General features: G+C 40.5%; 2 protein-coding genes, 1 long non-coding RNA gene and 2 pseudogenes across 5 annotated transcripts; 1 reads left to right on the plus strand and 4 right to left on the minus strand.

The window, feature by feature from the left end:
• Positions 1-12,067: 12,067 nt before the first annotated feature.
• On the minus strand, positions 12,068-424,894 carry Atp8a2 (ATPase phospholipid transporting 8A2). Its single transcript, XM_048341628.1, has 36 exons — positions 424,758-424,894; positions 394,196-394,295; positions 393,323-393,421; positions 392,019-392,064; positions 390,631-390,671; positions 386,304-386,377; positions 383,538-383,607; positions 382,126-382,253; positions 381,061-381,172; positions 374,793-374,958; positions 372,923-373,050; positions 371,518-371,595; positions 368,452-368,540; positions 368,085-368,129; positions 366,445-366,520; positions 360,531-360,636; positions 359,044-359,126; positions 354,883-354,932; positions 351,778-351,847; positions 349,547-349,631; positions 347,794-347,933; positions 344,749-344,887; positions 337,168-337,232; positions 253,351-253,523; positions 188,867-189,050; positions 181,340-181,450; positions 134,942-135,016; positions 128,046-128,168; positions 126,467-126,545; positions 111,408-111,469; positions 110,141-110,197; positions 105,892-105,999; positions 45,455-45,543; positions 36,628-36,732; positions 17,032-17,123; positions 12,068-12,365 (listed from the first exon to the last, which is right to left on the minus strand). The coding sequence occupies exons 1-36, from the start codon at positions 424,856-424,858 to the stop codon at positions 12,268-12,270; spliced, it is 3,447 nt and encodes a 1,148-aa protein (XP_048197585.1). The 5' UTR covers positions 424,859-424,894; the 3' UTR covers positions 12,068-12,267.
• On the minus strand, positions 70,891-71,768 carry LOC125349718 (annotated as a pseudogene).
• On the plus strand, positions 223,962-224,237 carry LOC125348413 (annotated as a pseudogene).
• Positions 424,895-493,130: 68,236 nt separating the features above from the next.
• Positions 493,131-494,475, minus strand: LOC125348418. The gene is made up of 2 exons (XR_007210364.1): positions 493,858-494,475; positions 493,131-493,813 (listed from the first exon to the last, which is right to left on the minus strand). It is a non-coding gene; the product is annotated as an uncharacterized LOC125348418 (long non-coding RNA).
• Positions 494,476-494,839: 364 nt separating this feature from the next.
• Positions 494,840-532,132, minus strand: Nup58 (nucleoporin 58). Of its 3 annotated transcripts, none has more exons than XM_048341632.1 (15): positions 531,820-532,132; positions 524,103-524,242; positions 520,510-520,659; positions 519,422-519,559; positions 517,948-518,058; positions 516,937-516,961; positions 515,016-515,081; positions 514,612-514,786; positions 510,641-510,720; positions 508,622-508,740; positions 507,705-507,787; positions 504,517-504,718; positions 498,264-498,362; positions 496,763-496,858; positions 494,840-495,515 (listed from the first exon to the last, which is right to left on the minus strand). In XM_048341632.1, exons 1-15 carry the CDS (start codon positions 531,924-531,926, stop codon positions 495,346-495,348), a joined length of 1,761 nt encoding a protein of 586 aa, XP_048197589.1. In that variant the 5' UTR covers positions 531,927-532,132; the 3' UTR covers positions 494,840-495,345. The 3 variants fall into 3 exon arrangements, with proteins under 3 accessions (XP_048197589.1, XP_048197590.1, XP_048197588.1); XM_048341633.1 differs by having other exon boundaries at positions 498,315-498,362; positions 524,097-524,242; XM_048341631.1 differs by having other exon boundaries at positions 524,097-524,242.
• Between the last annotated feature and the right edge of the window lie 1,584 nt (positions 532,133-533,716).

The raw sequence follows: 533,716 nt of genomic DNA on the forward strand, positions 1-533,716 counted from the left end.
GAATTCAGGGCCTCTTGCTCTCATTTGGCTTTTTTACTCAAGATTGGCGCTCTACCATTTGAGCCACAGCTCTACTCCCAGATTTAAAATTTTTTTTCTCCTTTATTTTTCATGCAGACTGTAGTTTTATTATAACCCACTCAGCAGAACAAAAGAAATTCCCAGAATTTTGCTGACTAATTGGAGATAAGAGTCCCACAGACTTTATTGCCTGGGTTGGCTTCAAACTTGACTCCTCAGATTTCAGCCTCTTGCTTAGCTAGGATTACAGGAGTAAGCCACCAATACCTGGCTATGGAGTTTTTGTTTTGTTTGTTGGTTTTTAAATTGAAATCATAAGCCATCACCTGCTACTCTCAGAGTGACTTTTATTTTGGATGAGGGTTGTAACCTGGCATTTTATTATGACTGGCGTTCTGTAAGTACTATATTGTCTAAATAGTACTGAGGGCAGAGAATCACCATAGTAATAAGTGAAGATCCATATTTTGCCTAGTTCTTATAAAACATTTCCTTGTTTTATTTACAAAAAATCAAAGAAATGTGTTTTATTACCCAAGAAATATGTTTCTTGGCTAGTGATTGGGTAATTAATTAGCTTAAGCCTTTTTAGCTTGGCTAGTGGGTCTTCAACCATTATTCAAAACATGGGGTGGAATTTAAACATCAGATATGTTATTTTGCAAGTCATAGGGTTGTTTTTTAATAATCTTGTTAATCAAAAATGACTTATTTTTCCAGCAGCTGGGACTATGGAATCAAGAGAAAGCTGTTCAAGGATATTGCCTTTCTTGATCTTTTTTTCTTACAAGCCTCAATGGGCATTGTATTTTTGGCTAATGTTTTGAACTGTTAAGTTCAGATGAGTTTGTGTATCATTTACTGATTAAAAAAATCAAGTTTAAGTATGTGCAAGAAAATGTCCAACTGCTAGCAAAGATTGGCAATTAAACCAATCTTTATGCAGCATGATATGGATGTTCTACACATTTATATCTTCAGCTGTCTGGAATCTGTTCTTTGATCTGCCTGTCATCTCATGACTGCATAATGTTAAACCATGTTTGACAATTTGCATCAACCAAAGTACCCAATCCAAAAACAATTTTTAATAACCAAAGGCAGAAGAAAGCCACTTTACTTTTTAATAAATATTATAAGGTATAAATTCCTGTAGAGTTTTTAAAAATTGTTTTATTTTCATTGCACTTGGTAATTTTTCAGATAATCTAGTATATCTGTTAATAGATTAGAATTCCCAAATGTCATAAATCTTGCTTTCTGGAACCAAGAGCCTGGACTTGTTTTTCTTCCTTCTTTCCTTCCTTCGTGTTTTCCTTCCTTCCTGCTTTCCTTCCTTCCCCTCTTTCTTGTTCTTAATTTCCTGCTGATACCGGGGCTTGAACTCAGGGGTTCACACTTTAACTTTGCTCTTTTGCTCAAGGCTGGTGCTCTACCTCTTGAGCCATACCTCTACTTCTGGCTTTTTGCTGGTTAATTGGAGATAAGAGTCTCATGGATTTCCCTTCTAGGGCTGGCTTCAAACCCCGATCCTCAGATCTTAGCCTCCTAGCATTAAAGACATGAGCCACCAGCACTTGGCTAGAAAAATGTCTTAATACAATCCCATTTCCAATTTCCTGAGTTCAATACACAGCTGAGAGCCAAGAGAACCTACCTGGCTTAGGAGGGAGACTCATTTAGACCCAAAGGTGGCTGTGCAGTCATGTGTAGAGGGACACATAAGTAGCTGCTGGCCTGTTCCCCTGAACACAATGAAGTAGACACAGGTGGATGACTTAAAATGAATCTAGATGGCTAGGAATATGACCTAGTGGTAAAGTGCTCATCTTGTATACATGAAGCCCTGGGTTCAATTCCTCAGCACCACATATATAGAAAAAAAGGCAGAAATGGCACTTGGCTCAAGTGGTAGAGTGCCTTGAGCAAAAAGAAGCCAGGGACAGTGCTCAGGCCGAGTTCAAGCCCCAGGACTGGCAAAAAAAAAAACAAAAACAGGGCTGGGGATATGGCCTAGTGGCAAGAGTGCTTGCCTCGTACACATGAGGCCCTGGGTTCAATTCCCCAACACCACATATACAGAAAACAGCCAGAAGCGGCGCTGTGGCTCAAGTGGCAGAGTGCTAGCCTTGAGCAAAAAGAAGCCAGGGACAGTGCTCAGGCCCTGAGTCCAAGCCCCAGGACTGGCAAAAAAAAAAAAAAAAAAACATGCCAGTGACTCATGTCTGTCATCCTAGCTACTCAGGATGTGGAGATCTGAGGATTGAAGTTCGGAGCCAGCCTGAGCAGAAAAGTCCCTGAGACTCTTATCTCCAATTAATCACCAAAAAGCTAGAAGTGGTGTTGTGATTCAAGTAGTAGAACACTAGCCTTGAGGAAAAAAAAAATTCAGGGACGGCACCCAGGCCCTGAGTTCAAGCTCTAGCACCTGCACAAAAACAAAGACAATTCATTTTCTGGCAGAGGGTGTGCCTCAGTGGTGAAGTGTGGGTTGAGCAGGTACAAGGCCCTGAATTCCATTCCCAGCTTCCCTCTTCCCCTCCCCACCCCCGACTTCTAATTCAGTATTTTTTCTGTGTGCACCACTTCTGGTGCTTGCACACAGGGCCTCTTGGTGTCCTTTGGCTTTTTCCCTCTAGATTGGTGTGCTACCACTGAGCCACTGCTTAGGCTTTCAACTTCTGTGGTGGTTAACTGGAGATAAAAATCTCACAGACTTTTCTGCCCAGGCTGGCTTTGACCCATAATCCTTAGATCTCAGACTCTTAGAGTAGCTAGGATTACAGGCATGAGCCACCAACTCCCAGCCCCCCAGTTTCCTTGCTGTTCTTTGGAATGGAGCGGGTAAGCTGGTGCACAGATCCTTGTGGGAAGGCTTCTCATTCCTGGAGCTTAATTTCTAAGGATTGTAGAATAATGCGAAAGCAGTCTCAGCCAGCTTTCTGCCACTGTAACAGAGGCCTGAGGCAGTGAACTTAGGAGGAAAGGTCCATTGCCTATCACTGTTTCAGAGGTTCCTGTGTATAGCTAGCTGTCCCCATTGCTTTTGGGCCTGTGGGAGGGCAGCATACCATGGGGGGAACCTATGGCAGAGCAAACCATTCTCCAGATGGGACATCCAGACCGGGGAGGTAGAGGCCCGTGTGGCAGTATCCATCTCAAGGACACATCCTCAGTGATTGGCAGGTCTCCAGGCTCCACCTCTGAAAGCTTCTACCCCCTAGTGATAGTGCACGGGCAGAGGCTAAGCCTTTGAACAGATGGGCCTTTAGAGGGGCCTTCCTGATCCAAACCATAAGGAAAGAAATCCCTCAGAGTGTGGCTGAGGTTGGGAAGATGGTTTGAAATGTAATGCAGAAGATCCATCACTAGCTGGGCACCTGTGGTTCATGCCTGTAATCCTAGCTACTCAGGAGGCTGAGATCTGAACACTGAAATTTGAAGCCAGCCTTGGCAGGAAAGGAGGAGGAGACACTTATCTCCAGTTAACCAGCAAAAAGCTGGAAATGAGCACCAGCCTCGAGTGAAATCCCAAAGGAGACCAAGAGACTCTGAGCTCAAGCCCACTGTGGGGGCGCGCACACACACACACACATTAGGAAGTCGGGTGTGTGTGGAGGGGGTGAAGCTGGGGATGGAACTCACCTTGCACCTTCTCGGTCCACACTTCATCTCTCAGCCAAATGCTAAATTCTTTTTTTGGATCCTGGAGCTTGCACTCAGGGCCTAGGCATTGTCCCTTTCCTTTCTCTCTCAAGGCTGGAGCTGTATCTCTTGAGCCACGACACTGCTTCTGGCTCTTTGCCGGTTAACTGGAGGTCAGGTTCTCAAGGATTTTCCTGCCTGGGATAGTTCTCAGCTGTGAACGTCAGATCTCAGCCCCCGTCCCCCCCTCCCCCCCAGAGTCGCTAGGATCACAGGCATGAGCTACTGGTGCTGGGCTTTCCCATTCAATAGTAAGCATAATACTGAAGCAAATTCAGGGGTTTCTCCTGCAGCCATCTTTCCAGATCCCCCTTCTTGAGAAGTCTAGAGAGGGAAAGGTGAGTTGGAGGATGTTTGTGGCTAATGAGTTGTTCTACTTCAGTGCTCAGGAACTAGTCACTCCTGGCAGTCCAGGCCATTTGGAAACAACAAAAGCAGAAGCCATTTGTCTCTGCTGTGCTGGCGCTGGAACCAGAGGCTGGCAAGTGCTAAGCAAGTGCTCTACCACTGAGTTCCACCCCAGGCTAGACCTGGTAGAGGGCTTTAATTACACACAACCAAGTGTGCAAGACTGCTGTTTGGGAGGGTTGTGACAAAATCAGAAAGAGTTGCTCTGCAATTCATTTAGGATAATTGAAATCAAAACTTTTTTTTTTCAGAGTGGAGGAGGAAGTATCCACAGCATTACACTTTGTAAACACCATTCAGATTCAAGACTCAGGGTTAGCTTGTGGGTCTGAACACGGTCTGAACACATTTCCTTTACATACCCATGACTCTGTAATCCCAAACTGCACACTTAATAATTGTTAAAGATGGATTTTAAGGCCAGTCTTTTATTTTTATTTTTTGTGCTGGCCCTGGGGCTTGTACTCAGGGTCTGGAGGGCCAGCCTGAGCTTTTGTGCTCCTCTAGTGCTCTACCACTTGAGCCATAACCTGCATTTTAGTGGTTACATGGAGATAAAGAGTCTCATGGACTTTCCTCCTCAGGCTGGCTTTTCATTGCAATCCTCAGACCTCAGCCTCCTAAGTAGATTACAGCTATAACCCATTGCACGTGCGGCTTATGGGTTACTTTAACCAAAGAGTGCTCGCTGCTTGTGAGTTGGACTGCGTGTATCTGGTGCTTGCAGTGTTAGTAGGTGAAGGGACCTCTTTTCTCTTTGGGAATGCAGGGAATGCATGGGACCAGAAATAGTTCAGATTTCACAATTTCTCAGGTTTGAGGATACTTACATATATTTACTGAGGTACTTTGAGGATGAGTCCCAATTCTAAATATCCATTTCATATGTATATTTTATACATACATTGCCTGAAGGAAATTTTATGAAGTATCTTTATTAATTTTGAACAAGAAATAAAGTCTCATGACATTTCCATTTGTGACATCATCTTGAGCTCAACAATTCTGGGGTTTGGGGTTGGGAATAAAGCTCAATAGTAGGGTGCCTGCCTAGCATATGTGACGCTCTGCGGTGTTCTATCCAAAATGCAAAAAGAAAAAGGTGTTGGATTTTAAAATATTTTGTCAAGTTTGGAATAGTTCCATTCCTAATACAAAAACAAAGTTTTAGAGTTTGGAATATTTCAGATTTTACATTTTCATATTAGGGGTGTATCTAATCTATCTAAGGATATATCTAATTTTTATATTAGAGATATATCTGATCTTTACACATACACACACACACACACACACACACACACACACAGCCTAAGGTTAGCTAATGGTAGCATGCTTGTCCAAATGTGCCCAAAGCCCTGGGATCTCTTTGTAGCATTGGGTAAACTGACATGACTTGAGATTGGATGGCGGAATTTGAACTACTCCACCACAGTTTGCCAGGATGCTGAGTTGAACCAAAATGAGAAAGAAGGAAGGTTTTCTAGGCACAGCCCTTTGAGTGGCCATGTCTAAGCTCAGTGTGGGCTCTATGCCCTCTTCTCATGAAGAAGCTTGGTCTAAGGGAAGCGAGTTCAAGTTCATCTGCAACACCAACACTGTCCTCCAGTAGACTCTGTACCTATGGACCAAGTCCTGTAGTCCACATCTCCAAAGCCCTGTGGCAGTCATTAGTAATTAGTGGGAAAAGAAATCCTAAAGGGAAACACCAACCAGTTCTCTCCTTTAACAAAAGATTTATTTGAAACAGGATTTTGCAGACAGACATTTACAGGAGTCAACAGAATCCATCAGGGCTACAAATTACGAAATCCTCCAAACATCTCTCAACATACAAGGATATCCCATTCACTTATATCTGATCCAAGAGGGAGCCCAGCTCTATTCCTGGGGGCTGCTGTTCTTGAACAACTAGAGGACATGGACAGGACTGAAAAATGGCTACAGTTCTGGAAGGAGGGAGCAAGACCAAGGCACCCCACATACCACTGAAGTGCCACTGTTCTGGTGGGATCCAATTCAGTGGGCTCCCCTCACCCTAGCACGCATTCTGCAGAGCAAGACTCAAACCTCCCCAAAGCAAACAATATTTGAATAATCTCAGCCCAGATGGGACATGTGACAGGGTGCATGGCTTTGCCTGCAATGAGAGACACCACAAATGCTGCAAACAGCAGTTCAGTGACCTGCAATACAATAGGAAGGGCTCCTCTACTGGTAGCTGGCCCAGCACTGTGCTGCCTGGATCCATCTGAAGAAAGAGGCCAGGATGAAAGTGGCCTGACACAGCTCTGGACCTGCTCACTTTAAAATCAGGAGTGGGGAGCAGAAGCTGCATCCTTATTTCATTACCCAATATACAAACAAGCAGGATGCCAGTGGTGGCCCACACCTGTAATCCTAGCTGCTCAGGAGGCTGACAACTGAGGATCCATATTCAAAGCCAGCCCAGACAGGAAAGTCCATGAAACCCTTCAATCAACTACCAAGAATGCCAGAGTGGAGCTGTGTGGCTTTAGCCTTGAACAAAAGAAGTTCAGAGACAGCATCGAGGCCCTGAGTTCAAGCTTTAGCACTGACACAACAAACAAACAAAAAACTCAGACAAGTCTTTACAGGAACTGTTTTTCTTAATTGATGCATAGTAATTGTAATGTATTTATGACATATGTAGCAGGGATCTTATTGGGAAGAGAGAAATAACATGAGCAGGCAGGCTTCCTTTAATTTTCTTTTTAGATTGGTGTTTATGGATTTTCCTGTACCAGCCAGGAACACAGTGGGATCCAGTCCTGTGGCATGTGAATCCATAGCCTGCTCTTGTTTCTCTCCCTCCCGGCTTTTCCCATTCTGCACAGAAGAGTTTACCTAGACAAGCTTGATAAGCTCTCTTGACCTCTCAGTTTCCTGGGCAGGGTTATTTGGATAGTGCTATGATTTCAACTTTCTTCTTCCTATTTCTGCCATAAATCACAGCCACCTGACACTTTGTTCCTGACTTTTAAAACAAACAGGTCTCCTTTCTTTCTTTAGCCAGGTCAGAAGAAACGCCTGTGGGCTAATCTTGGAAGCCTGTTTCTCTTGGGCTGGTGCCTGGGAGAAAGAGTCAAATAGATATCTCAGAGGCAGCCAGAGTCAAGAGGTTGTCTGTCTGTCATTTGAAAAAAAAAAAAAAAAAAGGCAACTTGAATGTGAATGTGAAAAAGAATCACTCTTTTGTCTTTCCTATGTGGGCAAAGAGTAGAAGTGTTTTTCTGAAGATGAGCCCTGTAGCTCCCATGTGGGCTGGGGAAGGAGGTGAGCTCACCCTTGGTCCAGCTCTCATTGCCTTACACCGGTTCTATAACTTTTCTTCCATAGCTTTTCTGCCCACTTGGAAATCACATCACGATCTGGGCAGGAGGTGGAGGCGGAGATCTGAGGACAGCAGCTCAAATCCAGCCTGGGCAGACTGTGAGACTCTGTCTCTAATTGACCACCAAAAAGCTGGAAGGAAAGCTGGGGCTTACGTAGTTAGTAGAGCACTAACCTTGAACAAAAAAAAAAGCTCAAGTGAGTGAGAATGTTGAAAAGGGAGATGTTAATCAAGATATTTGGTATTCATAAACAGTTTTGTTAAATGTAACTCTGTTGCAGCTACTTAAAGATAATGATAAAAAAAAAAATCTCACAGACAGCACCCAGACCCTGTGTTCAAGCCCCAGGACTGGCACTCACCGCCCCCCCCCCCCAACCAGGGGTCATTGTTTTTTTGTTTGTTTTTTTTTTTAAAGGAAGATATGGACTACAGCCTCCTGGAAAAGGAAAAAAAAAATCAACCTTAAATGATACACTGTATAGATGATGCATATTCTCTATATAAATGATATATCTATAGCTTATACACTATATAGGTAGAAATAGGCGAAAAAGCCATATGCAGTTAGAAGTTATTCCCATATAGATATGGGTATCATTTACCTATGTCAGTAGGTGACATACCCACATGCATTTTCAGACATTAGCTACCTAGAATCACTTTTTCTTTTAATCATTCGATGCCTCTTGTCAAGTTATTGCTGATTTCCCCTGCCAGCTCCCTTCCTATGCAAACCTGAAGGCTTGTCAGGGAAAAGAAAATCTCATCAGAGTCCTCAGCTTTGCTCTGCTGAAACCCAGATTTCTTTTTAAGGATATTTCTCTATAAATGTTAAAGAAACACCATCCCCTGTCTCTCTAGCATAGGCAATGTATGGTAGATTCATTTAAAAAATGAAAATAAAAACAAGCCATCCTATTTTCATTTTTGCATGTGCACATGTTTCTTGAGAGCTAGGAGGAGATAATACTGGTCAAGAAAACAGTGGAATATTCAGTATTGCGATGGATTAGCTATATTAGCTCTGCCTCCCTAAGGTCACACAGCCCTCTCTGATCAGCAGTACTGAGCTAATTCTGACTGTACCCCCCCCCCCTTCTGAGCATGTGTGGTGTAAGAATTAGTTAATTTCAGAGGATGGCTGGTCGTGTGGATTTCCCACCAGGAGATCATTGCAAAGAAGAGCCACTGTCTCCTTGTGTAGCATTAACTCAAGGGTTGGCCTGACTGGGGATTGCCAGTTTACCCAAACCACAAGCAGCCCCTAGGGGGCTGACCGTGTTTGACCTACCAGTCTGGAAGTCACTAACAGTGTGGCCAAGTGATGACAAGCACCAGTGTGACATTTCTACCGAGTTGACAGTCAGTATATGTAAACCCAGTCCAGGGGACCCCATTGTGTGGGGAGGGACTGTGTGTGACCTCATTTTCAAGATGGGACAATTTCCAATGTACTCATTTGACTACACGAAAGCTTATGGGGGGGGCATCTTTCTGTGTGCATGCCTCATTACTGCAAAAATTGTGTATTCTACTTCTCAAAAGAAACTACCGTTTGATCTCAGAAAATGTAAAATGTAGTTTAACATAAAAAATGAACTAGGTGCCATGGCTCATGCCTCAGAGGTTGAGATCTGAGGATATGGTTCAAAGCCCATCTATGCAGGAAAGTCCATGAGATTCTTATGTCCAATAACTATCGAAAAGCCAGAAGTGGAGCTGTAGTTCAAGTGGTAGAGTGCCAGCCTTGAGTAGAAAAAGCTAAGGGACAGTGCTCAGGCCCTGAGTTCAAGCCCCAATACTGGCACACATGCATGTACATGCATGCGCCTGCATACACACATATACACACACAAATTAAAAAAGTAAAATATAATTAAAAACCCTCAAATACAAACCTGATTCAAAAGGCTTCAAGGAAAGACTAAGTAGTTGACAAAGAATTGAGGGGTTTTGTGTGTATTTGTGCACACACACATGCACCCACCATTGGGGCCTGAATGCTGTCCCTGAATTCTTTTGCTCAAGGCTAGCACTCTACCACTTGAGCCAAAACTCTACTTCTGGCTTTTGGGGGGCTTAATTGGAGATAAAAGTCACATGCACTTTCTTGCCCTAGCTGGCTTCAAACTGTGATCCTCAGATCTCAGCCTCCTGAGTAGCTAGGATTATAGGCATGAACCATTGGCTCCTGGCAAAGAATTGCTTTTCAATCATTTTTTCAAATAGGGTTATGTTCCCAAATGAAAGCAAATAGTCCAGATGCCTTCAGTACATTAGATTCTAGCTTTTCTTTTCTGCATTTCCAGTTGTACGATACAGACCTATACCACGGCATATGGTGGTCAGGCTTGTTTCCTTGGGTTATTCCTGTGTGGTTTTGTCAAGGATCCATCTTGCTGGGGTTGTAGTGTTTGCATTTTGCCTCAGGAAGGGAGTAAGGAAGAGAAACTTTACTTTCCAACTTTACTCTTCCTTCTCCATTAACTATAGCATTCTTCCTGTCCTCAAACTCTCTCTTTCTGCATCCTGGCCATCAATCAGTGAAGATAACTTTTTTCGTTCATGCAAAAATGGGGAACTGTTTTGATGTTTACTAATGGTGAATGTTCCCCCAAACAAAGAGGAAGCAAAGTACAAAGTAAGGTTAAAAAAATAAAATATTAAAAAGTTTTTTTTTTCTAAGTTAGCACAGCATTCCTCAGAAAATCTGTGCCTTGTTATCCAATAATAGCAGCCCACTACAATGGCATGGCTACTCAGGAGGCTGAGATCTGAGGATTGTATTTGAAACCAGCTCACACAGGAAAGTCCTTGAGATTCTTATCTCCAATTAACCACACACACAAAAAATCCAGAAATGGAGCTATGGTTCAAATAGTAGAGAGCTAGCCTTGAGCAATAATGCTCAGGGCAGTGCTTAGGCCCTGAGTTAAAGCCCCAGGACTGGCACAAAACAAAACAAAACTGCATGTCAAGCAGGGTGCTGGGGACTCGAATCTGTCATCCTCGCTACTCAGGAGGCTGAGATCTGAGAATTGTGGTTCAAAATGAGCCCAGGCAGCAAAGTCCCCTAGACTCTTATCTCTACTTAATCAGACAGAAGAGTAGAGTTGTGGCTTAAGTGGTAGAATGCTGGCCTTGAGTGTGCGCACATGCACGCACATACACACACACACACACACACACACACACACACACACACACACACACCTGCCTGGCAAAGTCTTGTCTAAGCTCCTGTATACAAGAGGCTGATAGTGTTGATTGTCAGAGCCCCAGGCCGAGACCTTAGTTTGTCCCATGGAGAATTGGATGGGAAAGGTCCTTTGTGTTGGCCTCCAACACAAGTGCTGAGTGTCCTTCATCAGTTTCCAAAAACAGCTAGGCTCACTTCCTGGCCTCCCTCACTGCATGTGAGCTCCCTGCAGTTATCTCCCACTCCAGGTCTAGAGCTGCAGTGGGACAGGTGTGCTCCTTCACTAGGCAGACGTGGTAGAAAGTCCTTATTTCCCAACAGTGAAAGCCTACAGCTTGCTCTGAGTGCCCCAGGAAATAAACATGGTTGCCAAAGGCCTAATTGGGAAGTATATGCCCAGAGACCCAATAGACCTGGGCCCAACACCACCCCACAGAATCCCCTTGTCATAAAGAGGCATACAAATATCAGAAGAGATTCAGAATAGTGGTTTCTCTTTAGTTCTAGAACATAAAAGGGAGGTGGATGGAAGAGTTTCTCGCATTCATATCTGAATCTGTGGAGGAACAGGAAGAGCAGAATCAGGTTGGTGGCCTACCAGCTGCCATGCGCCAAGCCCAGGTACCAGCTAGGTGGGTCTGAGGACAGGAATCACGAGCAGCAGGGGTAGAATGGGCCAACCAGCACCTGGGCACAGACTGGTTGTCCACAGTGCAAAAGTGCCTTAAAGGTTCACAGAAATGTGCTCCAGTTTACATTCCAGATGTAGATTTTTGTGTTTTCACTGCAATCGGGAAACACATATGAATCATACACATATGAATCATACAACCGAAACAGGAATCAAAGCAAGTGAGTCAGTTATCAACCTGCTAAAAGTGAGGTTCATGGATTGTGGGTTCAGCATAATTTGTGAGTTCACCAAATGGGAAGTGAGCATGCTCTGGTCCAGTTCCATAAGACAGAAAATGCTCCCTGTCTCCCAAAAACAACAAGTACTAATATGTAATTATTTGTGAAACGTGCTTGGCACCATGGTTCAGGCCTTTAGTCCTAGCTACTCAGGCTGCTAAGATCTGAGGATCACAGTTCAAAACCAGCCCGGACAGGAAAATCCATGAGGCTCTTATCTCCAATGAACCAGCAAAAAGCCAGAAGTGGAAATATGACTCAAGTGGTAGAGCACCAGCCTTGAGGGATAAAGCTAAGAGACAGAATTCAGGCCCTGTGTTCAAGCCCCATACTGGCATTAAAAAAATGTATGTATATATCTCTATACAGGTGAAACATAATATTTTTAATTTCACACCTCACAGAGCACAGTTGAATGCTTCAGAAGAACGTAAACAAAAGTTCAGCCAAACACTGCAGACAAGTCGGAAGCGAAAGCTGTCTATACGCTTGAGATTGCGAGGGAACAGATCACTTAACAAACAGGTTGTTGGCTAAGGCCACAGAAATGTGTTTTCCAGTTGTTGCGGCTGCCACCGCCAGTCTCTTCTGACAAAGACATATGAACACTGTGAGCAAACAACCACATGGCTTCCCGGGGGTTCCATGGGAGAACAGTCCAGTCTTATTTCTTCCTTGATTTCTTTTTGGTAGTATCGTAAGCTCGTACTATTTCTTCCTGAGTCACAGCTCCATGTTCTTCTTGAGAAAAGGCATATCCATCTGAAAGGGGAGCACATAGGAGGAAAGGGTTAATGAGGAGGGGAGGGGCAGGATAAGGAGCTTTGGGGGAGATCATAGATAGATGAGCTGTGTGGGGACGTGTGGCTTTCTCAGCCTTGCTTCCAGAGGCCTGGGATGAAGAAGGCTGTGATAGAGAGCGGGATTCTGGGTAAGAGGGCATGTGGAAGGGTGCTACCGTGGCTGGGCTGGGAATGGTTCTGAGAAGGAAAGGCTTAGTCTGGTTTTCTGCAGCAATAACACAATACCCTGGATTGGGTAAATGACAAACCAGAGAAGTTTATTTGAGGTTTTATTCTAAAGGCTAAAAAGTCAAGGATCAAATGAGCTACTTGCCTCTTAAAGGTCCCATCTCTCTCTTTTATTTATTTTTTTTAATGTTTCGTACCAGACTTGGAGTGTTAACTCAGGGCCTGGGTATTGTCTCTGAACCTTTTTTTTTTTCCTTAAGGCTGGTGCTCTACCATTTGAGCCACAACTTTGCTTTTGGCTTTTTTTTTCCTGGTTAATTGGAGATAAGATTCTCATGAACTTTCCTGCCTAGGCTGGCTTCAAAGAATGATCCTCAGATCTCAGCCTCCTGAATAGCTAGGATTACAGGCGTGAGCTGCCAGTGCCCAGCCCTTGTCAGACTGTCACAGACTTTCCTGTCTAGGCTGGCTTCGAATCACACTCATCAGATCTTAGCCTCCTGAGTAGATAGGTTTACAGGTGGGCGTCCCACCAGCACCTGGCCTAATGCTTATTTTTAAGACTCAACAGGACCCCTTCAAATGTCTTGTCCTTTTCCTCCCCTCTGCCCTCCCACCAAAAAATCAAGCCAAAAAGTAAATCAAAACCTTAATGAGCAGAAGGTTGTCTGGCCAAAAAATAGCTAAGCAGAAAAAGAAATCAGAAATTGCGTCCAGGTATCAGCTCCTGGGTTGTTTGCACATGTCTCAGATATTGGCTTGAAGAGGATAAGTCACCAGGGTGTAAAGACTCTCCTACCAATAGCAGCAGTTTTGGGGGATGCAAGGGATATGCAGTACAGGAAAGGGCTCTGGGTGGGTGTTACTCTGTGTACCTATAACCCAGAGCTCCTTGAGCTAGCTTCTTGGCTTTTTAGGAGAGCATTCCTGCAAGGTGCAACGTCGCCTAGACACTTGGGTGAGCCCCCCTGAGAACAGACCTGGCCTGGGGTAGGGATCCACTGAGGAGTTGGGTGCCAAGCTACAAGCAGGAGAGCCAGACCAAGTGATCATGAAAAGGAGGGAGAGAGGGGGAGAGAGAGACAGAGACAGAGGGAAACAGAAAGACAGAGAGATAGAGACAGAAAATGAGATCAAGAGACAGACACAGATATGCATAGAGAGAAAGAGCAAGAGACAGACAGACAGAGACAGAGGGAGACCAAAAGAAAGACAAACACAGTGATAGAGCAAGACAGAGACACACACATAGAGAGACAGAAAGAGACAGGGAGGGAGGGAGAGAGCGATCACACTGCAGTGAAGGCAGAGGGAGCAAGCTAGGGTGGCCAAGGACTAAGACACAAGAGTTTTTCTCTACTTGCTCCTTTCTATACCCAACCTAACCAAAACCACAAACCAGAAAAATGCACCACGCAATAGGCCAAGGAAGGCAGCTCCCTGCCCAATGCGGCTCTCTAGATCTGCAGGCACAAGATGGAGCAGGTCCCTGAGCAGGGGCAGAAGCCAGCCCGCCACAGAGGCTCAAGGCCCACAGCCAGTGCCCTTGAGATTCCAAGGGGCGGCCTCCACGAAGGTCGGTCAAGTGTTGTCCTCACCGGATCTCCTGATCCCTGAGAGCAAAGGCCACTTCTCATCTCCATTCCCTAAGAGCTTTTAGATTTGGGACAAGTGGCTTGGAACTCACCCATCCAAGATGAGGAAACCGCCAGCTGCGGGCACAGACCAAATTTCGCCTCCCTGGGTCACAAACCTGCCTTAAATCCCCACCTAAGTGATTTGTGAAAGCTTTGTAGGGAGTTTCAACAGGATGGGTCTCTCTGTGGGCTTTAAAGTGGAATAGAGCCAGTAGCCAGGGTGTGTCCTGTGGCTCCTTTGTGGTGGCTCGGCTGCTGGCCTCAGACAGAATGGCCATCCTGCCTCTCATAAGCCCCTCAGCCTCAAGGAAGTCCTTTGGATCAAGGATGGGTGTCCCCAAGTCATTCTCTGAACACGGTGTGGCTGGCAGAGGACGATGGGGCTTCCCACTTGCCAGAGGGCTTTGCCAGCTGCCAGCTTCCATCGTGGGAGATGGGAGCACATGGCTGAAGTACTAGAGGAAGACAGAAGACAGCTAGTCCTTGCTTGGCTATTACTTGGCCAGACAACCTTCAGTTCATTAAGATTTTGGTTTACTTTTTTTTTTTTTTGGCCAGTCCTGGGCCTTGGACTCAGGGCCTGAGCACTGTCCCTGGCTTCTTCCCGCTCAAGGCTAGCACTCTGCCACTTGAGCCACAGCGCCGCTTCTGGCCGTTTTCTGTATATGTGGTGCTGGGGAATCGAACCTAGGGCCTCGTGTATCCGAGGCAGGCACTCTTGCCACTAGGCTATATCCCCAGCCCCCTGGTTTACTTTTTGGCTTTAGTGTTTTTTTGGGGGGTGGGGTGCAGAGTGGAGGAAAAGGACAAGACATTTGAAGGGATCCTGTTGAGTCTTAAAAATAAGCATTAGGCCAGATGCTGGCAGTGCCCACCTGTAAATCTATCTACTCAGGAGGCTAAGATCTGATGAGTGTGTTTCGAAGCCAGCCAAGGCAGGAAAGTCTGTGAGACTTATCTTCAGTTAATGAGAAAAAAAGCTAGAAGTGGAGTGGTTCAAGTGGTGGAGCACCAGCCTTGAGCAAAAAGCTCAGGGACTATGCCAAGGCCCTGAACTGAAGCCCCAGGACACTGTCTTTATCTCCTCTATCTCCTCTCTTTCTCTCTTTCTCTCTCTCTCTCTCTCTCTCTCTCTCACACACACACACACACACACACACGCACACATACACACACACACAGAGTGTTAGGATTGTCCCATGGAAGTTCCCCTCAGCCTTCAATGATGCACATATATTATATATATTACATATATTATGTATATTATATATATGTTACTTTGAGAGATTTGTTAGGGCAAACAGCTTGGCTCTACAGCATAAAGGCCATGCTTTAGGCACTAAATTTAAATTAATCTTTATGTAAGTGCATAAAGATGCATATTATTATAATTCCATTTTCCTCTCCAGAGAAGAAAATAGAAATTTCAACAAACACTAAGTCTGCTAGTAGCAGAATGATAACAATAAATAAAACTTAATATTTACTCAATTCTCTTATGTTCTGGGCTCTGGAACTGGTTAGAATTTATATATGTATACATATATAAATGTATACATATATACCTACAGATATATAATAAACTAGACACTCATGTAATATATAAAAAACAATATAAATACATTATAAACAATAAATATTATACATATATAATACATTAGGTATAGCATACATAATGTACATAATATAATGTAAGTACTATATAATATAATTAATATATATCAATATTATATGTAATGTACATAATGTGTATAAGTACTATATAATACATTAATATCACATACCAGTATAGTATATATAGTGTTATATTTAATAATTTATTATGATGCATTTATATATATATACATAAATCTCATTTAATCCTCTCAAACACCCCAGCCAGGTTGTCATATTCTCATTTAACAGATACAGAAAGATTAAATAACTAGGCTGAGGTCACAAAAAGTTGCAGAGCAGGGACAAGAACCCTGCAGGTCCTTGAAGATGGCAATGAAACATCTTAACCTGACCTCAGTCTTGGGTAACAGCCATGTACCACTCTTCTGACCTATGACTCTCCTGTGCCTTTGGGGCACCAACTATTTCCTGGAGTGGTAAAGCATTTGGGGATATGGGTCCCTTTCTTCCAAATAGAGGGAGCAGATTGAGGTGCCTTGCCTACCTTCTCTGTCTTTTCCTCCTTCCCTCCCTCTTCCCTCCTTCCATCCTGCCCTTTTCCCTTCCTTGCTTTCTTCCTTGCTTGCTTTTTTTCTTTTACTTTCTTTCCCATCCCTTCCCTCCCGCCCTTCCTTCCTCTCTTCCTCTTTCCTTTGTGTATGTGTGTGTCCATGAACGCACATGTGTGCATGTGTGTGTATGCCAGTACTAGGACTTAAACTGAGGACCTGATACATGTCCCTTTATTTTTCTGTTCAAGACTATGGCTCTACTACTTGAGCCACAGCCCCATTTCTAGCTTTTTTCTGGTTAATTGGAGATAAGAGTCTCACAGAATTTCCTGCCTGGACTAGCTTCAAACTGCAATCCTCAGATCTCAGCTGAGTAGCAAGAACTACAGATGTGAGCCACTGGTGCCCAGCTACCTGCCTTCTCTTTCCCTGAGAAAGTCTGCAAATCCCATTGACAGGTGGAGCTGTCCTGAGTGCACCGAAACCCATTAATTCTTGTACTATGTGTGTGGGATTCTTCAGACTTCCTCATGTTTGTTTCTTGTTCTAGACACTGCCTTCCTAACCTTGCAGAGAAGGGCAGGAGGGTAGGGAGTGGGTTACCAGGGCACCCTCCTGGTGGGGCCCTGCCTTGCTGATGGCAGCTACTCACGTGAGACACACTGCTGGATGGAACCACCACGGAAAAGGGTGGGCGGTGTCTTCCTGCTGAGTCTCTTCAGCAGGCGGTCTCTCTCATTCATCCTGCAAGGAGAAGAAACACAACCCAAATCAGTGCCCCTTCAAAGGGGTCAGAAATAACTTCAGCTGCATGGAGGGAGAGAGAGAGAGAGAGAGAGAGAGAGAGAGAGAGAGAGAGAGAGAGAGAGAGAGAGAGAGAGAGCGTGTATGTACTGGAACTTGAACTTACAGCCTGAGCACCATCCCTGAGCTTTTTTACTCAAGGCTGGTGCTCTACCAATTGAGCCACAGCTCCACTTCCAGCCTTTCGGTGGGTAATTCATGAGCAGAATGAAGATTTTGAGTATCAGATTCCAATTGTCCCTGGCTCTTCTTGTGTTCTGCACTGAAGCTTACTTAATTTGATTGCTATTTGGTCCAAATCCTCTGGCTCTTCCTTGTGGCTTTCACAAGTGTTTGTCTTTGATGTTTTGTAGTCTTAAGTATGATAACAATTAGGTAAAAAATTTGTTTTCATAATTTACTCAATTAGGGCTGGGGATATGGCCTAGTGGCATGAGTGCTTGCCTCGCATACATGAAGCCCTGGGTTCGATTCCCCAGCACCACATATATAGAAAACGGCCAGAAGTGGCGCTGTGGCTCAAGTGGCAGAGTGCTAGCCTTGAGCAAAAAGAAGCCAGGGACAGTGCTCAGGCCCTGAGTCCAAGCCCCAGGACTGGCAAAAAAAGAAAAACAAAAACATAATTTACTCAATTACTTAGGTCTGGAAAGCTGCTTTTCAGGTTTGCCTTTCCTTCATTGTCTACTCGCTTTTCTGGAGTGCTTACTTTCTGTATCTCTAAATCTCCACCACATTTTTCCCTTCATGTCTTTTTACCTAAACTATGGTGAAATTGTCCAATATGTTTTCATTTAAATCATGATACTATTCATGTTTATACTATGTTTCCTTGTGCCCTAAACACAAATAACAAAAAAAATAGATACAATTCAACTTTATTAAAATTAAAAGCAGTTAAACCCAGCATGGTGACACACACCTGTAGTTCCAGCAAATTAATATGAAGATTGCTTGGACACAGGGGTTTGAGGCCAGCCTCAAACACAGCAAGACCCTATCTCCATAAAGTAAGTAAATAGATGCATAATAAATACATGTATATATATATATATATGTATGTATAAAATCTTCTATTTGTCAAAAATGCAAAGAAACATGATGGCATAAAATAATCACAAATTATATCTGATAAGGGTCTAGTATCTATAAATAGCCCCTATACATGAATATATCAATAGCACCTATATCTAAAAAGCAAAAAGATATTCCAATTTAAAAACGGGCAAAAAGGGCTGGGAATGTGGCTTAGTGGTAGAGTGCTTGCCTAGCATGCATGAAGCCCTGGGTTCAATTCCTCAGTACCACATAAACAGAAAAAGCTGGAAGTGGTGCTGTGGCTCAAGTGATAGAGTATTAGCCTCAAGCAAAAGAAGCTCAGAGACAGTGCCCAGACCTTGAGTTCAAGCCCCAGGACTGAAAATAAAAACAAAAACAAAAATGGGCAAATAAATTGAATAGATATTAATACAAAGAATATACCCAATGTTCAAGAACCCTGTGAAAAGATACTTAATATTTTTAATCATTTGGGGAGTGCTAATCAAAACCACAATGAAATATCATCACACATCTATGAGTATGACTTATAAAAACAACAAATAGCTGGGCATTGGTGGCTCATGCCTGTCACCTTAGCTGTAATCCTCATGAGGCTTCAATCTCAGGATCAAAGTTTGAAGCCAGCCCAATCAGGAAAGCCTTTGAGATTCTTATCTCCAATTAACTACCAAAAAGTCAGAAGTAGAGCTGTGGTTCAAGTGGTAGAGTACTAGTCTTCAGCAAAAAAAGCTCAACGAGAATGCCCAGGCCCTAAATTCAAGTCCCAGGACCAGCACAAAACAAAACAAAACCTAAAACACCTGTAACAAAGTCAACAAATAAACATAACTAAACCCCCTGGGGAGGAGGAGGAGAAAAAATCCAGTCACATCACTGATGGGACTATAAAATGAGAAGCTGCTGTCCCTCAATTAGTCAAAAAGAATCCCCTTGCCAGCCATAAATTCCACTCTTAGTGATATGCCCAAAAGCATAAGGAATGGACCCAAATAGATACTCGCACACATTATCCATACCAGCATGATTCATAAGAACCCAAAGTGAAAACAAGCCAAGTGCCCACCCACAGAAGAATATATAAATAATACATGGTCTAGCCACAATGGACTATTATTCAGTCATATAAAGGAATTAAACTATGATACATGATACAACATTGGCAAACAGTGAAAACATTATATCCAACCCCAAAGGCCATATGGGATTAGAAGAAATGTCCAGAACAGGCAAATATGTAGAGACAGGAAGCAGATTAATGGTTGCTAGTGCAAGGAGAATGGGTGGGAGGGGCTGGGAATATGGCCTAGTGGCAAGAGTGCTTGCCTCGTATACATGAAGCCTTGGGTCCGATTCCCCAGCATCACATATATAGAAGACAGACAGAAGTGGTGCTGTGGCTCAAGTGGTAGAGTGCTAGCCTTGAGCAAAAAGAAGCCAGGGACAGTGCTCAGGCCCTGAGTTCAAGGCCCAGGACTGGCAAAAAAAAAAAAAAAAGAGAGAGAGAGAGAGAAAGAGAGAGAATGGATGGGGAGGGGTAAGGGTTGGGGGAGAGGGCAGAGGCGGGGGAGGGGAGTGAGGGGAGGCTGCTTACAATATATTGGGTTCCCTTTGTGAGACGTGAAAGTGCTGTGACCTTAAGACAGTGGTTATGGTTGTATGGCACTATAATGTGCTAAATGTCACTGAATATACATTCTTTGCTTTTTGCTTTTTTTTTTTATTATTGTTGCTTTTGTGTGTGTGTGTGTGTGTGTGTGTGTGTGTGTGTGTGTGTGGATGTGCACATACTTGTACACACCAGTATTAGGTTTTGAGCACTTGCTTGGATTTTTTTCACTCAAGGTTGGTACTCTACCACTGAGCCACAGCTCTCTTTCTGACTTTTTGCTAGTTAATCGGCAATAAGGATCTCAAGAATCTCACAGCCTTTCATACTAGAGCTAGCTTTGAACAAGGATCCTCAGATCACCTCAGCCTCCTGAGTAGCTAGGATGACAGGTGTGAGCCACCAGTGGATGTGAATGTACACCTGGCACATTTATGTGAACTTCATTACAATAAAAATAGTCCAACTGAAAAAATAAGGGATGAAGGGGTCCTAAAGCAAAGATAAATTCCCTTTCCCCTACCTAAACTGCTGCCATGTTCAGTTACAGGGGAAGGATGCTAGAATTAAAGTTGTTCTCTTTAGAGTTTTGTTTGTTCCTATGCTGGCACAAGCAGATGGGCAAGCTGGAATCCACCAGGAGGAAAGGTGTTAGGTTAGATCAACACCCTTCACCAGAGGTAAATGCAGTTTGTGAAACCTAAGCTCACAGGAGTCTTTGAAATGGACTTTAGAAAGCTCACATAGCTTCTGTTAGGCTCCAGTCTTGAAAAGCAATCAGTCTAGGAAGGGATGGAGAATGGAGAAGGGTTATGCTGGAGAGAAATAAACTCTGGGTCCAAATTTCTATCAGGGAGCTATTTTTACAAAAGCCACATAGGCCTCAGTGCCACAGACCAGGAGCTCAGGGATGACTGCCCATCTGATGTGTAGATCCTGTCAGCAGTTACCATAACTGATAAGAAATCATGGCAGGCACAATGATGCCAAAGCCCATAACTACCTGAATGCCAGTAATCCTAGCTACTCTGGAGGTTGAGACCTGAGGATGTGGTTTAAAGCCAGCCTGGGTGGGGAAATCTGTGAGACACTTATCTCCAATTAACAACAACAACAAAAGCTGGAAGTAGAAGTTTGGCTCAAGAGGTAGAGTACCAGTCTCGGGTAAATATAGTTAAAGCACAATGCTCAGGCCCTGAATTCACAAGTACAAAAAAGAAATCCCAAACACCTAAAAACTATGTTTAAAAACTCACTTTTAAGTTAGCTCCTGGAGAGTCTTAAAAATGTAGTTGTGCGCTGAGGCTGCCACTCAATGCAGAGCATTTGCCTAGCATGTACAAGGAGCTGGGTTCAGTTCCCAGCACTGAAAAAAGCAACCCTAAAACCAGTAACAACATAACAGTACATGGGACAGGTTTCTTAAAAGTCTGCCCAAACTTCCCTTCCCTCTTGGTAAAACCACACATCCACAAACTCACCAGGCCATTGAAATCCTAACCTACTTGTAAGGATCCTTAGAGAATGCTATGTCATAGCTGATTTATCAAGTCTTATTTTACTCAGAGTCTGAACACTGGGAAATAAGAATCTTTTGATCTCAAGTGTATTCCAGATTTATCGAAACCTTTGTAGGATCAAAAGCCTTATGTAATCAAGCACACTTAGGTCCTGAGGAAAAATAACAAATAGATTTTCTAGTTTAACATTTTGATAAGGTAAGAGTTATATTTATTTTATTAACACCAGAGATTAACAGTCCTTCAGAAAGCCTACTCTGGAAGTGGAGTTGTGTGATTCAAGGGGTAGAGTGCCAGCCTTGAATAGAAAAGCTGAGCAAGAGCTTAAGGCCCTGAGTTCAAGCCCAGTACGGTACCAGCACACACACACACACACACACACACACACACACACACACACACACTTATGTATCCCCTTCGACTTCCTAGCTGCCATGCCTTTCTAAACAGTGCTAAGAAATACTGTCTAGCTAAGCTTCCTCTGAGGGGTGGGGAAACTCTCTCCTACATCTCCAACTGGCACACCACCTGAGGGAGAGGCTGCTCACCCAGCACCACCTTCTGACCTCATTAGCTGAATGACAGCCCTGACACATGTGGAAACCATTACCTCATTCCATGACTTGTGAGGGGCTGAGCTCTGTGCTATAGTTGGTGAGCCTGTGAAGAGGTCAGATTGGAGTCACAGGGCTGCTAGGAACAGATAAATTAGCAGGGCACCTGGCTGACCCCAGAGAGGCCCTAGAAAAAATTGAATGTTTTTAGGCTAAAAGGGCCTGGGCAAGAAGGGTTAGAGAATAGTCTTCATTCTGTGTATTTGTCAACAGGGAGACAGGACAAAAACAAAACACCATTGTGGTGAATCACAAAACTAATCACTGGAAATGTAATCATGAAAATGTAGCTCCATAAGCTGCCCTTCATTTGCTCAAATCATAAATGCAAAAGACCCTAGCTTCTTCTTGAACACAATTTCTTTGTTCTTTTTCTTTTTTTCCCCTTTTGGAGCTGGTCCTTGGGCATGAATTTAAAATGCTGTCCCTGAGCTTTTTGCTGAAGGCTACCGCTCTACCACTTGAGCTATAGCTCCACTTCTGGCTTTTTGATGGTCAATTGGAGATAAGACTCTCATAGAATTTCTTGCCTGGGATGGCTTCGAACTAAGGTCCTCAGATTTCAGCCTCTTGGCTAGCAGGCATGAACCACCAGTGCCCAGCTGGGAACCCCTTTTTAACCAAGGGCTATAAGGCACTCTAACTTTGTAAGAGAAAAGCGGTCACTTTCCAGACATATGCAGGTGGCTGAGGACTTTGCTGTTCAGTAGGAAGTGTGATTTTGGTCTACGTACAAAGTACACCCTTTCCTGAAGCAGAGAGTGTCATCTCTATATGTGATGAAAGAGGAAGACTGGAGAAGGTGGGAGGGGTATTTATAAAAAAGTGAAGATAACCTTAAAAGTACACAGTGGTCACAGAGAAGGAGTGGAGGAGTATATTGGGCTGGAATTTAAATCCAGCTGGTATAGTGGATGTCTTCATTGTGTGAAACATTACAAACTAAATGTGACTTGAAAAAAAATACCTATCGTTTAAATGTGAAGACTGAGTAGGAAGGGTGGGCGAATTCAGTTGTCATAGTCAATGGGCTTATGTGAAAATGTGGAACCAGGCAACTTGACGAGATGGGAGGAGTTTGGATAGATGGGAGGGGTGGGTAGAAGAATGGAAGGGGTAACTGATCAAGATGCATTGTATTCACAAGCTGACATGTTGAGTTGAAACCATTTTGTACAACTAACAACTTAAAGATAATACAATTCGTTTTTAAAGACTGAGGGTCAGGCACTAGTGGCTTGCACATGTAATCCTAGCTACTCAGGAGATTGAGATCTAAGGATCATGGTTTGAAGTCAGCCTGCTCAGTAAAAGTCTACAATACTCTTATCTCTGATTTAAAGAAAAAACCTGAAAGTAGAGCTGTGGTTCAAATGGTAGAGTTCTAGCCTTGACACAAAAACTCAGGGACAGTGCCCCCGCCCTGATTCGAAGCCCCAGATTGGCATACTGAGAGAGATTCCCTCCCTTCCTTCCTTCCTTCCTTCTTTCCTTCCTTCCTTCCTTCGTTCCTTCCTTTCTCTTTCTTTCTTTCTTTCATTCTTTCTCAGTACTAAGGATATAACAGACCTATTTTTTAATCAGTTAAGTTCTTTGATTTTGAACTTGCCTGTACTCTATATGAAAAAGCAACAATAACAAATTGCTTATCATTAAGAAGATTCCAATCAAGTTTGAAACTGTTGATTTTTCTCTCTCTTTTCAAACTTTTAGAATAGTCAACTCTCAAGGCTTCATTAAGCTGCAGGTTAATTATAATGCAACCTTCTTTCTCAACTCTGTCCAGTTTTCTAGCATTTCTTCAATGCACACAGTTGGGTACACATTCAAATAAGCATGCAAACAGAATAATTCAAAGTTGGCTGCAAGGACCCCCTGACTCAGTTGTTGAAGTCATTAAAGAAGGATGAGCTTCACACTGATTAATCTCCTCAGCACTAATTAGTGATAATGAGCCATTCAAGGTGCTTGGCACAGCCTGACCTGCATGTCCAGCCAGAGATCACACTCAGAACTGACAACCCCCAGGAGACACACAGGAAGAAAGGAGGGCCTTGGGACCTGCTTGGTGCTGACTCCCTAGGGAAGGGGGAAGAGGCCTCGTCTGTGGGGAATACAATACACTCTCTGCATAAGGGTTGTGGGTAGGACTCCTCAGATCTCAGTTCTGTTATTTCTAATAGGGTTTCACTTCAATCAATGACTTCCACTCAATCTACAAATTCGGTCAGAGAATGTTCTTTTATTGTTTTTATTGGTACTAGGGATTGAACTAGGGGGTCTGGGCACTCTCTTTTAGCCTTTTCACTCAATTTAGGCACTCTAGCACTTGAGCCATAGCTTCATTTCTGACTTTTGAGTGGTTAATTGGAACTAAGAGTCTCCCAGGTGTGCCTGCCTAGGGTTGGCTTTAAACCACAATCTCAGATCATAGCCTCCCGAGTAGCTAGGATTACAGGTGTGAGCCACCAATGCCTGATGTTTGGTGTCTTTTGAAAGGTCAGATCAAGGAATGATGCCCACAGCGGGGCTTAAGAAACATGACCCTCATCCGGCATGGCTGGTGGCCCTGAGTGATCTTGGCAGCATTTTGAAGTCTCTCTGGGCCTTGTGTTTAAAACAGAGGCTTCAGGGTGGTAATGGTGCCCATATTCTGATTCGTAGCTTTCCAAACAGTTCATGGACATCTGATTGGCAGACATTACTGAAGGGCTTCACCGCCTTTCTGCAAGTGGAGGAACAGTTGGTAGGTCTGCCCAGGATTTCTGGCATGCCATTTCTTTTCAAAAGTTTCAAAGGGAAGTAATTGTTCCTATCCTTACTCACTCCTGTATTACATATGGAAAACGAGTTCCTTCTGAACAGCCTCACCTGGGCCCCTGGAAGAGAGGCTGTCTAGACAAGTCCAGCCATATTCCTTTCCTCTTTGTTTCTCCAGGCTGCAGAAAGATGCATGGACACTCAGGATGGGATGACCACGTGGAAGACACAGAAGGAAAAAAAAACCCAACAGGATGGACACAAAGGAAAGGAAAGCATAATTCGCTTTCCATTCCCAGTGGGAGAGAAAAAAAAATCCAGCCCTGTGGGTTCTGAAATTATTTAAAGACTGAAGTATTTGAAATTAATTATTCATGTGTTGGTACTTGGTCTTCTCTAGGGAGAATTTTATGGATCTTCCGTAAAGATTATGAATTAAGAATGTAAAGCACAATTTTATGTCAGTGTTGGGTCACTCTACTTCCTGAGTGAAATAAGATGCACCTTTGCCCTGAAAAGGGTTTTCTAAGGTAAAGAGTAACCTTTACATACTGTGGGTGGGAAGGTAAAACAATTCAGCCATTGTGGAGACAGTATGGAGTGTCCTCAGAGAAATCCCATTGCTAGATACACGCACATGCACACACACACAACACACATATTCAAAAGGATTAAAATTAGGAGGCAGAACAAAAGAAACAGTGGAGGAAGGAGGAGAAAAAAGAAGGGGAAGAAGGAGCGGAAAGAAGAGGAAGGAGAAGAAAAGGAGGAGAAAGGAGTAGGAGTGAGAGGAGGAGATGGACAGATTGTCAATTTGGAACAATAAAAGGCAAGGATCTGAATTTCAAACAGAAGAATTCCTCCTCATGGAAGAAGGAGGAGGAAAAAGAAGATGAATCTGTTACCCTATATGGAACAATAAGAACCATGGGTCTAATGTTCATACAGGAGGATAGCTGCTGCTAGGCCCCATGAAAGAATTCTCAGACGACCCAGAGAATGCCCTTAGACATTCTTTGCAAAAGAAAACATATATAAGTGAGAGTCTTAATTTCCAAATTCTGAAGAAACTACAGTGAAAAACTTTTGAAAATGAATGCTGTCTTCAGCCAGTTGTATTTCAACTTCAGGGTTTCTGGGTCCAAGAAACAGAGCCAAGTATGGCAAAAATGTGTGGTTACAAGCTTTGCCTGGGGTTTTAACAAGTGGTAGCTCCTTTGGACTTCATTTTGAAAAAAAAGTTAAGTCTTAAATGCTCTAGGATACAGAATGTCTGTAAATGCATGCTCGAGGGATTGAATCCACTAGTCTAGCAACATGGCAGCATATACTATTGGGGAACCCGTGGGTTTCTTGCTTTTCAGAGATTCTGCACTGTGTGAAAGGGGCTGTGTATGTGCATGAATAGGTAACATGCAAAAAGGCTTGTTCTCCAGCCTCTGACAACTTGCACAATTCTTGGCTTTTCAAAAGATTTGTGAGGATGGTGAAAGATAACAACTTAGACAATGAGGCCCAAGTTCCACAGGACAAAAGTGTTTTCATCAAGTTCCTGTCCTCAAAAAGCAAATGCTTTCTGAATAGTGAGACAAAGAGAGAAAGAAAAAGGAAATACAAAAGGCCTTGGTGATAGGTCAATGCTTTAATAAATAAAACAACTGAGCTTTCTAGAAGTACCTTGAATATCTACCACCTAAGCTTTTTGTCTGATGAATGAGCATGGGAGATTTAAATGTTTGAGCCCCTTGATAATAAAAAGTTGTATTTGTCAGTAAATGCAATGAATACCATGTAAAATTCTTGTTTAAACTATGTCTTTGAACTTAAAAAAATGCCTGTATTGGAAATCATTGTTTATGTTCCTAAATGCATAATATCAGAATAATGAAATGTTTTACTCTTTTTAAAATGTATATTTTAATAAAGACTGCAAATCTGTCAAGCAATGTATCAATCTGGATTTTGTGACCAAATTGAGTTATAAATGCTTTTGAGTTTATACTACAATTTGCTAGTCTTTCAATCATTAGTTTTTAAATTGCATTTTCTATACATGTAAATATAGTTAACTAAAATAAGAACATATAATGTTTCATATACTATATATCAAATCTAAATATATTGAAACCCACAAATATTTTTGAGTAAATTTGCTTTTACAATGATCTCAAATGACAGGTTCTTATTTTCTGATCTTACAAATAGGACTTTGACTGGGAAAGTCATAATTTCAAGTTATTCTTTTTCCAAGCAGCCTTCCTATACATCCATATAACATAAAAAATAACAATGGTAACAAGTCTAACTTCTTTTGTTCTCTCCTTGCTTCCTCCCTCCCTCCCTCCATTCTTTGCTCCCTTCCTTCTTTTTGTTCTGTTTTTTAGAAACTGTCTCACTGTGTAGCCCATGCTAGCCCCCACTCTGCAATCTTCATGCCTCCATCTCTGGAGGGCTGGGTAGATGGGCATCATCATGAATATAATTAGATCACATATCATTTTTTGATCTATATTTCTATATAGTTGTCCATGCATCATAGAATATAAGCAGAAGCCGGGCACTGGCGGCTCACTCCTGTAATCCTAGCTACTCAGGAAGCTGAGCTTTTAGAATCTCAGTTTGAATCCAGCCCCAGCAGGAAAGTCTATAAGATTCTTATCTCCAATTAGCCATCAAAAAAAAAAAAAGCAGGAAGTAGAGCTGTGGCTCAAGTGGTAGCACATGAGTGAAAATGCCAAGTGAGACCTCAAGGCCCTGAGTTCAAGTCCTAGTATTGGCACACAAAAAAAGTAAGCAAAACACACACTTCCTCCTGGATTGATCTTTGGGTCTTCATTTCTGAAGACTCTCATGTCAGGTGAAATGTTGAAGAACAAATGTGTTGGGCTATTCTCTAATTAATCTGTGTTTTGTTATCGGGGAAGTCAGCCTGAACAATGTCAGGAGTGAGGAAAACAACTTTTACCTCTCCCTCCTGCTAGTCTCCCCTGAACACCAAAGCCCTGTCATTCATTCTTCATCTGGCACATGAGCTCTAACGAAAAGGGGGATCTGTCCCTCTCATTCTGGGCCACACCCAGGCTTGGCACCTTCCCTGTTTTCATATGTAATAATAAATGTCTGTTGCATAGATGAGCAGATAACTCACCCCTATTAGGTCACTTGGTACCATTTGCAACATGTTTACTCATTAGTACCTGGAACACCCAATTACTACCACCTATAGATGCTCTGAGCTTGAGAAATTGCCAAAGAAAAAGAACAAACTGAAAAATCATGTTACCACTGCCATGTGAGATTGTGGGACCAGTCAGGGCTCTGTAAAAAGCAGACAGTCCTACGTCCTGATCTACACAATCTGAGACTCAAGCAAGTGTTTTTTGGGTTTGTTTTCTTTCTTTCTTTCTTTCTTTTTTTTTTTTTTTTGAGCCAAGAAGAGGGTTTAGTTTCTTTTTAAAAAAAACTTACTTCTATTAACAGAAAGAAAAATTTGCCAATAGATCTGATTTTTAAAAAATTCTTGCTACAGTTAACATTCCTTTAATAATAACTTTTACGTATTCTGTATGTTTGTGTCACCACAGGTCAACGATGTCATATGTACCCGTTACCACACTGGGCCTTACCTGGCTTTCCAAGTGCCAGGCAGGGATGGAATTCCCTCACCTTAATTCAGAACAGGCCTGGGTTGAAAATCAGTTACTCACATCTGTAATTCTAGCTATTCAGGAGGCTGAGATCTAAGGATCTTAGTTTAAAGTCAGCCTGGACAGGAAAGTCTGAGTCTCTTATATCCTATTAACCAGTGAAAATGCAGCAGTGTGTCTCAAGTGGCAGAGTGCCAGTTTTGAGTGAAAAAGCTAAGGGAGACTGCCTAGGCCCTGAGTTCAAGCCTCAGTGCCAACACACACACACACACACACACACACACACACACACACACACACACCTGGTTGGTTGTCTGGTCATCTGCTTGCAGCTGCCTGGAGGACTGTCTGATTTTCAGAGATCTATCACAGTTGGAGGGAAGGGAAAATAGAAGAGTCAAATAGAACAGCAAGCAACTTCTTGATAACGAAGCAGAAAGTGATTAGCAAGGACCTTTAAGAACCTCCTTGGGAATTAATCCCGTCTGGAATGTGCCTCTATCACTATTCAAATATTCAATGTATGCAACAACAACAAAACATGTTTTCTAGGCTGCTTAAAAGGCATTAACTAAAAGCAATTTAAAAAATCAAATATTTCATTAGTAGTTTAAAAGGGACGCAGTATGCTACCAGCTCTGGTCAGGTTTGGTACTGGCATGAAATATTTAGCTAAAGTAATTTTTTGGAATTAATTTTTGGTGCCAGTACTGGGGCTTGAATTCAGAGCCAGGATGGAGTCACATATACTTTTTCACTCAAAGCTAGTACCCTACCACTTGTGCCACAACTCTACTTCCAGCTTTATGCTGGTTAAATGGAGATAAGAGTCTCACAGACTTTCCTGCTTAGGCTAGCTTTGAACTGCAATTCTTAGATCTCAGAACCCTGAGTAGCTGGGATTTCTGGTGTGAGCCACCTGCACTCCGCTTAAAAAGACTGAAAGGAAGTCTTGTTGGTAAACAGAGAAAATAGACATAGAACTATGTTGAGTCATGGTTCAAAAGTAAATGTATTCAGTCATCCTAGAAATACAATCTTGTCACTAGGAGGGAGGTTATTTGGAAAAGAGATTTCCTCCACAGTGGCTGGGTTGCCAACAAACCACTGATGGACACAGACCCTCTCTACCCATTTCCTGTCTCCCTCACCAGAAAAATCCCCCTCCTGTTCCCTCCATATCATTGCAGTGGGCCACTGCTAAGATATGGATAATATTTCTAATACACCTAATGAACCATTTAAAAACATATGTATATATACATATACAAACATATATGTATATATAGTTGGGGCAGGGGCTTGTGCACTGGGGCTTGAACTCAGGGCCTAGATGCTGTCCCTAAGCTTCTTTTTGCTCAAGGCTAGTGTTTTTCCACTTGAACCACAGCTCCACTTCTGGCTTTTTGGGGGGGAGTAATAGTTAATTAAAGATAGGAATCTCATAAACTTTCCTGACTGGGCTGGCTTCAAACCTCAATATGTACTTTCTAGCCTGGGCTGGCTTTGAACCTCAGTCTTCAGATCTCAGCCTCCTGAGTAGCTAGATTACAGGAGGAACCATGGGCACCCAGCCTGTAATTTTTTCTTAATTATTAAACATTAGTTCATAAAAACAAAGGCTCTTGAGATCTAGCCCCATCCCCCATAACAGAGAATCAATTATTTTGGGTTGACACAGTAGCTTAGGCATTAATTACATGCTAATGATGTGTTTTCCTCTCCAAAGAGTTTATTTGCTGTCTCCTCCTCCTCATGCCCTGCTAGTGCCCAGGATGCAGTTCCCAGAAATCCCCATCTGGCTAATCCAGCCAGCCCTGTGTGATTTCCTGGATCATTTACCTCCTTTGTTTCACTAATGCATCTTCTTACCTGTGTTTGTCAGCAGAGCTAGAGATTTAATTGGCCTCTGAGTATTGTTCATACTCTACTTGTTTTCATAAGAACTTTCTCAGTGATCAGAACTAAAATATTAAGGTCTGGCTAGTGTTTCTCCTCTCCAAACATTAACTTTTGTCTTAGACCATCCTAGACCCCATTGAAGGTGATTCCTCAAATAAAGCTTCTCTCTGCTTGAACTGTACCAAAACACCTAATAGCTTACAGGAATTCTTTTACCTTTATTGGTTTCAAACTTATCAGGTCCATGGCTTCCACATTCTTCTGTGTGAGGGCTCTAAGTTTTCTTTTATAGGTAGGGATCGAGACAAGTAATGATGTATAAGCATTCTTCCTTTGCTTTTTTTTTTTTTTTTTTTGCTTTTTTCCCCCCAAATTCTGCATGTGGGTTTAACAAGCCCACCAGATTTGCTCCTTTCATCAGACCTTGCTAGCAGGGTTGCCATCAATTCTGGTGTCTTGTAGACATGTGATTGTCCTGGCCTGCTAATAAAGATAAAATGGCCAAAGGAAGCATCCAGGAAATTCTCAGTATCTTAGCTTTCAGCAGAGAAATCTAGACTAAGGATATACAGGCTGGTCTTTGTCTCTAGTTAGATGACATGGGGCAGAGATGATGCCTCTCTGAAGTTTGCTTCTCTTTTTTTCCCGTGGGAAGCATTGGAGTGACAGTCTTATGATAAAATGGGTGTGTGATGTCTGTTAAGTCCATGATATTTAAAATAAAGGAACTTTATTAAGCTAGGCACTGGTTGCTCATGCTTATAATCATAGCTACTCAGGAGGCTGAGGTCTAAGGATCGACGTTTGAAGCCAGTCCAAAGCAGGAAAATCTATGGAACACATATTAACCAGTAAAAAGCTAGAAGGGGCTGGGGGGCTGGGAATATGGCCTAGTCGTAAAGTGCTCACCTCGTATACATGAAGCCCTAGGTTCGATTCCTCAGCACCACAGCAACAGAAACAGCCAGAAGTGGCACTGTGGCTCAAGTGGTAGAGTGCTAGCCTTGAGCAAAAAGAAGCCAGGGACAGTGCTCAGGCCCTGAGTTCAAGTCTCAGGACTGGCAAAACAAAACAAAACAAAGCTAGAAGGGGAGCTGTGGCTCAAGTGCAAAACAGCTAAGGGCTTATGCCTGGGCCCTGAGTTCAAGGCCAGAGTACCAGTGAAAAAACAAACAAAAAATCCAGAGGAGGAGAGACTTGAGAAACACAGAAACCAGATGCGAGTACCTTCTTTTCATCCCAGCATAAACCAGTTTGCCCCCAAAAGCCACAACCAAGGCCATCCACAGTCTGCTTAATTGAATCTGCACTTGTATTGTTAATTAACTATTAATTATTAATTATCATGTATGATCAAGGACCCTGGTGTTATAATGTTTATATTTAAGATTAAATACCATGTGTATCCTAATAGATGTTATGATGTACTATTTGGATGGATCCTGAAGTATTTAAGGATAACTTATAGTAATGTGTTGGATTTGCTTCACATGTTTCAGCAAAGAAAAATAAAATGGGGGCAAATAAAGTAAACCTGGCAAAAATAATTGTTGGATCCTGGCATGGTGACATGGAAGTTCATGGCGCTACTCCTTCTACTCTTGTGTGAATATTTGACTCCTTTTTCTTTTCTTATTTGAGATTATATCTTGTTCTATTGCTGAGTCTGGCCTTAAATGCCTGTGTTCAAGTCATCTTCTGGTCTCAGCTTCCCAAAGGGTGGGACTGCAGGTATGTGTTACCTCATCCATCTTATATAATTTTATTTTTTCTTTTTTAAAAAAGGCCTTCAAAGATGAATGCGTTGAGGGAAAAAGCCATGGCTGGTAAGGATAGCCAGTGAAATCTAATTATTTCCCTGTTTTTAAGACAGAGAATGAGATGGGTAGAAATAATTCTTGAATGTCTACATATGAATTAAGGCCTTGGAGAAAATCCATGATGAGAAAAGGAGAGTTCACAGACGTTAATAAGCCAGCCAGGTTGTACAGCTAAGTGAATGGCAGAGCTTGAGCCTAATTCCTGTCTGTCTGTGTGTCCTCCATCTGTCCATCTCTCCATCCATCTGTCTCTCTCATTATTGAGGCTTGTTGCTCTGCTTTATGACACAGCCATGTTAAAAAAAAATGCAGCTGGAAAGCAAACAAATCCCAACCAGGTGTTGGAAGCAGACATTTGCCACCTGGTTGGGAGAAGTTTGCTGAAATGATGCCATCATTTCCTATGCTTTTGGCCAATAAAAAATGAATAGTTGTTTTAGGAGCAAAGCTTGGGTAAAGGCAGGAGGGAAACAAAAGAATGGCAGAGCCATGTGATGCCAACAGCTGGTGCTCTAATAGGAACCTTTTTTTTCCCCTGAAAGGATATAAAGTCAACGTTGGAGAAATATTGCGATAAAGTGGGTGGCTCTCACAAGGGAGGTTTTGCTATGAGCCTGCTCCATGTGACAGCTGTGCCAATTTTAACTTAAATGTTTGACAATACCCAAGAGTACCATAAACACTCATTTGTTCATTTGTGGATGTACACAGATTCATTCATACATCCACCCAGTCTTTCAGTCATCCATTTACCCATCCATCATCCTTCTATCTTCCCATCCATCTGTCCACCTGCCCATCCATTAGTCCATCTACCCAGTCCTTTAGTGATCATTTGCCCATCCATCCTTCTATCCATCCATCCACCCATCCATCCATCCCTCTCTCCATCTATCCATCTATCCATCCACTCATTTACTCATCCATAGCTATCTATGCATCCATCCATCCATCTCTGATAGAAATGGCCTCCAAGGCCTTGTACATGCCAATCACACATCCACTACTGAAGTCCATACCCCAGCCCTTAAATACTATTTTGAAGAGCAAAGATTTGTATTTAAGGATATTAGCCCAATGGAGATTTCTGAATTAAATACTCATTTAGGATGAGTTGGAGATTATTTTACTGTTTTATTAAAAATTTAAATAATTGGTTCATGAGGCTCGGGGGAGACCTATGAGGTGCTTGGAAATCCTGCAGTGGGTTGCAAGGGCTATTCCCTGTTCCTCAGTAAGCTACACTTCACTAGAACTCTCAGACCAATCCCAGGCCCAGGTCAGCTTAGAGGTAGTCTGAATAAATACTTGGGAAGTAGGGTGAGTAGAAGGCTGTAGCAAAGTCCGGTAGGGAAGGAGATCAGGTCATCTCCTTTGGGCCTCTGGCTCACGGGGCCACACATCAGTGTTGCAGGAGAGCACAAACCAAGGGGAGACAAACTATAGCTACTGCTCCCAAAAGATTCAAAGTTAGACATATGGTTATCTTTACTTAAGACACAGTGAACCTCATGTAAGTGGAGGGGAGAAGGAGGGAGGAAGAGAGGACAGGGATGGGGATGGGGACACTTAATGAAAGAGAATATGCCCTGCTTGATGAAGGCAGGGGCAGCTACTGGCACTGCTTGTCCTTTGAAACTGGTGAGATTCAGCCCTGTGTTCACCCTACCCAGCTCCCACCAACTATACCACAAAGAAGAATCTAGGGTGCCTTTGTTGAATAGTCAGATTAAACTTAATTCTAATATATATAATATATTCAAAATTTTCTTACTTGCCACAATACCTAAAATACCAAGGAATACTCCCTACTGCATACCAAGGAAAAAGAAAAGAAAGGAGGATTGAGACATTAGTTTGTCATCTTATGTGACATTTTGGACATTTGTTTATGTTACATCTATAGAGGTAAGATGCTATAGGTAGATTTATCTTTCGCACCAAAACAAAAAAAGGAAAGCAAAGCAAAACAAACAAGCCAGGTACCAGTGCCTCATGCCTGTAATACTAGCTACTCAAGAGGCTGAGATCTGAGGATCATGTTCAAAGCTAGCTGGAACAGAAAAGTCCTTGAAATACTTATCTTCAATTAATTGGCAGAGTGGAAGTAGAAATGTGACTCAAGCAGTAGAGTGTTAGCTTTGAGTGAAAGGGGATAGCACCCAGGCCTTGAGTGCAAGCCCTTGTACCAGCACAGAAAGAAAAGAAAAGAAAGAAGGAAAGGAAGGAAGGAAGGAAAAGAAAGGAGGGAGGGAAAAGGAGTAAGAGAGAAAGAAAGAAAAAGAAAAGGAGGAAGGGAGGGAGGGAGGGAGGGAGGAAGGACTGTGAGGCAGCACAAATTGACTTGAAGAGTGGAACATGCCACCATTATCTAGTCTGCACATAGACCACCCAGAAAATCTGGGCCAATTTGGAAGGAGTGAAGCAAAGAGCGAGAGTGGAGGGTGGGTGGGCGGGGTTTCTAGCTATCTTCTGGCCAGCAGCTCCACAATGAAGCCAGCACTGCACAGGAGGAAAGGAAAGGCTACCCAAATAGAGTGTGCATACACCACTCACACACTCATACACATATATGTATAAGCATGAGCACCCAGGATCGCACCACCTATAAGGTCCTGCACCTTACCAAAAAGATAGGAAAGAGGTTTTTAAATAGAGTAAGCAGGAAGCCACATTTGAACTCCATCATCTGATAGCCCTTTGAACATTTGAAAGTGAATTTTGATAAGTGGGTTTTAAAAGTTATATTCTCAAATTACAGTTATAATTGGGGTGTGTTCTCAGTGTTAATATTTGTCCAGCATGTATGAACCCCTGGTTATTCCAGCATCCTAGAACAAAACAAAACACATATATGAAACAAGTAACAGCTGGACAATCCTAGCACTTGGGAGGAGCACTTGAGGCAGGAGGATCCTGAGTTCAAGGCCAGCTTGGGCTACAGAGTAAGACTCTGTTTCAAAATACCAAAGTATGAGGATATAGTTCAGTGGTACAGTGCTTATTGAGTTCCATCCCCAGTAATAAATAAATGCTTTTTTTTTGTTAACAAGCAAAGATAAAGTTCAAGTTTTCTTTCAAGGATGAGAGTTATGATTCCATTTCAATACCAGGACTCCCTGGCTGGCTAGATTTGTTGTCACAAGAAGTGTGCTATCCTGTATATATTGTTTCATGCATCCTATCTCCAACTTCCCAACTTAAAAAAATATATAGTATTAGCCTTCCATGACCAATGAAGAGACAGTCTCATTATATGATTATCTTGCCTAGGGGCAGTAGCTCAGGTAGAATTCACACTTAGCCTGATGTAGTCCTAGCTACTCAGAGACTCTTATTTTCAGTTAACCACCAGCAAAAAGCTAGAAGTAGTAGTAGTGATAGACCATCAGTCTTGAATAAAAACGCTAAGTAGGAGTGTAAAGTGCTGAGTTCAAGCCCTAGTACCAACACCCCCCTCCCCACACAATGTTTAAACTGGAGGGCATGACTCAAGTGGTAGAGCACCAACTTAGCCAGTATAAGGCCCTGAGTTCACACTCCAGTATCACCACCAAAAAAAAAAAGACAGACACTGGTGACTCACGCCTGTAATCCTAGCTACTCAGGAGGTTGAGATCTGAGGACTGTGGTTCAAAGCCAGCCCAGGCAGGAAAGTCCCTGAGGCTCTTAACTCCAGTTAATCATCAGAAAACAGGAAGTAGAGTTGTGGCTCATAGTGGTAGGTCACTCACCTTAAGCAAAAGCACCTACTAGGCCCTGAGTTCAAGCCCCACAACTAAGAAAAAGAAAGGTCCAAATAAAGACAAAATAAAGCCAAACAAAGTCTTTAGATGTACTCAACTTCTAGATCTTTGTTTCATTAATACTTAGTTACAGATTTCTCTCAAAGCACTTAAGAGAGCACCACTCAGAATATTCTAGAGATTCCATATCCCTACTGGCTTCCTTCCTTCCTTCCTTCCTTCCTTCCTTCCTTCCTTCCTTCCTTCCTTCCTTCCTTCCTTTCTTCCTTCCTTCTTTCCTTTTTTTTTTTGCTAGTCCTGGGGCTTGGACTCAAGGCCTGAGCACTGTCCCTGGCTTCTTTTTGCTCAAGGCTAGCACTCTATCACTTGAGCCACAGTGCCACTTCTGGCTGTTTCTGTTGCTGTGGTGCTGAGGAATCAAACCCAAGTCTTCATGCATGCTAGGCAAGCACTCTACCCCTAAGCCACATTCCCAGCCCCAAATACCTATTTTGTAGATCCTCTTTAATCCTGAATTCTTCAGCTATAAGATAATATTGTTAGGACATCAATTTTCTGCATGTTTTGTTCACATCCAACCCCTCTACCCCCAAAGAAACTTGGGGTTGCCTGAGAAAGTCAGATTCTATATGGCTGCTGAGAGAGTGTAACTTAAATGATATAACCAAAAAGTTCCAAACTCAAGACAGGGAGAAGAAATATAGGCAGGAGATATGCAGAGAGGCCCAGGAAAGTGGGTGTCCATTACACAGTTGGGGGCAGGTGCCTACCTCTTCCCATTGCTGTCCCGCAGCATTGCCCTTCCCATCACTCTGGACTTGGTTTCCAGCTCCTGCACTTCCTCCAGCAATGTCTTCTTGCAAGTGTGCTTGGCCCTGCATCAGGAGGACAAGGCAGAAAAAAAAATATGGCATGTGACTTTGATGGACCTGTGAAGAATGGCTGCCTGCCCTCTTCTACCACACCTGGGGGTCCACTGGGTGAGGCTTAGACATAGTGGGCTATTCATGGTCTTTACAGACAACACAAGTTCTGCCTCCACAGCCGGAATCATTGGAGAACCACAGATGACACCCAAACCTTGAATGTCAAGGTCATTCCTCTAAAGAGACAGAGATCGGTGGATTTGGCTCAGGATCTAGCTAATTAGGCCAAGAATCATGAGGTCAGTGAAAACCTAGGAACTGGTGCTGGTGTTTTTCTTTCTCCCTCCCTTCTCTCTGCCTCCATCCCTCCCTCCCTTCCTTCCTCCCTGCCTTTCTCCTTTTTTCTTTTTTTTCTTCTTTTTCTTTCTCTCTTCTCTTTCTCTCTCCTTCCTTCTCTTATTCTCTCCCCACTTCCTTCCCCCCTGTCTTTCCTGCCATTATGGGGACTTATACTCAGAACTTGGACACTATCTCTCTCTCTTTTTTTTTAATTGTCAAACTGATATCCAGAGCGGTTACAGTTTCATACATTAGGCATTGGATACATTTCTTGTACTTGTTACCTCCTCCCTCATTCCCCCCTCCCCCTCCCCCTTTCCCTTTCCCCCTATGAGTTGTTCAGTAGATTTACACTGAACAGTTTGCAAGTATTGCTTTTGTAATTGTTTGTCTTTTTTACCCTGTGTCTCTTGATTTTGGTATTCCGAAAAAATTATACTAAGTGAAGTGAGCCAGACCCAAAGAAACATGGACTCTATGGTCTCCCTCATAGGGAATAATTAGCACAGGTTTAGGCTAGTCACAGCAGAGGATCACAAGAGCCCAATAGCTATACCCTTATGAACACAAAAGATTATGCTAAGTGAAATGAACTCCATGTTATGGAAACGACTGTTTTATCACTGTTGTAATTACTTTCAACATGTGATGTGAAACCGTAGCTTCTATTATTGATGATCCTCTTGTATCCCCTTCCTGTGGTTGTACCTGCACTATCTCTGCATCTTATCTGAGTTCATTGGAAACAGTGTATACAGGTATTAGAACTAGGAAACTGAAAGGGACACTATCTCTTATGTTTTAAGGTCAAAGCTAATGCTCTATCATTTGATCCATATCTCCACTTACGGCTTTTGGGTAGTTAATTGGAGGTAAGAGTCTCTCAGACTTTTCTGCTGCCCAGGCTGGGGGAGGTCTACAGATTTCAGTTTGTTTTTGTTTTTTGGTGCCAGTCCTGGGCTTGAACTAAGAGCCTGGGTGGTGTTCCAGAGTTATTCTTTTTTTTTGGCCAGTCCTGGGGCTTGGACTCAGGGCCTGAGCACTGTCCCTGGCTTCTTCTTGCTCAAGGCTAGCACTCTGCCACTTGAGCCACAGCGCCACTTCTGGCCATTTTCTGTATATGTGGTGCTGGGGAATCGAACCCATGGCCTCATGTATATGAGGCAGGCACTCTTGCCACTAGGCCATATCCCCAGCCCCCAGAGTTATTCTTGCTTAAGGCTAGTACCACTTGAGCCACAGTTCTACTTCCATATCTTCAGTGGTTAATTAAAGATAAGAGTCTCACAGACTTCTATGGTAGGCTGGCTTTGAACCACAACCTTCAGTTTCAGCCTCCAGAGTTGTTAGGATTACATGCACCAGTCACCAGTGCCCAGCTGGTCCTAAAACTTTACACTTTAGAATTTGGAAAGTGCTTTAGACCCTCCTCCTGTACTGTGGAAGGAGCTATTACCAGACTAAGGGTGGGGTTAGGGTGGGTACATTTGCCTTGGCTGGGTTTGGAGTCAACAGCTTTTTCATCCTTTCCTGGCAATGACTTGCCATTAAAGCCCACATATGTGGGCCCCAGTCACGCAACTCACAGGAAATACCACCTGCAAGTCATTTTTTTCCTACCACAAGGGAACCTCAGCTTGAATGTTCAGCATTTTTTAAAAAATTTTGTTTTGTTTTGTGCCAGTCTTGAACTCAGGGCTTGGGGACTGAGGTGTTTTTTTTTTTGTTGTTGTTGTTGTTTTTGCTCAAGTCTAGCATTCTATCATTTGAGCCACAGTTCCACTTCTGGCTGGTTTTTGGTAGGTAACTGGAGATAAGAGTTTCATAGACTTTCCTCCCCAGAATAGCTTCTATTGTGGATCCTCAGATTTCAGCCTCCTGAGTACCAAGGATTACAAGCAGGCCCAGCTGTCCAGCTCTTCTTGAACAGTAAAAGAGCTCTCTGTTCCCTTTTTCCTGGTTAATCTAACAAGAAAACCTCACAGTGTTCAAATAATTGGCTGATTCTTAGGATCTTCTAGAACCATGGCTCTGAATCCATTACCAGCTTGTACCTCATAAATATGTACAACTGAGTGCCAATTACAAAGAAAGATGGCAGCTAGGCACCCATGGTTTACACCTAAAATCCTAGCTACTCAGGGGTCTGAGATCTGAGGATCAAGGTTTGAAGCCAGCTTAGAAAGACAGAGTCCATGAGACTCTATTTCCAACTAACCAGCAAAAAAAAAAAAAAAGCCTAGAGTGGAGCTGTGGTTAAAGTAGTAGTGCACCAGATTTGAATGGAAAAGCTGAATGAAAACACAAAACTCTGAGTTCAAGTTGTAGTACTAGAACATACCCACAAACACGAAGAACTGAGTGTGCTGCATGAAAGTGAAAATGGTGTCCTAGGGAGATTCTGAGGACGTGGGCTGTTTCTTTGGAATCTCATTTTCCTCACTCACCTTCCTGCTTCAAGGCCAGAAAGCCTATTTAGATAAAGCCAAGTCAGCCAGCACTCCATGTTAATCTGTACTGGATCATTAGCACTGAGACATGGTATGTGTGTCTGTCATCCTTCTCCACAAAGTAAACAAGAAGAAAACCACACAGGTTTTCACACATCATACCTTACTTCCTTCAAACACTATTCTCAGACTCTATATTGATAAAGATCCCACAGTTCAAAGCAGAGACTGTGGAATCTTTCATTGAAACAATAAATGAAACAAAATGGCTAAGAATTTTGTTGGAAGGGGACCATCAAAAAGAATGTTTAAATAAAAAGAGGATGTCCAAATGTATACTGTCCAATATCACTGAATATAGTAGGCTCTAAACTTTAACTTTTTAAAAATCTCACTGGCTTAGAGGTCTATGCTGGTAATAAGTCAATTGAGTAATATGTTTCATTGTGCTCAAAGTCATCCCAAATATACAGGAATGAGGGGAATATGTCTGGTTAGTTTGAAGGAGTCTCAGTCCATCCTCTTCCTACCTTTTTCCTATATAAGATGGTCAACCTCCAGAATGGTTTGTAATGTTATCTTCAGGGCCAAAGAGACACAGAGGTCACTAAGAAGGCATCCCAGAATACCATAAATCTGTAGCTTAGCCAAGAAAAGTATGCCATTTTGTACATTGATATTGCCAGTTTTTACTCAGCCACTAAATAGCCTTAGAGGTCAATGGTCTCTCTATGAGACATCTCCATACTTTCAAAAGGGTGCAAATGCACCCATATCCAAGAGTTATCAGAGCAATTCGATAGCATTTCCAAATTGGCTGGCTCTTGTGAGTTAACTTGAGAAACTCCGTGGTTATTATAGAGTCCTCGCCTGCCACTTTGGGAAGAATTCAGCTCCTTTTTCTGTACAAAACACTTGAGTAGAAAGAAAGTCAGCATTTTCCAACTCTTTTCTCAAGCAGCTTTATCTAAAAAGCCTGAGAAAAATGAGTATAAAAATCTCTTTTGGGGCTGGGAATATGGTCTAGTGGCAAGAGTACTTGCCTCATATACATGAAGCCCTGGGTTTGATTCTTCAGCACCACATATATAGAAAAAAGCCAGAAGTGGCACTGTGGCTCAAGAGTGCTAGCCTTGAGCAAAAAGAAGCCAGGGACAGTACTCAGTCCCTGAGTCCAAGCCCCACGACTGGCAAAAAAAAAAAAAAAAATCTCTTTTGTCAGCCAAGTGCTGATGGCTCACACTTGTAATCCTAGCTACTCAAGGAGGCTGAGATCTGAGGACTGAGGTTCATAGCCAGCCCAGGCAGAAAAGTTTGTGAGAATCTTATCCAGCAAAAAGAAAGCCAGAAGTGGAGCTGTGGCTCAAGCAGTAGAATATTAGCCTTGACAGAAAAGGCTAAGGGGCAGCACTCTGAGTTTGAGACTCTGAGACCCTGAGTTTGAGCCCCAGTACCTATACAAAAACAAATAAATAAAACGTATTTCTTTTGTAATATTTTCATAACTACATAGAACATACTTGAAATCATTTTCACCCTTTTCCTTCCAATCCTTTTCTCCTCCCAAATAGACTCCTTCTACTTTCATGTCTTCGTAAGGATTTTTGAAAAAGTAAGTTGGGTCAGACTCTAACTTTTCCCATCTTTTTGTTTCAGAATTCCTTTTAGATGCCAGGATAGCAAGTCCAAAGGAAATGTTATATTCTATCCATGGATGAAAATGGAAATACAATATGTTTCCAGAGAAATTACTTTGGTTAGAAACTTAAAAATAAATCAAAGTCCATTTGTCTAGAGAAATTGCCTATTGCCTTTTATTACCATGTAACTGCCTATCTGGGATTAGACAAAGGAAATGATGTCATTGCAGAATTAGGGGGCCTGGTAAAAGACAAGAGATACACAGTTTGATAAAAGAAAACGATCTTTTGTGCTCAGTGGCCTTGAGTTTTGTATTCGTTGTGTGTGTGTGTGTGTGTGTGTGTATGTGTGTGTGTGTGTGTGTGTGTGTGTGTGTGTGTGTGTGTGTGTGTGTGGTGCTGTGGTGCTGGGGCTTGAATTCAAGGCCTGGGAACTGTCCCTGAGCTTCTTTGTTCAAGGCTAGAACTCCACCACTTGAGCCACAGCTCCACTTCTGGTATTTTGGTAGTTAACTGGAGAAAAAAGTCTTACAGACTCGTACTTGGGTTGGTTTTGTACCACAGTCCTCAGATCTCAGCCTCCTGAGTGGTTAGGATTACAGACATAAACCACTGACACCTGATGTTTTTGTTTTATAAAGCAATACTAACACGTTTCTACTAGATGAAAATTTATAAATGCCAACTTACCTAAGCATGCTGTCACATGTAGACATATTAGACAACTATAAGCCAAAGGTTGTTAAAATAGTTCTGGATAATTTATACTTCTTGCATCTAATAAGACTACTCATTAGCCAGGGATCATATATAAAAATTATTTTAGTATAATATAGGGTACTTTAGTCCTTCATAGAAATTTTAGTGAGCAGAATAATAGAGCAGGCTTTTAAAATAATGGTGTTCCAAATCAACTGACTTAAGACAGTCTAATAACAGATCTTCATCCAGAAAGTTGACAGACTTTATGGAAAAAGTGACTGAATTACCTCATTCAGTGCTTCTTTTCTTACTCTTTTAGCAGCCTGGGTTCTGAAATGGAAGCGAGAAACTGGGCAAAGAGAGGGGGTGAAAAAAATGCCCAAAGATGAAGCATTTCTTAGATGCTCCTTGAAATCTACTTGACAAGGCAGGCCTGCCCTATGCTGGAATTCAAAAGCCTTCCCAAAAGAGGGCATATGATATTGAATGTGATAGTACATGCCTCCAATCCCAGCATTTGGGAGGGAGAAATTAAGGCACAAGGACTGAGAGATCCAGGTCAGCTAATCAATAAGACCCTTTGAAACTTTTTTCCAAAAAAAAAAAAAGTTTATGACTACTTAAATATAATTTTTAAGTTTTGTCAGTAAATATAGCTACTTGGTATATGCTTTGAGCATCCCACTCCAGAGGAGTAGCATTCACGTATGTGATTCTCCATGCTCCTCCACATAAAATCAGACAAAATGCACTTCAGGAAGCACTTCTGAAAGCCAGCAGGGCTCCTTCCGGCTCAGCCCAGAGCCAAGATGTAACTCTTGGGAAAAGTGTCTGGGCCACCCTGCAGTGGCAGAGGTTGTCCCTGTGATGTACTGGCATGACATACAGCCCCAAATGAACCCTGCTCTCTCCCTGACTGTGCAAGGCCCCTGCGGCCAGGCTTCTGCCCAGCTGGCAAGCTCCTTGGAAAGGAAGGGACTTTTTTATTCTTTCCATATGTTCAAGCTGGAAGCAGTGTCATCTGATTTCTCCTTGTTAACATGTAAATGGTGCTAATTTTATAGAGCCCCTCCTACAAACAGGATCTAAATAAAAGCTTGTTGGAGGGAGTAATTTGCTTCATAGTGATAGGGACCTTGGCTTTGGAACATACTTGGAAAAGATTCAGAGAACAAACAGAGTTTTCCTAAGCTACCAACATCTTCTTTAAGTCTCTCTTTTTCTTGATTTGGTTCCAGTATTGGGGCACTGTCCCTTAGCTATTTTGCTCAAGGGTGGTGCTCTACCACTTGAGCCACAGTTCCATTTCCAAGTTTTTGGCTGGTTAATTGAAGTTAAGAGTATCATAGACTTTTTCTTCCTGGGCTGGCCTTGAACCGCAAACCTCACATCTCACATCTCAGCCTCCTTTTTATTTTTTCTTGTGCCAATCCTGGGGCTTGAACTAGGTTCTGGGTACTGTCCCCAAGCTTTTCTTTCTTTCTTTCTTTCTTTCTTTCTTTCTTTCTTTCTTTCTTTCTTTCTTTCTTTCTTTCTTTCTTTCTTTCTTTCCTTCCTTCCTTCCTTCCTTCTTCTTTCCTTCCTTCCTTCTTTCTTTCCTTTCCTTTCCTCCCTCCCTCCCTCCCTCCCTCTCTTTTTCTCTCCTTCCTTCCTTCCTTCCTTCCTTCTTTCCTTCCTTCTTTCTTTCCTTTCCTTTCCTCCCTCCCTCCTTCCCTCCCTCTCTCTTTTCTCTCCTTCCTTCCTTCTTTCCTTTCCTTTCCTCTCTCCCTCCCTCCCTCCTTCCCTCCCTCCCTCCTTCCCTCCCTCTCTCTTTCTTTCCTTCCTTCCTTCTTTCCTTCCTTCCTTCCTTCCTTCTTTCCTCCCTCCCTCCCTCCTTCCCTCCCTCTCTCTCTTTCTCTTTCCTTCCTTCCTTCCTTCTTTCCTTCCTTCTTTCTTTCCTTTCCTTTCCTCCCTCCCTCCTTCCCTCCCTCTCTCTTTCCTTCCTTCCTTCCTTCCTTCCTTCCTTCCTTCCTTCCTTCTTTCTTTCTTTCTTTCTTTCTTTCTTTCTTTCTTTCTTTCTTTCTCTTTCTTTCTTTCTTTCTTTCTTTCTTTCTTTCTTTCTTTCTTTCTTTCTTTCTTTCTTTCTGCTATCACTTGATCCACAGCTCCACTTTCAGCTTTTTGGTGGTTAACTGGAGATAAAGAGTCTTCATGGACTTTCCTGCCTAGTCTGTAGTCTGGCTTTGAAACACGATTCTCAGATCTCAACCTCATAAGTAGCTAGGATTACTAGCATGAGCCACCAGCACTCTGGCTCCAATATCTTTGAAATGAAAGAGAGATAATTTTTGTGGAAGTTTCATTTGGCAAAAGTAGTCTCAAATTAATGTTTTCATGACATTAATTAAGGAGAGCTGAATTAAGTTGGTCTGAAATGAATTTATCAGCATGTTTCTATTTCTTAATTAGAAAAAAAGTCATTGGTAGTGGCTAAAGTCATGCTGTATTTATCTAAAACAAACTGTTCTTTGCAAAATTGGAGCAGTTCAGCTAGAAAATAAACAGATCACACACCAATTAGGTCTGCTGGTTCAAAGAGCAAATAATAAAAGAATACTTGCTTACAGTACATCAATTAGATTGAGAACATATCTTTCCTGGCTGTAGTCAGTCCTTCCTTTCCAAGAGTTTCTATCCTGTCATTTATAAAACACAGATTTAGCAGATAAAATGAAATTGAGGGAAAATTAAAGAAATTAAAATTATTTAATTTTTAGTAATAGTGGAAAACTTTAGTGAGCATAAGAAAAATAAGCATAAAGATATGCTATAAACCCTTCCCCCATCCCTCTTTCCCTGTGTGAGTTATCATTAGGTGTCAAGAGAATGCCGAAATGAAGACTTTTTCAAAACATATCCTTAACTGTCAGGCAAGAATAATTCTCATGGTATGGGAAGAATGGAGAGGTAAAAATGAAATCTAATGTCTTTTTCTGGAAAGTTTAGATTAAAGTCACAATTCTCTATCTCAGGGCTCTGAAATAATTGATGCTGCTCAAAGTAAAGCCAAAGTCTTAATTTGGGGGAAAGTTGGCAGCTACCTATAGGAGAAAGTGGGTCTACTCAAACTAAAAACCAGTATCTTCTTATTTGGAGCAATTTCTTCCTTTTGTTCTTGATTATAATGAAAATTTATGTTATCTTGATACATTTTGCTTGAACTCAGGGCTTAGATGCTGTCCCTTAGTTTTTTTGCTCAGGGCTGGCATTCTAGCTTTTGATGCGCACTCCTACTTCTGGCTTCTTGCTGATTAATTTGAGAGAAGAATCTCAAGGACTTTCCTACCCAGGCTGGCTTTTGAACCTTGATTCTCAGTTCTCAGTCCCCTGAGTAGCTAGGATTATGTGTGAGCCACTGGTGTCTAGCTTGTCTCTATTTTCAAGATGACTAAAGTTTAAAATTTTAAATAAAACAAGAACAAATGTTTCTTTGGGAACTGGCAGGATACTGGTTCTTCAGAATTCTGTAGCTCTTGGTACCCTTTGGCAAGATTCTTGTGAGGATAAATAGCAAGAATGAATAAGAAAGACCTTGGGTTACTGCTTCATTTTTCCACTTACGCTCTCCATGCCACATCTTCCAACAGACATGCAGTAGGAACCAGAAATAATCCCAACCAGAAGTGTGCAGAGCTCAGGACCATAGTTGCCTGAAAGAAACAGAAGTCACAAATGGATGAATAGGTTATTGGTTTTTTTTCTGTTTTTGTTCTGTGTATGTATGCATGTGTGTGTGCGCGCATGCACGTGTGTGTGTGTGTGTGTGTGTGTGTGTGTGTGTGTGTGCCATTAATGGGGCCTGAATTCAGGGACTTGAACTCAGAGCTTCTCTCCCACCTGTATTTTTTACTTAAGGACAGACAGCACTCTACTTCTTGAACTACAACTCTACTTCCAGCTTTTTGGCTGGTAATTGGAGACAAGAGTGTCACAACTTTCCTGCCCATGCTGTGTGTGAACAGCAGTCCCCATAGCTTCACCTTCTGAGATCTGTCCCTGCAGGAGACAGTGTTCAGTAGGATTTTCTTGTTCCTGGCAGGTTGAATCTGGATGGTTTGGGAAGTCATGGAGAGAGAGGGTTTTGCAGAAGAGAACAAACTGTGGGGTGAAAGTTCAGTGTTAGGTAATTGAGAAGCTTTGAAGAAAAGCAGAGGAAAGGAGGAAAATTCTGAACAGAAATGGAAGCTGGAGAGTAGATTCCTTCAATTTTGGCTTTGAGACAAGATTAGGAGCATGAAACTGGTAGGAAGGGGATCAATTAAAGTGTTCCCTGGATTTTGTTTTCTGGAACCCTCATTCATTTGACCTCAGTGCTAGATATATTTTTTACTTGTCATGGGGCTTGAACTCAGGGACCTGGGTGCTGTCCCTAGCTTTTTTGTTCAAAGCTAGTGCTCTACCATTTGAGCCACAGTTCTACTTCTGGTTATTTGGTGGTTAATTGGAGATAAGAGTCCCACAGACTTTCGTGTCTTGTCTAGCTTTGAATCTCAATCCTTAACCTCAGCCTCCTGAGCAGCTAGGATTACAGGTGTGAGCCACCAGTATTTGGCTATAAATATGTTTTTGACTAGAAGTCACTACACAGAGTGGTGAGATTTGTAGAAGAAGGGAAGACAGGGTGGTAAGGGTGCTATTAGCCTTAGGGACCCTTACGGGGGAAGGGACTGAGAATCAGATCCTAGAGTACCACTCTAAAGCTGCCTAGAGAGAGGTGACTTCACCCTCACCCAGTTGGCACCTAAACACCAGCTCATTCTTTTGATTTCTATCTTCTTTTTCAGCCAGAGAGCCACAGGTGCTATAACTCAGGTTGCTTCTGTCTGCTAGGTCTCCATCTGAGATGTGTCCTCACGGCATGCCCTGTTCTGATCCTGAGCACCCAGCTAAGCCCAAGTGTAACTTCAGTTCTTTGCAGCTGCAACCCATCACAAAGCTCTGCTTGTGGTTCTTCCGCACACGCATGTGTGTGTGTGTGTGTGTCTGTGTGTATGTTTATGTCTGTGCATGCCTGTGTGCCAGTCCTTGGACTTGAACTCAGGTCCTAGGCACTGTCACCTGACCCACAGCTCCACTTCTGGCTTTTTACTGGTTAACTGGAGATAAGAGTCTCATGGACTTTCCTGCCTGGGCTGACTTTAAACCATGATCCTTAAGAGCTCAGCCTCCTGAGTAGCTAGGATTAGAGATATGAGCCACCAGTGCCTGTGGTTCTTAATGTTTACAATAATTAAACTAAGGTGAGCTTGAGTCAGGGTATGGCTGTCCAGGATGTGTTATGGGAAAACAAGGCAAGGAAAACATGTACTGAGATGTGTAACTCTTATTTCTTAGGTGAAAAATGGGGGTGGTTTAAAACTAGTGCTGGCTAGCTTAAAACACAATTTATACTCTCATCTATTTCAGACACAGCACATAAAGAAAGCGATGCTCAGCTGGGCACTGATGGTTCACGCCTGTAACCCTAGCTACTTGGGAGGCTGATGTCTGAGGATTGTGGTTTGGAGCCAGCCCAGGTAAGGAAGTACATGAGACCCTTCCTTCCAATTAGTCACCAGAAAAACTGAAATGGAGTTGAGGCTCAAAGTGGTAGAGTGCTAGCCTTGAGAAAAAAAGCTCAGTGGCCAGGATCTGAGTTCAAACCCCATGACAAAGAACAACAACAACAAAAAGAAGGCAATGCTCACTTTCTCTCTCCTGCAAGGGGGCAGCTGTCAGGTGGACAAGACTACACCAGCTATGACTCTTGTGGTAGAGGTGAGGTTGTATCTTAGAAAACTTATGCTTCTGGGGGTGGGGGAGGGCCACACATCTGTACAAATGGTGTGATTAGAGGCACTTCTAACAAATGTTATTTCTAGGTTGCAATCTTGGTGTTTATACAGAAAGTCTGGATGGGTGCTGTGTGGATAAAGCAAAGCTATTTGAAAACTTTTCCTGAAAAAAATATGAGGTGCCCAGTAGTCCCCAAATCCCTGATAATTCAGAATATTAGATTCAACATGAAACTATGAAATTTAGGACAGGATGCTGGGTGCCGGTAGCTCACTCCTATTATTCTAGCTATTCAGGAGGCTCAGATCTGAGGATCAAGGTTTGAAACCTGAAACCAGTCCAGGTAGGAAAGTCTGTGAAATTGTTATCTCCAATTAACCAGCAAAAAGCTGCAAGTAGGAGTATGACGTAAATGGTAAAGTGCCAGTCTTGGGCAAATAAGCTAAGAGCATTAGTAAGGGAGATTGCCTTGGCCCTGGAGTTCAAGCACCAATGCTGGTACCAAGAAAAATGGTCAGATTACCATGTCTTTATGCTATCACCTGAGCCCTGAATATGTGCACTGGGAGGCCATTTTCCCCCCCAAAAAATCTCATGGACTGACATTTTGAACCATGCCTCTACTTCCTACTTTTTGCTGCTTAATTGGAGATATGATTTTCACAGACTTTCCTGCTTGGGCTAGCTTCAGACCACAATCCTCAGATTTCAGCCTCCTGAGTAGCTAGGATTACAGGCATGAGCCACAGCACCTGGCTCCCTGAATGGGTTTTGACAAGGAATTAGGTTTAAAAAAAACCCTCATGATCTGCTTGCTGCTTTGACGGAAGGCTTACCCACTGCTACTATCATATGATGGAAAGGTTGAGTTGCATACTGCTAATGCCTAACTCATATAGCCAACGTGCTGATCATGAGTGACAAGCAGGATTGTGAATAGTGGTGATGATGGTGCAGATAGCAAGTTAACATCTGTTCTTTATACTCAGTGATCCACCACTGCCTTCTGCTTCTATTCATTGACTAAGATGAATTTCCTTTCTTTGCACCATGCCAATCACCACTTCTTATCTCCATGGGAAAACAGAAGACATGCTCTTCTGATGTTCTTTGATGATGATGATGTTAATTAAAAACTCTATCCCCAATTTGAAAAAGAGAAGTGGTAGGTGCTGATACCTCAGGCCTGTAATCCTAGCTACTCAGGAGGCTGAAATTTGAGAATCCAAGTCAACCTGAGCAGAATAGTTCCTATGACTCAATTTCCAAAATAACTAGCAAAAAGCAGGGCTGCTAGTATGGTTCAAGTGGTAGAGTGCCAGCTGAGTAAGCAAAGCAAGAATGTGCTAAGCCATAAGTTAAAGCTAAAGTATTGCCAGAGAAAGAGAGAGAGAGAGACAGAAAGACAGAGAGAGACAGAGACAGAGAGAGACAGAGACAGAGACAGAGACAAAGGGAGGAGATTGTAATTGTTCAGGAAAAATATTAATGTAGCTGCATATTGAAAGGCTGTGCCCTAACACAGGAAGAGGAGGGACATTTGGAGCACAAATTGTGCTCCAGAGCTGTAGTTGAGAAATGAGTGAGGTCTTCTTCATCCCACAGAGTTGAACTGCATAGAATAACCCCATCTGCTTATCTCATCCTTATCAAAGCATGCAAAGGGATTTAAGAGCTAGAGACCACCAGACTTTGCTACTGACAGCAGCCACAGATGAAAACAGGCAATAATCATCTCTGTGGTGTCAGAGATATCTCCAACCTGGAGAGCTGAGCTGGTCTTGTAGGTGGCCTGATAGGGACCACGCAGGAAGGCTGAGGTTCCTAGCCTCCACTTTTCTCCTTAAAATGAATAGAGAAACACTTAATTTATGAGATATAGACAAACACAAACATATCTTAAATATGAGGTGTTTCATCTCACAGAGAAGCCTATCTCAACCTGTTCTTTGGGCCTTTAGAATCCCCTTTAGCAAGGTAATAGGAGCTGGGTGTGTGTGGTGGCACACTTCTGTCATTTCAGCCCTTCAGCAGGCTGAGGTACGGAGGATCTGAATTCAAGGCTAGTTTGGGCTGCACAGTGAGACCGTCTCAAGTAACAGGAACAAAAAAATCCCAACAGGGGAAAAAGAAAGGATTATCACTGTAGTATCATAAAACTGCATGATAAACCAATAAAATACTTTCCTGGATCTTCTATCTCATCCTACAGATCCAAGAAATAGGTTATATTATAGTGAAGCCAAGAATATCTTCAGAATATACTTTGACTAATCATCTTTTCTTTTTTACTTAAACCTGGAAATGTTAAATAACTATTCCTTTCCTTCCTACCTTCACCTCCTCCCTGGCTTCTTCTTGTACTGAGGCTTGCGCCCAAGGCCTCTTGTTCTTGCTTGGCTTTCTTTTTCCCCATTCAATGCTGGTGCTCTACTACTTGAGCCACAGCTCTATTTCTAGTTTTTTTGTTTGCTTTTTGCTGGTTAATTGGAGATAAGTGTCCCAGGAATTTGTCTACCCAGGATGGCTTTGAATCTTGATCTTCAGATCTCAGCCTCCTGAGTAGCTAGGATTACAGGTGTGAGCCACCAATGCCTTTGGACAGTTAATGACATGGGAGACCCAGATCCTCTGGGCCTGTGTTCTCTCTCTTCTACTGTTGAGAGGCATTCTTTTCATGGGCAGGTTCAATGAGAATAGCATTCATAGTCAGGAATACATACCTGGGATTGGAAATAGTTTAAATATTAGGTGACCCATAGGGCCACCAAGGGCCTTCATCAACTGTGGAAGGAGGAGATGGGCATGCAGGGCTAGACATGGAAAGGCCCCAAACTGACCACCATTATATTATGTCCTTTCTGAGATGCAGGCTGCTCTTGGTCACTGTTGTGAATCATGAATTTCTTAGTCTCCGTGGCTGAGCTTAGAGCTCAGAGCTCCAATGGTTCTGCAATTCTTGTACAGGCCAGTTAACCCCAAAGTGCCTCACTTTCCCTCCCTGAAATCAAGATAGCACTATGGCTACATCCCAGGTCATCACATCATATCTACTATCTGGTTAGGTGTTCATAACTCTTCAGGCATTCCATTTCATCAGACCCCCAAGAAGTCCTGGGGCTCAACCTTAAAAATGAAAGCCATGCTGCTTCTTTCCCTCTGATACTACCTTGTTCTCCCTCCCTCCCAAACATCTGCATGAAGCCTTGTGCTAATCTTGAGGGCAGGCTGCCTGTAAAATGACTTAGCTGGAGCAAATGAGCTCAGTAGCTGGCGCATGGTACCAGGCGTCTGAGGCCCTGCCAGCTGGCCACCGTCCACCCCTCAGCAGCCTGCTCAGAACAGAACAATCCGTAGATCCCCTTCAGGAGACATTTTCTCCAATGTTTTCTTTAGATCTGACAACTGCAACTGAAATTTAGCAGCAGCTCGGGCTCCCTTGGGGTCTCTTCTGCAAATTCTCTGTCTCTGCCTCTCTCTCTCTCTCTCTCTCTCTCTCTCTCTCTCTCTCTCTCTCTCTCTCTCTTTCTGCCTCTGATTTTTTTCTCTACCTCTGTCTCTGCTTCTCTCTCAATTGCTCTTTTTACTACTCCTTTCACACCAAAGTTTATGTTTCTTTTTTGTTTGTTTGATTTTTTTTTTGTTTTTATGCTAGTACTGTGGCTTGAATTTAGGGCCTTGCCCTCCCTCACAGCTTTTTACCTCAAAGCTAGTGCTCTACCACAGAATCACAGCTCCACTTCTGGCTATTTATTTATTTACTTATTTACTTATTTATTAGCTAAGAGTCTCATAGACTTTTCTGCCTGAGCTGGCTTTGAACTGTAATTCTCAGATCTCAGCTTCCTGAGTAACTAGGATTACAGGCGTGAGCCACCAGCTCCTGACTGGAGCTACATTTTAAAAGTAAAGGGAATTATAGAGATGAGAGTGGGACAGAGATGGAAAGAATAGGAGTGTGCGTATATAAATATGGGTGAAAGGCCAGAGGGAGTTTGCAGTATGTGGCCCAATGACAGAGATCAGAGGAAGAAAAAAAAAATGCTCAGAGTTGAGCACAAGAAGATTGGTGAAGGGTAGCCCCAGTGTAAGGGAAAGGGGGTGAGTGGACATTGGTAGCCAAGTCCAAAGAAGCAGCTATGAATTTCAAGGGCGTGTGTGTGTGTGTGTGTGTGCGTGTGTGTTGCACCTGGACCTTGAACTCAGGGCCTGGGCACTGTCCCTGAGCTTTTATGCTCAAGGCTAGTGTCATATCACAAGTCCACGTCCCAGCTTTTTTTTTTTTTTTAATGTTTTTAATGATTAGTTGGAGATAAGAATCTCATGGACTTTCCTGCTCAGGATGTCTTGCAATTGCACCCCTCAGATCTCAGCTTCCTGAGTAGCTAGGATTACAGGTGTGAGCCACCAGTGTTTAACTTCAGGCTCCATTTTTTTTTTTTTTTTGCCAGTCCTGGGGCTTGAACTCAGGGTGTGAGCATTATCCCTGGCTTCTTTTATTTATTTATTTATTTTATCAAGGCTAGCACTCTGCCACTTGAGCACAGTGCTACTTCCAGCTTTTTCTGTGTATATGGTGCTAAGATATCAAACCCAGGGCCTCGTGCATGCTAGGAAAACCTCTACTACTAAACCACATTCCCAGCCTTTGTTTTGTTTTTGTCAGTTGTGGGGCTTCAATTCAGGACCTGTCCATGAGCTTTTTTTATTTTTATTTTTTTTTGCCAGTCCTGGGGCTTGAACTCAGAGTCTGAGCACTGTCCCTGGCTCAAGGCTAGCACTCTACCACTAGAGCCACAGCACCACTTCTGGCTTTTTCTATATATGTGGTACTGAGGAATCAAACCCAGGGCTTCATGTATGTGAGGCAAGTATTCTACCATATTCCCAGCCACTCTTGAGCTCTTTTTTGATCAAGGCTGGTGCTCCACCACTTAGAGCTACAGCTCCACTACCAGTTTTCAAGTAGCAAATTAAGACAAGTGTCTCATGGGTACTTTTCTGCCCACTGGCTTCAAACCAGGATGCTTAGCTTTCTGCCTCCTGAGTAGCTAGGATTACAGGAATGAGCCCTGGCGCCCAGCTATGGGCCAGTTTTTAGCTCAGAGAACAGCCCCTGTCCTGGTTCTGGACAGAAATCTGTGGATTTCTACATCCTGGCCTATGTCTAAAGTTAAGATACTTGTTGGAACATACATTGTAGATGTTGACTAAATAATGTTACCTACAAAGTATCAGTATCTAGAACTGGAAGAGATTTCTAGGTGTTGAGGGAGCTGTTGAGGATGTCAGCGCCAAGTGGTTTCCATTGGTAAGAAGAAGGCACAATCATCTGCTTAGACCAAACAACAAACAAACCACAAACACAATTGCTTGGGAAACAGGAAGTGACACAAACAAGACCATGACAGGATGATTGTGTTCAGGATCTAAATTCTTTGACTTTCCATGAAAATTCTAAACAGTCCCCCACACAATTAAGCAATCAAATTGGTAGGGAGTAATAAGCAACCAAAAAGGGCACGAGAAGCAAGGACAAGAATTAATCATGGCACTCAAGTGACTGACTTCAGAGGCCACTGGACAAAGAAGATGAAGACTGAGAGAAGTGATGAGAGGGTGTTTACAAGCTGTAAGGTAGAATGATGGATGATGACAATGATGAGAAGCTTAGTCTCAGTGGGACCAAGAGCCTGAAGAAATGCAAGGACAGGAGCTGCTGTGAGCTGAGAGGAAAATCAGCTGCAAGATCCTAGAGAGGACAGATTTCAAAGATCAGGTTGGGAAGGGGGCCTTGCAGAGAAGGGATTTCCTAGGAGTTGAGGAGAGCCAGGGATTATGAAGACCTGAAATAGAAGAGTTCATCACATAGGTTGAAAAGTTCCCAGTGATATGGCAACTGTCTGGAAGGAGAATGAGAAAGCAGTGCAAAGCTCTGATAAGGCACTGAGAGACCTTAGATACTAGAAAAGAAAAGTTGTGAATAGCAATTTAGGAAGAAATCTATGGGCTTCAGGGCTGAAATGTGGCTTAGTGGTAGAGTGCTTGCCTAGCATGCATGAAGCCCTGGGTTCGATTCCTCCAGAACCACATAAACAAAAAATAAATGAAAGAAACCTATGGGATCCTACATTCTGGTCCTGTCTGAAATAAGAGATATGCTAGAACACAGACTCTAGATGTTGACTAAACAATGCTGCTAAAAATGTTTTTATTTTTTTCAAGATGAAGAAACAACAAGATTAGTGGCTTGGATAATTTAAAAGAGAGACATTCTAGACTACTAAGAGAAAGGGTTTTACAGAGAGGAAAAAATTGCATTGGAGGGACCCAAAATAGGCCAGACGATCCATTAGTAAAAGATGGAAGCAAAGGAAACCAGAAATCAGGAGTGATTTGTCTGTGGAGCGTGTTAAAGATGCTCTCACCATTAGTACTCAAGACTTCTCTGCAATCATCCAGAAATGTAGAGATTTTCCCAGCTCCATGAACAATCCGACTTTGGATCAAAGTTTGTCTCCCTGTGCTCATTGTTTCAAGTTGTAAGAACAGCTTGGCATCAGAAGCTGCTAGGAGACCTGACATGGGAGCAGGCAATCCAGTCCTGTCCTGTTTATACTTTTGCTCCTGTTACAACCATAATTCAGGTGAAACATACAAGCATGTATGTTTAGGCGTGAAAGTTAACACCCCAGATTGTAATATGAAATACTATGTGCAGAATGGGACTAATTTACAGTTACTGTGGGATCCATAACTTTGCAATTTCCTGGCTTTGGTCTGTGGAGTTTTTCAGACTCAAAATATTATTAACTTTTTCTTTAAACCAGCTATCTGTCTTCTGGGTAATATTCCCCATTGAATTCCCTTGCATATTTCTAAGCAGAATATCATGTTGTAAAAGTTTGTTCACTTCCTCTGATCTCTCTCAGTCCATCTGTATATTTTACATCTAAACCTCCTGGGGCTTCACCTTTTTTGGCTCAGTAAATTTAATTAATGTACTTTTGACTTTCTTTACCAGGTCATTCTTGAAAATATACATAAAACAGATCCACTTTTTTTTCCCTCCATCAAACCCTAATGGAAATGCCTTAGATACATTTTTCCTTTACAATCTACTCCAATTTATCGTTTCCATATATCTTCCCTCATTTCAAAAAAAAATTTTTTATACTAAGGCTTGAACTCAGGGGCTGAACACTCTTTCTGAGTTTTTTTGTTTGTTTTATTCAAGACTGGTGCTCTGCCACTTGAGCCACATCTCTACTTCTGGCTTTTTAGTAGTCAATTGGAGATGAGTCTTTTAGACTTTCCTATCTAGGTTTTCTTGGAGCCTAGATCCTCTGATCTCAGCCTTCTGAGTAGCTAGACCATTTAAAAACTTTTAGATATTAAGAAGCATGAAAAGTTTTTGTTTGTTTGTTTGTTTTTGGCCAGTCCTGGGGCTTGGACTCAGGGCCTGAGCACTGTCCCTGGCTTCTTTTTGCTCAAGGCTAGCACTCTGCCACATGAGCCACAGCGCCACTTCTGGCCATTTTCTGTATATGTGGTGCTGGGGAATCGAACCCATGGCCTCATGTATATGAGGCAGGCACTCTTGCCACTAGGCCATATCCCCAGCCCCAGGCATGAAAAGTTTTGAGTGATTCTTCTGTACAAAGCCTTCTGTTTATGGCATCTCATTTTAAAATTGGGTTAGTATGTCAATAATACTCAACATTGTATATTCTTCAAAAATCATGTGTATTTTTCTTATATCTTTGTTTCCCTTTGAGATGTGTGTGTGTGTGTGTGTCTGTGTGTCTGTGTGTGTGAGAGAGCAAGAGAGCTTTTACAGACCCCTCTTTTATCACTTTTGGAACACTGAAGATGTTTTCAGAGAACATGAAACAAAATATAATCATTAGTATTTTCCTGCAATTTTTCAAACACAAAACCCCTGAGGTTATTTTGAGTTGTTGCTCAGAAAGACAAAGAAATAAAACTCTTAGCTGGTTAAGGAATGAATCCTACTAATGCACTTGAGAGTTTGATTTGTAGAATATTTATTGAAAAGATATAGGGGCTGGGGATATGGCCTAGTGGCAAGAGAGCTTGCCTCATATACATGAGGCCCTGGGTTCGATTCCCCAGCACCACATATACAGAAAACTGCCAGAAGTGGCGCTGTGGCTCAAGTGGCAGAGTGCTAGCCTTGAGCAAAAAGAAGCCAGGGATCTGAGTCCAAGCCCCAGGACTGGCCAAAAAAAAAAGAAAAGATACAGGGTTTTGTGAGTGTGTGTGTGTGCACATGCCTTCATGCACCCACTCTGGGGTTTGAAGTCAGGCTTTATGTTCTCACCTGGATTTTTTGTTCAAGGGTGGGGACCTCTTGAGCCACACCTTCACTTTTGGCTTTTTTTTTTCTGGTTAAGAGTCACAGATTTTTCTGTCTGTGCTGACTTCAAACCAGAATACTCATATCTCAACCTCCTGAGTATCTAGGATTACAGGCATGAACTACTGGTGCTGAGTTGGTTTGTTTTTCTCATAGCTTTACTTGCTTATTTGCTATGACATTTTGCCATTTATAGATGATTTTATGACTCTGTGAGCCCTTCTCATTTAAAAACATTTTTAATTAACTAGTATCAGTGACTTTGTTCTCCTGATGAACAAATTGATTTTTCCTTAGCAGAAACATTTCTATATTTGCCCTATGGGAAAAGCTATATATATATATTATATTCTTGGAAAAATAGTCACCCCACATCAAATCCACTCTAGGGCAGTGGAACATACATCTTTGTCATTTTTCCTACTGAAATAGTCCCTGTGCTATAAATAAATCGGCAGTGGGACCAATGGATAGACAAGCCTGAAAAAGAGAGGTTTTGTGAATTCAGTACCTCCTGGAATCCTTATTTAAATACTTGGTCTTATTTCTAAATTTGTTTTAGATGACTATGACCAGGCAAGAAAATTCTCATCATCTCAACTCTTTCTCTGTGATTCTTTAAGTGATTGTTACCTATCAGCAATTATTGAACTATATTAACCAATATATTTGCTATGGGAAGCATAAAACTTAGCTTTACTAAGTTGACAGAATGGGGTACTTAGCTGACAGAATGGGATATAGTTGTCGGGTCTTGAGATATTGCTTAGTGGTTAGAATTCTTGCTTATTAGCATGTGCAAGGCCCAGGATTTGAGCCACAACACACACACACACACACACACACACACACACACACACACACACACACAGAGGACTACTTGGAAACACTAAGAAAATAGGAAGCTATCTCTGGCCAACTCCCCAATGAACACTCCTACGTTGTGCAGGTGAGTCACTGAGCAGACACACAACTACTCCAACCTCCATTGTTCTAGACTGCAGACTCCTGCTGTTGTCTTGGGTAGTGGGACAGAAGTTTACAGGCAGACAAAACCACCACTAGAATAGTTAGACAAAGAGACTCCAGGTTAACACACTGTTGGTGGGAATGCAAATCCGTGCAACTACTATGGAAATTAGTATGGAAATTCCTCCAAAAACCTAAATACAGAACAACTCTATAATCCAGCAATACCACTCCTGGGCATTTAGCCCAAAGACTGCAAGACAGGATATACAGTAAAGATACTTGTGTACCATGTAGCAATATTCACAACAGGCAAGTTATGGAAATTTCCTGCATACCCTACAACAGACAAATGGATCAAGAAAATGTGGCACAGACATACAATGGGATTTTCTTCAGCCACCAAGGAGAACAAAATAATGTCATTTGCAGGGAAATCAGTAGATCTGGAAAATATCATACTGAATTAAGTAGTCAAGACCAAAATGACAAAGATACATGTCTTCTCTCATATGTAGATCTTAGAAGCAAAATAAAACTTCCCACGTAAACACTCACAGGGGCACATATATAACTTGACTAAAGATGCTATGTGCAAAAGTGAAAGTCCTTGGAGTAAACACTTCAAACAATTAATGGATAGTTTAACAAAATGAATATCAGGAAGCTGATATGTTTTGAATGACATGATAATGAGAAGGGGATGATTAATGGAAAAGGGAATGGACAAATGCAGTCTCTGTGTGTGTGTGTGTGTGTGTGTGTGTGTGTGTGTGTGTGTGTGTATGAACTGGGAAATTTAATGTGACTGGGGAGGAAGAAGTGGGGAAGGGGAGGAAGAATGATGGAAGGGGTGACTGACACACATAAATGGACACATTAAATTGCAACTCCATTTACAACCATTTGTGGATGAAAATCAGAAAGAGACACTCCTGGTCAATGAGGACCATGTGACAAGTTGGGGAATTTGTTCAGAGGAGCAGGAAGGCTCTCTGCTTTCAATGCTCTACAGACTGTCCATGGAATCAGGAGAGAGTTTTACTGAGATGCTTACAAACTAAGATCATCTAATTTATAGATTGACACTCAAGTGAAAATTTGTGGGCCTGGAAATTTTTTTCCCTTTTCTTCATCTTAGCTTGACTTGAATATGATACTTTACTATTTTCTCTCAATTAGAGAATCTCAACAAGATCACACTAAAGCTATCAGCACAACTATTGCAGCACAATTTACCATCACTAAAATATGGAACCAACCCAGATGTCCCTCAGTAGATGAATGGATCAAGAAAATCTGGTACATATACACAATGGAATTCCATGCATCTATCTATTAGAAGGAATGACTTAGTCCCATTCATGAGGAAATGGAAAGAGTTGGAAAAAAAATCATACTAAGTGAAGTGAGGCAGACCCAAAGAAACAAACTCCATGGTTTCATTCATTGGAAACAATAAGTACTTGTCTAGGATAGTCCTAGCAGAGGAGCACAATAGCTCAATAGCAATGTACATATGACCATATAAGATGATCCTAAGCAAAACGAACTACAAGATTTGGAAATAAATGGTTTATTTTTGTTATTTCCAATGTACCCTATGAAACTATGCCTTTTTCTTTTGTCTTTCTTCCCCATGGTTTTATCCCTGATGTCACTGTAATTGACTTTGGTACACTAGGTATTGTATGTACGTTTATTGGAACTAGGGAAGGGGGACACCAAAATGGAGAGACAGGGTAAAAGGTGAACCAATGTAACAGCAATACTTACAAGACAATATGCTGTAAACCAACAGTGCAGGTAGGGGGAGGGTGGAGAGGGAATGGGAGGGAGGAAGGTGGGGAAAAAATGAAGGAGCAGGTTAAAAGTTTGATAAGAAATGTACTCACTGCCTTATGTATGTAACTGTAACCCCTCTGTACATTACTTTGACAAAAAAAAATCAGAGGAAAAAAAAGAACTTTAGGAGAATGTTAGATTTGCAGGTCCACTGAGGTTTATTTCCTCGAGCTCTTCATTGTAGGTTCAGCAGGGCCAGTTTGTGTCTCTACAATGAATTTCTTCTGCAGATGTTGGGGGCCCATGGCTTCCTCTAAATCCTTTCCTTATAATCCCCAACATCTGTTCTATGTCCAGTACTGACCAGCATGGGAATCAGCCATGGCTGGCTCTTAGATGAGCAAATGCGCCTGCTCACAGGGCATCAGCTGGGCCTGTGTTTTCAGCTGAACATGCCTGACATAACATGGCTCCAGCGTAAACCATTTATGACACAGAGGAAACACCTGCTTAGAACTCACCCCGACTAAATGTGAAATGAACTTTTTTTTTTTTTGTAACAGTTCAGATTCCAGAACTCTGGGTATTTGCAGGCATTGGGAATGCCAAATTTCAAGGGCTGATGTTAATTTGTACTACTCCCTGTCTTTGGATTGGGCACCACCAATTGGAAGCTGGGTTGAGTCTTATATATTTTGGTGATGGAGAATTTTACAGTATCCACTGCTTTGACTGCTACTAAATGTCCCATTACTTTACTGGGATTCAAGCCTAATACTTGTTAATGGGTTTACTAGAAACATGGAAGGGGAAACTTTTCTACAGAGGCTAACTATGCATGTAATTTCTATGTGGTCTACTTTGTTAGGGGTATAAAATCTGAAAAGGAAGTTGAGGCCCAGGTCATAGCAATTGGTAAAAACACACTAAGTAATTTTGTTTGGGTTCTCAAGTCAGAATCAGGTAAAGCTTCCTTCTTGGGTGGCTTTCCAGCAGTTAGGTATTAAGTTTAGCCTCTGCCCATGACACTATTTTGAGATGGTTGGTTAGAAGTATCCACTCTCTGACAGACCTGCAGTGTTCTATAATCAAGCCAGATACCTGAGCCCTCAAGAGCCCTAGGATCCCGGCAATAAATTCCCCTGGCAATCTCATCTGATCTTCAGGACAAGAGTCACAGGATGTAATAATTTGGCAGACAGACTTTATAAAGCAATGTTTGTCATTGAAGCTGCTTGTTGGATAAGCCCCATGGCAAGCAAAGATTCCCCACCAACTTAGCTTGTATGTGGGTCTGTTCCAGGATCTCTGAGCTACCTTAGACTGGGCTTCTGTGTAGCATTTTAGTGGGGTCACCCACACCTTTGAGAAAGTAAATGCACAACTCTCCCTCCCATTCTACTGACTGCAGCTGGCAGGAAAGGCCTACATCCATTTACTGAGCACACATCTGAGCCAGGCATCCAACATGACTTTAAAAAACAAAACAAAACAGAATGAACATGGTAAATGCTATACGGTTGTACAATTTCTACCACTCTGATCCTGGGTTTTGCAGATGACATCATAAGACACAAAGAATTTAGGTGACATGTCTACACTCAAGTAGACAAGAAAAGCATTCCACATGAGCATTATTTATTTATCTTTTGTGTGTGTGTGCTGGTACTAGGGCTTGAACTCAGGGTGAGGACATTCTCCCTTAGCTTTTTCACTCAAGACTAGAGTTCTACCACTTGAACCATACCTCTACTTTCAGATTTTTGACGATTATTAGAAATAAGAATCTTGAGCTTTTCTGTTCTGGCTGGCTTCCAACTGTGATCCTCAGATCTCAGCCTCCTCAGTAGCTAGGATTACAAGTGTGAGCCACTGGTGCCAGGCTATGAGACTTGTGTTTTCAACCACTGTGCCATCTGCTTGTCAGGTAATCTGTGCCACATTACAGCCAAGACTGTTAGTAAAGAGCAGGAAGGAAATCTCAGACTATTGACTGCTAAGTCAGGCAGAGAAACTGGGATGGGAAACTGAGCTGTCCTTGTCACAGAATCTGGTATCAGCAGAAGGAGAACCTGAAGAAACAGAAGTGGAGAATAAAAGTCCACACACAGCTCACAGTTGTATCCTGGGAATAGGAAATCTAAATCAGAATATGCAATGTGAAATAGGGGGACCATTAACTGTGGTTCCTTTTAGGTCTAAACCCCATGACTGACTTCAGTAAGCTCCGAGCAATCAAAACACCCAAGACAAATCCCATAAGCATACCTAATTAAATAAACCAGATTCTGTTTGCTTGGGGTTTTGAAGCATCAAAACAGTTCCTTTATATGCTTACTTTGGCTCCCCTGCAGTTTTAATTAAAGCCTCCAAAGGCTCACAAGCATATTAAAATGAGGTGGAAAGAAAACCTGTAGCCTTTGACGCCAAGGACCTCAAGGTGCAAATATTCTGGTTTGATCCTTCACTTGAACAGGCCCAGTTGATGCCCTGTCAATCCAAAGGGAAAATTTTCTGTTTATTTTCCTTTGCAGGGAGGGGACAGTAATTACCCAAGTGATGAAAAGATTTCTTTTTTGTGGGAAGTTGCAACAAAACACAGGGACTCCTCCCACAGAATGCTCCCTGGCATTCTGCTTACATCAATTCTAAAAGCTTGGAGTCAGTGTGTGTTTCCATGGACCACACCAGAAGACTATGCCTTTTCACTCCTTACTGACATCTACATTCAGTACAATATCTGCTGGGCCAACAGAACCAATTTACTTTAGTACAACTGTTTCCTGCTGTAGGAGGGTACTCAAGTCATGTCTGGACCACTCTTATGGGAAGGTAATTATAGGCCTGAAATCTTAACTCCCTAACTCCACCCTTTCTCCAGATGCCACTCTGGACTCTGTGTGTGTGTGTGTGTGTGTGTGTGTGTGTGTGTGTGTGTGTGTGCCAGTACTGGAGCTTGTTTGGCTCAAGGTTAGTGCTTTACCACTTGAGCCACAGATTCATGCACAGTTTTTTGCTTTGTTTTGTTTTTGGGGGCTAATTGGAGATAGGACTTTGATAAAGTTTCCTACATGAATGGTTTTGAACCATGATCCTTTCATCTCAGCCTCCTGAGTAGCTAGGGTTACAGGTGTGACATATCAGTGCCTGGCAACTTGAAGTAATTTTAAACTAATTACCATTCAGATTCTACAACTATCTAATAGAGTAGACTTAAGTTTAGCCAGTTATTGTAGGAAGGTTAAAACAATAATACTTTTTGGTTTTGTGTTAATACAGGGGGAGGGGTTGAAATCAGGGTTCACACTCTTGCTTAGCTTTTTCAACCAAAGCTAGCACTTTACTACTTGAGCTACAGCTCCACATCTGGCTTTTGGTGGTTAATTGGAGATAAGACTGTCACAGAATTTACTCTCCAGGCTGGCTTTGAGCCAAGATCCTCATAGCTCACCCTCCTAAATAACTAAGATTATAGGTGTGAGCATGAAATAACAATTTTTAACATCAGGACTTAAAAAATAAAAATTATTGTTTTTATTTTACTGAAAAGGTTGGCTTTCAAAATTATGTAAAGCTCTCATACAAATAGATAGCTCTTAAAATATTTAAAGCACTGGTTGAAATTAATTTAGCAGGGGTGGACTATATAGAAGCATGAAAAATGAGGACAGAGGACTGGGAAAATTTCTAGTGATACTTATTTAACATAGAAATTAACTGAATAAATGATCTTATATGTTCTTCAATGACAGAAATAATAGAAATAAACTGAAAGGATACTAGAATCAGTTATCCCAAAGAATTTTTTTGGGGGGAGGATGCCAGTCTTGGGGCTTGAACTCAGGGCTTGCGCCTTGCCCCTGAGCTTCTTTGCTCAAGGCTAGCATCTACTACTTTAGCCACAGCTCCACTTTCAGCTTTTTTCATAGTTAATTGGACTTTCCTGCCTGGGACGACTTTGAACCATGATCCTCAGATCCAAGCCTTCTGAGTTGCTAGGATTACAAGCCTGAACCACTGGCGCCCTGTGAGACTCATGCATGTCAGATGACTCTTTCCTTCCCCTCCCAGCAGCCCCCAGACCATAGGCATGTGCTCTGGGGAGCCCATAAGTGGGTACAGAGGGCCCTCCTTTGACCCGTTTCCCATTGATGGGGACAAAGTGGATGTCTAAAGACCTTACTCTGGGGTTTAAACCCCTAACATTTCCATTCAGAGGAAAAAATCTAGGATGTTTATTTTTTAACCCTCATGAATATTAAAAAGCATTGTAATGGAAACCAAAATCTAGGAAAAATGAATGGAGTTGTACCCAGTGTGGGTGTTCTGCTTTCAAAGCTGTCTCTATGTAAAATGTTTGAAGCAAAAGAAGATAAATGGTATAAACATAAAGTTAAGTCAAGCATAGTTTTGGAGAGGAGAAATCACACACGGTCCCATCCAGGCTTTCCCCTACCCCAGGGAGGAAAAGAGACCAGCACTGATTTCCCTCCCCTCCCCTCCCCTCCCCTCTCCTTCCTCTCTTTCTTTCTCTTTCCCTCCCTCCCTCCCTCCTTCCTTTTCTTTCTTTCTCTCTCTCTCTCTCTCTCTCTCTCTCTCTCTCTCTCTCTCTCTCTCTCTCTCTCTCTCTCTCTGTGGTTATTTGGAGTTAAGAGTCTCACAAACTTTCCTGCTTGGACTGGCTTCCAACCATGATCCTCAGATCTTAGCCTCCTGAGAATCTAGGATTACAGGCATGAGCCACCAGTGCCCTGCATAGCATTGATATTTGACAATGAGCACACTAATGAAAATTTAATATTTCTATTCTTTCTTTTTAAAGTTCAGATTTGTTTGGTCTAGGGAGAGCAAGAATATATGAGGATTTACATATCTTTAATGTAACATGAAGAACTAATAACCAATGAGTAGCTTAGTTCATTTATGAATATTCAAACTTTTAAAATCTCTGGGTACCAAGACATGTATTTCTCAACATTGCAACATGTTCTGTAATTTCTTTCCAAATTTCATTAGCCCCCAAATGGACCTACATTTGAAGAGACTAAACTGACATTATGAAAAAAAAAAAGGTTCAGAATGCTAATGTAGATGGCCATCAGGCTATTTCATATTTGGAGATATTCTGAGCTGCTCAAAAGTCCAATCTGATTTATGTTTATTTTTTGGTACGAGGATTTAAACTAAGGACCTTATACTTGTTAGGCAGATACTCTGCTACTTGATCACAACCCCAGCTCTTTTGTACTTGAGTTATTTTGGGGATAGCATCTTGGTTCTTTGCCTGGGGTCTGTCTTGGATGGAGATCCTCCTACCTCTGCCTCTAGCATTGCTGGATTTACAGGCATAGACTACCACAACTAGCTTAGTAGTTGAGGTGGGGTCTCTATAACTTTTTGTCCAGGTTGGCTTCAAATCATGATCTATACAATATCTGCCTCCCAAGCAGATAGGATTATGAGCATTGTGGGATTATATACGTAGCCTTGATGTGTGTGTGTGTGTGTGTGTGTGTGTGTGTGTGTGTGTGTGTGTGAGTCCTGGGGTTTAAACTCAAGGCCTGGGTGCTGTCCCTGAGCTTATTTTGCTCAAAGCCAGCACTCTACCACTTAAACTACAGATACATTTCTGGCTTTTTGGTGGTTAATTGGAGATTAGAGTCTATTGCCAGGCTGGCTTTGAACTGTAGTCTCAGCTGGGATTGAAAGTGTGAGCCACTTGGTGTCTGGTTTTGATTTGCTTTTTGAGAGTGAAAAAACAAACACTCCTGAAATTTAAAAAAAAATCATTAACTTTTGTTCAAGAAAGGTAATAAAATCCCAGGTGAGTATCCTTCTTCCAAATGCTTAGGAACAGAACTATATCTGATTTCAGGTCCCCATCCCTCCACCCCCACCATGCTGCAGATTATAAAATATGTGCATAGATTTTTTTCCCCTCCAGATTGTAAAGTATGTTCATAACTTTTTTTTTTTTTACAGATTCAAACACTTATAAAATGTCTTACATATCACGTTTTAGCTTTTCAGACTAGGGATGTCCAATCAGACTTTTAATTTATTTCCTGATGCAGAGGATTAAAGCCAGGGCCTCCCTGTATAAGCACACACTCTACCACTAGGCTATACCCATAGTCCTTATGTTTTCTTTATTAAATGCTTTTATTCCTAAGTTATGAGTAACCCGGGAGCAATGATAGGGCTGTGTGCTTTTCAAGCACATGGACCAGCCATGCACTGGGGGAGAGAAGCCAATACCGAGCTGGCATTTGTGTCCCTGAATCAGAGCAGATTGTGACAGGACCACAGAAAAGAAGGGCCTGGAATGGAGAGTAGGCAGGAGGAAAAGGAAGCACAAAATGATCTCCCAGGGGAGAGAGGGGAAGAAAGAGAGAGCAGCTCTGAAAAGTTCTGGGAAAGTGAATTGCTTACTGTTGCTATGGTCTCCCCTTGGCTCTCTTAGAAATTACTATCACATCATTTGCACATTATCCATTCATTCATTCTTCCAAACACTTCTGGGACTCAACTAAATATTCATGATACTACCTCTGTAATAATTTAAAATGTAACTTATTTATGACTGGTAAACACACACACACACACACACACACACACACACACACACACACACTGTGTCTTCAACTCAAGGCCTGGCTAGCTGGAGATAAGGGGTCTCATGGGCTTTACTGCCCAGGCCAGCTTCATACAGCCATCTTTAGATCTCAGCCTTCTGAGTAGCTAGGATTATAGGCATGAGCTACAGGTGCCTAGCTGTGTCCTTGAGCACCAAGGCTGGACTTCTGTGGCTAGAGGCCACATTCAGCCTTTTTGTCCCATTTTCTGAGGACTACTGACTTGCAGTAGGCAAAAAATGAATTTTACTAAAAGACCTTAGAAAGGTCTAAATGATCTGGCAAGTACATCGCTGCTGCCCTTGGCAGGGCTATGCTAGTGGATCTGTGTCCAGGAAAACCTTACCATTACGGTTCAGCCAAAAAGAACCACCAAACCTTCTCTGATGGGAGGAGGAATGCTATTTTTCACTCTAGGTTGCTACTAAGAAGTGTTTCTAGGGCAGTTTGCGTGCGCGTGTGTGTGTGTGTGTGTGTGTTTGTGTGTGTTTGGTACTAGGCTTGAACTCATGGCCTCCACACTGTCTCTAAGTGTTTTTGTTCAAGGCTGGTACTTTACCACTTGAGCCACACTTCCACTACCAGCTTTTTGGTGGCTAATTGGAGCTAAGAATCTCACAGTTCTTTCCCAAGCTGGCTTCAAACAATGGCCCTCGGATCTGAGCCTCCTGAGAACTGAGATTCCAGGCACTAGCCACCAACCCCTGGCCTAGGCCTAGGGCAATCCTTTTGCTTCCTGAAGTGAACAGGCTGACAAGTCCGTCTAAATTCACCTCTCCTGATCCTTTCTCCCTTTGAGCTAGAGAGAAAAAGGGTCCACCCTAGGCAGACCAGAATTGGAAATTGGTTCCCCACAAAAGAAGGCATTCTCAAGGCTTCCACACAGAAAAGGCTCAGGGTATAAGGGAACCAGGCTGGGAGGATTAGCATCAGTGCCTGTTACAGTCTTAAGGCACACTCTGGCTTGTAGTCACTGGAGACATGAACAGATGAGGAACAAATGTGTGATTCCTAGGCCTCTTGCTTTTGGGGGAACACACACCTTTGTGTGGTATAGCTACACACTTGCAGGCAGATGAGATATGGCCTGCTAATTCTAAGAACCAGCCAGAAAAAAAAGGATGAGAAAAACTGCTAACCCTTCTGCTCAATGCTGTCAGAAGAGGCTCCAATAATGGCCTATTTATAACCTCTGAGCACTTGGTGGTCTCTCATGGGGGTGGGGAGCAGGCAGCTGCCTTCAGGAAGCCAACTGCCCTGCCCACTGACTGGAAACAGATGTCCCTTTCTGTCATCTTTGGGAATAGTTGCAATTCCATAAAGTGATCCTTGTCAACTTATTTCCTTCTATTTGTGGTTCACTGAAATTTCAGGATCTAAAGATCTCATCACCCTGTCACCAACCCTCACTTTGGGCCAGAGACAATGCTGTACTTGGTAAGATCAATAATTTTGTTCTTGTAAAAGAAAAAAAAAACATCCTTTTATTCCAAATAGCCAGGAATCAGCCTGGGGGACCTGCTCAATTCAGATTAGCCAAGTTCTGCATGTTATTTAGAACAAACAAAACAAACAAAAATACCCTCTTTTTTACTTATTTTTAAATTTATGCCAAGGAGGGAACACAGCTTCATACATGCTAGCAAATGCCAGTCACATCCTGGCCTTAGGATAAAAATTTCCCATTTCCAGGAGCCGATGCCTCCCATCTGTTATCCTATCTACTCTGGAGGCAGTGTTCTGAGGATTATAGTTCAAAGCTAGCCTAGGCAGGAAAGTCTATGAGACTCTAACCTCCAATTCATCACCTAAAAGCTGGAAATGGAACTGTGGCCCATTGGGGGAAAAGGACAAAGGAGAGTGAGAGGCCCTGATGTCAAGCTCCAACACTGGCATGTATACACATAAAAAAGAATCCCTTTAGTGCCTTATAGATTTTCCTGCCCAAGCTGGCTTTGAACCTCCACCCTTAGATCTCAACCTCTTGAGTAGCTAAGATTACAGGTGTGAGCCATGGGTGCTAGGCTAGTTACATACTTTTTGTACTCTCAGATGTCTGATACCACATTGGACTATTTCCTGTGTTTTGCCATAGGTCTGGGTTTTTTTTTTTTTTTTTTTTCCAAACCAGTCCTGGGGCACTGTCCAGGGTCAGTTTAGGGCCTGGGAACTGTTCCTGAGCTTTTGTGCTCAAGGCTAGCACTCTACCATTTGAGCCATAGCTCTACTTCTAGCTTTTTTCTGATTAACTGGGGAAGAGAGTCTCACAGACTTACCTGCTTGGGGCTGGCTTTGAACTACCATCCTCAGATCTCTACCTTCTGAGTAGCTAGGATTACGGGTGACAGGTCTGACTTTTTATGTGACAATGTACCACCACCAGTGAGTAACCTTTCATTTGAATCTCATATAGCTGAAGCATTTGCAGCTCAATCAGCAACTCTGACATTTTGGCTCATTCGTTTCTAGTTACAAATTTTCTTGTATCTTAGTTCAGGAACCAATCATTCTTCCCAAGGAAACTTCCTGAGTCTCAATGGTGTACATCTAGCATCCTGAAGTGCTCTACTTTTTTTTTTTTTCTATTTAACTGGAATGCTTTGGAAAGCTTCCTCAGGGCTGTACTAGTACCCTGTATTTCTCATATGCTCCTTATCTGGTAGTCAGTTTTAGTCCATTTATGTGGTTTGGCCAGGATTTTCACTTCATAAAAGACATACTCACTAACTCTAAAAGCATATGTCTTTCTACAGATAATTATTCTCTTCAAACATCTGCCTTCTCTTATTTTTTCGCATTTTCTTTCTTTGTGGTCCACCCTCATTTGAGGCCTCTAATAAACACAAAATAAAATATATTTTCTGGTCTCATAAAATTTTCAAATTAAATCAGTTTTCTGATTCTATGACACCCTATTCCTATGATACATCTACTATTATCATTTGAAAGTAATACATCACATTACCAAGAAATTATTTTTCTATTTACTGGGAAAAATAAACCTGTCTTTAATTAATACAGTGACTACCATCATTATTTTTAAACTTCACCAAGATGGAATTTTCTAGAAATTTAGGTCAGCATTAGTGATCATTCTTAAACTTATATTTAGATGAATTCTAATTGCTGAAACCACCACTTGATTATGTAGTATAATTAGTATAATAAGTATAATTAGTAACATAGTGCAGTGAGCAAATCCAAAATCAGTAGAACTTTAACCTTAAATTGCAGCCCTGTGCAGATAAATGGCTCTGCGATACTGAGTTACTTACTACATATCTCAGGGTTTGGTTTTCTTTTCTTTTGGTGCTGGTACTGGGGCTTGAGTTCAGAGCCTGGTTAATATCTCCCCTAGCTTTTGTTTTTTGCTGAACCGCAGCTCTCTTCTGGGTTTTTGCTGGTTAATTGGCAGTAAGAGTCTCTAATTTGTTTGCCCAGGCTGGCTTCAAACTGCAATTCTAAGAACTAAGCCTTCTGAGTACCCAGGATTACAGGCACGTTTATCTCCAATTAACCAGGCACCAATGCCTGCTATCTTTGCTAATTTTTTGTGTGTTGTTTTGTTTTATTCTTGGTATGGAGGATGGACCCTAGCACCACTACTCTAGGACTGAACTCTATCCCAGCCCTCAAAGTCTTTAATGGGGACAAAAGAAAGAAGGAGGGGAAGGAAAGAAAAGAGGGAGAAAGCTAAGACAAAAGTCATTCATTGTGCCTAATATCTGGGATCACTTGGGTAACTGTTTCTATGACAGCATCCTAGACAGAGGAGGCTACTGCCCTGGAGGAGAAGGACTGGAAGATGAGCTCAGGGTCTCTTAGGTTCAGAGTCACCAGGGATGAGTGATTATATCCAAGCTTGGTGATCTGTTCATGCACTAAACAGTCAAAATACATGTGAGACTCATTGCCTTTAGAGTGAGAACCACTGGACTGATGGAAAGGCCATAGGTGCTAAGCGGAAAAAAAACGAAAAGAAAGAAAAATAAATCTTGGACACTGTCTAGCATTCAGTATGTATCCAACATATGACTTCTGAATTCAAGCTTAAAATAATCTAATTAAAGAAGTATAGAAGAAATATTAGAGAAAACCCATTAGAGGTAAAAAGAGATGAAAAGGAAGAGAAAAAGGAACCTAGTGCTGGTGCTTCATGCCTGTAATCTCAGCTACTGAGATCTGAGGATCTTAGTTTGAGGCCAGCCCAGGTAGGAAAGTCTATGACACATTTATCTCCAGTTAACCAGAAGAAAGCCATAAGTGGAGCTGTGGCTCTAGTGGTACAGTGCCAGGCCTGAGAAAAAAATGCTAAAGGATAGTGTCCTAGGCCCTGAGTTTAAGTCTTAGTACTGGCACATACAGAAAGGAAGGAAGGAAGGAAAGAAAGAAGGAAGGAAGGAAGGAAGGAAGGAAGGAAGGAAGGAAGGAAGGAAGGAAGGAAGGAAGGAAAGAAGGAAGGAAGGAAGGAAGAAAGGAAGGAAGGAAGGAAGGAAGGAAGGAAGAAAGGAAGGAAGGGAGGGAGGGAAAGAGAAAGAAAAAAGAGGGAAAGAGAAAGAGAAAGGAAGGAAGAAAGGAAAGGAGAGAAAGAAAGAAAAGAGAGAAAGGAAGGAAGCAAGAGAGAGAAAGGAAAGATGGAAGGAAGGCAGGAAGGACCTTTGCAAAGGCATTTTTAGGATGAGTTATGTGAAAACTGCCCACAATATTGTTTTTTCCTCTTTTCTCTCATGTTGTTAGCATTTATTAAAATATTTTCTCCATTTCCCTTCCTGTATTTAATCTGATGCACAGTTGGTAGAAAATATTTTCAAAGCTCAGCTAGAGCTGATAAATAGCACTGGCTTAATGTGTGTAGAGGAATAGGGTTGAAATTGAACTCAAGCCTGGGTTTAAGTAAATAGTTACAGAAAATGCATGATTTTTATAAGAAAAAAGTTTTGTGTTTTTGTTTCAACATTATGATAAATGGAACCTATATGTTGGTAGAGAACAACATCATTTTAGTCTGTGGAGAAAACTTTTGTGTTGATTCCATCTCACTAAATATTTATGAAGCCTTACTTAGTGCTAGGCACCATGGTTGCAAAAGCAAATAAGATGAGGTCCTTGTTTTAAGGTGGCCCAAACACATTTGGGAAACAGACCCCCTGTGTCTGTATTTGGTCTCTCTTGCACTGAAATCCATTTTGCACTGGCTCTGCAGGGGCCAACTCATGTGGGCTGTGTTTTCTAGTAGTTCTGCCAGTGGGAGACTCTGGCAAGAGAATAAAGGGGAGGAGGGAGAAGAGAGAAGACCTGATCTCTTCCCCTGGGCCCAGTCTACAGAAGCTGCCATCATTCATCTATGGCTCCCTCTCCTGGATAGGACCCAAGGACTCCACAGAGAGTGGTCCAGCTCCTTGGCACTGATGATATAGGGGGTCTGGCACCTTCCTCCTTCCAGCTAAGGATGGTAGGGATTACCTATTGTTATTTTCCTTTGTTGTTGTTTTCAATTTGCCAGCATCAATGTTTACTAACAGACCCAGTTACAAAAATAGCATGGCAGACATCTCTAAGAAGCCTATTGATCTGATCCTCCCTGTTGCCAGTATCTCCACCTTCTACAAAGTGAGTGGTCTTCTTCTTCATGTCACCTCATGGAGAAGATAACTTGAAGGGCCACGGGAATTTTTCTGCTTCCTTGAAGTGTTTTCCAACAGTTATAGATCTCATGAATCAGACTGTCCATACAGATGATGCCATATTTACCAAGAGATAGAGCCATCAAAGTATTATCTGTTAAGGCAATTCATTTCTTAATGATTTTGCCATAACCACGCTTGTAGATGACTTCAGGTTTGGGGTACCTCCATGCATTACATGGTTCCACAATCCTCAGCATATTAACTGAAGCTTTACTGAGCTTAACAAAGGTGCCATTGAAGATCTGGTGAAGGCCAAGAACGTGCAACAACTTATGGACTTTTGGACTTACATCATTGATACCTCTGATGTTAATGACAAATGCTAATTTAGGTTCTGGAAGGGAAATAGAAGTTGCCCACTTTTCTGGCCATTCTAGCCATTTGGATCTCAGTTCTGTACATTTGCCTGTATTCTTTGTGATAGTGCTTAGATTTCTTATAGATGAGCATTTTCCTTGTCTTTTGAAGCACATTTCAAAGCACCCAAGGGCACATTTCTTTCTCAGGTGTTTTATTTTCAGCTCAGTGAAATTGCTTCACTTTTTCTTATTTTCCCTTCTCTTCAAGCACCCTCCATGGTTCCAGCCAGAAAAGAGATCCTCTGGTTTTGTATTAAATTTTTTTTCCTCAGCCCCTTCTATCATCTCTGCAATTACTTTCTTAAAAGGCAATCTGATAAGTACAAGGACTAACATAGCTTTGGTGTTCCTGGTTAAATCCAGCCTGATCTATCATCTATGCATCAATGTGTGTGTGTGTGTGTGTGTGTGTGTGTGTGTGTGTGTGTGTGTCTGTCTGTCTGTCTGTCTGTCATCTATCATGTATGTATGTAAGTATGTATGTGTCTATCCATCCATCTTACCTATCTGCTTTCTATGTATCTACATTATCTATTTCATCTCTCTATCCATTCATCTATCCATCTATCTACATATGTATGTTTGTCAGTATGTATGTATGTATCTATCTTAGCTTAGTGCTTTATCCATTCATCCACTGATAGACAGTTAGGTTGATTCCATGACATGGTTCTTTTTAATAGCACGGCAATGAATGAGGATGTGTAGCCATTTCTTCAACATACTCATCTCATAGATTTGAGGTCAATATCGTGAAGTGAGATTGCTAGATCATAAGGGAATTCCAGCTTTAGCTTTCTTTTTTTGAGGAGCCACTATATAGTTTTCCATAATATCTATACTCATTTACATTCCTGTAAGCAAATGAAAAACCAAATGGAGGTTCCTAAAGAAATCACAACCCTCCCTTTTCAGTATGTCCCCAAAAGAGATGAAATCACTTATTTACAGTAGCTAACAGAAAGTCAACCTAACAGTCCATTGACAAGCACACAAAAAGAACTTTTACACACACACACACACACACACACACACACACACTATAGCTTTTAAAAAGGAGGAGATGCCGCCACTTACTACATTATGGATGGTCTTGGATAATTCTATGCTATGTAAAATAAGCCAGATATAAAAAGAAAAAAAAAGGAAAAACTATTGCCTGATCTCACTTCTATGTAAAGGTATATATCTATATGGTATATGGGGGAAGATTAAAGTGAAAGGATAAAGCAGAGAAGATATGTAGGGCTAGGGTGTAGGAGTAGAAGCTTGCTTGGCATGTTGCAAGGTACTAGGTTTGATCTTCATCTACCTATCTAAATATCTATCTATGCATATATTCCAAAAGTCCATAAGGAAGAACTAAAGTTAATAAAATTGTATGGAGATGGGGGTTTGTTGTTCTTGTTAAATAAGTAGATTTTAGCTGCTCCTATTCCAAAACAAAACAAAAAAAATGTAGCAGGGCACTGATGGCTCCTCAGAAGAGTGAGATCTAATGCTTGCCATTCAAAGCCAGTCTAAGGCAGGAAAGTCTGTGATTCTCTTATCTCCAATGAACTACCAAAAAGCTAGAAATGCAGGAGGTGTGGCTCAAGTGGTAGAACATCAATCTTGAGTGAAAAAGGTAAGAGACTGTGCCCAGTCCATGACTTCAAGCACCAGTACACACACACACACACACACACACACACACACACACGTAATTTCTACCTGGTGCCAGTGGTTCATGCCTGTAATCCTGTTCAGAAGGATGCATTTGAGGATTGAGGTTTAAAGCCAGCAGGAAAGTCGTTGACACTCCTATCACCTATAAATCAGCCAAAATGAAGCTTGAAGTGGAGCTGTGCTCAAGTGATAGAGCAAAAAAGCTCAGGCCCTGAATTTGTGCCCCACAACCGGCACATATGAAAAAAGTAACTCTCTGAGATGATAAATAGGTAAATTATTCTATTTCACTTTGATAACTATTTATCTATATGCGTCCCATAACGTTATGTTGTAAACTTCAACTACACACAATGAAACTTTTTCAAAAGCAATTTATATGCACAAGTGAACATAAAGGTTGCCTTCTCTCCATAGTTTCTCTCCTGAACCCACCCTGTACACCCAAGCTGGGCCAGGGGATTGAACTCTGGACTTCCTGCATTCCAGCCAAGTGTTCTACCACTGAGCTACAGCCTCAGCCCTTCTACAGTTAATTTTTTGAAACAAATTCTTCAAGAGCAAAATATCAAGTAATTATTTACTATTATTTGTGTGTGTGTGTGTGTGTGTGTGTGTGTGTGTGTGTTATATTGGGTTGTGAACTCAAGGCCTTGATGTTGCTATCCCGTAGCTTTTCTCACTCAAAGCTGGCACTCTGCCACTTGGGCCATAGCTCAACATCCTACTTGTTAGTGATTATTTGGAGATAAGAGTCTCAGGGGACATATTGCTTGGGCTGGCTTTAGCTTCCTGAGTAGCTAGGATTACTGGAATGAACCATCCTTGCTGGGCAAGCAAAATTAGTTTTAAGACACCTAATGATCAGTGATAAAGAGAAAGTTGGGACTATGTTGGGACAATGTCATTTACCTGAAAAGGAAATGTCCTCTTTCAAAAATGGAGCTGAGGTTGGGGTGCTGATGGCTTACACAAGTAATCCTAATCAAGAAGCTGAGATCTGAGGATTACCTTTCAAAGCCAGCTGGAGAGAAGGAAAGTCCATATGACTCTTATCTCCAACTAATCATCAAAAAGCTGGAAAGGAAAACAGATTCCATGGCTTCCCTCATTTGTAATAATTAGTATATGTCTAGGATAGTCCTCGAAGAGGATCACAATAGCTTAATAGCTAAGTACATATGACCATAGATGATGCTAAGCAAAATGAACTCCAAGATATGGAAACAAGAGGTTTTTCTTTGTTGTTTTGTTTTTAATGTACTATGTGAACTTATTCCTTTTTTGTTTCATTTTATTCCCTATGATTTATCCCCTGATATCACTGTATTTGACTTTGGTATCCTGGGTATTGTATATACATTTATCTGAATTAGGAGAGGGAAGGGAATCAACAAAATGGTGAGACAAAGGACAAAGAGTGAACCAATGCAATAGTGATTCTCACAAGACATTATGTTGGAAATTAACTGTACAATTTGGGGGGGAGGGAAAGAGGGAGGAAAACGAGGGGGGTTAACAAGTTTGACAAGAAATGTACCCCTACCTTACATATATAACTGTAATCCCTCTGTATATCACCTTAACAATAAAATAAAATTTAAAAATATTTTTTTAAAAGCCAGAAAGAAACTGGCTCAAGTGGTTACAGCACTGGCCTGGAGCAAAAATGCTCATGGACAGCGCCCAGGCTCTTAGTTCAAGCCTCAGGATCAGAGCGAGCACGCACGCATGCACACTCACGCGCACATACACACACGTGCGCGCGCACACACCCACACACACACACCCGGAGCTGGGGTGTAGGCTGAAGAGAGTCTTATGTTTTCCCAAGTGGAAGCCAACTGTATCACTTGAAGACAGAAGCTCCAACTTGTCAAGCTAATCACTCCTTCCAAACTTCCCTCTTGATTCTTTATGATTCTTAAAGTACAGTAGCAGCAACTCAGCACATTTCTCCCAAGGAAGCCCAAATTAGTCCCCTTTCTGGACTCCCACTGAGCAGTCTTGGTACATCACAGAACTCTGGCTGAGAAAATTCCTTTTCAGTCTCAGCAAATCACCCTCCTACCTGCTCATCTGACTAGGCTTGAGCCCTTATTTGTTATAGAATAAGACCTAGCTATTGAGGGTCAATTATTCCATTGACTAGGCATTACAATAATTCTTAGTAATTAAAAGAGGTACTTGGGGGTGAATCTGGATGAGTTTTGAAAGAAACATTGGTCCTTTTGTCAATTTGGCAATTCTATTGTTCTGAGCCAAGCTAGACCAATTAACATCTTTTACCAATCCTTGTCAGCAGGGGACTTAGAAAGGGGAGAGAAAGGAGAGTGTACGTATATGTGCGACAGTCAGATGCTAATTTAGATACAATTGTGTCAGGGTAGATTGGAGGGGTGGGTTCTAAGGAATCCACAGGAGTTTAATGAAGCAAACAGCTTGGGTCCCAGTGACCCTGCAGGGGTAATTAAAAAAAAAAGACCATTTTGTGTTTCCCTGCCAAATATCAGATGGCCATTACAAGAAGCCCTTCCTTAAAAAATAAAAAAAGAAAGGAAAGAAAAAGAAAATTAAGAGGAATAATCGTCTTTTTAATCTGCTCATTAAACAAATCTCTCAGGCGGACTTAACATGAATTAGTATTTGTCTTCGAAAGCAGAATGTGACATAGAGCAGACAGCTACGATCATTTGAAAGGTCACAATCTTTATTATAAACTTAGTTGTTATTAATGTATTCAGATTTGATGAAATTGAGGAGAGACCAACACCCTCCTTCAATCTTGGTGAGTAAAACGAGCTGGGTAAACAATAGTAGATTTCAGCATAAGCTAAATATATGAGGCAACTCCAAAGATGCTTTTGCTGGGTCCTGTGAATTCACTAAAAGTCCCCCAACTTTGTATCTGTGCCCTTTGATCTGAGCTTTGCAGTCCCTTTGCAATCACTTTGTTTGCAGGAGAAAAGACTCAGAAAAACCTTGTGTGAAAGGCAAAACTGCCTCCTCCAACAAGCAATGTCTTTTTCTTATATTAAAGAAAACAGCCCCAAACTGGAGACTAGCTTGTTCCTGTTCTATCTCAGTACAAAAGTAATAACCTTACTTGAATTCATCCTGGGACAAAGACTGAACTAAGGTCAAGCTGGACTTACCTTCCACTTGGGACTATTTTAACTATGCACACCTTTCTTACCCTATGTCCCCCAGTTCTATTTAATCAGAAGCTGATATCTGTACCTCTGAAGACAGCTGAAGACATACTGGAGTGCTACTGTCTTCCCATGGCTGCAGTGACTTAACTCTCCTTTCTTGGCCTTTCCTCCTGTCTCTTTATTTGGCATCTATGGAAGTGAGTGGCTGGACCTAACGTAGGCCTGGGATCTAAAAACCTAGTTTCAAATATAGCAGAAATCTTATGTTCCACATTTCTTTTTGTCAAATACAAGAATTAATTTTTTTAAAAAAAAAGCAAAACTCAATCTCTTGTCTCCCTTGCATCCCACCTGACACCAGCTAGGCGCATGCATGACACTAGAGGTACAACAGTTCAACTTCAAACTCAACCTTGGTTCTGCCCAGAACTTTTGAAGCTATGTGGATGTGTTCTCTAGGAGCTATTTGATTAAGAGCACCACAACCTAGACTCCATATCTCAAATGATTTGAGGCCACAAGACTTCTTGACTCTTGCATGTGGACGCTTCACATGCAAAACATCACAGACTCACAAGCAACTTTCTCACAAAATTCCAACTTTTCCTAAAGAGGATGGGAGGTAATGCTTAATTTTCACTTTACATTTGCTTAATCATTTAGAGGTGCTATGAATGAGCTTATGATGAAGTTTATAATAATGTATGTATTCTCCAACTAGTTGACCTGAACTTCAGTTTAAGAGTTTTATGTCCATTAAAGTACCATTCACTAGAAAAGAACGAGGCATTTAATAACTAAATGAACATTAGATGGGCACTGAAGGCTCACACCTGTAATACTAGCTATTCAAGAGGCTGAGATCTGAGGATAGTGGTTCAAAATCAGCTCTGCAGGAAAGTTTGTGACACTCTTATCTCCAATTACCCACCAGAAAACCCAAAGTGGCACTGTGGCTCAACATGGTAGAGCACTAGCCTTGAGCTGAAGAGCTCAGGGGCAGTTCTCAGGCCCAGAGTTCAAGCCCCACAACCAACAAAAAAGAAGGAAGGAAGGAAGAAGGAAGGAAGGAAGGAAGGAAGGAAGGAAGGAAGGAAGGAAGGAAGGAAGGAAGGAAGGAAAGAAGGAAGGAAAGAAGACAGACCCAGGGAAGAGTGCAAGGTCCTGAGTTCAACCCCCAGTACCCACCCTCTCTCCCTTTCTTTCTTTCTGTCTCTATCTCTGTCTCTGTCTGTCTGTCTTTCTCTCAAATGCATGAACATTAAAAAACCAGTACATCCACATTCATAGCATTGTTCACAAGAACCAAACATCTATGATGAGATGAATCAGTAAAGGTGTGGAATTCACCTGTGGTGGAAGAGTATTCAGCCTTCACAGGGAATGAAGCATGTCCTGACATGTGCTCCAGTATAAGTGCACTTAGGAAACATATGCTAAGAAGTCAGACACAAGGGGGAAATATTGTATGATTTCACTTAGCTATGGTACCTAGAATACACAATTTCATTACAGATGAGAAATTTAATAGAAGTTATAATGGGAATAGGGAGTTAGTGTTTGAGGGGTTCTGATGTGCTTGGGACAATTAGAAAATTCTAGAGATGGATCTGGGTACTGGAGGCTCATATCTATAATCATACCTACTCAGGAGGCTAAGATCTAAGGATCACAGTTCAAAGTCAGCCCAGACAACAAATCAATGACTCCAATTAACTAGCAAAAGGCCAGAAGTAGAGGAGTGGCTCAAGTGGTAGAGTACCACCCTCTAGAGAAAAAGCTAAGGGATAGCATCCAGGCTTGGAGTTCAAGCTCCAGTACAAGGACAAAAAAAAATAAAATTCTAGAGATGGATAATGGTAATAGTTACTTAATATGATGTATGTGATGTACATAATGCTTTTGAATTAGATACTTTAAAATGGTTAAAAACTATTATAAAATAGAATGTGATACAAAGTCAGTTATAGTTATATTATTTATCAGCTACATTAGTTTAGAACTCATGTCATAAAGATACTATTACTATGGAATTATTTATTACTAGATAATTTAAATATATAGTATATAAGTATATGTTTAATATGTATAGTATATTGTTTTCAAGGAAGTTAAAAGGATAAGAAAATCTATCATTCCACAACTCCAATTATATTTGTAAAGCTTTCCTACACAGCTAAAATATATTTAGTTTGAATAAATATTTAATATGTGTCTGTATTAGTGATAAATAAGAATTCTCAAAGTTTAAGCCATGCATCAGTGGCTCACATGTATAATCCTGACTACTCTGGAGGCTGAGATCTTAAAATGGAAGTTCAAAGCTAGCCTAGGCAGAAAAGTCAGTGAGACTCTTATTTACATTCAATCACCAAAAAAGTCAGAAGTGAAGCTGTGGCTCAAATTGTTAGAGCACTCGCCTAGAGCAATAGAAGCCAAGGAATAGCACCCAGGCCTTGAGTTCAAGCCCTAGTACCAGCACACAGACACACAAAAAGTCCACAGAGTTCTAGCAACATGTAATAAAGTCTAAAAATCGAACACTGATTTAAAGCCACACATAAACTATTCAGTGTTTCATGCTTCTTAACACTGTTTGCTTTTATTGTAGTCCAAATGAGCATTTCCTGCTTTATAGGCTTATTATTTAAAAGTTAAGCATCACCAGAATTATTTTAAAATCACTGAGTATCCCACTGTCCCCAGAGGGAAAGGAGAGTTAAGAAAGTAGGCCAAGGGGAAGAGGAGCAGCCAAAACAAGACATGAAGTGAATGCAGTCCTAATATTCAATGCATATATGAAAAATGGAACCAGTTTATTTGTGGGGCTGGATGGGGTTGGGAGAGAGGGGGAAGAATAATGAAGGGGTGACAGTGATCTAGACTCCTAAACTCATGTAAGTTTAGGAGTTTTCTACTCATGAACTGCCACTGTAGTCATAAACTGACCAGCTGAATTGAAACCTCTCTGTATAACTACTTAGGGATATTAAAATTTTAAAGAAAAACTAAAGTGTTACCAAAGTAACTAGAACCAGGATCATGGAATCCACCCACAAATTCTAAGTAAGTCTTTTTCCTCTTTGGATGAATGCAGTAGTCCGTTGGTATTTGAAGAGAGAGAGAGTGTGTGTGTGTGTGTGTGTGTGTGTGTGTGTGTGTGTGTGTGTGTGTGTGTGTGTGTTTTCTTTTCTGTTTGGAACTTGTTGCAGGAACTGTAAGTCATGTCAGCTTTGGCTCAGCTCCCTGGAGGCCTGAGCCAAGTGAAGCCTGAAGTCACCAGTGGTTGAACAACTGTAGCAACCATGGGGTGTCTGGAATTTGTGGAGTGTATTGAGCTTTAAAACAGAACAGCTACTGTAGAAAATGCTGTAACAAGACACCTAACAGGACCCAGGCCTCAAGAGCATCTTTGTGTCTGCTAAACTGGGAGGACAATCACTACTTCAATACTTTCATGAAAGATTAAAGTATTTAAACCTAGTATAGGGACTGGCTAATTGGGAACTTCTCATTTCCTCTGTAATCCCAGCTGGATAGGATAATTCTATAGGTGAAACCTGAGTCACTGTCACCAGAGACCTCAGTGCTCAGAATAGAATGGCATACAATCCACAGGCAATGGGCAATGTTATTGACTTAGGCCAAGTACAGAAACTGATGTATTTAAAAATCTGGGGTAACAATGCAGGAAAAAAGGAAATGTGTTTTCATAGAAAATCATTGGCATTGAAAAGCCAGGTGCTGGTGGCTCATGCCTGTAATTCTAGCTACTCAGGAGGCTGAGATCTAAGGATCATAGTTCGAAAGACTTTCCAGCAGGAAAGTCTATGAGACTCTTACCTCCAGTTAACCACTAGAAAACCAAAAGCCGAGCTGTGGCTCAAAGTGGTAGAGCACTAGCCTTGAGCAATAAAAGCTCAGGGACAGTGCCCAGGCTTTGAGTTCAAGCCCAATGACTGTCCAAACAAAAGGGGTTGGGCGTGGAGGAAGGAGATGAGGAAGAGAAAGGATGAGTTTTAATATGTAAAGTTGAAGGTTTAAGTTAAGATTTCAATGGAAGGCTAACACATTCAATGAACAGCACACAATATGAGCTGATGTGTTAGCATAAGAATTTCAGAGAGGGTTACAATAAATATGTCACACTAACAATTTGGTGGACATTGAGGAGAAAATGAAGGAATGTGCTCATTATCCTCCAGGAGTCTAGAATGTAATGAGGAGCAGATGTGGAAAGGGTAGATTATGTAAAATATGATATGGATGGGATATATGATGTGTTATAAGAGTGCTCACAAATTCTGGAGAAGGGTGTGGAGGAAAAGAAGGCATAAGGGAACATTATACTTAAACACTGATATTTGAATCAAGACTTTATCCATGAACCATTCCATCCAGGTGATAAAGCGAAGGAAGCATGTAAGATAGAAATGAACTGTACTTCCACGGGTGTTAAAAAGCAGGTAGGTGAGTGGCTGGTGAGGATCCAGTTGGTATCAGGTCTTAAATGACTTTAAAGGATGACTACTGCCAGGCACCAGTGGCACATGACTGTAATCCTAGTTACTTAGGAGCCTGTAATCTGAGGCCCATGTTTCAAAGCCATTCAGAAAGTCCATGATACTTATTTCTAATTAATTAGCAAAAGCTAGAAGTGGAGCTGTGGCTCAAGTGGTAGAGTGGGAGTGTTAAGCAAAAAGCTCAAAGAAGGCAGGCACTGATGATGGCTTTTAGATTTGTCTGACCAGGCTGGCTTTGAACTTCATCAGATTATCAGTCTCTTGAGTAGTTAAGACTATAGGCATAAGCCATCAGTGCCTGGGACTGAGAGAATATTTTCAAATATGGTGGCACGAGCCACTGGTGCCTGAGCTCAAAGAAGGACTTGGATGTGAACTCTTCAAGAGGCTGGAAGTCACTATGGGCTTTTGAATAGATTAGTGATTGACATAGGTGATTTGAGTTCTGAAAGGATCATTAGGGTTGAGAATCGACTTAGAAGGGTCAAGATGGAAGGAAGGACAGAAGGTAGGGTTGGTGGGAAGCAAGGTGGGCTGGATAATTACTGTAGAGAAGGCTGAGATGAAGGGAAGGGAGAGAAGGGGAGAGCTAGTCTAGCCAGGAGGCTTTGCCAAGGCCAAGGGAAGCACCAAGGAAATCATGAAAGGGAACGTAGACTTAAACAGAACACTAAGCACTGGGGATTCATGCCTATAATCCTAGCTACTCATGAGATTGAAATCTGAGGATCAGTTCAAAGCCAGCCTGGGCAGGAAGACCCATGAGATTCATCTCCAATTAACCAGCAGAAAGCCAGAAGAAGAGATGTGGCTCAAGTGGAAGAAGCCAGACTTGGGCAAGAAAGACAAGCAAGAGGAAGAGACCTGAGTTCAAGTCAGTACCAACATAAACAAATAAATATTGGACATAATAGCTATTCTCTATTTTTTTATCCACTAAATATCATGTTTCCTAGAAGCTGGATGGCCGAGTTCAAAACATTATTGTCCTTCAGACTAGTAACCCAATCTACTTGTACTGGGAAATGTGCAATGTATTCCAGAGTTTTGGGTGGGTGAAGGAGATCTTAACTGAAATCTTAACATATAAGAATACACACACACAGACACACACAGACACACACACCACACACACACACACACACAGATACACACACACACATTCTCAGCAAAGAAAGTCTTCTGACTGGAATTGCATTTGCTTTTTGGAAAGCAGAGATGATGTATGGGGAAATGTTTTCCTGCAGATCTGCCTAGCTATCTTCTGAAGTCTTTCAGTCTTTCACCATCTTTTTAAAACCTTAATCCATGTGACTGCCAAAATTTTTCTTGTTACCACTGTGGTGTGCGCACACGCGCGCGCGCACACACACACACACACACAAAGGCGCGTTCCAGTCCTGGGGATTGAACTCAAGGCCTGGGCACTGCACACTGTTCTTGAGCTTTTTTGCTCAAGGTTAACATGTACTCTACACCACTTGAGACTTAGCTCCACTTCTGGCTTCTTGCTAATTAACTGGAGACTTTCCTGCCAGGGCTGGCTTTGAATCCCAATCTTCAGCTTTCTGAGTAGCTAGGATTACAGGTGCAAGCCACCATGCCTGGCTTGTTATTTATTTATTTATTTTTAATAATTATTGGGTTAGTTCCTTTACCTGAGTTTGAATCAAGGTTAATATAACTAAATTATTGTGAATGAGTTTACATATCTCAAGTTTGGCAGCAGAGCCAGTGTTTCTATGCTGTGCACACTGTGTTTTCATTCAAATCATTTTGCCATGTGTGTTGAGAAGGGAATACTCCCTTGAGCACCCAGTGATGATCTATTGTCTGAGAGCAATGATCACTTACAAATAATTACCACATCCTGTCTAGAGATTGTTTTCTAGCCAACAGTCTACAAGACATTTCCATGGCTTTATTAGCTTAGCTAATAAACTTAAGAATGAAATGCAATTAATTTTGAAACCTCAGCCCTCCACATTTGCTTTTTAAAATTATCACTATCAATGTCAATTTAAAGCATTCATATTTATTCATATCTGAAAATTACTTATGAAACTCCTCTGAGATGTGTATATAAAAAATAATGGATACTGGATGCTGGTGGCTCATATCTAAAATCACCTAGCTTTTCTGCTTAAGGCTAGGGCTTTACCACTTGAACCACAGCTCTACTTCTGGATTTTTGGTGGAAAATTGAAGATAAGAATCTCACACACTTTCTTGCTTGGGCTAGCTTTGAATGTCAACCCTCAGATCTCAGCCTCTGGAGTAGCTAGGGTTACAGGCATGTGCCACTGGTATCTGACTCAAACTGCACTCTTTATCCCAGCAGACTTTCAATTTTAGAGTTCTGCTGAGCTGTAAAAATGTGTTCCAGGTTGTAACTAGGCAAACATGACTTCACCTGAGAGTCATGCTTTAAAACAAATTTCCTAACATCTGCCATGTCATTTTTAAGCAATCCCTTCTGTTGCTACATAATTTTAACACAGCTTTGTTTTTAAAAGCTAAATTTCATAGGGCTTTCTTCAGTTCTATGGGGTATTCATTTCTGACAATAAAAGGTTTCTGCTACCAAAAGAAAAAGGTTTCCAAATGCTTTATTATTTCTAACTCCATGGGCTTAGGTTCAAAATCAGTTTGTCTCAAAGGCATTAAAAAAAAAAAAACTACAACAACAATGATTTGCTGGACACTGGTGGTCATGACTGTAATGCTAGCTACTCAGGAGGCTGAAACCTGAGGATTGTGGTTTGAAGCCAGCCCAGGCAGAAAAGTCCATTGACTCTTATCTCCTACTAACCACCAAAAAAAGCTGATAGTGGAGCTGTATCTCAAGTGGTAGATTGCCTTGAGCAAAAAAGCTATGGAACAGTGCCCAGGCCCAAGCTCTATTACCAGTACAAAACAAAACAAAACACCAATGTTTAGTAACATGACATCTTAATCCCCCCAAATGCAGTTCTGTAATAAGTCCAATCATTTAAAAAATGGACCAAATGTATGTATAGTGGTTGTCATCAAGATGGAAAAACAAACATTTAGCAGGGAGAGAAAAACAGCTTACATTTATTCTCCCTGGATATAAATAGAGATTATTTTTATTGGGATATTATTTGTATTATTTATTGTAAAACTGAATGTTAAAATTAAGAAACTTTGCCAGGTGCTGATGGCTCATGCCTGTAATCCTAGCTCCTCAGGAGGCTGAGATCTGAGGATAGAGGTTTGAAGCCAGCTGGGGCAGAAAAGTTCATGAGACTCATCTCCAATTGACCATCAAAAAGCTGGAAGTAGAACTGTGGCTCAAGTGGTAGAGTGCCAACCTTGAGTGAGAAAGCTAAGGAAGAGCACACAGGTCCTGAGTTTAAGCCCCAATGCCTGAGTACAGGCGCGCGCACGCACGCGCGCGCGCGCGCACACACACACACACACATTAGTAAAAATTTTCAAAAAAGCTAAGGAAGAGATCCTTCAAACCATGTAAGAGCTATGAAGTAATATTGTCCAGTGACATAGTTGTGAAGATATAGAGAGATGGGAAAGAATTCTATTTTAGGATTACGATGAAGGAATAGGATGGTGAAGAAAGAAAGGGCTCTACAATACTTGCAAAACTGTTTGGTGTAAATGAACTGAGTAACTCAAGGGGGTGGGGAAGGGAAAGGGGGGAGGGGGGAGGAGGAATGAGGGACGAGGTAATAAACAGTACAAGAAATGTATCCAATGCCTAATGTATGAAACTAACCTCTCTGTAATTCAGTTTGATAATAAAAACTTAAAAAAAAAAACAAAAAAAGAAAGGGCTCTAGGACATCAGCCACGATGAAGGTGAACGGGAGACATTGCCTCTGGCATGGAGGATGTGGAAGCAACAACAACATCCAACAGGAAGAAAGCTAAAGTTTGCATTAAAGTAAGTGTAAAGCCTCAAATAACTGTCCTCTTAAAAGCATGGGTCATTAATCCACTGTCAGGCCTCAAGAGAAGACAGCATTGTGACCAGACCACATTGCAGTGTTCTTTTAAAGAAAACGAACAAACCAACAAAAACTAAAACAGAGACAAAAAACCCACTTCCCATCTTCAGCATTTTGACATAATAAAATCATTTCATTTCTAAAGTCATTTAAACTTTACACATTAGAAATGGATAATGAAATTCAAGCCTGGTGGCCAGTGGCTCCTGTATACAATCCTAGGTACCTGCTCAGGAGGCTGAGTGAGATCTGAGGATCATGGTTGTAAGTCAGCCCCGGGCAGAAAAGTCTGTGAGACTCTTATCTCCAATCAACCAGCAAAAAACAGAAGTGAAATGTGTTTTTGAGTCTTACTGTTTTGGGTCTTGCTATGTAGCCCAAGATGGCCTTGAATTCACTAGGTGACCCAGGTTGGCCTAGAACTTGCCATCCTTCTATCTCAGCCTCTTGAGTTTGGGATTCCAGGTGTGCACCACCATACTTGGCTTCTTATTTGTTCATGTAACCTTTTTTTTTTTGTAAAGAATCAAGGTACCATTTATATTGGCAAAAATGCAAAGACCATAAACAAAAAAGCCCCATGACCTTAGCAGAAGCTTGCTCATACCTTTCCTATTTCTTATGCATCTTCCCTGTACTCAGGATAAACACTGTTCTGACCTCTATGTAATACCAAATTAGTTTTGCATGTTTTGGAGCATTTTTTTCTTTTCTTGACTTGGGGGGGGGGAGGGGGTTAGAGGAGTACTCATACTGGAACTCAGGGTCTCAGTGCTCTTGCTTGGCTTTTCTGCTCCAGATTAGCAACCTACCACTTAAGCTAGATCTCCACTTCTGGCTTTCTGCTGATTAAATATAAATAAGAATCTCAGATTTATCTGCCTATGCTGACTTTGAACTGTGATCCTTAGATCTCAGCCTCCTGAGTAGCTAGAAATACAGAGTGAGCCATCAGTCTCCAGCCACGTTTTGGAGTTTTCTACAAATGATTCACACTGCATGGATGTTTATAGAGACATTTCACACATTATGTTTCATTGACTTGTCTAAATAAGGAAACATGTTCTGTATCTGCTAATTGACCTGCTGTTGTTAATGCTGATCACTTTTTTCTTTGTAAATATGATTCTATAATGAGCAAGCAGCAGTACTATGCAAAGCTTATAAAATAATAAATAAGGATTGGAAACCTCTTGGCGCTTTGCTTATAATTTTCCACTCTCATGGCAGTAAATCTCAGTTCTTTTCCCTCTGGAGAAGACCCTGAATCTCATGACTATTTTTCCAATAAGTCTCTGAACAGCTACCAGATGGCACAAAGTAGCTCAGGGCTGCCAGTTGGAGCAGATTTTTATGGAGTAGCCTGGGTAATGCTTTGGCCCATTTGGTTAAACCTTCAGAGGTATCTGCTTGCTCTCTGAACCCAGCATCCATAGAACATGTAGGGTATATGTAGGGCATATGTGGTAACAGCTGTTTTTCATGCCCTGCGCCTGGATTGAAAATACAGACTGTGCCTGCAGATGTGACCCCCAAATAGGGTAGCTGTCACATAGGGAGAGCATTCAGCAGATAATGTGTATAAAACAGAGGACCACAATCTTCTTCCAGTTATAAAAGCACAGGACAGATATGGTCAAACCCAGAAAGAGCCATGTGCCACCATTTCCATGTGAATCTTCTAGAACAAAAATCTTCTAGAACAAGAGCAAATTTTGATTTATGACCTAATGCCAGCAGCACTTATTTTATTCCACCATCACTAACCTTCCAACTTTTCTTTCATGGTTGGTGGTGGGACAGGTGTCAGTAATTGATTTGGAAAACTACATCATTAAAATATATACCTTGCAGAGTGTTGGTGGCTCATGTCATAATCCTAGTTCCTAGAAGTCTGAGATCTGAGGATCACAGCTTGAAGCCAGACCAGAGCAATTAACCACCAATTAACCACCAAAAAGCCAGAAGTGGAGCCATGGCTCAAGTGGTACCATCAGTTTTGAGCTAAAATAGCAAGCAAAAGGTTAAGGACCTGAGTTTAAGCCCCAATATCAGCAATAAGAGTTGCTTTAATATAGTCTGTCAATTACAATTATTGTAATATTAATAGGAAACAAAAAACCTTCTTCCATCCAAATGCTGCTAGAAAACAGATTTTTTTTTTTATCAGAGGTTGCCAGCCGTGCCCAGAGGCAATGCTCTTCCATTTCTATCTCCTCCTCTGTATAGTTTTATTCAGATTCTCAGTCTAGGAGTTGGAACCCATGGTTCCCTTGCCTTTCTTTGAGAAGTCCCTTCCTTCAATAGAAATCTCAGTCATTACAAGTTAATATCAGATTACCTAGGTCTAAAGAGAATTGTGTGAGTCTAGGTAAATAAACACATCATTAAGACATAATTCATAAAAAACAATCCCCATGGCTGTGTAAAAGCCAATTTTAAAAGAGGATAAATGCCTTGGCTCCATAAATAACTCAGCTCTGATTGAGTTCCCTTCATATCAGGTTCTGATTGTTTTAATTCAAAGAGAAACAAAACTATAAAATTAAAAAGGAAAAAAATGTCATAATCAGCAACAGTGGGATAAGAAATTCTCTGGCTCAGGTCTGATGTATTTAGGCTGCTGGTGACTCTACCACTCACTAACCTCTGTTGATTGTGGATTTAGCACTCATGGATACCTCTGAAGGACTGTGCTAGTTATCCCAGATGAAGTTATAGAAGGAAAGAAGGGCAGGATAGAAAGAAGGATGTGAAGATGGGTGCTAGTGGCTTATGCCAGTAATCCTAGCTACTTAGGAGGCTGGGATTTGAGGATTGTGGCTCAAAGCCAGACTGGGCAGAAAAGTCTGTTAGACTTTCATCTCCAATTAACAACTCAAAAGCCAGAAGTAGAGGCGTGGCTTAAGTGGTAGAGTGCCAGATCTGACTAAAAATGTTAAGGGACAGGACCCTGGACTTGAGTTCAAGGCCCAATACACACACATACATACATACATACACACACACACACACACACACACACACACACACACACAGCTGCTTTTTGTTATGAATTCTCTTGCAAGAACTAATGTGGGTCCTATAGGAACTACATGAATACTTCCTAACAGCAATTATTTTCTAGCAGCAGGAAGGACAATGGACTGCTCACTGCAGGCCTCTCTCTGCCAGACTCTTCTCTGAGATTCCTAACCCAATGACAAAGACATGTACACAGGTTGATTGGTATTAGTAAAATCAGTGTTCCAGAATAAAATTATGCAGCAGGCTCCATAGCACAGAAAAGGCATGAGGCATGATGGGGAGGGAGGGAGTGTCAGGAGTGATTGGAAAAAAAGCTATTGCTGGATACTGCTGGCTGCTGTTAGAGCCCTAGAGACAGCTTGCAGCACTCCCAACTCTCGTTCCAAGCTCTGTGACCATGAATAGGCTCCAAATTTTTTTTTTTATATAGAAGGAAGGGTGGATGTAGAAAGTACTCAATAAAGTGTCTAGTCCATAGTTAATGTCATCATCATCATCATCATCACTCCAAGCACAGAAGAAGTCAAGAAAACATTTGCAGATATAATTACAATTTTTTCATGTAAAGCTGTTCCACTGGTGGGTAGGAACCTGTGACTAATTTTTAAGTTGGCAAATAGGCATCTCTTGAAAATAAACAATATCCGGGCTGGGGATATAGCCTAGTGGCAAGAGTGCCTGCCTCGGATACACGAGGCCCTAGGTTCGATTCCCCAGCACCACATATACAGAAAACGGCCAGAAGCGGCGCTGTGGCTCAAGTGGCAGAGTGCTAGCAGCCTTGAGCGGGAAGAAGCCAGGGACAGTGCTCAGGCCCTGAGTCCAAGGCCCACGACTGGCCAAAAAAAAAAAAAAAAAAAAAAAAAAAAAAAGAAAATAAACAATATCCGAGGAGCTCCTAAAAATAACAGTACAAAGCCAGGTTCAGGGGCTGAAATCTGTAATCCTAGCTACTCTGGAGGCTGAGGATCAAGGTTCTGTTATAGGGATTGCAGCTGACTCTATCTTGATTAGGGAAACATGGTAGGAAATGTTGGGGCAGTAGATTAGGGCAACCTGACCCCAAAATTCTACTTCTGTAAATGGCCTGCTTAACTTGTTTGTTGCTTGCTCTACCCCCTGCATCAGCCCCCTACATCTGTGCTATGCTTTTACCTTTATAAACCCCAGTTCCAGGACTGCTTGGGGTCACGGTGGCAGCTCTCGAGTCAGCACTGTGTCCCTGGCCGGTCAGCCCGCCTTTTGCTGTCACAGTTCAGCTCCCAAGTCTGTGCTGCATCCCTGGCTGGTCAGTTCACTTTATGCTTCCCCAATAAATCCATCTTTTTGCTTGAGACAGTCTCTGAGTGGTGGACTCTTGGAGGGACAAGGAACCCCCTCCCTCAAACCCTGTAACATTTCTAACCCCATAACAGTTCTAAGTCAGCCCAGGCCAGGAGGAAACTCTTAATTCCAACTCTGTGAAACTCTTAATTCCAAAGGCCGGAAGTGGATTCCAAAAGCCAGAAGAGGAGCTGTGGCTCAAGTAGCAGAATGTGAGCCTTGTGGGGAAAAATCTGAGAGACAGTGCCAGATTGTGAGCTCAAGTCCCAGTGCTGGCGTACATGCATGCATACATGCACACATACACACACACACACACAAATAATTTTCATTTAAAGCATTGCACTAGTGGATGGGAACTTGTGGCTAATTTTTAAATTGGCCAACAGATGTTTCTTCAGAGTAAGTAACAGCTGATGAGCTTCTTAAAAAAAACTGACAGTATAAATGAGTACAAATAATCTAATGGTTAAGCAAATGTTAATCATAAACATGGGGTTTAATGAGTATTAGCTGATGATGGCCACTTAGTCTCACCTCCCTCTAAAACAGTTTATGAGTGTCAAAAATTAGGCCTAATCTGGGAACCAGTGGTTTATGCCTGTAATCCTAGCTACTCAGGAGGCTAAGGTGTGAGGACTGTGGTTTGAAGTTAGCCTGGGCAAGAAAGCCCATGAGACTCATCTCAAATTACCTAAAAAAACAAAAACAAACAAAAAAACCTATGATCACTGGAGCTATGGCTCAAGCAGAGTGCTAGCCTTGAGCAAAAATGCTCAGGGACAGTGCCAGGCCCTGAGTTCAAACCCAAGGACCAGCACCAAAAAAAAAAAAAAAAAGCCTATACTTACAGTATAATGGAATTATTCTTAACTTATAGAATACCATTTCCCTGGACAAAATTAGGTCTAGGAAAAATAAGGCAGAAACAGTTCTGAATGGGACAAAGTGAATTTGAATGTTGTCATTGCCAGCCTGTAGGTGACCACACAGTTTCTCTGTTAACCCCTGGGAAATCAGAACTGTACTGGTGTGTGTGTGTGTGTGTGTGTGTGTGTGTGTGTGTGTGTGTGTGTGTGTCTTGGGGCTTGAACTCAGGGCCTGAGTGCTATCCCTGAGTTGTTGTTTTTTTTTTTGCTCAAAGCTAGTGCTCTACCACTTGAGCCACAGCTCCACTTCAGTTTTTTGGGGGTGAAGGGGGTAGTGCTTAATTGGCAATAAAGAGTCTCACAGCCTTTCCTTGCCCAGGTTAGCTTTGAAGTTCTGTCCTCAAATCTCAGCTTCCTGAGTAGCTAGGATTACAGGCATGAGCCACAGGTCTTTTTTTTAAAGAGGGAGAAGTTCAATAAACTTAATCTTTTCAAAGAGTGAAGATTTTTATCTAGAGGAGGACAGCTTCTCCAGTTTCACTTGATTTGGTATTTAACTATGCATTTAAAGGCTCCCTAATGCGATAATGATAATACCATGCCTGCTGTCATTATCTCGTGGTCCCATTGTGGCTCTGCTCTCCACATACGCTGTGTCCTGCCTTGGAGCCCACTGGTCCCTTCCTGCATTCCTGCCCGAGCTCGGCAGGACACAGAGTGTCTGCAGCTGCTAGCAGTTTATTTACACACATTCCTGCCTCAAATTGAATTAATGAGCATAATTTAACTCAGGCAATGTCCTTCCCAGCTTTCTTTTCTCTTTGCAACTCTGGCAGCCTGCTTTGTTCCTCACACCTTCCCTGGTGGCCCTCCTGGACTGGGGGGGGGGGGGGGGGGGGGAGGGGCGGTGGGGTGGAGAGTGGTTCCCATGCCTCTGAGGATGTCAGGACTGCTCATCTGGGGACCACACTTTGAACAGCAGGGGTTCCTAAAGAACCCACTTGTAGTAAATATCATAAGCAATGCCCCTGATGAGTAGTCAAAGCACAAATAGTGACGTCTGGTCAAGCTGATGTCATGGAAGAAATAGCTGTCTCTTTAATATAAAAAGAGTATATAGGCTTTGCAAAGAACCTAGGTATATCCTTCTATGTATTGTGTGTGTGGTGCGTGCATGTGTACTAGTCCTGGGGCTTAGGTTCAGGGCCTAGGCACTATCCCTGAGCTTCTTTTGCTCAAGGCTAGTGCTCTACCACCTGAGTCACAGCTTCATTTTTGGCTTTTTTGGTTATTCATTGGATATAAGAGTCTCATGAACTTTTCTACTCAGGCTGGCTTCAAATCATAGTCCGTAGATCTTAGCCTTCTGAGTAGCTAGGGTTACAGGCATGAGCCATTGGTACTCTGTTCTTCCATGTACTTCAAATCATCTCTAAATGACTTGTACTATTCCATGCAATGAAAATGCTACATAAATAGCTGCTATACTATATTACTCAGGGTATAATGAGAAGAATAGTCTGTAGATTTTCAATATAGATGCAATTCTTTCCTAAGAAATTTCAATCCATGGTGTTTGGGTGGTTTCCTCATACATGAAACCTGAATATAGCAGGCCAAAAGGAATATCAAAAGCATTTCTTGCCAGGCATCTGTGGCTCACACTTGTAATCCTGGCTACTTAGGAGGATAAGATAGAGGGTTGGTCAAAGCCAGCCTGGGAAGAAAACTCCCTGAATCTTTTATCTGTAAAAATCAGCAAATAGCTGGAAGTGGAGCTATGGTAGAATGCCAGCCTTGATTGGAAAAGCGAAGGCAGAGCAAGAGGCCCCAAGTTCAAGATCCTGTATGGTATGGGAGCATGAGCATGTGCATATACATGTGTGTGTGTGTGCACGCACACACACAATCACTTCTCTGTATATAGGGAATGCATTTACCTTGTCTACCTTTTTCCAGTGCATAAAAACAGAAAAATCACATATCTTATTCGCCCCTAAACACAGTCCTTACATAAATTCCAAAGCTTAGGAGCTAAAGAAAGTGTAGAACAGGAATGCTGGGACCTTTAACTTTTACACACAAAGCTAAAGTAACCCCACATGAGAAACTTCAGCATGGATGTGGTTAGATGCAGGAGGTCTGTTTATTGCATTGGACAGACCAATGAGGAATTTCCTGTGTGCTATGCCAAAGTCACAGTGCAAGTAGCTTTCTCTGAAGTCTGAGAAATGTAGCCGACAGATCTCCTGTGTGTTACTGCTCTATTCCTTTGCTAGTTATCCTGGCAGAAATCCCTCCACATTCAACCAAATGTGGAAAAGGATTAAAAAGAGGGTAGGGAAAAAGAAGGTTCCTTCTAAAACAAAAAGAAGTAAATTAATATGTTAGAGAACTGGTGTCAATGTGCTGGGATTTCATTCTTCTTGGATTGAAACACATGTAAAATATAGCAATAGACATCCCAACCTTAGGCCTGAAACTGTAACCTTGGACCTGAAACTGTGTGCCTAGGTTCACACAAGCTCATTTTTTGGCTTCTTGAATAAAAAAAGGTTTTCATGGTGAACTTCGCAAAGAAAAGTAGATTCGGGGAATTTTTTTTTGAGGAAAGATTGGAAATATCATAAAACATATTTCATCAAGAAAATTAACCACCTTTATATTCCAAACCACAAAGACTACAAATTTCTTTCCTGGAAAAGTTGATGGCTTCTGTTGAAAAGATTAACTTAACAATGAATGAATAGCTTTGGGGAAATGAAAAGGTAGATGTGATGGCCTCTTCCATGTATTATTATTATCATCATCATCATTACTGTTATTATTGTTACGTGTGTGGGTGTGTGTGCCAGTATTGAGACTTTAACTCAGGCCTGAGGAACTATCCCTTAGCTTTTTCACTCAGGGTCGGTGCTTTACCATATGAGCCACAGATCCACTTCTAGCCTTTTGCTGGCTAATTGGAGATAAGTCTCACAGACTTTCTTACCTAGAATGGCTTGGAACCTTGATTCTTAGATCTCAGCTTCCTGAGTAGCTAGGATTATGGGTGTGAGCCACAAGTGCCTGGCATCCTAGCTTTAAAAAATCAAACTATATTAAAAAAATTCCCACCAGTAACTGTATTTCTGAAGGACCCTGAATGGTAGTGTGTGGGTAGGGTTCTCTTGGCTCATATCCTAGCTGTTCTCTTCTTCCTGAGACATCTGTTTTTTAAATGCTTCAAGAGTGAGGTCCTCTTCGTGTATCCGAGTAGACTGTCTGCAAGGCTTCCATCTAATGGGGACTCCTAAACCCCTTTTCCTCCCAATGCCAAGTGGAATCAAGTGGTTAAACTGCTAACCTTTCCTTTATAACCTATTTAGCAAATTCGTTATTTTCGTTGGGCAATCATCGAAGAGTGACATGCTCATCTGAAGTCTCTTCCGTGTACAAAAGAGGCTCTGTTAAGAAGTCTATAGAAAAGGAGTTCCTTTTGCCTTTGTCAGCAGTTGAATGTAGTAAGTAATGTCCTTTAATGAGTCCTTAATGAACAGGGCTGCTTTCTAAGCAATGACTCTGGAGATTTTGGGGGTGCTGTAAAATGGCTTTAGATTTCACAGTGATGGTGATTTCTGTATATACAGCTTGAGAGGCGTCTCTTGGCAAAACTAGAGTTGGCTCACATTTTGAACTGAAACTGAAATGTAAACCTCCAAGTAAGAGTCTCAAAAGGCAGTTGTTCTAAGGGGCAGGGGAAGAAGAGATACTCTGAAAGGGACTAGAAAAGAAGGGAGGAGCAAAGGTGTCAGGGTCAGGGGGCACAAGGACAATGGAGAGCTAACTTTAGAGAACACAAAGCATAAGTATATGCACAGATGCACATACCACTTCTGTGAAACTGAAACACAATGACCTGGAGACTTATTGAATAACACAGCTCCTTTGCAGACACGTTGCTTTAGGTTTCTACATTTGGGAAGCTCATTTAATCATCCTCTTTCTGTTTTTGTTTTGTTTTGTTTTGGCCAGTCCTGGGGCTTGAACTCAGGGCCTGAGCACTGTCCCTGGCTTCTTTTTTGCTCAAGGCTACTAGCACTCTGCCACTTGAGCCACAGCACCACTTCTGGCCTTTTCTATATATGTGGTGCTGAGGCATTGAACCCAGGGCTTCATGTATACGAGGCAAACACTCTTGCCACTAGGCCATATTCCTAGCCCCATCATTATCTTTCTAATTAAACAAATCAAATCGAATAAAGAAGTTCAGCTCTTTTGACCACTTGGATTATAAATTTTAAGAAGAACACTTTCAATTCTGGCAGTCCCATAAGGGACACTGAGAATAAATAAGAATCACTCCCTTCCCATTTTGGGGGGGGGGGCATGGGGGGAAGAAAGTGGCCTAAAATAGCATCTGGTGGGTGGCCCTATGTGATAAGGATGACCTAAGTCACAAGGAGTATATAAGAGGCTTGAATCAAATTCACTTTCATGTTGGATGTGAGAATACTACTCCACGAAGCTTATCGTATTAAATTTAAACCATTGTAAACATTCAAGGATGGGATTAAGAGCCCATATTTCTTTTACAATCAATAAATCCACAAGTAGACAAATTCCGTTAACTATAAATAGTTGCTTCTTGAGTTTTTATTTCCTGTTCAAAATAAAGCTATTACCAGGTGTGTGATGCAAACTTGCAATCCCAGCACTTAGATAGGAGGATTGAGAGCTCAGATCTAGTCTGGACTACATAGTGAGACCCTCTCTCAAAAAAAAAAAAATCAAGGGCTGGAGATTCCTCTCAGTGGTAGCATACTTGCCTAGCATGCTCAGGGTCTTGGATTCAATTCACAGATGACAAAGCCAAAAATATTTACACCCCCCACCATTTTGGCAATATTATTTTCCAAAATCATGCTCATCTCAGATATAAATTATAGATGTTATTTATAACCAATAAGTTTACACAGAAAATGACCATAATGCCCCAATACATTATTCCTCTACAGTTGATGGGTTCTTTTTTCTTTTCCATCTTTCATTTTTCATATTTCTATCTAATGTGTTCACTGTTTCTTCTGTCTCTCCCTGCCTCTTCTCCTCCCCCCGTTTCTGTCTCTGTCTCTATGTTTCTCTTAAATAAACAGACTGGACAAGGGTTTTCTTTAAGGGCTCATTTTAAAAGCCTGAACAGGGCTACTCATATTGCCTCTCTTTCCTTTCATTTCTAAAATTACTTTTTCCAACTTTCATCATAAAAAAGACACATTCAGCCTTGCTATGTTATAGTAACTGTTTTCATGGTCATTGATTCTTTCTTGGTGCCAAACCTAAGGAAGTTTCTCAACAAGCTCGTCATCTCCTGCACAACAATGTCCTCACCTCTCCTTCCAGGTTTCCTGCTCTACCAGGCCTTCTTCACCACAGCCTCACATCCACCCATCAATCACTGTCTCCACTACTTCTGGCTTGCCTGGACACAGAAACATCTCAATCACTGCTTTTATTTCCTTTAAGTAAAATGTCAGTTGGAAAGACTTCCAATCTTCCATGTTTTTATCTCTTGCTAGATCACTTTATTCAACACCTCTTTCAGCTCTCAGGACCAGACTCATTCAACCCATGAAGTCTATTCCCAGCACCTCTTCTACCACAGAGCATCTTCCCAAAGAAAGTTCACTTAATCCATGAAATCGGTTTACCCAGATTGATTTATCAGATGTCAGCTGCTAATAACCCTACGCCTGACATTTTCTTGATCAAGCTACCTCCCCTGTAGAAAATAGAACTAACCAAACAACACAAAAACCCAACCAAAAAAGCTGGATGTGGTGGGGCTTACCTGTATTCTCTGCATTCAGAAGGATAAGGCATGAAAATCACAAGTTATAGACCAGCCTGGAGCTACACAGAGTTCCAGGCCAGTCTGAACTAATAGTAAGACCATATCTTAAGAACAAATAGCTAGGTGCCAGTGGCCCATGTCTGTAACCCTAACAACTCAGAAGGATGAGATCTGAGCATCATAGTTTGAAGCCAATCTCTGAAGAAAAGTCAGTGAGACTTTTAACTCCAATTAACCAGCAAGAGGCCAGACGTGGAGGTGTAGCTCAAGTGACAGAGTCCAAGCCTTGAGAGGAATGCTAAGAGACAGTACCTAGGCCCTGAGTTCAAGCCCTAGTATTGGCATGCGCACGGGTGTCTGTGCACGCACATACACACACAGAGCTAATGATGGAACTATTTAGAGAACAGACTTCAAGTAAAATTTTCAGTTATTATTTCTTGTCTTTTGGTGGTTAATTCGTTATTTGGTGATAGACTTTCTTGTCCCAGATGGCTTTGAACTATGGCCCTCAGATCTCAGCCTCCTGAATAGCTAGGATTACAGATGTGAACCACCAGTGCCCATCCCATCATTAGTTTTGTATTATCATTTAGGCAAGTCAGAAAAATCCTGACTCATGCTTTATTTAAAGCATGGTATGTTTCTATTTTCCTCCTCTACTCCTCTAACTCACTGTGGTCATGTTTTCTTGCTTGTAAATTTGGCTTGATGGCCTTTCTTAGGCATTTCTGTCCGTTTCAGATATAGCCAACCTAAAGACCCCTGCTATCTCTGAATGAGGGAATGGTAGTGATGATAACCCACCATCAGACAATGCCATTTCCCTCTTAATTGTTGAACAGGCAAAGCCCTCCACAGAGTCTGAACAAGAGCAGCCCACAACACATTTCCACATGTTACGTGAAAGGAAAAGTTCAAATCCACATCAAACATATTCTGTGACCACTGAGCATAAATATTACAAACAGACAAAATCAGCACGTAATGTGTACTTAAATTCACTGACAGATATTTTAAAGATTAACATTAGAATGAATGACAAATGGCAGCAGCACAACAAACCTTCTAAGTGAAGAGAAAAATAACTCACAATCAAAGCCGCCTGGCTTCTAATTAACACATAGCATTCTTGAAGGAGAGGCCAAAATAAAATAAACTGTCAGAAAATTGTATATGAGGAAAGAAGGAGGGAGAACTGGGTCTCCTTAAATTAAGGCTTTCCACAATGGACTTTAAAAACAGATCTTGTTTGAAACTTGCTTTATCATAGAGAAGACTGGAGGCCCATAGCCAAAAATGTGTCTCAAACCCAACTAATGTTTATGCCTCTGAGCTCAACACCCATGTGTTTAAAGTTCATTGCATTACAAGACATTTTGCTGAAGATTAAATAAAACTATATGGGCACGGTGGCCAACACCTGTAATCCTCAGGAGGCTGAGATCTGAGGATGATGGTTTGAGGCCAGTTCAGGCAGGAAAGTCTGGAAGGGTCTTATCTCCAATTAAGTAGAGATGTGGCTCCAGTAGCAGAAAGTTATACACACACACACACACACACACACACACACACACACACACACACACATACACACACACAATTGTGCCTCGCATAAATGTATTCAGCCTTGTTCTTATCCTCTAAATAACACAGAACAATAACTATTTATATAGCACTTACATTGTATTAGGTTTCATAACTCATGTAGAAATGACATAGTACATGAGACCACAAGATGATAACACATAGAATTTTTATACACACACCATTTTATATAAGGGACTCAACTGTCCTCAGATTTTGCTATTTGGGACAGATCTTGAAACAAATCTCCTACTGAGGGATGGCTGTATTTTTTCTGGTAATTGTCCAATAAGTATTATTTATTATTATTTACATATCTTATTTTTCTTAATTTCCTTGTTAAATCCAGAGATATATACTATTGGTGTCACCTTCCTGACAAAACTGAAGCTTGGAAATCATGTGAGAATAGATATTACAAATGAAAGACTTGTCTTTGTAAATGTCTCAGGTATCAGTTGAAGTTCATGTACATAGATGGGAGCAGACCGGCATTTGAAAGAACCTAGAAAGACAAAGAAAAATAGAAAGAAGTATATATATTTTTAAAGTAGAGAGAAAATTGATGTCCTCTTCATTCCAGATCAGTACTGTTGCCCCCTAAAGGCTTGAAAAGAAGCAGGTGGGCTGCTGGCTGTAGACAGAAAGTTGAAACTCCTTTAAGGAGGTTCAAATTTAATATATATGCCTTTTCTGCTTTTTTCCTTTGTTTCTTCCAGGAGGTAAAAACCAAAAACAGTTTGGCCTTCCACAAAAATGCTATAAACTGTTGGATGGATGGTGGTATTTTCTGACTGTAGAATCCAAATGTTTATAGGCCTATAAGAACTCATCTAGATAGCACTGGTAAGTAAACACCTCTGGGGTGGCTGTTGTTATTATTATATTGTTATTATTACCATTAATGTTTCTGGTGCCTAATGCAGACAAGAATTGTTGGGAGGGTAGATCTAGGAGGACCAACATACATATGGGATGTTGGGGACAAGAGTCAAAGGTAAAAGAGAAGCAGGAAGTCTCCTCCTCTGAAGTCTGCTTGAATTGCTATCAATTCTGTCATGCTATCCAGAAATATAGCAAACACCCTTTTTCTAAGTCTGTCTTACTATTTCACAAGATAGACAAAACTAAAATGCATGCTGGGCACCAGAGGCTCATGCCTGTAACCCTAGCTACTCAGAAGGTTGAGATCTGAGAATCCTAGTTCAAAGCCAGCCCTTTCAAGATAATCTATGAAACTCTTTACCTCCAATTAACCACCAAAAAGCCAGCCATAGAGCTGTGGTTTAAGTGGTGGAACACTAGCCTGAGTAAAAGAAGCTCAAGAATAATGTCCAGATCCCGAGTTCAAGTTTCAGGATTGGTACATGTGTACATACGCACTCACAAACCAACACAAAACAAAAGCTTAACTGCAAACTTGGTATCAAGGAATAATTTAGCCAAGGTTAATACTTGAGAACACTGCAAAAATAGAGAATGTTATCTTAAACCCAGAAGTGAGTCTCTGCTGAAGGATTTGCTACTCTTTTAGGCTGATTCCTCCTCTCTAGCTGGGCCACAGGCCTCTGAAGTCTAGTATTTGAGGAAAACAGGGTCAATCTTATCCAATATTGCTATGTTGAAGATGATTCCAATTAGCTTTAAACATTCACATTGGTGTTTCTGGGATGTAATGCAAATGTTAATAATTGTACCATGAAAATAATTCTTTACCAAAATTCTTAACTATTGATCTACAGCTTCTAGTATGGTGATATAGTAAAATGTGTTCACTAAAACCTTAAGCCTGCATTAAAAAAATTTATTTCATTGATTGATTTTGTACTTGTAAATAAAAGAAAAACATCACAACTAACATTCTGACTTGGATAAAGCAATTTTCCCTTTGGGTACTTGATATCCAAAGCACATGCACTGGTGATTCCCAGGAAAGCCTAATCCGAGGTGGGCTTCAGGAAAAGCATCTTTGGTACCTCAAATACTGCATCAGAGATTTTTGGAGTTTTTTTTCCCTTTCCTAGTCTTCTTTCACACAAGCAACAGGGCTCTGAGGGTGATTTTCATTTTGGTATCTGAAGAACTGGCAGAGTCTATGTTAGTCATCTTTCTATCTCTACAGCAAACACTGGACACAACCACCTCATCAAGAGAAAAGGTTATTTAAGCTCACAGTTTTGGAGATTTCAGTTTATGATAGATAGGTCTTGTTACTTCAAACTTGTGTACTGGAGGGAGTGTATGGGCAAAGTAAAACTACTTTCACCTAATTTCCAGGAAGCAAAAGAAAAGAGTAGAAAAGGATTGAGGTCCCATAATCCCCTTCAAGGGTATATGTCCAGTGACCTAATGACTTTCCTCTAGGTCTCAATCAATAAATGCTCCAACATTCCCCAACAGCAACATACATTGGTAGCTGAGCTTCTGGAGGATATTCAAGATCCAAACTATAGCAAGGTCATAGTTGTAACCACACCATTCAGAAATGAAGGTCAAGTCTCTGATGGATTTCTTTTGAGAGAAAACATAGTTCTGTCCCATAAACCCCTAGCAAATATGTCCTGTGTCCCCCTCCACACTTCTAAACCTCTCATTATAGTTCATGGAGAGTGGTTCATAGAAATACAATCTCTTCTGTAGTTCCAGGTGGGAATAGATCCCCAAAGGTTCTAGGCTTCTTGAATAAATAATAATACATAAGTGAATACAAACTGGACACCCCTGGGAAAGGGAAAGAGGATGGACACTGAAGACAACATGCCCCATCCGACAGGCTTTAGCTTGAGGACAAATCTTTGCCTGACCTCTCTCAGGCCATTCCCATCTGTATACACCGTCCTATGCAACCAGAGCTGAGGAAGATGGTGGCCAACATGACCATTTCATTCACTTCATCAGATTACTTCCTGGAGCACCAGCAATTGAGAAAGAAATCCACCTATTGTTAAATGTGGCCATCCCTATGCCTTGGATCAGAATGGCTGTGAAATCCCAGGGAAACATTTATTGAAGAAGAAGAGTAGGAATCACTTTGATTCAATGATGGTAAAGTAACAATCCTTGGTTCCTCAGTTTGCTTTTAGTCCATTTTAATGGGCATTGTGTATTCCCAAGTATATCTAAAAGCCCAAGAAAGCAAACCCAGCAGGGTAGTGCTGGTGGCTCAGGCCTGTAATCCTAGCTACTCAGGAGACAGATCTGAGGATTGTGGTTCAAAGCCAACCTGGGCAGGAAAAGTCCTTGAGACTCAATAAACTAGTAAGTGGGCCATGGTTCAAGTGGTAGAGTTCTAGCCTTGAACAGAAGTAGCTCAAGGACAGTGCCCAGGCCCTGAGTTCAAGCCACAGGATTGGCACAATATCAAAACCATTCTTGTTTTTAGAATTAAAAATAATTTTTTAAGCCTGCCATATGCCAGAAACTGGCTTAGACTTGGTGATTGGCACTGGAGTCAGAGTGAGCAGTTTGTAAGCTTTGAAGTGAAATAGTTTTTCCCTCTCTTTAACTAGCAATGAAAAGAACTTTGAAGGAAAAGCAGCAGCGTTGGTGAGGAGTATTTTTCCATGGTGAGCCATGTAATGTCTTTGGTATAATTCCCTATTTAGAAAACCAGCTGCCTGAGCACTTGCATGTGGTACCTGGTGTGTCTCGCATAAACTCTGCCCATGAGAATGCAATCAGCTGTGGATATTTTCAGCAGACCATCCTCTCCCATCACACCTAAAATGGCTAAAGCACTGTAATGGAATAATATTTCAGAGCATCAGTCCTCAAAACTTTAATAGAAAGAATCGCCTGCAGATTTATAAAACTCCAGATACTGGGATTTCATACCCAGAGATTCTGATTCATTGCACATGTATTCTAAGGGAAACTTGTGAATTTACTCAAATGATTTTGATACAAGTGGTCAATGGACCTTACTGAAAAACATTTCATTTGTGACCTTTGAAATTCAGCCAGGTTGGTGTTGGTGGTTCTCACCTGTAAATCCTGGCTACTCAGGGATCCTGGTTACTGAGGATTGAGGTTCAATACTAGCCACTCTTAATCTCCTGCCACCAAAAACTTTTCATAGTAGAGGTTTGGCTCAAGTGGTAGCAGCCTTGAGTGGGATAAAACACTAAGGGACTGCTGGGTGCCAGTGGCTCATGCCTGTGACCCTAGCTACTCAGGAAGCTGAGACCTGTGTAGGATTGCAGTTTAAAGCCAGTCTGGGTAGGAAATTCCATGACACCCTTACCACGAAGTAATTACCAAAAAGCTAGAGGTACAACTGTGGCATTAGCCTTGAATGAAAAATGCTCAGAAACAGCGTCCAGGCCCAGAGTTCAAGCTCCAGGACTGGCACAAACAAAACAAAAAGCAAAACTGCTCAGGGACAGTAATGAAGCTCCAAGTTCAATCCCTAGTACTAGTGCACATAGGGGCATACATGTATGCACATACATATTCACACACACACACAAAGTTAAAGTTGTTTAGCTAAAAGTATTGGGGGTTACAATTGTAACAATGTTTCTATATGTAAAATTTCAAAAATCATTCAGCTTTCCAGGAAAGACAAGAGCACATTTGCTTTCAGTTTCCCATAAGTTACCTCCAAAATCCTCTTAATTAGAGTAGGTGATCTGATTCTGACTTTGTAGATCAAGAAGTTATCACAGGTTAAGATATGTGTGAAGGCGGGGCTGGAAATATGGCCTAGTGGCAAGAGTGCTTGCCTCATATACATGAAGCCCTGAGTTTGATTCCTCAGCACCACATAAACAGAAAAAGCCAGAAGTGGCTCTGTGGCTCAAGAGGTAGAGTGCTAGCCTTGAGCAAAAAGAAGCCAGGGACAGTGCTCAGGCCCTGAGTTCAAGCTCCAGGACTGGCAAAAAAAAAAAAAAAAGAAAGAAAAAGAAAGAAAAAAAATGTGTGAAAAATGTGTGGCTCTAGCGAGGGCAAGAGCTTAGCCAGGTTCCTTGAATTTTGAACAAACATAAAGTCACGGCTTCTCCTCACACACCTGTCAGAATCCCTGGGAAATATATCACAAAAATATAAGAGCATTTCCTTGTCTGACTCTAGAACCAGTTTTCTTCCTCTCTCTAACTCAAAGCTGCATATCAGCAAGGAACTTGAGGACGGCAGTGAGCTACTGGAACTTGTTTTCTACTTGAAAGCATTAAAGCCATTATGGAGAAGCTTAACAATGTTCACATGTTCTCCTAAGAGAAAGAATCATCAACTCTTGAACACCTTGACATTAATCAGAGTAGACACAAGCTGGGGTTTTTAATTTTTTTTTTTTTGCCAGTCCTGGAGCTTGAACTTGGGACCTGGGCACTGTCCTTGAGCTTTTGTGCTCAAGGCTAGTGCTCTACCACTTGAGCCACAGTTTCATGTCTAGCTTTTTAATGGCTAATTTGGAATAAGAGTCTCATAGTCTTTTTCTGCCTGGGATGGCTTCTAGCTGTGATCCTTAGATGTCAGCCTCCTGAGTAGCTAGGATTATGAGCTACCAACACCCAGCCAAATGGAACTTTTAACATACTGTAGAGCAAAGCATCGTCCTAAATTCCCTGAATAAATACTGCAAAATACGTGGATGATTCCTTCAACTTCAAAAAACTTCCACAGGAACTTCCTGGCTTGTTATCTGGTAGCATTTCTTATATCATATCATGAGGTGTCATGGAGAAGATAAAGATTCTTTGACAGTGGAGAACAGCTCTTTTAATTCTATAGTCCTTTTTTCCCCTTTGCCCTCCAGGGAAGACTTGCCTTTTTCTCCCATGAGAAAACTTCAGATGTAATAGACCAGACAAAGAAATATTTAATCACATTCATTCAGGAAATCCTCAAAAGAAACAATGTGTCTTTTCAATGGCTGAAGATACCATGAACACACAGAAGAATATTCTGTGTGTCTCTGACTCTTGGAGGAGAAGTGCTATATACTATTAGATATTTGTTTATTTCCATAGCATCAAAGAACCATGTATATTTGCCAAAAATCTACTGCAAAGTCAGCTATAAAAATGGTTTATAAAAATTGTTAGAAGCACTTTTTAAAATCATAGTAATTGTTTGTTTGTGCTGGTATTGGGGCTTGAATCCACCGCCCAGGAGGTCTCCCTTACCTAATGTCATTCAAGGCTGACATTCTACCACTTGAGCCACCTCTACTTCTGGCTTTTTGCTGCTTAATAGGAAATAAGAATCTTAAAGATTTTTCTGCTGGGGCTGGATTAGAACCATGATCCTCAGATCTCAGCCTCTTGAGGAGCTAGGATGATAGGCATGAGAATTCAGCTAATAGTAGTTTTTAAAAAGCAGTCCTTTCCAAGAATGCCCTCTCACTCCTAGGCTCCTACCAGCCTAGAGCCCAAGAAGTGGACATGAATGAGTATATTTCCTACAGTCTCTCATTTAAGTCTTTGCCTCACTGCACCTGTGCATAGGTACCCTTTCTATGACACACACTGGATTCCCCATGGCGCAACAGAAAGTCTTTTTGAGACTTCAGGCTAGGCTTAGCTACTATCTACACAAGTGGCTCTCCCAAACTATTTTTTTAATTGTCTAATGCTTCCCTCCCACTTTTCCAAGGCCCAGTAAACTCTTGAATCAAAATAGAAAGGAACTGAGCACCAATGGTTATTCTAGCTATTCAGGAGGCTGATATCTGAGAATCACAGTTCAAAGCCAGCCCACGCAGAAAAATCCAAAAGGCTGGGAGTGGAGATGTGGCTCCAGTGGTAGAATGCCAGTCTTGAGCAAAAAAGCTCAGGGACAGTGGCCAGGGCCTGAGTTTAAGACTCAGTACCAACACACACACACACACACACACACACACACACACACACACAATTATTAGCCTCCTGATGAAACAATTCAACTAAAAAACATAAAAATGTCACTGTTCCAGTAAAAGTGTTTATATAAAGTAAAATGTAATTTAATAAGATCATTTGCTCTTGTATAATAGGAACAGCTTACCACAAAGATACTCCTGAATGTCTGGGCTATGTCATGAGAAATACATCATTAGGTGGTTTCCTTGTTTGAACATTATAGTGGAAAACATACACAAACTCTAATCTCTGTGATATCATTAGATCATATACAGCCCATGATCATATGCACATTCACCATTAAGCTAAACCTTGAAACCTGCAAGTGGACAGGATTCATCCAATGAGAACATGAGTATGTTAAGTAGTTGCATGATGAGCTTGGCCCCTCTGAAGTTTGAAAATTAATTGCTTATTCATCTATTTGCAATGAGTTACCCAAAGGAATGGACACACAGAGGGCTTGCTATAGCAGTGCTGTGGAGAACACACAGGGGCTTTCAAAGGGCTCCATTTCCCAGGTGCACCTCAACTGACCCACAGACTGTCAGCTGATAGATCCATTGCTTATAAAATTCCCCAAGTGAGCTTGGTGCTGGTGGTTCATGCCTGACATCCTAGCTTAGAAGGTAGAGATCTGAGGATTGTTATTCAAAGCTATCCTGGGCAGGAAAGTCTGTGTGACTCTTATTTCCAATTAACTACCAAGAAAGCTGGAAGTGGAGCTGTCACTCAAGTGGCAAAGTACTAACCTTCAGTGAAAAAGCTAAGGGGCAGCATTCAGACCTTTTCAGACATTGAGTTCAAGCTCTAGTACATGAGAGAGAGGAGAGAGGATAAAGGAGAGGGGAGGGAGAGAGAGAGAGAGAGGAGAAGGAGGAGGAGGAGGAAAAAGAAGAGGAGGAGGAAAAAGAAGAGGAGGAGGAAGAGGAAGAAGAGGAAGAGGAGGAGGAGGAGGAGGAAGAAGAAGAAGAAGAAGAAGAAGAAGAAGAAGAAGAAGAAGAAGAAGAAGAAGAAGAAGAAGAAGAAGAAGAAGAAGAAGAAGACGACGACGACGACGACAATGCAGAGCATTTTCCAAAGAGTATAAAGGCCTTCAATCAATCTTAGTCTAACTCAAAAAAGTCAATATTCTGTATCATTGCTGATCTGGTCTAGCAGCTCGTAGGTTTATCTTTCACAGGTAACTAATTACCAATTAAGCAGTTAGGCATGCATTTAACTTTTGAACCTCTCATTAACATAACCACTGAATAATGAATGGGTCAAGGTGGCTCTCATTTTCCAAGGACCATGGCAATTCATAGCAGTGCTGTTTGTAATTAACACAAAATTTGTTACATGTGTACATTCTGGGTAAGTTAGAGGATTGATGGTGAAAACACTTAAATGATCAAATGCCATTTCAATAAACTGGACAGCCTCTTCTAGGTGCTCTAATCAGTTGATCTCCCGATAAGTTTTGATGGAATTGGGTAACAATGGCCTTTCCTGAAGTTGATAGTCACAAGACAGAAAGCCCACTCATTCACACACATACAAATATGATTGGCGTAAGAAACCGAGACACACCCAAGATGTGTGGTACTGACCTGTCCTTTCATGTCTGGAGCAAGGGGAATCGTAGGCCAGATGGTTGAGTAGACACCGAAAAACACCAGCCAGATCAACATGCTTCCCCACACGGCCAGATGACTGAACTGCAAAAGAAATAATAGATGCTCAAGAAGTGGCTCTTTGGCTCAGGTGGTAGAGTGCTAGCCTTGAGCACAAAGAAGCTCAGGGACAGAGTCCAGGCCCTGAGTTCAAGCCCCACAGCTGACAAAAAATAGATGCTCATTGGTTGGCAGTGATTCCCCTTCTCCTCAATCCAGCTTGCTGCAGGATCCCTATCCCAGCTATCTTTCCTGATGGAAAGACTATGACAACTCTCTAACTCTCCAAATCAATGGAAAGTTCATTTTCCTAACTCTTTTGTCCTGGAATGCGTGTGTGTGTGTGTGTGTGTGTGTGTGTGTGTGTGTGTGTGTGTGTGTGGTATATGCTACTCTGGGTCTTCAACTCAGAGCCTGGGCATTGTCCATGAGCTTTTTCTTCTCCAGACTAGTGCTCTGCCACTTGAGCTACAGCTCTACTTTCAGCTTTTTGGAGGTTAATTGGAGATAAGATTCTCACAAACATTTCTGCCCAGGCTTGCTTCTGATCATGAGAGGCTGAGATGTTCAGATCTCAGCCTCTGGAGTAGCTAGGATGAGATGTGTGAGCCACTAGTGCCCAGTTTGTCTTGGATTTTTGTGAATTGAAGTCACTAGTGACAGCTGACTAAAATGGAAATAAAAGTGCTTTTTGTCCCAGATGACCTTCTCCTCTATGATCTATGCCCTAGCTAGAGCAGATACAACTTAGAATAGCTCTAATGTGTGCTCCACCTTATGGCTGTATAAAATACTGATTTAGTGAGGCTCATAGGACAGACAAAAGATAAATAATGATTTGTTTATAATTTTGAGATTTTAAATTTCTCATTAATTTTGCAAAGATTTTTTTTAAAAAAGTCTAAAGCAGGCTACTCTGGAAGGTGAGATCTGGGAAAGTTAGCCTATGAGGCTCCTTATCTCTAATTAACCTCCAAAAAGCTAGAAATGGAGCTTGGGCCCAAGTGGTAGATACTAGCCCTGAGCATAAACTCTTAGGGATAGAACCCAGGACCTGAGTTCAAGCCCCAGGGCCAGCAATACACACACATACACACACACACACACACACACACATACACACACATCTAAAATGAACATACATCTTTTAAAACTTTACATATATTTTGCTTATGTCACTTTCAATTTTCATTGGCATAGTTATGAAGTACAGTGTGATAAACCAGTACATTACATGATCAGATTAGGGTAATTAGTATATCCATCATCATAAGCATGTGATATTTTGTGTTGGGAACACTTGAGGTCCTGTCTTGTAGTTGTTTTGAAATATACTTTTAATTATTATTAATCATACATCCTTTATGCCCTAAAGAACATTAAAATTTATTTCTCCCACCTAACTGTACCCTATATAATCAGCCATCCTCTTCTTCTTCCTATACTTCCTAGGCTCTGGTAACCACTAAACTCTGTTCTACATCCATGAGATCAACTTGCATATTACATTTTAATGCCCCCCCCTTTAGGTATCTATGGGGTTTTTATTTTTTTCTCTTTTGTGCTCTTAGTTTTCTTTTTTGAGATGATGGAATTTGAAACCAGGCCTTTTGCAGGCCAGGCAGGTGCTCAAGACACATCTTCAACCCCCTTTCTGTTAAAATAATCCTTGACTTCTCCCTTGTTTTCTATTTCCAACAACCCAACCTCTTAGTAAGTTTTTGCTTTTTTTTTTTCCAGTCCTGGAGCTTGAACTCAGGGCCTGAGCACTGTCCCTGGCTTCCTTTTGCTCAAGGCTAGCACTCTACCACTAGCACTTCTGGCTTTTTCTATATATGTGGTGCTGAGGAATTGAACTCAAGGCTTCTACCACTAGGCCATATTCCCAGCTCCCCCCTTTTGTGTGTGTGTGTGTGTGTGTTTCCTTGTGCTGGTCTTGGGGCTTGAACTCAGGGCCTGGGTGCTGTCCCTGAGCATTTTTGCTCAAAAGTAGCGGTCTACCACTAGAGCCACAATTCTACTTTCAGGTTTTTGTTTGTTTGTTTGGTGCTTAGCTGGAGATTAAAGTCTAACACACTCTCCTGTCTAGGCTAGCTTTGAACTATGATCCTTATATCTCAGCATCCTAAGTAGCTAGGATTATAGGCATGAGCTACTGGCACCCATCCCATCTTAAGTACATTTCTTTTTAAAAAACAAAATCTGTCCACAACTCACTACAACTCCTCTTCCAACACTCCAGGTAAGTCACCTGCAAAATCTGCCATTGTCTCTTAACAGATTCCTTGACAACATAGTGACTTTCTGTCTTCAGGCCCTCTGCTTAGCAAAGTGTTAGCTAAGTCCCTTTAAATAGTATTCAAGCCATGATACCTCAGAAGAAAAAAACAAAACAAAAATAACCAGTAGTCCTCAAATCTAAATCACCAAACTGTCAAAAACAGGGAGCACATAAACAAATTGGGATAGCAATAAAACCTACTATTGTTTAATCATGAACAACGCCTTTGTAGAAAAATATTTGAAGGAATCAGAAATGTTCTGATAGAATTTTATGAAAAAGTTACAAAACTACATGCGTTAAAATACCTCATGCTAGTAAAAAAAATACATACACAGCTGGATGCTGGTGGCTTACATCTATAATCCTAGTTATTCAGGAGGCTGAGATCTGAGGATGGAGGTTTGAAGCTAATGTGAGCAGAGAACTCTGTGAGAGTGTTATTTCCAATAAACTATCAAAAAGCCAGAAGTAGTGGAGATGTAGTTTTAGAGTACTAGCCTTGAACACAAAAAACACCCACCAAGGTCCTGAGTTCCAGCCCCAGGACTATTATACACACATACACACACACACACACACACACGCACAGAAGAGTATGTGAGATAACATGACAGTATTATTAGTGATTATTACTTGGCAATGAAAATATATGGAAAAACACATATGTTGTCCTCTCTACTTCTATGTTTGTGTATCCTTCAAAGACAAGACTGTATTCATTCGAAGCAAAGGGATTACTGATAGCTTTGAGATTTCTTAGGTGCCAGGCAAATAAAGCATCAGAAACAACTGGATTGCAGACTTTTCCCGATAAAGACTGAGCAAAGCTAGGCACCAATTTCTCACACTTATAACCCTAGCTACTTGGGAGGCTGAGATCAGAGGATGGCAGCTTGAAGTCAGATGAGCAGGAAAGTCCATGAGATTCTCATTTCCAATGAACCAACAAAAATCCAGAAGTGGAGTTTTGTAGCCAGTAGAGTGGAAAAAACTAAGTGGAAGCACCCCAGTCCAAACCTCAGTATCAGCACAAAAAGAAGAAGAAAAAAGACTGAATCATAATTTTTTATGTTGTACAGAAGGGTTATAATTCCATCAGTCAGGTAATGAATACAATTTTTCTTGGACAATGTTACCCTTTCCTTCACTTTCCCCCAGTTTTCTCCTTTTGTCCCTGTCTATAAGCAGCGTAGTTCATTTTTTACATAGTATATATTCAATATCATGACTGCACTTGTTTACCTTTCCTACCTCCATTCCTGTGCCCCCTTTTGGTCACTTAAAAAGACAATAACAACAAAAAAGAACCAAAACAAAAAATAACTGAAGTAATAACAACAACACCACCCTGCCACTGCCAAGTTTCCATTTCCTGGAATTTATTTTGATAAATTATATTTTAGATGTTCAGAGGAGTTACACCTTTGGGTTCCTCCCCTAAGGTATCCTCCTTTAGTCTGTTTGTATGTAAATTCATACACATAAGTTACCATGTCTAGTTGTATTTTAGATATAGCTTCTACATATGAGAGAAAACATGAGCCATTTATGTCTCTCTGAGCTGGCTTATCTCACTTAACATGATTTGTTCTAAATCCAGACATTTCCCTGTAAATGACATAGTATTATTTTTTTCTAATGGATGACCTAAGCTCCATTGTGTATAAGTACCTCATTTTTTTGAACCACTCATCTATGTAGGGCTGTTTCCATAATGTGGCTAGTGTGAATAGTGTAGCAGTGAACATGGATGTGCTAGTGTCTTTACTGTATCCTGACCTGTAATCTGAACCAAAACTTTTACATGCAAATTTTTAAATAAGATAGCAAGACATTTTTGCTATTTTCTTAATAGGAAATTATAGCATATAACTACCTGTCTTGGAAAGAAAAATAACTCACTTTCGTCCAAGCTGTCGTCTCCAATCCAGCTTTCAGACAAACTGTGACCACAACATACTGTGAAAGGAAAGAAGAGTGCTTAAAAAATATCTTTCCATGACAAGTACCAGTTTTTCCAGAGCTAATTCCAAGGCTGCTAATGCTTTCAAAATGCCATTTTGCTAGCTAACTCTTCAAGGATTGTTTTTATTTGTGCTGGCTCTGAGGCTTGAACTCAGGACCTAAGTGCTATCTCTTAGGTTTATTTGGCTCAAGTCAAGTGCTCTGCCACTTGAGCCACACCTCTTTTTAGTGATTAACTGCGGATAAGAGTCTCAAGAACTACCCTCAGAACTCAGCCTCCTCAATAGCTAGGATTACAGACTTGAGCCACTGGTGACAGACCTCCAAGGATTGTTTGTAAGGAACAAACAGGCAGGTTTATTTAATGAAATGCTCTTACTATAGTGAGTGTCTTTCTACAAACATCAATTTTGCCTTTCCTTAGATATCTAGGGACAAAATCCCCTTCCTGATTGTGCTTTGCTTTTATGGGTGATTAAAAACAGTTATTTGGGCTGGGAATATGGCCTAGTGGCAAGAGTGCTTGCCTCCTACACATGAAGTTCTCGGTTCGATTCCCCAGCACCACATATATGGAAAACGGCCAGAAGGGGCGCTGTGGCTCAGATGGTAGACTGCTAGCCTTGAGCAAAAAGAAGCCAGGGACGGTGCTCGGGCCCTGAGTCCAAGGCCCAGGACTGGCCAAAAAAACAAAACAAAACAAAACAAAAAACAGTTATTTGAAGAAGGGAAATCCATTCATTCCCCGGCCAGGAATTCTGACTCTAAATCTTTGCTAAACAATGATGTAAGCATTTCTTAACCATTCTGAAGTTAAGAAATCTATAGAATAACAATATTTATCATAGCTGAGCACTGGTGGCTCATACCTATAATCTTAGTTACTCAGGAGGTAGAGATATGAGGATTGTGGCTTGAAGCCAGTTGGTACAGGGAAGCCTGCAAGACTCTTATTTCCAATTATCCACCCAAAAGCCAGATGTGGAGGTGAGGCTTTGGTGATAGAATGCCAGCCTAAAACTGGGAAGCTCTGGGACAGTGCAAGGGTGCTTAGTTCAAGTTTCAAGCCCCAGGACCAGTACAAAACAACAACAGCAGATTTACCATTAAGAATTTTAACAAAGTAAACCTTACATAAGGGATTAGATAGGTATAACCCACGTGTGTGTCATTTGGGAAGCCTTTGATAAAAAGATATACCTACCGTATAAACAATATTTCCAACAAATAAGTAGTCTGTGGCATGACCACTGGCCAATGGAGTATCTGAAAAAATGAAGAAATTATCATTAACTTCTAAGTGATGGCAACCTATTTTATGCAGAACATGGAAACTGTAGGAACATCAAATGTTTAAGGCATTTTAAACTGAATATTCAGGCTGTGAGTATGGCCTATTGGCAAGAGTGCTAGCCTCATATACACGAAGCCCTAGGTTCGATTTCTCAGCACCACATATATAGAAAAAGCCAGAAGGGGCGCTGTGACTCAAGTTGGCAGTTCAAGCCCCAGGACTGGCAAAAAACAAAAACAAAAACTGAATATCCTGTGATTACAAAAACCCTTTCTCTCAGTAACTCTCTTAGTTTTTCATCTTGTTTTTCTCTGAAGCACACATACTGAAGAGCCAGACTTTGAAGTCAGGCCCCACTTTACCATGTGAACCCCACTTTACCACGTGAACCTGAGATAAGCAGGCCCTGTGAGCAAACCCAGGACAAGCTTATTAGGGCCCAACCGGTCAAGAACTCTAACCGCTGGGAATGCTTAACTCTAACTGCCCCCAGAATGCCTCGAGCCCTGTGCCTTGAGCCCTGAGCCAATCAGATTTGTACCGTGTCTTAATCTTGCTTGCTTGAATACCTGATTGCTATAACTTTGTTTTTTGTCTTGCTTGAACACCAAATGGCTGTAACTTTGTTTTTTGTCTTGCTTGAACACCTGATGGCTATAACTTTGTTTTTTGCCTTTATAAGCCCTGTGCAATCGCAGCTCAGGGCTTCCTCCTAACCTCCGCTGTGTCGGTGGGTAGGACGAGGCCTGAGTTGCAGCTTGCTTGAATAAAGCCTTGCCTTGCCTTTGCATTTCAGAACGTCTGAGTCTTGGTGGCCTTCTTGGTGGTCGTTTCTCGACTTGGCATAATACATACAAAATCAGATTTCCAATCAAACATCTGATATGCATTGAAATTTACATTTTTATATAAAAGATTAAAATCTTTAATGTACTGAACAACTCATGGGGGGGAAGGGAAAGGGGGAGGGGGAGGGGGGTTAAGGAGGAGGTAACAAACAGTACAAGAAATGTATCCAATGCCTAACATATGAAAGTGTAACCTCTCTGTACCTCAGTTTGACAATAAAAATTTAACAACAACAACAACAAAAGAAATGTACCCATGGCCTAACATATGAAACTGTAAAAAAATAAAAAATAAAATAAAAAATAAACCTGAAAAAAAAAAAAAGAAGCGTGAAGGAAGGGGTGGGGGGAATAGGAGAATAGGACAGGAAAGGGTGGCACTGATAAAGATGCATTATATTCATAATGGCTTTGTTAAATGGTAACTCCTTTGTGCAACTGCTTAAAGAAAATTTAAAAAATAAATTAATTTAAAGAAAAAAAATTAAAAATAAGAATAGAATGACAGGAGAGATTTAGCTAATCAGGACGCTGAGATCTGAGGATTACGGTTCACAGCCAGACCAGGAAGGAAAATCTGTGAGACTCCAAATTAACCACCAAATCTCCAATTAACCACCAAAAAGCCACAGTGGAGCTATGGCTCAAGTGGTAGAGCACCAGATTTCAGCAAAAGAGCTAAGGGAGAATGCCCAGGCCCTGGATTCAAGCCCCAGTACTGACAAATAAAATGCCCCTCCCCCAACAACAATAAATCAACAGAACTGGAATAAGAACATATTGATTTAGAGCGAGCATGGGGATATTTCCAAGTTTACATTTACTATTTATCTTTTTTTTCTCAGTTGGAATTGTACATCAGTAAAAGAAAACTGTATTAATACAAAATCAATTTATAATGATTGAACTCTATTTGGTGGGAAGAATATAACTCCCGTTCTGATTTGTAGCTACATGAATTTCTAGAGTCTAATAATTGGTGGGAGGCAAACAATCCAGCAAGAGCTGTTTAAAAAATTTTACGAAGGATATTCTATATGCAACTAATTGCTGTTAATCATAGTTATTCTACTTTGCCATTTGGCATTGATCTGCCTATTTCAAATACGGAAATGAATGTTGTAAGCTCGCAGAGCTTGATAAGAAATTGTCAGGCTGCCAGCAAAAGTTTGTTTTCATTAACTGAATTAGAAAAATGGACCCCAAGGAATGAAAAGGAGACAACCTTAAGGGGGAAAAAATCAGTAGACTAAGAGGTGCTCATTTGAAAAACCACTAGCCACCTGGGTATTACAGTGCCAGCCTGTACTCCTATATTCAGGAGGATGAGGTAGGAAGATTATGTTTGGGGTGCGTGTGTGTGTGTGTGTGCACACACATGTGTGTGCCAGTTCTGGGGCTTGAATTTGGAGCCTGGACACTGTTCCTAAACTTTTTGCTCAAAGATAGTGCTCTACCACTTGAGCCACAGCTCCACTTCCAACTTTTTTTGGTGCTCAATTGGAGATGAAAATCTCATGGACTTTTCTGCTTGTACTAACTTTAAATCATGATCCTCAGATCGAGAGGCCCCTAAGTAGACTGAATTACAATTATGAGCCACTGGCACCTGGCTTGGGAAGATAACTAAAGTCCATGGGCACAAAATGTGGTGAGATTCTATAGGACAGGAAAGGGAAGGAAAAGTGGAAGGAAGGGGAGGTGAAAAGGGAAGAAAAAAGAGAGGAAAGCTCATATCTGATATGAAGAGTATTTCTAGGACAGAACTGAGGTGGGCAGAAAGTTAAGAGATTCACCTGACAGAAATTCATACCATATAAAGAAATATAGAGTGAACAATTCAGGGGTAGTAGGAACCTTTGGGGATCTAATCTCTCATACTGAGTGATTAAGGGATATTTTCTTTGTTCAAAGTTTCCTTACTCTTAGCACTATTGACATGTTGCCAGACAATTCCGAGAAACAGGTATTTGGCCCTAGTTAGGCAGTAAAGGATAGAAAGGCAACTGGGACAAAGGCTGACATGGTTGGAAACAAAGAAAGGACAATAAATCGCCTGTCTTATTCCTGGGTCAGCAGGTTCCAAGTCCTGGCACATATGCTTTAACCAGATGCAAAAGCCCTCTCATTTTTGCCCAGGATGGGAGGGGTCCAGCCACACAAGAGCTTACATCCAATCAGAAAAGTCTTTGGCAGTATGTGACCACTGCTTAACAAATCAAACCAAAGATACATCCCCCAAGAGGGAGGGGACTAAGGACCAAATATCTAGCAGAACAAAGAAGTCTCAGACTTTCCCTCATGGGGTGACAGGATGGTCCCCTCCTCACGAGAGGAGTCTGCTAATTCTTCCTAATTACGTTCATGGCTCTTCTTTCACCTTCAAATAAACTTACTCTGTTTACCTCAAATATTTTCCTGACTTTTTATTCTTTCCAGGGCAGAGAAAAGGACCAGACCTGTCCCTAGATCTTACCAATTCTTTTCTTTCTTTTCTCTCTAATATTTTACATTAGTTTATTTCTGGTGTGTATCTTTATGAACTGTACACACTAATGAAATCCAAGGCAACTCCCCAATACATGGAAACAGCATTCACCAATCAAATCCAACCTCTATCATCTCCCCTTCCTCTGGTCCCAACCTCCAGCAATTATACTTACACTCAGGCCACATATGAAAGAACATATGTGGCTCTGGTCTCTTTGTGCCTGTTTGCCAAATTTTATTGACATGTGTGGTGGATCATGCCCCGTGAATGTCTGGTAGCATTCCTGCCCTCTACCTAGTAGATGCCTATAGTACTCTCTTGGTTAGTACAGTCATACTGGGTGTGGTAGTACATGGCTGTAACCTCAGCCCTTGGGAGGCTGAGACGAAAGGAGGCAAAATCATCTCTGGTTGAAGAACATTACATGTGAGGAAAAAGAGGAGGTGGAATAAAACATAAGAATGTAGGGAATAGGAAGAAAGCCCATCTCTTCAATTGAAGAAAAGAGGGAAAAAATGTTGAAAGCAGATTAAAAAAAGCATGGCTAGGTAATCAGGGAAAAGGACTCCCCTGCTCCCAAAGAGGTTGTGCATTCTTCACCATGGTCTGTGTGTATGGTAGACTTCTATACATCTCATCGCCATAATCTTGGGCAATCATGTATGAGGGGCCCCTGAACATCATGGCCCCTAGAAGACTTACACATAACAATGGACCCAAGTAAAGTATACCAGTATGGGCATCCAGTCAGAGGGGCTAAATGACATGTGGAGAGCTCGTGCAGGCTTTGTGTAGCCTCTGATTGGGTCTGGGGGCTGTTATGGCCCACATGCTGTCCAATATCTTGAGAGTCACATAACTCTCTCCTAGAGAGAGGGAGAGAAATTATTAACCCCTGTACAATGTACCTCAGGTGGTGCCCTCTCTTGGGACCCTTCCTATCTAGTGGGAGCTCTGCTTCCTTCAATAAAATCTTTGCCACTTTTACTTCTCCCTCTTTGTCACTGGACCCATTCTTTGAAACCAGAGACAAAGGACCTGGCCCTGGTATTACAGTTTTTCAGTGTCACTGTGGTAGCAGAAGCAACCATGGGATCCTGGAAGGAGTTCCAGAGGGAGTCTGTGTGGAGTACAAAATTCACACAACTCACGAAGCTGGGGCCCTTCACAAAGGGAAAGCTCTTTGATTACCTGGAGGCTGAGAGCTGATTTATGGAGACAGCAGCTCCACAGGGAAGGATACTGAAGACTATTGAGCAGAATGTTGAAAATCTGGCAGAAAATGCAACAGGGAAACCTGAAGGACAGTTTTCCCACCATCATATCCAGAGTTTCACATTGCATTCATTTCTAAAATGCCCTGAGTTAACGCTACTGTCGTTCAATGAGATGTTTATACTTCAAGTAATCTGAGCTCTCAAGTTTTGGTAAAAATAGGATAAATCTGATATTTCAGCTCATCTTTTTGGTGGGATAAACTCAACCAGTACATTTTCATTTCTCAGTGCAGGAAATAGTATCTACTTCCCTAATCAAAACTAATGGCATCTGGAAATAATTTATTCCCCTTGGAGACAAACTACCAAACCAACTTTAGATTCTGGGACTCTTCAAGAGCCTCTGAAACTACAATATCCTCCAAACAAGCCACCATCATTGCTTCGTGCATAGCTCAGTGGGAAAATTCCCAGGGAACTGTTTTAGAAACAAGCACCTATATATACAGTTCCACATTTAAAACTGTCCTATCAGCTTTTCTCAGGAAAACATCAGTGGATGCAAACATTCATAGCCATAGCTTGCTGACAATTTAAGAGCAGAAAAGCCAAATTCAATCACCCATCTTATCTCTAATACAGGTTTCTTACAAAATAATCTTCTAAACCCAGGCATGTGGGTCACACTTACAGTGCTAGCTGGCTACTCAGGAGGTTGAGATCTGAGAATTGTGATTGAAGCTATCCCAGGCAAAAAATCTGTGCCATTTTTTTAAATCTCCAATTAACCACCAAAAAGCTAGAAGTGGAAATGTGATTCAAGTGGTAGAATGCCAGTGTTAAGCAAAAAAGCCAAATGAGAGCATGGGGCCCTAAGCCCAAGTCTCAGTACTGGCACAAAAGAAAAAAAAATATTCCTACTTTACTTAATCCCAACACTGTTTGATTCTGCCACTCCTACCAGGAAAGCACCTTTCCTGACATTTTTTGCCATCTTTATTTTAGTCAAAGATTCAAGCTTTCAAGTGAACGTTTTTGGGGAAGAAGGCCAAGCCCCCAAACTTAGGTTGGTTGCCTAAAGCAGACTTCTGACATTGTTGTCCATCATTTGTGTAAACTAAGATGTTCTCCTAAGAACATTATGAGAAAGCAACACTGAGAATAGGACAGAAGGATACTGGGGGTGGGGTGGGAACAGTGACAGAGTAAAGGACATTTCAGGTACAAGGGAAGCCAGCTGCCGGGAGGTGGACTCAGGGTTGAAAGGTGAGCTGATGAGTGGGAGTGGGGCCAGAATAGAGGTCAACAGGGGTCAAGCCATACAAGCCTCTAGAAAGGTCCCAGTGAAAGAAATGCAACCCAAGTGCACAGTGAGACATATGATCACATCCAAACCTTTGTTTCTCATCTTCCTAACCAGCAAGGGAGTTGAGCTCTTCCTAACAGAAACCCATCATTAGCACACAAAAGCTTAAAAAAGAGCAAGGAGAAAGGTGAGAAGACTTCACCTGCCCACTGCTTCAGAGCAGCTGGCTTTTAACTGAACCTGCCTAGGATAACCAATCCTTTTGCAAATCTTGATCAGATCTTTGCATGGGGACTGAGCTGAGAAAGAAAGGCTTTTGTCTCCTGTCTCCAAAGTTTAAGATTATTTCTACAGGGTAAAGAAGACAAAGATGAAACACTGAATCACTTGTAGACTGATCTTGAACTGCACGAGATGTAAAATCTACTTTAATGACAGTGCTTATTAAATACTTAAGAGATGGAAATAACATCCTGAATCTCAGACAAGAGACAATCTTGTGGCTTCAGGATGCCCTGGCTCAAAGCAGCTGTTGAGGTTGTGCTTCCAGACTTCCATTATTTGCATTTTTAAAAGCTGGATCCAGGTACCAACATAATGTAGGATCTGACAAATGAGGTCTGAGTATACAGTCACCACAACAGACTCTTGTGAGCAACTGGATAAAAGCCATAAAATGTTGCATGCAAAAACTTCTTTGAAAATACTTGTGGGAAAAAAGCCATGATTTGTAAGAAAAGTATGCCTCATTTCCAAGAGACTTCTTTCTAAATACTCCAAAGGTTTATGTTGATGGTGTGTGTGTGTGTGTGTGTGTGTGTGTGTGTGTGTGTGTGTGTGTGTGTACTAGGGCTTGAACTCAGGGTCTGAACACTGTCCCTTACTTGTTTTTTGGGGTTTTTTTCCTCCTCAAAGATGGAGGACAACTTGAGCTACATCTCCACTTGAAGTTTTTTGCTGGTTAATTGGAGACAAGAAATTTCCTCTTCAGGCTGGCTTTCAACCATAATCTTTAGACCTTAGCCTTCTGAGTAGCCAGAACTACAGGCAGGAGCCACCAACACCTGTCTAGTTGATGATATTTCTTATATAGATGTCATTTAATTAAATTCTCATTAAAAACATTACATCACTATCCAGCAAAACCACAAAATATATTTCAAGAATGGCTCTGATAAAAGGCAAGAGGTGAAGACAAAGCTAAAGTATAGTATTGTACAGTAAGGGAAAAAATAGTTTACTAATCATGAAATCAGATGAGAGGATTTATAAGTATTTTTTCTGGTGGAGAACAAATCAGGGCTCAGCCAAAATGACGGCCATAGTCATCTCAAGTACACATAATATAGTAGGGAGAGTAGGGAGAGTTGTAGAGGACCAGTCCCATTGCCTTGACAATAAGGCTTTTGCCAAGACATTTTGGTCAGAGAACAAATGCCAAGTTCCTGCTTCCTTTTCTCTCCATTTTTCTTCAACAATTTTTAGCAGTACAATTTCAGAGCAGCATAGATTCCAGAATATAAATGAGGTCCCCACCCCCCTGGCCTCACTTTTTGGGGTCTTATAAGAATATAGAGGCCCAGAGGAGGCTACTCCTAGATTTCTATCAAGGATGTAGCTGTAGTAAAAGTTCCAGGTATCACATTTATAAATAAACTTTTATAACTAGCCTGCTATTATTAACTATCATTTCTTCTCCCAATACCACATACTTTACTTTTTCCTTTCTTTGTCAAGAATGGTCTAAAATCTTGGAAAGGGTTTTCTAAAAAGGAGGGTTTACACAAGTGTTAGTGATTATAATTACACTCATAACTAGTGTTGGGTTAAGTTCCTGGTTGTGTAAGCCTTTTTTTCTTCTCTCTGCTGACATTTCAGCTGGATGAAGTTAAAGCTGTGGAACACAAATTTCAATCTTTTCCTCTCCTTTTGTTGACTAAAAATAGATTTGAAAGATGAAGCAAAGCCAGGCCCTGGTGGCTCACACCTGTAATCCTAGTTATTCAGGAGGCTGAGATCTGAGGATCTTGGTTTGAAGCCAGCCTGGGTAGGAAAGTCTGTGAGACTCTTATCTCCAATAAACTACTAAAAAGCCAGAAGTAGAGCTGTGGTTCAAGTGGTAGAGTCCTACTCTTGAGCAAGAAAAGCTTAAGGAAAACACTCAGGCCCTGAGTTCAAGTCCCAAGGCTGGATGCTTCCCTGAGCTTTGTTTTATTTTGCTCAGGCTAGTGTTTTACCCCTTGAGCCACAGCTCCACATCCAGCTTTTTGATAGTTTATTGAAAATAAGAGTCTCACAGACTTTCCTACCTGGACTGGCCAAAAGAGTAGATTTTAAGATTTTTCTACAATTAGAAACAGGAGGCTAGGTATATCAGGTAGGAAAGCTTCTTTTAACAGGAGTCAGAAATAAGACAGGGAAGAGTGTGGGCCACACAGCCTTTATTGAGATTCTTGAAGAAATGAAGGGTCAGAGTTCAGGGTAGGCACTCTGAACAAGTTTAGAATTAGCCAGTTTGAGTAATTGCAGCAGATTGGGAGGGCGAGGGGAGGTGCTCCCATGTTGGCTGGCTCCCTGGTTCCCTGGATCTTTTTAGGGCAAGTAAATACAAGCTTGGGATGTGAGAGTCTGATGAAGATACTCCTGGATTTGGTTTGTATATATGTACATGTATGTGTCTATATGATATATGTATATATGTATTTACATGTGGATATTTATATTTACTTCTGTGCATGTTTATGTATATATGCATGTGTATATATGCGTATCTATCTGTATATCTATAGTTATAGATATAGCTAAATATCTATATACACACATATACATACGCATATACATGCACATCTCAGTCATACTTACAGCGTGGTCACTTTATTTTAGCTCATGGAGGGGTGATTTCTACTGGATCATGGCCCTAAATGCACCAGTACCAAGGATATAGAAAATAAGAAAAATATAGTTAATGTGACTAGTGCATTTCTCCATGATATAGTGGCATGGGAGAGAAATAAACCTTTCCTGGGTGAGGCCTCTCAGTTCAGCTTCCTGTTGATGACATATAAGAGTGAAATCTGGATGCTGAGTATTAGTAGCTCATTCTTGGAATCCTAACTACTCATAAGCCTGAGATCTGAGGATCACAATTCAAAGTCAGCCTGGACAGACAAATCCAACAGATTCTTATTTCTAGTGAATCAGCAAAAATCCAGTGAGTCCAGTGTTAGAGGGCTAGCATTGGGTGGAAAAGCCCAGTGAGAGCATGAGGCCCTGAATTCAAGCTCTAGTACCAGCACATATGTGCGCATGCGCGCGCGCACACACACACAATAAGAGAAAGAAATCTCAAAAGTCAGGGCTTCTCTTGAGCACTTCACTCTTGTATTTAAAACAAAACAAGAAAGAAATCTTGGGCTGGGGATATGGCCTAGTGGCAAGAGTGCTTGCCTCATATATATGAAGCCCTGGGTTCGATTCCCCAGCACCACATATATAGAAAATGTCCAGAAGTGGTGCTGTGGCTCAAGTGGCAGAGTGCTAGCCTTGAGCAAAAAAGAAGCCAGGGACAGTGCTCAGGCCCTGAGTCCAAGCCCAGGACTGGCCAAAAAAAAAAGAAAAAAAAAAGAAAGAAATCTTGCTTCCATTTTTAAACATACTCTGATTTGCTTAGTAACGAATGAGTAACTTCAGATTTATAAATTTTACTTCCATGTGTAGAACTTTCAAAGTCTTTCTGAAAGAAATCTTTCTAATCCTTATTTTTAAAAGTTCCTGTCTTCGTATGTATATGTTTCAGTATTTTATAAACTTCAAGTACTCTATCTTCTCAGCCGGGGATCCCAGAGGGGATCAGTTACACTGACTGGCTAGTTCCCCTTTTTGTCCCTTTAAACTTTCATATCTCCCTGAATATTTTTCATTCACTTCTCATCCTTTCTATCTTAAATTTTTGTTTTTTTTTGGTTTTTTTTTTTTTTAGTCCTAGGCCTTGAACTCAGGGCCTGAGCACTATCCCTGGCTTCCTTTTGCTCAAGGCTAACACTCTGCCATTTGAGCCACAGCACCACTTCTGGCCATTTTCTATATATGTGGTGTTGGGGAATTGAACCCAGGACTTCATGTATACAAGGCAAGTACTCTTGCCACTAGGCCATATCCCCAGCCCTTCTCATCCTTTCTAAACTACACACATAATTAGTGTGTGCTGGTATTAGGACTTAAACTCAGGGCTTTGTGCTCTCACTTTGCTTTTCTACTCAAGGCTGGTGCTCTACCACTGAGTCACACCTTAATTTTTGGATTTTTTGGTGGTCAATTGAAGATAAGCATCTTGGAGATGAGTCTGCCTGGGTTGACTTTTAGCTGCGATCCTCAGATCTCAGCCTTGTGAGTAACTAGGACTATAGACATGAGCCATTACTGTCCAGCTGCCAGTTACTTTGAAGGAGAACAAATACCAGTGCATTGTTCATTTCAGAGACCTGATTTTAAAATATAGTATTTGGGCAAGATTTGTATAGTATAATAGATAGATCTGTATAGTATAGTATAACAGACTATCAGAGATAGGTCCTTGTTTCTCTTACACTCTTACATTTCCATTACACACATAACTTGCATGAAACATATTCTGAAAGGCCCATCAGGAGTTTGATCGCCCTTCCTTTATCCATACCACCTCAAGGAATTGTCTCATAATTACTACCCTCAGGTCCCATTCCCCTATGCTTTCTTCCTCTTAAATTGTCCTTGCTCTGACCTGCTCTTGAAAGCTGTAACTTGTCCTGTCTGTCCACTCTTTTCTTCATTCATTCATGTTCATCTTTCAAGTCTGTCTCCATATTCTCTTGGAAGCAGTCTTTATGAGTGTGTGTGTGTGTATGTGTGTGTGTGTGTGTGTGTGTGTGTGTGTGTGCATATGTAAGGCACTGTCCCTGAGTTTTTGTGCTCAAAGCCAGCTCAAAGCCACTTGAGCCACAGCTCCATTTCCAGCTTTTTGTTGACTAACTGGAGGAAAGAGTTTCACGATCTTTCCTGCCTGGGCTAGCTTTGAATTGTGTTCCTGACATTTCAGCCTCATGAGTAGCTAGGATTAAGGAATGAGCCACTGGCACATGGATTCAAAACAGTCTTTAAGGCCCAAGTTAGATTTCCTTAGGATACATTCTACTTAAATTGGCCCTTCCTTTTTTAAAATTTAAAATTATTATTTTTTTGAGGGTGTGGTACTGTTTGTACACAAAGCCTCATGCTTGCTAAACATTGCCTTGCCATTTGAGCCACACTTACAGCTCATTTTTGGGTTCAGTTACTTTCTGGATAGAGTCATGTACTGAACTGTGATCCTCCCATAGCTGGGGTGACAAATGCACATTACAACCTCAGAGACAGTTGGTAGTCTCACCCCAATTTAGCTTACTGTAAAAAAATGCAAATTATTAGGATTCATATGCTATAAGACACTCAAGTTTATAATAATAACGTGGGTCAAAAGAGGCTAATAGGGGGGTGTGAGGGAAAAACTGAGTGCAAAGGAAGAGATGACATTGTCTGAAAAGAAATGTACTGATCTGACTTATAAAGTGCCAATCCCTTTGTACATCACCTTTATAATAACAATAAAAATAATTCAACAATACTATGGGCAAAAAGAGGTATGCTGTTTTATTTTTATTTCTGTCAGAGTGATGCATAGAGGCATTACAGTTTCATATGTAGGGCAGTGAGTACATTTCCTTTTTTTTTTCAGTGTATTGTTTGCAGCTAATTCTTTCCTTTTGTGAGTATACTTCTTCAAACTTGTTACCTCCTCCCTCATTTTCTCCCCCTTTCCCCCCTTCCCACTTCCGTCCCCTATATTGTTTTATTTTATTCACAATGTTATAGTAGCACATTTTATTTATTTATTTATTATTTATTTGGTGGCAGTTCTAGGGTTTGAACAAGGCCAGGGTATTCTCTCCCCTCCCCCCCCCCCTTTTTTTAACCAGTCCTGGGGCCTGCACTCAAGGCCTGAGCACTGTCCCTGGTTTCTTTTTGCTCAAGGCTAGCACTCTACCACTCAAGCCACAGCACCACTTCTGGCTTTTTCTATATATGTTGTGCTGAGGAATTGAACCCAGGGCTTCATGTATAGGAGGCAAGCATTCTACCACTAGGCCATATTCCCAGCCAAGGCCAGGGTATTCTTTAGGTTTTTTTGCTCAAGGCTGGCATTCTACCACTTGAGCCATACCTCCACTTTCGTCATTTATTTTTTAAAAGTTCCAAAGTTCCAAAATGCCCTTTCTAAAAATGTTGAAAGATTTTGCCTCTTACTTAATGGCAATACACAAGCATTGATTTGTTTCTTAAAGGACTCTTGGGAATCAGGATCAATATGCTCAAAGAAGCTCAAAGAAGCTTTCTCTCCTGGGATACTTCCTACCACCGCCTTCTAAAATTCCATCAGGAAAAATCTGAAAATGTCTTTTTCAAATCAAAAGTAGTTTTTCCATTCTTTCGCCAAAGATCACATTCCACCTTGAGGAGGGTTGCTTAGCTATGCAGACTAGAAACGCCAACAGAAACCCCAAGTATGGCTTGACACCAGGGACCTTGATGAATCTCAGGGCCTATGAAGGTGATATATATGGTCTTGACCTAGAGTCACTTTCAGTTTAAAGGGTCAGTTTGTGTGTGTGTGTGTGTGTGTGTGTGTGTGTGTGTGTGTGTGTGTGTGTGTGTGTATGTGTAGGTTTATGGGGAGGGGGAAACAGACTATGAACAGGAGCTTGAGGTTAAGAAGGCTGAGGGAAAAATCTGATTTACTGACTTGCTTGAGTGGAAATTTTTATTTTCAAACTTGGAAATGAAACATCACAAACTCCATTAGCAAAAGAGTGCTTTGAAAAGTCTATCCAAAAACCATGCAAAAAGTAAGCAAAGCAAAAATTTTTGGAAACCTTCTAGGAAATGAATGATCTACCCATACCTTCTCAAGAATATTTTCTTCCCTAGTTAGGTACTGGTGGCTCCTATCAGTAACTAGCTACTCAGGATCTGAGGATCCAGCCTGGGCAGATGAGTCCACGAGCCTCTTATCTCCAGTTAACCAGCAAAAAGCTGAAAGTGGAGCTTGTGGCTCAAGTGGTAGAGCATGAGCCTCAAGTAAATGAAAAGCTCAGGGACAGTGCTCAGGCCCTGAGTTCAAGTCCTAGGACTGGTACAAAAACCAAACCCAAACAAAAGAGTAATTCCAGCCACTGGGGAGGATGAGGCATGAGAATCATGAGTTTGAGGCTAGCCTAGGCTAAATAGTGAGATTTGTTTCAAAAATAAACAAACAAAAAAATAAGAATGTAGTAAGAACTCACTAGTACATAGAACCTTAGCACACATAAACAGGCAATTGAATCTAATAACACATCCCTGATCTATTGAACTTGAAATACTTTGACTGTCTCCTCCTATGGATACAAACCTGGGCCACATTAAAAGAGGGCAGTCAATTGCTTCTATGCAAGTCACACACTTGATATTGCTTTGACTACCCAAGACACACAGCTTCTGAAATGAAATGATACCCAGCACTCTTCTCCGTACAATCTCTTGCTTCTAGAATCACCTTTAAACCAAGTAATTCCATTAGGACAAAAGATAAAGCACAGAAAATAATCTCACTAGAGTGGTCTTTTGAAGTGATAAGTCTGGAAAATTTAAGGATCTTGGAAAGCAAAGTTAAGATATCACTTCAGGAAGAGGTCATAGGCCCTAATCAACTATAAATGCATGAGTTCTTGTCAGTGTTTAGGTTGAAGAATATCTGTGAAAATGAGTCATTTCTGTTTGAAGCAAAGCAACAACAAAAACAATAACATAACTCTCTCTGTGTCTCTCTGTTTCTCTGTGTCTCTGTCTCTCTCTCTCTCTCTTTCTCTCTCTCTCTCCCTCCCTCCCCCCAAATCCCACATTGGACACTGCAACAAAGACACTTGGAAACAATCTTATTTGATCTATCAAAGGACATGTCTGATCAACATCTGCAGTATTTTTCCCACAGGGGGATTATGACTGTTATATAACGATGAAAGATGATACATTTTCATTTCTCAGATTCCAGATACATCTCCTGACATAGATGCTACATTTTGGCTATATCAAGAAATGAGATGAACCAGGCACCGGTGATTCACATCTATAATGCTAGCTACTCAGGAGGAGGCTGAGATCTGAGGATCACAATTCAAAGTCAGCTGGAGCAGAAAAGTCTGTGAGACTCTTATCTGTAGTAAACCACTCAAAAAGCTCGAAGTGGAAATGTGGTTCCAGTGGTAGCATGAGTAGAAAAACCTAAAGGATAGTACCTAAGTCCTGAATACCAGCCCAGTACCAGAATATACCACACACATACACAAACCCACACAAAAAGTGTGAACCGATTGGGAAAAAAACAATGGGAGGGGTGACATAGATCTAAATGCAGTGTGTTTATACACCAACATATTTAATTGAAACCATTTTGTGCAACTACTTAAAGGCATAATAAGAACTATATAAATAAAAAATTTAAAGTATGAACAAACAGGCCGTCACAGAGTTCTCTGGTCCTCTTGGGGCTGGACAGACAACTCAACCAATCTGGAGCATTAGTCATTGAACAAACTATAGTTTCCAAAGGTATATGTCAAGGAAGGAGACTTAGAAAACAAGGATTAGGCTTACTCTTACAGGATCTGAATGACTCTGCATATAAGTAATGGAGGCTTGGAATATGAAAGCTCAAGTAACTAACAGAAGGTTTTAAACTCATGGGCAAAAGGCAATGTATATTGTGATAATGTAACATTCCTTTCAACGCTAACAGACAAGAACAGTTACTACAATCTGAGTTTAGAAATTATAGTATTTACCTAATAAACTACAAAGAAAATGAGTTTGCAAAGCAAGAACTGATGAAGCCTACTCATTATGGACTTGGAACCAGCTCTCATTTGATTTTCGGTATATTTTCCCTCTACAGTGTATTCTGTGATCACTTGAGCAGAGCTGGTGGGAAATTGTGAAAACACCAGCAGTAGAGGGACTGCCAAGCTACTTGCTGACAGTTGGAATCATGAAGCCATTACCGTGCTCCAGCGCTTTCATTGGAAACCAGAAGAGGATAAGGGAGTGGACCAAGGCATTGATGCAGTGACCCCAGAAAACCTGTGGGAAGACAGACAAGTGAGTCAGAGAGGCCACTTTAAAATTCTGGGTGGAGTTCACAGCAAATGGTGCATTATGGGAGCTCCTAGCAGTGGGCTGTAGGGTGCTATGGGGAATATGCTAACCTCCAACTCATGAAAACACCAAGAAACAACTGGTTTTCCCATTCACACCCAAGTGATTGGATGATAGCAAGATGTTACTTTTACTACAAAACCTGTAATCCTAACTATAACAGGATAGATTTTGATATCTATGTCTAGATGTCTATATCTAGCTAGCTAGCTACTTAAATATCTATCATCTATCTACCTGTATAAATCAATCGTATCTAGCTCTATCTATCTATCTATCTATCTATCTATCTATCTATCTATCTATCTATCTATCTGTCTGTCTGTCTGTCTGTCTATCTATCTATCTATCTATCTATCTATCTATCTATCTATCTAGGATTATAGGCATGAGACTCTGGTGCCTGGCTGGTCCTCTATTTAAACTTCCTTAATCCCTCCCACACAGAATCATGGCTACACTGCTTCCTTGCCCTACTTCCTCTACAGGTAAATCAGGGGCTTCACTTTCAGCTGGCAGCATTCTGCTAGTCTCCACTCCTTGCAGGGCTGACAGGTCCCTTTTGCCATTCAAAGTTGTCCAGTCCCTTTCACACACAACCCATGCATGGGACTCCTCAGGATAACCTACATAATTCACATTGAGCATCCCTAATCAGAAAATCCCAAATCCAGAATATTCTAAATCTGAGTGAGACCATAAGTGGAAAATCCCATACCGTGAAACTTTGTTTCATGCACCAAGTTATTAAAATCATTATGCAAAATTACTTGTAGGCTACGTGTATAAGATATAAATGAATTTTACAGTTAGACTTGGAGACCATCCCTGTGACATATCATCATATTATATATAGTACACATTATATTTTACATTATATGATATGAAATATATACTACTTATAATATACAACATGTATCACACCTAGGAGATATCATATACACATACATTAAATATATATGTATATATGAATATTACAAAACACCTCTGAATTCTAAAACACTTCTGGTCTTAAGCATTCAGATACCAGATGTTCAACCTGTGCCTGGATGCATTCCCTTTTCTGATTCTCCAATTTAAAAAGAAAAAAAAATCACTGATTTAATTCCTGTATTTGTATCTTACTAGTTAAAGAACTATCTTCTTTTAAAATGAAAAGTCCAGCAAGGGTTAGGCAGGCTCCTAAAAGGCATCAATGCAAAATTACAGCTGTCTCCTTGACAGGGAAGGCCAAAGTGACAAAGAAAGGGGTGAAGGACTCAATCCACTGGAACTGAATTCATAGCATAAGGATCACCACAGAGGGCTGTCTAGCTCCCTGGGCTTGCTATCTTAAGGGAATGGTCATAGTCTCATTGTTTCCCCATTGTATTCTCTCATGTCACATTATTTCATAGGCAGGTGACTAGGCTGAGCCACAGGTACCTTTGTGTTGAAGCCTTCAGCATTCTGAGTGATTTTGTAGAGTTGTGGAAACCTGAGCATGCTCTCCTGAGTGCAAGACCTCTCAAAAATTCCCAATGTGAAGGGCGGCAATGCAGTGAAGATCTGTGTGGGAGACAATGAACCATTAAGAACGGCATTCCACCTTGTAGTGCTTTGAAATGATGACTTATCTTCCATTCAAGTCCAGACCTGAGACTGTGATTCACTTTCCAGACACCTACCGGACAAAGAAATAAATGAACCACCAGTTTTCACTGTTGATCTGTGTAAAATGAATCCACTGAACATTAAAAACAACATAATGAACATTTGATGAGTTGAACTATCAATGAAAAACTGCCCTCCTTTGTAGGTTGAACATTGGTGGAGATTTACATCAGAGTCTGGGAAGTGTCCTATTTCCTGTCAGCACTGGCCAATGTGTAATTTCCCAACTTCCTTACTTCATAGTATTCTCAAAGTTCAGGAATCATGAGGTACTTCATCCATTTAGTCATTCAGCAGACATCTATTGGGAATGAATGATGGGCCAATTGCAGAACAAGCACCATAGACTTAAAAACAGGAGAGAAGAGAAAGCAGGTCTTTGATTTCCAGGAACCCTGTCTATTGTAGAGCTGGTGACTTGGGACAGCATGATGACAGGCATATAGATAAACATGGACAGCACAGAACTCTAAAAAATTACTCATAAGCAGGGAGCAGGAGAATGGCAAAGTTGGGAAAGCATTCTTTTTTTTTTTTTTTTTTTTTTGGCCAGTCCTGGGCCTTGGACTCCGGGCCTGAGCACTGTCCCTGGCTTCTTCCCGCTCAAGGCTAGCACTCTGCCACTTGAGCCACAGCGCCGCTTCTGGCCGTTTTCTGTATATGTGGTGCTGGGGAATCGAACCTAGGGCCTCGTGTATCCGAGGCAGGCACTCTTGCCACTAGGCTATATCCCCAGCCCCGGGAAAGCATTCTTACATTGCTGTATGTGACTTGCACAGTACTGAATGATAGGACTTTGCAGGAGAATAAAGAAATGGGGGGGAAAGGCAAGGGAAAGGATGATATTGTCCAAAAAGAAGTGTATAACGGACTTACATAACTGTAGCCCACCTGTGTACATCACCTTCATAATAACAATTTTAAAAAAAGAAAAAGGAAATGGGAAAGGCTGGGCTCTATGATCCTAGCTACTCAGGAGCTGAGACCTGAGGATCACAGTTCAAAGCCAGCCAAGGTAGAGAAGTCCATGATACTCTTATCTCCAATTAATTAACCACACACATATAAAAAAGTTGGAAGTGGAACTGTGGCACAAGCATGGAATGCTAGCCTTGAGCACCACCCCTTTCCCCCCAAATAGCTCAGGGACAACACCCTGGCCCTGAGTTCAAGCCCCAGGACCTGCACAAAAAAAAAAAAACATAGGGAAGGGATTCTCCAGGAAGTTCTTTAAGAAGAGCACACCTTATAAAGTTCCTAAGCATCATAAAGATGTTGGGGAGAACCAGAGAATGGTGAACAGCTAAGGTGCAGGGCTTCTGGGACATTGAGTTCACAGGTAAAATGTGCATCTAAGATGTTGACTTAAAAAATTGTTTTTGATGGTACTGAGGTATGAACTCAGGGCCTAGGTATTGTCCCTTAGCTTTTTCAAAAACTCAAAGCTGGGCAGCTCCACTCCTGGCTTTTTTTGTGGTTAATTGGAGATGAGAGTTTCATGGACTTTTCTACTTGGCTATAAATTATAATAATCAGATCTCAGCTTCCCCAGTAGCTAGAACTACAGGTGTGAAGCATCAGTACCCTCACTGCTTGTGCTTTTATTTTTTAAAGAAAAACTGCAATGATTTGTTTCCCTTTGCAAAGGGAAAAATACAGTAGCCATTTCCCTGCTTCCCTACTGGCAATAGTTTTCTTGGTCTTTTAGTAGTCTCTAGTCTGATGTGTTGTAAGTTCAACTTACAAGTTAGACACAGTAAGAGATTAACAACAGTAAGCATAACCAAAAGAGCACAATTTTAATGACAAATTTTCAGGAAAGTTAAAACTTATAAATTATGTATTTTTGGAATTTTCCACTTGATACATTCACATCATAGTTAACAGTGAGTAAATGAAATCACAGATAAGGGGAACTGAATATAATTGGGATCTAATGGGACAGTGTGAAGTCATGATTTAGGAAAACTGTAAACTTTTCAAGTCTGTCTTAATGCAGTTTAACATGCTCAAAGAATTAAATTGAGAAACAATGATTAATTACTGTAGCTGGCTTGGGGGAATCAAAGTAAAAAAATTTACGGCAGAAAATGAAAAAGCAGGAGGGAAATACTGCTTAAAGAAAAGGAAAGGAAGAAATCAGCCTGGATGAAAAGGTTCCTGGCAATCACTTACATGCCTCAAAGTTCTCCCTGCAATGTGTCTCTGGAAAGATCATGGACTGGAAGAAAAGAACCTAAATAGGACATTGCTGGAAAAGTAATGGTAAGACTGGAAGATGGACTAACATGAGCAAGATAATAATATCGTATTCGTGTTAAATGTTTCTAATTTGATTGATATGCTGTGGTTTGGTGCAACTGTAGTGTTAACCCATAAGATGACAACCATGTCACTTGTAACACTCTCAACTGGTTCAGAATCAAGGTACATATGTGTGCAGATGTGTGGATGAACTATAAATGGGGGCAAAGTGCTAACAATTGATGGATCTGGGTAGAGTACATAAAAAGATGTCTTTGTGCTCTTCTGTAACTTTATTTTTCATTTTTTCCCCCCAAATAATAGCAATTTATTTTCCTGAGAAAAACTTCTACCTAGGGCTTAAATACGTTGTGTTTTCCTAAAGATCTACATGTTGCACGGTTGAGTGGTGGAGGCATTAAGAGGAGGGGCTTTGCGGAAGGTGATTAGATTAGGGATCTTCACCCTCAGAAGGGATTAACGCTGTTCTCCCAGGAGTAAGTTCTCTTGAAATTGAGTTGGCAAAAAAATGAAGCTACCTGATAGAACTAGTCTCCTGTTGTGTTGTAATCAGCCAATGGCTGGCTGGGAGAGGGGCTCATTGATGCTAAACAGATTAGATTGTCTGATCTTGCTTGGACTTGCAGCATTCCAAACTCTGACCTAAGTAAACCCCTTTTTAGTTATAAAGTATATATTGTCCCATATTTTCATATAGCACCCCAAAGTGAACGAATATATGTTAATCTTCTCCAAAGGTTTGGGCCTTCTAGCATGAGAGATTCAGAGGGATTTATAGATTCATGGAGCCTTGAACATACCATGTGGAAACACCTTCCCTCCTAGTTCTCCCTAGCTTTTATAGCAATGGCTGTTCTGTGGACTCTGATAACCTAGAATCATTTCACCTTGGGTTCTACTTCTCTGCTCAGGGGATACACAAATGCACCAACATATTCCAAATCTACAGATCAGAGGTCACTATGGATCTTAAACTGTCACATGTATGATAATAACTAGAAAAGTCTATTTTTAAGGCAGCATCTCTAAGATATTCTTTGTTCAGTCAGCGTGGGCTTATGAATCTGTGTTTTTCTTTTCTTTTTTTTTAATTGTTATTATCAAGTAGTTGTATAAAGGGGTTACAATCCCTTAAGAAGCACAGCGCTTCTTGGATAATGTCACCCCTTTCTTTGTTTACCATTTTTCCTCTCCTATCCTTACCACAAGTTACATAGTTCATTTTTCACATTGTATACCTTGAATACAATGACTGCATTTGCTTACCCTTGTCCAGCCATTCCAGTGTCTCCCCCCCCCACCTCCCCACCCCCGACCCTTTTGTCTCCGAAAACTTGTTTCTACTTCCTGGTATTTGTTTTGATAAACAGTATTTTAGTTGCTCAGAGGAGTTATGCCTTTGGATTCATCCCCTAAGTATACCCTTCCTTTAGTAAGTTAGTTTATGTATAAATGCATTGATCCCTGTATAAATTTTTTTATCGTGCCTAGTTGTATTTTAGATCGAGCTTCTACATACAAGAGAAAACATATGCTGTTTGCCTTTCTGAGCATCATTTACTTCATTTATTTTTTTCTAGGTCCATCCATTTCCCTGAAAATGGCATAATATTATTTTTTCTAATGAATGAGTTAAAAAAGTACCAAAAACCCAAACCCTAATAAGGGTCTGTAGGCCTTAGTTTGATCAACATTGTCTTTCAGCCTATCTGCACCTATATGAAGTCAATAAAATATATTGGATTCATTTGAATGGCCCAAGGCTATACAGAGCTAAAAAACAATCTGCCTTCATGGCAGAAATGAATAGACACACAAGATATAAAGGAGATCTCATCAAGGCAGTTTACTTCTGTGCAGCAGGGTGCATAGCCATTCTCCCCAGACTTAGGCAAGCATACCAGGTGGGACGTCCGCTAAATTTTTATCTCAACACAAGCTGTCCCTCCTCCTTGTCAAGGAGTCACGCTCACATCCTATTCACAATTGGTTGCTAGGTTGGTAGAGTGATACAAGGAAGTTAAAAAGTACAATCATTAGTGAAGGAGTTCCTACTCATTGGTACTTGACACTGCTGACTGATTATAAACAGCACAGCTGATTGTTACTGTTTGAAGTCAAGAAGCAAATAATTCCAGGAAATATCACTTCAGAGTGATGAATTGTTGCAAGATGGAGACATTTTTGGGTTGACAGAAAAGACAGCTTTTTCTTACGGCCTAAGCATAAAAACAGGGCTAAAATCCACCCATCCTGTAAGTAAGTAAGTGACATGCATTCCAGGCCTGTACTTAGCTCTATAAGCAAGAGCCTCCTAGCACTCAGCCTGTTAAGATAGGGGTGGCCTTGGTCCCTGTGAGGTGTCAACTCTATGATACAACCTTTTCCAGGGTGGAATCATTAAGCATATAGTCACTACAGCATAAAGAATCTAATAAGCATCCTTTTCCCAAATTGTAGCATATCTTTAACTTTCTCAAGGAGTTGTAAGTCCTGGCTAGGAGCTGGTGGCTCACATCTATAATCCTAGCTACTCAAGAGGCTGTTATCTGAGGATTCTGGTTCAAAGCCAGCCCAAGCAGAATATGCCATGAGACTCTTACCTCCAATTAAGCATTAAAACAACAACAACAACAAGCTGGAAGAGGCTCAAGTAGTAAAGTTCTAGCCTTGAGCATAAAAGCTCAGAGCCCAAGCGCCAGGACCTGAATCTCACACACACACACACACACACACACACACACACACACACACACACACACACACACACACAGAGTTTCAAGCCCTGAAAAGCTAATAATCTCTTGTCTCCCCTTAGTTCTTTCTTAAACTTTTTTTTTATTATACAAGTGATGTACAATTACATAAGGGAATAAGTACATATCTTTTTGGACAATATCACCCATTCCCTCACTCTTTCTCAGTTCCCTGCCTCCCAAGTTGTATAGTTCTCCCCTTAGTTCTTAAAGGTGAGGTCTATGGGGTAGGCAGTTGGTGGAATTTTCTGAAACATCTGCTTGGACCTGTTCTCATCGACATTGACCTTTGCCTTTCAGGTTATTAGCGCAAATGTGTAATGCATTTGGAAGTGGGTAACACAGTTGCTATCTGACATTCACAGTCCACAGTAAAGACCAAATCCACCCTTATCATCTGAGTCTACACATCTGGTCTTCTTCACTTATAATAAGTCACACTGGATCAGGACATGCTATTGTGCTCATCATTTTATACCCAGCAGCTACTCAGAGACAGGGATGATAGAAATATCCAGTCATCAATGTATACAGTAACCACATGGAATACTGTGGCATGTTTGGGAGATTTCAGTACACTCTGTGATGGCTGCTTTAGCATGTAAACTCCCACAGAGAACAGCAGGCCAATGTTAGGGGTAAAGGCAAATTGAAGACTATAGCTCAAAAGATGCTACTTCTTTTATGAAAAAAAAAAATTGTGCTGGTCCCACTGGAGGCTGTCCCTGAACTTTTTTGCTCAAAGCTAGTGCTCTACCACTTGAGCCTCAGCTCTATGATCAGGTTTGGTAGTTAGTTGGAGATAACAATCTCATGGATTTTCCTGCTGAGGCTAGCATTGAACTATGACTGTCAGCACCCTGGCCTCCCAAATAGCTAGGATTACAGGAGTGAGCCACTGGTGCCTGGCGGCACATCTTTTGATTGAGGTCTCTGCTGCACTCAGTTATGGGTCACTTAGTTATTTTGTGTGTTTTTATTCCTGCCATGTAATGAAGACAAGCAATCTAAGCTACTGAGCCATTCTAGCTTACAGTTTATATTTCTTTCTAGCTTTTGAATTCATCATAGCCAAGTAATGAAAAAAAAAAAAGAACTGGAAAATCATGAAAAAAAAATCCAAAAGCTGATTACCATTCTCCACAGGAGCTGGAAGTCAGAATTAATTAATTACTCAGTCACTAACAACAGAAGAAAATATTCTTTCAAAGGAGTGATGCTCTCTGAAGAAAGGATACACAGGATACTAGATCATATACATCTACATGGCAATATTTACATTTCAGAAATCAGAACTCAAATTATGAAGTGGAAGGAATTTTCGATGTCGTTCAGAATATTTTCACTTGAGCTGAAAACATGAAAATGTTGCACAGGCATTTTGTAAGGGGGTTAACAAGGGTCTATTACCAAGATATATGGGTTAATAATTTCATGGGTTATGCAGGAATGATCTGCTATGATTGAAACCATGTGTGGAGAGTTTGGGCTTCTGCAGGATGTGTCTCACCAGCAAGGGCCCTGAAGATATATTTGTGTTGCCTGCTAAGTATACAGATGATTGGCTTAGATACACTTCCCAGACATAAACAGTGAAAGAATGTTCCTGAAGTTCTGTATGCTATCAGATAGAGAAGGACTGCTTACCACATTGTACAAGCCGATGCACCAACGCTCAAACAAAATCTGCCCAGAAAATCCATTAACAAAGGCGAACCAAAGCTGAAAGAGAAGAAAAAGTTCATGAAGATTTTAGATCAATATTGACCTAACTGTTTCCATTCACTGAAGGAGTGGGGAATGTGGACCACCAGCTGGACACAGCTGCTAATAGATAAAGAGCCCCAGCATCATGGCAGTTTTCTTTCCTTGAATTCTCGATATATCCCCACTGTCAAAATTTTAATAAAAATTTACATTGAAGATATCACTTCCTTTTTGTGCCAGGACCTGAGTGCTGTCTTCTCAAGGCTTGTGCTCTATCACATGAGCCATAGATCCATGTTCATCTTCTGGTGGTTAATTAGAGGGAAAGTCTCACAGACTTTCCTGCCTGGGCTGACTTTGAATCATTCTCCTCAGATCTCAGCCTCTTGAGTAGCTAGGATTACAGGCATGAGCTAATACTGACACCCAGCTGAAGGCATCAATATTAAGAGGCTATGTGAACAGGCTTGCAAACAAAAGATTTTTAAATTTATGCTTAATATGTGTTCACATTGTGATTGGAAGAATGTCAACTTCATGCTTTTTTCCATATAAATTTGATTTAATCAATGTGATTTGTTTCAAAACACTGAGCCTCTTTAACTGATGACCATCACCTTAGCAAAGACAAAGCAGAATAATATGGAATAAACATGCTCAAGTCATCCTTTGGAGAGGCATAGGATATATAATTAGATAACATGCAGGATTGTTATTCATGCCTTGGAGTAGTCTTTAATTCATGATTGACAAAAAATAACTACAAAGCAAAATGCCAAGAATATAATTAGTGCCACATGACAAGGGAAGAAAACCACATTGGGGAAGGAAAGACCATTCAGGTACAATCAGGAGAAGACACATGGAGGGGAGGGTGGTGAGAAGGGAATGGAAGAGAGATAAGCTATCAGGTCAGTGTGCAGAGACTGGACTCAAAATAAACACACAGCAATATAGAGTACAAAGTCTTTCCATTTAGGATTTAGTAGAATTTAGCTACATTTATATAATACAGCAGAATTCTAATGATTAGTAGTAGACTTTAAAAATATCCCATAGAAATCACAAACTCTTTTAGTAGGGTAAAATCAAGGTAGCCCAAATGCGTTAGTATTACTTACTATTATGGTAAAACCTAATGGGCAATATCTCTGCCCAAACAATTCATCCCAGAAATCAACTCTGGCACTGAAATTTTCTTGACTCATAATTTTCAAAGTAGTTTATTAACTCTAACAGTCCAAGAACCTTCTTTTCTTCCCTTCCTTCCTTCCTTCCTTCCTTCCTCCCTCCCTCCCTCCCTCCCTCCCTCCCTCCCTCCCTCCCTCCCTCCCTCTCTTCTTTCTCTTTCTTTTTTTGTTAGTTGTGGGGCTTGAATGCTGAGCACTACCCCTGAGCTCTTCAACTTAAGGCTAGCGCTCTACCACTTGAGCCACAGTGCCACTTCCGGTTTTCTGGTGGTTAATTGGAGATAAGAATCTCATGGACTTTCCTGCCTGGACTGGTTTTGAACTGCAAACCTCAGATCTCAGCCTCTTGAGTGGCTAGGATTACAGGCAAGAGCCACTGGCTCCCAGCTCAGTCCGAGTTTCTTGAGAGAGAAATAGTTTCCTATGTTGCTCTGTACATATCACACTTATTTATGATTCTTAGTAAAAATAGGACTTCAATAAGTCTCACTGGCAAAAAATGAAAAGCCTTAATACATTCACTAGATGAAATTTTCATTCAATTCAACTTTCATTATTTCATTATCTAGCTGAAAATAAAAACAAACAAAAAATAACAACAGAAAAACTACCAGGACTAATTCCTAAATACTATTTAAGCTTGCTAACTTTCAAAAATTCTATGTGCTCTTAAATTCAACTATAATCTCAAGAAGTCCCCTAGGGGTCTAGAGATGAAAATTTAAGGACAATTAAGAACCAGAGGTTCTTTTTTTTTTTTTTGAGAGAGAGAGTTTCTTTAGCTTCTATATTTATTTTGAGCAACCATAATTAATACTGAGATGAAATTTATAAGCAAAACAATGAACAGATTTTGTTTGTAAAGGAACATCTCTAAATAATATTAGCTAAAATTGATTATAAATATTATTCATTTTGCACAAAGCTTTTCCACTTTAATATTTCATAACATTTTTTACAAGGCTTGGCATACAATTTTTCATTTTTTTATTTTTTTAAAATTTTTATTGTCAAACTGATGTACAGAGAGGTTACAGTTTCATACAATAGGCATTGGATACATTTCTTGTACCATTTGTTACCTCCTCCCTCATTCCCCCCTCACCCCAAACCAGAGGTTCTCTACTCAGAATATTCATATAACTTTTATTTTATTGTGAATTGCAAACTCACAATTCATTTCTTCTTCTTCTCCTTCTTCTTCCTTCTTCTTTCCTCCTTCCCCTCCCCCTCCCCCTCCCCTCCTGCCCCTCCCCCTCCCCCTCCTGCCCCTCCCCCTCCCCCTCCTCTCCCTCCCCCTCCCCCTCCCCCTCCTCCTTCTCCTCCTCCCAGTCCTGGAGCTTGGACTCAGGGCCTGAGCACTGTCCCTGGCTTCTTTTTGCTCAAGGCTAGTGCTCTACTACTTAAGCCACAGTGCCACTTCTGGCCTTTGCTGTTTATGTGGTGCTGAGGAATCAAACCCAGGGCTTTATGCATGCAAGGCAAGCACTCTACCACTAAGCCACATTCCCAGCCCAATTCCCAGCCTCTTACCACAAAACTTTTTTTTTTTTTTTTTTTTTGGCCAGTCCTGGGCCTTTGACTCAGGGCCTGAGCACTGTCCCTGGCTTCTTCCCGCTCAAGGCTAGCACTCTGCCACTTGAGCCACAGCGCCACTTCTGGCCATTTCCTGTATATGTGGTGCTGGGGAATCGAACCTAGGGCCTCGTGTATCCGAGGCAGGCACTCTTGCCACTAGGCTATATCCCCAGCCCGTTACCACAAAACTTTTAATGCTACGTGTGTTAGATCTGTACCTGATTCTATCTAAACACTGTTTCAAAGACTTTAATTTCTCAGGGCTGTGTGTTCCATCTGATTTTTCCAAGACCAACACTGATAAGATATCTAGGGAGCATTTAATTTTGTTGTTGTTTTTGTTGTTGTTAATCCAGTTCACTTATCTTGTCCAAGGTGGCATGGAAACACATTTCTAGTGCCTTCTTCCCTCCTATTAACTGAGAACATCAGATATAACAGGAAACTGTGAGGAAGAAGGTAGGGTAGACCATTCCCCCCACCCCCGGTAGACCATTTTCAATTTAACAATTAGTCAGCTTTAAGTAAAACTATATAATTTAGAAGGAGTGCTGATAAATGTAAGCTTTGATCAAAACTAGAGAGAATGTCAATAGCCAAAACAGAAAAAATCTACAGGTTAAGACAGTAAAGAACTTTCCAAGAAATAAGTGAATGTAAAACAACTAGAAACATACACTATCAGCTCCAAGTTTTCTAGGACAAAACCCTGAGATAGGAGCAAGTGGCTGGGATCCCTGTATGGATTCAATATGGGAAGCAAATGGAAGGTGAAGGGCAAGGTATGTGTCAACCTATGTATTTCCAAGAGTCAAGAAGGGAAAATGGCAGGACAGAGAGGTACAAAAGGCAATCAACTTGGCAGACAATGGTCAAAGACCATTGAAGAGGTCAAAATATAAAATCACCCAACAGAAAATCCACTACACACACACATAGAGGCCTCAGTTCCTAAGAGGAAGGTATGGCAGGGAGGGAGAAACAGAAAAGCTGATGAAGGCAGGCCACGGTGGCTCTTACCTGTAAATACTAGCTCTTTAGCAAGCTGAGATCTGAGGATTGTGGTGCTAAGCCATCCTGGGCAAGAAAGTCCAAGGGACTCTTACCTTTAATTAACCACCAAAAAAAGCCAGATCTGGAGCTCTGGCTCAAATGGTAGAGTGCTAGTCTTGAGCAAAAAGGCTCAGAGATAGCACTCAGGCCCTGAGTTCAAGTCCCAGTACTGGCATTAAAAAAAAAAGGCCAAACTGAAAGAAATGAATGAAAGGAAGTTATTTTTATTTTTGCAAAACATAAAGATAAGCCCAGAATGTCAGAAAGGTAAAATTTTTAATTAATTTTTTATTGTTATTATAAAGGTGATATATAGAGGGGTTACAGTTACATAAGTCAGGTAAATAGTAGATTCCTTCCTTCCGTCCTTCCTTCCTTCCTTCCTTCCTTCCTTCCTTCCTTCCTTCCTTCCTTCCTTCCTTTCTTTTTCTGCTCCTGGAGCTAGAACTCTGGGCCTAAGCACTATCCCTGGGCTTTTGTGCTCAAGGCTAGCACTCTACCACTTGAGCAACTGCTCTACTTCCAGGTTTTTTGTTTGTTTGTTTTTGTAGTTGAATGGTGATAAGAAACTCACAGACTTTACTGCCCAGGCAGCTTTGAACCATGACTCTCAGATCTTAGCCTCCTAAGTAGCTAGGATTTCAGGCGTGAAACACCAGTGCCTAGGAGTACATTTCTTTTTGGACTATTTTACCCCTTCCCTTTCTCTCTCCCAGTTTTTCCCTCCCATGACGACCCTCAAGTTGTATAGTTCATCTTCAACATAGTGTCCAGTGAGTATCACTGCTGCATTTCTTCACCCTTTGCTCTTCCATTTCTGTGACTTCCCTTATACTCCCAAATACATATAAACAAACAAACAGAACAAAAAGGAAAACAGAAAAAAAAACTTGTTTTCATTTCCTAGAGTTCATTTTGATAAATATTATTTTGTATGATTAGATGCACATAGGCATTGTACCTTTCTGTTCCTCTCCTAAAAGTATCCTCAAGAAAGATAAATTTTTAGTAACTAATTTCTATGCAGTAGCTACAATGATAGAGTAACAGTAATTAATTTCTATAGAGAAAATATGAGTAAAATTGAAAGAAAACTGATCCACAGAACAATCAAAAGTCTGATTTCCTTAATATGTAAATCAGAATGAAACTGCTCTGTAAGCTGCTAGAAAAAATGCTAAGAGTATATCCACTGTGTTTGTAGGGGAAAAGAAGACTTAGATATACATGGAGGAGATCTCTCCCTCTTCTCCTCCCCCCTTTTTTATAGGCCAATCCTTTTTAAATTATTTTTTTGTCAAGGTGATGTACAGAGGGGTTACAGTTACATATGTAAGGTAGGGAGTACATTTCTTGTTACCTCCTCCCTCATTTTTCTCCCACCTTCCCTTCTCCCCAACCCCCCCCCCTTTTTCCTCCCTTTATACCAACCCCCTCTCCTTTTTCTCTTCTCCCCACCCCAACCCTCTTGCTACCTTTTTCAGTGCTAGGGATAAAACCCAGAGCCTTGCACATGCTAGGCCAGCACTCTACCACTCAGCAGTTGGATATCTCATTTTTATTAAAATACACAGTTATCATTTTTTAACTTATATGATGGGCAAAGATATAAGAAAAAATAGAAATCCAATACCCAGTTAAGAGTATAGCATTTGATACACATATATTTAATATAAATTTTCCTTGACTCAGTAATTTCTGTTCTAGGGCTGTACTCTTATTCTTAATAATATGCAGTTTGGCTTTGACATTATTTGGAAAGATAGAAAACTCAAACCTGCATGTATGTTCATAGGAGGTAAAATAAATAATAGCTCATACATTCAATGAAATGCTATATAGACATTAAAAAGATCAATGTAAGCTAGGTACTAGTGGCTTACATCTGATTACATAGGATTACAGAATCCTAGTTATTTAGGAGACTGAGCTATGAGGATCCCAGTTTGAAGCCAGGATGGGCAGACAAATCTGAGAAACTTCTCTTCAGTTAACCAGCAAAAGCTAGAAGTAGAGGTGTGGTTCCAGTGGCAGTCAGTCTTGAGTGGGAGAGTGGGAGAGCGTGAATTCAAGCCCTAATATTGGCACATACACATAAAAGAATAATATATATCCATATACACTGTCAGAGAAAAAGCTTACAGGTGTATCATTACAATGAAAAATCAAGACATAAGCCAGGTATGGCTCAAGTCTATAAACCCAGCTCTTAGGAGTTTAATGTCAGCCTGAGCTACACAAAAAGACCTGTCTCTTATCCTACCCCTCAATATAAGTCAAAACAAAACAACCCCATTCTCCATCAAAAAAAAAAAAAAAAAAGAAGGTATAAGACAGGCATCAGTGGTTCATACCTAGAATCCTAGCTACTCAGGAGGCTGATATTTGAGGATCAAGGTTCAAAACTAGCCTCGGCAGGAAAGTCTGTGAGACTCTGAGCTCCAATTAACCACCAAAAAGCTGGAAGTAACGCTATGGCTCAATGCCAGCCTTGAGTGAAAAAGTTAAAGGACAGTACTCAGGATCTGACTTCAAGTCCTGATACTAGCACAAAAACAAACAAAAAACAGAATGTAGAAATGCACCATCCCTCCCTGAATAAATACAGTTCCAAACAATCATGAACCAGGTTCAAAACTCCCATTCTTCATCTCCAACTACCCACTCTGATTAATGACTGTTGAGGCATCTCTTCTAAAGAGCCAGTGACTGGATTCTGCCACATTTTTTCAGACTTTTGACATGTTTGTACTAATTTTTTCTAGTCCCTGTTGCTGCCATCTCTGGAAAAGTATAAACAGACTTTCCTTCTCAACATTTCCAGTTGCATTTCACTCTGCCTTCAAACCACCCATCATTAGCTGCTCAAGCCAGCTTATTTGATTGGAATTATATTCTTGGTAGAGGAAAAAAAAATCCCAAATAAACAAAATAGGCAACCCCCCAACTCTTGATTTCAAAATGCATGAGCTGGTCTTCCCCCCCGCCCCGCCTCTCTCTCTTTGACTCCATTGTAAACCTTCAAATTAAATTTCATTTTGGCAAGATTTCCAAAGGTAAAACAAGGGGGGTAAAACCCGACTGTTTTTAAACATTTATACCAATGTACTTAGTTTTTATTTTATTTATTCATGAGACAGGTACACGATGCCTCTCTGACACATTATAAAACCAGACTTTCACATTAGTTATATACAAATGTTAATTCATATACAGAAACAACAGTACCACCCAGTTCCTCAGCATGAAGGTCATATGCAGTGAGGTGGGGGGAGAGGGATGAGTTCCCAAATGCATATAGGAAACACACAGGCCTCCATGAAAACAGATGGCCTCACAACCCCTCACCCCTACCCCAAACCCCAATGTACAGTTACTTGCATGGCAAGTTGCTTAAACCACTACATTTTACTCTTTTCTTTTTAATAGAGGGAAGGGAGGGGGTGGAAGATATTCCTCTGCATTAACTTTCTTATTAACTAGGAATGCTCTTCAATGAGTGCAGTCAAAACCCAGAGCCAGGATCTGGCTGGACGGTCTCCGAATTGTTGGTTTGGTGGGAGACTTGCCAGTTACTGCTGCCGGCCAAGCTGCTGGGGTTTGGGTCCTCAAATGTACTGCTGTTATGAGCAAACTGACCCAACTTATTAAATGGCTTTTTCCTTCTTGGACAAAAAAAAAAAGATCATTCTTTGCTTTAACTTTTGCTTGGCTGCCAAAAACACAGTAACCATCTTGGCTAATGGCACAGGCTCCTGTCTGGAGGTGCTGTCGCCATTGTGCAGCCTCAGGGGGAACGTACCTGTCACCACTTTCAGGTTCTCAACTAACAGACTACATATTTCACAGATGACTGTGCACTTTGGGAAAGGGTTGGCTGTTCCTCCATGTTTTTTTTCATCATAGTCACAACTCAAGGGACTGGCCTAAGTGGAAGGGAATGGGTAGAAAGCAAAGACTTGGCTCAGGATCTACACGGCTAAGGATGCTGTGGCCAATTCCCAGAGGAACATGTCTTTAGCCATTTCTTCCAGGGTCTCTGGTAGAAGCCTAAAGTGGAATTATTAACTCTATTAGTCATACCATTTCTCATGAAAGGGGCAGTAACAATGTGATCTACCAATTTACACATAATGTCTGACATGATTAATTAACTGACATTAAAGATAATTTCTTTTAAGTTGCTCAGTGGCTCATGCCTGTAATCTTAGCTACTCAGGAGGCTGAGATGTGAAGATCTTAGATCTAACCTAGCCAGGGCAGAAAAGTCTATGCAACTCTTTATCTCTAGTTAACCAGCAAAAGGTCAGAAGAGGAGGTATGGCCCAAGTAGTAGAATACCAACCTTGAGTGAAAAAGCTAAAGGAGAGTGCTCTGAATTCAAGTCCTAGTACTAGTATCCCCAACCTCACGATATTTCTTTCAAAGTCTAATTCTTACAACCTTTAAAGAAATTTAGTCTGGCCATATATATTAAGAGTAAACATGTGCATTAACAGAAGTTCTATTTGTGAAAATTCATCTTCATTAATAAAAGCACTAGAATATAAAAACATTGTTGCTTTACAGTATTGTTGGTAATAGAAGATAAACATTTTAAAAAGCATAAAGATCCAAAATTTCTTCAGTAGACATAATTGTAAAAGAAGAAACCATGAGACTTTAAGCAACTTTTAAAACATTAATTCTGCCTGGATAAAAATGGAAAAAATGCCCAAGAAATAATAGTATAAAGCTAACAAAGAAAATAAACAGTGAAATAAGGGAGCCAGGTGCTAGTGGTTCAGACCTGTAACTGTTGCTGCTCAGGATACTGATATCTGAGGATTATGGTTTGAAGCCAGCCCAGGCAGGAAAGGCCATGAGACTCTTATCTCCAATTAACCACCAAAAAGCCACAAGTGGAAGTGTGGCTCAAGTGGTAGAACATCAGACTTGAGTGAAAAAGCTCAGGGTCAGTGCTCAGGCCCCGAGTTCAAGCCCTAGGACTAACACATGCACATACAAAAAAAAAGTGAAATAGGCAGTCAGACAGATAAACAATCAAATAGGTAGACAGATAGATAATCAAATAGGCAGAAAGATAGGCAATTTAAAAAAAAAAACAATAGGGATACATTCCAGAGGAAAGATTGTCAGAAATGATATCAGCAATAGTTGTAGTAACATCACATACTTTAGAAACTTCATCCTCAAGTACCTTTAGTCGCATAAATTGTGGATGGATAACTAGAACTAAGTAGAGTCTAGAAAATACAATATAGTAACTAGCTAGGGCCTCATCATTAACTCTTTGAGGATTTGTCTCTGAGTCAATCTTGCACAGGTAAGATATTAGAAATAAATATCACATACTTAACCAAACCCCTTAGGAATTTTCAAGGCAAATAAGTAAACTTCCAAAAAAAAAAAAAAAAGGAGGGCTACAGAATGATATACACAGTAATCATACTTTGTAAAACTATACATGCTAGATAAAAGTTACATGCCCATACTTTTGTATGAACACAAAGGGAAGCATGGAAGGTTGCCCAAACCATTCCTATTCACCTTAAGCAGAACTGAAAGCTTTCTATACCACTGTTCTTGACCAAAAATTTAAACAACTTAATAAGTTATGATAAAGGAATGAACTGACTGTTCTCTTTCCTTGCACAATGCTAATTTTCTCTTAGCTTGTCATATTTCTCCTCCTCCTCCTCCTCCTCCTCCTCCTCCTCCTCCTCCTCCTCCTCCTCCTCCTCCTCCTCCTCCTCCTCCTCCTCTTCCTCTTCCTCCTCCTCTTCCTCCTCCTCCTCCTCCTGTGTGTGTGTGTCTGTCTGTCTGTCTGTGTATCTGTGTGCAAGTTTGGAGCTTGAACTCACGGTGTAGGTGCTGTCCCTGAGCTTTTACTAAGACTAGCACTCTACCACTTAAGCCACAGCTCCACTTCCAGCTTTTTGGTGGTTAAATGAAGAAAAGAGTCTCACAGACTTCTCTGCCTGGGCTGGCTTCAAACTATGATTCTCAAATCTCAGCTCCCTGAGTAGCTATGATTACAGGCACGAACCACTGGCACATGGCCATATTTCATTTTTGCACTGTCATCATGCTATCTCATGTAGCTAGACAGAGTTGCACATCTATAATCAAAGAGATCCTACTCAGTCTTGGCACACAATAGGTACTCAATAAATGAATGAATAGTGGTTATTAACACTTCATGTTAAAGAGAAAAGCTCATGTAAAGTTAGCCCAGGACAAGATTGAGCGCTTAAGTGCTTTGTCCTCAAATTAATGTCCTCAATCCTCATTGTTTTTATGAACAAATGAAAAGAAAGTCATTCTGCAGAATTATTGTTTCAGCTATTCTTGATGATGATTAAAATGAACATGTATTTATTGCTTACCCTTTTCCCAGATTCTTGCAACACACTGAATGGATTAGCCCACTTAAACTTCATCACAGTCCTAACAAAGGACCATTATTTCCCTTTCACAAATGAGAAAATCATGGTACAGAGATGAAAAATACTGTGTTTTCCCCCTGCCCCTCCCCTCTAAAACACTGCATCTAGCCAGGCACAAGTGGTATACACCTAGAATCCTAGCTACTTAGGAGGCTGAGATCTGAGGATCGCAATTCAAAACCAGCCTGGGCAGGAAAATCTGTGAGACTTATCTCCAATTAGCCACCATACAGCTGGAAATGTGGTTGTGGCTCAACTGGTAGAGCACTAGCCTTGAGAAAGTAAAAATGCTCAGTAAAAAAATGCTGGCCCTGAGTTTAAGCCCCAGGAGTGACACAAAAAAAAGGACTTCAGCTACTAATAGTAAACTCCATGTCCCCCCACCCCCCAAACATCTCAGAGGAATTGAGAATCAAATCAATATTTCTGGCACTAATTTACTATGTCCTAGATAATGTAAGATTGTAATATCAACAAAACACATAACAACAAAAAAAGCCACATGAATAGATCAAAAACTTACTAAGAAAATTACCCAGATCTGTATCCTCAAAGGTGCAAAAGGATCTTTTAAAAATTAGAGCATGGGGGCTGGGGATATAGCCTAGTGGCAAGAGTGCCTGCCTCGGATACACGAGGCCCTAGGTTCGATTCCCCAGCACCACATATACAGAAAAAATGGCCAGAAGCGGCGCTGTGGCTCAAGTGGCAGAGTGCTAGCCTTGAGTAAAAAGAAGCCAGGGACAGTGCTCAGGCCCTGAGTTCAAGCCCCAGGACTGGCAGAAAAATAATCACCCTCATTTTGTACAACAAAATACAGTCTCTTTAGTTTGAAATATTTCCCTATAATCTTTGAGGTTAATATCACAATAATTTGTTAATCTGGTTGGTTGAGACCATGTAGATCACCAAAGGTAAAATTTCAAATTCCTTAAAAAATAAGTTGTAAGTAGACTTGTGGTTCAAGTGGTAGAGTGCCAGCATGAGCACAAAAGCTCAGGCACAGTGCCCAGGACCTGAGTTCAAGCCCAGGACTAGTGAAAAAACAAGATTAAAAAAAAAAAAAGCCAGGCCAGTGGCTCACGCCTGTAATCCTAGGTACTCAAGAGGCTGAGATCTGAGGATCCCCCAGTTCAAAGCCAGCCTGGGAATAAAAGTCTGTGAAACTCTTATTTCCAATAAGCCACTCAGAAAAAGCTGGAAATGGCACTGTGGTCCAGGTGGTAGAGTGCTAACCTTGAGCACAAATAGTGTCAGGGACAAGGCTTAGACCTTGAGTTCAAGCCCAAGGACCAGCAGTAGCAACAACAACAACAAAACCCCCACAAAATAATAGCGTAGACTATTTTTCAAAGGACTAGAATTTGAAGTAAAATGGGAATTATTATATGCAAATAAATATGGTATATGAGATGCCATATACAAATTTATTCTGTTTCTTTTTTAGTTCTTTTTTATTGAAATATCAAACAATATAAAAGTTGAAAAGTTGAGCTCAAAGTCACAAAAGTTGGTACAGGAAAATCTGCTAAATATTTTTCAAATTTCTTTAATTATGAATTTCTCACCACTACAGAATGCCTCTGTTTCTGGGGGGAAAAACACAAAAAGAATTTCATGCTATTATAGACCATCAGGTAAATATAAAATTGTGTTTTCACCTCCATAAAAGGCCATAATACTGACCAGATGAGATATGAACAATTAAATTGATTTTTAATAAGGAATTCTTGGCACAACACAATGTAATCTCTCTAAATTGTGTCAAGGACTAGGTAATGTTTTTAATAGTTCAAGGCTTAGACTCCTCAGTCCAAATCCCATGCTGGCTTGCTAGGGGACCAAATAGCTCTGGAGACCAGTAAGGAAATAACGAGCCTTTCATCTGGAGGTGACTGGTTAGGATCTGCTATTGTTCATTAAAGACACAGCTGTTTCCAACCTTCTGGTGTTAGAACAGTGGCAGGAGCTTTACAGCACAAGGGGTAACAGAAATATGTATAAGATCATTTCATTTATGGGCAGGACCTATGGCAAATACTTGAAGACATGTTTTATAACCTATAAAGCCAAGCTCTTAATTTTCTGACAAGTAAGATTTAGTACCTAGTTCCATATAGTAGGATAGGCAAGAAGAGAGTAGCATTTAGGATCAGGAAAATGTGGTACATTTACACAATGGAATTTTATGCCTCTATCAGAAAGAATGACATTGTTCCATTTGTAAGGAAATGGAAGGACTTGGAAAAAGTTATACTAAGTGAAGTGAGCCAGACCCAAAGAAACATGGACTCTATAGCCTCCCTTATTGGGAATAATTAGTACAGGTTTAGGCAAGCCATAGCAGAGCATCACAAGGCCCAATAGCTATACCCTTAGAAACACATAAGATGATGCTAAGTGAAATGAACTCCATGTTATGGAAACAAGTGATATATCACAGTTGTAACTACTTTCAACGTCCTATGTGTATGTGTAGTTTCTATTATTGATGATGTTTTGTATCACCTTCCTATCTTTGTACCTACACTATCTCTGTAATCTTATCTGAGTATATTGGAAACCGTGTTTACTGGTATTGGAAGTAGGAAATTCAAAGGGAATACCAAATTCGAGAGACACAGGGTAAAAAAAAGAGAAATAACTACAAAAGCAATACTTGCAAAACTGTTTGGTGTAAGTGAACTGAACACCTGGGGGGGGGGGAGGGAAAGGGGGGGAGGGAGGGGGGCATGAGGGACAAGGCAACAAACAGTACAAGAAATGTATCCAATGCCCAACGTATGATACTGTAACCTCTCTGTACGTCAGTTTGATAATAAAAATTTGAGAAAAAAAAAAAAGAAGAGAGTAGCATTTAGCTGTCTACCCTCCTTTTTTCCTCCCTCATTAAATCTTGCCATGGACTTTCTATCTTTTTTTCTTGTTCTGGAAAGTGACAGGACAAGTTTTTGTCTACTGTCTCAGAGGAGGGATATAAGGAAAGGATCATAGGTAAACTCTTTTTTTTTGCAAAAAAGTTTTAGTTATTGAATTATTTAGTAAGATCTTGTTTCAAAGTATGTTCCATGTTTTAGGCAGGTGGTACAAAGGTGAATGAGATGCCATCTCTGCCCTTATATAATTCAATGTGGTTAGAGATTGTCATGGCTTGGAAAAGTTCTTTAAAGGACACCAAGGAGGGAGAAATTGATTCTGTCTGGAGAAGTTGGTTAGCACAAACTTTCAAAAGTGTCATGCCATTCATGAAGTAGAGAAAGAAAAAAAGGGGACTTAAAAATAGAGGGAGCAATGTATGTACCAGCACAATAAGTGCTAATTGGCAGGTTACTCAGACAAGGCAAATTGAAGGGACATAAGGGCTCCCGCATGAAGGACATGAACTGATGTTCTCTAAATAGGCGAAATATTCCCTAAAAGAAATTTGAAAAACAAATCTGCAAATCTGAAAAAAAAAATCCAAACCCAATGATCTCTATATAGTCTGATAAAATCTGTGATTTTAACTATTTTTCAAGTGTGCATTCACTGACACTAAGAATACTGATTGTGTGACCATCCCTACTATCCATCTCCAAAGCTATTTCCTCTACTCCGACTGAAACTCTGTACCCATCCAATAACTCCCTCCTTCTGTCCTGTCCCCACTAACCACCATTTTATGTTCTGTCTCTATAACTTCGGGCTTGTTCTAGTTACCTTGTGTAATGGAAATAATATATTTGTCCTTTCTGTCTGGCTTATATAATTTGACAAAAAGTTTTATTTATTCATATTGTATCACAATTTCTTTTCCTTTTTTATTAAACTTTTTTCTTTATTGTCAAAGTGTGGTACAGAGGGGTTACAGATTCATATGTAAGGCAGTGAGAACATTTCTTGTTCAACTTGTTACCTCCTCCCTCATTCCCCCCTCCCCCTTCCCCTCCAATGGTGTTGTAAGTATTGCTTTTGGAATAGTTTGTCTTTTTGTCCTTTATCTCTCAATTTAGATATTCCCTTTCCCTTCCTCAGTTCTTATACCTGTATAAACAGTATCCAGGGTATTCGGATGAGATATAGTGGTAACGGGGGTATGACCACAGGATGGGAATACAAGAGAAACAAAACGAAACAAACAAACAGAAAAGAAAAAAATACAAAAGGTACTGTATTTTTATGCTATCTCTGGGGCTTGAACTCAGAGCTTGGGCACTGTTCCTTAGTGTTTTCACTCAAGTGGTAGAATACCACTTTAGCCACAAACTTCTACTTTTGGCTTTTTGGTGATTAATTGGAGATGAAAGACTCAAGAACTTTTCCTGCCTGGGTTAGTTTCGAACTTTGACTTTCAAATCTCAGACTCATGAGAAGGTAAGATTATAGACATGAACCACTGGCACCTGGCCAGAACTTCATTTGTTTTGTAGGGCTGAGTAAAATGCTACCTGATGTTCACACCTCATTTTTTATCCATTCATTCATAAATGGACATTTGGGTTGTTCTGTCTTTTTGGTAGCTGTGAATAACTTACTGTGAACAGTGGTATAAAAATACTTGTGAAACCTGAGCTCTTGTGGCTTATGCCTGCAATATTAGCTACTCAAGGAGACTGAGATCTGAGGCTGTTATCTCAAACTAACCAGCAAAAACCTGAAAGTGGAGTGATAGCTCAAGTGGTAGAGTGCCAGCCTTGAGTGTAAAAGCTAAATGAGAGCATAAGCCCCTGAGTTCAAGCTCCAGCACTGGTCTATAACACACATTTTTAGATTGTGTTTTTAACATTTAAATTTAAATTGGGTTGTTTCTATTATAATTTTTCATGGTATACAATTGAATACACTTTGATAGTTATTAAGTAATAAGTAAAATTTCATTGAAACTACATCCTGCAAGACAAGATGGGACTGCATCTATCCTGGCTCTTTAGCTCATGGTGTGGATAAACACTGTCAATTGCTGGATTGAGACAAAATACAGCATTGCATTGCTGCTGTTCCATCTATAGATCTGAGCTCTGACAAAGCCAGTGCACACATGAACAACAATATAAAGTGTCGTCAGAAAAGATCCATCAGTATCCGGAACCATGTGCCAAAAATAACCTGGTGCTATAATGCTGAAGTAATTTGAAATCATCTACCTACTGACATCATGATTAGGTCATTTTTTAAGCTTTCTGAAAGCAAAGAAATAGACACCACTGACCTTCAAAACTATTTTGTAACTAGGAAGTATACCTAGAGGCTATGGGTGCCATGAGGTTCCTAATGACATAAAATGACCCCAACTAGGTGATCATTTAAATGCATCTTTTCTACTCAATATACTCAGAAAGATTTGTGGAAAATAGAAATATTTCATAAGTACAACTTTTTGCTATTACATTATCATTTAAGAAAACATCTCTTCTCTACCTTGGTTCTACTGTGTTCTCCATGAATAAAATTTTTGAATGTATTTCTTATGTTTCCAGTTATTTGTTGTTGTTGTTGTTGTTGTTATTATTATTATTATGTGCTGTCCTAGGGCTTGAATTCAGGGCCTGAGTGCTATCCCTGAGCTATTTATTTATTTATTTTGCTTAAGACTAGTGCTATCTCAGTTAAACTATAGCTCTACTTCTGGCTTTTTGGGGGCAGATAATTGGAGATAAGAGTCTTAAGACCTTTCCTGCCATGCTGGCTTTGAATCATGATCAGATCACAGCCTCCTGAGTAGGTAAGATTACAGACCTGAGCCACTGGCACCTGGTACTTTCAGTATTTTTTTTTTATAAACCCTAAAGGTGAAAGATTGAACTCATTTAACTTTTACAAAAATATCTGCTGAACAATAACTTCCAACAGCTGTCTTCATTTAAATATTTCAAATTTTCTACTTCAACTAAAATATAATAGACATCTCTGTGAGTATCATTTTTGCTTCTGAGAGTCCAATAAATGGGATAAACAGAGCTTTGCTGTGCATGTAGAGTCTGAAATGGTGGGGGGTGGGGAGGAGGGTGACTGCCACACTTCCCACACAAGGTCTCTGAACTCTTCCTGAGGAACAACTGTCCTTAACCATTGCATGTGGTGGATGAAGTCAATTGTTCGTTTTCATTAAATGTTTTCCTTGAGACTTTTTTTTTATACCACACTAAGATTCTGAAGAAGTAATATGTATTTCTTCCTTTTGTAAAGTGGGAATAGGACCAGGGAAAAGGAGTTGAGGAAGGAGTGGAAGCCAATGGCCACGAGGGGCGCCACTGACAAGTTCCTGTGCTCTGGGAGCCCTTTCTGCTCTGGCATTGGCCTTTATCCAAGTGACTGGGCACTCAGGGCAAGCATATTAAATCAAAGGGAGAGGTAGAAAGATCCTATTGGCATTTCTTACCCAACAGGAAAGTTTAAGAGGCAGCCTGGGAGAGGGGGGGAAAGTAAAGAGTGATAGGAACTAAGTTGGCACCCATTTTAAAAGAGAGATCCTGAGAAGGCTTCACTGGTGGATCTAACATAGGGTAGTGGTAGCAAAGGAAGACCCCAAGAGTCTTGTGAAGGGTTTGGAAAGGCAATAAAGGCAAGTACCAGGAGCAAATCCCTGTGGTGAGAGGGCCAAGTGGAGATGACTATCTCACTTATCAGGTGTATAATACCTGTGATTCTCCAGGCAGAAATTCAAAGTGCAAGGCTGATGCTCAGGAGAGTGTTTCAGAGAGAAGAAAAGAAAATGTCCACAGCATCAGAAAGTAGACAACAATCACATCAACAGGAGGGTTGTCACCCAGGAAAAGATCCTATGTAGGGAGGCAAGAAGTGTGGAGCCAGGTGTGTAATTCACGTCTGTATTCCTGGCTATTCCGGGTATGGAAATCAGGAGAATTGTGGTACAAGGCCAATCAAGGGGGGGAGGAGGAAAGTTCTTGAGACCCTGTCTCAACCAACAAAAAGCTAGATGTGGTGGCAAACACTTGTCATCCCAGCTACATGGAAAACATAAATAGGAGGATTACATTCCAGGTCAGCCCAGGCATCCACATGAGGCTCTATTGAAAAAGCAACAAAAGCATAAGGAGCCGAGGGTATGCCTCAAGTTATAGAGTTTCTACCTGGCAAGCACAAATCCCTGAGTTCAAACCCTATTATGCTATAAAAAAAAATTTAAAGGCCATGTATGCTCACTGGGTAACAGTACTGGTCAAAGGCCAGAGGAAGAAGCAAAAAACTTTCTAGTACATTTTATGAGTGGCACTTTAAAAAGTACAATTCATTTATATTAACACAAAGCAAAAATTTGTCCATGCCCACAGACTTTCACTTCCACATGGTTAACCAGAACAAGGACACACAGTCCCCCTTCAGAACAATACTAATAGCTATGGGGGAGGGCTTGGTAGATGAGCTCTGGTCAGCCCAACAATCCTGTCCATCCACCTGGGCATGCACATGCTTGAGCATGTACACACACACACACACACACACACACACACACACACCTACAAGACGAAAACTAATATTGTACTGTACATCATGAAAGCACTCACTCACTTTGTCCTTCCTCCTAGCAGTTGTATACCACAAATCTTAACTACAGCCTGACCATCCTTATTTTTAAAATGCTTTGAAGAAAATGATTTCAGAGGTTTATTTTTAGCTTTTGAAATATTTGCATTAACATAATGAGATATATTAGGATGGGACCTGGATATAAGTATGAAATTTGTTAAGGTTTCATTATCTAGCTATCATCTATCTACCTACCTACTCACCTACTTATCTATGTACATGTACTGAAGGAAATTTTATACAGTATTTTTAGTGTACTTGTGTTTGAGTATGATCTGTCACATGAGGTCAGGTGTGCAATTGTCCACTTGTTCTGTCATGCAGCTACCAAAAGTTTTGGGTTTTGAAGCACTTTGAATTAGGAATAATCTACCCATATCAAGTTTTAGTACTGAGATGTAACAACTTAAAGGTCCCCAATGGAGGCCAGTTCAGGAGGTTTAATGCTACAATCTCAGAAAGGATGTTCATGGGAGATACCATTTCTCTCATTACCAATGGTCCACCCTGGCCAGGCCTTGGAAAGTTGTCATTATGGGGAAGATTCAATTCAAAGCTTCACAGGGAAAACTTGTTCTTGAATGATTTTTGAAAAAGTTTCTTCTCCCTTCCCTTTGCTCCCAGTTTTTATTTTCAGAAGTACAAGAGTGATTTAACATTCATACAGTTCAGATACTGTGACTGGCCATTTTATTAGCTTATGCTTAATTGTGGCTTAATATTTGGAAAAGAATGTAACTTATTAAAGTAAATTTAAAACATTCATATAGTTATTTGCCTAGTTTAAGTATATATATATATACATATGTATATATTTATTTATTTATGATTTCATAATAGCTTAAGATCCAGAAGAAATTTTCTTTCTTTTTTGTGCCAGTTCTGGGGCTTGAATGCAGAGTCTGGGTGCTGTCCCTGAGCTATTTTGCTCAAAGCTAGTGCTATACCAGTTGATCCACAATTCCAGTCCTAGCTTTTTTGGTGGTTAACTGAAGATAAGAGCCTCATGGACATTCCTGCTGGTGCTGGCTTTGAATTGTGATTCTGAGATCTCAGCTCCGTGAATACCTAGGATTACAGGTGTGAGACACTGGTGCTGGCAGAAGGAATATTTTTAAACTATTCAGTGTATCAGAATATACACTCATGTAACATTTCCCAAGAATCTACTGACGTATATGTTTCATGCATATGAGTGAGGAAACAGAGTAAGGAGGACAAACAGTCCAGAGACTAGTACCCCCTTAGAAATACTCAAAGATAGGTAAAATTCAGAAGCAAGCAAGGGCCTCTGAAGCAGAGATGAAAACTACAGGGGAGGGCTTCCTAATGGTAAAAGGTAGATGCAAGAGTCAACAAAATAGTGTACTGGGGCATAAGGAAAGTATTAAATGTACATGCAATTTGTGCACATGAATTACCAGAAGAAAGACAACTTTTCTACAAAAAGAAAGGCAATTAAAGACTATAGGACCCAGTATAATGACACACAGGTATAATCCTACTACTTGGTGGTTTGAGGCATTTATTTATACACACACACACACACACATATTATTCCTCTGGGTACTTTGAGTTTTCAGTGAACTACATGTTTTATTTTAATTACATTAGAATTTTAATGTAACTGATCATATTTACCCAAAATGTTATGCAAATCACTGACTAGTTGGTACTGGCTATTTCCACATTGACATTTGGATTTTGACATTGAGATTTTGTGTTTTTCTGCTGCCAAAGTTCCACCACTGATCTTGTTGCATTTCACTGCCAAGAGCATTCTTCACACTAATTATCAATTTAAATCTTGTTATTACATCTCACTCAGGATAGTTTATGTAATTAGGAAGGAAAAAATTGCCTTTTAATTAAGATGACAATGTCTTTTAATACACTTATGGAAATCTTTTTTTAAGGAAAACAAATGACAACAATTTTGCACAACTCTATATTAGATTAGTTCTTTAAGATCCTTAACCATAACACTATAATCAAAATTTAAAGTGCAAGCTTAAAACCAAATGATGAAATAAATTGTAAACATAATCATAAGTCTATCCCTTAATATTTACATTCAAAAAGCTGGGAAAACTTCAATGATTTGATAGTATAAACTAATCATCACATCAATAACTATTTTTAAAAAATAATATGGTCTAAGAAACAACTGACTGGCTTGTAAGTGAGGGTTAAACTTGGCTTTTCCTACAATCCTGCCTCTTTCTTTTACTCAAATACCCCATTCCTCTCACTGAGCTGATTGTCTCTGTGCTTGAGCTTTCTAGAAAATACTATTGCAAAACAGAGGCACAGGGAAGATGGTCTCTTCCTCCCAACATTTGGGTACAGGTAAATCAAGAAACATTGTGAAAAGTTCTGAGTTGAAACAGGAGTAGGACTGACCCTTGAAGTAAAGTTCCTGGCATCAGCATTGAAATACTTCAAAGTTTGGCCCATTTCACTCCGAACTGTCAGGATTCTGGCCTAGCTACTGAGGAAGGTCTCAGTCATCTCCTTACAGAGGTAAACTACTGTTGGGAGTGGGTCCCATTTACCCTGGGCAAAGCTCCAGAATGAAGAATCTGGGAAGACAGGACCCATGGATTATTCTGCTGTATGGGGTGCTGATCTACCCTAGCCAGAAGTATGAAGACACCAGAGACCAGGCCATGCTAGCAGAAAGCTTGCAGTGGTTGCAGGGAAAACTGGGTGATATCTACATGTAGGAGGCTAAAATTAAAAGTTCTTATTTCTGATCCTCTGCAAAACCACTCAAAATGAATCAACAATCTTATTGCAAGCCTGAAACTTTGTAAGTACTGGAGGCAAAGTGCACACATTTCAAGACAAAGGCATAGGTAAATACTTTTTAAAATAGGACTCCGGTAGCTTAGGAGAAGAACTAACACATGAGACTGAATAAAAAAAATTCTTGGGCTGGGGAGATAGCCTAGTGGCAAGAGTGCCTGCCTCGGATACACGAGGCCCTAGGTTTGATTCCCCAGCACCACATATACAGAAAAACGGCCAGAAGCGGCGCTGTGGCTCAAGTGGCAGAGTGCTAGCCTTGAGCGGGAAGAAGCCAGGGACAGTGCTCAGGCCCTGAGTCCAAGGCCCAGGACTGGCCAAAAAAAAAAAAAAAAAAAATTCCTGCTCACATCAAAGGCAACAATTACCAGAGTGAAAGGATAGACTAGAGAATGGAAGAAAATCTTTGCCAACTATTCATCTGACAGGGGATTTATATCCACTGGAATATAAAGTATTTGAAAACTAAACACTAAAATAAGAACTCAATAAATGGGCAACTGAACTGAACTTGATAAACACTGTCCAAAGGAAGAAGTAAAAATGATCAATAAATACATGAAAAAATTTAATATCCTCAGCAACAGGGAAAATCAATAATACACTGAGATTCCCCCTCACTCCAATCCAAATGGCTATCATCAAGAAATCATAACAACAAATGCTGGCTGGCAAAGATGCAAAATAAGGAATTCTTTTTTTTGTGTGTGTATTGTGCTAGTCCTAGGGCTTGAACTTAGGGGCCTGCATGCTGTCTGGGCTTTTTTGCTCAAGGCTAGCACTCTACCACTTGAACCATAGCTCAACTACATTGAGATTTTTTTTTACAGATAATAGTGTCAGGGACTTTCCAGTCCAGGCTGACTTTGAACCATGATCCTCAGCTCTCAACATCCTGAGTAGCGAAGATTACAGGCATGAGCCAGCACCTGGATGAAAGAGGAAATTCTTATTAACTACTGGTGGGAATGTAAATTAGTGCATTCACTATGGAAATCAGAATAAAGATTCCTCAAACAATTAAAAATAGAATTCCCACATGACCAGTTATACCTCTTCAGGATACATGCACAAAAGATTCAAAATTCATTTACTTTATATCCTTATTTATAATGGCACTATTCACATTAGCCAAATTATCGAATCACTGTCGTGCCAACCAATGGATAAATGGGTTTAAAAAACTCCTTGGTGTATATATATATATATATATATATATATATATATATATATATATATATATATATATATATAAGAGTTTTGCCTGGCCATTAACAAGTATGAAATTATGTTGTCTGCAAAATATAAAAACAAAAAATGAATGGACTGGAACTGGAGATCACTGGGTTGAAGTGAAATAAGCCAGTTCCACAAAGACAAGCATGGAATGTGTGCTCTCATTTGTGGAAGTTGAGAAAACCAAAATAAAAAACAAGGTGACAAAGCAGATGGAGACTACTAGGAAGGTGAAAGGGAAAGAGAAAAGTAGGGAAGAAAGTGAGAGTGATGGATGAACACGATTAAAACAAATTGTATTCTGATAGAAATATCAGAATATCAGAAATGTCAGAATAAAACCCCTTACTACGTACAAGTCATATACATCAATTTAACAAAACAGAACAAATCCACAAATGAGAGTGGTCAGCACATTAAAGCTGTAAAAGGGTGGGCGCGGTTGGCGCATGCCTGTAATGCTAGCTACTCAGGAGGCTGTTTGAGGACCATGGTTTGAAGCCAGCCTGGGAAGAAAAGATCATGAGATTTGTCTCTTAATGAACTAGTAAAAAGCCAGAGTAGAGCTGTAGCTCAAGTGGTAGAACATGAACCTTGAGGGTAAATCCTAAAGGACAGTGTCTTGGCACTGAGTTCAAGCCCCAGAACCTATACAAAAACAAAACAAACAAAAGAATAAGTTTTGAAACAGAGGAATTAACAACTCTGATTTGGAAGTACAGGTGTGGCTCAAATAGTAGAGTACCAGCAAAGCTAAACAAGAGTGTGAAGCCCTGAGTTCAAGCCTCAGTATTGGCACAGAAACAACCCCTCTCCTAAAACAATGAATAGGTAGTGAACACAGTAATTTATAGTCATCACACTAAATCCATTTGGAAGGAAAAACTATAATCCTGTCAGTAGATGTGTTTTGCTTTATTTCCCTTGAATGAAACTTAGGCCATTGAATCCCTTTACAATTATTATTCTTATTTCTCTATTTTTAAAATGCATTCTTCTCAGGAAGCTCATTTCCTTTCCTATGAATCAGAAAAGACAAAAGAACTGCAAGTAGCCTGACCTTGAAATCACTTGTCACACCCAGAGCTGGACAAGCAAGGGAAGGGGAAAGGGTAAACTTTTTTTTAATGGAGATACTGGTGCTTGACCTTAGGGCCTGGGTGCTGTCCCTTAGCTTTTTCACTAAAGGCTGGAACTCTACCACTTGAGCCACAGCTCCTCTTTCAGCTTTTTGTGGCTATTTAGAACATGGAATTTCCTGCCCAGGCTAACTTTGAACAGAGATCCTCAAATATCAGCCTCTCCTGATGATTACAAGTGGAAACCACCAGGTACTGGCCTCTTTTAATGTTTTGCATTGTTTTCTCTTCCAAACATGATTTACCATGCACAATACTGAGGCTCTATGATAGTTGGGTGCATGCTATACATTTAGAGATGTTTTCATTAGCACTTGATTAAAAAGTTGTCATAATATCAAGCAAGAAATGAGAGCATTCTGAATAAAACATAAATACTTTTGAACCCAGGTTTAAACTATTTTCTTAGCTGGGAGCCTCTAGCTGTAATCCTAGCTACTCATCTACTTTCAGATACCTACAGTCATAAAACCCATGATTTAACTTTGAGAAATTTCTATGGAATAAAAACATATCACATAGCAAGCCATATTTTCAGAGAGGAAAGAGATTTATTTCCAGAAACTTGTAAGATCTAAAGAATACAAATTTCTCTCAGGCTCCAGTGGCTCATGCCTGTAATTCTATCTACTTAGGTGTCTGAGATCTGAGGATCTTGATTCAAAGCCAGCCCCTGCAGGAAAATCTGTGAGACTCTTTTCTCCAATTAGCCACTAGAAAACCAGAAGTAGCACTGTGGCTCAAGTGATAGAGCACTAGCCTTGAGCTGAAGAGCTCAGAGGCAGCGCCCAGGCCCAGAGTTCAAGCCCCACAACCAACAACAACAAAAGGGAGCTGAATAGAGATTGGTAAGCAATATATAGAAATGGACACAATACACAGGAAAAGATGCTCAACACCATTATCCATTAGGGACATCTAAGTCAAAACCGAATGGCATACCACTTCATGCCCACTTGGGTGGCTATAACACAAAGACAAGTTGTAGCTGGGTACTGGTGCCTCACGTCTATAATCTAAGCAACTCAGCAGGTAGAGATCTGAGGATGGTGGGTCCAAGGCAGCTTGGATAAAGAAATCCAAGAGATTCTTATTTCCAACTAAACACCAAAAAGCCAGAAGCAGAGGTGGTAGCTCATGTGGTAGAACATTATCCTTGAACAAAAAAGTCCAGGGAGAATGTATAGCCCCAAGTTGAAGCCCTATTGCTGACACAAAAATAAATCTTTTAAATAAATAAATAACGAACACTTCTGTGTTCTAGTTCCTTGCTAATTGAGTTTTGACCATTACAACCTAACTTGCCAACTATAGCATTATAGAAGCTATTGTAAGGCTGGGAATATGGCCTAGTGGCAAGAATGCTTGCCTCATATACATGAAGCCCTAGGTTCAATTCCTTAGTGCCATATATATATATATATATATATATATATATATATATAGAGAGAGAGAGAGAGAGAGAGAGAGAGAGAGATAAAAGGCCAGAAGTGGCACTGTGGCTCAAGTTGGCAGAGTGCTAGCCTTGAGCAAAAAGAAGCCAGGGACAGTGCTCAGACCCTGAGTTCAAGCCCCAAGACAGGAAAAAGAAGCTATTGTAAGTCTCTATCTAGCTCATCCTCAGATGAGCCATTTGAAGTTCTTATCGTTCTTTGCCCTTTTGGAGAAGTGTCAGTCCAGACCAAGTCTGAAGTTTCTTCTCCCTCTGAGCTGCTGCTGGAATGTGATACTTTGTCTTCTACCACCTATTAATGCCCTTTTCGGATCCTTGTGAATCAGCTTCTTTCCAGAAGTTTTGGAAGGCTGGGTCTCCTTCCTCTTTTTTTTTTTCCCATTGTGTGGTTGTTGTTTTTTTTAAACTTTTTTCTTTATTGTCAAAGTGTGGTACAGAGGGGTTACAGATTCATATGTAAGGCAGTGAGTACATTTCTTGTTCAACTTGTTACCTCCTCCCTCATTTCCCCCTCCCCATACCCCCCCCCCCTACTCATAGCTTATCTACACACATACCTCAAAGAATCATTTTAAATAGGTGATTTTTTTTTTTCTGGTACTGTCAATTAAACCCAGGTCCTTTCACATGCTAAACATGTACCTCCTCTCCTCCCAACTCCTTTATTCTCCTCCTGGTGTCTTGGGTGTTTTCCCACCTTCCTTTTACCTGCTTCTCTGGTCAACCATGAATCCTGAGATTCTCCATAAGCAGGGAACCTGCCCTATATAATTGCGTGGAGCAGTGCGATATCTCCAGGACTTGATATAAAAATTCTCAAGCAAATCCTATCACCAGGAGCCCAACCTACACTCCACAGGGGAGGATGGTGTATTATAACCAGCACAAACATTATTGTCATTAAGATTAAGCTATGTATAATTGTCTTTACTTTCTTATACATATTATGTGTGTTTACATATGTACATATATAAATTAATGTGTATATATGTATATGAAAGTTACAATATATGAATTAAAGTGTTACATTTATAAAATATAACAGTATATTATGCTATAATAAAATGTAGAATATATACTGTTATTATATTATATGGCACATATAATATGTTATACAATAAACTATTGTATATTATATTTTCAGACAGAATACATGGGAAAATTCTATATAATACAATATTTAAATTATATATAATTAAACAATGCAGAAGAAAAATAGCTTATTGGCCATTGTTTGGTATCTATGATAACTTCAAATCAATGTTAGAATGTTATAAGATCTGTAGTCTTAAATTGGGTGCTAGTGACTCACACATGTAATCCCAGCTACTCAGAAGGCTGAGATCTGAAAATAATGGTTTGAAGTCAGTCTAGACAGGGAAGTCCATGAGATTTTTAACCCCAATTAATCAGTAAAAAGCTGGAACTGGAGGTGTAGCTCAAGTGGTAGAGTACCAGCCTTGAGTGAAAAAGCCAAGTGAGAGTGTGAGGCCTTCAGTTCAAGTGCACACACACACACACAGAGTCTGCTATCTTCATTAAAAACAGCACATGAACATTTTCTAGTTTTACAATTAAGTGTGCCATTATAAATGTACTTCATTCTTGGAATTCCATATGGCTTTCAATATGAGCTACATATAGAAGTGGTATCCATGTGTCTAGCTTTAGATGTCAAGTATGGACAGATGTCAAAAGCAACCTTTTGAGTAGATTATACATATTAAGGCTTTTATGGCTAGATCAAAGCCAATAGGAAAAAGTAAGATAACTCTATCTCTTGTTTGACTCTATTTTTTAAAATTTTTATTGTTAAAGTTGATGTACTGAGGGGTTAGAGTTACATAAGTCAGGTACTGGAAACATTCCTTTTTGAACAATATCACCCCTCTTGATTGATTCTAAAACAAAATTTTAAAAAATTTGAAGAAAAGAGTACAAAAAATACAAGATATCTTAACAAAATCTTTAGCAAAGCACTGAGAATGGATGGACTAAAAATGGACAAACAAGAAAACAGAAGCTGGCCCCTGAATGTTTAACATCAGTGGGTTGAAATAACCATTATTAGACCTATCATTCCAGTAACTTAAATGCTAAAAATCTGGGGGTAGTGTTTAACTGTTTAATGCCTTATCTTTTCAAGCTCTATTTTGTTTAATGTTAGAAGCCCCTTTAGACAGGGGCTATGACCTTATGTTCGGAGAATTCATCTTTGTACCACTGAGTTAAGAAGGCATTTAGCAGTCCAATCTACAGCAGATATGTTGGTAGCAATGCCATGTTAGGCTCAGAGCATCCCTTCCCCTGGAAGCCCTGTGAAGATAAGCAGAATGACAGCACTTGGAAACCCTTTCAGTAAAGGAGCAGGGGAACAGTTCACTTTTAAGCGACTTTTTTAGATTTCTCCATACCAATAATAAACAAGCTGAGACAAACAATAACAACAAAAACAGGGAAACAACTCTATTCACAATAGTCTAAAAAAAAAACACCCAGGGCTGGGGATATGGCCTAGTGGCAAGAGTGCTTGCCTCGTATACATGAGGCCCTAGGTTCGATTCCCCAGCACCACATATACAGAAAATGGCCAGAAGTGGCGCTGTGGCTCAAGTCGCAGAGTGCTAGCCTTGAGCAAGAAGAAGCCAGGGACAGTGCTCAGGCCCTGAGTCCAAGCCCCAGGATTGGCCAAAAAAAAACCCCAAAAAACCCAAATTTAAATACCTAGGAGTAAATTTAAGTAGGTGAAAACACTCCTACAGTGAAAGGTATAAAATATTCTGATTCATGTTTATGCATCAGAAGAATTAATATTGAAAAACTGATATACCACTGAAAGCCATCTACAGATTCAATGCAATCTTCATCAAAATCCCAAAGTCAGTTATTCATCAGACCAAAGATTAATATCCAAAATGTATAAACAGCTTCAACAATTAAATAGTGAAAGAAACAAACAATGAAATCAATAAATGGGCAAATAAATTGAACAGTTCTCAAAAGAAATGCAAGTGGTTAACAAATACCTAAAGAAATGTTCAACATCTTTAGCCATATGGAAATGCAAATGCAAACAATAAGATTCATCTCATCCTAATCAAAATGGCTGTCATCAAGGAAACAAACAACCACCAAATCTGGCAAGGATATGGGAGAAAAAATGTACCCCTTTATATTGTTGATGGGAATGTAAATTAGTGCAGCCACTATGGAAATTATTATTTCCATAGAGGTTGCTTTAAAATATTAAAATTAGAACTACCATAGATCTTGCTATGCCATTCCTGGCCTGGCATAAATCCTAAGGAAAAAAAGTTAACATTCAGTAAAAATAGCTGCATATCCATGTTCATAGCAGCACTATTTACAATAACCAAAATATGGACTCAGCCTTAATTACCCATCAACTGATGAATGGATAACAAAAACATGTTGCATATATACACACAATGCTACTCAGTCATAAATAATGAGATTATGTTGTTGCAAGAAAATGGATGGGAATAAAGATCATTATGTGAAGAGAAATAAGCCAGACTGAGAAAGGCAAATACTGTGTGTTCTCTCATATTGGGAGTCTAGTCTTAACAATAAATGATAGGGAAAATAAAAGCAAAAGCCCAGAAAAAGTAACTGACAAGAATATAAAACTGGTTGTTTGTAGGTGAATACCAATGAAAGGGAGAGGGCAAAGGGAGAGGGCTGTACAGGCAAGTATGGTTGAAGAATTTTATGTACATATATGAAAATTGAACAATGAAACCTATTGAAATTGTTTGAGGGGGATGTAGGGGAGCTAAAGGGAACTGAATTTAATTGGGGTATACTGTACACATGTGTGGAAATATCACAATGAACCCTCTTTGTACAAGTAATATATACTAATAAAAATGGAAAAGCACACCAAATTAATTAGCTAATTAATCAACCTGTATGAGTTTCAAAAGAAGTTATGTGTTTGGAGCTATGTGGCAATGCTGCAGAATAAAATTATGTTGTTTGCAAGAAACTTGGCTTGACACTGAGAAACAAAAGAATCTTTTATTTGGGTCAGAACATGATTCCATGCCAGGCAAGCATGTCTGGACTGTCTATCACACATGAAGAGAGCCTTAGAGAGAGATGCTCTGGGCTCCACAGCCATATCAAAAGAGAAAACACATGGATCAAGAATAGACCCTACTGCTCAAAGGTGGGGGACCCAGGCAGGTATATTTTAATTCTCTTTCTACAAGGTAGGTTTCTTTTCGAGTTATAACTTTTATGTGTTATTCAGAGAGCCAATGATGTTCTATAAATGCCTCAGAAATCCAAGCAAGATTAGAGCTGAGATTTCAAGTTCCCTGGCTTAAATGGAAGTGTATTTTTTTTTTTCTGACAGGTGAAATCTCAGCAACTCTTGACCCTAAAAGATGTTTTCTGCTACTTCAGTCCAAGATTAATGAAGAACTGGGCAACTCAATGGTTTTTAAGGACGATCCTAGGATGGTAAGCCTCTTTTTATGGTTGAAACCATTAGCTAATAGTACTCTATAGCTATTTTAGGGCCTGAGCAGTCTCTGAACATTTGTGCTCAAGGCTAGTGCTCTACCATTTGAGCCATAGCTGCACTTCTAGCTTTTTGGTGGTTAACTGAAGATAAGTCTTATGGAGTTTCATGCCTATGATGGATTTGAACTGCTATCCTCAGATCTCAGACTCCTGAATAAGCTAGGATTACAAGCGTGAGCCACCAGCACCAGGCTCACTTGGCTTTTCCATCCAAGGTCGGTGCTCTACTACTTGAGCCACACCTTCACTTCTGGCTTTTAGCTGGTTAAGTGGAGATAAGAATATCTCAGATTTGTCTGCCCAGGCTATCTTTGAACTGTGATCCTCAGATCTCCATCTCCTGAATAGCTAGGATTTCATGAGTGAATCCCAGTGGCTCTGTAGATAATTTTGTTTTTAACATATATCCCAGCCAGCTATAATTTCTGGTTCCCTTTCTTCTAACCCCTTTCATTATGGCATCTACTCAAAGACATACATGAATTATTTATATGTGTGTTTTCCTGATAGTAAAAATCAACATGCCACTTTTAGAACATTGAAGGAAATCTAGAAAATGAACAGAGAATATCATCCATACATTTGCTACTCAAATACAAAAAGTCATGAGTGCATATGCTTTTTTCTTTTGTCATTCCAGAATTTTCCAAGTCACATATTTGCACAGATATGTTTCTGTGCCATAAGATGTCATTCTTTACCCTAAAATATTTTTCTCTTAGTCACCAGAAATGCTCAATAATCATATTTCCAAGTATAAACTTACAGTAAATAAAGTTCAAAGTGCTTCCTGTCCATATGTGCTTCATGCTGAAGGGAGGTCTCTGACAGAAGCTGAGAGGGAACCAAGGGGTATAATTTAGGGTCAGGAGAAAAGCTGTGAATAGTACAGCATTTGTACCTGAAATTATGGTTTGCTAGTTTCAGTTTTACATTTGTTTACATTAATCCTTTTTGCAAATATAGATTTATAAATGATCAGTTCAAACCTAATACCTGCCATTGGTGTGGTCACAATGCCTGAGGGCCTATTCCCATCCTGGAAGATACAAATGTCTCTGTTTAAGAGCCAGGTTTTCAACAGGAGGTTGGGGACAGTGACAGGAATCCTAGTATCTGTTCAGCCACTGGAGGCCACATTCCCATAGGACCTATGGAGATTTACCCAGAACTGTCCCAACCAGAATCTTGCCAAAGAATGCTTGCTCTTGAAGGCTGGTGGGATTCATGAGGTCTGGAAGCTATTACCTATTTCCCAGAGAAAAACAGTAATTTCTTTCTCTGCTAGGCACAGAGATATTGGTTTGAAATTTCTCTCTCTCTCTCTCTCTCTCTCTCTCTCTCTCTCTCTCTCTCTCTCTCATACACACACACACAACCATGAAGAAATGGCTTCAACCTTCTGCTGTGTGCATGTGTGTGTGCACTCGCGTGTGCAAGCGCGCGCCAGTGCATAGGGTTAAACTCAGGGTCTCACATTCTTTGCTTGGCTTTTTCACTCAAGGCTGGTGCTCTGCCAGTTGAGCCACAGTGCCACTTCTAGTTTTTGCTGGTTAACTGGAGATGAGACTCTCATGGGCTTTTCTGCCTGGGCTGGCTTCAAACCTCAATACTCAGGTCTCATTCTACTGAGTAGCTAGGATTAAAGGGGTGAACCACTGGTGCCCAGCATCCTTCTGTCAGGTTTTAATTAGGCTTTTTTTTTTAAAGGATAGATGAATTGACTAATAAAATGAAATTAAGGACTAGAAAAAAATTCTAGATTGCTTAACATTTTTTAAATCTGAGGTCATAAATATATCAGATAAACTTATTATTTATCAATAGCTTTTAAAAAATATTAGGTCCTGAATCTCCCAGATAAGTCTACTATTTATCAATGTTTTAATAGATACTGGAATTTTTTAGTAAACTAAATTATTTTGTAAGATACTTGTTAATTATTATTAATTTCGATTGGCTATAACCCCAAGACAAAAGGATCTGTGGTTGACACATGGAGTAACGATTCTTCTTCCTATTATATTTCAGAAAGAAATTTATTGAGAAATTTTCCATTCCCACTAAAAATATACATCTAAGACAACCTATGTGAGTATGCTGACAATCTGTCATCCTAAAGAAATTTCTTCAGCTGTCACTGAGTGGATATGGAAAAGAAATTGACTAAATATGCTAAATTACACACAGAGGGATTTTGCATTCATAAATTATGGCTTATGATTTGCAGTGACATTGATACTTAAAGGTCAAGGAAATCTATATAAATATGGCCATTTCAGCTATCATCTTCTTACAACTCCAAAATATTAAGAAACATAAAACTCTGATGGCCCATTGATATGAAAAAAAAATCTACTCCAACATCCTTGAACCATCCCATTCTCAAGAATGGGAAAAGAAGCCAGGCACTGGTGGCTCAAGCCTGTAAACTTAGCTACTCGGGAGATGAGATTTATGGCTCAAAACCAGCCCAGGCAGAAAAATCCACGAGACTTTTATCTTCAATTAAACAGCAAAAAGCTGGAAGTGAAGATATAGGTCAAGTGATGATAGCCTTGAGCAAAGGAGCTAAGGGATAGTGGCCAGGCCCTGAGTTCAAGTCTCCAAACTGGTAACACACCACACACACACACACACACACACACACACACACACACACATCAAGAATTATCATACTAGTAAATTATGGCTTCTTCACAAACTACTCCCAAGTTCAGTGGCTCAGAGAATGACAATGTCATCACAGCTCATAGATATGAACTTGGTCAGGGCTTAGCAGGGAATGCATGGCTCTGTTGCATCCTCTGCTAGTGCTCAGGTAATCTGAAGGTTATTCACTCTTGTGACTTGCAGCTAGTACCCAATAGAGGCTGTGGTCCAAAAATCTCCTCATAGCTTCTTCATTGCTTCCTAGAGAAGCCTTTCTTCCATGTTTCTGTCTTCACTTCCCCTCATGTCTGTTCTCAAAGTTATTCATCCTATGACAACTTTGACATAAAGTCATATTTCTAAGACTTTATCTAATACTGGAGCATAGTTTATAACAGGAAAAGGCTGAAGTTAGAGAAAAACCAGGTGTCCATCAAAATGTCACTTACCTCATGGAACACTCTGCAATTGGAAAAGAATGAGAAGGCCTTCTAGAGCTGATGTGGAAAGATAGCTGGGGGTATACTATTAAGTTCATCTCTAACATGCAACCTCCTGTGTGAGGAAAGAGGGTATGGTGAGAAATACCTGCTCCTACCTTGTATCCGAAATTGTGCATATTAGGACTGCAGGGTATGGGTTGGTCAGAGACAAGACCAAATCTTATGTTGAATGTTCAATGGTGTTTTCAAGTTCTGAACCAAGTAAATGTATTACCTCTTGATATCGTGTGTGTGTGTGTGTGTGTGTGTGTGTGTGTGTGTGTGTGTGTGGGCCTGGAACTTGAACTCAGGGCACAGTGCCCAGGCTTTTCTACTCAAGGCTAATGCTCTACCACATGAGTCACGGCTCCACTTCCAGTTGGTTTTTATGAGTAACTAATTGGAGGTAAGAGTCTCACAGACTTTCCTAATAGGGCTGGCTTCAAACTGTAATACTCAAATCTCAGCTTCCTGGGTAGCTAGGATCACAGGTGTGAGCTACTGGTGCTTGGCTTGGCTTTTTAAAAAAACCATCTCAAGTCCATTGGAATTAATTTTAGTGATAAGAATGGAGATTATGGTGGGCTGGGAATATGGCCTCGTGGCAAGAGTGCTTGCCTCCTACACATGAAGCTCTCGGTTCAATTCCCCAGCACCACATATATGGAAAGTGGCCAGAAGTGGCGTTGTGGCTCAGGTGACAGAGTGCTAGCCTTGAGCGGGAAGAAGCCAGGGACGGTGCTCAGGCCCTGAGTCCAAGGCCCAGGACTGGCAAAAAAAAAAAAAAGAATGGAGATTATGAATACAATGCTGTATTTTTCCAAATGACCTATAATGATACTGTTGGAATTATATAAAGTATATCAGACTTGCTTATTTCAAATGTCAGATTTCTTGTTAGTCAAAGATCCAGTTGTATTTGAATATGTTTTGGGATCCTCTATTCAATTTTAGTGATCTGTCCTTGTACTAGTCTCAAACAAATTGTATAACTAGAGTTTCGCAGTCATTAACATTTAATATGTTAAATTTCTCTGAATATTTGAATTTTTAAGATTTTAAGGGTGTTTTCCCAAACATATTTTTATGCTAGTCATAATTTCCTTGTTTAAAAATCTTTCTGGGACTTTTATTGTACTATAAAATACATAGAACTACGCATATGACTATATGGATATGCATATATTTACTGTGCATATATATGTATGTATGTATTGTATATATATTTTTGCCACCACGAAATAGGGAAGTCCTTTACATGTGCATATGTATGTACATATTTTTTTCTTGCCACCCCAAAATGAGGAAGTCCCTCTGCTTATTCACATTGACTTTACATTTAAGGTCATATTATCTAATATAAATATGAATTTGTTTGTTTGTTTTTGGTTTTGTTTGCCAGTCCTGGGGCTTAAGCTCAGGGCCTGAGCACTGTCTCTGGCTTCCTTTTGCTCAAGGTTGGCACTCTACCACTTGAGCCACAGTGTCACTTTTGGCTTTTTCTGTTTATGTGGTGCTGAGGAATTGAACCCAGAGCTTTATGCATGCTAGGCAAGCACTCTACTGCTAAGCCACATTCCCAGCCCCTAAATTTTATTTTTTAAATTTAATTTTTTTTCTGTGCTGGTCCTAGGTCTTGAATTCGTGGCCTGGATGCTGTCTCTTGGCTTCTTCTCTTAAGAATGGTATTCTGCCACTTGATCCACACCTCCACTTCTCATGGTATTTCCTGCTTGGGCTGAATTTGAACCTCACTCCTCAGATCTCATCCTTGTGAGTAGCTGGGGTTAAAGTTGCAAGTCACCAGCACCCGGCTCATTCACCTGCTCTTGATGAAACTCAAGCCAAGTGTGGAAGTGTATATAGACTAATTAATGAAATCTGTAAATGTTGCCATGGGTTAATGAAGAAGAAAAGGCCACAGATGGTGTGAGAATAATTCTTAGTTGTCAACAGGGGGCCAACAGTACTAGAATTCAGGTATTTATTAATGTCTCAATTATTATCCATGTAGGTAGGAAGCAAGTAAATTTAGTTAATAGATGTAATCATGGTTATTTTTCTATGTGGTGATGACAAGGCTATAATAGGAGTATATATATAATAGGAGTATATAAAGTATAATAGGAGCTATGTCAAAAATAGGAGCTAGGTCAAAAAGTAGAGAAGTGTCTGAAGAGGTAGCAAGGGGAGACTTCTTCCCCATAAGATTTCAGCAGAGGATCAATGACTGTCAGGAAAGTCCATAAGACTCTTCTCTCCAGTTAACCAGTAAAAAGCTGGAAGTGGAGGTGTGGCTAAAGTGGTAGAGCACCAGCCTTGAGTGAAAAAAGCTAAAGGATAGCACCCTGGACCTGAGTTCAAGCCCCAGTACCAGTACAAAAATAAAATAAAGTTAAACAGGTCTGTTAGTCATTCACACACTGTGCTGACCACTCTCTGGGAAATCCTAGTCTTGCTAATGAGCTAGTACACTGTCCATAAATATGCAATACAGTAAGAGATTTAAAGAGACACTTCACAAAAGAAGGTATAGAAATGGCAATGAGGGGGCTGGGGATATAGCCTAGTGGCAAGAGTGCCTGCCTCGGATACACGAGGCCCTAGGTTCGATTCCCCAGCACCACATATACAGAAAACGGCCAGAAGCGGCGCTGTGGCTCAAGTGGCAGAGTGCTAGCCTTGAGCGGGAAGAAGCCAGGGACAGTGCTCAGGCCCTGAGTCCAAGGCCCAGGACTGGCAAAAAAAAAAAAAAAAAAAAGAAATGGCAATGAGCTCAATACAGAAATACGACCATTTGATATCTTTTGGTATATATTTGCCAGCTAAAGTGAAAGTACCTTTTTCTTTTACTAAAACATTGAATTACTGTAGGAAAAGAACTTAATGAGTTCCTCAATGAGTGGATAAGTCTGCACTGTCTTGTATAATTACAAACACTTAGTAGCTAAAAAGTAACAAAATAGCCAGGCACTGGTGGCTCATACCTGTAATCCTAGCTACTCAGGAGGCTGAGATTTGAGGATCACTGTTTGAAGCTATACCTGGGCAGAAAAATCCACAGCTAGAAGTGGCACTGTGGCTCAAGTGGTAGAGAACTAGCTTTGAGAAGCTCAGAGATAGCCCCTAGGCCCTGAGTTCAAGCTCCAGGACCAGAAAAAAAAAAAAACACAAAAAAACCAAGAAGATAAATTAATGAAACCCACAGCAGCAATGATGAATGTCAATCATCAAGAGCCAGAATCAGAACACTACATATTGAACAATTCCATTTGGCATTTTGCAAAAGGCAGAACTCAGGGCAAGAAAACAAACCAGTTGTGTTTAGGGGTGTGGTCAGGGCTGACTGGAAAGGGAACTGGGAATTTCTGGAGTCATGGGCTGATTTGGATCTGAGTATGGAAGTGACCCCATTGTGGTATGCATTTAGTGAGCCCCAGAAGCGATGTGTATTGAAAGAGTTAAATTTATTTCATGCAAATTAAACCTTCTATGTAAATGAAGAAAAAGTACTATATTAATAAACACTTTCAAAATAGTAAAGGAACCTTCAAGGGGAAGGTTAACAAGGATGTTAAAGCTTCTAGTTAACAGCTTATGTTATGGGTGGAAACATTCAAATGTCAAGGGCCTGACAAAAAGCTTACCAGACCAACATTCGGCTTAGTTCAAGAAACTAAGTAATAAACATTATCCTATAATCCCTAGATTAAAGAGGCCAATATTTTAATCAATATTTTACTGGCATGCTCTTGAGATGCAAGCAGTATTTAATAGGATGCCACTGGTTGGTTTGGAAACCCAAGCGAAAAATTAAAAGCATTCACATTACTCCAGTTTCTGACCCTTCTTTAAATAGCCCACTCAGCCTGCCAAGATCCTGAACTTGAGATGCAGAGGGCATTCAAAATGCCTAAGATGTCTGTTGGAAAACCAATCTAGCTGCTCAAGCAAATTACCAGAATGTAGCAGAGATTAGTTATGACTTAAAAGTACAAGCTCTTACTAGAGAGAGAGAGATGAACTTCCTCATATAAATAGAAGCTCACCAAACTAAAGGTCAAAGGCATTAAGACCAACAAGAAGAAAGATGAGTTGAGTTTGTCCTAAGAAATGTATATTGCCAGGTGCCAATGGCTTATGCCTGTAATCATAGCAGAAGGCTGAGATCTGAGGATCACAGCTTGAAGACAGCTTGGGTAGGAAAGTTTATGAAACTTTTATCTCTAGTTAATTATCCAAAGGTCAGAAGTGGAAGTGTGGTTCAGGTGGTAGAGCATTAGCACTGAGCAAACCTCATGACAATGCCTAGGCCCTGAGTTCAAGCCCCAAGACTAGCACAAAAGAAAGAAAAGAAATCTATATCATACTTCCATACACTAAAGTGTTTTAAACCTGGGAGACAAAAGTTACATTTCTACACCAAGATGACCAGTTTAGAGCAAATTGCAGAGGAGACCTCATTGCTCAGGATCCTCCACAAGCAACCAACTGTCAAACCCAGAGATTCATTTTCCATAAGGGAAGTAATGACTTTGGAATACCCCTGGCCTCCTATGATCCTCTTCTTCACCTACTACAGGGTGTGTTCTTCCTGTTTTTATAGGGGCATTCCTATCCCCTACAATAGAAGCTCCATACCTGATACTGGATGTTCTAGCAGACTTAAATAAGTAACACAGTAACACAGTTGCTCAGGATGGTACCACTTGGGTGTACAGAGACAAAAATAGACAAACTGGCATGATCAGCTGGCATACTTCACAGAACTGAATTATAAAACAAGAGGCTATCTGATGTCCTAAGTTGTAGGGACCCAGATCTCTAGTGACAAAAGAAATCAGAGCAAAGGAAACAGAATACCGCAAAAAAAAAAAAAATTAAATTGGCGAGAAAAAAATTAACTAGGACAAAATGTTGGTTAAGTCAGCTTTACAAGAATGAAAAAATCTGTGTGTGTGTGTGTGTGTGTATGTGTGTGTGTATGGTGTGTGTGGGGTGTACACACATGCAGGCCAATCCTGGGGCTTGCACTCCTGGCCTGGGCATTGTCCCTGAGCTTTTTTGCTCAAAGCTACACTCTACCACTTGACTCACAGATCCACTTTGGCTTTTTGGTGGTTAACTGGAGATACGAATCTCACAGACTTTCCTGCCTGGGCTGGCTTCAAACCATGATTCTCAGATCTCAGCCTCCTGAGTAGCTAGGATCACAGGTGTGAGCCAGCAGCACCATGCCCAGCTAAATCTATTTTAGAGTTTTAGCCAAGATAAAAGTTAAGTGACAATAGAAAAGAATGAAATAAAAACTATCCTTCATTCTCCCAAAAGATGATAAAGTTGAAACCAGGTGATGGTGGCTCACTTGAGCTTCTAGCTACTCAGGTGGCTGAGATGTGAGGATCGTGGTTTGAAGCTAGTCCCAGTCACAAAGTCTGTAAGACTTATCTCCAGTTAGTCACCAAAAAGCCAGAAGTGGAAGTGTGGCCCAAGTGGCAGAACTCCAGTCTTGAGTAAAAACAGCTAAGAGACAGTGCCCAGGCCCTAAGTTTAAACCCCATGACTGGCACATATATTAAAAAAAAGATAATGTTGGACAAATTTAATATATACTTAACTTCTAGTACTTGAAGGGTGCAGTTATCTGAAAGATCTAATTTAGATCAGAAAGGCATTTCTTAAAATGAAATACATATTATAATATGATACCTAAACAATCCTCTCTTATGCAGTAGCTTAAAAACAAATAAAAACAAACCCAGACAAAAACAAACCAAATAAAAACAATAAAAAGCAAAACACACAGTAGATTCTCCCAGGTCTACCTCTACTACAGTGTGTTCAATTTGTCTACAGAGCCTTGTGTTTCTTGCCCTGTAGGGGGCAAAGTTGTAAAGGAATGGTCCTTTATTGCTAAATAAACATTGTACTACACTATAAGCAGCCAGTTCTAGGATCTGTGGGTGCTGTCGCTGAGTGCAAGAAGGAGGGAAGCAAGGTGCAATAGTATTTAAGCACAATGTAGGATAGAAGCTGGTGGGTCACACCTGTAATCCTAGCTACTCAGAAGGTTGAGATCTGAGGATGACAGTTCAAAGCCAGGCTAGGCAGAAGAGTCCTTGAGACTTTAAAAACTATCTTGAATTAACCATGAAAAAGCAGGAAGTGGAACTGTGGCTCAAGTGCTGAACCACCAACTTTGAGCCAACCCCTTCCCTCCCCCCAAAAAACCCCACAATAATAGTAAGCAAGCAGGGGCTTAGGGTGTAAGGGGTAGAGGAGAGAAAGGCTCCCTGGAGTAATTAAAGGAGAGCTGGTTCATCTGTTGTATACCTACCCTCCTCACCCCCCTACAAAAAAAAGTTTCTAATTTTCAAGAGAAGGCCCCCAAAGGTCTCCTTCCTCATCCAGAGGCAAACTCTGAAGTTGGTGTTTGGTTGGCAGACTGGTTTTTATGAATGGGCTGACATTTGGGGGCCAGAAATGTTCTGTGATCTGAGATTCATTGGTACAGGATGGGAGAATCATCATGGATCTTGGTACCAAGAGTACTGGTAGAGCCCCCACCTTCAATGTCACTGTCACCATGACTGCCAAGGGATATTATCCAATATGCCTTATTGCTGCCTAAACCATCTGGGGTGAGGGAAGGGGCAAGATGGACAAATAAAATACTTCCTCCCTACCTATCCCCCACCTGTGTGGTTGGAAAACTTTATTTTTTCTGAATAAAAAATATTCTACTAAAAAATAGTAGTAAGCAAGTAATAGCAAGAAGTCCTGAGTTCAAGCCCTGTACCAGTATTAAAAAAAATGTGGGATTCCCATACTGGGACTTAATTTTGTTTCTGTCCAATAGTAAGCAGAAAGAAAAACAGAGTCACCAGAGAGAAAGAGACAGAGAAGAGACATACACACACACATACACACACATACACACACATACACGGAGAGAGGGAGGAAGAGAGGAAGAGAGAGAGGGAGAGAAAGAGAGAGAGAGAGGGAGAAAGAGAGAGAGAGAGAGAGAGAGAGAGAGAGAGAGAGAGAGAGAGAGAGAGCCCGCCCAGATAAAGCATAGCTCCAATGCTTGGCTGACCTCTCAAAGTTTACATGGCTGACCTCTCAAAGTTTACATGACTCAATAAGGGTTTTTTTATGTCAATTTTGTTTCTCAATGTCCACTTTACCCCCAAGGAGATTTAAACATTTTATAGAGTTTCAAAGACTCAGTTTTTAAACCATCCATGCCTAAATGCTTCTTAAAAAAAAATTCTTTATAATGATCCTTTCAGGTAAGGCAGCTGCAATAACATCATTAAAAATAAGCATACGTTGTCACATGTTTAAGGCAGCAAGAGTCTATTTTTATAAAGTTCAAAGTGATTGTGAATCTTGCTGAGGAATCCCTCTAGACTGCTAGTATTTCTCTGGCTTTACACTGACCTCCTCCCAGCCCCCTCCAACCCTCTGTCCACCTTTTGCTAATCAACTCCTAACTCTATCCATTAGCACCAACCAACTGGCCTTTGAAAGAACATTCCTAAGCCACATGCCAAACTAGTTCTACAGCCATCTTCCAGATGAAATATAAAACTCCTTTGCCTGGCCCAGGGCTCAGCTAACTTTTGACATTTATCACAAAGCTAAAATCAAAACACAGAGTCTGAATGGGAAAGACAGGTGCTAGCCTCTCTGGCATACAGATCTGCCTTCTCTTGCCCCTGTCTTGCCTTTCCTTTCCTATTTCCTTTCCTCCTATTTCCTTTCCTATCCTATTTCCTGTCCTTACCCTTCCTTTTCTTTCTTGCTTGCTTTCTTTCTGTGCAGGTACTGGGGCTTGGATCCCGAATCTTAACTTTTTCACTCAAGGCTAGCAGTCTACCATTTAAGCTACACTGCTACTCCTAACTTTTTGGTGGTTTATCAGGGATAAGAGTCTCATGGACTTTCCTGCCTAGGCTGGCTTTGTACTAAATCCTCGGCTCTCAGCATCCTGAGTAGCTAAGATTACTTTTCCTTTTACCTGATCTGTTCCTACCCACCCTTCAATGCTAGCTCATATCATCCTGGGAGCCAAAGGCCCCAACCCACTCTCCCTGTAAAGCACTACCCTGTAAAGCCTCAGGTTCTCAATGCAGGTGGTCTCTGTAAGCCAGCACTCACCACAATGTATTGTAGCCTTGAGACTTCTTAGTTAAATTCCCCACTCTCTTCCAACAGCAGTCTTTGTTCAGCCTGCCCTCATCACCAAAGAATGTCTGATGGAGTGGAAGCTATAGAAGTAGAATTCAGATTGTTTCAAGTTAATTTTCCAAAGAAGTTTTCCCATCAATACTTTACACTGAAGTTATTGGTACAAGGCAGGGCACTGGAATAATCCTAGCTACTCAAGAGACTAAGAACTGAGAATCACAGTTCAAACAGCCTGGGCAGAGAAGTCTATGAGACTTTCATCTCCAATTAAATAGCAAAAATCCAGAAGTGGAGCTGTAGCTCAAGTGGTAGAGTACCAGCTAGCCAACACACGTACACACACTATTAGCAAACAAGGAAAACCACCCAAGAAATCATGAGTTTTATGATTCAGGATGCTCTTTGATGTTAGGTTGGCACTATAGGCTTTCCTGTGTTCACATCCATGGGACGTGTATGCCACCCTTACCTCTCCCACTTTCCCTTCCACTGGGCTGGAATCAGTCTCTGTCTTAGCATTCTGCCTATCTCAGAGTTGTTGGCCACAAGAAAAGGGATGGCTTGTGTGCATGTTTAGGTCACAGGCTTTGCAGAAAGGCCTCTATGTCAATTGAGTTTTCACTTTGCTTCTTACCTATTCACACATTCACATTCAGCTGGAAACTGCTCATTGAGCCCCTCAAATCCTATCAGAATCCATAAAGGCACCTCTGCCAAGCCTGATGCACAGACTCTAGGAGGAATGCTTAGCCATCTGAAATTTCATCTCTTGTCATAATGAAATGCCTTTGTGTCAAGAATAAACCACGGAGCCCACTGATGCTGATTCACACCTGTAATCTAAACTACTCAAGGAGGCTGACCTTGGGATTATAGGTCAAAACCAGACAGGGATGCTTTAGACATAGTTGAGAAAGTACACCTTTTTGCCATCATCAAGGTAAAATGTGCTACATTAAATCCAAAGAGATGGAGGCAAAAGTTTTATGTATTTCCAGTTCTACTTATTATTACCATGAAACCACAGACTCCATGCTTTGGTTCCCCCTGCCTTTTTTTTTTTTTTTTCTGTGCTAGTCCTGGAGCTTAAACTCAGGGTCTGGGTGCTGTCCCTAAGCTATTTTTGTTCAATACTGGTGCTCTACCACTTAAGCCACAGCTCTACTTCCAGCTTTTTTTTTTTTTTTTTTTTTTTTTTTTTTTGGTGGTTAACTAGAGATAAGAGTCTCATGACTTTCCTGTCCAGGCTGGCTTCAAACTGAGGTCCTCAGATTTCAGCCTCCTTGAATAGTTAGGATTGCAGGAGTAAGCCACCAGTACCCAACAGTTCTTACTTTTTAGATTGCTTCAACCAATGGTGATTTTGACCTGAACACATTTTGTGTAGCACATTCAACCAATGCTAAATAAAATCTGACCCAACAAAGAGTCTGCTGTACAGATTTTTTAAAAATACCTATAATGAGTACATGTTACATTCAAGGCACTGTGGTCAAAGTGGTCTAATTCTATCGACATCATTTGGGTGAAATATTTACTAGAGAGAAAGCTGGTATGTTTGGAGATGACAATTTACATTTACTAAATGCAAGAATTGGTTAAATATATTATAGGACATCACACAGTGATGTTATACTCTGAAACTGTAATAAAGGGAAATGGCCTCAAAATGCTCTTTTTTGTGAAACATGAATTACAGAATATATAGTAGTATAACAACATTTAACTAAAAACATCTATCTGCTTAGATATACAGAAAAAAAGGTCAGGCCAAATAATATGTAAAAGGAAGTAAATGTAGAGGATGTCTGGTTTGTTCTATATAGCAATGAGAACATGTCCATGTGTTTCTTGGATAGAAAAACTCATTTTTATAGGTTAGTCTACCAAATGAGTAGATTTCATTACATCACAGGCTTATAGTCTTTACTGGCAATTTAAATCATATAATGATCCTCATAATAATGGCTAACGCTGTAAAGCATGTGTATGTGTGTGTGTGAGTGTGTGAGAGACAAAGAGAGAGAAAGAGAGAGAGAGAGAGAGAGCCTACACACATGTAATTTAATTTGCCAAATTGCTTTTAGACTGCATTTTTAAATGACTGGTAGTTACAATATTTAAAAAGATATTTGAGATCAGAACATATTGGCTATTGCAAAGGGTCTTTCTTTGAGTTAGGAGAAAGCCACTTAGGAGAAATAAGTAATGAGTTTAAATTATTCTCACTTTTAGTATTTTTTTGCACAAGAGAAAAATCAACTTATAATAAGCTTTGATATCATAGTTCAAAACACACTAAAATAGCATTTTTAATTTAAATGTTTTTGTACAGGTATTGAGACTTGAACTCAGAGCCTGGGCAATTGTCCATTAGCTTATTTGCCCAAAGATGGTGCTCTACTACTCAAGCCACATCTACACTTCTGGGTTTTAGGTGGTAAAATGGAGATAAGAGTCTCACAGATTTTTTTTGCCTAGGCTAGCTTTCAACCAAGATCCTCTGAACTCAGCCTCCTGAGTAGATAGGATTATAAGCATTAACCACTAGTGACTATTAAAATTATGTTTGAATTAGATGGCAATGTAGGCAAATAAGCTGGTACCAGTAGGCAATGACTGAATCAATGCTCTTGCCATAGGCTTGGTCAAGGGTCATTTTGTTCATTGTTTGCTTTTTTATTCCTTTCCTTAGCCTGGGGGTTGAACTTGAGACCTAAGCACTGTCCTTGAACTTTTTTGTTCAAAGCTAGTGCTCAACTACTTGAGCCTTAGCTCCACTTCTGGTCTTTTGGTAGATAATTGGGGATAAGCATCTCACTGAATTTTCTGCTCAGGATGGCTTTGAACTGTGCAATCCTCAAATCTCAGCCTATTAAGTAGCTAAGATTATAGCTATGAAACATTGATGCCCAGCAAGGGTTTTTTGTTTTTGTTTTGTAGTTTTCCAATGAATGTCTTCTAAAAACACTCAACAGAAAGCTCAACACAGACTAATGAGGACTTTCTTCACTTCTTTTCAACTGTATAAAGAATGTTCGCAAAGCCATTTAGAGAAGATCATTTAATAATTACTACCTAGCTCAAATCCAGATAATTAATTGGATTTGGAAGGGCCTTGTTCCAAATCGTATTTTTCGGGGAGACTAAACTGTCCTCTCTTCAGCCTCAACCCACTTGAAGTTAAAAAAAAATGAATAAAATAAAAAGCAAGATAGTAGGTGTAAATGACTAAGAAGGGCCCCAGGGATGCTCTGGAAAGTGAAAGGGTTGGGAGCACCAGTTGGAATGTCTCGGCATGAAGTCTAGACTATCTGTAATCTGCTGATGGTGAAGAAAACCAGATTATGATGAAACCTTGTGAAGCCAGCAGCTGCAGGAACTGAGCATTCTGGGAAAACTTGGGATGGCACATAGGAATCACGATCCTAATGCCCTTTATACTGTTATCTATGACCCAAGTGACTTTTAGGAGTGACTCCTATCGTGGGATGTAAAATATCTGGCAAGAGGAGAGGGGACAGACATCTTTAAGTGCTAAAAGGAAATTGTGAAAATGAGAGCAGGAAGAAGATAGCAACTCTAAAATTACACAAATATCTTTTCTGTCTCAACTGGGAGAAGATAAACTTAAATATTACAACGTAAGATGAGTAAATTTGACACTTTTTGCAATTATTTATTGTACCCTTCCTATTCTGAATTAATCTCAAATCTTACATCTTCAAATCTCTCAAAGTCCTGTTGCATGTTTTTTTTCTAGAGTAATAACTTCACTGCTTACAAAGGCAGATAGGTTTATCTCCTATGAAGCAGAGAAATGAAGAAGAACAGGACAGATTTTACAACTTAAACAGATCTCTGTGGTTCACTTGTAGAATTCTTTAATAACTGAGGTAGCTCCTAGTGTTCAGAGTTGATTTTTGTTCTTGTTTTGTTGTTGCTGTTGTTCTTGTTTTGTTATTGGTGTTGGTGGTGGTGGTAGTGGTGATGATAGTGGTGTGTGGGGGGGTGTATGTGTATGTGTGTGCATATGTACCAGTATGGGGCTTGAACCAGGCCCTCATACTCTCTAGCTTGGCTGTTTTGCTCAAAGTTCTATTCATTGAATCACACCTCTATTTTCTATGTGACTTCCCAAAAGCCACCTTTGTTGCTAGTGCGTTTAGATCCTGGCTACACAACTTGACAAAGAGGCTGCCCTTTGTGTAAATTAGGGCTCTAAGAAGATTGGGGAATGGAGAAAAGAACAGCTATTTCTCTGTCCCATGTACACCTTTGGCTGGGTAGTCTTGTACAGTCAACAACTTACACAACTCATTAAATCACTCTTTCATAGTTTAGCTATCAGATAACTTATGTAAAGTTGTATGTATGATGAACTCATTCACAAAAAGTTAAACAAGTTGATCAAGATGTTGTTAGTCACAATTAACACTAGTAAGCCATGTATTAAATTATCTGAATTGAGATCTTTAAGAGACTGTATTGGAAATGTTAGTATTAGTATGTTACTTAGTTATTATTTTTTCTAAGAATTGAGAACTCAAACCATAAAAGAAGGAGATATAAAAACATCATGAACAATTAAGTTTGCTCCACAGAGTAACTGCCTGTTCCTTTTCTAAACTCATTTGGAAATCCATTCCCCATGATGGCTTCACAAGCTGCATCTGGCCAGAGGCTGGTGGCTCATGTCTTAAATTATTGCTACTTAGGAGGCTGAGATCTGAATGTGGTGGTTTGAAGCCAGGCCAGGCAGGAAAATCTATGAGACTCTTATCTCCCATGAACAACCAAAAGGCCAGAAGTGGAGCTATGGCTCCGGGGGTAGAGTGCTAGCCTTCAACATAAAAGCTCAAGGACAGAACCCAGGCCTTTAATTCTTTTAAAAGCTATACCTTAATAGCAGAGCTAAGCTTAAGGAGAAGAAGATGTTCAATTCCATAAATATCAAACATTAAATGCCTTCTGTACATCTTCTGGGCCACACCCTGGGCCCAAACCTTACTTATGAGTGAATCAACATCTTGAAAAATAGTTAGACAACAGAATATAAAGTCACTGAGATATTTTAAATTATCTTTCTGGATTTGGTCTTCCCTGTCCCCTGTGTTCCCATGCCCTACTCACATAAGCGTCAGTGGCCAAATATCCTAGGAGCAGTGAAGGAGTACTCAGAGACACACAGATTCCATAAGAAGCATAGCAGGAAGCTGAGAGCCAGCAACTCATATCCATTATCCCAGCTACTCAGGAGGCTGAGATCTGAAAATTTCAGTTCAAAGCCAACCTGGGCAGGTAAGTATGTGAGACTTTTATTTCCAACGAACCACTAAAAAGCTGGTACTGAAACTTTGCTCAAGGGGAAGAATGGTAGTCTCAAGCAAAAAAGCTTAGGGACAGTGCCCAGGCCCTGAGCTCAAGCTCCAAAACTAGCACAATAAAGAAAGAAAGAAAGAAAGAAAGAAAGAAAGAAAGAGAGAGAGAGAGAGAGAGAGAGAAAGAAAGAAGGAGGGAGGGAGGGAGGGAGGGAGGGAGGGAGGGAGGGAGGGAGGGAGGGAGGGAGGGAGAGAGGAAAGGGAGGGAGGGAGGGAGGGAGGGAGGGAGGGCAGGCAGGCTGCAGTAATCAGGCTCTGGATTGTCTTCACATCCACCAAGAAAGTCTAGTTCTGCTGCTTATCACACTGGTCTGACACCATCCTTGGAAGAGGATCTCATGAATGGCAGTGACATTCTACCACAGTACACACAGAAGCCTTCTAGGACCAGTAGGGAGAAAGCAGAGCAAGGCAGAGCAGGAAGGCATGCTGGACATGGTAAAAAGGCTTTGATTTTCCACACAAAGATCTAGACCTGGGATGGTAGAACCAGCCCCAAAGGAAGCTGTATGACCCAGATTTCAAGAAGTTCCAACAGTGTTTTTGCTTTTGCATTAATAATATTCTTGCTTGTTTAATGCTCCCAGATATCCTCAGGAGAGGCCTGTCCACCCCACCCCCAAGCTGGAAAGCACCCATTTGTTACCTCAATGATGTAGAGGACCACATTCTTATAGAAACAGTATAGTATGCACTTGGTCACCCGGTTGTAGCTCCAGGCTCCATGGACCAGAAGGAGCTTCTCCAGGTAGGAAAACTGAAAAGAAAAAGCAACAAAGTTCAGAAGAGCTTGTTACTGAGGAAAGAAAAGATATTAAAAGGTCAGGCATCAGTGACTCACACCAATACTCCTAGCTATTCATGAGGCTGAGATCTGAGGATGGTGGATCAAAGCTAGCCTGAGCAGGAAAGCCTGTGAGACTCTTATCTCTTATCCAATAAACTACCAAAAAAAAAAAAAAAAGCTGTAAGTGGAGCTGTGTTTAGAAGTAGACTGCTATTTTTGAGCAAAAGAAGTCCAGGGACAAGATCCAGACCCTGAGTTCAAGCCCCCAAGACAAGAAAAAAAAAGTAATAAAGGTCCTGATGAGTAGAAAACAGAAGACAAGGAGAGAAAAGTAAATTCTGGAGGCAATCCAAGGGAACTATTTCTATAGAAGAAACTTTCAGGACATGGAGAACAAAGAAAATCTCTTGAATCAGCCAGATAATAAATTTTCAGAAACAAGCTTCTGTTCTCATTGCCATTTCATGAAATTTTATTTAAGCTAATGGTTTTCACCACATTATAAGAAGGTCACCAAGCCAGGTGCTAGTGGCTCATGCCTATAATCCTAGCTACTCAGGAAGCTGAGATCTGAGGATCTAGGTTCAAGGCCAGACCAAGCAGGAAAGCCTATGAGAATTTTACCTCCAGCTAACTGCCCAGAAAGCAGGAAGTGGAGCTGTGGCTCAATTGGTAGAACATTAGCTTTGCGCCAAAGAGCTCGAGCTTTTTGGTTGAACAACCAGGCCCAGATTCAAGTCCTAGAATTGGTGCTTGGACACACACACACACACACACACACACACACACACACACACACACACACACACACACAGCAGGGCACCAGTGGCTCATGCCTGTAATCCTAGCTACTCAGAAGGCTGAGATCTGAGGTCTGCAGTTTGAAGTTAGGCCAAGCAGAAAAGTCTGTGAGACACAGAAGGAGAGGAGGGAAGGAGGAGTTGAGGGAGGGAGGGAGGGAGGGAGGGAGGGAGGGAGGGAGGGAGGGAGGGAGGGAGGGAAGGAGGGAGGGAAGGAAGGAGGGAGGGGCAAGAAAGAAAGAGAAGAAAGAAAAAGAAAGGGGAAAAAAGGGAAGGAAAGGAAGAGACAGACAGACAGACAGAAGCCATCTGACTATATAATCAAATCACAGATTTTATGGTGCCCATAGGATCAAGGGACAGGAATGGGGATACTCATGCAACAGTGCCTTAAAAAAAAATAGATACACATGTCCAGGTGCCAGTGACTCTCACCTGTAATCCTAGCTATTCAGGATAAAACCTGTTATGCTTCAAAAAACATTTCCTTGCAAGAAGAAAGTATACACTAATCCCCATTAGTACAGAAGGATTATGTCCCAGGTAAAGGTACATTTCAAGTGCTTCCTAGATAATCAGGGAAGGCACAGCCATTCATCCCCATACTCTGAATCTGGAGGGCAAGTTAAAATGATAGTGAGTATATATGGAAAACAAGCCTCCCCATAAAAGCTCATTAAGGATTCCGAAGGGGAAGGAGGGATCATAAAAATTACTACCTAGACAAATATAAGGGAAGTTTGCATTTGACCTGGTTGCCCTGGTGTTAAATATCAATGGGCACCAAGAACATCTGCTTCAGTCATCCTGAAAGCTACAGCTTGAGCGCTACAATGATTTGTTTCCAAGAAAATTTTTTTTTAAATATCCTAAATCAAAATGTTGTCTTCAAAAGACTGTTCAGGGAACATTAAGAAGGCAGGGGGCAGACATGATTCACTGGGAGAACAGGAAGCCCAGGGCTGCAGGCACACCATCATAACCACCATGCAGTCCACATTGATGAGGTGAAGGGGACAAAAGAGGTCCTCAGGGGCAGGCCTGTGTGTGAAAGCACAGGGCAGGCAGCACAAAGAAATAAAACCAAAACTACCCCCACTGTGCAAATTTCTGGAGCAAAAGTCTTTGAGATATGTATCCATTTGCTTACAGAGCACTTCCTCAAAATTGCAATAAAAATGCATTTCTTAGCCAGGTGCAAGTGTCTCAACGCCTATAGTCCTAGTAACTCAGGAAGCTGAGATCTGAAGATCACAGTTCAAAGCCAGCTTGGGCAGGGGCTGGGGATATTGCCTAGTGGCAAGAGTGCCTGCCTCGGATACACGAGGTTCGATTCCCCAGCACCACATATACAGAAAACGGCCAGAAGCGGCGCTGTGGCTCAAGTGGCAGAGTGCTAGCCTTGAGCGGGAAGAAGCCAGGGACAGTGCTCAGGCCCTGAGTCCAAGGCCCAGGACTGGCCAAAAAAAAAAAAAAAAAAAAAGAGGGGGCTGGGGATATAGCCTAGTGGCAAGAGTGCCTGCCTCGGATACACGAGGCCCTAGGTTCGATTCCCCAGCACCACATATACAGAAAACGGCCAGAAGCGGCGCTGTGGCTCAAGTGGCAGAGTGCTAGCCTTGAGCGGGAAGAAGCCAGGGACAGTGCTCAGGCCCTGAGTCCAAGGCCCAGGACTGGCCAAAAAAAACCAAACAAAAAAAACAAAAAAAAAACAAAGCCAGCTTGGGCAGGAAAGTCCATGAGACTCTCATCTTCAAAAAGCTAGAACTGGAGCTGTGACTCAAGTTGTAAGAGTGCTAGCCTTGAGCAAAATAGCTCACAGTACTCAGGCATTGAGTTCAAGCCATAGGAGCAGCATTAAAAAGTGCATTTGTCTAGATCAAAGTGAGCATATAAAAACACAGTGCCGGGCATGGGTGGCTCAGACCTGTAATACTAGCTACTCAGACCTGAGGATTGTGGTTCAAAGCCACCTTATGAGACTCCTATCTCCAATTAACCACCAAAAAGGTTGAAAGTGGAGTTGTGGCTCACATAATAAAGCAAAATAAGCTCAGGAACACTACCCAGGCCCTGAGTTCAAGCCTCAGGGGTGGCACAAAACACATTGTGCTTGTGTGTATGTGTGTGTGTGCACGCGCACACACACACACATACCCTCAAAAAGACAGGTTATAGTGGTTCTCCCCTGTAATCCTAGCTACTTGAGAGGCTAGGATCTGAAAATATCAATTTGAAGCCAGCCCAGGCAGACAAATATGAGTGACTCTTATCTCTAATTAACCAGCAAAAATAAAAATAAAAAATAGAGTGCAAGACTTGAATAAAAACAAACAAACAAGTCAAAGCAATGAGGAAGGCTGATTTCAAGCTCCAGTCCTGGCATAACAAGCAAAACAAAACAAAGCTTAAAAGCAGACATGTTTGTTCAATGAGGCAAAGGAATTCATCCAAACATGACGTTTCTGGTGTAGTAATTAAGAAGCTAGAATCTCAGTGTTAAGTAGAGGGTAGGAGGGAAGGCTGGAACAAAGTCAGCCCTGAATAATAGTATCCTATCCCAATTATGCACAGGAACAGAGGACAGGGCAAGATAGATCCAAAGGATACATGTAGTCTCCATTGGCTCATTCAGCAGAGGTGACTTACCATGGAGACACTAGAGAAACCCCCAAATGGACTTCTAAAACTTTCCACCTTTCTTTGATGCTTTCTATTAGATAAGAACAATTGCTCAGATACCACTTTCTGTTAATATGAGCTTTCAATAAAGCAACTCATGGAATCTCCCTTCCCTAGACATTTTAAAGGAAAAGACAGGCAAATATTTGCCTGGAACTCCTAGGAAACCTCTTAAGATCCCTTGCAGTCATATGATGTTATAACTCAAGTATTTAATAACGCTGGAGTATATAACATCCACAATTGCTGACGGCTAACAGGAAATGTGATTCCCACAGGCCTGTGTACTGGGGAAAGCACATGGGCAGGTGTGTGCGGCAGCCCCCAAGTTCACACTGTCTTTCAACGAACTTGAACATATGCTTGGACCTGAGGTGGGTCACTCCATGCAACGGAGCTCCAGTTTTCCCAACTGTAAAATTCGAATTTCTTCTATCCACTTCAGGAATTAATTTTTTTTAAATTAGCTTTTTATTACCCTCTTTTTTGTGTGTGTGCCAGTCTTGGGGCTTATACTCAGGGTCTGGACACTGTGCCCTATACCTCCACTTCTGGATTTTGCTGGTTATTTGGAGAAAAGAGTCTCTTGGAACTTCTTGCCTGGACTGGTTTCAAATATTGATTTTCAGATCTCAGTCTCCTGAATAGCTAAGATGACATGTATTAGCCACTGACACATGTCTTATTTTTTTTTAATCTTGTAGTAGTTATCAAAGGAATTCATCTCAATAAATCAATTCATATGCATCTTGATCGATGTCACCCCTTCCATTGTTGTTCCTTGGGAATTTCTTTGATGATTTAGGGATTTTAAATCCATCGAGGAACAAAATTAATTACAAGTACTTCTCAGAGCCCTGTAGATTTTTTTTCTGTAAAATGTAAGAGGTGATCTAACGCCAAGCCCTCCTTTGAGCGTAGAGAAACCCAAAGCTTCTGGGAACCGGCCTACAAGTCTTGAGGCTGCAAAACCACTATTCACTGGAATCATGTGATTAAGGCTAATGCAGATTGTGTGTGTGTGTGTGTGTGTGTGTGTGTGTGTGTGTGTGTGTGTGTGTTTGTGTTTGTGCTGGTCCTGGGGCTTGAATGCAGGGCCTGGGTGCTCTGTCCCTTAGCTTTTTTGCTCAAGGTTGGTGCCCTGTCTCTTGAGCCATATTTCCACTTCTGGCTCTTGGGTGGTTAATTGGAGATAAAAGGTCTCATGAATTTTTCTGCCCTGGATGGCTTTGTATTTCAATCCTTATATCTTAGCCTCTTGAGTAGCTAGGATTACCAGTGAGAGCCACAGGCACCTAGCTGGTCATTGCATTCTTTTTTTTTTTTTTCAAAATTTATTATCAAACTGATGTACAGAGAGGTTACAGTTTCATACGTTAGGCACTGGATACATTTCTTGTACTGTTTGTTACCTTGTCCCTCATATCCCCCTCCCTCCTCCCCCTTTCCCTCCCCCCACCCCTCCCCCGGAGGTGTTCAGTTCACTTACACCAAACAGTTTTGCAAGTATTGCTTTTGTAGTTGTTTGTCTTTTTTTTACCCTGTGTCTCTCAATTTTGGTATTCCCTTTCAATTTCCTACTTCCAATACCAGTATACACAGTTCCAATATACTCAGATAAGATTACAGAGATAGTGTAGGTACAACCACAGGAAGGTGATACAAGAATATCATCAATAATAGAAGCTACAGATACACATGGGACGTTGAAAGTAGTTACAACTGTGATAAAACAATTGTTTCCATAACATGGAGTTCATTTCACTTAGCATCATCTTATGTGTTCATAAGGGTATAGCTATTGGGCCTTGTGATGCTCTGCTATAACTTGCCTAAACCTGTACTAATTATTCCCAATAAGGGAGACCATAGAGTCCATGTTTCTTTGGGTCTGGCTCACTTCACTTAGTATAATTTTTTCCAAGTCCTTCCATTTCCTTACAAATGGGATAATGTCATTCTTTCTGATAGAGGCATGAAATTCCATTGTGTATATGTACCACATTTTCCTGATCCATTCGTCTACTGAGGGGCATCTGGGTTGGTTCCAGCTTCTCGCTATGACAAATTGTGCTGCGATGAACACTGTTGTGCTGGTGGCATTACTATGATTTTGTTTGTGGTCTTTTGGATAGATACCCAAAAGTGGGGCTGCTGGGTCATAGGGGAGTTCTATATTTAGCCTTCTGAGGAATTTCCATACTGCTTGCCAGAACAGACACCCTGAAAACACTAAAGGAAGGAGTAGGAGAAACACTTGGGCTCCTTGGCAAAGGACGGAACTTCCTTAACAATGACCCAGAAAGGCTACAAATCAAAGAAAGGTTGGACAAATGGGACTGCATCAAACTACAGAGCTTCTGCATGGCAAAGGACATAGCTTGCAAGATAAACAGAAAGCCCACAGACTGGGAGAAGATCTTTACCGGACATTCAACAAAGGCCTCATATCTAAAATATATGCAGAACTAAAAAAATTACCTTCTTCCAAAACAAAACCGCAAAGAACCAACAGCCCCTTCATCAAGTGGGCTAAAGACTTACAAAGAGACTTCTCTGATGAGGAAATGAGAATGGCCAAGAGACATATGAAAAAATGCTCTACATCGCTGGCCATAAAAGAAATGCAAATCAAAACAACATTGAGATTCCATCTCACCCCAGTAAGAATGTCATATATCAAGAAAACTAACAATAACAATTGTTGGAGGGGATGTGGCCAAAAGGGAACCCTACTTCATTGTTGGTGGTCATTGCATTCTTTAAAAGCTAAATCTAGAAGTTTGGGGGAAGTTCTCACTAACCAGCTAACAGTCAGACATTTAGCCATAAACACTGTAATCTAGAGATAGGAGGAAATGTTCTGTACTCCCTGGGACATCTAGATTTCTGACTCATCAGCATGCCAGATGACCTAGATATGTCCCACAAGGGGTCACGGGGCTGGCTCTTCTTCATTTATGGATGTCTTTCTCTCATCCCCAGACCATCTGTGCAATAACCACAACGTTCATCAGGAGCCTCTGAATGCAATGCTCACTTCAGAGAGGAATGGAATGAACTTGACCAGACTATAGGAGGTGGTTTGTTATTGATCACAGGGCTGGGATAACCCAACCCTGGCCTAGGCTCTCAGCAATTCACCTCACAGCTGTGGTCCTGGGTGGTGCCCCAGTCACAATGACTGGAGGGTAGGGCAATGTAAATCACTGCTTTTCCCTGACCTTAAATGTCTGACCACCACATGCCAGCACCTTCTTGAAGTAAAGAGATTCCTGGAGGGCATGGTAGAGAATGGGGGATATGAGCATAGCTGTTCTGCAGCTGAGTATACATACAAGGAACTGCAGACACTGAACACTGGTGGCACATGACTATAATCGTAGCTGCCACAGGAGGCTGAGATCTGAGGATCATGGTATACCAGCACCAGCAGAAAAGTCTGTGAAACTCTCATTTCCAAATTAACCACCTAAAATCCAGAAGTGGAGGTATTACTCAAGTGATGGAGCACCAGCCTTGAGTAAAAAAAGCTAAGGAATGGATGGTGCTCAGGCCCTGAGTTCAAGCCCCAGTATAAGCACAAAAGAAGAAGCAGGAGGAGAAGGAGTGGGAGGAGGAGGAGCAGCAGCAGCAGCAAGCACCAAGGCCTATCTGTCAGGAAAAGCAAACACATCATCTGGATGACAGAATCGTAGGACCAGCTTTGACCGTGACTGGCCAAAGCAAACACAATTGCCAAGAGGAAGCCTTATATTGATATAAGATCAAAACAACAGGGGAAAGCTGAATATTCTAGCAGATCATCTCAAAAGAGTGGGGTACAGTTCTTGGGACAGAACTATAGATCAAGTACCAAGTTCTGAAGCCTGGCACAGGACTAGCTGATCACCACATGGCTGACCTGGGCAATGGCGTAATCCGAGTTGTTGGTGGCCTGCATGCCCTCATTGCCGCTGATCCCTACACCCACATGGGCTGTCTGGATCATCCCGACATCGTTGGCACCATCTCCGATAGCGAGGGTGATGGCTTTTACCCGCTTCTTCACCACATCCACTATCTCGGATTTTTGCAGAGGAGATACTCTATGAGAGAAAAGAGAAGAATTGTGAGGATCAGCATCCTTCCAGTGGCAAACAGTTGCACTTCACTTTCTGTTGCATTAATAAAGCAGTTATTGCCTTGCTGGTAGCTCATTCTGACGTCCTCGCTACTCGGGAGGCTGAAATCTGAAGATTGTGCTTCAAAGCCAGCCCAGGCAGGAAAGTCCTTCAGATTCTTTTCTCCAGTTAACTACCAAAAATTCAGAAGTAAAGCTGTGGCTCAAGTGTTAGAGCACCAGCCTTGGACACAAAAGCTAAAAGACAGTGCCCAGGCCTTGAGTTCAAGCCTCAGTGCCAGAAAAAAAAAAGGCAGTTATTGAACAATCTCCAAGTCCAATCCATACATTTGATGCTCATGTGCAAAGAAGCTTTCAGAAAACAGTAGCCTGTGGCTTTCAAGTGTTTGCCAACTTCACAGATGAAATACACAACTCTAAACTAACTTAAAACACAGTCTATTTGCAATCACCCAGCTCACTGAGAACCATATGAACAAACCCTTCAGGGGATCATATGACCTGCTGAAGGATAAATGGAATTAAGCTAGTCACTTGTCTTTGAGGGTATCTTCCCAATAAATCAGAGCACTAGTAGGACTCCCATTTGTGCTTTGCTGTACATCATGTGCAACCTAGGACTGCCAAGGGAATGTTCTGTAAACTCTGCTTCTATAGAAGAGAAAGAAAATTAGTGGGTCACTAATAAAGGCCAGGAAGAGGGCCAGACCAAGAAGAAAGAAGAGGTATTTCTTTATCTCTACCTAGAGATGGAAATTTATTTGAAGAACAGTCAGGGCAGAAGAATTTCAGATAAGGAATCCTAGGAGCAGAAAGTCTACCAGAGCTGGACAATGCTTAAGCATATCACAGAAGAGAAAGATAAAAGCAGCCCCTACATGAGAGGGACTGTTTTAACCATGGATTAAAGCATGATGCCCATATTTCATGATTCCTCAACTCCTCCAGGAAGAGATTTGTGACTATAAATCTACAATTCTCAAATACATCCCTATTAATAATGCAGTGTTTTATCAGAGTAGAAGACCAGACAACATGAAAACAAGCATTAGAATATCAGAAATTATGCAGTTCAAATTGTGAACTGGTAAACCTCTGCATGAATTACTCATCTCTATAATTACAGCAATTATCCTTTATGCAATTATTCATCCACTGGTGTGGAATGCCACCTAATGAGGCCATCATTTACTCTTCCAATCTTCTACATCAACAAAGATAATATAAGAACAGGGAACAGAAACATAACCAGCCTTGGATGAGCTTGTGGCTGCATCTCAGGTCTATATGTCATTCAAGTCATCAAGAAAGTTGGCCTTTTGGGCTGGGGATATGGCCTAGTGGCAAGAGAGCTTGCCTCGTATACATGAGGCCCTGGGTTTGATTCCCCAGCACCACATATACAGAAAACGGCCAGAAGTGGCGCTGTGGCTCAAGTGGCAGAGTGCTAGCCTTGAGCAAAAGGAAGCCAGGGACAGTGCTCAGGCCCTGAGTCCAAGGCCCAGGACTGGCCAAAAAAAAGAAAAGAAAGTTGGCCTTTTATCAACAAAACACGTAGTATGGAGAGAAAGGAAGTCTATGGGGGTATCTTGGTTATTTCACATAGAAGGCAACTGGGAAGACCATGCAACTAGGATAGGAAGGAGCTAAATAGATCCAGGGTGGTTTTTGAGTTCAAAGTTGCTGATTTTCTATCAAGAGGGATCTTAAGTCTGGATCTTAAGTGTCCTAGAAATGTCCACATATTAAAGGATTTGTTGCTGGGTGTCGGTGGCTCACACCTGTAATCCTAGCTACTCAGGAGGCTGATGTCTGAGGATTATGGTTCAAAGCCAGCCTAGGCAGGAAAGTCCATGAGACTCTTCTCTCTAATTAACCACCAGAAAACTGCAAGTGGCACTGTATATAAAGTGGTAGAGCATTATCCTTGAGCTGAAGAGCTAGGCACAGTGCCCAGACTTTGTTCCAATCTTGAAGCTACTGAGAGGTAGTGGAACCTTTAAGAGGTGGTGTCTAGTGAAAAGTCTTTACAAATCATTGGGAGTTTGAGTTGAAGGATGATCATTTGACCTCAGACACTCTTCTTTCTTTTGTTTTTTGGCCCTGAAGTGAATATCATTGGTCTGCCATGCACTCCTGACCATGATGCTCTGCCTTACAACAGGCCCAAGTAACAGAGTTAAACCAATCATAGACCCAAACCTCCAGAACTGTGAGCTAAAATAAAGCTTCCTCCCAATAAGTTGATTATCTCAGGTATTTTATTATAGTAACAGGAAGATTGCTAACACAGAGGGTGTCATGATCAGCCAACCAGCAGGAGATAAGTTTCAAGTCTAACAGACTCGGTGTTTGGCTCTCTGGGATTTGAGTATGAAGTAAGTCAGTCAAGTCACGATTACAATGGCTTATAATGCACCAGACAATTATCCAACAGCTGCCTTTTTCCAATGAGCTAAAGTAAAGGGTATATAAAGCAAGTCATATATCCCAGTGTTTTAGAAGCATGAAATTCTCATCAAGAATTTATTACACCCTCAGCTGCAATGCCTTGAGAAAACATAATTCTAACACACACTAGGGGTTCAAAACAGATGTCAAACAGCTAATTTCTGCAGAACTGAATAGGCACTATTCCATGTCAGCCATATGTAGCTTTTTAGTATGCCAAGTTACCACAAAGCAAAACCCAGACCTTTCTCAATCTTAATTTGTGACCTGGAATCACATGCCACATTTAATAAGCATTCTCCCATATGTAATATGTTCATCTCATAAAACAAGAACTCCAGACTACATCTGAACTGAACAAGGTGCCTGGAGTATTTCTATAACCTATTTGTTGCATTATGATTAAAAAGATAAACTCAAAGAATTCAATCAGCTGTGGAGGTATCTTATATACTTTTTTGGATAACTCAATGGATTCTAAAATGAGGCAACAGATATCATATATATATATCAGATAACAGATATAAATGCATATATATACACACATACATATATACTCTAGATAGATAATATAGATAATAGATAACTCTCACGTATACCAGGTAGATGAAAGCTATCAGATAGATTGATATTGCGTAGATACCATATCTCCATATAGATATCAAGTAGATTGATGATAGACCTCAGATATATCTCAATGTATATCAGGTAGATAGATCTCTCTCTATAGCAGATAGATGATAGATATCAAATAGGTAAATAAATATCAGATAGATACTAGATCTCTCTATACATCAGAGAGGTAAATGATAGATAGCTCTCTCTATGTATATATCAGATAGATAGATCAGTTGATGATAGATATCAGAGATAGATAATCAGTATTCTGCAACATCTCTGTCTCTCTCTGTGCTGGTCCTGGGGCTTGAATTCAGAGATTGGGTCCTGTCCCCGAGCCTCTTTGCTCAAAGGTAGCACTCTACTACTTGAGCCACAGCCCCACTTCTGGCTTTTTGACAGTTAATTGAAGATAAGGGTCTCACAGATTTTCCTTCTTGGGCTGGTTTTGAGAACTGTGATAGTTGGATCTTAGCCTCCTGAGTAGCTAGGATTACAGGTGTGAGCCACTGGAACAAACGAGCATCTCATTTTAAGGTCATATGTTGCTAATATTTTGAAACTAGCTTTCCAAGGTTATTTCAAACATAAAACTTAAGTGTGAACAATTGTATTTTTAGTAGAATTAATGGCCATGTATTAACTTATCTGACCTACAATAGCTCTAGTGTTAGAGTTTCTCAATTCTGATCTAAGCAAAATCATACAAATCTCTTTGCTCCTCTGGGTTTAGTTGTCAGAGTAGTAGCTGAACCTAGATTACTGGTCAGTAATACTGTGTTCACCTGAACCAGAAGAATTACAAATTCTCCACCCAGGTACATCCAAGAAAAGATCAGCTAGCACCCCCTCCCCAAAGACTTACTAATTAGCATTTAATTAAATGTTTTTCCTAACTGGACTTCCAACTGTCTTCATTTCTATGACTAAAAGGAAGAAAGCACTAGCCTTGATCAGTAAGTATTAAATGTTAATGAATACCAGAATCACCTAGACAGCTGGTAAAGATACAGACTCTCGGGGGCTGGGAATATAGCCTAGTTGCAAGAGTGCTTGCCTTGTATACATGAAGCTCTGGGTTCGATTCCTCAGCACCACATATATAGAAAAAGCTAGAAGTGACGCTGTGGCTCAAGTGGCAGAGTGCTAGCCTTGAGCAAAAAGAAGCCAAGGACAGTGCTCAGGCCCTGAGTTTAAGGCCTAGCACTGGCCAAAAAAAATATATTTGAAGATACAGATTCTCAATCAGAGAACTGGGGAAGAGGACTGCTAATATGTACTTCTAATTATCCTGTAGGTATTGCTGAAGTTGCTGGTTCAAAGACTATACCCACATGGTTAGCACTAGCTTTGGCAAGACCTCAAGTTCTTACCAGTCCAAAAATTAATTATAGCACAAGATGCATATAAAATTGCCACAGCAATGTGATCATTAATTAGCAAAATCACTGAAGGCCATCTCTTCTTTCTCAAGCTTTATGTGTACATAGATTCTGCTTTACTGTTAAACACAAATCTAGTAAGTATGTTTTACTGGTTTTTCTTTGAAAATATTCTTACAATCCCAGAATTTCCTCTAAGACTAAGGTGCCATGGAGCTCCCCCCTTCAGTAAAATATTTCTTTCAGCCTTTAAGAATTTCAAAACCAGGCCAGGTGCAGTAACACATGCCTATAATCCTAGCTACTCCAGACAGAGGTCAGGATCTGAGGATCAAAGTTCAAACCTAGGCAAGCAGAAAAGTCTATGAGACACTTATCTCCAATTTAACTATCAAAAAGCCAAAAGTGTGGTTGTGGTTCAAGTGGTAGTGTGCCAGCCTTGAATGATAAAGTTAAGGCCTTAAGTTCAAGGCCAGTACCAAGACAAAAAAATCTTTGAATCAAATTTGATTCTTGAACAATTTTTTTTTAAAATCCTATGACTAAAGTGTCTGTTCATTCTCCAATTTCAAAAGATGGTATAACCTATACCACTATGGTTTCAATAATTGACCCTAACATTATTTCAGTGATTATTTCTCTCTGTAATCAAGACACAGGCTTGCCATTCCTTTTCCATCCTTCCTTTCCTTCACTTTACCCATAACAGCAAACACAAGGACGGACAACCATGGACACTTGATAAACAATGATAATCAAAATCGTGGTTCTGCTGGGTGCTGGTGGCTCACAACTGTAACCCTAGCTGCTCAGGAGGCTGAAAAATGTGAATCATGGTTTGAAGCCAGACCAAGCAAAAAAGTCCTTGACACTCTTGTCTCCAAGTAACTGGCAAATAGCCAAAAGTGGAACTGTGGCTCAAATGGTAGAATATTACACTTCAGCAAAAAAGGTAAGTAATATGCCTAGACAATAAGTTCAAGCCCTAGTACAAGCACACACACACACACACATACACACACACACACATATCATGCTTCTGAGACCAGCTAAATTCCTAATTATATCCACAAATAATGAAAAAATACAGTTCTAACTTAAACCTCTTTATAACTACTAAAAGTATATCAGTATTGTAAACTATAGAGAACAAAATTTCATTCATGTATTTTTTCAACCAGTTGTCTCTGTACCATTTATAATCTAACTATTCTCTATTCTTGATTGCTTTATAGTGCTGTTTCTTATAAATTAAGTGCTCACATATACATAATTTTTGTAAATATAAGTATGTTATACATATACATATTTCTAGACTTACCATTCAATCTGCTTATTAGTGCTCGCTCTTGTATTCTTAGAAAACAATGTCTTCTTTTTGTCAATCCATGGTCCATTAAATTCTCTCTTTATCTATCTATACATATATAGATATACTGATATATATCAATATCTATCTATCTATCTATATATATATATATATATATATATCTATATATATAATAGTCAGGTGCTGGTAGCTCATGCCTGTAATCCTAACTACTCAGGAGGCTGAGACCTAAGATTGTGGTTTGAAGCCAGCTCAGGCAAGAAAGTCTTATCTCCACTAAACTGCCAAAAAAGCTGGAGGTGGAACAATGGTAGAGTTCTAGCCTTGAGCAAAAGAAGCTTAGAGACAGTGCCTGGGGACTGAGTTCAAGCTCCAGGACTGGTATAAAATAATAATAATAATAACAACAACAACAATAATAAGTGCAGTTCTATGCCATAGAATTGTAGAACTACAGCTAGATTACAGTTTCACATAAATAATAGAACTGAGAACATACAATTGATTAGTTTTGAAAGACTACTGATAGATGGGGAGGACAAGACTGTCTGGATTTCTCAATGACATCCAAATTTATCACATATGGGAAACAGATTTTTAAAAAAGAATCTACTTCATCTCACCATTTTGTTATTCTCCTTTCCTTCCTGAAATCAGATAAACATATATACAAGACACAGGGTACCAAAATAAAAAACAGGAGATAAACCAAAGGAGAAAAATGAAAGAAAAGAGAAATAACTTCACACAGTACATTAAAAGCAAAACAAACAAAAACACTTCTTGTTTACATATCTTGGGGTCCATTTCAATTAGCATCAATTTACGTACATATATATATATATATATGTACATAGCTATCAAGCTATTCTGATCCTCTGCTAGGACTATCCTAGACATATACAAATTATTACAAATGAGACAAAGGACAAAGGGTTAACCAATGCAATAGTGATACTAGCAAGATACTATGTTGGAAATGAACTTTTGAACTTGGGGAGTAGGAGTCAGGCAGAGGAGAAGGAAAGTGGGAGAAAAAAACAGAGAGGGGTAACAATGTTTGATAAGAAATGTACTCATTACTTTACTTATGTAACTGTAACCACTCTGTACATCACCTCTACAATAACATTGAAAAAAAAAAGACTTGGTTTTCCTGTGATTTAGGGACAGATACTGTTTGCAAATGGCTAATATGTTGGTGGTCTTGATTCTGTTTCCTGCTAATATCCCTAAAAACATTCCAGGCTTTTTTGAACAGCTCTTTACAATAAATGGGTAGCAACAATCATTGGTTTTACAAAGGGCTGTCCAGAAAAGGCTACCATGTGAGCCTAGTCTTTTCTTCCCCCTTGCCTCTTTAGATCACTATTATAAGCCAACCATTAGCTCCTATGTATCATCTTGCATAAGCACTCTGAGAGTTTGACAGATACCAGCTTGCCAAGCACTAAGTCTTTCCAAATGGTCTCAGCAATGTAAGGTGATGTAAATCACATAAACCAAGTATTCATGTTTAATACTTTACCACGTGTTTGCTCTCTACACATGATTTAAGCCCAGAATCACATTCTCTCACAATCTTGTACATTTCAGTAGTACCTCGACACTTCTAATAACAATCACATACAGTGTCTTGTAGAATATACTCTACAAGAGGATGGAATGTATTCTTATTGCTAATTTTTAAAAATGGCATGAAATGACTATAATCTTTGGTGGGATGATCCAGTCACTTTTGGGAAATAAAAGTTACTATGTCCCCGTATTTTTCCACTATAAGCTATAATGTTCTTTTCCTTGGACCACGCTCAAGGCTATTGTCACAATACCATGAGCATGAGGAAGACAGGAAAGAAATAGGCAGTTGTGCCAGCATTCGACTTTTTGTATTGGTGGTAAATTTAGGAATTTAACACATATATTTGTATCTATGTAAAAATTCAAAATTTCAGAAAACTTAATGTTCCTATGGTATCTTATAAGTTTAAAAGGTTATTTCCACCAGAGTATAAGTATCAATTTTCAAAGAAATACTGAGATACACATTTCTACAGTTCAGAATAGATTCTTCAGGTATAACTGTTTGTTTGTTTGGTACTAGTCTTGGAGCTTGAACTTAGGGGCTGGGTACTGTCTCTGAGCTTTTTTTGTGCAAAGCTAACACTCTATTACTTGAGCCACAGCTCCACTTCTATTTTTTTTTTTTGGGGGGGGGTGATTAGTTGGAGATAAGAGTCTCATGGACTTTCCTGCTTGGGATGGCTTTGAACTTCAATACTCAGATCTCAGCCTCTTGAGTAGCTAGGATTAAAGACATGAGCCACTGCCACCAAGTTCAGTGTAACTGCTTTTTAAGGAAGAATCTTGAAACCTCCTCGGCATTGGAAATACAGGCATGAACCATCAGACCTGCAATAACTCAGCTTTTAGGATTTGAACACTCTTTCGCATTCCACAAAAGAGAGAAGAGCTTTACAAATATTCTTTAGAGAGATGGGTGCAGGTGGCTCATGCCTGCAATACTAACTACTCAGGCAGGAAAGTCTGTGAGATTTCTATCTTCAGTTTACCACCCCAAAAAACAGAAGTGAAGCTGTGGTTCAAGTGGTAGAGCACTAGCCTTGAGCAAAAACAGTAGGAGATAGCACATAGGACCTAAGTTCAAGCCCCAGTAATGGTACCAAAAAAAATATTTATATAAATATTCTACTGCAAAGTATAATATTTACTAAGAATATTTTTATTGGGGCTGGGGATATAGCCTAGTGGCAAGAGTGCCTGCCTCGGATACCCGAAGCCCTGGGTTCGATTCCCCAGCACCACATATACAGAAAACGGCCAGAAGCGGCGCTGTGGCTCAAGTGGCAGAGTGCTAGCCTTGAGCAGGAAGAAGCCAGGGACAGTGCTTAGGCCCTGAGTCCAAGGCCCAGGACTGGCAAAAAAAAAAAAAAAAAAAAAAGAAAAGAAAAAAAAGAATATTTTTATTGTTGAAAGGGTAAAATGATTTAAATTTAGATATTTAAAATAAAATTTGATGATCTTAGTGTTACAAATACATTTATTATATTCTCCACAAAATATAATCTTTTCTATAAGTCTTTTTCTTAAAACATTTAGAACCTCTGCCTTTGGATGACCAACCTACCCAGAGCTCAAATATTAATAATTATATTTCTTTTTCTCCTCTGTTGTGTTGGGGACCTAGTGTAAGACAAGTACTCTACCACTGGGCTATATACCTTCATCCTCTCAATTATTAAAAAAAAATCTATCTAAAAACCCACAATTATTCTTACATGGCACTAAAATTTTTATTCAACATTCTGAAAGTTTCCTAAAAAAATAAGAATTTTTGTCAGGTACTAGTTACTCATGCCTATAATCCTAGCTAATCAGGAGGCTGGGATCTGAAGATTATGGGTCAAAACCAGCCTAAGCAGAAAAGTCCATGAGACTCTGATGTCCAATTATCCAGAAAATAGCCGGAAGTGGAAGAGTGGCTCAAGTGGTAGAGCAACAGCCTAGAGCCAAACAGTCAGGTGAGAGTGGGAAGTGTGGAGCTCAAACCCCAGTGATGGCACAAACAAAATAAAACCAAACCATGAATTTTAAAAGGAAAACCTAACAACTGATTCAGAGATGGGGCTATCTGTATATCTGTCGGTCTATCTGCCTGTCTGACTGATCTTTAATTATAGCATCTGGTGGCTGCTTTCAATGTACTGTAAATATTCTTTTTTTGTACTCCTGTGGTTATAAGTAGTCCAGGCAACTTGATATTCTTTATAAATCCAACAAAACCTTTATAACTCGATCCTTTCCTACAGCCTCATGTGAATACTGCTTCACAGGAGAGACCTGCAGAGGGGGGCTTTGAGAAAAAGGGAGGACACCCTGTCTGCTCAAGATCATTTTACTCTGCAACCAAGTAAGGACTCTCTTTGAAACACAGATCCTCTGCTTCCAAAGGGTGGGGGTTTAGAATTAATGCATCTGTGCTTGTGTCTATGACAATTTTATTGAATCTCCAGGAAACCAAGCAATTAAAGAAAGGGATGCTCAGACAGAAGCCTTGCTTCTGAACACCTAACCTCAGGAAATGGTGTGTAACATTTTAGGATCTGGGCAAGCTCACTTTGGGTAAAAGCTGAATGGACTGTATGTTTTACATTACATACTAGTTGATATTTACTGAAAACAACTCATTCAGACTGTCTGTCCTATACTAGGCTGCAAAGAATGGAAGGATAGAATTTAAATAAATCCTTCTGTTCCCAGGTAGAAACTGAGATTAGAATAACACATTTAAATACCTTAATGTTTTTAGCACAAAAAGCATGAATTTGATACTCTGCTTCCTTGAGATGCTTTATTAAGACCCTCTCAGGAGTGTCTGCCTTCCTTGATGTTAACATACATGCATTGTTCTCCACTGAAAATTTCACTTGTATTTCAAACACAGCGTGCCTGACCTCTGCTGTAAGAAAAGGTTGGAATAGGAAACAGAGCCGAGAGGAAAACTGAGAAGTGTTTGAGTTTTTGACATTTCAGAGTGGACTATGGCTCCTGCTGGACCAAGCAAGCTATGAGCTCATGCACCACTGAAAATTAATGATGACTTGCAGTGACTTTAATTAGACCTGCCTTTCACCCGAAACCTGTGCCTCAAACAAAAGGTCATCTGATTCCCAATCCAACATATACACCAAATGAACTAACTGAGCTCTGGAAAAGTGGGCCAGCCTGTCTAATTTTGACTCTCATTGCAGTTCTAATCTAAGTAATCAAGAGACCCCAGAGCCAGAGTGGGTAGTCTGCAGATCAAAGTGGTTTTCTCCTATTTTCTTTTTCTCTGCCTCTGTGTATGCACGTGTGCCAGTCCTAAGACTTGAATTCAGTGCCTGGGCATTGTCCCTAAGCTTTGACACTCAAGACTGGTGCTCTATCACATGAGCCATAGATCCTTTTCTGGCTTTTTGGTAATTAATTGGAGATGAGAGTCTCACATACTTTCTTTCCCCTTAGGCTGGCTTTGAACCAGTATCCTCAGATCTCAGCTTCCTGAGTAGCTAAGGTAACAGGCATGATCCACTGGAGCCTGGAACATCTTTTATAATAATAATAACAACAACAACAACAATAATAATAAGTAGTAATAGTAGTATTAATAGTAGCAGCAGCAGCAAATACTGGAGCTTGAACTCATGGCCTATGTGCTGTGTCCCTTAGCTCTTTATCAAAGCCTGGTACTCTAGCACTTGAGCCACAGCTTCATTTCTGGCGTTCTAGTGGTTATTTGGAAATAAGAGTCTCACAGACTTTCCTGGTTGGGCTGGATTTGAATCTTGATCCTTAGATCCCAGCCTCCTGAGTAGCTAGGATTACAGGCATGAGCTACAAGCTTTTTCCCTCTTTTTTCCCTCTTTTCAATTTGGTTCTTTTTCCCTCTTTTAAATTTGAGAGTGGAATTCATGGGGTAGGAATGGAGGTGAGTTACAAAAGAGGTTTTTTTTCTAAGTAACATGCATGTCTTTAAAAACTCAAAGTCAGGGCTGGGAATATGGCCTAGTGGCAAGAGTGCTTGACTCGTATACATGAAGCTCTGGGTTCAATTCCCCCCAGCACCACATATATAGAAAACAGCCAGAAGTGGTGCTGTGGCTCAAGTGGCAAAGTGCTAGCCCTGAGCAAAAAGAAGCCAGGGATAGTGCTCAGCCCTTGAGTTCAAGCCCCCCCAAAAAAACAAACTCAAAGCCACTGATGATAACAAAAAAAGATCACTTTTTCTTTGAATAGATTAATCTCACAATAATGATATTTCCTGGGACAATGTCAGATATGAAATGTAGCTGGGCTGTGTTCTTCTATTTCCATAATTAGGTCATGATCTGTTTGGCATTCGAAATTTGATTTATCTTTAGATCCCTTAGCACAAACATCATAGTTTACAACAAATATTTGTTGAATTATACGTTTTTTCTGGTAAGGGCTTTACAGATTTCAAACATAGCTCTCTTTTCTTTCTCCCAGTTCTTACTTATGGCTATTTCATGTTCAAGGAAAGGTTAATTGGTAATGATGGTCTTGAAGGTGTGTGCGTGTATGTGCATGTATATGTGTGTAACTATGTGCAAATACTGGGGCTTGAACTCAGGTAGTGGGCACTATCCCTGAGCTTTTTTGCTCAAAGCTGATACTCTACTACTTGTGCCATATCTCTACTTCCATTCTTTTGGTGATTAATTATTAGATGGGAGTTTCACAGACTTCCTTGCCAGTGGTTGGTTTTGAACCATGATCCTCAGATTTCAGCTTCCTGAGTAGTAGAATTGTAAGTGTGAGCCATTGGCACCCAGGCACCCTTACAGTTTTGATCAAAGAAAGTATCAGGTGAAGGTTCTGAATTGATGAAAGTCCTTGTTCAGAGGAGAAGCCCAAATTTCAACCTTCAGTTGCATCTGATACCTATTATTTTCAGAGTAAATTAATATACCAATAGCAAAGTTTCTCAGGTTACCACCTTTTGTAATTAACAGCCACCACCTAAAATTCAAGTTTGTTGTTGCCATGGTTTGATGGGCATGGCCGATGCCACTAACAACTGCCACATTCACTATAACTGACAGTGGCAGTATGGATCCATGGAGACACTTGTCCCTCAGATCAAAGGCCAATCTCAGAACTTGGAAAGGACAGACCAAAGCTGGAGTTAACCAGACACATCCCTCCCTGGATTTGTGCTGGTTTCGGAATAGGAGTTCAGGATGAACAAAGTTTCAGCCAAGAAACTTGAGACATGGTAGTGTTAGTAGTGTGGGGGAGAAGAAGAGACTTGAGAACACTAAACAGCAGGGGCTCCCAGCTTTAATGAGGAAGGGCTTTTACTGCTCTTCCTGAAACCATGTTACAATTATCTATGCCTGTACCTTACACCTCTCAGCTGAAAACAGTCACCAACCAAACTGAGCCTGGACTAAAGAAATGTGACAAAGGGTATGGCTAAAATAGTAGAGGCCAAACACCTTCTTAGAATAAGGTGGTTAGTGCCCAAGGTATGGTGGCAGGCACATACTAGATTTTTTCTGACATATATAAAGGGGATGACAACACGTACTCATGTTCTTTGTATCTTCAGGGAATGTTTTCATTTGGGTATAGATCATCATCTCACATCTGGATAAGGTCCAACCCAGGGTTGGTAATCTAAGGGCCAAGATAATGATAGCCAACACATAGGGAATGTGTTAGGACTCTATGGGCTACTCAGAAAATACTATAAACTACTATGTCCTATTGCTTAAAGAGTCAAGACATTCTCTGTCCTAATTATCTTTAGTATATTCCGTAAGATATCAGAGATATGGAGAAGAATGGACACAACTTAGGGGAAAGTTGATGTGCAAACAAAGTGAGGACAGTCAGGTAATAAATGCACCTAGGGAGCAGGAGCCTATGATAGGCCATAACAAGGATCCCTGCTTCTACTTTTCTTCTTTTCCTTCTCTGTGAAGAGACCAACAAAGATGATCTCTAATATTTGTAAGCTCCAAAACCTATGCTTTATGTTTATGTGCTGATAATTGAGCTTGAACTCAGGGCCAGGGTACTATCTCTCAGCTTTCTCACTCAGTCGGGTGCTCTACTAGTTGAGCCACACCCCCACTGTGAGATTTTTTTTTTTTTTTGGTGGTTAATTGGAAATAAGAGTCTCACAGACTTTCCTGCCTGGGTTGGCTTTGAATCATAATCCTCAGATCTCAGCCTCCTGAGTAGCTAGGATTATAGGCATAAGCCACTAGTGTCTGGCTGAAATCTCATTCTTCTTACATCATAGATTAACTATGTATTATGTATCTATTAATACATTATGAAATAGAACCTAAACAGGTACTTCACCTCAAATAATTATTATTAAATATTATACAAACAAGTTAAATTAAAATTTGGTTCCTTATATTCTTTCTGAAAAACTTTAATAGGTAAGACTTCTCTCTCTCTGCCTCTTTTTAGACATAAGACAATTCTGCAGGATTTTTTTATATACACAGAGTAGTATTTTCAGTGCAAATTTTGCACTGAAGTTCTTCTACAACTGAAGGTATTAATTTTCAATTGAGGAAAGAACTTTTTGTATTATCAAAAAAATAATTTTGTCTGTCTTCCTAATAGCTAGCTGCAGCCCATTAAGTCATATCAGTAAAAACTTACAACAAGTAATTCAACAACTAAAAAAAAAAAAAAAAACCCCAAAAACTCACAGAAGTTTTCCCCACTGGAACCATTTGAAAGGTGAAGTTTTTTTCTACTTCTTGGAAAAAAGGGCAGCCAGCAAGGTGAGGAGTCCACTCCTTTTGGCTTAATATTCTGGGCAGAGAAAAGCAGTGGCTAGGACAAAGTTAACAGGAGCTGATAACTATTAGTTTTCTTTGTGCATTTTGGGTCTTCTTGTTTTGCATCCCAAGAGCTCAAGTCATCAGAGGCAGGAAAATACCTTAAACAGTCCAGAGATGCATAAACAACTAGTACATCAAGCAAACTGAGTGCCACCTGCAGGCTTCCTGCTCTGTGAAAAGAACAAGGCAGGTGCCAGTTCTGACTGAGGCAGAATTCCCAGGAAACCCAGCTCTTACCAAGTCCCACAGATCCAAGGCTGTTCAAGGAGAGTGATTTCTTTTCAAGTCCTTGTGTGAATAAAGGACAGAAAAACATACAGGAATGTTGGCCTTAATGCACTTTAACGGTAATTAGGAAACACCCATTTATATTTCTTCCAGATGCTATGTTAGGGAAGGAAGTGGATTTTTTCCCTGGCTCTGGGGACTTAACTTTTCCTGAGTTCTGATGCAGGTGGCTCTTGTCTTTTAAATGCACCCTAAGCACCAGGGATGAGGAGAATTTTGACACAAGCACAGTCACATAGTATCACAGTAATTCACATGTGCCTGCCAGACCCAATGGCAAAGTACCTCCAAGAAGGAAATGGAGACACAAAGTCACAGAGCTCCAGTGGCATCTAGGCTGAGGGTCATTTTCCTTGATCACTTTCCCCAGACATTGATACCACAGGCTCCATTGTCTACCTCCATCCATGGCCCTGAGCTGGCACTGGATAGTATTTGTCATTTACCTTAGTTTCCTCCCCCAGAGATTGATACCACAGTTTCAATATCTGCCTTCATCCATGGCCCCTGAGATGGTACTAGACAGTATTTTTAAATGGATCCACACACTCAAAAGAGATTTTTTTAAAGTATTTGTAGTAAAACACTGCTCTTGTCTGTAAAGTGCAGGACTGTGTGCATGGAACAGAATGAAGCCAGAAACCACATGGCCCAGTATGTCTGGCCAACATTTGTATGAATCAGCACTGAACTGAGGGCTGGAAGTGAGCTAGGAATGACTTTTATACGTGTGTGGGTGGAGCAATGTAGTGCCACACCCATAAGCATTCACACTTGCTTGTGGTCTTCCCTTCCCAGCATTACCCACCTCTCTCTTGTGTAGTGGTCTTGGATATGTGTGGTCTGTCAGGCTAGCCTTTCACCTATAGCAGTGTGTGAACCCACTACTGTACTCAGTCTTGTCTAGCCCTTCTTTTAGCAAATGAACTTGAAGGCAGCCTCGAAAAAAATACCGTGGAAATGGTTCCTAATCCTTCTGCTGGTGGGAGAGATAAGACATGCTTAGAAATCACTCCAGTGAGCACTCCTGGGACACACAGCTCAGCCAAGGACATAAAAGGAGGGGAAGAAAGGGAAGGAGAGAACTCACAGACTCCCCCCAGAGCTGGTTATAAAAGCATGGACAGAAACAGTAGACCTAGACTAACACACACACACACACACACACACACACACACACGATTTTTATACCTGGACACTTAGAACAATAGACTATCAACCTTTCCAAACAGATATATTGCCCCTAGAAATAGAACACTTTACTAAGCTATCAACATAATTTCAAAAGGATTTCTACTGGCTGAAGCATTTTTATCATAGGGGTGTAGAAGCTAAGCAGAAGGTGGGGATGAATAGAGAAAAGAATGATGGCTGGGGATATGGCCTAGTGGCAAGAGAGCTTGCCTTGTATACATGAGGCCCTGGGTTCAATTCCCCAGCACCACATATACAGAAAACGGCCAGAAGTGGCACTGTGGCTCAAGTGGCAGAGTGCTAGCCTTGAGCAAAAGGAAGCCAGGGACAGTGCTCAGGCCCCAAGTTCAAGGCCCAGGACTGGCCAAAAAAAAAAAAAAAAAAAGGAATGAAAGTGAAGATAATCATAGTATTCAATACATGTATGTAAAAATGGAACTAGGTAACTAGAGGGGATGGGTGGAGCTAGACAGAGGGGAAGAACCATGGAAGAGATGACATTGATTATGATGCATTGTACTCATAAATGGACATGTTGAATTGAAACCCTTTGTGCAATTACTCAAGGATAAAAATTTTTTAAACAAGAAGTATTTCTATTTCTTTGCCCAAACAACTCTTTTGAATAGAAATTTTACACACAGAGAGCAGTAGGGGATTGTCTTTTATTCTATATAAAACAGAAGAGGCTTTTTTTGTGTGTGTGCCAATCCTGTGGCTTCATCTCAGGGCCTGGGCACTGTCCCTTAGGTTTTTCACTCAAGGCCGGTGCTCTATCACTTGAGTCACAGCTCCACGTCTGTCTTTTCAGTAGTTAGTTGGTGATAAGAGTCTCTTGGACTTTCCTTGCCAGGCTAGCTTCAAACTATAATCCTCAGATCAAAGCCTCCTGAGTAGTCGGAAGTATAGATGTGAGCCACCAATGCCTGGCTCTTTAGGAACATTTATGCCCATTTAACTATGATGTTGACATTTACAAATCAGGCAACCATCCATCAGAAGGAACCCAAGTTCCCAAACTCTTCTCCCCAATATTTAAATGTAGTGATTTTTAAAATCAGCTCATTAAAAAAAATCTTACCTAAGAGGGGCCCTGCTAACCTGGAAGTCTCCACACAGTCCACTCGACTTCCAGAATGGAAGGTGGGCAAAGCAGTTGGGCAGCTTGGAGCAGACAGCAGCAGAAAACTGTTGGCCTTCTTATTTTGATGCTTGGATAAATTTTGAAGGGATTCAGGAACTACAGATAATCAAGAATGCTTGAGACTGGGCCTAAAGGAAACTTCCATGGAGGGCCTCTAAGTAGGGCTTCAATACGTCTACCAACAGTTGTGGTTATAGACACACTTGGACTTAAGATGAAGAATGTATTAATATATCCAGCTTATTGAACATCACAGTCTATCTTACCTCCCTTCATTGTGCTCATAACACATCCATTACCCACAGGTGGGCAAAATCATCTAGCAGAAAGCTTATTTTATAACAAAGGGGTGAGTTTCTTATAACACTTATTCTCTTGATCACATGGTTGACTAGTTCCTGAAGTTAATTTTTTTAAACCTTTTTTTCCTATTAGTTTTGGGGCTTACCTTCAGAACCTGACTGCTATCCCTTAGCTTTTTCACTTATGGCTTCACTCTACTACTTAAGCCACAGCTCCATTTCTAGCTTTCTGCTGGTTAATAGGAGATAAGAGTCTCATGGACTGCTCTACCTGGGCTGGCTTCAAATTTCAGTGCTCAGATCACAGCCTCCTGAGTAGTTAGGATTACAGGCATGAGCCACTAGAGCCTGGCTGTAATTTTGTATGTGTGTGGTGGTGGTGGTGCTAGGGCTTGAACTCAGGGCCTGGGCACTGTCCCTGAGCTTTTCTGTTCAAGGCTAGAGCTCTACCATGGAAGTAAAGTAAGTATTTTTAAAACCAATTCAGATATCAAGGATCAAAAATGAAGGAAATATCACTACCATAAACTTCCCTCATTCACTCTATTCGTTGATAAAATATCCATTTACATCTTGATTTTCTATTTTCACAGAAAATCTGAAGAAATGCACTGGATTTTCTGTTGTCCATTTGATAGACAAAAATCCTTGTCAGTGGCCTTGATGGAAAAATATGTAGTCATTGACCTCACAACAGCTGTTCTAGGACTCTTCCTCAGGGACATTATCACCAAAGAGCTGACTGTTGTCCCCTTCCAATCAACCTTCTCAGAAGCCAGTTGGGAAACTCCTGATTATGAGTTTATCCACACTCCTGGATACTGATACTCCTGAATCCCTGCCCAGTCTCCAGTTCCTGGAAAATCTCCCAAATACTCAGCCTCGTTGAGCCCCTGCCCCTAAATCAAACTGACCAATAGGTCTTGGGAGTGGACCCAACTTAAGGGGACAGGAGATAAAAAGAGACACCACACACACACACACACACACACACACACACACACACACACAACTAAAACAGACTACTGATTTCTGGGTTCCTTAGCTGACTCCAACTTTTTTTTTTCTTTTCCTGGATTTATTTATATACTGTTCCAGAGAACAAGGATCTACTCACTTATAATATCACATTCCTCTGTCTACACTGCAGACTTGATCTATTCAAAAGATGAAGCTCCCCACTGCTCTGCTTCTGAAAGTCCTCAGCTCTCCTGGGAACAGCCTAAGTTCAAGAGACCAAACTCAAGGAGACCCTGATTACACCCTGCTCAACATAGCCCATCCCTTAATCTGCACCATAGCTCTCTCTGACAATGAATGCTTCTAGGCACAATTAGGACATGCTGCTCACATGCTCCACCCAGCCACAATCCTGCTACTTTGATTTTTTTTCTCCTGACAAACACCTCTACTTCCAACTCCCTAGCTTCCAGTCTCCATTCTGCTAACTTGGGCTCCATTTTGAAGATTACTTCCAATGTCAACTCCTCCTTGGAAGAGCTCTCCCTATGTCAGGGTACCCCTCTCACCCTCTCCCTTTCTCCCCAACTAGCCTAACCAGTATCCTCCTGTAACTCCCCCAAGCCTATGCAACATACCACCCAGGACCCTCCCCCAAAGACACCCACCAACTATTTTTCTTCTCAGTGATAAATTGCTATGTAAAAAAGACTAGCTCCTTTAATACCCATGGGCCTGGCTCAATACTTGACACAAATGGCACCACTCATAATAAAAGTGTCCACTCTTATCTACCAGAACAACAACATGAAAATCTCAAGGATCAACTGGGCACTGATAGGTCATGCCTATAATCCTAGCTACTCAGAAGGCTGAAATGTAAAGATTGCAATTCAAAGCTATCCTAGACAGGGAAGTGGATGAGATTCTCATTTCCAATTAACCAACAAAAGCCCAAAGTGGAGGTGTAGCGCCATCCAGCCTTGAATTAAAAAAAACTTCAGGGACAGCATCTAGGCCCTGAGTTCAAGGCCCAGTATAGACACACACACACACACACACACACACACACACACACACACACACACACACACACTCCCAAGGATCCACAATGTCATATTAGTTAAAAATCTATGCTGCTATCTTCTATGACTTCACTGTCCTTTAATAACAAGCACTGGTTACTATACATGTTCTTACTTTCAAGGATAAGAATAATGTTTATTTCTTTGTATTGGAACTCCCATGATAGGTATATGTGATGGTGATGGCAGGGAGTGGCACTTCACCAAAATGAAACACACTGAAATAAAAAGGAAGGGAAAAAGTATTTTGAAAATGCTGTAATCCAAGTCAGAATAACTGCTAATACAAACAGTCTCCTCCCCGGTTTGAGCAGTCACAGTCACTGCTCACCTCAAAGCGACCACAGTCACAGTGTTTACTCTCTAGTTGGGGCTTAAAAGCATTTCAGTTGATGAACAGACCCTGAATCAGAGACTTCTAAGCCCATACTAATGCCCAGTAGAGCAGGAATTTCTTTTGATTAATTTACCAGCACCAAAAGCACAAGAAAGACTTCAAACCACGCTCTCTACTAAACAATTACACAGGCGGTCGATGCCTGCAGTGCGGTGTCTGTTAGGATTAAAGCTAGATGGGGTGGAATGAAAGAGAAACAAATATCTTACATTGATTAATGCTTATAGGATTTTTTTTCCTCTTTAAATGTCATAACATTTCATTCAATGGTCAAACCAAAGAGTTTACATAATATTTTAAACAGAAAAAAAAAGTTCCAGAAAGCTTTAAGAAACTTCAGATGTGTCAGGAGGAGAAAAATCAGGTCACTCAAAACAGTTCTTTAAAAAATATATATATTCAAAACAGTTTGGCAGGACTCTGACCAGTTTGCTGAAATATTTTCAACATGAAATCACATAGGGAAAAATTCTTATCACCTCTTTCCATCAGAAAATCATTTTTGTACTCTGGGTGAACGTTTCTTCTTTATAACCATTGGGCTTATTCATGACATTAAGTATGACTGTTTCAAAACAGACTATTTTGAAAACCGGGTGGAAATATTGTACACATGTCCTCTTCTCAGTGACTTGGTTTCCAAACAGGAAGTAAAACCTACTGTGAGTCTGGCACCAGTGCCTCATGCCTGTAATCCTAACTACTCAGAAGTCTGAGATCTGAGGATTGCAGTCCAAAGACAGCATAGGCAGGAAAGTCTATGAGACTCTTATCTTCAATTAACCACCAAAAATCTAGAAGTGGAGTTTTAGCTCTCTTGGTAGAGTGCTAGCCTCAAGCAAAACTGCTCAAGGACAGCTCTCAGGTCCAGAATTCAAGGCATAGAAGAAAAAAAAAAAAAAAACAGCCTACAAACAGTACAAGAAATGTATCCAAAGCCTAACGTATGAAACTGTAACCTCTCTGAACATCAGTTTGATAATAAAAATTTGAAAAAAAAAACACAAAAAAACAGCCTACCCTGATTTCCAAATTAGAATAAACTATAAATGTGTCAGTCAGTAGTATTATTCCGTACCCTCTGAATGATCAGCAGAATTTGTTTTACAAACTCTAATGGAAAAAACCTCTTTGCCATAAATATTTTACATACTTGTATAATGGTATGTGAATGAAGTTAGCTAAAGCTATTAGCTTATTAAAAACTCAAAATTTAGTTGGGCACTAGTGGCTCATGTTTGTAATCCTAGCTACTCATAGGATCACAATTCACAGCTAACCCAGACAGGAAAGACTGTGAGACTCTTATCTCCAATTAACCACACCAAAACAAAAACTGCCAGAAGTAGAGCTGGAGCTGTGGCTCTAGTGGTAGAGGTCTACCCTTGAACAAAAAAGCTCAGGGACAGCTTGTAAGCCCTGAGATCAAGCCCTAGGACTGACACAAAAAACAGAAATAAAACAACAAAACCAAAATAAATAAACCCCTTAAAATCTGCTATTTTGTGTTCCTAAAGAATAGTCCTTAGATAATTCATCATTATTACTGTTGTTATTATTATTTTTGGAAACAGGTTTTTACCATGTACCAGCCTCATTTCTCCTCTTCTTCTCAAATTCTGGGATCAGAGGCACACACCACCATCCTGGTAATTTAATATTTGTGTGTATGTGTGTGCCAATACAGGGCTTGAACTCAGGGCCTGGGCACTGTCCTTGAACATTTTTGCTCAAGGCTGGCATTCTGCCACTTTGAGCCGCACCTCCCTTTATGGCTTTTTGCTAGTTAATAGAATATAAAAGAGTCTCACAGTTCCCGACACCGCCCCCCCCCCCCCACACCAGATCTTAGGATCTCATCCTCCTAAGTAGCTAGAATTACAGGCATGGCTGCCTGTGCCCAGCTAATTTCATACTGTTTTAACCAACATTAATCACTGGACAACTCACAATTACTCAACTCTAACCTTTAAATAGAGATGATGACACTTGTAAGGTTTGTAAGGTTAAGTAAAATAGTATTTATAACATTTAATCCTCATATCATACCAGATTACATCCATCCTTTCTGTATACTTCAGAGCAGATACATTGCCAAGAATCCCTTCTTCCATGCCTAAAGCCACTGATAGTAGAAAGCCCTATTGATATGTCTTTGGTTTCTTTTCTTTTTCTTTTATGCCAGTACTGGAGCATGAATGCAGGGTCTTATACATTTGCTTGCTTTAATTTTTTCATTCAAGACTGGTGCTCTACCACTTGAGCCACTCCTCCTGTACTGGCTGTGTTCTGGTTAATTGGAGTCTCCCAGACCTTTCTGTTTGATCTGGCTTCAAACCATTAGCCTCAGATCTCATCCTGCTAAGTAGCTAAGATTATAGGTGTAAGCCACCAGAGACGTGTGTGTGTGTGTGTGTGTGTGTGTGTGTGTGTGTGTGTGTGTGTGTGTGTGTGTATCCTAGGGCTTGAGCTCAGGGCATCACTCTCTCTTGACTTTTTCTGCCTACACTGGTGCTCTATCACTTGAGATACACCTCTACTTCAGATATCATATCTTTTCCTATAGTTACCCACAGGTTTAATGCCATTTCTATCTTAACTAAGCACTTATCATGTATTGTGACCACATGTTTTTTAGTGTTGAGGTTTAACAGCAAAATTACCACTCATTTCTTTTCCTCTCTTAGGGTTTCACAGACAGAAGATCCTATCTTACAACAATGTTCAGCAGCCTCAACTTCTGGCTTTCATCTCTGCACTTCCCTGCTTTTCCTTGGTTTATTCAAGTTGCCAGGATCACTACTCTTGTACAGTGGAGGTTACTGGAACACAAGCATTGTGATACTGTGGTAGTAGATTTGGGAACTGAGGTAGTTACTAAGTGATTGGCACACAGCATACATGGCATAGACATTCTGGGAGAAAAGGATGATTCACACTCTGGACAGAGAGTTGTGAAATTTAATCATGCTGCTCAGTTTAAAACAAACAAAGCCAGGTGCTGATAGCTCACACCTATAATGCTAGCTATTCAGGAGGCTGAGAGCTGAGAATCGTGGTTCAAAGTCAGCCTGGACAGAAAAGTCCTTGAAATTTATCTCCAATTACCCACCAAAAAGCCAGAAGTGAAGCTGTGGCTCAAGTGGTAGAGCACTAGCTTTGAACAACAACAACAACAACAAAAAGCTCAGCAACAGTACCCAGGCCCTGAGTTCAAGTCCCAGGATCAGCAGACGTACAAAAATATTTTCCACTTCTGAAACTTTCCACTTAATAATTTTGGTCCACAGTTGACCAGAGGTAACTAGAAGTGTGAGAAATGGGGAGACAGGGCTATTGTATATCTAGTTGATGCTACATTATTTGCAGTGCTCCCTTTACTTGAAATGTATCTACTCTTCTCTAAGACTTACCACCTCTGTTCTAACACAGTACCATAAATCTCACCTCAATAATAAGCCTAACTGGCTGAGTTTGCTCTATAAAAGTTATCAGAGTATATGTATAAAAGACATTCAAAAACAAAACATGTGAACCTAGGTTCCAGTGGCTCGTGCTTGTAATCCTAGCTATTCAGGAGGCTGAGATCTAAGGATCACAATTCAAAACCAGCCCAGGTAGTAAAGCCCATGGGACTATTATCTACAATTAATGGGCAAAAAGTAGAGTGCCAGCTTTGTGTGAAAAAGCTAAGGGACAAGCACGTAGACCCTGAGTTCAAGCTCCAGCCCCAGTACAAAAATCAAACAACAACAACACATACATATGCACCATGTGGAACAAAGAACCTTTAAAGCCAGGTACCAATGGGTAGTGCCTGTAATACTAGCAACTTGGGAGTTGAGATGTGAAAGATCACAGTTTGAGGCCAGCTTGGGAATACACAAGACTCCTTCCCAATCAATAGCTGGGCATGGTGGCACATGCCTGCTATCACAGCTATGTATGTGACTGAGATCAGAAGGATCATAGTTCCAGGCCAGCCCAGGAAGAAAATTCTGGAGACTCCATCTCAATAGAAGTTGAGCGTGGTGGTTTGTGCTTATCATCCCAGTAATGACAGAAAAGTATGTAAGAAGACAATCATAGTCCAAGTATGGATCTGGGAAAAACAGTGAAAACCTATCTCAGACATAACCAGGGCAAAAAATGGCTAGCTCATCAGCAGAGTATCTATATAACAAGTGCAAAGTTCTGAGTACAAACTCCAGTACAAAAAGTCCTTTATGATTCTCTTTCCTACATCTGCCAAACAATCCAACTGCCTATCTTTCTAAACTCTTCTCTAGAAGGAAAACAGACATTTGTCATTACAAACATGAACACTGAATCCTCTACTGACTTTCCATATATCTGCCCCTCCCCCATGAAGATCCATGAGCCCAAACAGCACATACAGACACATCTGCCTGCTGAAGAGCTTGGTTCTACTATCACTCTAATTCCACTATTACCAATGAAAACAATAAATGAGTTACAGATGAGATGAACATGAGTTTGCCCTGATCCTCACTTTGTACTCTCTTGTGTGTATACAAAAAAAACAAAAATCTTGTCTTTTAAATCATTTCAAAGATGGTGATACCATCTCTCATTAAAAAATAATCTTAAAACTCTTGGGTGATATCAGGAAACACAGGAAGTGGGAATCTCACATTACAGAGGAAGCAGAAATGCAACAGAGAATAAATGTAATCCTAATGGGCTCTGCAAATTCTCCAAAATACAGCAAATGTATTATATCACAGTGCTCCAGTCACAGGGGACTTTGAAGGCACAGGCCAAGAAGCTGGAGATGCAATCAGTATTGAAAATAGATGTTGAGAAACACACATAAATTATTCCACATTGATTCTGACTGATTGTAACAGTTGGCTTTCAAGTTGACTTGCTAATAAGCCTTGGTATTTCATATGCTTTTCTTTTTGCTCTTCAGTTAGAATTGTAAGATTCTGAGCTATTGTTGCAACCTGTTATGATAGTATGAATAACATCTGTTATAGCTAGGTGCTAGTGGTTATGCCTATAATCCTAGCTACTCAGCAGGCTGAGATTTGAGGATTGCAGTTCAAAGCCAGCCCAAGCAGGAAGTCCATGAGACTTTGACCTCCAATTAACCAGCAAAAAGGCAGAAATGGAGCTGTGGCTCAAGTGACAGCCAGCCTTGAGTGAAAAGGCCCAGAGTTCAAGGCCCAGTACTTGACGGAGGTCGGGGGGAGGAGAGAGAATGTCAATTTCAGCTGGATAATTTAATATAAATGACAGGGGCTGGGAATATGGCCTAGTGGCAAGAGTGCTTGCCTCGTATACCTGAAGCCCTGGGTTCGATTCCTCAGCACCACATACATAGAAAATGGCCAGAAGTGGCGCTGTGGCTCAAGTGACAGAGTGCTAGCCTTGAGCAAAAAAGAAGCCAGGGACAGTGCTCAGGCCCTGAGTTAAAGGCCTAGGACTGCTCCCCATCCTCCACCCCCCACCCAAAAAAAATCACATATACTATAAATCCTTTCTGAGTGTTATTTGAACTTCTTGGGTGCTGAAAGACACTTTTACAAAGGCTTGCTGCAGAAGTAGGAGGCATCAGCCCCACTAAGCATCCAGAGTTGATACAGGAACACACCATGGTAGGATGGAGAATCACCAGGACTCTGCCAAGCATTCTCTCAGATGGAGATCCATGCTTATATTTTCTTTTTTTATGAAAATGTCCCTTCTATCACAAGCAAACAATTTATTGTAAACTGGGCACCTGTGGTACACACCTGTAATCCTAGATACTCAAGTGGTTGAAATCTGAGGATCACAGTTTGAAGCCAGCCAAGGCAGGAAAGTTCATGAGACTCTTATCTCCAATTGCACTCCACAAAATCTGGAAGTGGAGCCATGGCTCAAGTGGTAGAGCGCTATGCTAGCCTGCGAAAAGTTTAAAGAACAACACAAGCATTTATTGCATTCCTAGGAATGAAAGATAGGATATATGAAATCACTCCTATGTTCCTATTTGCCCATTGAAAAAAATTATTGTACTTAGTTACTCTACACATAAGCACTTCAGTACACCTCTAGTTACCAGGAAAATTCGATGCTTTGTCACAGAGCATGGGTCAGGGGTGGACATATATTAAGCTAATGAAGTTAGCTTAAGTCCAAGAGTTCCAAGAGCACTCATGATGTAACACTGAGTCAAATGCCCATGATAAGTATTTGGGACTAACATATCTCATGTCCATGTTTGGAAACCAAAATGGGATATAAGGAAAAGCAATTATAAATTGGCTTTGACTTCAAGGATAGCTCCTCTGCCAAGGAGCATATCACTTCCTGTTGACACTGACTTCCATGTGTCATACATAAGGCACATGGTCCTGTTCATGTCAAGGAAAACATGATATATGTCCTCAGCATTCAGTGTCATCCTTTAAATTCCAAATGCAAATCAGAAGAGTAAGGGCCCCAAACTACTGTGCCCCGTGGACATCCTTGAAGCACCCAATTCAACCACAAAGACATCGTGATTCTTTTCCAAAGGTGTTCACTTTCTTTTTATTATCTGCAGGATGGGGAACTATGTTCTCTAAAATATATACCTAAGGTCCCTTTCTTTGAAAGCTTCTCTGAAACCTGTGTGATTGATGATGATAAGTACTTTTCCTCAGAATGAATAAACTTTAATTTCACAGAATGTTGCTACAACTAGGGTTTGAATTCAGAGCCTGCCTGCTTTTTTGCTCAAGGCTGGCACCCTGCAACTTGAACCACATCCTACTTCTGGAATTTTTGGTGGTTAATTTGAAATAAAATTCTCACAGAGTTTTCTGCCCTGGCTGACTTTGAATCATTTTGTTTGTTTGTTTGTTTTGTTTTTGTTTTTTTTAGCCAGTCGTGGGGCTTGAACTCAGGGCCTGAGCACAGTCCCTGGCTTCTTTTTGCTCAAGGCTAGCACTCGGCGACTTGAGCCACAGTGCCACTTCTGGCTTTTTCTATATATGTGGTGCTGAGGAATTGAACCCAGGGCTTCAAGTATATGAGACGAAGACTTTACCACTAGGCCATATTCCCAGCCCCCTGACTTTGAATCATGATCCTCAGATCTCAGTCTCCTGAGTAGCTAGGATTACAGGCTTGTGCCACCAGTGACCAGGAACAGTGCCTTTTCCCCCCCAAAAAAACTGGGATGGAACCCAGGACCTCAAGCATACTAAGCATGCACACTACCACTGAGCTATACTCCCAGCCCTCCTCAATGGCTTTAGAGATTTTTAACCAATATCACATAATAAAGACATAACTTAGGGAGGATTAATAGTACCACCTTGATTCCTAATCTAATGATCCCTCCACTATTACCTCCCAATTACTAGATCACTGATAAAATAGGCATGTCATAATTTTAAGATATGCAACCCAGTGCATGAAAGTTAACCTCTCTTTTCTCCCATCTTAGTTCTTTTGAAAAACTAAGAAAGGGATATTATAAAACAAAATATGCAAAAACATGTTAATTTTCCCATTTCCCAGCAGTGTCTGACCACAAACGTGCATTACTTGGGCAGCTTGAGACGTGACCTCCCAGAGAATGATATTAATACATGTGACCAAGGGATGGGCAAGTCAGACAGGGAGTGAAAGCAACAGCATTTATTTTACAAGTGATAAAACATGAGCAAATGAAATTAAAAAATACTATCTTGACACTTGCAGGGTTAAATAAAATCTACTGCATTTATATTGGCTTATAAAAGTGAGAAACTAAAAAGTTAGACAACTGTTTAAGAAAATTCATAATTTGGGTACATACATTTCACTCTTTTCTCTCATCAATAAGAGCATCTACTAGATGATATTAACATGCAAAAAGATACTAAAGCAGCTGGGTACCAGTGGCATGCCCGTAATCCTAGTTACTCAGCAGGCAGAGATCTGAAGATCATGGTTCCAAGCCCACATGGTAGGAAATCCTTGAGACTCTTGTCTTCAATTAACCACTTCTAGCCAGAAGCTGGAAGCAGAGGTGTAGATTAAGTACTAGAGCACTAGCCTTGAACACAAAAGCTCAGGGACAGTACCCAGCCCCTGAGTTCAAGCCCAGGACCAACCAAAAAAAAAGTATAAAACAGATTCATGATATTAGTTAATTAACAACTTTTAATGTTTATATTACACTAAGTGACAGTATATAGTGTTTTCACAAGATTAACTTACATCTTCCAACACTTCAAAATACTTTTCTTATAACAATCAGTCCATCCATGAATAAATCAACTGTTATCCGATAGTATTCGGTGTTCTTCAGAGGCCCTTCACCCCATTCATCAATATAAGTTTTCACAACTAATTAGTATTTTTGCCAAGGTTAAGAAAAACTCAGCCAACAGGTGAAGTGGATGAAACTGATCAGCTTGTTGAAAGCTTCAGAACAAGTCACTGTAGAGCTTTTTCATGGGGCTGCTGCTTGACACCTCAGGACACATCTGTCTAATATTTCTTTTTAAGGCCTTCCTGTCTCACATCTGCCAGAACTTGGCACAACATCTCCAATTACAAGTGAAAAAAAATATATGACTGGCAAATTTCATGTGTAAAAGGTGAAGCTCTGCTCACAGCTTTCATTGACCACCCACCATGGAAACAATCCCCATGATATCCTCACTTTGCCTGAACTGGGCTATCTACTACTTTGAGAGACTTCTAGAGATACCATCTCCATTTTTATTGTTTTTTGGGGGGGCCTCTATAATAAAGTACCACAAACTGACTGACTTATACAACAAAGGTCTCACATTTCTTTAGGCTAGAAGTCAGAGATCAAGATGAAGGCAAAGTGAGGTGGTGTGTGTGTGTGTGTGTGTGTGTGTGTGTGTGTGTGTGTGTATGAGCTCGTGTGTGCGCGCACTCACCTGGTGCATACTGGTACAGGGCTTAATGCTCTTAACTTGGCTTTTTCATTCAAAGCTGGCACTCTATCACTGGAGTCGTGGCTCCACTTACAGCTTTTGTTTTTTGTTTTTTTTGTTTGTTTGTTTTTTGCCAGTCCTCAGGGCCTGAGCACTGTCCCTGGCTTCTTTTTGCTCAAGGATAGCACTCTACCACTTGAGCCAAAGCACCACTTCCAGCTTTTTCTATATATGTGGTGCTGAGGAATTGAACTCAGGGCTTCATGTATACGAGACGAGCACTTTAGCACTAGGCCATATGCCCATCCCACTTACAGCTTTTTGATGGGTAAATGAAGATAAAGAGTCTCAAAGACTTTCTTGTCCAGTCTGAACCATGATCCTCAGATTTCAACCTCCTGAGTAGCTAGGAATACAGGTTTGAGCCATCAGCATCCAGCTAACATAGCATCTTATTTCAGACTGCTCTCCTGGCTTCTAGTGGCTTGGTAATAATGTTTGGCATTTATTGGTGAGGTATCACAGGTTCTCTGCCATTATCTGCACAGACATTTTCCTTATGTGCCTATCACTGCCTAAGTTCACCCTTTTTATTCAGACATATTGGATTAGGACCCCTCTCAATGACTTCATCTAACTCATTATATCTGAATTGACTTTATTTTCAAAGTCACATTCAGAGGTAGAGGGTTAGAACATCAATAAAATAATGAGGGTGGGAGGAATGCAAATTGTAGTACCATTTTCTGTAAAAACCTATTCAGTACATGCCTGAAAACAAACCAACTCTAGACTACTTTCACTTCTTAGTAATCAAAAATTTATATGACATGGTTAACATTTTATTGTTAAATAGCCTTTGTGCGAGAAGACATTATCCAACTGTAGACTAATGAAAATGTCCTGAGCATAATTAAGATAGGCCAGGCTAAGCTAGGATGTTTGGTAGGGTAAGGTCAATTAAATGCATGTCTGTGTGTGTGTGCACACACGTGTATGTATGTGTGCATGTATGTGTGTCTGTGTGCTGTACTGGGGCTTGGGTGCTATCTCTTAGCTTTTTCACTCAAGGTTAGCATGCTACCACTTAAGCCACAGCTCTACTACTGATTTTTTTTTTAAATAAGAATGTCACAGACTTTTCTGCCTGGACTGGCTTAGAGGTGTGATCCTCAGATCTCAGCCTACTGATTCGTTAGAATTACAAGTGTGAGCCATGAAAGCCAGGATTTAAATGTATTTTGAATGACAATAATTCAACTTAAAATGGGCTCTTGAGAGGTAACACCATGGCATGTAAAGGGAAGAGCGTCTATATTGACTGATATATATATGTGTGTGTGTATATAAATATGTATGTGATATCATATATATTATATATGATGTGTGTAAATATATATATATATATATATTTCCTTGTAAAAACTAAGTTTGAGAGCTGAGAATGTAGCTCAGTAGCAGTGCTCTTGCTTACTTACTACGTGTGATGAGGCTCTGGATTGCATCCTAGTAAAAGAGTAAATTATTTAGTACCTAGAGACCCTGGCCTAGTAGGCTAACAACCAGGTACAAAAGAGATATCATGCCTCTGCCCCTCCAAAGCTCCCCATGACCTTGAGGAAAAGATTTGCAGAAATGACTTGAATAGTCAACAACCAATCAGTGTTGTGGAATCTGACCGATAAAAAGCCATCTTCGAAATCACCTAATTATAATAGGGGTAATCAATTAGAGGACAGCTCAGGTTGTAAGCTCCCCTGGATTCAGCCACTTTGAGGGAACAGCGAGATAGAGATGCAAAAACACACATTGGAAGAGTAGCCAGGACTTCAATTAAGACACGTCTCTTCTGTTTGTTTTTTTGTTTTTTTTTTTGCCAGTCCCGGGGCTTGAACTCAGGGCCTGAGCACTGTCCCTGGCTTCTTTTTGCTCAAGGCTAGCACTCTGCAACATGAGCCACAGTGCCACTTCCAACTTTTTCTATATACATGGTGCTAAGGAATCGAACCCGGGGCTTCATGTATACTAGACGAGCACTTTACCACTAAGCCATATTCCCAGCCCCAAGACACTTCTCTTCTGAATAAAATTCCTCACACTCACCCTCCATTGTCCCACTCTCCATTTTTAATTCATTAAATTCAAGAACCTGAGAAGGCCACATCAGCAGTGCTGGCAATGAAGTTGCAACACTACCAGGCATTGTCTACTGCTGAGCTCAAGTACTAAGCAGGTGTGGCCTGCTACATTGCTTTTACCTTAGCTTCAGACCTGAAGGGCTATGTGGGCTCTGTCCACCAAAAACAACAGAAAATTCCTTATCACTAACAGCACATACTCAAACGAAAAACAAACCTGCGCCTTAAATTTGAGAACTCATTTGACTTTCTTAAAATATTTTTCCTATATGCTTTTTAAAAGCTATATGTAGTGTAAGTATTGAGTTATTAAAGTATTGACTTATTATCTCATGTACTATAGCTATTTTTAAGAAAGGTGGATAAATAAGGCCTAATGAAAAGAAATGATGTTTAGCCTTCCAAGGTACAATGCTAAAGGTCTATATAAATTTCCTATCAGTCATGAGCATATTAAGTTAGCTTATAAATGAACCCAATTGGACCTTAACATCCATACACACACTAGAAATGTGTGTGTGCACACGCATGTTAGTTCTGGGGCTTGAACTCAGGGCCTAGGCACTGTCCCTGTACTTTTTTGCTCAAGGCTAGCACTCAACCACTTGAGCCACAGCTCAACTTTCAGCTTTTTGGTAGTTAATTACAGATACTCTCAGGCTGTCCTTCTCAAGCTGGCTTCAAACCATGATCTTCAGATCTCAACCTCCTAAGTAGCAGCACCTGACACACTAGAAACTTCTATGGCCAACTATATCCCCTAAACCACAGCAACCCAACCAATTTCTTAGCAATGACTGGCTGACAATCTATCTCTTAGATATAGAGCTTACATGTCTTCAGTTGTAAAGGTATAGAAACTAAAATACTGTTGGCCATCCAGCTGCAGAATTAATCATCCCTTCCTCTACTAAAGATGAACCGTGTGGGTGGCCCCGATGGTCATCCCTTGCACTGTTTGGAAGTTAAAAGGATGTTCCCAAATGTTCTTCTTGGGCATTTGGGTACACATTTCTTCAGTTCACTTAGGTTCTGCATTTTACATTATTTTTCCCCAGTTGAAAATAGTGTGCATTTTCTAAGCTGTATCTCATTTTTCTATTTCCTGCCTTTATTTTCATCTCCTTAAGGTCTGATTATATTTCTACCCTTCCAGATTCTTGAAATCTCTCCTGATCCAGGATCATCTGCCAACCTCATCAGCATGTAGTTTATTCCTCCTTAAATAAAATAAGATGTATCTTACAAACCCCACAACATCAAGCTACAAGTGGTTGGTTACCCTATTTTTATGAGAGGTTATTTACTGTATTTGTACTATTCTCCATCCGTGTGGCTCTTTTCCAAGTCAGGATGAATATATTTTGCAATACAAAAGGCTCAAAACTTTGTTAAAATTTTTTAAAGGAGGAAAACTTCCTTCTACATTATATTCTTGATATACTCAAATCTTTCTCTGTTGAGTGAGTTACTCAAGTAAAATTCCATGGGTTCTACTATGTGCTGGTGGCTCAAGCCTGTAATTCTAGCCACTCACAAAGCTGAGATCTGAGAACTGAAGTTCAAAACCAACCTTGGCAAAAACAAAAATATCTGTGAGACTCTTTATTTACAATTAGCCAACAAAAAAGCTAGAAGTAGAGGTGTGGCTCAAGTGGAAGAGCACCATTCTTGAGAGAAAAAATAACAAGTAAGAGATGGCACCTAGGCCTTGATTTCAAGCCCCAGTACCAACACGTGCATGTGCCTGCATGCACACATGCATGCACGCACACAGATATGCATGCACGCACACGCACGCACACACACAAACACACCCACACACAAAGAATCCATGGGTTCTACTCTTAAACCTTTCTGCTCCACAATGTTTTTTTGTTCCAGATAAATTTGATGGTATTATTTATATTTATTAGACATTATTATTCTTTAGCATAACTTACATTTCCCTTACAGTCGTCAAGTTTTATTGGGGTCAGTAATATGAGCTCCAAGCCTCTGATGAGCAATTGGTAGCTCCTCCTGGCACTCCTAGAATCCCTAAGATAACCCAGGACCTGTACCTGCCAGTATCATGGAGGGTTGACATTCCGCTTTCATGATCTATGGCCGAGGTAGTATAAACCTGAGAGATTTGATTTCCTTCCCTTCCTCAAATGTATGATACTACTCTTTGCTCTAGAATTTCAAGAGAAAAGAAAATCCTTTTCTCCACTAATCTCACTCACATGCCCATCATCTGTGTGTGTGTGTGTGTGTGTGTGTGTGTGTGTGTGTGTGTGTGTGTGCTGGTCCTGGGGCTTGAACTCAGGGTCTGTGCACTGTCTCTAAATTTTTGTACTCAAAACTAGCTCTCTACCACTTGATTCACAGCTTCACTTTCAGCTTTTTTTTTTTTTTTTTTTTTTTTTTGGCCAGTCCTGGGCCTTGGACTCCGGGCCTGAGCACTGTCCCTGGCTTCTTCCCGCTCAAGGCTAGCACTCCGCCACTTGAGCCACAGCGCCGCTTCTGGCCGTTTTCTGTATATGTGGTGCTGGGGAATCAAACCTAGGGCCTCGTGTATCCGAGGCAGGCACTCTTGCCACTAGGCTATATCCCCAGCCCCACTTTCAGCTTTTTGATGATCAATTGCAGATAAGAGTCTCCTGGACTTTCCTGGTTAGATGGGCTTAGAAGCATGATCATCAGATCTCAATGTCCTAAGTAGTTAGGATTATAGGTGTGAGCCATGGCAGCCAGCCCCATCTACCTTTTAAACATGCCTTCCTCTTGTACTAAGAAAAAAGAGAAAGTTTACTTACAATAGGTCCAATTTCCAGTTCTGAAATACATACTATTTTTAGACTTTCAAAAGGATGCAGTTTCTTCAACAAATCACTATTCAGACATCCTGTGCCGAACAGATGTGACAGATGCAGACTGATTTTGCCACCTCATTAGGAGAAACAAACAACCCTAAATCTTGTATTACATCCAAAGAGTTGTCAGCTGAAAATAAAAGCTGGCATGGATCCAAGTGGCATGTGCCCTTGATTTGAAGTCATTTTGTCTGTAGTTCTTATGTATGTAAATTGAGAAACTGTTAGCAGAAGCAAGCCAGCTGAAAACAGAAGTGTTTAGGATACACAGACACATTTGTTGGGGCCCTCCAGGCTAAGGGCCCCTTCCCACACGTCACCACAAATCCCTTTTGACTTCCTAGTCTGCATTCCTCTTACTGGCCTCCCTTCCTCACTTACAACATATTTTTATCATTTACTACTGGCTGAGTTCACATGCTCAGCCATCAAGGTAGACCTCAGAATGGGAATACAGGATGTAACAAAATTCCAGTGCCCTAGAACCTTCTTAAAGATTAAACTTAAGCAAGTACCAGCCAAAGGGAGATGAGGAGGGGAATAAAATAAAGAAGAAGGAAAGGCAACACAGTCAAACAAAGTAAGAGGGAACATACCTGGTTGTGTTCATGAGATTTGAGAATCTAAACCCAGCTCTGCAAGGGCATCGTGGCCCCTTCAAAGCTGGCACCAAGAGAATTAGCAAAGGTCTCTCTAGGTGGGCAGAGGAAAAATTGATGATAATTACAATAAACCAGGAGCTGGAAGGTCATAATTGTAACCTTAGCTGTTCAGGAGTCTGTGATCTGAGGATCGATGTTCAAAGCCAGCCAGGCAGGAAAGTCTATGAGACTCTTATCTCCAATTAAACACCAAAAGGCTGGAAGTGGAGCTGTTGCTTAAGTGGTAGAGTTCCAGTCTTGAGTGAAATGCTTGAGATAGTGTCTGGGCCCTGAATTCAAGCCCCAGTACTAGCACACACATAAAAAATGATGCTAATGAGAAATAAACACTATGTGTGGCTTACAGTTTTGTTTCAAAGGGACCATTAAATAGTTTGAGAGAACTAGGGTGGCTCTTTTTGAGGAAAAAGATCGAACTTCTCAAGACACCTCTTAAGACCACAATGGAAATTTTTTGCCTTAATAGCAGGCCCACATATCAAAGAGTAAATGGTATGATACTATGAACTCCTGTCTACTATTTCCTTTAGGAATACTATTAAAGTATGGTATGTGAGAGGCCTGGGAAAGTATGAAGAATATAACAAGTAAGAAATAACTTCCACACTGGCGCAAATTAAAAGGCAAAAATCCCTAGGGGAAAGAATGTAATTTTGGAATACTGATGCCCATAGCACCCAGTCTGCTGGCAGACACTTGTGACTGATGTGACATTATAGAAAATGCATAACAAGGGTCTCTCCTTGAAGCGCAGGCATGAGAGCAGAGTCCAAGTAGCAGCCTTCAGAGTCATGGCTGGACAAGCATTTAGGAAGTTTCTTCCTCTGTTTGACCCAGTGTTGGTGGAAAGGAGTGCAGCTGAAACTGTAACCAAAGGAGGCATCATGCTTCCAGAAAAGTCTCAAGGAAAAGTATTGCAAGCCACAGTAGTAGCTGTGGGAAGTGGGTAGTGAAGTTCTTCTCCCAGAATATGGAGGCACCAAAGTAGATCTAGATGACAAGGATTATTTCTTATTTAGGGGTGGTGACATTCTTGGGAAGCATATAGAGTGAATATATCTTTGAAATGGCATCCTGTAAAGCTGTCCATTCTATGGAAGTTCTGAGATCTTTCATCATGTAAATAATTTCCTTATCTCCCTTTTATAATAGGCTGATAGTAACGAAACTAAAAAAATGCATAACAAGGCACACTGTACCAAACATAATACACATACACATATAGACATAGAGCAACAACAAGTAACTATAAGAAAATAATAGTAGCCCATGGCAATATCATTGGCATTTATTAGTTCTTGCATTATTTTTTCCCCTCAAACCTCGCTTTATTTTGTGCTGGTTCTGGTGCTTGAATTCAGGGCCTGAGTGATGTCCCTGAGCTTTTCTGCTCAAGAACAGCACTCTACCACTTGAGCTATAACTCCATTTTCAGCTTTTTGATGGTTAACTGCCTGGGCTGGCTTCAAATTCTCATCCTCAGATCTCAGCCTCCTGAGGAGCTAGGAATCAGGCATGAGCCACTGGCACTTGGCTACATCTATTACTCTTATAGAGTAGGGAGGGGAAATGCCCCCTAAGCTTCCAAAAATCTAGCTTTTTAAAAAATATAAGCCTTCATGCCATTCTTTACTATGCAATAAACTAACTTCTTGGTTAATCAGAACACCTGCTGCAAGGCAGACTGTTTTCTTATTAGGCACCTACCACTTCTAAGACACAATTCCATCTTCTACATTTTACCAGGAAAGTGTGTTAAACTGTTGTTTATTGGCTCATTATTCTCCACTCCTCCCCATTCAATTTTACACCATTGACATAGAAAAAGCCTGCAGAAGGTATAATAATTCTACATGTTGGGCAGAAATTTTGTACAACATTTCCAATAAATTTCAATAACTTCCAAATGTATGTGCCTTCCAGGTTCATTCACACCTGTGGGACAAAAGTAGCAATAATATGGGGTGTGATGCATTCTTTTCAAGCAATAGGCTAGTTTGTTTACTGGAAGAAAAAAATATGTACATGTCTACATAGATAAATAGATCATTTTATCCCAACAAGCTGGCTAACTCATTCATAAAACATAAATTCCATTCTCTGAACATTATGCATACTAAATCAATTCAGGCCATAGACAGACTGAATACATTAGTAAGCATACAACAAATGGGAAATATTTCAAACACAATATTATCCCACAGAAAATCACTTCTTTAGTCAGACACTGGTGGCTCACGCTTGTCATGCTATTCAGGAGACTGAGATCTGAAAATCTTGGTTCAAAGCCAGCCAGAGCAGAAAAAGGGGATGAGAATTTCATATCTAATTAAGCAACAAACAGCTAAACACGGAGGTATGGCTCAAGTGGTAGAGCATCAGCTTTGAGCAAAAAAGCTAATAAGCAAGAGCACAAAGTCCTGAATTCAACTCCTAGCACAAGCATCAAATCCTAGCACAAGCATCAAAAAAGGGGGGGGGGGACTGTAAACACTTAGACGGTGGGCCAAAAGGAGGCTCACCTTAACTGTTAAGAAATCAGCCCTGAAAACTATTTCTAAGTAGCAGAAAATATGTCACTGAGGCTATGAATCTTAGGGAGGGTAGAAGCTATCATCTGAGTGCTATTAATGATTGTTACATTTTAAACCCTACTGGAAAAAGCAGGAGACAAGGTGTATAGTAGTCACCTGTCCTCACTCAGCTCAACCTGCCAGACTTCACTGGTTCCTTTCAGTTCTTCGAAACTAAAGTCAGGGGTTGGGAATATGGCCTAGTGGTAAAGTGCTTGCCTCATACACATGAAGCCCTAGAGTTTGATTCTTCAGCACTACATATATAGAAAAAGCCGGAAGTGATGCTGTGGCTCAAGTGGTAGAGTGCTAGCCTTGAGCAAAAAGAAGCCAGGGAAAGTGCTCAGGCCCTGAGTTCAAGCCCCTCCCCCCAAGGAAAAAGAAAAGAAAGGAAAGAAACTAAAGTTAATTTGATTGTGTTGAAGGCGAATACATCTGTCCACATCTGATGTTTGTTTTTAGCAAATTATGTACCATGTGAACAGAACCAGTTTGGGAGGGGCTATGGACTACATTGCCTTCAGTCAGGAAGTACATCTGCTTATGAAAGACTGGGGGAAAACAATCAAATTTACTGAATGTATCTACTTATTTATGCATGGAAACTTCCCATGTTTTCCTTAGATCCTGATTTCACCTTGACTTCAGTTTATGAAATGCTAGAGTGGAGAAGAACTTTCTCTCTTATCACCCTTGCTAGCCTTTTCCCAATTTAACAAATCAACAAAGGAAAAATAGGAAACAGAAATAAAACATCAACAGGAACTGGTTCATACCTGTAGTCCTAGCTACTCAGGAGGCTGAGATCTGAGAATCATTGTTCAAAACTAGCCTGGGTTGGAAAGTCCATGAAACTCTCCAATTAACCACCAAAAAGCCAGAAGTAAAGATGTGGCTCATGTAGCAGAGTGCTAGTCAGGAGCACAAAAAAAAAAAAAAACCAGGAACAGCACCCAGACCCTGATTTTAATTCCTAGTATTGGCACAAAAATGAAAGGACAAAGGTGGGAGGGGGGAGGAGGAGGAAGAAGAACAAAGGAAAGAAGGAAGGAAGGAAGGAAAGAAGGAAGGAAGGAAGGAAGGAAGGAAGGAAGGAAGGAGATAAAACCACTAAAATCTAGTAAGTGTATGGTAAGACTGACTTTGTACATGTCTAGCTAAAAGAATATCATTGCTACTATTACTTAATAATGATATTAAACCCAGGGAAGAATGCAAGTATCACCACAGACTTCAAATAAATGATGTCATCACTGGCCTGAGATCAGATTCTTGATGGTAAATTTCCCAAGTGTGATAGATTTGGGCAAAGGAATTAATTTCTTTAAATACCACTAAATGGGAGCATCAGATGCTGCAAGGATAGTAATCAGGCAGAAGCTTCTCTCCAACACAAGGCTGGACCATGCTGGACATTCAATGTAACAGTCCCTTCCCACAGCCCCATTCATATACGTGAAAATAGGAGATTTCAGTCAGGGTTCAACAAATCTAAAAGATGTTTTTGCTGGGCCCTGTGAATGAATAAAAGTTCCCCAACTTTGTATTTGTGCCTTTTGATCTCACTTCAGTCCTTTTTCAATCAACTTGGGCTTCTGGAAAGATCAGACTCACTGGAAAGTATCTTGTATGGAAGGCAAACTGTCCTGCAAACAAGCAATGGCTTCATCTTATCATCTTAAAGGGAACAAAAACTCAAGAGATGACTTTGTTCTTGTTCTGCTCCAGTAATAAAGTGATAAGAATTTTCCAGAACTCATCCAAGGACAAAGACTGAACTTATGCTCAACTAGGCTATACCAGTGACTTGAGAGTGTTTTAACTTTGCATACCTTTCTCATTCCCTGCCCCAATTCTCCCTATGTAATCCAAGGCCAATGTCTGGACCCTCGAAGATGGCTGAAGATGTATGGAAGCACTGTCTTCCCATGTAATAAATCTCCTTTTTTTCTGCTCTTCACCATGTCTCTTTATTTGACATATGGAGAGCAAGTGGCCAGACCTATCATGGGACTCCTTGACTCTAGGACTGGAGTTTGGCAACCCGGTTTCAATCTCACAGCTAGTGATTGGCAAAGCCAAGATTCAAAGCCAGGTGTGTTTCTGTTTCAGCCCTTTCCCCTGGATCACTTATAGCTTCTGAGGGTTCACCCTGGGAATCTAGATGTCATTAAATTTATTCTGAGGTTTTGACATTTGATAAATATTATAAAAACAGACTTTGGTTTTAACTCAATTAGACACAGTATATGATTCTTTGTAAGATGAGCTGTGTGTGCAAGCTTAGAGCGAGAAGGCATCTTGTGGACAACCTAGTCCTTGAGGTCCTCCAGCTCTGAGAACTTAGTGGTGCAGGAAGCTCACACAGGTGAGAATCGTCAGTCAAGTGACTCTATAAGCCTCAGTGCTGGGCCCAAGGCCTTCACTCCAGGACTGTGTGAATAGAATTGGCCAGGGTTCTGGCCAGTTTAAGATTTCTCTCTCCCATGTACAAGCTTTTATTTTTTTGCACAGTTAATGTTCTGTCCATAACTGAAGCAAATGGGTAGGAAATTACAAAGGGGAGTATATTCCCAGTGCTTTGTCAGACTAGAGGAAATGAAAGGATTTAAGTCTATTTGGCCTGAATAAATATTTTCTCTATAAAAGTTAATCTACAATTACATTTAATGTGAAATATTATATAGAAAAACATCCCATGTGTTTTTGTGGCTGGAGGACACTTTTGAGTTTGTATTATATTACTTGTCTGTAGTATGCATCTAAAAAAAAAAAGAAAGAGAGAGAGAAAGAAAAACTTCTGGGAAAGTTCATTGTGGAATGACTGACAATAGCCATGAACATTTCCAGTCATCTCAGACATAGGTTCTCATGGGTATATGAGGGTGTATCATATAATGAAAAGGCCTGACCATATATCCTTTTTTAAATTGGGTGTTTGGTGGCTCAGGTCTGTAATCCTACACAGGAGGCTACACAGGAGGCTGAGATCTGGAGATTGTGGTTCAAAGTTAGCCTGGGAAAAGAAAGCCCATGAAACTCTTATCTAAAAAACAAAAACAAAAAAAACACCACTTTATCCTTTTACAAATGTGCCTATGGCTTTACGTATGAAACTGTAACCCCTCTGTACATCACTTTGACAATAAATAATTATTTAAAACACACACACACACACACACACACACACACACACACACACACACCAAAAAGCCAGAAGTAGAAGTATGGCTTTAGTAGTAGAGTGTGAGCTTTGAGCAAAAAGGTCAGGGACAAGCTCCCAGGCCATGAGTTTAAGCCCTAGGACAAGCATGCACACACACACACACACACACACACACACACACACACACACACACTGCAAATATCTCTTTTTTTTTAAAGTCCAAGACAGGCACCATACAGTTTTGTGTTATAAAATGCCATTACCCCCAAAAGAATAAAGCAGGTTTAAGTTTAAAAAAAAAAACTTCTTCCTGTACTGTTCAATATGTTAAGCAACATTTCTTGACTCATAAAGGTTGTCACATATTGTGTAAACTTAAGTACATTTTTTCTTTATTGTGCCAGCCCTGAGTAACGCTTTACTCAGGGCTGACCATTTCCCCTGTTTTCCTTAAGGCTAGCACTTGACCATTTAAACTGCAGCTTCACTTCTGCCTTTTTGTTGGTTAATTGGAGATAAGAGTCTCATGGACTCTCTGGGCTGACTTTGAACCATGATTCTCACAGATCTCAGCCTCCTTAGTAGCTAGGATTACAGGCATGAGCCACCAGCACCTGGCTGTCAAGATACATTGTATATCCCAGCTGGAGAATGCTGGGGATACAACTAATTTAAGACATCTAATTTAAGACATCTAATTTAAGACAACTAATTAAAGACATCAGGTACTACATTGAAAAGACAAAGAAAAATAGTCACTGCATCCAAGTACATGAATCTATCCATTCTTTTCTCCTTGGGATGATTATTGCTTTTCCTTATTGAGCCTGTCTCCTAGCATTTGTAGTACAAGATATATTTCCTGTAGACCTTTGTAAATTTACCCTTCATCCAATGAGACAGATTCCTCAGAATGGATGAATTAAATCCTATGTCCTTCCAAGAAAAATCAGGTACTTTGACTAGTAGCTTCAGACATGTCCATATACTAATGTAGAACCTATAAATTTCTCCTTACCTTATATGGCAAAAAAAGAAGCTTGTAATTATAATTACATTAAGGATCTTGAGTTGAGGAGATTATCTGGGATTGCCTAGTAGGCTCTAAATGCAATCCCAAGTATCCACAGAAAAGGATTTTACTACCAAAGAGGCCACATGATGAGAGTAGCATAGATCAGTCAAATTCATTCTGAAGATGAACAGAGGAACCAAAGACAAGGAAATTATGATTTAAAGCAATTCTTAGAGTTCAACATGTGCTTCAAACTGAAAAACATAAGGAAATGGATTCTCTTCCTGGAACCTCCAGGACTGTAAGAGAACAAAACTAAGCCAGGCATTGGTGGCTCAGAGCCTGACATCTGAGGATCATAATTTGAAGCTAACCTGGACAGGAAAGTTTTTGACACTCTAACCTCCAATGATCACCAAAAAGTCGGAAGTGGAGTTGTGGCTCAAGTGGTAGAGTACCTGCCTTGAGCAAAAGAAGTTCAGGGATAGTGCCCAGGCCCTAAGTTCAAGCCTTAGGACTGGCATCAAAAGGAAAAAGAAAGATAGATAAAAGAAAACAAAAGCTCAGAACAACTGTTGTTTGAAACCACCAGGTTTGTTGTAATTTGTGGCAGTGGACATGGGGATCTAAGATCCCATCACTCAAAATCTCAAATGTTCTGTTTCTCTGCTTTGTGTAAACTTTGAGGACACCTGCTATGGCTCTGTGATCCTTTCTACCCCTCCACACAGTGTTCCCTAGATTCTTCCCAACAAATCATTGTCATCTGTTTTACATAAATCAGAACACTATTATGTTTACAAAGCAACTCACTAAAAGATTTCTTTAAATTATAAACACCACTGATACATTTAAAATAGAATAGTCCAAAATACTTCGGACTATTTCATTTTCTACACTTTCTGTTCAATGTATATCTATGCAACCATAATGAGTATTTCTTTGTGGCATTATTTATTCATTCTTTCTGAACTTCCATTCATCCTTCCTTTTCTTTCCTTCCTTCCTTTTTTTCTTCCTTCCATCCCTCCCTTCCTCCCTTCCTCCCTCCTTCCCTCATTCCCTCCTTTCTTCCTCCCTTCCCTCCTTCCTTCCTTCCTTCCTTTCTTCCTTCCTTCTTTCCTTCCTTTCTTCCTTCCTTCTTTCCTTCCTTCCTTCCTTCCTCCCTTCCTCCCTCCCTCCCTTCCTTCCTTCTTTCCTTCTTTCCTTCCATCCTTTCTTCCTTTTGTGTCAGTATTGGGCTTGAACTCAAGGCTTGGACAAGCCCTTAGCTTAAGGCTGGCATTCTACCGCTTGAATCACCCTTCCACTTCTGGCTTTTTGTTGGTTAATTAGATATACAAGTCTTATGGACTTTTCTGCCTGGGCTCGCTTCAAATCTTTGGTCAACCCTCAGATCTCAGCCTCCTGAGTAGCTAGAATGACAGGCATGAACTATGTTCTCAATGCTGAGCTTCCATTTTCTTACCAGAAAAAAATGGTGCTTTCAGGTGAATTAAATAAATAGTAAATATAAAAATCCTTGCATAACCCCTGGTACAATATATGCAAGTTCAATACATGCAAGTTTTAGAGTAAATAACAGTCCACATGCGGTCATCAGCTTGATCTTTAGTGGTCCTTTTGGAGATACGATTTAAAAGTTACAAAACTGATCTCTAAGCCAGAAACCACTTGATTTCTCTCTAGTTGTATCACATGTGTATTTATGCCCTTACCTCAATCAGCTAAATACCTCTTAATGGGTGTCATCAATATGAAGGGCCATTGCTGGACACCAGAAACAACAGTTTAAAATAATAAGGAAATGTTCTATGTGAATGTCTGGAGCAACAGAAGAGGAAAGAGAAAGTGCTGTCAGAAACAATATCAAGCTGTTAAGTGAATGACAGTGCAAAGTTCTGACAATAAACTCAGAAATGCATCCCGCACAATAAGGGTGATTCTTCAATTGCTTTTCCCTATCAAGTCTCCCTCCCAGCATTTATGCTCAATCTGCTTCAAGAGATGATTCTTCTGGACCCATTGATCCATGCCTCCAGCTCTATTCATTTTTAGTCTCTGTTCTCTTAGCTTAGATTGATTGGTTGGTTGATCAGTTGCTTGGTTGATTTGAGGTGCTAGGAATGAAAATCGGAAACTTGAACATGTGAAACTCTCTACACTTGAGTTATATCCCCAACCTTTTTGACCAGGATTTAAAGGACTTGTGTGATAGATAGGTAATGTCCAAGAAGATAATTTTCCTTTTTTTTGTGCTAGTTCTAGGGCTTGAACTCAGGGCCTGAGTGCATTCCCTTAGATTTTTCTGCTCAAGGTGGGCACTCTACCATTTGAGCCACTCATATGTCCACTTCCAGCTTTTTCTTGTTCACTGGAGACAAGGGTCTCAGGGACTTTCCTGCTGGGCTGACTTCAAAACATGAACCTCAGGGCTGGGGATATAGCCTAGTGGCAAGAGTGCCTGCCTCAGATACACGAGGCCCTAGGTTCGATTCCCCAGCACCACATATACAGAAAACGGCCAGAAGCGGCGCTGTGGCTCAAGTGGCAGAGTGCTAGCCTTGAGCGGGAAGAAGCCAGGGACAGCGCTCAGGCCCTGAGTCCAAGGCCCAGGACTGGCCAAAAAAAAAAAAAACATGAACCTCAGATCTCAACCTCCTGTGCAGCAAGAAGTCAAGCCTGAACAACCGATGCACTCTTCCTTTCTTAAAGTCAACTCTACCATGTAACAGGACCTAATCATGTAGATAAACCCATTTTATATAAACCCAGTTTATATCTGCAGTCTTGGGATTATTCAGAGGGTTTCCACAAGAGTATAGGAATCCCGATGCCATTTTTGAATTCTGCCCATTACCACAACTTAGAAACAATTTCTCCTCTTACTCATCCACCCTAAACACTGTAAATCACCACACACACCCCCATAGAAAGGAACATTCTAAAATGTATGAAGCTACACTGATCTTCCAATAACAAACTCTAGCCTAAATGATGCTGAAATGGCATAAAAAAAATCTCAATAGAAGAAGATGGGGGGAAAATGTAATAGGCAAGAAATGCATTGTGCCCAAGTCAATTTAAAATAAGACATTCTAAGACAACAAAGATTCAGCTCGTTAGCTAGTAGGGGAATAGAAAATGAGAAGAGATACCATTTCACACTTGCAAAACTGGCAAAATTTTAAGCACCTTCAATGTAAGCCATGGAAAAAATGTAGATCTAAGAAACTTTAATAAACTGACAATTCACTTCAGGCTATAATTGGGCATTCTTTAGTCAAGTTAAAAAAATGCATGTCCTCACTCTTCTCTCAAGTAGTTCTATTCTCAAGTAGTATACACTGAAAAAATATTTGCACAAGTTGAAATTTACTATTTTTGTAGCCCTATAGTATATAATAGCCCAAGTCTGGCAACAAGCCAAAGGTCTATTGACAGGAGAATAATAAAATAAGTTGTGCTAATTTTCATACAATGGAATGTTATGTAACAGTAAGAATTAATATATTCCAGGCACATGAATTAACATGGATTAAACTCAAGAAACCTTGAGCAAAGGTTCAAGGTTTAATCCATTGTACCATTTTCTGCAATAAGCCATACTATACAAAATAGTACCCCATTTATTCTAAATATTGTAAATCTTCTACCTACCACTTTATTTCATAGTTACTATTTTCCTAAATATTATTCTTCTAAATTCTTCTAACTAAATTTTCTAGAAGAAATACTAATGTTTTTGCAGGAACCTTTATTACTATTTTAAAAATGTAAAACAATTTACTGGTGCTTTCATCTTTGGTATTCCTGGCTAAAAATAATTCTTTCTTAAAGTCACATTCTGTCTCAGATGTTTTTGGAAACTCATCAGGCAAAAAGAAAATAAAATTAAAGGAAAATCCATTTTTCTCTAGATATACAGCACAGCAGCAAAATAAAGTTTAAGGCCTAATCCAACTCAAGGACTTACTCAAATACTCAGGGGTGTGTGTGTGTGTGTGTGTGTGTGTGTGTGTGTGTGTGTGTGTGTGTGTGTATACACGTGAGCATTGGTACCAAAGCTTAAACTCAGGATTTGATTTTCTCACTTGGCTTTCTTGCTGATGACTGGTGCTCTACCATGTGAGCCAGGCCTCTGGTTTAGCTTTTTTGCTGGTTAACTATAGACAGTCTTGTAGACATTCCTGCCTAGGGCTAGCTTCAAATTGGCATTCTCTGATCCCAGCCTCCTTAGTAGTAGAATTACAGGTAGCATGAACCAAAAGTGCCTGGCTTGAACACTCAATTTTGAAATATTTGCTTTCTTTTTTTTTTTTTTTTTTTTTTTTGCCAGTCCTGGGCCTTGGACTCAGGGCCTGAGCACTGTCCCTGGCTTCTTTTTGCTCAAGGCTAGCACTCTGCCACTTGAGCCACAGCGCCACTTCTGGCCATTTTCTGTACATGTGGTGCTGGGGAATCGAACCGAGGACTTCATGTGTATGAGGCAAGCGCTCTTGCCACTAGGCCATATCCCCAGCCCCTATTTGCTTTCTTTCTAATGACAAAAACATGACCTCAACCCAACTTTCTCAACATTACTGTATAGCCCTAAAACCCACATCACTACATGAATTAAAATACAGTGGTCTACCTAGTACCAAACTTAAAAGAATCAGGTGCTGGGGACTCAGAGCATAATTTCAGAACAGGCATACACCGAGCATGGCCAGTGGCCTCCTGCCATCTGTTCCATGTAACCCCAGCTACTTGCATACAATATTATTTCCTTTTCCTTCTCATCTGGACTTTTAAGCTCTATAATAAAACAATATATCACATACTAAGAGGAAAGAAATTAAAATGCCAACGGCAAGCAAGCTTAACTGTTTTAACTGCACCTGCTCACATCAGGCACTTGGTATACTATTGGTGAACTGGAAATTGAACACATGCTACAAGATCAGGACAGACTTCATCAATGGGGGTGGGCAGGTAAGGGTTGATCCCACCCCCAGAAAGAACTACAGTCCTTTCCCATACAGGGGCTGAGATTCTGAGAGAGCTATATTTTATCTGGATTTTCTCCTCCACATTATTTTACTAGATACTTGACTGAAGTACTTAAAGAAGAACGGTGACATTTCTAAGCCAGTCAAGTCCTATCAGGAACAACAGATCTAGTGCGAATCATGAAGTGTATTACACAGAATTATTATTATTATTATTATTATGCTTTTCAAGTTGGAATCAGAAGCAATGCCTGCTCCTCGCCCCCTCCCGCTGCTGCCGCTTTCTCTTGTGCTAGTCCTGGGGCTTGAACGCTGTCCCTGAATTTTCTTGCTCAAGATTAGTGCTCTAGATTATAGGTGTAAACCATTGCTCCTGGCAGTGTGCTGTGTGTGTGTGTGTGTGTGTGTGTGTGTGTGTGTGTGTGTGTGTGTATTGGTCTGAAGCTTGAACTCACCTGGATTCTGTCGCTGAGCATTTTTGCTCAAGACTAGTGCCTCTTGAACTACAGCTCTACTTCCAGCTTTGGAGACAAAGAGTGTCACAGACGTTCCTGCCTAGACTGATTTTGAGTCATGATCCTCAGCTCTCAGCCTCCCAAGTTGCCAGGATAACAGGCATGAGTCCCTAGCTGCTGGCTACTGTCCACTCTTAAACTTACATCCAAACTGAAAACATAGAACAGGCTACCAAAGCCAGGACTGGAGTAAAGAGAAACATGCATTAAATGCCAGAAAGAAGGAAATTTGATACAAAGAACACCGGCTATATTTTCAGGATTACATTGCTAACTTTGCAAACTTACACTAAGACAAAAATAAATCAAGTTAATCTTCATACAGTTCCAATGGCAGATGTGGCACTATAAATTAAATGCAATAGCTTTAGAGTTTCAAGAGTATATTCTTTCTACTTTTTAATTTTTTTGCTTCTTCTTTTTTTTTTTTTTAATTTGGCCAGGCCTGGGCCTTGGACTCAGGGCCTGAGCACTGTCCCTGGCTTCTTCCCGCTCAAGGCTAGCACTCTGCCACCTGAGCCACAGCGCCCCTTCTGGCCGTTTTCCATATATGTGGTGCTGGGGAATCGAACCGAGAGCTTCATGTGTAGGAGGCAAGCACTCTTGCCACTAGGCCATATTCCCAGCCCCTTTTTTTTGCTTCTTATCATGTGTTATAATTTACCTTTGTTGGAATAGCATGGTTTTAAACACAAAGACTTTCCAGGCACCTTTTTGCAGGGAAATATTTCTAAGGCTACTATCTCCTATTTAGGCAATTCTACTCACCCATCTTCCTCAACCTCACTTCCCAACTCTTTTTTTGCACACACAAACAGAACTTATTAGGGAAACTCTAGCTTATCAAAAAGGGCTGACATGAGGGGCTGGGAATATGGCCTAGTGGCAAGGGTGCTTGTCTCATATACATGAGGCCCCCGGCTTGATTCCTCAGAACCACATACATAGAAAAAGCCTAAAGTGGTACTGTGGCTCAAGTGGCAGAGTGCTAGCCCTGAGCAAAAAGAAGCCAGGGACAGTGCTCAGGCCCTGAGTTGAAGGCCCAGGACTGGCAACAAAACAAAATAGAAGGGCTAACATGAGAATTTTGATGAGTAATACCTGAGTGAATTAGTGTTAATTGTGCTTTCACAGAACTCTATGCTAAACCCTAGTAGAAAAGATTACCCCCATCCTTCTCATGTATTATCTAGTCTCTTGGACTGTTCATCAAAACAGTGGATACTATACCAGACAGGCTTATGGTTCAGCCTGAAAGCTTAAGGTCTGGCCTCTCCCAAAGAATCCTTCACTTCTAAATTTCTCTCTCACCTGAGTGTGTACCTGTTAGGAAGAATTCTGACAAGGCTTGTCCTCCAAGCTCCTACAAGCAGTAGCATTGAACCAGTGTAAACCACCTCAACACCCTGAACATGAAGACTCCTTATGGTTCAGTACACATGGAGACATGAGTAAAAGGAAAGTCTGGAAATAGCCTAGATGCCCCTCAGTGGACAAACGGATCAAGACAATGTGGTATATATACCCAATAGAATTATATTCATGAATTAGAAAGAATGATATTATATCATTTTCAACCTAATGGATGGACCTGGAAAATAACTACGTTAAGTAAGTCAGGCCTAAAGAGACAAAGGACAAGGTTTGTGTATGTCGGTTTGGTTTGGTTTGGGTTTTTTTTTTATTGGGTGGGGGTTTGGGGGTGCTGGGACTTAAACTCTGGGCCTGGGTGCTGTCCCTGAACTCTTCAGCTCAAGGCTAGCGCTCTACCACTTTGAGTCACAGCACCACTTCTGGTTTTCTGGTGGTTAATTGGAGATAAGAGTCTCACAACTTTCCTGCCGGGGATAGCTTTGAACCATGATTCTCAGATCTCAGCCTCCTGAGTAGCTAGGACTACAGGCATGAGCCACCAGTGCCCAGCAAGAGACATTTTATCTCATATATAGAAGGTAGAACTAATTTATAAATGTGCAAGTAAATACCTATGAGGTTGTATGCAAGTGTACACAAATGTATTAACTTAAGTATGGTATTTTCAGAGGGCAATTCAAATGGTATAATTCCTTAGAAAAATGAACTCATTGTCCAACAAAATGAAAACCAAGAAATTGGTTCTTGAAAGGTGTGGGAGGAAGTCAAGGGGAAGAGAGAATAGATGAATAAAAAGAGCAAGAGAGGGGAGAATGCAGTCCTAATATTCAATGCATATTTTATGAAATTAAGAAAACTAGAATTAGGTTGGGAGGAACAGGAAAAAATGATGAAAGGGATGACACTGATCAAGATGCATTATATTCATAAATGAATTCACTGAGTAGTAACTTCTCTGTACAACTACTTAAAGACATATAAATATCGATATATAAAAAGGTAAAAAAGATATATAAAAATATAATTTTTAAACAAAGAATGCTTTTCTAATGGGGACTACCTACACAACCTCAGCTGGCAAAGCTAAAGACAAACAGCAGTCTTGTAAACACATTAGACTAAAGCAGGCTCATGTTCTCAGGTCTGTTAGAAACAACACACATTGCAAGGATTGACCAAAACTAGCATTCTGTAAGCACCAGTATAAAGCAAATATAGAAGTGAATTTTCTCATTTCAGAAAGACTATATCTGGCGATTAGACAGGATCATCAATAGATGAGTGGATAAAGAAAACATGGATAAGTATCATTCATGCACAAAAAGAAGGAAATCCTTTGTGACAATGTGGATAGATCTGGAGAATGTCACATTAAATGAAATAAGCCAGGAGATTGCTTTTTTTTAGCTCATTTGGAGAAACTAAAAAAAAAAAATATCAATCTCATAGAAGAAAGTAGAATAGCAGTCACCAGTCACTAGAGACAGAAGGGTGAGGAAGAAGGTTTGAGAAAGGGATCCTAAAGAATATAAAAGTATTTCATAGGAGCAATTAATTTTAGCATTCTATGGCAGAGGTGGGGAACAACTACAACATATAACAATTTATGATATATTTCAAAATAACTAGAAAAGAAGCATCTAAAGACTCCAAGATAGAAATGATGGAGGTTTGAGATAGAAATGCTAATTACCCTAATTTCAATAGCCCACGCTATATATATATGTCAGATTATTGTACCATATCCCATAAATATGTATAAGTACTTTGTGTTAATTAAAAAGAAACAAAAGGAAAAGAAAAGTAACATTACTCACCACTTGGGTTTTACCTTACCCTGTAAAAGATTCATTTATTTCTACATTAGCATGATATTTAGTGTCGGGTTTTTTAATAATTCAAAATTCAGCTCTTGACAGATAGCATCAGAGTTTAAAGAAACACTGGACTTAAATGTATTCTTGTATTTTTACACAGCAAACTTTATTCCCTTAATGTTATTCTTCTCTGTTGAAGGGAAATAAAGTTCAATCTGTATTTATCATGATCTTCTAAGGAGAAAATAAGACATTTTGGCTCAAGAATTTATAAAAATGCAAAATTTTATAATAGCAGGACTTTTAATTTTTCAAGCTCTAGTATCTTAAAATAACACCCATCTATTAAAACAACTAAGAGTCAAGGAAAAAAATGCACAAACGATGGACAGACGGTTTTAACTTGGAGCTTGTATATTTGTAAAAGGATTATCTTCAAGTTGGTATATTTACTTTGGTCTTTAATTACTGGTGTGTCTAAAGTGGTGAAAGACAGCAGTAAGAATGCTGCTTACATGGAGAAAGAGAAAAAAATGCTCTTTTTTTTTTTTCTCAGATGACCCAGGCATCAGGAATTTGATGAGAGGGTTGGGCTGGGGGGTATCTGTCTGTCTTCCCCACTTCTCATTTGCAGGTCTGTCAGGAACAAAACCACTAGAGACAATCAGCCTGGAAGTGTGGCAGAACTCAGTCAACTGTTTAACAACAACAGAAACCAAATCATTCAGCAGTGGCTGTCAGTCTCCACTGACCCCACAAAACTCTGCGGATGACAATGGTAATAAGGTTTAGAAATCAACAATGATAAGCCCATAGGCTCCCTCAACCCAGAAACTTCAGTTAGCTCTATTCCCTGACATAGCAGCTGTGAACAGTCATGGGCCTAGATTGGAAGCAAAATAAAAATAGTGTCAAGAACTTTGAGAAGAAAAAATCTTCAATGTATGTCTTTACTTGTCATTTGTTTCTTCTCTAAACAAGAGACCAACAAGAGAAGTGCATGTTCAGCACCTAGGAGATCAGTCTTGCTCCCAAACCTAGGAGTTCATACTGTTGCTGCAGGAGGGTAATGGTTCCAGGATGGAGTATGATAAGTGGTTTTCAAAGTCAAAGGCAGAATCCTAGCTGTCAGAATCAGGAAGAAGAAAGCATTGATAAATCAAGAAATGATAAATGAGCCTAGAGTCAGGTGTCTAGGTAGGAAAATGGAAAACATAATTTTCTTTGGGACCAATTAACTAACATAAGAATGATTTTACATTCTCTAACAGAAAGGCGTTATCATTGTCAGGAACAGGGGAAGTTTATTTTATAATCAAAGTTAACATGACACTTTTTTGTATTAATGAAACACATTCTAAACTATTTCATAGAAAGAGGAAAAAAAGTCCTTTTAAGTACAACTACCATTACAAGGCAAGACTTGAGGGCATAAATATTCATGACATATACCACATGTTTAATTAAGAGCTGTTCTTGACACCCCACCCCCAGCTTTCTGGTTTGTTTTTCTACTAAGAAAGATGCCAAATATTATGAGCTTCTGCTTCAGAGTTTTGAGCCATGGCTCTGCCTCATATCACCCTGTTTTATTTGGCAAGAAGTATTGTCAAGAATGACACTCAGCAATGAATTAATCATTCATGAACATGGTGAAAGGAGGGGAAATAAGGGGAAAACTTGAAAAGTGACGTTCCTGTGAGTTCTTCTGGATCCTGGTGTGTTAAGAGAGGATGGATGGGAGCTCAGAGACTACCATACAAAAGAAAATGTTGCTTCTGTGGTCCCCATTGGTAACCAAGCTTCTAGTCTAGAAACACTAATGTGACAGGCAATTGAAGGCAACTTCTGCCACATAAATTACGTTTTAGAACCACACAGGAAACTGGTTCTATTACAGAAGAACAGAGACTTACCTCCTAAAAGATAGGCTCCCAATTAATTATACCATATATTATTATAAGCCAAGTCCCATGGTAGATATATCTTTTTAGTTTGGTTGCTTATAGCAGATTTTCTGACAGAAGAGCATCCTAATTTTTATTTTTTTGTTTTTGTTTTTACAACTGGTCCAGAGAAGGCAGTGGCACACTAGATTTGGGAAAGACACAAAGGATACGGAAATAGGATGTTTGGGCGGAGACCCCCTACTTTTTATCTTATACTTACTATAAAAGATATTTACAGTTGTATGTGTGTGTGTGTGCAAGTGTGTGTGTGTGTGTGTATGTTTGTACCAGTCCTGGGGCTTGAACTCAGGGATTTTCATGTTTTGCTCAGCTTTTTCACTCATGGCTGGCAATCTATCACTTGAGCCACAGCTCCACTTCTTGCTTTTTGATGTTTAATTGAGCATAAGAATCTCACAGACTTTTCTGCCTGGACTGGCTTTCAATCACGATATTCAAATCTCAGCCGCTAAATATCTTGGGATTATAGGTGTGAACCACCAGCTCCTGGCTGTGCACATTTTTGTCTGATGTAATATATATATATATATTATATTTTTTAACAGTTCAATACTTGAACAACAATATTGATGGTTTAATTATTTTTATACTTCAATTTCTCACCTGAGCATTATATATAGTAATAAATACCTGACTTTCAGAGGTGTAAGACCTGGCTCAGTGGTATACTAGTTACCTCATTTGTCTGAGGTCCTGAGTCCAAACCCCAGCACCACAAAAAAAAAAAAAAAAAAAAACCAACCATACCTTTTGTAAGGTAGGAAATAAAACAATCTGAAATCCCCAACATTCAAAAGCTTATTTTATAGACAGGTTATTTGCTACTGCAAGAGTTATTTTTTAAAAAATAGTCCTTCAGAAATCAAAACAGACACCCTGAAAACACTAAAGGAAGGAGTAGGAGAAACACTTGGGCTCCTTGGCACAGGACGGAACTTCCTTAACAAAGACCCAGAAAGGCTACGAATCAAAGAAAGGTTGGACAAATGGGACTGCATCAAACTGCAGAGCTTCTGCATGGCAAAGGACATAGCTCGCAAGATAAACAGAAAGCCTGGGAGAAGATCTTTATCAGACATTCAACGGACAAAGGCCTCATATCTAAAATATATGCAGAACTAAAAAAATTATCCTCTTCCAAAACAAAACCGCAAAGAACCAATAGCCCCCTCATCAAGTGGGCTAAAGACTTACAAAGAGACTTCTCTGATGAGGAAATGAGAATGGCCAGGAGACATATGAAAAAATGCTCTACATCACTGGCCATAAAAGAAATGCAAATCAAAACAACATTGAGATTCCATCTCACCCCAGTAAGAATGTCATATATCAAGAAAACTAACAATAACAATTGTTGGAGGGGATGTGGCCAAAAGGGAACCCTACTTCATTGTTGGTGGGAATGTAATCTGGTTCAGCCACTCTGGCAAGCAGTATGGATTCCTCATAAGGCTAAATATAGAACTCCCCTATGACCCAGCACCCCCACTTTTGGGTATCTATCCAAAAGACCACAAACAAAATCACAGTAATGCCACCAGCACAACAATGTTCATCGCAGCACAATTTGTCATAGCTAGAATCTGGAACCAACCCAGATGACCCTCAGTAGAAGAATGGATCAAGAAAATGTGGTAGATATACACAATGGAATTTTATGCCTCTATCAGAAAGAATGACATTGTCCCATTTGTAAGGAAATGGAAGGACTTGGAAAAAATTATACTAAGTGAAGTGAGCCAGACCCAAAGAAACATGGACTCTATGGCCTCCCTTATTGGGAATAATTAGTACAGGTTTAGGCAAGTCATAGCAGAGCATCACAAGGCCCAATAGCTATACCCTTATGAACACATAAGATGATGCTAAGTGAAATGAACTCCATGTTATGGAGACAAATGTTATATCACAGTTGTAACTACTTTCAACGTTCCATGTGTATCTGTAGCTTCTATTATTGATGATGTTCTTGTATCACCTTCCTGTGGTTGTACCTACACTATCTCTGTAATCTTATCTGAGTATATTGGAAACCGTGTATACTAGTATTGGAACTAGGAAATTGAAAGGGAATACCAAAATTGAGAGACACAGGGTAAAAAAAGCCAAACAACTACAAAAGCAATACTTGCAAAACTGGTTGGTGTAAGTGAACTGAACACCTCATGGGGGGAAAGGGTAAGGGGGAGGTGGGAGGGGGGTATGAGGGACAAGGTAACAAACAGTACAAGAAATGTATCCAATGCCTAACATATGAAACTGTAACCTCTCTGTATATCAGTTTGATAATAAAAATTTGAAAAAAAAAAAGGCCTTCATTTCTTAATGTCATTAATCTAAATTAGCTTGGGTTTCACAAAATTAATGAAGTTTAATAACATGTTTGTTTTTAAAAGTTAGAAGTAATTAGAATTTACTTTTTCTTTTCCTTCTTTAAATTAACACTCCCAAGTCTCAACATATTCAAGTCCCAAAATGGCTCTATGAGCTCTGTGTGTGTGTGTGTGTGTGTGTGTGTGTGTGTGTGTGTGTGTGTGTGTGTGCATGTGTACTGGGGTTTGAACTCAAGGACTATGTGTTATTCCTTAGATTTGCTCAAGGCTAGCACTCTACCACCTGAGTTACAGCTCCACTTCTGGTTTTTGGTCATTAATTGGAGATTAGACTTTCCTGCCTAAGCTGGCTTCAAACTGTCATCCTCAGATCTCAGCCTCCTGAGTAGCTAGGCTTACCGGTGTGGACTATCAGCATCTAGCTAATATATTGGTGGAAAAATATTTTTTAAGCTTTTAGATTTTAGATATTGTTTTTACTCAAGAGCACACACTCTTCCTTAGCAGAGTTAACAATAAAGCCAGCAAGAACCAGAGAAAGTAGTTTAATCATTTAAGCTTTTATGTTAGAGCTGAGTGGAGAAAAAAACAGCCTGTCTAAAAATGAATTCCACCTTAATTACATTTAGTAAAGAAATGTGCAAATATCTGCTAAGCCATCATACTTCAAACAGCCCAAGGATAGGCTTACAATCTCGACAAGTTAATAATGCTCCCTTGAATAAATGTCAACATAGGAAGCTGGTGTAAAACTAAACATGCATGATGCTGAGAAATCACATCAATGAAAGAAACTAAAGGAAAGGTTTACTTTTGCAAGTGTGTGACTGGATCCCAATCAGTATGGAGACCAACCAAAACACAATTGGTAGTACAATTCTAATTGCTATGCCTGAACTCAGTTTTGACATGTAAGTAGATTACAAGCTGAACAATGCCACACACAAAATGCTCAGCATTCTGATTTCCTGTTACCCATCATGCCTCATTAATCAGAGGAAAAGTGCAAAGATTTCGAATGTAGATTGTGTGGCAGCTTGAGTCTAGAACATACTGGAAGGCTGAGCCAGGTGTCTAATGAAGCCTTTCCATTTTGCTCAGCTGATTTCCTTTTTCTTTTGTGCATGTGAGAGTTCAGAAAATGTATACATATCCCCAAACTGGGATTCAAAGTCCAACTTACTCTGTTAAACTGAGGGAAACAAGTTTGTCCCTGCAGAGACAAAGTTGCTGGTCATTTCTCTCTTATATTAAGTTAAAAAAAAACAAAACACCACTTTCTCAGAAGAAGGGCTCAAAACTTGCTATGTACATGTGGTTTATGCTTGAGCCCAGCAATATTTTGTGGACATCATTACATCTTAGCAACAATTAGGGATAAAAATTTTCAGAGTCATGTGGCTCACACCTGTAAACCTAGCTACTCGGGAGGCTGAGATCTCAGGATCATGGTGTAAAGCCAGTTCTATCAGGAAAGTCTGTGAAACACATATCTCCAATTAACCAAAAAGCCAGAAATAGGGCTGGGGATATAGCCTAGTGGCAAGAGTGCCTGCCTCGGATACACGAGGCCCTAGGTTCGATTCCCCAGCACCACATATACAGAAAACGGCCAGAAGCGGCGCTGTGGCTCAAGTGGCAGAGTGCTAGCCTTGAGCGGGAAGAAGCCAGGGACAGTGCTCGGGCCCTGAGTCCAAGGCCCACGACTGGCCAAAAAAAAAAAAAAAAAAAAGCCAGAAATAGAGGTATGGCTCAGGTAGAGTGTCATCCTTGAGTAGAAAAAGACAAGAAATAATGTGAAGCCCTGAGTTCAAGCCCCAGTACCAATACGTGTGTTCACACATGTGTATACACACAGATAGACAAAAATCTTCATAATCTTATAATAGCTTTAAAAAAGGATCTAAACATCCAGCAAGTAAAAATAGATAAAACTAGTTGTTGTATTTTTCTAAAAGCAAATTTCTAATACTATTGTAATTCCTGTCAAAACTTTCAGTTTCTATATTGTGAACACTCTTCCAAGTTTTACCAAAAAAAAGAAAAAAGTATTTTCACAGAAAGAAGTCTGGGTTTTAACACCAAATCTTAACAGTGAATAAATTAGTTGATGACATTGTAAATGCCTTTTTTCTTTCTACTTGTTTATACATATTTTCTAACTTTTTTTTAACAAGAAATACAAATCACTGAGAGTTAGAAAAATATAAACCCTCAAAGTCTTTTAAGACATCCAGTGAGCCCATTGCCTTTTTCTCTCAGCTGTCTTTATTTCCAAGTACCACAGTGGATTTTGAATGTTTATCCTTGACTCCCTCTTGAAAGACCGAAGTCTAAACACAGTAAACGATGTCTTCTGAAACTCTTAATTTGCTCATCCATTGGAAATCTGCCCCTGCTGTGGGGCTTTCCTTTCCTCCATCTTTTGCCCAGAGATGCAGTCATAAATCACACCAGCTGGAGATAGTGTTTGGGGCTGCCAGCATCACCTGTACTTACAGAGGAGACTTCAGAGAGGCCATTGCTGACTTCCTCACAAGGGGACACTGATGGTTCTTTCATGACTCGCTTCTTGATGAGACACAGTCACTTAAGATTTCTGAATGCTCCCAAGAGGTCACAGTTCATTCACCTATACCCCCTGATAGTCTCACTACAAAAAATTTATCTCCATTTTGACAAGCAATAAAGGGCTTCAAAGAAAAAAAGGATAATTGAGAAAAGGGGAAAGAGAAAACAAAAAAAGTTCTGGGATATATTGAAAATGGTTTATACATTTTCTTTTTTAAAATGTTTATTGTTATTATAAAGGTGATGTACAGAGGGTTCACACATTTTCAACATGACTGTAATCCCTTTGGAGAAATGATAAATTCTAAAGACTTCTAAATATCCCAAAGCTTGAAAACTAGGGTAAAAACAAAAAATGTTTATGTACTATTGTGAATTGTAAGAATAAGACGTGTGACTGAAGCAGTTGACGTAGCAACTAGGTTAGCACAGCTTGACAAGACTGACCTGACATGACCCATATCTAAGATAGTAGGCTACTTCTTCAATCACTTTTTGAGACCATGGCAACATATAATTTATCAAAGGCCTCTATTTCCTCATTATAAAATCAAGGATCAACAAAATGGATAGAAATTTTTAACCTCAAATAACTAATTTTGCTCTTATGGTGTAGTTTCCCTGGAGGTTCCATGCATATAAAAACTGTGCCTACAGACGCCATCCCAAGGGTACATACAACCACCAAGGTTATGACTAATTCTGCTTGACAACATTTCGAATTTAAGGTGCCCAATGATTAAATGCTAAGGGAAGCTCTGGGCACAGATGGATCTCAGGTCTGGAATTCAATACAGAGACCACAGTAGACAAGCAGGTTGGAGGGTCCAGTGCTTCTTAACCCTAACTGCTCAGGAGAATCAACAAGAGTATTGGTAAATTTACTGGATTGGAGGTGGGGGCAAGGGGAGAAGAGGCTATGAATCAAAATCTTTTTTAAAAAAATTTGTTTTCATCTGACCAACATTTCATTCAAATATTTCATTTTCTTCAGCAAACATTTCATTTCAGTGAATTAGTGTGTGTGTGTGTGTGTGTGTGCACCAATCCCAGGACTTGAACTCAGGGCCTGGGCGCTGTCACTGAGCTTTAGTGATCAAGGCAACTGTGTGTGTGTGTGTGTGTGTGTGTGTTCACGGGCGTGTGCGCCAATCTTAGGGCTTGAACTCAGGGCCTGGGTGCTGTCTCCCTAGGCTTTAGTGTTCAAGGTGAGTGCTCTAGCTCTTGAGCCACAGCTCCGGTTCTAGCTTTTTGGTGGTTAATTGGAGTCCTAGCTGAAGATCACAATAGCTCAATAGATACGTACTTATGAACACGTAAGATGATAGTAAGTGAAATGAACTCCAAGTTATGGAAATAACTGGTTTATCATTATTGTTATTTTCAACATACCATGTGAAATTATGCCTTTTTCTTTTGTCTTTCTTCCCCATGGTTTAACCCCTGATGACAATGTAACTTATTTTGGTACCCTGGGTTTTGTATATACATTTATTGGGACTAGGGAAGGGAGTGGGAACATCAAAATGGAGAGACAAAGGGTAAAAGGCGAACCAATGTTACATCAATACTTACCAGACAATATGCTATAAATCAATTGTACAACTCTGGGGATGGATAAGGGAAGAGGGAAGGTGGGAGAAAAATGATGGAAGAGGTAACAAGTTGAATAAGAAATGTACTCACTGTCTTACATATGAAACTGTAACCCCTCTGTATATCACTTTGACAATACATAAATTAATTGTAAAAAGTCTCATGGACCTTTCTTCCTGGCCTGGCTTTCCACAACAATCCTCAGATCTCAGCCTCCTGAGTTGCTAGGATTCAGGCATGAGCTACTCATGCTTGGCTTTTTTGTTAGTTTAATGTATGCTGATCCTAGAACTTAAACTCAGATTAGGTGCTGTCCCTGAGCTTTTTTGTTCAAAGCTGGTGAACCATACCTCCAGTTCTGGCTTTTGGGTAGTTAAATGGAAATAAGACTCTCATATACTTTCTTGCTTGGGCTGGCTTCAAATTGTGGTCTTCAGATCTCAGAATTCTGAGTAGCTAGCATATTATTATTGAAGTAAAATTCACAGAACAAAAAATTAACCATGCCAAAGTATAAAACTCTAGTGCCCTGACCATAAGCAAAATGCTGTTCAACCATCACCTACATCTAGTTCCACAGCATTTCATATCTCTAAGAGGAAATCCTCTGCCTATGATGTAATCATCCCGTACCAGTGATATAATCATTCTACGTCCCTTCTACCCTCAGCTCTTTGGCTCTGTGGATTCATCTGTTCTGAATATTTCATATAATATGTCTCCATATTTATGACTGTTTGCTTTTACCCAACCTATTTTCTTTATGGCTAGCTAATAACCTATTATAATGGATATACCACATTTTATTTATCTAATCATGAATTGAGTTGTCTCCATCTCTTGGCTATTGCGACCAAAAGGTTCTGCTATAAACAAACATGTAAATATTTGATTGAATTACTGTTTAGTTTTGTTTGATCTTTAGGGGTATAGCCCTGGGATTAGACATGCTTTGTCACTTGGTACACTTATTATGTGGCTGAAGGAAGTATTTTTTAAGGTTCTCCAGACGATTCTACATAATGCTGATATTAAGAACCACTAATGTATAAGATGGACAAAGCTGTAATAACAGACAGAAATGCAGCCAGGAACTGAGGGCTCATGCTTGTAATCTTAGCCACTCAGGAGGCTGAGATATGAGAATTAAGGTTCAAAATTATCCCAGGCAGGTAAAATTTGTAAGAGTATTCTCTCCAATTAACTGATATAAAGACACAAGTGGAACTATCACTCAGCTGGGTAGAGTACTAGTATTGAGTGAAAAAGTTAAGGAACAGTGCTCAGGCTCCATGTTCAGGCCCAGAATGGGCAAATAAATAAACAAACAATTCACACATGAGGAAGATTCAGAATGGGAATATGATAGAGCCAAAGTCTAAAGCATTGGAAAAAACATTTCAGAAGATTCCAGAAAGTCCAAAAAGGAGTGGAATTAACAGGAAGAAAAGAAATATGTCAGAGAGAGAGAAAACAAAACCTCTCCAAAGAGGAATCATCAAAAACAAATGCTAGGGCCAGGCGCCTGTGGTCCAGTCCTAGCTACTCAGGAGACTGAGATCTGAGAATCACAATCCAAAGCCAGCCTGGCAGTAAAGTCCATGAGACTCTTATCTTCAATTAACCACCCAAAATACTGCCAGATGTGGAGTTGTGGCTCAAGTGGTAGAGTTCTAGCCTTGAGAATAGAAGTTCAGGGACAATGCCCAGGTTCTGAGTTCAAGCCCCAGGACTGGCACAGACATAAAACTGGCACATGCATACAAGAGCACACGAGAGGTCTCTCTCTCTCTCTCTCGCTCTCTCTCTCTCTCTGTCACTGTCACACACACACACGCACACACGCACACACAAAAAAATACTGAAAGGAACTGAGTCTGTTGCATATGGCAAAATATGAAATGGGAGGGATATTAGTCTCATAGAGTTCCTGATTCCAAAAAGTTGAAGAATAGAAGAGACATAGAGAAGCAAGGCTAGTAGCGTAACATACTCAGTTACTATTTGTATTGAAGGGCAAAGATCACCTCTTGTCTCTTTATTCTCAACAAATACCTGGGATTACACCTAGGAATGTAGAGTGCAAATATTAAGTCCACAGATGGAGTCATCTGAGAGACCAGTTCCATACAATGTGCAGCACTCTGTCACACCCCACAATAAATTTATAGCACAGTGTCCACCACTCACCATCATGCTCAGCACAGTATGACCTTACTAGGAGTTTAGCTAAATGGAAAATATTTAAGTATAATAACATATAATTAGCAAGACTGGATGATTCTCTTCTTATTTATTTGTGTATGTGTGCTATTTAGCATCTTGCTGACCACATTATGACCTGACTAAGATTTTAGCTAAATGACAAATATCTATGGATAACAACATATAATTATTAAGATTAGATGATTCTCTTTTAATTTAATTTAATTTTTTGTGCTAGTACTAGGACTTCAACTGAAGGCCCAACACTCTTGTTTAGCTTTTTTTGCTCCAAAGGCTGGTGCTCTACTGCTTGAGCCATACCACCACTTCCAGTTTCTTGAGGATTCTGGTTTTGGGGTTTGGGGGGTTTTATTGGCCAGTCTTGGGGCTTGAACTCAGGGCCTCAGTACTGTCCCTGAGCTCTTTTTGCTCAAGGCAAGCTTTCTACCACTTGAGCCACAGCACCACTTCTAGCCTTTTCTGTTTATGTGATATTGAGGAATCAAATGCAGGGCTTCATGCACACTAGGCAAGCACTCTACCACTAGGCCATATTCCCAGCCCAACTTTCTATATTTTTAAATTTAATTTGATGTTTTTGGAGGATTCTCATTTCAGCAAAATATTTAATAAGCTTTGTCTTGTTCCCTTCTTCATTACCTAAAATTGTTTGTTTATTCATTCATTCATTATGTTCCTGGGGCTTGAACTCAGGACCTAGCCACTGTGACTTAACTTTTTCCACACAAGGCTGGTACTCTACAACTTGAGCCACAGCTCTAATCTGGCTTTTTAGTTGATAATTGGAGATAAAAGTTTCATAGACTTTCCTGCCTGGGCTGAGTTCGAGCCACAATCTTAGCCTCCTAAGTAGCTAAGATTATAGGCAAGAGCCATCAATGCCTGACTAAAACTGTTGTAATTTGAAGTTATCCACTCTTACATAACATTTGCTAATCTCTGAATCAATATTGATTAAAAACACATTATGAAAAGTTATGATCTGAAAAAGGAACCATTTTTTCTGTTCTTAGAGAAAATATAACTCTTATAATGATTACATTTTTTAAAGACGAAAAGTGAAAATCTACATTGATCTTATGTAGGAAGCACATAATAAATAGAAAATTCTCAACAAAACCTAAGTACTTAAGAAGTGCAGAAGTTTTATTTTTTAAAGTACATGTCATTTTATTTTTCATCCAAAGTCTGAGATCAGCCAAGAAATGCCCCTGAGAGCAAAAAAAGAGTGAACTCTCCTTGATTCTTAGTGAATTCTCCTTGATTCTTTCTTTCAGGTTATGCTTCTATTTGGTAGACAGTCACAGTATTTAATTGGAAATTTCCTTTTCCCATGCCAACTGTAGCTTGAACTCATGCCTGAAACACCCTTAAGCATACAGGCTGTGTGACACACAAAGCCCCCAAGAAGGCAGCCAAGAAGTGGGGAGGGGCAGGGAGGGTGCAAGAGATGGTTTTATTTAGCATCAAGCACCTGGCCAGAAAAGAGCATCTTTCTGTAAAGCCTAAGGCATTCCTGGTTCTCCTTTGAGAATCCAAACACACATGTTTTGATTTTCCTTTGAAAAACTTTTGATTTCCCTTGAAAGATTTTAGCATGTTTGCTTTGTGATACACTTTACCAGTATATTTCCTGCATCATTTTTGTTGTTTCTGGTGCTTCTGTTTGTTTCTGCCACAAATAAGCTAAAAGATGTCTCCTTGATTAATGTGAGGGTTTGACAGGCAGTTGTGACTTACCATGACTTGTAGCTTTGCAATAAAATAGAAAGGTCCCCATTTGGAGAAATTCACCCAATCAGTAGCTATGCCCTTTATTTACAAAGGGATTTTCCCCATACCTCTTTCTTTTTATCTGTCTTGCCATCAGCCAGTTCTTAGCCTTGAGTGACCCCTCATCTTTTTAGAATTTTTGGTCATATTGAGGCTTAAACTCAGGGACTGGGCACTGTCCCTTAGCTTTTTGCTCAAGGCTGGTATTCTACTGGTAACTCGAACCACAGCTCCACTTACAGCTTTCTGGTGGTTGACTGAAGATAAGAGTCTCACAGACTTTTACTGCCTTGGCTGGCTTCACACAGGGATCCCCAGATTCCAGCCTCCCAAGTAGCTAGGATTAACAGGTGTGAGCCACAAATACTCAGCTAGAAATCTGTTTGTTTGTTTTGTTTTTGCCAGTCCTGGGGCTTGAACTCGGGGCCTGAGCACTGTCCCTGGCTCCTTTTTGCTCAAGGCTAGCACTCTGCCACTTGAGCCACAGTGCCACTTCCAGCTTTTTCTATATGTGTGGTGCTGAGGAATCGAACCCAGGGCCTCAAGTATATGAGGCGAGAACTCTACCACTATGCCATATTCCCAGCCCTCAGCTAGAAATCTGTCTTCTTTATAATTGACTTTTAAATATCCATCAGAATTGGATATACATGTACTGTATAACCTGTAGTCAAAGGAATGCTAACAATGCGCACCTTAATAAAGCCTTTCCAGACTCCAGGAAGAACCAACTAAGACAGTAACACAAGGTGCTATGGCTTCATATCACCTTGATGTGGGGACCCCTTTCACCATCGCGCGTATCCTGTCATGTTCCACAGGGCGGAAAGCTGGAGTGCGGCCCAATGTGCAAACCTTGGCAGTGTGTAGTCGCGAGATGCCCCTCCTCCCCTCGCACACTTAAAGAACGACACGGGAGTCACGCAGGCTGTTTCGGGGTAAGCTTCTGGAACTTCCACCGGTTTTACTCAGGGGAGGGGTTTATATAACAGTAATGGTGGCAGGAAGGGGAAGGACTAACTGCATGCTAGCGATAGGCTGATAAGCTGCCCATCATAGTGATGTCACAGAACTTCCTCTATGGGAGGTCACCACAGCCCATAGGACCGCCCCTTGGGCCTGGCCTGGCGCCATTTTCACACATACACGTGGCTGAAGCAGAAGGCAGGGCTGGTCTGCTACCTCTTCCAGTTCTGGACCCGGAAGGGGGTAGGAGTGGATAACAGCCAAGCAGCCCCAGGGCGGGAGAAGAGGCAGGCCTCTCGGGACTGCCCCTTAAAGGTATAGCCAGAGCTCAACACCTTGACCCAAGCACCTTATAGCCTGAAAAGAAATAACGCATGAACATCACAAAAGAGGCTCCCACATCTCACAAATGTTAAAGTTGAACTCTGGCAACCAGAACAAAGAACCAAATAGGTAGGACCCTGGTAACTTCTCATAATGGCTCAAGGTCGAATGTTATAAATTCACCTCCCAATATGAATATCACTAGAAATCCTAGTTTTTGCCTCTCATATCTTCTCTGAAGACAATAAACAAAAGTATAAAAAAGCTTGATAGGCACCACTGGTTGATACCTGTAATCCCTAGCCTCCCAAGAGGCTGAGAAATGGGCTGGGAATATAGCCTACTGGCAAGAGTGCTTGCCTCACATACATGAAGCCCTGAGTTCGATTCCCCAGTACCACATATATAGAACATGGCCAGAAGTGGCGCTGTAGCTCAACTGGCAGAGTGCTAGCTTGAGCAAAAAGAAGCCAGGGACAGTGCTCAGGCCCTGAGTCCAAGCCCAGGACTGGCAAAAAAAAAAAAAAAGAGGCTGAGATATGAGTTTAGATCATGATTCAAAGAAAGCCCAGGCAAACAAATCTGTGAGATTCATCTCCAATTAACCATGAAAAAGCCAGAAGCAGAAGTGTGGCTCAAGTGATAGAGTTCTAGCCTTCAGTGAAAAAGTCAAAGCAAAGAAGAAGTCTCTGAATTCAAGACCCAGTATGCCCTCTCTCTTTCTCTCTAACACACACACACACACACACACACACACACACACACACACCATTATCTTTGAGAAAATCTGCATATCAACAATTAAAGGTGGCTTTATACCATTATTCTTTTTTGTTGAAACCTAGAATCTAAAGTGTGAAATTTTCATGCACTGATTTCTTCTAAAGAAGCCCAGAAGACAGGTATATCACATACACTATATACACCAATTGGGCCCATCTTGATATTCCTACCTGCAGCATATGACTGCTTTGCATGAGAGTGCCAAATCCAGGAAACTTCTCCTGACTTCAAAGGAGAGAGCATACTTCAGCGTATGACCATCGATGATGAGTGCTATGTCATTCTCTTTGCCTAGCAAGTTGCCAAGGTCTGTGCAGTGCTGAGTGATAGCTGCTCTGGTTGCCTGGAACAAGAGTAGAAGGGAATCACATGTGTATGCAGAACATGGGAAATACCAACAGTTCAACCTGGTAACATGGTACATTAAAAGTCCTTGGACTGAGCTGGATACTCAGGCTCATGCCTGTCATCCTAGCTACTCCGAGGCTGAGATCTGAAAATCACAGTTCAAAGCCATCCCAGGCAAGAAAGTCTGTGAGACTTTTTATCTCTAATTAGCTACTGAAAATCCAGAAGTGGAGCTGTGGTCAAGTGGCTGAATACTAGTTTTGAGCAATAAAGCTGAGGGACAGGGCCTAGGTCCTGAGTTCAAGCCCTAGTATTAGTACATGTGCACAAGCACACACACACATAAACACACATATGCAAACAAGTAATGCACACCATTCTTAGAGTAGGATTCATTTGATATTTATAATCATCACTTTGTTTGGGGTGTTTGGCTGATCCAGAGCTAGTAACTCTCTTCCACCAGAAATACAATATAAGGATTTAAGATCCTTACATATCTCTTCATTACACTGCACAGATATTATTTCTGATGCCCAGAGTAGAAATTCCATAGAAGTAAACATTACTTGTTGTTCAAAAGATAGCATTGCTAAAACTCAAATGGCAAACATAACCATGTCTCACTTTGTACAAGGTAATCTTTACAAACTCCAAAAGACATATATATATATATATGTACGTACATAAAAGATTGATTTATATATACATATATATAACTGATTTCTATTCCATTTGAGATCATCAGATTAAACCATTTTCTCCATGTTATCATCATCAGAATAAGAAATGAGCTGACTGTTTTCACATATATGGAAAATATCTAATCAAACTACCTAAACCTACCAAACCATATTACTTCTATCCTAAATAAGCACTTGGTGTGGTGTCCTGCTACATGGAACTAAAACCTGGATCCATTTTTTATGGCTTAAAACAAAGAAGTTCTTATGAGTAGGGAAAAGGAGCAGATGGGATAGGGGAGAATGATGGAAGAGGTGACTCTGATCGATAAACTCTAGACACTTAGATGGGCACATTGAATTATAACATCCTTGTATAACTAAAGTTCAGAACAAGAAGTTTTTATTTAAAGAAGATGTTTTGACCACTTCAGGGAATTTATTAGAATGTGTGTAGGAAATCTGGCTTAAATATAAGAAGGCAATTTTTGAACAACCAAAATATGGTTTAAAGCTGGATACCAGTGGCTCACATGTAATCCTAGCTAGTCAGCAGGCTGAAATTTAAAGATCATGGTTCAGAACAAGCCTGGGCAGAAAAGTCAATAAGATTCTTTTCTCTACTTAACTATTTTTTTAAAAAGCCAGAAATGGGGGTATGGCTCAAGTGGTAAAGGCTAGTCTTGAACAAAAGAACTCAGGAAGAACTCAAGCTCCAGGACAGGCACACACAAAAGACTGAGAAGAGTGTGTGTGTGTGTGTGTGTGTGTGTGTGTGAGAGAGAGAGAGAGAGAGAGAGAGAGAGAGAGAGAAAGAGAGAGAGAGAGAGAGATTTAGTTTACCTAGAACAAAAGTATGTGAAATTATTTTGTCTGGATGATAGCCATTGGGGTATGAAGTTTTACATTTTCATGTAATTTATCATATGATTGTATAAACTGTTATCTTAAAGAAGTATGTTTAATGGACAAGTATCTTTCCCCCCTTAGTTATAATGAAGATAGAAGTGATTACAGAGTAAGAAACAGTTTCCATCATCTTCATGTAGGAGAAAACCACAATCTGAGTCTGTTATGTGATGTTCTCACAGAATCCTCAAGTCTGGGAAATATATAATGAATATGTCTATTGGCTCATGGTTATGGCAGCTCTCCCAAGAGATCTTTGTGCTATGTCACCCCATGGCAGAGGGGAAAGGAAGGCAAGACAGATTGAGAGATCAAACTCAGTCTCAACTTCTTTTCTAATTGGCATTAATCCATTCATGAAAGTGAATCTCATGGCTTAACCATCTCTCACTAGACCTCCACCTCCCAACACTATATGATTAGGGGTTAAATTTTGAAGAGACATAGTGAGAATGGGTAGGAGGGCAGGACCCAGTCTTCCTGGTGCTGGGAAGTGGATGAGTGGAGTGAATGACATCTTCCCCTGGCTGTGCAGAACAACAATCTAAAGATACAGACATCCTGGCCACTTGCAAAGAGAGAGCCAGACATTACTAAATTATTCTACAGTGACAAGGAGAATTTCACATTGAGAATTTCTTGGCTAGATATTTTTATCATATAATAAAACATAAAGTAGCCATGTTAATTCCAATAAGTAGATATGTAAGTCAAATCTATTTTAGTCAACTAGCCAAAATATAGTTATCAAAGTGGCTACATGCTCTAAAGTTGATTTCAAACAAACTACCAAGTAGATGTGTTTCATGTAATCTGCTCCATGAATTTTATTAACTTTTAATTGTGTATGTTTGCGTGTGTGTGTGTGTGTGTGTGTGTGTGTGTGTGTGTGTGTGTGTGTGTATGCTAGCACTGGGGCTTGAACTCAGGTCCTACAAATTGTCCCTTAGCTTTTTTGCCCACGGCTAGCATTTTACCACTTGAGCCACAGCTCTACTTCCAGCTTTTTATTAGTTAATTGGAGATAAATCTCATGAACTTTCCTGCCTTGGCAGGCTTCAAACTATGAAGATCCTTAGATGTTAGCCTCCTGAGAAGCTAGGATTACAGGTATGAGCCACTGGTGCCCAACTTTTTAAATCTTTTTAGAAATTATCTTTAAGTAGTTGTACAAAGGAATTTCAATGCAACAATTTCTGAGATAAATCTTTAAAAATGCACACAATGAAATAAGACAAATCTAATTTCCTCCTAGGAGTATATTCCCATAATATACTCACCACTACCATACCCTAATCATCTGTGGCTCATTTTTGTATTTGGTTGGAATTGCATTAAATTGTAAACTTGATGAAGACAATGACTCCTTTTACTAACTTCTAATCATGCTAACTCATAGCAAATGCATATGTTGAACTCACAAATGAATTGAGATATCCAAGTTTTGACTCAATTCCCTTTAATATCCATGACAATCATTTAATGGCCCTGGCTCCAGGACTAGCACAAAAGTAAATATGTAAACAAACAAATAAATAATCCATTCTCAATATTTACTAGTTGCTTCTGACTTTTTGCCTTCAGCTTCCTCTACTCCTAAGTTGCTTTCCTTCCTACTCTCCCCTCCACTTCATTTCATCTGTTCAGAATCCCACTTTTTCCTTCAAGATTGAAAGCATTCCCTACCACCAAAACTTCTGTAGAGCCATCCTTCTAGCTCTCCATTGGACTTCTCTCTCACCTCTGCTTTCAGTTTCATTCCTACAACTTCCATGCCTACTCAGCAGTAATGTTTGATCAAACCCAGACTAGCAGGGCTCACCACACACATATGGCAGGATATAGGTCCCTTCTGTGCAGTTCTCACACAAACCAATAGAAGGTATTACCATCACAAACAGTTCCTTATTCTCCAATGGACTATGATTCAAAAGTCTATTTGTAAGGTAGTTATTGGGCACTTAGAATCCATTTTCCCAAAGGAACCATGTTACAAATTGTGGTTGGATCCCAGGGTCTGTTAATACCTATTTAGCCCACTTGCTAAAAATTTATACTACACTCTCTTAGTTTAATAAAAAACCAATTACTAAAAGTTACAATGGACTTAGCTGTTATAAGAGGCATAGGGAATTGGGGCTGGGAGTTTCATTCCCAGAAAGATAAGAAACATTCCAAAATCCTTCATTAGAATTTGCCTTCTAGGTGTTAATATGGGACCATATATTTCCAGCTGTGCATTCATGTTCTATAATTTCATATTCCTTTGCACTAACAGCACACTTTTATGCCCAAATAGGTAACTGTAACCAGTGATTGTCCACTTAGCCATACTGAACAAATTCTACCTTCTTCACATTTTTCTTATGACCTTGTATTTCTTATAGCAAGGTTGGTGTTTGCCATTGCATTTCCAGTGTTTAAAATAAAACTAACCCAGGTGCTGGGAGTCTAGCGATGCAGGACGCTGAGATCTGAGAATTGCAATTCAAAGCCAGTCTCAGAAGAAAGTCTGTGAGACTCTTACCTCCAATTAACCTGCAAGAAGCTAACAGTGGAGGTGTGGCTTAAGTGGCAGAGCACCAGCCTTGAGTGAAAAGGTTAAGTGACAGCACCCAGGCTCTCAGTTCAAGCATCCATACTTGCTATAAATAAATAAATAAATAAATAAATAAATAAATAAATAAATAAATAAATAAATAAATAAAACGACATAGACCTATGACCTCTATAAGGTTCATCTGATGGGCCCTAGAGGAATACCGAGGTATGTGCTCTATCTAAACCCAGAAAAGTACTAGATATTTGGGGGGCAGATGATGTTTCCTGGGGCTTGAACTCAGGGCCTGGGCACTGTCCCTTAATTTTTCTGCTCAAGGTTAGCACTCTATGCCACAGCTCTGCTTCCGAATAATAGATAGATAGATAGATAGATAGATAGATAGATAGATAGATAGATAGATAGATAGATAGATAGATAGATAATAGTTTCAAGGACTCTCCTGCCTGGGCTGGCTTCAGACCATGATCCTTAGATTTCAGCCTCCTGAATAGTTAAAATTATAGGCGCGAGGGGATGGGAATATGGCCTATTGATAGAGTGCTTGCCTCCCATACATGAAGCCTTGGGTTTGATTCCCCAGCACCACATATATAGAAAAAGCCAGAAGTGGCGCTGCAGCTCAAGTGGTAGAGTGGTAGCCTTGAGCAAAAAGAAGCCAGGGACATTGTTCAGGCCCTGAGTCCAAGCCCCAGGACTTGCAAAAAAATTAAAAATAAAAAAATAAAGCAAGATTATAGGCACAGCCACCAGCCCCTGGATAGATATTCCATTTAAGGCATTTAGAGTTTGTTTTAGGGTTGATTCAAAATCACCATAAATGAAGTAATAAAGGGAGGAAGCCTAAAAATATTTTTTTCCTCAAATTTTTATTATCAAACTGACGTACAGAGAGGTTACAGTATCATACGTTGGGCATTGGATACATTTCTTGTACTGTTTGTTGCCTTGTCCCTCATGCCCCCCTCCCTCCCCCCCTTTCACTACCCCCCCAGGTGTTCAGTTCACTTACACCAAACAGTTTTGCAAGTATTGCTTTTGTAGTTATTTCTCTTTTTTTACCCTGTGTCTCTCGAATTTGGTATTCCCTTTGAATTTCCTACTTCCAATACCAGTAAACACGGTTTCCAATATACTCAGATAAGATTACAGAGATAGTGTCGGTACAATCATAGGAAGGTGATACAAAACATCATCAATAATAGAAACTACACATACACATAGGACGTTGAAAGTAGTTACAACTGTGATATATCACTTGTTTCCATAACATGGAGTTCATTTCACTTAGCATCATCTTATTTGTTTCTAAGTGTATAGCTATTGGGCCTTGTGATGCTCTGCTATGGCTTGCCTAAACCTGTACTAATTATTCCCAATAAGGGAGGCCATAGAGTCCATGTTTCTTTGGGTCTGGCTCACTTCACTTAGTATAACTTTTTCCAAGTCCTTCCATTTCCTTACAAATGGAACAATATCATTCTTTCTGATAGAGGCATAAAATTCCATTGTGTAAATGTACCACATTTTCCTGATCCATTCATCTATGGAGGGGCATCTGGGTTGGTTCCAGCTTCTCGCTATGACAAATTGTGCTGCGATGAACATTGTTGTGCTAAGACTTGTTAAACCTACGAGCAGAGAGCACTTCTAAGGTGGCTAATCATTATACATTGTTAATCACTTTAGGCCTAGAAAGCAAACCAGGAAAGATGAACATTTCTAGAACTTGCATGCATTTCTACGAATTTGCAGAAGGCAGGAAATCTTTCTACAGAATGCAAACAGTTCCAGCCACGTGGATATATGTGGAGGCAGGAGCCTTCACAGGACCATAAGGAGTTTCTTAGATGCCATGGTTAGCAACAGCTGCCTCAGCCCTCACTTTGATGTTCTGCAAATTCCAAGGGGCTCTGAGCTGACCACACTGAAAAGCCAGCCTGGTTCAAGTTTCACCAGTAACACCTCCATCAAGCCATACTTAATCATTATGTTGAGGAGCAGAGAGACTACTCCTGAATTAACCTTGGACAAATGAATATCTAACAGCAATGTACATCTTCTTGTTCATCGAGGGGTTTTTTTCCCCCTTTCTTTATCACTTTCTTTTTTGTTTTAGGGGCTTTGGGGTGTTTTCTCTTTTTTATTTAATTTTTTTGACACTTGTTATTTGTTTTGTTTTTGTGCCAACACTGGGGCTTGAACTTTGGGCCTCATGCTCATTCTTAGCTTTTGTTTTTGTTTCTGGTGTTAGTTCTCAGGGCTTGAACTAAGAGCTTGGGAGCTGTCTTTGAGCTTTTCCTGCTACATATCTGGCATTTGGTAGTTAACTGAAGATAAGAGTGTTATGGACTTTCCTGCCTGGTCTGGCTTTGAACCTCGACCCTCAGCTTCCTGAGAAGCTAGGATTAAAAGCATGAGCCACCAGTGCCTGGCATTTGCTTAGTTTTTTCCTTAAGGCTGGCTCTCTACTACTTGAGCCACAGTTCCACTCCGGCTATTCAGTGGTTAATTGCACATGATAACCTCACAGACTTTTCTGCCCAGGTTGGCTTCAAATCCCAATCCTCAGATTTCTGTCTCCTGAGGATTACAAGAGTGAGTCACCAGTGCCTGGTTTGGTTTGAGGGGATTTTTATTTGTTTGTTTGTTTTTCCATGCTGTATATTTATTTCTCCAGCACTTTTCTGACTCTTGGCTCTGCCTTTTTTCACTCCAGCACCTCTGGTTCTACAGATTAATCCCAAGATGCAGACTCTCAGAGCTGGGGAGACAGCTGCATCTACCACTTTTGCCACCTTTTCTTTTTTACTCAAATTCATTCTCAGTATACCCACACCTCCTTCTTAACAGCCCAAATATTCTCCATGCATTTGCATGGTTATAACACAAATAGAACCAAAGACTCTTACACAGCAAACTCTTTGTGAGCTAACACAGGCAGGCCACCAGGGCTGACCTCAGAGTAGCTGCATATGGCCTGGTTGGAAGGTTTGCCCTGAAGGGTCTGCTTTGCTCTGATCCATTAACAGCCCTAAACTTGAAGTTAATAAGTACAAAGAAATGATTCCTGTTAACTGTGCAAATTTTCAACCATATCCTATAATATTAATATTCTTAAGACCAAATACAAACTGACTAAAGTATAGTATATGCAGAGGTGAATTGCCATGATGTAACCTTTTTGAGCCATTAACAGCTTAACAAAATGAATACTGGGAAGCTGAAACATGTTTTGTTAGAAGGGGGTGGGGATTAAGGGAAAGAAGTAAAAGAGTAGAGAGAGAAATGAAGGGCAAATACAGTCGTAATACTCAATGTATATATGAGAAAATGGAACTAAGAAACTAGAGATGATAGGTGAAGATTGGATGGGAACAATAAAAGGGGTAACACTGATCAGGATGCATTGCTCCATATACAGACATGTGGAATTGAAATCCCTTTGTACAACTATTTAAGGATAATAAAAAATTAAATTACAAAATAATAAAATGAAAGCCAAAAAAAAGTTTCAAAATATAAGACAAGGTGATGGGGGCTGGGGATGTGGCCTAGTGGTAGAGTGCTTGCCTAGCATGCAAGAAGCCCTGGGTTTGATTACTTAGCACCACATACAGAAAAAGCCAGAAGTGGTGCTGTGGCTCAAGTGGTAGAGTACTAGCTTTGAGAAAAAAAATTTAGATTGTCAATGTTTCCCAGAGGCTCATGTTAAAGACTTGATCTTCTTCCTAGGGGCACTATTGGGAAGTGGTAGAAGCTTTAGGAGGTGAAGCCTAAGTAAGATAGATCATTGGGGTTATACTTTTCAAGGAGATAGTAGAAGACAGTCTCTTTTCTTTCCATCTTCTTTTTGTTTTTGTTGTTGTTTTGTTTTTGTTTGCCAGTCCTGGGTGCCTGAACTCAGGAACTGAGCATTGTCCCTGGCTTCTTTTTGCTCCAGGCTAGCACTCTACCACTTGAGCCACAGCACCATTTCTAGCTTTTTCTGTTTATGTGGTGCTAAGAAATCAAGCCCAGGGTTTCATACATGCTAAGCAAGCACTGTACCACAAAGCCACATTCCCAGTCCCTTCTTTCCATTTCTCTCTCATTTCCTCCCATCTCTCTCTCACACTCTCTCTCCTTCTTCCTCTCACACCTCTCTCATTTCCCTCTCCTTTCCCCAACCCCTGTCCTTTCTGGCATCCATAAGTTAAGTAGCTTCCTCTTCCATGTGTTTCCATCATGATGCACTGTCTCTCCATGTGTCCAAAAGCAATACTGCATGCCAAACACAGAGTGAACTTTTGTAACTATAAGCCCAAATTAACTTTTGTCCTTATAAGTTGTATGTTTCAAGACATTTGTCATAGAACAGAAAGCTGATTAACATCCATGGCAAATGTATACATGTTTAACTTCATAGAAACCACAAGACTGTTTTCCAAAGTGTCTGTGCCATGTGGGGGTCCCATCAGTCATAAATGAGCTTTCCAGCCATTCTTCATCTTTACTAACACTTGCAAGCTTAGTCTTTTCCATTTTAGATGGTCTAGTGGTTATGTAATGTTACAATTCAGGGTTGGTTTTAATTTATAGTTCCCAAATAACTAATAATGTTGAACATGTTTTGGAGCTTTTACTTCTTTAATGGACAAATGAGATTGTACATATTTTATTGTACACATGTTTCTGAAATACATCACATAGTAGAATGTTGAAATCAAGCTAATTAACATATATATTACTTTCATTTTAATGCTTACTGAATTAAGTGGAAATTTTGAGAAATGTAAGTAAGAAAAGAAGCATCATTCAGACAGAGACTGGAGAGCATTTTTTGTTGTTGTTGTTGTTGGGAGGAATTAATAACTGTAGATGTGGGACTGTTCTATCTCAGCATCATATTGCAGGGTAGCTCCTCTTTTTTTTCTTCCTCCTTCTCCTGCTCCTCTACCTCCTATGTGTTTTTACATCTCAAATCTCTGAAAGATCTACATTTTTCTTAAAAGGCAGGCCAGACGGAGGTAGAGGAGAGACTCAGGAAGTGGCATAGGAGAGAGAACTGGCTGAGCTGCTAACGGAACAAGCAACACTTGGGAGAAAGAAACTATTCAACTTAAGTTTCAGAGCACAGAAACTTTGAAAACTATCAGTTACCACTGTTTATTGAAAGAAAATGTGCCTAGCAATTTTGACAGAGCTCAAGTATGCTCTGTCAAATTTGCTTGAAAAAATAAAAATTCCCCAAAAATATATAATTCTTTTCACTACTCAAAGGATATTAAAAAGTGAATATAGTAAGCAAAACTTATTTTCCCCAAAACTAGGTTTTTATTTTAGCACTAGAAATTCTCCTCTGTGCTAAACAAATATATTATATTATTTTGTTTTCTGACTTGAATAAAAATTACACCTTTTTCCAAACTTACATGTTTATATTATTTTATTCTAGTCCCAAATAAAAGTATACTCTCTGAATTTATATGAATAAAATATTTATATGAATAAAATCGTGGTATAATTGTGTTTTAATTAAATATTCAATGCATACCATATTACAAGTTTAACTATTAGTCATATTTTATAAAATAATGAATTTTCCAGAAAGCTGTACAGAAAATGACACATATAAATGAATATATTTTATGGGTCTATATAAAAATATACATACATATCATATATAATTTGTTTTCACTTTCTAAACATAAAAAATATATTCTTGAATAGCTGTGCCTAATCAGACCTCAAAAATGATTTACATGCATTCAGAAGCATTAATTAAACCTTTATCTGCATCTTTTAATACATTTTATGATATAGAATGCTTCTTAAGGAAACCCTTTTTTTAGACAAACAACTACAAAAGCAATACTTACAAACTGGTGAAAATGAACTGAACAACTGAACAACTCATGGGGGGAGAGGGGGAAGGGAAAGGGAGAGGGAAAGGGGGAATGAGGGACGAGGTAACAAACAGTATAAGAAATGTATCCAATGCCTAATGTATGAAACTGTAACCTCTCTGTAATTCAGTTTGATAATAAAAAAATATATAAATAAATAAAACCTTTTTTCCTATAGGAAAGTTATTTCCAAGTATGACTCTCTCTCAAGAAGAATGTGAATTTTTTGCTTGTGAGCCATTAGCTCATATAACATGATCTCTGTAATTCCATGGAACAGTTGCTTGTCACATATTTGCCCAGACTAGGATTTGCAGAAGTCACTGATTCTCAGTGAACCAATGACTCACTCACCACATGTAATACCTTCACACTAGCCAGGATTCATTTTACTATGAACTTTAGCTTGATTATTTAATTTCATAAACCTTTGAAGATAAAAACTTCAAATTTAGCCTGGTCAATGGCAAAATCATTGCACTTGCTCTTTCTAAAGTCCTCTTAATTCTTAGAGTAATTTTAAAGACTAACCCAAACACTATTGGTATCATTTACAAATTTAAAAAGAAACTCTTGCCAAGTACTCCTGGTTTATATCTATAATTCTAGCTACTCAGAAGGCTGAGATCTGAGAATTGTGGCTTGAAGTCAGCCCAGGAAGAAAAGTCTGAGAAACTCTTATCTCCAATTAACCAGCCAAAAGCTGGAAATGAGGTACCAGAGATGAATTGAAAAGTTAGACAAGGCTCTGGGTTCAAGCCCCAGTACCAGCAGACAAAAAAAAAGAAAAAGAAAAGGAAGGAAGGGCGGGAAGGAGGGAGGGAAGGAGGAAGGGAGGAAGAAAAGGAGGGAGGAAAGGAGGGAGGGAGGAGAACTTCAGGAATTAATTTCTAGACAACCACAGACCAGTCCACAGAATGGTTTAAAATGGTTTTTGGTTTTTTAGTGGCACTGGGGTTTGGACTCAGGGTCTCATGCTTGCCAAGCAAGTACTCTACCACTTGAAACTATCAGCCCCCCCTCCCTCCTTTTTCTTGTGCCAGTCATGAGGCTTACAAATGATTATGCTACCTTTGCACGGTCAGGATACTGAACTTGGAGCCCGGGCACTGTCCTTGGGGTTTTGTGCCCAAGAGTAGGACTCTATCACTTGAGCCACAGCTCCACTTCTGGTTTTCTTAGGTAATTAATTCAAGATCAGAGTCTCACTGACTTTCCTGCCCAATCTGGCTTCAAATTATGATCCTCAGATCTCAGCCTCCTGAGTAGCTAGAATCACAGGTATAAGTCACCAGTGCCTGGTGGTTCTAATCCCTTTGTGTGTGTGTGTGTGTGTGTGTGTGTGTGTGTGTGTGTGTGTGTGTGTGTTTTGGTGGGGGGGGGTCTTGGGGCTTGAACTCAGAGCCTGGGAGATGTCCCTAAGCTCTTTTGCTCAAGGCTAGTGCTCTACTACTTGAGCCACAGCTCTATCTCTGGCTTTTTTTTTTTTTTTTTTTTTTTTGGTGCTTAATTGGAATGAGGCTCATGGTCTTTCCTGCCCAGGTTAGTTTCAAACCTTAGTCCTCAGATATCAGCTTCCTGAGTAGCTAGGATTACAGGCATGGACTACTAGTGCCAAGCTTCAGGTCCTTTCTGCATTGTTTTCAAGGTAAAGTTTTGCTCAATGCCCAGGTGGCCTGGATTGTGATTCTCTTATTTGTCTTTCTCTTTGTTTCTTTTGTCTCTGGGATGACAGATTTGGCACTGTGCCAAGCCATCGTATTTCCTTCATAGTATGGGATAACAGATACTTAGCCCCCCCCCCACCCAGTCTGCAGAGTATTTTTAATGAACTATGTGATTAAGTAAGGCAAGTAAAATTTATCAAGGAAAGACATGCTAATTTCACTAAGGTTTACATTTACTTCCCAAGGACAAATGCTAATATCTTCCATGTCACAAAAAGCAGCTCATCATAAGTAGCACAAGGCCAAAGATAACATTTACTGCTTTCATTATAATCTAGTGGTTTCTTCAATAACCTATGCTAAATATTTGATACCATAGAAAATGAACAGTCATCTTAATTAATTGCCCACCCTTTGGAGACAAAAACTTTTAACTTTAGTATTTTGAAAACAGAGAGATCATTTGCAGCTTCTAAAGTTTCCTAGCTCTTAGAGGAATGATAATGTACCTAAGCTGGGTTCAGCCTTATACAAACAGCTATTAAAAATGGCAAAGTAGGGGGCTGGGGATATAGCCTAGTGGCAAGAGTGCTTGCCTCGGGTACATGAGGCCCTAGGTTCGATTCCCCAGCACCACATATACAGAAAACGGCCAGAAGCGGCGCTGTGGCTCAAGTGGCGGAGTGCTAGCCTTGAGCGGGAAGAAGCCAGGGACAGTGCTCAGGCCCTGAGTCCAAGGCCCAGAACTGGCCAAAAAAAAAAAAAAAAATGGCAAAGTAAAAAACAAATATATGAGTAGCTGGGTATAATGATGCATGCCTTTGATACAAATACTCAAAAGGGAGACAGGAGAATCAAGAGTAGGAGGCCCAGTGGGTGCTGGTGGCTCATACTTGTAATCCCAACTACTCAGGAGGCTGAGATAGAAGGATTTCAGTTCAAAGCTAACCTGTGCCAAATCTGTGAGACTCTTATATCCTATTGACCACCAAAGAGCAGAAGTAGGGCTGTGGCTCAAGTAGTAAAGCACCAGCCTTGGGGGGCAAAGGTAAGAAAAGCACAGTGCACAGGCCATAAATTCTGCATAAAAAGGAAAAAAAGAAAAGAAAAGCAACCCTCCATTGTCCAAAATATGCCTTTTGGGCTGTAAAATCAGATACAATAAAACTTGAAAAAATACCTGAGGTAGAAAAGTGACAAGAGAACACAAAAACATTTTACAAATATCTTTGTGGCAAGGGCAGGTTGCACAAGTAGGCATGAAGGTCATAGGCAGGTGTAGAACGTGGGACCACAGGCTCATATTGGGTAGGAAAGGCTTGCAACCCACGGGCACTCAGTAACAGAAATTGCTTGCCAATGGCACATTTTCACTGTTATTTGAAGCCACAGGAGTTGGGGTATAGAGAGAATTCAGTGAGAGGAAACAACAGCTGACGACAAATCCTTCACTATGTGAGAAGAATATCTCATATTTATGTGGTTACCATATTTACACTTGGAAATATAGTCACCCCTCAGTGTCCATGGAGGGGAGGGGCTGGGGTTGTTTCCGGTATGCCCTGGGATAGAAAAGTCTGGATATTCATGTCCTTTAAATAAACATAGGAGGATTTGCATAGCACCTAGGTTTATCTTTCTGCATGCTTTAAACATCTCTAGATGAGTTGTGATAACCTAATCTAATATAAATTCCGGATAGTTAGCTACTGTTAATGATGACAAGAAAATTAAATGTCTATATATGTTTAACACAGATATTTTTCCATCTATTTTCAGTGCAAGGCTAACTGAATTGGCCAAGACAGAAAGTGAACATAAATGGAACTGACTGTACTTTTTTTGTGTGTAGATGCACTAGTCCTGGGGCTTGAATACAGAGCCTAGAAACTATCCCAGAGTTTCTTTTCCTCATGGCTAGCACTCTACTGCTTGAGCCACATCTCTACTTTCAGCTTTTATTTTTGGTGATTAACTGGAGGTAAGAGTCTCAAGGATGCTTCTACCTGGGCTGGCTTCAAACTGTGATTCTCAGATCTCAGCCTCCTGAGTAACTAGGATTACAGGTTTGAGCCAGTGGCACTCAGCTAACTGTACTTTCTAAATGAGTGTTCAGAGTTGGTAGAGGTAATGACACACTTTAAGTTTTGTAAATAAGGTCAAAAGCCCAAATCACCTCAAAGTGTGCTATGTGTGTGTATGTATGAAAATATCACAATGAATGCTACAAAATATGCTAATTCAATGAATAATATAAAGCAATATTCACTCTATATACAAGAAAGTCTCAATTCCCCTAGAGTATCCCATACCACACAGTGTGAAGATTGCATTCATCTGACACCCATTCCCCATGTTCCCCTGCCTGGGCAGAAGCAACCAACCAAGGAAGGCAGAAGGGACTGGGGACAGACTTGGGACACTCCTTACCCTTCCTTTTTCTACAGAATGGCAAGGAATTAGAAGTGTGGACCTGGAAGTTTACACTAAAATGTAGAGTAAGAAATAAAAAAGTCCTATTATTAGCTTTTAGCCAGCAAGGATATATGACATATACAAGGTTCTAGGGTGTGGAAAGACCCAGAGAGAGAGATAGCAAGCCAGAGATCCCAGTGGACCTGGAATGTTCAGGCAGCAAGTATCAGCTACCTGTAAGCTCAAGGCAGAGTAGAGTATGGTAGACCACAGTGAGGCACTTAGATTTATCCCAGATCCTACAAGGAACCTGCAAAGGAATTTGTATATATTATTACCATCCTAAAATGTGTGTGTATGTGTGTGTGTGTGTGTATTTCTGTCTGTGTGTCTGTCTCTGTGTGTGCCAACACCGGGGCTTGAACTTAGGGCCTTATACTTGCTTGTTTTTTTTTTCTCTTAAGCCTACTGCTCTACCACTTGAGACACACCTCTACTTTGAGCTTTTTGCTACTTAATTGGAGAGAAGAGTCTCATGGATTTGTCTGCCTGAGCTGGCTTCAAACTATAATGCTCAATCTCAGCTTCCTTAGTAGCTAGGACTACAGGATAGCCAGTGCCTGGTTTGAGATGTTTTATTCTGGATCTCTCATCCAAAGTATAGAAGGTGGACTAGAATAAGCTCCAGTGTTGAGAATCCAACTTCTGACTCTGGGAAGGAATACATATCAAAAAAAGAAAGAAAGAAATAGTTCAGGAACAGCAGTTCATAACTACAATCCCAGCTTCTCAAAAAGTATCAAAGTTTGAAGCTAAGACTTAGCAAAAAGTTACTGAGAGACACCCCTCCCCCAACTCCCATCTCAACTAGCATGCTGGGCTCATGGTATATATCTGTGATCCCAGTTATACAAGAAGATCACAGCCTGAGGTCAGCGTTGGGTAAAAACTCAAGACTACCTGAAAAATAAGGTAAAAGGGGGTTGTGAGGTGTGGCTCAAGTGGCAAATCACCTGCCTAGGGAACACGAGTACCTGAGTTTGAAATACAAGGAAAAAAGAAAAGAAAGAAGGGAGGAAGAGAATGGAAGGGAATGGGAGAAGAGGAATTAATAGTGCTTGGTGAATGGTTGAAAGAACTCAGAAGGAGCTGGAATCAGACAGTATTTTTCCTGTATTCCTTTTCCAGTGAACAGTCTCCTTTATCTATGTGAAAAGAGGTGGGTACTGTGTGAGGATCTGAGGGTGATGCATTTGAATGTGGAAGAGAGTTGGCTTTGACTGGAAGAGCCTCAGGAAGTTGGGGAGGGCCGGGATCTTGAAGTCCCTTTGGGCTTGCAATATCCAAGTTGTCCACTAGGAACACTGCTACCCAGGAGCACACCCTCTGGGGAAGAGCTACTCCAACCATCAGCCCCTCATAAATTTCAGTAAGCTCCAATTGAACATCTGGCAGCTGTCAGTCTGTGGATCCTATAACCTTTCAATCAGCATCTGGTGAAGAATGAAAAAGGGACACATTCATGTTGTTTAGTCCCCCTGAGTTAAAAAAAAAAGGGGGGGGAAGCAAATCATCTGAAAAATAGCAGGTGTTGAAAAATGCTCACCACCCCTTGTTTAGGGAAACATTTGCTGCTTCCCAAAATGTTGGCTGGGGGAGTACTGTGTTGTCTCTGCCCAGTCAACTCCCTCCCACATCTGTGCTGCGATGATAGCCTTCTAACAATGTTGGGGAAAACATTTGAAATCTTGTAGCCACATATTTTACAAGCAGTTTTGAAATGCCAACTATGGGGACACAGCATTGCACAAAACTCCAAGAGCCCTGATCCTTGAGGACACAGATATTAAGGAAATAATACAAAACACAGTGTCCTGAGTCATAAGAGCAGTAGAGGCCACTGAAGTCCGCTCTAAGAAGTAGGGGCCCATCAGAAGACAGGACATTGGGGTCCTTGCCAAAGAAGGCTGATATTGATTTTAGAAGAAGCAGAGCATTTTGTGCTATGGTATACAAAGGACTCCAGTCATTGACTTGAGTGGCCAGGAAAGAGAATATGTTATTCAGAGAATAATTATTCATCCTACATTACAAATAATAGGTTTCAGCTAGGCACTGGTGGCAGATTGAGATCCAATGCCAGCCTGGGAAGAAAAAGTTACCTGGACTCCATTTCTAAAATAAACAGCAAACGGCCAGACTGGAAGCACAGCTCAAGTGTAGAGCATGACTGCAGAAAACTTGAGGTCCTGAGTTCAAGCCCCATTATCACTACAATACTACTACTAATAATAATAAGAATAACAACAACAACAACAAATGAAAAGGGGTGGGGCATGGCTCAAGCCTAGCAATCTGGAGGTCCTGCATTCAAATCATAGCACTGCCCAAAAATAAAAACAAGTGGGGTTGAGATAAATGGGAAAGAATGATGAAAGGGGTGATATTGAGCAAGATGTATTGTATTCACAAATGGACATGTTGAAATAAAGCCAATTTGTACAACTACTTAACGATAATAATTTTAAAATAGAAAAGCTAGACACAAGTGGCTGCCACCTGTAATCCTGGCTACTCAGGAGGCTGAGATCTGAGGATTGTAGTTTGAAGCTAGCCCAAGCAGGAAAGTCCATGAGACTCTTAGCTCTAATTAAGCACCAAAAAGCCAAAAGTAGAGCTGTGGTTCAAGTGGTAAAGTGCTAGCTATGAGTGAAAAAGCTCAGCAACAGTGCCCAGACTCTTAAGTTCAAAACCCAGGACAGGCACAGAAAACAACAACAATAAAAACAACAGTAGGTTTATCATGACATCTCCATATAGGTATATAATAAACTTCAATCACTCTCTTGGCCCTACTAATGGGTCCTCCATAATACCACCCCTTGCACATATTCATGTCTGAGGAAAAGTTCTCTTAAGCAAAGAATTTTTTTTAAATCCTTAAAAACCAAGAGATGTCTAAAGAAAATGCTAATATACAACTTCTCTTATAAAATTATAGTGTCTGAGACACAGATCCACATTCCCACCAGGCATAGAAATAACTTTAGAAACTAAACGTTCTGTGGGTATGTTCTGGTCTTAGAGCTTGAACTCAAGGCTTGGCACTGTGCCTGAGCCTTTTTGCTCAAGGCTAGCACTCTACTACTTGAGCCACAGATCTATTTCTGTTTTTAGGAGGCTAAATGATATGAGAGTCTCACAAACTTTCCTACCTGGGCTGGCTTCAAACCTTAATCCTCAGATCTCAGCCTCCTGAGTAGCTAGGATTATAGTCATGAGCCACCAACACCTGACTGGATCAGGGATTTTTTTTTTTTTGCTGAGTTATGGTTGTATCTTCAGGACCCATCATAGAGCTGGGCCATAAAATATATTCAAATCCACATAAAATGAAATGATGGCTGAGGAAAGGTAGAAATGGGAAGCAGAGTCAAGTTCAGAGACTGTGTCAAGTCCCACTTATCTAAGTGAAGCCTAGACCAGCAAGTGATGGCATGGAGACTCAACAGGGACACCGTTTTCCAGATGGATATCTGCATGGGAGTTTGGGGAGGTCTGATGTCAGGGGCTGTCAACTTAGACCGAGGCTTGACAAACTATACAGAGATGGAAGAAGACCAGAGGTAAGGAGAGATGAGAGAAGAGAGGTAGGAAGGCAGGCTTGATAAGTTCAATCTTTAATCATGCTAACTAAATGAGAGATGTTGATTTATATACCCTTTCTAGGTATAATTCAAATCCCACTAAACTCTTCAGAGACATTTTTGAAGGTTTAAATTATTCCTAAGATGAACAGACTTAAAATTCCATGAGAGCTTAGACTCATGCATGTGTGTGTGTGTGTGTGTGTGTGTGTGTGTGTGTGTGTGTGTGTGTGTGTGTGTGTGTGTGTACTGCTGCATGAACTCAGAGCCTAGGAGCTCTTAGCTTTTATTCAAGGCTGTTGCTCTACAACTTGACCACAACTCCACTTTTGATTTTTTTTTTTCCTGCTGGCTAATTGGAGACAAGACTCTCACAAATGTTCCTGCCCAGACTGGCTTTGAATGCCAATCTTCAATTTTTAGCCTCCTGAGTAGCTAGGATTATAGGCATGATCCACCAACACCCAGCTAGATTCATGTACTTTCATTTTTATATATTACAGGTTCCAAACTATGCTTCCGAATAAAAGAAGAGTCATAAATGCCAAGAAGAAGTGGAAAATGATTATTTTCAAAAGACTAGGGTGCCCCTCTCTCTCATACACACACAAAGACACACACACACACACATACTCACACACGAGCTTGAAACTGCATAGAGAATATAAAAGCACTGGCTCTATTCTTCAAAACTTACATTTAATAGGCTCTAAATCCAGCCCAGATTTGACCTTTGCTTTAAATAGATTTTCTGGGGGAGGAGGGAAGGAAATATTGATTCATCTGAGACTCCTGAACAACCTACTTTTCATATAACTTGAAACGAAGTCTGCTTTAAATCAGAATTCTTCAGACACAGAAATAAATATACCAAGAGGTTTCTAATTTTGTGTTTTCACCCACTGATTATTTTCATTCACAACAGTGGACGAACCCGATAGGGTTTTTGGAGAAGGCCGTAGGCAGGGAGCAGAGCGCTCTTGGATTCAGTCAGATCAGTGCAGCCAGCCTCAGCCCTCAACTTTTCTTGAGATCAACACTGGGAACAAAAGAAGCAGAGAAGTATGTGAAGGGGAGACAACTCTCCAAGGCTTTCCAAGGCCTGGGTTAACTTAGCAACATTCTGCCAATAAGGGAAACTTAGGAACAAAAATGTTTTAGGAATATCGAAAAAGATGAAGCAGAATCATTCAGTACTTGGACTGTTCACTCAATAAACTTGAAACAAGACAAACTTGTCATTCTGCTAAAGCTAGTCTCTAAAGTCAACATTACAGAGTGCAGGCCCCAACATGTAATACCATTTCTTCAATCTAGGCTTTTGGCAATTTTTACCCTCTCAAGCCTTTTGAACATTTCACTATTAGTTTTATTTGTTTTCTTATGTTCCAATACTGGGACTTGAACTCAGGGTTTCGGCACTGTCTCTTAGGTGTTTTTGCTCAAGGCTGGTGCTCTACCACTCGGGCCATCTTCATTTTTGCTAGTTAACTGGAGATGAGTGTCACAGGCTTTCTTGTCCTGGTTGCCTTTGAATCACAATCATCAGATCTAAGCATCCTAAGGAGTAAGGATTATAAGCATGAGCCACTGGCACTTGGCTCAATCTGTCACATACTAACAAATAGTTTTTCCTTTATGGTCTTTCAGATGAAATATTTGTTCAACTTCATGCTTACTTCCTTGATCTGTGTGAGTTTTTTATTAAATAGTCATTTCACAAATCAGGATATGAGTACAATGCATCTTGATCAATGTCACCCCTTCCATCTTCTCCCCTCTTTTCCCATCCCATCCATATCTTCAAATTATGTAATTAAATTTTTTTTTGCCAGTCCTGGGGCTTGAACTCTGGGCCTGGGCTCTCTCTGTGAGCTTCTTTGTGCTGCAGGCTAGTGTTCTACCACTTGAGCCATAGTGCCACTTCTGGCTTTATTGGACGTAAGAGTCTCAGAGACTTTTCTGCCTGGGCTGGCTTCCAACTATGATCCTCAGATCTCAGCCTCCTGAGCAGCTAGGATTACAGGCATGAGCCACTAGCACCAGCAAGCTTACAGCTTTTTAAGTGAAATACCACCAAATCCCTGATTGCAAGAAATTCTTCTTGAAAATCCAAAGCAAAGATGGGCTCTGGTAGCTCATATCTGTAATTATAGCCACTCAGGAGGCTGTGATCTGAGGATTGTGGCTCAGAACAAGCAGCAGAAGATATATCTGTGAGACTCTTATCTCCCAATTAACCAGTAAAATAAAAAGCCAGAAGTGCAGTTTTGGCTCAAGTAGTAGAGCACCAACCTTGAGAGAAAAAAACCAAGTGAGAACAAGAGTCCTTGAGTTCAGGTTTCAGTACTGACATTAAAAAAAAAGAAGAAGAACGGTCTGGGGATATGGCCTAGTGGCAAGAGTGCCTGCCTCATAAACATGAGGCCCTGGGTTCGATTCCCCAGCACCACATATACAGAAAATGGCCAGAAGTGGCGCTGTGGCTCAAGTGGCAGAGTGCTAGCCTTGAGCAAAAGGAGGCCAGGGACAGTGCTCAGGCCCTGAGTTCAAGGCCCAGGACTGGCCAAAAAAAAAAAAAAAAAAGAAGAAGAAGGGGGCTGGGAATGTGGCTTAATGGTAGAGTGCTTGCCTAGCATGCATGAAGCCCTGGGTTCAATTTCTCAGTACCACATAAACAAAAGAAGCCAGAGGTGGTGCTGTGGCTCAAGTGGCAGAGTGGTAGCCTTGAGCAAAAAAAGAAGCTCAGGGACAGGGCCCAGCCCCCCCAGAACTTATAAGAGGAGGAGGACAGGAGGGGGAGGGGGAAGGGGAAGGGGAGGGGGAGGAGGGAGGGAGAGGGGGAGGGGGAGAGGAGGAAGGAAGGGAGGGAGGGAGGGAGGGAGGGAGGAAGGAAGGAAGGAAGGAAGGAAGGAAGGAAGGAAGGAAGGAAGGAAGGAAGGAAGGAAGGAAGGAAGGAAGGAAGGAAGGAAGGAAGGAAGGGACAAAGAAAACCGAAAGTCAAGATGATTTGTTGTAAATGAAAGTCATAAAAAGAAGGGAAACCAGCCAGAAATTTGTACCACAAGCCAACTCTAACTAAGCTTAAGCCCCAAGATAGTACTACCTCATAGTACTAAAGTAATTTTCCACCTACTGGTGGGTGGGAGGAGAATGCTTTCATGTTCTTGAAAACCAATATACACATGTGAATCCTCGGAGCAGGCCTAACACTGCAAAAGCTTTAAGGAAAGACATCTTGTAGCTGAGAACCGGGTTCAACCTTTTTCAGGCTGTAACTCAATCAGCAGCAGGCCTGCACAAGCTCAGCAAGTGTTGGCAGCATTTTGGAAAAAGGGAACAGCAGAGCCAGTCAGAGGGCCAATGTTGTGCCCGTGGCAAGAGAAAAGCACCCCCAAAAGGAGGGTGAGGGAGTTAATCACATATGAGTTCGAAGAACACTTATGACAGAGAACTGTGGCCAATTAAAGCAGCAATACCACCTAAGAATAGCAATAGCACCTAAGAAAAACAACTGCCAGACAGTATGTCAGGCTGCCCTGGTCACTCATCTTGAAGGGGACTGGGGTCCCCGAGCCAGATGTGGGAAAGGATCTTATTCCTGATTAGCATCTCTCAAAATGAGAAGGTGTTTGTAGAAGGGACTGGATGAAGGCTCCAGTTAACCACAGAAACCCACAAGGAACAGGGCCTGGGTAAGAAGACGCCCCTTAGAAAGGCAGGGTGGCCAAAAGAAACCATTATCTTCAATAAAGCCACATAGTATCACTTACTAAATAAAGAGAAAATCATTGAGAAAAGGATAAACTGTGTAATGTGTGTGTGTGCTGGTACTGAGGCATGAATTCAGACTGTGTGCTATCCCTTAGCTATTTTGCTCTACCACCACTTGGACCACAGCTCTACTTTCTGCTTTTTGATGGTTAATTGGAGTTAAAAGTCTCACAACCTTTTCTATGTATGTTGGCTTCAAACCTCAATCTGTAAATCTCAGCCTCCTGAGTAGAATTACAGGTATGAACCACCAGTGCCCAAGGAGTGTTTTGTTTTTCTTTTGTTTTTAACTTTGCTTTTTTACAACTACAATTCAGCACAGAAACTGATAGGTATTCATTCTGCCTCTATTTCACATGATTTCTTCTACATACCAATCAATGAAAGGCCAGAATGTTCTTTGGGTCTAGATTATATTCCATTAGCTTTACTCAATGGAAAATGTACCTTTCTATCAGTTACAGAGTGAGCTAGACCATACCAAACAGTCAGCCCAAACTCTGTCTCTATCCCCCCTAATTAAAAAGTACATAGGAGGGCACTTAGGCACCAGTGGCTCATGCTGGTAATCCTTCCTAGATACTCAGGAGGCTGAGATCTGAAGATTGTGGTTAAAAACCAGCCCTAGGAAGAAAAGTCTGTGAGATTCTTATCTCCAATTAACCACTGAAAAGCCATATGTGGAGCTGTGGTTCAAAGGGTAGATCACTAGCCTTGAGCAAAAAGCTAAGGGACAATACATAGGCTCTAAAGTCAAGCTCCAGGATACACACACACACACACACACACACACACACACACACACACACACACACACAAAGGAATGATAAACATGGAGAAATTAAATCATAGATAAGGGGTACATAGTTACCTCGGTACTTAAGGAGAGGAGGCTGGGCCTGCTTTGGTACTATATGTTTTCTAAAACAGTTTTAAGACTGTGCCTAACTTTGATTTCGACATAACAGTAGTTTTTACCTGAACTATTACATTTTGAGTATAAGTGCCAAGATAGACTAATGCTATATCTTCAAAGCCAGCTAGGCAGAAATGTCCATCAAACTATTATCTACAATTAACCAATAAAAAGCCCAGAGTGGGGCTGGGGATATAGCCTAGTGGCAAGAGTGCCTGCCTCGGATACACGAGGCCCTAGGTTCGATTCCCCAGCACCACATATACAGAAAATGGCCAGAAGCGGTGCTGTGGCTCAAGTGGCAGAGTGCTAGCCTTGAGCGGGAAGAAGCCAGGGACAGTGCTCAGGCCCTGAGTCCAAGGCCCAGGACTGGCCAAAAAAAAAAAAAAAAAAAAAAAAAAAAAAGCCCAGAGTGGACATGTGATTCAAGTGGTAGAGCGAGACCCTGAATACAAGCCTCAGTACTAGTGTGCATACATGCATGTGTGCACATACACACACAAATCTTAATTTTAATTACTATAAGTTCATATGACTAAGGAAAAGACAATAGTAGGAAGCATAGATCTAGACTGGTTGGTGGGGCAATGGGAGACCTTTTGCACTGGTCAGTCTGATTCAGAAAGACAATTAAGGGGGGCGGGGAGGTGGAGGGAACAGCAAGAGAATACTAGAAAGATCCCTTACAGAGATCTGGGCAGATTTTCTTTTCTCTGGAAAGAAGAAAAAAGAAACCACTCTGTCCTATAACCAAGGTCCTAGGAAAGGAATATGAAATAAGAAGTGGAAGCTTTCCTAGGTAATTTCAAAAGAACAAAAACAGAAAACACAAGATACCTTCTTTTGTTTGTAAGCCAACTTGCCAAATTTGGGGGCTCTCTGTTGAATGACTGCAGCAAACAGAGGTTTTTGTTTGTTTGGTTTTGCCAGTCCTAGGCCTTGGACTCAGGAGCTGAGCACTGTCCCTGGCTTCTGTTTTGCTCAAGGCTAGCACTCTGCCACTTGAGCCACAGCGCCACTTCTGGCCATTTTCTAGATATGTGGTGCTGGGGAATTGAACTTCATGTATACGAGGCAAGCACTCTTGCCACTAGGCCATATTCCCAGCCGGCAACCAGAGGTTTTGATCCCCCATTAATATGTTTACCCTTTCACCAAAGCAAACACAAAACTCCTTAGTTTCCACAAAGAATATATACAATATAAAATAATCCCTTCATATGCTGTCAACCTGTTCCTATCCACTTGGCAAAACTCATATTTTTTTTAACCTAGACACATAAAATCATACATTCCCAATGAAGCGTGTCAAGGCTGGTAAAGCTAAGAAGGTGGTATGACTTGCTCGAGTAAAATGATACCCACTGCCAGACAGTGATGAGAATTCCCCGAGGTAATTTCACGTGTGGTCTCTGAACTTTATTAAATCTCATACATCTACATAAGAGCCTGATATCACGTGATTATTTTCTTACCATACTCCTCACATAAAGGTCTGTGGAAGTTTTTGCTTTTGTTTTTGGGGTGTGTGTGTGTTTGTGTGTGTGTGCATGCATGTGTGCATGCTGGGGCCTAGGTGCTGTCTCTTAACTGTTTTGCTCAAGGATGGCAAAACTTGAGTGGTAGAACTCAAGTCAAAGCTCTAAATTCCACGTACTGGTAATTAACTGGAGATAAGATAGGCTTTCCTGCCCAGGTAGGCTTAAACTACGACCCTCAGATCTCAGCCTCCTGAGTAGCTAGTATTACAGGCATGAGTCACTGGCACCAGGCTAAGGGTAACTTCCTTACTGTTTAGAAGTGCTAGGAATTGAACCAAGAGCCACTAGCATGCTGGGAAAGCACTATGACATTGAGTTACAACTCCAAACTTGGTTGACTGATACTCTTGTCACTTGAGCCTCATCTCCAATCTTGCTTTTTGGTGATTATTTTGGAGATGGAATTTCATAGAATTTTCTGCCTAGGCTGGTGTCAAACTGTGATTTTTCAGGTTCACTAGTGTGAACCACTAGTGCCCAGAAAAAGACCCGAGATTTAATTATGTTTTGATGAGTGTATTTCAGAGGGTGTCAGAGAATGCACTGGATGTACTAGATGTACTTTCCTGGGCTCTGCTGATTGGGCTCTCCAATTGGCAGGCCTGGATAGAGCTAATGGAGTGATGAAAGATTTTGTATGTTCAAATATTACTATTTTGATGAAAATACTCCAGCTCATGTTTAATTAAATATAGGTAAATTATATGGTCATCCTTCAGTATCCTCTGGAGCCCTTGAATACCAAATTCACAATCGCTTAAATCCCTTATAAAAATGGAGGCCAAGTGCTGGAGGCACATGCCTGTAATCCTAGCTATTCAGTAGCTGAAATCTGAGTATCACAGTTAAAAGCCTGCCCCAAACAGGAAAGTATGAGATTCTTATCTCCAATTAGCATTCAACAAACCATAAATGGAGCAGTGGCTCAAATGGTAGAGGACCAGCCTTCTGCAAAAAAGCTCAGGAACAGTGCCTCAGCACTGAGTTCAAGCCCCAGTACTGGAACAATTAAAAAACAAAAAAGATTGACAAGCTGATGAGCAATGATCCCAGACAAACTCAACCCAGATCCCACCACCCACCTGACATGACAGGTCACTCCATGCAAATACTACAAACAAAGCCAACATGACAGACAGGACATTGCTGTCATTCCAATACTCTGCCCTGCTAGGGACTCTACAAAGCAGATTGCGAATGATCTGACAGGATAGCTAGGCAAGCAACTGGAAACTAAGGACAAAGAGAAGGAGAAATGGCAGGATTAAGCCCATTTGGCTTCCCAAAACTCCCATAAAAATAGGTGAAGGTGGAGTCTACAGCTGCCTTATATTCATTTGGTTTGCTTTCTTTTTAAAAATTTACTTTCACTGTCTTTGAGTAGTTGTAAACTGGAGTGTCAATGCAGAATGTCAGATTGTGAGTACAATGCATCTTGATCAATGTTACCCACTCCATTCTCCCCCCATCCCTCCCAACCCCACTCATCCTCTCAAGTTTCCTGGTTGAATTTTCACATAAGTACATTAGATATTATGACTGCAGTCAAACTACTCAGAAATTCCCAATTATCCTGATATGTTCAAAAGATCACTGAGAAAATGATCTTCTAGAGATAGATGGGTAATCATTTAATCCTACAACCAACTATCCACCTCACCACCACCCCCTAGTTCTATTATATTTACTACTATAATCAGATTATAGTTTAAAATATTAATCAAGTTTTGTCTTGTACTGGTGGCTCACTCGGGAGGCTGATAATTGAAGATCACAGTTCAAAGCCAACTCAGGCAGGAGATTGAGAGAAAGACAGAGGCTCTGAGTTTAAGTCCCAGTACTGGCACCAAAAATAAATAAATGAATAAATAAGTAACAAGTTTCACTCTCTTGGTAGCCAAGAAATGGGAGGACATGTTCTGTTTAGAACTTGAGAGTAGGGAAAAAGCTCCCAAAACACTCTAGCTTGAAGTTTCAATCTCATTTAGCTCTCCAAGTATGCAGGGGAGTTTATATACTCTGGAGCAAGAATGAGTCTGTTGCTGGAGTTGGGAACTAATAAACACCTTACCTATGCAGAGAAGCAAAGGAGAGATGGTTCTACCAGGATCTATACTAACCTGCTTTAAAAGATCAAGTGGAGTTGGTGAGAGTATAAACGTGTTCAACCACTCTGCAAAGCAATGTGGAGGATCCTCAAAAGGGTAAACACAAAGTTCCCCTGAGACCCAGCGTCCCATCTTTTTTTTTTTTTTTGGCCAGTCCTGGGCCTTGGACTCAGGGCCTGAGCACTGTCTCTGGCTTCTTCCCGCTCAAGGCTAGCACTCTGCCACTTGAGCCACAGCGCCGCTTCTGGCCGTTTTCTGTATATGTGGTGCTGGGGAATCGAACCTAGGGCCTCGTGTATCCGAGGCAGGCACTCTTGCCACTAGGCTATATCCCCAGCCCGAGCGTCCCATCTTTTGAGCATTTACCCAAAGAAGTACAAGCAAGACCACACTAAAGCTACCAGAAAAGAAAAGGGAAAAGGCAGATAAAGGAGCTAGAGAAAGAAAGTGGAAGGAAAGAAGGAAGGAAGGAAGGAAGGAAGGAAGGAAGGAAGGAAGGAAGGAAGGAAGGAAGGAAGGAAGGAAGGAAGGAAGGAAGGAAGGAAGGAAGGAAGGCAAGCAATAGATTTCTCCTACCACTCACAGAGGGTAGGATAGAGATTGAAACAGCTAGGTACTTTATGAAACGTACTAAGAGCTGGATGAGGCTATGACCTAAGGATTACAGACAACCTGGGCAGGAAAGTCTATGAGACTCTTATTTCCAAAGAACCACCAAAAATCTGGAGCTGTGGTTCAAGTGGTAGAACACTTAAACTATAAAAGTTAAAGGACAAGGCCATTAGCCATAGAAGCCAACTTGTCTCAGCAAATTCTAGAAACCTGTTTACAGAGCCTGAGAATTACTGGAATGGGAATAATACACTCTTTTAGAATGCAGAATTATAAAAAGATCTAATTTGCATATTGACTCCCACACATGGTTGAAAAAGAAAGAAGCAGCCAAGAGAATACATAGGTCTTTGTGCAACATTTAGTTTCTTGTGGGGCAAACAGCTGGATTGTTACTAGGAGGCTGGAAAGACATAGCCAGGATGAGCCCTCAAAGAAGCAAAAGTCTGGCAGCTTCTTAATTGTAGAAAGGTTACTTTGGGCCAGAAAAGCAGAGCTACTTTGCATAGCTGGATATACATTTAAATACCACACCATGAAAATTCCTGTCTCGTGCATATGTCAGGAGCTAACCATGGTAAAACTGAGACCAAACAGGATTTTCCAGGATGGCAACTGTGCAGCTGAGTTTCCTCTGCCAAGCCACGAAAACCAGCTTGTTAAAAAGCATTAGTTGGATGATAATTTAGCAAGCAGATGGGTTATTTAATTTTCACCAAATGTTCTGTATCATCTTTCATCTATTTTCCTATTTTTTCACTTCTCTCCCTACATGAAGCAAAGAATAACAAGGACCACATAAATAAGATTATAAATTTCTTTTAAATTATTGGATTTTTTCTCTTCCCCTGTACTGAGATTTGAACCTGCACTAACTTAGCTTGCTTGCTTCTTGACTGTGACTCCTAACATATGAGCCAGACCTTCACCATTGCTTTTTGCAGGTATGAGGAGGTATGGGACTTGAACTCAGGGCCTTTGGCTCTCACTTGGCCCTCTACCACTTGAGCCACAGCTTCACTTCCAGCTTTCTCCTGGTTAATTGGAGGTAAGAATGCTCTAGATCTGTTGGGGGGTTGGGGGAGACAGGGGCAGGAGGACTGGCTTTGAACCTTGATTCCCAGATTTCAGTCTCCTGAGTAGCTAGGATTACAGAGTTGAACAATTACATCATCCATCAGTGCCTGGCTTTACTGGTTATTTTAGAGATGAAGTCCTTTGAACTCTTGGCTGGACTGGCTTCGAACCTTGATCTTCTGATCTCAGGCTCCTAGGATTACAAGTATGAGCCATTGGTATTCTTTCTATAAATTTATTCTGTTTATTCTTCCCTCATGCCCTTCTTTTTTTCTTCCATCCATCCATCCTTCCTCCTTCCTTCCTCCCTCCTGCTTTCCTTCCTTCTTTCCTTCCTTTTTTCATTCCTTCCTACTGGCTGAATCATCCTTTATCAGCCTAAACCATTTTCCCTACACTTCCGAGGAATTCTGGTAAAATATATATGAGTGAATTTCTGTCTGGGGTAGAAAAGGGCAAGCTGAGAAAAGGAATAAAGCAGAGCACATGAAGAGGAATAAATGCTAATTTGTAAAATAGCATGGAATTAAGATAAATGGGTAGGGTGGTATGATTTTCAGTACATTTGTTAAAACATTTTATTTCTACTCAATAATGACATCAGTATTATATGTAATAGGTTTGTGGTAACCAGATCCAACTTCGTGTGTTTTACACAGAAATCAGATCTTGCTTTATAGTTGCATCATTTAGTATCATTAGCCTAGCACAGACAGCATTGTAACCTAACCAGAATCTCTGTGAAGCTGAACAAGTGTCATGTGGAATCTAAACAATTGTATAGAATAGCAGCAGTATTCACAGGCATAATTTATACAGAGATCTGCTAACAGCACAACCTGGAAATGACAGGAATAACAAGAAGATAGCATTCCATACCCCTCTCTTCTACCTAAGCAGCAAAGAGGCAGGGAGTGGATAGAGTCACCACTAATTAAGGTGTCTGTGGTTTTCTTTTTCAGTCTAACCTCATTTTTATTCATCTTTTCATTCTGAAGAAGAAAGCTTGATGAGAGAATTAAGGACTCTTAACTGTAAACATTGCTGGCTGAAGAAAAAAAAATTTTACTATGTAATGTGAACTTTATTCCAAATAAAGGTACTTTCACTCATACTGACATACAATTCATATATAAAATACATGAAAGGCATTGTATATTCAAAGTGAAAGTTCACAAAATATTGTTTTTATGTCTCTTACACAGGCATACAAATCACATATAAAACATGAAAGAACCCATGCATTCTGAGAACTCACAAAATATAGGCACATTGCACTAGGTAGAAAATAAGAGTGAACTTCTCAGTAGAAAATCAGATTTTTGAGAAATGAGCTATTTTATGGAAGTTGAAGTATTACTGAACATTGGGAAAAAAGCAAGACAAATCACAAATTGCAATCAAATGCTAGGAAACAATTACTCATGCTCTCTTTCATAAGGGGGAGGGGGAGGGAGTAATGAGGGAGGAGATAACATGTGGAACAAGAAATGTACTCACTGCCTTTCATATGAATCTGTAACTCCTCTGTATCACACCTTGACAATTAAAAAAAAGAAAGTATTTGTATTTTCTAATTTATAATTTGGATTTTGCTCACTTTTTTTAAACTCAATTAACTATTTCGATGATTTATTTGTATCGCTTAGCAGTTATTTCTCTGTACATTGTAGATCTGATTTTGCTCGATCAAAATTATATTTCTATGAAAATACTGTTTTACTAAACTGAATGAATATATTCATATCAATGAATAACTTTAATTCTAGTAATATTTGTTAGTTTATGACATTATTTGAATATTACTACAGTATTGTCATCACCCAAATAGAATACAATATCAGTGTTTTATTATTTAATGCAATATTTTACAAAAATATCAATTATAAGGTATGAAATGATTTACTATATTCTTTCTTTTCATTTTTTATACATATATATTTTTATTATCAAACTGAATTACAGAGAGGTTACAGTTTCATACATTAGGCATTGGATACATTTCTTGTACTGTTTATTACCTCGTCCCTCGTTCCCCCCTCCCCCTTTCCCTTCCCCTCCCCCCCATGAGTTGTTCAGTTCATTTACACCAAACAGTTTTGCAAGTATTGCTTTTGTAGTTGTTTGGCTTTTTTTACCCTGTGTCTCTCGATTTTGGTATTCCCTTCCAATTTCCTACTTCTAATACCAGTATACCCGGTTTCCAATATACTCAGATAAGATACAGAGAAAGTGTAGGTACAACCACAGGAAGGTGATACAAGAAGATCATCAATAATAGAGGCTACAATTACATATGGCACGTTGAAAGGAGTTACAACAATCGTTTCCATAACATGGAGTTCATTTCACTTAGTATTATCTTATGTGTTCGTAAGGGTATAGCTATTGGACTCCTGTGATCCTCTGCTGTGACTTGCCTAAACCTGTGCTAATTATTCCCTATAAGGGAGACCAGAGAGTCCATGTTTCTTTGGGTCTGGCTCACTTCACTTAGTATAACCTTTTCCAGGTCCTTCCATTTCCTTAGAAATGGGGTAATGTCATTATTTCTGATAGAGGCATAAAATTCCATTGTGTATATGTACCACATTTTCTTGATCCATTCTTCTACTGAGGGGCATCTGGGTTGGTTCCAGATTCTAGCTATGACAAATTGTGCTGCGATAAACATTGTTGTGCTGGTGGCTTTAGTGTGATTATGTTTGTGGTCTTTTGGATAGATACCCAAAAGTGGGGCTGCTGGGTCATAGGGGAGTTCTATGTTTAGCCTTCTGAGGAATCTCCATACTGCTTGCCAGAGTGGCTGAACCAGTTTACATTCCCACGAACAATGAAGTAGGGTTCCCTTTTGGCCACATCCCCTCCAACAGTTGTTATTGTTAGTTTTCTTGATATAGGACATTCTTACTGGGGTGAGATGGAATCTCAATGTTGTTTTGATTTGCATTTCTTTTATGGCCAGTGATGTAGAGCACTTTTTCATATGTCTCTTGGCCATTCTCATTTCCTTATCAGAGAAGTCTCTTTTTAAGTCTCTAGCCCACTTGATGAGGGGGCTATTGGTTCTTTGCAGTTTTGTTTTGGAGGAAGGTAATTTTTTTAGTTCTGCATATATTTTAGATATGAGGCCTTTGTCTGTTGAATGGCCAGTAAAGATCTTCTCCCAATCTGTGGGCTTTCTGTTTATCTTGCGAGCTCTGTCCTTTGCCCTGCAGAAGCTCTGCAGTTTGATGCAGTCCCATTTGTCTAACCTTTCTTTGATTTGTAGCCTTTCTGGGCCTTTGTTAAGAAAGTTCCGTCCTGTGCCAAGGAGCCCAAGTGTTTCTCCTACTCCTTCGAGTAGTGTTTTCATGGTGTATGTTTTGATTTCTAGGTCTTTGATCCATTTGGAATTGATTTTGGTGCAGGGTGATATATAAGGATCTAGTTTTAGTTTGTTGCATGTGTTGAACCAGCTTTGCCAGCACCATTTGTTAAAGAGGCTATCTTTCTTCCATACTATTGTTTTAGCTCCTTTATCAAAGATTAAGTAGGCGTAGTTCTGTGGGTTCATTTCTGGGTCTTCAATTCTGTTCCATTGGTCTTCAGGCCTATTCCGGTGCCAATACCAAGCTGTTTTTATTACTATAGCTTTATAATACAGCTTGAAGTTGGGTATTGTAATTCCTCCAGCACCGTTCTTTCTGCTTAGGATTGTTTTTGCTATTCTAGGTCTTTTATTTTTCCATATGAATTTCTGGATTGCTTCCTCTATTTCATTAAAGAATGGTGTTGGGATATTAATGGGTATTGCATTGAATTTGTAGATAACCTTTGGCAATATTGCCATTTTGATTATATTAATCCTCCCAATCCAGGACCATGGGAGGTTTTTCCATTTCCTTAGTTCTGCCTTAATTTCATTTTTCATGCTTTTAAAGTTCTCATCGTAGAGGTCTTTCACTTCTTTGGTTAAGCTTATTCCTAGGTACATTATGTTTTTTGAGGCTATTGCAAAAGGAGTTGTTTTCCTGATTTCAGCCTCAGTCTTTGGGTCGTTAGCATAGAGAAAGGCCATTGATTTTTGAGGGTTTATTTTATATCCTGCAACTTTGCCAAAGTTTTGGATCAGCTCTAGTAGCTTGGGGGTTGAGTCTATGGGGTTCTTTAGGTATAGGATCATGTCATCTGCAAAGAGAGAACGTTTAACTACATCTTTTCCTATTTGGATCCCCCTTATATTTTCTTCTTGCCTAATTGCTCTGGCTAGGAATTCTAGTCCTATGTTGAAGAGAAGGGGAGAGAGTGGACATCCCTGTCTTGTTCCTGATTTTAAAGGGAATGGCTTTAGTTTTTCACCATTTAGAGTTATGCTTGCTGTTGGTTTGTCATAAACTGCCTTGATTATATTCAGGAAAGCTCCCTGGAATCCCAATTTTTCCAGGGCTTTTAGCATAAATGGGTGCTGGATTTTATCAAACACTTTCTCTGCATCGAGTAATATAACCATGTGGTTCTTTACCTTGCTCCAGTTGATGTGGTGAATTGCATTAATTGACTTGCGTGTATTGAACCAACTTTGCATCCCTGGGATGAATTCAGTTTGATCGTGGTGTATGATTTTTTTTGATGACCTGTTGAAGTCTACTGGCCAGAATTTTGTTGAGAATTTTTGAGTCTATGTTCATCAGGGAAATCAGTCTATAGTTCTCTTTCCGTGATGAGTCCCTGCCTGGTTTGGGGATGAGGGTTACACTGGCTTCATAGAATGTGTCTGGTAGTGAACGTTCTCTTTCAATTTCATTGAAGAGTTTGAGAAATATTGGTGTGAGTTCTGTTTTGAAGGCCTTGTAGAATTCTGCTGTGAATCTGTCTGGACCTGGGCTTTTCTTGGATGGCAGATCACTTATTGCCGTTTCTATTTCAATACTGGATATGGGTCTGTTTAGAAGGTTTAAATCTTCATGGTTGAGTTTGGGGATATGAATTTTTTCTAAGAAATCATCCATTTCTTCCAAGTTCTCGAATTTGTTGGCATAAAGGTTTGCAAAATAGTTCCTTATTATGGTCTGAAATTTGGTTGTTTATGTGGTGATGGTACCTGATTCATCTCTTATCTTGTTTATTTGAGTGTGCTGCCTTCATTTTTTGGTCAGGTTTGCTAGGGGTCTGTCTATCTTGTTGATTTTTTCAAAGAACCAACTCTTTGTTTTGTTGATTCTTTCGGTGGTTTTGTTCGTCTCTAATTGATTTAATTCTGATTTGATTTTAATTATTTGCTTCTGTCTATTGACTTGGGGTTTGGCTTGTTCTCTTTCAAGTAAATTAAGGTGTTTCCTTAAATGATTGAGTTGCTGTTTCTCCAGTTTGTTGGTGTATGCATTCAGAGATATAAATTTTCCTCTGAGTACTGCCTTTGCTGTGTCCCAAAGGAGCTGGTACTTTGTGTCCTCAACTTGATTGAGTTCCATAAACATTTGAATTTCCGTTTTAATTTCTTCAATGACCCACTGATGGTTCAGCAGTGTGTTGTTTAATCTCCATGAACTGTAGGATTTTCTGTGGCAGCTGTTTGAGTTGAGTTGTAATTTTATTCCATTGTGGTCTGAGAGAATGCAGGGAATGGTTTTGATACTTCTGAATTTGTACAGATTTTCTTTGTGCCCTAAGATGTGATCTATTTTGGAGAATATTCCATGTGCCGCTGAGAAGAATGTGTAGTCTGTTGTTGCAGGGTGGAATATTCTGTAGATGTCGATTAAGTCTAGTTGGTCTATGCAATTGTTTAGTTCTGTGGTTTCTTTGTTCAGTTTTTGGCGTGTTGATCTATCCAGAGGTGATAGTGGAGTGTTAAAGTCCCCAACTATCAATGTGTTTGGGTCTATGAGTGTTTTTAGAGTCAGTAGTGTTTGTTTGATGAAGTTGGGTGCTCCTGTATTTGATGTGTAGATATTTAGGATGGTTATATTTTCCTGTAGGAGAGATCCCTGTACTGGTATGTAGTAACCTTCTTTGTCTCTTCTTACTTTTTTTAATTTGAAGTTGATTTTGTCTGATACTAGGATTGCAACTCTGGCCTGCTTATGGGGGCCATTTGCTTGATAGATTTGATTCCAGCCTTTCACTTTTAGAAGATGTTTACTTTTGCTGGATAGATGAGTCTCTTGGAGGCAGCAGAAAGATGGATCTTGATTTTTGATCCAACTTATGAGCCTATGTCGTTTGATTAGCGAATTAAGTCCATTAATGTTGAGAGTTAGGATTGAGAATTGATCATTTGTTCCTTTCATTATCCCTATCTTGTTCAAGGCTGAGTCTTCCCATTTGTTGATCTGATATTCTAGTTTACAATCTAGGGTTCATTTCTCGGTCTGCATTGGGATCTTGATTATTTTCCCTGTATAGTACATCTTTGGAGGATTTTTTGTAAAGCTAGTTTGGTGGAGATATATTGTTTCAGTTTTTCCTTACTGTGGAAGACTTTTATTTGACCTTCAGCTATGAATGAGAGTTTAGCTGGGTACACTATTCTTGGTTGGTAGTTATTTTTATGTAGAGTTTGGCATACCTCATTCCAGGCTCTCCTTGCTTTCATGGTTTCTGCTGAGAAGTCTGGGGTAATTCTGATGGATTTTCCTTTATATGTGACTGTTTTCTTCTCTCTAACAGCTTTAAGGATTCTTTCCTTGGACTCTATTAATCCTGTTTTGATCACAATGTGTCAGTGGGATGTCCTATTCTGGTCGGGTCAGTTTGGGGTTCTAAATGCTTCTTGTATCTGTATAGGCCTATCCTTCTGGATATTTGGGAAGTTCTCAGCTAATATTCTGTTAAATAGGTTGCCTATTCCATTAACTTCCTTCTCCAGATTTTCCTCAACACCTATTATCCTTAAATTGGGCTTTCTGATTGTATCTTGAATCTCCTGGAGCGATCTGTTTTGTCGATTGGATTGGGTTTGTATTGCTTTTTGATCTTTCTCCATAGATTCTAGGGAATCTTCAGCTCCTGAGATTCAATCCTCTGCTTCAGTTAGTCAGGAATGTAGGCTGGCTACTTGATTTTGAATCTCTTTTCCTTCTGACTGGTCTTTCCTGATGATTTCAATATCCTTGCTATAATTATCTCTTAGGTCCTGTATGGACTTCTTTTCTTCATTAACTTCATTAATTTGGTTTTGAGTGCTGTCTTTCAAATCTTTTAGCTGGGTAGTTATCTTTCTATTTGACTCTTGAAGTTCATTTATCTTTCTATTTGTGGAGACCATGAAATTCTCCATTAATTTTTGCTTTGCCTCCACACGCTCTAGAATAATTGACTGAAGAGATTCAAACTTTTCATTTATCATGTTTATCAGTAAACTTTGTAGAGCATTTTGAGGGTTCTCTTCTATGTCTTTGATTGACTGCTCTGCTTCCTGCTTGTTTTGAGTGGGAGATAATACTCCATTGTTTGCCATTTTTCTTGTGTTTCTTCTGCCCCTTTAGATTGGGAATGGCAAACTACAAGCATCTGTGAGCACCATTTAAGACCCAAAGCAGACCTTACCAAGCACTGTTGTGTAAATCTTAGAAGTTCACAATTATATATGGATACCTTTTATACCTGTGTATAAAATTATATTTGGTGTTCGTAAAGAATACAATTTCAATATAACAATCAATCCTGAGCCCTGTAATCAGTAGTTACTTATTTACTGTTACAACCCTATGAGCAATTCTTGTTCTTATATTAAGTTCTTTTTGGACTGGCTTTCTCTATGAACCCCTTTGATTCACTCGGAATAAGCAGAGATACCCTCTATCCAGTAACCAGGAGTCAATGGAATCTGGAGGTCCTAGAAGTAAGTCAGGAGGGTAAGTTAGAGGTAGTAAAGACAATACAGTAGAATTTATGGGGGGGGGGATGATTTTGGTTTAGTTTCAGTGATGTGGAGGAGGGTAGAATCAGTAGAAAGAACAAGGTTAAAATGATAGACAATGGAGAGTTGGCAGTAAAGAGTGGAGGTGTTATTCATAGGAAAGTAATTTTTAAAGAAAGAGAATGCAAAGAGAGAAATAAAGAAAAAAAATACTGGAAGACGGATGCACCTAACAGAGAAAAATTATTTAAAAACAAAAAAGAATAAAAAGAAAAAATCAGGAACAAACAAACAACAAAAAACAAACAAAAAAGAACTTGATAGAACCAACGGGTAAAAATGGAAAACAAAAACAAACCAATGATGTTTCAGAAATGAAAATATAAAGAAAGAAAGCTTATAAAATGTTTGAGAAAAAAGAAAAAAAGAAAAAGGAGTCTTCCTTGTTTGGGTGGGCTTTCTACAGTCTCTGATTTCCTTGCGATGGTCTGCTGTCTATTCTGCCGCTTGACTGGTTTGACTTGCTTTCAGTTTGCAGGGGGTGGATCTGCTCTGACCCTCTTCCCCTGTCAGTGAAATCCTGGGGCTCTGTGGTTCACACAGCTTGCAGATAAGACTTGGGCATCCTCTGTAGATGGGGACATGAACAGTCTTGGGAACCATGGCTTCACCCATCTGCTGTAGGACCACTGCCTTTAATGCCTGGCTTTGAATAGCCTGTGGACTCAGCAGGACGGGTTGCCTCCGGTCTGGTTTACCCAGCTGAGGCTTGCTCGCCTTGGGGAGGTTCCTCCCTCCTGGGTGGGACAGCCTCCTGGGTAGAGCAGGATATGGAATTCAGCTCCATTTCGGGCTGGGAATTGGGCTTCTAACCAGAACCGTTCTCTGTCTCGGTAACTGTTTGATCTCCCATGTGGCTGTTCTGTGCCACCTGTACGGCAGCTGCTCACTGCTTTTGCTTTTAATTGAGGAATTCTGGCAGTCCGGGCAGGCCAGCTCTAGCTGAGCCTAGGCCCAGGACAAGCCCCCCCACCTGCCTGAGCAGGGGTCATACTCCTGGGTGGAGCTGGCTCTCACTGGTCAGTCCCTCTTGCCCTTCTCAAAGATGGCCGCTTTGTCCTCGCTTTCCCCAGGCGGGCTTTAGCTCCAGTCTGGTCTGACCCTATGCCAGTGTCAAAGATGGCACTTTGCTCTGGCGGTGGGGGAGGAGCTGCTCTGTGGGCGCGAGTGAGAGCGACTTTCGTGGGGGTACTCACACTTTCTCTGCGATTTTGGCCCATCAGTGGTCAGCCTGCGATCTGTCTGAACGCCGCTGTTTGGAGGATTTCTCCCCGGTCTCCGTTGAGTGCTTTAGCAGCACGGAGTGCAGGGCGCTGTGCCGGCGCCAGCACTGGCGTGGCGGCGGGATGCTGCCTGGATCTCAAATCTGAGTTTTCAGCCAAGCAAAGTCAATTTTTCCTTCCTGGCCAGAATCCCTGTACTGTTATAACTTACTTTTGCTATCTTTCTAGGGGTAAAAGTTTCTGTTGGATGGGAAAACTGCGATGTCAGAGGGAGCTCAGCTAGGGCTCTGCTGCTCCTTGCCGTCTTCCTGTAAGTTCCCCTTTCTTTTCATTTTTAAACAAAACTCATTTCTTTGATTTGGGTGTCAAATTATCAAAGAAAAAGAAGTACCTCTTTATTTCCACTTTACACAACAGGTCATGACAACATTCTTTTTTTTGTATGAAGTACAATTTAATTAATTAGTGAAACCTACTATAGTTGTATTCAGAACAAAATTCAGGGCTTCACATACATAAAATAGCTAGCTGTTGACAACAGTTCGGGAGACTCCAGTCCCATTCAGAAGACTTACACAAAAGGAGCACAGGAGGGTCAGAGAGACACCAAGAGCTTTGAACAAAAATTTTTGTCTCAGAAATACCAAAATCAAGAGACAAAGGATAAAAAGACAAACCAATGCAACAGCAATACTTACAAAACTATATGGTATAGACCAACTGTACAACTCATGGCGGGGAGGGGAATTGGGAGGGAGGAAAACAGAGGAAAAATGAGGGAGGAGGTAACAATTTGGATAAGAAATGTATGTACTGCCTTACGTATGAAACTGTAACTCCTCTGTACATCACTTTGACAAAAAAGAAAGGAAAAAAAAATGTCTCTATTCTAGTCCTTTCCTCTTTTCCCTCAATACCTATTTTAAATTTATGCCTTCCAAATCATCACTTGAGCCTGTCCATTCACACTCTGTAACTGCTTTCTTTCCCTTCTGTAACCTAGTCTCTTCCAGTCTTAAACAAGTAGGTTCACAGTTCTTAATAGCCAACACATGCAAAGTAAATTTAGATGGCATATATTAGTTTAAAAAAAAACAGAACTGGGGCCTACTAAATAGTCTTTAATCCTATCCTACAGTAAAATTCATCTTGACAAGACCATCATTTGGAAATTAGGAAAGATGGCTTCAAAAATGCTATTGACAAGTGAATTTGGGGACTGGTAGACCAAATTGGAAGTTTAGAAGGGAAGAAAAGTAAGTGCTGTGGTCTTTGATAAATCAATTGTTTATTTTATATTTAAACTCCTCTTAGAAATGTTAGAGGGCTGGGAATGTGGCTTAGGGGTACAGTGCCTGCCTAACATGCATGCATGAAGCTCTGCGTTCAATTCCTCAGCACCACATAAACAGAAAAAGCCAAAAGTGGCACTGTGCCTCAAGTGGTAGAGTACTAGCCTTGAGCAAAAAGAAGCCAGGAACAGTGCTCAGGCCCTGAGTTCAAGTTCCAGGACAGACAAAAAAAAAGAAAAATTAGTTAGAAAATCGTATCTTCTTGCATTTAATTCCCACCTCTAAAAGAATGGAAAAACTGCCAACATGGAAATGATGCCATGATGTAGCCAATGTCTTAGAGAGAAATTGCTCTATACTAAAGAACAAAATACTGGCTGGCACCAATGGCTCATATCTATAAATCTGTAATCCTAACTCCTCAGGGGGTTGAGATCTGAGGATCACAGTTCAAAGCCATCCTGGGCATGGCAATTCATGAGACTCTTATCTCCAATTAAACACAGAGAGAGACAGACAGAGAGAAAAAGAGAGAGAGAGAGAGAGAGAGAGAGAGAGAGAGAGAGAGAGAGAGAGAGAGAGGTGGTGCTTGGCTCAAGTGGTAGTGCACTAGCTTTGAGCAAAAACCACAGGGACAGTGCCCGGAACCTGAATTGAAGCCTCAGGACCAGCACACAGCCCAAAAGAAAAGAAAAACCAGAAGACCTACAATATTTTTCTGTAATGTCTTATAAGGACAAGCTGAAATGAAATCAAGAGGAACAACACAGTATTATTTGCCCAAGTATCTTGTATGGTCCTTCTAGGAAACACTTCAAACAAAATAAAAGCATTTGAAGATAAGCCAAAGAAGAATGTGAGAAACAGAATAAACTGGTGATGCCAAACTGGTGCCTAGTGTCACAAGACTGGCTTGACACTCCCCTCACTGCTTTTTTGATTCTCAGTGCCTTTCCAGAGGCCCTCAGCATGGAAGATACAAGCCACATAGCAGAACTGTCAAATAGATATGAAGTTAACAGACTTCCCAGAAATGAACTTAGTTCTCTCATCTGCTTTCAAAACACTCAACACTGGCCAGGAGCTGGTGGCTCACACTTATAATCCTGGCTACTCACGAGGCTGAGATCTGAGGATCAAGGCTGAAAGCCAGCCCAGAAGGAAAGTTTATGAGACTCTCATCTCTAATCAACTGCCAAAAAGTTGGAAGTAAGCTCAAGTGGTACAACATCAGCCTTGAGTTTGATAAATCTAATTAATGCCCTAATCCTGATTTTAAGCCTCAGTACCAGCACAAAAACACAATGAAATGAAACAAACCCACACAACATAGAATGCTTCACCTTGGGTAGCCAAAATGTGGATGAGGAACCATTAGTTCTACAGTGAATATCAGCTAGATGCCCTCTTAATTAACTCATTTCTTTTTGGAAATGTTTATTGTAAAAATGATATACAGAGGGATTACAGTTAAATAAATCAGGTAATCAGTACATTTCTTTTTGAACAGGATCACCTCTTCCCTTATTTCTCCCCAGGTTTTTTCTCTCCTGACACCCCTGCCCCACAAGTTGCATAGTTCATTTTCATCATAGTGTCTAGTGAGTATCACTGCTGAATTAGTTCACCTTTGTCCCACCATTTCTGTGCTTCCTCTTCCCCTCCCCAAGACAGATAAACTTACATATAAAACAAAAGGTACAGCAATAAAAACGAGTGACCAAAGGGTGAAAAAAGAAAGAAAAAAAAGCCCACAAAAAGTAAAAAACAAAAAACAAAAAACAAAAAAAACTCTTGTTTCCATTTCTTGGAGTTCATTTCAATACACATCATTTTATATGATGATATGCACATAGCTATTGAGCCCTTGTGATCCTCTCCCAAGAATATCCTCCTTTGGTCTCACTGTGTAAATGTTTAGAATCCTGTTTATTAATTTGTTCCTAATAGTGTTTATCCAAAGATAACGTCATAACCCTCCCCCTTCATAGCACCCAGTCATCATGCCTTCCCCATAGCATAGAATGACAGGCATATACCAGTGGCCAGCCAATGGTTGTAATGGAGTCTTTCAAAATTATCTTCCCAAACTGGCCTCAAATGGAACTCCCCCAGTCTCCACTTCCCAAGTAGCTAGGATTGTAGGCTGTGACACTACAACCAGCTTTCTGATTTTTGAGGGACCCTCACTATCGTTTTTGTCTGGAATTTAAGGCTCAATGGCTTAGGAGGTACCCCAATTGATTCATAGTAAGCCCTTACCTGGCACAAGCACAACTGAAAAAAACACCCACCAATTAGTATTTGTCTCCACAAGCCATATATTCTGCCTCTAACCACGATCTTCTCAGCTCATCTTACCACATAGCTAGGATTACAGGCATGTACCACCTGGTCCATATTTTCTTAAGTCTACAACATTCTGGACTTAAATGTGGATCAAAAGATCCAAATGCAACAGACATTTTGCTTTGCTGTGTATGGCATCATTCTGTCAGTTAAAGTTCTCTAGCCTCCAAGTCAATTAGTGATAGCAAATGTTACCTTCAGAGAAAAGTATACAGTCAAGAGATATGAGGCAGAAAAATCAAAAGTTAATTTCAGGGAACCAGGAAATAAGTGGGCAGTCACTATAATGGAAACAAAGCTTTCACATCTCTACATTGCAATCTCCAGTTGCCTCTGGGTTTTTATATTATGGTACCCTCTGCCTATCTAGGTTAAGTTTTATTTGGTCCACTTGAGCCAAACCTATCAAAATTTCATTTAGCTTTCCAGCTCCAGAAATAAAAGCCCCACAGCTAGTGTTGTGTATTTAAAATCATTTTCTTGGCATCCTTATTGGCATGACTGCACATCTATCAGTAGATCTAACAGAGGGCACCTTTAGATGGTGATATCTGCAGGTGAAGCTGCTGAGAGAGGAGGGCAGGATCACATGACACAAAGTCCCCTCTGGAAGAGGAGTGGGTGGAGAAGTCAATGAAAAGAAGATACCAAGAGTTACCACCATTTTAGCCCATCTCTAATTCTCCCTTACAACCTAATCAATATTTAAGAACTTGGATACAAGTTTTATAATAAAAACTTTAAAAAAAAGAACTTGGATACAACATGCAAGAGAGGACAATTAATATTTAGATAATTCTTCTTTAACTTCTATAATTTCTAGTGAAAAGTCAAAAATATTTTTTTCATTCTGCCATAGTAACACCTAAAAAGTAACAAGTTTTTGACAGTGGTTTCAAATCATTTGTGGTTAACAAAGATCCTTCATAAGGAGTCCAAAAGCTATGTTTGCTCTCAACCAATGAAAACATTAGAGGCAAAATTCACAGTGATTCTGGACATTATACACCATGGTAAATTTCTATATAGCCAAGTCCTAGTTGGGTCAAAGGTGCTTTATCTCATTCTATCAGCAGATAATGAGTCTAGAATAAAATGAAGTCGAGTTCTGAAAAGGCAGACACTCTATAACCCTTGAAATAAGAGAATTTACGACCAAATCCCACAGATCCCAAGATAAAAGCCACTAACCCAATTTATCTTCAGTAAGACATAAAAGAAGATAGATCACAAGGTCATTAGAATATTTTAACAGGTGACAGGTTACATAGAGATATTCCAGATCTCTGACTCAATTTCAATTGTAATCCATTTTATTTGAAGAACAATTCTCTCATATGCAAAGTTATAAAGAATATTGGCTCAGTACTAGAATATAAAGGTCAATTCTAACTTTAAGGGTACAATGAGTCTATAATAACTTACAAGAAAGAAAGTAAAACAGACCAGGTGCCAGGGACTCACACCATCCTAGATACTCAGGAAACTGAGATCTGAGAATTCCAGTTCAAAGCCAGACTGAGCAGAAAAATCCATGAGACTCTTCTCTCCAATTAACCAGCAAAAAGCTGGAAGTAGGGGCTGGGAATATGGCCTAGTGGTAAGAGTGCTTGCCTCGTATACATGAAGCCCTGGGTTCTATTTCCCAGCACCAGATATATAGAAAATGGCCAGAAGTGGCACTGTGGCTCAAGTGGCAGAGTGCTAGCCTTGAGCAAAAAGAAGCCAGGGACAGTGCTCAGGCCCTGAGTCCAAGCCTGGCCAAAAAAAAAGGCTGGAAGTAGAGTTGTGGCTCAAGTGGTAGAACACTAGCCATAAACACAAAAGCTCAGGGACAGTGCCCAAGCCCTGAGTTTAAGCTCTATAATGGGCACCAAAACAAAAATAAAACTAACAAACAAACAAGAAACAACCAGGAATTAAAGTTCATTCACTCTGAATGAACTTGTAAGGGCATGAGGTTGATTTTTATTTAACTGATCAGCTATACCACCAGTGTAATGATTCAAAACTGAATTTTAATCCTGAGTCTGAATTCACTATGTATGATTTCAGAGCCTTGATGAGTACAACCTTCTAAGTGGAGCAGATGTGTCCTAGGTTAGATGTCTGCACAGTTCACTATATGGCCACTTGCCCAACCAGTAGAAGGCATAGTAGGCAGAGTCAAGTGCCCAACTCCTTATTCCCTTTTGGTTATTGAAACTTTCTTTCCTAGTTAGGCTATTTCCACCCATCTGTCCACTGACAGGATGCTTGGCAATGAGCTAGTAGTTGCACATAAGGATTTTCTTTTACATCATAAAGGGATTTGGTGTGCAGATATGATAGGTTGCCCCAATGGTTCTTTAAACCTTTTCTGAACCACCTTTTTAGATCTAGTAGCTAGGAGTTTCAAAATTCATTTGCAGCCCAAAGCCAATCTTACATCCATCTCCTCAAGAGCAAGGTTTGCTGTGAAGGGATCTTTTTTTTTTAACCTCCCAAATTAATTGCTAAGTCACTTCAGGCCAGCAACTGTTAATTTTATGTCATTGAATAACTGTTTCAGCCTGCAGTGGAATACTGTTAATTTCCAGTCAGGGTTTTTCCAGGCATATAGAACATTTCAAGAATAATTATTCTTTGTATACTAAAAGATAAAAAAGTTGCTTAACTATACCCATGTTTGACTAAAATTAAGGGGGAAAATTCACTGAATAGAGCTAGATCATCAAAATTGATCAGGGAATCAGAACTCATTATAGAATCCAGTCTACATGAAGACTATCATTGATCATATAGTCTGAGTGCTTTCTAATTGGGGGTTGGGGGGTGGTGGTGCTAGTGGTTCATGCCTGTAATCCTAGCTACTCCTTAGGAGGCTGAGAGTTGAGGATAGTGGCTTGAAGCTAGCCTGGACAGAAAAGCCCATGAGATTCTTATTTCCAATTAATGATCAAAAGTCCAGGGACGGGGGATTTAGCTTAGTGGAAGAGCGCCTGCCTGGCGAGCTCAAGGCCCTGAGTTCAGTCCTCAGCTCTGGAAACAACAACAACAACTATAAAAGACCAAAAAAAAAAAAAAAAAGCAAGGCAAAAGTCCAGAAGTGGAACTATGGCTCAAGTGGTTGAGTAAAAAAGCCAATTGATAGCTCAAAGCCCTGAGTAATAGCAAGAGGGGAGGGAGGGAGGGAGGGAGGAAGGGAGGGAGGGAGGGAGGGAGGGAGGGAGGGAGGGAGGGAGGGAGGGAGGGAGGGAGGGAGGGAATGAAAAACCTGATTTATTATTTTCTGTATCTCACCAGAGTCATGGTTCTATCATCATAATTTCTTCACTCTTAAACCATTTTCATCTTACTTAGTGTAAAGCTGTGAGATAACTAGGTAATGAGCATGGAAAAATAGATCAATCTTAAGCTCCTCAGTGCTCAATACAAGTGATAATGTTCAAAAACAAAATGGCGTTGCTACCTAGGCAGGTCTAAAAGACAAGCCAATGAAACAAATCTAAACCAACGATTTCATGAAAACTAATAATGGTACAAACAGAAAAAGAATTGTGGCCTTTACTACTATGAATTCTTTGAAGTTAATATATATACATTGACTTGGTGTGGTTAACCATAGCCAGTAGCAAAAATCTGATCATGAAAGAGCAGATGGTTTCTACAGTGAATATCTGATCATTAGGCTAGGCAATGAACTTCTACATCAGAGAATTCACATGTCACAATATTCCTAAACTCTATTCCTAAACTTAATGATAGTAAAAGCATTTAAATAGTACACTGAAATATAAAGTTAACACTCCTGTTTCTCAAAGACCCAATTGTGTACACATACAAAAATTGGTTATTGGGCTGGGAATATGGCCTAGTGGTAAAGTGTTCACCTCATATACATGAAGCCCTGGGCTTGACTCCTCAGTACCACATATATAGAAAAAGCCAGAAATGGTAGAGTGCTAGCCTTGAGCAAAAAGAAGCCAGGGACAGTGCTCATGCCCTGAGTTCAAGCCCCAGGACTGGCAAAAAACAAAACAACAAATTGGCTATCATTATAGATCTGTTGTTAAAACATATTCAAATAATGAAAATACATGTGATTCTATTGTTAAAGAACTAAAGAAAAAGCTGGGCACCAGTGGCTCATATCTATAATCCTAGCAACTCAGGAGGCTGAAATCTGAGGATCAAAGTTTGAAGCCAGTTGGGGCAGGAAAGTCTGTGAAAGTCTTATCTCCAATTAACCACTAAAAAGGCAGAAGTAGAGCTATGGTTAAGTGTTAGAGTGTTGGCCTTGAGCAATAAAAACTCAAGAACAGTGCCCAGGCCCTGAGTTCAAGCCCCAGTACCAAATATGCATGTGCACACGTGCATACACATGCAGACACACACATGGAAAGGTAGCAACAACGTATTAACCTTAGTAAAATTTTGTACATTCTCTTACACATCTCACACATGTTAGTGCATACATACTAACTTGCATCCCATAACTTAACTAAGCAAATGTGTGGTATTTTACTAAGTAGGTATGTTAGGTGCCAAGAGCCAAAAGATTACTTACCAGGCATTTCTTTTTTTTTTTTTTTTTTTTTTTTTTTGGCCAGTCCTGGGGCTTGGACTCAGGGCCTGAGCACTGTCCCTGGCTTCTTTCTTTTTCTTTTTTTTTTTTTTTTTTTTTTTTTGCTCAAGGCTAGCACTCTGCCACTTGAGCCACAGTGCCACTTCTGGCCATTTTCTGTATATGTGGTGCTGGGGAATTGAACCCAGGGCCTCATGTATACGAGGCAAGCACTCTTGCACTAGGCCATATCCCCAGCCCCTACTTAGCAGACCTTACTTTCAAGGTGGTTTGATTAATGTAAGAGGATATTTCTAGCTTTGCAATTTGTTTACTGTTTACTGCTTTGTATATGGATGTATTCAATTTTAACTGTTTTCTATAGTTTGACTACATGTCATCTTTAGTTAAGCTGGAATACCTTTCAATTTAGATTTATACTGTGGGGTGGTCTTCATTTTTGGTCCTAAAGGACATTTCTCTGTGTCAACAACATTCAATAAAAGGTCTTATTTGTAAGTTTGATATGAAAATGGATCCAATTTGCTATCTAGTTCTTTCTCAATTGCTTTCTGGGTTTATATTAGTTTATATAATCTCCAGCACCACACAGCCCTCAAGCTGGGTTGTGGGGTGCACTGATTGGCCCCGCCTGTCTGTGCACCAGAGGTCTGTGGAGTTGTGTGGCTGTTGTGCTGAGGGAGTGAGGCCCTGAAGAGCCCCGCCTGCCTCAGTCCCTGGGGGCGTGCTTGTTTGTACCACCTCCTGTAAGAGGGATCCCGGTTAGCCCCGCCTGCCTTCCGGTCCGGAACTGGAAGACGGCTCTAGCTGGCCACGCCTCCCAAGATGGCTGCTGGCAGTAACCTGGGGGCAGTCCTGCTAGTACTTAGGCCACCCCTTAGGGAGGTCCCATGGCCTTCTGCCCTTGACTGACAGCTCGGACCGCCAATCATAGCCCCTGGCTAGGTATGTTACACCCTCCTGTTCCTGCCATTGCCCATACTTAAGATCCAGTCTACTAAACTGAGCAATCTTGAACTTCTCCCGAGTCAACTTACTGTTTAACCAGGGCAGAAAGGTTGGCCTGCCTGCGAGCGACTCGCGGCTCATTACCTATTCTGGGTTCACCCTCAGCGGGGTGTGCTTCCTTGCCTCTCCCGCTGGTTGGGAGAGCACCCGAGGTTCAGGGACCCCTGCACTGGGTGTTTTCCCCTGAGTTCTATTATGAAATAAAGCCTTCTTCCAAGGTCTGCTATTATACAATACACTGTTGGTATTTGGGGCCTGATAATATCATATGTGGATTTTAGAATCACACACACAAAAAAGTTTTAGTGAACATGACTGATTTAACTTTAAAGAAGAAAAATAACTCATGCATGAAGAATCTGAACACAAAATGAGTAAATGTAACAGGCTTTCCTGCTCCATTTTAATTAAGAAACAAAAAATATTCTAGGCACTGTGAGCTTATGCCTATAATCCTAGAGTCTCTGGAGGCTGAGATCTGAGGATCTCAATTCAAAACCAGCCTGGGCAGGAAAGTTTGAGACTCTTATCTCCAATTAATGGCAAAAAAAAAAAAAAAGGTGGAAGTGGTGGTATGGCTTGAATGGCAGAGTACCTACCTTGAGTGAAAAAGCCAAGCAACAGTGTGAGGCCCCAAGTTCAAGCCCCAGTACTGGCAAAGTGAGAGGAAGGGATGAAGGGAGGAAGAGAGGAAGGAAGGAAGGGAGGGAAGGAGGGAGGGAGGGAGGGAGGGAGGGAGGGAGGGAGGGAGGGAGGAAGGAAGGAAGGAAGGAAGGAAGGAAGGAAGGAAGGAAGGAAGGAAGGAAGGAAGGAAGGAAGATTGGTTTTGTAGAAGATTTTTACAGACTCTTAACATTTAAGAGTCAAAATTATCCAAAATAAGCCATTTGATACAGATTTTGAGCTCCTTCCTTATTGTGCCTTACTAAAAACAACTGGCTTCAACTTGTTCTAGCTCATTAAAAAATCAAAAGAAGGGGAGACAGCTAATAGAAAATTCAAGAGAGTAGCTTGGCTCTCAGTAAGGTAATTCTCTATGTAATAGCATGCTTATTAGAAGTGGAAGGTCACTATCCCCCAAATTTCCCCAAAGGGAGAGCTGCCAGATTGACTTCCTAGTATTGAATATGTTATTAATCCAATGGCATAAGGCTAGCAAGGGAAGGCTTCGTGTTTGCTTTCCAAAGGGAAATAGTCCAAAAGGGAGAGGTCCAAACATATTGCTTAGATGAGTGACTTGAAAGAGTAAAAGGTCACTTATCCCTCACTCCTCCATCTGCGATAAATGGCTAGCAATGTTTGCCTCTTATTATTGAGAGAAAAGCTTACTCTCTTCCTACTTCCAGAGCCCCTGTGCATTAGCAGAAAAACATTTGATTCCCCCAAAGCAGAGATAGTTTATCTCAGAGTAAGCTTCTGAGAGTTGGTTTAAAACTCTAACACTGGCCAGAGCAATCTTGCAGGTTCTCCCCAGCTTATACAGGCACCGTTGAAAGGCACCTGGCAGACAACTTGGCTTTGAAATCATGACTTGGCAGCAAAATCTAATTAAATGAAACTTGATCACAGAATGCTTGTTGATTTTAACTCCTCCAAAGTTCCAGACTTGGACAGCAGGTTGAAACCTGCTGTGATTGTAATCAGTGCAATCAATAGCTTTTAGAATGGACTTTTTCTAAGTAGGTCTCAAAGGGTCATCTCTTCCTCCTATCTGCAAGGTAAATTGAACTATGTCTGTAAATCTAGCCTACAATGACTTACCTGCTTTCCCTGTGCATGCACAACTTTTTCCAAGGGAAACCATTTGTGAAATGGTTTTTTACCTAAAGGATTGACTGGGTTTAACATTAGCATTCCTTTAATAAACTTTCCACCTATGATAGGTTTTCCTACCTTTAATTTGTGTGTGTGTGTGTGTGTGTGTGTGTGTGTGTGTGTGTGTGTGTGCATGCGCACCAGTCCTGGGGTTTGAACTCGGGGTTTGAGTGCTGTACCTAAGCTTTTCTGCTCAAAGTAGTGCTCTACCACTTGAACCACAGCTCTACTTTCAACTTTTTGAAGGTTAGAGATAAGAATTGCACAGATTTTGCTGCCTGATCTGTCTTTGAACCGCAATTCTTAGATCTCAGCCTCCTGAGTAATGTGAGCCACTGGCACCTTGTTCTACCTTTAATTTTTCACACAAAAAGTAACCATGTAATAACATCTCAAAGAACACAAGCTATCCACTTTTATCCACAGTTATTAAAAGCAGACTATAGCAGAACCATGTTGGATTTATTGACTGTTTGCAATTAGGAAGGCAGCAGGCTATGGGGAACTGTGGTTTGTCCCAGAATAAAGAGGACTTAGAGGGACTTGTTATAGCTTTGGGTTTGTTGAGCCATTTTAGAAATTTCACATTAGCATGGTTTTACTCTGGATTTAGGAGTGAGCAAAAGCAAAGGCAAGTTGACTTTTATCTAGTAGAGGGAAGATCAAACTAAGGCTAGCTCATTGTGATGTTTAATCTTGCTTGTCAATTTGATCAGATTGAGAGATGCCTAGATTGGTACTTTACACCTCTGGGTGTGTCTGCAAGGGTGTTTCCCCGAAACAAATAACTAAGGTCCATGTCCTGCTTGTGGACCATAGCATCTTATAGGCTCGGGGCCTGGATGGCATAAGAGGAAGAAAAAGGAGGATGCTTATCTTTGCTTCCTGGCTGTCAAGAGATGAGCAGCTTTACTCTACTATGCCCTTTGCTCAGGAGGTTTCTGTCTTGTTACAGGCCTAAAAGTAAGTGAGCTAGCTGACTATGAAGTGGAATCTCTGAAACGATGAGTCAAAGTAACTCTTTGCTCTTATAAATTATTACTCTTGGGTACTGTTCACAGTGACAAAAGACAAAACAAAAAACTAACATATACACCAGAGGGCAAAGAGGTAGAGTCACTCATATTTAGAGTCATTCATATTGGGGTTTGGACACTGGCAATTATAGATGCATATCTGCCTGCCAAATTTTTTTTAATTTAAAAAAGTACTTTGATACTACAGCTTGAACTTGAAGCCTGGAGCATGTGCTTTAACTTTTTCACTCAAGGCTGGTGTTCTGACACTTTTTGGTGGTTAATTGGAGCTAAGAGTCTCACACACGTTTCTACCCAAGCTAGCTTCTAAGTAAGATGTTCAGATTTCGGCCTCCTGATTAGCTAGGGTTACAGGTATGAGCTACTGGTGCCATCTATTTATTTTTTTTTTTTTTGGCCAGTCCTGGGTCTTGAACTCAGGGCCTGAGCACTGTCCCTGGCTTCCTTTTGCTCAAGGCTAGCACTCTGCCACTTGAGCCACAGCGCCACTTCTGGCCGTTTTCTGCATATGTGGTGCTGGGGAATAGAACCCAGGGCCTCATGTATACAAGGCAGGCACTCTTGCCACTAGGCCATATCCCCAGCCCCCCATCTATTTATTTTTAAATTCTGGTTTTTCAAGTAATACAACTTAGGGAATTTTAGACCAAAATGCAAATATCCGTTTGCTGTGATAACTCTGTAATTCAATCAACGATAATTTACTAAGCACTACTTTGTGCATCCCAGACCACTGAGCTGGGTGCCAAATGGCCAGTCTATCCAAATGTTCCCATTATGTCTTAATTTTTACTGAATTCAAGGCTCCAGCTCATAAAACTAGAATTCTTTAGAAAATAATACTGTTAATTACACATGAAAAACAAGATCACATAGTTATCATTAAATTAATGAGACCTAGTAACTAAAGCAGGTATTTCAAATATTTTACATAATAGCACATTTCTACATTTTGACAATCATTCTCTTTAATAAGCAAATGTGCATGCAACAAACTAAAACTAGATCCTTATATATCACCCTGCACCAAAATCAATTCCAAATGGATTAAAGACCTTGAAATCAAAACAGGCACCCTGAAGACACTAAAGGAAGGAGTAGGAGAAACACTTGGGCTCCTTGGCACAGGACAGAACTTCCTTAACAAAGACCCTGAAAGGCTACAAATCAAAGAAAGGTTGGACAAATGGGACTGCATCAAACTCCAGAGCTTCTGCACGGCAAAGGACATAGCTCTCAAGATAAACAGAAAGCCCACAGACTGGGAGAAGATCTTTACCGGACATTCAACAGACAAAGGCCTCATCTCTAAAATATATGCAGAACTAAAAAAATTACCTTCTTCCAAAACAAAACTGCAAAGAACCAATAGCCCCCTCATCAAGTGGGCTAAAGACTTACAAAGAAACTTCTCTGATGAGGAAATGAGAATGGCCAATAGACATATGAAAAAATGCTCTACATCACTGGCCATAAAGGAAATGCAAATCAAAACAACATTGAGATTCCATCTCACCCCAGCAAGAATGTCATATATCAAGAAAACTAATAATAACAATTGTTGGAGGGGATGTGGCCAAAAGGGAACCCTACTTCATTGTTGGTGGGAATGTAATCTGGTTCAGCCACTCTGGCAAGCAGTATGGAGATTCCTCAGAAGGCTCAATATAGAACTCCCCTATGACCCAGCAGCCCCACTGTTGGGTATCTATCCAAAAGACCACAAACAAAATCACAGTAATGCCACCAGCACAACAATGTTCATCGCAGCACAATTTGTCATAGCGAGAAGCTGGAACCAACCCAGATGCCCCTCCATAGATGAATGGATCAGGAAAATGTGGTACATTTACACAATGGAATTTTATGCCTCTATCAGAAAGAATGACATTGTTCCATTTGTAAGGAAATGGAAGGACTTGGAAAAAGTTATACTAAGTGAAGTGAGCCAGACCCAAAGAAACATGGACTCTATGGCCTCCCTTATTGGGAATAATTAGTACAGGTTTAGGCAAGTCATAGCAGAGCATCACAAGGCCCAATAGCTATACCCTTAGAAACACATAAGATGATGCTAATTGAAATGAACTCCATGTTATGGAAACAAGTGATATATCACAGTTGTAACCACTTTCAACGTCCTATGTGTATGTGTAGTTTCTATTATAGATAATGTTTTGTATCACCTTCCTATGTTTGTACCTACACTATCTCTGTAATCTTATCTGAGTATATTGGAAACCGTGTTTACTGGTATTGGAAGTAGGAAATTCAAAGGGAAAACCAAATTCGAGAGACACAGGGTAAAAAAAGAGAAATAACTACAAAAGCAATACTTGCAAAACTGTTTGGTGTAAGTGAACTGAACACCAGGGGGGAGGAGGGAAAGGGGGGGAGGGAGGGGGGCATGAGGGACAAGGCAACAAACAGTACAAGAAATGTATCCAATGCCCAACGTATGATACTGTAACCTCTCTGTACGTCAGTTTGATAATAAAAATTTGAGAAAAAAAATAAGCAAATGTGAACTAAATGGTATGGGTTTTTTTTTCTTTTTTGTTTTGTTTTGTTGTGCTTGTACTGGGGTTTGATCCCAGAGTTTCATACTCTTGCTTAGCTTTTTCAACTCAAGGCTAGTGCTCTACAGCTCCATTTCTGGTTTTTGCAAGTTAACTGGAGATAAGAATCTCTCAGATTTGTCTTCCAAGTCTGACTTCAATCCTAAATTCTCAGGTATCAGCCTCCCAAGCATCTAGTATTACAAGTGTGAGCCACTGGTGCTCACACTGGTGCTGAATTATATGTTAAGTCACAAAGTAGGTTTGGTATGCTTTGAATAACTAGAAGCAAGTTCAGTTTTTTCACTCAAATACTGTAACAAAACCACTGCCTTACCAATGTGTATGATATCAAAGTATATTTTCTTTACTCAGGATATAAGTTTTCCAGGAGAAAATTTATTGAACGTTATAAATATTTTCTTCCCATTGTAGAGATTGGAAATAGTAGCCTTTCTACTTCAAATTAATATAAAGATATGGTTTCTTTAACCCACATACTCTTTAAATTTTGAATCAGTTTCCAGTATGTTAAAATAGGAAGTATAACAATGCATACCAGTTCCCTTTCTTCCTTCACATTTTCATTAGTGCTTGTTATACTTTTTCTTTTTCTTAACTTTAAATTGTGTGTGTGTGTGTGTGTGTGTGTGTGTGTGTGTGTGTGTGTGCTGGTACTGAGGCTTGAACTCAGGGCTTGGGCACTGTTCCAGGCTTTTTCTCTGAAGGTTTGGGCTCTACCACTTGAGCCCTAGCTGCACTTCTGGCTTTATCCTGGTTAAGTGAAGATAAGCGTTTCTCAGATTTGTCTTCCTGAGCTGGCTTCAAACTCAGCCTCCTAAGCAGTTAGGATTACAAGGCGTGAGCCACAGGGCCTGGTGTAGGCTACTGGAGATCTTCCATGGTCCCATGTGTGCTTTGCCTTTAGCAATTTAAAATGGAGCTATGAGCTTGAAAAGTGACATGCTGAAGCTCAAGGTCAGGAATGTGAGGATTCTGTGTCCAGTTAGAGACATATGACAGCTGTTCCTCCATTAACTCCCTGCAGTGTCTTAATCTTTCTACAGTGTGGACTATAAATCAAAGTTATTTCCAGTATAGCAACACCCTGGTAGCATTCAACTGCTACCATACAAGTACTCTGAATGATATGAGGCACTCTCCAAAGGACATACATGATAGAACATCCACATCACCCTTCAGTAAACCAGGCAGTTAAAGTAACCTGTAACTGCTATCAATTTTGGAGGGGTCTCTTGAACACAGTGAGGTACTAAGAGGTACTCAGAGAAAGCATATTATTTACAGAAGAATTCTCAAGATTAAGGCATCTTTACTACATGTATCACTGAATTAGGTACGGTGGTTCACACCTGTAATCCCAACTATTAAGGAATCTTGAATTTGAAGCCAGCTGAGGAAAAAGGTAGAGAAACCCTATTTCAAAACTAAAGTAAAACACATTAATGATAACAATAAAACTATATATAAAAAAAAAGCCAAGATGCAGTTCAAGTGGTCCATGTGTTAGCATGCTCATGAAGCCTGGGTTCAATCCTTGTACTGCAACACACAAAAACACAGATGCACATATATACATACATCTCAGGTAAGCAGTTCATTGATGATCATAATGGGGAATGCTCTCTCCTGAGAGACAAAGAAGGCAGAAGGGCAAATTAGAGAAGATGACTTTCTTTGTCTACAATCCAATGGCACAGACTGACACAAATAACTGTCTTGTTAAGGAACAAACCCCAACAGCCACCAAATAAAACCAACATTTTATGTCTCTTGAAGCCAAAAAATAGCTTAGTGATTCAGGTAAAATGGCTTCAATCACAATGGTTTTCAAATTCGTGCTATGCTCTGATTTTTAGGACCATTTTACTAGAAAGACGAAACCAGCAAAACACACCACTTTCCCTTCACATCAAAACCAATTTTGAGCCAGATGCTGGTGGCTCCTGTCTGTAATCCTAGCTACTCAGGAGGTTGCAATCTAAAGACTCCAGTTCAAAGACAGCCCATGAAGAAATGCCCATGAGACTCATCTCCTGTTAACCACTAAAAAGCCAGAAACAGTGGAGTCGCTCACATGGTAGAGTGCCAGCCTGGAGTGAAAAAGCTAAGGGATAACACTCAATCCATGAGTTCAAGTCCTAATACAGGCATAAAATATAAAAATAAATGAGTGCTCACAAGAACACTATTCCTAACAGCAAAAGCAGGGAAATCACCCAAGTCTATCTAAAAGAGAAAAGACATGAGCCACAAGTAGCAACAGAAATTTGTGAACAGTAACTCTATCTTTGTAAAAACGTAGAGACCTAAACATCAAGGTGAGTGAAAATAAGTTAAAACCCCAAACAGATCACTCAATAGTTTCAAAACCAATTAAAATGAAACTGCACTTTCTAAAACACACACACACACACACACACACACACACACACACACACACACACACACATTTAAGCTGGGTGCAGGTGGCTCACACCTATAATCCCAGCTACTCGGGAGGCTGCAATCTGAGGATCATGATTTGAAACAAAATACACAGGAAAGTCTGTGAGACTCTTATCTCCAATAAACTACCAAAAAGCTGAAAGAAAAGAGCTATGGTTCAAGTGGTAGAGTGCTAGTCTTGAGCAAAAGAGCTCAGGTTCAGTGCCCAGGCCCTGAGTTCAAGCTCCAGGACCAACCAACATGCGCATGTATGCGTGAGCGCGCTCACACACGCGCGCGCACACACACACACACACACACCAATAAGGTCAGGTAACCAAAGACTTTGCCAAAGACAAAGACCCCCCATTGTGCTGTGAACCCCTGGAATCAGACCCCAACAAACCTTGATGTCATTGCAGCCATTCCATTTCCAGTAGAAGGAGTAAAGATACTAAAATTTTGACACAAAATCCAACCTCCTGAGGATGGCCTGTGAAGCTTCCTGCAGCCTGGCTCAGAGTAGGCCAAGCCAAATTTCCTACCTGTTCTTTTACCTCTAGCAGACAGACAGGCAGGCAGGCAAGCAGATAGACAGACAGAGCTCCTTAACTCATTAATAGGAACCGTTCGTGAAATATTATAAGGATTCCATATTCAATGGAGTTTGAAAACCTCTGAATTAAACAGATTCAACTGGGCTTGTTGGCTTTCAGTGGCTTCCTTAGAGTTTAATGTGACTGTGTGGTTTGAGAATCTCCCCAGAGAAGTTTTGAGATGTCATGCTCTGAAACTCACTTTTTGACAACTGTCCCTACATGTGGAAGGACCTAGCTGCAACAGCTTGCAGACAAAATATTTAGCAGGAAAATTCCCCCTAATGATGTTGATTTTTCCCTGAAGGAATGGGTTTGCATGGCTCATTTTCCAGGGCATGTTCTCATCAATTCATTTTTTTAAGGCTTTGAACATACTCCTATCCTACATTCTTTCTTATTTCTCTAGTGCTCTCTACATCTGTCTGTTCATGAATTTTCACTCAGAAAATGTTTTTCCCACAACTACAAACCATGTAGATATTAATATTGGAAATAAAAATCAATGTAACATTAACCTGGACACTGCTGCCTCATGCCTATAAACCTAGGTACTTAGGAGGCTGATATCTGATGATCTTCATTTGGAGGGAGCCTGGGCAGGCAAAGTTCTCAAGACTCTTATCTCCAGTTAATTACCAAATAAAATCCAGAGTTGGAGCTGTGGCTCAAGTGGTAGATCACCAGCCTTAAACAAAGTTAATAAACAGCATGCAAGCTCTGAGATCAAGCCCCAGTACTGGCACGTGCATGTGCATGCATGCACACACACACACACACACACACACACACACACACTATTTTAAAAAATAGTATCTGAGTAGTCATTCTTCCTGATATTAAACCTGGACTTAAGGAAAATGGAGATTTTAGTCATCACGGAACAAAGTTTCCAGCACATATTATGAGATCGACATATACTGGTAACATTGAAACCTAATAGACACAGTAATATAAATTCATTTTCCTTTAGTTTTGCTCCTTTGGTTCTTACAATTAGAGGAAACATTCATCAGAGCAACTTCAGGAGATATTTTGCCAGTTCTCAAATAAATAAAGAAATCAAGTGCTGGCTGATGATCTGGTAATTGCTTTCATAGCTTCTAAGCTAATTGCTAAACACTGGAGTAATTGTTCCAAGGTTAAGCCTTCACTGTTCTTACCTCCCTCCTGGAAACTTATGCTTAGTCTATGACCAAAGAGTTAATTGTAACTGTGAATAAACATGAAGAGTGTTAAAGGAAGCAAATGATGAAAAGACTTGCAACTTTCAATTATTTTGCATTAAAAAGAAATAAAAAGGCTAAGTGTGAATGCCTCACAATTGTAATCTTAGCAACTCAGGAAGTTGAGATCTGAGGATCAGAGTTCAAAGCCAACCCAGGGAGGAAAGTTTATGAGACTTTTATCTCCATTAGCCACCAAAAGGCCAGAAGTGGAGCTATGTCTCAAGTGGTAGAATCCTAGCCTTAAACAAAAACTCAGGGACAATGCCCAGGCTCTGAGTTCAAGACCCAGGACTGGCATAAATAAATAAATAAATAAACAAATGCAATTACATGGGGCAATATCAAAGACAAACTACAGAAATTATTTTCAGTGCTACTATTTGGTAAATTATGTGTACACACACATGCACACGCACACACACGCATACACAAACATCACTAGTTCAAACTTCCTAGAAGAGTTTTCAAAGATCATTTCAGTCCTAATTCGAAAGCCCTTAGACAAACTATTACTCATTAGAATTTTGTTGAGAGGCGGGGATTGCTGGTACTGGGGCTTGAACTCAAGGCCTTGTGCTCTTGTTTGACTTTCCCCCTCAAGGTTAGCATTCTAACAACTTGAGCCACAACTCCACTTCCAGGTTTTTGATAGTTAAATGGAGATAAGTGTCTCAGGGACTTTCCTGTTTGGTCTGGTTTCAGATCTTGATTCTCAGATATCAGCCTTCTGAGTAGCTAGGGTCACAGGTATAAGCCACCAGTGTGCAACTTTGATTTGTTTTATAGCTTAATTGTGAGGCTGAGTTTATGACAAATTTGCTTTCTGAATGAGCTCTATTACGCCACTGATTATGACAGTCACTCTAATTGTACCAACTACAAATAGAGCATTTTGTCCCTATTTTAAAAGGATTGTGACTTACAGTTAATGCATTCACTTTCTGAGAATTATTTATTTGTTCCCTGTTTCAACAGGAGCATAATTCCCATTGGAGTTCCAGTCCCTGTAGAAAATCTGATGGCTTTTCTAACATCAAACTTGGAGACACTGCCTTCTGACACAGCTGTCCTTCAACTAATGTGGAGGCTACTGCTTTTGGTCAAGCTTGGCTTGGTCAATCCTGAAAATTCACAAGATTTCTGGTGAAGTAGTCAGTAATTTTTTAGATACAGCATTAAAATTTGTTTTTACCCATCACTATGAATATTTATGTTGCTTTTCCATCAACAAAAATATTTGCAAGGTAGACCTTATTTCCCTTTTATCTTGAACTATTGTTTTATATACATATGTATATATGTATATACATATATATATACTTATGTCTCTATTATGTCTTTATATGTTGGTATCTATTCCCGCCTATATGCATGTATGAGCTTGTGTTTATGTCTTGTGTCTATTTATTTTGGTCTATATGCATGTAGGTACTTATTTAAGCAGTACTGGGATTTTAACTCAGAGCCTCTACTTTAGCCATACTCCTAGTCCAGTAATGTTACTTTATAGCCAACTTATTTTATATTTAAGCTCCTCCTGGAATGCATATCTTCCTGAAACTTACAGGAAATAGCTCCTTATAATGGCTGTTATTGAAAGAGCATACTAAAAAATGATAAATCAATTTCAATGCCCACCTGTAAGATTTCTTAAAAGAAGAAGCAGTGGTCTTCTTGCTTATTTTCTGGTGTGCTCTCTCCCCACCCACCCCACCCACCCCGGAATGGAAGACAAGGTTGGAATTCAAATAATCTCTCCTAAGTCTGATGATGTATACTACTTATTTTCATCATCTTATAAACTACACTGCTGAGATTAATCATCCTGAAAGGAGGCATTGGACTACATAAAGAATACTCCAAAAGACGTCTCTTGACATGCAATTCTGAAGGGAGGTCACTTACCCTCAAGTAAGTACGTGCTTACTTGACTATTTGTTTTCATTTGTAAACTTTGCCAGATGGATAATGGTCTCCAAAGGTTATTATAAAGAATCTCATTATGCTCATGAGAAAGCAATCTCCATTTTTCTTTACTGATGGGAGCAAATAGAAACTAAACTAAACCAGTCAGCAGGGTCTTTTTTCTAATACTTTGGGACTCAGTTGTGACAAAGTACAAAGCTAAAACAACTTGTCACTTTGGTATGCCAAATTGTCTGCCAGGAGTAAACCTTGGTGTGGCTAGGGAAGTGAGGAAAAACATGGAGATTCAGAAAAGCCTCAGTTTCCCTACAGAGAAGGGCAATTTCTCAGCTGAGTAAAGAATTAAAGACATATTTAACACTGACTCTCAATCTTGCTCTGAAACTTTCCATATAGTCCACAACTCAGGTTTCCCTGCTTAGCTAATTAATGTCCACCCTACCTAACAAGCTGCTCTGGAACTAGGACTTTTCATTCAAGGTCTTCAGGAGGGAATGAAGTAACCTGGTGTCTGAGGTGTAGGACAGAATCCTCAGAGCAAACAATAGGAGGGCCTTGGCATGAATGGAGTGGATTCAGTAAAACATATAGTCTGTCTTCACCTTTCCTGACACACAGATCCTAAAATCCTTGGAATCTCTGGAGTGGCAAGAGTCTCTTTTATGTGCCAATGAGATGTTTGGTGACTAGTGGTTCCTCAGGAGCTGCAGGATAAGGGTCTGGCCACAGTAAAGATCAAGGAAAGGTTATAGGATTGTGTCCTGAGCTCTTTCCAGCAGAGAGGGGCAGAAGGTTGAGCTTCTCACCAGTGGCCAATGACTTAACTAATCATACCTATATAAGGAAGCATCCAAGAAGACAAGGTGTGGAGAGTGTTATGGTTTAGAATGTGTGTGTGTGTGTGTGTGTGTGTGTGTGTGTGTGTGTGTGTGCATGCGCGCGCTCACAGGAACACATGGCCTGGACACTGTCCCTGAGCTTTTGTTCTCAAGGCTACAGCTCAACCACTTGAGCCACAGCTCTACTTCCAGCCTTTTGATGGTTAACTGGAGATAAGAGTCTCACAGACTTTCCTATCCCAGCTGGCACTGAACCAACCTCTTCAGATTTCAGCCTCCTGCATAGTTAGGATTACAGCCACTGGCAATTTAGAATTTAAGGTCATGTATTGATAGGTTTGGTCTCCAGCTGATGATGCGCTAAGGAAGTGGTAGAATTTTTAGGAGGTAGAGATTGGAGAGAAAAAAGTTAGGTGATGTGGAATGTGCCCCTAAAGGGGATAAAAAGACCCCATGCCTCCTTTCCTCCATGATAGGAAAGTCTCTCCAGAGAGACTCCATGTCTCTCTGCCTCTCTGTTTCTCTGCCTCCTTCTCCCTTTTTCTATTTCTCTCCTTCCTACCCGTCCTCCCTCTCCCTGTCTGCCAGAAAGTCACTCTCCTGTCACTATGATGTTCTGCCTTGTCACAGGCCCCAAAGTAACTGGGTCCACCATGAACAAAAACTTAAGAAAACATTTTGCAAATAAAATTAAATTTAAAAATTAAATTAAATTAAAAAAACAAAGATCCAAATATAATACACCTTTCCTTCCTTTAACGCTGTTTATTTCTGATATTTTCTTACCACAATGGAAATCTGACAAATATATACATTTTCAGACCGAATAACTAAGCATATTTGTGGGGATAGGTGCTTCTGCAGGGTGGTGTATCTAGAGGGCACAGAAATTTCAGGTCCTTTCTTCTTACCTACCCTGGGCATCTTCTAAACTATACTTTTTATAATATCCTTTATAACAAATGGATAAACATAGTGAAGTATTGCCCTGTGCTATGGTAGAAAATTATCAAATCAGAAGAAGGGATACTGGGAACTCTTGATTTATATGTAGGTCACAGCCTGGTGCTGAGGGCTTATGCCTATAATCCTCGCTACCCAGGAGACTGAGATATGAGGATTAATGTTCAAAGCCAGCCTGGACATGAAAGACTGTAAGACACCTCCAAGGAATCAGCAAAAGCCATAAGCAGAGATGTGGTTCAAGTGGTAGAGTACCAGCCTTGAGTGAAAAAAGCTAAAGAACAGTACCCAATCCAGGTATTGGTATATACACATGAAAGAGAGAGAGAAGAGACAGAGAGGAAAGGAAGAAAAGAAGACAGGGAGGGAGGAGGGAGGGAGAAGGGAGGGAGGGAAGGAGGGAGGAAGAGAAGAGAAGAGAAGAGAGGAGAAGAGAAGAGAAGAGAAGAGAAGAGAAGAGAAGAGAAGAGAAGAGAAGAGAAGAGAAGAGAAGAGAAGAGAAGAAGAAAGGAATGGAAAGGAAAAGAAAAGAAAAGAAAAGAAATATAGGTCACAACTCTAGGTTGATGACTGTTGAATGGCCTATTGGACAGGGCAACTGTGAGTTCTGAAGATGAGTTTTCCCCCTCACAAATCCACAAATCTAGTTTTCCTTAACAATTATCTGAAAAAAGTTATTTGCTTGCTGATCCAGAAACTGCAAAGCAAATCATGCTTAACAAGCCCAGAGCCCTAGAAAAATCCAAGGTCAACAGCTAAGATGTAAATACTGTAATTAAGCTGTGACAATAGGGGAACTGCATTTATTACATACATGAAGCCTGTAGCCTCAGGCACAGCCAAAGGCCTTTGAACCAGATTTAATCCCTAGAAAATACCCCATGTCAGTTCCAGAAGTAGTTATCACTCAAGTAAATGGAAATGAAGGATGAAAAATAAGACTGTTCAAGATCTTTTTTCAACAGATGATGCAGTTGCCTTTGGTATGTCCAAAGTACTAAGAGAGAATAAACATCCTGTTCATTAACCAATCATCTTGGTTATCATTCAACACTACATTTATCTGATTAGCATCAACATGTATTTGTTAAAAAGTATATTTTATGTATATCAACATAAGGGTTGTCTTAAGATTTCCTGTGGAATTGTTCTCTCAAGAAACAATCTGGAAGGTCTTTTTGTTCAGGAGAGGACAAGAGCCAGTTGCATTTAGCAAACCACAGCTCTGTCACATAAAATTGTTTCCCTCAAGCCAAGATTCATCAATGACAGAGGAGCAGTGATGCATGTGAGATGAGGATTAGGGCAGGGGCAAATTGGCAGGAAAACTGACACTGTGAAATTAGTGTCACAAAAGATAAACATTGTCACATGAAAGGGGGTGAGGGCTGAGATCCAACTAATTAGTCATCTCTATGGAAGATCCATGCTGCCTCTGCTCTCCTCTAGATATAGCTAGCACCTGGAATGGGCTTGTTTCCCCAATGGGTCACATGAGTTATAAACTGTTCTATGCATGCATTATTCTCCACTATTTGCAAACAAAACTAGCAATACTTGCAAGGCCACAAGATTAAATCCCTGAAACACCTACTTTGGGTGTTTCTGTGACCATATGGTTATCATTCACTTAGAAATAAAATACTAGAAGTGAAGCATATCCAATCCTAGGCCTGATTTTCCCTCCCCTTCCCTTGCTTAGTAGTTTCTCTAAGAGTGCCTGCCACTGCTTTTATTTATTTATTTATTTATTTATTTATTTATTTATTTATGTATTTATTTTATTATTTTTTTTTGGCCAGTCCTGGGCCTTGGACTCAGGGCCTGAGCACTGTCCCTGGCTTCTTCCCGCTCAAGGCTAGCACTCTGCTACTTGAGCCACAGCGCCGCTTCTGGCCGTTTTCTGTATATGTGGTGCTGGGGAATCGAACCTAGGGCCTCGTGTATCCGAGGCAGGCACTCTTGCCACTAGGCTATATCCCCAGCCCAATGCCACTGCTTTTATTATAAAATTAAACTGTCTCTGCCATATGATCTGTAATATTATTACTCCTTTATATACACTATCCATTATCTTTCAATTACAATAATATTAGCATAAATTAGTAATTAATTGCTCCAATTAATAAAATCAGATTAATCTGTGCTATATGCTTAAGTGACCTTTCTTGTGGTTGGAGGTTTTAGTCTGAAAAATAGAAGGTGTCTAAATAAAGCATAAAAGCATAGGAAAGTAGGGTAGGTAGGGAAGGGAGGGGATGATCTCCATGAGAAAGGAAAGAATGAAAGATAATGTCTGCTGGCCCCTACTGCCTGGTTTATGCCAGGGTCTGCCCAGTAGAATATTCTCTCACAAAGCTAGAGACTAGCAATATAGTATATCCAACATTTTATCCAGTTTAACTATTTGGCAGCATCTGGATATACAATTGAATAAAGATATTTACAACTTGAAGTATTGTTTTATACAAAATGAAAGAATATTCCTAAAGAAGTTTGGACAAGATTTTTCATCTCTTAAACCATGAAAATGGACCTAGTAGAATCTATGAATTTGTCATAAATTTTCTTTTAAACAATACTGGGATTTGAACTTGTTAGGCTGGTCTATGGTTGAACCCTTTTTAGAACTGGCTATTTTGAAATAGAGTCTCACTTATGTGCATAGGCCTACACCTGGATCGCAATCCTCCTATTTTTTTTACACTTTCCACTCTAACTGGGGTGACAGGTACATGCCATCTCACTCAACTTCTTTCTGTTGAGATAGTCTCACAGATTTTTTTCTTGGGCTTGGCTAGAATTGCAATCCTTCAGATTTCAGTCTCTCATATAGCTGGGGTGACAGCTATATGCTACCAAACCCAGCAACTGGTTGAGAGGTCTCTCATTTTTTTTCCCAATTGCCTTGAGCCACAATCCTCCTGAATCTCAGTGTGAGCCACCCTACCAAAGTCACTATAGTTTTTAACTAGTCTTAACTTTAAAAAACATGAAGTGTTTACATTTATCAGTTTTATGGTTTGCCATTCTATTACCTTTTCTAAATCTTTTTTTTTAGTCAAACCATGCCTAAATTGAAGTGGCTATAATAGTCTACAGCTAGTGTCAGAAATGTGGCATTCACTTAATAACAGTCATCTGTTCACTCTGTGCTAAGGGAGGCTACATAGTTGCTCTTGCTTCCTGTCATCAAGGACACTAAGAACTAATGAGATCAATAACAAATCAGAGGATGTATATGACAGAAGAGTTACAGGGACAGTTGACTAACAGACCTATTTATTAACTAAGCTAGGTTCTGCAGGAGAGATGACTGAGCACCAAGTATCACACAAGGGCTCAAGATGTTTATGATGAATGTCCACATTGAACTATGAGAGAAAGGACAGGGTTAGAGACATACTGAGACATACTGAGCCCTACCTTTGGAATGGTACCTTATTTGGAGATAGGGCCTGCAGAGATAATCAAGTTAAGACAAAGGCATTTGAATGGGCCCTAATCCAACAAGTGCTCTTATCATGAAAAGGGGAAATTTACTGAGTCATGTACAGAGAGAGACTAGACTGCTTGAGTCCACTAGAAGCTGGAAGAGAACGGGGAACAGATTCCTCCCTCAGAACTCTCAGGGAAAGCTGCTAATAATACCTTGATCTTGGACTTTCAGCCTCCAAACTGTAATGATAAACTGCTATTTAAACCACCTAGGGTGTGGCAATTAATCATGGCAGGCTTAGGCAACTGACAGAAAGTGCTGAATACGGAAAGGAAAAACCAATATGAGACAAAGAGATCTAATAAAGGCAGGAAAGGCCTAAAAACACTAGTTCATTTTCAAGTGTGGACTGCAGAGAGGCACAGAGGAGTAACTGAAAGGTTAGAGAAATAGTCATTCCAGAATTGGAAATACAATGGGATTAACTAACACAAAGGACCAATATGAAGCTGTATGACATCATCTTAAAGAGATTACCTGACTATAGAAAGTAACACTAAGAGGAAAAAGTGTGGAACAGAAAGCAATATGAAAGAAAAGATTATCAAGAATATTAAGTCAGTAAAAGGGAAGGTGGCCTGGGAGTGTCTAGTCAGGCTGTCTGAGCCAGGATCATATACCTGGTGCCATTATAAAACAAAACTATATATATATATATATATGTATATATGTATATATTTACATATATATATTTCTGAATGAAGCATCCTTCCGCTCCAAGTCTAAGTTTACCAATCACACAAGTAACACAGCTTCTCAGACAATATAATCAGTGTCAGCCGTATATACTCAATGCCCTTGACACACGCAGTTTTCATTGTCAAGTAGTCCCCTTGTGTTCTGTCTCACAGAACATATGGGACATGGTGGTGAAAGATGGCATCTCCAGCCATAGTCATATCTAAATTCAAACATGGCAGTCTGTCCATTGGCACACAGAAATCTAATCTTCTGGCCAGGCTATTTTTGCCTATAAATATGTGTTTCCTCCAAGGTTTCCTTGTCTATAATGGAAGATCTTAGCTGTTCTCCAAAAGCTCATGTATTAAAGGCTTTATCATCTGTCTATGGCACTGCTGAGATTTGGTGGCACCTTCAGAAGGTGCAGCTTAGTGGGAAGAAATCATCAGATGTGTGCCCTTGAAGAGGATATCAGGACCACAGACTCTTCCATGAGACATTGGACTCATAGAAATGGGCTGCATCGACATGCACTGCAAAGACAAGGGCCAGAAAGACATTAGGGAAATAGGTAAGGAATGCATACATGTAAGCCTTATTATGTGCAAGGCACATAAATGTCTGTTACATATACTCATATAGCACAGACCATAGCCCACAAAGACATGAAACACAGAATCTATATACATCCACCAAACAGACCTATGACATTTAGTCACAGTCCTCACAGACATGAATTACACTCAAGTGGGCTACATGCAGGCAAGCCAGATAGGCCTAGGCCACATAGGTGACAGGTGCATACATGTTTAGGACACATATATGTCAGAAACATATATGCAGGCTTCATGTAAGTGTCATGGACACAAACTGCATAGACACGTGTTGCATGGATGCAAGCTACATAGATGCTGGCCCCGTGGATGTGGCTGCAAGCCACACAGACACATATATTTCCCTAAGGGCTATATATGCAGAAATGGCTGATTTTAAAGCAGTCTGGAACTGCTCTTTATGAAAACAGAATAGAAACAAGAGCCTAGTAGATTCCAGTTACTCTACTACTTGAACTGGAATCTATACTTAAAAGCTCATACAGGTCAGGCACTGGAGGCTCACGCCTGTAATCCTAGCTACTCAGAAGGCTGAGATCTGAGGATCACAGTTCAAAGCCAGCCTAGGAAGGAAAAAGTTTGTGAGACTCTTATCTCCATTTAACCACCAAAAAGCCAGAAGCAGCGCTGTGGCTCAAGTGACAGAGCACTAGCCTTGAGCTGAAGAGCTCAGGGATAGCACCCAGGCCTTGAGTTCAAGCCCTACAACCGACCAAAAAAAAAAAGTTCATACAGGGGCTGGGAATATGGCTTAGTGGTTGCTTGCCTAGCATGCATGAGGCCAAGGATTTGATTCCTCAGTACTGCATAAATAGGAAAAGTTGGAAGTGGTACTATGGCCCAAGTGATAGAGTGTTTACCTTGAGGAAAAGAAGCACTCCCTTCATACAAGATTCTTCTACTTGTTCATTAAGGCATATATGCTGTCTTGATCTGTCATTTGTCTACCTCTACCTAACAAAACTTAAACATCTACTTAAGGGACCTTCTATACCCTGTGCATTCCCAGTTGCCCAAATTAAGATACTCAGTACATTTGTTGGACCAAACAATAAACTTCGGGGCTGGGGATATGGCCTAGTGGCAAGAGTGCTTGCCAAAGAATAAACCTCCTTTTTCCCCACCTTCCAGTGTCACTCCCTCATCTTGGAATACAGCAACAAAATTCCTTTAGGTTCAATTATCACTATAAAAAGTTCAGAACACAAATGAGGCAGTGGGACTCACTAGACACTCCATTGAAAATGAACTAGACAACTTCTGGGTGGATGCTGGAAGAGAGCTAGGGAAGAGTGATATTATCTCAAAAGAAATGTACTCTTGAGTTATATAACTGCAACCCCTCTGTACATCACCTTTGTAATAACAATTTTAAAAACTTTAAAAGTTCAGAACATCAAAAAAAGCTGAGACATGGGGAAACAAACCACTTGAACATCTTGAGGTTCAGTGTCAGTAATTCTACTTGGCTGTGTGACTTTTGATAAGTTATCTGAGCCTAATAGATCCATCCATACAATGCAGACATAGCTAGTCACACAGCAGGCTATGGTGAGGACTAAATAAAAATGCCTGGGTTATATAGACAATATGTGCCTTTGGGTTCATTAAGTAATCATATTTAATTTTTTAAGATGAATACAAAACTTAAAGTAACATTCAAGGGACACAAGAGACCTCTACTTTTTAAGTATCAGCAACTCATAAAGGCTTTGTAGAAGCAAAGTCTGTAACAAGACTCCTCAGAGACCTTCGCCCTTCATTGCCCCAACACATGGGCATGGGTTCCCACAAGATGGTATAATTTAATAATCTTTGAATTGCTGAGGCCTGCGTATTTTTAAACCTGAAGGTTCAATCAACAGCTAGAGTTCAATCATTATGGTAGCTCAAGTAATTTTAAATAATTACTTTCCCCTGTGTAGAAACATTGGATGTCGAGTATTTTAAGACATATTTTGACTAGTACATTTCTGCACCTTTTGTAACATTTGATGGTTTCAAAGACTATATTTGTTCTTTTTGCCAAAAGGATTTTGAAGTTGGGAAGATTTGTTTTCTTATTCAAACTACACTTTTCATGCCTTCTGATTTACTTAACTTTGTGTGTAATTTGCAACAGTGAGTATCTCCAATTCTCTACTTGTTGAGGCAGAAACAATCATTCCTTAGAACTACTAACAATCACTTTTCCACAAAATGTATTTTTCCTCATTTTTCATTCTTGCTTACTTCAAATTCTTTTCACCAAAAATGTGACCACATAAAACTGATCATATGAAATTTATGGTTGTTATGAAGTTTTCCTTGCACTTGTAAGGGAAAAAAAATTTTAATATATATTGAGATAATTTAAATTGAAAAATCTTATATGCAGGCACCAGTGGCTCAGTGCCTATTAATCCTGGCTACTCAGGAGGCTGAGATCTAAGGATCAATGTCTGAAGCCAGCCCAGGCAGAAAAGCCTCTACAACTCTTACCTCCAGATAGCCCGCAAAAATCCAGGAGAGATATTGCTCAAGTGGGAGAGTGCCAGCCTTGGGTCAAAATGCCAAGCAAGAGACTGAGGCCCTAAATTCAAGCCCTAGTAACAGCTGGCATGCACACACACACACACACACACACACACACACACACACACTCATAGATCTTAGCTAACTCCATATACCAAAAAGGTATCACACTATAGGAGATGGAAGGAATTTACTTTTAAATAGTATCTTTTAGTTAACCTTAGAGGAACTGAAATAAAAGCAAAGAACTTCCTAAAGGACTGATTGTCAGGAAAATTGTACTCTTCATTTTATTTGGGTAAATAGACGATTTTTCCAAAAAGCAGCTCAGAGACAAGACTACTCTTGAGGCACATGTAACTCACACAACTTATATTAACTAGTAGCAAATCACTAACTTGATAAACACATAATTGCACACAAACCTCAATTGTCATCAGAATCCATAGCACTGCAATTTGTGCTTGGGTACAGAGTACAATTTTCACTTGCCATGCAATACTCTACAATGTAACTGCCGTTGAAAATATACGCAAGCCAGGTGCTTGTCGCTCTTACCTGTAATCCTAGCTACTCAGAGGCTGAGATCTGATGATGACTGAGGTTCATAATCAGTCCAGGTAGGAAACTGCGTGAGACTCTTATCTCCAATTAACCAGAAAAAAGCCAGAAATGGAGCTGTGGCTCAAGGGGCAGAGCACCAGCCTTGAGAGGAAAAAACTAAGAGACAAAGTCCAAGCCCTAAATTCAAACCCCAGTATCAACACAAAAATAAATTTAAGAAAACATCTTAAAACATAGAGATCTAAAAAAAAAAAAAAAAAAAAAAAAAAAACATAGAGATCTAAACCTAGTTTGAGAAATGAGGCAACAAAGTAGAAAATGTCAGGAAGTAATTGTAAGGTCCTCCCAGGGAGGGCTCCATGTAGTTGCCCCCCATCTGGTTAAGTCTCCACCCAGTTACCTGGGTAACCAGCAGACCAGGAGGCAGTTAACTCCCCTTTTCTTGAGGTCACATCCTAACCCACCTGGCCACACCCTCCTGCCCCTACCCTAGATCAGGCAGGGCCAGGTGAGGGTCCTCCCCTTCTCTCCTTTCTCTCAGGCCATGCATCATCTTGGCCACAGGCCAGCAGTTCGGTAATAAACTTTCTCTCCTGCCTAAATACCGGGTGGTGTTCTCCTTTATCGGCTACCTACTTTAAAAACCTAACAGAAGAAGGTCACCCGAATCTGCCTGCACCGCGTTCATTCTCTCAGGCCTGTGATCTGCAGCCACAAGGGCAGTGCTGAGGCCGGTGGACAGGTGCACCAGTGCTAAGGACTATGAGCTTTCGGGAGTTCTTAAAAGACTACAAAGTTCTGGTTGTTATGGTACCTTTGGTAGGGCTCATACATCTTGGTTGGCATAGAATAAAAAACAGCCCTGTTTTCCGAATACCTAAGGATGACATTCTTGAGCCAGATAGTCAACCACTTGCAATTCCACCAAAGGACCAAATCCAAGAGAAATAGCAGGCTTTGCAGTCTTTTCAGAAAGAAGCAGCTTGAATCAGAGTCTGATATTGAAAGAAGAGGTGTAAAAAAAAAAAAAAAAACCCACTCGGATTAGAAAGAACTGGCTTCTGGTAACTGGGGTATCTTTCATAGGTGTCCATCTTGGAACTTACTTTATACAGAGGGTTACAAAACAGTCTGTAAAATCTCAGTCTACAGACAAATGAAGGAATGTTGAAGACTAAAGAAAAATAAATGGTTGAAATTATCAGTATGCCATAAGTCATTACATGCTGATTGGTTTCAGAAACATAGCACTATTTAATTTTGTGGTTATGGTGTTCTATTTTCAGATGTTTGTTCCAGATGAATCTATTTTTCTACCTTAAGACACATGGCAATGTAATGCATAGAACAATATGTTGAACAAAATAAAAGCCATCTTCCCAAGGTAAAAAAAAAACAAACCCTAACTGTAATGCTATTTCTCATGAACAAGATTAGGGCTATTTAGGAATGAGAAACAGGGAAAAGAATTTATACAGCAACAAAAATTCATTGTTTGATGCAAGTGAGAACCTACTAGTTAGGCACTGTGTAATATGCCATAGATATGATGTGGAGGAGGCATTCTGTAAAGCTACTAAGCAGTCATAGAGAAGGTGCAGAAAGAGTAGCTATAAAAAAAAAAACAACACTATATACAGGACCGTGGCTTAGCAGTAGAGTGCTTGCCTGGCATGCATGAAGCCCTGGGTTCGATTCCTCCAACACCACATAAACAGAAAAAGCCAGAAGTGGCGCTGTGAGTCAAGAGGTAGAGTGCTAGCCTTGAGCAAAACGAAGCCAGAGACATGCCTGAGTCCAAGCCCCAGGACTGGGGGGGGGGGGCGGAGAGGGGGGGAAGCTATATACATAACATGTAGATGGTACATTTATAGGTTTCCTATTTTCCATTTCAAGTCTCTCCTTATTAAAAAAAAAAAAAAAGTGTTGCATGCTGGTTGTTCATGCCTGTAATCCTAGCTATTTAGAAGTCTGAGATCTGAGGATACAGCTCAAAGCCACCTCAGGCAAGAAAATCTGTGAGACTCTTAGTTCCAATTAACTGCCAAAAAGTAGTGAATGGCTTTGTGGCTCAAGTAGTAGACTGCTAACCTTGAGCACAACAAGCTTAGAGGCAGCACCTAGACCTGTGTTCAAGAACCAGGCCTGGCAAAAGAAAGGAAGAAACGAAGAGGGGAAAAAAACTTTTCTATTTCTGAGTTAATACTGAGAAGAACTTTGGAGAAAAACAAAATCACATTCTCTGCTTTTTGGTTCAAATTCAACTGGGGGGATGGGATTTCAACTCAGGGCTTTCAGCTTGTTTGACTTGCACTCTATCACTTGAGCCACACCTCCAGTTCACCTCATGAACTTTACTTCCAGGGCTAGCAGTGAACCAAGATCCTCCAGATCTCAGCCTCCTCAGTAGCTAGGAATATAGGCATGTGCCTATTCATAGGAATATAGGCTAGTGCTGCCCAGCTTAAATTCAGTTATTTTGAAGAGAAAATAATATAACTAGAAATGAGGAAGGAGGTAACAAATTGTACAAGAAATGTTCCCACTGCCTTACGTATGAAACTGTAACCTCTCTGCACATCACTTTGACAATAAATAATTATTCAGAAAAAATAAATTAAATAAAATTCAGTTGCTTATAACTCAATATTAAAGATATTTAATTTAGAAGCCTTCTGTTGGATTTCAGTGCTTACTTGGAAGTGATCTGATCTTCCAAATTCATTGATGACAGATCTGAATGACCTGGCGATAAGTATCATAAATATTTTTATAGCAGATTGTTTTACCCTTTTCCAGAGTAGGAGAAGGGGCTACATAGGGTCTCGACAAGACTCTGCTTTTCTAGGCTTCAAACAGAGTAATTTTAGATCTCAATATTCTGCTTTCTTGTCCTACCCTGTCTCCTTCCTTCTGCTAGTCATCACTCTTCTTGCTGTTGCTTATCTCATTCTGTTTCCTTTTTCCCCCTTCATAAGAAATTCAATCTTGCAGTTTCTAAATTCCTGGAAAGTCCTAATTTATAAACATAACATACGTTCAAGGTTGGATACAGTTTTACAGAACACAACTGGGCCTACTTTGGCGTTAAAGTATTTAATTTAAAGATAAATTTACTAGTTTAAAGTTAAATTTGCTCTGCATCCAGTGCAAATTTGTTTTCTGCCATTTCCAATTTAGACAACTTTCCAAAGCTTCAAAACAAGAGAACAGCCAGGCATTTGGTGTCTCACTCCTATAATCCTAGCTACTAGGGAGGCAGAGATCAGGAGAGTCAAAATTTGAGACAAGCCTAGGCAAAAAGTCAGTGAGATTTTTAAAAGCTTGGCATATTGATGTATGCCTGTTATATCAGCTATAGTGAGAATAAATAGGAGGATCATAGGCCCAGGAAAAAAGAAGCAAGTCTTTATCTCAAAAATAACCACTGTACACAATTTCACTGAAGAAATAAAAAGAAAAGGCAACGTAACTGGATACCAGTGGCTTATGCCGATAATCCTAGCTATTCTAGAGGATCAGACCTGAGGACTGAAATTCAGAACCATCCAAGACAAATAAATCCAAGAGATTCAATCTCCAACTAACTAGCAAAAAGTGAGACATGGAGGCAGGCTCAAGAGGTACAGCACAAGATATTAAAAAAAATCCAAAATTTGAAAAAAAAAATAAAATAAATAAAAATTTAAAAAAAATCCAAGAAAGAGACCCTGAGTTCAAGCCTAACACACACACACAAAAAGGCAAGATGTAACCACTGGCTCACTGATTTCCACTCTCTCCCTTTGTTAATGGAACTAAAGAGGTAGGCATTACCTATTTTGGTACAGTAATAGAAATTGTCTTATTATTCTATTAAAAACAGAAAAATGGCTTAAGATTCCTACTAGCTGCAAAATTGTGCTTTAAAATATTTTCCAAGACAATCTGATAATTTTTGCACTTGGTAACTATTTCTTATTCTTCTCAACCTAAAGTCAATATTTTAAAGCCTTCAACACATTGAGCCATATATTCCATACTAATCTAAATTTTATCACCTATTTTCCACTCTTAAATCTTTTTAAAAAACAATTCAGTTTTGTTCTTTTTCTCTGCAACATGCAGTCTAAAATTCCCTTTAGAAGCATCATATGGAGGTTAGCCTCTCAGCTCTCGTTTGGGTGTTTTGACTGTAATGTCATTCTTAAAAGGTTTTTCAATCATAACACTCTGAGTGGAAGGTGTTTTGTTTTCAACACTGAAGGTACCCTTGTGCTCTGCGCAGCTCTGCCTCTACAGTTGGCTGATGAGAACCCAGCTCTCTCTTTGAGGAAGTAATCAGGGGTACCCCTGTCCTTTACTCCCTATTTGCTTTGAAGAACACTCATTCATTCATTCATTCATTCACTCGTTTATTCACTTGTTTACGAGACTAAGGCTAGAACCTAGGGCCTAACAACATGCTAGGCAAGCATTCTACCACTGAGCTATACTCCCAGCCTTTCCCCAATTGTCCCAGCTGTTTTTTTAATGCCTTCTCTTTGCATTTGGGGGTGGAGGGGGGGTACAGATTTGCTATGATATGCTTGATGAGGATTGTTTTTACTGATCCTGTTTAGAATTTATTAGACTTTTTAGATCTTTAGATTAGTATCTTTAAAAAAATTACTAGTAATTTTACAAATTTCCTATCCTTTATGTCCTTAAAATGTCCTCTGCCCAGCCTTTCTCTTCTTGTCTTCTAGGTCTTTGATGAAGGTCTTAGTAAAGAATCTCATTCTACTCTGTGTGCTTCAATTTTCCCCTGGGCTTTTGCATTATTATTCTTTTCTACATGATATATCTGGTTTGGGATCAGTAAACTATGGTTCATAGGCCAAATCTAGGTTCTGGACTATTTTATATGGTTTAAATATTTCTTAATTTTTAATTTTTTTTAAGTAAGACAAGGAAGATTATGGCACAAGGTCTACAAAGCCTAAAGTACTTACCATGAGATCCTTTGTAGAAAAACATCAGTTCACCTCTTAAAGAATTTTGTCGGGGTTGTGAATGTGGCCTAGCGGTAGAGTGCTTGCCTAGCATGTATGAAGCCCTGAGTTTGATTCCTCAGCACCACATAAACAGAAAAAGCCAAAAGTAGCTCTGTGGCTCAAGAGGTAGAGTGCTAGCCTTGAGAAAAAAGAAGCCAGGAACAGTGTTCAGGCCCTGAGTCTAAGCCCAGGACTGGCAAAAAAAAAAAAAAAAAAAAAAAGAATTTTGTTAAATAATTAGGGGTTTTTGTTTATTTTGTTTTGTTCTGCTCAACTCTTCAACTCATTTAGTACTCACAAACCATCCATTCCAAAGCCAGGCACTAGTAGCTCATGCCTGACATCCTAACTATTCAGGTGGCTAAGATCTGAGGATCACAATTTGAAGCCAATCCATGCAAGAAAATCTATGAGACATTTATATCCAATAAACTACCAAAAAAGCCAGAAGTGGAGCTCTGGCTCAAGGGATTGAGCACTAACCTTGAGCAAAAGAAACTCAGGGACAGTACCCAGCCCTGAGTTCAAGCCCACAGACTGGCAAGAAAAATTATTTAATCTCATCCATTCTCTATGAAGAGTACTGAAAAAATCAACATTGATTATCTCCCAGAGACTCAATGGAACTGAAAAATCTCAAGACTAACATTAATTTGATATAAAAATAATCATTCCCTAGGGGAAAAAAAATTATCTTGCTTTTGCAAATGCCACATGAATAAGAGAAAGACAACCCATTAAACAAAGGTATAAAAATTTTACATGGTCATTCAGCAAAAACTCTCCACATATTTATAGTCAGATCACTTTAAGGAAAAGAAACTATCTCACAGTTCAGTTTGGCATCACAGCTTTTGGATTTGGGGATCTGTTCAGCCGAATTTTCATTCCCACATGAATCTCTTCGAGAGATTTATCAATTGAATCTTGTCTTCTACTAAAACTCTAATTAAAGTGTACAGTAAGCTATTTACATGTCTGCACTAATTTCCTCTTCAATGTACACCAGACTTTAGCTTTCTTCTGCAAAATCATTTCCAATTATGTATTTAATCTCAATGTTATTGCTTCAATTATCCCTGTACCACCCTTGAGCTCAGATCCTGACTGGAGACTACAGCAGCAGCTACTCCATCCATCAAAGGCTTGTTATTATGTTCAATGGGAGCCACATGTACATGCTTTGCCACAATTTATACCTATGACCTAATTCAACCTATCAGATTGTGCAGATTTATTTTTAAAGGGACCAAGGGTGATTCCTGGACCTCATGATTCAGGCACTAAAATCAAATGTTTCAGAAGTGCAGAGTCCCTAACGTTTTGCTGGTGTGTATGTGTGTGTGTGTTGGTTCTGAGGCTTACACTCAGGGCCAGGATGTTGTAACTTAGCTTTATCACTCTTAGCTGGTATTTTCCCACTTGAGCCACAGCTCCACTTCCAGCTTTTAGCTAGTTTATTGGAGATAAAGAGTATCTCTTGGAAGAAGAGCTGTGCCTCAAGAGATAGAATGCTAGCCTTGAGCACAAAAGGTCAGGGACAGAACCAAGGCCCCCAAGTTTGCGCTTCATGTCAAGTACAAAAAAGGGGAGAAGGACATTTCTCAGACCTGTCTGCCCAAGCTGGCTTTGAACTTCAATCCTCGTCGTATCTCAGCCTCCTGAGTAGAGAGAATTACAGGCATGAGCCATTGGAAACCAGCTGTTACACAACTTTTTTTTTTCACACACACAAAATTCAGAGGGAATCTACAGATTCTGCTTCACAAGAGTTTCAGGCTGCTGCTCTCCAAACATTGCATCCCGAGTGACTTCAGCTCCTGCAGTTTCTAGCCAGCACAAGGGAAGAGGAAGGAAATCAATCCAGCAATTTCTTTCTCAATGAGAAACTCAGACATTGTAGTACACCTCACTTCCACTCACATTTCTCCACTGAGACCTTAGCCTCATAGCCACACTACCACAGGGACTGTACAAGGTGCTCTATGCCAGCAGTCAATAAAGACTACATGATTCCATGGTCATTCCTAAAAACTTACTTCATAAAACATTCTATTAAAGAATTAATGCTTCAAGCCAGGTGCTGGTGACTCACGTCTATAATCCCAGCTCTTCTGAGATCTGAGGAATGCAGTTCAAAGCCAGCCTGGGCAGGAAAATCCTTGAGACTCTCCTCTCCAATTAGCTACCAAAAAACTGGAAATGGAGTTGTGGCTCAAAGTGGTAGAGCACTAGCCAACCACTTCTACAGGAACTGTACCTGAGCCCTGAGTTCAAGCCCCAGGACTGGCATACATACAAAAAAAAAAATGCTTCACCCAGAACAAATATATCTTTCCTTCGATGGCTCACCCAAAATAACAGACTTTTGTATATTCTGTAAGTTAACATATTAGAAATAGCTACCCAAATACATAATAAATTTCATAATTTTTTCAATTACTTGTCCCTTAGAAAATCCTAGCAAGGTTTTCCATAGGTCTTCCATTCATATTCAATTCAGTTGTTGCTATGATGTGCTATCTGTCTTACTGCAGAAGGAAAAGAAAATGTTCTCCCTAATGGTTTGTCACTTAATTACTTTTTCTGTGTGTGGATTAATGGAAGAGTCTTGTGCAAGCTAGTTAATCACTGTACCACTGAGCTAAGATCCCCGCATCCTTTATCTTTTTTCTTTCTATTGGTAACACTGGGGTTTGGACTCAGGGCCTTGTGCTTGCTAGAGAGCCATTCAACCATCAAGGCACACCTTTAGCCCTTTTTGGGGGGGAGGGGCAGAGGGCACTGGTTATTTCTGAGATGGGATCTCACTTTTTTGTTCCTGGTTCCATGCCTGGACCACAATCCTCCTATTTTACACATCTTATAGTAGCTTGGATGACAGATTTGTGCTACTACACTCAAATTCTTTTTTTTAAGTTTTTTTTCAAATTTTTATTATCAAACTGATGTACAGAGAGGTTACAGTTTCATACGTTAGGCATTGGATACATTACTTGTACTGTTTGTTACCTCATCCCTCATACCCCCTCTCTCTCCTCCCCCTTTCCCTTTCCCCCCATGAGGTGTTCAGTTCACTTACACCAAACAGTTTTGCAAGTATTGTTTTTGTAGTTGTTTTTCTTTTTTTACCCTGTGTCTCTCAATTTTGGTATTCCCTTTCAATTTCCTAGTTCTAATACCAATATACATGGTTTCCAATATACTCAGATAAGATTACAGAGATAGTGTAGGTACAACCACAGGAAGGTGATACAAGAACATCATCATTAATAGAAGCTACAGATACACATGGGACGTTGAAAGTAGTTACAACTGTGATATAACAATCGTTTCCATAACATGGAGTTCATTTCACTTAGCATCATCTTATGTGATCATAAGGGTATAGCTATTGGGCTCTTGTGATCCTCTGCTATAACTTGCCTAAACCTGTACTAATTATTCCCAATAAGGGAGACCATAGAGTCCATGTTTCTTTGGATCTGGCTCACTTCACTTAGTATAATTTTTTCCAAGTCCTTCCATTTCCTTACAAATGGGGCAATGTCATTCTTTCTGATAGCAGCATAAAATTCCATTGTGTATATGTACCACATTTTCCTGATCCATTCGTCTACTGAGGGGCATCTGGGTTGGTTCCAGATTCTAGCTATGACAAATTGTGCTGTGATGAACATTGCTGTGCTGGTGGCTTTACTGTGATTTTGTTTGTGTTCTTTTGGATAGATACCCAAAAGTGGGGCTGCTGAGCCGTAGGGGAGTTCTATGCTTAGCCTTCTGAGCATCCTACCACTTGAGCCACAGCTCCACTTCAGGTGTTTACTTGGAGGTAAGAGTCTTATGGACTTTGTTGCCCAGGCAGGCTGGTTTGAAACTTCAATCCTCAGATATGAGTCTCCTGAGTAGCTAGGTTTACAAGCATGGGCCATCAGCACTCAGCTACAGTGAATGTTCTTATTCTCATATTCAGAATTCTTAGCTTATAAGGCCTCACTAATCTATATAATTTCATATTGTAATACAAGGTATCTGTACAAGTTATTTCAAAATACTATACATATGTAGGGCAAGTTTCATAGCTAATGGTAACAGCCTTTATGGGTAACTGTAAAATTTGTTTGTGTGTTCTGATTACTAATTTACCTCACTAAGTAGGTGAACTAGCACTCCTATGGAGCCAATGGCATCTAATCACAGCTGCTTACACTACTGCTGTTTCACTCAATTCACTGTTCAACAATTTTTTCAAGCCAACATCTGTGAGTCAGCTTAACCAGAACCAATCCAGTTTCTAAATCCATATAACCAAATGATGGCTGTATTTCAAAAAGGGCTAAAAACAAGGAACAGGCACAAGCCCCAGGGGAAACAAAAACAAAAACAAAACCCTTCTTATAGGTCTTCACATTTCCCCTTCTAATCCATGCCATGCCTGCCACAGCCATTTCTGCTCCAGTGAGGCAAAGATAAGGATTAATGTAGCAGTAGAATTCTTTGGGTGTTCCTAATAAGGTTAGTTTCTCATTACTAATTTTTACCTAAAAATATAAATTCGCATTTTTTCCAGCAACCTATATCATCTAGTCCTTCATTGGGGTATATTCCTCATCTTATTTCAAGACCACTGATCTCACCTATATGACAGAGCTTCAATATTATTTTATCAGAACCTGAAAAATCTCAAATTACAGAAATTAATTTTCACTCTAGTGGGCACTAGTGGCCTATGCCTGGAATCTTAGCTACTCAAGAAGCTGAGATATGAGGATCATAGTTCAAAGTCAGCCTGAGCAGGAAAGTCCCTAGATTCTTATCTCCAAGTAACCAGCAAAAAGCTGTAGGAGGGCTGTGGCTCAAGAGGTAGCCTTGATCAAAAAAGCTGAAGGACAGAGCCCAAGCCCTAAGATAAAGCCCCAGTACAAGGAAGGAAGGAAGGAAGGAAGGAAGGAAGGAAGGAAGGAAGGAAGGAAGGAAGGAAGGAAGGAAGGAAGGAAGGAAGGAAGGAAGGAAGGAAGGAAGGAAGGAAGGAAGGAAGGGAGGGAGGGAGGGAGGGAGGGAGGGAGGGAGGGAGGGAGGGAGGGAGGGAGGGAGGGAGGGAGGGAGGGAGGGAGGGAGGGAGACTTGCTGTAACATCTAGAGTTCTTGTTGAACATACCTATCAGTCAAGTGAAGATGATAAATGTCAGCTGCAGATCTTTGAAAAAAAGGTTCTCATTCTCATACTTATAGGAGAGATGAAATATGATAACTTAATTTAAACCCAATACTTCCAGTTTGGGAACCATTTCCCCTGTCACTTCTTGTTGAGTCCTATGGCTGTAAATATTCAAGTTAGGAATTCCACTAAACATTGACTAGCTATCCAATTCATTGCCTTAAGATGGTTGTTTTTTTTAACTGTAAAGGTGATGTACAGAGGGGTTACAGTTACGTAAGTCAGGTAATGAGTACATTGCTTTTTGAAAAGTGTCACCTCTTCCCTCATTAGACTTACTAAATAAAAATATAAAAACAATAAGTATACCTTTAACCAAAACAAAGAATGAAGGGGAGAAGATGGAAAAGAAGAATCTTCCTTGGTAGCTATTAGTCAGCAGTATAGAATCCAATCCATTTGAGTATCAAACAGCAAAGTGACCCTCTGCTCAGTGGCTCTTGAATACATTAAAGTTATTATACTCAAAGATGAAGCTCAAAACCAGTTAAAGGGAGGAGTAACAAGTTTGACAAGAAATGTACTTACTACCTTACATATATAACTGTAATCCCTCTGTACATCACCTTGACAGTATTAAAAAAAAAAAAAAGAGAGAGAGAGACCAGGTTTTAGTCACATCTGCCGCAAATAAACTTCTGACCCTTTGAAGCTTACTAAAAAAAAAAAAAAAAAAAAAGTTAAGGGAGAATATTTCCTAATAAATTTCACAAAGGAAACTCAGGTACACATGAGAAAACCTCAGTGTGGCATCAGACACTACTCATTGATCCAGGGAAGCAGAAAGCTCAGCCAAGGCTAGAAGCCTTACAGAGCTGAAGTCTATCTTACTGATCCAAAAAAACACCTTACAAAAAGAGAGAATAAGCAAGGCACCAGTAGATCATGCCTACAATCCTAGCTACTCAGGAGGCTTAGATCTGATAATCTTGGTTCAAAGCCAGCCTGGGTAGGAATGTGAGTGAGACTCCTACCAAAAAGCTGGAAGCAAACCTGTGGCTCAAGTGGTAGAGTGCTAACTAGCTTTGAGCAAAAGAAACTCAGGGACAGTGCCCAGGCCCTGAGTTCCAACACCAGGACTGGCACAAAAATAGGGCAAGGAAGAATAGAGGCTCATCTGTATTGGCCCTTAAAAAAAAGAGAGACCTTGCTATAATGTTGTGAATTCCTTCAAACTGGAAAATTAGGGAAGCCTCAAGGGCACAGACTCACCTAAGGGCCCGGGGAACCTTTAGCCCTGGACCTCCCTTTTTTTTTTTTTCTGCAGATATACTGCTGGGGCTTGGTTGATTTCTAACTTGCTCTTCACATTAGTGTACATTTGGTCCATATCTTATGAGTGTGACTTTAAATAGAAAATCTTATTATAGCTAAAAATATGGTCCTAAGCCTGTTCATTTGTTCACTCAAACATCCAATTGGCTGAGTTCCTAATGTGTAAAAGGCATTGTCTTGAAAGTAAAGTTGCCCAATTTAAGCAGACTTTCATTCACAGATCTTACATCTCATGAGATTATAGAGGGAGACAGATAAATGATAAAATATTTTTACAATAGCCAAAAAAATTAATTGAAAAACATGAGTACAGAATGAACATCTGTTTTCTCCAAAGATGATTTACAAATGACCAAAAAGTACTTTAAAAAGATACCAAGTGTTGTCACTAGTTATTTGGATAATGTAAATTGAAACCCACAATAAGATAATATTCTCATGCTCACTAGTAAAGGTAGCCGTTTTTAAAAAAAAAAAAAAAAAGGAGGGATAGACAACAGTTGCTCGGGCCTGTAATGCTAGCTACTCAAGGGACTGATATCTAAGGATGGCAGTTCAAAGCCAGCCCAGGAAGAAAAGTCCAAGAGATACCTATCTCCAATAAACTACGCAGAAAAAGCTGCAAGTGGAGTTGTGGCTCAAGAGGTAGAGCACTATCCTTGAGCAAAAATAAGCTCAAGGAAAGGAGGAAGAAGCAAATAGAAAGGAGGAGGAGGAGGAGGAAGAGGAGGAGGAGGAGGAGGAAGAGGAGGAGGAGGAGGAGAAGGAAGGAGGGGGAAGGGAGGAGGGGGAAGGGGAAGGAGGTAGCAAAATAAAGGCAAGTGTTGACAAAGGCAGAGAAGTTAGAACCTTTGTCAACACTTCTGGTAGAATTGTAAAATGTATTGGTACTGTGGAAAACAATATGTCTGTTCCTCAAAAAGTGAAATGTTGCTGGGTGCTGTTAGCTCATGCCTATATCCTAGCTACTCAGGAGGCTGAGGTCTGAAGATCATGGTTCAAAGCCATCCTGAACAGAAAAGTCTATGAGACTCTTATCGCCAATTAACCATCAAAAAGACGGAAGTGGAGCTGTGGCTCAAGTGGTAGAGCACTAGCTTAGAGCAAAAAAGCTCAGAGACAATATGCAGGCCCCCAAGTTCAAGCCCCAGGACTGACACAGAAAAAAAAATGGGGAATAGCAAGTTACCATATTATTCATCAACTTCACCTCTAGACATAACCCTTAAAGAATTGAGAGTAGGGTCCTGAGAAGCGACTTAACCACTCATGTTCACAGCAGTATTATTCACAAAAGCCTAGTCCCATCAATGGATAAATGGATCCATAAAACATACATCTACAAAACAATCCTACTCAGCCTTTAAAAAGGAAAGAAATCAGGCTGGGGTGTAGCTCAGTAATAGAGCACTTGCCTAGCAAGTTCAACACCCTGAGCTTGATCCCAATATCAAAAATGAAAAGACAAAAAAAGAATATCGAGGGGACAAAAGTTATCGTATGCCACACTATCAGGTCTTGTGGCCATCATGTTAAGTGAAATAAACCAGCCAGAGCAACCAGATACACTTTAGGAAACCAATAATATAAGGTAGTCAAGCAACACACAGTAGTCCAACTCATAAGAAAAAGAATGGTTTCTGGAGACTGAGAGGGATGGTGTGCTGTCATTTAATGGGTACAAAATTTTAGGCAATTAAAAAGGGCTCTAGCTTAGAGCAGTTGCCCCAGTTGGCTTCAAACTGTTATCCTCACATCCTAACCTCCTGAGGAGCCAGGATTATAGGTGTGAGCCACCAGCACCCGTGCTTAAACAACATATCTTGATTAAAGTCATCTTAAGTTTCCTGGTTCCATTTTCACATATGTACATTGATTATTATGATTGTATTCGCCCACCATTCCTCTCTCCATTCTTCCACTCTCTTTCTTCCCTTGGTCCTCACTCCCCTTAGACAAGAAATATTTTAGCTTCCTAGTAATCATTTTGTTCAATTGTTAATTGTTCAAAGAAATTACACTATGGAAACCCAACCCTGCCTATCTCATATTTTGGTCAGTTTGATAGAGTCTATTTGTATATAGCTCTCTCTATGTTTTCATGTTTGTATTTTAGATCTCACTTCTACATATAAGGGAAAGTATGTGCCCCTTTTCTCTCCTTTATTCAATATGATATTTTCCAAATCCATTAATTTCCCTGAAATGACACAGTTTCATTTTTCATGATGGATAAATAAAATTGTGTGTGTTTGTGCATACTCATGCACATGTGGGTGTGGGTGTGTGCCACATTTTCTTGGTCTATTCATTGGTTGTAGGTACTTGAGATATTTCTATAACCTGGCTATGGTGAATAGTGCTGCAATGAACATGAGTATGCAAATGGCATTATTGTATCCTGACTTACAACCTTTTGGATAAAAGCCCAAGGGTGGTACTGTTGGATCATAGGGAAGATCTCTTTTTCAATTTTTTAAAAGAAACTTCCATACTAATTTCCATAGTGGTTGCACTACTTTACATTCCTACCAACAATGAAGTAGGATTGCTTTTTCATTTGCTGTCTGTATTCTTGATGACATCTATTGTTATTTTGGTTTGCATTTTTTATGGCCATGTATGGCAAGCATTTCTTCATGTGTTTATTAGCCATTTGTACTTTTTCTGAGAAATACCCATTTAACTCCTTTGCTCATTTATTAATAGAGTTATTGATTCTTTAAGTAATTTGTTGAGCTCCTTCTGGTTATTTGAACCTTGTCAAATATATAGCTAGCAAAGGTCTTCTCTATAGGTTTCTACCCATGGAATGTTGAAAGGCCCTCAAAAACCCAGTTCTCAGAGTGGCATTACTGACAGGTAATAGAACCTTTGAGAGTTAGAACCTAATAGGAGGTCTTTGGGAACATTACCATGAAGAGATCTGGGGGTCCCTAGTCTCTTTCTCTTTCTTTATAATTAATTATTTCTTTGACCTTTGTTTGCTTGTTTTTGTCTCCTGACCTTGAAGTAAGTGCTTATTCATCGCTGTACACTCTTGCCATGAGGAGCTGCCTCTGTACAGGACCCAAATAATGGAACCAGCCAATCATAGAGTGGAATCTCTAAATTGTGGGCCAAAATAAGCCTTTTCTTTCTACATTGATTATCTCAGAGGTCTTGTATAGTGACAAAAGGTAGCACACAGACAACAATGCAAACAAGGATAACAGATACACTGAGGTGAATGAACCATGAAGCTCTCACATCAAGAGGAGCATCTTGCCAGAAGTGCCTTGGAAACACACAGAACTACAAACTCGGTTCCTGCCTCCTATTCATGGGGCTGATGAAAGGAAAAGAAAGCATGTTGGTCTTCACAGTAGATACCTCCCAGTTTGCACAAATAGAAACCTCTGTACTGTCTCTCCTCCTTTGAAAAGTGTAATAAACTCTCCCATCAACTTTTAGCACTAGAATTAAATAATCTGAATAGAATTGTGGCTGCAGGGAACTAATGGAAATTTGTTAGAAGTCTTTATTTTTGTTTGTTTTTTGTGCTGGTCCTGAGGCTTGGACTCAGGGCCTAGGTTCTATCCCTGAGCTTTTTCACTCAAGGCTAGCACTTTACCATTTGAGCCACAACTCTACTTCCAGCTTTTGGGCAGCTAATTGGAGCTAAGAGTTTCAAGAACTTTCCTGTCTGAGCTGGTTTTGAACCACAATCTTAAGCTCTCAGCTATCTTCAAATCTCCTGAGGAGGTAAGATTATAGATTCAAAGTCCAGGCTGGCTTTGAACCATAATCTTCAGATCTCCTGAGTTGCTAGTATTACAGGTGTGAGCCACTGGACCTTGTCCTGTTAAAAGTCTTAACAAATGAAATCTCATATTTAGCTTATATTTTCATATTAAACAACTTCACAGACCATTAGCTACCCTTGAATCCACTCCCAGCCCAGTATCTTGAGTGGCTTTATGCTAAGACAGAATAGACAATTGTCTATAAAGTACTTAGAGAACCATGTTGTTCAGCTTTCAGTGAACCAGTGGTATCTGACATTGGGAAGTAAAGTGTATACATATCCTATTACTACATAATATAACTTATTTGATTAGCACCAGTACTGGGACTTGAACTCAGTGTCTGGATACTGTCCCTTAGCTTTTTAGCTCAAAGCTGGTGCTCAACCACTTGAGACACAGCTCCACTTCTGGCTTTTTAGTGGCTAATTGCATATAAGAGTCTCATGGACTTTCCTGGCTCGTCTGGCTTCAAACAGCAATCCTCAGATCTCAGCCTCCTAAGTAGCTATTAGGCATAAACCGCTAGCACCCAGCTATATGACTACATAAATTTAAATAGCTCCATACACTTGAGCATTTAGCTTTATGTTGAGGTTTCTACTAGACAAAAAACACCCTAATAACCTATACTGAAGTCTACCACTGCTTACATGTCATAACTGTCATAACTGGTTCCATTATTTCAGGTAAATATTTTACATGCAACAATTTAAACCAAACCAAATTGAAATCATCCCATTTCGGATGCACAATTCTAAGTGAACAAGACAATATTCTCAACCTACAATATTTTTACACTTTATGGATAAAGTCTTATAACAACTAAACAGTTTTATAATTGCTTTTCACAAATAAAAACAAACTGTCAGTCATGGTAGAAACAAGCAAAGTATTTAATACAACTTTTGAAAAACTACTTACATCCAAAGAATCCTCCTTCAGTAGGATAAGAGCCATATTCTGTGATACCAATCGGCAGGAATATCCTAAATGGAGATGGGACAACACATGAATTCCTAAGTTTTCGATAGCTAATTACATTCAACCTCCCTTCTTCGGTCTGCCTATTTCCATTCATACTGAGGAACAGGGCAAAAGTAAAGGAAATGTGAGCCTAAGGTGATTTTGATTTATGCTGGCAGTGTAAGTAGACCTGGTTGAGAAAGACTTTATAAGTAAAGGCTAAAACAAATACTTGTCAATTTTCTGTGGATTTTTCTTTAGCCTTGCTATCCCTATGTAGCATTAAAATGAGCCTTAGATTATCTAAAATAACAATAAACACTTTAAGAAGACAAAGGGAAATGAGTAGTGCTCTTAACCAGCATAAACATGCCTATTGCAATAGCCAGATCTTCCATTTCCTTTATAAAAAGTGGGTAATTCACCCTTGCCTGTAATTCTAGCTACTCAGAAGGCTGAAATCTGAGGATCAAGATTCAAAGCTAGCCAGGGTGGGAAAGTCTTTGAGATTCTAATCTCCAATTACTGAGGAAAGAGCTGGAAATGGAGCTATGGCTTAAATAGTAGTTGCACCAGCCTTGAGAAAAAATACTAAGGGATAGTACTACCCAGGCCCTGAGTTCAACCTCCTGATTAGTATGAACAATTTCAATTGCATTTTTTTTTTTTTTGGCCAGTCCTGGGCCTTGGACTCAGGGCCTAAGCACTGTCCCTGGCTTCTTCCCTCTCAAGGCTAGCACTCTGCCACTTGAGCCACAGCGCCGCTTCTGGCCGTTTTCTGTATATGTGGTGCTGGGGAATCAAACCTAGGGCCTCGTGTATCCGAGGCAGGCACTCTTGCCACTAGGCTATATCCCCAGCCCTCAATTGCATTTTTAATCAAAGGAAAGAGAAATAGTTTCTTCTCCACCTTGAAGGGCAACACATTTTCTGGAAAGCTTTTTCCTATCCAAGGACCTCTCACTGGCTTGTCCTCTCTGAAATCCATAGGTTCAGTGGAGGAGAAGACAACTCAGCAACCCAAGATCCTCAAATCACCCCATATCCTTTCAGTGCCCTGGAGAAGAGTTGGCATTAATAGGTACCTTTTACCTGTCTCATCTCTACTTCTCTCATTGAGAAAGGACAAGGAATAAATTGTTCTGCCTTGGAAATGGGCCTCTGCTACTTGTATTTTTTCAGCAATTCAAGATAATATATTGACAATTAAATAATACAAAACAAGTTATTCAGTGTGTAAAATTGCAATCTTTAAATAATGTATATACAATCTCAGAGAAGGGCCTAATCCAACACTCTTCCTAAAGCCAGGAGGAATAGCCTGGGTATTCATCATGGATCATCCACAAAAGCCATTCTTGGTGATGCTAGATTGAACTAAAAAAAATTTTTTAAGAAGACAGGAATTTCACTAAGGGACAAAAATGGCTCTGTATTTGTATGTCTTTTCCTACCCAGAAGTTTCTACTTTCAGCCTTAGGAAAACCCAACCATAGGCACAAAACATAGTTAACAGAAATTAAGACTGAAAGAAATTAAGATCAAGGAGAATCTTTGTGTGCCAGTTGCCTGTACCTCATGCCTGTAATCCTAGCTACTCAGAAGGCTGAGATCTGAGAATCATGGTTTGAAGCCAGTCTGGACAGGAATGTCCTTGAGACTCTTATCTCTAATTAACCAGCAAAAACAAGTCAGAAGTGGAGCTGTGGCTCAAGGAGTAGATTGCCAGCCTGGAATGAAAGAGCCAAGGGAGAGTATGAGGGCATGAATTCAAGTCCTGCTACCAACCCAAAATAAAAAAACTTCATTGGGCTCTGGGAGGGAAGGGAATGTGGAATAACTAGTGCTTTTATTTATTTTGCAATGTACAGTCTATTTTTCATTCATGATTGTCTCTTGGAAGAAATACTTTGTAAAGCACCTCAGAAGACAAACTTTAAAGCAAAAAAAAACAAAACAAAAGTAACTTTTTAAAAATGCAGTTATTATCTTTAAAGCCATATCAAAAGAGATGGTGTACAAGCTGTTTAACAATCATTATGTCATGGAAATGAGATCATTTCTTTCATAAAACCATGAGGGTTTAAAAAAAAAAAACTAAAGCAACTGAATAATACCACATGGCAAATGTCTGTTAAATACCTCCTAAAAAGGAGGGAGGAAAAATGAAACAATTATGTATATATTCTCAAGTCAATTTTAACAATAGTGGTGGACGGAAAAGAAACAATGCTCCAATTCTTTGGTTCTATTAACATTTTGCAAATGCATTCTTCCTTCCCACATATTGTTTGATGAGGTCCAAAACAGAGACTCACACTTCACTTTCACTGACAAAAGAGATTGCCTCCATGTTTGGCTTAACCCTTCATCCTCAGAGACTGCCAGCAACTTCATACAATGTAGAGGATTACTGTAACTAGTGTAAAAACATTTGCCGGTAGTATTTTATTTGAACAACAGCTGCAGAAGCAAACTCTCAATTTTTATGTCCCAGCTTTCTGCTTTATTTTAGCTTTTGCAATTTAGGCAAAATGCCATTTGACAAGTGAAGTTATACTACAATATTATGGAAAAATCCTAAGTATTTATTTGTGGTTCACAGGAGAGTAGGGAGACAAAAAAATAAAACTACTGATACTTGGGTGAACTTATATACTCATAGTAAAGGCTCCTGAGAAGAAACAGCTTTGTTTGCTTGTATATATTTTTTAATTTGGAAAATGAAGTGAGATTTTTTTTCTTAGAAAATTATCATACAGAACATTTGCTCTATACTGACCACAGAAGTTTAACCAAGTCAACTGTGCTTTAACTAATGTAGTAAATTATATTATACCAATCCAAGTTTGGTGCATTTGATTTCTAATGTTTTTGGATACCATGAGATCAACGCTTGGCAAAGAGCCAGGTAGAGAAAGTCAAACCATACTTATAAATTGAAGGCTAGATCTTTAATCTCACAATTTAACAAGATGGCCATAAAATGACTGGGAGAAATACCTCTGAGATTTCACTTTTTACTACAGCTGAAATTAACAGCATACAAGAAATTTTTTTCATCTTTCTACTATCTGAGCGTAATCAACATTCAAAGAAATCAAAGTATTACAGAGCCTATGGTGCTCAGAGCAGGACTTGATTTGTTAACTTATTTATTTTTTGGCTGGTACTAGGGCTTGAACTCAGGGTTTACTCCTCTTGCTTAGCTTTTTCACTCAAAGCTGGCAGTCTACCACTTGGGCCACACTTCCATTTCTAGCAATTTGCTGATTAATTAGAGATAAGAGTCTCACAGACTTTCTTGCTGGGGCAGCTTCTAACCTCGATCCTTCGACTTCAGCTTCCTGATTAGCTAGGATTAAAGGCATAGGTCACCAGTGTATAGTACTTTGAAAAAAAAAAATCTTGAAGGCTCAAATTTTCAAGCTATCTCACCTGTGAAGCCTTCCCTGGGCTTTTGCAACATGTTTTTCCTTCTGCAAAGTAGGTATCATGTGGTATGGCTAAGTGCTCAGATTTAAAGCCATCCCTGGGGAGGAGGGAGGGGGGTATGAGGGACAAGGTAACAAACAGTACAAGAAATATATCCAATGCCTAAAGTATGAAACTGTAACCTCTCTGTACATCAGTTTGATAATAAAAATTTGAAGAAAAAAAAGATTTATCTTAAAAAAATAAATAAATAAAGCCATCCCTACACCCAAGTGGCCCAGACTGAGTTACTCCATATCTCTGTTTAGTTTGATCCATAGGATGTATATTTCTACAGGATCTGTGGTGATCTCCTTGGGATGCACTCATGGTGCTGTGAAAGTGGTTTGCATAATATCTGACATGTAATTTATAATATTTACTACTCACTAATACAAATGTGTGTTTAACCTCTATACTACAATTCATATGATCTTCTCAGCTTCATTTCTGTAATGTGTCTTATAATGAATTCATTCTAGCTACTGATAGTCAAGAAGTGCCGGTGGCCCATGCCTGTAGCATAGCTACTCAGGAAGCTAAGATATGAGGATCATGGTTTGATGCTAGCTCAAGCAAGAAAGTCCATGAGACTGTTATCTCTAATTAACTACCCAAAAAGTCAGAAGTGGAGTTGAAACTCAAGTAGTAGAGGGCCAGCCTTTAGTAAAAAAGCAAAGAAACAGCTCTCCAGCTCTGATTTTGAGTTCAAGTCCCAGCCAGGCACAGAAATTAAATTAAATTAAATTAAATAATAAAACAGAATGCTTGTAATTCTAGCTACTTAAAAGGCTTAGGTCGGGCTGGGGATATAGCCTAGTGGCAAGAGTGCCTGCCTCGGATACACGAGGCCCTGGGTTCGATTCCCCAGCACCACATATACAGAAAACGGCCAGAAGCGGCGCTGTGGCTCAAGTGGCAGAGTGCCAGCCTTGAGCGGGAAGAAGCCAGGGACGGTGCTAGGGCCCTGAGTCCAAGGCCCAGGACTGGCCAAAAAAAAAAAAAAATAAAAGGCTTAGGTCCAGAGACTGACCATTTGAAGGCAGCTCAGGCAGAAAAGTTCAGGAGACTCCATCTCCAATTAACCAGCTCAAAGTCAACCAGTAAAAGTGGAAGAATACCACCTGAGTCATAAGCAAGCCCAGTGATAGTGCAAGATCCTAACTTTAAGCTCCAGCATCAGCCAAAAAGAAAAAGTATCAATTGATGGATAATAAAAGTTAAGAATATTGAGAAACTCAGAATCCCAGCTCAGAAATAGTCTTTAGATGAAAACTAATGACTTTAAGGTGGAATGAACATTGGGATTCCTATTCTCACTCATTCCACATTCATTAGAACAAAGAAAAGAGACTCTGAAACTCCACATCTATCTACAACTATTTAATGGATGTCTTATCCAGTGCTAATAAGGAAATGACAACTACATGATTCACAGACACCACATCTGAAATTTCACTTTAGACTAGGTCATGCCAAATTTTTAAGCTAAAAATGAAAACTGCCGACTCCTCAAAATACAGCAAGTTAGTACAAACTGAAACCCAGCACTGCAGGCTCCTGGCAACAAGCCAGTTTCAAACTAGTAAATTACACCAACGAGACAATTCGTGTATCTGCACAAAGTTCACTGGTTATAAGGCACACAATTATCCTGGAACTTAGGAACTTAATTTGCCTAAATATTTTTATTTCCTAGACCATAAAGAAAAGTTTCATTTTAAAAATAAATTCTCCAACCTGACTTACAACATTGTAACCCTTTGTGCAACTACTTAATAAATAAGTTCTTCAGCTACAGTATACATGAGGGTCTGGGTTCAACTGAAAAAAAGTAATTCTTTTCGCTTTCAAGCTGGGTGCCAGTGGCTCACGCCTGTAATTCTAGCTACTCAGGAGGCTGAGGTCTCGAGGATCATGGTTGAAGCCATACTGAGCTTCAAAGAGTCCCTGAGGACTTTTATCTCCAATTAACTACTAAAAAGCTGCAAGTGGAAGCTAGAGTTCCAGCCTTGAGCGAAAATGTTAAGGGGCAGTGCCCACACTCTGAGTCTAAAGGTAGAATAAAGAATGATTCAGTCACAGTTCTTTCAAATAACACCAGTACCTAGCAGCTAAAAACATGTTCAGTAACATCAAGAAGTGCTTTTGATGTGGCTAACCACAGCTAACAAGTGAGCAAATTTCCAGATAAATGTAAGACCTTGGCAAAGTCATCTTGAGAATACTCAGCAAGAAAGATTAATTAAGAAATACTTGGTGAAGGGCCAGGTGTGGTGACACATGCCAGTAATCCCTATTACTTGGGAGATAGGAACAGGAAGGTCACAGTCCAAGGCCAGACTGGGCAAAAGCCTGGAGCTTAATTTGAAAAATAAAACTAGTGAAGAGCTAGGAGAACGTGACTCAAGTGGTAGAAGCACTTTTCCTAGAAAGCATAAGGCCTTAAGTTCAACCCCAGTACTGCCGGAAAGAAAGAAGAAAGAAAGAAAGAAAGAAAGAAAGAAAGAAGAAAGAAAGAAAGAAGAAGAAAGAAAGAAAGAAAGAAAGAGGAAGGGAGGAGAAAGGGAGGGGAACAAATGAAGAGGAAACAAAGAAATTCTAATGAATGTAACCGCTGCTGGTGCCAAAACTATCTTACTATGCCTTCTCAGGAAAATGTACACAATAAACTCTTTTTTAAAGATAACATAGAATTCAAAAGTTGACAACTTAGATTTTTTATTGCTTTCTTCAAAAAAATCTTACTTATAGATAGCAAGACTCTCATATCAAGACCCAATATACTGGTTGTGGTAATGTGCACCTGCATTCCAGCTATGTGTAAAGTGTAAATAGGAGGATTACAGTCCAGGCCAGCTGGGGTTAAAAACTCTAGAGCCCATGCAAGAAAATAATAATAATAACTAAAGCAAAAATGACTTGGAGTGTGACTCAAGTGGTTGAGTACTTGCCTAGTGACTGCAGTTCTGTTCAGAGTAGTTTCTTAGAATGCTATCAACTTAATCAAATGATATCTCTTTCTTTTAAATGTGCTCTGTTGAATCAATTCTGTCTCTCCAATGACCATTGCCTTCTAGAAGAATTAAATTTCTTTCCTTCCTTCTTTCCTTCCTTCCTTCCTTTTTGTTGGTCATGGGGTTTTAACTCTGGGCCTGGGTGCTGACCCTGAGCTCTTCAGCTCAAATGCTAGCACTCTACCACTTGAGCCACAGCATCACCTGCCGGGATGGCTTTGAACTGAAATCCTCAGATCTTAGCCACCTGCGTACCCAAGATTACAGGCACAAGCACCTGCTGGGTGAATTTAATTTCAGAGAGAGAGGGAAGGAAGGAAGGAAGGAAGGAAGGAAGGAAGGAAGGAAGGAAGGAAGGAAGGAAGGAAGGAAGGAAGGAAGGAAGGAAGGAAGGAAGGAAGGAAAAGGTGCTGGTGCCTCATGCCTGTAATCCTGGCTACTCAGGAAGCTGAGATCTGAGGATCATGGTTCAAACCCAGTCTAGGAAAGAAAGTCTATGAGACTCTTAGCTCCAATTAAACACCAAATGTTGGAAATGGAGCTGTAGCTCAAGTAGTAGCCATCCTTGAATGAAGATTCATTCAAGCCAAAGGCAAGTGCCTAGGCCCTGAGTTAATGGCCCAGTACTGGTATGTGCACGTGCACATGCACACAACACACACACACACAAAAAAAAATAACATTACAGAATTTGTTTAAAATTACCTCAAGAAATGGAAACAAGAGGTTTTATCTTTGTTGTTGTTTTTGTTTTCTTTCATCTTATTTATATGTCTTTGGGAGAGTAAGGGGAAGCACAGAAATGGAGGGACAAAGGGTAAGCAACTTCAACAGTAGTACTCACTAGACACTATGTTGAAAATGAACTACACAACTTGTGGATGGAAACAGGAAGGAAAAACTGGGGAAGAACAAATGAAGGGGTGACACTGTCCAAAAAGAAATATATTCTTTACCTGGCTAGTGTAACCATAACCCTTTAATAAATCACCTGTATAATAACAATAAAACATAAAAATAAATAAAAATTTAAGAAAATAATGATTACCTATATTAATTGCAGTTTCTTGTTTGTCTCCTGTCAACACCCATATTTTAATTTCTGCTTTCAGCAATGTAGCTATGGTTTCTGGAACACCGGCCTGAAGGCGATCTTCTATGGCTGTAGCTCCAAGTAACAGTAAATTCTAGAATGAAAAACAGCTTCTATTAAAGATCAGTTCAGATGTAAAACCAGCATTAGTGACAACTCTGACACAGGCAATTGAAATGTTGTCAGTCACTTACAATACTCTTCTACACTAAACTCATGTCGTAGATGATTCATGAGATGTAGGTATATGGCATTTTCCAAATGTTCACCAGTATTCACCATGTTGAAACCACTACACACACACACACACACACACACACACACACACACACACACACACAACATCCATCATTCACTTCTTAATACTTGGGTAATGAGGATAGAAACCATCCAAGCAGCAGACAATGTAAGTAGGTTATCCTGGCATTAGCAGTGCTTGATCCCACCCCTCTTACTCCACTAATGGATAAGCTATCACAATATTTAGTCTAAGAAAACAACTGAATCTAAATGCCACACTCATCTGTAAGTATTGGTGTAAGAGACTTGTGATGGTCTGGATTGAAAGCTGGAGGGGAAGAGAGGCAGCACAGTGTCACAGAAGTTTCACTCAGCATGCACTAAGGCCCTGGGTCAATCCTAAGCACCATTAAATGGCTAGAGAAGAAAACACAAAAACATCTGAAGGCTGAGAACTCACAAACTGCTGTCCTGCAGTCTTCAATGCACAGGAGAGCCATCTGAGGCTAAGGGTGGGCATTAATGTGCTTGAGCCTCTAGGTTCTCAGGCTTTGGCTATTGATCTGGCAGATGCCAGACAGACTGTGTTGACAGTCTGCTCACCATTTACCAGCTACTGCTGAGTCTTTACACAACACTGTAGTTGCCAGCAAAATCCAACCATCTCATGTGTATCCACCATACATAAGCCAGGCACCACAAACTTAGGACAGCTATTTAAACAATTTTTCGGATGCTAAACATAGTTTTGGATATTTCCACTGTTAAATTTGGCCTGATCTTGTTTCGATACTTGGGTGATAAAATGTAGCCCAAAGTAGACTCCAGACATAATGAATTGTAACCTAACTTGCTGTGCTAACAAACTTATTTAACAATATATCCCAATAGCCAATCAGAGGAGTTGAACCTCCTGTCAATCAGGGATTGAAATTGGTCCATATAAGGCAAATGTTAATTGTAACCAATCAAGTTGTTTCTATATGCCACTTCCTTTTATCTGGCTATAAACATAGGCTATATGGTGTAATTCTAGGAAATACCTTCTTTCAGGAACATTGTCATATTCTAGAACCTTGGCCATTTAAGTAATATTTGGTAAAGTCAATACAACCCCTTTTATTTTTTCTATAGTAAAGCAGAACAAATAAATGTTAGGATTCAATTCTACCTCTATCTTGATTCCATTAAAATGATTAAGTACAAAACTTAAATAAAAACCAAATTGGGGGCCCGGGGGGGGGGGGCGGCTGGGAATATGGCCTAGTGGCAAGAGTGCTTGCCTCATATACATGAAGCCCTGGGTTCGATTCCTCAGCACCACATATATAGAAAAGGCCAGAGGTGGTGCTGTGCCTCAAGTAGCAGAGTGCTAGCCTTGAGCAAAAAGAAGCCAGGGACAGTGCTCAGGCGCTGAATCCAAGCCCCAGGACTGGCCAAAATAAAAAAAACAAGTAGGACCAGGCCCTAGTGGCCCATGCCTACAATCCTAGAAGACTGAGATCTAAATATCATGGTCCAAAGCCAGCCCAGGCAGATAAATCCAAGAGACTCATCTCTCAAAGCTGGAAGTGAATATGTGGTTCAAGTATTAGAGTGCTACCCTTGAGCAAAAAAAGCCAAGAAAGAGGACAAGGCCCTGAGTTCAAATCCAAGCACTGTTATAAAAACAAACAAATAAAACTTGAGGATGAAAATGTAAAGAGAAACTAAAACCCAACCAATAAAAGCAAACAGAAAGCAAGCAATGGCTTCAAATTCACAGAAACTAGAAAATCAATGATCCATGGTTTCTTTACTTGAAACTGAAAAAATTGAAACCTACCTTTCACATTCAAAAGAGCTCTATAGCACAAAACTACCTAAAGCCTGGGATAAACTAAAAAACAAACATCAAAACAAAATCAAACTAGGAAATACGAATAGCAACAATAAAACATACATAAATGTGAGAATTCCTAGTATGTACCTTGTCTAACCAGCCTAACATTCTGATTGCTCAAGAAAGTCAATAGGGCAAGCTAGTCTCATTAAACATAATTTTCCATAAATCCAAAAAGCCATCAATGCAGTTTTTTACTAATATCTATTAAATAATAATCTATTAATATCTATTAAAATATCATCAACACTGAGGATAGCTATACTTTCAGAAACCCCATGTAAACTAAGCAAAGAAATAGGTAGGAGGACAGCTGGTGGCTCTGATTTCTACTACTAACTACATTCTAACTACTCAGGAGTCTGAGATCTGATGATCAGGACTCAAAGACAGCCTAGGCAGAAAAGTCCTTGGGATTCTTATCTCCTATTAACCAGAAAAAATCCAGAAGTAGAGCTGTGGCTCAAGTGTTCATGTATCAGCCTTGAACAAAAAAGCTAAGTGAGAAAGAAAGCTGAGTTTAAGCCCCAGCACTGGCAAAGAAAAGAAAGGAAGGGAGGGAGGGAGGGAGGGAGGGAGGGAGGGAGGGAGGGAGGGAGGGAGGGAGGGAGGGAGGGAGGGAGGGAGGAAGGAAGGAAGGAAGGAAGGAAGGAAGGAAGGAAGGAAGGAAGGAAGGAAGGAAGGAAGGAAGGAAGGAAGGAAGGAAGGAAGGAAGGAAGGCAGGCTCAATAAAGCAAAGAAATGATTTCTTAAGTTAACATTAAGACATTTACAATAAAAGACAGCATTCATTATAGGGCAAAAGGATTTCTATTGAAAGACGGTTGAGTAGTTAGAAGCTTCAGTCCTTCATTGGGCACTATTCCAAGTGAGGTTACCTTCTCAATGATCTCATAACACTCTTCTAAGCGCTGAGCTCTGTCTTTCAGTATGATGCTGGCTTCCTGGTAGACTTTCAGCCACTCCTCATATTCATTCTCAGAGAGATCAGCATAGGCCACACAGAGAGTCCGCAAACCTGCAAGACAGCCACTGGTGAATTGTGTGGCAAGTAAAATACATTGCTTCCTAGCCACATCATGTGTCTCCTTTTTAAATCTCAAAAAAAAATTACAGAAATCATCTACTTTTAAGATCACACACCTACAAAGGGAAAATTTTAAATGTTACTGTATTCTTGCACAAATTGCCTATGTGAAAGAATAAATTTTCCATAGCCAAAGGATATACAAGTGTGATCCTATTGTATCTGCATGGCAGGCAGGAATCAGAAAATAAAGGAAGAACACAGGAAGTAGGCTTAGAGTCAACCACAAAAAGCCCAATTGTGCTATCACATTAAGGAGTGGGCTTTCAAGCAGCTGTGCCTGTTCAGGTGTGTGTGTGTGTGTGTGTGTGTGTGTGTATACACACTTCACATGTGCATGCTTATGTAGCCAAAGGAACATAGCATGGGGACAAAGCACAGTCAGCACTTAAGCCTGGCTCCTGCTATCATTACCCTCAGCAGAAAAACTGGATGTCACTGTTGTCTGAAGACTTCCTAAGAGCTCCTGTTCAATGTGAGCCCAGTGACTTTTTCCTCCTGAAGTCATGGAGAAGCCAATGTCATAGGAGAATAAGAGTCAGGGAGGCTGGCACTGGTAGTCCACGCCTGTAATAATTGCTAGTCAAGATGCTGAGATCTGAGGATCATGGTTTGAAGCCAGCCAGGGCAGGAATGTCCCTGATATTCTCATCTCCAATAAGCCTCCAAAAATACAAGTGATAGACGACTGCACTTGTGCAAAAGAAGCTCAGAGACAGTGCCCAGACTGAGTTTAAGCCCCAGATCTGTAACAAGAGAGGGGGATGGAGGGAGAGGGAGAGGGAGAGGGATTAAGAAAATGATCACCTGAATTTTCCCAGAATAAGACTGACTGCAAGATGGTTCTTGGTATAGTGGGCACTCTGTTGTGATCAAGTCTATATACAGATTTGGACTTTGCTGGCTACTTTCTCATTGCCATAGGCACAGAAAATAGACATGAGGCGGGGATGGAGAGAGCACCTGGAAAATCTGTTTCTGTGAAACAAGCCAAATATTGCACAAAAAGAACATATCTGAGTGAAATAAGTCAGGCTCACAGGGAAAAAAAGGGTACACATTCCTCTTGTATGTGGAAGTTAGGTCTAAATTATAAATGTATTATAAGCTTATATACATATTGCCTAAAGTTGGGTGAATTACAATACCGTAACTCCTTCAAACAACAAAATGTATACCAGGAACCTGAAACGTATTTTAGGTAGGTAGGGAGGTCAAAGGATAGACAGGCAGATGAATGGAGTGAGGAAGAGTGAGCATATATAGCCATAAGATTCAATGTACACATGTGAAAGTGGAAGCAGGTAACTTGGGGAACTGGGTGGGGTTGGAGAGATGAGGGAGAATGATGGAAGGGGTAACACTGATCCGGATGCACTGTACTCCTAAACTGGCATATTGAATTAAACTTTTTTGTACAACTACTTATAGATATTTGAATTTTTTATTTTAAAAAGGACACATCTTTTCAGAATATGACTGCCTGCCCATGCAGTAGTCACGAACATTTGAAAGTACAGGCTTAAGGATTAAAAAAGACTTACCTTCTGTGGCAAAATACTCCAGATGGCACAATGTTTCCTCCATGTATTTTGAGTCTTTTGACAGTCTTTCAAAAATAACGTTATCCTATAAAACAGGGAAGCATTCGCCATGAAGTATGTCACCCTGGCCAAGCCATGAGTATATCTCTCATTTGGCATGCTAAACATGGCTTTGTTTTGTAGGTGTTTATCTAACGTACATAAAAATACTTGACTGGGCAACTAAGAACAGAGTTCTTGGCTAGGCTCAGGCACGCTCTTGAGCAATAAAATTGGGTATGGACATGTTCAACAAAACCTTTTCTGCTGTGTTTCTTAAAAGTCAAGCAAAAACACAGTGGGAAGGACTCTGGGAGCCAGAGAATAGTCAAGGACACAACAGTGCCTATGCTTGTACATATTTCCAAGGCTCACCTCCAGAAGGGTATATGGGCTGGGTATCTCTATCTGAAACACTTGGGACCACATTGTTTCAGATTTAGCATTTTTTCATATTTTAGAATATTTACATCATATATGAGACTTCTCAGGGATGAGGCTCAAGTCTAAACACAAAATTCACCTATATTTCATAGGTACCTTATACCCATAGCCCAAGGCAATTTTAGACATAGTTTTACTGTGTCTACATTTTTTTTTTTTTGCCAGTCCTGGGCCTTGGACTCAGGGCCTGAGCACTGTCCCTGGCTTCCTTTTGCTCAAGGCTAGCACTCTGCCACTTGAGCCACAGCGCCACTTCTGGCCATTTTCTGTATATGTGGTGCTGGAAATCGAACCCAGGGCTTCTTGTATACCAGGCGAGCACTCTTGCCACTAGGCCATATCCCCAGCCCCTGTGTCTACATTTTGACTGTAATGTATCATAGGAGGTTAGTTGGAGAATTTTCTGCTGATGTCACATCAATGGCTTGGTTTGAGTAAGCTGTGTGTGCCAATATTGGGGCTGAACTCAGGGCTTTGTGCTCTTGATTGACTTTTTTACCCAAGACTGGCACTCTAACATGTGACCACACTTCTGGCTTTCTGCTGACTAACTGGAGATAAGAGTCTCTCAAATCCATGTGCCTGGGCTGGTTTTGAACTTTGGTCTTCAGGATTCACCCTTCTGAGTAGCTAGGATTACAGGCGTGATCCGCCAGCTCTTGAATTATAAGCATATGCTTGACATAGTCTCATGAAATAAGACTGCCATTTAACAGGATATCATTTTAGAAGTAAGGTTCATAAGCAATGACATTTTTCCTTAAAGAGAACATTTTTGGGTTTCGTTTTAAAAAGGAACACAGGACAAAAAGCCTGATCTGGGAAACTGACTAAATAAAACATAGACATACATGCTCTCTTTGTACCTAAAAAACCATTAATAAGAAGAACAGCTATCTGGACACTGGTGGCTCATGCCTATAATCCTATCTACTCAGGAGGCTGAGATCTGAGGATCAGAGTTGGAAGCCAGCACGGGCAGAAGTCCATGAGACTTATCTCCAAAAGCCAGAAGTGGAGCTGTGGCTCAAGTGATAAAGTTCCAGGATTGAGTGAAAAAGCTAAGAGACACAGCCAGGCCCTAGCATCAGAAAAAGGAGAGAGAGAGAGAGAGAGAGAGAGAGAGAGAGAGACAGAGAGACAGAGAGACAGAGAGACAGAGAGACAGAGAGACAGAGAGAGACAGAGACAGAGAGAGAGACAGAGACAGAGAGAGAGACAGAGACAGAGAGAGACAGAGAGACAGAGAGAGACAGAGGAAGAAGGAGGAGGAGGAGGAGGAAGAGGAGGAAGAGGAGGAGGAGGAGGAGGAGGAGGAGGAGGAGGAGGAGGAGGAGGAGAGGAGGAGGAGGAGAAAAGGAGAAGGAGAAAGAGAAAGAGAAAGAGAAGGAGAAGAGCTATCCAAAAACATCTATCAGAGTAAAGACCATTATCACAGTCACTACAAATTAGTTTACCTTTCAGATACAGAAGACCATAGTTGTAAAACTGGAATAAGAATTCATATGCTAAAGATTCTGTATGGCATATCAAGCTGCCATTTATGAAAACCAACTACTGGCTAAAGGCAAATTTTCCATCTTTACTGTTCAGCCTTCTGCCAGCTATCCACAGTTAGCTTTACAATTGGCCTGAAAGAGCTTATCGACTTCAGGCAGAGTATAATGAGAAAAGCACTGAAGCAAAGTGGCATACTGACAAAGCTGCTGAGAGCTCTCTGCAACAAGACAGACATCACTGGTACTCACAGCGCCTTTACAATAGAGTCGCAGTTGCCCTGATGGAGTTCGAACAATTACAGACATTCTTTTTCTGTCACTGTAAGAATTTTTAAAAAAAAGTTATCATTGGTCTGTTTTATAGAAGCCATGTCTTCGAACTGAACATAAATCCAAACTTCCATTTTCATACAAACTTTTCATTTTGATTGCTACCTTTCAGTGGCCAAGCTCCATTTCTCTAGACTTTTTACCACAAAGTAGAATTCGATTATATACTTCTTCTTTGGGTGTGTGTGTGTGTGTGTGTGTGTGTGTGTGTGTGTGTGTGTGTCCTTGTACTTGGTCTTGAACTCAGGGTCCAGGCAATGTCCTTTAATTGATTTGCTCAATGTTGTTGTGCTACCACTTAAGCCACACCTCTACTTCTGGCTTTTTGCTAGTTCATTGGAGATAAGAGTCCCAGAGTTTTTCTGCCTGGTTGACTTCGAACCTCGATCCTCAGTTCTCAGCCTCCTGAGTAGCTAAGATTACAGACATGAGACACTAGTGCCTGGCTTAATTGTATAGCTCTCTTTCCATTTATATCCAGTTTCCCCTGCCACAAAAATTCACTGTACAACTATTTGCAGGAAAGATAAAAAGTAGAATTTTTGAGCTTGGGCTAAATGCATCTAATTGCTAGTACTCTACAAGAATATATTCTTCTTGATTTTACAGCTCAAAAACATCAAGTAACATACCCAATAAGTAACAAAGTGGGAGGATCCATATATCTACTCTACAAGTATTCTTCTTGATTTTACAGCTCAAAAACATCAAGTAACATACCCAATAAATAACAAAGTGGGAGGTTCCATATATCTCAAAAGATCCTCAATGTTATTGGCTTTTAATTGGAATAGACACAAGTGACTAATTCAAACTATACCTAGAAGAGAGCAGAGGTCTTTCCTCTTTTTCACTGCAGCACTGACCTTAAAAGTATCAGGGCCTGGGCACTGTCCCTGTGCTTCTTTTGCTCAAGGCTAGTACTTTATCATTTAAGCCACAGCTCTACTTCCAGCTTCTTTGGTCCCTAAATGGAGACAAGAGTCTCATAGACTTTCCTGCCAAGCTGGCTTCAAACTGTGATACTCAGATTTCAGACTCCTAATTAGCTAAGATTACAAGTGTGACCAGCAGTGCCCAGTGGGAATATCTTTTTTTTTTTTTTAATTTATCAGAAGCTAGGTCCCAGTGGCTCCTACTTATAATCCTAGCTACTCGGGAATCTGAGACTTGAAGGATCAAAGCTAGTTTAGTTAGAAAAGACCTGAAGACTCTATCTCCAAGATAAATAGCAAAATACCAGACTGGAGGCATGACTCAAGTGGTAGAGTGAAAGCCATGAGCAGGAAAGTCAAGTAAGAGTGCAAGGCCTTGAGTTGAACCCCATATATTAGCATCACCCCCAAAAGAACATCCTCATGAATCCATCCAAAGTCACCTGATTATATTTAAACTACCTTTCCTCCTCTAATTCCAGTTAATGGAGCCATAAAGCAGAACAGTTTCCCAACAAGAAATTTTGAGAGTCACAAAAAAATCTAGAAACATGACTAGTATATCTGTGGCTCTACACTCAGGAACACTGCCACCCATCCCCACATGAACTCTTGCTGTCATTAATCATTAACCCCTGCCTCTGGTTGAATATCAATACCAAAGGGCTGGCTATTGACTCAGCTACATTCAAACTTTCAGTCCTAAAACAAACCACTAGGGCTAGAAAGCATTTCCTGCAAGACGATTTTAAAAATGGATCTCTATCAAACAGGCCAGGCAATCATTTTTTGAATCATTTAATAAAGGTGACTGAAAACCATATAATTATTTTTGAGATAGTAACAGAACCTTGTGCTCACATTGACTGCCCAATATTCAAAAGAAAGAAAGGAACAAACATTAAAGATGTGATTTTGTGAGCTGGGCACTAATGATTCACATGTGCAGTCCTAGCTACTCATGATGCTGAGATCTGAGGATACAGGTTTAAAGCCCTGGCAGACAAACCCAAGAGACTTATTTCCAATTAACCAGCAAAAAACCTGAAACGGAACTTTGGTTCAAATGATAGCATGCCAGTTGGGAGAGAAAAAGCTAAGTGTGAACATGAGATCCTGAAGTTCAAGCCCCACTGGCACCAAAAAAAAAAAAAAGTGGGTTTAAGGAATAAATAAATAACAAACTAGAAATGTTCAAGAGAATCTAACAAATATCCCTAGGTCTTGAAGGAAGAAACTTCACTGGTTAGGAATATTTCCACTTAGGTACAGGAGAATAGTCCTGTATATAGGACCAGATCTCCGGTGAAAATGAATCCGTCTAATTCAGTGCTTAGATGTGAGGCCTAACCTCATGGGATCTGAGCAACATCAATAAAAACAATGCTGTCATCACTTGCTCTAGATTGAGCCTACACATCTGCAGCTGCTAGTACCAGACCACCATACTCCGGATGGCTTAGAAAAAAGAAAGAGAACATGGGGGTAACACCATCCAAAAAGAAATGTACTCCTTACTTGACTTATGTAACTGTAACCCCTCTGTACACTACATTTATAATAACAATAAAACATTTTTAAAAAGAAGACATGGAAAGATAATACTACTCTCAGGAAAAACAAACACAAAAATTGTCTGCTTCATTCTCTTTAATGAGACCCACAAATTCCGAGGGGAAGTTTGTTTGTAGGATATGTTTATCATATTTAATACTTACTACTAATCATACTGTACAATCATGTAAACAAGCAGATAGAGCTGTTAAATATATTATTAAGTAGCTTGGCACCGGTGGCTCACATCTATAATCCCAGATATTCAGGAAGGTGAGATCTGAGGATTATGGTTTGAAACCACCTTGAGCAGAAAAGTCCAGAAGACTCTTATTTCCAATAACAGCAAAAAAGCTTGAAGTAGAGCTCTGGCCCAAGTGGTAGAATACATATGAATATTTATGGACTATATATTATTTATGTTATATAAGTATACATTAATATAAATATTACATATAAACCTAATATTATATATCAAATTATATATACATATATGTATATAATGTCACTTCAAGTACATGAAAGAGAAACGTACCTGGAAAATTCCAGAACATTAAGGATTCCAAATGTCTGCTCCTGTCCCATCTATGAAAGAACAAGTTGTTACCTATTGTGAAAAGAATTCAAATCTCCAAGCTATTGTGCCCCAAGCATAAACACACAGGCACACACATACACAAAACTTAACAAGAGCCTTAGGCAAATGCCTTTGCAATGAAGTTTTCTCATAAATCTAGAGCTCCCTCTTCTGGTAGAAACTTCTTATTTTTTTACATGACTGTCTGTGGTTGACTGATGGCGCTATTTACAAATGAAGATACTTGACACAAGCTATACAACACTATCAGAAACTTTGGGATCCAGAGCTAAGGTTTTTCCTCTCTGTTACTTCCTGGCTGCCATTATGAAATTTACTCTTCCATACCCACCCCATCATAAGGGGACTCTAAAACAAAATATATCCCATCTTCCTTAAGTTGTTTCTGTCAGCCATTTTTTTAGAGAAATAAGAAAAGTAACACAGAACATGAGCACTAAAGAATTGTGATTGCTGATTTGGATACCTGACAGTGTGATTCAGTATGGCTTCTGAAGGGATTATGGTCACCAAAAACAAGTCAGTACTTGGTATCAGGACAAAAGGAATGGTATATTGATGTTGTCTTTATATTTAAGACTTTCTTATGAGGGGAAAAAAAGAGCACCCTGCACAGAAACAAGAGCTCAGGAAAGTTTTTTCCCAGGATTCATTTCACCACACTTAGTCACCTAGGTATTCAGAAGTGTAGTTCAAATGGGTCTAGTAAGTGCTAGCTGACATTGGTGTCATTTATGTTATATTGGTTTTTGAGGCATGGAAGAGGTTTCTGGTAGGGGGGGTTAAAGAACTCTAAGAGAGAAGGTGAAATTATTCAGAAGTATATTCTACTGGGTGCTGGTGGCTCACATTTGCAATCAGGAGGCTGAGATCTAAGAACTGTGACTCAAGACCAGATTGGGCAAAAAAGTCTGAGACTCTTATTTCCAATTTATCAGCAAAAAGCTGGAAGTAGAGGTGTGGCTCAAGTGGTAGAGTATCAGACTTGAGTAACAAAAAAGAGTACAAAGTCTTGAGTACAGGCCCCAGTACCAGCACAACAGTATACAGTACATATTTATTATATGATCACAGTAAACTCCCCCTGTACTATTAATGTATGCTAGTAAAATATGTAAAATAATTTTTAAAAGATGAACTAATAAAGTGACTTTGAATATAAAATAACAAATGCAAGAGTTACAGGGTCATGGAGGTTTGCACTAAGATTTCAAACAAAAGCCTGGGAAGCCAGGCAACCTGTAACTTGGTCCACATCCCTATAGGAGGCCCCTGAGAAAAGACTTGCCCAGAATGTGGGAAGCACTATCTCAGGCTAGGCAAAAAATGAGACAAATGCAGACAATCTCTCTCTTTTTTCTCTCTTTCTCTTCCAGCTACCATGATATGATCTGCTCTACCATACCTTCCTCACCATGATAGACTGAAACAATGAAGAAAATAAGTCTTTCCTCTGGAAGGAAAAGAGGAATGGAAGGAGGGAAGAAAGAAGGGATAAAGGGAAAGAGGAAAAGAGTGAGAAAGGAAGGAAAGAAGGGAGAGAGAGAGCGAGGGGTGGAGGGAGGGAGGCAGGGAGGGAGGGAGGGAAGGAAGGAAAAAAGAGCTCACCAGTGAGATCACATAAAGTTACCAAATCCATGACTAAACAATCATCTCTTCACCACAACTCCTTCCTCATTGTACCCTAAAATACAAAGATCTGTATAATATGACTTGCATCTACCCTTATTCACCCCTCTAAATGTACTAGTTTCCCCCTTTTCCTCTGCCTGTCTCAGCTCTGTCAGAATCCCATTTAGATGGCACTCATTGCTTACTTCCAGTAGCCACCCAGTCTCTGAACCAACCACCTCCATGTGCAGTCATTGTGCTCAGCTGTACAATGATTAGCAAAGACATTTCATGTAAATATTGGCAGCCAGTATTGGTTAATAGTGTCCCAGAATTAATGGTTGAATTGTATTTTTAAATCATTATTTATGAGACCTAAGTCATCAAGCAGGCATGCATGACTTCAAGAAATACGGTCTTAAACCATTCATAAAACAATGAAGGGTGCCAACCTGGCATTTAGCATGGATATGATCATGCCATAGGCTCTTTGCTCCCCACATGTTTCTGGCATTCTGAGCCAAGTAGAAGCAGGTCTCCTATCTTCCATACTTCCATTCATGTTTGGCCTCCCCCAAGTATCATATTTGCAATGTTTACAACAACATTAATACAATTAAAAATTCTACAGTTGGATGTTAAAATTCTTCTGAAACTGGTAGGCACCAGTGGCTCAAGCCTATAATCCTGGTTACTCCGGAAGCTGAAACCTGGGGATTTATGTTCAAAGCCCATCTCAGGCAGGAAAGTCTTGTGTCTCTTATCTCCAATTAACCACCATAAAGCTGGAAGTGAATCTGTGGCTCAAGTAGCAGTGCCAATCTTGAGCAAAAAAGGTCAGGGACAGTATCCAGGCCCTGAGTTCAAGCCCCAGTACTCATACCAAAATAAATAAATAAACATCTCTCTTGAAACCTGAAAGAAGACTTGGTTTTAAAAAAAAGGGTTACTAAGAAGGAAATTTCATATTCAACCAGAGTTTCATTCCACTATTCCACTTTTAATGATTGTACATTTCCTGAAGCTAAATTCCCTCTGTTGATTAAAATAAGTTTAAATAAACACAATCTGTTTTCTGTACTCCAAAGAAACATGAAGATCCAAAGAAATAGCACTTTATATAAGATATATTTTATAGGCTTTGATATTTTATAGGTAAAAGAAAAACAAATGACTACTGCCAACTCAGGAATAGTATCAGTTTATTTGAGAAATGAACTGCAAGTTCGTTAAAGAGGCATGAGGACTCAGGATGAATTTAGTGATTACCCAAATGTTCTCATCAACACAGAGTGTAGTAAAACACTACCCTTTCAACTGTCATCATTAATGCCAGTGTCTCACCAGTTCTAACCACCATTTTCTTGATCTCCTGCAGGACATTCTATAGGTACTTATGTGATCTTATGCTTAATATATGTTGAGCATTTCTAATCCAAAACACTCTAAAATCTTAAACATTTTTGGTACCAACAAGACCCAAGAGAAGATAATTCCACACCTGGCCTTAAAAACACAAGTGTACTAAGCATTGGTGGGCTCACACCTATAATCCTAGCTTCTCAGGAGGCTGAGATCTGCGGATCATGGTTCCAAAGCAGCCTGGGTAGAAAAGTCCATGTGACTGTTATCTACAATTAACTAGAAAAAAAAGCTGGAAGTGGGGATGGTAGAGTGTCAGCCTTAAGCAAAGAAGCTAAGAGACAGTGCCTAGCCCTGAGGTCAAGGTCCAGGATTGAAAAAAAAAAAAGTGCACTAAAGTGACTGTATACACTTAACTTCAGGCTATGTAAATAAAGTACTTATGAAGCATAGACAAATTTCATGCTTAGTCCTGGGTCTCATCTCAAGGTAACTTATTGTGTATATGCAAATATTCCCAAACTGGAAATATAATGTGAGATCCAAAACACTTCTGGCCCCAAGCATTTTGGATAAGAGATACTGAAACCTGTGAACTTTTCTTCCTGCCACTAAATGTCTCTCTCTAGCCCATGGAGAGGGAGATTTTAAAAAAGAAAAGAAAAGAAATAAGAAAAAGAAGCAGAAAATACAGAGCCAGGTGCCAGTGGATCATGCATGTAACCCTAGCTACTCAAGTGGCTGAAACTAAGATTGCAGTTCGAAGCCATCCTGGCAGGAAAATCCATGAGACTACATCTCCAATTGACTACTCAACAAAAAGCTGGAAGTGGAGGTATGACTCAACTGGTAGAGCACTAGCTTTGTGCAAAAATCTAAGGGATAGTTCTCATGGCCTGAGTTCAAGCCCCAGATGGGCACAGAAAAGGAAGGAAGGACAGAAGGAAGGGAGGGAGGGAGGGAGGGAGGGAGGGATTACTGAAATACAAACTAGCAGGAGTAAGCTATACAATCACACACTTGCATTGAGTGACAAGTAGAAATTCAGCCATCCCATTTACAACACACAATTTCAAATGTGTAATCTTCCAAGAAGTAGGGCATGTACAACAGTGTGCTCCTTACCGCTTCTATGATGACCGAATATGGCGTCCTGGCTGTGAAGACAAAGCCCAGCTTCTTGGCTCCTTTCACCAAAGCAGCTTCATCTGTCAATAGGAAGTTGGTCAAATACAGACAAAACCCATGATATAATTGTTGTGTTATTTTTCATATTAACACCCACTATGTAAACAGGCACCAGTGGCTCACATCTGTAATCCTAGCTACTGGGGAAGCTGTGACCTGAGTGAGTATCATGGTTCAAAATCAGCTCAGGCAGGAAAGTTTAAGAAATTCTTATCTCCAATTAACCACCAAAAAATAAGTACAAAAATACGTAAATAGTCAGAAGTGAAGCTGTGACTCAAGTGATAGAATGCGAGCCTTGATGGAAAAAGCTAAGGAACAGCACTCAGGCTTTGATTTCAAGCCTCAGTAAGGGTATACACACATACCACATGAAAAAACCACCATGGTTAAGGAACGTTGACATTATCTACATAGTACAAAGGGCATAGGACATAAGTATATTCATTCTTCCTAACACCAGACTTGAAATGAGGACTTCTGCTAGATTGGAGGACTCAAACCCAAACATAATTTCCTAGGAGAAGGACTCCTGCTAGCCCTTTTTTTTTTTTGGGGGGGGGGGTAGGGGATTCTTGTTTTTGCATTATCTTTAGTTGTACAAAAGAGATTTAATTTAACATGACAGTTTATGAGTACAATACATCTTGATCAATGTTACTCCTTCCATCTTTCTCCCTCTATCCCTCTCAAACACCTGCTATTCGTGGTTAGAATCAAATTCTCTCTAAACAACCTAAGTAAAAATTCCCACAGACTACCCATCTCTGAGTAAGGCCATGCTTTGACTCCATATTATATGATCAGAGTCCCAGGAGGTGGCAAACAGTAACACAGCTTCCCTGGAAGTTGGAAAATCCATGACATGTGGCAGGTGAGAAAAGAAGCTTGAAAACTCCGTCTAGCCCAATAACTTCTAGGAAATTCAAGATGGTCTGAATCTTCCCTCACTATCAAAGAGCCATGAGCTGGACACTGGTGGCTCACACCTGTAATCCTACCTACTAGAGAGGCTGAGATCTGAGGATCTCAGTTCAAATCCAGGAAAGTCTGTGAGACTCTTACCTCCAACTAAGTACCAAATAAAAGCTTGGAAGTGGAGCTATGGCTCAAGTGGTACAGCGTTAGCCTTGAGCACAAAAGCTCAGGAACAGCACTGAGGTACTGAGTTTAAGACCCAGGACAGACACCAAAAAAATGAATGAATAAATAAATAAGTAGCCATTAGAATCAGGAGAGCTTAATACAAACTATCTTGGGTTTGAACTCATGTAACTATGATGTGGAGATAGTGTGAGACCAGAGGCAAATAGCTAGGATTTGGCAGGGAAGGGCAAGTGATTGAGCAAATTTCCCACATGTAACTGCAAATACCCAAGTGTCTGGGGAAAAGGCTAGCAGGGCACAGCCACTGGAAGCCTCACCTGGAGAAGAGGCCTGGTAGATAATATCGTCTCCGTCCTTCTCAGGGACCACAGTGTGGCACACAGCCAGCAAGGTGAGAAACTCCTGAATGCAAGGCGCTGTGGGCTATAAACAGAAACCTGAGTTAGTGTGACAATTACAATGCTGCTTGACACAAATCAGAGTTGGACCCAAGTTGTCCCTTCCTTAAAATCCAGGAATAGGCCATGTGCTGATAGTTCACACAGTAGTTCTAGCTACTTAGGAGGATGAGATCTGAGGATCACAGTTTGAAGCCAGCTCAAGCAGGAAAGTGCATGAGACTCTTATCTAAAATTAACCACCAAAAGCTAGAAGCGGAGCTGTGGCTAGCCTTGAACAAATAAAGCCCAGGAACAGAGTCCAGGCCCTGAATTCAAGCCCCAAAAGCAGTGTGCGTGCGTGCACAAGCATGCACACATGTGTGCACACACGCACACACACACAATGGTTCCCAACTCCCTGTCACACGAGGTCAAGACCCTTAGCTATACCTCAGGTCCCCATAACCTGGACACCAGCTCCCCATCTAACCTACATCCTGCCACTGTGGTCTTCAAACTAAGTATGTCTTTTCCTCCATCTCTTTACCACAGCCCTCCATCTGCATACACGGGCTCTCCAGTTCACTTGGCCCTTGGGCTTCAGTCACTTTCCCCCAGAAGCCCATTATTTGGTGGCTCAGTATAGCAAGTCAGGAGACAGCTCACACTCCCATCTCACACTCCCCATGTTCCTGCATCTCACCAGCAAGATCCTGGTGGCTAAGAAGGTTATCTGTATCTCAGGGTTAGATGTACCTTAGGGCATCTCAAAGAGAAGACATTCCAAAACATATCTTTTATCATTTTGTGCTGGCTTATATTCTACAACATGTCTCAATTTTTCCTGTAAAATAAACACCTGCAAGGCAGGATATCCATCACTCTTTATGCAAAAACTAATAATCAAAAGTGTCCTAGATATGTATTTAATCCATTTCCCTGATATATATGGTATATATATATATATATATATATATGGTGATATAGGACTAGATGCTGTCCCTTAGCTTTTTCACTGAAGGCTGACACTCTTCTACTCGAACTCAGATACACTTTTGGCTTTTTGCTAGTCAACTGGAAATAAAAGCCTCATGGATTTTCCTGTCTTGGCTGGCTTCAAGCTACAATTTTCAGATCTCAGCCTCCTGACCAGCAAGGATTATAGGCATGAGACACTGGCACTGTTCTATTCTTCTTAAAAAGAAAAAAACTGCAATTTTAAGCAGAATCTAAGAATACATCATGCCATCCCAATTATTAAAGGTTTTTAAGTTTAATAAACAAATGACCTATATCGTGTGTGTGTGTGTGTGTGTGTGTGTCTATGTGTGAGTCTCGGGGATTGAACTCGGGGCCTGAGGTTTCTTGATCAAGGCTAATACTCTACTGTTTGAGCTACAGCTCCACTTCTAGCTGCCTCTGTGTGTGTATACACACACATGCACACACGTTTGCACATAGGTGCCAATCCTTGGGCTTGAATTCAGGGCCTGTGAACTGTGATTGAGCTTTTTATTTTTTCTCAAGGCTAGCACTCTACCACTTGAGCCACAGCTCCACTTTCAGCTTCTTTGGAGTGGTTAATTGGAGCTGAGAGTCTCACAAACTTTCTGCTTGGGTTGGCTTTGGATTGCAATCCTCAGATCTCAGCCTCATGAGTAGCTGGAATTACAAGTGTGAGCGATTGGTTCCTGGTTATGTATCTTAATTTTCATTTGCTCCAAAAACTTGAGTGAGTCACTGCCTGTGATCCACTATGTTCAATAAGCTTTGGGACTATAGATTTAGTTTAAACACCTACACAGAGTATCAGCAAAGAAACCTCATAAACATCAGTAACTTAATCTCGTAATTGAGCTCTGAGAGGCTGCAAGAAACCAAAGGCCAATTAACTAATTAGGCTGTAGCCATACATCATTAAGCTATAAACAGCTGGTTGGCTGACTAATCTGTAGCCATTGAAGTTGTTTCCTTGTCTCACCTCTGTTTCCCTATGAATACTGTCTTCCTCTATCTTTCTTCCTCTTCTCTCCCTCTTTTTCTCCCTCCCTATCTCTCTCCCTATTTCCTTCCTTCTTTTCCTCCCTCCCTCCCCCTCCCTTTTTATTTTAATTCAAGGACATGTATGTATACGTATCTACACCTTAGAAGTTCTGAATTTTTCATTGTTCACATTTTATTGTATATGATCATTCTTACCATGCTCATTAGTACATGTAATGCTTATCATTTTCACCATTCTTAAGTGTACAATTCAGTGGCATTAAATAGTCAAAATGCTGAACCCATCAGCGTAACTTATACCCAAAACTTTAAAATCATCCCTAGTAGAAACTCTGCACCCATTAAATCATAACTTCCATCTTCTGCTCCCCTGGAATCCTAGGCTCCTCTTGCTTCTATGAACTTACCTATTCTGCACATTTCACATCAGTGAAATCATACAGTATTTTCCCAATTAGTCACTAGCTTTTAAATAGGCACAAAATGCTATATGCCTAGAAATGAATGTTTACTATTTGTAGCCTTAAAGCTAACAAAAAAATCTTCTATATTTATGAAATTGTTTTGTACACCAAATTGCAGTCACAAAATATGTTAGTAATGCGTACATTTTTAAAAAAAAAAAAGAATTTTCCTAACCTCAAGCCTGTAATTTTGTCTACTTGGGAGGCAAAGATAAGGGAATTGCAGCTGGAGGCCAGCCTGGAGGGGGAGAGGGGAATTCACTGGAGAGTCTACCAATGGTTGAGAGCAGTGGTTAGCATTGGCATCTGTCATCCCAGCAGCAGAAGGAAGCACAAATAGAAGGACTATAGTCCAGGCATTAAATGAGACCCTGCTGCTGTGCATAGGTGGCTCATGCCTGTAAACCTAGATACTTATGAGGATAATTCAAAGCCAGCCTGGGAGGGTCATAGCAGATGATCACAATAGCTCAGTAGCTATGTACATATGATCACGTAAGATGATGCTAAGTGAAATGAACTCCAAGTTATAGAAACAAGTGGTTTATCATTATTGTTGTTGTTATTTTTAACATACTATGTGAAATTATTTCTTTTTTCTTTTGTTTATCTTCCCTATGGTTTAGCCCCTGTTGTCACTGTATTTGATTATGGTACCCTGAGTATTGTATATATATTTGTCTGAATTAAGGAAGGGAAGAGGAACATCAATATGGTGAGACAAAGGGTAAAAGGTGAACCAATGCAATAGCAATACTTACAAGACAATATGTTGTAAACTAGTTATACAACTCGGGGGGGGTGGGGAATTGGGGAGGAAGGAAAGTGAGAGAAAAATGAGAGGGGAGGTAACAAGTTTGACAAGAAATGTACTCATTATCTTATGTATGTAACTGTAACCCCTCTGTATATCACCTTGACAATAAAAAGGGAAAAAAGAAAAGCCAACCTGGGCAGGAAAGTCTGTAAGACTCTTATCTCCAACTAACCACCAAAAAGCCAAAAATGGAAGTGTTGCTCAAGGAATAGAGCAATAGTCTTGAGTAAAACAGCTCAGGGACATAGCCCTAGGCATGGCACAAGAAAATGTGAGAACCTATCTAAAAAATAACCAACCCGAAAAGGGACTAGGGGAATGGCTCAAGTGGTACAGCACCTACTTAGTAAGTACAGACCATGAATTCAATCGTTAGTACTGAAAATTTTTCCTTGAAGATTCAAACTCACAAGTCTAGGGCATAATGACTCTGAAGAAGGGTATACTGTGTCTCTGATAAGACGGTGTGAATGTATCACACAGACACTGGTGAGCAATGCAATCAATAGATTGCAATAATTGTCCTCTGAAATTTTCTATAGGTGATTCTCTGACTAAAAAGCCAAATCTTATCCTGGCAATCAGCCCAAACAACATTTACAACAGGACCCAGAAAGGCAGAAGTGATGACCTAGAAAGAAAAAGGGAAATCCTGCAGTACATGGAAGTCTTCCAGTGGGAAGAAAGTAAGGGTTTTCTCAGGTCAAATGCTTTAATTTTCCTCTATGATCCAAGACAATTAGGATGAAATATGTGACAGCCATAGCTGAATATCGCCAAATAATTCTTCTTTCTCCCCAACCACATTTTGGCAAAAAATGAGCAAGTGGTCTAATAGGCCCTGTGTTTAAACTGCTGAAAACATGCATTGTGTAAATTAAATCCAACAGCAAGTCTTCCAGCAGAAAAATATTGAGCTATATTCTTCCTTATTTATACTGAAGGAAAATGTTACATGTGAAAGGGCTTCATTAATGCAGTAGCATGAATGAAGAAGGTCTCAGAAGATTTCAGGGATCCAAAAAGCATAAAAATATTACACCTTGGCAAATATGCTTTGGCTAAAAAATAGAAAATACATTCCCAAATCAATGACCTTGTTGTACTTTTACTGAACTGTGAGTATACAGATTATTTAAATACCCCAAGTCTCCGTGGTTCAATACTCATAAAAATGTCTCCATGTAAAAAAGACAAGAGCTGCCCCTGTCTGGCCTTTCCACTAAAATAAGAGAAAATTTGGCTCTAGAGAATACAGTTTGGACCTAGAATGTACTCCAAAGGCTCATGTGCTAAAAGAATGGTCCTCAAGCTGGTCCTCCTGGAAAATGGTAGAAACTTTGAGGTGTCATGTAAGGGAAGGAAGTTAGGTCATAGGGACTGTTACCTTTGAAGGGGATATTTGGACCCTAGCCATGTCTACTTCCTATTGCTCATTCTTAGCCACGAAGAACAGCAGGTCTCCTTTGCCATGACTCCTAGTATGATTTGCTACCATAGGTACAACGTACCAAAGCCAATCAGTTATGAATTAAAATCTCCAAAACTATGAACCAAAATAAACATTTGCTCTTAAGTTTATTTATATCAGATATTTGTTATAGTAACAGAACGCTGATAACAGAGCCCAGAGCCCTGAGTTCAAGCATCAGTACTGGCACACACACACACACACACACACACATAACTAGGCATGGTACCTGCCAATAGTTCCAGCTACTAAGGTGGCTGAGGCAGAAAGATCATTGAGCCTGGGATTTCAGTTCCAGTCTGGACAACATAATGAAAGCATAACTCTTACATAAATAGTAGATGGATCGGTAGCCATAAAAACTTATGGATGGATAACAGACTTAGGCTCCCAGTCTCAATTTTTGCATATAACTGCTGTGTAACTCTTGGTCAATTTGAGTTTTCTACTGAATATACCAAATACTACTTGTTATAGTTTCAACTTGTTTCTTAAGGTTTCGTAGTCAGCAGTGCACTGATGGCTCATACTTGTAAACCTAACTACTCAGGAGGCTGAGATCTAAATATCACAGTTTAAAGTTAGCCTAGGAACAAAAGTCTGAAAGATTCTATCTCCAGAAGAACAGGCAAAAAGCTGGGCTGAAAGTGTTACTCAGGTGGTACAGTGCCAGCTAAACTTGCAAGGTGAGTAAGCTCGAAGCCCTGAATTCAAACCCCAGTACTAGGTGGGGGAAAGGCAAAGGTTATGCAATTACTTATCAACACTTGACCGACCTCCTAGACTCATATCTGTAAAAAAAACAGTTCTGTGATTCAGTTTACAAAGCAACAGAAATCTGAACTCTTAAAGAATTCTGTGGTAAGACTTGATCTTAGAGTGTCATTCTATACCTTCATCACATATTTAAATGCAGTTTTACATTAATGTCAAGTGTTCATCATAAAGCATTTACTTAAGATCAAGTGCTAACATCATCAAATTGAGCCTACATCTCTTCCCAGGCTCTCATGCTGCAACATTCAACAGACTATGTAGGCATTGTATAAATAATGGGGAGCCACAGACATCTTAGCAGTAAAACAGTGGACTCACATGTTGATCTTCAATGTTCTTCAACAGCCTGGGATCATCAAAGTCACAGGAATCACTAGGGGGTGGAGGCATTCGACTGAAAGAGAAAAGAAAAGCTAATCACTCCATTCAAAACTTCCCATAAGCCATAGGTCACAAAGGATGTATGATTTCCCTCTTTTGGGGTAACTAGAATGTGCCTATAAATCTACAAGTAAACACACTGGATAGTAAAAGGCAAAAACATACATGATAAATTATACAGGACTCTAGACATTCACACAGTGAGACTAAAGGAGAATACTCTTAGGAGATGATCACAAAGGCTCAAGAGCTATGTGCATATGATCATATAAAATGGTATTTATCAAAATTTAAACATGAGGATTTTTTGTTATTTGTGTTCATTTTTTCTTGTTTTTTGTCACTGTTTTTGTTTTCTTTACCTTTTGCCTTGTATGTAAGTTTATCTGTTTGGGAGCGTAAGGGAGGAACACAGAAATGGTAGGACAAAGACTGAATGAATGCAACAGTGATACTCACTAGACACCATGTTGAAAATGAACTAAATAACTTTGACGGCTTGGGAGGGAAAAACTGGGAAAATGCAAGGGAAGTGGTGACACTGTTCAAAAAGAAATGGACTCATTACATGATTTATGTAACTGTAATCCCTCTGTACATGACTTTTACAATAACAATTTAAGAAAACAAGGTTCCCACAAAGGCAACTCAAACCTAGTAAGAATATATGCTCAAGAAGAACCATGTTGCCAGGCATTGCCTGGTGTTTCACACCTGTAATCTTGCAGGAGCACAGAAGGCTGAGATCTGAAGATAGAGGTTTAAAGCCAGCCCACACAGAGCGGGAACCTTAAATGCATACTAATAGCATACTACTAGATAAAAGTAAAATCATATATGCTGTAGTATTCCAACTACAACATTCTTGTAAAGGCAAACTATGAGGACAATTAAAAAAAGATCAACAGTTTCCAAAAAGTTGTGGCATGGAGGGTTGACTAGACATTGCAGAAAGGATTATATAATACTATAGTGAAAAATAGATATTATAACACATGTCCACACTCAGAATGTATGGCACTTGTTAAACCTTTGAAGTATGGGGCAGGATACAGTGGCTCATGCTTATTATCCTAGCTGCTTAGGAGGCAGAGATCATAAGGATCTAAAAAAGCTAAAAAGTTAGAGAGATTTCCATTCTCATTGAAAAAGCTGGGCATGGTGGTACATGTCTCTTATCCTAGCTTCATAGGAGATGTAAGTAGGAAATCAATTCTAGGCTAACCTATGCAAAAGATGTGAAACTCTTCCTGAAAACAGTAACCAGAGCAAAAAGGGTTGGGGGTGAGGCTCAAATGTTAAGAGTGCCTGTGTAAAAAGCCAAGACCCTAGGGATGGGTGAGGGAGAATAATGGAAGGGGTGACATTGATCAAGATGCATTGTAGTCATAAACATGTTGAATTGAAACCCCTTTGTACAAGTACTTAATGAACATTTTAAAAAATATTACTCTGGTTCAGTTTCAAAATTACTTATATAACTTATGTTTACATGTATAAATATTCATATGAGAAGCTCTAATATAAAATTCTGGAGCTGTGTCACTAAGCATCAAGGTATGCTAGAATCTACTTACGAAAAGTCATCTGAGGATGGCTCTCGTGTCAGTTCTGGGAAGTGACTGTTAGAGAAGGAAAACAATGGTCACACAACGTTGAACAAAGCACAAACATGCAGATCAAAATATGGATAAGAAACTGAGGATTAGATTTAATACACAGACCTACATGCCCTGGGACTTCCTACTAAGTTCACACTTGCAGAAATAATGCATATTTTTCACTGTTAATTTGTACACATTCAGTCTTAAATATAGTTAATAGCAGCTACATATCTAAATTTCTTCTAAATTACCCAAAAGTCAAAATACTTGACCAACTAGCTGAAAACAAATTAATTATGTTGGGTGAATACAAGTGAGCTTTCCAGGAATAAACACTCACCCATAGGTTACCCCAGCAATGCTGCATTTCTTGAAGTTCATGATGTTGCATGTCAGAGTCCCAGTCTTGTCAGAAAATATATATTTTACCTAAATTTTAAAAATAAATAAAATAAAAGAGATGCACATAAAGAAGATAATAAAATGCAAAGATCAATAAATGAAGTCATCCATATTTTTCAAAATCTGTACTAAATTTATTTCTTTGTAGAGCTGTGGTTCAACTAGTAGAGTACTAGTCTTGAGGGTAAAATGCTCTGGTATAGCAGCCAGGCTCTGAGTTCAAGCCCCAGAATCATTAAGGAAAGACAGAAAGAGATGAAAGAGGGAAAGAGAAGAAAGAGAGAAAGAGAGGAGGGAAGGGAAGGGAAGGGAAGGGAAGGGAAGGGAAGGGAAGGGAAGGGAAGGGAAGGGAAGGGAAGGGAAGGGAAGGGAAGGGAAGGGAAGGGAAGGGAAGGGAAGGGAAGGGAAGGGAAGGGAAGGGAAGGGAAGGGAAGGGAAGGGAAGGGAAGGGAAGGGAAGGATAGGGAAGGGAGGGAAAGGGAAGGGAAGGGAAGGGAAGGGAGGGGAAAGGGAAGGGGAAGGGGAAGGAGAGGGGAGGGGAGGGGAGGGGAGGGGAGGGGAGGGGAGGGGAAGGGAAGGGAAGGGAAGGGAAGGGAAGGGAAGGGAAGAAAGAAAGAAAGAAAGAAAAGAAAGAAAGAAAGAAAGAAAGAAAGAAAGAAAGAAAGAAAGAAAGAAAGAAAGAAAGAAAGAAAGAAAGAAAGAAAGAAAGAAAGAAAGAAAGAAAGGAAGGAAGGAAGGAAGGAAGGAAAGAAAGAAAGAAAGAAAGAAAGAGAAAAAGAAAGAAAGAAAGAAAGAGAGAGAAAGAAAGAAAGAGAGAAGGAAGGAAGGAAGGAAGGAAGGAAGGAAAGAAGGAAGGAAGGAAAGAAGGAAAGAAGGAAGGAAGGAGCCAGGAAGGCTTCCAGAATAGTGTGGCACCATCTTTAAGCCCCAGTATTAAGTCCTGACACATGACATCTCAATTACATCATTCATTCTTCAAAGTACTGCAGTGGTCTCATAGGCCATGTAGTTTTGGTTTGGTTTTGTCTTTTTATTGGGGTTTACAATGGACAAGCTACATAAGAGAAGGTGGGGAGGAAGGGAGAGGAAGAAGAAGAGAAGGAGAGGAGGAAGGTGAAGGAAGAGAAATAGGAGGAGAAAGAGGAAGAAGATAAGGAAGCAGAGGAAGGAAAGCAAAATAAAATAATAAACTCACAAAAGAAGAAGGAGGAGGAGGAAGAGGAGGAGGAGGGAGAGGAGGAGGAAGAGGGAGAGGAGGAGGAGGAAAGCAAAATAAAAAAAGAAATAAACAAGCAAACAGAAGAGTGACTCCAAGTCCCACTGTTGCTTTTTATGCCCTCATGGGAGGGGCTGGGGGAAGGGCATGTGTTCTTTGCCAATGAGGTTCTCTTCCATGAGAGACCATCTCATTATGCCAAAAATTTAAAAAGGGCTTCTGTGAGTGTGCACAATTCAAGAAAAGATTGCAAAATTGGCTGTTAATTTTTAACTAGACTTGAAAAATAATATCCAAGGAACAGAAGCACCTGTATTTTTACCTAAAAATGCTATTGTATCACAAACTACGGTTCATAAATTTAAGCTCCAACTTTCTGGAAATAAACTCAAAAACGTTACATAAACCATTGCAGAATTTACTTTGTCCTTGAATAGAAAAGAAAAAAGGGAAACTTACTTTGTCCCTGGTGTGGGGGGGAGATGAGACAGAGTATCTCTAAATGACACTTCTGGCTCTCAGACGAACGAGTACTTTCACATGCCTCTTCACAGAGGGATGCTGAAGAAGTGGGGAGGGGAATAACTGTTTCTATGCTGTGCAGGGGAATATGAGGCCAGATATGAATTTGCCATTGACCAATCAGGTATCTTGGAGTAAAGTTATTCATTTTCTTATGTATGAAACAAAATAGAGCACCTATCTCACAGGGTTGTTGAAATGCTTGAGATGTATAAAATGAATTCACAAGCTTTAATTGCACTTTTTTTAAAAACTCCATCCCTGAACTGGTGGCTCACACTTGTAATCCTAAACTACTCAGAAGGCTGAAATGTGAGGATCACAGTTTGAAGTCAGCCCAAGCAGGAAAATTCATAAGACTCTTATATCCAATAAATCACCAAAATGCTGAAAGGAAAACTGTGGATCAAGTGGTAGAGTGCTAGCTTTGAACAAAAACGAGACAGTAGGCTCTGAGTGCATGCCTAGGACCAGCAAAAATAGATAAGTAAATAAAAGTACAAATTCTTCATATCAATTTCAGTAAAAATACAATTCAGGTAAGGACAAGGGTGGAGGAGGAGGTGAAGAGTTTGAAACATTCTGAACAAAATGTTGCCTCACACTGGTAGCTCAGGTTTGTAATCCTAGCTATACAGGAGGCTGAGATCAGAGGATCCCAGTTTGAAGCCAGCCTGGGCAGTAAAGTCCCTGAGATTCTTATCTCCAATGAACCACCCAACAACTTGAAGTGGTTCTAGTGGTAAAACCATAGTCTTGACAAAAAAAGCTAATGGCCAACATCCAGGCCCTGAGTTCAAGCCCCCATACCAGCACATACACACACACACACACACACACACACACACACACACACACATACACACACACCACAATCTAAGATATGTCAGGAATACATATCCCTCAAATAGCCCCCACAGTTTTGCTTTGTGGAGTTACTCAAATATCTGAGTATCTTATTCATTATTTGCTCTGACCATTGCTTCTAATAAACACTTCAAATGGGTCCCAAATGATGTTGTATTATATTCTTGTGTTGTTTTATACTATTTTTGTGAATAATGTCCAGATAACAGGCAGGTTTCCAAAAACCAAGTCTAAACTCACACTTGCCTTTATTCATACTTTCAAATATATAAATGTCTTTAGATGGCATCACCACATTCATTGATAACTATTCTTGCAAAATCTCTCCATGGTTCTGCTATCATTCGTCTTCCCTCCTGCTCAGGTCTCTGTTACTGAAGTTCCCAAAGTGGCTCTCACCTGCCCAAGCTCTTCATTAAGGTTTGATGTCCTTGCCATTGCAGGAGTGTCATTTCCTATGTAATACATATCTGTGTCCTGAAAACAAGAGAGAGAAAAAGACAGAGAGAGAGATGGAGAAAAACAAAGAGAGCACTCTTTAGAAATTATAAACCATTAATATTTCATTCAGTTTAACACAGAAGCTAAGAACAGGTAACTGAAAGCACTTTCATTTAAATGCAAGTGTTAATTTTTAATTTGGGGGTGAAAAATACAGTGACTATTGGGATTTTAAAAAAATAACTTGTGAAACAAGAAGGGAAAACATGTGTTTTATATATAGAAGATCAGTTTATACATGATGATCATTTGATGACATAGATTAATTCATTAGCCTGGGCTCAGTTGTTACCTCATCCACAGGAGTACAGTGAAGATCACATTCAGATGCACATTAAAGGCCTGGTCTGGCTAGGCACCAATAGCTCAGGCCTATAATCCTAGCTACTCAGGAGGCTGAGATCTGAGGATCATGTTTCAAAGACAGCCTGGGCAGGAAATTCCATGAGACTCTTATCTCCAAAAACTAACAAAAAATAGCCAGAAGTAGAACTAGGGCCCAAGTGGTAGAGCACTAGCCTTGAACAAAAACAGCTCAGCAACAGAGCCTAAGCCCTGAGTTTAAGCCCTAGGACCAGTACAAGGAAGGAAAAAAAAGGGAGGGAGGGAGCTGGGAATATGGCCTAGTGGCAAAGAGAGCACTCCTATACATAAAGTCGTGGGTTCAATTCCCCAGCACCACATATATAGAAAACAGCCAGAAGTGGCGCTGTGGCTCAAGTGGCAGTGTGCTAGCCTTAAGCAAGAAAGAAGCCAGGGACAATGCTCAGGCCCTGAGTCCAAGCCCCAGGACTGGCAAAGAAAAAAAAAAAAAAAACAAAGGAGGGGGGTAGGGGAGGGAGGACTGTCGGTCTACAAATAATGGCAGCAGACATGTAGATTCAATGACCATGACAGTTCCTTAAAAACCACACCTCCACTCATAAAATTAAATGCAAGTTTACTGACACAGTGACTTTTGTGGTTCAAAAACATCCACAGGAGCACAACTAAGAGGCCTTTTCCTCAGCATTAAGACTTTAAAAGTAGCCAGAGCATGAAGAAGCACCAGCTCTTCATGCTTATAATTCATACCTGTAATTCTAGCCACTCAGGATGCTGAGATCTGAGAATCACAGCTTAAAACCAACGCAGGCAGAAAGGTCTGTGAGACCCTTATCTCCAATTAATCACCAAAAAGCCAGAAGTGGAGCTGTGGCTCAAGTGGTAGAGTGCTAGCCTTGAGCAAGAAAGCTCAGGGACAATGCCCAGGCCCTGAGTTCAAGACCTGCACAAAAGAAAAAAAAATGAAGTAAAAACTTACCCAGTTTATAAAGAGGGCTTGAGTGTATTTCACGACCTCAAGAGTCACCAGAAGACTGATGGGAATGAGATTGTTGTATAAGATGATGAACGTCAACAGGTTATAGCCAAAATTATCCGAGGTTGTGTCTGTGCAAGAAAATAAGAGCTCCATATAGGTTTAAGTGCTATCTCCATTTAGTTTCTTTCACTTGGTTATTTGGGATTATTTTTTCATCTAAAGGATGTTCACAACAGAGCCAAGAGAATTACAGTTTGAAGGAAGAATGTGACACTCTTATCTCCAATTAACCACTGAAAAGCCAAATGTAGAGCTGTGGCTCAAGTAGCAGAGTGCCAGTCTTGAGTGGAAAAAACAGCTAGTAAAGGGGTTTAACACTGAGAATTCAAGTGCGCATTCCCACAAAGCCTGTACACCAAGATGGTGTACAGATACCAAGGGTGTCTGATTACCCCAACTATGACACAGCAGAATGAAAAATATATGAACCATGCTAACAGTCTTCACCTGTAAAGCATGATCTAAATCCAAACTGTAAGGACTCAGACCCAGTTAATGAGCAAAACAGATGGAAGTGGAGTTGTGGTTCAAGTGGTAGAGTACTAGTCTTGAGCAAAGCTCAGGAACAGCCTGGAGCTCAAATCCCAGGACTGACATCAAAAAGAAAAAAAATCAATGTCAAACTTCATTATAAAGATGAATTTTAGAGTTCAATGTACAGGTAATATATATTTTTCACACACTTTGTACTAATATTTATATGTAAAATATATGCATACAAAAGAGTGAGGAAACAATGAAAATATTTGAAGTAAAGCAATACCAGCTGGTAAATCATCCACAGGGACAAATGAATAGTACCAGAAAGGGCAAACAAATAGATTAATAATAAAATAACCCATAAACATTATTTTATTTTGCTTCCTTTATTGTCTTTTCTCTTTTGGTACTGGGGATCAAACCCATCATGTTGTGCACTTGCTAGGCAAACACTATGATACTCAGCTACATCCAAGTTCTCATTTACTTCTTTAAGAGGGATGAGACTATAAAAGTCAATAATTATAGCCATGTACTATTGGGTTGATAACACAGATGTACTATGTATGACCATAATATCACAAGTAGAGGATGAAATGCAAGTATACTGGAGTCATGTGTTGTTGGGGTCAGCTGCACCTTTAAGGGGCCACAGCTGACCTCAGCCTGTCCCTCCCCTTCCTGTCTTTAACAGGAAGAGAAGGAAGTCTGACATCACTTGAGGGACAGCCCCTTGGGACCAATCAGGGGCCCCTCTCTTGTGCCCGCCTTTGGGATATATCTGGGAGGCTCCTCATTTGAATAAACAGAAGCCCTAGAGGTTTTTCCCCAGGGGCCCAAGCATCCGTGTCGTTCTTGGCGGTTTGGGGGCACCCTGCGACCACACGCCACCGAGGCTACCTGTGGCCATCGCTCCCGCATGAGCGATAATGGACCACCCAGGAAGGGGCGGACAAGCCCCTTCCCCCCCCCCCCCCAAGCGAGGGGAAGTCGAGAGAGAGAGCCTACAATGTGTCTATCCTTTACTAGAATAAATTAGTATTCACACAAAATGGAAGTCTCTTTTTATAATCCCTAGAGTATCCATACACACACACACACACACACACACACACACACACACAAATACCTGAAAAACCATCATTCAAGCAAAAAACACTTCCCCAAATGTGTTCATTTTCCCTTATCTCATAATTCCTCACCTGTCAATCCTTGAAAACTTGGCATTTTGTACAGTATTACAAAAGGGAAGTAAAAGGCTGTAGCAGTCACCACTCACATACCATGTGTAGAGTGACCTTTTGTGGGTGGCTTTGCTTCCAACACTTACCCATCTTCTGGATGTACCAGTTCTTGCCACCATGAGACCCATTCCAGTACAGGGCTCCCACAGAGCTCACCAAGGCCATGACCAAGAGGATGCCAAACAATACCAGGATCTGCACATTGGTTACTTTCTCAACATTTGATCTCTTCAGAGGTGCTTTGGTAGAATTCTGTGAAACAACATTAAAAGTCAATAAGGGTCAGAGAACAGACTAAGGGGCAATGGGTAGGAAAAAAAGGAAGGAAAACAAAGGAATTCCACAAGGGGAAAATAAATAAAAGATTATTTCTTTCCAAATAATCAATAAAATTTAAATAAAACAAACCAATAGCTAGTTCTAAGAAGACTTTCTAACAGTTTAAAGAACACATTCCAACTCTACATAATTCATTCAGTACTTCTCATTATTACATTTTAGCCTAGCATTTTCCACATTTATTATAGAATAGCCTTTGAATAACTAAAGTCACTAAAAAATTCAGAATAATGCTAGTTTGAGAGAAACTTGAAGATCCTATACAATAAAAAATCTGAAGAGAACTTCAAAGTAATAACACAGCTCTAGAGTAAACATAGGAAATACTTTTTCCTCCAATAGCCCAAACATAGAGGAAAAAAAGACATACATGTTAATAATGCAAAACAGGGCCAGGCATAAGTGGATCACATTTGTAATCCTAGTTACTCTCAGGAGGCTGAGCTCTTAGAGTCACAGTTTGAAGCCAGCTTAAGAAGGAAAGTCTATGAGACTCTTATCCCAAATTAACCAGCAAAAAGGTAGAAGTGGTGCTGTGGCTTACGTGGTAGAGCACCAGCCTTGAGCAAAAAAGCTAAGGGATAGCACCCAGGCCTTGAGTTCAAACCCCAGTAAAGCTACACATAAACACACACACACACACACACACACACACACACACACACACCAACAACAACAGTAATAATAATAATGCATAATAGATATAGGTAGGTGTCAAAATAAATGGTTAGACAAAAGGTTCTCTTAGAAAAGTGTGATGAAGAAATGAGTAGGAAAAGTCAGGAAGGACCTCATGGAAAAGAGAGGGCTGAGTTGGAAGCAGTGAAACATAGGCAGGAAGGTAACACACAAGGAATGGAATAGCCTCATTCCTTGTGGTAAAATCAGCCCAACTACAGTGGACCATAGTGTTGAGGAAGGGAAAGAAAAAGTCCTCTATTCTCTACATGGAAATCCATCGGTAAAGGCCATCTTGTAATCAATCAAAGTTGACTAGGACACCTCATGTACATCTGGTCTTGTGTCAAGAGCCAGGAGGCTTTCTCCAAGACTATCCTAATCTTGTAAAAAGTAAAGATAATCTTATCATGTCTAATAAACATTTGTTGAATGCGCATGTAGGAAAAAATTACAAAATCCTCCATTTCTATAATCCCATTAGTTCCTGACTTCTGAACTCTTCTAGTGGTTGAATTCTAGCCAGTAAAAGCATTAGGAAAATTTCTTTTTCTTCCAACACAACAGAAACCACAGCAGGCACCAATGGCTCATGCTTATAATCTTAGATATTCAGGAGACTGAGCTATGAGGATCAAAGTTCAAAACCAGCTGGGGCAGGAAAGTCCATGAGATTCTCATCTCCAGTGAGCTACCAAAAAAGCTAGGAGTGCAGCTATGGTTCTAGTGGTAGAGCACCAGCTTGGAGCAAAAAATCTAAGGGAAGTATGAGACCTTGAGTCACGTCCCAGGAGCAGCACAAAGTAATAATTAAGAAATAAAAACAGGGGCTGGGGATATGGCCTAGTGGCAAGAGAGCTTGCCTCGTATACATGAGGCCCTGGGTTTGATTCCCCAGCACCACATATACAGAAAAACGGCCAGAAGTGGCGCTGTGGCTCAAGTGGCAGAGTGCTAGCCTTGAGCAAAAGGAAGCCAGGGACAGTGCTCAAGCCCTGAGTCCAAGGCCCAGGACTGGCCAAAAAAAAAAAAAAAAAAAAAAAAGAAATAAAAACAGAAACCACCCCAAAACTTCAAGCTCTAACACACTAACCTTGTGGAAAGTCAAATTCTGTCTACTCAAGCCCTTCCCTTGACTATTTATTTCTACCTTTTACAATGAATTTTTAGTGCCAAACTCTTACTGAAGTTTTAGGTTCTTAACAGAATTCTTTTTACAACTGGCACTGTAAAAAGAAATACGGCAAATGAAACATCCAATTTTTGAGAAAGCTGAAATCAGATCTAATGTATTATACATCTTATTACTACTTGAGAAAGCAGGAAGCAGAATGCTAATTACAACAATGGCTGTGAAGTTTTACCAGCCTAGATCTGAATCCCACCTCTATCTTTTTCTAGTTTGCTAATCTGTGATTACTTAGACATCATGCCTCAGTTTCCCCACTTATAAAATAAGAAAAATGTTACTGCTTTCCTCATATTTAGGAATACATTACTTAATATGTATGAATTACTTAGAGCAATGCATGATAGGTACAGTTAATATTTGCCGCAATTAATATGAGAGCTTCTCTTAACCACTAAAGAACACAGAAAGATGGCTATATGTAACTACACTAAAAGGTAACCCTGAAGGGTAGAAGGCACAGAAGTTGGGATTTAAGAATTCTAAAGCAATGAAGTTGCCATTCCATGGCATCACAAACACAGTGTTTCTTCAAGCTGGGCACTGGTGGCTCACACCTGTAATCCTAGCTACTTGGGAGGCTGAGATCTGATTATCATGGCTCAAAGCCAGCCTGGCCAGGAAAGTACATATCTCCAGTTAACCACACACTCTCATGCACGCACCCATGCACAGCAAGAAATGAACTGTGGTTTAAGTGGTAGATTGCTACCCTCATGCAAAATAGTTCAGGGACAGTGCCTAGGCCCTGAATTCAAGCCCCAAGACTAGCCAAAAAAAAGTGTTCCTTTATAAACAGGATGGCTTTCAGTTCCAGTTGTGTGTGTGTTAGGCTATATTCCTTTTGAAAGTACATGATTTTTTATTTTTTTTTTTTTTGCCAGTCCTGGGGCTTGGACTCAGGGCCTGGGCACTGTCCCTGGCTTCTTTATGCTCAAGGCTAGCACTCTGCCACTCTGCCACTCTGCCACAGCGCCACTTCTGGCCATTTTCTGTATATGTGGTGCTGGGGAATTGAACCCAGGGCCTCATGTATACGAGGCAAGCACTCTTGCCACTAGGCCATATCCCCAGCCCCGAAAGTACATAATTTTTACTTGTTTCCGTTCTAAAGGCCCAGCATGGCTACCCTAAGTGTTGCTGAAGTTTTTGTTTACTCCATACTAGAGCCATCAACTTGCAAGAAGCCTTGTTAAGGAACTTGTTCCATGGACTTTCATCACATACAGGGGCAAGGGAAGAGGCCTCCCACATTCATGGGATGCAAAGTACAATGACTGTACACTTTGTGGTAAAGAAATGATGGGAATGTTTTAAAGTATATATAACTCTTAAACTTTAGCTACAAAGCTGTACTACCAAAGCAGATCTAGAAAAACATTATACATATATAAAATGATATATAAGATATATGTGTATATACATGATATATATCATGTATATGTAATTCGGCATATAATGGAACTAGGAAAGGGCTTAAATTTGTAATAGGTACAATTTGAAAAGTAGTCTTGGGGCCCTGCCCAAATCTGAGCTCATCATTCGTGATCTCTTTGCCACTTCATCATAAAAGGTAGCAGTTTATGGTCAGTAGAGCTCTTAGTATTTGGTCACTGACACTGGGCTGTGGAAGTTCAAGGCTACTTAACAGGTGGCAGAGTACTAAACCATCCATACAGACTACTCAGTAACAACAAATTAGACATTCTAATCAGCTGCTATGAAGGGATGATAATGAAGCAGAAAGGTGGATGAGGCACATCCTAGATATGCTGAACCATCCTGATCTAACCAATATTGGCCTCTCAGCATTTACTATGGTAACCCTAGAGCTTGGTGAGGGTTGTAGTAGATTTGACAGAGTGCTTAAAGTATGAATGACACCAGGGAACATGCTGGTTGTTTATCCTATCTCTAAAGACACAGGATTATGAATATTTGACCTTTTTCATTAGTTCCTGTCAAAAGACAGAATTCCAGTACATATACAAATCTTAAGAAATTCCTAGGTCCGTTGCTGACACTGCTTAAGTACTTACTGATCTGTTTTGGCATCTACCCCTTGGAATGTGCCTTTTTATCTGTTTTCCTTGGGCTAATTTGAACCTATAATAGCAGAGGTTTGGGGAAAGAACAGCTCCTTAACCATATCTGTCAGTTAAACTTATTCCTCATCCCATGGTGGTAATTGTAATATTCGTTATTTAATAAACAATATTCTGAGATATCACTGCATGGGCATCTCTTCATCTCTCACCCCAGAATCTGCTGGTCTGAACTAGCAATTAACTATTCATTTTTCTACCCAACATGGAGCCCTCGTCCCTGCTTACCACAACATACCACCTCTGCAAATGCTCCTTTGTGATACAGAGTGCCCTATGTCTTTGTCTTGCTTCATGAGCTCCCCTGATCTTTGCCTTATAGGCCAAGCCATATCTTACTTAGACTCCTTCCCCAGACAAACAATATTTTCAGTAAGACTCACATCAATTGTCATCTGGTATTGCTGAGTATATATTCAAGGACTTATGATGCTTCTGAACATTAGTTCCTCTAATGGTATGTTTAAAAATTCACTTATCCCTGTCCTTCCCCTAACAAGTCTCCTTCCTTACAACTAGCTCATGAAATTCCTCCCTGCCTCAGCCTTGCCTTTTGCAAAGCCCAGTAGCAAACCATCCAATCTTTATTCTCTCCTCTCAGCAGCAAATGGCCTGCCACAGCTAACCTTTCACTTCATACTACATGGTTCAACCACAAGTCTTCCCCCATTAGAAACTCTCAACTTCAGAAACTCTACATGTCACTCAGTAACTCTAATAGTCTTCTTCAACTTCAGGGAGTTTTTCAGACTTCTTTTCCTAATTACCTTCCTTGTCTTCATTGCATTAACTAGCTGGTGTGGACTGGGGCTCTATTAGTCATCTATCTTAATAATTTAAATCTCATCTTTCTATTACTTGGCCTCAAGGAGGGGATCTAAACAATAATGTACCTCCTTCCTGACATCAGGTCACCAGCACCCCAAGCAAGAGTTCGATGATCTTCTATATATGCATCCACAGGACTTTGAAATTACATATTTTACAATTATCCCTCGACTTTGCAATATCAAGTCATACCCTAAGGGTACAATGGCCTTTTGCTATCATATCAACATAGCCTAACACAGGCTTGGTATATGATGGACACTAAATATTTTTAATGAAGACCAATAACCACTGTGAACTTTAGAAGTTATACAAAAAGATACTCAAGAAGAAAATCCAATTTTCATTAATAAGTGCCACTAACAAAATACAAGGCCTAGTGATCTCACAAAAGGTAAGAAAAGGACACAGAGAGATACTGACTTACATACAACTTCAAAAGCTGGCTGACAAAATGTGACCTTAATATAAATGTGGGCTATAAACTCACAAACAAAATTTTATGAAAATAAATTTATAGGAAAAATGGGCAAAATCACTCAAAGTGGTATTTTTTTTCTTTGGTTCAAAAACAACTGAGTTTAGTCAGGCTCAGATGGCTCATACATATAATCCTAATGACTCAGGAGGCTGAGATACAAGGATCACAGTTCAAAGGCAACAACGGCAGGAAAGACCATGAGACTTATCTCATATTAACCAGCAAAAACCCTGAAATGAAGCTGTGGCTTAGATGGTAGAACACCAGCCTTGAACAAAAAAGCTAAGGGATAGATAGTACCCAAACACAGTACTGAAATACACAAAAAATAATGAACAAAAACAAATTTTAACTGAGTTTATATGTCTAGAATTCATTTAAATAAGAATTTTTTGGTAAAATTCTAATTAATGGGATGAAGAGACTGAAGAGAGAAATAAAATATTAGAACTAATCACCACTTAAGTCCAGAAGACAAAGTAAGTTAGAATCAACTGTCCCTCTTAAATCTAAAGAACGTTTACATTTCAGACTGGAGTAAACAAATCTTTGATAATAACAACAAAAATCCAGGAAGAAACTATCTAAGAAACTAAAATAAAGGCACTTTCTTTCCTAGTCTAGGTTTATAGACAAACTTGAGCTATAACCCACCTGCCATAAAAAAAAAAAAAAACAGAAAGTAAAGGAGTAAAAAGGAGTCAATATTGTTTCTCAGCACAGAAACATTTTACCTGCATGAGTTTGGTGTCATGTCCAGTATAAACAACAATGCCAAAGACCCATTGAGTATTTCTAAGTTGTGTACCTCTTAATAAGATCTGATCAGGCCCAAGGGCAACAGGGCTGAAAAAAAGAAAAAAAATTATATTTAATGACAGTCTAACACATATCAACTTCTCCTGAAATGAACTCATAATAAATGCTTCCTTCAGTCTAATTTGAACAATAAAGGATGTCCTTTATCCATTTACCACAATGGAAAACAAAATCAGATTTTTGATAGTTTTTGTTGTTGTTGTTGTTTGTTTGTTTCATGCCAGTACTGAGGCTTGAACTTGGGGCCTAGGCGCTGTCTCTGAGGTTTTTTGCTCAAGGCTAACCCTCTACCAATTGAGCCACACCTCTACTTCTGGATTTTTGGTAGTCAATTGGAGATAAAGTCTCACAGACTTTCCTGCCCAAGCTGGCTTTGAATCATGATCCTCCGGTCTTGACCTCTTGAGTAGCTGGGATTACAGGGATAAGCCACTAGCATCCAGCTCCAAGTTTTTGTAATATAAATGTTAGGGAAAATTATTTCTTATTTCCCTGTTAATACCCAGAAAAGAATTTGCTTAAAAATAAAACAAACCTGAAAAATTCATTTCTGGAACTAAATTTATTTTATAGACTACTATAAGAAAAACACGATGCATTAAATCTCTTCTATCAAATTTGTCAAGAATGGCTTAATGATTATGTAGAATGGTTTGCATGAGAGATGACAACCAAGCCAGGCACCAGTGGCTCACACCTGCAGTCCTAGCTACTCAGGATGCCGAGATTTGAGGATCACACTTCAAAGCTAGGTCCAGCAAGAAAACCCAGGAAACTTTTCTCAAATTAACCACCAAAAAGCTAGAAGTGGAGGTGTGGCTCAAGTGGCAGAGCACTAGCCTTGAGCAAAAACAAATTTTAAAAAGCTCAAGGATAACATCCAGGCCCTGATTTCAAGCCCTAGGATTGGGAGAAAAGAAGGGAGAGAAGGAGGGAGGGAGGAAGGAATAGTGGGAGGGAGGGAGGGGAAAGAGATATACCTTTTCCCATCCAAATGCAAGGTCCCAGTGAAGTCATAGAGGTGGCGATTGGGCCCTTCACATTCTATAGTTCCAGCCAGTTTCATCAGCACTTCTCTGGTCTGCATGTCAGCAGTGTGACTCAAACCCTAAAATGTTAAACCAACGCAGAAAATTAAATACAATCTCCCATGTTTAAAGGGCAATATCCAAAATTCCATCAGTTATAAAGCACAATGAGCTATGTACAATACAATAATTTGACAAATTAAATCCAACTGCAGTTGATAAACTGCACAACAGTGTGGTGCAAAATATCAAAGATTTCAATGTAGGAGAGATAATGGTCCCATCCTTGTGCTGGAAATCACTATGCTTAATAATTAACACGCCTAACAGAAGACATGAATGATTAGCTGGCCTCTAACTGTGGTCAGAAAGGTAGAATAAGGGATCCCACTAATATTTTATTCTATTTATGGGAATCTTTTAAATGCTTTATTTCAAATGCTTTCAAACATACATAAAATATAATTTTTATAACAAATCTCATTAACTCTTTTAGGGAGGATGATTCTAAAGTTTGAACTCAGGGTCGCATACTTGCTAGACAGGAGATCCACAACTTGAGCTATGTCCCCAGCCTTTTTTGCTTTAATTATTCTCCAAGTAGAGTCTTGTGATTTTGCCAAGGCCATCCTAAGACCATGATCTTTCTACATATGCCTCTTGCCTAGCTGGGATGACAGGTGCATATACACCCTCCCCCATTTATTGATTGAGATGAGGTCACATTAATCTTTGTTCAGGTTAGCCTGGGACCATAGTCTTCCCATAATCTTTACCTCCTGAGTAGCTAAGATTATAGGTGTGAGCCACCATTGTTGGCCAACTCTTCTTCAAACAGAAGAAAAAATTCTAAAGAAATTATCAATAGAAAAAAAAGAAATATATGTGGACAGAATTATTGGATTCAAGTTTATGCAACAGAAAAGAGTTGGTTTTTATTTTATTTTATTTTTTGAAAATTATTTTTGGCAGTATGAAGGTTTGAACTCCAGACCTCATAATTGCTCACTTGCCAGAAGTGGCATTATGGCTTAAGTGGTAGAGCGCTAACCTTGAGTCAGTCAAAGAAGTTCAGGGCCAACACCTAGGCCCTGAGTTCAAGCTCTAAGACCAGCACAAAAAAATTAAAAATAAATTATTTAAGGCAAAGAAATATTGTATGTAATATACAATGTTGTATGCAATATATAGTATATTATACAATATAATACCTACAAGATTCTACAATTAGAATCTTATGTCCAACAAACTTTAGAATTAGGCTTTATCTATTCCTTGTTCACTCCAGACACTGGCTAGTACACAAGGGACCATATTTGCAACTTAAGCCTCTATAAGAACATAAATGGAAAAACTGACTTTACCTGACGTATTTTAAGGTTGGTTTCCCCATCTAGATTAGCTGTTTCAATGTAGCACATTGCCTGAGGTTCACTAAGAAGAGGAACAAAGAAAACAGGCCAGACTTAGTAACATCCTTTCTACAAATTCACAGCTCATGAAATCTGTATGTACCAAAACTTTCTCTGCTGATAGGCAAGTCAAATACATTGTCATAAATCACCACTTTAATAGTCATAATTGATGACTCTTCAGTGCCCAACACTAAACCAACATTACATATCCAAATATTCTACTTTCAAAGGCCCCAGTTAATGGTCATGTGGCCTCAAGCAGATAGAAATAACTTCAAGTGAATGAGACAGAGAGGGATGGGTTGACTAAGATGGTGATACACCAGATAAGATCTAGCCATTGCAGGGGTGGGAGGAATTCTCAAAGGCTGAGTGAGGCTGGATCTCTGTCTAACAGAAAGGCCTCCCCAAGATATACCTGTAAGGTTCACCAAAAAGGAAAGGAAGCCTGCCACATGGTTCAGGCAGAAAGGAGTTTATTGGGGGAGAACAAACTGATGGCCTGCACACACAAGATGCAGGTATGGGGAGACAGAGGGGAAGGAAGAAAAAAAGACAGAAAGAGAGCAAGAGAGAAAAGGAAAGAGCAGGGACTGTGTTGAGCCAGATTATATAGGAAAAGGTGGGAGATCTGGTCAGGTGGATTTGATGTGACCTCAGAAGCAGGAGGTAACTGCCTCCAGGTATGCCAGTTACCTACGTAACTCAGGTACTGGGCACAGACAAACAGGTGGGGTGCATCTCCTGAGAAGCTAGGATTATAGGTGTGAGACACTGGTGCCTGGCTAAAACATCTTATTTCTTTAACTATTTTGTCCTTAAAATTAGATTTTTTAGCCACTACCAAATAGTCAAAAGAGCAAACACAACCATAATGCCCCTACTTCCAGTTTAGATGGTATAGTTGTATGGAAGAGAATGAACTGAGACCCACTGAGTACATTAAAACCACCTAGTACCAAAGTTGGCAAGTTGTTTAATCTCTTAGTACCTTTGTTTCCTCATGTATGAACAAAGACAATCATGGGTCACTAGAAAGATTAAATGCTATAATATATTCTTCAGTCTGTCCAGCACAAAACACACATTCAGATGCACTGAACATCCTGAGGTTATTCAACTCAGGTAAACATTCCCATATCAAATCCACATGATCTGAGAGTCACAGCCAAGATCCTTATACCAAACTATGAAGTAATTTATGTTTGTATATGTCTAAAGTTTCCTTGTGGGGCTGGGGATATGGCCTAGTGGCAAGAGTGCCTGCCTCATATACATGAGGCCCTGGGTTCGATTCCCCAGCACCACATATACAGAAAATGGCCAGAAGTGGCACTGTGGCTTAAGTGGCAGAGTGCTAGCCTTGAGCAAAAAGAAACCAGGGACAGTGCTCAGGCCCTGAGTCCAAGCCCCAGGACTGGCAAAAAAAAAAATAAAATAAATAAAATAAAATAAAGTTTCCTTGTTACCAAAAAGTGGGGTCAATCATAAATCCCATCTGTGTGTATGGCATTTTTATCCCCTCCATAAGCCTTAGTTCCTATTTGTGGGTAGGTGCTGGTCCTGGGACTTGAACTCAGGACTTGGGCACTATCACTAAACATTTTTGCTAAAGGTTAGCACACTACCACTTGAGCTCTATTTCCAGCTTCCTTGGAAATAAGAATCTCACAGACTTTTCTGCCCAAGTGGGCTTTGAACGGCGCTCCTCCAATCTTAGCCTCGTGGATAGCTAGGTCTACAGGCCTACTACCAGGTCTACTGGTGATACCATTTTCTAGCACAATATTATAGAGAGAAGATGACAATGAGACTTAGCACAAATGTGAGAGAATAAAAAATAAACATCCTCTGCAGGTCATGTCTGTACTGACAAAACGTCTATGCTGCTCATGGGCTGAGTTGTGCCAGATAGACTGCTGGCTGGACCCATCATGTACTGTGTTGAATCACAGATAAGCTTTGGCCTGGATACTAGTGAACCTTTCCTGCTCTTGACTGTGCTGATGTCCCTATAGCCAGTGAGAAATATCCCAGAACAGCCAGGATACTAAAGGAGTCGATACTTATAGGAAGAGTTAATCCTAACTACTTAGAGGGCTGAGATCTGAGGATCAAGAATGGAAGCCAGCCTGGACAGGGAAGTCTGTGAGATTCTTTGTCTCTAATTAATCACCAAAAAGTCAGAAGTAGAGCTGGATCAAGTGGTAGAACACTAGCCTTGGGCATAGAAAAGGCTCAGGGACAGCACAAAGGCCCTGACTTCAAGCCCCAAGCCCAACACATGGAAAAAGGAGGAAGCCGGGGAGGTGGAGGGAGGAGAAGATGTCTAAAAGAAGTAAGGATGGAAAGAAAACTAAGGATCAAGGGAGACAAGGCAGTTGACAAAAGTACAGGTTGATTTTCTGTTATCCAAATGCTTGGGACCAGAAGTGTTTTAGATTGCCCATTGCTCTGGGTTTTGAAAATGTTCCATTAGACAGCTCAACATCCCTAACTGAATCAGAAATCCATAGAGCTCCAAAATCTGCAATTATCATTAATTATGGATGTCTAACTTATCAAAGTGAGGGGAAAATAAGTGAGGGGAAAAATGGTAATTCCTGGGCTTGAAAGGGGGCAAAAAGAAGTCACTCAGGATTTCTGTAGTTGTCACTGAGTAGGTCATTATTCTTAACCCTTATTTCAGGAACTGTGCCCACTAGCACACCTAACCTGGAGGAGAACAGGACCATGTCAGCTGGAAGATACTGGCCATTGAGGACCTTCACGATGTCTCCCACTGCCACCTAGAGGGAGGAACAGAGATAGAGAGGTAAGAAAGAAGAGGAAGCACAATTGTGATAACGACAGTTAAATATGTGAAGAAAACGTTAGTACATCACAAATCATTGCCTCCACAATAACTAAAAGAAAAGACTTCAGTACATACAAGTAACTTACAAAAGGCAGACACCCTCTGTATGTACAGGTTCTACATCCACAGATTCAACCAACCAACGGAGGATTTAACATATGTTGGCCGGGGGGTAGGGAGGTGGGGGTGGGGGGAAGAGACCTACATCTGTACAGAATATGTACAGACTTTTCAAAGCCGACCCTGACAGAAAAGCTGTACTATTCTTATCCACAATTAACCAGCCAAAACCTGAAAGTGGAATTGTGGCTTAAGTGATAGAGCAACTAGCCTTGAGTGAAAAAGCCAAGTGAGAACACAAGGCAATGAGTTAAAGGCCCAGTAAAATGGCACAAAATATACAAATTATCAACTACTAGATCATGTTCACCATCAAGTTTCTAGTTTATTTTTCTATTGATGGCTACAGATGTGATTCTTTGCTAGAGAATTTGCCTAGTATATCTGAAGCCTGGGTTCTATCACCAGCACCACAACCACCACCACACAAAAACAAAAGAATACTATGGAGGGTTTCAGAAGGTATCTTATGAGTAGTATGAATTGCTTGTCAAAATATATAAGAAGGTTTTGTGTTTTTCTTTTTTCATCTGGTACTGAGGCTTGAACTTAGGGCCTGGGTCTCTTAGCTTTTCCCACTCAAAAAAAGCACTCTACTACTTAAGCCAGAGCTCCATTTCCAGCTTTTTGGTGCTTAATCAAAGATACGTCTCACAGATTTTCCTGCTGGGGCTGGCTTTGAACCATGATTCTCAGATCTCAGTCTCCTAAGTAGCTAAGATTACAGGCATGAGCTACCAGCCACCCAGCTGGAAAGCTCTCCTCTTAAGCAATGGGTTTACCATAAAGAGTCTCATGATCTTTCCTGCACAGGCTGGCTTTTAACTAGAATCCTCAGATCTCAGCCTCCTGGGATGAGCTACCAGTGCCTGGCGAAATCATTTTTAAGTGTTTGAATTCTCTCTCTCTCTCTCTCTCTCTCTCTCTCTCTCTCTCTCTCCTCTCTCTCTCTCTCTCTCTCTCTCTCTCTCTCCATAGTGCCCCTTGAGTTTCTAAACTGCAAAACAGATACAGGATCCTCTCAAAGTGGATCACAGACACTGAGATCTGCCCCAGAGCTGCCTCCCCATCAGCCAGAGCTCAGGGGCTCATCTCTGCCTCCTCCAATGTTCCCACTTCACACTGTACTAACTCAGAGTTGTGGAGTCTGCGTGGCTCTCCTGGTCACCCTGTTTTGAACAAAATTAGCTGGGAAATGTCTGAACCAGAAAGATTCAGTGCCCCTCCCAGGCAGGCCTAGGCACCTGCTTCACCCCTTTGCATGGCTCAGCAGGCATTCTGCATTATGATGAACTGGCTGTCCCTCCGCCACACCTGTTTTTGAGTGTGGTTCCCCATATCCCCAACAGTAGCCTTTCCTGTGCACCTTTTAGAAACACATACTCTAGGACTTGCCTCAGACTGAAAAATCTGAAAGTGAGGCCCATTGCTCTTTGACCAGCCCCCTCTCTCCAGCCCTCCCCAGGAGAGTGAGATGATTGCTTGGTTATAAGGACCACTGTATGAGACTCCATGAGGACAGAGGTCTGATGTCTTCTGAATCCATACAGCACTATCTCTGGGCACCTGCTAACAGCTTACTTAAATAAGCACACAACACACACTGAAAACTGAAATAAGAATGCATTTGGCATTTGACACCCAGGTGTCATGCCTATAATCCTAGCTACTCTGGAGGCTGAAATCTGAGGATCATGGTTTAAATCCAGCCCATAAGGAAAGTCTGTGCAACTCTAATCTCCAATTAGCTACCAAAAAGTTGGAAGTAGAACTGCAGCTCAAGTGGTAGACCACTAGCCTTGAGCATAAAAGCTAAGGGAGACCACTCACTTGGCCTTGAGTTCAAGCCTCAGTAGTGGCCCCAAAACAAAGTTTTAAAAAATGTGTTTGGAAAGAATTATCAGCAGGTGGATTGTTGTTGTTCAAGCAAGTGTGAGGAGTGTTCAAGATCATCAACACCTGAACCCCCAAACCAGTGACCATTGCTCTACTTCCCTTAGTTTCAAGTAGTGTAAGACACTCAAATCCAAGTCAGTCTTCACTATGACCACTACTGTCCCCTTCTGAGGAAGAGACTAACAAGAAAAACATAGAGAAATAAAGGACCAATTCCCCAGGGCTGCGGAAAAGAATCTTTTTGTTCTACAGCATTGACAACATTTCTCCCCCAGAAGGTAAGTAAGCCAAGTCTCTTGCTCCCAAACCACCATCCTTAATTCCTATCGAGAGAGAGAGAGAGAGAGAGAGAGAGAGAGAGAGAGAGAGAGAGAGAGAGAGAGGCCTATAATACAGGATTTGCAGGTGATTAGCTGCAAGGGTTAAGTGTTGCATGAACATTAGAGACTTCTTGAAAGGATGGATGGAGAAATACAGCTGTGGCTCAAGTAGTAGATCACCAGCCTTAAAAAGCTTTAGGGCAGGCTGGGAATATGGCCTAGTGGCAAGAGTGCTTGCCTCAAAAAGCTTTAGGGCAGAGCCCAAGCTCTATGTCCAAACTGCAGTTCCAGTGCACAAAAGAAAATAAAATAAGAGTGGGTGGTCCTCCTAAAACCAATGAAAATAAAACAAACCCCAAAGCAAGTGTTGCATTTTTCATATCGGGAGATGGTTTCAGAAATAAAAGGCAAGAGGGGGTGTGTTAAAACAAGGCATTTCTGGCTAGATGTTTAAGCAAGAAAAAGTATTTAAGTATTTTTAGAAGTTTTCTCTTGAAATCATCACCTTTGAACACTGGACTAATGAGAGGCATCCCTAAAAACATCTTGTATCCACTAGGAAGGCCCAGTGAAATAAAGCCTCACTAGCAAAAATAGTATTATCAGATATAAAATACTAAAATGGTACAGGAGGTTTTTTTTCTAACATTTCTGTTTATTGATACGAACAACCAAAGAATACATCATACTTTCTTCCAACCCCAGCTCCTATGCCCCCCTCAAAGAACACATCATTCATTCTTCTACCCCCAGATCCTATGCTCCCCACAATTGGGGAAAAGGCCTTTCTTGGTACAATTGCAAAGTTAAGAGAAGCAGCTATTGGCCATGTTCTGTTACCCTACACTTTAGGACCAAAACAATGGAGTACCCTAAACATACTCTGTCTTTCAGTAAAAATCTTTTCACCCAAAATAATAAAAGTAGACAAATAAAGGTAGGAAGTGTAGGTAGATATGGTCATATTATTCAATGTACAAATAGGAAAACTGAATCAAGGTAACATGAGGATAATAAAAATAGAGATAAGGAACATAGGTAAATACAGTCATATTATTCAATGTACAAATATGAAAATGGAATCAAGGTAACTTGAGAGGATGGATGGGGTTGGGAAGGATGGAGGGATAACAACAAAAGGGGCAACACTGATCGGGATTGCATTGTACTCATAAACTGACATGTTGAATTGAAACCCTTCTGTACAACTACTTAAAGATAATGTGTGTGTGTGTGTGTGAGCATGAGTGCACGCGCACATGCCCTTTCTAGGGCTTGAACTCAGAGCTTGGCCTATCACTGAGCTTTTGTGCTCCAGGCTGGTGCCCTACCACCTAAGCCACAGCTCCACTGTCAGTTTTTTTGGTTGTTAACTAGAGACAAGAGTCTCACAGAGTTTCCTGCCTGTGCTGGCTTTGAACCACAATCCTCAGATCTCAGCCTCCTGAGCAACTAGAATCACAAATATGAGCCAATGGCATGAAAAAAATAGCAACCAGAATATTAAAAGTTACAAATTATAACTTTAACACTTGAATTTAGGTGAAGACAAAAGCAGAAGACCAGAAAAATATGTTTCTCATGTTGGGTTTAGAAGGTAGAAAATGCTTTAAGAATTTAAACTACCCATTAGAGGAAATGAAGTTCACTATGTGAATTACCACCGTGGATATATTCTCAAAGAGACAAGATGGGAGGAAAAACTCAGTTCTAATTATATCCCATGGAAAGATGTATACAAAATAGAGATAGCTTTAATAAAAAACTCTACAATGTCCTCATCATCAAGGGTTCATTAGAAGTCTCCAAAACAATACTTTCTGATATTATGTTTAAAAATAGTTCTTACCTCTTTCCACATAATGGTGTGCCACATACCATTTCTTAACACTATAAAAGAAGAAGAATAAAACACAATGAAGTAGTTAACACTGATGATAATTAAAATAGTCAGTTTTCCAAAAATCCAAAAGGTCCCTTATATACTTGCATTTATTATCTCTAACATATATCCTTAAAGAGAAAAAATTAACATTGCCACCCCCAAAAATAGAGCCCCAATCTATACACTTTTTCAATATACACATTAATGTACATACCTAAATGTTTATGTGTGCATGTAAGTAAAATTTGATTCTATTCAGTACAGAAATGGGAAAAAAGCCTGATGTTACACAACTACAATAATAACAAGAGATCTGCTGAAATCTGAAGATTGTTTGATGTCAGCTCAGGCAGAAAAGTCCAATATTCTTATCTCCAACTAGCCACCAAAAGGCCTAAGTGGAGATAAGACTCAAGTGGTAGAGTACCAGCCTTGAGCAGAAAAAGCCAAGTGAAAGCTCTAGGCCCAGTACCATACAAAGATAGATAGATAATAGACAGACAGACAACAGATCTGATATTAAAAAATGCAAAAAACAGGAAAAAAGAGGCAGAAAAGAATCGGGCTGGGGATATGGCCTAGTGGCAAGAGAGCTTGCCTCGTATACATGAGGCCCTGGGTTTGATTCCCCAGCACCACATATACAGAAAACGGCCAGAAGTGGCGCTGTGGCTCAAGTGGCAGAGTGCTAGCCTTGAGCAAAAGGAAGCCAGGGTCAGTGCTCAGGCCCTGAGTCCAAGGCCCAGGACTGGCCAAAAAATAAAAATAAAAAAAAGAATAAGTCAAGGATAAGAATGTTTGAATCTTTGGACCTTTTAGGTACATAAAACTATCCAATTCCTTGCTGGGTGATGGTGGCTCAGGCCTATAATCTTACTTTCTTACAATTGCTAAGACCTAAGGCTAAAAGTTCAAAGCCAGCCCAGGCAGGAAAGTCTGAGATTCTTATTTCCAATTAACCATTAAAAAGCCAGAAGTGGAGCTGCAGCTCTAAAGTAGTAAAGTGATAGTGTTGAGCAAAGAAAAGCTCAGGGACAGCGTCCAGGCCCTAAGTTCACACACACACACACACACACACACACACACACACACACACACACTGTCCAATTCATAAAAATGACACCTTTTTCTAAAATTTGAAATCCTATTTAGATCTATTCGATCCTGTTTAAACTATCAAGACTAATGTTTTGTTATTATTGTTTGTTATTGTTTTGTTATAATTTCTTTGAAGTGTTTCATTTCACAGGTGATTTTCTTAATTTGTCTCCATACCATTAACTGCTTATTTTGAATTCCTTAAATGCAGTTCTTAATCTTAAGGTTTAGAGTAGAAAAAAATGTCATCTTACCTATTGTTTTCTTCTTATTAACTGCATTATCTGCCTTATGTCGTTTCTGTTACAGGAAGAAAAACATTCATAAATTCAAAAGTTCCAAATGAATAATTGAAATGACAAAGAATAAGACTGAAGAAAAACCTGGAGGCTAAGAAACTACAATGCTAATGTAAAATCCAACTTGATAGTTGAATGATCTATGATCATTGACAACATTTAGACAGAGTCCACCATGGTGACATGTTTATATTTTAGTTAAATATACATGCATATATGTATATGCATATACATATATCATCTTTAAATAGTTGTACAAAGGAACTTCCATTCAAGAAAGAAGTTTATGAATGCATCTCGATCAATGTTACCCCTTTCAACATTCATTTTCACCCAATCTAACCCTTCTCACATTTTGCTTAATTTTGTAGGGCATGTAAAGAAGTGTTTTGCTACATTCTCCCCTTTACTGCTTTCTTCTCTTCATCCATCTGTTTTAGTTCTAATCATTAACAGTGACTGTAAGGTATGAAATGTCTTACTTCTCATTTATTTATAAACAGATTAAAAGGATAATATAATATGATGAAGCAATAGCAATTAATTTCATTTCTCACTTTTACATTAATTTACCTACCTATCCACCATATGTGTATGAGAGCAAGTGTGCATATATGGGCAAGTGAAGAAGGGACCAGAGAAAGAGGGAGAATGAGAGAAAGAAAGAAAAAGAAGACAGAATAGGGACATGGTTTTAGACAATGAATGCAAAAAGACAGTTTGTATGTGCATGCGTGCACACATGCTATCCCTGAGCTCAAAGCTAGCCACAGCCCACTGTCGGCTTTTTTTTTTTAGTAGTTTAGTGGACATAAGAGTCTCACAGACTTCCCTGCCCTGGCTGGATTTGAACAGTGATACTCAGATCTGAGCCATCTGAGTAGCTAATATTATTGGTGTCAGCCACCAGTGGTCAGCTTAAGAGATAAGCTCTTATAAAATTACTTTAGGCACAGCAAAGCCAATGCTATTTTCCTAGACAGCGCCCTTGCTATCCAAATTAACAAGCTGGAAAGTAGGATTTAAGAAACAATAGTAATACCTCTCAAAGTGAGGGGTTCCAAAGATCCAACAATTTAAAACAAAATTAGAACTATTTCAAATCACTATATTCAAGATATTCTGAGTCCTCTCCTTTAAAAAAAAATACCATCCCTCATCTAGTTAAGCTATATTCTGACATGTTATCCAAAGAAATGTGTATGTAATAAGTTCTATACTATAAAATATTTTTTTATTATCCAAAAACAAAAACTTACAAAATCTTCTACAATCTCTTTGATGCCTGCAATTGTTAGGATAATAATCAATGGCACCAGGGTGGTGTATCTTCCTGTGGGAGACACATCTGGAATTTGCTGGAAGAGACAACAAGAGGGAAGTTGATATACGAAAAGTCTGTGTCACTCAAGACTGACTTGTTTGCAGTTCTTTTCCATTTCTGTTGCACAAAAATGATTGCCTTGTTTTTAAAACTATCTAAACATCAGCCAACAATGGCCATGAATTTGGAACAGAGACAGGGTCAAAAGTACAACCCCCTGAGAACCAGTTTTTCCATACCTCTTTTAGTAACTGCAATTTTCCTTGAGGCAAAACCAGAAGACATCTGTTTTATACAAAGAACATGTTTTGTTCACACTAGTAATGGTTGTTTTTCTTTTCTTTTTTTATTGCTATTAAGTAGTTTGTACAAAGGGGTTTCAATTCAATATGCCAGCTTATGAGTACAATGCATCTTGATCAATGTCACCCCTTTCATCATTCTCTCCATCCCTCCTAGCCCTACCTACCCCCTCAAGTTACCTGGTTTCATTTTCACATATGTACATTGAATATTATGACTGCTTTCACCCACCCTTCCTCTCCCCATTCATCTACCCTCACAATCTCTCCCTCTCCCTACTCAGAAAAAACATGTTTCAGCTTGATGGTATTCATTTTTCTAAGCTAAGTTGCATATTAGCAATTTTTATGTTGCATATTAGCTAAGTTGCATATTAACAATTAGCAATATTGATATGGGTATGAGGAAATAATATTATAACACTTTTCCAGTTTAGGTATCTACTAGGGAACTCTCATTTTGTATGATTGAGATGGCAAATTTTAAGTAACTTTTTTGGCATTACCTGTAATAAGGCAATGAAGAGGAAGAAGGCATTAGCAGCTCTTCTAATCTGCTCATACAAGAATCGAGGTAGAAATGTCAACACGCTGTACTTGGCCGTACTGTCAATGTAAAGAAAAATACTACTGAGTTACAGAGGTAAGCCCTGAAAAACAATAGCAAAGTTTCTAAAACTTGACAAACTGTTTTCTTGTTTGGTTGGTTTTGTTTTTCACAAAGGTACTACGGCTTGAACTCAGGGCCTTATGCTCTTGCCTGGCTTTTTTGCTCAAGGCTGGCACTCAAAACACTTGAGCCACACCTCTACTTCTGTTTGCTAATTAATTGGAGATAAGAGTCTTGGTATTTTCCTGCCTTGGCTGGCTTTGAACTTCAATCTTCAGATCTGAGTCTGCTGAGTAGCTAGGATTACAGGTATGAGCCACTAGCACTGGTGTTTAAAATAAAGTTTCAAAATTCAAGAGAAGGAAATTTTGTAGTTTCCTTTAATAGAGTTGTATGTTTTGAAGGACACACAGGGGAGTTTCCAATGTCATTTCTATGTGCACACTTTGACATGTGTGCTCAGTTTCCACATAGTATAAGCAGGAATATTTACCACCTTCCCCTCGCCCACCTATGTTCCACATAGTATAACTGATGTACATGCACATAACTAGTCAATATGCCCTATGGAATATGCACCACTGGGTCCTTCCATGTGCCATCTAGTTGGCCACCATTTGGCTCAGATTTTTGCTTCACCTCAACCATGCTCTCTCTTTCACTCTGCAGGTCTCTCCATCAGTAATTACACTGTCTTTCCCATCTGATCTTCCTCCATCATTACTTCCACCAAGTGTGCTTGAATTCATGATTCTTCTTCCTTCAAGCCCACAGCACGGGGTTTATACCTATCTCATGTAATCTCTGCTTTTATTACACAACTAGTGATGTGCAGGTCCCATATCCCTAAGCCAAGCAACCAGGGAGTACATATATTGGAAAGGAAACGGGTGCAAGTGGCTCACACCTGTAGTCCTATGTACTCAGGAGGCTGAGACCATGATTCAAAGCCAGCCCAAGAAGTAAAGTCTATAAGACTCTTTAAATTACCAAAAAAACAGAAGAGCTGCTGTGGTAGAACACAAGTCTTGAGCAAAAGCAGCTCAGGGACAGTGCCTAGGCTCTAAATTCAAGCTCCAGGACCAGCACAAATATACATACATGCAGGCTGGCATACATATATATAGATAGATAGATAGATGAGCCTGTTGCTGGTGGCTCATGCCTATATCCTCATTTCTCAGGACACTAAGATCAGAGGATCATATTCAAAGCCAGCCTGGGAAGACAAGTCCATGAGACTCTTATCTCCAACTAAGCAGCAAAAAGCCAAAAGTAGAGGTATGGCTCAAGTGGCAGAAGGTCAACCTTGCATGAAGAAGCTAAAGATCAGAGCTCAGGCCCTGAGTTCAAACCTCAGTACTAGCAGTAAATAAATACATACATGCAGAAAGTAAGAAATAAAAATATTGAGGAAAATGTCTATATTGGACACATATAAACATTTTCTTGTCATTATTCCTTAACAATAAATGGAACAATTTTTTCCATGGCATTTACGTTGTAATTAGGCATTATAAGTCATCTAGATATGATTTAAAGTGTATAGGGTGTTCACAGGTTCTGTGCAAATCCCACACTATTTTTATATAAGGACCTCAGCCTTCTAGATTTGAAGTCCTGAAACAAATCCTGCATGGATACTACAGGATGGTGCTATGTATTTCTCTATCCCTAGATCAGATTATGGAAACATCAAGAATGCATATGGTCCTAGCACATAGCACACAGCTGTCAATGAATAACTAAATAAACCAAAGACATAAATTGAGAACCTAGTAGGTAAAATAAACCAGTCTATGTGATTGCTAGCTTACTCTCCAAAGGCATGACTTTGAGTCTGTTCTTCCCTGTGTGTGTGTGTGTGTGTGTGTGTGTGTGTGTGTGTGTGTGTGTGTGTGTAGGGGGGACAGAGCACCTGGTACTAGGGTTTGAACTCAAGGCCTCATGGTCTCACTGTGACATTTTCATGCAAGGCTGATACTCCACTTGAGTCACAGCTTCATATCTGGCTTTTTGCTGGTTAATTAGAGATAAGAATCTCATGGTTTTTCCTGCCCTGACTATAATCCTCAGATCTCAGCATTCTACTGAGTAGCTAGGATTATGAGTGTGAGCCACTGGTACCCACCATGCCTACTGTTAACTAAAATATATTCTAGCAAGGTTATCTAGGGGATTCTAAATGCACTACTAATTAGAAGCACTAAAATAGAGAAGCTAAGGGCTCAGGAGACACCATGTATCAGAGGTATTGTGTACTGCTATAAGACATAACAGAAACCAGTCCTGGGAAGTCAAAACAAAGCCAAAGCAGACCACTCATAAATTTTTGAAATAGGGTGGAACACACCAAAAGAAATGAAAAAAAAAAATTCAAAGTAGTTGCCTTGGGTAGATGAGAGGAGAAAAGGCTATAGATCACTAATTCTCATGCTAAGCCCTCCCAACTATTTGAACTTTTAACCACCTCCATGTGTTGTCTTAATAATAGTTTTATATCGTAAATAAAAAGTAAGTCATATACAGATATAGCTACCTAGAAACAGCTGTTCTTTTAACTAATTTTAGGTATGGTCCTCTTTGGGCAGCTGTTTACTAGAAGATAAAATTAGTTAAGGACTCAATTTGTTCTGCTACTACTTCACACCACAAAAAGGTCTAGTACCATTGCTGATTTTATTCCCCAGCAACACACGAGACTACATTGGGTAAGAGGAGACTTCTAATATGCCCTGTATGCACCTAACATTAGTACCACACCCTGGGTACACAATTTTGATGACTTCCCTTGGGATCTTCCTTTAAGATAAGCAATCCACCTTTCAGCATAAGAGTCTCTGACCTAGAACTATTTCTCTCTTTTTCTCTCTCATTGTCTCTCTGTGTCTCTGTCTGTCTCTCTCTCTCTCTCTCACACACACACACACATACACACACGCACATACACACACACACACACACACACACACACGGAAATGGAGAGCACAGCCCTTCCTCTTGAAATGGAAATCACTGTATTCTGAAAGACACTAACCTTTAATAAGTTCTCAGACTCCTTTTTTATCGTCAGCCAAAGTCATAGAAAATTTGTCTTTCTTTTTTCCCCCAGCAAACTACATCCTTCCTTTCTGAGTCAACAGCCCAAAGGGTCATCTCCTCTAGCAAGTATTTCTCTGCTCATGGTTACACAGATTGCCCATGTCATCCATCCATCCATTTCACCACAGAGTGGTGTGTATATGTGTGTAAAAGAGATACAGGCAGACAGGCAGGAAGCCAGGCAGACAGACAAACAGACCGACAGACACAGAAGCAGAAATTTATGCTGGACATTTCATTCTCTTAACCCCCTGTAGGTGCCTTGCAGGCTGATAGCTCCTGACACACCATGCCCTCTGCTGGCTATCCCAACAGCAGTGCTTTCTGAAATGTTTAACGGCACCAGAGCAGCAACTCGAACAGCCAGAGGAAGTTTAAGTTCTTCAGCCATCATCTAATAACAAGTCCTCAAAAAATCAAAGTTGAGAGAAGAATCTGAATGCTTCTTCTTTGTATTCTTTTTTTTTTTTGGATTTAACCTATTTTTATTTTCTCAATTTTCTCTTGCCATCACTAGTATTCCTTTCCCAAGCCTTTCTTTCCTTCTTTTGCATTCTTCAGTTTATCTCATGTACTTTAGATCTACCTATAGTATTGCCATCTTCAAACTTTCTATCTCATTTACTGATTTGATTAGTTATCTTGTTTTTACATCAACAGAATATAAATCCATGAGGGCATCTTTGTTTTTAATGTCTTTCATTGATATGCACAGGTAGAACATGGCCCAAATGAATAATATTCTTATATAGCCACCAGGAGACCATTTCAAGTAAAAACATAAAGTATCATTCCCCCAAGAAATTCTAAGATGTTAATTTCCATCTTTTTAATTTACTATCATTTATATACTCAGAGTCATATTCAGATTTTGTGGGGCCTGGAGGAAACTGTAAACAATACTCATGAAATCTGAGGACCTTATTATAAGAAAATAACAAAATTAGGTAAAACTGTAAAACACAAAACAGAACGAAAAAAATTACAACCGGACATAGATTCACATAAGCTAGATTCACAGTGCCTAGAAAATGATATTTTTAATCAGCTACTTTATAAAAATTGTCTCCCACATTTTAAATTCTATTTTCTCAGATAGCTTCTTACACGATCATTTTATAATCATTTCTTTAGGAAAAATGAAGAAATGCATTGTTTTCTGGCTAGGGTCCAATTGTTTTTCATTAATTTTCTGATGAAATTTCTACAAGCATACACAAATTATCAATAAAAATATTCTATGACACTATGTGGAAAGTGAACTATATACAACTTGTGAGTGGGGACAAGAGGGAAAAACTGAGAAAGAGTAAGGAAAGGGATGACATTGTCCAAAAAGAAATGTACTCTTCACCTGACTTATGTAACTGTAACTCCTCTGTATATCACCTTTAAAGTAACAATAAATTTTAATATATATTCCGTTAATTTTTTACTGCTGACAATCTCAGACATTTCTATGAAATATCCCTCATAAATGAAACTTAAAATCCCAAAGATTGTCCTGAACACCATCTTCTGGCCTACAGGAAGGTAATTTCACTATCATACTGTAGTAGAGCTCACACACTTGGAGACTAAGAGGCTTTACTTATATTTTAATATTTCCAACTATGCTATAATTCATATCATAACTCCAGGTGAGGTGGTAGGCTGAAGAAGCATTTCCATTATTCCTACACTGAGATGGTTAGTGATTTACCTCTTCACAGGAGTAACTGCACTTTGGGAAGAATAATGAAGGGGTGACTCTAGTCAAGAAACACTGGACACATGGTGGATATGTTAAAATGTAACCCCCTTGTACACCATTTAAAAGATTTTTTTAAAATTTTTAGGGGCTGGGAATATGGCCTAGTGGTAGAGTACTTGCACTGTACACATGAAGCCCTGTGTTCGATTCCTCAGTAATACATATATAGAAAAAGCCAAAAGGAGCACTGTGGCTCAAGTAGTAGAGTACTAGCCTTGAGCAAAAAGAAGCCAGGGACAGTGCTCAGGCCCTGAGTTCAAGCCCCAGGACTGGCCCAAAAAAAAATTTTTAAGTAGTAACTGCCCCTCCTATAAGTATATCCCTAAGCCCACACTAACTCTTATTTCTAACTCAAATTTCCCTTACCCACATTCCCCAAAAGGCATCCTCCAAAGCCCCCTTAAGATAACCAGAAAGGTAACAGAGGGAGAGGTTTTTGTCCATAAAAAGAAACATCATTCTCAGGGTTGGAATGTGGCTTAGCAGTAGAGTGCTTGCCTAGCATGAATGAAGCCCTCAGTTCAATTCTTCAGTACCACATAAACAGAAAAAGCCAGAAAGGCACTGTGGCTCAAATGGTAGAGTGCTAGCCTTGAGCAAAAGAAGCTCAGCAAGAGTGCCCAGGCCCTGAGTTCAAGACCCAGAACTGGTAATTAAAAGGAAAAGAAACAGCATTCTTACCCAATAAAAATTCAACTCTATGACACTGTACAAAAATACCAGGTCATTATATGTTTTGAATGTGTCTCCAAAGTTCACATGTTAGAAAATAATTGCCAAAGTAATCACAGATGAGGGATCATTTAAGAGGTGATTAGCATGTGAATGCTCTTGCCATCCTGAATGGACTAATGCTGTCACAGTAGGAATGAGTTCAAAAAGAATAGTTCAAGCCAGGTTCTGGTGGTTCACATCTATATTCCTAGCTATTCAGGAGGTTGAGGTCTGAGGACTGGTTTTCTAAATAAGAGATGAGCTGGCAAGGTGTCTGTCTTCAGCCCAGGATGAACTGAGACTGTTTTTTGTAGTTTATGTTTAGGGAAAGTCTCTCTCTTTCTCTCTCTCTCTCAGCATCAGCATCTATACAATGGATGACCTAAAATCAGGAGAAAATAATAATGTAGTCTCCCTCAAAATGAGCCTCTCTGGACGAGATAATAACAGATATTCAGCAATAAGAGATGAAACAGCTCTGGACATTGTCACAATGTATTGTCTAGGATAAATACAAATCAGAGTCTCAGCAAAGTTCCACACAATTGTCCTTTATATTAAGCAATCATCAAGCACTTGTTCGATCTAGTTTTCACAGGCTAATAAGACAGAAAAAAAAAACCTGGTTAGGGAGAGTTAAAAGCTAGCTTCTAATCCCAGCTCCTGCTTACAGGAGCCACTTGACCTTGAAGTGCCTCTGTTCTTGCATTCAGAATGTAAGAGGTGCTTAAAAGCTGCTTTTGCACAAAGGCACCAATGACTTATATGGGCCTATGAATTGCCTAAAAATAGAAGAAAAGTTTGGCATCTCTGCCTCCATTTTGTATTTTTATTTTTATTTTTTTTTGCTCTAAAGCCATTCTCTCTGCAGACACTTTACAATGATCTTGGGTTCAGGAAGAACAGACTCTAGTACTGATCCAAAACATCTTTATGACATCTGCAAACTTGAGAGCAGGAGGGAAGACAACACCCAGGCCCCAGGACCAGTACACACACACACACACACACACACACACACACACACACACACACACACACACACACACACACACACACAATAAATAAATAAATAAATAAATAAATAAATAAATAAATAAAGGCCAATCTCCACTAAATTCAAAATTCCAAGGATACGGAGAAATGCCCATAGATTGAGATAGCTTCAGCCGGTCTACTGACTGAAGCAAGGACTTCAGAAGTGATGAGAACAGTAGTTGACTTTATGGGCACCCAGTTACTAACAAGAAAGCCATGGACTACCATAGGTGTGGCCTTTCCCATCACACAATAAAATAACTCAACTTGAGTGTCATACCTTTTAATGCCATCTAGGAGCAGGGTCATTTCTTCTACCCATTAAAGGCAGGAAAGTGTTTAAGGTAAACAGAGTTTACCTTAAGTTTATTTGAAAGTGAAAAGAAAGCTATAAAAGAAAGGAAAGAAACTCCCCATCTGGAAAGAGGTCTAAAGAGAAGTCCAATGGAGTCCTCCAGAGAGTGGTTTTATACTAAGGGTCTCCTCCCATATCTCTTGTCCTGGACGTTTTGCTGGTTGCTTGATGATGGCTCATGCAAACCAAACCCTCTAGCTCTTTTCATTGGTTAAGCAGATACTCATGGAATTATGGGATGAAGTAGTATTTGAGCAGGAGCCCAAGGCACTATGGGAACAAGAAAAGTTATCATGGGCCACATGTTAGGTCTACCACTTTTTATCCCTATCTACCAAACAGTACCCATTTTTCTCTCACATTTTCTTTTCCTGGAAATGAGAAATGTGAAATGAGTTATGGGGGAGGGAATAGACAGGATAGAAAAGAATGATGGAAGGATTAACTATAAACCCTTAGATGTACATGTTAAATTGGAACCCCCTTGTATAATATTTGGAAAAAAACATATAAATTCAATGTAAATAAATAAATGGCAGAAGAATCTCCAGAGACTTGAAAGAGTAAGGTAGAACAAATGGGCTGACAACTTAGGACAGTGAGGGGGGTCTGTGTGAGCTTTTTTGTGTGTGCATGCTGATATTGGGGCTTGAACTCAGGGCCTGAGCACTGTCCCTGAGCTTTTTCCATTCATGGCTGGGGCTCTACCACTTGAGCCACACCTCTACTTCCAGCTTATTGGTGGGTAATTCAAGATAAAAGTCTCATGGATTTTCCTGCATAGGCTGACATCAAATTATGATCTTCAGGTCTCAGCATCCTGAATAGCTAGGATCAGAGTCATGAACCTGGCCTGTGTGAGCTTTTGACATGGCTATGACAAAAGAAATCATCATAATGTCCAATTGGATCCCAGAAACAAGGATTTTGACAGATGTTTTCCCATAACAATTTATACAAAGATAGTCCTTAAAAATAATTATTAAAGGGGCTGGGAATATGGCCTAGTGGTACAGTGCTTGCCTCGTACACATGAAGCCCTGGGTTCAATTTCTCAGAACCACATATATAGCAAAGGCCAGAAGTGGTGCAGTGGTTCAAGAGGTAGAGTGCTAGCCTTGAGCAAAAAGAAGCCAGGGACAGTGCTCAGGCCCCTGAGTCCAAGGACCAGGACTGGCAAAATATAATAATACTAGCAATTATTATTATTATGTCAAATGCTTCAATTCAAACACATTGAAGGTCTTGTGAATTACAGAAAAGCTTTCTCTTCTGTATCTTGGACATTATGGATCCCATCCACTTAAAACTACAAGAAGCCAGGTGTCAATGGATGAGGCCTGTAATCCTAACTACTCAGGAGGCTGAAATCTGAAAGTCCATGAGAGTCTTATCTCCAATTAACCACCAAAAAGCCAGAAATTGAGCTGTGGCTTAAATGGTAGAGTATTGGTCATTAACAAAAAATGCTCATGGACAGAGCCCAGGGCCTGAGTTCAAGCCACAGAACTATTAAAAAAAAAAAAAGACAAATCAAAACCACACCATTGTTCCCTCTAGTCTCCTCTCCTATCTTGTAATCCTTACATTCATCCCTGCCAGACATGCTTTCATTTCCTTTGCAGTACAATTTCCCCCCCCCAAGGAACCTAGTAAAATATTTATGAATGTTTTGATATTGGCACGAGTCCTCTGCAGAGGCAGAAAAGGTCAAAGTCACCCTTATTTCCCCCCCCCCCATCCCTCCTACTTGAAAATTATCATATCTACCATACACAGCACAAAAAGTCAACACATCATTGTTCTCATAAATTGACATGTCGAACTGAAACACTCTTTGTACATTACTTAAAGATAATGAGATAAGTAAAATAAGTTTGGAAGTCAATACAGTAGATTCAGACTGATCTTGTTTGTACTTATTTCCTTTTAAATACCAAAGTATTAAAAAACACTAAAATATTTTATTCAAAGCAAAAATACTAAGTTAATCCCTTAGTATTTACCCAGATGCATGAATCCTAGAGCCCCCCCCCCCCACATACACACACATGGCACCCAGGTTCTCTGTCACCGGCCTTGTACAATTCCTTTTCCCTAGTTCCACACGGACTATTCCAATCCCTCATCTCCCCCAACTCTCCCCATCCTCCCCACCCTTCACCTGAGAGCTCCACTCCTTCCTCCTTTCATGGGGTACACTGAAGCTTTGAGCTGAATTGATATACCCACCAACATAAAGACTGTCACCCCTCATTACCCTATATTCTTTCCATCCTGTCTTAGAAAGAAGTCTCTCTCCTTGATGCCTGTCTAGAAACTGCACCTGAGCATTTTGTTACCCTGTGCCCAGCATCTTTCACCTACCCATCTCTCTTCTGCCCATAAACATCATTTCTCACAACATGTCACTAAAATAAGGCCAATTCCAAATCAACTACCAAACATTTTTCATCTCCCTTCACTGTCAACTTCATTCAAGAGGACAGTTCTACCCTGCCTCTACCCACCAACCTTCACCTTGAAACTCATGGGTACCTGGCATCCCACATGTCCCACACTCCCATGACAAAACGCTATCGTTTCTGTCAAACTAAAATGTCTCCATTTTATGACAAGTCACCATTCTACTGATATTTCCTGGAATGATTTGCTTCCTGATTTCAAACTGTACCTCATCTGTGCTGTTGGTGACCAGCTGTATGTCAGGTGTATGAATCTTTGTCAATGGAGTTAAAGAATAGACAACCCCCCGCCTTGAGTGGAAACTTTCCACTGACTTTACCAACTTCCTCCAACTGTAAACATCAGCCACCCTGTTACCAGGCCTGTTCCCAGCCAGCTGTGATGAGATAGACCCCCTTTAAGTAAGAACTTTTTACTGATGGTTAGAGTGCTAACTTACTTGTATTACTCCATCACCCTAGTAACGAGTTGTGACTAGGATGTGAACCTGACTCCTTAACAACAAGGAGAAAGGACAACATTACCCCTTAGGTTGGGGTAAAAACAGAGCAGTACACCTGCTTGGCTCTGGGGAGAGAGGCAGAACCCCCTTCTGTGCAGAGCTAAAGTGCCTTGATGAAATCTCCTGTATCTCTTGTATGTTTATTCATTTTCCGACCCTGGAGGGTTGTGTATTTCTAACACTCCCCCTAACTGAAACTTCTCTGTGTCTTAACTGCTAAGGATAAGAAATTTTGCCTACCTCTGCTTACATTTACACTTTCTTCCTCCTAGAGCTGTCACTTCTAACATCCCTCCTTCCCTGGCTCCTTTTCTATAGTTAAACAGAGTTCATCTCTGAGGCTCTTCCCCTAGTCTTTACACATTCAACCATCTTTTCCACTCATATAGAAATATGTCTGACAAAAGAGTTACTTTGATAGAGTAAAACATAAAGGTTATAACCCTTTTATTTCTAGAATTACAGGATTTGAACCCAACCTAAGAACTCAAAATTCTATAATAATTCTATACTAATTACAAATATGCCCATAAAATTGTCCTCAGATCAACCCCCAGCCCTGTCTATATCACAAGCTCTGTTTGGACCAATACACATTCATTTGTTGCTTATCAACAGGGATACAGATGTTTAAATATGTCCTTAAGCAAGTTTGCCATTGTACGAATATCATCTAGTACACATATACAACCTTGATGGCACAGCCTTAGTGATATGGTACATATATATATATAAACATATATATATACACACATATATATGACATATGTGTGCTGAAGCCTCTGTGTGTGTGCATGTGTGTGTGTGTATTCCAGTACTTGAACTACTTGAGCCACAACTCCACTTTTGCTTTTTTTTTCAAGTAGTTACATTTTCTTTCTTTATTGTCAAAGTGAAGTACATAGGGGTAACAGTTTCATATATGTAAGGCAAGTACATTACTTATCCAACTTGTTACTACCTCCCTCATTTTCCTCCATCTTCCTCCTTCCCAGTTCTCCCTCCCCCACCCCCCATGAGTTGTATGGTTAGTTTACACCAACTGGTTTTGTAAGTATCACTTTTTCAATGGTTTGTCTTTTTATCCTTTGTCATTTTTGGTATTCTTATTCTTTATCATTTTTAGTATTCCCTTCCCCTTCCCTAGTTTCTGGAGTACTAAGATCAGTTACAGTGATAGCAGGAGTAAAACCACATGAAGGGAATACAAGAGAACAAATTTACAGTTTCACATGGTATGTTGAAATTAACTACAGCAATGATATACCACTTATTTCCATAACATGGAGTTCATTTTGCTTAGCATTATCTTATGTGTTCATATGGGCATGGCTATTGAGCTGTTGCGCTCTTCTGCTATGTCTATCCTAGATATGTACTAATTATTCCCTATGAGAGAAACCATATGATTTATGTTTCTTTGGGTCTGGGTCACTTCACTTAGTATGATTTTTTCCAAGTCTTTCCATTTCCTAAAGAATGGGGCAGTATCATTCTTTCTGATAGAGGCATAGAATTCCATTGCGTATATGTACCACATTTTCTTGATCAGCTGAGGGGCATCTGGGTTGGCTCCATATTTTAGCAATGACAAATTGCTAAACTGAGATGAACATAGTTGTGCTGGTGGCTTTTGTGTGGTGCTGCTTGGGCTAAAGGCCTAAAAAGAGGTTCTTTGAAGAAGAAATGAGAATAGCCAAGAGACACATGAAGAAGTGCTCCACATCACTGGCCATAAAAGAAATGCAAATCAAAACAACACTGAGATTCCACCTCACCCCAGTTAGAATGTCCATTATCAGGAAAACTAATAATAGCAAATGCTGGAGAGGATGTGGCCAAAAGGGAACCCTACTACATTGTTGGTGGGAATGCAAACTTGTTCAACCACTCTGGAAAGCAGTGTGGGGGTTCCTAAGAAGGCTAAACATAGAACTCCCCTACGACCCAGCAGCCCCACTTTTGGGCATCTACCCAAAAGGTTACAAGCCACTTTTGCTTTTTAATGGTTAATTGGAGATAACAATCTCACAGACTTTCCTGCCTAAGCTGGTTTCGAATAGTGATCCTTAGATCTCAGCTTCCTGAGTAGCGAGGATTACAGGAATAAGCCACCAGGGCCTGGCAAGCCTCTAACCCCTTAGAGCCATAATGAAACTAAATCAAGCAGGAGAGAAGGATGCAATCAAGACATAGGTAAACATGACATGTCCAAGGTTGCTGCTAGTGTAACATGGCTTGCTGTTTTCCAAAAACTGTTTTTATAGTAAGTAGAAGGCATACATACCAAAATAAATCACATGGTCATTTAACATTAGCAACTACTAAAAAAAAAGTAGGCTAGAAGTATAGCTCAAATAGAACACTTGTCTAACAATCATAGGCCCTTGTATTTAAGCCCCAACACACACACACACACACACACACACACACACACACACACATACACACACAATTAAGGCTGGGCCCTGGTGGCTATGCCTGTAATCCTAGCTACTCAGGAGACTGAGATCTGAGACTCTGTTGGAAGCCAGCCCAAGCGGGAAAGTCCATGAGACTCTTATCTCCAATTAACCTCCAAGAGGCCCTAAGTGGAGCTGTGGCTCATATGATATAGTGCCAGTCTTAAATGAAAAAGCTAAATCTCAGACCCTGAGTTCAAACCCTCATACCAGCACAAATAACTAACTAACAACAATAACAACAAAAGCCTAACCTCTATTACCTGACATGGCAATACTAAAGTGTATCCCTAACATGCACTGTCCCACCCACATGGGGTTTTCTGATATCATCTAGCTTCTCTGTGCCACAGAGCCTTATGCAACACCCTCTCACAAGCACAATTGGACATAATTGTGCGAGTGGTACTATTTTATAACTGACAGCAGAGTAGGTGTGTTTACACCATCACCACACATACACACACAAGTCCTTCACTAACTGATACATTGTTATTACATTGTTATGCAGCACATGACTGTTGTAACCTCTCTGGATATACCTACCTGGGTGTCCCTTTTTCACAAGTCAACACCAACAGAACTGATGCCTGCCCCTCTAGCTTCCTCCATTTCCCAAGTCATCCTACTATGAGTTTCATGGAGACAAAGAATTGAGAAAAAGATAAAGGAGCAAAATAAAGGATTATAAACAAAAGAACACACTAGCATCTAGTTAGGACATGGAGAAGCAGTTCTGTGTGAATTTTATTTAAGTACAAAAATCTGAAAAGAGGAGCTGGGAATGTGGCCTAGCCATAGAGTGCTTACCTAGCATACATAAAGCCCTGGGTTTGATTCCTCAGTACCACACATACAAAATAAGCCAGAGGTGGCACTGTGGCTCAAGTGGTAGAGTGCTAACCTTGAGCAAAAAAGAAGCCAGGGACAATGCTCAGGCCCTGAGTTTAAGCCTCAGGACTGGCAAAAAAAAAATCTGAAAAGAAATTTGGAAATGAACCATACAACTTGGAGAGTAGAGTAGGAAGAGGTAAGCAGAAGAAAATGAGGGAAGGGTAACAGTGTTTAAAAAGAGATGTATTCATAACCTTACTTATGTAACTGTAGCCTACCCCCCCCCATTCATCACTTTTACAATAAAGAAATTTAAAAAATTGGAGTAAAGTCATGCACAATGAGTGTCATTTTTTAAAGCAAAAGGCAAACATATTAACATCTAAAGGCTCCTCCCTTCATCTAAGGCTGAAATAATAACCAATGAGGGAACACAATAGGTGGACAATTCTGGACATCAATAGCTCAATAATCCTAGCAACTCATAAGGCTAAGATCTGAGAATCAACATTCAAAGTCATCCCGAGCAGACAACTCTGAGAGACTCTTTTTTGTTGTTGTTGTCAAGGTTTGGCTTTTTGTTTTGTTTTGTTTTTGTCAGTGAGATTTTTGCTCAAGGCTGGCACTCTACCATTTGAGCCACCACTCCATTTCCAGTGTGTGGAGGGGGGGAGGAGGGTCTTAATTGAAGGTAACTGTCTGCTGTACTCTCCTGCCTGAGCTGGTTTAAAACTGTGATCCTCAGATCTCAGCCTCATTACTAGCTAGGATTCAGGCAAGAGTTACCAGCCACTGGCTCTAAGACTCTTATCTCCAATAAACAAGCAAAAGCTGGAAGTGGAGATACAGCTCAAATAGCAGAATGCCAACCTTGAGGGAAAAGCTAAGGAAAAGCATCCAGGTTCAAGTCTCAGTACCAACACACACACACACACACACACACACACACACACACACACACACACTATTACAACCACTGTGTAAATTTTTATTTTACATGAAATTAAAGTTTACATGAAAAGTAAATTTGCCTTACATGAAAACATATCTATAACTTTAATGCTAGGTAGTAATTACAATATAGTAATTGTTGTGAATCGAGTCCAGCTGCAGTGGGATGTGTTTCATCCATGATCCTCCATAGAATTAGGCTTTTAGCAGGCTTGCAACCTCTTCTGGTCGGCACCTAGGTGGATTGCTCCTCTTGCATGCTGTCTAGTCTTTCGTTTTCCACAAGCTCTGAAAACTTAGGCAATTTGTCTCTTTGTGTACGTGTGTGTGTGTGTGTGTGTGTGCACTTGCCAGTCCCAAGGCTTGAATTCCACACCTGGGCACTGTCCCATGGTTTTTTTCACTCACAGCTGGCCCTGTACCACTTGAACTACTTCTAGTTTGGGGGGAGTCCATTAGAGTTAAGTCTCATGGACTTTCCTGCCTAGGCTGGCTTTGAACCTTGATCCTCAGATTTCAGCCTCCTGAGTAGCTAAGATTACAGGAGTGAACCTGTTAACACACAACTCTGTGAGACACAATGAAAACCACATTTTTCAGGCAAAACACACTGAAGGCTGCTCTGCATCTTTCTTTCCTGTAACTAGCTCTACTTTTTTTGTTTTTGTTTTTGTTTTTTTGCCAGTCCTGGGCTTTGGACTCAGGACCTGAGCACTGTCCCTGGCTTCCTTTTGCTCAAGGCTAGCACTCTGCCACTTGAGCCACAGCACCACCTCTGGCTCTTTTCTATATATGTGGTGCTGGGGAATCAAAGCCAGGGCTTCATGTATACGATGCAAGCTCTCTTGCCACTAGGCCATAAGAGGCTGAAGGACATGGGCCAAAGAGGAGACAGGCTGAAAAGGGCATAAGGAGCTTAGCCCTAAAAATGGAGGATCCAACATAGATGCTGACTATACCATCCTCCTTCACCAACCAGCCCCCAAAGCTAAAGAGTAAAAAGAAGGCCAGAAGCACCCAGATTCAGCCAGGACTAGTCCTCTACTTCTGCTTTTCAACATCCATCAGTGGTAGGAACCCACTAGGTACTAAAAATAAATTTGTTGAATGAACAAATTTTAAATCTCAACTGATATAAATGGCTTCAAGTTGCCAACTACTGCATTAAATCCCCAATGAACCTGCATCTGAAAGCAGATATTGATCAGTTCAAGGTGAAGAAATGGTATTAAAAGCCTTGGACTAGGCATCCCTGTTTCAGTCATTTGTACATAAAAGCCTAACATCAAAACCACACAACACATCAATTTCTGAGCTTAAGTAACTGCTCAATACCATGGAGGGACTCTCTACTGTGTTCAATGAGCAATTAAGAAAGTTGTAGAATAAGCACAGCCCAATTCCTATTTTCTGCACATTTCTGACCTTTGTCTGTACTAGCAAAGCCTTTCAGCAAAAGGTTTACTCTTTACATTGGCCAGGAACTGTGCTCTGTGCCAGGGAGGATGTAAATAGAGGCAGACTTCATTATCCATAGGGGAAGAGTCCAAGACATAGAAACAGACAGGATACACAATGCTATGTCCCACCACTGAGAAGTGCTATTGCACTTGAAACAGTCATCGCTGCCATCAAGGAGTGGGGTCATGGGACAAGAAAAACATCTCCAGAGATCATAACAATACCAGTTGATCCAAGACTTATATCATATTTTATACCCTCATTCATTCATTCACTCACTCATTCATTTTTGCAGTACTGAGGATAGCATTCATGGCCTCTCACATGCTAGGTAAGTACTCTACCACTGATCTACCTCCCCAGGCCCTATGTTACTTTCTTTCTCTCTCCTCTCTCTTTGCAATTTGTGTGTGAGTGTGAGTGTGTGTGTGTGTTTGCTTGTCCTGGGGCTTGAACATGGGGCCCAGGTGCTGTCCTGACCTAGAGCTACCGCTCTACCACTTGGGCCATAGTTCAGCTTTCGGCTTTTTTTTTTTCTGTATAATTGTAGATATGAGATTCACAGGCTTGTTTTGAACTGCAATCTTTTTTTTTTCCAAATTTTTATTATCAAACTGATGTACAGAGAGGTTACAGTTTCATACGTTAGGCATTGGATACATTTCTTGTACTGTTTGTTACCTTGTCCCTCATACCCCCCTCCCTCCTCCCCCTTTCCCTTTCCCCCCCTGAGGTGTTCAGTTTACTTACACCAAACAGTTTTGCAAGTATTGCTTTTGTAGTTGTTTGTCTTTTTTTACCCTGTATCTCTCAATTTTGGTATTCCCTTTCAATTTCCTACTTCTAATACCAGTATACACGGTTTCCAATATACTCAGATAAGATTAAAGAGATAGTGTAGGTACAACCACAGGAAGGTGATACAAGAACATCATCAATAATAAAAGCTACAGATACAGATGGGACATTGAAAGTAGTTACAACTGTGGTATAACAATTGTTTCCATAACATGGAGTTGAACTGCAATCTTGAGACCTCAGTCTCCTAAGTAGCTAGGTTTACAGGCATGAGCCACCAGCACCTGGCTCTCCTTGCAATTCAAAACAAAGAGAGAGAGAGAGAGAGAGAGAGAGAGAGAGAGAGAGAGAGAGTCTTCCCTGCAAGTTTTTCATTACATACTTAATAATTTAAAGTTATCCCTGATAATCTCAGGCAAACACTAGAAATAGTCTTCAAAATCAAATTACTGCCAAAATAAAATGTTTTCTAGGTATTAGTAGTTCACCCCTATAATCCTAGTTATTCACAAGGCAGCTAAGGATCACTGTTCAAAGCCAGCCCAGGCAGAAAAGTTGAAAGAGACTCTTATCTCCAATTAACAAACAAAGAGGAGAACATGGAGATGTGGCTCAAGTGGCTCAAGGCCAACTGTGATGAAGAACTAGGGTAGGAACAGAACAAGAGCAGGAGGCCATGAGCTGAAGCCCCAATACTGGCGACGATGATAATCATGATCATGATCATGATCATGATCATGATGATCCTAGTTTGCTCCCTGATACAATTCTCCTACTAGTCAACTAGTACCTTATTATCTCCTGTTTTTTATTTTTCATTTTTTGCAATTCTGGGGACTGAACCCAGGGCTTCACATACTTCATGAGCCATACCCCCAGTCCTTTTGGTTTTATTTTGTTTGTGAGATAAGGTCTCATACCTTTGCCCTAACTGGCCTCTAACTCAACGATCCTTCAGCCTCCACCTCTCATATCTGCTATTACAGGTGTGCACTACCACACCCACTGTTACCTCTTAATCTCTAGTAAAATAAAGCAAGGTCTATTTTTTTAATGCAACTAGTATGTACCAAGAAGGTGGGAGAGTGGTTCTCAAACACAATCTAAAATCCAAACAATGACAATACTGAAATCCACAAGGCACTCAGCCAGCCCTGCCTAACGCGCTTGATGCATATTAACCCACTTAATCTTGAAACTGAATCTATGAAATATATACCACAGAATGGAAATGACAAGAGATGAGGACTGCCTACAATGAAGTCACAGAAGTGCAAGAATCTCCCACAGATAAGACGCACCTAGTTTATTCTTTGTAATATGAGGTTAAAAATAAAATACCTTATCACAGACTTACCAACCAGGTGAGTTTTGTGTTTGAGACAGGAAATGGGATGTACATGGCACATGAAAAAATAACAAAGGGCAAAAGCAAATACCCACACTGACAGTATAGAGCAAGGATCCTATATGATCATATTCGATCATTTTACAGGGAACATAACCCTGGACCAAAAAGGTTTTTGTTTTTTTACAATTTGATATTGATATAGTTTCCTCCAATACTGAGGCTTGAACTTGGGGCCTGAGCTCTGTTCCTGATTTTTTTTTTCACTCCAGGCTAGCACTCTACACTTGAGCCACAGCTCCAGCTTTTTTGGTGGTTAATTGGAGATAAGAGTTTCTCACATTTGTCTCTTCAGGTTGACTTTGAACCTGGATGTTCAGACCTCTGCCTCCTGAATCTTTAGGATTATAGGTATAAGCCACTAGAGCCTCATGGACTTTCCTATTCCAGTCAGCTTCAAATCAAGATCCTCAGATCTCAGACTCCTGAGGACCTAGGTGAAAAGGCTTTTCATGGATATACCACACCTAGAACCAAAGTCTGGGAGTCATAGAACACTTTAATGTTAAGGAAGAACTTTCAACCCCTGCTTACCATGAGTGTACTAGAATGCTTCTGTGAGGTGAATTCAAATGTACCCACAGAGACCAAGGCTTATATTTAAGAGTATGTGCATTTATATGTATACATTTAAACATGAGACAAGACTGGCAAAGGTATCATTAGAAATCTTACATTATGTTATGATAGATTATGTTCCCTAATATCACAATATCTTCAATATTTGGCTTACAAATATGGCCGGGTCATGTCAAGTCCTCTATATAGAAAATAATTGTGATGCTGGGTGCTGGTGGCTCACTCCTGTAATCCTAGATACTTAGGAGGCTGAGATCTGAGGATCGTGGTTCAAAGCCAGCTTAGGCAGGAAAGTCTATGAGACTCTTATCTCCAGAAAACTAGAAGTAGCACTGTGGCTCAATGTGGTAAAGTGCTAACCTTGAGCAAAACTGCTTAGGGACAGCTCCCAGGCCCTGAGTTTAAGCCCTACAACCTACAAAAATCATCATCATCATCATTGTCGTCATCGTCGTCGTCACCATGGAAATGGAGCTGTAGCAAAGCATCGGCCTTGAGTAGAAAAGCCAAGTGGGAACAGGAGGCCCTGAGTTCAAGCCCCAGTAGCAATACACAAAATATAAAATAAATTAAATTAAATATGGCTGGGCACCAATAGCTCACATCATAAACCCAGCTATTCAGGAGGCTGAAATCTGAGGACCACAGCTAAAATCCAGCCCAAGCAGGAAAGTCCATGAGACTCTTATTTCCAATTAACCAGCAGAAAAACCAGAAGTGGAGCTCAAGTGATAAAACACCAGCCATGAGCAAAAAGACCAAGTGAGAACAAAAGAGTACAAAGCCCTGATTTCAAGCCCCAGTACTGGCACTGGCACGCGCGCACACACACACACACACACACACACACACACTTACTTTAAAAAATTAGATTAAATATTCACAGTTCTGAGGTCACTAAGAATATTCAAACAACACTCCTTTGAAGAACTAACTTTCATTTTAGCAAAATGAATACCAAGAAGCAGAACATAGGGGAGAAGAGAAAGAGGGGTAAATGCAGTCATAATAGTCAATTTACATATGTAAAATTGAAGCTAGTTAAATGGAGGGGACAGGTGGGGCTGGGAGAGATGGGGAAAGAATGATGAGAGGGATGACATTGATCCAGATGCATCGTACCTCAGCCACCACCAGTCCTGCCACAGTGTCCCCACTCTTGGAATAGAAGTTGTTATGTGTGTATGGTGTTCTCTTGAAAGTTTCTTTATTGTGAATACCTAGTGTATTTGTGGACTCCCAGTACCCAATGCTGCTTTATAGAATAATTCAATAAAACTTTTTAAAAAAAGAATAGTCAAACCAGAGTCCAAATTGAAAACAAAACAAAACAAACCTGATGACCCACATAAGGAAGGAGAAAAGAGAAGGAAAGAAACAACATGGTGACATGGCTGTCATCCTTGCTACTTGGGAAGTCGCAGTGGTAGAGAACTTCTAGAAGTTCTGAGTTCAATCTCTGGTACCAGGGAGAAATGGTGATAAACAAACTTGATAAATTCAATAAAATTCTTGTTACCCATATGGACCAAGCTTAACGTTTTAGGGGATTTAGTTGAGAGAAGAGGTATCCCTGAGGGTTTAGTTTCTTGATTTAACAATAACTTACACACACACAACCCTAATACCCAAAATCTAGCACATTTTTTAGCCTGTATGTTTATTCTCTAGGCCATCTCCATGCTTTCAACAAAGCAATACTCAAATCTACTTTGTTTCACCCTGTTTATGATTTGATTGTTTGGGTTATCAATCAATAAAATCTCATCTAATCAAAGATTAGACTAAGCAACATAAATGGCAATAAAACAATATTAATAATAACTAATACAGATGAACAGACAATATCCCCACCCTTACACAATACTCTTGATTAGGAGCCTTGGGTTCCCACATTATGAGGTGTGACATTCTAGTTCTTGTTCACTAAGTGGAATGTCTTGACATTAAATATCTCTAGAAGTAAAAAGAAATTGGGATGTCTCTTCAGTAGAGTTGGTGACATATCCACCTTGCTGAGAAAGGACAAACATAATCTCCCATGACATACTGATGGAGGGCACCCATGTACCTTTGATCTCCTCTACCATGGAGATGAAAGGGGGTTTTCTCCTGTTATGAAATCCATCACCCTGACCTCAGTCCACTATTCAACATAGTTCCAAATAAAACAAAACTTGAGAATAGATCCGTGTCACTTCCCTGTCACTAAAACTAGAATCCTGGAGATCATCTGTGTCTACACCTCCATCTATTTACAACCCCACTTTAGTCATCCCCAAGGGTACTTCTCCAATACCACAGCCTTACAGCTTTCCCTGAGCAATGACAGCAGCTCGGCGTGCTTCTTAAATGTACAGCAAAACTCTGCTCCAGTGGTGGAATCCTAGCTACTCAGGAAGCTGAGGTCTGGAAATTGAGGTTCAAAGCTAGCCCAGACAGAAAAGTCTGTGAGACTCTTATTCCCAAATAACCATCAAAAAGCTGGAAGTGAGACTGTGGCTCCAGTGTAGAGCATTAGCCTTGAGCACAAAAGTTCAGGGATAGAACCCAGGCCCTAAGTTCAAGCCCCAGGACCTGTATACACACACACACACAAATTAGTGTTGAAAAGTTTCCTGACAGGACATGTGATCCATGTTTGGGGATCACTAGTGTTGACAGAGAACTTACACGGCAGTGTGGGACCCAAAAGTGTTATGTCCCAAAATATATTTCTTTGACATATTTCAAGATGGTTATTCTAAGAAATTGCAGATGGGACTGACTCTGAGAGACTGCCCTTTGGTAAAAGAAATTTATTATATTAGTGAGATAAATAACCAGTAGATGTAGCAGGCTTTTCTATCAAATATGCCTGTTTCTACTAAAGATCTTTTCACAGGAAGCAACTTTTAGGTGTCTGACACCTGACTCAAGATAAATGTTACTGGTGCCTGTTACCTAGGAGACTCCATCTGCATCACAAGACAACTCTATTCCAGTCTGTGAACCTCCTTTGCTCAACCTTCCATAGCTAGCACCACCTCCCTTATCCCTTATGCCCAAAGCCACTATCCCTTGCTTAGCTGTATCTAAAGCTCAACAAACTCTGCTGTCTTTTCATTTTTGCATGTTGCGTATGGCTCCCGTTTCTATGCATGAATAAATCTGGTACAGTTTTCTCCCTGTGAATCTATTGTCAATTTATCTCAGAGACTATAATTATCAAAACTTCCAAAAGAAAAATGCAGTAGATCCTCTCCAGCTGATATCTTTACTCATGTAGCCCTGAATAACCAGTTCTCCCAGAGCCTGTAAAGCCATGATAAGTATAACAAATATTGAAGACAGACAGAATAACCCACCAAAACAGCCAACTTCCCAACCTCAACCCTAAATCATTTTTAATTGCATTTCATATAAAACAGCAAGAGTAGCTAAAACTCTCTGAGTTAAGTTATAAAGAGCTAGCTTTCACTGATGAGCAAAGAATTGGGTCAGCATTTAAATGATCAACCCCAACCTCATGGATTTCCAGAACTTCCTTTGTAAAACATCCCTGCATCCCAACAATGGTTAAACATCCCCTTTTGTTCTCTCTAAGCACTGTCCCTCTGGAAAGGGCTGCTGAGTCACATTTCTGAGAGAGAGCATCTACTGACCAGTGACTCAATGGTAAGTAATGGAGCAAACCCTTTGAGGGTGCTTTCTGTAAGGTCCACCAGAGTGCTCCATGCAGATGCCCCCACCTGTCTAAAGTCTCTGTCCTGTATCACTGTTACCCAGGTAACTGGCATACCTGAAGGTAGCCACCTCCCCTCACCTGGCCACACCTCCCCACCCTGCCCTAGATAAGGCAGGGCCTCACCCTGGGTCAGTACAGTGGAGGTGTGGCTCAAGTGGTAGAGTACCAGCTTTAAGCAAAAAAGCCATCAAGAGTGAAAGGCCCTTAATTAAGTTCAAGCCCCAGAAATAGCATGCAAAAAGAAGAAGGAAACAAAGGTGTTTTGCTTCTAAAAATACAGTTGAAGAAAGGTATTCAATGGCCACTTGAAATACAGGGTGATGATTTGAGAAAAATAAATAAATAAATAAACACAAATGTACTTACCAAAAAAGAAAAGAAATACAGGGTGATGAAGGTTCCCCAACTTTTAATATTTTCATCAGACAGGTTGCCTTTCCAGGGATGCAAAACAGATGATACCTCTAGTTATAAGCCTCTTCTATGACATTAATTGTGTTTATAAAGTAAGAACTCCCGATCTATTATGACACTTGTTTCAGAAAATACAGAGTCTGCTTTGGAGATCAACCAAGTATATCATCCTCTAAAGTAAAAATAACACAGACAGAAGGGAAGTCTTGAGACTGGGTAGAATACCATCAACATCAACCATTAATCTGGATAAGAATATTTTTAAGCTTTGCCAAACTTGACGAGTCATTGTTTCAAATCAGGGATGTGTTAGCCTTGCTTTTATTTTTTCAATATTTTCTATTGTTAAAGTGAAGTATAGTGGGATTACAGTTTCATATGTAAGGCAATGAGTACATTTCTTATCCAACTTGTTACTTCTTCCCTTATTTCCCCCTCTCCTTTACCCCCTCCCCGTAGCCTTGCTTTTAAAAGCAATGACTGAAGAAGAGTGACAGTGGCTAATAACAAATCTAATAAATCTATTAACAAATCTAATAGCAACAGCTGCTGGCAAGGATGTGACCAAAAGGGAATGCTACTACACTGTTGGGAATGTAAACTGATTCAACTACTCTGGAAAGCAGTATGGAGGTTCCTCAAAAGACATAGAGCTCTCCTATGATCCAGCAATCCCACTCCTGGGCATTTACCCAAATGATCACAAATAAGGCCATACTGAAGTTACCAGTACAACTATATTCATTGCAATATTGTTTACCACAGCTAAGACATGGAACCAACCGAGATGCCCCTCAGTAAATGAATGGATCAAGAAAATGTGGTATATATGCACAATGGAATTCTGTGCTTCCATCAGAAAGAATGATATCTCCCCATTCATAAAGAAATGGAAAGACTTGGAAAATCATATTAAGAGAACTAAGCCAGACCCAAAGAAATATAGACTCCATGGCTTCCCTCATTTGTAATAATTAGTATATGTCTAGGATAGTCCTATCAGAGGATCACAAAACTCAATAGCTAGGTATATATGATCATATAAAATGATGCTAATCAAAACGAACTCCAACATATGGAAACAAGAGGATTGTTTTTGTTTTTGTTTTAATGTACTGTGTGAAGTTATTTCTTTCTTCTTTCATTTTCATTTTGGCTTATCCCCTGTTGTCATTGTTTTTTATTTTGGTACCCTGTGTCTTGTATATACATTTATCTGACTTGGGGAAGGAAAGAGGAATAACAAAATGGTGACAAAGGACAAAGGGTGAACCAATGCAGCAACAATACTCACAAGACACTATGCTGGAAATGAACTTTACAACTTGGGGGGAGATGGGAGTCAGGGGCAGGGGGGGAGAAAGTGGAAGGAAATGAAGGAGAGAATGATACTGTTCAACAAGAAATATATGTAACTTACTTATGTAACTGCAATCCCTCTGTACATCAACTTTGCAATAAAATAAAATATTGCTTAAAAAATAAAATATAATATTGACAGACACCAATGGCTCACACCTGTAATTCTAGCTACTCAGGAGACTGAGATTTGAGGGTCATGATTCAAAGCCAGCCGCAACAGGAAAGTCCATGAGACTCTTATTTCCAGTTACCCAGCAAAAAGCTGGAAATGGAGGCATGGCTCAAGTGGTTAGAGCACCAGACTGGAGCAAAAAAGCTAAGGGACAGCCCCCAGGCTCTGAGTTCAATCTCCAGTACCAACACACACACACACACACACACACACACACACACACACACACACACTGCAAATCAACTGAAGAAAGAAAGAAAAAAAGAGAAAGAAAGAAAAGAAATTATCTCAAATACTAGGATCTTACCATAATGTTATAAGTTGAGAAAGGAAGTGTTTCATGTTTCCCTCATTTGTTGATTTCCTTCTTTTGTTTTAACTTGTTTTTTACTTTAAAATATCAGCATAAACTTAACAAGCTATCTTGGAGATGAGACAGTCTAAATGTATCATGATGTTTCATATACAACTTGTACACACAGATTAAAGGCAATTTTATTATAATAAATTCTTTAATTTCTATAATTGCATAATTTTGTGTATGTGTGTGCTGGTCCTGAGGATTGAATTCCAGGCTTGGAACACTATACCTAAGTGTTTGTGCTTAAGGCTAGAGCTCTACCGCTTGTCTCATAGACTTTCCTGTCCAAGCTTGCTTCAAACCATATCCTCAGATCTCTCTCCTGAGTATCTCAGATTTTAGTCTCCTGAGTTGCTAGGATTACAGGCATGAGCCACCAGCGCCCAACATGATACATGCATTTTTACTGTGACCCACCACATGAGGTTAGAAATGGGGTCTCCCGCTTACAATATCATGTGGTGACTCAAATGGGTTCAGGTTTGAGAGCATTTCAGATTTATGACATTCAGAATAAAGGATGCTTAACCTGTATAACACAATAATCCTGTACAAATCTAGGCAATCCCCTTTCCTACAATAATCATATTCTATTTTAAACTTATATTGGCAAAGCCAACAAAATATTTATATTGAGTAATTTTCCTTTTAAGGCAAACCAACCTAAAGAAATGCAATAACTTGACAAAGCTCAAATTCTTGCTTTAGTGAAGAATTCTTTGCTCACTAAAACGCCCACCTGAAATGAATGAGTCATTTAGAAAGAAGTTATCTATAAACACTTCTAACTTGCTTTGCTTTGAAGACCTCATTTCAAACACAGAAGAAAACTAAGCATTGAAATTCACAATTTCAAATGACATGCTCATAATCACATAGAAAGATTGTATATGCCTGACTATAGATGACATATTCTTCACTCCTTTGATCAATAAATTAGGTCAAGATATTTATTGAGGAATCAAACATTTTAACTTAGAGTATTTTAAAAAGTAAGAGCCAGGTGATGGTGGCTCACAATTGTCATCCTAGCTACTCAGGAGACTGAAATAGGAACACTGAGGTTCAAAGCCAGCCTGAGCAGAAAAAGTCTGTGAGACTATTATCTCCAAGTAACCAGCAAACTGCCAGACATGAAAGTCTGCCTCAAGTGGTAAAGAAACAGCCTTCATCAAAAAAGTGAAGGGAGACCCACCCCCATCCCAGCCATGAGTGCAAGCCCCAGTACCAGCACTTAATGAATGAATGGATAAATAAATAAATAAAACCTAAAAGTTAGATGTACAAAAGAAAAGCAAGCTCTTTTGTAACCATTTCACTTAAGACACACAAAAATTTATGATGTCATCTTTTGAAATATCCTCTATCAGGTAATCCATTGAGAAGCAAAGTAGACAGTGGTTGTAAAGTTAGAAGGATGAGTATCTGAAGAGTAGAAGCTTTCTTTTGGAGGTGATGACACTGTTTTAAAGCTGACTGCGGGGGCTGGGGATATAGCCTAGTGGCAAGAGTGCCTGCCTCGGATACACGAGGCCCTAGGTTCGATTCCCCAGCACCACATATACAGAAAATGGCCAGAAGCGGCGCTGTGGCTCAAGTGGCAGAGTGCTAGCCTTGAGCGGGAAGAAGCCAGGGACAGTGCTCAGGCCCTGAGTCCAAGGCCCAGGACTGGCCAAAAAAAAAAAAAAAAAAGAAATTAAAGCTGACTGCGGTGGGGACTGTTCCACTGTCAACTATAAATATACCACACACCAGTGAATTGTAACTTTATTTAGTCAGTCAGTTAGTGCCAGTACGGGGCTTGAACTCAAGGCCTCAAATTCTTGCTTGATGTTTTCCAGTCAAGGCTGGCATTCTACCACTTGAGCTCCACTTCTGACTCTTTGCTGGTTAACTGGAGATTAAGAGTTTTTCTGATTTGTCTACCCAGGCTGGCTTCAAACCCTAATCCTCAGATATCACCCTCCTGCGTGCTAGGATAACAGGTGTGAGCCACTGGTACCCAGAAAATTGTAACTTTAAATGCTGTTATGCTCTTAAACATTTAAAAGGAGAAAAAAATGTATACTTTATAAAGAAGTGATTTTTCTAGGTGAACATATAAGAAATCCTACAAATATAGATGAATATTGAAATATCCCATTAATTGCTATCTACTTATAGAGACTAAAATTACTGATCATAATAAATAAGGCCCTTGAGAATCAATGCCTAGGGTGGGGGAAGACTACTTTAGGAATGGCCCTATGGCTCAAAGTGGTAGACAGCTAGCCTTGAGCAAAACAGAGCTCAGGGACAGTGCCCAGGCCCTGAATTCAAGCCCCCTGACCATAAAAAAAAGACTACTTCAGAGGCTGGGAATATGGCCTAGTGGTAAAGTGCTTGCCTCATATACATGAAGTCTTCGGTTCAATCCTCAGCACCACATACATAGAAAAAGCCTGGAAGTGGGACTGTGGCTCAAGTGGCAGAGTGCTAGCCTTGAGCAAAAAGAAGCCAGGGACACTGCTCAGGCCCTGAGTTCAAGCCCCAGGACTGGCAAAAAACCAAAACCAAACAAAAAAACACTACTTCATAATTCATCAAATATAATTACGCAAATTCATTAGCCTCAATAGTGGAAAATGTCAGTAAACATACCACAGGCTTCAGACACTGGTAGTATCATCACTGTCAAAAACAAGACCAATAATAGCCAGCATCTATTGTTCAGGACTATAATTCTAGCTACTCGGGAGACAGATCTGGGGATCATGGTTCAAAACCGGCAGAGGCTAGAACGACAGACTGTTTAACCAGCAAAAAGCTAGAAATGGAGTTATGGCTGAAGTGGTAGAGCACCAGCCTTGAGTGAAAAAGCTAAGGGATGGAACCCAAGCCTTGAGTTCAAGCCCCAGTACCAGCACAAAAAAGTAAAAAGAAAAAGAATCAAGATCAAGGTTTAGAGAGTAGTGTGCAGATATAGCCAAAGCACCTCCAGAAATTCACAGAATTGCCTAGAATTTAGGGTTCCTGTGAAGTGCATTCCTTTGGGATTTCCAAAACCACAGTCAACTGCAGAAGTCAATTCATTCCTCTTTCCAGCATGTCCCTGGGCCCAGCCCCTTTCCTTTTTGTTATTTTTAATTTTTTTATTGTTACTATAGCCGCCTCTTTCTTGAGTCACACCAGTTCCAAATGTTAACAGTAAGCCCTGAAATCCCTCTCTAGAAGTGCACTCTGTCACCCTCATATACTTTCACCAGGCCCAACCCCAACCTCTCTCCCTCCACACCAAACTCAAGCCTTCATCTCTGCCTTGAATCAAAACACCAATTGCTGGGGTTGCAGACATGGCTCAGGTGGTAGAAAGTCTGAGCATAAGGCATCAGAGTTCCAGCCTTTGATGGAAAAAAGAAACCACCAATTGCTAACAAAAACAAGGTTCCAAGGCACAGTTGCAAGGTTTCAAAGCACAAAAGGACTGAGATGAAGGGGAAAGTGAGAAAATGCTGTTTCAGAGAAATTAGGCTTCCTGAGGTGGTCAACAGCCAAAGAATCAGACATCCCTGACTTAGTAGACAAGTATGAGCTTCAGTTGTTCCATGTGGTTGTGTCTTTCTGAAAAGCTTGACTGAGAAGCAAACAGTGTTGGGAGTATAGCTCTGTGGGTGAGAAAGTGCTTAGCATATGTGAGGCACTGGGTTCAATCCTCAGCACCAGGAGAGAGAAAAAGAGTGGCAAACAAAATGAAATAAACCTCTATGGCCCTGGTTGTAAGAAACTAACATGTTTTCTCACACAAAAAAAACTATGTTTAAAAAGGAAACTGTACCAATTCCTATTGTGGAACCATTCTCTTGAATAGTCTTATCAATGTGTGTGTGTGTGTGTGTTTTCTGCTTTTTCTTTTTTGCTCAAGTGCTCTGCCACTTTCAGCTTTTTTGCAGGTTAACTGGAGATAAGAGTCCCATGGATTTGTCTGTGAAGGCAGCTAGTATGAGACCTCTCATGGTTGGCTTCTTTTATTTTATATAACATTGTGGGGCCACCTATGTTGACATATATGTGTGTGTGTGTGTGTGTGTGTGTGTGTGTGTGTGTGTGTATTTCAGCCCTTTTTTATTCTCAAAAATCATTCCATTGTATGGATATACCACACTGTATGCATTCATTTGACAGGCATTTGGACTGTGTCTACTTTTTGACTGTTATAAATAATGTTGCTATGAACATTGTGTGCAAATTTTGTGGGAGCCTGTTTTCATTTCTCCATGTTATATATAGCTTTGAATGATTTTCAAGTCACATGATAACTTTACATTGAAGCCTTTCAAGGAACTGCCAGACTGCTTTCCCAAGCAGTGGCACTATTTGCGTTCCCATTAGCAATGTGTGAGGGTTCCACTTTCTCTACATCTTTGCCAAGGCTTGTTATCTATCTTCCTAATTAGAGCCACCCCAATGTGTAAAGTAATTCATTGTGGTCAATATTTTGTACCTTAAAATAAGCCATGCACTCGACATTAAAGACTCAAGCAACTCTCCAAAACTATACTTTTTAAGTATAAGATATATTCAAAAGTCTTTTTTCTTTATTTTATTGTAAAGGTAATGTGGAGGGGTTACAGTTGCATAAGTAAGGAGTACAATTAAAAGTGTGTGTGGTGCTCGCTTCAACAGCACATATAATAAAACTGTGTGTGTGTGTGTGTGTACCGATACTGACCCTTTTCAGTCAAGGCTGACACTCTATCACTTAAGTCACACATTCACTTCTGACATTTTGGTGGTTAATTGGCAATAAGAGTCTCTCAGATTTGTCTGCTCAAGCTATCTTTGAACTTGGATGCTCAAATCTCCTCAGCCTCTAGAGTTGCTAGGATTAGGTGTGGGCCACCAGCTCCTAGCAAAGGTCATTCTTAAAACCTCAACTAATGCCAGCACAATCTAACATTCCCATAATAAATGAATTGCTCCTCTCTCATCAATATGCAATCTAATTCTACCCCAAATCCTGTCAAGCCACAACAATGTCCAACAGCCAGATGCTTCCTCAGCACCACATACATAGAAAAAGCCAGAAGTGGCACTGTGGCTCAAGTGGTAGAGTGCTAGCCTTGAGCAGAAAGAAGCTGGGGACAGTGCTCAGGCCCTAAGTCCAAGCCCTAGGACTGGCAAAATAAAATTAATTAATTAATTAAATAAATACAAAACCAAAAAGCTTTCTAATTTGCTTGCTAAGTAACTATAGGACCATAGGTAAATTATGTCTCATCCTTATGCTTCAGTTTCCTGACCTAGAGCTAAGAATGCCTGCTTCATAAGTTAATGGAGATTCATTAAGCTAGCTAAGACATCTGACATAGAGGCCAGCAGAGAGCATAAGTGTTACCTTCTGTCCATCCTTCTGCTAACTCTGGGTAACATTTTCCAGCAAATAAACCTCTTGGCAAGTCTTGGACCACTGAGACTGAATGGGAGTCCCTGTGTCGGACTTGTGGGATTCTCTTTTTAAAGCACTGTTCCACATTATAGCTGCGAACTGCTACGGGAGAACTATCCATGAAACGGGGGGGGGGGGGGGGGGGGGGACGTTAAAATGTGATCCCAGGAAATTCTAGAAAGGCAACCTGGGAGTGAAAAGAGAAAAGTACCTCGCTTTTGCGGTGACATCAGAAAAATAACTTCCTCAGGGCCCCGCAGATGGGCTGGGCACAGACGGAAGGCGAAGGGGAGGAAGGCAGGGATAGTATTCTCAGAACCCTCTGGGGAGGAGATGGGAGTCCGAGGTGCAGGCGCTGAAGGGATGCAGAGGGGCAGCTAGGTGTGTGTGTGTGTGTGTGTGTGTGTGTGTGCGCGCGCGCGCGCGTGTGCGTGTGTGTGTGCGCGCGCGTGCCTGCCTGGGTGAGCGCGCGCGTGTGCGGGTGTGTAAAAGCTATCCTCAGGGAGGCGATCCTCCTCCACAGCTAGGACTCCGCTGCAGCCGACCTGCGTCTCCGGGCAGCCTCCTCCCCTACCTGATCTGGTTGTCGCGGAATTTGTTGAGCTGCGGTTGGTTGAGGGCAATGGTGCGGGCCGATGCCTCCAGCTGATCTCCAACAGACGTCGCCCGGGACATCTCATCCTCTGCCTTCTTGTAGCCGGCAGAAGAACGAACAGGTCCTGAGGAAAGACGAGGCGCGGGGGAGAAAAACAAAACACAAAAGAAGTCAGCCTCCAGCGCACGGAGGGAGGCTGGCGAGCCGGGGCTGCAAGCGAGCAGGCGGGAAGAGGATGCTCTCGGGCGAGGCTGTGGCCGCCCCAGGTACCTCAGGAGACTCGGCAGCCTCGGAGGCCGCCCGCCGCCGCTGCCGCGGCAGACCCCGCCCCTCCAGGCCCCGCCCCTCCCCGCCCAACCCAGTCAGACCACGCCCACCACCGGAGAGGCTACACCCACGCCGCCGGCGCAGCTTCCCGCCGCCCCCACCTCCCCCACCGCCCCCCACCCCCGGTCCTCGGAGGCCTGGAGCTGGGCGGGGTAGGGCGGGGATGGGTGGGACGCGCGGGGTGCCTGCGGGGTCCGCGGTGGCGGGGCGGTGGAATCCAGTCTCTCTCCCTCCAGGGAGGGCGGGGGGGGGGGGGGGGCAGTCAGGACCACTGGACCCCAGATTGAGCGGCCAAGCCTGAAAAACACCTTCACCTGGCTAAGGATCACCTCTAGTCCCAGGGACTGCTCCCTGGGCTTTTTATTGTGCTTGGGTCAAAAGCCATTGGAAGGTGCCCTGTGTTCAGTCATCGTGGAAAGGGATGGCGAAAGCACTTTTAATTTATTATTATTATTTGCTTGCTGGTCCTGGGGCTTGGACTGGGGGCCTAGGCGCTCTCCCCGAACTTTCCTCACCCCCTCAAGGCTAATGCTTTACCTCCACTTGATCCACAGCTCCACTTCCTGCCTTTTGGATGTTGCAAGAGTCTCACAGACTTTCTTGCTCTGCCTCCTGAGATGCTAGGATTACAGGTGTGAGCTACCAGCACCAGGCTGCATTAGAAAGAAAGAGGAAAAGAAAGAGAGAGGAGAGGAGGGAGGAAAGAAAAAAAGAAGGAAGAAGGAAAGGAAGGAAGGAAGGAAGGAAGGAAGGAAGGAAGGAAGGAAGGAAGGAAGGAAGGAAGGAAGGAAGGAAGGAAGGAAAAAGAAAGAAAGAAAGAAAGAAAGAAAGAAAGAAAGAAAGAAAGAAGGAAGGAAGGAAGGAAGGAAGGAAGGAAGGAAGGAAGGAAGGAAGGAAGGAAGGAAGGAAGGAAGGAAGGAAGGGCAAGAAAGCTACTCCCTTATGGGCAAGGTTTACTTCCACCTCAGGCTGGAAGGACCTGGCTGCTTTTCTCCATAGATTTGCCTGATCGCAGGAGTGCAGAAGCTAGGGACCATTGCATGAGCTTTCATCTCTTTGCTTAAGTTACTGTTTCTGTGGTTACTGCACGTGCCAGCCTGTCTCCTAAGATCGATTTCAGTCCTGTAGTGAAGCCTGCCTGGAGGCTAAACTCCTGATCACCTTACCTTGAGGAGGTGTCAGCCTGGAGAAGGATGTGCACACACATGCACACACACATGCACACACACACACACACACACACACCTTGTGCTAGAACTATTACATGCACCCTCACAAAGCCATTACCAGGTCTCCAACCAAGTAGGATATAGAGGACCACCTCCTTTGAAAATTAACGTTTAGGGAGAGATGTCTGAGATAAAGGATTATGGAAACATGAAAGGCCTACAGATGGAACCTTATCTTGCTCTCCACAAATATGCAGTCCACCTAATAATACCTGTCAGCTTTTCCACCTGTCAAAGAATGTTACCTAGGGCTGGGGATATAGCCTAGTGGCAAGAGTGCCTGCCTCGGATACACGAGGCCCTAGGTTCAATTCCCCAGCACCACATATACAGAAAACGGCCAGAAGCGGCGCTGTGGCTCAAGTGGCAGAGTGCTAGCCTTGAGCGGGAAGAAGCCAGGGACAGTGCTCAGGCCCCGAGTCCAAGGCCCAGGACTGGCCAAAAATAAAAAAAAAAAAAGAATGTTACCTGTCATTTAGAAAACTGAACATCTGGGGCTGGGAATATGGCCTAGTGGCAAGAGAGCTTGCCCCATATACATGAAGCCCTAGGTTCGATTCCCCAGCACCACACATACAGAAAACGGCCAGAAGTGGCACTGTGGCCCAAGTGGTGGAGTGCTAGCCTTGAGCAAAAAGAAGCCAGGCCCTGAGTTCAAGCCCCAGGACTGGCCCGAAAAAAAAAAAAAAAAGAAAAGAAAAGAAAACTGAACATCTTACTGGGACAAACCACCACTTCCCAGTTACAAAAACATTGTTATGAAGAAAAATTGAAAAATAAGGTGTTGGCAAAATTATCTTCTTATAGAGATTATAAGTATTATAATCTTTAACATAAGAGAAGGCTAACCAACATGTAAAAGAGCTGACATACTGTCTTGAAATTAAGTAAGAGATAAGCCTCAAGGGGGTATGGCCTCTCCCTTCACCTAAACTAGGACATCGGTGAGTACAGTGTTGACATCAAGTTCCTGGCCACAGGCCAAGTTCACTTATTTTATTATTGGTGGTGGTGGTGGTGGTATTCATGTGTTGTACAAATGGGTTACAATTCCATAAATCAGATTATGTGTGCAGTGTTTCCTGGTCAGTGCCACCCCTTCCTTCTTTCACTTATTCTTGTGTGTGCATGGCACCCGTGGCACCCAAGCTGTTCCCCACTGCAGGCCTAATCCCCACCTCTTTCCCTCTTGTCTACTTGTCCAGGGTCTGTGCAGGCTACTGGCTACTGAGTCCCGTGTTTATGATCAACAGGAGTAGCAAGAAGCAGGAGTCCCACTCTTTCTGCCTCAGCTACCTCACCAGCTCTGGTTCTTGAACTTCTATCAGGGAGATAGGGGGGGCAAGTTGTTAGTTTGTTGTGATTTTGAATTATTTGCTGTATTGTGAATGAACCTAGGGCTTTGTGTATGCTTGGACAAGTGTTGTACCACTGCTACACTACACAAAGACAGATGGAAAATATTTTTACAACAAGGATTATATAAAAGTATTGTGTTTTTTTTCTCTCTGCCATTTACCCTGTTTTGTTTTCCCTCACAGCATTTATCATTACTTAACATTATTTACTGAAGGTCTGTCTGCCTGTACCAAAAAGAATAAGATCCAGGACAGCAGGCATGATGCTTGGTCTACTGCAGTGACCTCAGCTCCTACAGCAGTGCCTGGCACATAATGGCCACTCATATTTGCTGGTAGAATAAATTGTTTTGACCCAAGTCATATAAAGGATGTCTTTGAGTGCCTTTAGACAGAGCTTCAGACACACACACACACACACACACACACACACACACACACACACACACACTAGTTGGGATCATAATAGTTTACTGCCAGAATTGAACTCACTTAGGGCTGTCAACTCCTCTATGCATAGTATTCTCTTCTCTCCCTTGGTATCACCCAGGGAGCTCCTACTATTTTCTAATTCCTAGACCACACCCTCACAGATTTCCACTGCTACTGCTCCTCTTGTTTTTCTCTTTCCTTTTTTTCCTCTTTCCTTTTTTTCTTCCTTTCTTTTTTCTTCTCTCTCTCTCTCTCTTTCTTTCTTTTTTGTGCAGGCCCTGGGGTTTGAACTCAAGAGCCTGGGTACTATTCCTGAGCTTTTGTACTTGAAGCTAGCACTCTACCATTTGAGCCACAGCTCCACTTCCATCTTTTTGGTGGCTAGACATAGATTTTCCTGCACAGGCTAGCTTTGAACTGTCATCCTCAGACTCAGCCTCCTGAGGAGCTAGGATTACAGGTATGAGCTACCGGTGCCCAGCTTCTTTCTTTATTCAAAAAAAAAAACTTTATAATAATCCTTAACTATCTGTACAAAGAAGTTTCCATTTAATATGCCCCTTTGTGAATACATTTCATCTTGATCATTGTCACCCCTTTCATCATTCTCCCCATTTTTCCAAACCCTACCCATCTTTATATAAGTATATTAAATATTACTATTGCATTTACCTATGCTTTCCTCCTCATTTGTCTACCAATCCCCATCCTGGCAACACATATTTCAACATCCTGGTACTCATTTTGTTAAAATGTAAGTTAGTTGTTCAAAGGAGTTACACCATTGAATCCTCCCCTGCATATATCATACTTTTTAATCTTTATATATTTATATGATGCTTATATTAGTTTACACATATATTTGTAATTTAGATCTAACTTACACATATGAGAGAAAACACGCATTCTTTGTCTCTCTGACTCTGACTCACTTTGCCTAGCAATTTTTCCCCAGGCCCATCCATTTCCCTGCAAATGACATAAAATCATTCTTTCCAATAGATGAGTAAAAGTCAATTGGGTGTATATAGCACATTTTATTAATCCACTTATCAGTGTGAGGCATCTGGGCTGTGTCCATAACTTGACTATGGTGAATAGTACATCATTGAACATGGATATACATGTGTCTTTACTGTATCCTGTCTTGTAATGCTCTGGGTAGATGCCCACGAGTGTATCACTGGGTCATATGGTAGTTCTATGTTTATTCTTTTGAGGAATATCCAAAGTGTCTTCCAGAGTGATTGCACCAGTTTAATTCTCATCAATAGTGTAATAGGATTCACTTTTCCCTCACCCCACCAATCTCTTAACATTGTAAGTCATGCTAATGAGAAGCCATAACTGAGAGTCATGTTAGAAACGGCTAGAATCCCAAAACAGAAGGTCTATGTCTTGCTTTCAAAAACTCCAAGTAGTTTAAGTCACTTAAACTTGAGTAGTTTAAGTTATAACCATTTTTACAGCTGATTCAAGTGAGCAACAGTTTATGAACAAGTGCTTAATAGTAATCTTGAAAGTCAAGTGCTAGTGGCTCACACCTATAATCCTAACTACTTAGGAGAATGAGATCTGAGAATCATGGTTTGAGGCCAGTCAGGGCCAGAAAATACATGAGATTTTGATCATAGTGATCAAAATTAACCAGCACAAAGCTGAAAGTGGAAGTGTGGCTCAAAGGGTGTGTGGCCCCAGCCTCGAATGAAAAGGCCAAGAGAGAATGTAAAGCCTCCATGCTGGCACTAATTAAATTGATTCATTAATTTAATAATTTATTTAACTAATTTAAGGAATTTGTGCATAAGGTTAACAGGGAGGCAACAGATCCTGTGGTCCAATAGCAAGATGAAGAAGGCACGAATTAGCTGGAGAATGGGGGATGGGTTGATTATAGACATGAGAAACATTTCAGAAGTAAAGTTTTGTGGGGGAATGGAGATTGAATGCAAGAACCACAAGTGGAAGGAAATTAGACAATGAGATTTGAAGAAGACTAGGGCAAAAAAGCATCCCTATGAGAAATAAAAATGGAGATAATAATAAGGCAGACACCTGTGGCTCATACATGTAATATGAGCTACTAAGAAGGCTGAGATTTGAGGATCACAGTTTGAAACCAGCACAGGCAGGGATGTCCATGAGACTCTTATCTCCAATTAACCTGCAAAAAGCTGGAAATGGAGCTATATCTTAAGTAGTAAAGTGATAACTTTGAGAAAAAAAAAGGGAAGCAAGAATGCAAAGACCCTGAATTTAAGCCCCATTACAGTATGCACATGTGCATACATACATACACACACACACACACACACACACACACACACACACGAAATAAAACTTGAATGTTGGGGCTGGGGATATGGCCTAGTGGCAAGAGAGCTTGCCTTGTATACATGAGGCCCTGGGTTCGATTCCCCAGCACCACATATACAGAAAATGGCCAGAAGTGGCGCTGTGGCTCAAGTGGCAGAGTGCTAGCCTTGAGCAAAAAAGAAGCCAGGGACAGTGCTCAGGCCCTGAGTCCAAGGCCCAGGACTGGCAAAAAAAAAAAAAAAAAAAAAAAACACAAAAAACTTGAATGTTGATTAATTAATACCAGGGTAAAATATATGTTCACAAATAATGATGGCAGAGAAGTAAGGGAAATAATATCTCCCCAATAGCTACCAGGCACCAATGCTCAACTTGCTAACAGGGCCAGAGCTAGACACAGAGAGAAACAGTTCTCCTGCAAGACTCAGCTTTCTTTTATTTCAGTGGCTCACCTGGACCTACCTCTGCATTTTCAAAATAACACAAATTTGTGTTGCCGAAAGGAAAATAAAACAAAACCTTATCCCATATATAGCAAAGCACATTAGCATGGTTTCAAATTCAGACTCCTAAGTCAAATCCTGAGTTAATGCATTTTGCAAATACCACCAACAAAACAAGAGTATATGCTTACAACTTCCCCAAATAAATAGGCACAGTGTCAGCAGACAGTGGAAGTTCAATAAATATCTATTAGTTGGGGGGGGGGGGGAGGGAGTCATAACAAAATTAAGGGAAAGGATAGAACAAGCAAGAGCAGGCAAATAGACTAGAATAAGTTTGATCCACACAAAATTGAAATGCATACAAGAATTTATGGCCCAAACTATGAGAGAAAGCACTTGTCTAGCTCAGAGCTCATTCCCTAGCACACTAAGTAATATCTAGTACACGGAAGGTAATCTTTAAGTACATATCGAATGAAGTCTAATGTAGCCAGGCACTGGAGGCTCATGCCTGTAAGCCTAGCTACTCAGTAGGCTGAGATATGAGGATCATGGTTCAAAGCCAGCCCAGGCAGAAAAGTCTGTGAAACTCTTATCTCCAATGAACTACTCAGAAAAAGCTGGAAGTGGTGCTGTAGTTCAAGTGGTAGAGCATTAGCCTTGAGCAAGAGAAGCTTAGGGACAGTGCCAGACTGAATTCAAGCCCCAGGACCAGCAGAAAAAAGGCGGGTGGAGAGTCTAATGTAATTAGTACCTTTGTTGAGGGGATAGATGGCATTACCAGAGCTTAAAATTGCCTAGGTACTTGTCCTTTCTTTTTTTTGCTGAAGTCTGGTGCTCTACCACTTGATCCAGAACCTCTACTTCTGACTTTCTGGTGATTAATTCAAGATAAAGGTCTCAGGGGCTTTCTTGCCTGGGTGGGGTTCCTTAGATCTCAGCCTCCTGAATAGTTAGGATTACAGGTGTGAGAAACTAGTGCCTGACTGTAATCAGTGCCTTGTGAAGCATCTCCCTTGCCACGGATCTAATGGATTTCTCCTTCATCTGGGTACTGAGCCTTTCCCCTTCCACATACAAGCCAGACTCTATACCTGGGCAGACCCATCATCCCACTGTAGCTCTTTGGTTACTTGATCAAAATTAAGCTCTTACAAAGTTTTCTTCTAGGAACCAGCAGGAACCATCTGTGTACATGGCTGAACTATGGAGAAACGCATTCTCTAGGTCTCTAGAGTTCCTCTTCCTCTTGTCAGGGAGTCAGAAGGCAGAAAGGGGGCTTCTTATTAGAAGATGAATCTTTTGTAGGGAGAACCATAACTTTTTAGATTTTACGTCCAGTTCCCTTCTTAATCTTAGCTGTGTTGCGGGGGTTGAGGTTTCCATAAGCCACTCCTTGATACTACTATCAATTGCTTCTAACTACCTCCCAACTATTTTTGTACTGGAAGATAGAAAAGTAAGAAAAGTGAGAGACAGGCCCTCAGGAAACTGAGATCTGAGGATCATGGTTTAAAGCCAGCCTAGCAGGAAAGTCCATGAGACTTTTATCTCCAGTTACCAGCAAAAAGCTACAAGTGGTGCTATGTCTCAAGTGGTAGAGCACTAGCCTTGAACAAAAAGAAAGCTCAGGGATAGCATCCAGGCCCTGAGTTCATACCCAGCATGGGGGAGGAGAGAGAGAGAGAGAAAGAGAGAGAGAGAGAGAGAGAGAGAGAGAGAGAGAGAGAGAGAGGATGAAAAAAGGAGAAATAAATTGTTGTTCATGTATAGACCACACCAGATTACTAAGTGCTTCAATGTCTGACACAGGTGACATTGAGTGGAGGCTGGATCTCACACAGAAAGTCTCCATGGCAATACCTGGGCTACCTGGCTTGGGTGAAACCTAGAAGACCCTGAAAGGTGACAACTACAGAATTCCTGTCCTCCTCCTCTCTCTAGAGTTTTATCCATGACTAGACAAAGAACTGAATGGCAGTTAAAAAAACAAAGAGAGAAAGAGAGAGCCAGGCACTAGTGGTTCAGGCCTATAATCCTAACTACTCAGAAGGCTGTGATCTGAGGATTGCAGTTCAAAGCTAGCCTGAGCAGAATAGTTTGTGAGATGCTTATGTCCAGCTAATCACCAAAAAAATGGAAATGTAGCTGTGGCTCAAATGGTATAGTGCTAGCTTTGAGTATGAAAATTGAGGCCCTAAATTTAAGCTCCAGGATAAAGGAAAGAAGGAAGGAAGGGAGGGGGGGGGAGGGAGGGAGGGAAGGAGGAGGGGAGGGAGGGGAAGAAAGAGAAGAAAGAAAGAAAGAAAGAAAGAAAGAAAGAAAGAAAGAAAGAAAGAAAGAAAGAAAGAAAGAAAGAAGAAGGAAGGAAGGAAGGAAGGAAGGAAGGAAGGAAGGAAGGAAATAGAAAGGAAGGGAAGGAAGGGGAAAGAAAGAACAGGAAAGAAGAGAGGTGACAGAGAATATGCCCTGGCCCCTGCTCAGAAAACCACAAATAAGGTGATGGGTGAGCATTGTCATAGGACATGCTGCCAAGCTATTGCAGGACCCTAGGAACTCCAAACACAAGGAGCACTGGAAAGACAGGGACACTCACTCAGCTGCTCCAAAGCAATGAACAACGGTACCAGCTTTGGCATTCCTATTTATCTCTTTACTCATGTGGCTGCACAGTAGTATGTTTTCATTATACTGAATCACATGAATTCTCCATTTCACTCAGATGCAATGTGTCACTGACAATATGTCACTGACAATAAACCATGGAACTCCATGGTTAGGAAACAGAGGCAATAAATCTTTTCCTGCTTACCTTCCAGGGCAGGAAAAGTTAGGATGACAGCTCACTCTACTCAATACATAAATTAATTCCACGGAAATTATGTGTTTTAAAAAAATAGTCCTGCTGGGCACTGGTGGCATACATCTGTAACCCTAGCTACTCAGTAGGCTGAGAGCTAAGGATCACAGTTTAAAGCCAGCCCAGGCAGGAAAGTCCATGACATTCTTATCTCCAATAAACTAGTCAGAAAAAGCCAGAAGTAGTGTTGTGGATCAAGTGGTAGAGTGCTAGCCTTGAGCAAAAGAAGCTCTAGGCAGCTACCAGGCCCAGAGTTCAAGCCTCAGGACCAGCAGATAAAATAAAAGAGTAATCCTAGAAGGTTTTTAAAACTCCTTTCCAGAAATGAAGGTATAGCAACTGATTACAGTATTCCTTGCTTTCACTAGTAAAAAAATTTCTTCTTCCCAAACTTCAGTATTTTCCCCCAACTCAATTCAAATTCTTCCAAACTTCAAAAAAATGCTTAAGAATATTTAGTCTATTTCCCTAGCAAAGTTTTACTATCTCAAAGCAGAGATCTAGAAGAAAAAATTATCCTAATCTTCCTAAGACAGTTTATAGCTCACTCATAACCTCTTAAACAGTAAAAACAACAATTACAGTGCAAGTCGAGTCACACTTAATTTGGATATTATTATATAACAAAGAATTTAAATGGGTTGGGTATAGTAACACATTTCTATAGTATTGGGGAGGCTGTGGCAGGAAGATTGGGAGTTGGAGGGCACACATGTGTGCACACACACATACACACACAGAGGAATTTATCTGGTCTTTGACTTGGATTCCTAGAGCCTCTAAAGCCTTGAAATTTCCCATCTAATAGGAGCACAGCAGCATCTTTGCTGTTCACAGTAGGCATAAAATGGTACATACCTGAGTTCATGCTAAGAAGACAAATCAAGATAAGGTCCTTATCCAGCTTTGGTAGCTTTTCTGGTCATGCCAAAAAAACCACATGAGTAATGGGTTGGGCTTTGAATCACTGAAACAGCCTAACCTCCCAACTTCTAGGATGGCTGAAGATTTCTGCTCCATCATACAACTGATGATCCCACTAATAATGTCTACATCGTAAAACCAAGCAAACAACTCTAGACACCAAAGCACAGGTGAGCTAACCGGGTTGTGAATTCACACTGAAGTGCCTGCCCAGGTTTCATTCTAAGTGTTTTTCTGTTTGACTGGTCCTGGGTCATCCCTTATAATAAAACTAGTTATAGGGATAGCATTTTCTTGAACCTCTGAAGGTGTATAAGGACTCAATTCATATCCAGTTGGTCAGGAGCAGATAATCTTGGAAAGCCTTGTGCTTGTGGCTGGTGTCCACAGAGTACAATGCATGGACAAGGTTCTCACCTGTGAACTTGCAATAATTCTGGCCAGTTAGTGTTAGAATTAAGAACTCTTGAACAATCAGAGCCCAAAGGAAATCCTTACCAACAATCACAAAACTTCTAAGTCAAGTACCAGTGGTTCACTCTTATAATCCTTACTTCTCAGGAGGCTAAGATATGAGGATCAGGGTTCAAAGTCAGCCTGCACAGAAAAAGTCTGTGAGATGATTATCTTCAATTAACCAGAAAAAAAAAAAGCCAGAAGTGGGAGTGTGGCTCAAGCCTTGAGCAAAATGCTAAGGGAGAGCACCCTGGCCCTGAGTTCAAGCCCCAGTCCCAATACCAAAAGAAAATAAAACAAAACAGGGCCCTGAGAAATGTACTCACTGCCTTACATATGAAACTATAACTCCTCTGTACTTCACTTTGACAATAAAGAAAAAAAAAACAAGGCCCTGTTGAAAAGATGAGCACAGGTTTAATGCACCTGCTATACCATTTTTTGGTAGGGGACTTGAATATATGGAGATTTTGGTATCTACCTCCCTGACCACTCCCTCTTGTTCTAGAAGGTTCTTCTGTACAGGTGTTCTCCCTTTTCTTCAAAGACTTTGACTGTCTTGCCTCTCCAGAGACTTGGGACCTTGGTGTCTCTGCGAGGACTTGGTGCCCATCTTTGCTTGTACCCAGAATGCTCTGCTCTGATCTTTGCTTTGCTAATGCCTCCCTGACATTCAGGCCTCATCTTAAATCTCACTTCTGCGTAGGAAAGGACTACTGTGTATAGCACAGACCTCAGCTGTGACCTCAACGCTGTTGCTTCCTTATCATTCCATGAGATCTGTCTGCTCATTCTGTGTCTTCCAATGTGTGTATGTGTGTGAGAGAGAGGGACAAACAGACACAGAAAAATAGAGAGAGAGAGAGAGAGAGAGAGAGAGAGAGAGAGAGAGAGTCTGAAGATCAAATTACTCAGGGCCTTGCACTTGCTAAGCAAACATTCTACCACTGGAGACACATCCTCAGTCCCAAGTTCCATCTTTCAACCTAAGCTTCAGAAAGATGGCATCCATGCTCACCTTTGTCCCTTCTGACTCCTCAGGACATATTCAATACATGTGTTCAGTCCATGAGCTGAGTGAAAACAAAAGTTCACATTCTGCCTTAAGCAGGCAGAGGAAAACAGCTCCTGATGTGTAATTTGGCAACTTAATCTGAGCCCATTTCCTGAGGAGCACCCCCCCCCAAAAAAAAAACAGAAATGAATGGAAGAAATGGAAATCTCTACTTGGTTTAGAGCCAAATCCAATTCCAAAAGTCCAAGGAAGCTGCTTTCCCTTCTCTCTTGAACGGGAGGCTTAGCTCCCAGATCTCCTTCCCCTCCTCTTGCTGCTCTCCTTTAAACAATGCTGCATGCATGGGACATGATCAATTATACAGGACTCTAGGCAGTCACACACAGTGAGACCAAAGGAGGATAATCTTAAGAGAGAAACACTAAGGCACAGTGTCTATGTGCATCTGGTTATATAAAATAATATATAACTAAATTAACTCCAGGAGATGGAAACAAGGTTTTTCCTTTGTTGCTGCTTTTGTTTTCTTTTCCTCTTGTTTGTCTGTCTGTCTTTGTAAGGGGAAGTAGGGGTATAGATATGGTGGGACACAGGGTGAACAAATAAATGCAACAATGGTACTCACTAGACACTATGTTGAAAATTAACTACAGAACTTGAGAGTAGGGATGGGAGGAGAAAACCAGGAGAGAGTGAGGAAAGGGGCAACACTGTCCAAAAAGAAATACACTCTTTACCTAACTTATGTAACTGTAACCCCTCTGCACCTCATCTTTATAATAACAATAAAAAAGAACAGTGCTACATGAATGAGGGCAGGGATGGAGGTGTGGGTAGGAGTTTAGATCCTTGGCAGAAATACCTTCTGCTTCCTCTGATCTAAGACAAGTGTTCATAGTGTCCCTGATGGGTGACTGTGAGCTTTGATTAGTCTAGTTGCTAAGCGTCCCCTGGGCTCCTGTCTGTCCCATATGGAGAGTGCTCTGCCTCCAGCCTGTCCATCATCCCTCCATGCAGCTTTGCCAGAACCTTTCCAAATCAGCCTCAGATCAAAGAGCAGATAGACAGGTGAAGGACAGGAAACCTCTGTGGCCTATCAGTTGTTTCCTTGCTTACCTCAAGCGCCTCACTGTCTGGTTAGGGAATCTTTTCCTAAACAGAAAAATAAAAATTGCCACACTGTTTTCCTTTCTCTCCATTCCTCTCCTTTCTACCTCTCAAAAGATCAAAGGCAGAGGCAGCTTTTCATATTCTTACATGATGTCATTCTCTTTCCAGACTGAACAATCCCTAAAACCCTGCAAAGATTCTCTGCTTCACTGAAAAAAAAAAAAATGCTGAGGATTAAGTGTCCAAGGATTGATGCTGTAAATAAGAGAAAATAGCAGAAGATTAATCCCATAAACAATAGGCTAGCTTGCATATTCTTGCTGGTTTTTTTTAATGTATAATATGTAAATTGCATGTATGTTGGGACTTCAACACAGGGCCCTGAGCTCTCACTTGGCTATTTTTTCCACTCTCAAAACTAGCCCTCTACCACTTAGCTCCACCTCTGCTTGCAGCTTTTTGCTGGTAAATTGGAGATGTAAGAACCTCAGGGACTTTTCTGCCTTGGATATGTTTGAACTGTGATACTCAGATCTCAGCCTTCTGAGTGGCTAGGATTACAGGTGTGAGCTCACTGTGTCTAACTTGGTGTTTCTTGACATTGCTTCTCCTCTTCCTCAGGAAGGTGGGAGCTCTGAGTCTAGAAAGGTCAAATGTCACAGACAAAAGAGAAAAGCATCTTCATTTGCTCCAAGTATCCCAGTTTCACATGCAATTCAACCTACCATGTGTTATCTGACAGGTTATCACTGGATCAAGAACCTAACATCATTTTTCCACCAAGCATCTTAATACAACCTACAAAATACATGTATAGTTCAATTTGAGCCAGTCAACACAAAGGGCAAGTCACTCCCTTCTATGTCCACGCCCACTAACAGCACCCTCCCTTTTCCTAGGATGCTGGCTCTTCCTGACTTTCTTGTTGATGTGACATTTTGTATATCACGTTTTCTTCTCAGACACAAAAGTGAGAATGCTTAAAATACAGGAAAATCTTTAAAAAGAACGTGTACGTGGATCATCTGACTCCCAACATTCTCATCCAATTCAGTGTTGCCAGATCAATTCATTACCTTCTATGTCACCAAAGCATAACTAGCTTTTATTAATCCTACCATAAATTGCATATTGTATTATTCATCACAACAGTCATAGGAGCGATGTACAGTTTTAGAAATAATAAAAAATGAGGCCAGGTACTAGTGGCTCACATCTGTAATCTTAGCTACTCAGGAGGCTGAGATCTGATGATTGTAGTTCAAAGCCAGCCCAGGCAGGAAAGTCTGTGAGACTCTTACCTCCAATTAATCACCAAAAAGCTGGAAATGGAGCTGTTGTTCAAGTGATGGAGAGCTAGCCTTGAGAACAAAAATTCAAAGACAGCACCAGGCCCTGAGTTCAAGCCCCAGTATTGGCAGGCACACACACACACACACACACACACACACACACACACACACACGCACACACTCAACAGAGTAATTTAGCAACTATCTCAACATTCAAGTTGATTTTTTGTTGTTGTTACACTGAGAGTCACTTAATATAGCCATTACAAGTAATTTGAGTAGGAGGTTTAAAATTTTTCCTAAAAAAGAGAATTAAGTATCTGTTGACTAACTGAATACTTCATCATATTAGATATTTTCCCTAAAAATAAAAGCATATTCCTAGAGTCTGTAAAAGGGACAGAAAAGAAAAGGAGAGAAGAGGGGAAAAGAGAAAAAGCAAGAGGAGAGAAGAGGGGAGGAGGTGGGGAAGGGAATGAGAGGGGAAAAGGGAATGGAGGAAAATGGAAGGGGAGAAGAGGGGAGGGGTGGGGAGGAGAGGAGGGAAGGGAAGGGAAGCACTGAAAATAAGAATAGCCAATTTGTATGTGTGTCTGTGTGTGTTTGTGTCTGTGTCTGTCTGTCTGTCTTCTGTCTGTCTATCTCTCTGTCTACCTATCTCTCTGTTGGTACTAAGGCTTGAATTCAGGGCATGGCCCCTGTCCCTTAGCTTTTTCTCTCAAGGGTGGCACTCTATTAATTGAGTCAGAGTTCCACTCCTGACTTTTTGCTGGTTAATTGGAGATAAGAGCATCACAGACTTTTCTGCCCAGGCTGGCTTCAAACAGAGATCCTCAGATCTCAGCCTCTAGAGTAGTAGCTAGGATTGCAGGTGTGAGCCAGGCAACTGGAAGGGAAGAGAAGGAAAAGAACCAGAGACAATTAAGAAAAACAGAAGGAGGGAGGGAAGGGGACAGGAGAGGAGAGGAGGGGGGAGGGAGAAGAATCCTAACAGTCACCCCAGCCAGGCTCATGGGCCTGAGGGGTGGCAGTAACAATAGTATCAAGTGCTTCAGCTAAAAAAGAAAAATTTCAGGCACTAGATATTGAGCTATTCTTGAGTGAGGATCATGCAGGGAAAACCAGTAAGTCAAGTATGCCAGCAAAAACAAATAAATAAATAAGGTAAAGCAGACAGGAAGCTAATCATTCAAGAGAATTTCTGTATGCACAATGCAGAGGTAAAAAATGTTCTCACTGTATGGAGAGGAGGGGAAACAGAACCCTAATACACTGTTGGTGGGAATGTAAACTAATGCAGCCACTGTGAAAAACTGAAATACAGAAATACCCTATGGCAAAGTGCCAGTGGCTAACACCTGTAATCCTAGTATTCAGGAGGCTGGGATATGATGATCACAGTTCAAAGCCAGCTCAGGTAGGAAAGTCCATGAGACCTTTATCTCCAATAAATGACCAATAAAACAGAAGTGGAGCTGTGGCTCAAGTGGCAGAATGCTAGACTTGACAAAAAGAAGCTCAGGGACAGAGTCCAAGCCCTCAGTTCAAGCCCCTCCTCCCCCAAAAGAACTACCTTTGATCCAGCTGTATCACTCCTGAGTATATACCATAAGGAATCTAAGCACACAATAGAGATGTCTGTGTATCTGTGAATACAGAAAATGGCCAGAAGTGGCACTGTGGCTCAAGTGGCAGAGTACTAGCCTTGAGCAAAAAGAAGCCAAGGACAGTGCTCAGGCCCTGAGTCCAAGGCCCAGGATTGGCAAAAACAAAACAAAACAAAAATGGTTGTGAAGGTAGATCAAGTGGTAGAGTGCCTGCCTACCCCAAGACGCTGAATAAAAACTGTAAGTCACTATGTATACATATGCATGGAAATTGTCTTACAGAAAGAAAAGCTTGCCAGGTACGGCTGGCTCACACTAGTAATCCTAGCTACTCAGGAGGCTGAGTTCTGAGGATCAAGGTTCAAAGGCAGCCTGAGGAAGGAAAATCTGTGAGACTCATCTCCAACTACCAAAAAAGCCAGAAATTGAGCTATGGCTCAAATGGGAGAGCATTAGCCTTGAGCAAAGAACCTTAGAAACAGTACCCAGGCTCTGAGTTCAAGCTCCAGACCTAGCCAAAAAAGTTCCATCACCTCCCAATGACACCAAATGGAAGGCCAAGCTTTTAACAGATAGGCCTTTGAGGGTACATTTCAGATCAAGACAGCAATGGCCTATGTGATTCAGTCTTGTTTAAACCATAGAACTACCATGGCTACCAGAAATTACTCCAAACACAATGCCTTACCCTGCTATCACAAGCATTTACCTCATTCCAATCTCAGGGCCTTAGCTCTTACTTACTCTTGCTACTCTTTCTGCTTACAATAAGCTCATCTGGAACTTCCTTCTACAACTTGCTCTAGTTCCTTATTATTTTGGTTTCTAAATCCAAAGCCAATCCTCTCAAAGAGCAATTCTTTGAAGGGAATATAAATTGATAACAAGATAGATACAACATCTATAGAACCTCAGGCTATGTGAACATTTGCATAATTCAGTTCTCTCCTCATCCCTTTGTGAAGAGTAACTCTCTTAACAATGTGGAGCCATCTGTTAAGTGGCTGTTCCACCTTCACACAAGTCCTCTGAACCTTATGGAAAAGTGAACACCCTGACATTGACTTTGTTCACAGAATGATCTAGCCTATTCCACTACACCAGATGTTGTAATGCAAGCAAGTCCAAAGCCAAAGTTAGAATCTCATTTCCGGCTTGAAGAAAGCCAGGCACCGGATCTCTTAACCATACAGACCCCTAAACACTTTCCTTCTGAGAAGAACTAAAGTGAACTAACTTATATAATTTACATTGCATAATTTTTACAAACATAAAGCTTTAAATTTATAGTGGGATACTGATAGTCCATTACTATAAATCCTAGCTACTCAGGAGGCTAAAATCTGAGGGTTATGGTTCAAAGCCAGCCTTGATTGAAAAAGCTAAGAGATAGTGCCCGGACCTTTAGTTCAAGCCCCAGTAGTAACACAAAAAAATAAATTAAAATAATATGAATATTATGATCCTCCATGGTGAGCTTATAGTTCTAACCTCAGACTTTTTCTCTGGCAAGTGCTCAGATAAACAAGCTATTTCTGAAACCACAGAACTGTATTACACCACTTTTATGTATTGAGGGAATTCTTAATATCTCCCTATCTATTCATTGAAATCTTCAGCTCCATCATTTCTAATGCCAAATGCTACTTCAAGGGTTTCAACGCATTTAAAAGATGTGTGGATAACAATTACAAACAGATAAAATAATTCTCTAAATGATCCTCTATGCTGCATTTTTTTTCTTTTTTTCTTTTCTTTTTTGCTTCATGTGAAGCTGTATGACCTACAATGGATATCTTACAAAGAAGGCATGGGACTGAAGAATGATTTCAGACTCCAGCCAGCTGTTCTAATTCTGTTGCTTGTCTCAGCACCCATCCTTTCTCGCCCTTGCCTTACAGAAGACACATCTGCATTTTTTAAATGTATAGATTATATCAATTACCTATAGAGCAGCATCTTCTCCAACCACAGACGAGAGGCATGGCTGATATGTCTTCAAAAAGCAGCAAGAACAAAGAAATGTTCATGGGTTTCTAAGTATTAATAGAGCTCACAGCTGATCCTGTGATAATCTGGGAGAATTATATTATGCCTGATGACTGTCCTGTTCTAATTTCACCTGGCAGAAAACAGCTCTTGAGTATTAAGAAATAGGTTTGGAGGGTAGAGAGATACACATGATTGAGAACATTTTTGTTTTGTTTTTAGTGGTATTGTGGTTTGGATGCAAGGAGAAAGAAAAGCAAATGATTTGGGCAGTGCATTTTAGGCAGGTATGCTATTGCTAAGCCAGGGCACAAGCATTCTGAGAGGCTTGTAAGATAGGTCTCATGTCCTTCCTAGGCTCACATCTAGACCTAATTCCTGTATTTTAGGCTTTCTGTCTCAGCTAGGATGACAGGCCTATGCCACCACACACATTATTTCTAGTGAGATGGAATTTCACAGTATTTCCTGCCTGGGCTGGCTTGGAGGTATTACCCTCTAAACTCAGACTCCCACATAATTTAGAGTGACAGGCATATATCACTGTTGAGAAGGGGTGCCACAGAGCCAGGCACTGGTGGCTCACACCTGTAATCCTAGATACTCGGGAGATTGAGAACTGGGACTCAAAGGTCCAAAGCCAGCATAGGCACATAAATCCAAGAGACTCTCCAATTAACCACCAAAAGATGGAAGTGGAGGTTTTGCCCACGTGGTAGAGCACCAGCTTTGAGGGAAAAAGCTAAGAGCCAGCAGCCTGGTGCTGAGTTCAAGCACCAAGATCCTGGGTTTAAGACCAGACACAGGAAAACAAAGCTTCTTCTAGAAAATGACCTAAGAAGCCAGGGTGCACATTGGAAAGGCCACCAGGAGAGGGCGCACAGCAGTGAGTTGTCACTTGTCCATCTTGCTGCTGGACTTCTGTGAACCTCCCTGCTGTCAGTCCCCACAGGGCCTAGGACCACAGCCAACCTTTCTAACCATCACCTTATGTTCAGAATTCTACTTTCCCTGCAGTGCCCGCCCTCCCCGGAGTTCTGGAATATAGGGGAGCTTGACGGCCTGTACACTCAAGGCCACTCACTCACCATCCAGGTTTCCCATCACAGCACCACTTTGGATCACTGGAGGAAAATTCCAACTCTAGACTCAGCACCAGAAATAGCTTTTGATATCAGAGCAGAATTTTTACCTATCTAGTCACCATGATGGATGGCGCCTCCTTTTGGCTTCAGCTGCTTCAAGGCTGTAAGCCAAATATATTTTCTTTTTTGACTTCTGACTTTTTCTTTATTCCTAGCTTCCTGTATCTAATTTCAAACTATTGTTTGCTATAAAATTTCATGTCACATTGATAGGTGAGGTAAATAATTCTTATACACACACACACACACACACACACACACACACACACACACACACAGAGCACCAGAGAAAGATAATTAAATACTTAGCAACATAGAAATAACAACCTGACATGTAGTGGATTTGCATTTGCTAACAAATTGGGCCCCAAACTGAGAAATAGAGATTGTAATTTCTAATTTATCTCTTATTTATCACTATTTGGAAAAAGTGAAAATCCTACTTGAGAATTTGCCATGAGAACCTGGACACAGGAGACTCATTCTGTGGTATTCCTAGCTACTCAGGAGCCTGAGACCTGAGGATCACAATTCAAAGCCAGCCTGGCAGAAAAGTCCCCAAGACTCTTATCTCCAACTAACTAGCAAAAAGCTGTAAGTGTCATTGTGGCATTGTGTCTCAAGTAGTAGAGCTTTGGCCTTGAATGAAGAAGTCAAGGGGTCAGGAGTGTGGCCTAGTGGTAGAGTGCTTGCCTAGCATGCAGGAAGCCCTGGGTTCAATTGTCAGTACCACGTACACAGAAAAAGCCAGAAGTGGTGCTATGGCTCAAGTGGTAGAGTACTAGCCTTGAGCAAAAGAAGCTTAGGGACAGTGCCCAAGCCCTGAGTTCAAGCGCCAGGACAGGCAAAAGAAAGAAAGAAAGACAAACAGAAAGAGAGAGGAAGGGAGGGAAGGAGGGAAGGAGGGAGGGAAGAGAGAGAAAGAGACAAAGAGAAAGGAAGGAAGGAAGGAAGGAAGGAAGGAAGGAAGGAAGGAAGGAAGGAAGGAAGGAAGGAAGGAAGGAAGGAAGGAAGGAAGGAAGGAAGGGAGGAAGAGGGAGGGAGGGAGGGAGGGAGGAAGAGAGGGAGGGAGGGAGGGAAAGAGAGAGAGAGGGAGGGAAAGAGAGAGAGAGGGAGGGAGGGAGGGAGAGAGAGAAAGAAAGAAAGAAAGAAAGAAAGAAAGAAAGAAAGAAAGAAAGAAAGAAAGAAAGAAAGAAAGAAAGAAAGAAAGAAAGAAAGAAGAAAGGAAGGAAGGAAGGAAGGAAGGAAGGAAGGAAGGAGAGCATGAGGCCCTGAGTTCAAACTCCAGTACTGATACAAAAACAAACAAAAATAATATACATCTCAGGCTGCTTTTGTTTAATTGTGCAAATTTTTCATGAGGCAACGTTATCCCAAAGTTTTTCAGATACAATTAAGGGAAGAATAAATAAGATATTTTTCAACAGCAGTTGCTAAAATTAATAGTCTACGTTATGTTTTCCTAATGCAAACCTTTTAAAGAAGAACAGAGACAGAAATCAATATACTACAATAAGTGGATGTTGCAAAAGGGGGATAAAACCCACAAGATCCATTATCTGTACAAACAAGACTCAAAAAGAACAGTAAGTCCAACCCAACAAAAAGTAAGCAGTAACCTAAACCATCAATTCTGGTGACATTTATTCCAGAAAAGTGCTACATTAAGACTGAAGCTAGATGGTTCCAGAAGGAAGCGTTTATACAGATTATGCTAAAAGGTCAAGCATAGTGAGACACACCTGTAATCTGACCTATGCAGAAGGTAGAGATCAGAAGGATTTCAATTTGAGGTCGGCCAGTGTGAGCAAAAATGTTAGCCAGACCCCCCATCTCGATCACCAAGCCAGAAAAGCCAGAATTACATTCATGCTGAGGAAAGTAATACATACATACATATATATGTATATATACATATATACATACATACATATGTATATGTATGTGTGTATATATATATATAGAGAGAGAGAGAGAGAGAGAGAGAGAGAGAGAGAAAGTCCATGTATGCTTGTTGCCTAAGAAATGTGCCATTAACAAAATGAACAGGGCCGGGTGCTTTAGTTGTTCATCATACCTCCTTTTGCAGCATATTCATATACGTTTGTGTTACTATGACAAAATCCCTGAGGCTGAGTTATTACATTATAACAACTCAGAGAGGCAGAAAAAAAAAAACAATCCACTATCAAAGGGGTCAAGCTAGCGGAGAACCTCCCTTATAACCAAAGCACTCTCGTGAGAATTATAAAGGTCAGTCTTAAGAGAACTACATTAATCCCTTCTGAAGGCAGCATTCAGAGTAACCTAATTATCCTCCAATGAGCTCTTTCTCCTGAAGGTTCTACCAGTTCAACATGGTCATCCTAGGGACCAAGCTTTCAGGATGAAAAGCATTTTTTTTTGTCTGCTGGTACTAGGGCTTGAACTCAGATTCTCAAGCTCTCATTCTGATTTTTCTTTTTCTCACAGACATGCATGCCATGCCTCCAGACCAGCGTTTGAGTAGTTAATTGGAGATGGAATCTCATGGACTTTTCTGCCAGGGCTAGCTTGTAACTGCAATCCTCCAGGTCTCAGCCTCCTGAGTAGATAGGATTATGGGTGTGAGCCACTGGTGCCAGCCAGGATGAGAAAATTGGAAAGGCACATCACATCCAAATCATTGTACACAGAAGCTCCCTTGTGAGTCTTGAATAATCAACAAATTCTAAGTGTTCTTTGTGCCATCCATGGGCTCCAAGAGCCCCAGTACGTGCCAGTACTGGGGCTTGAACTTAGGACCTGAGTGCTGTCCTTTAGTAATTTTCATTCAAGGTTGAAGCTCTTGTAACATTCTCCCTTTACTTCATCATCTTCATTCAACCCTTCCTACTGTAAGTTCCTAAATAAAATAAACAACAATATCACAAAATTCAAATGGACCAAATGTGCAATTTTTAATGCAGAGCAGTCCTGGGAGAACACAAAGCACTTCAGCCCAAACACAAGCACCAGGCATGGGCATTTGTCTTTCATGAGGACAAGTAACACCTGACAGACCCGAAACAAGGTAAACTGTGCAATCTCCCAACTCCATACCACTTCCTCCTCCCTTCTCCTGACTTAGCCATTTCTAGAAAGAAACAGCTTAAGAGCATAGGAAGACAAGAGGCCAAAGCTTAAGAAATCAGATGACCCTAGATACAACTCAGGCCCTGATAGGCAGCAGTGGCTCATGCTTACAATCTTACTTACTCGGGAGACTGAGATCTAAGGATCAAGGTTAGAAGCCACCCTGGGAAGACAAGCCAGAGAGATTCTCAACTTCAATTAACCACCAAAAAGCTGAAAGTGGAGCTGTGATGCAAGTGGTAGAGCTCCAGCCCTAAGTGAAAGAGCAGAGTGAGTGTGTGCAAGGCCCTGTGAAGTTCAAGCGCCAGTACATGGGGAAAAAAGAAAAGAAAAAAAAAAAGATGAGTCTAAAAATCACTCAGCAAGATTTGACAAAGCTAGATTGTCAATGGAGAATCACTTTGTTATCTTTGTTTGTTCATACTACAGGATATATTATACCATTTAAAAATGAGAGCTGATTTGTTGAATTGACACTCCTTAGTACAAATACTTCAGGATAATATATTTTAAAAGTTAAATAAATAAAGGGTAGACATCAGCCAGGCACCACTGGCTCACACTTGTAATCCTAGATACTCAAGTGGCTAGGATCAAAATTCAAAGCAAGCCCAAGTAGAAAAGCCCCTAAGACTACATCTCCAATTAATCGGCAAAAGGCTAGGGGGTAACTCAAGTGGTAGAATGGCAGCCATGAGCAAGAAAGTTTAAGTTCAAGCTCCAGTACTAATAAAGAGAAATCATAAGGTAGGCATGATATTCTTTACAAACTTTAATAAAAATTTCCTTATAACAATATATCCACATAGTTTTTCCTGATTAAAATATTGTGCCAACAGCCACGCACTGGTGGCTTACACATGTAATTCTAGCTACTTAGGAGCTAAGGTTGAGCAAAAGAGCTCAGGCACAGTACCCAGGCCTTGAGTTCAAGCCCTATGACACACACACACAAAAAAAAATTGTGCTAAAAATTGTGCAAAGCAGGAAAGACAAGGAACAATACTGACTGATGTCTACAATGACATCAAGTGTGTTCCTGTACTCATGGGTGAAACATTACAAACTAGTCAATGCTTTTGTTTATGTATTTATATATTTATTGTATTTATGCATCATGTTTTAATGCACTATTGTATTCATTATTTATATTTATTATATTGCCTGTTTATTTACTTATTTATTTGAGACAGGGTCTTGCTCTGTTGCCTAGGTGGGCCTAGAATTTTAGATTCTCCTACCTCAGCTTCCTGAGCACCAGGCTTGCAGGTGAGCCCCACCCAACCTGGCTAAGTCAATACTCTTTAAATAAATATTCCTTCATCTATTGAGCAAATGCTTATGCCAAAATACATTACAAAGATCAATAAGACATGTATTCAAAGATGCCTCTGTCCGTTAGGAATTATTTGTATGAGTGTTCTCAATTCATAAGCATTTTGTTTGTTTAAGTAATACTATGGTTACGAAACAGGCCAGAGGGCTAGGAATATGGCCTAGTGGCAAGAATGCTTGCCTTGTATACACGAAGACCTAGGTTGGATTCCTCAGCACCACATATATAGAAAAGGCCAGAAGTGGCACTGTGGCTCAAGTGGCAGAGTGCTAGCCTTGAGCAAAAAGAAGCCAGGGACAGTACTAAGGCCCTAAGTTCAAGCCCCAGGATTGGCAAAAAAAAAAAAAAAAAAAAAAGAAAGAAAGAAAAGAAAAGAAACAGGCCAGAAAAAAGGAGGGGCATTCATATTTGTTATAGTTTTACATGTAGTTTGTTCCCCAGGTTTATGTGTTCATTAGAAGTTTGATCCCCAGTGTAGTGATATTGAGAAATAGTGGAACCTTTAAAACGTGGGGTCTAGCCAGTGCTGGTAGCTCACACCTATAATCCTATCTACTCAGGAGGCTAATATCTGCAAATTGCAGTTCAAAGCCAGTCTTGGCAGGAAAGTCTGAGAGACTTTTATCTCCAATTAACCACCAAAAAGCCAGAAGTGGAGCTGTGGTTCAAATGGCAGAGTACTAGCCTTGACCAAAAAAATTCAAGGACAGCTCCTAGGCCCTGTATTTAAGTCCCAGAGCCAGCACACACCAAAAAGAAAAATTATAATAAATTTCATTACAAATCTGAATTTTTTAAAAAGGTAGGGTCTAGAGAAAGAGAAACTTAGGCAGACATCACATATGGCTGGCTACATGTGTCCCATCATGTTTCTTGTCCCATCACTCCTGTTCAAATACTTCTGCTTCCAATAATGCCCTGGGTGCTCATTCAACCAAAGAAAAGAGCGAGGGTGCACATGATGTGCCATCAAGCAATCATCATAAAGCCCTGGAGAGGACCTATAAGAGGAGCCCCACACTATAGGAAACATCCTCTGAGAGGATTCCATTAGAGTCTCATAGACTTTCCTGCCCAGGCTGGTTTTGAACCACAATCCTCAGATCTTAGTCTCCTGTGTAGTTAGGTGTAAGTTTACCAGTGCCTGAGTTTGTTCAACAGCTTTCCATGAGTTTTACTTTGTCATCTTCATATATAGATGCAACATATTTCAATTTCTTTCATTGGAATTTTATAGTCATGACAATCTAGTCCTTAGATGACCCCAATAATACATTTCACAACTATTTTTCATCTATAGTAGAAACAACCAAGGCAAATGCAATGCCTGATTCATGAATCCTGGATGGCAGAGAGTGCCCAACGAACAAATATACACATAGTAGAGTCTAGAGAGAGAACAAAGGATGAGGGGAGAGAGAGGGACCAAGGAGCCTGACATTAGATGGTATGGTCAAGTGGATTTGTGAGAAGGTGGCATTTGAAATGGAGGCCTAAGTCCCATGACAGAAGTACATCCAAGATGGTGAAACAAACCAATGTGCAGGGCAACGCAGAGATGGTTTGGTCAACCAGCAGGCAAGGTGTCAAAGCTGGGTGCAACTAAAGTGGAAGGAGACTGTTGGAAGAAAGCAATTAGATCTTGAAGGCCTGATCACTTAGGGCCTTTACTCTGGATGGGTTTGGGAGTCTATCTAAGTGGGAATAAAAGTCCACTTGATGTTTTGTTTCTGGCATATGGCATGTTCTGACTAAATCCTGAAGGGTTAAATCTGACTTTAACTAGCTGGGCCCTGTGGCTCACACCTATTAATCCTACTTACTCAGGAGGCTGAGCTCTAAGGGTCAAGGTTTGAAGCCAGCTTTAAGTGCCAGACTTTGAAGTCAGGCCCCACTTTACCACGTGAACCCCACTTTACCACGTGAACCCCACTTTACCACGTGAACCCTACTTTACCACATGAACCCCACTTTACCACGTGAACCTGAGATAAGCAAGCCCTGTGAGCAGACCTAGGACAAGCCTATTAGGGCCCAGTCGGTCTAGAACTCTAACCGCTGGGAATGCTTAACTCTGACCACCCCTAGAATGCCTCGAACCCTGAGCCAATCAGATTTGTACCTGTGTCCTAATCTTGCTTGCTTGAACACCTGATTGTTGTAACTTTTTTTTGCCTTTATAAGCCCTGTGTAATCGTAGCTCGGGGCTGCCTCCTAACCTCCGCTGTGTCGGTGGGTAGGACAAGGCCTGGGCCGCGGCCCCGCTTGAATAAAGTCTTGCCTTGCTATTGCATTTCGGAATGTCTGAGTCTTGGTGGTCTTCTTGGTGGTGGTCTCACGACTTGGCACAACAGCCTAATAAGCAAGAAAATCCATGAGATTCTTATCTTCAATTCACCAGCAAAAAGCTGGAAGTAGAGGTGTGGCTCAATGTGAGGCCCTGAGTTTAAGCTCCAGTACTAAGGCAAAAGAAAGAGAGAGAAAGAGAGAGAGACAGAGAGAGGAGAAAGAGAGAAGAAAGAAGGAGGAGGAGGAGGGAAAGGAGGAGGAGGAAGAGGGTAAGGAAGGTAAGAAGGGAGGGAGGGAGACTGAAAGGGAGAGATAGAGGGAAAAGAAAGAGAGGAAGAGAGAGAGAAGGAGGGAGGGAAAAGAAGGAAAAGATTTTCCTACAAGACCCACGTGAAACGTTAATTGCAAGTAGCATTCCCTTTCTTTTGGACAGCTAACTATACTAATGGTTCAACCGCTTTAGACAGCTGAAGTCAGAGCATACCTCCGTTACCTGCCATAAAGTAATGAGGTGTTGGTACAGTACAAAAATGCTATTACCTGATTGGCCAGACTTGCGTAGCATGCAGTGCTTGCTGATAGTGTGTCCTGTTTCATGGGAGTAGATTTAATTTTTCCTCCTAGTTATCCTCTGTGTTTCAGTGAAGGAATCCACATGACAAAATTTCATGAATCCATTTAAAAACTGGATATGACATGACCTTTCTTTTCTTCTGAGCCACTTTTTCCACAGGCTCTTCCAGCCTGTCTAGTTTACTATCTCTGTCTTATTTCAGCTTGGTTATTTGCTATGGTATTTGGGATTTAGATCTTGAGTTTTGAATATCTAGGATCTTGTCTTTTTGTTTTACATTTTTTATGCTTCAACACAGTTATGCTTGGGGTTATATTTACAGAAATAAAAAGATAGCCATAACCATCCTCTTTCCTCCCCACAAAGGAAATGAGACACAGAACATTTCTCTTCTGTAAATAGACACAATAGACATTATTACTAAGCCAGCAGACATTATGTCAATATTTCAGTAGATAGTGTACTAATATTACAGCTGAGATGAAAGCAAGCCTGCTGGTCTAGCCAGTAGTCTCATTTCCAGAAGCTGTTCTTTGCAGAAAAAATGAGAGCTTTTACTGGAAAATTAAAATAGAGCAATTAGGGCTCTGATAGCTCATACCCATAATCTTAGCTAATCAGGAGGCTGAGACCTGAAGATCATGACTCAAAGCCAGATTGGGCATGAAAGCCTGTGAGGCTATTATCTCCAATTAATCATCAAAAATCCAGAAGTGGAGCTGTTGCTCAAGTGGTAGAGTGATAGCCTTGAGTGAAAAAGCTAAGGGACAGGGCCCAAGCCCTGAGTTTGAGCCCCAGGAACAGTACACACACACATATACGTGTACACGCACGTGTGCACATGTAGCATACATTAGTTCAGGAAAATAAATTTTCAAGCTGCATTTTTATGAAATGATTTATGAATCTGCAAACCTAATTTGCACACTAAAATCAAGGATCATGAGCTTTCCTACTTGGGCTGGCTTTGAACCATAATCCTCAGATCTCAGCCTCCTGAATAGTGAGGATTAAAGGCTTGAGCCACCAGCACCTGGCTCCTCTCCCATCTCTTTCTCCATCTCCTCCTCCTGCACCAGCTCTTCTTCCATCTCTTCCTCCTTTCCCATATCTTTGTCCTGCTCTTTCTCCTCTACTGCCTCCTCCATCTCCTCCATCACCTCTTTCTCCTCTTTTATCTTCTCTTTCTTCTCCTCCATCTTCTCCTCCTCCATCTCCTCTTCCTCCTCCTTCTCCATCTCTTCCTCTTCCATCTCCTCCTCTTCCATCTCTTCTTCTTCCTCCTTCTCTTTCTTTGCACTCAGGAGCTCATGGGTATTAGCCATGCACACTGAACTACAACTCCAATCCGAATACGAATTTTGAAAGGACACACTATATTCTCATGACCTGTTTGTTAACTTCACACCCAGCCTGACTGTCCTGAGTCCTGTCATTCCATCCACACAGAAAGGCTTGTGTATGTACCCTCACACAGAGAAGGCTAAGACCACAAAGCCTGCTCATGGATGACCTCTTGCTCTCACATATGCATGCATTGCTTTCTCCCCTTGAACCTTAGTGTTTATCTCTGTCACTCACAAGCTAACCTAAACTGAATTCATTGCTCAAAATGGAACGGTAATGGAAAATGGTTTATTTGGGGAGATAAAAGGCTTTTGTTCTCCACTTAAAGGAAGAAAGAGCCTCCTTGCCGCATCCTGAGAAATCATTTATTAGGAATATTGCTGATGGCCCTTTATTCAGATAAATTTGTAACTTGATAGAAGCATTTGCTATCATATATCAGGTGAAGAAATGAGTCAGGATCCAGTAGCAAATGCCTATAATCCTAGCTACTCAAAAGGCTAAGATCTAAGGATCATGGTTGGAAGCCAACTTGGGCAGAAAAGTATGTGAGAGACTCTTAGCTCCAAATAACCCGAAAAAGATCAGACAGGAGGTGTGGCTCAAGTAGCACAGCAACCTTGACTGAAAAACTCAGGGACAGTACTGATTTCAAGTCTCAGTACAGGCACAAAAATATTCCTATTAATACTTTTCAGTGAAAGAATGATTATTCCTTTCATTCATCTAATAATCAAACATGTTAAAGAGGTTCTGCATACTTTCCATTTTAACCTTGCCATTCTGCAGTACAGTAAAGAGAAGAATGGATTCAAATTTTAGCAAGAGAGCACTGAGTAACTGAGTCAAGCAGCTGCACCACCTCCCAGCTAAGCAACACTCTCCCCATATGCCTGACTTTCCCTTCCAAAAAAACCAGAGTGCTTGGCTGTTCTTCCCTGGATAAATGCAAGTTACCCATCACCAATAGCCTCAGGGCAACAAGACAGAGAGAAATTGCTTCACCATAAAAACTACCTAATACTTACCAGGGCAGCCACAGAACCAACCTGTATCCATGTTGATAGGCTTAGTATATACTCTAGTTTGCATCAAAAATGCCACATCCCAATGACCTAAAATCACCTCACAGTCCCCACCTCTGAAAATTTCCATCCAATAGCAACTAAGCTTTAACCATGATGGACAGTATCTGAGATCCCTGGGGAGCTGGTTAAACATGTAGATCAGATAATCCAGTTTTGCCTCAGGCCAACCCGCAAACTGGCACTTAATGATCACCGCTGTGCATTGGAGCCAACTTTTCAAGCAGAGATAAAGGCTCTTTATTATTTTTATTACATCTTATATATTTTACTTTTTGTGTGTGCGCCAGTCCTGGGGCTTGATATCTGGGCCTTGGTGTTCTCCTTTACCTAACACTTGAGCTACAGCTCCAGTTCTGGCTTTTTGGTAGTTAATTGGAGATAAGAGTCTCACAGACTTTGCTACCAATGCTGGCTTCAAGCTGTGATACTCAGATGGATCCACCACCACCTGACTGGCTGAGAGATACAAATACAAATGAGACTTGCTCCCTGTCCTTGAGGAACTCTGGAGGGGAGAAAGATGCTTCTGGAATTATGTCAAAGCTACGGGTGAGATTGAGAAGTGACTGCGAAGAATAGAGTGTCCATTCTGCCTGGGACAGTAGTGAACAAGGAAGACATAGACAAAAGTAATACTGTCTATCCTAAAGTATCCTTACTAAAATGAAGTCGTTGGTTGGTCTGAAAATAAGTAAGACAGGTAACAGTCATAAACATTAGACTTTGTACATATGTATAAACATGTATGATAAGACATTTTTATTGTTACCAGGCCTACATGGCTCATTCCTGTCATCCTAACTACTCAGGAGGCTGAGATCTGAGGATTGTGGCTGGAAGTCTGCAGGGCAGCAAAGTCAGTGAAACTCAGCTCAAAAGGCCAGAAGTGGAGCTGTTTTGCTAAGCAACTTCTTACTTGGGTATACATGAAGGCTGTTATATGTTAAAAGAAAAAGACTCAAGAAATGCATAGGCCAGTGGCCTTCTGTACCATTTCAACAACAAATGATAAATTGTAGGGCTTTACCAGGCTAGGGGCAGTAATTATAGGAAGGTAAATATCTGAGGAAGCTGATGGAAGACAAAGGCTATTTAGCCTTTGTCATCTGATTCCCTCTGTTCTGTTCTGATAAGAGTCCACAGTTATCTCTTCTTCCCATAGACACCTTTACAAATGGATACTTATGTCTTCCTTTAAACTGGAGAAGAGAAAGGCAGAGATTTTTTTTCTCCTTGAATCTGCTGTTTCTTAGTAGCCTTCAGCCTGAAGCAATCATTATGGCAATGATAAAGACACTGGCAACAACAAAGGCATATTTTAGGGTAGCATATTCTGCTCTATTCCTCAGGCCTGGCAAGCCTAGGTCTGACCTACATCATCAACTCAGTCAACTATTGGTCTTTCCTTAGGCTGCCTGTTTTTACTAGGTGTCCATAAGGCTCAGCATAAAGTCTTCTTTAAGCCCCTTGAATTCAGCTCAGACTTGCTTGGATTTTTCTTGGGTTTTGATTCACCAAGCTTACAGTCATGAACCACTAGCACTCAGCTGTTTACATCTTTCTATACTATTTGAACTCTATATGGCTACAATGCTTTGAGAAAGTCAAATTACCACCATAATGGCCTTATGTTGTTGTTGTTGTTGTTAATACTAGATCCAGTCAGTTTAAGCTATATCTCCCTTATTCCCAATGTGCTATAGTCTCCCTCTATCTGACTCTTAAACACTATCCGGTTTTTCCCTCTCTGCATGTTTCTCCCTCTGTTCATCTGCATGCCCATTTACTTACCTATTCTTCCATCATCTATTCATTATTTTGTGTGTGCATGAGCCAGTGTTCAGGCTTGAACTCAGGGCCTGAATGCTGTCCTGAGCTTCTTTTGCTCAAAGCTAGTGCGCTACCACTTGAGCTACAGCTCCACTTCCAGTTTGTTTCTTTTTTCCCTTTTTATCTTTTAGTAGTTAATTGCATAAAAGTATCATGGGCTTTCCTGCCTGGGCTGGTTTCAACCTCATATCTCAGCCTCCTGAGTAGTTTGGATCACAAGTGAAAGTCACCAGTGCTCAGTTTATTCATTTCATTTATTCATCACCTAGCAATAGTTATTGAGAGCCTCCAGTGAGCCAGATCATAAGGTATGATCAGGTAAAGCAAATCTGAATTCAGAATCCCTGCCTCCAAGTTCTTGAGGGTCTCTAGTAAAAGAATCCACAGGAAGGTTAACAATGAAAGAAGCAGCTATCAACTGATTGGCAGCATTACTCACTTTCCACTTTGGTCCTTAAGGGTAGGAAGCTCATTTGCTCTCTATTTCATGACTTGCATATCCTTAGGAGGTCAACAAGAACAAATTCTAGCTCCAGTTGTAACAATGTAAATTTGTTTTGGGCTCTGGGAAAGAAAAGAATCTATCTTGTCTGCTGAAGTAGTTTCCTTTGCAGGGAGCATTGGAAGACCTCACAGAAAGAGAGCTTGCACAGAAAGAGTGAAGCCCTGGCCTGGATGCCTTAAGAGGACATAAGGCTCATGGAACATGACAGTTACATTGTTCTCATTAAGTATTTGTAATTAGAAACTCACTTAACACTGGGTGCTAATAGATGACTCACTCTGCAATCCTAGCTACTCAGGAGGCAGAGGTCTGAGGATCACAGTTCAAAGCCAGCCCTGGCAGGAAAGACCATGAGACTATCACCTCCAATTAACCAGTAAAAAACTAAAAGTTGAGGTATACCTCAAATGGTAGAGTGCCGGCATTGAATGAAAAAGCCCAAGCCCCAAGCTCAAGCTCCAGCACAAAAAAAGTAAGAGGGAGAGAGAGCAAAAGTCAGAGGCACAGAGAGAGAGAGAAATATGATCTAGTTACAGACAAAATGAAATGAAAGAGGTAGAAGCTCAGGGCTCTGTAGCTCTAGTATGCTATTCTGAAACAATTATATCATGTCCTTAGTCATTATTTTAATGATTAATTTTATAAGGATAACTAACACTTATTAAGTATCCGCTAATGTGAAGAGCATTATATTTATCTTGTTGGTGTCTCTCAAGAACTCAGTGTGGGGGAGACATTATCAGCTATCTTACAGACAAAGAAAATCTGGCTGAGAGAATTAGGTAGCTTCCCTCAGAATACCTAAGGAAGGAAGTAGGGTCAAAGTCAAAAGCAAATCTGTGTGGAGTCATCTGGGCATCATCTTTGTTCAACTTGTGTGGAGGGAGGGGTTGCTGAGAGGAGGGAAGACTCATCAAAGACATGACCCTTGGTCATTTCTCCCCAAAACAGAAAGGCAGACTATAGCTCTTAAGCTGAAAGACATATTCTCTGCCACAGAGTACATAATTAAGAACCGGGGGATACTGAGACCATCGGACTGAAATTTCAGAAACATCAAAAATGACCATATCGCTGTGTGCCAGGGGTTCATGCCTATAATCCTGGCAGCTCAGAAGGCTGAAATCTGAGGGTCGTGGTTCAAAGTCAGCTCTGCAGCTAAAATCTGTGAAACTTATCTCTAATTAATCCCCAAAAGGCAGAAGTGGAGCTGTGGCTCAAGGAGTACAGTGCTAGCTAAAAAGCTCAAGGACAAAATGCCCAAGCCCTGAGTTCATGTCCCAGGACTGGTGTTCGTGTGTGTGTGCATGCATTAAAAACTAATCAAATTAAAAAAAAAAAACAGTTTAGCTGCACAGGCACAAGAATCAAACTGACAAAGACACACATCAGCAAATCTGGGAACAGGAAGATAATGAACCAATATCTTTAAAGTGCTGAAGGAAAGGAATTCAGTCTAGAATTCCATGTTCAGCAAAAGTGTTGCTTAACCATAAGGACAGCGCGAAAGCATTCTCCAGGACACAAAGGATCTAATCATTTACACTCCCAGATGCTCACCAAAAGATCCCTAGGGATCTGCTCTCCAAGAGGAATGAAACCCAGGAATGTAATGGCGAGGAAAGAAACTCATAATCACCTGTGAGCTGAGAAACAATTCAGGTGATGTGTGTATGTGGATGTGTGCATGTGTGGGTGTGCACAATTCTGGGGCCTTGTGCTTTTGCTTAGCTTTTTTACTAAGGCTAGTACTCTACCCTTGGAGCCATGCCTCCACTTCTGGCTTTTTGCTACTTAGATGGAAGGGGTGACATGGATCAAAATGCTTTGTACTCAAAAACTGACATATTGAATTGAAACCCCCTTGTACAACTACTTACGGATAATAACAATTCATTGACTAACTGATAAAATTCAGCTGCTAGTGACATCTCCTGAGACCTAGTTCATTAGCTACATGTACAGAAACTAGCCATGTGGGATTTAAAAGGAAAAAAAATTCGTAGTTTTAAAACCAGTTATACTTCCTCAATGCCCTCAAATGAAGAAAGCAATAAAGAAAATAGAAGAGTCTTAAATAAGGATAATCATTATGCAGCTAAAAATAACTGATAAGAAGTCTGATCCCTGGTGCACTCGGCTGGCAATATCAGCAGGCACTTCCTGCATTGCTTTCTCCTTTGAATATGCTGAACATATTGAGTCTCATGACTGTGAACTTAGTGTCGGCAATGAAATTCCAAATGCCAGAAGGCAGAAGTACTCACTCTGTAAAACAGTTTGCCCACCCTCGTTGCCCATATCGTCAACCTTGGTAATGGGCTTAAAATATTTACAGTAATCTTGTGGTCCTTTGCTCTGTGTCTGGCTAACACAGCATATCCACAGCCTAGAGGCAGTAAAGCAGGTCTCTTCATGGAACATGTACACATTGTTTCATTATTTCATGATTATATGAGAGTGGAAAACTGACTTCCAAATGGTAAATCTTGAAGTCGGATGTATTGCGGAAAAAGTATAAATGTGGCTCAAATAGTTCAGAGACAGTGCCAGGCCTGAGTTCAAGCCCCAGGATTGAGAAGGGGTCACTTGTTTTTGGTTTTGGTTTTGCTTTTTGCTGGTTAATTGGTGATAAGACTCTCTTGGATTTATTTGCCTGGTCTAACTGTGAGCTATGACCCTCAGAACTCAGCCTTCTGAATAGCTGGAATTATAGGTATGTGCTACTGACATCTGGCAGTAGGTCACTTTTTAGAATGACAGATGATGCCTCATCTGACTTGGGTTTTTTTATTTTTTATTGTTATTTTAAAGGTGATGAACAGAGAGGTTACAGTTCTGACTTTGGCATTTATAGAAAGAGAGATATAGGTAAAAGATAACTTCTCAAGAGCAAGAGACACATAAACAAGACACAAACAAGTATGTATGGGATAGGTTAACATGCTGAGCCATCCACCAACCATCTAAGTGGACAATCGCACACAAGCATTCTCTGTGTGTATACGCACACACACGTGCACATGTGCATGCGTGCCAGTACTGGGATTTGAACTCAGAGCCTGACTGCTAACCCTTAGCTCTTTTACTCAAGGTTGGAGCTCTACCACTTGAGCTTCAACTACACTTCCAGCTTTTTGCTGGTTCATTGGAGATAGGAGTCTCATGGACTTTCCTACTCTGTCTGGATTTGAACATGATCCTCAGATCTCAGCCTCTTGACTAGCTAGGATTACAGCTAAGAGCCACCAGCAACTGTTTTGTTTTTGTTTTTGAGATTGTGTCTCAGTGTGCTGCATAGCATGGCCCCAAATTCCTATGCTCAACTCATCTTCCAGCCTCAGCCTTCAAAACAGCAGGGACTACAGACAGATGGTACTAAAACTGGCTTCATTCCACAGGACCAGGGAGCCATACAGCTATGACTGCTCCCCAACACCATTGCTGTTCTTTACTAGCCTGGAGAAGGTTCTGCTCTGCATTTGCCCTTGACAATGATAAGAAGAAACACCCAGGTCATGGATCTGAGATCACTTTTATTTTAAACTTTTTTTTAATGGCTGTTAACATTTTCCTGAGTACTTTTACTGGCTTCAAAGGATGTAAATAACATCTTATACACAGTGTGGTATTATTGACCAGAGGTTTTATTTAGTAAATTGGAAGATCCAAGGAGGGAGAGCAGACACCCCTCTTTAGAGGTACACTGGAGACACAGTCTCTCATAAATGTTTGAAAACTTTTCAGAGAACAACTTTAATTGAGTTCTTTTGTCTAGCTGGCACCTCTGTCAGATGAGGGCTTCAGATAAAGCATCCATTGTAAAAATGACATCAATTATTAAACAGCTGAAGCCCTCCACTGAGGGCATACTGACCGCCTGAAGCCCCAAGAGGCAAGTCTACTTTCAACAGAAAAAGATCACCCTGACAGACACTAGAAGGACCAGGGCAGCTGGTGATTTCTGTAACCATCGATACCCTGAAAACAACTTCAAAACAACACTTCATTCTCAGCCAGGCACTGGTGGCTCAGGCCTGTAATCCTAGGTACTCAGGAGGCTGAGATCTGAGGATGGATGTTCAAAGTCAGTCTGGGCAGAAAAGTTTCCAAGACTTTCATTTCCAATTAACCAAGAAAAAGCCAGAAGTGGAGCTGTGGCTCAACTGGTAGAGCACCGTGGGGGGGGGGGGGAGAGAGAGAGAGAGAGAGAGACTGAGAGAGACTAAGTACAGTACCTAGTACTTGAGGGACAGTACCCAGGCCTTGAGTTCAAGGCCCAGTACTGAGGCAAAAATAATAAATGTTTTTAAAGTTAAAAAAAAAAGTAAGGGGCTAGAGATATAGCCTAGTGGCAAGAGCGCTTGCCTTGTATACATGAAGCCCTGGGTTCGCTTCCCCAGCACCACATATACAGAAAATGGCCAGAAGTGGCGCTGTGACTCAAGTGGCAGAGTGCTAGCCTTGAGCAACCCAGGGACAGTGCTCAGGCCCTGAGTCCAAGGCCCAGGACTGGCAAAAAAAAAAAAAAGTAAAACAAAGAGACATATGAAAAAATGCTCTACATCACTGGCCATAAAAGAAATGCAAATCAAAACAACATTGAGATTCCATCTGACCCCAGTAAGAATGTCATATATCAAGAAAACTAACAATAACAATTGTTGGAGGGGATGTGGCCAAAGGGAACCCTACTTCATTGTTGGTGGGAATGTAAACTGGTTCAGCCACTCTGGAAAGCAGTATGGAGATTCCTCAGAAGGCTAAATATAGAACTCCCCTATGACCCAGCACCCCCACTTTTGGGTATCTATCCAAAAGATCACAAACAAAATCACAGTAATGCCACCAGCACAACAATGTTCATCGCAGCACAATTTGTCATAGCGAGAATCTGGAACCAACCCAGATGCCCCTCAGTAGACGAATGGATCAGGAAAATGTGGTACATATACACAATGGAATTTTATGCCTCTATCAGAAAGAATGACATTGCCCCATTTGTAAGGAAATGGAAGGACTTGGAAAAAATTATACTAAGTGAAGTGAGCCAGACCCAAAGAAACATGGACTCTATGGTCTCCCTTATTGGGAATAATTAGTACAGGTTTAGGCAAGTCATAGCAGAGCATCACAAGGCCCAATAGCTATACCCTTATGAACACATAAGATGATGCTAAGTGAAATGAACTCCATGTTATGGAAATGATTGTTATATCACAGTTGTAACTACTTTCAACGTCCTATGTGTATCTGTAGCTTCTATTATTGATGATGTTCTTGTATCACCTTCCTGTGGTTGTACCTACACTATCGCTGTAATGTTATCTGAGTATATTGGAAACCGTGTATACTGGTATTGGAACTAGGAAATTGAAAGGGAATACCAAATTTGAGAGACACAGGGTAAAAAAAGAGAAACAACTACAAAAGCAATACTTGCAAAACTGTTTGGTGTAAGTGAACTGAACACCTCCGGGGGGGGGGGGGGCGGAAGGGAAAGGGGGAGGTGGGAGGGGGGTATGAGGGACAGGGTAACAAACAGTACAAGAAATGTATCCATTGCCTAACGTATGAAACTGTAACCTCTCTGTACATCAGTTTGATAATAAAAATTTGAAAAAATAATTGAAAAAGTTTTCAAAAGAGGGTTAAAAAGTTTATCTGTATGATGTAATTTGATTTCTATGTTATTTTGTAATTTGGAGGTATCTTTAAAAAAAGAGGGAAAGATGCTAAGTCTGGATTCTTGGTATAATGCTGATTCTTGTAATTCTTGCATTAAAAAAAATATCTCATTTGCGTTCAAAGGTGTTTTAGGCAGTAACTCAGACTGCAGGGGAAAAAAAAATGGCCCTTTTAAGCAAGCCACCTTGAGGCAATAGGCTGTGACTAGTGCCTCTAGGTTTCAGAGTTCTTCAAATGCAATTGAAAGCTAAAGTGTAAATGTGAAAGCAGAAGTTAACGTTAGACTTTTAAAAAATAAAAAATGGATTTCTGGATGTAAAATTAAAAAAAAAAAAAAGTAAAACATGTTAAGTACCTGTAATGACCAGAAGAGGGCAGGAGAGCGGGATAGATTAGGAGTGGGGTTTTGAGCAGAATTCCAAGGACAGTTTGGGAAGATTCTGCAGCTATCCAGAGTCTATATTTAGCCAGTCCACTTAACTGCCTGCCAACCTTTACTGCTAATCTTTCATGTAGCCAAATTCAGAAAATCAGTAAGACAGGAGGGCTGCTTCTGCCCTTGATAGCACTGAAATTGAAACCCATTAAAAAAAAAAAAAAAAACCTCTTTCCTTTCTGGCCCCACTCCCCACCATTTATTCCTACCCTACTATAGACACATAGCTTGTGTTGAACAGCCCCTTCTGTCCTGTGCTTTGCTGATACATGTTAACTAGAAACTGGGTAAGAGTTGAGCACACTTATAGCATGACTTGTAAATAACCTCTAGACCCGGAACTTCATGGAAGTGCCCTACCCTGTTCACCGCTCCATCTCCTGTATTCCAAACAGTGAAAAGTATGCAGTATATTTGTGAAATCAATGACTGTTTATAGCCTGTCTCCTTTCCTAGACTAAAAGGACCAGCCATTAGCAGGATACACCAGATGTATAAGCTATACAAGAATACAAGCACCCCACCCCAACCTACAAACATTAGTCTTTACTTTTTTAGGGGGGGTGCCTGGGGGGGAGGATTGTTTTGGTTTGTTTTTTTCTTTTTTGTGTATTAACTGGGGCTTGAGCTCAGGGACTACACACTGTCTCTTAACATTTTTGTTCAAGCTGGCTTTTGACTACTTGAGCCACAACTCTACTTTCAGCTTTGGGATAATTGGAAATAAAATTTTCAGGAACTTTCCTACCCAGGCCAGCTTTGAACTAAGATCCTCAGATCCGAGCATCCATAAGTAGCTAGGATTACAGGTATGAGCCTCCAGTGCCTAGCGACTCTTTCTTTTGTTCGGGCCCTGATACGGTTTCAAGATCAGTCTTAAAACATCCTCTCTTCCAATCATATCCTCCTCATTCAAATTGCTCCCACTCAATTTGCTTCTTCTTCTTCTTCTTTTTTTTTTTTTTTTTTTTTTTTGTAGGTTGTGGGGCTTGAACTCAGGGCCTGGATGCTGTCTCTGAACTTTTGTGCTCAAGGCTAGCACTTTACCACTTTGAGCCACAGCACCACTTCTGGTTTTCTGGTGGTTCCTATATGGGCTGGCTTCAAACCATGATCCTCAGATCTCAGCCTCCTGAAAAGCTAGGGTTACAGGTATGAGACACTGGCACCCTGCTTGCTTCTCCTTTCTTTTCTGAAACAGTTTTTCCAGATTTGTTTTCTCTGTACCTATTCACTCTATCAGACATTCCTCATCACAACTACCCAACAGCATCTCTTCCAAGGTCACCAGTGACCTTTTCAGAGGGCTCAGCCTCATCTTTACTGAGCTGTTGGCAAGCAGCATCCCTGCCTGTGCACACCTCTCTGCCAAAGCTACATTGGCCATCTTCACGGGCCCTTTCTGTTGCCCCTAACCCACCCAATCACAAAATACTGGATGCCCAGGACTTCCTCGGACCCCTCTTTTCTGGGCTACATCTATGCAAATGGACTGCAGACATGGGTTAATTCTAAGGCCCATTACAAGGTGAATTTGTGAATACCTTATTCAAAATGTATTAAGACTGCAGCCAGGCACCTGTGGCTCACACCTGTCATCCTAGCTACTCAGGAGGCTAAGATCTGAGGGTCAAGGTGTGAAGCAAAGTAAAATTTTCTGGGCAGGAAAGTCTGTGAGACTCTTATCTCCTATGAACCAGCAAAAAGCCAGAAGAGCTGTGGGAGAAAAGAAAAACAAACAACTAAGGGACAATGCTAAACCATTAGTTCAAACCCTAGTATATGCACACACACACACACACACACACACACACACACACCTTGATATTTAGCAACTGCACAATAGTTAAGTCTTAATAGTTAAGACAATAGTCTAAGCTCGGCCCTGTGCATGAGCAGAAGAGGTACCCTCCAAGAGCCCCTCCAACAACTCTTGTATTTAGATCTCTGGCCTTAAAAATCCCCGAGACCTAAGGTTCATAGCTCAGCCCTCTGAACAACATCTCCACCTGGATCTCTAGTGAGCACCTCAAGTGCAATGTGCTCCTTTACCATCCCCAAACCCAAGCCTGCTCCCAGGAAGCTCTGGCCATTTTCCCAATTGGTTTCTCAGACCAATACCCTTCCATGCAGCTTTGGTGCTCTTTTACAAGCTCACACTCAAGGCATGAGCAAACGCCCTTGGCTCTCCTTTGGGAAACAGAGAATGCATGGGTCTTCCTCTCTCATACTTCTATCTTGCTTCATGCCCTCATTTGATTACTGCCATTCCTCCCCAGCTGTCTCCCTGCTGAGGGGCCGGCCTTCTACTTGACCTTGGCCTGGATAATCCTTTCAGGAGGGCATTCTCCCCCAAAATAAGTAAGATCATGAGTGCCCTATATTACTCAAGTTTAACATTTCTCTCTCTCCTATCACTTAACTACTGACATATAAATCGTCTGTTCTTTGCATACTTTCTCAAATCAAAACAAAACCATGATGACAAGTGACTCCCCCTCCCCCGTCCCTAGCTCCAAACCTAAAACCTGAACTTCTTTCAATGTCAGAGATCTGCCTTTCACCCTTGCAAGGCAGAAGGGGGACCCTGATTTTTTTTTTTAATCAAACAGTCTTAAAGATCCTCTTTCAATTTCACATTAAGCGTCCAGGTCACCTAGCTTTTATCCTAAAGGCAATAGCATCTGGATTCCAAGATCATGTTTTTAAATATGTTATATAACTCACAAAGGCTGCTGAGGAAACGCGGGAGTGGTGGGGGGCACTGCATGTGAAAAGTGTGTGTGTGTGTGTGTGTACAACTTTCCAGTGAGGTATTGGTGTGGGTAAAGGGGAGCTAGTACATGGTGATTGTGCCCCACAGCACCTGAGCCCCAGGTCCCTTTCGAGCTTGGCAGGTGATACACACCGCGGTGCCCACGGTGTCCACTGTGGCTCCGGTGGCTCTGTCTGGTGCATCACCGCACAGAGGCACATGGGCATGCGCGCGGCGGGTACGCATGAGCAAACGCGCGAGCGAGCGCGAGCGCGCGCGCACACACACACATATACACACATGTCCACGCGCGTGCACCTGTACCATGGCAGCACGGGGGCGGGGGGGGGGAGCTCTCTAACAGCCGCCCCTCCCCCCTCACCCGGGTACAGGGCCTTTGGGATTCGCAGGTGCAGTGGCGCCCAGCCCCCCAGGTGCCAGCTGAGCAGAGCTGGGCATCCGCTAATCCTGCAGCCAGCCCTGGAGCCCCGTGAGGGAGGGGGGTGAAGGAGAGGGGAGGAAAGGCCAGGAGAGGGGAGGGGAGGCCGGACCCAGGGCGGGGCAGTGTCACTTCACCTCAGGCTCCCCGTCCGGCCCCCACTGAGCCCCTCCCTCCCCGTAGCCCCTGTTCGACGCGCCGCCCCCCCCCCGCCCTTGCCCGCCCCTCCTCACCCCGCCCCTACCCGCCCCGCTCACCCACAGCAGAGCCGATCCTCGCCCTTCCGGGCAGGGACATCTTAAGAACCTTGTCCAGGCCAGCACCCTTTAGCATCGCGCCCGTGGATCAGGCTCCGACGCCCGGGGCGAGCGGCACGGGCTGCGCACAGAGCTGGGCGCCAGGGACCCGGGGCGTCTGGGCCGTGGGCCAGCCGGCGCCGCGCCGGGCTGAGGACTGGCGGGGGACCTCCGGTCCCGTTGTCCCGCTCCGCCCGCCCGAGGCTGCGGCGATCTCGTCCTCCGAGCCGCCGCGGCCAATGCGGCAGCCGCGCGCCGAGGACGCCACCGCGGCCCCCGCCGGCCCGGGCTGTGCTGCGCACGAGGGCGGGGGACCGGCCGGCAGGAGGAGGAGCGGCCCGGAGGCGGGGAGGCCTCCGCCACACGCAGGACCGGGGCTTCCAGGTGGCCTGGAGGACTGCAGAGGGGTGAGGGGAGGGTGGAATTGGGTAGGTGCTGTTGGGGTGGGGAGGGCAATTCCCCTGGAGAATGGAGAAGATGGGGTGCCCCCGGGCTGAGCCTGTCTGCTACCTATTTACTTGCCTGTTACCTAGGCAGCAAATGCAGGCAGCCTGAGTCCTTCAGGACTTCTCGTGGTTTCTGCACATTCGTGTCTAGCCTGGTGAGAGCTAGGTGTTCTCCACGGAAAAAGTATTTCCCAGGTGTTTGGTTGATACGAGGTCCTGGGGCTCAGAGAGGTCTCGGGTCTGCAGCACCCACCTGGCTCTCCACCCCCAGCTAGTGACATGTTGAAAGATGAAAGAAACACCCTTAAGGGGGTTGGCACTGGTGGCTCACACCTGTCATCCTAGCTATAGGGAGGTGGAGACCTGAGGCTCAAGATTCAAAGCCAGCTGGGTAAGAAAGTCTATAGGTCTCTTACCTTCAATTAACGACCAAAAAGCCAGAAGTAGAGCTGTGGCCCAAGTAGTAGAGTGCTAACCTTGAGCACAATATCTCAGGGACAGCACCCAAGCCCAGATTTCAAGCTCTATAGTAATCACACACACACACACACACACACACACACACCTTTAAGGAAAGAACTTAATATGCCTTCCATACACATTCATACACATTCACACAAATACACACTCCATACAAAATGGCTATTAAGAGATGAGGGGTGTATTTCTGCTTGATTTTTTTTTTTTACTTGTCACTTAACCTGTGCTCCTTTTGGTCACAGTTCAAAAGAAGAAAAAAGCCAGGGACCAATAAGAATCACAGTTTGAAACCAGCCTAGTCAGAAAGTCTGTGAGTCTGTCTATCTTCAGTTAACCACCAGAAAGCTGGAAGTAGAGCTGTGGCTCAAGAGGTAGAATGCCAGCTTTGAGCATAAAAGCCTTCCCGGGCTCTGAGTTCAAGCCTCAGTACCAGCACCAAAAAGAAAAGGAAAATTTAAGCTGCCCACAGAGACACTAAATTTCTAGCAGTATTCCTTGCCTGTTCAGTCTAGACTCTCAGGAAAAAAGAGGCATTTCTAATAAGAAGTAGATCTTTAGCAGGAAATTGAAGGGGGGAAAAAAAACTCAGTTATTGAGCTCAGCTTCAAGAGTGGGAGATATTTTCCCAAAAAGTTGCCTAACAGCTGAGCAGTCTAAAGGTGGAATTAATCCAAGCACAGCTGGTGTAGAATGTGCCACTGACAACTCCCTAACTTTGCCACCCATGATAAACCCCTGAGGACCTGAGCAGCATTTTTCAGAGGCATTGAAGAAAGTTTTTTTTTCCTTTCTTTTTTTCTCCAGCCTCAAATGAATAGAAAACAAATTTGGCCCTAATTAGATGAGAACAAAAATGGTAAATGTTGTTTGCTTGTTTGTGTGTATGTCAGTTCTGGGGCTCGAAATCAGGGCCTGGGTACAGTCTTTGAGCTTTTTCAATCAAGATTAGCACTCTACTATTTGAACCACAGCTCCACTTCTGGCTTTTTGCTGGCTCATTGGAGATAAGACTCTCCTGGACTTTCTTGCCCTGGCTGACTTTGAACCACAATCCTTACATCTCAGACTCCTGAGTACCCAGGATTACAAGTGTGAGCCATCAATGCCCAGCCTTATTTTTAATTTTAAATAAAGACACAGTATGTTAAAGGCAGGACATTTGTCTGGGCCACCACAGCCTTAACCGGGGTGGGGGGGTGGCACCCTGATTTCCTGCAGCCTCATCATAAAACAGGATTATGATGTTGTATGTCCAGTCACAAGAACAGAGAAGCCACCACTTAAAAGACTGCATTTGGAGTCTTTATTGGAGCGCTAGAAGGCAGCAGGGAAACTCCAATCCCAAAGCCCTACTGCCCTGAATACAACTAACACATGGCTTATAGAGCCCCAAAACCATACAAGGTGCATGAACTTAATCTTAAAGTAGAAGGCAAATCAGATGTGAACACAATCAAAGTAAATAAAAAGCCAGTGAACGCTCAAATCTAACAAAGATGTTAAATAGAAGCCAAAACAAATCAAATGTGGACACAATCAAGGAGAATAAAGAACCAATCATCTAAGGAGAGTAAGACTTTTCTAGAACTCACCAACTCCAAGCACATCTGTAAATCAAAGAATGTCCTGCACCATGAAGGTCCATTGCCCAGACCCAATCTCTTTATTTCAGTGGTTTCTATGTTCCTAGTCCAATAACCAAAACTAGCCTGACAACTTTGTAGAAAGGCTAATGGAATTCACTTGATACATCTTGAAGATCACAGCATAAATTTCAGAGAATAGGAGACTATTTCATTTGAATGAACATGGTTAATTCCCTTCATCTGACTGCCTTGTGGGGCATTTGAAGAAATTAGTCTGACATTGGCCACAGAATCAAGACTTCAATCCTACCTTTGAGGTCCTCAAGGAAATCATGAGTTCAAGCACCAAAGCAGTCCTCGAGCAGTGATTATTATTAGGCTTAGACTACAAATGCCTTTGTGGATCACCCAGTGACTTTGGCTTGACTTTGAGAACAGATCCTTCCCGTTGCCAGGGGCAGTCTGGGCTGGAACCAAGAAAGATGAGAATGTCTGCCAGAAGGAAGAGGAGATGCAAAATTCAGAATAACAGGGAGAGTGTGAGAAGAGCACATTTTTGCCTCCATGTTTATGAAAGCAAGAACGTGTGTGTGTGTGTGTGTGTGTGTGTGTGTGTGTGTGTGTGTGTGTTTTCTGGTACCTTTTTATACTGACAGCTAGTGCTCTACTACTTGAGCCATACCTTTTCTTCTGGTTTTTGTGAGTTTCACTACAATACAGCCATGGCTCTAACTTTTGACTAGTTAATTGGAGATAAGAGTCTCAGACACTTTTCTGCCCAGGTTGGCTTTGAATCTCTATCCTCAGATCTCAGCCTCCTGTGTAGCTAGGATGACAGGATTATGGGTATGAACCCCCAACCCTGGGTCAGTATGATTCCATTTTAGTGTAGTTTAAGATGAAGCAGAACACACTCTAAAAGTCAAGCTGTGAAGTTATTTGGACTGAACTCAAGGGAACTTTCAAGGGTGATAAAAAGGTTTGAGTTTTGTATTTACTAAGAAGGAGATATTAAGAATATATATTTGTTTAGACCATTAGTATGGTACTGGAAGTTTGGCTCAAGTGTAGAGCACTTGGCTATAGCAATCATATGCTACTGCATTCAAATCTCAGTACTACCAAAATGTTTATTTTTATTTTAGAAAACTATCAAACGGTATAGTTATGGTCTATGGATTTTGTTGTAAGCTGCCTCTTGATCTTTAAAATACTGAAAAAAAAAGAAATTAAACTTCAGCTGTTTGTAGTAGGATACTCACAATAATGTTATTAATATTATGAAATAATTGGAAAAGAAGTCCAATGGACAAAAGAATAAGCAAGTAATTTAAAATTCCTCCCAGCACACAGGAAAGGAATGTGGAACCATTTTTGTTCCTTTGTTGATTTAGCTCAAAGCTATCAGCTAAACTAAAAGTCACCACCCTTTCCTGCCCCCAGTATCCCACCTGTAGTTTAGTTGAGAACGTCTCAGAATTCTTCTCTATGTATAGCTTTACCTAATGGGATAACCTGTAATCTCAGCACTTGCAAGCCTGAAGTAGGAAGATGAAAAGTTTGGGACCATCATGGGCTACATAGGGAGACCCTGTCTCAAAAACCCAAAGGCTGGGGATGGAGCTCAGTAAGAGAGGCCTTGCTTGGCATGGGCAAGGCCTTGAGCAGAGAAAGAAGAGGAGGAAGAGATGAAGAGGAGGAGGAAAAAGAGGAGGAGGAAGAGGAGAACGAAGGTGAGAGGGGAAAGGAGATGAGGAGGAGAGAGAAGAAAGATGCAGAAGAGAAGCAAGAGGAGGAGATGAAGAGAAGGAAGTAGGCAAAGAGGAGGAGGTTGGAAAGGAGGCGGGGATGAGGAAATGGGGAAAGAAAAAGAACAGGAGGGGAAGTTGAACAGGAAGATGTGGAGGAAGAGGAGAGAAGGAGGAAAAGGAGAACGGAGAAGGAAGAGATGAGGAGGAAACGTAGGAGTTGAGAAGGAAGAGGAGAAAGAAGAGGAGAAAGACAAGGAAGAAGAGGAGATGAAGAGGAGGATGAAAAGGAAGAGAAGAGGAGGTTGGAAAGGAAGAGGAAATGAAGAAGGGGAACAGAAGTTGAGAAAGAGGGGAGAAGGGAAGGTATGAGGAAGAAAAGGAGAAGTAGGAGTTGAGAAGGAGGAAGAAGAGATATTATGCAAAGTATGAAGGCTTTGTTTGCGTCTTCTCTCTCCCGCCCCACTGAAGGTAGAGGTGGTCATAAAGCTGAAACATTGCCCTCCTGGCAATCCAGCACCACAGGAAAGCAGTATTTGCCGTTTCCGCCTGGTCATTGGGCTTGCCATTTGCTTCATCACTCCCGGCGCACTAAAAATATGCCCACTGGATGTCCCACGTGACATTAATGGTCACCATCTCCCCACCCCCCTACTATTTTCAACTTTTTTGCTCTGAGTTTTAAGAGGAACAACAAAGGGAGATGAATATTTTAAAGAAGACCAATCCTGAATTATTTAACAACCCAAATGCTATCGGTTGCGTCTTGGCAGAGTCACAGAAGTGCACTCAGGACAAACCACAACCGCTCATCCAGGAAGCAAGTGCAAATGCTGAGAGAATTTCCCCCACCCCTCACATGGGGTGTGACCTGTCCCCTCCACACTGTATGTCCTGCCAGCTTGCAGGCCACCCAAGAACTATCCTAGGTTCCTGGAGGCCCCAGAAGCATCTCTTGACCACAATACAGCTCAGTGTTTCCCCCCAACCTTCCGTGACTTTACAGCAGCCCCCCCCCACCTTGGGCACAGTAGGTTTGAATATTTGCCATTTATGAATCTATTTGTGTCCCCTCCCCAAGGGATGATGCCAATATACAACCATTTCATTTGTAATGGAACTTTGAAAAGCAAGTCTATGCAATATGCCTAGCCAACTTCCCCGTTAGATTATGGATGGAGAAGAAACTTCCCATTTTATGAATGAAAAGTAGTGGCTAAATGCTGAGGGTCCAGTAGATATCCAGATTAACATGCCAGGTTCTGGTGCCTCACTCCTGTAATCCTAGCTTCTCAGGGGGCTGAAGTCTGAGGACCACAGTTCAAAACCAGCCCTGGCGAGAGAGTACATCAAACATACCACCAGAAAACTGGAAGTGGTGCTGTGGCTCAGAGTGGTAGAGCACTAGCCTTGAACAAAAAAAGCACTCAAGGACAGCACTCAACTCTGAGTTCAAGCCCCACAACTGACCAAAAAATGTCAGAAGTAGAACTGTGAGTGAAGTGGTAGAGTGATAGCCAGAGTGAAAAATACAAGTGATATCACGAGGCAATGAGTTCAAGCTCCAGTACTGGCACAAAACACATACACACAGACAAAAGAGATTAACACAGACTTATGGGCTCCTTGTAGGCAAAAAGCTGAGTCAGGGAGGGCAAGCCCCAGGGTCCTCCAGGGTTCTGGAGCTAGGAAGTCTGCTCAGGGACCACCACTACTTCCAGTTCTTCTGTTTGTTTTGTTTTTTGCAAGTCCTGGGGCTTGAACTCAGGGCCTGAGCACTGTCCCTGGCTTCTTTTTGCTCAAGGCTAGCACTCTGCCACTTGAGCCGCAGCGCCACTTCTGGCCTTTTCTGTTTATGTGGTGCTGAGGAATCGAACCCAGGGCTTCATGCATGCTAGGCAAACACTCTGCCACTAGGCCACATTCCCAGCCCCCTTTCAGTTCTCCTGTACTGCACCCCAGAATCACACTGCTGGGACACAGAGTAAGTGGCCATAGCCTGGTCAGCAGCTGAGCCCACATGGACAGGAGGCAGAACACCAACAATCAGAAGGGGTGCTGGAAAGTCGAGTCCAGAAAAGACAGAGGTCAGGCTAGCAAATTCCTTATCATCTTTGCCTTCAAGGTTTCAGGATTACATAGAGTTTAGGAATCCTTGTCCTCTTCCTCCTCCTCTTCACAGTACTGGGATGAAAATCAGGGCACTATTTTTGTTTGTTTGTTGTTTTTTTTGGCCAGTCCTGGGGCTTGGACTCAGGGCCTGAGCACTGTCCCTGGCTTCTTCTTGCTCAAGGCTAGCACTCTGCCACTTGAGCCACAGCGCCACTTCTGGACATTTTCTGTATATGTGGTGCTGGGGAATTGAACCCAGGGCCTCATGTATACAAGGCAAAGCACTCTTGCCACTAGGCCATATCCCCAGCCCCAGGGCACTATTTTTAATGTAGTATGTGAAATTATTTTTTTTCTTTTTCTTTCGCCCTATGGTTTAGCCCATTGTCACTGTATTTGATTTTGGTGCCCTGGGTATTGTATATATGTATGTCTGAATTAGGGAAGGGAAGGGGAACATCAAAATGGTGAGACAAGGCTGGGGATATGGCCTAGTGGCAAGAGTGCTTGTCTCCTCTACATGAAGCTCTGGGTTTGATTCCCCAGCACCACATATATAGAAAACGGCCAGAAGTGGCGCTGTGGCTCAAGTGGCAGATGCTAGCCTTGAGCAAAAAGAAGCCAGGGACAGTGCTCAGGCCCTGATTCCAAGGTCCAGGACTGGCAAAAAATAAAATAAAAAATAAAATGGTGAGACAAAGGGTAAAAGGTGAACCAATGCAACAGCAATACTTACTAGATAGTATGTTGTAAACTAACTGTACAACTTGGCGGGAAGCGGATTGGGGAGGAGGAAAGGTGGGAGAAAAAGAGGGAGGAGTTAAGTTTGGCAAGAAATGTGCTCACTACCTTATGTATGTAACTGTAACTAACCCCTCTGTACATCACCTTTACAATAAATATTTTTAAAAAGAAAAGAAAATCAGGGCACTAACCATAATAGGCAAGGGATCTATCCTCAGCTCTTCTTTCAGTGCTAGTGCTGGGGTTTGAACGCAGGGCCTGGAACTTGAGCTTTTCTGCTCAAGGCTTGTGCTCTACTACTTGAGCCACAGCTCTATTTAGAGTTTTTGGTGGCTAACTGGAGATGAGTCTTAGCCTGGGTGGGCTGATTTTGAACCATGATCCTCAGATATCAGCCTTCCAAGTAGCTAGGATTACAGGCTTTTCAATTCTTACCCTGTTTTCATACTGTCCTTCTTTTGATTTCCAGAATGTATTATTTTGTAATTATGTTCTAAATGTCATCCTTGTCCCTTGATGATGATCCATATTCTCTCAAGTTGGCCAGTTTATGTCTGCAAGTAAAATTTTCAAGACGAGTATTTCTTCAACTCAGTAGACATTTCTATGTTCCTAAACTAGAGCTATAGCCAGTGGTGTCAATCTTAGACATAGTCTAAAGGCTGATTTTTATGGCCCTTCTGTGTCAAGTTCTGTAGTTGATGATAATATTTGTGTGTGTGTGTGTGTGTGTGTGTGTGTGTGTGTGTGTGTGCATGCTAGTCCTGGGGCTTGAACTCAGGGTGTGGGCTCTGTCCCTGAGCTTCTTTTCCTCAAGGCTAGCACTCTACCACTTGAGCCATAGTGCTAGTTCCAGCTTTTTCTCAATAGGTTAGAGACAAGTAGTTTTCCCACTGGGACTGGCTTCAAACTGCAATCCTCATATTTCAGCCTCTTGACCAGTTAGAAATATAGGCCTGAGCCACCACTGCCTGGATTTTTTTTTAATTGCCCCCAATCTAGCCATAATAGCTGCTTCCTTGAGTTAAAATTGTCTTTGGACTTCGCTCTTTCAGCCTCCCATACCTATAGAACTCCTAGAATTTGGATCTGGTCCATGTGTTGGTCCTCAGTTTTGGGCTATTGGGAAGTGGAAGCCTACTGGGAGAAAAATTAAGCCACTGAGAGTATATCCTGAAAGAGGATAGAGTTCTGAGCCCCTTTCTGTCGTTTCTCCATTATTTCCCAGCTGCCTGAAGGTAAATAGGGCTTTCTGATTTCACAATAATGAACTGTGAGCAAAGATAAACTTTTCCACTGTGCAAGTTGATTTATCTCAGCTATTTTGCCACAGTGACAGAAAGCTAATGTTATAATCTGCTTCCCATACTAAATTCTCTCTTGTCAATTTTCCTGTTCTATGGTCTAGAACTAAAAAGTGCTCATTCAATCCACCTCCCTTTCCAAATAGCCAAATTACATTTTATCTGACAGATTTTTTTGAGCGGGGGGCGTCTATCATGGGCCTTGAACTTGGGGCCTGGGCACTATCCCTGGGCGCTTTTGCTCAAGATTAGCACTCTACCACTTTGAGCCACAGTGCCACTTCCAGTTTTCTGGTGACTAATCAAAGAGAAGAATCTCACTTCCCTGCCAGGGCTAGCTTTGAACTGTGATCCTCAGACCTCAGCCTCCTGAGTAGCTAAGACTGCAGGCATGAGCCACCAGCCTGGCCTGATAGATTGTTTTCTTTGGTAGTTGTAGTATTTGAATCCTCTCTCATTCTCTCTCTCTCTCTCTCTCTCTCTCTCTCTCTCTCTCTCTCTGTGTGTGTGTGTGTGTGTGTGTGTGTGTGTGTGTGTGTGTGTCTCTTTCTATTTCTGTATCTTATTTAGGAACAGGGGATCTTTCATCTAGAAAAATGAGATGGGCTTTCTTTTGTGTTCCTCAAATTTTCACAATAGGCTCTCTCTGGCCTTAAATCACTATTATAAACTTTGTAGGTCACTTTCAAAATGTATTCCCTTTGACCTGCAAAAGTAGTTGTCCAGTTTTCTCAAGGAGATTGAGCAGACAAATGAAACAAGACAGGTAAACTATGCCAAAAAATGTTTGAACTCTATAGAGAAATGTCAGGATGAGGCTGTCAAGGGGTCTAGATGTCTTTTCTGCATCCACTAAAGAACTAAAAGGAGTTCATTTCATTTAGCATCATCTTATGTGTTCATATGGGCATAGCTATTGAGCTAAGCAAAATGAACTCCAAGTTATAGAAACAAGTGCTATTATCATTGTTGTAGTTATTTTCAACATGCCATGTGAAACCATACCTTTTTTTCTCTCATATTCCCTTCCCGTGGTTTTACCCCTGCTATCACTGTAACTGATCTTAGTACCCCGGATACTATATATACATATATTGGAACTAGGGAAGGGAAAGGAAGTACCAAAATTGAGAGACAAAGGATAAAAAGACAAACCACTGCAATAGTGATACTTACAAAACCAATTGGTATAAACAAACTGTACAACCCATGGTGGGGAGGAAAGGGGGGAGACAGGGAGAAAAATGAGGGAGGAGGTAACAAGTTGGATAAGAAATGTACTTGCCTTACATATGAAACTGTAGCCCCTCTGTACTTCACTTTGATAATAAAGAAGAAAAAAAATATTTTTTTTAAAAGAACTAAGAGGAGCCAGGCATCAGTGGCTCACCCTGTAATCCTAGCTGCTCAGCAGGCTGAGAACTGAGGATTGTGGTTCAAAGCCAGCCTAGGCAGGAAAGTCCATGAGACTCATCTCCAATTAACCACCAGAAAAGCCAGAAGTGGTGCTATGGCTCAAAGCACTAGCCTTGAGTGAAAAGGTACAGGGACACTCCCCAGGCCCTGAGTTCAAGCCACATGACTGGCAGAAAGAAAAGGAAGGAAAGCAGGCAGGCAAGCCTTTCTTGTTTCCAGACCAGATGAATGAAAAGTTAATGAAGCTTTACTGCTGCCTCTTCAGAGAAAATGCTAATTCAGAGTTCTGTTATCATGTCATGAGTGATACTTAAATACTTGTCTATCATCCAGGCACCAGTGGCCCAGGCCTATAATAATAGTTACTTACAAGATTGAGATTTGAGGATCGCAGTTCAAAGCCAGCCTGGGTAGGAGACATTTCTCTGTGAGATTTTTATCTCTAATTAACCATCAAAAGTCCAGAAGTGTAGCTGTGGTTCAAGTGGTAGAATGCCAGCCTTGAGTAGGGACAGTGCCCAGGCCCTGAGTCCAAGCCCTAGAGTCCAAGCCCCAGTACAGGTACAAATAAATAAATAAATGAAAAATAAAATAATAAATAAAAGTACAAATATTAACTCACTAAGCTTGTTGAATTTTATTTCACATCAACTTCTCCTACTTCATCTGTGAATTTTCCATAGTCCCTTATACAGAATAAATTAGTATCTTCCCAATTCTAGGCCTAATTCCCAATTCTACTACATAATGTATTAGATGATCCCAAACCATCAAAGTCAAGCATATTGACCACAGGAACTCTAAGTTTTATGTGTACTTCTTAAATAATAGGTTTCACAAAATGAATGCTAGAAGCTCCTTGCTAAGTAGATACTTGTTGATTCATTGACTGCTCAGAATTGGATTTTTCTTCCTAGTTCATTGGTTTCTGTAACACTAGGCTTTCGAAATCCAGTTAAAATGTGTGATTTGGAGCCTGAGAGAAAAAGAGAAATAGTTTAGACTGTATTCTGACCACATGAACAGTTAATGCTTACTAAATAGCACATATTTAAACAACTTATATATGATCTTAGCCCATTTGTTTGATCATTAACCAAACTGATGGTTATCCTCTCCATTTACTATTGATGTACAGGATGTTATAAAATGGGCAATATCAAATACCTATCAAATGGAAAGGTTGAGATTTTCACCCTAGCAGCATAGTTCCAAGACTTAGTTGAAGGAAGGCCAGGAGGATAGGGAAGGGAAGTGTCACTGAATTAATTCTTATTGCATTAATTATCCAGTTGATTAATAAGTTAATTTATACTTATAGAATTTTATTTGACATAAGTACAGATGATACAAAAACAAACCCAAGTTAAAAAAAAAAAACTAGACAAATCTCTGGGGATTACAGTCTAAGGAGGGAGACAAATGTACCATCAAATACTAGAAAGTACAATGTGGTTAAGTGTGCATGGCAAGGTTCAAAGTCCAGTCAGAGTACAATGGGAGTGGACTATGCTGGAGGACATGGAGGATGAAGGAAGAGGGTAGCAAGAGGGAGCCAATTTGTTTCAGATGATGGATCCACTGGGGGGTGTGAATGAAGCTGTGGAATGGTATGAAAAATCCCAGTGTTCTGAGATGGGCCTTGGGAGAAGGTATTGGCAAAAGAGGTAGAGGCCAGATTCTAAGGCATAGTAACTATATGATTGGGATATTCCTATTCATTTGAAAAGGTAATTGTAAGAACTTGGATGAAGTTGGGTGCCAGTGGCCCATGCCTGTAATCCTAGCTACTCGAGAGGTTGAGATCTGAGGATTGAGGTTTAAAGCCAGCCAGGGCAGGGAAGTCTATGAGACTCTTATCTCTGGTTAAAAGCACCAAAATGCCAGAAGTGGAGCTGGGGCTCCAGTGGTAAAGTGCTAACCTTGAGCAAAAAAGCTCAGGGATAGTACCTAGGCCCTTGAGTTTAAGCCCCGGTTTGGCATAAAAACGAACAAACAAACAACTCTGATGAGGAACCAGGGTACAAACCACAAAAACAAGAACTCCAGGTTGGATAGTCTTTTAATAGTCCAGGAAAGAGACTGAAGAAGCAAAGTAAGCTGAGTATTGGTGGCTCACACCTATAAACCTACTCAGGAGGCTGACATCTGAGAATCAAGGTTAGAAGCCAGGCAGGGCAGGAAAGTCTGTGAGACATTTATCTCTCATTAGCCACCAAAAGAGCCAGAAGTAGAGCTGTACCTCAAGTGGTAGAGAGCCAATTTTGAGTAGAAAAGCTAAGGAACAGCTCCCAGGCTCTGAGTTCAAGTCCCAGTACAGGCACTTCTCTCCCTATCCCTGCCAGCAGCAGCAGCAACAGCAGAAGAGGAGGAAGAGGAAAGAAGCCGAAGCAAATTACACATCTACAACTCATTTCTCTTTCAAGTACATAAACTACATGCGGCCCTAGGATCATTAGTATCATTCAAAGCAGAACTGCCTGACAGAGAAAATACAAACTACTTATGTAATATAAAATTTTAGGGGTGAGTGGCATGGCTCAGGTGATAAGGTGCCTGCCAATGAGCAAAAGCATTAGATACCCAGTTTGAGTCCCAGTCTCAGAGAAAAAAAAACCATGACATTTTATACTAAAAACATTAAAGGACTTGAGAGGTATAACTCAGTGTTCAGAATGTTTACTTCATAAGCACTCCAGGTTAGTAAGGCACTTAGTAAGGCCCTAGGTTTGCTCACTCTCAGTAACACACACACACACACACACACACACACACACACACACACCCCTAACCACCTTACAATAAAGGGAGCGTGAACTTTAATGTTATAATAAATTTTATTTAACTCAATGACTTCAACATGACATCAATATAAAAATGTGATCAAAACATTTTGCACTAGTATCTCATTTTCTGCTGCATTAGAACCTAATATGAATTGGCACCTTTGCATGCTAATTTTTTTGGAAAATACTCGGTTTGCATTTATATTTCATAAAATTAACATTGAAAATGTAAATTCCTGCATCTAGAGGGTTTCAAACACACTTAAGTTAAATGTTGTGCACTAGTCAAATGATTGTCAGGCTTCAAATCTGGATGTAGGCTACAAGTTCAATCCATAGCTGTATGTGCCTCATCTCAAGGGCTCCATTTATGGAGACTATACCACTTGTCAACCAAGGAAGAATTACTTGCCAAACTCCTAGCTAGCTTACAGTCACTGTCCACTAATCCTCTCAGAAAGCAGAGGATTTTAAAAGTAGATAATCAATAATTTTTAACCAACTGCAAATAAAATAGTACATAGACAGACAGTTCACAGAAATGAGAAAAAAACCTCTTGAATTCAGAAGTCAGCACATTTATTGCTTGGGGTTAAAACATTGAAAAAAAAACTAGTTCTAGAGGTCATTTGTTCAAATAATACAGATTTAAACTGTGACATGGAAAAATCACTCTTGATTATTAACAACCTTATTTTTTGAAGCCCTATCATTAAATTTTTACATTGTAAAATAAGGTTCCCATGTTGACATATTTAGATTAGAACTCTTTAAAAAATCTACAAAATATCTGAAAATGATGGCTGCAATTGTTTACGTGTGTGTGTGTGTGTGTGTGTGTGTGTGTGTGTGTGCATGCACGTCAAGCCTGGGGCTGAGGCTTGAAATCAGTGCTTAGATGTTGTTACTGAGTTTTGATGCTCAAGGCTAGCACTCTACCACTTGAGCCACAGCTCCATGTCTGGCTTTTTTTTTTGGTGGTTTTGGAGATAAGTCTCACAGGCTTTCTTGCCCGGGCCCTGGTATTACACACTTTTTTGTATATGCTGATACCCACGCTTGAACTCAGAGCCTGTGCACTTTCCCTTAGCTTTTTGCTCAATGCTGGCACTCTACCATTTAGAGCCATACCTCCACTTCTGGCTTTTTGCTGGTTAACTGAAGATAAAAGTCACAGACTATAAGAAATGTACTTCCCTTACATATGAAACTGTAACCCCTCTGTACTTCACTTTGACAAAAAAGGGGGGAAAGTTACAGACTTTCTTGCCCAGGCTAGCTTTAAACCATGATCCTTAGAGTTTAGCTAACTCCTGACTAGGTAGGATTACAGGTGTGCCTGATGGTTACACACACCTTTTAAGTATGTATTGGAGTTAACAAGAACGGTCATTCGTTGGAGACAAAAGTGAAATGAAAGTGTATGGAAGGCAGAGAACTGGGACTGGTGGTTGTCAAGCATCCAATATCTAAAGGCTTCAACAGCTTTCCAAGAGTCAGGCAAGATCCGGGTACTAAATGCCTCCCAGCAAATTATTCTCCTTCTGCTTTAGCCATGGTTTTAGTAAATTACATATCGCAGCCCTACTGTGTGACAGGTCTGGCCAATGTGATATGAGCACAAGTGAGGTATGCAGCTTCAGATTATCTCTTGAAAAGAGGTGCTGGACAGACACTAATGGCTCATGCTTGTAACCCTAGCTACTCAGGAAGCTGTGCTCTGAGGATCCTGGTTTGAAGCCAGCCAGAGCAGGTAAGCTTGTGAGAGTCTTCAGTTAACTTCCAAAAAGCCAGAAGTGTGGCTGGGATCAAGTGGTAAGAGCTCTAGCCTTGAGCAAAAAAGCTCAGGGGCAACACCCAGGCTCTGAGTTCAAGCCCCAGGATGGGCACACACATACATACACACAAAGGAAAAATGTTCTCATCATTCCTCTTCTTTCTGTGAGCTGGAAAGCAAATATACTCCACTATTCAGAAGTTATGATTCTTAGGCCACAGAGCAACACTTTCAGCAGTCTAGACCTCTGACTCCATTGAGCTTCATTGACTTTGGACTGCTCCTTTGAGTACTGTACGAAGGAATAAACAATCTTGTTTAAGCCATGGGCATTTGAGTCTGTCAAGAAAGCAACTTTGGGTCTTAATTTCTGACATAGTAAGATCAAAGAATCCCCTAATAAAGGTCCACAATAGGAGGTAAGCAAACTACAATGGGGTAGACCTGTTTTTACTGCTCAACTCTACCATTAGAGTACCATTAGATATAAACCAACAAGCATGGCTGTATTCCAATAAACTTTATTTACAAAGACAGGCAGTGAGCTGCATTGGGCCTATAGGCCATAGAAAGGATCTGCCAACACCTTGTCAACACTACTGTGAAGGACAATGCTGCTTCAAAAGAGAACCCTTGCCTCTCATAAGTGGCTCTCGGAATGAAAAACTATGGTCTGAGAATCCTTTACTCGGTCTGTGGGTGTGTTTGTGTCTGTGCACATACGCCAGTCCTGTGTCTTGAACTCAAGAACTTGTGCTCTTGCCTGGCTTAAAATTCAAAGCTGGTATACTACTACTTTAGCCATGTTCCTATTCTAGCTTTTTGGTGGTTAGTTAGAGCTTAAGAGTTTCATGTGGGGCTAGGAATGTGGCTTAGTGGTAGGGTGCTTGCATAGTATGCAGGAAGCCCTGGGTTCAATTCCTCAGTACAGATAAACAGAAAAAGTTGGAAGTGGTGTTGTGGCTCAAGTGGCAGAGCTCTAGCATTGAGCAAAAGAAGCTCGAGGACAGTGCTCAGGCCACTGGTTAAAAGCCACAGGACTGGTTAAAAAAAAAAGTCTCATGGACATCTATCTGCCAGGGCTGGCTTTGAACTTCAATCTCAGGTCTCAGCACCCAAGGAACTATGATTACAGGCATGAGCCACCAGCTCTTGACTGACTCAAAAGGAATTGTGGAACGAACTCACACTATTTATGTCTCCAAAAAGCCTTGAGATTTTATTTTACTATGGTGTTGGGTCTCAAGTACCTAAGAGAAATAAATCAAATTCTCTCAGGAGGAACATATCTTTAGCTCCACAGAATTTCCATCGAAGATATGTTTACAAACAGCAATTACAAAATACAAAAGGGGAGCTGGGAATATGGCCTAGTGCTAAACTGCTTGCCTCATATACATGAAGCCCTGGGTTCGATTCCTCAGCACCACATATATTGAAAAAGCCAGAAGTGGTGCTATGGCTGAAGTGGTAGAGTGCTGGCCTTGAGCAAAAAGAAGCCAGGTAGAACGCTCAGGCCCTGAGTTCAAGACCCAAGACTGGCAACAAAAAGAAAGAAAAACAAACTATACAAGGTGACAAAAGACTCATTCTGAACAAATGTGAGCAAAAAAAGAAAGAAAACAACCAACAAAAAGAACCTCTATCGTGATAAATATTGGAATTATCAATGACAAGTGTGAGGCTTAAGGTACCAACAAAAAGTGGGCAGGGACACTTTTGAAAGAACCAATTAGAACTTCTAGCCTGGTGCTGGTGACTTACACACCTGTAATCCTAGCTATTCATGTGGCTGAGATCTGAGGATGGAGTGTTCAAAGCCCGCTGATCCAGGCAGCACTGTTCTGAGGAGGATGAAGAAGAGGATAAAGGGGAAGAAGAGTCTTATATGACATCAAGAGAATAGATTGCAGAAAGGAAAATTCAAGAAAAAGTATCTGAGGAGGAGGGAAGATGGCGCTGCCACATTGGGAGGCACCCCGACTCGCTCCAACTGAATGGCAAGCTGGGAACTCCAGCACCCAAAACCCCATCAAGAACCCAGCAAAACCAGCAGCCAGAAGCAGTGGAGAAACGCAGGAAAACAAAAAGGAGCAAAAAAGAAGAGCCGAAAACCTACACGGAGCCGGAGAATCTATGGGGCACCCTCTCCCCACCAGCCGACCCTGACCCGAACAGGGCCAGGCTGGGAAAGGGGAACCCGGCGATCGGCAGACCCGACTGCCGAAAACTCACACCGGAAGCGCAGAGTCCAGACAGCGGGACTCCACGGACACCAGGGAGAGCGCAGACCAAGACACACGGCGACGGTGGCGATGGGAAGTTCGGGTCCACACCCAGACCGGTCGTAAGCGGCTGGGGAACCCAGCGGTGCAGAAGGGGAAAGCTAGGGACACCACCACAACCTTTCGCCACACCACAGCAGTCCACCCCCGAAGGACCAACGGCGGCATGGGACACACACACAATCCAGGACCAGTGAGTCCCCCATTACCCCCTCCCCCAACGGGAGACCAGCTATCAGAGACCCAAACCCTACAAAGAAGCTAGATCTCCCTCCCTCCCCCTCCCCACCCCGATGGAACAAAGAACCCCCAAATCAGATGGGAAGCTCTCATCAGGCGCTGGGAAGTCACAGGAGTTTAGCAGGGGAAGAGTGGAGCAGCCCCAAGGCCACCCAGGAGCCTGAACTGGCTGAATCGGCCCTGCCCCCTTCCCAACAGGGGCCTGGGGACGGCCGGCAGTGCAAGCCCCACCCGAGGCGCCTGAACCTCGCAGACCTTTACAACTAAAATCACAGGTGCTGGTGGGCAATACCAGCACAGCAGGGACACCTGGGCCTGATCACACACCGCCCCCCCCCCCCCCCGCAGTGGAGGTGCAGTCTGAGGGCGGTAACCCGCGCCTGGACAGTTGATCCCACTGGGCCCCACACATACCGCCCCCCACAGCGGACTCAAGGGAGGGCGCAAGCACAACCCAACAACCAAGGGCTCACTCTGGTAGGTGTACCCCGCTCAGGCGGGCGGGGCCACAGCGGCAGCACCCACGCTGGTAGGCGCGCCTACACAGAAGGGCAGAGCTCTCCATCAGCCCGTGCCCACTCAGTTTGGCGCATTTTGCACAAGTGGGTGGGCCGGACCCCAACAACACCCGCCCCGGAGCGGTCCACATAGGAAGATGAACTGCCTGAGAGGTGAACTCCTCTGACCAAGATACAGAAGAGATAAGCCTCCACGCCACGCTGAATTAACGACCAACAAACCCCCAACAGGGGCACGCGAGGGTCAGCACAGCACAGCAGCAGGACACTGGCCCGCAAAGACACAGAACCTACCAGCCCCCAAGTGCAGGGAGAGTAACCACCTCAGTAACAACCGAGAAGGTAACGCTCACCCATTGGGAAGCAAGGTCCAACAGCCAAACCGAAACCCAGAGCCAGGACACCAGGAAAAAAGGCTCCCACTGATGGACCAGCAGGAACCAGCACAAAACCAAACCAAGGAAGCCACCCACAGATCTCCAGATGCGTAAATCACAAAGAAATATAACACAGTTCATCAAAGGGCAAGCCAACTCGCCAGCTCCAAAAGCAGCACGACTGAAGAGGAGATGGAGAATAAAAAAGCAAATGAGGCCATGTTAACAGAAATGATGGAAAGCGTCAAAAACGAAATCAGAAAACAATTCCAGTTTAGAGTGGAAGTCTTGAAGGACATCCAGGAAGCCAAGAAAGAAATGGAAGCAAAAATGGATACAATGCAAACCTCCATTAAAGAAGACCTTAACATCCTGAGAGGTGAAATGCACGAAAAAATAGATTTAAAATACAAATACTTAAAGGAAGAAATTTCCACAATCAGAGCTGATCTGACAACCATAAATAGCTCTCTGACATCCATAAACTCCGCAATTGAATCCACAGCACAAAGAATTGACCATATGGAATCCAGAATCTCTCTCCTGGACGATGAAGCAGCCGACAACGACCAGAAAATTACCACACTCAAAGAAACGGTGAAGCTTCAGGGCAGACTAATGCAGGAACTAATGGACAAAGACAAGAGATATAATCTGCGCATAATTGGAATAGAAGAAGGAGCCGAGTACCAGAGCAGAGGGCTTCAACATATTTTCAATAAAGTTATTGCAGAAAACTTCCCCAATCTCACAAGGGACCCCATCCAGGTAACCGAAGCCTATAGGACACCTGGCAGGACAGACCCCAGAAATGACACCCCAAGGCACATAATATTCAAGACTTCAGATCTCAAGAATAAAGAGCAGGGGCTGGGGATATGGCCTAGTGGCAAGAGTGCCTGCCTCATATACATGAGGCTCTGGGTTCGATTCCCCAGCACCACATATACAGAAAATGGCCAGAAGTGGCGCTGTGGCTCAAGTGGCAGAGTGCTAGCCTTGAGCAAAAAGAAGCCAGGGACAGTGCTCAGGCCCTGAGTCCAAGCCCCAGGACTGGCCAACAACAACAAAAAAAAGAATAAAGAGCAAATTCTAAATGCAGCAAAAGCGAAGAAAGAAATTTTCTACAATGGGAAGAGGATCCAAATAACAGCAGACCTCTCCACACAAACCTACCAAGCGCGAAGTGAGTGGAAGAACACCATCCAAGTTCTACAGGCCAACAATATGCAACCTAGGATTAAATATACAGCGAAACTGGAGTTCACATTCGAGGGAAAACCAGATCTTTCCATAGCAAAGATGATCTAAAGGAGTATGTGAATAAAAAACCAGCCCTACAGCAAATTCTAAGAGGGGAATCCCACCCAACAGAGATCGTACAAGACACACAGACAGAAGCAGATAGAAACTACAATAGCCAGAGCCCAACAGAAAGAGCAGCTCACTAAAGACAAGAAAAAAAAAAAAGAGGAAAAAACAGCCCAACAAGAAAATGGAAGGAGAAAAAACACTCTTATCCTTGATCTCTTTGAGTATAAATGGTATAAACTCTCCGATAAAGAGGAGCAGACTGGCAGAATGGATCTGCAAACAAAAAGTTGGCATCTGTTGTCTACAAGAGACCCACCTTACAGCAAGGGACAAAAACAGGCTCCAAATGAAAGGATGGAGCAAGATCTTCCAAGCAAACGTACCTACCAAAACGGCAGGTGTAGCCATCCTGATCTCAGACAAGCTGGACATTTCATTAAAATCAAGTCAAAAAGACAAAGAAGAACACTACACTTTAATACAAAGAAAAATCCAGAATCAAGACATCACGGTGATAAATGTATACTCACCGAACAAGAGGCCCCACATATGTCAAGCAAATTCTCACAGAACTACAGAACAAGATAGACACAAACACAATCATAGTGGGAGACTTAAATACCCCACTCTCCCCAAGAGACAGATCCAACACCCAGAGGATCAGCAAGAGAGCTGAGGACCTAAGTAACACCATATCCCAAATGGATCTGACAGATCTATACAGAATCTTCCACCCTACAGAGACCCAAAACACCTTCTTCTCAGCAGCACATGGATCATACTCCAAAACAGACCATGTCATAGCCCACACAAAGAACCTCAGCAAATACAAAAGTATTGACGACACCCCATGTATTATATCTGATCACAGTGGATTAAAGGTAACCCTCAATAACAATGGTTACCACAGAGGCTATACACATTCTTGGAGGCTAAACCCCACACTGTTATCCAACACATGGGCCACAGACCAAATTAAAGATGAAATCAATGAATTCATAAGCCACAATGACAATGAAAATACATCACAAAGAAACCTATGGGACACAGCTACGGCAGTACTGAGGGGCAAGATCATTGCCCTCAGCACTCACATTAAAAGAATGGAAGCAGAGCAGGTGAATAACCTCACGATGAAACTAAAACAACTGGAGAAACAAGAAATGACAGAATCTAAAATGACTAGGAGGCGAGAGATCACAAAGATTAAAGAAGAGATAAATCAGATTGAAAATAGAAAGACCATTCAACAAATAAATAAGACTAAAAGCTGGTTCTTTGAGAAAATAAATAAAATTGACAGACCCCTCACAAGACTTACAAAAAAAAAAAAAAAAGAGACTCATATACGTAATCAGGGACTCCACCAGAAAAATTACAACAAGTACACATGATATTCAAACAATCATAAGGAGCTATTTCCAGAACCTCTATTCAGTAAAAAACAATAATTTTACAGAAATGGGTCAATTCTTAGAGAAGTATAAACTGCCCAAACTGAACCAAGAAGAAATAAATCAACTAAATAAACCAATAACTTACAGTGAGATACAGGAGGTAATCAAGAACCTCCCAACAAAGAAAAGCCCAGGCCCAGATGGATTCACCAACGAATTTTACAAAACCTTTAGTGAGGAGCTAATACCAATACTGCTCAAACTCTTCCGTGAAATAGAAACAGAGGGAGAAATCCCAAACTCATTCTACGAAGCTAATATCATACTCATTCCCAAACCAGGCAAAGACTCAACAAAAATAGAGAACTACAGACCAATATCACTAATGAACACAGATGCAAAGCTCCTCAATAAAATATTAGCTAACAGGATCCAGAAACTGATCAAGAAAATTATACATCATGACCAAGTAGGCTTCATCCCACAGTCACAAGGATGGTTCAAAATCCGTAAATCAATCAACGTAATTCACCATATAAACAGAACTAAAATCAAGAATCACATTGTTATCTCAGTCGATGCCCCAAAAGCCTTTGACAAAATACAACATCCATACCTATTAAAAGCTTTGGAGAGAACAGGAATAGATGGAACATTCCTCAAAACAATAAAAGCCATATACAACAGACCAACTGCTAATATCATATTAAATGGAGAGAAACTTAAATCATTCCCCCTAAACTCAGGAACAAGACAAGGCTGCCTACTCTCCCCACTTCTTTTCAACATAGTGCTGGAATCCCTAGCCATAGCAATAAGGCAAGAGGAGGACATCAAAGGGATCCACATCGGCAAGGAAGAAATAAAGCTATCCTTATTCGCAGACAACATGATCTTATATCTGAAGGACCCAAAAAACTCAGTCCCCAAACTCCTATACCTAATAAACAATTTTGGCAAAGTAGCAGGATAGAAAATCCACAAAAATCAGCAGCTTTTCTGTACACCAGCAATATACAAACAGAAAAGGAAATTATGGAAACAATTCCATTTACAGTAGCCAAAAAAAGAATAAAGTACCTAGGGATCAACTTAACCAAGGACGTGACGAACCTATTTAATGAAAACTATAAAAATCTAATAAGTCAAATCAAAGAAGACACAAGGAGATGGAAAGACCTCCCATGCTCATGGGTAGGCAGAATCAATATAGTGAAAATGGCCATATTGCCCAAATTGTTATACAAATTCAATGCAATCCCTATCAAAATCCAGTCACATTCTTCACTGAAATAGAGAAAGCAATCCATAAATTCATATGGAACAGCAAAAGACCTAGAATAGCCAAAGCAATTCTAGGCAAAAAAAGCAGTGCAGGAGGTATCACAATACCAGACTTCAAGCTCTACTACAAGGCCATCATAACAAAAACAGCCTGGTATTGGTATAAAAACAGATCGGAAGTCCAATGGATTAGAAATGAAGATCCAGAAATAAAACCGCACTCTTACAGTCAGCTGATATTCAACAAAGGAGCTAAAGACATACAATGGAATAAACATAGCCTCTTCAACTACTGGTGCTGGGAGAACTGGGCAGCTATATGCAGAAAACTCAAAGTAGACCCAAGCCTATCACCATGCTCCAAGATCAACTCAAAATGGATCAAGGACCTCAATATCAGACCTGAATCCTTGAAACTACTGAAGGACAGAGTAGGAAAGACGCTAGAACTTATAGGCACAGGAAGGAACTTCCTGAATATAGTCCTAGGGGCACAACAAATAGGGGAAAGACTCAACAAATGGGACTACTACAAATTAAAAAGTTTCTGCACAGCTAAGGACATAGCCACCAAAACAGAAAGAAAGCCAACCATATGGGAAAGGATCTTTACCAGCACAGCAACAGACAAAGGCCTAATATCTGTCATCTACAGAGAACTCAAAAAACTTAGCCCCTCCAAGCCCAATAAACCAATTAGGAAATGGGCAACGGAGCTAAAGAGAGACTTCACAAGAGAAGAAATAAAAATGACAAAGAAACATATGAGGAAATGTTCAACATCCCTGGTAGTAAAGGAAATGCAAATAAAAACAACCCTGAGATACCACCTCACCCCAGTTAGAATGGCCTATACTCTGAACTCAGGAAACAACAAATGCTGGAGGGGGTGTGGGGAAAGAGGAACCCTTCTCAATTGTTGGTGGGAGTGCAAATGAGTATAACCACTTTGGAGAACAGTATGGAGGTTTCTCAAAAAGCTCAATATAGACCTATCCTATGACCCAGCCATACCACTCCTAGGCATCTATCCTAAACAGCAAACCCCAAGATATCAAAAAGACATTTGTACTTCCATGTTTATAGCGGCACAATTCACAATAGCCAAAATATGGAAACAACCCAGATGCCCCTCCACAGATGAATGGATCCAAAAAATATGGTACCTATATACAATGGAATACTACATAGCGATTAGGAATGGTGAAATATTGTTATTCGCAGGGAAATGGTCAGAACTCAAACAAATTATGTTGAAGGAGACAAGCCTAGAACACAGAAAACAAAGGGGCATGATCTCCTTGATATATGACTGTTAAGAAAGTGAGATGGAGAGACAGTAGAGACCAGGTTTGTGAAACCAAAAACTGCTTGTCAAATGGTATTTCCCACAGGATTGGGGCAGCCAGCCAACAGTATGTAACTAAAACCAAACAACTACTCAACATATAAAGGTCAAAAATTGACCTCTCAGGGGAATACAATAGCTCAAAAGCTATGTATGTACATTCATATAAGACTACTGTTGACATATTGTCTAATATCGACGTTACATTTAAAGCCCTAGGCGAATTTTCTTGGGCTTGGCCACGTGGCTACTGTATATGTTCTTGATACATTGTATATTGTATATATGTCTACCTGACCTAGAGAAGGTAAAGAAAAACAGGGCGTAAGATATCACAAGAAATGTACACACTGTCCTACTATGTAACGGTACCCTTTTTGCACAACACCTTGTCAAAAAAATTTGTGTTCAATTAATAAATAAATTAAACATTTTTTTAAAGTATCTGATGATGCATTAATTGTGAATGATGAGACTTCTGAGGAAAACAATCAAATGGAAGAATCTGGTCAGTCTCAAGCTGAGAACGATTTGCATCGTGAAAGTAGTGGAAGGAAGTGCAGGCCCTGAAGGTAGTGGTTCAGACTGCCAGGAGACAGAATTAATAGGATCCACTTCCAATAAAACTGGAGAGATTGCCTCCGAATCATCCATGAAAAATGACTATGAAGCCACGGAAGGCACAGATGAGCCGATGGAACAAGACTACTTAGAAACCTTTAGATACAGTATTTTACATACAGTCTTGGTTTTACACTGTATAAAACTTTTATGTAACAAAGTGGACCTTTAGTTTTACAGGAGAAGCAGGTTGTAAAATAAAGTACTTTAAGAATAAACCCTGGAAGAGTTGTACCTTTAAGAACTGTTGAGTACCAGCTCCTTTGGGTCCTGCTTACCGCTTACTGGTTTTTGGTTTGGGGACGGGGGTCTGGTCAAATCAGTGGTTTGTGTATAGATTTTTTTTTAAACTTTTAAATTGGAAGGTAATTATAATTTTGAAAATCTTTTAAAGGTGAACACGTTTAGTTTATACACATACAAGGAAGCTTTTTGTCTTGTCTTTTTCTGACAGCTTTAGGAGTTTTCATATTTTGGTCATTGTTTCAGCATTTTAACATGTGAATTATAGGGTTTCATGCTGGTTTCCAGATTTTATTGTTTGACTATGTACAATGGAACTTTAAGTCATATATACATATATATATACACACACATATATTATTCTAAGGGGGGAAATGTTATATTTTTCTGTTTCTATAAGAGATGAATACAGTGGATACTTTTTCTATTGGTAATGGTTGAGTTCACCTCTTTCAGAAGACATTTTCTTTCTCTTCTGAGTAAGTCAAATAAAATCTGGCCCTTGTGGGAAAAAAAAAAAAAGCCGGCTGAGATCTGAGGATGGAGTGTTCAAAGCCACCCCAGGCAGGAAAGGTCATGAGATTTTATCTCCAATTAGCCACCAGAAAACTGGAAGTGGTGCTGTGTGGCTCAAGTGGTAGAATGCTAGCCTTGAGCTGAAGATCTCAGGAAAGAACCCAGGCCAAGTTCAAGCCTCACGGCTGAAAGAAAATAAAAAAGAAAGCAAGAAAGCAATCTCCTGCATAAGGAATATAAGCTAAGCAAACAAAAAGCAGAGTTCTTGCTGGGAAGGTGGTATAGTAGTAGAGTGCTTGCCTAGCATGCATGAAGCCCTGGGTTCTCAGCACCACATACACAGAAAAAGTGGCACTGTGGTTCAAGTGGTAGAGTGCTAGCCTTGAACAAAAACTGCAGGGACAGAGCCCAAGCCTTGAGGTTCAAGCTCCAGGGCTGGCTGGCAAAAAAAAAAAAGATTTCTAAAAATTAACTTTAAATGAACTTTGCCTTCTTTAAATTAATTTTGATTTTAAAAAGGGAAATATAGTCTACTTTCAAAAGATTAATTTTGGAGGGAAAAGTTATGTCAAAATGTCAATACATCATAAAATAGGGACAACTTTCAATTATATAATTTATGTATTTATATACACATGACAACTTTGGGAAAAATACAAATCATTTTTAGTTTTTGAGACAGGGTCTTCTAGCCTAGGCTGGCCTAGAATTTGAGATCCTCCTTCCTCTCTCTCCTATGTGCTGGATTACCTATCCATCATGTGTACAACTAAGCCTGAACTTGAGTCTAAATGACCATTTTAACAAAACTTCTCAATAGGTCATTTTAAAAGTTAAGATGAAATCATTACATCTAGCCATGGCTTACTCTAGAAGGTCCAGTGAAAACACAATGTTATCAGTGATGCCCACTGAGCTGCACACTGGTGGCTCACGCCTGTAATCCTAGCTACTCAGAAGGCTAAGATCTGAGGGCTGCAGTTCAAAGCCAGCCCAGGCAGAAAGCCAGTGAGACTCTTATCTCCAATTAACTACCTACACAAAAGCCAGAAGCAGAGATAACTCCAGTGGTATAATGCTAGGCTCAAGAAAAAAAGCACCCAGGTATTAAATTCAAACTCAGGACTAGCAAAAAAAAAAAGGAAGAAAAATTGTTCACACAGAACTGTATAGTCAATTAAGATGAGCTGATATTCTTGAATCAACTTTACAAGGGAAAACTGCAAAGGAAATGGAAAACCAGCATTCACTGTTCACTGGTGACAGTTTTCTCATGTAAGAGTTGGGTGCCAGAGTCTCACACCAGTAATCCTTACTACGAAGACTAAGACCTGAGGATGGCAGTTGGATATCAGCCCAGGCAGGAAAGTCTGTGAGACTCATCTCCATTTTACCACCCAAAATCCAGAAGTGGTGCTAGGGCTCAAATGGTAGTGCTTAGTAATGAGCAAAAAAAAAGCTTAGTGATAGTGCCCAGGCCGAGTTCAAGCTCCAGGACCAGACTCTGTTAGGGCGAGTCAATGGAGAGAGCTAATGAGGATGGATATAGCTTAAGTACTTTATACATATGAAAATAGAACAATGAAATATATTAAAATTGTCGGGAGAATGATAGAATGAGTATATGGAAAAGTCACAATGGTCCTCCCTTCATTATACAAGTCATATGTGCCAAAATTATTTTTAAAAATCATATGTATACCCAAAATCACCTACCACTAATTTTTTGTTTCTCCTCTTACAATAATTTTCTAATTATCACTTTTAAAATGCACTTTGTGGATATTAAGAGTTACAAGACTACCTAGCCTGCCTCCACTTGTATTCTATCCCATCTGTTTAAGAATGACTAATATTTAGCTTCTCTGCTCCCAGCTCATTTGTAATAGTACTCAAATCATAGGACTGTGGATTAAATGAACTAATATATGCAAAGCTGTTAAGAGTAGGATTATACCCCAACACACACACACACACACACACACACACACACACACACACACACACTCAGGAGGCTGAGCTCTAAGCATGGAAGTTTGAAGCCAGCCTAGGCAGGAAAGTCTGCAAGGTTCTTTTATCTCCAATTACCTACAAAAAGCCAGAAGTATAGAGCAGAAGTGTGTCAAATCAAGCAACTGCTTTCAAGTGCCAGCACAAAAACAAAACACAATTTGATAATTATTTACTACAGTGGAGCTGTATGTATATAAGTCATTGATACTTCTAAAGTATCAGGGTCTTTGCTACCCATGTGCTTTAAAGCAGATTTTGGGCTGGGTGACAAGGCTCAAGTGAGCAAAGGCCTGCCTAAAGTTACTAGCATAACACATCCATGTTAAGCTCCTTTTTCAGACAATGAAGCTGAAGCCTTGAAAGTTTAAATAACTTGCCCAAATCATATAGGGGCAGGGAAAGGTTCAGAACCCAGGCAACTTAATGCCTCAAAGGAAAAAAAATCCACAAACAGAACTTCAGAAATTATTAAGGAAAAGCCCCAAATAACTTAGGATAAAATAGACAAAGCCGGTAACATGTAATTAAATTAACATGCAAACAGACTATATGTATACATATATACTTATATTTAAAAGCTTAACCTCACAAATATTCAGATTGATAATACCCAGGATTACAAAGAATGCTAGGAGATGGGTATTCAAACATACTTGGCATCACATTTTAGAGAAGCAATCTTACACTAAAATATGGAAGTTTTATACCCTTTCAGCAACTCAAAAAAACCCAAAACATTAAATACAACAGTTGAACAAAATAAATGCCAAGAAGCTGGAACATGTGTTGTGTTGGTGAGGGGGTAAAGTCAAGGAAAGGGGGCAGATGACTGGAGAGAGAAGTAGACAAATGCAGACGTAATATCCAATGTACATATGTAAAAATGGAACCAGGTAAATCAAGGTGGGTGAGACATTGACACTGATCAAGATGCACTGTTTTCCACAAACTCACTTATTAAAGCCCCTTTGTACAGCTAAAGATAGTAATTATTTTTAAAAGGAGTGGAATGAGCCTAACTGCCCAACAACAGTGAACAGCTGACCAGCAGACAGCTTCTATTCGTCCTTGTGACAGACAGATGTAATTCTATGTGCACTGACACATAAAGAGGCTGATGATATACCGAGGGGAAAATATGTAAGTCACAGAATGATTGGTTTTTTAACCCACTTGTTAAAGAAAAGAAGGATCTGAGAGAACAAAAGGAGAAAATGATGGACAGCAAAGAAAAAGGGACAAGAACAGGTGTATACACACACATACTGAAAAGGGCACTTTGGAAAGGTCTGCAGGAATCCATCCAAGCCCTGCAACGAATGTGGACAAGCTCGGGAAGGCTGGCCTGAGTCTATCAGCAGAAGGTGTCTTTTCCTTTTCACACCACACTCAACCTTAGTGTTTGCCACTTTTAGAAGACAAAAATCAAGTGACAAAGATCTCACTGTCTTGTATTCAGTTTTTGGTCAGAAAAAAACAGCAAGCAAGATATACGAGTCACTATAGTGTTAGGAAACAAAAACCAACCAAAGAGAATAAAAAGGCAATTATAAAATTACATAGTAAGAACAACTATTGACACCTATAAAATTTTAAAGCAACTGACACAATAGATTTTATTGTTTCCATAATAGGCACTGGACAAAGTGAAGACAAGACGGTTAACAACACACTCAGACTCCTATCACAAATTACTCTGTTACAGATTTCCAGTGGTTCAACATATGAAAATGCAAAGCATATAAACAAAAAACATCAAGAAATATAAATATTCATATTTTTGCAACACAATACAATGTCCTTAAAAAAAAGTTTAACTATGCATGTAACTCTGACAGTAATTGAAAACACAAAGATCACAGTTCATTTCTAACCTCCCCCATAATCTGGATTTGGGGACTGAAGTATTAGAGACAGCAACAATAAAAACAAGTTGAGTGCTCAGAGACAAATAATTTTCCTAATCTTAATGCATAAAGATGCAAAACAAAAATCAATTCAAACAGTTATCATTGCTAAATAGAGAAATAAAAGACTTGACACCACTTTTATAATCAAACTTAACTAACATTACACTAAAAATATATATGTGTGTGCATACTTATATACACCATACCTATTTTAGAAAAACAAAGGTGCCTTGGGGAAAACAATTCTGAAAATATTCATTGATGCACATTATGTACAAACCTTCTATGTAAGAAATTAAACTGTTTCCAATGGACTTCTGTGTTTATATCCTATCTGAAAACTGCACCTCAAGATAAACAGGTCTACCTAATGGTATCTCTCTGGAATCACAGCTAGGGAAACAGGTCTACCTAATGGTATCTCTCTGGAATCACAGCTAAGGCAGTTTTCTTTCCAAGGGTTCTCATTTTCGAGTGTTCTCATGCACTCAACACCACTAATAATAACATAGACAAATATTACACAGATGCAACCTGACAAGCTATGTGCTATCTGGAGCTCTGTTCATTGTTAAAACCAGGAAGGAGTTTGCTAAAAAGGATAGTTTTCTTTCTTAAAATACTTTCTCTATTCCAAATTAGGCATTCACTTAAGACATCACAAGGCTGAGAAGTCATTCCATTTGGTGTCAACAGCAATAGCCCTCTTAAGAAGGAACTCTGTATTAGAACAGCTAGAAAAGTTCTCGCTGAAGTAACAGTGCACCCTTTACCTGCATAGATTCAGTTTGGCTTAATAGCTCTTTGCACCAGAACACCAGACTGGAGTTCAAACATGCTTCTGAAGTTCCATCTCATGAGAGGGAAACAAGATCTCCTAGCAGTAATATCAGGATATACAGGGTAATCAAAGTTTGCTGTAATCTGGTAGATGAGTCTTACAGCATTCCTCATTTGGAGTAGCTGCTAAAGGTTAAGGTCAAGACAAAAATGGAGAGACTTGGGGCTGGGGATATAGCCTAGTGGCAAGAGTGCCTGCCTCGGATACACGAGGCCCTAGGTTCGATTCCCCAGCACCACATATACAGAAAACGGCCAGAAGCGGCGCTGTGGCTCAAGAGGCAGAGTGCTAGCCTTGAGCGGGAAGAAGCCAGGGACAGTGCTCAGGCCCTGAGTCCAAGGCCCAGGACTGGCCCCCCCCCCAAAAAAAAATGGAGAGACTTGGGGCAGTGAAGTTGAGTACATATTTATGGCAATAACTATGAAAAGTCTTGCAAAAACCTGAAGTGACAGAGTAACTCTAGGTGATCCATTCTACAAGCATTGAGGATATGAAGCTTTAAAAGTGAAAACGACTACTCTTAGAAAAGGGGAACAGTCGGAGGCAAAAGTTGTATGTAATTATATTTTTATATGCACACACAATTGTGTGCACTATTCTGTATGTAATTACTTACATATTCACAAGATGCCCTGCAGTGTAGTTCAAAAAAAGCCTTTTCAAGGAACAAACTAATTCTAGTATAGGCCCTAGAGTTCATACCATCTGTGTAAGAAACCAATGTGCATATATTCACATAATGTAAACCTTATCAACAAACACCACTATCAACACTAGGTTAAATTCTAGATTTAGGTTAATGGCTCTTTTACCACTATCAATCAGTAATGTAATCAGAACATTTCTTACATGGAGAATCAAAAACAATGAAAAAAATACAACTGTATTTTAAATTTACAAGAAAGATGATATTCAGTGTGACAAAGTTCCAATTCCAGAGAGGGAAAATATCAAAACTTTATAAATCTGGGATGCAATTCAATTACTGCATCATTAGAAAAATAGATTCATAGAATGAACAACCCTGCTAAGGATTCTCTCAACATATCCACCCATGTTTATCTTTTTCCTCTTTTGTTTCCAGCTGGAGGCTTCTTCAGCTGAAGGAGTTGTCCTCCTGTTCCAAAACCTGCAGAGGCAGGATTGGACACCCCAAATGTCAAACCAGCTGATGCCGTGATGCCAGGATTGCTGAAGTTAAACCCAGATGTACTTGAGCTGCCAAAGCCTTATGTTTGGGGAAGAAAATATTCATATCAGAAGTTAAATCACAAACCAAACAAACAAAAAAACCCAAATATGAAAAGTGGGAATAAACAATAATTTTTTTTCTCTACCTGAAAGTATAGTTTCTAAGAATAACAAACACTCTAGGCCTCTAGATTCCATGTTAGAACACAAAGAATTTTGCAGGAAAATAATTTAGTGAACAACTAAGTGGCACCTTGAGACAGAAGTTTAGTTATGCAAGCCCAGAGAAACTATAGCACCAGCAACTGCAATCTACAGGAAAGCTCAAGGTGCCAAAATCTTTTCTACTATGTCAAAGCATCTTCCTCCTTAGCCCCACCAGGAATATTTTAGCATCAAGCAGAAGAGACTTTAATCACATCTGGACCCACTCCTGTATCCCAAGCCTACCGGGAAGGTCTGGCTCACAGTGCTCAGGACAATGAGTCCATCAAAAATCAGTCAATACTTATTGCTGTGATTATAAGAGCTTTAACATAATTAAGACCAGGTCCTATGGCTACCACAGAAGCTAACACAATATTTAGTTTATAGTCACGAAACCAATGAATTCTGTATTACTACTCCTTGGAACCACTGATTTTAAGCTCTAGAAATAAGTGTAATTTCCTCCAAATTCTCTAAGTTTAAACATATCTTTAACACTCTCTTGCCATTCTTTTCAACATGCTATTTAGCCCTATGCATTGCACATTAAAACAAGTCATTTACAAATATAGGGTAAGTGAAAGAGCAGACAAAATTTAGAAATTTTCTACTAAGACAACAGATTATACATATTTCAAAAATGAAATGAACCAAATGAATGATCATTTGTAAGGTTGTTGTATTCTTAAAAACAAGACAGATTTTTAGCCAAAGAACATTTCTTTGGATTAAATATGGTTCTTCTGGATATATAATAACAACTAAAAAGGCTAGATTAAACTGTCACAATGATGGGTTCATTTTCACAATAATGAGAAGAAAACTCACCATGAGTTAGTTTCTAGAAATCAAACGAATTTCCATTTAGTTAAGAGGTGTTAATGTTTAGTAAGTAAAAATAAGAAGTCTTATTAGAGTCTATACATCTGCCCTTTATTTTCTGAGAGAAAGCTGTATTATCACTTAGGCTTGCATGCCTCACCCAGGGATCTTTCAGCGTTATTTGAAATCACAACACGCATTTTCCATGATTTGCACCTTGAGATCTGCCTGGAACTCAGGCAGGAGCACACAAACCTGCACTAAGACTTCCTGAGGGTTTATTTGTTGCTCCAAATCCAAATGTGGAGGCCCCTGTGGTGCTGCATCCAAAACCAGAGCTAGTTCCAAATCCTGGTGGAAGGGTAATAGAAAAATATACAATGGTACATAAAACAAAGGTTAAAGGACACAAGTCAAACCAAAATTACCAAAGTCTAATACAATATATATGCTGAGAAGGCCAAATAAATACAGTGTTGAGTGTTCTCTCCAAAATCCTTAAAAGTACTAAACTTTTGATACATTTCTTGCAAATATGCTAGAAATGTCATTGACTATCCAAATATGATTTTGGATAGTTACAGATATATTTACTTGAGGGGTATTTATTCTGAAAAATGAAGACTGACTAAATTCATAAACAAGCATGACATGCACACTGTAAATATTAGTATCACAGGATAATTTTATTCTTTTTGTCAAAACATTTTTAATAGTCTTAACCTTTGAGAAACTGCCTAACTACAGAAAAGCCATTCACTGCAAGTCAATTCCATCCCAATAGTTTCTGAGCATGTGCCCATCTTTAGTTAATAGTGGCTAACTTGGAATGGGGTGTGTTTTTCCTTATTTTATTACCATTTAAATATTTTAAAATAAATCTACTTACTTACAGAGCCTAGGTACTTAAAGGTTAATTCCCCATGTGGTCTATATGAACACATTTAAATTCTTTGTAGGTTACACTGTGATTGACACTGAGTTATGTGTCTTTAACTCTTAAAAAAAATACAATGGCAAACTAGGTTACATAATAGATCATAGGAATTGGGCTGCCTGCCATGATTCTAGTCATAGGACAGAGTCTATATTGAATCATCATGATAGCTTCAGGGTCTCTTCTATTTTAGTGGAAATAAGTAAACCTTAGTCATCAGACTACAATGTGACTGTCAAATACAATTAATGCTAAATTATCCGCATAAAAGAATTGTGAACAATTTCTATTTAGCATGAGTTTTTGTAGAAAACTTACCTTAATAATTTATGAATTAAAATAAGCTCAACTCATGCCTGTAAGTATGTATATAGTCAGATCTGCCCAAAGTTCTTAGAAATGGACAGAAGTCATGCTATTTACTTTATAACAAAAATCAGTTAATTCCCTATTTAGTCTCATTTTGAGGGGTAGAAGAGACAATGTAAATCATCCAGAAATAGATTGAAGTCCAAAGTAACATTAAGACTACAAAATTCTAAAAATTCAGTTAAAGGTAAGGAATTCTCAAGTTCATTTCAGTACACTGAGTGGAGAATAGAAACATCCCTCCCACCACTTAGTTTTAATGCATTTTTGTATTTTTTAATCCCAAAAGATGAAGTGATTCTTAAAAGCAATGAATATGTTTGGAGAATCATTTTTGCTAGATGGAACTTTAATGTCCAAAATAGCAGCAGACCCTCTTAGAACTATTTTTAAAAACAGGCTATCAATGAAACAATAGTTCAATGAAACATTAGAAAAGTTAAAGTGTACCTCCGAGGTTTGAAGAACCTAAGCCACTTGATTGCAAGCCAGTACCAATACCTGAGCCGAATGGCGTTCCAAAACTAACTCCCAGAGATGGCTGTGGCCCTGGTGTAAAAAAAAAAAAAAGAAAAGAAAAGAAAAGAAAAAGAAAAAAAAATGGGGGGAAACAAATTTGCCTTACTCTTTCAAGATTAAAAGTTTCTTTACCAAATTATTTTAAAATAGAACAGAGATTACTTTGAACAAATTCTATTTTACAACTGCTGTTTTCAAGATGTCTTTCTGACCTAACTTATCAGCCCCAAGTAATTTACCTACCACCTCAAAAAAGTTTTTGAACAAACCTGCCTAGAAGAATTCAATTATAAGAGGCTTACCACAATGAAAAATATTAGTTTAATTGACTATATAAACCTGAAGTCTTGAATGTATCAGGAATTATAGTTCTTTTAGGTAGATCTACAACTATTGTACATCTCTCAATTTGTCTTCTGATAAAACTAGGTGGTGTTTACGTTTATTTTTTAAAAACAAGCTCCTTAGTGCTAAAGTCAAGTATCAGTTGATCCAGAGATTGACACTAACCATGGCAAAACTATGTTAATTCATAAAAGTACCCAAAAAACTAGGCATGATTCTCCTACATGATATATAAATGAAATTTATAATAAATAGATAAAAAACAAGACAATGTTTAATTTTATTATATTTATTGTTCATTTTAAAGCAAACCAATTACACAATAACATGACAGTTCCAACTTGTTCACAAAAAGTGATAATTGAGTTCTATTCTTATGTTCTGCTACATCACACCACGTATCACCTGATTAAATGATAATGAACATTTACAAAAGGCACCACTGCGCACCTTGACAGATCGAATACATTCACAACTTCATTTCAGAAGCTCCTTTCCAACATTCTGGAAAATGTACTCAGATACAGAGCCACTTGTCATCCTTTTCCCATCTGCTACTTTAAAGATTTTGGCTGAGTTTGTTTGTCAAGAATAGCATCAAACTTACTTGCCCCTTTTTGTAACTATTTTTTTTTAACTAAGCAGAATACAAAAATCTAAAAATCTCTCATTTGATAAATAATTTATGAAAATTAATAAGTTTAATAGTACAATCTTCAGTCTTGTCTTTTTCAAGCACAGTGACCAGTGCATCTCAAAGTTTAGGGAATGCCAAAGTAATACACATATCAACATTTAAATTTTAAAAGAAATTGAAGCCTTCAAGTTGTTCAATGAAGAATGAGGTTTGTATATTCAAAAGGTAGTGTAAAATTATAAAGCATTAAGAAAAAAAACAACAAAAGAGGAGAAACTACAATTTGCTACTCTGGGACAAAAACTGGACTTTCCACATAGCTTTTATCCAGAAAATAAAGAACGACTAATAGCAGCCAGAGTTTTTATACTACTCCTAGAAAAATAAATTAAAAAAAGAATTTAAATGTTACATCCAGTTTGAGATTGATTTGAGAATAAATACCTGCCTAGCAGCTCTTTTGTAAAATGTTACTATAGGAAAAAGAAACTAAGCATATCATTTTCTTATTTCTAACAAAAATAATATGTAGAAAACACATGTCCAGTTTCTTTTACATTGAAAGACTTAAGATTCACGTGTTTACAGGAGGCACTGCTGGTGGAAGACCCTAAAGAATAATGTACACCACAGCCCTCAGCCTTACAGGTCATGAGTTACCCAAATAGCATGCTTTTTGTTGTGGATGGGTCTGATTTGAAGAGCAACAGAACAGTTTCTCTAATCATTATATTCAGGATCTCAAGACTAATCATGACAAGACTTTCCATTGCACAAGAGATACATAATATTCTGAGCTTTGTACCTTCACACAAATTCTGAAGGCAACATTATTTATAAAACTAGTAGGCAAATGTATAACATTTTTAAATAGTAAAAACTCATGGTAAATAGCTCTCATGCCAAAGTATCAGCATATATTATACTCTGGTCACCATATATATATATGTGTGTGTGTGTGTGTGTATATATATATATGTATGTATGTATATTTCACTATTTGAAAGCAGAATTTTAAATACCTTAGGCAAAAGTTATGTAAACAATTCAAGTATGCTTGGGATTTGAATACTCACTCATTTAATGAGAGGCTCTTAGTTTCATGCACAAAATCCAATTAATATATTTCAATGATTGCTTAAATTGAATCTTCACATAGAGTAACATTTTACAAAAGTTGCCATATGATAGAGTCACAAACAACAAAATCAAGTTTAGCACTGTACTTCATATTTGCCAGAATAAATTCTACTTTCTTAAATGTAAAACTGCAGTCACAGAAAAAGGATTAAAGTGCTAACTTTTCTTTAAAAAAAATTTCCACAATCACCAAACTTGCCTAATGTAATTAGTGCAATTAATTCCTATGTGATCTTTTAAAATAATTTTTCCCCCTAACACCAAAAATGCCCTTCTTCCAATTTGAAAATTTTTACTTACTGACTTAGTGGGGAATGTTCCTTTGGTTGTTAAATACAAGAAAACCACAAAACCACAAGAAACTAAAATGTTAAAAGGCTCCTATTTAACACTATACCTTAAATGTCCAAACCTTCACAAAAAGCTAGAAAGCAGAAATTTCTCACAGATGTCTCAGCTCTCTTTAAAACAGCAGCTAAGTCACATGAGAAAAATCTTATTATGTAAACATCAAGAATTTTGAAGTGTCAAACACTACAGCAAAAACCCAACCCTAGGATGACACTGCTTGAAAAACAAAATGAAACACAAAAACCTATCCTAAATTAAGAATATACTGAAAAGTCTAATGTGAGAGTCTAAGCATTTTAGGATGCTTGAGAAACACTTGGAGACCGGTGTACTCAAGATCCACTAACATGTAACTTATCCACAGATAGATGCTCATTTCACTGCTGGTTTTTCATCAATTCCTGCTTCAGAACAAACAGCCATAAATCACAAAGGCCTAACCCCTATGGTATATTTTTCTCACTAAGAAAGAACTGGGGGTTGGAGGTGTAGCTAGTGGTAGAGTAAGTGCTAAGCACATGCCAAGACCTGGGTTTAAGCCCCAGTCCCACTAAAGGCCAAAAAAACAAAAACAAAAAAAATTGAAGGGTCTGTGTCATTAAGTCCATCCAACAACAGAGTAATTACTTTCAAATGGCAAGTCTAAGAAAGGTTAATTTATCCCCATTTACATTAGTGAAATAAAAATCTACATGCAAGTAAAACCAAAACTCCTCTAATAACTTACATTTCATACAGATCACCACAGGCAAATAAAAAGTGTAGAAGCTCTACCTAGCTTCATCTAAATGATTTAAATTTGTTACTGGCATTTAAAAAAAATCCATGAGGGATTAACTCCCTGGGCACATATTTAAGATGCAACAAATAGGGGCATCACTAAGTGGTAATACTCATGAAGTCATTACCTACCAGAGCCTGTGAACCTCACAATCACGGTGACATGACTGTGACTCACAACTGACACTGTGAATGGGAAGGCTTAAAGGGAATGGACTAGCAAAGTCATTTGGTACACAACAGAATAGACATGTAATGTTTCTTATCAGCTGCCTATACTGAGAGTTCTGCATGGTCTGTAATGCTGTTATAAATATCCAAATGATCCTGGCAAAAAAAAGGGAAAAGAGAGCCATAATACAAAATTGTTACCTCTATTGTTCATATTCTTAATCTGAAAACACATCTAAAGATTTTGTAGGTTGATGAATTTCAGTTCCTGCCATTTAAGTAGACTCTAAAATTGCAAGCATACTAGGAGCAGTAAATGGCCTAGCAAGCTGTGGCTCACTCCTATAATCCTAGTAACTCAGAAGGCTGAGATCTAAGGATCTCAGTTCTAACCCATTCTGGGCAGACAAATCCACAAGTCTTTTATCTCCAAAAAGCTGGAACTAGAGGCATGGCTCAAGTGGTATAGTTCCAGCATGAGGGGAAAAAGCCAAGTGAAGAGTGTAAGGCCCTGAGTTCAAGCCTCAGTACACATGTGTACACACACACATACACACACACACACACCTACCTGGCAAAAGTGTCTACCAAAATTAAAACACACAACTTAATCAAAGGGCTCTTTGGAATGATTACTCCAAACCAAGCAAATGTTCACATGTTCTCTACCTACCACACAACAAAGATCCTACCTATATCTCTATCTTTGTAACCCTTAAACTTAGCACAAAGTCAGCACTATCGTTATAGACTTTTTTCCTCATATCTGTTAGCCAAAAATATATGAGTGAAAGCCTACAAACTTCTCAAGATGAAACAGTCTACACAAGAAAGTTAAAAAAGAAAAGTTGACAAGTGATTTCATTTAAAAGTTTGGCTATTCACTATAGTATAGTCATGTACAACACAACAGTGCAGATGACTGACTTTTCTCGTTTTATATATTCAAGGAAACCAATTAATTTTAATAAACATTCCAACCCATGCCTTCTGATCTATTTTAGGATGAATACTGGCTTTAAAAAAGTAAAATGGCACTAAAGTTGGTTTGATTATAATCATGAGAACTGATAATAGTAATTATTTGAGGGATTCTTCAGAGCAACCAATTTCATAATGTCTTTTTCCCTCCATGCTGGAGAGTATACCCTATATTCCAGCCAGATACAGAGCATCTAGATACTGCCTATGTTAGCTCCTATTCACATGGTCCAGCCATGGAATACAGAGGATTTGGCAAAAATCTATCATCAGCCCTTCATTGATGGCAAGACAATGATATCAGCTCCAAACATGAAAGGATTCAAACTGCTAAGTGTCCAGAAATGCTTCTTTAGTACAGACAACCTGAATGCAATTTAAATACCTTTTTTTTCCCCCCCCTGCCAGTCCTGGGGCTTGGGACTCAGGGCCTGAACACTGTCCCTAACTTCTTTTTGCTCAAAGCTAGCACTCTGCCTCTTGAGCCACAGTGCCACTTCCAGTTTTTTGTTTATGTGGTGCTGAGGTATCAAATCCAGGGCTTCATGCATGCTAGGCAAGCACTCTACCGCTAAACCACATTCCCTGCCCTTAAACATGGATTTTTAAAAACTTCCTTTGTACTATAATTTACTACTGGATTACACAGACTACTTAGAGGACACATGCTACAGAATAAATAAGCACACTGAAAAATTTATAAATGATGAAAGGACAAAAAATTCCATACCCACTAAAACTACATTTTCCTATGACCAACTTCAAGCCTGATAAAAGGGACAATAGATCAAATGAAACCCTGTAAAACTACACAATGAATAATATTTTTATAATTAGAAGTGGAACTAAACTGGGACTGAAGGGGACCTGCTTTCCAGTATTTCACTAATTATCTGCCCAGCTTCCTGGATGCTACTTTATATACAATCCACTTCTCAAGCATCTTCCCAGCTGGGCGTCAGTGGACTTGGATCTGGGGATTGAGATTCAAAAACAGCCCAGGCAGGAAAGTCTTTGAGACTCTTCTCTCCAATAAATCCCCAAAAGTCAGAAGTGGAACTGTGGCTCAAGAGGTAAAACACTAGCCCTGAGTAAAACAAAACAAAACAACAAAACAACTCAGGGATAGCGCCCAGGCCTTGAGTTCAGGCCCCAGGGCCAACAAGACAAAACAAAATCTTCCTGCTTTTGCCACTATGTCACTCAATATGAGAAGAAATAAGTCTAGCATGTATCTTCTTCCAAATTTGGTTTAGAGGGTCTGTATTATTTCCAGACAAAATACATACAAATAAGTGTTAAGATCTTTTTCACACCTCGTCAGTTGAATAACACCCTGAATGTGGGCATGGTGCAGTCATGTAGGGAAAATGAAAATGCACCATCTACCAATGTCACACATGGGAATGCAACATATGGATGGATGAGCTCTCATTTTAAAACAATAAATGATACAATCACAATTTTAGAATCTAATGCTATTCTTAAGTGTAATTCAGTAGTGAAACACCATGTTCTATAGGGCTTTTATAGCAATACAGCAAACATTATGTAAAGTCACAATATCCAATATCTGATATATAATTATTGCTAGACTACCCTGCATTTTTTTGTCAGGTATGTTTATAATTGTGTCTATCACAATTTTTGGATTGTACTGTAACAGCTACTTATAGAAACTTGTTATCAGTGCTCACACAAAAGGAAGACTTATATAAAACTGCACATAAATGCTCTGCATTTGAACAGTAAGAAGCTATAACTTGAATGCATTCAGACCTGTAGCAGGCTGTTGCTGCTGTGTAAGTGTTGCAGCCATGGCAACGGCTGCTGCATTTGGCATGGTGCTGAAAGGGGTGGGTCCAGTAGTAACTCTGGGTGCATTCTGCCACTTCTTAGCTTCTGTTCGCCTGGCTTCAAACACATCTACAGCATCTCCCAAGAACATTTTCCGGTAGCCAAGGTACTGTTCCTTGAGCACCTGAAGAAGTGGGGGAAAAACATATTCAACTTCCATGTTGATGATAACAAGAAAATGCACCAAACAGAGATAATTTATCAAATACAGCACTTCAATTGTTCCTATGGCAGTAAATTGTAAATTACGGGGCAAGCAATATATACTAATGCAAGAAGTCTTGAGTGTGAGAGCACCACCACTCCCCATTTTGCCATATATATCTTACAATATGCCACCTAAAATATACTGGTTTTGAGATTTACCACAAGTTAGATTAACTTTCAGGCAAGCAGAATAATATCAATCAAGTATTACATTTCCTTTTTTTTGCCAGTCCTGGGGCTTGGACTCAGGGCCTGAGAGCTAGCACTCTGCCACTTGAGCCACAGCGCCACTTCTGGTCTTTTCTATATATGTGGTGCTGAGGAATCGAACCCAGGGCTTCACGTAGAGGAGGCAAGCACTCTTGCCACTAGGCCATATTCCCAACCTCCAAGTATTACATTGCATGCAATTGTCTCTCAAATGCCTAGCCTTTTCAGAACTTATAGACTGAAAGCCAGCATTAAATATAGACTTGTTAAATACATTTTCTATAAAAAGCTATGTGACACATGCTAAAGTACACACCGAGAGGGTGGAGGACATAATAAAAGCTCACTATCACTACTGATTCATTATTACACAATGAGGATTATTGAGCTAGCATACCTAGAGGCAGAAAAATAACCAAGTTATCCAATGCAAAATAGGCAATGACTATAGTTATTAACAGAAATGATCCTATTTCACATAAGTTACTGAACATTTTAAGATTTTGCCTGATTATACTGAAAGATAGTGACATAGATGAAATTAAGCCAATGAACAAGAATATTAAGAATGTCCAGTGTAATTAAAGAAGACATTTAAAAAAACACACACCTGAATGAATTCCAAGAAAATGCAAATAAATTAACCTGAAGGCTAAAAGGTAATGCAAAGACAATAAAGATGAATTCTATAGATAGAGTATGTGAACAATGAAATTGAAACACTGGAAATGAAAAAGCCCAGTAACTTGAAAATTCTGTTGAAAAGCTAGCTAATACTATAGCTAATAAAGATGAAAATGAACATGAGTATCGAGACTTGAAAATAAGGTAGATAATTTAGAACATTCAGATAAACAAAGAAAAATAAGGTATAAGTGCAACAAGAAAGACCGTGGGACATAACTAAAAAAATCAAACTTACAATTCATGAGCATAGGAAAAAAAAGTGCAAACTAAAGGCATAGAAAACATATTCAATAAAGTAACAGAAAGTTTCCGAAATCCTAGTTATCTAAATGCAGAAGTTCTTTAGGACACCAAATTAAAAAAGAACATCTGTAATACATAGTATAGTCAAAACATTAAGAATATGCAAAATTATATATATATATATATATGCTGTAAGAAGTACCAAGTCACATGTAAAAGGCAAATCAATCTGAGGAATAACTGTAAGCTAGGTACTAGTGGCTCACACCTGTAATCCCTAGCTACTCAGGAGGCTGAAATCTCAGGACAGCCTATGAGACTCTTCTCCCTAATTAAGCACTAAAAAAAGCTAGAAGTGGAGTTGTAGCAGTGCTACCCTTGAGCAGAAAAACTCAGGACAGAGCCTGTGCCCTGAGTTGCAGTCCCAGGACCAGCACAAAACAAAACAAAACAAACAGAAGAGATAAAACATTCAGGTTATGTTTATTATGTTTTATAAAAGTCTCATGTTACCAAATAACATATGCTTTTCCAACTGGAGAAAAGAAAGTCTACTGTTAAAATGTGTACACTGTATCTAGGGTGTGCTTTGCGCCATAGGAAAGAAAAATTCTGTGCTGAGAGTGTAGAACTGATCCAACAAGCTGTTAATGATCCTCATGGATGGAGTGAGGTAGGGTTGGTTACCTTTGCCCTCCTCACAGTGGTGTTCTACTTTTGGGTTTATTTGAAAACTTCCATAATAACAACTAAAATAGACTTTAAAGTGACTATGTCCATCTTTGCCAATTTAAAACAAGGTTTATTATAGACTGATTCAATTTTCAAGAAACTAATAAAAATTCTTAAAATTTTGGCTTAATGTTTCAGATTTGTAAAAGCAAAAGGTTTAAAATGCACTATCATTTAAAAAATGAACCAATTCAAATGGTTAACTTCTAAAATACTGATAAGCTCATCTAAACTGTTCTATACAATTGTTTCAGACTTGCTTTTAGCTGCTTTGAATTTTAAAGAATTTCCTGGACCACAGACATGAATTTATACTTGCTTATGTGAAAAAGTGTACTTTTGCTTGATGATATAAAAAAAATATTTCTACTTAACACTTACTTCAGTAACATTTTCAAACTAATATCAGTACTTGAGGATCAAAATACTTATGGTTTGGAGGTATGGCTTAACTGGTGAAGCACCTAAAAAGCATGAAGCCCCTAGTTCAAACCTTAGTAACTAGAAAAAAAAATCAGCATAAATTATTCACATAATATTAATACTAAATGCATCCTGTATTCACATCAAAGAAATGAAGCTTAAGGTATGGCTCAAGTAGTAAAGTATTACTCAAGTAGGCAAGTCAAATGAGGCCGAGTTCAAACACCAGTAGTTCTAAAGATAATAACAGTAATAGAACAAAGAAATGTTATAACTAAGTTTTTAATGTTATGGCCAACACACATTTAAAACACATATAATATTAATTTGGTGCAGAGGCTGGGTAAAACAAATATGCCAAAAATGATGCTGAGGGACTATGTAAACTAATGGGGGAAATTATTCCCAATGTACAGATTGTATTGGGCACTTGATCTTTTTGAAAAAGACATTTATCAAAGGTTATATTGGGTGTAATTAAGGTTTATAATAGTCTTTTCACTTACATGTAATTTGAACTATTTCTGTAGTAAGCATGACCACCTGTATTCTCAAATGAACACTTGGATCTAGACATCCAGATGTATGAATTGACAATGAACACTTACCTTAACATTTTCATGAATAGACTGAAGTTGTGCAGCTAAAGCTACAAATGTTTGATAAATTTTCTGCATAGCCATTGATAAATCTATAAAAGAAAATTTCATTGTAAAATAAATGCAATCATTTTATTTTTCTACTACTCAAGTCCTGACTTTGGTGTGGGAGAAAAACTTCCATCTATGTTCCCATGCTTGAAAAGCTGACAGATAAAGTAGATTAAGAGAAGTACATCTGTATCAGTAATCTGAGAAGGGGCAAGCCTAGAACCTGCCCTTGACACAACACTAACCATTCATAATGCAATATTTTGTATTTTCAGGGAAATCAAAGACTTTTTTGTTTTTTGTTTTTTTTTTTGGCCAGTCCTGGGCCTTGGACTCAGGGCCTGAGCACTGTCCCTGGCTTCCTTTTGCTCAAGGCTAGCACTCTGCCACTTGAGCCACAGCGCCACTTCTGACCGTTTTCTGTATATGTGGTGCTGGGGAATCAAACCCAGGGCCTCATGTATACGAGGCTAGCTCTCTTGCCACTAGGCCATATCCCCAGCCCGAAATCAAAGACTTTTAAGTGAATTTTCTTAAAGTAGTTTAAGACAGCCACTAGTGTACAATGAAATATAGTATACCTACTATAAAATGAAAGCTTAGTCTCTTTCTTACCAATGAAATAATGGTATTATCAAAAGAACAATGGCACCAATAAAATACATTTGTAATTGTGTACACTTTCCCTTCAAAACAACTAACAAGTATTTTAGTGTATATTTCTTAACAAGTGGAATAATGGTTTATGTACTAGTACAATTAACCAAAACAATCATACAGTGAAATACAGTATACCTACTATACAATGAAAGATTACTCTCTTACCAATAAAATAATAGTATTATCACAAAGCAATTCCATAGTAAACATGTTACCTTGAGGAGTTATATGTGAATTATTTGCTTGTGTGGCAAGATGGTTTTCTAGTTCTTCAATCTGCTGTCTGTACTGCTGAAGTTGCACTTCAAATTGCTGAACCAAGATTCTGAAGTAACTACAAAAATATATTTTATAAGTCAGGTAAAAAATTTAAAAACATTGTTTTCTTCATCTTCAAAATATCAAATATATAATGCATTCTTTTGAATGTGGTCTTTCACTTAGTTTGATATGTAATTCACATATTATGGAAGAGAGACAAATGAAGAAAGGATGTCAGGGAGAATGCAGTCATAATATTCAATACACATACTATGGAACTAGAAAAGTTGATGAGAGGGCTTGGTTTGGGAGGGTTGAGGGAAAATGATGTGTGATCTCCAACAAGATGTTCTGTACTCAAACTGATCTGTGAAATAGAATAACTACTTAAAGATAAAATAACTCAGAGATCATATCACAGAAGCAAAAACTTAGAAACACTGTAAAGTAATACATCATTATCCTCTACATGGGACACAAGTCCAAATTAATGGGTGTAATACTAAATAACTTAATAGTCTTTAGAATAAACAGGGTCATCCAAAATAAGAAAGGACTCAATAACCATTACAAATAATTTAAGAAATTACAAAGAGACGCAATGTCAACCCTCAACAGGATCTGAAAAGGCACACTAGTGTAAACAGCTGTAAAATTTCAGTAAGTTCAATGTTTTAATCAGTAATACTGTACCAATGTTAATTTCCGACTGTGATAACTATACTGCAGTTACATAACACATTAACACTATGGAAAAGAAAGCAAGGGAAGATATGAAAAGAAGTACTATCTTTACAACTTTCTGTAAATGTAAAATAATTAATCAGGGCTGGGAATATGGCTTAGCAGTAGAGTGCTCGCCTTGCATGCATGAAGCCCTGGGTTCGATTCCTCAAGACCCCATATAAACAGAAAAAGCCCCAACTGGCTCTGTGGCTCAAGTGGTAGAGTGATAGCTTTGAGCAAAAAAGGAAGCCAAGGACAGTGCTCAGGCCCTGAGTCCAAGACTCAGGGTCAGGACTAGCAAAAAATAAAACAAAAAAAATTGTAATATCAATCAGATTTTATAACCAAGTACTAACAGTTCTTATAGTAAATAAGAGGAATCTGAATACTTTCTATAAGAAATGAGAACTATGAAAGCTTTTTGAGAAAGCAGCACTGCTGTCAGTGAGGAACAGGTCAGAGGAAGTATAGTGCAAGCATATAACACACTAGTCTGAGTAAGATAACATTGTAGATTTCCTTATTTTGGTTACTGTACTAGTAGATATGCAATCATTCCAATTTTTAAGAAGTATACAATAAAGTACTTGTAAAGTTGTTTTGAAGAAAAAAATGTATACAAAGAACAAAAACACAAAGCATGGTAAGAATGTTCATATATAAAGGACCTGGATGAAAGTCACACAGAAAACTTCTGTGCTATTCTTGAGACTTTTCTCCCAAATAGCAGCATAATAAAAAGCTAAAAGGGAAAAAACACAGGGCCAGGAATCCAACAGACCAACCACTCACCTCCTGCATACACAGCTGTGGAGGTTTTGTGAATATAGTAACCAGAGGTCAGCAAGACAGCACTGAATGAACTGCTCCACAAGGGTAAGCATCAGATACATACCAGCTATTATCATCAAAGATGGTTCAAAGTTCCAATCTCAGCCTTCACTTATGCATCAGTAAAATGGTAATAATAAATTACTGCCTTATGGTTCTTAGAAGAAGTAAATTTAAAAACCCATGTAAAACTCATTATTACTACAGCTTTCCTACAAAGTAAACTAGAAATACATACATAGCTTGCATATTATTACTGTTTTGCTTTCTTTCTTCTAAAAATCTTGTGGTACTGGGCTCTGAACTCAAAGCCCTGTGCTTGCTAGGACAATGCTCAAATCACTTGAGCTATATCCTCAGCCTATTATGCTTTCTTACAATGAGAAACATTTGTTTTGAAAAATCTAGTAACTTACTCAGCAGGGGCTGTATTTTCATGTTGAAGTCCAGGTGGTGTTTTCTGGGTTCTTAAAGCTATTTCAGCATTCTTTAACTCCTAATATATCAGAGATTTACAAAAAAAAAAAAAAAAGGTAGTTAAGACCTAATTAAAAACACTGTTTCTGGCTGGCACTGGTAGCTCAACCCTGTAATCCTAGCTACTCAGGAGCCTGAGATCTAAGGATTGCAGTTCAAAGCCAGCCAGGGGAGGAAAGGCCTTGAGACTCATAGCTCCAATTAATCACCAGAAAACTGGAAGTGGCGCTGTAGCTAAAAGTGATGGAACACTATCCTTAAGCTAAGAGCTCAGGGACAGCACCCAAGCCCAGAGTTCAAGCCCCACAACTGAAAAAAACAAAAAATTATTTCTGCACAGAGATTTCAAATACCAGCTAGAGCTTCATGCTTCAATAAGAGGAAGGTGAAGCTGCTTTATGCATTGTTCATGCTCCTTTCGAAAGAAGACAAATTTTTAACTAATTTTATGATAAAATCTTAATAAACTGCTGATATAAAGAACTGAGTGGAATTCTGTACAATTCATGAACTTAATTGTACAGAATTATAAATGAAAATCTATGCTTCTATTTAATATACAAAAGTAGAGAACACTATTTTAAACAAAGGCAAGCAGAAACAATCATGTAAGCTGATGTTGGCAACAATATTTGGATGCTTATACTTCAAACCCTATAATAAAGGCTATATTATCTTGGTTACTCCTCAATAATGACCCAGTAAGTACATAATGGTTCTTATGAAGAAATGTAGTTATAGTCACATACATTTCCCAATGCCATATTGCTAGGATTGCTGAAGATTCAATACAGTCAGCCCAGTGTTTTAAAAGCTTACATATCAAACCATTTTCTGCCTTCTATTCCACAGTGCCGTTTCTGTGTTCTACCCAATCACTTTGTGAGATTAATATTATTTATTTTCTTAAATCCCCCTATCATTTCACTGCTTTTCAACCACTATTTTAGTGTCTTTTTTCAACCTCTATTCTGTGTGTGTGTGTGTGTGTGTGTGTGTGTGTGTGCGCGCATGCGCGCACGCGCTCTAGTTCTGAAGCTTAAACTCAGGGCCTGGTACTGCTTGAGCTACCACTTTTTGGGTGGGTAATGAGAGCCTGCCTGGGCAGGCTTCAAAATTGCAATCTTTAGATTTCAGCTAGGATTACAGGCATGAGCCCCCAGCACACTTGGCTTTGCACTTCCGATTACTTAAATTCTCATTTGCATACAAATGCCCTAGAAAGGTCTGGATCATCAAGCCTGAGTTTTGCCAAATCCAGACTCCTACAAGGTTACACTCCAGACAGTTCAGCATGCCTACGTCATACTGCTACTTTGCTCATTATCTGTTTTCTTTTTAAGATTCAACATAGTTATCATTCTCTATATGAAAAGAACACCTACATGAGCACTGAGCCCCTAACATATCTTACACATGGAACATACAACTTAAGTTGATCTAATTCTTCCTAGACTACCCTAGATAACTTTTGGTCCTTAATGTCTAAAGTCCCAGTACATATTTTTAAAAAATTTCAGTGAATGACCAAATAAACACAGCAATAAAGTATTGCTAAGCCATTTAGCACCCAACTCCACACAAAAAGAACTAATATCACATCCTCCTTAGTTATGTTATTTGCCAAACAATGAGGTGTATAAAACTTTGATTTTTGGTCTATATTGCCCTTCAACACAGATTTGCTTGTTATCTCTTTAAAAAGCTTTATTTGAACAAAATGTTTTGGGACCAAGTAATACTGACAACTGCTTGAGGGATTCTTTTTTTGATAAAGCCTGGTACTGGGGCTTGAACTCATACCTAGTGCTCTAACACTTGAGCCATGCCTTCATCGCTAGTTAACACTGGCTAACTGGAGAGAAGAGTCTCTCAGATTTGTGTGCTGTGACTGGCTTTAAACTTTGATTCTCAGATCTCAGCCTCCTGAATAATTAGTGATATATATATATGTAAGCCATAAGCACCTTGGTCTGGAGAAAGTCTTTTTTTTTTTTTTTTTTTTGGCCAGTCCTGGGGCTTGGACTCAGGGCCTGAGCACTGTCCCTGGCTTTTTTTTTTTTTTTTTTGGGGGGGGGGGGCCTAAGGCTAGCACTCTGCCACTTGAGCCACAGCGCCACTTCTGGCCATTTTCTGTATATGTGGTGCTGGGGAATTGAACCCAGGGCCTCATGTATACGAGGCAAACACTCTTGCCACTAGGCCATATCCCCAGCCCCTGGAGAAAGTCTTAATACTTTTTTCAATTGGTAATTCACTAAATCCTAGGTATCCATCCCTAAATGTTGGCAATAACAGTAAAAACTTAAATCTCTTTGATGTAGCCTTTAGTTTTCTAAACTCAGCTCAATTCCTTAAGTAGTCTCTAGCCTTCTTCCTTTACAATCTTTATGCTCTACTTATATCTTTTACCATTTTATTTACGACCCCATTGCTCTTTAATCTTTAAAGACTATTAGACAAGTCTGCTATACAAAGGGATTCCATGTGTATTTGTCAATGGAGTTACCTAGTTTTAATTACAGTAAGTACTACTGTGCAATCACTTCTCACACTTGCCCCTCTATTATTTTTCTAGTGCCATATTCTTGTCTAAAAACATAATTAACACCTTTTCCTAGAAAGTATCTATCTGCTGATAAAGGGAAAATAAAGGAGAAGAAAACACTGTATAGGAGAAGGAATACTGTACTACCAAAGAATTTTTAAGAGACCAGGAAACCTATTAACAGACAAAAAAAGTATTAAAACTTCCTGCAAATGTCTTTGTTTAGAAGAGCTATTTTAGTAAGTTATTAAAAAGATTTAAAACATTCTCTAGTGGTGCTGTGGCTCAAAGTGGTAGAGCACTAGCCTTGAGAAAAAGAGCTCAGGAACAACACCTAGGCCCTGAGTTTAAGCCCCATGACAAAAACAAAATTCCCTGGTTTAACTTAAAGAAAAAAGCGCCTTTAAATTTTTCTTAAAACAGTATTTTAACAAGACTATAGTAAAAACGCATTATTATTATGCTTATCAGATCACAGACTTTAGGGAAAGATGTCTAGACTGTCGTGATAAAATGGAGTATATTCCCTAACTATAATATATAAACATAAATCATTTATCATCCTACTTAAGTTCCTACTTAAGAACTTATTTGATACATTTTTTTGTATTGTGTCATAGTGGGAAAAGTATGTAGATAGGAGTGACAGAATACTGGCCTCTGCCATTTCTATTAACTAGGATCTAAATAAGACTAGCATGTCAGTCAAATTTACTACAAATCATAGCATGATTTCTACTTAGTAACTGATAGTTTATAAAATGTTTTTCAATTGTTTTCTTCTTCAGTAACAGATCAATTTAGCCACCTTTAAGAAACAAAATAGCTAAGGGCATAACTGTAGAGAGCTGCAGTACCAGGTCTGAATCCAGACTTCTCAACTTATTGACAAAGTTCTCTACTTACTTTTTATTAATTTATTTATTGTCAAAGTGATATACAGAGGGGTTACAGTTTCATACATAAGACAGTGAGTACATTTCTTGTCGAACTTGTTACCTCCTCCCTCATCTTTTGTTTTTTATATACTGAAGATAACAGTATACTATATACAGTATACTGAACAGTATACTGAAGATGTATGTAACAGTATATAACAGTATACTGAAGATAACAGTATATAACAGTATACTGAAGATAACATCAAAGAGCTGCCATGAAAACTGAACAAGGTTAGTAGATGAAAGTTGCTTAGGATACTGTTTCATGCAGTAATATTTAATAAAACAAGTAACATTATATGAATGATCAAGATTTCTTGTAGTATATGTGTGCCAAAGTTTACAATTATGCAATCCCCATTCTCATTTTAGAAAAAAAGTACAAAGCATCCTATGGTAAAATGGCTGTAAATTGGTATACCTGGGCAGTTTCTACTTTCAATTTGTCAATATTGAGGGTGTTTCTCTGCAGTCCACTGGAAGCCAATGACAGAAGTTGCTTCAGGGCTTTAATATCTTCCTGGACTTTAAGCATTGCTTTTGAAGACATTCTACTAATTTCTTCTTGGACCTGTTTTTGTTCCTTCACAAATTTCCTAAAATAGTAAACAAAACTGAACTTAAGTGTACTAAGAAATGGAAACTAAAAATCTACCTATAATTCACATACTTTATAATAGAATGGCAGTTAAGTAATCCCTATTTTTCTGATTTTTAAAGGCAATAAATTGTAACTGAAGAAAAATGTAGAGGATGAGATGCTTCCCCTAAAGTAGATTCCAGAATTCTTCCAATAGTAATTATCTAATTCCATGTCATACTCACTGGAGATTTTCCACATCCTGACAGATGACAGGAGGGAGGTTTTCATCTTTCAGCGCTTTACTATCCCTAAGAAAGAAGTAATAGATGCATAAAAACAACCAGACTTAAAAAGCTGAAGGCGAGTTTTCTCAAGAGCACGTGTTAAAATATAAGAAACTATAGCAATGTTTTCCATTTGTACTTTCTTTAGGTGATTTCAAAACTTCTCTATAAAAGAAAAAAAACATAATTCCTAGCTTGTTAAGTAATTTTAGCAATTTGACACTAAGATTTCTTACCCAAGATGACTTGGCGTGTTATATGTACATTTGAAAACACTTAACATTAAATGGCTAACACCAGAAAATACTACAGATTGAATGTGACGTTGAATGAAGTTTGTTCTGGCTGAAGGATTCTACAAGGATTCTATAACTGGTATTTTTATTCAATTTGAAAATATTAAAAGCATTAATTAAGTTCAATGAATTTCTACAAAACTCATAAAAGAGGGGCTGGGGATATGGCCTAGTGGCAAGAGTTTTGCCTCGTATACATGAGGCCCTGGGTTTAATTCCTCAGCACCACATATATACAGAAAACGGCCAGAAGTGGCGCTGTGGCTCAAGTGGCAGAGTGCTAGCATTGAGCAAAAAGAAGCCAGGGACAGTGCTCAGGCCCTGAGTCCAAGCCCCAGGACTGGCCAAAAAAAAAAAAAACTCATAAAAGAGGCCAAAATTACTTCATTATTTTTAACTTCACTTTGTTCTCTAACATGCAATTTAAATGGATACAATTTAAATGGATAACAAGGGAATCAGAAATGATTAATGAAGTCAGAAACAACTAAACTCAGCTAACTATAATGGAATTAGAAGTTAGATTTCATAACCCTAGAGTTTAGTCTCTTAGATTCCTCATTTTATCTTAAAAGTTTGGATCAGGAAAGCTCAATTTATAAATTTTATAATAGCATTTCAAACTGAAAAAAAAAATCAGAACTGGAAAAACTTCTGGCCCCAAATATTTTGTATAAGGGATATTCAACCAATCTCTCTACTACCCTTAATAACAAGCTAAAATATACAAAAGTAATAGGAATTAGATGAGAAAATATAATTAGCAATAAAAATAGTCATGATAACTGGTGATAAAAACAATCTTCATACATGTATGAAGCTACTGTCATGTGTGGCAGTTTACACGTAAAAAAGATGCAGAAAGGCTGGATGTGGTAGTGAGCATCTGTAATCTCAGCTACCAGGGGAGGCAAAGATAAGAAAGGGTTAAAGTTTGAGGCCAGCTTGGAGAATGGAGGGTAAGGAGGTTAAATTAGCCTCTTTTCAACAAACAAGCCAGTATGGTTGCGTGTGCTGGAACCTCAGTCAGCTATGTAAGGGAACTGTGGTCCAAGGCCGGTTCAGACAAAAGTTTTGAGACCTTATCTCAAAAACAAAAGAGAAAACGACTAACAAAGTGGATAGGATGTGTGACTGACTTAAGGGGTAAAGTGTCTGCCTAGCAGAGGGTAAGTCTCGAAATTCAAACCCCAGTGCCCCAAACACACACACTCGCCCCCCAGGGGTGTAGATACAATTCTTCAGTAGTACAGCTCATTCTCCCCACATAACAGACCAAAAAACAAAATGAAACACACAGACACAAAAAACATGCTTGTGCTTATTTGTTTTATTTGGGGAAATGTCAGCTACTACCTTTTTATAAAGAAATAGTTTTTAACTTCCTTAATGACTAAAAGTAAGAATTTGTAATTTTATAATCTTTCAATAAAATAACTTAATCACTTTACTTTTGACAAACACTAACTTACAATTTTTTTTTCTTCTAAACATCTGGTTCTATTTAGTTCCAACTATAGCTTCTAATACAATTAACAAAGTAAAACTCTTAAATATCTTAAAAGTTAAAAATATACACTTACTCTGGTCTTGTTCCTGTTTTATCACCTAGAAAATTCAAGATGTGAGAATAGGTAACAATGCAATTCAAATGTTTTACATTAACACAAATTGATATAAACTAAAGTGTTTCTTAGCTTGCTTGTTAAAATATATAGCAATGGAATGCATTTGGAAGAACACTGAATTACTACTGAGACATGTATCCATAAACAGACATGTTATATGCCTGACCTGAATCTATTTCTTTCAAATTTTTCTGGGGCTGGGAATGTGGCTTAGTGGTAGAGTGCTAGTGTAGCATACATGAAGCCCTGGGTTCGATTCCTCAGTACCACATAAATAGAAAAGGTTGAGTAGCACTGTGACTCAAGTGGTAAGAGTGCTAGCCTTGAGCAAAAGAAGCTCAGGGACAGTGGCCAGGCCCCAGAACTGGCAAAAAAAATTATTTTAGCTATTTTCCACAAAACGTCCTGTATGCACAGTTATGTCCTGACTACTAGTATAACTTATCTAACACTTTTTTATTGGATACTTTTCTGATCACCCAAACTTCTCCAGTCTAGTAACTCCTTAATGTAATCTTGTGTATTTATTCTACCTATTACTGATGCTCAAGTCAAGTTTAGGTTCACTAAGACAGCAAGATGATGAGGACAGGAACAGAGAGGGAAAATTAACTCTGCATTTCTCTTACTTCTATAGTCCTTTCTAGAGTAAAACAAACCAAATCAACACCTAATTGAGTTACTGACACTGACACTGCTTCTGTTATGTAAGATGGACTACAAAATCTGTGGATCATGGTTCCAATTTAAAAGTATATTAATATACTCCTTAGGTAACTGCATAAGATGATCATCACACAGATATACACCTAAAATGCTTGGTCCAATTTGTAAAATACTAATGATAATAGAAACTTATATAAAACTATCTTACTGAATATTTAGAGATTTCATACACAGGAAATCTGAATTGCTTGGAAGTTTCCTAAAAGCACTAGTAGGTAAAACTATAATAACATTACTTACTCTTTTTATCTGAGGAGCTACTAAAATCTATACCACCAAGGCCTTCATTGCCCGTAGTTGAAGTGGCTGCCGGAGCTCCCAAAGTCAGGCTTAAAGCATTCTGTCCAAGACCTGAAAATAACCTAAGCGTCATTAACCAATTTCACAGAAATAAAGACTTTATAAGAACTCTTTGATAAGCATAAACATTCATTTTTGTTACTTTTTAAAATTTTTTCTTCAAATGCAGCTTCAGAAAACAAAACAACAACAAAACCTCACTACTTATACTGGCATTAGCTATAACCAATTCAATGCATCTATAGAATCCTGAACATTAAGACAAATTTCCTAACAAGCATGAAATGAAAACTCAAATTGAGATTCAAAACATTAATTCCATGTTTAATACTAAATAGACTAATACACTGGCTTTCTACCTAATGACTAGTGAAATTACCTTATATCTGTGTTTTAAAATACTAGCTTCAAAGCATGTTAATACATTTACCTGGCTAGAGTTCCAACCCAGCATTCCTCCCTAACCTCCAATTCCCAAGATTATTACACTGACATTTATTTTTTAAAGAGCAAACAAACAAAAAAACAAGTTTCAAGTGGGGCACTGATGGCTCAATACTGTAATCCTGGCAATTTAGGAGACTGAGATCTGAGAACTGCTATTCAAAGCCAGCCTGGCAGGAAACTCCACTGAGACACTTATCTCCAATTAAACACCAAAAAATGCCAAAGGTGTAACTGTGATTCAAATGACAGTGTTACCCTTGGGCATAAAAGCTTAGGGACAGTGCATATAATCTGGCACAAAAAAATATTCCTCTGGAACTTCTGCAAGTCCTTAAATAGGCTCTCATTTCCTTACCTAATCAGCCAGTATGGAGAAATATGACTAAGACATCCAATCATGTATGAAAAACACTATAGTTCATTTTTTATGTTAAAAGGAAAACAAGCCTCCTACCTACTCGGCAGACAGAGATCTGATAAGTGAAGCTCAAAGCCAGCCTCAGCAGTCAAGTCCCTGAAACTCTGATCTCCAATAAATTAGCAAAAAGCCAGAAGTAGAGCTGGGGCTCAAGTGGTAAAGAATCAGCCAGCCTCAAGTGAAAAAGCTAAGGGACAGGGCCCAAGCCCCAAGTTCAAGCTCCAAGTACTAGCACAAACAAACAAAGATTAAAGAGAAGTGTTCTGTACACCAAATAATAAAGTAAATTTTTTTTTTGGCCAGTCCTGGGCCTTGGACTCAGGGCCTGAGCACCATCCCTGGCTTCTTCCCGCTCAAGGCTAGCACTCTGTCACCTGAGCCACAGCACCCCTTCTGGCCATTTTCCATATATGTGGTGCTGGGGAATCGAACCGAGAGCTTCATGTGTAGGAGGTAAGCACTCTTGCCACTAGGCCATATTCCCAGCCCTAATAAAGTAAATTTAAATATAAATGTTGACTATTGTGGAGAATAAATTCTATTAATTACCTGATGTTGCTGTGTTTGCACTCTGGAAAAGTGAACCTCCCAAACCTGCTAAGGTTCCCCCTAAAGAAAGGCCAGTTGATGCAGTTGTTGTTGTTGCTGCTGTTCCTCCCAAATTATTTAAAGTAAATCCTGTGGATGCTGTAAAAAATAAGATACTAAGCCTTCAAGTAGAAGTAGTACTTAGGACCACTACAGAAAAACACAAGTACATTAAAAAACAAACAAACAACTGATTTCCATTACAAAAATGTCTCTCTAGGAAAAGAACCTGTTGAAGATGAGCATATATGCTTGAATAAGGGGGAATAATAGCGTAGTAAAATAAGCTAGGCACCAGTGGCTCATACCTGTCATCTTAGCAATTCAGGAGGCTAAGATCCAAAGATTGAGGTTTAAAATCAGCTGGGACAGTAAAGTCCATGTGACTCCAACGGACTACCATAAAAACCAGAAGTAGAGTTATGACTCAAGTGGTAAAGTGCTAGCTTTGAGCAAAAAAGGTCAGGTCTACCGCCCAGACCCTGAGTTCAAGCCCTAGGACCAGCACACATAAAAAATAAAAAACAAAGGTAAAGAAGCAGTAGTAGCTTTAAATCAAAATTCAATGTTAGCAGTAAGAATGTTAGCATGGCACCAGGAAACTGATTCCAGACAGCAATAATGAGCATTCAAACCAGCTACAAGTTTACCTTCAAAATCAGATGAATCAAATTAAATTAAATGAGGGGCAAGGATGAGGAGATCATAGTTAAAGGACAGTCTGAGAAGAAAAGTTCATGCAACCCCACCTCAACCACTGGCTGGATGTGATGGTATATGCCTGTTATCCTAGCTACAGGGGAAGGACGTATAATAGCTGGGCATGGTGGTGAGCACCTGCTATCCCTGACAACCAGGAAGCACAAAAAGAACTCTACCTCACACTGGCTCCACATGCCTCCTCTTTAACCCTCTCCCATGCATTGCTCAGTAACTAAAGAACATATATTCAAGATAGCCCCTGCTGCTTCAATCCCCAGTGCTATGTTCTCTAATCAACCAACCAAACTATTAACCATTAAACTTAATTTGTTCCCATTCTACTTTACCTGCTGGAGTTGATGTCAGAGCAGATGAAAGAGTAAGACCACTGGCTGAGGTAGAAGTAATAGGCAGAGCAAAGGGTGTGGCAGATGCTGCAGGTTTATTGAACCCTAGACTGAAGCCTGTTGTGGTTGTAGATGTAGTGGCGGCAGTTCCTGTTTAAAAAAAAAAAAAAAGACCATTTTACCTTTAACATACAGGTATTACACTTGTTTCAGACAGGATCTCTAGAAGTCAATGACCCTTTATGTCAACCCTTTATAGGTATAAAGTTGACATCAAATCATGATGAATATAGAGAAGACGGCACTTTAGGTTAAGAAAAGCAAAATCAAACCCAGTCAATATTAATGCTGATCAATTTCAATTCCACATCTAGATTTACCTACAGCAGTGTTTATCCTCCTTCCTTCCCTTTATTTCCAGAAGAAAAACAGCTTCCCTTGTCTAAGAATACAGAACTAGTCTCTATTGAAAATCTTCCTATTTTTAGCTCCTGTCTTTACCAGCAACCAGCTCTCTTCCTGTTCCTCCTGGCACTATTCACTTTCAGTGCTCTTTTATAAATTTCCTTTCTTAAATCCTACTCCCCAGGGTTGTGCTGTAGCTTTCCCCCTGACCTCACCTACTTTGGTCACTCATATACAGACACCTAAGTCAACTGCATCCACCTGAATCCTAATTAGCCAGTTCTACCATGGTATCTCCTCTCATCTTCCCACAAAACCAACAAACAAGCACAAAAACACCAATCTAACCTTCCCCACTCCCACATCTGCCAATTCAATTGCTTAAGCCAGAAAGCACAAGTTTCTTTGACATCCCTTCCTTCTACTGCATTTCAACTAGTTCTACTTCAGAAATAACCTTAATACAAGTAACCTCCAAATCCTAATATGATTTCTGTTTCAAAAACTATTATAAGAACTACTTAATCAATTATTTCAGAATAACAACTACATTCTGCCGGTTCTGTCCAGTTTAATGTTTCCAGTAGCTCTAATCTTTGAAAGATCTAGCATACAGCTGTCCCTTCTTATCCAGTCCCAGCCTCTTCTTCAAAGCTCAGTTCTAACAATACTACTTCTGAATCCTAAAGCTCCAGGAATAAAGTAATTTTTATATTCCCCTGGATTATTTTAGTTAAGAAAATACTTGTCAACTGCTCTGGAATGTTACCTGCTGCCAAAATAAACTTATTCTCTTCGTTCCATTGTGTCTTTCCTACATTGATTAGAAGTTTATCAAAACGCATAAGAACATGTTAATATATCTGCCTATTCCCCTCATTTCACAAGAGAGGATTGCTTTTGATACTGCACTTAACCATTTCTAATGTCATCATTACCATCAGTAACATCAACACCACTGCAAATACAAGCTAATATTGAATGTTCAAGCCATATTGTTAAGCTATAATTAGGAAACAGTAACAACTCAAAATATTTAAGGGAAAAGAAGCATGAATGACTTGTAAAATTCACTGAGAGAAAAGAAGTCATAAGCTATGCTTTTCGTTTGCTCTGCTCATAAATGGAAGTTTCTGCCAAAACAGTGTTTCAAAATCATTACAGATGAATTTTTTAACAACAGAAAACAAAGATCCACTGCTTGTTCTTTAGCCAATCTTGTCCAAAATGTTGGAAACAAAAGAAATGTGTTTTTCTGCTGCTAACAGGTAAGTGGCATCCAAGTGAACAGAGTTTAATCTCAGTTTAAGAGCCTTTCAAAAATAACTTCTTTCACTGACACTGATAGCTCACACCTGTAACACTAGCTACTTAGGAGGCTGAGATCTGGGGATCATGGTTCAAAGCCAGCCCAGGTAGTAAAGTCCAGGAGACTCTTATCTCCAATTAATCCCCAGAAAACTGGAAATGGAGCTGTGGTTCAAAATGGTAGAATGCAAGCCTTGAGCAAAAGAGTTATAGGAAAGCATCCAAGCCCTGAGTTTAAGCCCCACAACTAACCCCTCCCCCCCAAAACAACACTTCTTTCTTTCCTTTCTATTGTCTATCACTATTGGTTGTTTTTTTTTTTTTTTTGTTGGGCCTGGGGCTTGGAACTCTGGGCCTAGGTGCTGTCCCTGAGCTCTTCAGCTCAAGGCTAGCACTCTACCACTTGAGCCACAGTGCCACTTCTGGCTTTCTGGTGATTAATTGGAGATAAGAGTCTCAGGGACCTTCCTGCCCAGGCTGGCTTTGAATGGCAACCCAGCGATCCTCAGATCTCAGCCTCCAGAGTAGCTAGGATTATAGGTGTGAGCCACTAGCACACAGCAAATGCCTTTTTTTTTTTTTTTTTTTTGCTCAGTGGTGGGGTTTGAACGCTGGGCCTGAGCTCTTCAGCTTAAGGCTAGCGCTCTACTGCTTGAGCCACAATTCCATCTCCTGTCACTATTCATTGCCATCCAGATTGACACTCTAGGTATTCATATTCCTTTATGCATACCACTACAAAAATCACTGCATTATGATTGTGAGCAGAAACAAAACCTAAATTTTTTAGAGTATCACCTAATAATTAATGTTTATTAGTGCTAGAGATAAAACCCAGCACCTTGTATACGTTAAGGCAAGTGGTCTATCAGTGAACTACATAATCAATCTTACAATATCATTTTACTGGTAACAAAAAGTTTTGCCCCTAGATATTATATGATTGATTAATATCTCACAACCCATTGCTATTTGTAAAGATATATAACTAGGGCATAATTCTAAGACTTCAAACAGATTTGGTGCTTTTTCCTCTCAAGAGCCCAATGACTGAAAAAGTATCATGAAATATGTGGAAACATTAAAAAACATTAAAAAATATTTCTGGGGGCTGGGAATATGGCCTAGTGTCAAGAGTGCTTGCCTCATATACATGAAGCCCTGGGTTCAATTCCTCAGCACCACATATATAGAAAAAGGCCCGAAGTGCTTCAAGATAGACTCGGAGCCAAAGATGGACTTCTCAGTGCAGAAGAAATTGTACCTTTAGACAAAGCACAACCTCGTTCCCCTTAAGAGAGGAAGATGGGTTTTATGGTGCATGGGACAAGAAAATTTTGTGTTCTGTCTTGCTCCAAATAATGAACTACGCCAAATAAAAATTATAAAAGAAAAAAAAAAAAGGCCAGAAGTGGCACTGTGGCTCAAGTGGCAGAGTGCTAGCCTTGAGCAAAAAGAAGCCAGGGACAGTGCTCAGGCCCTGAGTTCAAGCCCCAGGACTGGCAAAAAAAAAAAAAAAAAGTCAGTACTGGAATCTATACTCAGTTTTTTACAGACTGTCTTCTATATTCCAATTTTTTGAGATATTAGGGGGAAAAAGAGAACAATGACTCAACTCATTTAAGTTATGAGAAAAACTTGCTATAATACAAGCTTAAATCATTTTAATTCATTATAGCTAAAGGTATCTTCAACTGCTTCAGAGTCTTCCTTCTATTAGAGTAGATCGCAACCACTGACTCTGCCTATCACTCACTCTTCTATTCAAATCCAAGGACTCTTTTTATCTTATTACTTACTTTTAGTTACTAACAATCTCTTAAAGAGGGACACTATGGATACTGAAGAAGAACCCTCCCAAATCCCCTTCTCACCTGTACTTGTGCCTCCTAGAGTGAAACCAGTGGCAGGCTTGCTTCCAAAGAGGCCAGTTCCAAAACCAGTGGAAGGAGCAGATGTAGTTGCTGGAGTTGTAGTGCTTCCAGGAAGAGTTCCAAAACTGAGCCCCACGGAAGGGTTGCTTGTTTATAAAGAAAGAAAAACAGTCTACTAAAGCCAATGTTTCTTCAGAAAAATAAAACTTAACTCTAGTTATTCTTCTTTCAAATCATATATCCAATACATGTAAAATCTAAAAGAAACTAACAAATTTACCTTGAACCATTAAGTTTAAAGAGCTTTGTTTTCCCTAATAATAAATTCAAATGTAACATTAATCCTAAAAATTACAATTCCAAAATGGGTACCTATGAGTTAACACCTGTAATCCCAGCTGCTAAGAAGGCTGGAGGACTGTGGTTCAAAGCCAACCCATGAAGAAAGGTCCACAAGAGTCCAATTCCAGTTAACCAGTAACATGATGGACTGCAGTGAAGATGTGACTCAAATGGTAGAGGAGCAAGTGATAGAGAAAGCCAAGGGAGAGGGCAAGGCTGAGTTCAAGCCCTGGTACCAATAATTTTTTTTAATGTACAATACAAGGCTTCAAAATAACAAAAACAAAACAAAGTCTACTGCAATCTGGGTTTCAGATCTCAGTAGTCACAAGCAAGGCCCACATATTCTGACTTCATCAGGTTTTGTTTGAAATGTAGCACATTTTAAAATTGGTATAGGAAATCATATGGATATAGACTCTCTTCCTTCAGATTCACCTACAATTCATGTTTCTACGTTCAGTTGTTCCTTAGCTACTCATATAAAAAGGCATGCCCACAAATGGTTAAGTTATTCTAAGCTGTCTTTGCTACCATTTCTCTTGTTCTACTACTATACTCATGGGCATAGTATCTTGCCACTAAAAATGAAAAATTGGGGCAGAGTGGGTAAATGCAGTGCATCATTCCCCCATCATGATTGTGTTCACCTGCAGAACCTCTCTTTAGAGAGCTTTTGAAAGGTAAGAACTGCAGCTGGTAAAAATAAATGTCTGTGAATAAAGTTCAAAAATGTTTTCGTTCTTCTTACCAATCCTCAGAAGAAGCTAGAATTGGCTGTTTACAAATAGAGGAGAACAAATTGTGAAAATAAGCAAAATGTTGCATAATTTGATACTTTAAAAACTATGCAGGAGGCTGGTTTTGGTGACTCAGGCATATAATCTCAGCTACTCTAGAGGTGAGATTGGGAAGATTGTGGTTTGAGACCAATCTGGGCAAAAAGCTATTGGAATTCCACGCCAACAAACAAGCTGGGAGCGGTAGCATACACCTGTAATGTCAAGTATGTATGTGGGAAGCATAGGCAGGCTGGCCTCAGGTAAAAGTGAGAAGCACAAATATGAATAAAATAACTAAAACCAAAAAGAGTTATGGGACATGGCTCAAGTGAAAACCCCTGACTTCAAACCCCAATACTACCACCACCAAAAGAAGACAGAAAAACAAAAAAGGATTAAGGCAAGTTAGCAATTTCCTAACTACATGCGTAACACAATGAAATATCTGGTTTATCATATATTTCACTTTTATAACTTTCTTTTCTTAACCTCCTATAAAGATATATCATACCAAGTATGAGGTACATATCTATAATTCCAGCTATTGGGACTCTGAAGCAGGACAATCTTAAATTCAAGGCCAGGACTGAAGGTGCACAGCTCAGTGGTAGAAGGCTAACCTAGCCTGCAATCACCAGTAATTAAAAAAAAAAAGACCATCACAAGAGAATCCAATGACATGTTAAAAAAATCTTGAAAGTCTGTGGAACTTTCAAGGTACCATGCTGAGTCCCAACACCAGGTATCCTATTTGTTGACAACTATGTGCTAGCTATTACTTAACTATTTCTTCCTTCCCTTCCCTTTTTGATGCAGGTACTGGGGCTTGAACTCAGGGGCTCAACCTCTTGCTGGGTTTTTTCACTTACAGTAGATGGTACACCACTTCAGACACAGCTCCAATTCTGGCTTTTTTCTGGCTAATTGGAGATAAGAGTTTTATAAATTTGTCTGGCTCTGAACTGCAATCCTCAGCTCTCTGCCTCCTGAGAAGTTAGGATTATAAGCCTAAACCACCAGTACCTGGCTTATTTAACTTTCTTTAATCTTTATTGCTTCATCTTTAATTAATTTATTTATTTCTTTATTTTTGCCAGTCCTGTGGCTTGAACTCAGGGCCTGGGCACTGTCCCTGGCTTCTTTTTGCTCAAGGCTACCACTCTGCCACTTGAGCCAAAGTGCCACCTCTGGCTTTTTCTATATATGTGGTGCTGAGGAATCGAACCCAGGGCTTCATGTATATGAGGCGAGCACTTTTACCACTAGGCCATATTCCTAGCCCCTTTCTTCGTCTTCAAAATTGGCATGATTCTATCCACTCAGCAGGGTTTTAAAATAAAGGTTAAGAAATTATGCAAGGAAAATAAGTGTTGTTACTAAGCCAAAGGCTGGCTGGTAGCTCATACCTGTAATCCTACCTACTCTGGAAGCTGAAATCTGAGGATCTAAGTTCAAAGCTATCAGGGGCTGGAAAGTCCATCCATGAGACTCAGTATCTCCAATTAACCACCAAAAGCTGGGAGTGGAGCTGTGGTTCAAGTGGCAGAGTGCTAGCTTTGAACACAAAAAGCTAAGTGATAGTGCCCAAGCCCTGAGTTCAAGCCCCAGGACCAGCATACACACACAATCAAATTAGTGTTGTTACTAGTACTATCATTAGAAATACCTGTAACTTCAAAACTCATTATGTACAAAACCATAAACCCAAAATCAAAGAGTACTAAGATGACTTAAAATAGTTCCTACTCAACGAACTTGCACAAGAGAAACTTTCTGTAGCAAAGAAATTTACTTAAAAACAAAAGCTACCCTACATCTGACCAATTACTGATGGGCTCCAGTGTTCTCTATCAAGGACTTCATAAGATTAAGTTGTAGAACACAGTGCACACCATCAAGTTAGAAATGACATTTGAACTTCCCAACCTGCCTCCGTTGTGGTTTTGGAATATGACGCTAAATATTGGACATAACTGAACAGCTCATAATTGAGCAGTAAATAATATTACTGTGTACCTTGTCTAGAGGTAGGAACTGCAAGTAGATAGAGATAACTCAACCCCAATGACCTAAGAGAACAAATCACCAGGTAGCACCAAAAACAGTCCAGGCCTCCCAACCAGCACCATAGTGGACACATTACTTTCTTTTCATTACTTTATTCAGCCCTTCTTATATCTAGGTACATTATTGGTCTCAGTAACTCATTCACTCAAATGTCTTCATTAATAACCAGTGTGTTTCTATATACCAGACACTATACAAGAGATTGAGGATGGAGTAGTAAATAACTCCTAAGTTTCCACACAGTGAAAAACACAGATATTAACCATTCATTCATTCACAAGCATGTATAGATCTCCAGGCTCTGTGTACTGGAATAATAAGCAGTATGAAAAGGTCTCTACCATTGGGCTGGGATGTAGCTCAGTGGCAAAGCGCTTGCCTAGCAAGTGCAACGTCCTGGGTTCGATCCCCAGTACCAAAAAAGAAAACACACACACACACACACACAAAAATAGTTTAAAAAAAAAGGTCTCTACCATTGTGAAAATTATTGCTACACTTGGGGTCAAGGAAACAATAATCTTAATAAACTAATTATAACTATGTTTACAACTAAGTGATCATTATAATACAAGCAATTAGAACTAAGTGATTTAATATAAGGCACTAGAATGAAAATCTCAGACTAACAAGCTGGTCAGAAAATGCCTCTGATGAAGACTATTTGAGTCTTCAAAAGGTAGGTGTTAGTTAGGTATAGGGAGGAAGAGGTATGTGTGGGGAGGGGACTGCCTTAAAAGTGGGAAGCTTCCCCCTGAGAAACTCAGAAAAGGACATGTTCCTTGGGCAATACTCGTCAAATTAAGATCAGAACCATCAGAGAAGTATAAAGTTAATCTATAAGGTCACAGCAGCATTTTCAATGAAATGGAATAGCATAGAAAATTACAAAGTGCATCTCATAAAGGATAAATGTCTTTCCTTGAAATTTTTATTTGTGCGAATGAACTGGATGATAACATAAATGTTTAGTTTTGGTTTTTTTTTTTTAAATAGTGGATATACATCACTAAAATGAGAAGATGGGCCCCAAATAGAATTCCAGATTACACTGGTCTTGAAGACCATGGGAAGATCTTTCTCTTTCTTTTTTTTTTTTTTTTTGGCCAGTCCTGGGCCTTGGACTCAGGGCCTGAGCACTGTCCCTGGCTTCTTCCCGCTCAAGGCTAGCACTCCGCCACTTGAGCCACAGCGCCGCTTCTGGCCGTTTTCTGTATATGTGGTGCTGGGGAATCGAACCTAGGGCCTCGTGTATCCGAGGCAGGCACTCTTGCCACTAGGCTATATCCCCAGCCCACGATCTTTCTCTTTTTGTTACTTCATTCTAAGGACAGTGGGGAAATGACTAAAGAAGAGCAGTGGAATCTTAACAATACCATCCTGGCTACAATGTGGGAGAAAGGCTGACGTAAAAGTACTTTTTTTTTTCCTCCGGGGGGGCGGGGGGAGCAATCTGGGGCTTGAACCTAAGCTGTTCAAGGCTAGTGTCCTTCCAATTGAACCACAACTCCACTTGAGGCTTTTGCTAGTTAACTGGAGATAAGAGTCTCACAGGTGTTAGTGCCTGTGCTGGCTTCACTCCTTGATCCTCAGATCTCAGCCTCCTAAGAAGCTAGGCATGAACCACCAGCATCTGGAGTAAAAGCAGATTTTAATATAGAAATTGGGATTACTCAAACAAGTTTTTACATAACACAGTAACAATGGCTGGCTGAAAAATCTGACAAGAGGATGGGGGATTGGAGTTCATTAATAGATCACTCATCTAGCATGCATGATGTCCTAGGTCCAATCCCCAGAATTACCAAGTAAGTAAATAAACTAATAACTAAAAAGGGGATGAGGTAAGGACCAAGTATAAAACCAGGAGCTGACAACTCATGCCTGTAATCTCAGCTACTTAGGAGTCTGAGATCTTAGGATCTGGTTCAAAGCCAGCCCTAAATTAACTAGCAAAAAGCTAGAAGTGAAGGTGTGGCTGTGAGTGGAGAACGCCAAGCCTCCAGGCAATGCTCAATTTAGGCCCCAATACCTGCACAAACAAAAAAAAAAACAAAAAAGAAAAACAAAACCAAGCAAAGTGTTATAATCTAAGAGAACCTAACACACAGGAATTTGTCCAAAAAGCATTTGTTGCATGAATGACAACAACCTGGAGTGAAGTACTGGCACAGGAAATTAAGACAAATGGAAACTTCAGAAGTGAAATGATCAGGGCTTATGCAGACTATGGTTTTGTTTGCAGTACTAGAGTGTGAACTCTGGGCCACAGCTTTTTCAGCTCAAGACAAGTGCTCTGCCACCTGAGCCACAGCTCCACGTCTAGCTTTTTGGTGGTTTAGAGATCTTCCAATCTCAGCCTTCTGATTAGCTAAGATTCCAGGCATGAGTCACTGGCACCTGGTTTCAACTGTGTAGTTTGTGATGCCTTTCTCCTCACTTTTTAAAACTACAGGTAATGTGGAAGCTACTTTTGCCTTTTAATTCTACAACCACATTCTTAAAAGATTGGCGCTACTAAGCCAAGTGCTGGTGGCTCATGCCTTATAATCCTACTCAGGAGGCTGAGATCTGAGGATTGCAGTTCAAAGCCAGCACAGGCAGTAAAATCCATGAGACTTTCTCTCTGATTAACCACCAGAAAATCAGAGCTGTGGCTCTAAGTGGTAGAGCGCTAGCACTGAGCAAAAGAGCGGAGGGATAGCGCCCATGCCCTGATTTCAAGCCCCACAACTGGGAGGGGGAAAAAAAAAAAAGATTGGATAGTCTCTCCTTATGGTAATTGTTTCATATTTTATGAGCCCCATTCACTTTTATCTTCAAAATTTTGAGTTCCAACCAAAGACCGTTAAGTCTTTCATTAAAATCCCTACTCATTATATTTATATACTGGACTTTCATTGGTTATATTTTTGACTAATAGGTTGATGACATAGTGCTTACATTTTGTAATTTAAGTGAAAGAATGTGAGCCACAACATTCATGCATAGTAATTACTTTACAAAATTACCAATAAATGGGGCTGGGGATATAGACTAGTGGCAAGAGTGCCTGCCTCGGATACACGAGGCCCTAGGTTCGATTCCCCAGCACCACATATACAGAAAACGGCCAGAAGTGGCGCTGTGGCTCAAGTGGCAGAGTGCTAGCCTTGAGCGGGAAGAAGCCAGGGACAGTGCTTAGGCCCTGAGTCCAAGGCCCAGGACTGGCCAAAAAAAAAAAAAATTACCAATAAATGTGATGTTACGGGGGGAAAAGGGTAGCATGTAGCACAAAGACTTGGAAAACTCAAATTTTTTTAACTGTATTGTTTGTGTGTGTGTTTTCTTTTTTGGTACTGGGGATCGAACCCAGGGCGCTTTGCCACTGAGCTACATCACAGCTCATGGAAAACTCAAATTTAAAACATCTGAAAAAGCATGGAGCTGGGAATGTGGCTTAGTGGTAGAGTGCTTGCCTAGCATGCATGAAGCTCTGGGTTTGATTCCTCAGTAACACATAATCAGAAAAAGATGGAAGTGGCACTGTGACTCAAGTGGTAGAGTGATAGCCTGGGACAAAAAGAAGCTCAGTGACAGTGCTCAGGCCCTAAATTCAAGCCCCAGGAGAGGGGGGAAAAGGGGAAAGGGGGAGGGGGGAGGAGAAGTAGGAGAGGGAGGGGGAGGGGGAGGAGGAGGAAAGGTAGGGGAGGATAGCAGAAAAAGAAAGCTTAAGGCAAACATTTGTAATCCTAGCTACTAATGAACCTGAGATCTGTAGGATCCTGATTCAAAGCCAGCCAAGAGTGAAAAAATCCAAGAGGTTCTAACAAAAAAAAGGTCTAGAGGCTAGAGCACTAGCCCTGCAATCTCTAGTGCCTGAGCTCAAATACCTGCAGCATCAAAGGGCAAACCAAACCAGAAGCCAGTGGCTCAGGCCTGTTTGTAATCCTACTCAAGAGACAGATCTGAGGATATCATTTCGAAGTCAGACAGGAAAAGTCCGTGACACTCTTATTTCCAATTAATCACCAAAGAAAGCCACAAGGGGAGTCAAGTGCTACAGCGGTAGCCTTCAGCAAAAAAAAAAGCTCAGGGGCAGCAACCCGGTCTTGAGTTCAAACCCCAGGATGGACACATGGACGGACAGACAGACACAGACACAGACACACACACACACCCCGGAATCTTAAAAAAAAAAAAAAGTACGGAATGGAATCTTAAAAAATAATGTTTTAGTCTTCTCTAATACCCACAAGGCTTATTTTCATCCATTCTATTCCTAGGTGTAAGGCCTCGGAGTGAAACCCCAAACCCTCCCCGCGGTCCTAGCTCACGGGGCATAACCGACCTGCGCCATCAGTAGGTGACTCGGACGACCCCCGCTTCCTGCTTCCACCAGGCCGCCACCAGGGCCTGGAGCTCGCTGGCGGCTCAGCACCTTCCCAAGCTCACCAAAAAGAAGCCCAGAGGTTACGAGAGAGGCCCGGGGCGCAGGCAGCCTCGCGAGGGGGAGAAAGGCCCTGGCTGCGAAAACACCAAGATTTCCTTACCTAGACGTCCCGGTGCCGAAAGAGAAACTACCACCAGTGTTGGTTCCGCCCGCGGTCAAGGTGGTTGAGCCCAGCATCCCGGACCCGAAAGAGAACCCCGTAGACATGCTCGCAGCGGTCAGCAAACAGAAAATGGCTTGGGGATGCTTCTCTCCCCCTCAGAGGCGAGGTGGGCTGGGCACCATAACTCTGGCCAGCCCTCACCCGGCAGGAATTTCAAGCTCAGACCAAAGTAAAGCAAGGCCGGAAAGGGGGGGGGGGTGCGGAATAAGCGTGCAGGAGCACGCCGGAAACGATCCCGCCGCGCGCCTGATACCCACCGGAAGTGCTCCTACCGCGCGCAGGGAACCTTGGGAGCGGAATGAGGTAAGGGGTGGGGTCGGTTTAGCGCCCAGCGCAGGCGCCCAGAAAACCTGTGACCTCCGTGCCCCTCCTGCTCTCTTAAAGGGATAGGCGCCCAGAAGTTAGAAGACACCAAGAAACTGTTTTCCTCCTTTCTAATTCTTCTCCCTTGACCCGTACTTTAGAGCTCATGAATCTCAAGTATTGCTTCTACTCCATTTCCTGTTCAAAAGGACGTGCAGCCGAGTGCTTGTGGCTCACGCCTGTAATCCTAGCTACTCAGAAGGCTGACATTTGAGGACTGAACAGAGGGGAAAGGAAAAAAAAATCTGAGGCTCTTATTTCCAGTTAGCCACCAAAAAATCCAGAAATGAGGTATGGCTCAAGTGGTAGGGGGTCAGACATGAGTAAAAAAGCTCAAGACAGGCCTGGGAATGTGGCCTAGTGGTAGAGTGCTTGCCTAGCCCTGGGTTCTATTCCTCAGTACCACATAGACAGTTAAGGCTGGAAATGGCACTGTGACTCAAGAGGCAAAATGCTAGCCTTGAGCAAAAAAGGGGCAGAGTCCAGGACTGGCAAAAAAAAAAAAGATCTCAAGGCAACCCAGGTCCTGGATTTAAGTCCTAGGTCCCCTCATCGCGCGCGCGCACGCGCGCGCACAACACACACACACACACACACAGAGTTCAGGACCTCTCCACCTAAGCCCCACCCCTGCCACCTGCCGTCCCTGGGCTAAAAGGGTTTGGGGAGCCACCCCCTGGCTCCCTAACCTTATCCCCTTATTCCTCAGCAAAGCCAACAAATAGCATCATCGTGAACTACTGGGTAGAAGAACCTGGTGGCCAGGGATGGGAGTCATCCCGTAACATCTTGTACTGGTGCTAAAAGACCTGCAAGGTGTGAGGACCTAAATACTTACCTTATAAATGAAATATAAAGCTTCCTGAGCAGGTTTAGAGAAAAGAACACTCACCCACCCCATTCCTTCCTCTCTTCTGAAATCATCAGGAAAGGCTCCCAGGCAGAGGCAGCCTGGCAAAGGAAGTGCAAACATAGGTTTTATTTTAGTCACTCTACTCTATGGTGTTTAGTTATAGCAGCCCAAGCAAATTAATATACTACTGGTCTTTCACTACTTGTGTGTCCATATAACTAAAAGTAAATAGTATTTTAAGGATTTTTGCAAGTCACCATGGGAATGATATTTTAAAAGGATATAATTAAACTGTGTTTGTCTTTTCTTTTTTTTGGTACTGGGGATTGAACCCAGGACATTGACGTTGTACTTGCTAGGCAAGTGCCTTGCCACTGAGCTACATCCCAGCCCAATTAAACGGTGTTATACAGGAATTTTCAAGCCAGGTGCAGAGGGAACATGCCTGTAATCCTAGCTACTCAAGAGGCTGAGATCTGAGAATTGAGGCAGAAAAGTCAGTGAGACTCTTTTTTTTTTTTTTTTTTTTTTGCCAGTCCTGGGCCTTGGACTCAGGGCCAGAGCACTGTCCCTGGCTTCTTTTTGCTCAAGGCTAGCACTCTGCCACTTGAGCCGCAG

This window comes from Perognathus longimembris, chromosome 3 (assembly GCF_023159225.1).
Source record: "Perognathus longimembris pacificus isolate PPM17 chromosome 3, ASM2315922v1, whole genome shotgun sequence".
In the NCBI taxonomy this organism is placed as follows: domain Eukaryota; kingdom Metazoa; phylum Chordata; class Mammalia; order Rodentia; family Heteromyidae; genus Perognathus; species Perognathus longimembris.

Bases quoted from the DNA above. Each gene is read 5' to 3' on its own strand.
- Atp8a2 (XM_048341628.1), bottom strand. From the start codon at position 424,858: ATGTCCCGGGCGACGTCTGTTGGAGATCAGCTGGAGGCATCGGCCCGC. The intron at 366,521-368,084 runs GTAAGTAGATTC...TTTCTCTTTCAG, and splicing joins CCATCCTCAGATGACTTTTC to TCGAATGCCTCCACCCCCTA. The intron at 106,000-110,140 runs GTGAGTTATTTT...TTTCTTTTGCAG, and splicing joins AGACGACAGCTTGGACGAAA to TTCAGTCATCTGGCCGTGTG.
- Nup58 (XM_048341631.1), bottom strand. From the start codon at position 531,926: ATGTCTACGGGGTTCTCTTTCGGGTCCGGGATGCTGGGCTCAACCACC. The intron at 516,962-517,947 runs GTAAGTAATGTT...TGAATTTTCTAG, and splicing joins TAGCTCCTCAGATAAAAAGA to GTGATAAAACAGGAACAAGA. The intron at 508,741-510,640 runs GTAAGTTACTAG...ATATTTTTGTAG, and splicing joins GAAAATACAGCCCCTGCTGA to TTACTTCAGAATCTTGGTTC.